A 576716-nucleotide genomic window follows, 5' to 3' on the forward strand; every position below is an offset into this window, starting at 1 on the left:
AATGCCACAACTTGATGCCCCTAAATTGACTCAACCTAATACTTCTAGGTTCCCAAGGGCTTCACAAGTAGTAAGCAACACAACATCTGTGCCACAAACCATGTCTGTCACACAAGTGGCTAATACATGCCCTAAGGATCAACCAAAGCAGCAGACACCAATTGTTGAGTTATCTAGCCTAGTCAAACCCCAATCTCTTATAGGCCTTAGATCCTCTTATGAACAAAGATCCATTCTTACCTTATCCTTTGATCTAGCTAAGAACATGGGGGATGACTTGGTCACACGCATTAGACACTTGGATGCCACCTTCAACATGCTTACTAAAAGCTGTGACGACCGATTGACTTAGGTCTCCTAGACGAGCCTTTAGCAACAGAATTATGCATGCTACCATGCACCTAGGAAGAATCAAAATTCAAGGTTGCTAAAGTACCTATGGTATTGAGGAGTTGATTGTCAATGAAATTTCTCGAGACGAAACTCACAAACAATGGCTAATCACATCCTACAATAAGAGCAAAGTCTCTACAACCAGTCAAGAACTAGAAGAGCTAAAAACACTAGCTGACTATGACTATTCTTTTCTACAAAAATGGTATGCTCTCCATCTCCATCAAAATAATGGAGTATGATCCAAATTATGTGGCTCCTACCTCATTCAGAGTATTAGCCATCACTTGTAGTTGACCCTTAGAAGATCATGTTATTGTCCATCCTTACTCCGATCGCATCCTGAGTGAGGAAGAACTACACATTGCTAGCTGGATCAACTTTGGTGACTTTCTAACTATGACCTACATTACGCACGTCGGCATTAAACCTCTAGACATGGACCATCATGCTACCTTGGAGTACAACCCATAGTTTTATGCTTAGCTCATGAAAAAGTAAATGCATCACACCCATGCGCTTTAATGCCCTTAACCCTTCATCCTCCAATCCTAGGAAGGATTCACATCATTCCCGAGGGAAAGCGGGTGATGGAAAAGAAAGGGGAAAGGTGGAAAAGAAAACCTTATAGAAACATGAATAATAAAATCATAAAAAAGGAAAGAAGACTGGAAGAAAACTTTAAAATCAAAACCTAAAAGCAAAAGATGGATAAAGAGACTTTGCACTTAAGAAGAATATTTAGGAATGCTTGCTTGGAATTTACGGACTATTTGAAGCAAAAATTTCCATTCTATCTTTGAAGTTCCTTTGTTTCATTGCGTAAAGTTGTAGTCTTTTTACCTTCATGTTGAAAAATGGCATTGCAAGTGAAATAATAGAAGCTGTTGCATCTTGGCAGGAACCCAAAATGGTAGCACAACTTCCATTCTCAGAAGAAGAGCATAATACGTACTGGTTGGTTGTCGAGACAAGAGTCTTCAACCAACTCAAGCACGATAGCATATCGGCAACCTAAGGGAACTAATAGATACTGAAGATGTGATGAAGAGGATGATTGACTAGTACAACCTTCACAAATATATGGAAAAAGCTAGCTAAGAAATCGACCACAAGAGATGCATAAAGTTCTTGAGAACCTCTGATGCAAGCAAGGGTAGCGGCACAATAACTGTCAAGTGAGGAGGGTTCCCCAGGAAGGTTGAAGTTGCACTAAGGCTAGAACTCATGGAGAAAGCATTAGGGCTGGCAAATTTCCAAGGAAAAAAACCAAAGAGGGATGTCTACACATGTTGGAGATGACAAATGCAAGGGTGCACACTAACCATGGAATAAATTTAACAGACATTCCTAATGCTACCGTCCAATTGCAAGCAAAAAAAGTGCATGCATTCTTCTCCAAACATAGGTAAAACGTGCTTATGACAAGAATCCAAGTGCCTATGCTTGAAAGCATTGCAGCATGAGTCCTAGATGAAGTCAATTTGAATGCTTATGTTTAGAGAACCATTGAATCTTCAGCCAAGGTGCTACTGTAGAAACCAGCAAGGGGTGAGTCATCGTTGCCACCTCTGAATCCAATCATAGAACACCTACATCCAAAGCATAGATTGTAGGGTTTGGCGGGTGCTAATCACTATTATCCAAGAGGTAGTGGGAGAGGTGGAAGGTGAAGAGGAAGTGGGGAAGACCCCTGAGAGATCACCGATCCATAAACAAGATCACTCAAGTGAAAGAACAGTGAGCGAGGGCAGAGAATAAGGGACACCATCTATCCAAGGATCCAAGGAGGGCCAAAGAAGCTACAGATTGAGATTCCTCTGAAGAAGTGAGAGGAAACCAAAGAGAGGATGACTAAAAAAGAAAAGGTTGAGTTGCAAAAGGTGCAAAAAGAGTCAAAAAAGTTAGAAGAAGAGAGGTGAGGAAATTGGAAGAAGAAGTAGAAAGACTACGCAAGGAAGAGGAAGAAGACACTGTTAAAGCTATCCGTGTGTCAATAGAATGAGGTGCCAAGGAGGAGGAGTTAGCCACCATGAGCCCGCTAATAGAAGAAGGTCCAAGCACCCCAGTAATCTAATGGCCTCACTGTAGTATCTAGTGGGTAGAGTGCAAGAAATAGCCCTAGACTCAAGTGGAGGAGCTCCAATAGTGGGAATGAAGAGATCGATAGTTGTTGCGGATGCCGACTCACAGCAAGATACTAAGAAGCAGAAGGTAGAGGCATCAACAACATTGATACCTACAATAATGCCATCATTGATGGGGTATGATGAGTATGTCAAGGAGCTCCTTGCACAATTGGAAAAAACAAAGGAAGAAAAGAAGATAGATGTGGCTAAGCTGGAGGCTGAAAAGGAAGCATTGGCAACATTCTAGGTGGAGAGGACATGCTAAGTAGCAGGGTATCAAAAGGAGATACATCAGCTAAAGGAAGAACTCAAGGCCAAGGAAGAGGAAGAAAATTGGCAAGAAGCGTTCGAGGAAGAAAGATGAGAGCTGATAGGGTTACAAAAAGAGAGTATAAGCTCCTTATCATACAACCAGAGGAATTAAGTGGGCAGTTGGAAAGGATAGAGGAGGCAATTGATAGACTTGCAGAAAAAGACACCACAAAAGCTCATGAAGAGGAGAAGCACCGTGAAGAAATGGAGAAAATGGAGAGTAAGCTGTTGTCAGAGCTAAAAGAGAAAGAAAGGTTGAAAGGTGAGATAAAGTGCTTGGAAGAGGAGAAAGAAAAAGCAACCCAAATGTGGAAAGAGCAAGATCCAAGAATGGTGGCTTTATCCCAAAGAAAAAACAAAAGTCTAGAAGAAATGAAGCAAAGAGTTGAAGAATGGGTAGTTAAGAGCAAGAAAAGAGTGAAGGACTTGGCAAGCTGTGTCGGCCATGTGGAAAGCAAGAGAGTGCTAGCAAAGAGTAGGGTGATAGAGGCGATGGAGACAAGAATGGTGGGCCAGCAATGTGCTTTCCTCAACACCATTCTAGATACCACACAGCCAAAAGAGGAGAAGGCCATAGAAGTTTTCAAGAAGAAGTTAGAGATTTCTTGCCACAAAGCCATAAGGCATGGCTTGTGTGCCCAAACGCAAGAAGTAGAAACCAGTCTAAGCTAGCAAGAGCAAAGAGAATACTTGCTAAGTGTGGGGTTGACAACTCAATAAAGTAGAATTGCTAAGGTATAAGGAGGAACAAAGACCATTGTAGTCCACGAGAGGAGAAGAGCAAGAAGTGCCACCTACTCAAGGAGGGCCAGATTTCAAGGTGGACCAACAAGAAGAAGAACAAGTTCCACAACCAAGCCCTCCACGATCAAAAGCATAACAGGAAGTTCCACAAGAAGATCCAACTCCACAAAGGAAAGCCGAAGTCAAAAGGGAAGAGAAAGAAGATGTTGGAGCAGGCACAAAGAAGGCTAAGGACACAACCCTAATAGTTCTAGAAGTCCCTATCCCACATACAAAAGAGTGATTTCTTGTAAATGTGGAACACGGAACTTGCAATGTGGGAACATAGGAAAAACAAATGCCAACCCTTTGAGTTTACCTTTTGATTCCCACCAACAATGAGCTAAGTGCTATCTCGTAGAGTTGTGGAAGAGGTGATAAACACGTGCAAAAGACTTGGGGATCAATGGAACGAAGAAAGAGAAAAGAACCCAACATTGTGGAGGATAGAATCACCAAATTATGGGAAGATAAGGTCATGAAAGTGCCTAAGACTGTCAAGGGGTATGGAATACAACCTAAGTGGAGGAGAAGAATTTAGGATGCAAACATGGATGTCTTTTTGTAGCACCCTACCCTACGAGAGAGATGACCCAACGTGCATGCCATATCTAAGAAGGGTAGGAGTGGATATTAATTTTGACATCAATGGCCGTAGTGACTTTCCCAGGATATATAATGTAAATGCCACTAAATCAATAGAAGCCCTCACATTCTCCGTAGATGTCCTTAGGCCCTCCATCTCCTACTTCCTTAGTGAGTTCTCCTCTTGCCATAATCTAGCTTTCATTACAACTTGCAATTACCTTAGATTACTTAGGGTATTGCCCAAATAAGATCCTACCACTCAGGAATATTGCGTACCACTCCTCTTTTTTTACTTGAACACCGGCATAGATAGCTACACAATGGCTAGACTTATGATGCGAGCCACACCATTCCCATCTTTTTGCATGGCTCTAGTAGAGAATATGAATGATAACTGATTCACTAGATGTAATCATCCATTCTTTTTCACAAACCCTCTAAACATAACCATAAATCTAAAGGCTACATGCAGGGTAAGAACTTTCTTAGCAAGTTCCTTAAGCCTAACTTGTTCCTCCCATGACCATGAACATGAGGACTAGTTCTTCACATACCTTCAAAAAAAAAGAGAGAGAAAGATCAAAGAAAAGGAAAGGAAAATCAAAAGAAAAAAATAAGAAATACATCTTGCTTTTTATGAGCGCCACAATCACTACACCTAGGGGTCCTCTCAAGTTAAGTGCTTATGGTGGCCTCGGTCGGCGACCAACTAATCCCCTGGCTCCTTTTGTTCCCTCACTTCACACACTTAGGGCATGTCAAGGGTAGGACACACCTAGGGAGGTCACACTCGACCTATCTCCCTATGCTACACCCACTGCGCATCCCCTACGCATGAACTGGGTCCTCAAGTGTGGGATAACCCAATTCGCAGTTCCACTAGCATGGACACAATGCACCGCACAATAAGGTAGAGACATACCCTAGGCATTGCACTTTTCTTTCCTTTTCAGGTGAATCTGAGACCCCACAGCCAACCATTGACTTTGGATGCCACGTCACCCCCTCAATCCACTCTTAGCCTCCACAATCTCCACCATTTTGAAATGCTTCTTCTCCACGTCCAATCCCCGCAAGGCCCCATCATCGACCCACATGGCCACCCTTCAATTACCCAAGCCCTCATCAACAGCTGTCCACAAGTGCCATGGGACTGGCACTCAACTAGGAGAAGGGGATAATGTTTACCCTAGCACAAGACCAAAGAAAAAGGAAGCAAAAGAAAATTTTAAAAAATTTAAAAATACAAAAAAGGCATCTCGATGGAAGGAATAAGAGGAGAAAGAGCCAAAAGCACAAGGATAACCTTAAAAGTTCAAGGAAAATGCAAAAGTGCCCCAAAATTTTTGTAAAAGAGCACCAAGCTCCCTCCTATGCAATTTGTAACGTGTAGATGGGCATAGGTGAAGGGACAATATAGATAGAAGGGAATAGGAAAAGAGGGCCTAGGAAAGATGGCCGGTCATGTAAAAAAGGGAATGGGTGTCCAAAAGGGATTAAGGCATGTATAAAAGCCAAAAAGTGAATAGAGAAGCTCATTCTTAGTATGTGGTAAAAAGTGGCTCTCCTCTTCTTCTCTTCTTCTCTTCTTCTTATTCTTAATTGTGCTTGAGAGAGTGAGTGAGGGAGTGTGAGGGAGTGAGGGAGTGAGAGTGTGAGGGTGAGGGACCGTGGTGGAGAACCTCTTCATCTTCTCCTCTCTTCTTCTTCTTCCCTTCTTCTTCTCATCTCTTGTCTCACACGGCTATGGAGCATGGAGCTTGAAGGTGGAGGATTGAGATTACTTGAGCTCACATCTCGGATCATGGAGCTACTAGAAGGTTTGAGAGAGAAGGATACTCGATCAGGCATGAAGGTAAGCTCACTATACTCGTAGGGTAGAGGGTGTGCATGACTATGTGGGAGGTAGCCATTAGTATTCAACTCAAAATGCTTGAGCAATAAGTAGTTCGTAGATCTTGGTGACCGAGCGAAAGCTCCCACAACTGAACTTCAAACCAAACCTCACAAAAAAATAAAGAGAACAAAAAAATGTTCACAATTAGAAGGGACAAATAAAGGGAACTCATACTTGGAAAAAATCTTTTATGGAATTCGTGTTTGGAATGTATGGTTCCATTCCTTAATGGAACATTGAACCATTCCATAATGTTTAATCTTAAACTTTTTCTTTTTTTATCTTAAACTTTCTTTTTCACAAAAGGTACTCTCAAATGAACTAATCTTAAATTGTGCTATAACAAGAACTCGAGATGGTAGGCCAACTTCTATTCTTAGAGAAAGAGCACAACCACTGAAATACAAGTCTACAACCATCTAAAGTACTGCAATGTTAGCAATTTGGGAGAGCTAGTGAACGAGGAAGGCACGATGAGACAAATAGTTGACCAGTGAAATCTCCACATATATATAGAGAAGGTTGGCTAGAAAATTGATCATGGTAGGTGTACAGAGTTCCTATGAATGTTTGATGCAAGAAAGAACAATGGCACGATGATTGTCAGGAAGGAAGGCTCACCCAAAATGATAGAGGTTGTGCTTAGCCCTGAAATAGTGGAGAAGGCTTTAGGGTTCACCAGCACATGGGGAAAGAGAACAAAGAGGGATGTCTATGGCATGTTGAAGACAAAGATACACACTAATGATGGGATCAGTCTAGCAGACATCCCTGACCCCACCATCCAATTTGTAGGCAAAGATTGTGCACTCCCTATTCTCCAGTCATTGATACAATACCCTCATGGCTCAGATCCCAGTGTTGACCCTTATGAGAGTATCATAGTAGGGGCCCTAGACAAAATAAATATGAATGCTTACATCTACAAGATAATTGAATCATCAGCCAAGGTGCGATCATCAATTCAAAGACCTACAAGAGGTGAGTCACTGGCCACCACAACTAAGTCAAACCAAAAAACATCTACATCAAAAGCATCCTTGATAGGGTTTGGAGGGGTGCTAACCGCCATAATCCAATAAGGCGTGGGAGAGACAAAAAGAGAAAAGTAGGGGAGACTCCCATCCGAGAGAAGCACCTCTCCCTTCTCCCAAAGAGCCCAAGGGGAGACAAAGAAGCAAGTGAGTCACAAAAAGAGAAGACAAAGCGAGCAACAAGAAAGAAGGGAGCTCAACTCCAAGCACAACATCAACAAGGGGGGTTCAATGAGCAAACTAGTAGCGAGCAAGGCAAGGAGGGTTCAATTGCATCAAGCCAAGGGAAGCAAAAGAAAATATTGTTGAAAATTCCAAGCAAAAAGAAGAAGCAAGAAGAAGAGGAGGAATGCTTGTGAAAGGTAGAAGAATAATCTCAAAGAACAAAGGAATAATAAAGGAAGAAGCGACAAGAGGAGGAGGAAAGACTAAGGAGGGAAGAGGTGTCAAGATTGTGGGAGAGAAGGAAGGAGTCTCGCTTGAAGCTTTCTTGCTTGCACAATGGGGGAAGACACACAAGGGTGGAGGCTGAAAACAGTTTTCCTCTTCTTAGTTGTGTAAGCCAAAAGAACTCAAGTACAAAGAAATAGAAGAACCCTCTATATGGGTCTCAAACCAAACTCAACTAACTAAGGTGGCATACTAACTGAGCCACGAACTAGAGTAGATAAGGATAGCTATCATGTAGCTATTATTCAGGGGCGGTGTACCAACCGCATCTGCAACTGACAAGTCGGTGACATAAATACACAACGGTCACCCTGGCGTATCACGAGTGGAGCTCGATATCTCAACACTCCCCCTCGAGCTCAATCCCAATTCATGCACACCAAGCAGGTCTCTGAACTTGTGCAGCTTCTCTGCGCCCAATGCCTTCGTGAATATGTCAGCTACCTGATCCTCTGTGCTGACATAAACTAGATCAATAAGACCTAGTAAAACCCTCTCTCGCACATAGTGATAATGCACCTCAATGTGCTTTGTTCTAGCATGATAGACTGGGTTATTTGCCAAGTGTATACTACTCATGTTGTCACAATAAATGACAACTGGCCCATCTGTAGACTGATGCATATCATAAAGTAGCTTATGCAACCAAGCTACCTCACATGCAGCCATTGCTGCACCCCTGTACTCAGCCTCTGTGCTCGACAAGGCAACTGTAGGCTGTTTCTTGCTGCTCCAAGTGACTGCAGCACTCCCAAAAGAGAACACATATCCACTGGTAGATCGTCTATCAGAAATACTACCAGCCCAATCAGCATCAGTGTATCCATGCAACTGTATCTAAACCCCAGTCTCATAAAATAGTCCATACTGCAATGTGGACTTCACATACCTGAGTATGCGTCTAGCCGCATCCAAATGTGGTTTCCTTGGAGCCTGCATAAACTGACTTACCAATCCAACAGCATAGCTCAAATCTGGCCTGGTAATAGTCATATAAATCAAACTTCCTACTATGCGTCTGTACATAGTAGGGTCTTCTAGAAACTCACCTGCATCTGTGCTCAGCTTCACATTCTGCTCCAAAGGAACTGAAATAGGCTTACAGCCTGTCATCCCATATTTGGACAACATGTCCAATCCATACTGCCTCTGCAAGAGCTGTATCCCACTTGGTGATCTAATCACCTCAATGCCCAAGAAATAACGCAGCTCTCCCAAATCCTTCATCTCAAACTTCTGCTTCAATAGCATTTTCACATGAAGGATATCTTCATCACTGTCACCTGTCATAATCAAATCATCAACATAAATGACAAGTAGCATAATACCTTTCTCTGTTTTTCTCACATAAAGTGAGAAATCTGCCTTGAAAATCTGAAAGCCAATAGTGACAAGATACTGTCCTATCTTGTCAGACCATGCTCTAGGTGCTTGCTTCAAGCCATACAAGGCTTTCTTCAACCTGCAAACAAACTCAGGATGAACAGCATGCACATAACCTGGTGGCTGCTCCATATAGACCTCTTCTTGCAAATCACCATGCAAGAAGGCATTCTTTACATCCATCTGATGTAAAGACCATCCCTTTGATGCAGCCATAGCAATGACTGCTCTTACGGTTGCCATCCTTGCAACCGGACTAAATGTTTCTTCATAGTCAATGCCATATGTTTGTGCATACCCCTTGACCACTAATCTTGCCTTGTATCTGTTCACAGAACCATCTGCATTGTGCTTCACCTTATAAACCCACTTACAGCCAATTGCATTCTTACCTTTAGGCAAAGGTACCAATTCCCATGTAGCATTTGCTTCCAAGGCATCCATTTCTTCATCCATGGCTTTCTCCCATTTTTCTTTTCCCATGGCTTGCTCAAAAGAAGTGGGTTCTAGTTCCTGTATCACTTTGACCATATATGCATAGTGAATGGCTGTAAATCCATCATATTTCAGCCTATCCACAGGATACCTAGCTCTCGTAGACCTGCACAAAGTAGGTTCACTCCCAGGTGCTCTCAAAACATCCCTGGTCTTCCTTACTCCAGGTGTAACAATAGAAGGAATACCCAACTCATCATCAATGCTCTGTTCTAAGCCACTGGATTCACCATCCACATAAGAGTGACCTGCATTCACATCAAACATGGGCTGATCTACCTTCTCTTTTCCTTTTCGTGATACCTGCATACCACTATTTGAGCTGCCTTCAGAAGATTCTCCTGATCTCAATCTGCCTGTCCATGGCGAAGAATGTGAACCACTGCTAGAGGACGCTCCAGGTCCACTAATATTTTGTGACTGCTGCTGTGAATTTTGTGCAGCATTACCATTTTGTGCATCTACATCATCAATCACATTTACTGGTTTATACCAGCTACTCATCTCATCAAAAACAACATCTCTGCTCACTGTAAACTTACGAGTAGAAGGGTTATAGCATCTATACCCTTTTTGCTGCAGAGAATAACCAATAAAGATGCACTTCTCAGCTTTTGGATCCAACTTGGATCTCAGCTCATCTGGCACATGTACATAGGCAATGCAACCAAAAATTTTCAAATGAGAAATATCTGGTTTCCTACCAGTATACCTCTCCTCTGGAGTCATTCCATGTATTGCTGTAGTGGGAGTCCTGTTCATTATGTAGACTGCTGTAGCAACTGCTTCAGCCCAATAAAAATCTGGCAAGTCTTTTTCATTGAGCATGGCACGAGATACCTCTCCAATATGCCTGTTTTTCCTTTCTGCAATTCCATTTTGTTGTGGGGTATAACTGCATGAATATTGCTGCTTTATGCCATGCTCCTGCAAGAACTTTGCAAACTCATTTGAGAGGTACTCTCCCCCTCCATCTGACCTTAGGCATTTTATTTGCAAACCTGTTTCTTTTTCAGCCATAGCTTTAAGGGTTTTCAAATGCCCAAAAACTTCACTTTTCTTTTTCATAAAATACACCCAAACTTTTCTGCTATAGTCATCAATAAAAGTGACAAAATAATGACAGCCTCCAAGAGATGCAGCTTTAGTAGTCCACACATCAGAGTGGATTAATTCCAATGGCTTTTCACTCTCTTGAACATGTCTAGGAAATGGTTTCCTTGCCTGTTTTCCAAACTGACAGGCTTCACATACCTTATGCATTTCTGCAACCTTGAATTTCGGCAAACCTGCAACAATATTTTGGGCCTGCATTGATTTAAGTCGCTGTACATTAACATGACCAATGCGTTTATGCCAGATATCAATATCTGCAACTACACTGGTCCCATGTGCAAACATTGCTGCACTCAATTCAGACATGTCTGCATCCAATGTAAACATTCTGCCCTTCTTCTTTCCTTTTGCTATCAAGCGACCTTTATTTTTCATATCCTCAACAAAGCATCCATGAGGATTAAATCTGACCTGCAAGCCCTGTTCAACCATTTGACCAACAGAAACCAGATTCTTGGTGATATTCGGGACATGAAATACATCGGACAGGTATTTCTTTTTCCCATCCTGCATAGACAAGGGAATTTTTCCAATCTGCACAATAGGATGTGCAGTATCATCACCAATCTCCACAAATCCTGGTTTTTTCATTTTCCTTGCATCCTCCATCCATTCTGCATGACCTGTCATGTGGTTTGATGCACCTGAGTCAACATACCATACATCATTGCTTTCTTCTGCACTTGTCACAGAATTGTTCATGTGCTGCACCATAAACAAGTGCTCATTTCTGTCATCACCCTGTCTACTAGAAGATGCATAATTCCCTTGTTGCAGTTTTCCATTCATGATGTCATTCTGCTTTTTATAGCAGTCTTTAGCCATATGACCCATTTTACCACAGTAGTAGCATTCAACATTACTGTTTGCATTTTGGCCTCTTTGCCATCCACCACGACCTCTTTGGCTCCCCCTGCCTCTAGAGTTACCATGTCCTCCTCCATAGGACTGGTTTTCTTGAGTCTACTGCATATTCTGATTTCTGCCACGGCCTCCAAATCGGCCTCCTCTACCTCTGCCTCTACCTCTTCCAGCATTTGAGTAGAAGACAGCTTCTTTTGAAGTTCCTCCTGAAGAAGATGCACCACCATTTCTCTGTTCCTCAGAAATTAGAAGAGCAATCAACTCCTCAAAATCAGGAAATCTTTCACGAACTGAAATGGATGTCCGAAACTGTGCATAATCCTTTCCTAGACCATTCAAGGTCAGAGAAACTAAATCATCTTCCACTGGCGACCCAATGGAAGCAAGTGCATCTGCAATCTTCTTCACCTTCATGTGGTAGTCATTGATGCTCATATTTTCTCTTTGCACATTGTGCAACTCTTGCTTGAGCTGCATTTTCCTGGCTTGCGTATTTGTGCTATACATCTTTGACAGAGTATCCCATGCCTCCTTTGGCGTACTTGCATCCTGAATATGCACAATCATAGAGTCTGAAATGCTGATAGACAACCAGTACATAACTTTCCTGGCTCTCTCATGCCATGCTTTGAATGCCTGCATTTGCTGTTGATTGGGAACATCAGGAAGAACTGGTTCTTCTTCATTTCCTGCAACAAATTCCCAATATCCTTTTCCCATAAGGAAATTCATCATTCTAAACTTCCATGCCTGGAAGTTGTTCTTGTCAAGCTTTTCAGTGACAATCTGTGAAAGAGAATCAGACGCCATTACAGAATACTGCAAGAAATTCTGTCACTGCAAAAAAACACAGCTTCACCCTCACAAGGGCAAATCTGCAAAACTGGCGAAAGTGGTATTTGACCACACAGTCACTTCCTAGTGTCGATTTTGCATAAACAAGAACCAAGGATGATTCTGAAACTCCCAATGTCTCTGCACACAAGCATACGATGCAATTTCTACAGTAACTTTTCACCGACCTGTAGAACAGTGGCTGCACAGCATAAAACTGAGCCTTTTCCTGAGTGCGTGCAGAAAACTTCCGTCTGCGAAACAGGCCCCGAAATGGCCTCAAATCAAAAAAACAAGGTCGCCGAGGGTTAAAGCCCATTCCCGCAGCATATACTGCCCTCTTGCTTCACCGCGAAGGGCGTCTCAACCTGAGACAATGCACTCCTGCACTTTCCGGCTGTGCTACCTGCAAAGATCTGCTCCCAAAACAGAAAATGAAAGCAACACTGCTCCTCTTACCAGAACACCGTGAGCTTGGCTTGCTTTCTTGAGCTCCTTACCACGAACAAGGCTCTGATACCATGTCAAGATTGTGGGAGAGAAGGAAGGAGTCTCGCTTGAAGCTTTCTTGCTTGCACAATGGGGGAAGACACACAAGGGTGGAGGCTGAAAACAGTTTTCCTCTTCTTAGTTGTGTAAGCCAAAAGAACTCAAGTACAAAGAAATAGAAGAACCCTCTATATGGGTCTCAAACCAAACTCAACTAACTAAGGTGGCATACTAACTGAGCCACGAACTAGAGTAGATAAGGATAGCTATCATGTAGCTATTATTCAGGGGCGGTGTACCAACCGCATCTGCAACTGACAAGTCGGTAACATAAATACACAACGGTCACCCTGGCGTATCACGAGTGGAGCTCGATATCTCAACAAGAGGAGGAGTAGAGGGCTCTTGCAATCAGGCTATTGGTTGAGCAACCCTGCCGGGTTGAAGAGCTGGCCAGAAGGAGCCTAGATGACACATATGGAACTAGCTCCACAATAGTAGAAGTGGCTAGAGGATCCATGGTGGAAGGCAAAGGGAAGGCCCCATTGGACCCATCCCCACCCCTCATGGTTGCCACTACTACTACCACCCAAGAAGCCATGGATGCAACAGTGGACCAAAGTAATGTGATGGACTGGATACAATACCTAGTCAACACGGTGCAGTAGCTTGGACCAACACCTAGTGGAGAAGCCCTCGTACAAAGAATAAAGAGGCGTGCTACTGTGGATATTGAATCTAGAAAACACCAAAAGAAAGTTAGGGTGGAGGCCTCAACTATGTCCAAACCCTCGGCCATGCTAGGGCCAACACAATATGATGAGTATGTCTGAGAGCTACTAAGCCAGCTAAAAAGAGTAAAAGAGGAGAGGAAGGCTACACTAGTAGAGTTGGAAACTAAAAAAGGACCATTCTCAGCCTACTAACTTGAAAAAACATGCCAAATAGCCACCCAACAAAGGTAGATAAATGACTTGAGGAAAGAGCTAAAAGTCAAACAAGCAATAGAAAGGTAAATAGAGGAGAAGGTTGCACGAGAGCCCCATGGTGAGGAAGGAGGAGAACATGTGATGCTGGAGGGGGTCTTCTCAATCCTCTTGTAGTAGAACGAGCACATGCAAGAGTATCTCGATCAACTGAAGAAGATCAGAGATGAGCTCACTAAGGAGCTAAAAAGGGTTAGAGCCCAAGCCTATGTAGAGTGCAAAAAGGAGAAACAACAAAAGTAAGAGCTGCTCAAGGAATTGCGTGAGGCTAAGGCATAAAAAGACGAAGTGACAGCCAAAAAATGGGCAAAAATGAAAAACCAACTTCCGGAGGCCCTCTTAGAGCAAGAATGACTGGTAGAGCAACTGAACCACCTCAAGCAGCAAAAAGAGGAAATGCTTGGAATTTGGAAAGAGCGAGAATAGATGGTCATGATGTTTCAGTGCCAAAATTAGGGTGGTAGAAAGGATGAGTGAAAAGGCCAGGAAGTGGGGAAAACAAACCATTGGAAGACTCAGAGACCTCGTCAAACCCCTCGCCTTGATAGAGAGTGGATGAATCATGGCACTAGCAAAGGTGAAAGCAATGGAGGCATGTCTTGAGGTCCAACAACATGCCTTTTTGAACACAGTCCTACATGTGACCCAAGTTGAGGGTGAAGATACTAGGGAAGGGCTATAAAGAAAGCTAGAACTTACAAGAAGAGCCCTGAAATATAGCCTCTATGAAAGAGTACCTAAAGAGAGCACTAGCCTAAGCACAGAGCAACAACAATACATGAGGCAAGCTAGACTCTTGACCAAGGAGATAGAAGAATTAGGGTTTGGAGAGCCAGAACAACAAGCTCTCAACAACCATCCACTATAGCTCCAATGGAACAACAAGCTAGAAGAATTAGGGTTTGGAGAGCCAGAACAACAAGCTATCAACAACCATCCGCTATAGCTCCAATGGAACTGCCAAGAGGAGAAGGGCCAGACTTCAAACAAGGCCAAGACGAAGAAGAGCAACCACAAGAGCCGAGCTCAACACAGCAACTGCAAGCACAAACGAAAGAGCAAGGTGACGAAGCCATCCCTTAGATGGTTGTGGAAAGGAAGTGTAAGCTAAGAGAGTAGGTGGAACTGGCACAAAGGAGACTCCAAGCAAGACCATAGCAAGTTCATGAGGTCTAGATTCCACAAAGAGAGGAATGCTACCTATAAACTGGGCCCAAGAACTGGCTATTTGGGAGTAATGGGAAATCCAAAGCTGGCCCTTTGAGTTCTCCTTCCACTACCCTCATTCCTTAGATAGAGTTCTATCTCTAAGGATGGTGAAGCAAGTGATCAGTCTCACACAAAGGCTAGGAAATAGGTGGGTAGAAGAAAGAAGAAGACACCCCACGAGGTGGTAGAGAGAGTTTGTAGATTATTGGCAAGACAAGGTTTGGGAGATTCCAAAGACTATTAGCAAATACAAAGTCCAACCACAATGGTGGCAATGCATATGCAATGCTTGAATGGCCTTTTGTGCACCAAACCAGACGAGTGTAAGCAATGACCCTACCTACATGCGATATCCATGGAGAATAGGGGTAGATTACAACCCAGATATGCATGGAATGTATGATTTTCCAAGAATTTACAACATGAATGCAAAAAGCCTAGAGGCGTGTCCAATCTTCACTGAGTGGGGCATCAATCCATCCATCACACACTTCCTTAGCCAATTCTCATCCTACCCTAACCCCACCTTTATTACCATATTGATTATCTTAGGATACTTAGGATTTTTCTCAAACAAAAGCCCATGGGGCAGAAGAGGCTTGACTCCCACCACTCTTTTTGGATCTAAAAGTAAGCATTAATAGTTGCGCAATGGCCTGTGTAATGATGAGGGTCGTGCTCCTACCTTCTTTTTCTATGGCTATCATGGAATTTATGAATGATGGCCACTTCACCAGGTGCAACCACCCCTTCCTATCAATGACCCCTCTGAATGTACGTGTTAGCACAAAGGGCTACCTACATAGTAGACCCTTCCTTAACAAGTCCCTTGTAGTGTACCCTTAAAGAGCATAGGATGATGTCTGGCATACTCTCTCCCCCCCCCCCCCCCCAAAAAAAAGAGAAAAAGAAAAGAAAGAAGGCAAAGAAAAGAAAGAGACAAAGCACAAGAAAAGGAAGAAATAGGATTCTCATATACCATCAAAGTGCCATAGACACTGCACCTAGGGACAATTATATCCCTAGCCTTCCCCCACATCACATACTTAGGACACATCAAGGGCATGACGCACCTGGGGAGCTCCTGCTCACCTAGACCTGTCTTCCTAAGTCACACCCACAACACCTCCCCTTGTACACGAAGTGGGTCCTCAAGTGTGGGACAATACCATGGGCTTGTGATCTAGCTTCCGATTCCACTGGCATGGACACCATGCACCGCACGGTGAGGTAGACACACCCCTAGGTAATACACTTCCTTTTTCTTGTTTAGGTACACTCAACAAACTGTGATCAACCACCAACATTGGAGGCCCCTATCACCCACTCAATCTATCCTCAACCTCTACAACCTCTCATCCATTTTGTTATGCTTCTTCTCCATAGCCAATCTCCCCAAAGCCCCATCATCAATCCACATGGAAAACCTTCAACCACGTGAGCCCTCACCAACAAGTGCCATGGGATTGGCACTTGGTTAGGAAGAGGGGGTAATGTTAACCCTAGTGCAAAGAAAGTACAAAGAAAGTAAAGAAAATTAAAAAGACATAGAACAAAGTGGAAAAAGATGGCCCAATAGAAAACAAGAGAAAAAGAGCCAAAATCCCAAGAAGCAAACTCAAAAGTCCAAGGCAAGCGCAAAAGGAGAAAGGCATATTTTAAATATAAAAGGTACCCTAAATCCTTGTAAAAGAGTGCTAGGCTCCCTCCTGTGCAATTTGTAAACGTAGACGGGCATGGGTAAATGAACCATGTAAATAGGAAGAGAAGAAGGAAAGAGGACCTATGATAAAATAGCTGGTCATGTAAAAAAGGGATGGGCGTCCAATAGGAGTAGAGCATGTATAAAAAGACAAAAAGTGAATGAAGAAGCTCATTCTTGTGTGTAGTGAAAACTAGCTCTCTTCTTCTTCTTCTTTTTCTTTCTCTTGCTTGTGCTTGTGCTTGTGCATGAGAGAGGGAGTGAGTGTGTGAGGGTGAGGTACCATGGTGGAGAAGCTCTCCATCTTTTCTTATTTTCTTTTCTCCTCTTGTCTCATAAACGGCAATGGAGCTTGATACTTGGAACTTGAGGATTGAGCTTGCACCTTGGATCATGGAGCTACCGAAGAGCTTGAGGGAGGAGGTAACTTGATTGGGCATGAAGGTAAGTTCACTACACTCATAGGTGTGAGAGTGCGTACGACTATGTGAGAGGTAGCCATTGCACTTGGCTTGAAACACTTGAAACGATAATTGGTCCATGGGTCTTGACAGTCGGGTGAGAAGCTCCCACACATGGGTAAATAAGTATCAACACGTTAATACAATTTATGTTGGATGGATTAATCAGCAAGATGGCATTAATTCCATTGACACCTAAGGCATTGTTTCCATTCAAGAGATTCTATTTAACTTATGTTATCTTATTCAAAACAATATGCCTCAAATTTCCCTAGGCATCTTTACTATCACATTCACCATCCACCTTTGCAAGATCAAAATACAGCCATACCCTCTCCTTAAATACCTTATCTACCCATGTTATCTCCAAATCTACCAATGTCACCTCACCACTTTTTCTCACCGCCTCAATACTCCAAAGCCACAATCTCCATGCATTATCTATCTATCTACCTTCCATGATCAATCCATCTCATATCAACTCCATTATTATGTATCCAACACATCTCATATGGCAAGATATGTGTTTAATCATTCAATACCCATAAATTACAAGTGCTATTATTTAGTAAGCTCTTCATTTGAATCTTTTTAGGTGCTTCTTGAAGCTTTTTGGTTATCACTTGGATTTTTTTGGTTATTTTATGGAGATTTTTGTTTGACTTTGTTATTGCTTTGAGTCTAATTATTTTGCAATTACAAACTAATTAGATCAATTATGTTAGGATGTTGAATTGCAAACTAATCGCAAACTCTTGAATGCTTTGATCTCCAACAAAAAATAGGTATGCAACTACTTCTAAAGCACGAAATTTTAGCATAACTTCATAAGTTTATGAAGTAATCCCAATTTAAGTGAGATCCAAAATCCATAGAGTCATACATCATTCCCAAGCATCATTAAGCCCCATGGCATGCACTACCAATACAAGGCATCATATTAAAAATAATGCAACTACACATCATGTGAAATCATCATTGTCACTAGGGTGAATAGATGGCGGTCCGTATGCCACATCAACCAAGCACTGGTTGTAGAGGCTAAAATCACCCTCAAGGCACATGCAAAAATGATGCATCTATGTGCATGCTCTACCAAGGCCACCACAACTTGAAAAAATATCTAGCACATAGTCGAGATCCTTTGTGAACATAGCAAGAGCCACCTACAAAAGAAACCATTTAATAACATCCATAACAAAAGCATGATGTATCTCAATGCAAAGCATAAACTAGTCTAAGAGTGTATAATACATGCTAGTGATCTTTTTGCACCCCCTCAAACCTCTATACCATCCACATAAGTGTGCTCAAATGATGTTCCCAAGAGGTCTGTCTTGAAGAGGAAGCTACGAGAGGCGAGAAACCTATATGGGCTAGCCCTCTCACCAACCTCTCTATCATATGAAGGAACACGCATCCCTTGATAGAACAAGCCAATAGTAAGGTCCATGACCTAGCAATACACAATCATCTTGTTAGCTACTTTAACTTTTATTTTAAAATGTTACATGTTTATCTTCAACGCACTTACCTCCTCTCGAGTATTAGGGCATCTATATCCACCCTCACACATGAGAGTCCATGTGCGATGGAGCTTCAATCCAATGGCACAAGCTCCTTTAAGCACTTTTCCAAAGTGCTGTGCAAGTCCCAAAGTCACTAAGAACCCCTCATCTACCAAGAATCTATAGGCTAGGTCCATGATGACACCTTTGACAAGTGCACTAGAAAATGTATTCCATTTGAGAATCCCTTTCAAATGTAAAGGTATATAAGACCATGCAATATCACATGAGTTTATAAACTAAACTAATGGAAGCAAATATACCTTCTGCCTTAAGGCCAACAACAAGCAAAGATGTAGGAAAATCCACAAACAACAGCTTAGCAACCTCAAATGATGGGACACCATCACACTGGTGAGAGTTGATGGTATTTCCCTCCATGAAGTGCTGAATGCTAAAATTAAAAACATAATAACAAAGCATAAGCAACCATTCCAGTAGATGTGTATATAGAGGATGGTGAAAAACATATCCATCCAATGCAAAATCGTCGATCAATGTCACATCTACCAACAAAGCATCTACAATAGTCTGGTATGGAAATCCTATCGTCAAAAGAAACTTTACTTTCAAATGTTGATGTTGGCTAAATGTTAAGCATAGATTGTAAAGCTAGAAATCTACATACCTGTCTTGCGTATAGCAGGATGTCTACAAGACTCTTGTATAGGCTCTGATGATTGAGTCATGAATGACATTGCCTGAGAAGGTGTATTATGTCACAAAGATCCCTCAAAGTGACCCTTACTTTTTGCCTCTTTTTTCCAAATGCTATGCATGTCAAAACCATCTTTTTTGCCTAAAGTTATAAAGAAAAATAGGAAAGAAAGCAAATTATTTAGCGTTTAATGTTTAAAATTTATATTATCTTTAAAAAACAAAAAAATATATACTTTTAACATGACTCCAATAATCCAAAAAATACTACTTGATTCACCTTCTATTTCTTCATCCAATGAAACAACTTTCTCTTTGTGTTTAGACCTTCGCTTCACTGTACCAACCTCATTTGATTCAATTATATTACCTAGGCAATGTAAAGCCAACAAAATAATACTTTAATAAATTGACTTGTCAAATGAAAATCCTAAACTCTATCATTCATGCAAATTGTCTTACCCTTGCCATGCTCCGGCGCATCATCTATCATGGGGATATCATTTTGTTTTCTTATGGACTTTTTCTTCACTATACTATCAATAGTTGCATCACTAATGGTACCTAAGTAATGTGAAGTCAACAAAATACAATATTATATTCATGAAAATTAGAAACAAGGCTACTTGGATCAAACTAAAACTTTTCATTTCATCCAATATACCCTTTGCCATGCTACCACCACAAGTCGGCTTTATCCCTAGAGGAACCATGTCTATTGTATTGTACACTTCTAATTTGCAAAAACAACAAAGTTAAGAAAACACACAAGTCTAAAAAGTTATGATAACTTTCATGTTAAACAAATACATTTTTAGAAAGTACCATTTCCTTCATCCTCTTCTTTGTGTATAGAAATTACTCTATTTTGTTCCAAGAACCCTACATATAAGGCAAGTATTACTATGTTTGGCTCTCAAAGTACTTACTCTCTCTAATGTCATCCAATGGATAGTCTATCCACCATGGACAACACACATTTCCCATTTCGACAAACCCCTCTCAAGTAGTGCTTTTGAGAATGTACAATTTTCACATCCCAAGTCCATCCACTCCTCCACTAGAGGATGGAGGCTTTCTAGCACCCCACTTTTCATGTAGACTACACAACCATCTTTTCTAAAAACATAAGAACAAACAACAAAAGCACTTTGTTAGAATACATTTGTGCATATGCTATTTAGAAAATATGATTTCTTTATGCTAGAAATACATGTATACCACCCTCTTGCTTGATTGTGTGAGCTCTGGAACCTTCTCAGAGTCTCCAATATTCTTCATCTCACCAAAAAAAATTTGCAAATGCCTTTGAAATATGTATACGTCTTTGGCCTTTTAAAGAAATATCAAAGCCTCCCGGAATCTCAGTTCCATCAACTTGTAAGCTCCTGATCAATAAGGAGCATTCTCCAATCATATGAAACCAATACACCTCTTACTTCATGTAGTTGCAAAATCTCTTTACATCTGTAAAGTGTGACAGAGTGGAGTCCTTTGCCTTTGTGATAGTCATGAGAAGTAAAATCTCCCTTTTCCTAATATATTGGTTATTGAGCAAAACATAATCTCAATTTTATTGAACCAAATTAAGTTCAATTCTGAAAAATAAGAGAACATTAGTCCATGAGGAAAAAATATCTCTCTATAGCAATATTAGCACTACAAATGGCATACAATTTGTCCTTGGTAATAGCCATCATGTTCTTTTCATCCCAATTCAATGCAAACAAAACAAAAAAGGAATCCTCTCCATGTGCATGATTAGCTATTCCAAGGTACTTGTATCCTTTGTCCCTCAATTTATCTTACTCTTTGTTTATGAATTGTTTTCTTTTTGCCTTATAATTTGCCTCTGGCAATGCAAACTCCTTGAGGCAGGCCTCCTCTTTGAGTACGGAAAATTTATAATCATCCTAAATAAAAAACCAATACACTATTCTTAGTTATGTGATTAAATTCAAGGTACCACAATTTGTTATGCTAAAAACTAAAATGCTATACCAAAATTTCTACCTTCCACACCAAAAGAGATATTAGCAAACATGGATTATTGTACCATAGATAATTGTCATGGTTACTTTTGCCTTCAATTTCATACTCTATTTCAGCCCACCGTCTCTGAGAAGGGCTCGTCCTTTCCAAAATGCTTTGTTTATCGGCGATGCCAAACTTTTGGAACATGAAAATTTCATGGCCTAGGTTGGGTTTGACATGTGCTCTTGTTACACTACAACATTGAAATTTGTCTTTAAATTTTAAGATTCACACATAAATAAAACCTATTTACATTCACATAACTAATAAATGAAACCTATTGGCATTCGCACGTAAATGAAACCTATTGGTATAAATAAAATATCTTGAAATTCACACATAAATTATCTTTATATTTTGAGATTCACACATAAATAAAAACTATTGGCATTCACACATAATTGATAATCTATTAACCCATTTGAAAATGTTAATAGTAATAAGTATACTTAAGCATTTGATGTATCCAATGCTAACAATAGTTCTCCTTATTTCTTCTTCTCCACTTGAATGAATTGACATAGAACTCTAACATGTCGTGAAATATCTTCACTATAAACTACATACATCAAATAATAAAATAAATAATTAGTCAAAGAATGAAATATCATCACAATAAACAAGAGAAAGCAAGGCAATGCATAATTACCTTCCTTTATCCTCTTCATCCATGTCTTCAACCTATGATTACCATCCCATACCAAAAACTTGTGCCCTCTTAAATCAGCACACTCATCAATCAATTCATCTTCAAACCTTTGGTTAACTTCTCTCCAAAGAGGGCCCCACTCTTCCAAATTTTGGGGAGAAACATCCATTAGCTCACCAATGGGCCTTCTCAAAGAAACCAAAAATTTGCCCATTGTTTCTATATATGAAGCATTATCGAAATATGAAATCAACCATGTAGAAGAACTAGATGCAAGCCTTATAGCCTCATTGGGCACAAGTCTACACAAAGGAATAGGAGGAGGAGAAGTAGACCTCCTTACAAATAATGAGGTCAACACATTTGATATAAACCCAAACTTGACATTCTCTCCAATGTGTCTATCATGCTCACTCACCTCTTTCTTTTCTTCATTAGCAACATCCTTATTCACCTCTTCATTTTCCTCATGTACAGTATGCAAATCTCAAGACCTCCTCTGTGTTGTTTCACCACACTTCATGGTGGTAGTGTGGGTGCTCATAGGATGAGCATGAATGTCATTGCTTGCTTCATCCATGCTATCCTCAAGTGCTTCATCATCAATGTAAGTGTCACTAAATCGATTGCTTATTATGCATTCTCTATTTAATAAATTTATGTCAATATAATGACTCACTTTTGTTTAAGTATTGATGATGATCTAGCATGGCCATAAGACCATTTAGAGATCAATATTCCTAGTGCATCACTTAATGGGGAGATCAGAGCACTGTGATGGGGATATCTGGTACATGCAGTACAAGTTATGAAGGGGGAAAGAAGTGTCTGCCAAGTGTAAGAGTGTACACAAGAACCAAGGAGTTACACATAAATGAAGATGGATTAAGTTCTAAGAAGAGGAAGCACATTAGCATTTTGTATATATATTATGTGTGCATCCGGGGATGCCTAGGAACGTTTACTTGTGTGTAATGAGCATTGCATTCATTTGGGGTCATCCTCTCCCTTACAAGTCAAGGTTTAAGGTCTTTTCTTTCATTAAGAAAGACAAGAGAGGTAATTCTCTCACTAAGAAAGACAAGAGACGTGATCCCCTGGAAGTGAGGACAGAAGTGATTTTCTCTTTCTAAGGTCTAAAAAGACACAAGATTTTGTGTGGAAGTCAATCTTAAGGTTGAGGCCCAATGCAATTTAATGAACTCTCCTTAAGGTGGTTGCATGGACCACAAGTTAAGAGTACAGTTTGAGAAGCTATTATTTTTAAAAAAGACATGGTGAATCCATTTTTAAAATATCTTATGATAGAAAGATGATCTCTAAAAATAGGTTGTGTAGGTTATCGCAAACAACGAGATCTGCAACTTTTGTGTTGGATGTTTTTTCATCCGAACAACACACATAGAGATATCTTGAAATTAGTGCTCCAGAGTAGGTCCTGGAACAATTACATCTTGCATGAAGATCAACTCAAGTCTCTCTCCAAGAAGAGAAGCTCTTGAAAGCCTATAAAAGAGGAGGCTCTCCTTGGGTGTGAGGGAGGTAAAAGGAAGCATCACTTTGCATGCATCCAAGACGAGAAGAGAAGGTGCAAGTACTGCAGAAGCTCTGCTAAAATCAAGTTCCAAGAGAAGAAGAGAAGGTGCAAGTGCTGCGGAAGCTCTACTGAAATCAAGTTTCAAGAGGAGAAGAGAAGGTGTAAGTGTTGCGGAAGCTCTTCTAAAATCAAGCGCCAAGAGGAGAGCCCTACACATATTGTGTAGGAGAGAAGGAGACTCAAGAAGGATAAAAGGTGCCAACTTCCAAGTTGTGCAAGTGTTAGCCAGTTGTATACCGTGCAAGGAACCGTGATCTTGTTTCAAAGATCTACAAGTAAGAACTGGCTTATGTGTAATGGAGGAGCTTACTCCTTGTCAATAATATAACTCCACAAGGGGGGGTGGGACTGGCCCATCTTCCAATCCCTAGTGTGTTGCCAATTTCTCTACCTCTCTCTCTGTCTACATCTTTCTTTTCTCTCATCTATTCTCCCTCTATGCCAGCATAATATTCGTCATATATATTTTAAGTATATAAGAAAGTTGAGCGTGTATCTCGGATCTTATAACAGTAAGGACCTTTTGTCCTTGGTTTTCCACCCTTGTTATTTGGAGATTCAGAGAATGCACGGGAGGATGCTTCTTGATCGATACTTACTAGTCTATTGCATAGATGGATCTTAACCTTGTAATTGGAGTATCTATAAAAAGAATTTGAAAATAGAATATACCATTTATACGGAACGTTTAAAGAGTTGCTTAACCATTAAGAATAGAATATGAAAATTTAAAAGAGTGATTGAATGACTTACTTGGACGGCCCCCTTTTGCTTTGACCTCTCCTACCACTACCACGTTGATCTCTAGCCATTCTCAAAAGCACCAAAATAAACCATAAATCATTTAAAAATAAAGACAACTTAACTAAATTACATGTTTTATTAATTAATCTCCACCAAAATATGACCTTTTGATGCAGACAACACAATTTAATATCATTTGTTATTTGGTTCTAATAAATGTATTAAATTTTGTTAATCGTTTGAACCTCATTATAACATTTTCACCCCTACATCCCCAAAGAGGAGATACTCCCAACCCCTCATTCGTGTTTATATTGACGCAGACAATGCTGAGTGCCTGACAATGCCCGTGATAATTTCCAATCCATAAAAAACAAATCATGTCACATTTATTTCTTTAGAATGATTTGCATATGATTTAAAAATGGTTTAATTTTTCATGCCTTGGACTCGTGCGGTTTACATCCATTCTATATGGAGGGGGGGCATTAGCCCCCCCTACTAGCCATTGAGGCCCCCCTTGGTGGGGGTTCGAGGGCAATGCCCTTGAAGCCGAAAATTGTATGTAACTTGGGTATAGGAGAGGTTTAAGGAGCAGTTTAGGGAGGATAAGTGGTTTAGGGATGAGGGACTAAGGGGGGACTAAGAGGGGAGTGGTTTAAGGAGGAGGGGATGCTGCCTACATATGTGATGGTGATAGATGGCCATTCTTAAACCCTCCAAAGTTGTTGCTTAGATTTGTAGATGACTTTAGGAGCATATGACCTCAAAAATGCTGCCTAGGCAACGTGGCAGATAGAGAACATCGCTTGCAACCATGTCGTGGCCTTATATCTTCACAAGTCTCCAATATACAATCTGAAAATAGTTGTGCCTCCTTCCACCTTTACTTCCACATGAGAGCACTGACTTGTTTGCCTCCTCTACCTCCTACGGCCACCACGCCCTCAAACCAATAACTCCCCAAACTGCATCAACAATACATAACAGCCCAAGGGGTGCTGAGGGTTCCCTCTCCCCACCTTCTCCCTCTCCTCCTTCCTCTAAAGGGGGCTATACCCAACCCCTGATACTTGTCTACGTTGATGCAGATAGCCTGGGGTGTCCCAAAGGTCTCCTTCCCTCCCATTTTTTCTGTTTACCATCTCCTTCTCTACCTCCCCTTTCCTTCTCTCCCCTCCCATTTTATCCTCTCATTGTCTACCTCCTCTTCCATTTTTTTAAGCCATGGAGGAGAAATGAAACTTGAAATATAGATTTTAGCCATGGGGATGGAGTGTGGAGCTTACCCAATGAGTTTGATGAAAAATGGTGGTCTTGTTTGAGCTTGTTGTAGGGGCTACTCTCCTTCTTGCTTCTTCTTTGTACCTTCCAACTTGCAATGGGAGAGAAGAAGAGAGAAACAAAAGAGAAAAGGAAGAAGAAGAAAAAGGAGGAGGAGGAGTAGGAGTAGGAGGAGTAGGAAGTAATAAAACATAAGACAAAAAAGAAGATACATTTAAACTATTACACATAACTTCCAATGGCAACGTCCATCATGAGAGAATGTTTTTGTCAAACATCGAAAAATTATTTACTAATATATGTAAATGATGACGACACGTGATATCTAGCAAAATAAAGCGTGCTAATAAAAATCTACACTGCATCATGACCTATACACTTTATAAATACATGCTAAATTTATTTTCGAAAAGACATTATTTTAAAAAAATTAATTAGCTCTTGTGTTTTTTCAATATGTAGATTTTTTTTAATGATTTGGTTCATTAATGGACCGATTCACAACTTCAACCGTCGCACTAAGAACTTGCCCATGGAGTAAGAGCTCATTTAATCCATATTTGTTGGGGGTAACAGACTATTATTTCTATGTTCAAAGAAATTGACAAACAATAGGCATGCTATTAGATATAATATTTCGCCTTCGTAGCTCCATTGTTTGCTAAGTTTAAAACCGGCTTTTGTGAGAGATGATGGTAGAAGTTACTCTTCAATGGTCAATCGGCTCCCAATCACTAGAACGTATTGTGCCCCTAAGTGATGGAAAGATTCTTGTGAGCTCTTATTTTCTTCAAACACTTCTACCCCCTGATCGGAAGTTGGTAGAGTTGCATGCTATTTTCCAACTTGACACTTACAGTGAAGAGATCACAATTCATAGCCAATCGGATATCAATGGTGCGGAGTAATTTTTGCTCGATTATTCTCTTTCATGTCAGTATAAAATAGTACTTTGTGATACCACTTTCACAATGGACCAAGGTGAATGACTATACACTGTAGAAAATAGCAAACAAGCTCATTCACTTTTAGGACATGTGGTAGACATCTCATCCGATTCCTTCACAGAGATGTCATCTCAAACTTCTTCACCACTTATAACAAATGCTTTTTGTGCACCTATATCAACTTCGGCTATTGACTTAGAGTTGGATGGATGGAGTTGATAGTTCTCATTCATTTCCACCAATAAAGAAAGAGATTTTACCTTGGATTGCTAACAACCCCAGAGGAAAGAAGTTGAAGGCTTTATTGGAGATGAGTGAAGGCCCTTTTTTTGTTAGTAAGATTCCAAGAGAGTACAATGGTTTTGTTGCTTTTGTTCTTCTGCCTACATATGGCACATCTTCAAACATGGATGGGATGCAATAACAATATGATGATCATGTCTGGATAAGACCCCATCACTAATATCTTCCCTGATGCTACTTCAAGAATTAGCAACAATTGGCTTGGAGATTTGCAATGTAATCAAGTCAATTGTCCTTACTATGAGAGCAACAATCAACATAATAAAATGTATTTTCATGGTTATCTCCTCAATAGCACAGTGGAGCAAGGGCTACTTGCAAGTGAAGAAAAACATTCAATCACTTTTCACTATTGTAGTAAAGTTGTCACTTGTTATGCAACTTGTAATTGCAAAGTTTATTATTTTATTGAAGGACATAAGCATCGAGAGATTGATGCTTCATGTAGGCACACACACACACACACACACACACACACACACACACACACACAATGTGCAACCAAGGACTTCAATGACTGCAATTAAAAAAATTAGATCTCTAGCTCACTCGGTTTTGCAAGTGAATCGACACTGTGGTGCTAGGAAAATTCAAATGATTGTAGCAAAACAAATTATCATTGAATCTTTGACAACTAATGGTTCAAATGTGGAGGGAGAATAAGAGCTTACAAACTTTTTGGAGGAGTTGATGCCATTGGTTCAAAATCAAAGGTTAGTTTTGGTTATTCAAGTATGCAAACTATGGTTTGTTGCATTGTTATTGGTTTAATAAACTTCCTTTTGTTGAGGTTGCAGGTTCAATAGTATCGTGACGTGCCAGAAAAAAAAAGAAATGTGTATTGTTGGATATGGCTTTGATAACATTTTGGAGTTGAAAAAAAGATGCATGTTTCCTTTTTTTCATGGTAGTAGATTTCTTGGGCAAGGAGGGGTGGGTGAAAAAAGTTACATTTTCAAGATGTCTACTAAAGGACCCGGCTCTGGAGTGGAATTGGTAAATCAAATGTGACACTTAGGTAATGGAGACCTTTGCAAGTCTTAGGTTCACTTTGACTTTACACACAAAATAGATGACTAGGCAACGATGTCTTGTTCCGTGTACGATCCATGGTTTGTTCAGGAACCTTACTTGTTATCAATTTTTGTTGACATATTTTAGTTGCTAATCATTGTATTTTTTATTGCAGCTTAAAGGGGATCATGGTGACTGCTATTTGTGATACAAAGGAAGAGGATACAAAAACACAAATTCTCTTTTGGAGATGCCTTAATAATGTGATGCTCGAGTGTGGAAACCCTCCTGTAGACTTTGCAAGTTTTATGGCAGATAAAGCAAGTGCAAATTGGATGGCGATCCACACTGTTTTCAATGGGGGACCTAAGAATGTGTTGAAAGGAAGAGAGTGATCGTGTTTGTTTCACTAGGAACAAAGCTTACAAAAGCACACAACAAAATGCGTGCCTTCAAACCTTCAAAAGCATCACTTGAATTTATGTAAGATGTGGCGCCTTTTAAAATCCATTGAAGAGGGCAAGAGGAATGCCACAGCTATACAAAATTGGTGGCAGAAAGTAGGACTACCTCGAGATAGTGTCATAGCATTGAAGAGATGGATCAAATGGTGGGAGAATAGGATAGACCATTGGGGTAGTACTACACATGTAAATGTTTTTATTTGTTTCTATTTGTTACATGCACATGTACTAATATCATTGGGGTGTGAATACCCAAGTACAAGAACAAAATAGATATGTAAGAGGAATTGCTGACTCTTTTATTGGATTACAAGCTTCATTGAGTCCTTGGGAGAAGGCTCATATTCCCAACACAAATCTTTCTGAGAGCGTGCATGCAAGTTGGTTGGTAGGGGAGGATGGAAAGAAGAAAATTGGTTTGTATGATGCATGCATCACTGACTTGATCAACTCATATATTCAATGTTCAAGGCAACTGGCCTTCACAACTAGAAGATACTCTAGAAGTGGTCCTGACATGGATGCTCTTATTAATAGGGTGGTTGCAAGAAACACCCCTTCACCTGCGTTCATAGCTCGAATAGTTCAAGGAGCATTTCTTGGCACCCCCATGTATGGAGAGCTTTTCATTTCTGGGAACAAAGAAACAATTTAAAGGAAAAGAAGAGCTCTAGATGGTTGTAGCTCTCATAAACTTGGCTATGCAATGGATTCAAGGGATATAAAAGAAAAAGTACGACCACACAAGATAAATTTTCAAAATAGAAATGACCAAGCTACAAAAGTAGGCTTGGACCATGAGGTGGATGTAGTGCCAATTGAAATGGATCTCCCAACTAATATTGTCTCAGAGGAGGAAATGCACCGTTCATTGCAAATGAAAATGTTTTGGTATTATAAATAGAAAGAAGTGCTACAATGTGATAGACAGTAGATCACCTAGGTTACTATGCTCTTCATTTTGGTCAGAGAGGGAATTTCAAGGTAACCCTATTGCACAATGGTTCTGGTTTTGCACTCATGATGTGGAGCATACATGGGATGTCAATAAACAAGTTAAGCATGCGCCCTTGTGACCAAGGATTTGGTCTATTGACAAGGGCACCAATGCTTCTATAGAGGAGATTTCAATTCTTATAAAAGGAGGTTTTGCATTCAAGCATGATGGCATTCCACTTACCCCCAAAAATACTATGACCCATGGGACATAAACACTTACCTCTTCAAGTGGCAAGTGAAGCAAAAAATGGAGACATGGTATTTCTAAGGATGGAGAAAGAAAATTTGCATTGGCTGAGGCATTGGATGTAGTTTTCATGGAAGAGAAAGTAGTTGTGGCAAATGAGAAAGTCATATTTTATGTTATGTTAGAGCATTTGTATGAGGTGCATGTCAATCTTGAGCCCTTATGCACGTGTCCTGACTTTCAAAAGAGAAAGTTGGAAAGTAAACCCTTCCTGGCCTGCAAGCACATGTATTATGTCTACATTCATGTGCTGGGATGGACAAAAATCAACTTTTGATGATGCATCAACCTTCCCTTAAGCAAATTGATTTAAATTTTATGCTTGCCCTTCCCCATGCATAAAATGCAAATCAAAGACTTGAGAGCTTTATTTTGGCTATTGTTCAATGAGATGGGGACCATGCACTAGTGAATGGAAAATTCAAGGGCATATGAAGAAGTGGAGGTGGACGTTCATTTTGGATACATGATGTGAAGGGACCACATATTTGGTATTTTTCTTTTTGAGCATAATGAGAACTCTAGTAAAAGTAGAAATTATTAGTCATGGACTAGTTGTCCATTTGTGGACATGATTGGACAAGGATCTAAAAGTGGAATTATTGATCAACCTTTTTTGATTCATTGAGGGGGATTGTCTATTTATAGGTAAGGGATCTCTTTATAAACTATGCTTATTTAGTATGCAAAGTAATTTCATTTTTCTTGATTTTGACGCTCCAACTTCGTTTTTTTTCTTGAGCCAATTTTTTTTTCAAGGTAATCTAAATCTTGCTGCTCTACTCCTATTATGAAAAGTATGCAAGTTTATTGTTTGCCTTTTGCTATGACGAATACATGCATAAAGCTTGGTATTCATCACTGAGGGGGCCACCTACATGTAGGTGATGGATCTCATTATAAATCATGCTTGTTTTGTGTGTAAAGAAATTTTATTTTTCTTAGTTTTGATGCTCCAAGTCCATTTTTGCTAGTTGTAACAATTTTTTTCTCAAGGTAATCTTGATTTTGTTCCATAAAGCTTGTTGATCACTTTGTTTTAACACCGCTTATAGGGTTGTCTGTGAGGTGCCCGCCCATCGGCTTTCCAGGCACTCTTTTAGCGGTCTATCGAGAAACGAATCTAAGCATCGTTGCCCGGCACTCCCAGCGAATGTTCCGAGTTTTTTCGCCTAGGGTTTCCTGAATCCACCTCGCAACGGAACGTTCACGACCGAACCCACTAGGATCGACCTAAAATTCGGGTTCTTAGTTGTCAAGGTCTCCTATTAGCATTCTAGCATCGGTTTTTGGACATCCTACTTTACGCAGAGATACCCAATCCGAAGCAGACCCATGCCGCACTTTGTTCAAAGAGAATGGGAAACGAGAAGGATGCCTTGCTCAACCTCTCTACCCATAGGGCATAGTCCCATTCTGGTCCCCTAAAACGGCATGAATCGGGTTCTAACCTATCAATACCTAAAGGTCGAATGACGATAAAAACTTATGAGAAGCCTCCCAGTTCTCTGGGACCACCCTACCGTAGGACGGACCCATCGGGGGTTCCGCCCACCCGCTTCCCTAAATAGCTTTAGTTTTCTAATTAAGTCCTACCACATTTATGTGTGACACTTAAAATCAGCTTCATTAATTAAGCCTTTTAGGGAAGGGTTCGTTCACATAACTTATAGTACAGACACAAAAACAGAGCAAAGCAATCTATTGACAAACAAGTTCAAACAAGTTCCTTAACTTATCTTCAAGTTAATGTTTGTCTCCCGCCCATACAGGAGAATTTATGTTTCGCTTCTGTCCAACAGAAGTATCCCTTCTACCTTGCAGAACTAACTGGTCCAATTCATATGGCACCATAAACTCAATCCTTTATCTAGAATAGGATCTCCCAACATGCCCAGATGTTAGGGGCCACGGAGGTCTTCAACTCCATTCTAGACCTAGCAAGGGGTGTCCAGAGCTCCAATTGACCCGCAAGCTGTCTAGGAGCGAAACATCATTCCCATGCTTGGCCTTTTCACCACTCGACCTTCGGCCCATGAATCGAGCAGTTCCCTCTCGGGTTACTACGCGGTGTGACCATGGAGGTGATCCACCCGTACAATATATCCTTCCTTAATTAAATCCTTTAAGAATCAAGCACAAACAAGGCATTCAGCCCTAATATCATTCTCCAAGAAAACATTCCTTTATTCCCATGGCAACTTGTCATCACAGACCCTTGCCATGCATTTACCATAAATCACAAACACTTGGAATAATCATCCAAACAACAACTAACAACCAGTTGAATTTAAAAACATTTAGGATGTTGTTCGATCAATCAACAAAACCAATCGCATTCTTTCCAAAACAATGCAAGAGTAGATGACATAATATTCCTCATTGTGTATTTGCTCTCCCCCTTGGGATCTAAGAGCAATACTATGCAAAAATGTTCTTAACACTTTCTTCCTTCAACTAGGGCATATGTTAAGGGTTCAAACACTATTCATGATGTAAGTTCTATAGGTCACTTACCTTGATTGATAACCCAACCCTGGATTTGGATTGGCAAAAGTCTTCGTTATCCGACGCATCTCAAGACATCCTAGTTTTAACCCTTATGATCAATTTCTTATACTAGCTCTTAATCAAGTCATGAAGCAACTAGAAAATTATCCTCATATATCAAACATGTTATAGGCATAACGTGTGAATACTTAATAAGATAAGTGCGAGATGATCTCAAGTAATTAGACTCCAATAGGCCTTGCATTGAGCTAGAACCTTTTTTTCTTAATATTTGGGCTCTTAGGCTAAGTAATTTTGAAGTATCTAAACTTTAAACTAGTACTTCTCTATTCATGATTCTTAATGTCATATTCTTTTAGCAATTATGCTATTTATAACCCTTGACTATACTTTAATCTAGCACTTGTATGCACAATCTTTTAATGTCGTTCTTTTGACGACTATGCCATTCATAACACTTGACTAATTCTTCCTTGTAATTGCTCTACTAGCAAATAAGTCATATGTAACTAGGTGCAATTATCTTCCCTTAATATATACACTTTATAAACTCCATCTTCCGAGTAGGCGAGATGAAATTTATCATTTCCCTTGACCTATACTTGTGCAATAGTATGGGACCTAATGTATCTCATACGAGAATCAAAGCAAGCATCTATCAATTTGAAAATACATCACTTACGATTGAAACTGCAGTTGGATTGACGGTGATGCCTTTGCCTGAAGCCTTGTTTGCTGGTTGCAAGATTGTCATCCGCACGCGACATTCTTCGCTTGGAGGCCATCGTCCGCAAGTAAACTCAAGAGATTAAGAAGGTGGAATAGATTAAAGATGGGAGAGCGTAAGAGAAGACGGTTAATTCGAGGATCGAGATAGAGGGAATTGAGTTAATTCTCTTCCTTGCAGCCTTTCGAGGTGACTCTTCTCTCTCTCTCTCTCTCTCTCTCTCTCTCTCTCTCTCTCTCTCTCTCTCTCTCTCTCTCTCTCTCTCTCTCTCTCTCTCTCTCTCTCTCTTTCAAGCTCTTCCTCACAATCTCTTGGAGGAGTATCCTCCTCTCTACCTCTCTCTCGTAGCCTCTTGGGGTCTCCTTATGCTTCCTTATGTCTCTTCCATGCCCCATATTTATAGTGAATTAGAGAAGAGGGCTTGTGATTGAGAAATGGAGCTCTTTGTGGAGGGGGATCTTGGAAAGATCAGTGATCTGATGCTCAGATCATAAATCTGATGGTTCCATTGGCTCCAAAAGGGGGGTAAAACGCCAAGACACTTGGTTAGAAAGCTCTTAGTTCACTCCTTCTTCTTTTCTCTGTTCAAAGTGCTATCCACTGCCTGTGTACTGCGATGGCGGCGCGCGCGATTTTGCAAATCTTCTCTTTATTTTTTTCTTTTTATAAAATCTCCAAACTAACTAAAATATCACTTTTCTTTTCTTTTAAATGACATCTAGTTCTAAAATTTCCATATCCTTTTTTTGGATAGTATCTAAAATATTTTGCCCAAAATCTAATATTTTTGGACCATCCAAACTATACACGTTAACCTAGTGATTAATATAACTCATAAGTCTCGTTCACGTTGTAATTTACGTGAAGGGTGGCTACAGTCCTTGCCAATCCGAGAAAAATATCCAATTTAGGACTCTTGATTTTTCTAAATAAAATATTTTAAATTAAATAAAAATTATTAACAATTAATGTTAGTTAGTTTTTACCTTAATTAGTCTTTAGTTACTAAACTTACTAACTTATTAATTGACTAGCTAACTTTCAAACCAACCAATTAACTTTTATTGTGCAGAGATATTACATCCTCCTCCCCTTAGAGAAATCGAGATGTCCTCATCTCGAGAGAACAAGGGGTATCATTTTGGAACCTGTGGGTTATGGGCCCAGCGTGCTTTTGTTGCGCTACTCTGATCTCTCACAGACATATAGTCTTTTGAAACAACAACCTATGGTATTTGATATATCCGAGTCTTTTGGTTATAATAGAAAATTTATTGTAGTTACATCTCATGGATACCTTCTAGGTTTTTCCTAAGCACTTGGTATATTCTAGATCACTGGAGCTTGTACAGCTTATTTCTTGTAAGCTCAAGTTCTCTTCGAGTTCCATTAGGATAATTGATATAGTTATGTCCAATGTTGTGGCACTCAGAGCATCGGTGTTTAGGGTGCTTTGGACATTCCCTTTTGAAATGACCTAACTCCCTGCAATAGAAACAGCGCGGAGATTTATCACTTGCGGTCACAAGGTTCTTGGTTGTCCTTTGCAGGATTTTCTTCTTTAGACCAAAGTGTCCTAGGATTCTTTTAGCAGATTGGAGTGGTCCTTTATCTTAGAAACTACATTTTCATATTGTCCTGTCCTTAGTTCAGGACTGAGCTCCATGGAAAATTGGCTTTGCTTGTAATACTAAAGAATACTTCCAAGCTTTGACATTCTGATAAGACCCAATCTATATTAGTTGAGAAGAAATGACTTAAGAGAAATTCATTGCACGTTATAACTATCACTCCTTGCCAAAGTATCTCTAATCATTTGCGAGTTCTAGGCTCAAAATAGATGCAACTCATATTACTCAAGTTAAGAGCAAAGTTTATTCCGATACAAGCTGTATTTCATGTCGATAAAATTTTTAGGATTTCTAATAATCCTGAAGTGGTGTAGTAGGTTCTAAGTCTTCATCTTCATCTGATTCCTCTATATATCCGAAGACTGCACTTGTGTAGCTTCGTTTTCTTGAAGGCTCCGTATCTTTTGGACTTAAGTTAGGGAAATCTGCTTGGACACATCCTAGTTCATTGCAATGGAAACATTGACGATAGGGACATCTCCTACAGATGTGACCTATCTCTCCACATGTATGGCATCTCTTACCCAGATCTCGGGAGTCATCTTTACTAAAAATTTTCGATTTAAATTCTTGGACGATTGGATTCGCTCGGAGTAATGCGTCTTGCAAGTCTATTGGACGCATTGCTTCAAGACGGTGGTTCAGAGGAGTGTTTAGGCCATGGCAAAACTTGGATACTTGTTGCGCAATATCCATAGCTGGTGCGTATTTTAGTAGGGTTACAAACTTTGAGTAGTAATCTTCCAAAGTTAATTCTAGTTGCTTTAGCTTGAAGAATTCATTCATCTTCAAAGTTTGGTAGGTTGGCGGAAGGTATTGTCTGTGTACAGCATCTTTCAGCTGAACCCAAGTAACAGCGGCTTCAGAAACACCTTCATTTTTGCACCATTGCTTCCACCATAATCGAGCCTGGCCAACTAGCTTAAGTTTGGCTATCATTGCTTGATTGGTAGAGGCAGTTCCTGAAGCAAGAAAATAGTCATCCATCGACTCAATCCATATCTCTGCCTTTGCTGAGATGTCTATTCCTTCTTCTTCAAACTCGGGTGCCTTAATTTGCTTGAGAACGAATTTCTTCTCTTGCATGTCAACATTCGTCGGTGCAAAAGGTGCCTAACAATCAAGCCATAATGCTTAGATTATTTTGTTCAGGATATGTCTACAAACCATACATTAATCAACCTCGTATCATTACAAAATTTTCGCTCTGATACCAATTGTGAGGTGCCCGCCCATCGGCTTTCCATGCACTCTTTTAGCGGTCTATCGAGAAACAAATCTAAGCATCGCTGCCCGGCACTCCCAGGAAATGTTCCGAGTTTTGTCGCCTAGGGTTTCCCGAATCCGCCTCGCAACGGAACGTTCACGACTGAACCCACTAGGATCGACCTGAAATTCAGGTTTCTAGTTGTCAAGGTCTCCTATTAGCATTCTAGCGTCGGTTTTTGGACATCCTACTTTACGCAGAGATACCCAATCCGAAGCAGACCCATGCCACACTTTGTTCAAAGAGAATGGGAAACGAGAGGGATGCGTTGCTCAACCTCTCTGCCCATAGGGCATAGTCCCATTCTGGTCCCCTAAAACGGCATGAATCGGGTTCTAACCTATCAATACCTAAAGGTTGAATGACGATAAAAACTTATGAGAAGCCTCCCAGTTCTCTGGGACCACCCTGCCGTAGGACGGACCCATCGGGGGTTCCGCCCACCCACTTCCCTAAATAGCTTTAGTTTTCTAATTAAGTCCTACCACATTTATGTGTGACACTTAAAATCAGCTTCATTAATTAAGCCTTTTAGGGAACAAGGTTTGTTCGCATAACTTATAGTACAGACACAAAAACAGAGCAAAGCAATCTATTGACAAACAAGTTCAAACAAGTTCCTTAACTTATCTTCAAGTTAATGTTTGTCTCTCGCCCATACAGGAGAATTTATGTTTCGCTTCTATCCAACAGAAGTATCCCTTCTGCCCTACAGAACTAACTGGTCCAATTCACATGGCACCACAAACTCAATCCTTTATCTAGAATAGGATCTCCCAACATGCCCAGATGTTGGGGGCCACGGAGGTCTTCAACTCCATTCTAGACCTAGCAAGGGGTGTCCAGAGCTCCAATTGACCCGCAAGCTGTCTAGGAGCGAAACATCATTCCCGTGCTTGGCCTTTTCACCACTCGACCTTCGGCCCATGAATCGAGCAGTGCCCTCTTGGGTTACTACGTGGTGAGATCATGGAGGTGATCCACCCGTACAATATATCCTTCCTTAATTAAATCCTTTAAGAATCAAGCACAAACAAGGCATTCAGCCCTAATATCATTCTCCAAGAAAACATTCCTTTATTCCCATGGCGACTTGTCATCACAGACCCTTGCCATGCATTTACCATAAATCACAAGCACTTGGAATAATCATCCAAACAACAACTAATAACCAATTGAATGTAAAAACATTTAGGATGTTGTTCAATCAATCAACAAAACCAATCGCATTCTTTCCAAAACAATGCAAGAGTAGATGATATAATATTCCTCATTGCGTATTTGCTCTCCCCCTTGGGATCTAAGAGCAATACTATGCAAAAATGTTCTTAACACTTTCTTCCTTCGGCTAGGGCATATGTTAAGGGCTCAAACACTATTCATGATGTAAGTTCTATAGGTCACTTACCTTGATTGATAACCCAACCTTGGATTTGGATTGGCAAAAGTCTCCGTTATCCGACGCATCTCAAGACATCCTAGTTTTAACCCTTATGATCAATTTCTTGTACTAGCTCTTAGTCAAGTCACGAGGCAACTAGAAAATTATCCTCATATATCAAACATGTTATAGGCATAACGTGTGAATACTTAATAAGATAAGTGCGAGATGATCTCAAGTAATTAGACTCCAATAGGCCTTGCATTGAGCTAGAACCTTTTTTTCTTAATATTTGGGCTCTTAGGCTAAGTACTTTTGAAGTATCTAAACTTTAAACTAGTACTTCTCTATTCATGATTCTTAATGTCATATTCTTTTAGCAATTATGCTATTTATAACCCTTGACTATACTTTAATCTAGCACTTGTATGCCCAATCTTTTAATGTCGTTCTTTTGACGACTATGCCATTCATAACGCTTGACTAATTCTTCCTTGTAGTTTCTCTACTAGCAAATAAGTCATATGTAACTAGGTGCAATTATCTTCCCTTAATATATACACTTTACAAACTACATCTTCCGAGTAGGTGAGATGAAATTTATCCTTTCCCTTGACCTATACTCGTGCAATAGTATTGGACCTAACGTATCTCATACGAGAATCAAAGCAAGCATCTATCAATTTGAAAATACATTACTTACGACCGAAACTGCAGTTGGATTGACGGTGATGCCTTTGCCCGAAGCCTTGTTGCTAGTTGCAGGATTGTCATCCGCACGCGACATTCTTCGCTTGGAGGCCATCGTCCACAAGTAAACTCAAGAGATTAAGAAGGTGGAATAGATTAAAGATGGGAGAGCGTAAGAGAAGACGGTTAATTCGAGGATCGAGATAGAGGGAATTGAACTAATTCTCTTCCTTGCAGCCTTTCGAGGTGACTCTTCTCTCTCTCTCTCTCTCTCTCTCTCTCTCTCTCTCTCTCTCTCTCTCTCTCTCTCTCTCTCTCTCTCTCTCTCTCTCTCTCTCTCTCTCTCAAGCTCTCTTTCAAGCTCTTCCTCATAATCTCTTGGATGAGTATCCTCCTCTCTACCTCTCTCTCGCAACCTCTCGGGGTCTCCTTATGCTTCCTTATGCCTCTCCCATGCCGCATATTTATAGTGAATTAGAGAAGAGGGCTTGTGGTTGAGAAGTGGAGCTCTTTGTGGAGGGGGATCTTGGAAAGATCAGTGATCTGATGCTCAGATCATAAATCTGATGGTTCCATTGGCTCTGAAAGGGGGGTAAAACCCCGAGACACTTGATTTGAAAGCTATTAGTTCACTCCTTCTTCTTTTCTCTGTTCAAAGTGTTGTCCACTGCCTGTGTACTACGATCGCGGCGTTCGCGATTTCGCAAATCCTCTCTTTATTTTTTTCTTTTTATAAAATCTCCAAACTAACTAAAATATCACTTGTCTTTTCTTTTAAATGACATCCAGTTCTAAAATCTCCATATCCTTTTTTTGGATAATATCTAAAGTATCTAAAATATACTAGTTTTGCCCAAAATCTAATATTTTTGGACCATCCAAACTATACACGTTAACCTAGTGATTAATATAACTCATAAGTCTCGTTCACGTTGTAATTTACGTGAAGGGTGGCTACGGTCCTTGCCAATCCGAGAAAATTATCCAATTTAGAACTCTTGATTTTTCTAAATAAAATATTTTAAATTAAATAAAAATTATTAACAATTAATGTTAGTTAGTTTTTACCTTAATTAGTCTTTAGTTACTAAACTTACTAACTTATTAATTGACTAGCTAACTTTCGAACAAACCAACTAACTTTTATTGTGCGGAGATATTACATTGTCTATATCCCTTCTAGATATATCCCTTCTAGATATGTTAGAGTTAAAGCTCCCTACAACCATTGCATATATGAGAAGCTTTGGAGTGATTAGTGAAGAAGATGAGGAAGATATTGACCTTTGTTGTTGCCAAGTCCACATATCAATACTATATAATAGATATATATAAGTGGCTTTCATAATTTGCCTAAATAGTTGCAAGAGAAATAATTATCTTTTCCTATATTGAGTTCTTTTTGTGTTTTGTTTAGATTGACTTATAATTTTAGAGATTAGTTTGATTGATAAGGGTACTTTTTAAGATGTGTGGTAGAAACCCAAATCTTTTCATTTTTCTCTCTTCGGTATATTCTGAGAGTTTGAAAAAAATGGTCCCTTGAATAGCTTGTTTAATACAAATTTTCAATATGGGTAACAAGATTATCCCTCATAAAGTTACTAATTTTGTGAAAAAACTCCAAGTTTTTATAAATATATTGACAAACTCCAAGTTTTGGAAAATTTTGTGAAAATTTTCCAAATCAGGAGCTTGCTTTTTAAATCCCCCATTAACTACAATCCAGATTACCTCAACTTCAATTCATGTCGATCAAACTATTAAAAGCAAAGAGAGATATCTTCCATAACAATAAGGACAACAACTTACATTGTAATCTCACTACTCTCATAGCCAAGATGATTAGTAGAAAGTCTTTGCACTATGAAAAAAATAATAATCTTTTCTTTTGGGAAGGGAGGAAGAATGTAGTGTAAATAGTAGAAGAAAAAATTCTATTTTCTTTTAGGAAGGGAGGAGGAATGTAGTAGTGATAGTAGAAGAAATAGTTTCTCCTTTGTGGAGAGAAAGAATTCAGACTATTGTACATATATCACCATGTCCTTAAATTATTTCTAGGAAGACAATATTTAGATATTTAGGAGAACTAGATCTAGAACATTTGGAAGATACATTGGTCGAAGAACCTATAACATCCATACCTTCTTGCGTACACCTTGATGTACAAGAATGAGTGATCCATTCTGTGCGTGCGTGCGTGCGTGCGTGCGTGGGTGGGTGTGTGTGTGTGTGTGTGTGTGTGTGTGTGTGTGTGTGTGTGTGTGTGTGTGTGTGTGTGTGTGTGTGTGTGTGTGTGTGTGTGTGTGTGTGTGTGTGTGTGTGTGTGTGTGTGTGTGTGTGTGTGTGTGTGTGTGTGTGTGTGTGTGTGTGTGTGTGTGTGTGTGTGTGACCTAACTTTCTAATGATGTGAAGATAGCTTGCTGCATATGCTGTACATTGGCCCCCAACTAGCTATCTTAGCAAAAATTGGTAGCTTTAGCCTTATTATGGTAGCCTTTGAGCCATGCAAGAACTTACCATTCTTGATGATGGCTCTGCTATAATTCTATGTTGCAATTTTTCTATTTCTAGGTTAGAATTTCTCTATAATTCAAGAGCTCTATTTCTAGATTATGATTGCTACCCTAATCCACTCCCTACTACAAATGAGGATCTAATACTAGTTGAAGTAATGTGATTGGAGAAGCATATAAAAAACTAGTAGGTGTAAAAATCATTCACCTCAATATTATTCCACTGTACATTAAAAATGGTGATACATGTGTATATGTGTCTATTGGCAAAAGGTAAAACAAAGTCATTCAATCTACACAAAGAACCAAGTAACTAAAACTTAGTTGAAAGGTGAAACTTGTACAAAAAGCAAACCCAATAAGGAATCCATTTGTGTGTGTATACACTTTTGTGTGTGTGTGTGTGAACCTACTTTTCTAATGATGTGGAGATAGCTTGTTGCATATGCAATACAACAGCCCTCAAACTAGCTGTCTTAGCAAAATTTGAAAGCTTCAACCTTATTATGGTAGTCTTTGATCCCACACTAGAACTTACCATTCTTGATGATGCCTCTTGGTATTCTAAGGTCACTATTTATGCCTCTCATGTTTTCCCCCTTGTTTTCCTTAGCCTTTTATCATCACTTAAATATTTTTTTCTATAGGAAAGAAAGGTGTATCAAGTGGAATCCCTTTTGGATCTGTTATTCAATATGCAAACACTTGCTATCATGTTGGGCATGTTAAAATCATTTTGTTAAATTTTCCACTTAGAATATTTATTTTTCCATGTAATTTTGAGACTATTAAAGTGAGAACAAGTTGATGGGATATATACAACAATCTAGGATGTTTTCAAAAAACCCTCTTTTTCTCTATCAACTTCTAAAAGATTATATTTTCTATGTTTGTATCACCAAATTTTAGCTAAAAACTCATTTAAAGTTAGCTTTATACCATTCTATGCAAAAACCTTTGTAGCTTTGTTATAGGAGATTATCTTTTCTAGAAAAATAACATCCATAATCAATCTCCCTTGTCTTGAAAACACAACATTAGTCACTTAATGAATCCTTTTATGAATATTGGATGCTTAATATGGTTCATGAATGAAATCAAAGGGCCATTCTTTCATGTAAATCCTTTGTTGCAAATTTGGGTTTGGCATACTTGCAATAAAGGATTCCTATGTCTATGAAATAAGGGTTTGTTGTATGGCAAACCAAGAGTTTGTTACAAATCCCATATTCACTATGTTTGTGGTTGAAAATCATGGTTAATGCTCTTATAAGACCCTCTAAGCTTTATTAATACTACATTTTATTATTAAAAAGACATTGCATTGAAGTTTGTTGCAACCTACAATACCCCTATAATTGATTTTTTAACATCATGATGATTCCTCTAATGCATCTTAGGCACAAAAATGTTTGCAACCTTTTTCTATTCAATGAATAAAGAACTAGCGTTTCGCGTGTGCGGAATGCTAGGCCGCTTCACGGCAACTTCGTTACCCTGAAGTGGCAACTTCACTCAACAATCCATTTCTTCTCTTTCTCTCTCCTATTTTCCCTCTCAGTTTCTAATTTTTTTCTTCACCCTCTCTTTCTCTCTCTCTCCCCCCAATTCCCTCTCTCTCTCTCTCTCTCTCTCTCTCTCTCTCTCTCTCTCTCTCTCTCCTTCTTCTTCTTCTTCTTCTTCTTCTTCTTTCACTTTCTTTTCCCCCCTCAGTCTCTCTTAAAGTATGTAAATTTGATATTTTTCTTATATACAATTCTCTCTCTTCTTCTCCTCTCTCTCTCTCTCCACCCCCTTTTCTTCTCCTCCCCTTTCTCCTAATTTTCCTTTTTTTCTTCTCTCCTTCTCTCTTTTAAATTTTAGCTTCTCTCTCTCTCTCTCAAAATATTTAAATTATTATTTTTCTCTTTCATATTTTTCCCATCTCTCTTCCACTTTTCCTCTTTCTTCTTATTCTTCTTTTTCTCTTTTCTCTCTCTCTCTCTATCTCTCTCTCTCTCTCTCTCTCTCTCTCTCTCTCTCTCTCTCTCTCTCTTCCTTCTCTCTCTCTCTCTCCTCTTTTTTCCTTTTTTTCTTCTTCTTCTCTCTCTCTCTCTTCATTCTCTCTTTAAATTTCTTTCTTTTCTCTTTCTTTTCATTTTTATATTTTGTCTCTCTATAATTCTCTCTCTTTATTCAAATTATCTATCTTCTTCTTCTTCTTTTCTCTCTCTCATTTTCTTCTCTCCCCCCTCTCTTTTCCTTTTTTCTTTTCCTTTTTTCTTTTCCGATTTTATATTTCCTCTCTCTATAATTCTCTCTCTCTCTCTCTCTCTCTCTCTCTCTCTCTCTCTCTCTCTCTCTCTCTCTCTCTCTCTCTCTCTCTCTCTCTCTCTCTCTCTCTCTCTCTCTCCTTATTTTTCTTTCCTCTTTCTCTTTCAAGTTTTTTCTCTCACTCTCTTTTTGTAATATTTCCATGCAATCAAAAGTTAGTTGGTTAGTTCGAAAGTTAGTTAGTTAATTAATAAGTTAGTAAGGTTACTAATTAAAGACTAACGAAGGTAAAAACTAACTAATATTAATAACTAATCATTTTTATTTAATTAAAATATTTTATTTAAAAATTGAGAGTCGTAAATTTGATATTTTCCTCGCATTAACAAGGACCATAGCCACCCTTTAGGAAAGTTACAATGTGAACGAGAGTTATGAGCCATATTAATCACCAGTGTTAATATGTATAGTATGGATGGTCCAAAAATATTAGATTTTGGGTAAAACTAGCATATTCGAGATATTTTAGATATTATCCTAAAAAGATATAGAGATTTCTAGAATTGGATATCATTTAAAAGAAAAGACAAGTAATGTTTTAGTTAGTTTTTGAGATTTTATAAAAAGAAAAAAATAAAGAGAGTGATTGGCAAAATCGTGCGCCACGATTGCAGTCTACAGGCAGTAGACAGTACTTTGAACAGGGAGAGAAAGAAAGAGCATTTTGAAAGATTTATAAACAAGTGTCTTAGAGTTTTACCCCCCTTTGGAGCCAATGGAACCATCAAATTTATGATCTGAGCATCAAATAATTGATTCTTCCAAGAGCCCCTCCATGAAGAACTCTTATTCTCAGCCACATCTCCTCTTCTCTAATTCATTATAAATATGAGGCATGGGGAGGCACAAGGAAGCATAAGGAGACCTCGAGAGGCTACGAGAGAGAGGTAGAGAGAAGGATACCCCTCCAAGAGATTGAGAGAGAGAGAGAGAGAGAGAAGAGTTACCCCGAGAGGCTGCAAGGGAGAGAGTTAGCTCAATTCCCTCTATCTTGATCCTCGACTTAGCATCTTCTCTTACGCTCTCCCATCTCAAATCTATTCTGCCTTCTTAATCTCTTGATTCTGCTTGCAAACGATGGCCTCCAAGCGAAGAATGTCACATGCAGATGGCAATCTTACAACCAACAACGAAGCTTTGGGCAAAGGCATCACTATCAATCCAAGTACGGTTTTGGTCGTAAGTAATGTATTTCTAAATTGATAGATGCTTACTTTGATTCTCACGAGATACACTAGGCCCATGCTATGATGTACGAGAATAGGTCATGGGAAGGGATAAGCCTCTTCTCACATATTCAAAAGATGGAGTTTGCAAAGTGCATGTATCAAGGGAAGTTAATTGCACTTAGTTGTGTATGGCTTATTCATTGATAGAACAATCAGTCAAAGGTTATGAATAGCATAATCATAAAAAGAATAACATTAGGAATTGTGTAAGTATTAAGTAAATTTTGTATAGAATTGCTATTTGATTCCAAGGGGTAGAGTGAATCTGAGATGGAATTATTATCGTGTCTATTCTTGTATTGTTTGGAAAAAATACAATTAGTTTTGTTGGTTGATTGAACAACACCCTAAATGCTTTTTGCAATCCACTGATTGTTGCATTTGTGATTTGAATAAATATTCCAAGTGCTTGTGTTGGATGGTAAAAGCATGGCAAAGGTCAGTAATGACAAGTAGCCATGGGAAATAAAGGAATGTTTCACTGGAAGATGATATTGCCTTGATTATGCTTGATTCTCACACCATGGATTAACCCGAGAGGGCACTACTCGATTCACGGGCCGAAGCTTGAGTGGTGAAAAGGCCAACCACAGAAGTTGTATCTCACTCCTGGGTCACTTGGGGTTAGTGGAGATCTGGACACCCCTTGCCTAGACTAGAACAGATTTGTAGACTACTGTGAGCCCAACATCTGAGGTGTTGGAAGATCCTATTCTAGATAAAGGATGGAAATTATGGTGCCATTTGATTTGGACCGGTTCCTACTGTTAGACAAAAGGGATACATAATTCTCATGTATGGGTAGGAGACAAAGATTAACTTGAAGATAAGTTAAGGAACTTGTTTGTCAAAAGGACTGCTTGTTTTATTTTCAAATCTGTGCTATAAATTATGCAAATGAACAGTGTTCCCTGAAAGGCTTAATTAATGAAGCCGATTTTAAATGTCACACATAAATGTGGTAGGACCTAATTAGAAAACTAAAGCTATCAAGGGAAGCGGGTGGGCAAAATGTCCGACGGGTCTGTCCTATGACAGGGTGATCCCAGAGAACTGGGAGGCTTCTCACAAGGACTTATTGCCGTTTGACTTTAGGTATTGTTAAGTTAGAACCTGATTCATGCCGTTTTAGGGGACCAAAATGGGACTATGCCCTACGACCAGAGAGGTTGAGCGGTGCATCCCTCTCATTTCCCATTCTCTTTGAACCAAGTGTGGTATGGATCTGCTTCGGATTGGGTATCTCTGCGTAAAGTAGGATGTCCAAAACCCGACATTAAATGCTATTAGGAGACCTTGGATGCCCTAGGAACCCTGATTTTAGGTCGATCCTAGTGGGTTTGGCCGTGAACATTTCGTTGCGAGGCACACTTGGGAAACCCTAGGGCGACAAACCCTGGAACATTCCCTGGGAGTGCTGGGCAGCGACACTTAGATTCGTTTCTTGATGGACTGCTAAAACGTGCTTGGATAGCCGATAGGTGGGCACATTACACTTTTCTCTATACATTTTTTTTCTCTCTATTTTTCTCTTTCCTCTCTTCCCCTTTCTCTCCCCCTATTTTTTTTACTCTTTCAAATTATATATTTCCTCTCTTTCTAAGTCAAAAACTATATAAAAAAGATTTAATTTTAAAAAAACTATTCTCTTTCCTCTTTCTCCCTCTCTCCATCTTTTTCTCTTTCTTCTTCTTCTTCTTCTTCTTTTATTATTATTCTTATTTTTTCCCTTCCTTTTCTAATTAAAAGCCCCTTCCCCCCTCTCTCTCTCTCTCTCTCTCTAATTAAAAACCCCTCCCCTCTCTCTCACGTATAATCTCTCCCTTTCTCTTTCCCCTTTCCTTTTTAATTAAATTCATCCCCCCTTCTCTCTCCCTATTTTCTCTCTCTTTCAAATTATACATATCCTCTATTCTCTCTCTCTCTAAGTCAAAAACTATATCAAAGAAGGTTTAATTTAAAAAATATTATTGGCTTTCCTCTTTCCCCCCTCTCTCCATCTTTTTCTCTTTCTTCTTCTTCTTTTTTATCATTATTCTTCCTTTTCTTCTTCTTCTACTTATTATTATATTACTCTCTCTCTCTCTCTCAAAGTGTGTGAAAAACTGTCCAAAAAACTTTAAATTAAAAAAGATTTTAAGATAGTTAATTTAAAAAAATTAAATTAAAAATTTAATCTTTGAGAGAGAGAGAGAACCTAGGCCCCACACATGAGAAAGAGAGGGAGGAGGGGGGAGAAATTTAATTAAAAAGGGAACGAGGAAGAGAAAGGGAGAGATTATACATGAGGGAGAAGGGAGTGGGTTTTAATTTGAGAGAGAGAGAGAGAGAGAGAGAGAGAGAGAGAGAGAGAGAGAGAGAGAGAGAGAGAGAGAGAGAGAGAGAGAGAGAGAGAGAGCCTAGGCCCTACAATGAGAGAGAGAAGAGGGGGGAATTTTTAATTTAAAAAGGGAGGGGGAAGAGGAAATGAGAGATTGCAAGTGAGAAAGAGGGGAAGGGAAAGGGTTTTAATTGAAAAAGGGAGGTTTGGAAAAGGGGGTAGATTCAAGAAGCCCTCTAGAGGTTCGCGAGGCTTTCCAAACCCACAACCAAAATAATGTAGTAGTAAGAAGGAATGGGAATTATTGTCATCAAAGCAAATCAAACTCTAATTAGAAAGTGTTTTGAGTATCTCTTCAATCTCAACCCCACCTATCTCACTCTCCTAGTTCATCTATATTAAGCTTTTAGAAGTTCATACATGCCAATGAAACCATGATGAATGGGCAAGTCACAACTTTATCTACTGATGTAATCTCCTTGAATACATGGAATGATTGAAAATGGGACTTTGAGATATGTCCAATTGATGTATTTGAATCTTCTTATGATGGAATGTGAAAGAAAAACAAAAGCAAACACTCAATCTCTCACCTTGAGCTATATTTTGGACTTATTCCACCCTCCCTTGTAAGATAAAAGATGTGTTAAGAAGAAGAAACTCAAAAAATTTGAGTTCACATAGCTTTCCATGCTCCTATTGACGTTAGCACTCCTTGCTCCCAACTATTGCTCCACTCTTGTTCAGGGGAAGTGGAGAAGATTTGCTTTGGAACAAATCAAAGGGTAGATATACACTACTCTAAAAAATTAAATCATTTGTATCAATTGCAGCCCAATGATATTGCTCTTCCCAACTAACGGAGGGAGTATCCAAACATATAGGTAATCAACACCTTGATTTACACACATAAAGAGCTCCCCCCAGAGTAGAATGCTATGGCTTCTATGGCTCTCCTACACCCCAAGGATTGGCCGCAGGATGCACCGTCTTAGTGATCACGTGTAAGGATATTACAGTTCACTCCCTTGTTAATGATTGCATCAAAGGCATATGTCTTGTGACTAGTGACCATTATGCACAAGTATATAGGTGCCACTATTTCCTCATCCTCTTCCTTCATCTCAGTGATGGTGGCCACTCTTATGTTTATAGGTGGGTTCAATAGTGGAGGCTCATGTAATGGGTGCATTGGAGGGTAGTACTTCTTGAGGCAACTACCATTAAAGAAGCCTATACTATCCCCCTCTAGAGTCTCGAGCTCTACATTACTAGTTCGACTAATGTTGTGGACCTTGAAGGGTCCCAATCCCCTAAACTTCATCTTTTACTTATGGCCTTTCACCGAGTATAAGAGCACTAGGTCACCCTACTCAAAGCCACATTGTTTAACATGCTTGTCAAACCAACTCTCTTGCATCTCATCTTTTCGTAGAGATCAGTGCATGAATTGCCATGAGTCCGGGCTTTAGAGAGGCGTTCTAACTCCACCAAGCATTTTCTCCATGCTTCTTTGCCATCCCATCTTTCTTGTACTACCACTCGCAAGCTTGGAATGAAGAATTCTATTGCCAAGATTGCTTTAGTCCCATAGGTTAACTTGAATTGGTATCTACATTCTTACGGAAATCTTGGAAGCTGTCATATAGGCCCATAACACTGCCATGAGCTTGTTGTCCCAATCACTGCGCGAGTTGGAGATTACCTTAGTCAAGACATTTACTAGGATCTTATTAGTAGATTTTGATTGATCGTTAGCTTGAGGGTAATATGGTAAGGATTTCCTATGGATGATCAATAAGGTGGATAATAGATGGGCAATCATTTCATTAATGAAATTATTGCCTTAATCACTAACTAGTTCAATGGGGTAGCTAAATCATGAGATCACTTGATCCAAAAGGAACTTATCTTTGGTTCTAGCATCACTCTTTCTAGTGGCCCGAGCTTCATCCCATTTCATGAGATAGTCCGTTGCTACAATTATGTATTTTACCTGTGAGCACTATGCTCAGCCCAATGAAGTCGATTCCCCACTTTTCAAGTGGTTGTACTATCACAGGGGTAATTCCATTTTGTTCTTCCAGATGGGGACTTTAGTCCTCTAGCACTCGTCACAATGCTTCATGAACTTAGTTGCATCGCAGAATAGAGTGGGCCACCATAACTAAGATTATAGCACCTTGTGTGTCGTAATGTCTCCGTCACTAAAGTGTTTGCTAGCAATTCCACCAATCCATGCTCTAAGATTTGGACTATGTCATCTACCTAGTATGGTTTTAAATCAGCCCTGAACAGGTCACTCTCACTGGATACTCCAAAAAGGCACACATATGGTAGGTTGTCTACAATGCCTTGGTTAGTAGCTTCTATTGTGGTTATGCAGGACATATGAAATGCTATATAATGATGTTTGCCCTTGCATATAAGACTAAGAGAAGTCAAAACTCTAGTAGTAGAAGTGACCATGTAGCTATGCATCATGTAGCGCAAGATTTGTTGAATAATAAAGCAAAGCCTGATGGTCAACTAAGAAGGTGAAGGGCATATCCAAAAGATAATAACATAACTTCTTCGCAACAAGAGCACCATAGCTAGGCCTTCTCTATCCATTGTAGAGCAGTTCATCTTCGTATCTATGAGTTGTTTGCTAGCAAAGCTCACATGATAATCAAGATCTCACCAAGTTGGCACAAAATAGCTCCCACAGCAAACTTTTATGCATCAATATGCACATTGAATGTTATGTTCCAATCTTGGGCTTGTAGGATTGGTGCGGTTGTAAGAGCCTTCTTCAATTCCTTGTAAGCATGTTGGTATTCCTTAGTCCACTCAAATACGATCAACAATTTGTAAAGGGTTCTATCAATCAATGAATCACTGATAGTACCCTATGTGTCCCAAGAAGAAGCATTGAACTCCCTTATAGTTCATGGGTAGTGGTGAATCGACAATGACCCTGACTTTGGAGAAGTCGATGGCAATTCCATTCTTAGTACACCACGTGCCCTAGATACATTCATGTTTTGCCAAGAACTGGCACTTCAATTGGTTCAAGGAAAGATTGTACAGCCTACATCGCTCAAAGAGTACGTGAAGTTTATCTAGGTGTTCCCCCCAACTAGAGTGGACACATAAGTTGCCAACAAATACCTCCAATTCTTGCCTAAGTATGTCTTTGAAGATGGTGCACATGAGGCATTGGAAGGTAATTGGTGCGTTACTTTGCCCAAATGGCATGACTATGTAGGCAAACACGCCCCATTCGGTCACCAATGTCATCTTATGTCTATCCTCGTGAGGGTGCACTTGCACTTGGTTGTAGCTTGAGAAGCCATCCATGAAACTATAGGCTTCCTTTTACGCTGCTCTTTCAAGCATGTGCTCTGTGTAGGGTTGTGGATAGTTGTCCCTCTTCGTTGCAGCATTGACCTTTTTATAATTCACACACTCGAATCTTCATGTTCTTCTTTAGGACAATCATTATAGGTGACACCTAGTCCGTATCATCAATAAGCATGTTATTCATATTTTAATCAACCATAAGAATAAAAACAATAAACTTCTCAAATCTTCACGCAACATCATATATCAATTCTCCCACAGATATCTTCATGCAAATCTTCTCCCATATATCAAATCTTCACGCAACATCATATATCAATTCTTCATATTCTTCAAGAAACCATAAAAAGAACAAGAGAACACAAAAGAATGCTTCATTTTGAATGAAATTTCATGACATAGATTTCATCTTCAATGTCTTCATAGTCTTCATAATCTCTCTCATGTAGATACAATGTTTTGTTGGGGTAAAGGCGCCTCCGCCGTGCCGCCCTGTGTATTACTACACTGACAGTACCCGCCACTACACACTGCAGGTGGCGGGCGCCCGTCACGTCACTTTATTCTTTACATTCATTTTAGTAACTAGTAAATAAAGGAAGGCCCAGTCACACATTGTGACTGTTGGAGTTCCCATTTCTTGTCTCTCTTTTTCTTGCTCTTGCTCTCCCGCCATAGCTCGCGTGCAAGCTTCGATCCTTCTCACCTTTCAACTGGTATCAGAGCTTGGCTTCCTCTTGCTCGATCTTGACTCGGTGCTTCTCTACCTTCGCATCGACTCCCTTCATGCATTGGGTCTCCATCCCGGCAGCCATAGCCGATCTCCCGAGCTTCCGACACTCCCTGGCTTCCCGAGCTCCCTCCCGGCATTGTTGGGCTTCTTCAGGGCCTTGCCCTTGAGGTATTGCATCAGAGTTTGAAGGGTTTTACTTCATTTCTCAGTTTTAAAGAGGTGGAAGAAGAGGTGCAGCCATCATTTGAAGCCTCAAAGTTCCATATCTCCCTTGCCCTTTGCTTTGGGCATTCATGGCTTTGTTGTATGCCCTCTTTAGGGCCTCTTTGAGCCTCCCATCCACAGCAACATTGCCACATGGAGCAGCCACTTCCCAGGACAGCCTGTGCTAAATTTGCGCGCCAAATTTTTGCCTGCCTACTCATCAAGTTTTCAGCTTATATTCCTTGGCTCCTAAATGAGCACTCAAACAATGGTTTCTAGAAGGCATTTGAGCTACTTTGAAAGCCTCTTTAGGCCTTGTGCTTGTCATTGAAGCTTTGGGGCTGACATTCTCTGATTTGGGACTGTCATTTACTGTTATATAGTGCTGGAAACAAGGTAGCCACACTTGGCATTGGCATTTGATGCTTATACTCTACTCCGATTACCTTGTTTGATGCCCGTATGCGGCCTACATGATGCCTAGTGCCTTGGGAATGTATGCACATGATTATGCCATGATTTTGGCTTGAAATATTGGCTGAATTTTCTTAATTTTGACAGTCAAACTTGGCTGTAATAATAGTGGGCTGAAGGTACTTTGGATGCTTTGTCACTTACCTATTGGTACCAGATGTATGCTTTGGGATTTGCCATCATGTATCTGACATTTGGGGATGATTTTGAGCTCATGTTTGAGTCTATGGAATGTATTTGAGCTACGCATAAGCTCTGTCTCGGTTGGTATTCACTAGCATTTGGACCGACTTGGCATTACATGCTCTTGGACCGCTTATGCCTCTTGGACCACTTATGCCTCATGTCTATGCTTGATAGTTAGGCTTCATACATTATATGCTTTGGTTCATAATATATGCCGCTTGGTTCGTCTATGTTTTACTGACATTGGGAGCTTTGCCTTGGAGGTATTTGAGCATTTTTTACTCAGTTTGATCATTTACTTGGTTTCTATCGGATGTCATTGAGTTGACAGATATCTTATTTTGGGATTATGTATTGCTCGTTGGTTGCTTCGATCAGTTGCTTCATGTATGTCATGCTCTTGGGATGCGTATGACGTATTGACTTGGTCACTTGTCACTGGTACTTTGTCTTGGTTTGCTTGAGCCCTTGAGCTCGTTTGTATGCCTTTTGTGCCAGTGGGAGCATCTTGCATGCTTACTTGACCTTGAGCAGGGATTACATGCTATTGGAGCAGTTACATGTATTGGAGCAGTCTATGTCATTGAGAAGTTACAGATGTATTGAGACTTTGGGATTATACTCCGACAATTGGATGTTGCATTGAGTATATGTCTTGGTTCACAGGATGCTTATGAGCTGATTTCAGTTTTGGATCCGCTTTCTTTTGAGCAAACACCTATTTGTGTCAGGTTTTGGCAGTTGCAAGTACATTTTACCTAGATTGTCTGGGGGTGTGCCTCTTACTGGCAGATGCTATTTGACATCTATCGGTGTTATGCTCATGTATTTTCACTGTCATTTAGCTTTGCTTTGTCCTCTTTATGCCGGCTTTGGACCTAGCATTGTTTAGTTGACATTAGATCCAGTTTTGGGACAGTTTGCTCTCATTATTGCAGTTCTGAAATTTATTACAGCAAGCATTTATTGGTGGGCTGAGCAGTATTTTTTATGCTGAAATATCCTAATTTGGTGTACTGCACCTAGTACTAAGTGGGCAGCATCTTTTGGCACAATTTTCTCACCATTTGGAGCTCATTTTAGTGGATTTTGGGGCATTTAAAAACGACATTAATATGGCCATTACAAGAGCAAAGGAGGTAGAATCGTGATCACAAGCGGCCTATACCTCTAGGGAAAATTGGAATCAAAGTCTGGGTGTTGGAAATATTTTAGCATTGACGAATGGAGGTTAAGGGATATCCATGAGTACTCCCAATGGGAGAGGAAGCATGATTCAAAATGTGCCCATGTTGCCAGCTCCTCCTAGTGTAACCATGCCTATGGCTAGTTAGATGGCTCCACCAAATGTTGGAAGCTAAATGATAAATCCTAACATTGTTCCAGAAAATCAACAATCGATTCCTAATCAAGTGGTTACATCAATGGAAGATAGTTAGACGATCATGGCTATGAATCAAGTGCCTCGAATGTCCTTGGCAAAGTTAAGGATATGTTGGGCACTATACTGACATGATCACTGAACAATATAGGCAAATAGCTGTTGATGTCAATTTTTTTAAGAAATAACAAAATTTGATAGGGAGTTGACACCTTGAAGAGGGTGCCCCCTCAAGATTCCGCTGTAAGTGGTGTGGCAACCAGCATTTTCTTAGGAATTTTCCAAATGTGTTAAATGTGACATATGTAGAAAGTCCAGCCACTTAGCTAGTACCTATTAGAGCAAGATTAGCTCTCTCCAGCAAGGAAGTAAATAGCTAGGTCCAGTTAACCATTGAGTACAAGGAAATAATCTCTAGCAAGATGAGGGACCGAAAAAAAAAATACTACAAAGGGGAAAAGCTATGGTAGAGGAGTTTCCTAGTGGCATTGGAGTTAGTCTTATAAAAGCCATCTGTGTCAATGGCAATGAAGCCTCTAATCTGCTGATCATTATGAGAGGTCAAAAGGATAAAGAAGCTGACAAAGATAAGGTAAAACCTCTCGGGGGAAACCCTAAAAGGATAAGGAATTGGCAAAGAAGAAGGCAAAGGCCAAGAAAGAGGCACCAAAGCCGGTTCAAAGACCAAAGGAGAGAATGGTCTTGCGAGAAAAGAGAGCTCTTGTTAGCTATTATGAATTCAATTTAGCAAGTTCTCTTTGTGATGTTAAGCCGGATGGAAACCTCTTGCAGTTGATTAAGTTGTCTCTAGGAGTGCGTAAAGAGTTTAAAAAGATTATATGCACTAGGTATATCATTGAGCCCTTGGGCATAGCGCGAGTAGGAGATGATTGGTTTGAACATGCTGAAAATCATTGTCTAAGGGTAGCAACATATATTGATGGAATATTAGTGGGTCATGCTATCGTGGACATGGGATCCTCTTCAGCATCCAAACACATGGGCTAGATTGGATAGGATCAATATTTGTTAGAGTGATTCTTTTCTCCTTGCAGTCAATCAATGTGCCGGGTCATTGCTATATATGAGCAGGGGTTGGCAAGACCACTTGATAATTAGTGACGTTCAGCGAAAGAGACATAGAGTGAGAGACAAAGAGCATAGTATGCTTGTCATCATCCCCTTCAACAACAACAACCGATGCTTTTCCATCATTCTTTCTCTTCACACAATCACTTTACATAGAGAAGAAAGAAAAAAGTAGAAGAAAAAGAAGAAGTGATCAGGTCGTTCTCTTCTCCACTAGCCACCTTGATCCTCCATGTCTTGGCACTCCATTGCATTCTGTCAACAGACAAAGAAACAACAAAAGATTCATTTGGAAAAGCATCATGAACTCTCAGAGTAGAAGATGCATAAAAGGTCAAACACCATGGCATCTACAGGTGGGAGAGAGAGACAGTGTGATTGGCAAGAAGAAGGGCAAGAATCAACAGAAGAAGAAGAAGAAAAAAGTGGAGAAATAGGGTCAAAAATCTCCCCATTAGCCCCAATCATGAAACTTGCTCTATATTCTATTGCACCCCTCTCTTCCCCATCTTGCCATGTTATGTATCAAATGCCTTTCTTAATATCTCCTTGGCACTAGTGGCAATGGCCAATTTGCTTCATGATCCAAAGTTAACACCTACTACGATCTAGCATCATCCTTGTCCATAATAGTGTCTCAACAAAAGAGAAAGAGAGCCTACCCTCATCCTTGGACACCAAAAAATCCCATGGACGACATTTGAGTCTGGTCAATTTCTACATCCCTTTTGTGCACTTCCACCATCACCACCAATATTCTAGCAGTAATGCCTTCCATGCCACAGAAATTACATCCCATGAAAGCCAATAGTGTATGAGTGCGTATTTTTCTAAGGTGCAACTATTCAAGATGAAGGTTATAGGAAGAATTAAAAATGAAGCAGTTGTGAGGCCCTCCCCATGGCACCTCTTGCCCGATTGGTCACCCTTTCTTCTAATCTCCTCTTCTCCACCCTTCATCATTAGCACCCTCAACCTCCCATTAGCATCCCTGCTCCTGCATGGCCTCGCGGCCATAACTCTTTGCATCTTCTTCTTTTCTTATCCCTAATCTTGCATCCTTTACATTGACCTAAGTATTTTTCCTTTATTAAATACTCTTGCCTAAGTAATTTTTATTTATTGAAACATGTTCCTATACTAATCTAGCAATACCTTTATAACTCATCCCAACCATTTCTTCTATAACTCATCCCAACCATTTCAGATCCCTAATACCTCATCTTTCTCTTTCATTCTTCCCTTCTCTTCATGTCACTTCTGCATTTTCCTTACCTCGTCTCACCTGCAATATCACAAAAACAATTCCAACATTAGACATTAGAAGCATATCATTAAAAGGGTTTGTTTCCAATGCCATTTTACATCATTATCCTCATTAATCCCTTTGGTTTTCAAGTGTTTTTGAGCTAATTGTAGTAATCTTTCTTACCCCATTGGGATGGAGAAGTTATTCTCATGGTTCCTTATTAAAGACAAAACCCTATCCTTTGAAAAGTATGCAAGTTTTTCGATGTGGAAGTGTGATTGAGGTAGGAGTTCCCTTACTCTGGTGGTCATGGATTTGGAGTCCCATACCCTACCATGGCTAGGCCTTGTAATCAAAGTTGTTTTACTAACAATTTTGGAAGTGTTGTATTAGGCGGTGATTCTTCTTTAACAAGGTTTGTGAGGACGCTTCACATTTCAGTGTGGGAGAAAATGATGACACCAAAAGAAGCATAAGAACAAGGCACAAAAATATACATAAAGACGACAAATTTGTTCATTTATTAAGAGAGAGATTTATGGTTTCTTTTTAGTTTTGAGATCAATGGAAAAGCCATACACATAGATTTTGTGTGCTTTGTTCTTGATTGTGTGGTTGTTTCTGTTCGTGGAAGGGTTTCTTTCAACTAGTGAACACCATTCTATGTGTTGTATTGAAAATATCATGCCAGCTTTCTATAATTTTGTCAACTCTTGAATAGCCCATTCCTTAATTCAAAAGGCATACACCTTACTTTTTGATGAACAGGGTGGCTACCTTCCTTCAAAGGAATAGTATGAACAACCAAGCTGGGAGGAATGCCTCTCAACTCATCATAACCTCCAAGAAAAGATATCGCAAAATTCCTGAATCACGGACACAATCCTTTTCTTCCAAACTGAGCATGGACCCTAATTTGATTGGTTGTGAATCATTCAGCGTACCAAGGTCTAACTAAATTGCATCTGCATCCCTTATCCTCTCCTAAGCCTCTATTGGCTCATTCAAAGTTACTTGATAGATATTCTCTGTAATGGATCCCTTGTTGGATTCGTCACTTGACAATGACTCACTAGCAGACGGAGCATCTAATGTGTCTAACTTTGAGACGAGGATAAAGGAACTCTCTCACTTTGAGGAGATTCAAGGTAGGCATCTACTACTACATGTCTAGCACCTCTGCCAAAGATCAACCGACCAGCAAGTATATCGACCTGAGAGTCTACTTATAAGATCCATGGCCTGCCTGGCAATACTTGATAGCTAGGTTGCCCTTCAAACACCTGATAACCCTAAAGTCCTGAATGCATTTTGCATTGGCAATGGTCACATGGACTTTAGTAATGCAACCTTCAAGTTGTCTTAACCACTTTGCCAAACGATCAAGCAGCTGTAACTTGTTCAACAACAATCTAAGTCCTTTCGCCTTGGTATAAAAAACCACCTTCTCATAAAGAATATAGTGCCTGAACTTTTTGGTCGCAAATACCATCACAAGGTACAACTTCTCCATATAGGTGTAGTTAATTTTTGATATGCCCAACTTCTGACTAGCAAAGGCTATTGGATGGTACCATTTTTCCTCCCAAATTTGGGCCAAACAGAAGAAAATACTATGCATTGTTGCTACTGAAAATATATAAAATATTTCACCCATTTTAGGTGCTTTTAAAATAAATGCTTTGGTAAGCTCCTGCCTCACATCATCAAAGGATACTTTGCAAGCATCACTCCATGCAAACATACAATTAAAGGACAATAGGTTTGTTAGTGGCAACATTCTTTCTGCCAAGGCATTGATAATCCTCTAATAATACCCTACTAGTGACAGAAAGCTATGTAGCTCTTTTGGAGTGCGTGGTGAACTCATAGCAACTATGACCTTAATCTTTTCAAGGTCAGTTTCTATCCCTACTAAACTAACCACATGGTGGACTCATAGCAACTATGACCTTAATCTTTTCAGGGTTAGTTTCTATCCCTACTAAACTAACCACATGGCCTAGCAACAACCAATAGGGTACTCCAAAGGCGCACTTTCATGGGTTAAGAGCTATACCAAATTGTCTGCAATGCTCAAAACACTTCCTTAGAATGATCAAATGTCTATCCCTTATGGTGGCTGCCTCCACATCATCGATAATACTTTCAATTCCTTTGGGGAATGTCACCAAAGGTATTGTCAAATGTTCTTTGCCACAAACCAGGTGCATTGCATAAACCAAAGGCCATCACATGGTACGCAAAGGTACCAAAGACAATAACAAATGTCATTTTCAGCTTGTCTTGCTCAACAATCACCATTTGGTTATACCCCGCAAAGCAATCCATGAATGAATATATTTACCTACCTGCTAATTGATCCAAAATTTTGTCAATAAATGGCAAGGGATAGTAATCCTTAGGAGTCTATTTATTAATCTCTCTAAAGTCTATGCAAAGCCAGATTTGATTATTTTTCTTCTTCCTGATCACAACTGGTGAACACCATTCAATATGCTTAACAAGGAAGATCAAACCCGCTTTCTACAACTTCTCTAGCTCCTCGAATAGCATGTCCCTTAGTTCAAAAGGCATGTGCCTTACTTTTTGACGTACGGGCTGACTTCCTTCCTTTAGAGGAATGGTATGCACATTTAGGCTGGGAGGAATGCCTCTCAATTAAGCAAAGATGTCGCAAAACTCTTGAATTAAGGACACATAGTCCTCTCTTTCTTCCAAATTGAGGACGGAACCTAATTTAATTAGTTGCAAATCATTCGGCGTACCAAGGTCCAACTCAATTACATCCGTGTCTCTTATCCTATCATGTGGCTTTATTAGCTCATTCAAAGTTATCTGATAAATGTCCTCTATAGTGGACCCTACTTTAGATCCATTGCTCGATGACGTCTCACTACCAAATGGATCATGTATTGTTTCTAGTTCGGTAGAGAAAAATGAGCTCTCTCACTCTAAGGAGACTCAGGGTAAGCATCCACTATTACACGATTGGCTCCTCTACCTAGAATCACTCAACCAGTGGGTATATCGACCGACAATCTATTTGTAAGATCCATGGCCTCCCTAGCAAAACTTGATAGCTAGGACGTCTTGCAAACCTTATCACCCTAAAGTCAAGATAGCATTCCACACTTCCAATGGTAACGTGGACTTTAGTGATGCAACCTTTTGGTTGCCTTAGACTGTCATCAACCATCCTAAGAAGTGTGGAGCCATCTTTTTGGATTTCTAGACCTAGCCTCTCCATCAAGTCTGAACTCATGATATTGACGAAGGATCCAATTTCCACGATATCATGCTCCACTAATATTCCATCCACATATGCTGAAACCTTGGGACAATGCTTTTCAGCATGCTTGAACCAATCTTCTCCTACTCATGCTATGCCCAAAGGTTCTACAATATACCCAATCCACAGGATTTTCTTGAATTCCTTGCATACTCCTGGAGACAATTTAATCAATTGCAAGAGGTTCACCTCCGATTTAACTTCACAAAGAGAAGTTGCTAAATCAAGGTCATGGTAGTTATCCAAAGCTCTCTTCTCTCGCCAAACCATTCTCTCCTTTGGTCTTCGAATCCGTCTTTGGTATCTCTTTGTTAACTTTTGCCTTCTTTCTTGGCAATTCTTTGTCCTTCTCGAGATCAACTTTACTATCAACAGGTCTTAGAAGTCCACCTTCCATATCAGGATTCAGGACTTGCTTTCCCCTAGCATCTTGCTTAGGGTTTCCCTTGACAAGTTTTACATTTCCTTTGTCACACTCTCTAGTATTCTAACCTCTTCTTACGGCTTGTAGATTAGAAGTTTCAACGCCATTCACACATATAGCCTCAATAAGGCTAACTCCATTGCCATGAAGCATCTTTTTTCTTGGTGGCTCAAGCTTCAGCCCATTTTGTGAGGTATCTGTTGCTACAATGATGTACTTGGCCTAGGAGTACTATGTCACAGGTTGATTGGCCGATTCGCATTTGACATGGGGTCCCCTTGACTCATGTTGGTCAGTGCCAAATTATTGCCATTCCGATTTACCCTTGCTGCATAAGCCACTTGCAAGTGCAACTCTACTCCTTCTTCTTGGGTAATAGCAATGTCAATGTCAGTGAAAGCGACACTACTCAGCTACACTTGGATGTTGAAATCTAATCCATGTAGGAAATATTGCAACTGTGCAGCAAGTGCGATGGGGGTATAAGTATCAAGTTTGCGAAGAACTTGCTTTAGTTTCTTGGCATAGGCCTAGATATTCTCATTTGGCTCTCGGCGTGTTACATTCAAGACACGCAACCAATACTATCCACCCCTCTCAAGGGCAAACTCTCTATGAAAGGCTGTGAAGAATTGGTCAATGCTATTTATGGTTTTGGCCTCTAGACCATGATGCCATATTGCTGCTCTTCCTTTTATTGTCATGTTGAAGAACATCATTAAGTGTCCTTGGTCTTGGATTCGGGATTTGATAGTTGAACATGAGTTTTTGAAACTCATTAATATGGAGTTCTCCATCTTCTTCTACTAAACCATTGAAGATGGATAAAGTTGCTCATAATGTCAATAAATCCGGTGTCCTTGTTGGAATTGCAATGGGTTGTGCCATGGCTACAATCGGATTGACAATAGGAGTTTGTGTAGGTAAAACTATACCCCCACTTGAAGTGGGTTGATTGACTAGAAGAGGAGAAGTATTAGGACTTCCTCTTGCACTCAAAGGGCTGCTTGTGACACTTGGGTTATTTAAACCACTGCCTCTTATGCGTATTGGGCTACTCCTTTGGGGATAATAATGCCTTAGAATCTCAACCCACCGTCTAGCTCTCTCAGCACGTTCCTCTTTTTGTATTTCGGCTTGATGGTTCTTATCAAAGGACATAAATTGACTATTTGGTCTCTAGAGAACCCCACTTTTTGGAACCACCACTTATTCGCGGCTCTCAGCAAATGCATCACCTGTCAGGACCTAAAACGGGCCCAACACTGGCTCTCTAGGACTACCCAAACCTCTAAGACACACAAGACACCCCACGTGGCCTCACGGCCAAGACCGTCTAAGGCTCACACTACACTAAACTCTAATATCAATTTTGCATTTGTAATAGGACACAGTCCAGCAGTTGCCTTCCCCTACTCCTCCGAGGGAGATCCCATACTCATTGGTACAATATAACACGTATCACATACACAGGAGGCAACCTCTTGGCTGAAACACCGCGGCCTCACTATAGCTCTCCTGCATCTCGAGGATTGGCCCATTGATGTGTTGCCTAAATATAAAGAACAAGCATACTAGCTCCACTCTTTGATTTATCAAATGATCTAGGAGTTAATATTTCCTTATTGAACTTACCCCAAGGAACCACTCGTCTAATCCTACGGCAAGGATTTCCTCACACTATGAGCGTTGGTCAATGTTTACTATACAGGTGCTATGTATCTAGGATTTTATACCATGCAGCATGCAAAATGCCAATGTGGATGCTTATTATGCACAAACATTCTATTTTGAAACAAATCAGCAAAGTGGAGTGTAAAAATCAGTCCTTCAATGATTTCCAATCTATGCGTTGTTGCTGTGTTGCTAGAGACTAGCACCGAACTTAATCGTGCTACTAGTCTCTTTAAACTTAAATTTTCATCATCCTATATGATGTGCACAAACAAAAAATCAAACTTTACTTCATTTTCAGCACTTAAACGCTTCCACAGCCCTTTCTTTCCCTCTACCATTTATGTGTTACATCATTGCATAGGTGTAGGGTTTTGTTTTTTTGTCATTTCCAATGTATAAAGCAATAAAAATGCACTAAGACATACAAACAAGGATGAGCTGAGGATATACCTCATGCCTCAACCTTGCCACACATGCACACACATTATCCATATTTTTCCTTAATTTTTGAAGCAAGAAAACTTATTTTTATCCCATTTCTACTATTTATTTATTCATAAAAATAGGTTTTTTAAATCTATGATTATTGATTGATTATGACATCTGAAATATGTTTTTAATCAGGATTTTATTCAACGTGCATCTCTTTTTCCCACCCGAAACTAATAAAATTTTCATTTTTCTCAAAAAATGCACTTTTCAAGTTGGAATTTAACTATTGCGACTATTTATAATTACAATTCTGCATTTCCGTTATGCACAACCCGCAATCATGATGCAAACAAGATCCAAACAAATTTTCGTTCCATATGAATTTCATTCAGACCATCAAACATAAAAAAGAAGCAAATTTCCATTGTAAAAATGAGGCATACCGCTTATGTGTGTGTTGCAGGTTTTTTGATAATTAATACAGATAGCCCACAAACCAACTAGCGATCATTCTTCAGTGTTGAATACCTTCCCTTAGCCTCCTCTTGATCTTGGAGCGATCCTATTACCGCCGGACAAGAATCCTTCAACCCCTCTTCTTCTTGATTTCACCCACATGAACTACCACTTGGAAGAGAGTGAGGGAGGAGAGAGAAAAACTAAATCTAGATTAGGCCATCCGAGCATCCGATTCCAAAGGCGAGAATGGCGATGGAGAGCGTAGAGATCCTTCATCTCGCTATTGTGATTGGTTTATATGAGTGTATTGACCCTGGGATATGGCTTATAGCCCCTCCCTCCCTCTTTTCCTATCGCGCTACCGCCATGGCTTCTTCTTTTTTTCACCTTTTAAACAAAAACACACCCCCCCCCCCCCCCCCCCATTTCGTGAATTTTGGGGGGCTAGGAGGCTCCAAGGGTCACCCCCCTTCCCTTTAAGTTCATTCTCATTGCTTCCATACTTTGGCCTTTGCCTCAAGCACCACAATTTCAGCGTCCAGCCTCCGATTGATGATCCGAAAATTTTTACGTGATCGACTCGAAGTCCCCCACTGCTGACCACTTCCAAAAGTCCAATCAAATACTCAAAAATTTTATGAAAACTCTCCAATCGTCTCTAGGTGGGTCTTTAAAGCACTTTTGAAACTCGCTTGTTGCTTGCCGCTTAAAATCGACCCAACCGCCGCCTTCAACAAGATTCAATTTTCGCTTGAAATTTGGTTTTTTCGACGAATTTTTAGCACTTTCCAAGGGTGAAAATTCACCGCTCAACAATGTCGTTCAAGACACCACATGCCCTAAGATACATTCGTGTTTCACCCAGAACCGAAACTTTAAGGGATTCAAAGAGAGATGATAAAATCTACATTGTTCAAAGACTGCACGAAGCTTGTCTAGGTGTTCCTTCCAACTAGAGTGTATGCATAGATGTTCAATGAATACCTCTAGTTTCCACCTGAGCATGTCCTTAAAAACGGCCCACATTAGACGTTGAAAGATAGCAGGAGCATTCATTAGCCCAAATGGCATGACTATGTAAGCAAATATACCCCATTTCATGGTGAATGCTATCTTGTGTCTTTTATTAGGGTGTACCTGAACTTGGTTATAACCTAAGAAGATGTCCAAGAAATGGTAGGCTTCTTTTCCTGCTACTCTCTCCAACATGTGCTCTATGTAGGGCAATGGTTAATTGTCTCTCATAGTCACTGCATTGACTTTCTTGTAGTTCACACATACTCGAATTTCACCATTCTTTTTCAGGACAATCACAATGGGTGACACCCAGCTCGTGTGCTCAATCTTATAAATGAATCCGGCCTTTAATAGTTTATCGATCTCTTCCTTCACGGCGTGAGTATGCTTTGGATTCATCAGGTAAGGTTGTTGTTTCACTGGGGTTGCATCAAGAGTCATTGGGATGTTATGCATTATGACTCTCGGATCGACTCCCTTGAGCTTGTCTAAGGACTGAGCAAATACATTTATGTACTCTTGCAAGAGAGCAACAAGATCAGTCTCCTCTTGCTCGGTCAAGTCATTAGCTATAAATATGGGTTGAGCCTTTTCCCCTTCCCCTGCTAAGTTGACCTCCTTGACCTTGGCAGGCCCTTCAATTAGTTCATTTGCATGTCCTTGCCTCTTCACTTCCAACAAGATCACTACCATGTCTCCTTTTTTGAATTAAGTGAAGTACTTTGATAGGTCTTGGGATTTCTTTTGCTATTTTGCTTGTGACCCCTTTGGTTGTCCTTTATTTTCCTCCTTCAATCATGTACATCGTAGATGGACCGACAAGTCTCCTTTGGCGCGTATGGTCTTAGGTGATCGGGGTATCTCTAGGTTGCTCTTAGAGCTCACTTCTGAATCTAAGTTGAACTTGCAGCCCTCAATAGAGGAAAAAGTTTCCCTTGGTGGTCGTAGCTCTGAGGCTATTTTTTTCTAAGGAGAGGTGCGGCACTTGGTTGTCACTTGGTTGGACCAATCTTGCTTGCTTATAGTCTATCACGCCTAAGTGATCTAACTAAGTGTGATTGTATTCTGTTCTGAAGACTCCCTTCTCGATTCTAAAGGCGTTGACTATTTGTGGCTTGGGGTCCACTCTTATTTGTTCGATCACTCAACTGTCTGTGTCGAGCTTTACTTGTGTTTCCCATTACAAGGCTTAAAAGTATCATCTCGGCCTCTTCTTCACTTTCCTCATTTGTAGAGTAGCAATCTTCATACTCGTCATCTAAATCACTACATTTTGACTACTCATCATTGTCTAAGCCTCTATTCTCATCCATGACTAGTGCCCAGTTATACATCAAGTATAGGTCGTGCAGTTTAGTCCATCGCCATTTAAGTTCGTCCATGAGGTCTTGGAATGGCTTAAGATTGGCAATTGGGTGACCAACTAGCTCCCTCGTCAAATACTCAGGGATCGGAGCTCAAGTCTGTTAGACAAATGTGGAAAGGAGTAGGTGTTGGTTGTCTGCTAAAGGGCTTTTGGCCATCATGCAAAGTGGCACCAATGGTAGGGTCTTTCCCTTTCACAACTGAGATGCGATGGCTCTATGAGACTCACTGGTTGTCCTTGCAGCCAGCTTATAATCCTCTTCATCATTTGAGAACAGTAGGTCGATATGGTGGCTAGCACATGCATCCAATCCCGCTCCTCCTCAAGGTAGGGGATATACTTCATTAGTGGTCCATAAGAGTTTCTGGCTTCTGAGTCTCCCTTCAAGATAGAGGAGATGGCACCTAAGTCAACTAGTGTGGTCTTCCAGGTATCTATCTCAACTCTTACTACCTCCAATCTATTACCTAGGAATATAAGATTTTAGATTACTCATGCTACATTCCACATCCAAGGTTGATGTAGCAAAATATTGTAGTCTACTCCCTTCATAACTATGAAGTTCACTGAGAACTAGATAGTCCTTCAGTACTTTGAATGGTTTAACTTTCCTGCCATTAGCTAGTGTGATGTTAAACCTTGTTGTCTCCCCACTGGTGGGTTATCCCAAGCCTGTAGGACTACATGACTAAGCACACTAACTCTTGCTCCTATGTCTACGATCCCCTTTCTTGTGACGTCTCCTAATGCTATCACTGGTATGACCGCATGCATCTCTATGCCCTCCTAGAAAGCATTTACATGCAAGGACTTAGGCATTGAGTTTAGTGTTAGCCTAGGTATTTGAGTGGCTGTGTCATGTTCATATCTTAGGCCTAGGATGTGAGGTTCTAGTACTATGAGTTTGTGTGGATTGGCTTCTAGGCAACTATGATTGTCGTATGGGTACCCATCTGAGATGTTGCTCAATGACTTTGGGTGCAATTGCTAGTGGTTGTGACCAGTTGGTTGTGGTGGGTCAGGATAAGTCATGACCCCCTCCTTAGGCTTAGCAATGAGTTGCTCTATCGGTAGCACTGTAGTCTTAGATGGAGCCGCTCTACCCTTGCTGAAAGCCATCAATATCTGAATATTGTCAATGGCAAGGTGAATGCACTGTGAGTCATAGTCGACATTGCAATGTGCTTGTTTCTTGATTGCACATCCTAGAGCAGCAGTGATTCCTTACCAATGGCCTTGGGGTTAGGCATCACGTAGAAGATCATTGGTAGGCTTTCAATGACATAGCTACCAAGCACTTTCCCAACAGTGGATGAGACTGCCCCCCAAATGAGTTGAGTTTTGTGTTAGTAGGTTGCAATTGGGATTGACCAATGAGGGTCCAAGACAAAAGGGAGCAATAAGATGAGCAATGGTACCATGTTGAGGTTCACACCTATATTTGATCCATTTTGCCACACCTTGCCCTCACTTCTACCTCACACCTTCACAACTCTCAACTCACTTGAAACACAAAATGGAGAAAGATAAAGCTCAAAAAGATCCAAGAATATAGGTGTGATGGATCATAATCAAAACTAGGTCTATTTGACATGGCCTAAGCATATAAGTTGTCATTTTTGCATCTAAAATCTAATATCGAAAGTTATGGCAATCAAAGAATCATTTTCATGTTATGTAACTAACTTTATATGCAATATCTCAAAATATTTGGACTACCCTGGCTAAAATAGTGACTTGAAAATTGTTCAAAGTGCAAGTGCATAATGAATATCTATATGATAAGAAGCCCCCATGAGAGAATGGAGCTATGAATAAAAGAGATTTGATCAATGCACTCGCTTTTTTGTATTGCATTAATGAGGTGCCTCTACATAGGTAAGTTGCATCTCCATTAGGGAAGAGTTAAAGACCCAAATGTGCCCATAGTCACATTTCCACCTCCCTAAAATGGTGGATGCATGCTTTGATTTCCTCCAACTGTGATGGTCGGCTACTCAAAGTCCTATCAAGACTAAAACTATGTATGATTGCTCACATCCCTTCACAACCATGCTTTGGACTAAGGTTCTATTAAATCATGATTGATCTAATAAACATTACTCTAAATGATAAGAGGGTTTCCTAAGAGAATTGAGCTATAAGTAAGAGAGATTTGATCAATTCACTCACTTGTTTGTATTGCCTTAATGAAGTGCCTCTACATAGGTAAGTTTCATCTCAATTAGGGCATAGTTCAAGACCCCAAAGGTTTTCCCACAATCACATGCCCACCTACTGCAAGTGGTGGATGCATCCTTTGATTCTCTCCACCTCTTGGTGGCTACTTAAGGGCCTATTGAGACTACAAATACTCATGGTTTACATCAGTGCTTGTATCCCTTAACACAAAATCATGCTTGAGACTAAGGTTCTATTGGACCACAATTACTTTAACAAATACTAATCTACACTTGCACATTTTGAAAACACCCCCCTCAAGGGTTGGATGTCTTAATTGTTTACATTTCATGAAGGAATAGTCCCCCCCCCCCAACCCCTCTCATATCCTAGAAGTTATAGGAGTGTGAACCCAAAACTTAATAGCTTGTATATAGTGCAATCGATGATGGACACAAAGAGTGCTCCACCCTTGTTGGGTGGTTTGCCTCCCACACACAATACTCATGATGTATTATAAAAGTTTTTAAAATAGAGTATATGCTTCATTAGTTGGTTGATTCCTTCATTGTTGCTTGGAACTTTGGACCTTGGTAATCTCTACTTCCAAACATTTTGGTCTTCAATTTCTTTGATTTACTTCATGTCAATGCTTGACTATTATCTCTTTTGGTCTTCTTTTCCTTATTAGCCTTATCTTTGTCTTGTATGTCTTTTAGGCTTTTTTCTCCTTGGTTTTGCTTTTTTTCTTTAGCTCTATGTTTGGATTAGCACTTGGACTCTTCTTAGTGAACTTCATGTTAATCTTCTTGTCGTGATTAGCACTTTATTTGTTATTAGCATTATGTCTTTGAGACTTGAAACTTGAGTTTTCATAGGCCATTCCATCAATGAAAGCATTCCATAAGGCCCATAATTGAAGCTTCAATGGTCTAATGTTCTTAATTTCCTCACATAAAATTTTGATGAAAATAGATAATAACAAACCCTAAACCAGTCAAAAGCTCAAAACACTAAGTTTCATGAAATCATGCTATGGCTATATCCTGATCTAAGGAGAATTTGCTATTTGGAGCAGATATGTTGTTTTTTATAGTTGAACGTGAATCTACTCTTGGTGACAGATTGCCTATGGCACTACTACACATACATGGCATGGCAAAATTTTGTCCACAACTACTATTGCATGTATGGTGATTGACTAGAAAAAAAATCACCCTATTGCAATAAATTTGTTAACGTCAATACTAGAGGCAATGGGATCAATAGAGGTAGAAAACCAAGAAACCCTAGATTTGGTTGTTCATTCTAAGAGTCTACTTGAGGTTTGAGGCTTTAATGTTGCCTTGAATGCTATAATGTTGAAGAGGATGTTAATACTTTCAAATTTCTCCATGTTGGCTTGGGTATGAGCACTATAACCTAAAAGTTGACCTTCTACAAGGTAAGCTTATGGGCTGATCTGTATGACTATGTCAAGTATCTCATGGTTAGAAGCTAGATGTTGTGGAGACCATTCATGTTTAAGGCTTCAATATCAACCTAAGTGCTTCAATGTTCAAGAGGATGCTAAAGGCTTTCAAAATCCTACATGTTGGCTTGGAAATGAGAACTAATCTAGAAGTTGGCCTCCTATAAGGTGAGCTTAAGGGCTACTTTGTAGGATTGTGTCAAGTAGGCTACAGTTAGAAGCTAGGTGCAATAGAGGCAATTGAGGATTTGGAGATGGAGAGAATCTAATCTCAATGACAAGAGATGCCATGAGTAAGGGACCATTGATCAATGCACTAACTTATTTGTATTGAATTAATAAGGTGCCTCTAGATAGGCAAGTTACATTTTAGTTAGGGTTGCATAATTCAAGACCTCAAAGGTCAACCCACAATTAGATTTCCACCTCTTGGTGACTACTCATGGTCCTATTGGTACTGAAACTCTTTATGGTTTACACTAATGCTCGCATCGTTGGCTCAATATACAACCATGCTTTGTCGAAGGTTCTATTCAACCACAATTACGACAAACCATAATCTACCCTTCCACACTCTCAACAGAAATTCCATTATTTATTTTATGATGTGACAATAAGCTTATCAACCAAATTTGTTTGTGATGACAAAAATGCAACACATAAAGCAATTAGTCATTATGATTTTGATGTTATGCACAAATTATCTCATCTAAGTTATTACTTGATGCCTAGTAATAAATACTACATCCTTGTTGTTTGGCCTAAAGACTAATAAATAAAAAATGCAACACATAAAAACGACTATTCATTATGACTTTGACCTTATGCAAAGATTTTCTAGTCTAAGATATACTTCCTAATAACAATTACTATAGTCTTGTGAACTTCTTGTATACTTGTCCAACCAACTACAAAGATTAAACAATTGTGTTACGTTAGTGAAGATTATTATTCATGACTTTATGTTGAAAACTTGATATTAACATGGGAATAAAGTGTCTCTATCAATGTGTAGGATTTTCTCCTATATGTGCATTCATACATGTGCATCTATAGTCATGTAAGAATACTTTTCTATTTTACTCAAATCGTCACATTTATAATGTTTGATGGATTGAGACTAACAGTTGAGATCATGAGATTATATTTTTGATTTGCTTATATATGTGGCATTACATTGGCCATTTGCTTGTTCATGTGCAAGAAACTATCTTGATTTAAACACCTCCTAATGCTTACATATCACGCATGCCATTTTTTTGTTCAAGTCCCCTTCAATTACTATATGCTTTTCATACTTGAATTTGTTTCCTAACATCTTTGCTTACTAGTGCAAAATGCATTTTCTTTTTCAACCAAAGTTTCAAAGCTAAGAAAGTTGGACTAAGCATATCAATGTAGTGCATTAATTGCATTATAGATTTTTAATCCATCAAATTAATGCATGACATTCCATAAAACACATAGTCTTACCATAAAAGACGTCACAATGTACATCAATAGTAGTTTATAAAATATTTATGCTTGGCCATCTTATTAAGGAGTGCTTGTTTATTAAATGGATTTTTCATTGTCGAGGCTTGCTTGCCACAAAATTATCCCCTGAACCTGCTTGCCATAAATCGAGCTCAAGAGCACATGCAACCCACCCAGTATTCCTATAGGTTGGGGTATGCCTTGAGAATACTTGGTGAAACATCCCTAGTTTCATTGATTTTAACATGAAGAATTGTATCATGAATGAGTGTAAGCTTCATTATTTTATTAGTGGCCTCAACTTAGGATGTGCATGTGCACTTTGCTGAGTCACATCTTTGGAAAGTTTTCACGTTTCTTATTATTAATGTGGATGTAAAAATTAGTTGGCTTGCCAGCATGCCATCTCCCATACTTTTCATCAAAAGGTTCTTTAAAGCACAAAAAGTGTGCTTGCCCATGTGGAGAGAGAGAGTCAAATATACAAACTATTTGGTCTCTAAAGTTGGAGACATACTTTGTAGCTTGCAATCATAAGTTGCATGACTTTTTGAGCGTGTGTGTATTTTTTGTTGCCAAATATGCACTAATTGTATTTGCCTAGTATGATATGATACAAACCTTTTGAACTAATTCAAGCTATAGTGAGAAGTTCAATTCCATATGTTAGCTTAAAATACCAAACCATAAATTCACATAATTTATTTGTTTATATAGTCAAAGCCTTACTTGTAATGCTAAGATAGATAGTAGGAATATTTCAATCATCACAGAGGATTGCAACTATATTTTTGAATCCTTTATTTCCTTTATGGCACATGATTGGTTAGAGAAAGTGCAAAGACAAACCTCCACTCTTTGAAACTTTTCATATAAATCAAACACGGTGACTTATTTGGTGTACACAAGCAAACTTTATGTATGTAAGAGGACTAAGGAAGTTTAAAGCAAAGTTCAAACCTAGATAACTGTTGTGCATTCTAACACATTATTTCAATGAAATCTAAGATTCGAGATTTTCTACTAAGGAATGTTGATCCAACCTTATGTTGAAATTCCCCTTGTCTTCTATTACAAATGTTTTGATAAGAGAATTCGTCTCATCTTCTCTAATTCTAAAAAGTCACCTTTGCTTTCGTGTAAGACTTAACAAAGCAATGGTCTCCTTGGAAGCTTCTACCTTGCAACATGCCTCAAAAGGAACATGCTCTCAACTCTTACACATGGCTTTCTTGAAGAAGAATAACTGATGAAATGCTAAAATTAGACAACGAGCTAAAACATACTCTTTAAAAAGTAGTAAGGATTCCATTGACTCAACAACCTCTACAAAATATAAATTAGCAAAGACAAGCACAAAGGTCACACAAGGTAGCAATGTGTAGGATAGTGGGGAATGAAAAGTCTTTGTTTGATTTTCCAAAATATAAAAAAGGTTTTAAATGAACTTTAGACAACATGCCCCAAAGTATTTGCTTGTGATCACCTTCCTTTGATGATGTAGCCACCTACCTTCAAACTTATGGAAACAAAAAGACTAGGCTTTGAATCTAGCTTACAATTCACACCTTCCACATGAAAACTCCCAACACAAGGCCAACCAAACATAACATTTGTAAGCATAAGACTAGTTGAATGTGACTTTCAACACCATCAAATATTACATAGTAGAAAGATTTTACACATGTCAATGTCTTCTTCTTTTTCTTTTACTTAAAGTGAAATCTATGAGATGAATATTCTCCATAATTATATTGCATAATGGCTTATCTAGAATTCACATTCATGCATTCAAGATTATGCACTTTGGCCACTATCTACATTGGTCTATATATGCTTGCTCAGGGACGAAGTATTAGATGGACTAGGTGGAACACATTTATATGTAGGTATTTATGGCACATATATTTCTAGGATGACATTGAACACATGGCACATGCCCATTCTTGATTGTGGACATGCCATCGAAGTGTGGGAAAACATGGCCTTAACTAGGCTTCATTTCGTGTCTATATCAAAGATGTCATATAACATGACATAATAGGCATTATAGAGCATAATGATTAACACTTAATCAAACAAAATGCATACACTTCTTGAAATAAAATTGCAAGTTTGCACACCATTAACACAAAGATCATGCATACATGTGTAACTTGCATGTACAAAATCCCAACTTGTATTCTTCTTGAGTTACCTAAATATCCTAATTTGCCTACCATGATGTGGTAGTTTCCATTTGGGACATTGGTAATTCTATTAACAAAGTCTGAGAAGGGTCTTTTTCGTATTTATCCAATAAGCTAGAAAACTAATTTATTTGCAAAGTTGAGTTTCCTTCTCAATCTAATTAAAGCCATCCAAGTCATAACATGAAGACCACAATCACTACAAGCACTCTTTACAATTTAATACGCACTAATCAAGCAAGCAAATGTTGTGAGTGTTGAAAGCTCATATAAAAGAATCTTGCAGCCATGGTTAAACATGCATTAAATGCTTGATTTGAATCAAACAACCCAAGAGAGTTTAGTGATTCCACACATCAAAGTTAGGGTGGTTACACACCGCAATTGCCCGCCCAATCTGTGCCCAGTTTGTGGGCACAAGAAAATTTGACTTGGGCGGTCACCTGTCCGCCACCTGTTTACACACTGGGCAATGGACACTTTTCATTATCAATAAGTGTCCGTCCATCTTCCGTCCACAATAGTTTACACACCGGCCACCACCTACCAGCGGACACTTCCTGAATTGTATGTGAGAATGAAGGGACGCTACGAATGTTGATCATCGTTCTCATAATAATTATTTTTAGAATGCTTGATTAAACACTTTAAATCGACTAATAAACCTTTAAAAAAAGTCACCAAAAAAACTAAAAACATGAATCTGAGGTTTTTCCTACCAAAGAACTCCAAGATTATAACCTTATTGCTTCGTTGCTTTCTGCACCAATATATTTGTTTCTATGGTGACTACTATTCATGTTTTTGGAAGCTCACTCGCTTCCAAGAGAGCAGGGGAGTTGAACCCCTTCGCCATGTTCTTGAGGCATGGCTCTACCGAGCTCTCTGCGGAAAGGTGGAAAGAGGGAAATTTTTTTAGCACACCACCCCTCTTTCCACCTTTCCACCTGTGCTGCAGATGCAAGGATGACAGAAAACTTAAAAAAATCATGCAAGGATGGCTGAAAATTACTTACTTGGATGTGATTGTGTTTACTCACCATTGTCTTCGTCATCCATCTCCTCCCCAGAGTCAGAATCACCAAATATTGTTCTCACATTTGCACTCTCCCTCTCTTGATACATGGCTCGAGCAATGTTATCTCTTCGAGATGCCCCCCCAAGATGGATTGCCTCTTGTGTTGGCTCCGCTGCTTGAGCTCTTTGTATTGCTTGTGTGGTACCTGTGTTAGCTAGCATAGCAACCTCTGCTAATCCATTCCTCAAACTATTTTGCTGGTCCATATCTTGATGAGCCGCATTACTTTCTCTATCAAGTTCTGTTGTCGCTTCATGTATCCATGCATCATCAAAACCATCTCCATGCACAATGCATATATTATGTAGAACAATGCATGCTGCCACCATCTTTGGGACATTTTGTAAAAGCATGTCACATCTCTTTAACAATATACGAAATCGCGCTTTAAGGATGCCAAATGCCCTTTCAATTGGCATACGAGTACTTGATTGTATGTAATTCCAATAATAACGTTCCGGAGATAGCCCATCCTTACTACCCTTGAAAGGAGGAAGCATCCAAAAGCGTGCAGGATAAGCACAATCGCCTAGTAGACATTATTGTCCCAGAGCTTTGTTTGTGCATCGTTTTCCTAGGTCTGAACGTTGAAAAACATTCCAATCATGCATAGAACCTGCCCAGCCAACGTCATAGTCCCAAACAACACAATTGGCAACCACGCTTATCTGTAGAATAATAGAGTGGAAGCCCTTCCTATTAAAACAATCTTCGTGGTTCTCCCTTGGGGCAATTATGGGTATATGACTACCATCTACTGCACCAATAACATATGTTATGCCTCGAAGGGCTTGAAATGCACCAGCATATTTTTGCATTTGTTGTGGGGAAGGCCACTTTACATACATACTATGCAACCCAGAAGCACCCAGTGCATCGCAAAAGTCCAAAACAGCCAGTTGTGTAAACGAAGTTGAGACTCCATATAAATTGGCTATTAGTCCCAAACTTGAGCCGCTTGCCAAGCGATGCAAAGTGACACAGACCCACTTCTCCACAAGTACTGCCCTTCTATAGTTCATATTCTTGCGTCACATTTGTGGTGCTAATTTCGCGATGAGATATTCAAATGTACTCCTGCTAACTCGTAACCTGCTTTTAAACATTCAGTTTGTATAACTCCCCATAAGCCCCTGCTCCATAAAAGTTTGTGGTCTTTGATAAGCCCAACATGACCGTCGATCGTGCCTTCACTGACCTATCCTGGCTCGACGTGCAATGTAACCTCGAGCCATGCACTCCATCAAAGTATACAATAGCATGCTATCATCGTCCCCGTCATCCAAATCACTCAACAAAAGTTGAAACATTGCTATGACAGCGACTACAACACCGATGACACACATTATCAAAAGACTTTCGTCGTCCATTCACCTGTCAAAAGATTAGACGAAACCTTATGAGACACTTGAAGAGAGATGTGAAGGCAGAATAAAAAACTTGTTTTTTAAAAAGTTCCAAATTCATCTACAGTTGAATTCATCATTCCTTTTTAAGACTTTTGATTACATCTAATAGACCAGATACTGAGGAGGCAAGTGTGTCCATGATAACGAGCTTGCGCTCTTCAAATGTTTTTTTTTCCTCAAGGTTTGATTTTTGGTTGGCTAACATTGATCGGGCGGTGGTAGCCATGTCACTGAGAGACTCCTCCATCTTTCTACCCTTTTTATTGCATGCTCCTTGGTTGGTTGTTTGATCATGCACGATCTTCGAAGGCTCATTGGAGCCAATGTCTTCTTGGGTGTGGTCACCTTGATCATTGGAGACTGATGTATTGTTGTCTTCTGACGAAGACAACCCACCAACAGATGAGGCATGTGCATCGCTAACAACATTGGCACGATTCCACATATATTCATCCACAATATCATACCACTGGCAAATGATTCTGTGATCATTGCCTGATATGGCATTGTGGGCCTTATCCTTTCTGTATGACTCATAAACGCGTCCCCAATGTTTTCTGCATGCCTCACCATCTTTGTCAAACTCTGGAAATAGCGATGCTAGCTGGGTGGCAACCTTGGACCATATATCCACTCCTTACTTCGGTGGCTTTGAGAACTCCGCACTCATGGATCCTCGGATGTGAATGAGTTGTATTGTCCATGCATCCTTCCATTGCGCAAATGGTTTTTTTGTGGCTATTGTATGATCTTGTGTCTCAAGACCGTCGTTCTGATTCTTTCCTTTCCACGCCCTCTTTGGTTTAGGAGGTTTAGGAGCATCAGACTCCGATGATGTTCGTCGTGGACGTTGTTTGGTGGCATTCTCGGAAGATGGAACCATTGGTTCTTGAGCCTGAACCAAGTCAACCTCTTCACATGAGTCTTGGTTGGCATCACAAGAACTTATTGCTTGTGGTTCTTGTTGTCGTGGTGCTGAGAGACCATGTTGAGGACTATGTGCAACTGGATGAAGAAATACATTATTGTGTACTATTGTGGGTCTCTCTATACCTAATTGTCTTGGTCATTGGAAAGGTACGAATTGAGGAGGACGAGGATTGATCAAAGGAGGGCGGTTTGGAAACATATTTACAGGGATATTGCCAATGGCGGTGTGGCTTGGCATGTGGTTTGGAACACCCACACTTTGGCTCGAAAAGTATATGAAGTCATTATTGGATATTGCATCTTGGCTCATTTGAGACACGAACTGGTGATACTCTTCCATGGGAGTGCTCTCTTGAGAATCCATTCCAATCGTCCACCTTACGCATGAAAATTGATTCATCATTTACACTATGTGAATGGACAAACAAGTTTATTGTTCTTTACATAATGCACTCCATTTTTTTAATTTACATTTCAATAATTGATTGAGGTATAGACAAGTTTATTGTTCTTCACATAATGCACTCCATTTTTTTATTTACATTTCAATAATTGATTTCAATAAAGAAAATTAAATGTTATACATATACACTGACTCAAACAAAATGATGGGATGTATGTATAGACAAGAAGTTTTAGCCATTGTCAACCTGTAATAGATGCCAAACATATATAGCGGAACTAAGAAAGGATTTATTACAATGATGAACATATATCAAACAATATGGTTAAAGAACAATAAAGAAAAGGAAATGTTATACACATACATTGATTCAAACAAAATGATGGGATGTATGTATAGACAAGATGTTTTAGCCATTGTCAACCTGTAATAGATACCAAACATATATAGCGGAACTAAAAACGGATTCATCGCAACGATGAACATATATCAAACAATATGGTTAAATAACAATAAAGAAAAGGAAATGTTATACATATACATTGATTCAAACAAAATGATGGGATGTATGTATAGACAAGATGTTTTAGCCATTGTCAACCTGTAATAGATGCCAAACATATATAGCGGAACTAAGAAAGGATTCATCGCAATGTAATTAAGGCCAAGTAATTTAGCCCAAGTACCTAGTGAATCATGTTTCAACCCAATAACAGTCACTACTTCCAATAAAGAATAATTAAGACCATACAACCACTACTTGTCCGTATAACCACAACCTTTGCACAATCACCATCAGATTTGCTGCTCGAGTAATTTAACTTAAAGTTTAATTACACCCATTACGTGCAATGGCATAGAATCCAAAAGAAATTAATGTTTCTTCCTCTTCGCACACATAGACCAATCAAACAAAAGGCAAGAAGAGAGCACATTTTTCTTGTAGGGTGTGAGTACTACCATAGACAAGAGGAGCCACAACACAATCAAGTCATGTGCTCAAGTGAACATCTCTAAAGTGCTCAACTCAAGTCCACCAAAATACTAGGATGGCTCTTGACTCGAGTGACGATCACTCGAGACTTCATATAGATACTCTTAACCCGAGAGCCACATGCACTTAAAGTATACCCTTTTACATATGGATAACTAGTGTGTACCCCATTCAAGCCCATACCCTTTTACACTTAAGATTGTAAATGGGGTTGTAACCTAGTGGTTCTCAAGGACAAGAGAGCCGATGGGGTTATAGCCTAGTGGTTTGAGTATGGGTTGAGTGCTGAAGGTATGTATTCATCAAATCTTAAGTTCTACTTCTCGAGTGTTACAAAACATTATGTGTGTAAAGATGTCCTCAGCCGTCAAGGTAGTTCATATTTTCTTAAAAGCCCTAAGTGCTATCTTATAGACAAAATGGATATGTCAAAGGCATTTTCAACATCCGACTTACACAATCTACAGATTCCTTGTGCCTCGTTTTATTTTTTATATATCATACCCTCCTTATAACTAATGCTCTTATCATAACTAATGATTACCAGGGCAATCAAAGAGAGAGAGAGAGAGAGAGAGAGAGCATACATGTGAATGTTGTGAAGTACCAATCTGATAAAGACCTCTGCCTCTGAGCCAGAGATATGAGAAAACCCTCGGTTGAAGCCTGCGAATCACCTGCGAAGCCTACAAATTACATGTAACAAAATTGGCCATGATCAAACCTTGAACTGGTTAAATTACATGCAAGCAACTAGCCATGATTAAACCCTGAACTGGTTTCTGGAAGAGAGAGAGACCTGGCTGGATGCATCAGATTGAAATATGCCTTCCCACCTTCACGATGTGAACATTTTCATGCGAAGAGAGGGATGATGAATCCAGAAAAATACAGAGAGATGAACCTTCACAATGTATACATTTATGCATGTGGTGAAACGGGCAACACAGGGAAGCTCCTGTGTATCAACGGCTCCCTATGTGTCAACGGCCACAGGGTGCACCTACCTGGAGCCCACGCCCACGGCAGAAAATAGAGAGCTCTCTGTCAAATGAGCATGGTGGCAGCAACGGAAACGGGCTGCTACAACGGGCTGCGCTGCAACGGAAACGTGCAATGGGAATGGGCTGCTACAGCACAACGGGGATGGTTCCTGGAGCCCACCATGGGACTAATAGAGGAGCTCCGGCCAATCGTGATGGACCAGAGAAGGCGAGGACGGAACAAGACGGGGGAGCTCCCCCGCCCTGCGGAACGCAAAAAGGGGGCGGGGGGAGCATTGAAGATGACGTGCCGGGCACCGTGTGTGTGTAAGAGGGGGGCACCCTCTTTTAGAAATCTGGCCTTCTCATTGGCCGGATTTAGTATTCTTGGGCGGCTGCGGACGGGCCTCAATATGGCACTACCATCTAAAAGCATGAAGCTACAAATGGGGTGTGCCTCTTATATTAAATGGAAGAGTAAAAACTATAATGATTTAAAGGTATTCTTGAAACATTGTGAGATTCCTTTCCATGCATGGATGTGCCTTTGTAGACCTAAGTTAAGATGAAGCCTTGTATCTGTTTCTCATCACATGAAATTATAGATGCTTTTGCCAAAAGGACACCTTGAGTCTATCTCTCATGAAACACAAGCAAAGACATAGTTATACTTCAATCAATTACCTCAACAAAACTTTTCTCAAATTTTGTGCAAAAAACTTGGATCATTTGCATTATTTAATAGCTTAAAACATCATAGATATTACATACAAAAAGGGGTACAATTGCTTATTAACACCTTAACTCATATTGACACAATCATTTGGGTAGGTCGCTATTGGTAATTGTTATGACTTGGGTTTTTTGTTGGATCCACAGATGTCTTAGCATGAATGATTATAGTGAGAATTAGAGAATAATGTAAGTTTCCATGTGGATATGGCTTTTATCACAAATAACCATGATCCCTCCTAAAACATCGCTCTCTCTCTCTCTCTCTCTCTCTCTCTCTCTCTCTCTCTCTCTCTCTCTCTCTCTCTCTCTCTCTCTCTCTCTCTCTCTCTCTCTCTCTCTCTCTCTCTCTCTCTCTCTCTCTCTCTCTCTCTCTCTCTCTCTCTCTCTAAACAAGCCTACTGTGGAGCACTAGTTATTAAACTTGTGTGTAGTTGCATAAGTTGCAAGCTTATACTTTAGGTGCCCAAGTTTATTAACTTATACTTAGACTTTCTAGATTTGCAAAGATGGATCTTCAATATATTTTTTAAAGGAAAAAATGGGAGCAACACTAGCTTAGATTTCATGTGATATTTAGAAAGATATTTTCACCAAGGCCTTGGGAGTTGAGAAGCTCTATCACTTTATGACTATGCTTGGAGTCCATGAGATCATGTTGAGATGAAGGGGGAGTCACAATTGAGATGTCAAGCTCCACATGAGATGGCATCCATTATATGACTTGGTGATAGGGATAGGATTTTACTCACTTGGCATGTTAGGTGACTAAGATGCAAGATATGCTAGTGATTCTATAAGTAGACTACAACCACATAGTCCATATTTGGTCATGGCACACTTATTGTGCCACCTCACCTATCCTTGGTAGGTTCACACTTACTAATCGCATGTTAATTTATAAGAATCAACAATGTAGAAAAAATTGATAACTTTCTGTGATATTTTGCACTTGCCTTGTAATACATTTGATAAGAGAGTGAGTAGATGGTATGCCCAATAGTGGATCAACGCTATACATTACCTCATTGGTCAGCCCCTCCATGTACTCAAACCAAGGGTGAAACGCCAATGATAGTAAAGCAATGCTAGATCAAGAACAAGTTATACTTTCTTCACCGTCATATGCCAACTATTATATGTACAATGAGTATCCACAATATCCCTTACATCAAATCCTTTAGCAAGTTCAAACTTAGTGTTACAAGTAAATCATAGAAATCAATCCCTTTTTGACTTTATGACCGTGTAAGAAACCTAACAAAAAACCACAGGGGGCAACAAAGTGCATTCAAGAACCTTATTGAGACTATACATTGAAGACATTCTACATAGATTGAACACTTTGAAAAGGTTTTCTAGTTATCACCAATGGACACCCCAATGTCAAGCATTAACAGTAGTATTGGGCATATCATCTACAAGGTTATTATAATAGCTCAAAGATGTTAAACTTGGTTGATCGTATACAAAAGAGCTCATTATTTAGACATTTGCACAGAAAAACATCACTCAAATAACCTTACAATAGTTGTAAAAGTTAAACAACAACCTAAAGTACCCAACGACTTAGTTTGTCATCAAGCTCAATCAATTTTTACTAAGAGTGGATCCAACAATGGTGTGATGCTATTGAGCTCTTCTTTTGATGGCCCTAATACATCTAAATTCTAGCTAGGCATGCTCAAGATCAAGTCCTCACCATTTTCCCTAATGTTATTTGAATAACACAAAGAATTAAGGTCAACAATACCGCTCATCCTTTAACATTGCTAGAAAACATCTAACCAAATGGATGCTTGAGTCTAGCCATTCATGCCCTTATCTACAAGCAACCTCTAAAACCCCTATTCAACTAGCTTGTACCTCACAAATTCACATAAGATCTAATGCTTTGGAGGCACTACTAGATTGTTTTAGTTCTATTCCACCCATCAATCAAGATGTAGTGTAGACACTTCAACTCATGCACAAAGTCAACCCAATCTTAGTGTTGTCTAGATATCATAGATAACTTTATTAGTGCAAAACATTTACTATATTATGTCACATGTCACATGTCACATAGATCATTTCAACCCAAATTTTGCATGTTGCCTAAGTAAAATTTTGTAGTAACATCTAATTTAGAGTGGTTCACACAAGCACGAGCCCAATTCAACTTTCATGCTCATACTTTAAAGATCCTTCATATTCCCCTTCTCAATTGTGTGCACCTTTAAATGTAGTTCCCAACATATCAATTTCCCCCTTGACCGCGCCTCCCGGCCACCTTATCGAACAAAACCAATGAGCACAAGACATCATATACCTAGTACACATGAAAAGGCAATGTGTAGGACATGTTTTATGTAGATTTTAGGCCCCTCAATCAAATTACATAGCATTACATCTAGTCCCTATGATGACTAGACACCCTCTTAGATAAACTTGGTAACTCCCGCTATTCCACATCCCTTGACCTTGATTCAAGATATTGGAAGATATCGGTGGATCAAAATGATGATGAGGAAACAACCTTTAGAACCTTCATAGGACGTTGTCAACTTAAAAGAATGCCATTTAGAAGATTAGATGTAGATGGTGCTTTTCAAAGAACAATCGACCATATCTTTCTTGATCTTATAGAGTAGAAAAAAAGTATTGGTGTACTTGGATATAATGTACTTATCCACACAAACACTTGGCTTGAATACAAAGAGGATGCTTTATGAGGTGCTTACAAGGATTCGAAAAATATAATATTTAGCTCTACAATTCAAGAAATGCAAATGGGAAGCCCAAATTTTTGGGCTTCATCATCTCAAGCAGGCATCCAAATGGATACTTGCAAAGTGTTAACCATAAAACAATACTCACAACCCATTAATACCAAATAGATCCAAGATGTTGGGCATGGTCACATTTTTTATCAAATTTGTATCCAACTTGCTAGAATAGCACCATCCCCTCACGTCCTTACTTAAAAGAGGTGCCAAATCAAGTACTAACTTACTGTAGATGTGGTTCTACAAATCCAATAGTCCATGCTTCTTATGATCCATACACATCCAAAACACACTCCAAGCACAAAGATAGATGAAATGGCACAATTACAACAAATGAATCAAACCATAGCATTCACCATTGACAACATGATGTAAGTAGCTTATAAATAGTAAATTATATCTCATTTAAAGGAGTAAGCTTCCTAGACTCTATAAGCTCAAGCACAGTAGAATCAATACTACCTTGCACACCCATTGTTAGGACACTTAAGTGTCCACAAAGTGCTTCATAACTTGTTAAGCTCTTACTATTGGCTTGCAACGAGAAAGTACATTAATAAGATCCTTAGGAAATGTCCCAAGTGTCAAGCCTAAAAAATGCCAAGTCTCAAACAGGACACTTAATTGTTAATAAGGTGCATCAACATTTCAGCCTCATTGGTTGGGACATCATAGGCATGTTCTCAAATCTATCCAAGGTAATTGTATCATCATCTTGGTAAAGTATCTCACTAGATGGTGCAAAGCCAACACTATCTAAGATAAGTTTTGCAAACATAGTTGCACAATTTTTGATGGAGGCCATTTGTAGACATGCATACCCTAGAGTAATATTGTTAGACTAGGGCAAACATCTCATGGAAGAAGTACAAGATGTTTACCCAAAAATCTAGGCGTCATACAAAGATTCATATCATCATATCATTTAGAGACCAATGGCCTTACTGAGATAAGAGATTAGAAAATATAAAAAATGTTTAAATTTTATGTAGATCCAAGCCATAAAGAATGGGGTAAAAATTTACTGTATGATATTCATGCATACAACAGAGTTGTATAGGAGTTCAGAGGAATGAGCCCTTTCAAAGCATAGTGGGGTCTAGATTCCATGTTTATGTTGAAGGAGACATTGTGCTTACAGTCTGACAAGGAAGTTGCACTTCAATGGCTCACGCATCTAGAGACAAACTTGCCAATGTGATTAGATATGCTTTCCTATATAGAACCTATATCTAGCATAGAAAAGACAAAAGAAACACTATGATCGAGGCCAAAGAGCAATGCATTAGGAAGACCAATGAAAAGTGAACACATATTTCTTGATCCAATGAAAGGGCCTTGGTGAAACACTCATGCACAGGTTGATAGGTTGCAAATACATATAAGGTACAGTGAGAGAACAATGACTTTGCCACTATAGCGCATGCGATTTGCACCAAATCTTACTAGAACAACACCACACCAAAAGTTAGAAGGCAAGTAGATGTATATAAAGCATATAAAGATGGTGTGAGGGAGTGAGCCTTGAAGTGCAAGCACGAAGTAGAAGCAAGAGCTATGGTGGAAGGAGCAAGAGTAAGAGAGAGAGACACACACACACAATGTGAGAACTCCAACAATCACAATGTGTGATTGGCCTTTCCTTTATTCAAATGTCATGAAAGAATAAAGAATGAAGTGATAATGATGGGCACCCACCGCCACCTGTAGTGTTGTACAAGTGTGTGTGTATGCAGGTACTACTAGTGTAACTAATACATGGGTGGCTAGGCACACTTTATGTCCAACAACCTCCCACTTAGTGATGAATGTGGCCCTAGTGAGGAGAGAACAATCAAAAACGACATAGTAAAAATGTACATAAGTACAACATGATGATGAAAGACGTCATTTCATCCAATGCCCATCAACTTCCTAATGAAGGCAAAGCACTCTTCTTAGAGACTTTTAGTGAGCTAATCTACAATATTTTGGTCAGTTGAAATCTTGACAAGCTCAGTGGACTAGTCTTCAATGACCTCTTGAATAAACTGGTAACACACCTTAATGTGCTTTGTCTTTCCATGGAAGACTAGATTCTTGGCCAATTGAATAATATTCGTAGAATCTAAATGCAGTGTAGGGACCACATAAGTAATGCCAAGGTCTACCACCAGATGGCCTAACCAGAGAGTCTCCTTGCAAGCCTCAATGGTGGCTCCAACATACTATATCTTTGTAGTAGATAGGGCTGTGCATTTTTGCACCTTGGACATCCAAGAAACACCTCTAGAAAAACTAAAAACATAGCTAGAGGTTGACTTCCTACTGTCTGCATGTCCTGTATAATCATTATCAGTGTATCCCATAACTTCTGTATCTTTGCCACCATAACATATGCACATAGTTGTTGTACCCTTTATGTATCTCATGATACCCTTGCCGACATCCCAATGTCATTTGCCATGTGTAGCCATGTAACATGCCACAACTCCCACTGCAACCATGTCAGGACGAGTGGCTATCATGGCATACATCAAACTGCCCACTATTGATGCATAAGGGATCTTAGCCATCTCAGCCTTCTACTCATTAGAATATGGGCAATCGGCCTAACTAACCTTCATGTGAGGAGATAAACGATAGTCAATAGGCATAACATCCTGTGGCAGATGAAACCGCTCAAGGACCTTTTGGATGTACTCCTTCTATGACAAGTAGAGGAGCCCTTTTTTAAAGCAATCACATGTAATGTGCATCCCATGAATATGTGAGGCCTATCCCATGTCTTCATCTCAAAAATTTTCTTGAGCTGACCTTTCAAGGCATCCAACTAAGCAAGAGTACTCCCAACAAAGCAATATATCATCCACATAGAGAATCAAAATCATAAGACTGCCATCATGAGCCTTCTTTGTATATAAACAAATCCATATCACTACGGGAATATCCCTGTGAATGCATAAAGGCATCAAACTTGTGATACCATTCCCTAGGTGCATGCTTAAGGCCATAAAGACTCTTTCACAATCTGCACACTAGGTGTTTCCTACTAGGGTTTGTCAAGCCCTTAGACTGCTCCATGTAAATCTCATCATCCAAGTCCCCATGAAGAAAAACCATCTTGATATCCATTTGATCAAGATCTAAGTCAAACTAAGTAACTAAAGCTAGTAGCAAGCATAGGTTAGTCCTCTTCATAATAGGAGAAAAGACTTTATCAAAGTCCACACCATATTCATGCTTGAAACCATTAGCAACCAATCTAGCCTTGTATTCTGCTTGGGGTGCCCATGAGTACTTTTCAACTTGTATACCCACTTGCATGGCAAAGCACACTTGCCACTAGGCAAAGGAACAAATCCCATGTATGAGTTTTCTACAATGAATCATACTTTGATTGCATGGCCCTCTTCCAAGAGTGACTATCACCTCTGCACATGGCCTCATCATAAGTAATAAGCTCACCAACATCTATCACCATAACATAATCCATGGAGGGCTCCAACCGCGCAAGCTGTCGTTTATCTCTAATAGACTGAAGCTGGCTATGGGACCTATACATCCTGTGGAGCATCAGGGACCAAGGCCATTGGAGCATCAGCCAGTTGCACACTATCTAGCTGGTTATATACTAGTAGGAGTATCCTCCTAAAATATCACCCTATGTACCTCAACGACATGCTCAAGTTGCTTATGCATTTTCTCATCATGGAAAACAACCTTATAGTCATTGTCACAAAATTGATTGCTTATTATGCATTTTCTATTTAATAAATTCATGTCAATAAATTAATGACTCACTTTTCTTTAAGTGTTGATGATGATCTAGCATGGCAATGAGACAATTTAGAGACCAATATTCCTAGTGCATCACTTAATGGGGTGATCAAAGCACTATGACGGGGATATCTGGTATATGCAATACAAGTTATGAAGAGGAAAAGAAGTGTCTGCCAAGTGTAAGAGTGTACACAAGAACCAAGGAGTTACACATAAATGAAGATTGATTAAGTTCTAAGAAGAGGAAGTGCATTAGCATTGTGTATATGTATTTATGTGTGCATCCGGGGATGCCTGGGAACATTTACTTGTGTATTATGAGCATTGCATTCATTTGGGGTCATCCTCTCCCTTACAAGTCAAGGTTTAAGGTCTTTTCTTTCATTAAGAAATACAAGAGATGTAATTCTCTCACTAAGAAAGACAAGAGATGTGATCCTATGGAAGTGAGGAGAGAAGTGATTTTCTCTTTCTAAGGTCTAAAAAGACACAAGCTTTTGTGTGAAAGTCAATCTTAAGGTTGAGGCCCAAGGCAATTTAATGAACTCTCCTTAAGGTGGTTGCATGGACCACAAGTTAAGAGTATAGTTTGAGAAGCTGTTCTTTTTAAAAAAGACATGGTGAATCCATTCTTAAAATATCTCACGATAGAAAGACGATCTCTAAAAACGGTCCACAAGGGTTATCGAAAACAACAAGACCTACAACTTTCGTGTTGGACATTTTTTCATCTGAACAAGGCACAAAGAGATATCTCGAAATTAGTGCTCTAGAGTAGGTCCTAGAACAACCACATCTTGCATGAAGATCAACTCAAGTCTCTCTCTAAGAAGACAAGCTCTTGAAAGCCTATAAAAGAGGAGGCTCTCCTTGGGTGTGAGGGAGGTAAAAGGAAGCATCAATTTGCATGCATCCAAGAGGAGAAGAGAAGGTGCAAGTGCTATGGAAGCTCGGTTGAAATCAAGTTTCAAGAGGAGAAGAGAAGGTGCAAGTGCTACAAAAGCTCTATTGAAATAAAGTGCCAAGAGGAGAGCCCTACACATATTGTGTAGAAGAGAAGGAGGCTCAAGAAGGATCAAAAGGTGCCAACTTCCAAGTTGTGCAAGTGTTAGCCGATTGTATACCGTGCAAGGAACCGTGATCTTGTTTCCAAGATCGACAAGTAAGAATTGGCTTATGAGTAACGGGGGAGCTTGCTCCTTGTCAATAATATAACTCCACAAGGGGGGGAGATTGGCCCATCTTCCAGTCCCTAGTGTGTTGCCAATCTCTCTCTCTCTCTCTCTCTTTTCTCTCATCTATTCTCCCTCTATGATAGCATAATATTTGCCATATATAATTTAAGTATATAAGAAAGTCAAGCGTGTATATTGGATCTTATAATAGTTGTGAATAACCTTCTGAGCCTAGAGATCCCATAGGTGATAGCCCATCTCACTTCTATCCCCCATAACCAAGAAAGATGCATTTTGTAGACTTAGGATCTAACTTATTACTCTTGTCCTTGGGTACATGATAGAAAGCCTCGAAACCAAAGATACACAAATGAGCATATGAGGGAGGTCTTCCAGACAATACCTCCTCTATAACTTGATAGTCAAGAGCAATACATGGGGATTGATTTATCAAACATAGAGTAGTAGTAACTACCTCAGCCCAAAAATGCTATTGTAAGACTGCTTGGTTGAGCATACTGTGAAATCTCTCTTGAATTATCCTATTCATGCGCTCAGTCATACTATTTTGGGGTGGAGTATATGAGGCGGTCAACTTACGGTTAATATCTCTCTCGTCACAAAACTGCTCAAAGGCTTTAGAAACATACTCATCCCTATTAATTGACCTCAAGCATTTCAGTCTATACCTAGACCAGTTCTCAACTAAAGCAAGCAAACATTGAAAAGTAGCCAAGACTTTTGATTTTAGCTTAATAGGGTATGCCCAAACCTTATGTATATAGTTATCAATGAAAGTAAAGAAATACTTTGCACCACCTAATGATTGGTAGAGCATGGAACCACATACATCCAAATGAGCAAGAGCCAAAGGCTCACCCATGCATGTCATACCAAACTTTTTATGCGTATTTGCATGTGTGTCTGCCATATAAACAATGATCACAGGACTCAAAACATTTATAGACAAAGGGGCGGAAAATACTTCAAACGGATAAGCATTCTCATTCCTTTCAAGGACATGTGCCCACCAAGGCGATGATGCCACAAAGATACATATGGAACTACATCCACTGTCAAAACTGGCCCAAATAAAAGCAAGAGGTAGAGAGTATTAGATTTAGCACCACATGTAATGACAAGATTACCACTGGTAATATTCCATAAGGAATCACCGAAAGAAACTATATAACTTGTATCATCCAAAGTGCCAACAAAGTTAAGGCTCTTTGTGAGAGTCAATACATGACATACATCATGAAGAGCAAACATAAAACCTAAATCAAACTAGACATCACCATTACCAACTATCTCCAATGCCAAGTCATTACCCAAATAGACAGATCCAATCATATTGTGATAGGAGTGAAACCACTCTATGTGAGGGGTCACATGGAAGGAAGCCCTTAAATCTATCAACCAATACTGAGTATATCCTGACAAAGCATCACATAAATGTGAAGTATCAAGAGAAGAAGTTGCAAGTATGAAATCATCAATCAAAATCAATATGCACAACATTAATCTCTTCAATCTTAATGTTGGACTTGCTAGGGACAATTCTATGATCATTATTTTTGTCATGTACTTTACCTTGCCCTTTTCCTTGCGCTTATTCTCACGCATCTTATGGCACTATGGCCGAATATGCCTTGCTTTCCGGTAGTAATGATAAGTCAATGAGGACTTACGACCATGGGACTTACTCTAAGACTATCCACATGACTAAGAGCATGACTCTCACGGCAATCATTACCGCTCCTATCATTATTGAATCTAATTGTTAAAGCATGATAGGTGCGGGAAGCATAGACATTATTTTTGTTAACCTCTCTAGTCAAGAGTGCACCCTCTACATCCTACAACTATAACCCATTAGTAGGTATGTTAGCACACATAGTAGCACAAAAGGTATCCCATGATTTAAATAGTGTAACTAAGAGGAACAAGGGAAGAAGAGTGCCCTTAAATTCAATCCCTTGTGAAGACAAACGATTGATAATGGAATGAAACTCATTTAAGTGACCTGACATAAAAGTGTCTCCATGCGAATGTCCATGAGTTGCTTCAACCAATACATCTAAGAAATTGAGCTTTTCTTGTCATAGATATTGCAAATCTTTTCCCATAATTTCCATGCAGACTGCCCATCAGAGACAACATTATAGAACACCTACTTAGAGAGGGATATTATGATGGTGGACTTACATAGCTTATGTTTCAAAGACCTAACCTACCTTTTCTGACTAAAACTTGCTAGATTTGGGTCTTCCAATAGCTGTAGTCAGTGCCATCCAACTTGTCAATATTAAAGATAACACTATCACTCGAGCCACTAGCTATAATGAAGATAGAAAAGTTTATAAATTGTTAAAGTAGGATGTTGTAATTACTGCAAATGGCCCTAAAACCATTACGAAATCAGGTTGAAAACAAGGGGTGCTGATCAAATAATGAATTGTCCACAAACTCAATGCAAAGAATTGTCAAATGAAGCCAACTACTTGCATAAACAGTGCAGTAAACTATAAGTACAACATGTTAAAGATGACATACATTAGTAAGAAATCAATGCGAAAGAGGGGCAATCATTGATATATGACAAACTACAACTACCAGGCAATAGCTCCAACTAGCAGTGAGTGAATATGCAATTGGCACTGAGAACTATCAAAAGATCAATGTGTTGGACTAAGATACATCCCATAGGCCTAACCATCATGCATAGAGTGGGTCTCATAGGTAACAAAAGAGACCAACTAAAGGCACAACGATCTAAGCAATGTAACGAAAGCTTAGTACATAACCAACCAAGATGCATACATCACTGACAAGATCATGACATAGATAGGGGCCAGTCCAAAAGTAATGTCAGATCAGCCCACTAAGCATCAATTGCATACATAAATCATGACAAGAGCATGTGCATGTCACCTAAGTCCCATGGTCTCACTAGAAGACCCTTAAGCTCAATTGTGTAACCAAATACTCAATGTAACATCCAAGTGTTAAGTAGCGGCTCCCACTAGGAAAAAAGTAAAATACCAGATGAGAAAACAAAGCTCAAAACATTATGTGGAAGGCATCCATACATCCAAGATCCAAGTGGCATATATCCGAGAGCATCCAACCCAAGCAACTTGCAAGCACTTTTACTGGAGCATCAAATAACCATACATAACAGTGAATGACATTCGATGTCAAGATTGAAAGCTCCAATCTCAACTCAAAAGCAATCCAAAAGTATAACCAAGCATGTAAGTTCAATGGTATACCCCAGTGTAGCACCCAAAGTGCTCGGGAAGCGTCAACAAGCAATAGGCATGAAGTTTCTCTAATAAAATTGCATGCTTATTATAGCAATAAAAAACCTCTATAAAATTGGTTAAAAGAGTTCTCAAATTAGTCCCATAGCATTCTAATACATTGGCATAACATCCCCAGATGATCCATCATTAAATAGACATCCCAAGAAGCATAAGTGACCTCCACGCAATGAGTGAAGGGCTATCCAGAACTATAATATAGCAAATTGTCATAAATTGTGAGCTAATGGATGTGAACCCAAGACCCCCAACTAATTCCCAAACTCATGCCAAAGGCTTTAGGTAGTGTCGAGATGATTGCCTAAGTGCTCAATGACCACGCGAGAGCTGGAGGAGTGACTAAGCTAAGCAGGGATTTAGGCTAGCAAACTTGCACAAATCACATTGATTTCCTGGTCTTGTTGGTTGCCTTAGTAGGGCCCCAAAACAATGTTGAATGTGTTAAGAAGAAGGCTTGGAGCAAGTCTCAACAAGCCTTTGATTACCAAGAAGGAGAAATGTACCTACTCATATCTCTCCAAGTTGAGCCATGGTTGCCATTAAAATTGTGAATTGAAGGTATTCTCCACAAGTTGAAGCAACGAGTCAGGCTCGAGCTCTTGAGGAAGATGGCTCTGATACTAGTTGAAGGGAGTGAGCCATGAAGTGGAAGCATGGAGCGGAAGCAAGAGCTATGGTGGAAGGAGCAAGGGAAAGAGAGAGACACACACACAATGTGGGGGCTCCAATAGTCACAATGTGTAACCGACCTTCCCTTTATTCAAATGTCACTGAAAGAATAAAGAATAAAGTGATAGTGATGATGGGGACCCGCCACCTACAATATACAGATGTATGAGTGTATGGGTACTATTAGTGTAACTAATGCACAGGTGGGTAGGCACATGCACATTTACCCCTAACATGGTGTCCTTGAACCATACAACATTCACACACTTGAACCTAAACAACAAGAAAACATAGATGAAAATGGCATCTCTAGACCAATAGTTGATGAAGATAATGACATATAGTCTAATTTTCCCAAAGGGGGGATGTATAAGAGGCAAGATGTGCAACCAATGAATAAGACCTATATAGGGCTATTCCAAGTCAGTGGATTTAGTTGTAACCAACATAGAGCGAACACAAGCCTTCTTGTCCTCCCTATGAGAACATGTGAAAGGATAGAGTGTATTCACACATGTGGATGACAACTAGTTGTAACCAACATAGAGCGAACACAAGCCTTTTTGTCCTCCCTATGAGGACATGTGAAAGGATAGAGTGTATTCACACATGTGGATGACAACTAGTTGTAACACATTAGTTAATGCAAGAAGAAAGCGACACGTCTCTTTGTATATTCGTAGTTCTTTTTGTGTTGAAGAGTTAGTAAATTAGAATAAGATAAAGGTTAAGAGTAGATACTGAGTGGTTGTTTGTCAACCAAAACCTTGGTTCTTTTACATTAGAGTCCATATATGTAGGTTTTGATGATCCTACTAAGGACAACAAAACCCTAAAATTGGAATATATTGACACTTGGAATGTGAGCCTTCTATTTGCTTTAGTATGTTGCACCAACATTTTTCATATTTAAGAGAATTTTGGCCATCTCTTGCTCTTAATTAGCACTATCTACCTTGGGTTGATGATCAACAATGTCCTTGGGAAATCCTTCTTGCCTCTTTCTTGTCAAGGATCGCATAATGGTGGGGTTTACTTGAGCTATTGTGCCAAACACACACACACCATACACAAAAAAGGAAGCTCAATCAATGACACAAGAAGAGAGATGGAGGCCAAAACATGTTCTTGTTGGTTTCTCTTTTTCTTCCATGCATAATACAATGTACACAAAGTATAGATAAGATGTAACATAAAGAAAAGTGGCCTACTAAGTTAAACAGTGCATAACTGACTATACTAATCCACTAGCGCTATAACTATGCCAGTTGTAGGTAAGTGCAACAATATAAATATAATAAGTGATAAGTCAATGACCATGTGAGGATCATAATGACCACTGACGTGCTAAGTGTAGACGTGCAGACCCATCTAGCCAAGCGGTCCATCATCAATGTTCACACATGTTTAGCTTGCCATTTCAACACTCCCTCTCAAGCTCAATTGTATCTCTGCAACTCCAAGTAAGATTTGAAACTTGCTATCTGATCCTATATGCTAACATATACCAAGTCAGTCTCTCCTGCAAGTACCTTCTCTCTCACAAAGGGATAGTGCATCTCAATGTGTTTTGGCCTAGCATGGAACAATGGGTTCCTAGCTAGTTGTATGCTGCTCATGTTGTCACAGTGAATGACAACTCGACCATCTCCTTGCACATCCAAATCGCCCAACAACTTTTATAGCCATACTACCTCACATGCTACCATAGCAACACCTTTATACTCAGCCTCTATACTCAATAAAGTAACTTTAGGTTTTTTTTTTTGCTCCATGTAACTATTACACTACCAAGGGAAAACATGAATCCACTAGTAGATCTTTTGTTTGACCTGCGACCAGGCCAATTTGCATTTGTGTATCCAAACACTTGTACATCCTGACATGCCTCATAAAAAAGTCCATAATGTAAAGTAGACTTTACATACCTCAATATGCATCTAACTGCATCCAAATGAGGCTTTCTAGGCATCTGCATAAACTGTCTGACAAAACCAACATCATAGCTGAAGCATGGCCGTATAATAATCATGTAAATCAAACTCCCTACTATCCTCCTGAACATAGTAGGGTTTTCTATCTCATCCCCAACATCAACACTCAACTTCACATTTTGCTCCAATGGTGCTAAAAGAGGTTTACATGTTGTCATAACATACTTGGATAACATATCTGAGCTATATTGCCTTTGGGATAGCCATATACCATCATCACGTATGATCACCTCAATACCAAGAAAGTATCTCAACTCACCCAAGTCCTTCATCTCAAACTTTTTCTTCAAAAAGTCCTTAACTTCAACAATCCCATTGTCACTGTCACATGTAAAAATCAAGTCATCCACATAGATGACTATGATGACCAAACTGGCATGTCCCTTTCTCACATAAAGTGGGTGATCAACATTAGAAATATAAAAGCCAATATTGACAAGATACTCTCTAGTCTTGTCAAACCATACTCTAGGTGCTCACTTCAGCCCATAGAATGCCTTCTTTAACGTGCATACATATGTGGGATGCTCTTAACCTGCTGGTTGCTCCATATACATCTCTTCTTGCAATTCACCATGCAAGAAGGCATTCTTAACTTCCATTTGTTGCAAACTCAAACCTTTGGTTGCTACTAAAGCAATCACACATCTAACAATTAGCATTCTAGCAACTGGACTGAATGTCTCTTCATAATATATGCCATATGTTTGAGCATAGCCTTTTGCAACCAGCCTAGCCTTATACTTGCTAGTTGAACCATCTGCATTATGCTTGATTTTGTAAATCCACGTATAGCCAATAGATTTCTTGTCCTTAGGCAAGGGTACCAAATTCCAAGTCTTATTGGCTTTTAATGTAGCCATCTCCTCATCCATTGTTGCATTCCAATGAGCTTGACCAACAACATCCTCAACTACCTTCACCATATAAGCATAATGGTGAGTTGTATAGCCTTCAAAACTAAATCTTTTAACTGGGTATTTGACCCTGCTGCTAGATTTGTGTACCACCGGATCACTCAATGGAGCCTTTACATTACTATGTGCTCTCTATACACTTGGTGTCTTAACTGAAGGAATACTAAGCTCATTATCCAAACTCTTTGAACCACTAAAGTCTCCATCAAATCCCAAATGACTAGTAGATGCATCATTACCATCCAACACTTTCTTATTTCCTTTATCTTTACTTGTAAGACTACTTGTAGATCCACCTGAAGATGTGGGGCTACTCCTTAGTCTCCTAGACCAAGGGCTAACAGTAGATATAGTACCAGGTGATGTTCCCAGTTTACTAATACTTTGTGATTCTTGCTTTTCTTCCTGTACATAGCTATCATTATCATTATCATTATCTAGTACATCACCAGTAGATGCATACCAATAACTCATCTCATAAAAAATAATATCCTTGCTCACTATGAACTTATCTATAATAACATGGTTATAACAATGATACCCTTTATGCTCTAAAGAGTATCCAATAAAAATACATTTTTTAGCCTTTAGATTAAGCTTCTTTTTGTAGCTCATCTAGCACATGAACATATGCCATACAATTAAACACTTCAAGTGTGACACATCAAACTTCTTGTCTATAAAGCATTCTTTGGGCGTCATCCCATGAATTGCAATTGTGGGAGTTTTGTTCATAATATAGACAACAATATGAACATCTTCAAATAAAAAATGTTTTAATATATTTTCTTTTCAACATCCATTAATGCCTATACAACTTTTGTAATATACCTATTTTTTCTTTCTGCAATCCCATTTTGCTGTGAGGTATAAATTGTCTCTTTATCCCATGAGAACTCAAAAAGCCACTAAACTCATTAGAGAGGTACTCTCCCCCTCCATTTAATCTCAAGCACTTAACTTTCAAGCCTATTTTTGTTTCAACAGTCACCTTGAAAGATTTGAAGCGCTCAAACACATCACTCTTTTCCTTCATGAAATATACCCATAGCTTCCTTGAACAATCATCAATAAATGTGACAAATTATTTAATGCCACCGAGAGATACATTTTGTATAGGCCCCCAAACATATGTGTCCACAATATCAAGTATAGGTCCCCAAACATTTTGTATAGGCCCCCAAACATATGTGTCCACAATATCACATATATTTTTGCTCACATCTCTGTCATACAAAAAGGGTTGTCTTACCTAGTTACCAAATTGGCATGCTTAAAACACTTTATGAAATTCTGCAACTCTAAAAAGTAAGCAACCCTGTAACCAATCCTTTGGATTGTATTAATTCCAGCATTTGCCCATTTGTATGTCCAATATGTTTATGCTATATTTCAATGTCTCCAACAATAATCACTCATTTTCCTTTAACATACATAGCAACATTCATTACAAGAATTTCAGCATCTAAAGTGAACATTCAACCAACTCTACTTTCTTTTGCAACCAACATGCACTTATCATTAAAGCCTTTTACAAAACAATCGTAAACCCATAACCCTTGCTCTACCATCTGACCAACAAATACTAAATTCTTTGTGATTAATGGCACATGTGATACATTTGATATACTCTTCATCTAGCCATTATGCAAGGACAAGGGAACCTTTCCAATGTGTGAAATTGGGTGGCATGAATCATCATCCGTCTGCACATAACCTAGATTTTATAAGCCATGCATCTCTCCAAACCATTCAACATGACTAGTCATATGATTCGATACACCTGAATCGACATACCATACATCATCACATGTTCATTTTCTTGTAACAACATTCAATATATGCTACATAACAAATAGATGCTCATTTTTATATTCACTCTGTCATGAAGATGATGTATAGTTTCCTTGCTGCAATTTACGATTGTAAATATCATCCTTCTTAGCATAACAATGGGATGTAATGTGACTTGTTTTGCCACAATAATGGCAAACAATAGTAGAATTTTCAGAACCTTTATTTTGCCATCCACCTCTTCCTTCAGAGCTCCCCTTGCCTCTAAAGTTTTCATGACCTTCTAAAACGTGTATTTCACTAAATCATTTTTTAAACTTGTTTTGCTAGTTATTACCAACACATCCCATACTACAGTCTCTTAAAGAGAATCTACTACGTCCCCTTCCTAAACTTGAGTAAAATGCTTGGATCTGATCACCATTTCTTTTAGATGAGTCACATGGCATAATATTGATCACTTCTGTAATCATGAGAGAGACTAACTCATCAAATTTTGGAAATGACTTACAGAAGTGATAAATGATTTTCAAGCCTTCTCATTATTAGGTCACTCAAAGTAGATGAAACCAAATCATCATCATTAGGCATTCCATCAATAGCTGCTAAAGCATCTGCAATGCTCCCCACCTTCAAAACATACTCATCAATAGACATTTTTCCTTTCTTCAAAGTATTCAACTCTTGCTTAAGTTGAATCTTTCATGCCTTTGCATTTATTGAAAACATGTTCTTAAAAATTATCCAAGCTGCATGTGAAGTTTCTGTATTCCTAATATATTCCAACATAGTATTATCAATTATATTGTAGATAGCCTATACATCACCTTTTTGTCTTTTGCATTCCATTCTTTTCATGCCTTTAATTCATCTATAGTTGCACGGATACTCAGTTGTGGCTCCTTTTCTTCACGTGAAATGAACTTATAAAGGCCCTTTTCAATGAGGAAGTTCATCACACAAAACTTCCATGAAAGGTAGTTATCCTTGTCTAGCTTCTCAATGATGGGATTTCCATTGTTCTTTGCGATTATCACAAAAATGATACAAAACAACAAGCAAGTCTTCTACAACATTTCACAACAATATACTAAGCAACCTTTTTTACTAATTGCTTAACAGTACATGTAATCGACAACATCTTTGCAGATAAAAATTATGTTTTTTTCTTGGAAAACACCTAAAAAATTATAGCTTTGAAATCTGCAACATGTGCACCTACTTTTCATTGATATAACTGAAATTGTAGTATACCCTGAAATTGTTGTTCACAACCTTGCAGCTCTAACATTGGGCCTGAAATAACCTCAAATGCCTATAAAAGTGGCAGGAAAGCCCTTAAAGGGATATTTTTGCAGAATATACAGTGCTCTACTTGCACATCAAATCTTACAGCAATTTGAGATTTTCACTCTACCTTGCTTTTGGTGCCTCCACACGCACTATCCAAGAGAAAGAGTGGAAGAATGGTAGAGCTTATTACTTTTTGCTTGCTTGCTCAAATCCTTGCTTCTTCTCCTTCATTTCAGCCTTAAAAACCAACACCGCTTTGATACCATATCAAGAATCGTGTGGTTGGGAGGCTTGCTTGAGCTATTACTCCAAACACACACACTATACATAAATGAGGAAGCTCATGCAATAACACAAGAAGAGAGATGGAGGCCAAAATGTTTTCTTGTTGGTTTTTTCTTCTTCTTCCACACACAATACAATGTACACAAGTATAGATAAGATATAACATAAATAAAAGTGGCTTACTAAGTCAAACAGTGCATAATTGACTATACGAATCAACTTGCGCTATAACTATGCCAACTATAGGTAGGTGCAACGACCTAAATATAATAAGTGATAAGTTAGTGTGAGGATCATAATGACCACTAACATGCTAAGTGTAGATGTGCAGACCTATCTAGCCAGCTGGTCCATCATTAATGTCCACACGTGTTAAGTTTGCCATCTTAACATTCCTTAACTTCAAAGTTCACCAAGTGTTTCTTCTAATGATGCTACAAGCATAGATGTGTGAAAAGGAACCGAGTTTAGGGAAAGAGCATTGAAAATTGGAATATGCAATGGGGTTTGTCCAATATGTAAAACAAACAGGGACCTTTGTTGACTTGGCTCCATTTGAATCGAAGTCAATTAAATAGCGATAAAGGGGACCCTTAATCATCCCCACTGCTATATTTCATCCAATTTTCAAATACTTGATTAGGGTTCTTGCCCCATGGCTTAAACCTACTAATGCTTTATTAAAATATGGAGTAGTCCAAAGATTGATGCCCTTTTCTAGAATGTAAATGCCAATATTACCTCTCTCGTGCATTGTTTGGGTGTTGAAAGATGTTATTTTTGCTATCAAGGTGGTGGGGTTGGGCTGCTATAGTCAAACTTGCTTGCATCCACCTTCTCTCTTCCATCCTTTCTAGGGACTATCTCTCTATGACCTCTTTGACTAGAGTTGAAGAGACCTCCATGAGCATTCATGTGGGCATGGTTTTGAGAACCTCCTCCTAGGTTGAATAGGCATATGTGCCTTTGTGGCATATACTCATAGGTGTTCACCATCATTTTGAGATAATAGATTGCCTCACTCTTTAGTAGAGCCACCAAATCCATAGTTATAAAGATACTTTGCTAGTTGATTCTAGAAGGTTGGGTTGCTCAGAATTGAAGAATAGTTCATGTATAGAGTGCATCCAAACTATTTTCAACTCTATGAATGCTACTGACGATATCAAGAGAGTAAGACTAGCCGAGGGATGATAGTAGATGAGGAGCTGCAGGAGATCCAATGGACATACCCGCCAAATTGCCCACTATCTCTCTCTTTGGAGGAAGTGGTTGAAGTAACATAGGAGGCTACTTTTAGGCCTGCTTTAAGGGGGAGCATGAGCGAAGCTACAATAGCTTGAAAAGTAGTTGGATTCTCAATGGGTGATGGGACTCTCTCTCATGCAAGAGAGTGGAGCAACACATGTTCATTTGGATCAAATGAAATAAGACATCCAGTCACAAAATGGCTAGTTCATTGGGTCTCAAGAATTTCATTCTTGTTGTGCCTCTACACTTAGAGCCAAGACGTGTCTAGGCAAATTTTACTTCCACAAGTCTATATACTCAAGTTTAATTAGGCATGGATGGAGTACTTAACCATACATAACTCTTGTGTCAGAGCTTTTGGAGTTGATGGCATACCTCAAAAAATGGAGGTGCTTCATGAACTAGCCGGAGCTTAAAAAACCCACTCTGTCTCTGCTAGTTGGTGGAGGTGGGTCAAGGTTAAGTTTGTTACCATGTGGTTGCAATCCCTTTACTTGTTCTACACGCCAAAATCGATGGCATGGTGCAGCTCTTAAGAGTCCATCACAATATTTAAACGTTTAAATTATATACACTAGTGTACTGTGCAGTGCGTACCAGATAATACTAGAAAATGTTTTAAAAACGGGGTGTGGGGGTGGGGGATTTGTAAATGCCGTAAAGCAGAATAGAGGAAACCTGCAATGCCACTTCAAGCGAGGGTTGGATCGCGGACACGTGGCAGTAAGAGAGGCGAGGATTCACGTGAGCGTTGGCCGTAGTGGCGAGCTGCCACCGGCAGTCGTGGGGAGGGCCTGTAACTTTGACTTTTCTGGTTGGAGAGAGGGTGGACACACACACACACACACACTCACACACACTCTCTCTCTCTCTCTCTCTAAGACAGGAAAGTGGGAAACATCAGCAGCGACGCCATAGCCAGCCCAGACCAGCTGCCTGTGGCATCATTAAACGAGACGCCAGGTCTTTTGAAATCATTTTGAATTTTTCTTTTGTTTTTGTTGTCCGGCCTCATTGTCCTTTCGCAAGAAGAAGACGTTGATCGCTGCCGCATCTGCTGCTGTCGAAACTCAAAGGCTTCCTCCTTGCCTTCATAGCTTCGTCTTTGCCAGTTGCGAGGCCGCTGATCTGCAGGGGAGCAAGCCTAGTACGGCCAAGGTTTGAGATCTGCACGTGCAGGGACCCTTCCAAACCTCCCCTCGAGCCTTTTGTCATCTGCGGTTCCTGCAGGGATTCAGTATCTCTGCGCCAAGGGCTCGCAGGGATTCGACATCTCTGTGCGAAGGATTGGACCGTTGCTGTTGGCGTAGGATTTCGCCATCTCTTGACCACTCTGTATTAGCCACGGATCTGCAGAACCAAGGTGGCTTAGCCATAGCTGAGAAGCGAGAAATTGAGGTTTCTCTGTTCATGATTGAATGCAAGGGTGCTCTGCATAGCGTGCGTGGTTGAATGCACATACGTGAGACATGGGGAACTGCTGCAGTGCGCCGGGGCCAAAACCCAAGAAAGAACGCCCAAATCCTTATGAAATCAAGGCCTCTCACACAGCAGGGGCTCCTGAGCTCACTGTTTTGAGGAATTTATCTGGTGGAGTGTCTGTACGTGAAGGGCAGAATATTAAGGACAAGTACAACTTAGGTAAAGAGCTTGGAAGGGGAGAATTTGGGATCACGTACCTGTGCACAGACAAGCAGACACAAGAAGTGTTAGCTTGCAAATCCATATCCAAGCGCAAGCTTAGGACAGCGGTGGACATTGAAGATGTGAGACGCGAGGTGGTCATCATGCACCATTTGCCTCCACATCCACATGTTGTAAGCCTCAAGGGAGTGTATGAGGATGAAAATGCTGTTCATTTAGTGATGGAGCTTTGTGAGGGTGGTGAACTATTTGATCGGATTGTTGCTCGTGGTCATTACCATGAAAGAGCAGCAGCTAGTGTCACTCGTACTATTGTAGAAGTTGTCCAGGTGCTTCCCTCCCTCTGTATGACTACTAAGTATCTTGGTTTTAATGGTTCTTGTTTGGTTTTCATCTTCGTATATTATCTCAGGAATTTTGAGTATCTGGAGCAAGTTGGAGCTTTCTCATACGATCTATTTTGCAGGCATGCCATAAGCATGGGGTGATACATCGCGATCTCAAACCAGAAAATTTTCTGTTTGCAAATAAGCGGGAAAATTCGCCTCTCAAGGCAATTGACTTTGGGCTGTCGGTTCTGTTCAAACCTGGTATTACTTCTACAAGTGCACACTGCTTGATTCAAATGCTATGGCACACCTACAATATTTGGTATATGTCTCTTATTACCTGCCACAAGAATGTCCTTTGTTGCAGGGGAGAGGTTTTCGGAGATTGTTGGGAGCCCATATTATATGGCTCCAGAGGTTTTGAAGCGTAATTATGGACCAGAAGTTGATGTATGGAGTGCAGGAGTTATATTATACATCTTGTTGTGCGGTGTACCACCCTTTTGGGCAGGTATGCACTTTAAATAAATTCGCATGCAAAAACATACATGAACTCCACCCATAGAAGTTCTCAGCTCAGTTGAGGGTCTTGCTTTTCAAGGAAGACAATGGGCAGTACTTTTTACCTGCTTACAATTCGGTTTGTATGCAGAGACGGAGCAGGGAGTTGCACAGGCTATTCTTCGTGGTGTTATAGATTTCAAGAGAGACCCTTGGCCCAAGGTATCTGAGAAAGCGAAGTCTTTAGTTCGCCAAATGCTGGAACCTGATCCAAGGCGCAGGCTTACAGCTCAAGAAGTTCTTGGTAAAGTTCTACTTTTAATATGTAGCAACCTATTGCAGTGTGATGCAAACTCAACCCAAACATGTGAACTTGAATGCAAAACATATTCCTGTAAAAATGCAGATCATCCATGGTTGCAAAATGCCAAACAAGCTCCAGATATTCCCCTTGGTGAAACAGTGCGGTCAAGGTTGAAACAATTCTCAGCCATGAATAAGCTCAAGAAAAAGGCACTGCGAGTATGTGTACTTACTCGTCTTCTTCAAAAGGGTTTCATAATGATGCTGTTTAAACAAATCAAGATATTACCAAATGGTTCAACTGTTCCAGGTTATTGCGGAGCTTTTATCAGGCGAAGAGGTTGATGGAATCAAGAACATCTTTAATATGATGGACATCAATAAGAATGGCGCTTTGAGTTTTGAAGAGTTCAAAGCAGGTCTCCACAAGCTTGGTTCTCAGCTTGCTGAGAACGAGATTCAACAATTAATGGAGGCTGTAAGTGTGGCCTTGAGGAGAGACTTTCACATCTGATAATGTTAAGCTTTTCTGATGCCATGACATGGGTAATGCTGTGTGAGTGTGCAGACAGTGTGCTATGAAGTTTGCACCCATAAATATATGTCTGATCAGCAAGCATCCATCACATTCTAGATCATCCTCATGCATTTTATTTTTCATCAAGCCTGTTTGTACCTCATTCCAACCAGCATCTCAGGGCTCCAAGTACTATGCTGATCATTGTCCAGCCATCAGCTTACTGTTCTGCAGAAGTTTTTTCCATACATTTCCATGCAACAAATGCTTATGGGTATGGAAGTACGATTCAGCTCTGGGAGCTGAATTATACATAGCCCTAACTTTATAAGGGAAATACATATACATTGTACACAATTAGTGTTTGCTGCTGTTCAGAATAGCAGACTGCACTAAACAAGGAAAGTGGAGTAACAGCCCCGTTTTTGCAAAGTCATGGAAATTTTCATGTCTAGGAACCCCCTTTTTTAATCCCAAAAAGTCAAGTAAGTATCCCCTTTTCCATAGAGGTCTGAAATCACTTATTTTGGACATCTGGTTCAGCCAATATTACACTTCTGATTCCAACTAAAATGGCAGATTTTCCAGCATGTAGGGAGGCCCTATATTGTTGATTTTGTGTGCATCCATTGCCAAGCCCAGCACTGTCCTACTTCAGCTCAGTCATGCAGTTTGCAGCAGTTGAACTTTGCTGCTCATATGCTCAGCCTGGCTTAGAACTGCATTGCCTCTTCCCTCCCTAGCTGTCATTGCCTCATTTTAGGCATCTGTTTACTGCTCACCAGCTTTGACTTTACATAGTGGTGTCTGTTACTGGTTGCATTTTCAGTCTAGCCCTCAGCCAGCCGTGCAGGATTTGACTCCTAGGTCTGTGTCAGTTTGCATCAATAGGAGACATCATGAAAGTTAAAAGTAAGGTTTGGTTCATTCAAATGATAGGAATTAGGCAATTGGATGTTCTTTTCTTCTCTATTTATTCCTAGCTTGTAGAGAGGGCAGCGGTATGTTTGTTTAGCAGTCTTCAGATATTGGGTAGTCCACATGTGCATTGATTTATTCTTTGACGTTTTTCAACAGTTGAATCGCAGGGAGTAAGTGATGTAAAATGGGTGATCATTAAATCCATCTTTTTGTTTTGACAACTTGGAGCATCTTTATTGCATGAAATCAACCCAACACGGAAGATCAGATAAGAAACCTGCATGCCAGTTTTTTCATATTGAGATGCTTGACATCTTGGAGCATCTTTATTGCATGGAATCAACCCAACATGGAAGATCAGATAAGAAACCTGCATACCAGTTTTTTCATATTGAGATGCTTTGGATATTGTGCAAAAGCAAAATATAAATGAGTGAGTGTGTATATAGTGAAATGCTATGAAGGACAAAGACAGAGAGGCAAAAGGGTAACTGAGCCTATGGTAGCCTTGAAATTGAGCTAGATTGCCTAAAACTGGCCTAATGCAGCCTAAATTCTCGACTAACCTAAGGATCCTACAGGTAACCTAGGAATCCTAAGACTCTAGCCTAATGATGGATGATGATTGAGCCAATTAGATAGGACATAAGGCATTGATTGGGGGGAGATCCAAAATCCATCTTACCAATGGCCAGCCATTGATGAACACTGATACTAGATAGTGGAGATACTATGCTACCTCCTTGGGGAAGACCCTTTCTCAAGTTTCAACCTCCTTGGAGTGGCATTACCATTGTCGAAAGGGGCTAAGGTTGGCTTTGGCCTTTGAGTGACAATTGTCATCTACATAGCCAAGTTTTGGCAAAATCTACAAGACCTATACATTTTAGACAAGTAATGCGAGAAGGTTCTTTGTGATGATTGGATGTTACCACTCCCTTTTTCCTTCAATGAAGGAGATTGAGCATGAGCATTAGCATTGGAACATGGTTTGTGTTTAGGATCAATTGGGGTGGATGAGATTGGGTCTAAATGTCTAGGTAATTCCTTTCCACTGCTTGTTTCCTTCAAGAAGGGAGGTGACTCGCGAGTCATTAGTATAAGAGAGGGGTCTATTCTTTTGAGAAATTTGGAGGAGACAAGGGTGGCACAATTTGTTGGAGGGGGATTCTCCACACAATTAGACCAGGGGATAGAGGGTGACACTTAGTAGATTTGGGGGAGGTTTATAGTGCATGGATGTGATTCCTGACAACAAAGAACTAGGGTGCAGAGTAAGACATCTTTGAGAGTCTAAGGATGGCCTAAAGCCTAGAGGTGCATCAAGGATGGCTTGAGCTAAGATTGGATAACCTATGGTAGTCTAAAGTAGGGTTTTAGATGTAATGTAAATGAATCTAAATGTGAAGTGATAGAGAAAGGGAAGGTTGGGAAATGTGAGCGTGAATGTGTAGTACCAAACCCATGTGGCATTGTTGCTTGTCCGACTTGTTTGGTAAAAGGTGCTTGCTCTTGGTGATATTGAAAATGCCCAAAAATGATAGGAAATGTATGAGAGACACCTGCTTTATAATGGTCATTGCATTGTATATTTCATCCAGCTCTAGCCATATCTCTCGAGCCATGGTCAAGTGCCCGATGTGAGCAATATTAGTCGAAGTGCGAGAGAGAGAGAGAGAGAGAGAGAGAGAGAGAGAGAGAGAGAGAGAGAGAATGGATGTGGGCATTCAGTTTGTCCCAATGTGCCTGTACCTTCATCAACTCGGCTTTCGCATTAGCAAAAAACTTGGAGGCATCACGAGTTGTAGAAGGGTCTATAGCCTCGGTCACAAGCTCCGCCAAGTTATAGGACTCCAGGATGGCAAGTATCATTACTTGCCAGATGTGGTAATTCTCCACATTAAGCTTCTGATTTGAAGGAAGAGCCAGTTACACGGGGACCTTATGGTTCATAATAGCTTAAAACTTCACGTCGATCTTGGTAGGCATTGTCAATGGAATAACTTGCACAAAAACAAGGGTAGCCCCCTCTAATGCTGAATACCTTGTTTGCTAGGGCGTCACTTGCTCGTCTATAACGAGTCTCAACTGTTGAAGGCAATGAAAACTCAAAATCTGCTCCAAAAGGCTTAAAACACAGCCTTTTCTTCTTCACCAACAGCAAAAACCTGCAAAAAAAACTTATTTTCACCTTTACCATGCTTCACTTGTTTGCCTCAGCCTCCAAATGCTCAAAACACAAACTTTTGTCATGAAGAAACCTCTTATTTAGGTCTGCCCATGATCAATCAGCCCTTCTACACTGATTTGATACCGTGTCAGAGTGTAGCGAATGTGGAAGCATATGGACATGATTGAAAGCCAATGAACATGAGAGAAGAGGGAGAGAGAAAAGACAGTAGAATGCAGAAATCTACAGTCAATGAATGTTAAAATGAAGAAGGTAGATATATAAATGGGCTGTTGAAGTATCTCCTTGAGCTGATCTCTCTCACCACTTGGAAAACACAAGTGAAGTGGGAATGCAGACTGCTAATATATATAGCAAAAAATATGGCCATAAAATGACCAAGTTGGCCAGCTCAAACTGGCTGACCGGTTGCCAAAACTGATCGACTGGCTGAAACTGGCCAAAACTGATCGACTGGCTGAAACTGGCCAATTGGTTGAAATTGGCAGGCTGCATCAGTGATGAGCAACAAAACTACCATGTGGCACTGCTGCCTGTCCATTGGTTGTCTATCCTGTTTGGTAAAAGGTGCCCCCTCTTGGTGGCTGCTGAAAATGCCCAAAACTGATAGGAAATGCATAATTGTGTTCAAGAGAACTAATTGTACGATTGTAGCCTGACAATGCTAGTCAAGGGAATGACTAAATCTCTAACATGCTGGGTTTTGCAAATCGACAACTAAAACATAGAGAACTTAGACACTAACACAAAAACACAAAACATAGGAAATAATATTACTGAATGAATAATGAATGAAAGTGTACAAAATACTCAATGAAAGATGGTGCTCTTGTGGGAGCAGGCTGAGGGAGGAGTTGGAGTGTGACATCCATTGGAGATGGGAACTGAGTGCTGTAACCACCAGGTAGAGCTGAGATGAGGCTGTAGATGTAGGGCAGCAGGTTGCAAACAAGAAGGCAGCAGTCTCTAGGGATGGAGATGGAAACTGCAGCTGTATACTGCTTGAAAATGGTTGCAGTATCACATACATCGGTTTGGAGCTGGGCGACATTTGGAAGAGCAAGATCTGATGCTCGGTGACCTGAACAGCTGCAAAGCGCAGGCTGGACAAATCTTTGGATGACATCAGCAAGCTGGGGCAGAAAATGCAGACTAGACTATGGACACCTCCAAGAAGCAAGTGACAACTGGTAGATCACCTCGGCAGCAAGTTGGAAGCTGTTGATGAGCAACTGGCTCAAAACACAGACTATGTGATTCTCCAAGATGTAGGCAACAGCTGAGGATGGCCACTGTAGGAGCTGGTGATGATGGGAACAGCAAACTGAGATGAGATGCAGGCAAGAGAAGCTGCCAGATGGATGGGTGCCAGGTGAGGAATACTGTGGCAGCAGCTGATGAGGCGCCTGATGGATGGAGGCTGGGATGAACTGTGATAACGTGCAAAACAAGGGATGGCATAGGGATGCAAGTGAACGTGCAAAACAAGGGATGGCATAGGGATGCAAGTGACTTAGCACACACTCTATTTATTGATGAGGAACCAACCAAAAATAGGGGAGTTTGCTTCTGGGACATTGAAACACAATGAGTGCATTTGAGTTTTGGGTCTGTTTAATGAGCTATTGAAGGTTTAATTTGTAATGTTTGTAATGCACCTTTTTTTAGCTTAACACTTACTTCACTTTGAGGTGGAACTCTTGTGATAAACACAAAAGGCATATTGGATGTCTCTTGATGATTCAGCCGATGGTGTTGATGTGAATACTGGCCACATAATGAGCCTTAGTCAATAGAAGTCAAATGCATGTTCAAATGCAGTCACACATGGTCGAACTGGTCAACATGGAACATTATTTGATCCTCGCGATGCATGACAAAGATCAAATGAAAATTTGCGTTATCACCCTACTGTTCAGGTTGACCATGAAATGTTCCACCCCTGAAACATTTCATCCCTTAGTGAAATGGTCAGATGTTTCTCCTGCAAACTGGGACATGTTTCATGGTCACCAAGTGGTCAATTCAGAATTAGCTTAATCATTCCCATGGTGCTGGCAGAAAGGATCAGGGTGTGTACACACTTAAACACATTTTATGTAATAGCTTTGGGGAGCTGATTTTGCCAGGGAAGATTGAGTAGTAATGGCGGAAATCTGTTGGTTTTAAACAAATGGACTGCTTCAAGGCTTGGGTCTTGGAACAGGCTACAGCTTTAAAAAAGATCATACTAGTGTGGAATGAGTCATCATTTAACCTTCTCAAGTGGCTGTTGATTGTGACTGCATGTAGCTGCTAAAAAGTGAGCAGGACTGTGTAGAAAGGTGCTGATTTGACGGTTCCAAGGACTGCCAGGTTCTAGAGGATGAACTGCTGATTAGTGTGCAAAAAAATGATGGGTATCATGCCATAATTTGTTGGCCATGGCCACACATTCTTGACAGCCTTAGGATGTACTGGGCTTTCTTGCATCTTCTATTAGTAAATGCATTTATCAGTGTTATCGCTTATGCAGCTATCTATAGAGTGACTGTAGTCATAACTAACTCCAATGGCTTGCTATTCTACAGGCAGACGTGGATCGGAATGGGACTCTTGACTATGGGAAGTTTGCGGCTTTGACTATCCAGCTTCAAAGGATGGATAATGATGAGCATGTCCGCAAGGCCTTCTCTCACTTTGACAAGGATGGAAATGGTTTTATTGACATTGATGAACTTAGGCAAGCTTTGAGTGATGAGATGGGTCCTGAGGATGGGGATCTAGCAAATGACATCATGAATGAAGTAGATACTGATAAGGTACTTTCAATGTGGTTTGTGTACGGTCTCGCAAGCTTGATGAGTACTGTTATAATGAGAACATCTTTTGCAGGACGGTCAAATAAGCTATGATGAATTTGCAAGCATGATGCGCACAGGCACTGACTGGCGAAAAGCATCTCGTCATTATTCACGAGAGAGATTCAACAACCTGAGCATCAGGCTAATGAAAGATGGCTCGTTGCAAATGCAAGACAACGAGCAGAAAAGGTGACACTTGGGAGTTGAAGCAGGATCTTGGATCCAAAGAAAACGGTGAAGGTGTGTTTAACAAGTGATACTTGCTTTTGGCTGCACTGGGTCATCTTGGGTCGCTGATGTGTTGCGAGTGCTACTGCAATCAACTTACTGGGCGGTTACAGCTTGGAAGGTCTTGGGAAGATTTCAACATGGGGAATGATTGGATTTGATTGAGCTCTAGCGGAAAAGAGGAGTTATTGTTGGATGGAAAAGGATGGAAGGTGACCTGTATGAAGGGATCCAATTTAGATGGAGCAAGTTTCTCACCCACTGGGAGGCCATACTGGTTCTGCAAAGGGTTGAGAAAACAAGGGTTTTTGATTATGCCTGCAACTGGACTGGTGATGATGATGTTTGCCTCTCTGGTAACCCTCACTACGAGGCGTCTCTTTATTGTTTTGCGACTTCGCGATTCATTTTAATTCACGAACCTGTACTCTAGCATTTGGTTGTAACAGTAAATCTGGTTGAAACGACCGGTTGCCTTGATGCTGTACTTGTCTTGCCTTCTGTTTGGATCTCTCTCTCTCTCTCTCTCTCTCTCTCTCTCGCGCGCGCGCGTGCACGCGCCTTGATGCTGTACTTTGTCTCACCTTCTGTTTGGATATACTCTCTCAACCCCCTACCAACTCTTTTCCTTTCCTCAGTTCTTTGTATTCTTCTTCACTTCACAATTTTTGTAGCGTCTTTGTTGAGTTTAATAAACCTGTCAATCTGGAACGGCCACTCTAAAGACAACCATTGAAGACCCACTAATGGGAAAGCTACAGCTGCATGAAGTGCTGAAGTATACATGCATTTGCAAGGGAGCATTACAGACTGTGTCAACACACGATCACTATTAGTAAATCAAGTGTTAAACTTACAGCTTAGCATGTTGAATTCCATGATTAAGCACTCTACTACAAAGACCCATAATGAGCGGGCACGTAACTTATCAAGAAGACATCTTTATACGCTTCATGTGACATAGGATCCTACTAGAAAGTTGCGTGTACTTCCCTTGTGAGCCAGAGAGGCAAAGTAGATGTGTTATGTTGGCTGTCAATCGCAGTTCCTTTGCTTCGATTCGTCATGTTGAATGACTAGGTAAGCCAATCTCAGTTGTTCCCAAGTTGTTTCAATGTCATATAAATTCCTCAACTGGCCTTGGATGACTAGCCTTTGGTAGTGGTCTTAGTGGCTTGTTATTAGCCAATGCCATTAGATGAATGATAAACTTGCAAATGTAGAAAGAGGGGTGGAAGATTTGCTCGAGCTTGTATGAACTGACGAGTACTTGTGATGTTGATGTTTTGTTCTTCATAATGTTGCCTATGGATTTACTATGAATAAAAGGGTACGAACGGTTAGATTGCTTAGTAAGATCATGGAAGAAAAGGCGAGCTTTCTAAAATGTGTAGTGCATAAAGCCACGAGGGTGACATATGATATGTATGGTGGAGAGTTGGCATAAATCCCTCCCAAAATTTATAAAGATTGGGGGTTTCACCTCTATTGTACATCAGCGTGCACCATCTTAATACACCTTTAAGTGTAAGTATTGGCTCATAAACTTGGTTTGGTATGGACGTTTGTTGTTTTACACGTGCTCTATTGTGTGTATCCTCTTGCACAAAAATTGAAAAGTACTTGTGACACTGTTGTTGAATGCTGTTACAGAATAGTGGTGGACGAACTTCCTTGAGCTTGTGTGATTAGTAGAAGTGGTATAACTTACGTGAGATTGTGTGAATTGATGAGCACTTGTGACATTAATATTGTTTTCTTATTATTGTTGTTAATGGCTTTGCAATAAACAAAATGACATGATTGATGAGATCACCTGGCAAAATTGTGGAAAAAATCATTTACATTTTGAAATGTATAGTGCATAAAGCTACAAGGGTGCCATATGTTATGTACGGTAGGGAGTTGGCATGGTTCTCTTTAAAATTTATAAAGGCATGATTGATTAGATTACCTAGCAAAATTGGGAAAAAATATAGACTTTTTGAAATGTGTGTATAAAGCTATAAGGGTGCCATATGCTATGTATGGTAGGGAGTAGGCACACTTGTCTCTAAAATTTATAAAGGTGGAGGTTGTGCCTTTTCCTATTCACCAAAGTGCAAGTTATCCTAATTTACTTGATTCAAGTACAAGTACTAGCTCACACCTTGTTTTTGTGTAGACACTTATTTTTGCATTGTCAAGAAGAGGATTAGGGAGGAGAGAGAGAGGAGTGCAGAAGAGAGAGAAAAGAGGAGAGAGATTAGAAAGAGATGAGAGAAGCCATGAAAGCTTGTAGAAAGTGAGATGAAGAGATTGTAACTTTGTATTAATGAATGATTAAAATAAAAGCATCTTACATTCCTTTTATACCTAACTAGTATGGTTGGCATTTTCTTCTTTTTCCCTAACTAGTATTTTTGTCTTTCCCTATTCTTTACATTCCATCCCCTCTCAAAGGGTTTTTGCCCTTGAAAACTAGGAAGGAATATATTCCAATAAGTTATAAAATAGTAGGGAGGAATAGAATACTATGTTTAGACATTGATCTAAAGATGGAAGAATCTTTAAGAATCTAGAAAATTTGGATGGAAATGAACAATGATGGAGAAGCCTAACGTATGGGAAGCATCTAAAAGTCTTCAATTAAAATCTTGATTACGGAGTCTTTGTCAAAGAACACTTGCAAATAGTAGACAACTTGTCGTCTAAACAAACCCTATTGAATAAGATTGGAGGTAACTTTTCAAGGACTCATCCAAAGGGGGTGTATGCTAAAAATAGGACATAATAAAATCTATTCTAAAGCAAGTTGTTTGCAATATAACAAAGCCAATTTAGCTCGTCTCAATCAAATGTTATTGGAAGAATCCCTAATAGGCATTTGTCCAAACAAAAGGTAAACCAGTAATGATCTTTCATCCACCCGGATTAAGAGGATATGTATCATCCAAAGCATCCATTGGGTCATAGGTTTGATCCACAATATCATCTTCATGCACCCACTCATACTCCAAATCTTCGAGGACAATTATACTGTTGACTTTAGTGTTGCCATAGATATACTTAGAAGCATGGCATGGTGAATATTTTTGGCCACACTCGAAGCACACAACTTTTTCCTTTTGATTCTCTTAGAGGTCCATCTCAAGATCACTTTGTCATTATTTGGAGGAATAGTGGGAATTGGTTTGAATTCAACATGTTGGTTCCCTATTTTATAATCATTCACATACTTAAAATCACCTCCTAACTTTGGAGCATTTAAGGGTGGGTATGTTGGTGCTCAAGGATTGTGATTGGGCACATTATTTCCACCATAAATTTTCTCAAGTGTCCTTGCCTCATAGCATTTCTTGGTTGCCCAAAAGATGGCTGAGAATGGAGTTATCTCTTATATTTCATGGAGTATCTTTTAGCTAGTTCAATAGCAGACTCATAAGAGATTGTGCCATAACATCGATTGAGAGATTGGGCTCTAATCCATACATATATTTGTGAAGCTTGGCATCATCATTGACAGAATCCACATATATAGTAAGATTCAAAAATCGATTGGTATATTTCCTCATAGAAAGACCATGCATTTTGCTCTAGGCTATACCAATGTCGACGAGCAAGCTTTTATTTTTCTAATGGGGAAACAAAGACATGTACCATGAATGCCTTAAAGTCCTCCCAAGTATCCACTTGATGATTTTCTTTATTCATATAACACCACCAAGTGTGGGCGAAACCCTCTAGATGAATGGTAGCAAAGTGGATCTTCTGGTCATCAACTTGTGGAAAGATATCAAAGTAATCTTCTAATTTGGAGAGCCACTCTTCAAGATTTGATGGAGAAGAGGACTCACCATTGTACTTGGATAGTATTATCTTATCTCTCAACTCCCTATCACCATAGTTTGGTTGTCCACTATGGGGTTGATCATTGTAGGTACCACCAAAACCACTATTATTGGAATAATTTCTGCCAAAAGAGGGCTGATGTCTCACACTTGAAATGGGTGCCAGAGGTGGAAAGAAACCTCCTCTACTTGCCCAACCAAAGTGATCTATACCCCTATGAAAAGGCTCACCCATCTCATAACTAGTATTTGTAATGCCCATTTTTCCTAGGACACCCGAAGAATTTACATTGGTTGATGTCACCAACACCTTATCTACATTGGGCTATGGCTTTTCCCCATGCTCCTTCTCCTTCTCCTTCTCTTTCATTTGGAATTCCATCCATATTTCAAAATGAGCAGCAAGCTTATTGATAGAGGACAAGGTTTGATTCATGTTATCCATCAATTCCATGTGTCTAATTGAGTTTTGGTTCATTACATCCATCAATTCAGCATGCCTCACTGAATGCCTTGTCTCGTGCTGACATAGGGTATTATTTAAGGTACTATAAGCTCCCATCTCATATGAATCCTCGTCATAATCATTCTCATGAGTATTTTTAGCTTTAGGATCCCTTGAGTCTCTAACGTGTTGCTGTAGCTCCCCATTAGCATTCCCTTTATCCCCGTAGACATGATGTCATTGCAAAGGTAAGGATCCCCTCTTTGAAATGAGCCCAAAAGTTCTATGTCATAAAATGAATACCCAATTCTAGGAATATATCTCTATGGCTGTGTAGAACAATACAATGAGTTGTAAAGGCCCTATATGATGAGACCTAAAACCTCTTGTAGACCCTATGTAGAGTCTCCAAATCCGGCAACAATCACTGTAGGACCTATATACACTGAGAGCACTTGTGTAAGACTTGTATCCAACTTGTATAGGCCCAAAATACCTTGCAAAGTCTGGAAAACTCCTAGAAAAGGCCTAAACTACCTTGTGGTGAGACTAAGGTATAGGCAAGTCTTTAGCAAGATACTTCATCTTCGATACTCCACATTGATGTACCTATGTGAGGGAAGGGGTATAATGGGCTCCCTACATGGGCTTTGAGGCTTTGAGAGGTTTGCACATTTCCTCCTCAAGCCTAGTTGTGCACCCTTTGATTATTCTTACTTAGGCGCAAGATGAAGATCACAATTCGAGGCAAACAAACTCCATTTTCTTTAGGATGAGGTCATATTGAGTACATTTTGTAACGAAGAATGAGGTTCAAGAAGCAACAATCTCAATGTGAACATAGAGCTTGATCTTGCTTGAATATATGAATGGGCACTTGGACAATTTAGTTCGGTGATCTTGTATCTTTGCATGTAGAACTACACATGCACTAGTTATATTAGATATTTCTTAGGTATCCAACCAACTCTCTTGCCAATTCCATTTCATGGTTTTAAAAAAAGGAATATAAAAAAGAACATAACATTGAATGTATAGAGGCAACAATTGGTCATTTAATTAGAAGCTCCACCTTTGACTATTCTTAATTAGGCATAGGATGGAGATCATGATGACTAAACTCCGTTCCTTACTAGATTTTATAGGGAACGATGAAATTTGAAAAGCAATAGTCTCATCAATATAGAGCTTGACCTTGCTTGAATACATGAATGGTCACTTGGAAATTTTAGTTTGGCGATCTTATATCTTTGCATGTAGAACTACACATGCACCACTTATGTTAGTTACTTAGGTCTCCAATTGTCTCTCCTACTAAATCCATTTCTTGGCTTTTAAAAAAGGTGTATCAAGAAGAAGAAGGCATTGTATAGATAGGCAACTTCCTTGCTAGAAAAGAAGACAACAGTGGTCATTAAACATCAAACAAGCTAGCCCTGAATTTTGGTTGCAATATATGCACACATACTTGAGAGAGAGAGAGAGAGAGAGAGAGAGAGAGAGAGAGAGAGAGAGAGAGAGAGAGAGAGAGAGAGAGAGAGAGAGAGAGAGAGAGAGAGAGAGAGAGAGAGAGAGAGAGAGAGAGAGAGAGAGAGAGAGAGCACCAATGCAAGTAGCCTATGATTTAAGGTGGTCAAGTTTTTACTTGGTTAATCTAAGATTGTTCTTGGAGTCCTTGGCACATCCTTAAGTTAGGTGGCAATTTTATTCATCAAGAAAAGCTTTAAAAAATGAAGAGGTAAATGTTGACAAGAATGAAGAAGAAGATGACAATGACATAGATGAAGAGGAATGATCTCTAAAAAAGTAAACCTTGATATAGTTCATGGATGGAAAATGAAGAAAAGGAAGAAGAGGAGGAATAAATAGAGAAAAAGGGAAGGGGGGGGGGGGGGGGGAAGGGGAGGAAGATAATGAGGAGGAAGTAAAAATTGATTTGCATGGTCAACCTTTGGTAGGGGCTTTGTAGTGAGGTCCATGTGTTTAGATGAGTGCTAGAATCAAGATGTTTGCAAGAAGTTGTGGAATTAATATATATTTATATAGTTAGAAAATGTTACTAACTATTAGCTTAAACTTGTAATTGTTTTGAAGACAATAATATTCCCTAGGGTTCAGGGTTTGGAGTTTAGTTTCAGAATGTTGGATGGAATAAAATGTTGGATAGGGATATGTTTTGTTTTTGTTTTGATGCACATTCTAGTATGGAAGCTTTCTCTAGTGGAGCTTGAATACTTAATTCTCTAAACAAAAAGAATGATCTAATGCCATGACAATAAATATTTTCCACTAACCAATCATGTAAAATTATATTTTCAAGTTATGATACTTGATTGATGTTCCTTGTAACACATGAGAAGTTGTGCCATTGATGCTTCTTGGAGAATTTTATTGTGGATGGCATTGCTATAAACAATTACAAACAAAGAGTTCACAATCATTTCTAGTTAAGAGTTTTTTTCTTATGGAATTCGATGCCATGATGAACAATTGTGCCACTAGAGAGATTTTTTAATCCTCATATATCATATATAGGATTACTTAGCAAAATGATACATTTGTTGCAACAAATTTATTTATTTTATTTCCTTAAGTTGATCAATGAATTGAGTATTTACATTGACATCCTTATATATTTCATTATCATCGACTTCTGTTCTACATAGTTTGCAAACAACCAAATGGTTATCATTACAGGAGTGCATAATATAGAGCCAATGCTTACAAAAGATCTAACGATTACGTGCCAATATAAGGGTGCTGCTTTATGAAAGATCTAACAATGCTATGTCAGTACAACAATGCTTCCAGCTTTTTTTTTTTGGGTTTCCAAATAGGCATTTTGAAGAAGAACACATGGGCATCTTAATTTGTGAAACTTGGAGGAAGCCCTTTCATATTGAATAAAACTTTCAAAGTAGAATGGAAGCACAAATCACATACTACAAAAGTATTTCAATAAATGAACATACATATACAAAATATTGTTATCTAATCTCATAAGCTATATCTAATTTGGCTTTACCTAAAGAATACTTTTTAATGATTTGACTTGTCCAGTCACAAAACTTGTTGATAGCTTGTTAGAAGGAAAAAATAGTTCATTAGGCAAAGGAAGCATGAATTCAAGGCTAAGAGATGTTTCCATGAAAGACATTTGGAGCACTATCCATTTTCAGCAAAGATAACAAAATGTTACGTTGGTCACTTCATGCACTAGCAAGTCTAGTAAATGCATTTTAGAGAGGGAAAATTATACCCATGGTTTATTTTTAATAATGTGGTACTTTGTGAATTTTGGTAATATATATTGATGGGTATAAAACCATGGAGTAAACATTTGGCCTCCCACAACTCTCACACACTTGTAATGAATTGGGCCACTTGTTGATAAAACATACTCATTACTCAATTGACCTTGCAAAACACACAAACATGTATTTGTTAAAAGGTTGAAAGGAGAAAAGACTAGAAGTTCAAAGAGTTCTTTATATTGTTATCATTTTTTAATGTATGTATTGGATGAGGTAAAGAATTCAAGTACAAAATAAAAATAAATGATACTTTCTACTACCTACAACCATTAGGAGATAGGGTTGCATATTAAATGCCTAAGGTTGGGTGGAGAGGAAGAAGATCTATCCAATGAGTTTTTTGATTTTTTACAGAAAAATGGTATACATAGGTAAAATACATGTAGATATACTTTATAACAAAATGGTTGTTGAGCAAAAAAAACTTGCATATTGTAGATGTAGCTAGTGCATTGATGTTATAAAGGAACTTGCCTCATTACTATTGGGCAGAAGTAGTTGCTATTATTGTATACATTATGAATAGGACACCCACTGTTATTGTACATGGTATGATACCTGATGAAGAGAAGTTTACATGTAGAAAGCCAAATCTATCCCATCTAAAAGTATTTGGATGGCTTATGTGCATATTCCTCATGAGTTGCATGGTAAATTGGATCCCAAAGCAGAAAAATGTGTATTTGTGGGAGATTCTCTTATACAGAAGAAGGGATATAGGTGTTATAACCTTGTTATATTTTAGCTGAGAGTTAGCAGGGATGCTATTTTTGATGAAATGAGTAGCTAGTATAGTAATGTGCAAAATTCACTTAGGACTAATTAGCATGAGAGTGTGGCTATGTAGAAAATAAGTCAACAATCATAGACATTAAGTGGACCAAAAGAGTCTCCTTGGATAGACCTTGGAATGGTCGATTGAGGTCATAGGTTACTCCACCAAGTATATCACAGATGTCAAGAAAAGTAAAGAAAAAGTTGGGGACTCACATATTATGAGAGATGCATCATTAGGTTTTCATCATGTTGATGTTGATTGAGATGGCTCTGAGTAGAGCTTGGATGAAGAGTTTTTGATTTCTCTGATTAAAACACCTTATGTGCGGAAGCTACGAGAGGATGCTAAAGCACTTGGGCAGTGATTTAGGTGCACATAGGTCAAGTAGAGTAAGAAAGCTAATGCAACAATTGACATATGATAGCTATGTAGCTCATCACTATGCATACATGGCTAAGGTTATGCAAGATGAGAAACATACTTGTTTTGAGGATGCACTAGGTAATGGATATTGAGATCATGCTATGGATCAAGAAATGGATGCATTTAAGGAGAATGGCACATGGGAGTTAGTGTCTTTACCTGAAGGCAAGAAGCTATTGACTCAAATGGGTTTACAAGGTCAAACGAATCTATTGAGTGTTATAAGGCATAATTGGTTAGCAAAGAACATGCATAGACTTATATTATTGATTATGAGGAAACTTTTGCTCTAGTAGCTAAAATAGCTACAATAAGGACTGTCATAGTAGTGGCTGCATCAAAAGGCTGAATCATGCATCCAATGGATGTTAATAATGCCTTCTTGTAGGGGGAGTTGCAAGAGGAAGTTTATGTGGAGTAGCCACCTAGTTATATGGACATCCATGGCATGGCATGATAGGATTTCAGAATACCTTATCAACATTTGATTTTGCAGAGCACAAGCTGATCACTCACTCTATGAGAGTGATGTAGGTATTGTGGTTATTACTATCTATGTGGATGATTTGATCATTGTGGGTGATAGTGAGACATAGATTGACATGTGAAAGGTCTCCTCAAGACTAAATTTGAGATGAAAGATTTGAGAGCTATACTATTTTCTTAGCATAGAGATAATCAAGACTCTAGAGTGTATATGGTTGTCACAAAGATAATATACGTTGGATATATTGAAGAAGAATGATATGACTGATTGCAAACCTATTACTATATCTTTGAATGTTAATGCTAAGCTTAGTGTACATGAGGGTGACTTGATTGAGGATGCTACTATGTATCAAAAGATTGTGCATAGTCTTATCTATTTGATGATCAACCTAAACTACATGGTTGGCTTGGAGAGTCAATTTATGTAGTTTCCACGGAAGCCACATTTGGATGTAGTGCAATGCACATTGTACTAGGTCAAGTCCGCATTTGATTATGCCTTGTTCTATAGTACATGCATACCATTGGACTTGCATGGTTACATAGATGTAGATTGTGCTAGTAGTATTTTAGACATGAGGCCTATGAGTGGTTTTATGTTTCGTTTGGCAATGTTGCTATTACACTTGGAGTAGTAAGAAAGAGTCAACAATTGCTTTGTCTAGTATAGAGACAGAGTACATAGGTACTACAATTACAACATGTGAGGTAGCTTGGTTATGTAAGCTACTTAATGATTTGGGGATGCAGGTGGACAATAATATTATCATCTACTGCAATAATCTTAGTAGCATTCAATTGGCTAGGAACCCAATTTATCATACACAAACCAAACACACAGAGGTGCATTATCATTTCATTTGGGAGTGGGTTCTAGTAGGTGATATTGACTTGGTTTATGTCAGCATAGAGGATCAAGCTACTAACATTTTCACCAAGGCCTTGGTATTTGAGAAGTTTTAACACTTTAGGACTATGCTTAGAGTTTACAAGTTTATGTTAAGCTCGAGGGGAAGTATTGAGATGTTAGGCTCTATGTTGGGAATAAAGGCACCTCCGCCTAGCCGCCTGTGTATTACTACACACTGACAGTACCTACCACTGCACAGTAGGTGGGGGTGCTCATCACCGTCACTTTATTCTTTATTCTTTTAGTGATAGTTTGAATAAAGGAAGGCCTGGTCACACATTGTGACTGTTGGAGTTCCCATTTGGTTTCTCTCTCTTTCTTGCTCTTGCTCTCCTGCCATAGCTCCTCCAAGCAAGCTTCGATCCTTCTCGCCTTTCAACTAGTATCAGAGCATGTGTCAATACTAGATTCTTGCATGGAGATTTGCATGATGAGACTTACATGGAGCAGCCTAAGGGCTTTGCAGAACCTGGTAGGGAGCACCTAGTGTGCAAGTTGAAGAAAAGTCTTTATGGCTTGAAACAGGCACCTAGGGAGAGGTATCATAAGTTTGATGCCTTTATGCAGTCACAGGGCTACAGTAGGAGTGATATGGATTCATGTCTTTACACGAAGAAAGCCCGTGATGGCTCATTGCTTATTTTGGTACTTTATATGGATGATATACTAATATCAGGGAAAGCTCATGATGGATTGGATGCTCTTGAATCTCAGTTGAAGAAGAGCTTTGAGATGAAGGATTTAGGATAAGCCTCTCACATTCTTGGTATGTGCATTAAGCATGATAGGCATCAGGGACTACTCTACTTCTCACAGAGGGAGTACATTCATAAAGTCCTTGAGCATTTCCGCATGCAGGATGTCAATCCTATTGGCTGCCCATTACCTTCTTATGTGAAGGTCTCACAGGCCGATTGTCCACAAACAGATGAGCAGAGGGCCGGGATGGCCAAGATCCCTTATGCATCAGTTGTGGGTAGTTTGATGTATGCCATGATAGCCACTCATCCAGATATTGCCTTTGTAGTTGGTGTTGTGGCACACTATATGGCTACACTTGGCAAGAAACATTGGGATGCTGTGAAGGGTATCATGAGATCCCTGAAGGGTACAACATATATGTGTATTTGCTATGTTAATTAGGATACAAGAGTTGTGGGATACACAGAGTTCGATTATGCAGGACATGCAGATAGTAGGAAGTCCACTTCTGGCTATGTATTCACCTATGCTGGAGGTGAAGTCTCTTGGATGTCCAAGGTTCATTAGTGTATGACTCTCTCTACCACTGAGGCTAAGTATGTTGCAACCACCACTGAGGCTTGCAAGGAGGCCATATGGTTGGGCTGTTTGGTTCATGACCTTGGGATTGATACTATACCTACGTTGCATTCGGATTTTACGAGTGCTATTCAACTAGCCAAGAATCCAATCTTCCATGCAAAGATAAAACACATTGAGGTGAGGTATCACTTTGTATGTGGGGTCGTGGAGGAGAGGTCTGTTGACCTTGTCAAGACCTCCATTGATAAAAATCCTGTAGATCTATTCACGAAAAGCCTCACTACTGAGCGCTTTGCCTTCCTTAGGAGATTGATGGGCGTCCAATGAGATGACATTTTTCCTCGTCATGTTGTACATATGTACCTTGTACTGTTTTTTCTTTTTTCCTTTTCACTCCTCACTGGGACAGATTCACCTTTAAGTGGAAGGTTGTTGGGGGTAAAGGTGCCTCCACCTAGCCGCCTGTGTATTACTACACTGATAATACCCGCCACCACTACACACACTACAGTAGCGGGAGCCTGTCACTGTCACTTTATTCTTTATTCTTTTAGTGACACATTGTGACTATTGGAGTTTCCATTTGGTCTCTCTCTCTCTCTCTCTCTCTTTCTTGGTCTTGATCTCCGGCCATAGCTCAAAGAAAAAAAGAAGATTTCAACCCTATCTCTTTGTGCACTCAAGTCTCCATTATTTTGTGTATGTGCTCTTGGTTTCTTTACCTCTCTCCCCTCTTGTCTATTTTCATAATGTATGCAAACAAGCAATGCTATTCATCAAGTACTTACTGTTAGTGGTAGAAAATGGAAAACAATTTGTAGATCTTCAATCATCATGTCAAGAAATATCCTCCAAAATTGGGGATATGAGGTGTCATTGTCTTGTAGAGGCATTGACACTTGGCATGTCAAGATAATTTACGACACTTTGTAGCTCTAGTGGTAATAATGATATTAGATAGCTACTAAAAACAAGGGGATTAAAAAAGATGATTAAAGCAAAATATTTAATGAGATCAAGGATTAAGATGCCTAGATAACGAACAAAAAAACTTACTATTGAGGGAGACAAGAATAATGGAGTTAATCAACTCCTCTTGATTAGGATGAGAAAGCACCTGAATGTCAACGTCGTCAAATTGTACTACTTGTTGTCGCCCTCCTATCAAGGCTAAAATGGCCTATATGGGGGCACTACCTACTTCAACTCAACCATGCACTCATTGAGGATGTTGTCAACCTCACTATCAAGAGCACACTCCTTCATCAAATCTAGTGGTTGATGATGTTTGGGACAAGCTGAAGTAGAGGTGGAGGAGAAAAAAAGTGAGGAAGAGTAGGGGTTGGTGCATGTTGTGGATCAAGTTGTGGCTGGTGTGGGGCTCAATCTGGGGCCCAGGCTTGCTCAAGTGGGATTGGGGTCTAGGGCGCTGGTGGGGCTTGGTTGTTGGGGACCCAGACTAGTGGGGTTGGATCTTTAGTCAATGGGGCTTGGACTTGGTCTAGTGGATTTGGGTTTGGTGGGGTTGGCTAGTGGGGCTTGGACTTGGTCTACTGGGTTTAGGTCTAGGGTTGGTGGGGCTTAGTTTGGGACTTGGTCTAGTGGGGCTTGGTACTCAATCTTTGGGGCTCTAGGCTCAGCCACATGCTTAGGCTTAGGCTAGCTTGATCAAGGTTTGGTGGGGTTCGGTCTCAAGCCAATGGGGATTGGGCTTTGTTCAAGTTTGGGCCACATGTTGGGTCATTGCTTGTGCTCTTTGTAAGCTTGTGTTCTTGTGATGGGGTATAGGGGATCTTACCCTAGCTTGTCATTGGCAAAGGGATGGAATGACAAGAATTTCCCAAATGTGAAAGTCTGAGATTTCCATAGGATTTAGAAGGCTAATGTACCAGAGTTGCAAGTGGCACAGGTTGTGGAAATCTCTAGGTTTAATAGTCACCCAGTTGGGATAAAGGGCGATGCTAGTGTCTGCCCATAAGGGCCAGGTTGTACATAGTACATATACCTGTCTAAAATCATAATTGCGGTACACTCTTCAGTACCACAAATCTTGTGTCTCTGCCTCTTCTGTCTCTCATCCTGCATCTCTACATAGAAGCTCCATTGTACCTAACTCAACAAAGTGGTATCAGAGCTTGGTTCAGGTAATTAGGAGCTTGGCATTTCTTCAGGTGCAGGAGCTTGAAGTTGAAGAATAGTTCACTATGAAGAGTCTGCAGGCAAGGCAGTAAGGTTTGAAGCTTATTCTTGAAGCTTGAATCTTCCCTCTTCATTTGAGCTTGTTGGCAGCCATCATTAGCCACTTGGGGACCCTCCCCATCATTTCCAACACTTGGATTAGCATTCCAATCTCTTCACTCAGGGTTGAAGGTGCCATCAACGTGGATATATAGATTTGGTTTTTAGCATGCTTAGGTCCTATAATAGCTGATCCTCTTCATTTGGCATCATGGTTGTGCTCCATACTTTGCATCTAATACTTAGCATTGAGCATTGAAGTGTAGTATTACACTTGGGGCTGATATACATTCAGCTTCAGGTTTGAAATACATAGTATTCAGATCTGTAATAAACAAGGCGTCACCTGCTCTCTTGAGATTGATACTCATATGATAGCTTTTTGGATGTATCTTGATGCTGGATGCTTTGGGAACCATGTGGCATTGTCTTGAGGCCATTTTGAGCTAATCTTGGCAAGGATTTGGCTCATTTTGTAGATATATATGGCTGGAAACATGGCAACAACTATTTCTTGAGTGAATAATGCTTAAGATTCACTTATGTGATGACTATCTGATGCCCATTTGGTGCTACATGACTTGGAGATGTTATGTCCACAATAAGAGATAATTTTGGGGTGATTAGAGTCATCATTTTGCTTGGTTTTGCCAAAGATTTGGCTGCTGTAATAATAGGGCTGAATGACATTTTGACTGCGCATGCATTATGTCTTGCTTCTAGACTTGATCTCGGGCATTCTACAAAGAATTCATGCTTATGGTTGATGTTACATGCTTGGATTTGATTTCGGAATGCATTTGAGTAGTGATTAAAACTCATTTTTAGATCAGCTTGACCTATAGGTCGATTGTTGTACATTTAGGACAATTTCTTGCATATTCAAGACAACATACCTCACTGTCAGGAAATTTGATATGTTTCTATGCAAGAACATTATGGTGATGTTTTGAGTAGATTTGCATGATCTTTAGAGCTCTATCTCAGTCAGTCTAAAAATTTATTTCAGTTCTGAATTTTAGGACATAATTTTTTTGAATGTCAGTACCGCACCCTGAATTGTAGGACAACCGCTTGTATTGTTAGGAAATTCAGGATTGCGCTTTGTTTTTTGTCAGAAAATTGGTATGTTTACTGTCATTGAATGCTTTTGAGGAATTTTGGACAATGAACAAATGTATGTTCTTGCTGCTACATACTTGGGGATATTTCTAACATACTACACAGTGGATTTTGGCATTATAGCTGTCATTTACTATCATACAGTTATTTGGGTGTGAATCATGGCTAGTAGCAGTGACAATCATCTTATGCATATTAAGAAGTTTGAAGGAGCACACAACTTTGCAGTTTGGAAAAAGTAGTGCTATAATATCTTGTTGCAAAAGAAGCAAGCAAAGCCGATTAAAGTAAAGGAAACAAAACCATTTGTGTGTAGAGCATGACGACTAGGATGAGCTAAATGAACTTGTATGCTTGACCATTGAGCTATCGATTTTTGATACCTTGCTGTTTAACATTAAAGGGCTGGATTCTGCTTATGGCATTTGGAAGAGATTGGAAGAATTATATACCTAGAAGATTGCTGCAAGAAAACTCTAGTGGCTGAAGAAACTCATGGATTTGCGTATGAAAGAGGGTACTACAATGTCTACTCACCTTTGTGATTTTAACTCCATTTTTAGCTAGCTTGCCGCTTTTAGGTTCAATATTGATGATGATTTCAAAGCTACATTCTTGCTTTGCACTCTGCCAGAGAGCTGGGATACCTTCAGGGCTGCTATGAGCAATTCTAATGCTATGCTTTTGTATGCTGATGTAGAGAGTGTTCTACTCATGGAAGAAATGAATCGACAGAACAATGCATACATCAAGTCTTCCAGTGCTTTGCATACTAGAGGCAGATCATAGTAGAAAGGCAAATTTGATAGCAAGGGATGTAGTAAATCATGCAATAAGGATCTTGAAAGCCATCACATTGGCAAGAAGGGTCACTTCAAATGTGATTGCTATAAATGAAAGAAAGAGAAAGGGAAGGGCAAGAAGACGGATGCCAGCAAGAAAGAGAGTCATCCTGCTAAGAAGAGTAGTGTAAAGATTGAAGAGGTGAATGTAGTTAGCCACATGAGAGCAATAGTGGGAATGATGTACTCTTCGTCTCTTCTTGTTTTAGTGCACATGCTTTGATAGCCGATACAGATGATGACATGCATACTTGGATTTTGGATTCAAGTGCCTCTTTTCATGTCACCCCTCATTGTGAGTGGTTTAGAGACTATACATGAGGTCGACATATTGTTGTCCATCTTGAGGACAATTCTGTATGTGGCATTGCAGGCATTGACAATGTGCAATTGCAATTTCAGCATGGATTTTTCTTCACTCTTGAGAATGTAAGGCATGTACCGTAGCTCAAGAAGAGCTTGATTAGTATTGGAAAGCTAGATGATGATGGATTTCATACCACCTTTGGTAATGGGAAATGGAAGATCTGCAGAGGATCTAGGGTTGTTGCTTGCCAAAGGCTCAAAGAGCGATACTTTGTATCCTCTCCATGTATCTAGTGTGCATGACCATGTTGTCGCTGTAACCGAGCAGCCAAGTGTTTCCTTGTGGCATGGCCAATTGGGACACATGAGTCAAACATGAATGAAAGTACTTTCTTGTTTGGGTTACTTACGCCTTGTCTTCGTTATGTTGATTTTGAGCACTGTGATAATTGTGTTTATGGTAAGCATACATAGACATCTCATAAAAAGTATCTTTTACTAAAATCTTTGCCTCTAGAGTTAGTACATTCGATGTATGTCAGATGCTAGGGTTATCTCTAAGAGGAAATAAATACATTGTCACATTTTTCGATGATGCTCTCAAAAGGTATGCGTTTACCCTATTCATAGCAAGAACGAAGTGCTTGACAAGTTTCAAAAATTTCTGGCATTGGATGAGAACCAGATTGATAAGACACTTAAGTATCTTCGCTTTGACAATGGTTGGGAGTATGTGTCCAAAGCCTTTCAGGCATTTTGTGATAGCAAGCGGATAAAGAGGGAACTCATTGCCACTCATAATCCACCCCAAAATGGAGTTGCAAAGCTCATGAATTAGACCATATAGGATAAGGTCCATATGATGCGGTCTCATGTTGCATTACCCTATGGCTTTTGGGTAGAGACTATTATGATAGCCATTTATCTGATTAACAGGTCATCGATCAAGTCTTTGGGGGGGGGGGGGGGGGGAGAGTTCCCTAAGGAAGAGTGGTTAGGCAAGACACCTTCTTATGCTAATTTGTGAGTGTTTGGCTGCAAGGCTTTTGTGCACATACGGAAAGAAAAATGCAGCAAGTTGGAACCAAAGTCTTGTAAATGCATATTCTTAGGATACGGTAACGAGGGTGAGATGGGGTATAGACTTTGGGATCTTGAGAAAAGAAAGATAGTACATAGCAATGATGTCATCTTTCATGAAGATCATGCATAAGTAGCCCGAGAAGATTGAGGAAGTTAAGTGGGTTGTTTTCAGGGAGGATGTACCTTTTAGACAGCCGTTTGTGCCCAAAGGGCAGCAATGTATACTTGTTGTAAATAATCCTAAAAATGTAGGAAATGGTGTTGGAAATGACTACCAAGGTATTGCCCATGATACACCACATTTTCAGCCTAAAAACATGTAGCTAGGACAGCTTGAACTGTCAGGACAACAACCCATACATGTAGAATTGCAGGTCCTATTTCAGGACAACCTATACATGTAGAATTACATGCCCGTATTTTAGGACATCAACCTGTAAATGCAGATTTGCAAACCCAACAGCTAGCAAATGCAGAACCTTCACTGCGTAGGTCAACTTGACCTTTAAAGCAACCAAATAGGTTTGTTCCTAATGCGCAGTATGCTGCAGAGATTATGTCATGGTTATTGACTATGGTGAGCCGTCATACTTCAAGGAAGCAATGACTAGACTAGACAACAAGAAGTGGTTCAAGGCCATGCTGTCAGAAACGGAATCACTTGATAAGAATGTGTTGAGAGTGGAAAAAGACTGAATTTTTGACTGATTTTTGTTGTTTTTGAGGTTTGAATGATTGATTTTTGATGGATTTAGAGTGATGTGTGGTTGTTAATGGAAGTATTTGAGAGTGTTTTGGATTATATTGATTATGTTTTGGAAGTTCATGATGATTCTCAGTGGAGATATGAAGCTCTGTGATGTTCTGATAGGTTCTGATTGGTTTTGTATACCTTCTGTATAGCTTCTCTTTTGTTCTGATTGTCTTCTGTATAAAGCATGGATTGATGATTGATGAAGATTGAGATCTTTTGAAAGCTTATTGAATAGTTTTTGATAGTTTGGAATGGTTTGAGTATGAGTTATGAGGTTCTGATGACCTTCTGTAACCCTTTGTAGACCTTCTGTAGAGCCTCTATCTCTGCTCTGTCTCTGTACTGTAACTGTACTGTAGCTGTTCTGGTGCTGTACTGTAACTATTTTGTAGATTCTGTAGAGCCTCTATCTCTGCTCTGTCTCTGTACTGTAACTGTACTGTAGCTGTTCTGGTGCTGTACTGTAACTATTTTGTAGACCTTCTGTAAGTGTTCTGTAGAATGTATGTGTGACTTTGGGAAATTTTTCTAACTTTTGGAAAGGATGAATCTAAGTTCAAAAGAGCTAAAACAAGTGGAAAAAGCAGCTGTTGAAGACTGAAGAGAAGACTAAGTGACAGTGACAGTAGTGAGCTGTGAAAAGACACTCTAGTGGCTCTGGTAACTCTTCATATCAGACGTACCTCTTGGGAGGTGCATCCACGACCTAAGAAGGATTATTGAGGGTGATTATGAGAGTATTGTAGTGAGGAGATGATGTACTATTGATGGAGAGAGAGAGAGTCAGAGATAATCAATTCTATCAAAACAGTATAACTGTATATGAGAGATTGAGAGAGAGAACTATGAAGACATTGAAGATGAATAATATGTGATTGATTTCCATTCAAAGACGGTGTATTCCTTTGTGTTCTTTGCTTTATTGATGGATTCTATGAAGATGTTGAAGATTATGGTTGATTCTATCAAATTCGTGGGGGAAATCTACTATGATGCTGCGTGAAGAATTGCTATTTTCTTTGTTTTGATGATCAAAAGAATGAAATAAAAGCTTGTTGATGTTACAAGATAGATTTTCTTACAAGAGAATTCCCTTTTCCTTGGTATTCCTCTTGGGGCTCCATGTTTTTGGTGCGCAGCCAGGGAAGCTTGCCATCAACAAGCACCAGAAGAGGTTGAAAATGAAAGAAATGGCATTGCCAATAAGAGGAGAATTCAATGGATGTTTGTAAAGTTCCTTCTTCCACTGAAGAGTTGAAATTTCTCATTATCAAATCCACTTTTCACAAGAATTTCATTCCACAATGGCAGAAACATATCACCATCATGATGCATGCTCTATGTGGTGGACTGTTTCCTCTTCCTGTTGAAGTAGCAGAAACTTGCATCTTGGTGGCAAACTGTTTGGGAACAAACTAAAGAGTAGAAATAGAGAGAATGAACATTCATGGAAGATTTGGCATTCATTGAGAAGTTTCCAGACATCATCAAGTGGAAGATTATAAAGAAGCTTTAGGAGTCTTGGTCTGTGGAGGTTCACGAAGACAAGAAGGAAAAGAGTTGGAATTTGTTCGTGGATACTCAACAGCAAGATACATGGGATGCTTGGTGCACTGACAATCTTCTGTTTGCCCAATTATCAACCCACTGGAAGTTGGTAGACAGAGTGTTTTTCACAACATACACTGTTAAAACCCTCACAAGCTGGTATTATTATAATGACGCGACAACAATCCTAAGAAGAATGAGTTTTGATACTTTCAGAATGGAATATCTTCCCCTTTGTAGTGGTTTGAAAGCTGAATTCAGAAATGTTGAAAAGAAGGAAGTAGAGGAGATGTTGGCTAGAGAATCCATCAGAGACTGAAGCCCCCTCTGATACTATCTTGTTGAGTCCAGACCAACTGGTTGAAGCCAACCCCCTGATGAATGACACAATAAAGAGGCAAGCGTTGGAATGAGTCCAGAGGTACGTGAGAAGAGAGAAGGCAAAAATCAAAGTTGAGAACGATCTCGCATCAGAAGCCTCCTTTGACGCCCTAAAAGCACTCTTTACAAAAGTCCCCATGGCGACTCAAGGTCCCCTTCCTAGTCAGATTCGTCCTAGAAATATTGATGATAGGCCAGCAAATGTAGTCCCATTGCTAGTTTTTAAGGGAGAGTACAATGAAGACCCTGATCTTCATGTAGCAGAATTCATGGTAGCATGTGTGGCTAACAATGCTAGAACCCCTGAGCATTGGTTAGCAATATTCCCCGCCACTTTCAAGGGTGTAGCGTTTCAGTGGTATGAGAGACAAGCAACAGGAACTTTTGGCACATGGGACGACCTGAAGTTGGCATTCCTCACTAAATTCAGGCGTGAAGGTTTTGAAGAGCGGATGCGAGAGGAGTTCATGAACCTAAGTCAGTCCTCTGGAGAAAGAGTAGAAGCTTATGTCTCGTGAATGGAATCCATCCTGAAGAGATGGACTAACCAGCATTTGGATGAAGGTATCCAAAAAGGAGTGTTTCTAAGGGGCCTACAACCAGAGGTTCGCAAGTTCGTAGAATTGAGAAGACCAGTCAATCTACAAGCTGCAGTGGAAGGTGCAAGATTGTATGTCGAAGTTGAAGCAAGGCTGTCAATGACTCCAAGAATAGGAGTCTTACCTCCTCCCATGCTTGGAATCGTATATCTACCAAATGCAGTCCCAGGGACAATTCCCTACCCCTATTCCTAGATGCAAACACTGCCGCAGTATAATGCACCTAATCCAATGTGGTCACCATAGACGACAGTGCCTCAAATGATGGTTCAACCACAACAACAGTGGCCTCAAACAGTTCCTCCAATGGCGACTCAAGAATAGTTGAATCCTACCAATTAGAATCAACAACCCCAAGTCTCAACAGGAGCTCTGAATCAAAGCCAAAACAGAGGACCTTCTGGATCTACCCAACCAGTTTATGCAGTAATTACAGACACTTCCCAAAACCCTACTACAAGTACTTCAGGATGTGAAAATCTGAAGGACTACTTATCCAACTCAGTTGCAAGTATCAAGAAAGAGCTTTTGGATGTGATTACAGAGCAGCTACAGATGCTAAAGGTGAATACTGCCAATATATCCACTCCTGCGAGAGCTGGAAGAGATGTGATGCGCTCTAATACATGGTGTGAAAAGTGTCATCAAGCATGACATTTAGCCACTAAATGTACCCAAAAACCAACCATTCCTGGAGCCTTCTGTTCCTACTGCTTTTTGAGGAAGAACCATACAGAGGATATTTGCTCTCTGAAAGAGATGCATGAACGAAGGTAGAAGGATGAAAATGCAAGATTCAACTTGTTAGAATCCATAATGATAACACAGGATATTGGACCAAAGCCTAGGGAATTTGGTCCTAATTTCAGTCCGAGGAGGTTTCCCTCTCAAAGTTACAGAGGACGACATGGTCAGCGATAAAAGGTGGAATGTTACAGGTGTGGAAAAAAGGGACATATCTCCCCGAATTGTCCAAACCCTAGACGATATGTGGATTACAAGCCCTTATGCAGCCGATGTAAAGGAGAAGGCCACACTGCAAAGGACTGTCCCAGTCCAGCCCCTGTAAAGGCCAATGCCACTGATCGCCAACAGAAGGTACAAGAGCCTGCTTCCAATTTGGTCGAGTTGGAAGTTGCCGTTGTGATGCGCACCAAGAAGGAACCAGTGGTTCAGAAAGAAAATAACTCACCTGCCAAGACTGTGAAGTTCAACCTACCTACAGAGGGACAGAGTAATACATAACAGAATAGTACAGTACAGAGCACTACAGTGCCACAGAGAGTTACAGAGACAGTCCCAGATATAGGACCAGAGGCCCAGGAGATGGATGATACAGAAGCACTTTCAGAGACAGAAGAAGTGCCAATGCTAAAATTATTAGAAGAAAAAGGAAAGATGAAAATGGGTGTAGCCCCATTCCCCATCCGGCTGGAGAAGCCTGTGGATCCTATCAAAGATTATGACTTGGTCAAAGATCTAGATACTTTTAAACCAAACTTAACATTCAGACAGTTGCTGATGCTGTCTCCTAGCTGCCGAAAGAGATTCAAAAGAATCTTGACAAGAAGGCATGGACTAAGGATCGCTCCTTCAATATCAACTAAGATCAATAAGGCCCCAGAACATGTAAAGGAAGTAGATGTGGCTAATGCCTTCCTAGATCTTGGAACCCCAGAGATTAGTGTATGGATAGAAGGATGTTTCATTTCAGATGCATTGATTGATGGAGGCTCATCAATAAACATAATGACGAATGTCACAATGAAGGACTTAGGGTTGCAAGGAATTCAACCTACACAGTGGCTTACCAGATTGGCGGACCAAAGCAGAGTCAAACCGTTGGGCATCCTCCCATACATAAAAATAACCCTTGTAGGAAGAGACTATTGGCTGACATATCTGGTGGTCAAACCAAATTCTTATGGGACCTCATATCCTCTGTTGTTGGGAAAACCTTGGCTTTTTGAAGCAAGAGCCAAGATGGACTAGTTCAAAGGAACCCTAACCCTAGGCAGAGGTCCCAATAAAGCGGTGTTAAAGCTGTATGGATCGCAAAAAGACAATGGATCCACATCCATTGAAGTCATAACTGACTCCTCCAACGAGGTAACAGATGGTACATTACGAGATGAAGAGGCTGTTAAGCAGATCTTTCCTAAGAAAACATAGGCACAATCCCTAACAGTGGGCACTGTAAGCCAACTGCCAAGGGAAGCAAAATCCTTGTCCATGGGAGAATACCTCCTGCCTCAACTAGAATTAACTTCGGAAACCACCTCTGACAGTGAAATAGAAGCATGGATGTACTATTCTCCCTGTTACATGACAGTCACAGAGACAGAGCAGAGACAGTATAGTTACAGAGCAGAGACAGTACAAAGGTAGAGCAGATACAGAGCGGCTATAGAACAGAGACAGAGCGGATACAAAGACAGTAACAAATACAGATACAGAGCCAGAGCCACAGGCAGAAGCAGAGTCATAAGCTGTGATAGAAGTAGAAGCACATGCAGAGGCAGAAGATCTGTTCTTCTCCTACAGAGCCTTTACAGCAGCAGAAACAGAGCCTTCAGAGGAAGAGGATGGAAATGATGAGGAAGAAAGTGAAGCAGGTTATGCAAGTGCAGATGAAGAATTCCCTCTGATAGAGGATGATCTTGTTGATGTCTCTACAGAGACCTCATAATCGAATATCTCAGGGTGTTGGATGGAATGAGCATGACTATGGTTCCATTTGGGTTGATCAATGGACCATAAAGTATGCAGAACCTGTATAAGCAATGGATTAAAAGCATAAAAATTAAGTTTACCAATGGCTCCTGTCACCCTGACCGTTCAGTCCAAAGAAAAGATGATGATGGTGCTCCTTGTCAACAGAAGCCAAAGCCCTTAGACCCCCGACCTCTAGCAAGTCCATGCTATGTGACCTTTTTGGACGCATCTTCTGAAGATGAATCCCTAAGTCCTGAAGAAAGTACCACTCATACAGAAGCAAACAAAGCTCTAATACCCTTCCAACAACCTAAACACACGAATGAGTCATTTGTTATGAAGGAGGACACTAGTTCTAGTGGGACATCAGACAAGGATACTACTCTCTTGAAAGAGTCAGACCTCTATCCAGAAGCAATCCGTGGGACGTTTATTCTTGAAGTGGAATGTGAAAGATAAGTAATGTTCCTGGATACTGATGGTACTGAACGTCACTTGAAAGTGGGTCTCAATCTTCCAGAAGAAGAATTAGTGGTCCTGCGAGACCTACTCAAGGAGAACTTAGATATGTTCGCTTGGTCCTATAAAGACCTAAAGGGGATTGATTCCACAGTATGTCAACATCATATTGATCTAGAGCCTGATACCAAACCTGTAAGGCAAAGACAAAGGCGTATGAATCCTAATTACTCCACTCAAGATCGAATTATTAAAACTTCTTGAAGCAGAGTTCATCTATCCTGTGGCTAACAATGAATGGGTTTTGCCCATTGTGGTAGTATCCAAGAAGAACGGGAAACTTCGAATATGTGTCGACTTCCGAAAGCTCAATTCGAAGACAAAGAAGGATCATTTTCCTATCCCTTTTACAGACCAACTGTTGGACACAGTGGCATGCCATGAGCTTTATTTCCTCTTGGATAGATTCAACGGATATAACCAAGTCCAAATCGCAGAAGAGGACCAATCCAAAACAACCTTCACCACAGAATGGGGGACCTATGCCTACAGAGTGATGCCATTTGGGCTTTGTAATGCTCCTGCCACCTTCCAACGAGTAATGATGGCTGCCTTTCAAAATCATCTGCATGATTTCATAGAGGTGTATTTTGATGACTTCTATGTCTATGGTTTGATCCGTGAGCACTGGGAATACCTAGAGCAATGTTTTGACAGATGTCGAGAGTATGGGATCTCTCTCAACCCCGACAAATGTGTCTTTGGCGTCTCCTTAGGAGTTTTGTTGGGCCATATTGTCTTGGCACAAGGTATTGCAACGGATCCGGCGAAGATTGAAAAGATTTCCACTTTAATAGTACCAACAAACCTCAAGCAATTAAGAGGATTTCTTGGCCATGTGGGCTATTACAAGAGATTTATTGCACATTTTGCAACTAAGGCAGCCCCTCTGCACAAGCTCCTAAGGAAAGAAGCTGATTTCCTTTGGACGGATGACTGTGAAGAAGCCTTCAATACCCTAAAACAGTGCCTCATCCAAGCACCTATTTTGCAGCCTCCTGATTGGATGAAGGAGTTCCATGTGCACACCGATGCATCAGTTGAAGGGCTAGGTGCTGTTCTATGTCAAAAGGCCCCCTTTAAATTAGATCAACCGATATATTATGCAAGCCGAAAGGTCACTGATAGGGAACGGAACTATACAGTGACATAGCTTGAGTGCTTGGCAATGGTGTTTGCATTGGAGAAGTTTCGACACTATACAGTGACAGAGCTTGAGTGCTTGGCAATGGTGTTTACACTGGAGAAGTTTCGACACTATCTATTGCCAACGCATTTCAAGTTCTACGTGGATCATGAAGCCCTGTCCTTCTTAATAAACAAAGCAGATGTTAAAGGACGATTGATGAGATGGTTGCTCCTATTCCAGGAGTTCGACTTTGAAGTGGTCACTAAGCTTGGCCGTTCCCGTGTCTTAGCCGATCATCTATCACGGATCCCTCAAATAGAAGAAGAGAAACATGATGATCCAGACCTTCCTAATGCTTCCTTGTTTCTAGTTGAAATAGTTACTCCTTGGTATGCAGACATAGCTAACCTCCTAGCAACTCAACAGTATCCTCTTGGCATCTCAAGCCGTGAGAAGAAGAAGCTTCTGTTAGAATCAGCCCCCTACACCTTGCTAGGCGGAGCCTTGTGCAAGAAAGGCAAAGATGCAGTGCTGCGAAGATGTATTGCAGGAGATGAAATCGACATACTATTGAAAGCATGCCATGACGAACCATGTACTGGACACTTCGCAAGAGAAGCGAGAGCCATGAAGGCTCTATTGGCAGGATACTGGTGGCCGACCCTCCACAAGGATGCATATGACTACTGCAAAAGATGTGATGCTTGTCAGCGAATGGGAAAACCCACCAAAACAAGTGCCATGCCACTGCAACCCATTCTCCCCCTAAAGCTATTTGAGAAGTGGGGGATTGATTTTGTGGGTCCCATTGATCCACCCACCAGACGGAAGCAGAACAGATACATCTTAGTATGTACAGATTATGTCACAAAGTGGTGTGAAGCTAAAGCCCTAAAGCGGGATGATAGTAATAGTGTCGCCCTGTTCATGTACGAGAATATTATCACCCATTTTGGCAGTCCCCTCGAGTTGGTAAGTGATAGAGGTACTCATTTCCTTAACAAAATAATGGAGAAGCTGACGAAATTGTATAAGATCCGCCATTGTAAGTCCACTCCCTATTACCCTAGAGCCAATGGCCAAGTTGAAGTCACCAATCGCACCCTCTGCTCAATTCTGACAAGAACGATTGCCACACATCGTCGCGACTGGGACGATCGACTTATAGAGGCCCTCTAGGCGTACATAACCTCTCATAAGACAGTAATAACATGACAGACCCCTTGTTAGCTAGTGTATGGTATAGAAGCTGTCTTCCCTATTGAGCTGGAATTGCCCTCTTTACGAGTGGCAGTTAAAGAACGCTTGGGAGATAGTGAGTCACTGCAACGCCATCTCTTGCATTTGGAATGCTTGGATGAGATACGACGGATGGCCTTACAGTGCAAGGAAACCACTCAAGCGCGACGCAAGGCCTATCATGATAGTTTCATCAAGTATAAGGAGTTCGAGGAAGGTGATCTTGTTCTAGCCTATGATTCAAGATTTGGCAAGTTTCCTGGCAAGCTTCAACAACGGTGGATGGGCCCATACAAGGTACTTGTTGTCAATCCTAACGGCTTTGTTCAGGTGCAGACCATTGATGCCTCTGATGATCCTTTCCTCATCAATGGCTATCGCCTGAAGTACTTCCCTCCCTAGGAATCTTGACAATCATAGTCGACCTACCCCTTCTCTTTTGGGCGTTGCACTGTCCTTCTTGTCATGCTTCTAATAGCCATTATGATTCTCCTCATGAGGCGGTCTCGTTCTACTACCCCCTTGCAGAAACATCTCAACCCGACATTGTTCTCTTCTCATCTGATCCAACAATGGTGGCGAGGTTGGTCCTGATATATGGTATTTCTACCATTCCCTTTATTAAGAGAAAAAAAAAAGGAAAAGGAAAAAGAAAAAAAAAGAAAAACAACAAAAAAACAAACAAAACTATTATGGGAGAAAAGGAAGAAATTTCGTGTCATAACAAGCCTCGTTCCAAGAAAAGGTGAAAACACCCTTGGGCAGGATGCTAACTGTGGAAAAGGTGGTAACACGCCGCAGTTCAGGTAGCTGACTTACCAGCCGAATCTCTTCAGCAAGTAATTTGAAGCCACCTCCCTTGGTGCGCTGTCTTGGCAATATCAATCTGTCTGCCCTTCTTAACAGACAACTCTTCTTACAAGTCATTAAAGTACAAGACTTGTTGGCTGCCTCCCTAGGTACGCCTCGTCTTCAAGATCCTCATAATAACAATAGCCGATATGATCTTCATCACCAACCCCTTGAGTGATGTGAGCTTTCATCCTAACAGGATGGGGACGTGAGTAAGGGCTACCCTCTATATCTATCAGAGAGAGACAGAGGGTAGGGTGAGTGACCAGTCTTTCCCTTCAAATCGAATGAGAGGTGAGATGTGTGAACAGAGTGTTGCTCGTACGGGATGGGCCTCTCTATGCACAATGCACGATTTATTCTTGTGCATTGCACTATAAGGCTCCCTAGCCTTCATTCTTACACTTTATGCCGGCACAGGGCGGGATGCACAGTTGCACCATCAAAAGCGCACAAGGCATATACCTTTTGCACAGGTGACAATGAGGATTACATCAATGGGTTTCAGGACATGGCTGTCCTTTGTATCTATTAACAAAGTGTGAGACAGAGGGTGGGCCGAGTGTGACTGGAGTTTCTTCAATCAATTATCGAGAGGTGAGGATTGAGGGATGTTATGACCTTTGGTTTCAGGTACGTTTCCATTTCCCTATGCACCCATGGGTTGGGTTTCTGCAACACAGGACATGTCACTCTGTTCTATACATTGCACTACAAGACTCCCTGGCCTTTCTCCTTGCACTTATGCCAGACGGGTTGGACGCACTGATGCACCATCAATTGTGCACCCTGGCATACTCCCTCTGCACCATTCCTTTGTCGATTTCTAAATCGGGTGTGAGCTAGGGGTTTCATCTTAATTTCCTCGAGTGATATTAGTCATGGGGCAAGTGCATGCTCTTTCAATCCATTTGAGTGATCGTGAGTTGAGTGCAATATCCCTTGTCATCGATAAATTTCATGTGCTTCCTTCAACCAGCTACCTTCCTGGGTGCTGCCGCGTGATCCCTGCCACGAAGGATGAAGAATGTGTGCTGTGAAGACACCTTGTTACCTTCTGCAGCCGACGACGACACCAGATGCAACCTCGATATTTGACATTACTCCTCAACAATGTGGGCCAAGTTTTTATAACCACACAACTTCTGTTTCTCAGTACCGGTCATGTTTTAAGTGTGGGGATGTTTGTGGTTGGTCTGATGTGAGGTACCAAGTCTTTGAAGTTTGGTTTACCTTTCTTGCTAAGGTCTTAAGGGTAGGGACGCGTCCCTGCGCGTCTGTGCTGCATACCCCCATGCATACACCCTGTTCTAATCATGCATCCATGCCGTGATTTCATTTTACCTTGATGGGGTCCCTTCCTCACCCTTATGTTCTATTTCACCCTATCCTAGGGGTTGTTCCTTGACTATTTTTCCTTATTCTGGGTTTCGCACTTCTTTCATACGAACAAACCTTACGTTCACCGGAAACTCAATCTAGCCTTACAGCCCTGTTTGTCCCTTTGAACTGCCTATTTTTCCCTTTTACCGACCCCTGTTTTGACAGACGATTCTTAAGTTATTAATTTTTGAAGCAATTTTTGCAAATTGGACAGTTTTCCATGTGAACGCGTCATTGTTGCTTCGGAACCCTAATCTGATGCGTCAGGCCTGTTCCACCCCTTTCCTCTGACATTTTTCCTTTTTATTCCGTGTCATTTCGAGTCACGGTTCATCCGTTATTAATTTCTACGGGTTTTCAAGTCTTTTTCGTGCCTAATTTTTACATTTTTCCATGTAAACCTGCCTTATTTTCACCAGAATTCTAGTTTGATTTGACAGCCGTGTCCTGCCAGTCTTCCCCCCCCATCTCCCCCCGTTTTTTTTTCTTCTCCCCTCTTCTGACTATCAGATTTTTAGTTATTAATTTTTTCGAGTGTTTTCGGATGCATTTTTCGTGTTTTTTCCACGTGAACCCATCCTAATTTTCGCTAAACTGAGTTTTGATGTGTTAGCCTTGTGAATTCCTTTCTTCCAGACATTTTTTCTTTTTATCGCCTGCTATTCCGACGCACGGTTTTTTTCGTATTAATTTTCGACTCCATTTTTGGGTCTATTTTTGGGGTTTTTCCCATGTGAATACGTCCTATCTTAATCGGAACCGTATTTTGACATGATAGAGTTGTTTGACATATTGTTCTGCACACTTTTCCTTCTTTTTGCACTTCGTTCCGAGGCACAGATTTTTTGATATTAATACCCGTATGTGTTTTCAGGATTTCTTTTACGTTTTTCCCATGTGAACACCTTGATTTTGTTTCGGAACCGGTGTTACATGTTTCCAATATTTTCCCCTCATCTCCCAACCCATTTTTCCTTTTTACGGATTTTTAATCCGACACACGGTTTGGATTTTATTAACTTTTCTTTATTTTTCCCGTTAACTGTGTTTCTCGCCTCGCGTGTGAAAGCGCCTGTATTTGGTTTTATGCGCCTCGAGACGCCCGTAGCATTTGTGGCTCGCGCGTCCCCGTCCCTGCCCATTTGACCCCATCATTGATTTTTTTTTTAACCCCTGCCCACGCATGCGCACATGCCGGGGATGTGTTCTTTTATTTTATTCTTTCTTTTATATTTCTTTTTTTTTCATTAGTTCAAATAAACAAAAAAAACTATACACATAATTTGAAAAAAAAAACCAAAAAAAAGAAGAAGAAGAAAAAGAAGAAGAAGAAGAAGAATAATAATAAAAAAACACACATACACAAAAATCACAAAGAAAAATCCACATTTTACAGAAAAAGAAAGAAAAGAGAAAAAAAAACAAGAAAAAGGAAAAAGAAGAGAGAAAAAAAAACCCACCTACTTGCCGTTGTGTTTCGGTTCTCTTCCCCTCTCCTCCTCCTCCCGTTCTTCCTTCCTCTCCTGCTTGTTCTTCCCCTTCCTCTCCTTCTTCTTTCTTCTTTCCTCCTCCCCCTCCTTCTTCTTCTCCTTCCACTTCTTCTTCTTCTCCTTCCATATTCTCTCCCCCTTCCTCTCCTCCGCCTGCCTCTCCTCCTGGCGGCCTTCTCCACAAACGGCCTCCCTTGCTCCTCCCTCCTCAGCCAGCGCATGCGTCTCCTCCCTGGGGCTTTCTCCACAAACGGCCTCCCTCCTTGGCGCTGCCTGCGTAGCCTCCCGAGCGGCCTTCCTCCTCGGCGCCGCCTCCGTAGCCTCTCGAGCGGCCTCCTTCCTCTCCCTCGCCTGTCGCAGCCTCCCGAGCGGCCACCACCGCCGTCTGCTCCGCCCACCACCGCCGTCGTCCGCCGCTCCGCCGCTGCCACCCGCATGGCCACCTCCTCCTCTCCCTCCTCTCCCTCCTCTCCCTCCTCCCCCACCACCTCCTCCTCTTCCCCACCACCTCCTCCACCTCCTCCTCCTCCCCCTCCTCCTCCTCCTCCTCCTTCCCCCACCTAACTGCCCTGCCAGGTTAGTTAGCTTAACCACATTTAAGTTAACTAAACCCTATTTAGGTTAGCTTAACCACATTTAAGTTAACTTAACCTTACTTCAGTTAAACTAACCTACCTAGAGTTAACCTAACCTAACTAGGGTTAGGATTCCACTAACCCACCTAGGGTTAGGTCACACCTAACCTAACTAGGGTTAGGTTCTAACTTACCCTCACTAAAGTTAGGGTTCCCACTAACCTAACTAGGGTTAGGATTCCACTAACCTAACTGTAGTCAGTGACCTCACCTACCTCAAGTTAGTCTCCCCCTCCCCCCCCCAACTAACCATAGGATAGTTAGTCTCACCTAGGTTAGTTAATACTTGCCTAGACTAACTTAACTTGACTTAACTAACCCCAGACTAACCTAATTGACCTACCTAACCTAGACTAACCTAATCAACCCTGACTAACCTGACCTAACCAGCCTTGACTAACCTAACTTATCTAGACTAACTTGCCTTAGTTGACTTAACTTGACCCTAGTTACCTAACTAACCTAATTTACATAATTTAATTGATTTAGCTAATTAAAAAAATCATTTAAATTAAAAAAAATTACCAAAAAATTTCTAAAAATTCCCCCATATTTTTGCAAATTTTTGGAAAGTTTTCAGGTGGAAATTTGAACCAACAAAATCCCAGAAAATTAAAAATTTGACAATTCATTCAAACTTACCTAAAAAAATGCATAAAATTCATTTAAAATTAGTAAAAAAATACAAAAAAATTCCGAAAAAATCCACCCATCCCCCTGACCTTTTTCCACCAATTTCTCACTTCAAAATATTTTCATACAAGGCACCAATATTCTTTGAAAAAAAAACAGAATAAGCATAAATATAAAAAAATTAAAAAATAACCACAAACACATTATTAAAAAACAAAAAACACATAAAATAAACAAACAAAAACACATCATAAAATAAATCAACCAAACCACATTATAAAATCAAAAGAAACACACCTAAAATACCAAAAAATATAATAATAATAATAATAGTAATAATAATAATAATAATAATAATAATAAAATCGACAAACCCACTAAGGTGTTTTCTTTGTTGTTCAATCAGTGGTCTTTGATTTTGTTTGACTGGATTCATTGCTTTTGGGGGACTCTTTCGTACGCCTTCCGGCCATTGCATACACATCCCTACTAGGTATTTATTTTGTGAGATCTATTTATTTTCATTACCCCCTTAATCACAATTAATTGTTAAAATGAACTATCTATTCACCCATATCTTCCACACGCATTTGCGGTAAACACTCAATTTAATAATTTTAAAATCAACCAGCTGTTCACTTTGCATGCGCTACGTTAGCATATTTATCATCTTTCACAAGCTCGAGATTACTTCTTATTAGAGTAGAGATGGTTTATAGGACTATATCTTAAACCTATTCAAGTTATCATTGTCATACTTATGTTGACAAAGAAAAAAAAATAGTTTTCATGTCTTAATACTTCAAGCCCAAGAAAATATTATAGTTCACCAAGATCTTTTATATCATATTGCATGTCCAAAGTGATGTTCGCTAGCATACATGCTTGCAAAATTGCTACCAATAAGTATGAGATCATCAATACAGACAATGATTTGTACAATATTCTTGCCTTCCTTCTTGATGTAAATATTAGGATCATCATTGCTATTTCAAAATCCATGAGTTTTAAAGAAGAAGTTTATCATGGTATACCAAGGTAAACTTTCACAGGCTTGCTTTCAGTCCAAGATATACCAAGATCTAGAGGCTTGCTTCAATCTCCATATAGAGATTTCTTTGACTTTCATACCTTGTGTGGATGGTTGGCATCTACATATCCTAGTGGCTATTACATGTAAACTTCCTCCCACAAGTCTCCGTTCAAGGAAGCATTTTTTACATCCCATTGGTATGTATGCCATCCATAATGACTAGCAAGATCTATAACAAGTCTAATACTTGTCATCTTTGTGAGGCTATTAAAAGATTTTATCACAAATTTCAACATGCATTTGAGAAAATCCTTTAGCACATAACCTAGATTTGTATTTATTAATTGGACCACCAATATTCAACTTAACTTTGTAAACATGCTTACATCCAATGGCCTTCTTACCCTTAGGTAAATTTATAAGTTCCCATATACTATTGTCTATGAGAGCTTTATATTCTTCATCCATGGTTGAATTCCACTTTTCCTTTATACATGCTTTAGCCTATGACTGAGGTTCACTGATAGAAAAAACGTTTGACATAAATGCTATATATGTAGTAGTAAGATTAGCAATGTAGGTAAGCCTCTCCAACATGGGAGACTCTTGTAGTTCTTCTAACGGTTGGATGTGCTAAATTGCCAACTATGTTCTCTAGTTCTTCTTTTGACTAGACATTAAGATTTTCATGGGTTGAAGTAGAGCTTGTAGGAGTTTTTGGAAATATGGGTGCCATAGGGATCATCTTTGTGATAATGACTTGGTGGGGCTGAATACCACATTCCATCTTCATCAAAAGCAACATCTCTTGAGATAGAAAAAATCTAAGGATCACATCTTCGTGATAAGAACTTGGTGGGGTTGAATACCACCTATCATCTTCATCCAAAGCAACATCTCTTGAGATAGAAAACTTATAAGTCTTGATGATATATATAATCTATAAACTTTGGATTTAATTCATTATAACCAATTAAAAAATTCATATATGGGATTTAGGATCAAGTTTTCTTTTTAACTCACCATCAATATGCTTGTATGCAACACAACCCAACACCCTGAGATGAGATCCATTTGGTTTTCTCCTACATATACCTTCTCTAGAATAAGATTAATAAGTTCTTTTGTGGAACTTCTATTCATGAGATACATTGAAGTATTTTTAGCTTTAATCCAATAAGCGTTTGGAAGATTAACATCATTTAACACAGACCTCGCATGCTCAACCAAAACTTTATTCTTTCTCTCAACAACATCATTTTTCTAAGGGGTATGCATGAAATTGTATTGTCTTCTTATATCATTTTCCTAACAATATTATTCAAATTCATTTGAGATGAACTCCTCCCCTTCATTCAATTTTAAAATTCATTTGAGATAAACTCCCCACTTCATTTAATCTTAGAACCTTGATATATGCATTACATTTATTCTCTAACATTTCTTTGAACTCTTAAAACTTAGAAAACGTTTCAAAGTTTTGCTTGACTAGATAAATCCATATCTTTCTTGATAAGTCATCAACAAAAGGTAAAGTACTTATAATCTCTTAAAGTTGTTATTTGGACTAGCCCCCATCTATCCATATGATGATATCAAGCCTTTGCTTTGCTCTAAAGATATTCTTCTTGAATCTTGTTCTTTGTCTTCTTCCAAAGTAGCATGAGGAATGTATATGGTTATCTTCATTGAACTAGAGTAAAAGAAATCTTCAACTAGATTCTCTCTCTTCAAACGTATGATTATCTTCATTGAATTGGAGTATGAGCAACCTTCAACTAGCTTTGCTCTCTCAAATGTATGCTAATTTTGTAGTTCATGTATCCCAATCTTCTATGCCGCAATGTCATTGAGGTAGAGGGAAACCTTGCTATAGTAGCTTGCTTGATGAGATGTAAATGTCATCATTTTGAACATCCTTCCAATATGCTCTCCTTGTGCCACTAATTTTCTATTCTCTTTCAGTTGTTGTACAAGACATCTATTTTGATTGAATCAAACCTCATATCCTTGTCAAATAATTTAACAAACTAAAAGTTAACTCTTAGTAATAGTAAGACGAACTAAAAGAATATTTAAAAAATTCTTTTATATTTCTTGAAGACATTTGAAGGGGAATAATGCCTTCTTATTTAATAGTATGATACGAATCATCTCCTGTGCTATGTGTAGTATTGAGGGATTGAACTTAATTGAACCATGTTGAGTGATGAGTCATATGATTAGAGGCTCTAGAGTCCATATATAATTCATCTTGAAGTTTCTAATTTGAGTGGCTCATGCAAGTGGATATGAATATTTATTACCACCAATGTTAGTTAATTTGAAGTTGATACCATGTAGTTGATATTTGAATCTTTTCCATTGGGTGGCCCATTTTGAAATAGGGGTCTTCTTCCATGTTATTGATTAGTCATCTTCTTTCTACAATCTCTTTTCCAATAGCCTTTATAGCCACAATAGTTGTATTGGACTTATCTTTTTGGTGAATATCCTCTTCCTCTTGCTCATTATTATTGCCTTTATAGTCACTATTCTTCTTGATTGTGAAACCATAGACTGTTGCCAGAGTGGATTCCTCTTTCTCTTCCATATATTTATCTTGTAGTTGCTCTTTCTTCTCTTACCATTGCAAGGGAAGATTCTTATTTTTTCTAAGTAAGTGTGTCATCCTTGAACTTTTCTTCTCCTTGAATAAGAAGGGATTTGAGGTCTTCAAGTGAAAGAAAATTTTCCCTCGTAGCAATGGAAGTAACAAAGTGCTTATACTCTCTCTTCACACATTTTAGGATAACTTGTGAGATCTCTTTCTCTTTGACATCCTCACCCAATGACAATTAGTTCATCCTCAATGTCTTTAATATTGAGTAAATAATCATGCATACTTCCATTTGAAACTTGAATTGTTTCATTCAAATTAAACTTCAAATGCATTGCTCTAATGGTGCTCTTATACTCTCCATTATTTTTCTAAGATGTCCCATGCCTCTACATTGATGTTGATGAATCCTTAAGCTTGGGTTTCTCTTCTATCCCAATCATTTCTTTGTTTAGCTACATGAGTTGGTCTTGCTTCTTCACCTATAACAATCTTCCACATGTTCTTAATAATTAGTAGAGTCCGCACCTTGAACTTCCATGTGCTCTAGAAGTTATTTTTGTCACACTTTCTTGCATCATCAAGCAAGGAGATGTCACTTCAAGCCAACTTAGATGATGAAGGATTTGAAAAGACTTTTTTGAAGGGATGTGGAAGAAATATGCTATAATAACCTCTAGCCAAGGGCTAGGAAGAATGCCCCCAGCTTCTTATTGATTTTAAGTGAAATAAAGAGAGTGATGATTCTAAAAAGAAGACTTTAGATGACTAAGCTTTGATACCATAATAAAATTCAAAGAATGAGATGATTGAATTTTAATTGATTCAATTAATAGTAGATAACAAGGAGAGAACACAAACATTTGATTGGAATGAACTTCACTTGACATTTTAATACTATCTCTTGCTTTAAGCAAGCTAATAGCCTATGAGAAAACATTTCTTGAATTTCTTGAAATTTTTCTCATTCGGCTTAAGTATCATTTTTTCCCCCAAGTTATATTTCCTACTTCTAACACGTCTATGCTCAATTTATCCTTAGTTGGAAGTCCAAATCTTGGGGGTATAAAAACCCCATGTGCTTTAGTGAGCACACCAAACATCTCATGTTTGCATACACATATGCTCATAAGATCATCTTGATTGAGTTGATATAATCGTCTTGTCCAGAAGAAGACATTTACACCTTGCATTCTTGATTGGGCAATCATAAATTCATTTTTCAAGAATGCCAATAATATCATCAATCCAATATGGTGTACGGTTTGCCTTGTATAGCCCCTCTTCTTGAGAGATTTGAAAAAAATTGGCATCTAGAAGGTCATTGACGATTTACTTTTTTGTGGGGTTCCCATTCGTTACTCTTGACATATAATTTTCTGTATAATGCTATTTGCCTTTCTTTAAAAAAAAAAAAACTAGCAACATGCATGCACACATGCGTGTGCGCACGCACGCACACACACACACACACACACACACACACACACACACACACACACACACACACACACACACACACACACACACACACACACACACACACACACACACAATCTAATAGCCCAATTAAGGCTTCACACCAACAACTGTCCTTACATAAATTAACAAATAATGCTTCTTCGATTAACATTGAAAGTTGTCCACTTCAATAGAATCATTTAGTAACTCGGGTGTCCAAGCTGTTTGTACCATATAGAATACTAGTCTAATTCTCTAATTATTAAAAATATGCACTTGTTTGATCTTAAAAACATCCTCTCGAAGTAACATCATATAAAGATATGCTCTTGGATATTTTTCAAGCTAGAATTCAACACAATTGTGCATTATTGTTCAATTTATCTAGCTAATGGCTAGTGCTTTCCTAACTTAATATAAAGGAAAGAGACAACCTATGAATTAATACTTCACCCTTGAAGCTTTAAATTGAGAACTTCTCCTTCTATATATTCTATCATCCACCCTCCCCTTACCCTCTTGACTTTAGAACCACTCATTTGCTCTTTACTTGAGTTGCATTCCAACTTTGAGGACTAGGTTTCAAATGTGTAACAACATATCTCTTTGCTAATCAACAATTATACGCAACACAAATTCATCAAAGGTAAACTTCTATATTGATTAAAGGGGATATCAACCAGAAGTGGACCCTAACACTTGCAACCCAACTCTACTCATTAGTTCTTACTAATATGTGGTCTTGGTGGACTTGCAAGTACCAATCTTCTTCCTTATCTATATCTTGTGTGCTTTTGATGAATCTACTTTCATTGTAATGGCATATTTTCAATATTAATGCGGAGAGTCTCTTCTAGACTTATGGCTTTTGCCATAAATTGTAGCAAAATTTCTCCTCTTTTGAAGTTCAATGCACTTGTGGGTGTATGCTGAAGAAAATTTTTGAGATGAATTTTGGACATATATAAAGTTGAAGAATGTTAAAGTCACGTCTTTTGGTAACACACACACACACACACACACACACACACATCTTTTGTAACTTCATTCAAGCTAACATAAACTAATCCACTTATATTGGCACAAGCATATAGAGTAGGATGTAAACGAGGAACATTTGAAGTGGTGAAATGTCTTAGAATCAATGTACATAGAGTGACAAAATGGCATACAATTAATATAATGAAAGCATATCTATGGTACAAAATATGAACATAAAATGTCAAAGGGGTGGGCCCATGTTTACAATTGACAAGATATTGACTTCATACTCATGAACATCATTGCTACCATCATGGTGCTAATCACCAGCTTTGCCCTCACAGAAGTAGAATAATTAATGTAGTCAATTTACTAATTAAAGTAATGATTAAAATAATTTGTGAGAATATCAACAATGCTAAAGTAACCAAAGAGCTAATTAGATTAATGAAGAGTTTTATGGTAGTAAACTAATTAATAGTTATAGGATAGTAGTAAATATGATTAATTAACAATTAGATTATGCCAATGACCTTGTGCTATATTAATTCATTATATTTATGTATATGTTTATTAATGATTTATTTAATAAAATGTTAAAAATTTAGTAACTTTAGTACGTTAGTAATTAATTTAGATGGTTTGGACAATAATATTTACATTAGACTTCTGGCTTGCAATGTGTTGCCCTCATAAGTCCAATGTTAAGACCATTGGACACACCCTTATTGTTTCAAGGGATTTGATGCACTTAGTCATGATTATCCCTCACCTAGCGTACTCACACATGCACAAGAATCCAATGACTTATTGCGATGTAGTGAACGAACTTACCAATACTTACCATGTTGCCATTGTTTGCATTAGTAAGCCACCCTCCCACAATCTTGGCATGCACTCGCTTACTCGCCTCCTTACTTTTGTTGTTGCCCATGCGCGAGAGGAGTTGCCAATGACTAGATTGAGGGTAGAAAAGAAAAGGAGAAAGCTTCGTATACCACCTCCCTCACTTCCTCACTCTCTCAACTTTACACACCCTCACTTGCACTCTCAACACACACTGAGGATGGGATGGAGAAGTAGATGAAGGAATCCAAGAGCTTCTCAACACCACATTTCTCAGTCCATACACACTCTATTACAATCTCTCTCTTCTCACTCTCACTTGTGGGAGTAGCAAAAAAGGTAAGAGAAAAAGTGATTACATGCATGAATGGATTCTTTAATTATTTTCATCCCTTTTATACAATGTCCCTTAGGGTTTCCATATGTTTTGGGCATCCAATTGACACTTGTGGCCTTTTGACTAGCCTTTACATTGCAAACATTTTGGAATTCACACGAGACTCAAGTCCAAATAGAAATATTCACAACTTGCACAATTGGCTCTTAATTTCATACTAAATACAACATATTTTGAGAACACATTATAAACATTTTGTAGCATTTACACTTGAAAAATGTGTTTCTCCTCATTAGTGGGTGCTTCCCATAAGCACCCTGCTAGGGTCAACATTTCTCCATAATAGGGTTACTATTACTCCCCTCCTAGACATGTGCATATCCCATGGCACACAATAGCATAGAACTTAGTATCAAGGATAGTCATGGTGAGATGGTTCTTTTGGAGAAGTACTAATTGCCCTTGAGAGTGTAGCGAAGTTGTTATTGTAGCTATGCTGATGGTGCTTGAGTAGGTGGAAGAGGGATTCATGGATGTAGAATTGCTACAAAGAACAAACAGCCATAGATGTCATTGGGTGCTCTTTAACAATTTGCAATCAAAGTTCTCTCCTAGGGGGTGTATCTACCTCACTATTTGTGCAAGTTCTCATGCAAGTGTAACTAAGAGATGGGTCAAGCTTTAAGCAAGCTGCTCGAGTTGTCTCACACTTAAGGACGTATGGTTTTATTATGCAATGCAAGTAACAAGGTGACAAGTTGTCTGCACCAGCTTGGGGTATCTTTCCTGTGATGTGCCTCGAGGTTGTGTTGTGGGAAAAGCGCTAGGGGCTAAAATCAGAGGCAATCGATTGAGGCCATCAGATCATTTGCACAACCAAGGGTAAATGCTTAGTGTTAATCTACATAATTTTTTGAATGAAGGACTTAAGATCAAGATGGATGTGCCTAACTTGAGAACCCCTAGATGTAATGGTTGTGTAGTGCACCTATCTAGGTTGGACCTTTTGCTCTCTTATTTATTTTCTTTTTCTTACATTTTTAAAGGGTAAATTTATCCCTTCGAGAGTGATTAGTGGTTGCAAAGTGTGACTGAAACATCCCTTTGTCAGGCATATAGTCTTTATAGTCTTTTACTACATGTCATAGTTCAATGGAGGACTCAATAGAAGGGGTGGGTGCAAAAGGCGAATGGGCTATGGACTATGTCTTCTAGTAACACCCCATAAAAGGATGGGAAGAGTGCAACGTGCAAGTGCAATCGAATCATGGGCACTCTGTCTACACCAATGTTGATGTCAAAGAACAATGGAGGAAATCCATCTTCAAAGGGTGTTGCCTTGGTCCAACAATTTAACTAAAAGTAAAGATAGTTAATGCGGTGATCAAGGCAAATCGAGAAAGGTGGTGAAGTCTTTAAGGAATGTGTAGAAGGAGGGTCGAAGGTATCGGGATTGGAAGGAGTACAAATTTTCACATTCAAGAGCATTGACATTGGGGATCTTTGGAAAGTTATACCGGCCATAGCATTGCAAATAATGATATCTATGCCACTAAGGATAAGGGAAATGGAGTGTATTAGCTCTTTCATAGCTCTGAATAGAATGTTGACCTTGCATTGCCATTCTCGCCTTTTTTGGAGCTGACAAGATTCCCAAAGGGTATATTTATCCTTTTTTTCATTCCACTTCTGAGCAATACTCTTTCCTACCCAAATCAATGTTTGTACAACAGTTTGGTCAAAAAACCTTTCAAAGCTTTCTTTTGAAACTTTAAAGTCAAAAACTATAACATGCTCTCTCCTCCTTGCTCTTGGTATATCTTCACTAGTTTATCTAAATCTTCTCATTGCAATTCACATCCTCTGTAGTCGAGAGGATCGTTAGTCACCTTTTCAAAGAACATATAGTGTACTCAATAATCTCAAGCGACGCTCTTATGTCTCTAGTGCCAACTCCACCATTGCTTGTGGTTCTTGAGGAGCATCACATGCACTCTCCCTTGGCTCATGAAATTCTTGGGGCTCCACAAAATTTTCCTTAGAAGACATAAATTTTAATGGCTCTATAGATAATAATTTTTTTGATTCAAAAGGCTCTAGCTCTCCTATCCTACAACTTCCAACTCTTGCTCTCCTAGCCAATGTGCTTTAGCTGGCCTCTAAGTGCTTCTTTGGTTGGGACTAGGATCAAAAGATTAAGCATTTGGACAAAGCTTAGATTGCTCACTGCATTGGCCAAGCTCAGCTATGCCTTCAACTCCTTTATATCATTAGTGCTGGAGGTGGAAACTATATGGATTGTCTTTCTATATAGCTCCTATTACTACATATGAGGTTACATATGCATATACATATGCATGCAATTGTATTAAGTTTGAAAGTTCGTTGGTCACCTTTGTCGATGCCTCTCCCAAGTTTTCTTTACTTCATTCTCAACTTGTTGATGGCGTTGAATAGATTTGCATTGACAAAATTTTGGAGATTAACTCAAGCTACCTTAAGCTATTCTCAAGCTTGCTAACTCTCCTCAATGTCTACTTCATGAAGATCTATTCAACATTTTTCCTACTCTAATTGAAGTGTCAACTTTGCTACCTGAGTGTAGGTTGCTTCCCATCGCTTTTGCAGCTCTTCCACTTTCCTATCTTTTGCTTCTATTACCAATTCTCTTCCCTTTAATTGTGCCTAGAGGTCATGCAAACTAATGGTTGGTTCGAACTATAAATTTCCTATCGACCTGGGTATCACCTAATCTGACCTAGAGCTCCTGTTTACCCTTAAGTGCTTCCATTTTATCCATTTGATGTTAATTACATAAAAGCTAGTGTATCTAGATTTTTTACTATGCTTAGTGTACTAGATTGCACCTCCCGTGGGCCCATGGTAAGCTTCTCTTGACATTGCCTATCACCCTATGAAGGGATTGTGGCCTCTCTTATGGATTTCACCTTCTCTAGATTAGTGATTTTGATCTATAGATTTTGTATCTACACCAATACCTATTAGAGAATTTCTTGATCGTCAAAGTTTTGCTAGCTCTCAACAAGTTTTTCTCTCCTTACTTGAGTGACCTTCCTCTCTCTCTATCATGATTGCTTGAATTTGTTGAGAAAGTGTGTGGCTCATATCCTATCTTAGTTTCAAGAATTGGTAGCATAGACTGCTACTCGTTCTCTGGGGTGTCTCCTTCATTAGAATCCAAGGTGGATGAACTCTCCTTAGTCTCTTCTCTACTTCTCTTCTTTCCACTTTGGCTACTTTTTTTCTACTAGAAGTTCACTTTGACATTTTCTTTCTTGTTCTTCTTGCTCCCTTTGTCTTTCCCTAGCCCATTCTCTTTGCTTATTTTCTTTTTTCCTAGTTTGTCCCTTGGATCCTCTTGAGTGTGACTACTCTTGTGTTGTGCCTCCTAAAATAATGACTTTTCTCGATGGTGTGACAATTTTGATGGCAAGTGATGCATCGATATGGAGAGTTCCAATCCTACATTGATTACCCTAGTAAGTGCACTTGCAAAGCTAATGACCATTCCTTTTGACTTTGAGGAGCTCATATCATGACTTTGAGTGAGTACTTTCTTCACCATGATGTTGGTTTCATAAAATCTTTCTATCCAAATGTATTTTAGATATTTGATTATGATATATTTAGCGACTATATCTTCCATGAGGTGCTTGGGGATCCTCGTTATGAAAGAGTGTGGTTTGTTGTTTATAAAAAATATAGATGATATATTCAAGAAAACCAAAACCCATTCATTTCCCCAAAACATGTGGTTTGTTGTTTATAAAAAATATAGATGATATATTTAGGAAAACCAAAACCCATTCATTTCCCCAAAACATAGCCAATGCATTTATAGAAACAATAAAATGAACATGTGGTGGATTGGGTCGTGCTACAAGGTCTTTATAACTCATAGTTATTCCATATTGGTCATTAATTGAGTACTTTTATAGGCCATTCGAGATGGTGATTGTACTAGACCTTAAGAAACAAATGCTCAAACTCACACTTTTGCCAGATTTTAGCCACAATACTAGGGTTACTTTCTTTTGAAAGCCCAATTTGTGACAAGGTGCATGGCTTTAATACTCTTTTTTGGAAGGGTCACAAGTACATCTTTTTGAATTGCCTCACTTTTGTAAAAGATGTGTTTACCATCCTTCCAAGTAGTATTGCAATGGAAGACAAACTTTGCCAATAGTTCATTGAAAATTCCCAAATCTATTGTCTCATATAGCCAAGTGACTATTTTGAATGTGGTGTCTAGTTGGGTTTTAGACAAACTCTTTGATATAAATTAGTTTCTTTCCAAGAACTTACATGCATTAAAGTTTTGTTCTCATCACTTTATCTTAATCTTAATGGAGAAAACGCGTGTACACATATACATGAGAGAGAGAGAGAGAGAGAGAGAGAGAGAGAGAGAGAGAGAGAGAGAGAGAGAGAGAGAGAGAGAGAGAGAGAGAGAGAGAGAGAGAGAGAGAGAGAGAGAGAGAGAGAGAGAGAGAGAGAGAGAGAGAGAGAGAGAGAGAGAGAGAGAGAGAGAGAGAGAGAGAGAGAGAGAGAGAGAGAGAGAGAGAGAGAGAGAGAAATTATTATCCAAATCTGTAAGGCATTTGAGATGGCATCATGTTCCATGGTAAGATAGGTGGTGCACCTATAGGATCCATTTTATGTAGGTGCTGGTTGGCTCTACCATTAGTATATTGGTTAGGGCTATCCTCATCCTCTTCACTTTCTTCTTCACTACCATCTTCATCTCTTCTAATTAGTCGCAATGGGAAGGGACAACATCGGCATACACTACGTACCATGGGTCCAAGCATACCCATTCGATGTAAAAGCACAAATGACATAACAACTGTAAAGAAAGGATTCAAATTTCAAATTAACATAGGTTACATTTTCTAGGTAATAATGGCATATAATCTTCATTATATGTCAATAATTGTTTGGTTTCTAATTCAAATGCATCTTACCTCCCACAACCACAAGCAAAAAGCCAAACAAGGAGAGAAGAGCTGAAAAGCAGAAGCTTGACAAGATGCAAAGGACATCATATTCACTTTGGCAACTGCATTTTAAATAAAAGAACACACTAGAATCATCGTTATACTAGAATAGTCTTGCTATTAGGTGCTTAATACTACTAACACTTTATTTAAAAAATGTATCCAACTTTAATTTTCATCTTAACTTAATCATGCAAAAATACTATAGCCTCTTCATTGAAACTTCAATATAGTACAGTGTATTGTCTTTAAAAGAAAATTGCACATGTATCCTACCACTTATATATGATTGCAATAAGAGAACTTTACTACATCAAGGTTTATAATAACTAGTTGAATTATTTCCTAAATCTTTGACATTGGAGGGGCATATAAAGGCTAAAAGGTAAGTCTCCATTAAATTATTCAAGTTTTCCTAGTTTAGAAGCAAGTACACAAAGGCTATCTAGGGGAAGTCCCAAGTGCCATAAACATATCAACAATCTGTATAACATGGAGGATCATCTTTTGGATATCTAAATTCATTAAAGGGCTTAAAGTTGTAGCCAATAATAACATGAGAGATCTCTTTGGTGAGCTTCTCTATTTTACAAATTTCATAGTCTCATATGTTGATATTGTGAGAGTGCACAATAGAAAGGAAAGTGAACACAAAGTGAGAGAGAAAAGAGAGTAGAAGAAACAAAGGATGAATGAACAACATGATTAAGATTGAATGATACAATAGTTGATCTCTATCAGCCCTAGTATGCAACTCTAGATGTTGATGTGGGTGCTATATGGAGGCAAGAGATAAATATGATGAGATGAAGGAGGTTGACTGAGAAAATGACCCAATGGATGAATGGGCTAAGAGGGCAGCATGCAAATAAGCAAGTTGTGGCAACAACGAGAATAAAAGTTAGCCAAGCTCAACTGTGGGTGCTTAATCAACTGGCCCAATTGACCAAAATGGTCACCATGTCAGAAACAAAATGTAATAGTGCCTCCTCCATCTAAAGTGTTTAAAATCCATAAAATGATACAAAAACACAATGTTAGATCTCCTAATGTCCTTGTCTAAGGCTCACAAGCAAGAGATGATTGTACATGACACACATGATTGCTAACACCCCCTCTTAGATTGTGGGCAAGAAGGCCAAATAACATGGAACAAATCTAAGGGTGGTAGGAGGAGTGCAACTACCAATGAAGTTTGTCAATGAAGGATGCCAAACAAGGAGTAAGACCCCTTGTCCAGAAGAGGGAAGAATAGATCCAATGGGAAGAATGATCGAATGGGAGGCCACCATAGGCCAATGGAAGCGGAGGCCTTGAATGGATAAAAAAACTCCACTTTTGGGAATGGGTGAGCAAAGGCTTGAACCTAAATGAGAGATGACATTGAGGTGCTATTGATGGATCTCTAATGTGCCAAGAAAGAAGAACAAGGACAAAGCACCATGGGATGGGTATGCAAGTGGCAAGGGATGGTGGCTCAATGATGAATGAAAGAGACAGCCCCTTGAAGGAAAGGCAAATACAAGATTGCAATCTTCAAAGAAGCTCTTCATGATCCTAGAAATCCCCCTCTAAAACATAAAGGGCTAGGGAATTGACAACCATGTCATTGATATCGTCCTTCTCTAAAAGAGATGGCAAGTATGAGGGAACCACTAGAAGGAGATAGTGGGGGATGGGATAGAATTTGTGGGATGATGGTGCATAATTGAGAATGTGTGTGGCAATAAATTTTTTCCTTGAAGAGCCCTTCATGACAGAAGGGAAATGGAGCATGTATAGCCCCATCTCCTACCAATCTATTGCAATAATGGCTCTCAAAGAAGAATCCTCAACAAAAGTTTCTTGCTCAGTGAAGATAACTTGGGTATTGAGTCTCGTAAGGTCATGAATTGGGAGTAGATGGAAGTGCAAATTCGAAACATATAAGACTTTCAAGACAGAGCTTGATGGACGACCATGCAATAGTACCAAGGTACCAACACCATAAATAGGCACCAATGAAATATCACTAGTGACTATAACCTCAAATGAATGGAGGTCATGGAGCCAATCTCCTCGTGGAGTCATTTGCCTTGAAGAAATGTTGCCAATGAGCTAAGGCCTCTCAGAAGACAAGACAATTGAAGAAGACTCCTTCTCATGGATGTGAAAGAACACTAACTCATGAGAGTAATAGCAAGGATAGACTAAGAAGTAGAGGTAGAGAAAGGCTCCGATAAATATTCATCCTTTTCCCCACATGAAGGTAAGGATATTTCTTTTGGCACTTCTTTTGGGGGTGTGAGGTCTTCCCATGGTGTGGGCACTTGGGACATCATTTATGCTTCCCCTTTGAATCTGTATCGAAGTCTGAAGACGACTTCAATTTCTTGGACTTCTACTTCTCTTTCTTCAAATTTGCTTGTCGTTTATCTAAAGATGATGTTACAAAGACATGGCTCTGTGCTTTGATTCCATCAAAATTTCTCCTATGATGTGCATCCTGCTTAAGCACCATTGGGACTTGCTCCTCCCAAGCGATAGTTTCTTGCATATGAGAGGTGAGAAAAATGGTGTATCATACTCTCATGATGGAAGATGCGAGAGAAGTGTCACACCAAAGTCCTTTGAAGCCATGATCTTACCAAGGGATGCAAGTTCATCCCAAATATCTTTCATCTTGTTGTTTTGGTCTTTCATCATAGGGGAATCTACAAAAGGTAGTTATCTTAGCTTCAACTTGAGGATTATGCAATGTGTGAATGTCTAGACTTGGTAGAGAGATGCTAGTATCTTTCAAACCTCTCTGTAGTAGTGTGGATATATCTTACATGCATGAACACAAAATTTGCACAACTTTAAAAAAAGGGGCTTTGGCATTTAGTCAATTCTAAAAAGTTACCTAGTTTGCAAGATCAATCCAACATTGGAATCATTTGAAGGTGGAGGAATAGGGACTATCATGAGATCCTATAGGTTAGAAGTGTCAAGGATGCACTTGGCTTTGCATGACCATAGAGGGTATTTGATTGGGAGACCTTTAGCCATCAATATGTCCACCCAGTGAACATTATCCCAATTCCCTTTTGGGAGCTTGAGATTCATGAACCAAAATGTAAGGAGCTATGCCCATGCTTGATCAAATTGAGCCTTTAAAGGAGACAAAGGGCTAAACCCATAGCTCTAGTATGCACTTTTCAATTCCCAAGTCCCCATTTCTCTTGGCAACAATGATGAGATCCCATGAAATGAGAGCTTGGGGATTCTTGTAATGATTAAGGAGTTGTACCAAATCACTTGAATGGTCCTTCCATAATGCATGAAGGACCTTGACTAGGATGCCATTCGAACCAAACAACTTGTCGATTTTCACTTGAATAAAGTTTCGTGACTTCATCATTAGTAAAAGTTTTTACAAGATGTCATTTTTGCTTATCCAAAATGGATGAGGGGGTGTCTTCAAGGGAGTCCCTCAACTCATTATCATAATGATCTAATTGATTAGGTGTTGTGTAAATAATATTTGATAGGAAGCCTCTAAAAACCTTAAGAATTTGTTCATCACTTTTCAAAAGCCCACATTGTGTGTCTTCAATGTTGGTTACAATTTCTTTTTTTCCTTTTCTTTTGATCACATTGAAGTACAAAGGGATTAGAGAATTGTCTAGCACTTCCCGTTCAATTATTAAGAATCATCCGTGATTCTTGATCTTTATGGAAATCCTTAGTCTCTTGAAGTAGTTTGTGCAAAGCAAGGTCATGATGAGGAGGAATATTAGAACCATGCCACACAAGTAAAATTTCATCTAAATTTGGAGTTACTTTGGATGATTGATGGGAGTAGACATGAGGTGATAGCTTTTCTTATTCGCTTTGCGTTTTCATTTTCTCTCTCCTCTCAAAATGGCGGTCTCTTTTTTGAGGAAGGGAAGCCCTTCTTTGTTTTGATGCTACTTGCAACATGGTAGGGTCCATCGACCTAGGAGTGGACCTTCAACTCACAAAGTTGCAAGTCCATCTTCGAGGTCAATGATTTGACCTATGGGGAACCTCACCTCTCAAGAGCAAGAAAAGCAATAAAGCTTTCTACATTCAACAAGGTCACTTTCATTTCATCTTGTAATGAGTTATTGTGCATTAACGTGCATGTTCATACGAAGAGTTTCGGAACAAAAAGCACATGATTGTTTCAAAAAATGACCCTTCACACAGCGATTTAAAGCTTCATTTCCTTGATTTTCGGATCAAAGCGTGCGTTTTAAAACTTTCGTTGCTTTAGCAAAAGTTTCAAACCTCTCCCTATTCGTATGAATTTGAGCCAATATGCCTATTTATATTTTGAGGACACAGAGGTAGAAACTATACACTCATGTTGAGCTGTCAGTGAAGAAGATCATAAACTGTCAGTGAGGGCAACTCGTGAGACTACCATGGAAATGCGTTCTCTATGTTTTGAAACTTTTTGAATGCTTCACCCTTGTTTCAGAACACACCATGGGATTGCACTCTAATATATGCCATGGAAGCAATTAAAGCAATAATGAGAACAAGAATGTGCAATGTTGTTGATTGAGAGAGAGAGAGAGCGATATTCTTTTGCTAAGTACTCTTGTGTTTCTCATGTGATTAACATAACTACTCATCATTTAGAGAGAGAGAGAGGGAGAGAGAGAGAGAGAGAGAGTACCCGCACTGCTTGCTTGCAAATGATGATGACGATAGAAGGCTGCCAAGCCCGAAGCCACCGAGCACCCAACTGCTGAACTTGGAGACGCCATCGAGCAGCATGCCGAAGAGGCCCCCGATGGTGGGGCCGAACATGGCGGTCACCGCAGACTTGGCCATGGAGGCGATGGCCTTGGCCGCATTCCCCACCACCCCCTTCGCCAGCCCCACCACGCCCTCCAGCGCTCCCCCAACCCACCCCAGCAAGCCGCCCCCATTATCAATCGCCTTCAGCTTAGCATACGCCCCTTCTGATTGCATCTACAATTACTGAGCAATTGTTAGAGCGAGCGACTGACTGCTCATGAGATTGTTCGGTGTATCTTAGCAAGCAATTGAGATTTCTTAGCCTTCACCCTCCACCATGGCTTACCTTGGAGACATTGGTAAACTTGGTGGCGCTGACAGACACGTAGGTGTAAACTGCATCCGTGATCTCGCCTTCTGAGTCCCTCAGGCGCACTGTTACTCAGAAGAGAAGGTTGCATCATTACACACATGATGAATACAGAAACCTGTGTTAGCTCGGGAGAGGAGATGAATCTCATGCAAAGGTGCAGAATGAAAACAAGCATGCATATCAGATGACAGAACAGCTCCCAAGCCCCACATTTCAAGGTAAGGATTTGGGTTCACTAGAATTAACAAGCAATCCTACCTTTCAGTACTTTTGCATCGTTCTCGGTCCTGGCATAACATGGAATTTGGCACTACTCACATTTGGGTTGATTAACAGTAACAGACAATGATGCCTCTGCCTCAGCATACTCAAGTCTTAACATGGCGACTCATTTGTAAATGATGGAAGGAAGACCGCTGACAAAAAACCACGCGCCTGCTCATGTACATGCTCGTAAAATGTGAAACATGGAACACACACCAGACAAGGAAGCCTGCATTATTCTGTACATTTAGGATCGTGATCAACATGCTCCAGTCTTTATGCCAGTCTTTTGTATACAGTGGACTCCATTTGTGTTTTGATGTAAGCGGTCATCCAGATGATACACCAACAACAGCATATATTTACTCGTGGCGACTGCTCTTGTTATTGAGAGACACACAGCATATCATTTTCTTGACGATGATTATGCGATAGCAATATAGAGATCATAATTTAGAAATCATCTCAATGGCTGTGATAGACTTGTGCATAGCCACTTGGTCGCCCAAAAACAAGGGCCTACATTCCAAGAGAATCATCAATGCGTATACCATCTCTCGATGTAGTAGACTTATGAATATATCCATTTGCATTGGCACCACCTAATATTTCACATACATTGCATCAAATGTGGGTTTGATTATGCGGCCATGTAAAGGAGTCTTACTTTGACATACATTTGCATTTCTAGCATACCTATCATAGGATCTTTCATACATAAGGGCGTTTATATCCACATTCCTAGCAGGAATATCCACGTGTATTTGATGTCATGTTTGGTCCCTTAGGCAAAGGATTCACAATCACCACATCTTCATATTGCATTTAATCATGAACTAGCATTACACACGCTTCACTTTGCATGTGCAAAACACTAGGCCACTCGTGATAGCTTCGTGCCATTGCCACGAAGTGGCAAAAGCAAAGTTGCCATGTACCATTTCTCTTTCTCTCTCCTATTTTCCCCCTCTATTTCTTATTTTTCTCTTCCAAATCCCATGTCTATTTTTTTCCCTTTATATTTCATTTTAGTTTATTTTCTCTCATCTCCTTGTTCTCTCTCTTTCTCTCTCTCTCTCTCTCTCTCATCAAACATAGAATTTCCTCTCCTCTTTTTTTCCCTCTCCCAACTTTTCTTCTCTCTCTCTCTCTCTCTCCCTCTTCCTCTCCTCTTTTTTTCCCTCTCTCTTGACTTTTCTTCTCTCTCTCTCTCTCTCCCCCCCTCTTCTATTTTCTTTCTCTCTCCCTCTTTTCTTTTTCCCTTTTCTTCTTCTCCTCTCTCTCTCTCTCTTCATTTTCTCTTTGATTTTTTCTTCTCTTTCTTTTTTTAAAAAAAATTTATATTTCCTCCCTATAATCCTCTCTTCTTCTTCTTCTTCTCTCTCTCTCTCTCTCTCTCCTTTTCTTCTCTCCCCACCTCTCTCTTTTAAATTTTATATTTTCGCTCTATAATTCTATCTCTCTCTTTCTCAATTCTTCTTCTTCTCCCCTCTCAAAAAAGGTTGAAATTTAAAAAACTTCTATTTCCTCTTTTGCCCCTCTCCCCCTTTTCCTCTTTCATTATCGTCATTATCATCAACTCTCTCTCTCTCTCTCTCTCTTTTATTTTTTTATCTTCATTCTCTTTAACTTTTTATTTTCTTTTAACTTTTACATTTTCTCTCTCTATAAAACACTATGTATTCATACTCTCTTCTTTTCTCTCTGTCTCTCTCCTTTTATTCTCTCACCAATTTTTTCCCCTCTCTCTCTCTTCTTTGCTTCTCCCCCCATCTCCTCTCTTTTCCTTCTCTCTCTCTCTCTCAAAGTTTATCTTTTCTCTTTATAATTCTCTCTATATTCCCCCCTCTCCTCTCTTTTTTCTTTTCTTCTCTCTTTGTATCTTTCTCTTAATTTTTTGCTCTCTCTCTCTCTCTCTCTCTCTCTCTCTCAATTGTCTTTTCCTCTTTCTTTCTCTATCGAGTATTTTTCTCTTGCTCTCTTTCTATTTTCCCTCTTTCCCACCTCTCTCCCTCTCTCTCAACAAAATCTGCCAAAAAAGGTTTAATTAAAAAGACTTTCTCTTTCCTCTTTTCCTCTTTCTTATTCTTATTCTCCTCCTCCTCCTCCTCTCTCTCTCTCTCTCTAATTAAAAAGGGGAGGGGAAAAAGAGAGGGAGTGATTACACTTGAGACAAAGGGGGTTTTACTTAAAAAGGAAAGGTTTGGAAAAGGGGATAGGTTCGAAAAGCCCTATGGAGATTCAAGGTTTCCTAAGCCTACAACCAAAATAATATAGTAGTAAATATATCTTGTTGTGTATCATGCCCCTCTACCATATGTGTAACATCAAGAGTCCCCTTGAGTGCTTTATCTTGTGTCCAAGGTAAGGTAGTCATGCATATGGCACAACATATTAGTCTCTGCCTAGCTTTCACATTTTCCTTGGTTTACCATGTTTACTAACTTGCAACCCACATTCTCAATCTATCTTTGCATCAATAGGAAGCTTTTGCAAAAGTAGCAAATTGTGTTACTCTCCCCAATTGTTTCAAAGAAAAATCCATACTTCCACTTCTTTGATGTTGCAACAATGTGTGTGTACTTCCACTTCTTCCATTTTTCCAAAAAGTGGATAGAGGAGCCAACCACACACATAATTGCCTTATACGGACTAATATATACATAGAGTTACTTTGATGAGTACTATCATGTATACTTAATCTTAACTAAGACTTCATGTGAACGATGGAATTTGATTTATTCTATGCTAATGGTTTGAGATTACCCTTCAAAATTGAGAAACTCATTTCCTTGGTTTTTCCCCAAACAAGTACCCAAAGTTGCATTTACTAGTTAAGGATTGATGATATGAAATGAATACATAAAGAGAATCCATCTCTATGTGGTGTACTTGATGATTTTGACTACTCTTGAATGGACTCTTATTAGGGTTATGATTTGCTAATTGGCAATATTTTCAACCATATTTAACTCTAGTTACACCAATCTTCTTTAGTAAGCATATACTATTGCTAGATATATATGTTGGTTTCTTATCATACCAATTGAATAACTAATAAATGAATAACCATAGTATTATTCTTACATGGTGATATACCTATTGAAATTATACTCATACATCATAGCTATTCATGATTGGGTGATTAATGGGGGATCCATGTTATTATCTCTCATCATGGCTAGACATTCTCGAAGAGAGCCAGTTTAGTAGACTGTATCATAGAGGAGTTGAAAACCCTCCCATGGAACCCCACGATGGATCTAGTAGATGGTACAAGAGCCATGAGCTCTTGATACTTGAATAGTATCATAGCATTGGTTTCTATGTTAATTCTTATTTTGTTTTTATCTATCCATGATAGGACATACGTGTATCAATTGTACTCATCATTGCTACCTCATAGGCAATTTTGACATCTAGTAGTCATTAATCGTGTGCGAGCGCGCGCGCGCGCACACACACACACACACACACACACACATTCCACTCGTGGAGCAATTGCATAGTGAATGGTAGTATAGGTTCAAGGACTTTTTTTTGGTGGTTTAATTGAATGTGTCAAAACCAACAAATTTTATCTAGTCAATAAGAACCAATGAAAGCTCACCTCAATGATGCTTATACTTTTCAAGATAAGTAAAAAATGGGCAATAAGTTTTAAGCACATTGTATCCTGGCATTATATACCTTTTTTTTTGGAAGAAGGTTTCCAAATTCCAATACTCAAGATGGGGTGGATACAAACAATAAGATGCATTGACCCACAAACACACATATATAGAAGATAATCAACTACCGTGATTACTAGTATCACATGTGCTACTATTGACCTTGGTTAGACATTAGTTTGGAATTATTCTTACTGATAGTATTGATGGCTTTTCACAATTTCCTTCAACTCCATAAAGTGATGGGAACTTTGATCATTAGTCAATATTGAAATACTCGAGACAATGAACAAAGTCTCTATCACTATAGATTGTGAACTTGATGATTCTAATGTCTTTTGTGTGGACACATACTATGTGCACATGTGCACCACACACATTATGAGTCAAGTATGAGCACATACTTACCTACATACACATGCCCCTATTTAATTGAGAGAGAGAGAGAGAGAGAGAGAGAGAGAGAGAGAGAGAGAGAGAGAGAGAGAGAGAGAGAGAGAGAGAGAGAGAGAGAGAGAGAGAGAGAGAGAGAGAGAGAGAAGAGAGAGAGAGAGAGAGAGAGAGAGAGAGAGAGAGAGATTACCGCTACAATTAAAACTGTTTGCACTTGAGGTTTCAGAATTTAGGTCAAAGCGTTGGGTTTTAGGCTCATTTGGTGGCAAGCTTAGAGAAACCGCCTACAAGGTTATACTTGTCGGTGAAGGTGCTCTCAAAATAACCTTGTTAAATGTATGTTACATTGAATATAATTTCAATTTCTTGATGCTCTACAATTACTACAAATCCTAATACGAGATTTAAATTAAATGTTACTTTCCATATAACAATGTCGATTTCATACTCAACTTTATAAGGATTGTGAAATGACAATATTTCATTTAAAATGCTAAAACCTAATAACAATACATATGCAAATGATGATAAAGAAATTTTGAATATAAACAACATCGAATTACCGGAGAGGGTTGAATCCCAAGTGGACATTCAAGCTGCAAACATGCATGAAACCTCATCAGTGAAACGAACTTATATGAGAAAGGTTGAATTCCAACATTATTGCAGAGTAAAGAAATCCAAGTGCCATACTTGAATAACTCTCGTGTGCCAATCAATAAACTATTTGGTTATAAGTAATGAACAAACATCCTTAAGATTTCCTCTCCTTTAGTTCTTTACTTCTCAAATTTCAATGGAAGGCCATAGGATAAACATTAAACCTTCAAAAGAAATAGGAAAGGTGCCTCCATAATTCTATAGACACATTACAATTGAATCAAATCTATTTATATTCAAGGGGTTTGATGCAAATTTCTTATGATGTTGAGACATTAATCTAGTATACAAAGCATGCTATATATAACAACTTTCTTCTTGCAAAATTGATGAACTCTAATTAAGGCCTACATTTATTGAGAGTTTCTCCATAAGTTTCCTTCTTGAAAGGTTGATAAACTCTAATTAAGACCTCCATCCAAAAATTAGAGTCTTGTGATGAACTCTAATTAAGGCCTACATCCAAAATTGGACTCTAATTATCTCATGAAGTTGAGACATTAATCTAGTATGTAAAGCAACAACATAGCAATAGCATTGGCGCGTTCACATTTAATCAACACTCCAAACAATCATGCCTTGCTTTTTATGTCTTTGCACTTGACAATGCTTGTTAAATATTTTCAACTCCAATCCTATGCATAGGTTAATGTTGCAGCTTTGACCGAGGATTAACACGACAATTGTTGCCAAAAGCGTAAGTGTTATTGTAGCCTATATGCTTCTTTTGCTAGGTAAAGTATTGCCGGGTTGCAAAGCTCCTTGGGTTAGATGGGTATAGATCCACATATGAATATGCATATGTATAAAGATACATTTATGGCTTTACTTGGGCTCCAACTACATGCTTAGTAGCCTTTTGGTTCTAGGGTAAAGGGGCCGATAAAATAGCACCCTCCAATAGGAAAACACACCCCACCCCAATTGAGTGACAATTTTACAAGAAAAATGTGGTCTTATAATATGAAATTTTTAAAATTACAAATGAGCTTAACTTAGAAAGTCAAACAAGTGAGCCATGTAAAATTTTTTATATTTTCGATTTCGTAAAACCCTAAAGCAATGCATCCTTGAGTGTCACTCTATTGGCCCCTCCCTGTCCCTCTTTAATGACCCTTTCATTTGTTACTAAGGCTACTTGACAAAAATATCAAACTATCCTAATATTTTTTCTTTGAGCTTTATATAATATAAATAGTTTGACCATTAAAAAACATTTATGCAACTCACTTGGAATTTTTCTTTTTAGAATGGAGGATTGTTAGATGACAATCTATTGGCCCCTTTACCCTATGTGTATGGTTTACACTTGGTTGTTGAGAGCCCGCTTGGTTGGCCAGAAGGCCCTTTGTTAATAATTTAACTAACTAATTCAAACACAGAGAGAGAGAGAGAGAGAGAGAGAGAGAGAGAGAGAGAGAGTGGCAGATATATACCCCAAGAGTAAATGCAGCCACAAGTTCTCCTATGTTCACAACAGTGACTTCAGAGTATCCATTCCGGGAGAGTGCCTCAAATTTGGAAGACTTGACTGATATGATTTTCCCAGGGCTCCTGCAGCACATTTTTGTAAACCCAAGTGAAAAGCTAGTAAACTGATACGGAATAAAAGGATATCCTGCGTCTTGAATGTCACAATCTACGTTGTTTGTTGCTTAAGGACGGATTCAATAAATAATAAACGTGATTCCTCCATTTTCATACATGGGGTGTAGGACTTGATCAGTCAAGGACATGCCTAAGCCAACCCAGTAGCCATCAATGCACACAGACATGAGGTGCCTGAGCTCACCCGCCAGCCATCAGGTCATGCAGACACAGGCTGCTCTGTGGTTTTAACCTCCAATGCTCGGTATCGCCGAGCTGTCAGATTTGGCAGAGTTAATGTATTTGGAAAACCTCGCTGGCGCACTATTTGGCATCTTACATTCGGCTTGTTTCGTGCTTCCATGGATTTTAACCGAATTCTTCTCTCAACCCGACCATCAATTGTTCCGACAGCTTCGAGACTTTCATTCTAGACAGAAATGTATGTACATCCAAGCTAATTTTTACCTGATGAACGCATCTAGTTACCGATACAGAACTTTTGTAAATCATGCATAGGATTGCAAAGATTTTCACTTTTCTTCATACTACCCTTCTCTCTTGCGTTCACACCAAGAGTCATGAGAGTTTATGCTCTGGCACCAACCAGAGCCAAGGAAGGAAGTACTTTGATCCTGAAAGAGACCCCAAAAGCCAACCAACCCAACAACCACACAAGCCTTTCCAGAAATGCTAAGAGTCACGAACAAGAAAACATGGTGCCAAGAGCACCCGCAACCTATAGTCATGATAGTTCCGCACAGGTTTTCTAGCTGCTCAGCAAAATACACTTTCCCACTTGTATCTTTGCACGTCTAGTAGTCGGCTACCTTTGAATTGGTGTGTCTTTGTGTACATGGCTATATCTATGTTTCGGAAACTATCCTCAAAGTGACCAGCATCCAAGTGTAGGGCTCCATTGCAATTCCATACCTACATCGCAAGTGTCTCATCATCATATGGGCCTCTTCTATGTAATGATGACCCATCCATCAATGTAAACAGTCCATTTATTCTCTTTGCAAGCCTCTAGTACTTTGGGCATGCGTTCTCTACAATGTGCTATTTGTGCTGGGCTAAGGTTCTCGTCTAGATATATCTTCTTACCTTGAAGACTGTTGTCTTAGAGAAGGTCTTTTTCTTCTCCATGTCTCCAAAGTGAAGAATGAAGACCTTTGACCTAGAGTCTCTTTTCCCATGCTCCAAGCACTAGCTACAAGTACCTTTGTAGCTCCAATTTTGCCTACCAAGGTCTTATCATCCTCTCTTGGGCTGCCTTTCTCCTCTGTACTACTACCCAAACATGTAATACTCTACCTTGTCTTCTAGTCTCTTCTTCCAGAGTGGAGCCCATTACCTTAGTTTTATGTACTAATGTTTCCCCGTTTTTTTAAACCACCTCAAGGCCACCTCTGCTTTCTTCTGTCTTTGCCACTTCTGCCAATGAGCGGACTTCCCTTTCACACGCTTTAAGTGCCTCTTTTAATTGTAGTTCCGCCTGCACAAGTATTTCTTTTTTTTCGTAAACATGTTAAGTTTCTCCCTCTCTCGATTCCAAGAGTTCATATTTGCATACATCTATGGTTTTCTTGCATTTTCACTTTCAATTTGTTCATTTTGGACGACATTTGTGCCAACAAGCCTTCCTTGATTTTTATCAGCATCTCTTGCATATGTGCATTCTGATCTGCTAATGATTTAGCCTTGGGTTGTTCTCATATTTCTCTTTGCAATTCCTACTTATAACTCTTTGCAAATCATGAACTATACTTCTTCATTTGTGGTATCTATGTCAATCTCATTGAACATGGCATTATCGTGCATGCAGAAAACACTCCATTTATCTCTAGTATGTGCATTAAAATCCCCCACTAACAATATCTCCCCAATGCTAGCATTTCTCATAATGTGCTCATAGAGTATATCAAAGGGTGATCCATCTCATGTGGCATAGCCTGAATTTGCAAGAGGCAAGTAGCATATTGCAATGAAGATATCTCACAGCCTTCCTACATGTATCTTGACCCTCAAGTATTTTGCAACATCATCTCTCTTCATTAACCACACCTTTGAGGCCTTTGCAATATAGTATGGCCATACCTCCATAACCCTTAGTGCTTCCCAGTTATAGCTATTGGATGAAACACACTTTTCCACTTGTATCCCCATATGTCTGGTAGTCGGCTGCCTTTGCATTGGTGTGTGTTTGTGTACATGGGTATATCTATGTTTTGGAAGCTATTCTCAAAGTAACCACTATCCAAGCATAGGGCTTCATTGCAGTTCCATATAGATATCCTAAATGTCTTATAGACCTCATACCATCATGTGGGCCTTTTTTCTATAATGATGACCCATTTATCTGTGTAAACAAACCACTTTCCCTCTTTGTGAGCTTCTAGCACTCTGGATGTGTTCTCTGCGATATGCTATCTGTGCTAGGGTCTTCTCACCTTTGAAGGCTCTTCTCTTAGAGAGGAAGGGCCTTTTGTCTCCATTTTTCCAAAGCAAAGGATTTGGACCTTTGATGTAAAGTCTCTTTTCCCACTACCCTCCAAGCACCAGCTATAGGTACCTTGGAAGCCCTAGTTTTGTGTGCCAAGGTCTTACCATCCACCTTTGGGTTGCCTCTTTTCTCCCATCCTACTACCCAAACATATAATACCCTAGCTTGTCTCCGATTTTCTTGTTCTAGAGTGGTTTTTCAGTACCTCAGTTTTATTCATTGATGTTCCCTTGTTTTATTTTTCACTACCTTATTCCATGGGTTGGCTTCCTCTATCTACTTCTATGCTGTCTTTGCCACTTCTGCCCATGAGTGGACTTTCCTTTCACATGCTTTCAGTGCCTCTTTCTCCTTTTGTAGATCTTGTATATTTCGTTCATTTTTCTTAAATGTGTTTAATTCCTCTCTCAATTATGAGTTTTCAGATTTGCAAACATCTATGGTTTTGTACATTCCAGCCATTTCAGATGACATTTGTGCCTGCATGTCATTCTTGATTTTTAGCTACATCTCTTATATATGTGCATTCTAATGTGTTGATAATTCAGCCTTTTGACATGTTCTCATATTTCTCTTTCCAATTCCTATCCTCATAATTCATAATTCTAGTGTGAATAATGAGATGCATTTCTTCATTTTTTTTTTTCATTTATGTGCCTTGCAGGCCAGAGAGAGAGAGAGAGAGAGAGAGAGAGAGAGAGAGAGAGAGAGAGAGAGAGAGAGAGAGAGAGAGTGTGTGTCGATGGAGCTTGACCTGAAGCCGCCTTGCCCCTGCTATCTGTGGACTGCGCCATGCTTGACGGCTGCCCATCTCGTTTTGCCTCCTACACTACTGTTGCACTTCTGCCTTTTCTTCCAGGGCGCAGACGGAAAAAGGTACTGTGGGTCTCTGCTTTTGTGTGTTCGCCTGGTCCGTTTCTGCCTTCCGTGAGCTCTGCCCCTGCATGCCTGCAACCTGTCATCTTCGAATACATCTGCTCTGCGAACTGCAGTTCGCGTGGCGCGTAGATCTATTCCTGAGACACAGACACTGCGTTGGGAGAAGGGACAGCTCTGCTCTAGGCAGAAACAGACCTGCTGTCTGGGCAGTCTTCAGCGCACCCTCTGAGCGCCCCTATACAGAGCCTACGTTCACAATTCCAAGACCTGTGCAGAGAGCCTGCAGCACATTCCGAGGGTTTCGCACAGAGAGAGAGAGACAGAGGAAGAATTTTGGGATCGGAATCTGCTTATGCTCTGGCAAACCTGCAGGAATCTAATGGTATCGATATGGCCTTTCTTGATCAGTAGATCAGGCAAGGGAATGACAAAGACTTGGCTGACTCGGATGGTGATTTGTTGGCAGATGAACCCCGGCCGTTGCTGGATAGTGAAGAGATGGGCAAACGTCGTAGGATGTCGGTTGAAGAGCCAGCCTTCGGCCCGAATTTGCCTCAGCCTGACGTTCATGTTTCGTGTCCGCAACCTAATGGGTCTTTACAGTTCATGCTGGCCACTGTCAATCATCTTATGTCGGATTATGTCCACAGTAATGAGGATAAAGCTAACACATTACCGGAAGGGGATCAAGTAGTAGCAGTCATGGGAACCGACTTGGTCCTACAACAGATAGTTGCTTTCCATGAGAGGGCAGCCATATTTTATTTTACTGGAACAACTCTTTTGATCACCAGAATTCGTGCTTGGCTGCAGTCTATGCTTGTCAGTTTTGAACAGTGCCTAGGTGATGCTTCAGGGCGTATGCAAGTTCCCCTGGTTGAAGAGATTTATGATGGCCCGAGGGGGTTCTTTGAGGTTCTGTTTCATTTTGCGGAAGTACGAGCTCTTGTAATGCAACACATTCCTTTGTTTATGGATGGGCAGCTAGTTCATGTGGTCCCTTGGAGGCCCATGGCTGAATTTCAGGACATGCTGAGACAGGCTTGCCCAATTTGGGTAGAGGTGGTGGATTTTCCTGCGCATCTTTGGAGACTCCTCCCTATGGTACTGAGAACCCTTGGTGAGGTCTTGGTGGAACCTCGATTGGCCTCCCGCAATAGGAATAGGGCATGTATGCTGTGGGATATAGGCAAAACTCGCCCGACAAAAATTCGTTTTGAAGCTCCAGGCTTACAAACGTTGGTGTATAAGTTGAAATGGTACTTTTGCAGGACACTATTCAGATGTGGCCAGTTGGGCCATTTCATTTCGGAATGCGAAAAAACTATGGAGGTAGTGCAAGGCCCTATGGATCAAGATATGGAAATGCAAGACCACTACCCTCAGCATATGTTTCAGCAAATAGTATCTGATCCAGAGCACCTTCCCCAATAAGGTCGTGAGGAAAGAAAGAAGAATGACCCCTATGAGGGTGGGGAGCGTCCTTCGACTATGGTAGGGCGGAATTCGTCTCCTCGAGAGGATTCTTGGGTCACTGTGGTTTGTCATAATGCTAGGCAAGATTCTTGATTAAATCTTGCCCATTCTTCGCCGCCCCCAATCACTCAGACCTTCCAACGCAGAGGTAGGGGTTCTTATATGAAACCTCAATCTTTGCATACCCCAGCAGTGGAAGATAGAAGGACTTCTGATTCAACCTTGCGATTCGATGCTCATGGAAGGCTTGTGCCTCCTTGGGACGTTTTCCACTCCCAACAACTGCAGTTTCCTTCTCGAGCTGTGATTGCGGGTCTGCAGAGAGCAGATCTTGTAGATGTTATACGTATTGAAATGGGGAGATTCCAGGCTGCCAAGGCTATTGATGTAAAAGGGAAAGGGAAAGTGATGGTTCAGTAGTTCTTCTTATTTTCTGATTGATCATGAAACTTGCTTTGTGGAATGTAAAAGGTATTTCTTTGGGCAACAAGCAGTATCGGTTGTGGAAAGTTGTGCTTGCCGGAAATTGGGATGTTTTTTGTGTTGTGGAGCACAAACAACATTCTTTGACTAGATCCTCTTATGTGTATAAGGATTATGCGGTCTTTTTTAGTGGTCGCGCTCCATATAAATCGGGAGTTATGTTGGCTGCCAAATCCTCCCTACAACCAGCATTGGTTTCTCAAGATACCTGAGGCCGATTTTTGATCCTGGAAATATGTTATAAGGGGGAGGTTCTGTGGATTGTAGGCGTGTATGCTCCTTCTAATACAAGGGATTGTCGTCAGCTTTGGGATGACCTGCACTGCCTTGCCTTGGCTCGTCAAGGCTTTGTTATGGGTGACTTTAATGCCTGTATTTTTGCAGATTAGGTGACCTCTCCGCATTTGAAATAGGACATGTGGTCCTGGATGTATCCATTACAAGCCGGATATACTTATCGCTCTTTTCAGCATCTGAATACTTGAGCCAGACTGGATAGAATCTACATCTGCCAAAGTGACTCCTTTCTTCCTGCAGTCATTGATATGCAGGTGGAAAGACAATATGTTCTGTCAGATCATTATCCTTTGGTCTTGGAAATGAGCCACAGACTTGTTCATGCATTCAAGGCTCTCCTTCCCCATTTGAGTCTTCTGTTTAATCAATCTTTTTTTGCAGAAAAATCAGTTTTTAGAAGATGTTCAGCACCTGATAGCTTCTTTTAGCTTGAAGGTTCTATCTAGAGGGATGGAAGCATGGGCGTTTTTTATGGATAATGCGCGAGCCTTATCGAGACAATATGGCATTCAGCATGCTTTCTTGTTTCGAGCTGAATTACAACATCCTCAAGCTTTACTAGCTCATTCCTTGGCTTTGTGTCAAACTGGGGATTCCGATGATGACTTGCTCACTTGCATTGAATGGTTGAAAGGTAGGGGTCCAATCTCTTCAGGAAGAGGAGTATGCAAAATACAAACTGTTAGCCAAAGCCGAAGCTTTACATGATAACAACAGTCAAACTCATCAATTTTTTGCTTGTCTGCATCAAAAATATACCCGGGAAAATATTGTGCGCTTAAAGGATGGGCAAAGTGATATGGTGACTGATCCGGCCTCCATTATTCGGATGACTGTTGACTTTTATAGGGCCTTGTTGGGTCTACAAGAGATCCTTTCAGATGCTGCTCTCTCTGCTTGAACATACATTTGTGACTTGGTTAGTAATCAAGTCAAACCGGAATGGGTGGATTTAATGGATATTTCTGAAGAGGAAGTGGAAGAAGTGATGTCTCACTTGCCTCAAAGGAAAAGTCCAGGCTGGGATGGGCTTCCTAATGAGCCGTTTTCAGCCAATGTGCAACTGCTTAAGGACCCATTAACTCGATTGTGTCAATAGGTGTGGAACTCGGGTATGATGCCTTCAGATTGGAAGATTGCAGTCATAAGGTTGTTGCCCAAAGTTCCCTCTCTGACCTCTTTGAAACAATGGAGACCCATTTCAGTTATGGGATCGTTATATAAAATCTTCTCCAAGATTATTGCCAACAAATAGCAGAAAGTATTTCCGTATCTCATTCATCCACGTCAATACGGTTTCATTAAAGGTCGAAATATAATGCACAACAGTTTGAATGTCCAGCTCGGAATCGATTATGCCAAAGCTTCTAGCTAGCAGGTTGTTATGCTTCAGTTGGATATTGAGAAGGCATTTGATCATGTTAGTTGGTCATTTTTGCAGGAATTAATGCCTACAATGGGTTTTGGCCCCCGCATGATTTCTCTAGTTGATACCATCAGTCAGGGAGTTGTGGCCCATATTGCTCTTAATGGAGGGATTATGGAGGAAATTGTCTTATTTCGGTCTCTTCAGCAAGGCTGTCCACTCAGCCCCTTGCTATTTGCTTTGGTAACTTACCCGATGCTCTCATTATTGGATAAGTTGGCAGCTCAAGGTGAGATAGTTGGGTTATCTCTTCTTGGTGGTGATCAGCTAGTGGACCAATCTTTGGCAGATGATTCTTTTATGTTCCTCAAGGCGGATCCTATTAATGTCAATTGGGCAATGATGGCTTGGAACCTTTTTGCTTTGGCATCGGGTCTTCACATTAATACTCAGAAATCCACCCTTCTCTCTTGTACGGAGAATGATTTGCACGCCTTGGGATGGAATGGAATTGTGATTCCGAGGGGCAATATAACTAGACACATGGGATATTCTATTGGTGTGGAGGTTGCTTCCCGAGTTTTGTTGGATTGGATGGCATCCCGAATTCATGACAGGTTCATGTACTGGAAATCTCAGAGTTGGCCCCTTCATGTTAGGCTAAAAGTGGCTCAATGCATTATGATCAGTATAATTTCATTCTTTCAGCCATTGCTGCCTTGGACTAACAAGTTCCTTTTGGATTTGGTCCAGCCTATTAGATTTATGCTATGGAAAAGAAAGGTAACTATTTGCGGCAGGTATGGATCTCCTGGCAACATGTCACCACTTCGAAAAGGATGGGAGGTGCAGCTTTGTTGGATGTTAATTTGCATATGGCCACTTTGAGGCTGTCCCTTTTACAGTGTCCATGTATTTAGTGTCGTCCTTGGTCAGATATTGCCAAATTCTTCATAGAAAAGACTGGCATCTCTCATGGAAGCACGGTTATTCATGCTTCTTGGTGGCATACCCTTGATTCTACGAGGCCCATAAAGGTCTCCCAGTCTTTTCTCCTTTCTCATTTAATTGCTTCCTGGCAGGAGATGCTTCGTTTTGCTGTCTGGCGTCCTCCGGATATTCGTAAGGAGGAAAATTCGCTGCAAGGAGAAATACTGTCTTCCTCAAGGTTGTTGGATTGGCTGCATAAAGATTTGCAGAGAGATAAGTTTAATCGGATGGCTAGGTTAGGATTGAAGACACTCTGTGACGGGGTTATTCCTGGGCAGCCCCGCCTTTATTCTTTTAGGTGTATTCGTTAGTACTTTAGAGTGCCTCGTGGATACCATTAGATGGTGGAATTAGATATACCATTAGATGGTGGAAGCTAAAAGATGGGTCACGGGGAAGGTTAATAAGTTTTGGCATCTCAGGGATAGCAAAAAGAAGTGGCGGGATAGATTTATCCAGCTTTGGAAGTCTAAGGTTCTGTATTAGGGTAAAGTGTTCATGTGGAGGCTGCTCATTGGGGGTCTTCCAACGGGAGAAGTGCTCCGTGCCTGAAAGATCTCTGTAAGGCGTTGTGTTTTCTGTACTACATGCGATGAGACATTGCTTCACCTTTTTGTCTCTTGCCCTGTTGCGCAACAGATTTGGAATTTCATTTCCCGTGTGTGGTTCTCGGCGACCCAGCACCACATACCAGTTCGTTCGTGGATTATGGGAAATATGTCCTCTATGCCCTCTTTGTCTTCAGATTGTTCCTGCCTATTCCATTTTCTTAGATGGACAGCCTTGGGGCACATATGGCATACTCATAATGCCTTTATTTTTGATTCAGCATTGGGCATCCATGGGCATGTGGCCCGTGTGCATGGATTGGTGTTATGGCAAATCACTTCTATGATGTCAGCTGATCTGGTCCTCCTGGACATTGTTGCTCCTTGGTTGGCGATTGTTTGCTCTACTCCAACTGTTCTTTCTATCTGATTTATTAAAATTGGTTATGCAATAGGCCGTTCTGAGAGCTTGCTCGCATCTTGTAAATTTCTATTGAGACAATGTGAGAGAGATTGAGTATGCTGACTTGATGGTGTGATGTAATAGAATGTAAGAGGTAGAGAGAGAATGTTGACCTGATGGTCTCATGTAAATATTTACTACTTAATTCAATTATCTTCATGAAACAAAGAGAGAGAGAGAGAGAGAGAGAGAGAGAGAGAGAGAGAGAGAGAGAGAGAGAGAGTTATGGGGCTGGATTGACAGGTTGCTGCAGCCTATGCAGCCTTTTCCTGCACTTAGCTCGGATTGCCCTCGGCAAGATTGGAATCTTGCTAGCCATCTTTGTTTTCAAAAGGCTTCAGCTGAGTATCATCTCTTGATTAAGGACAAACATTGGCTGGTTACTAAAGCCAGTGCAAATTGGGGCATGCATAAAGCCAAGGCTTGGTGGAAAATGACAATAAAGGAAGGATGGTTGAACAAGACCCCATTCAAATGCAAGGTCTTTCTTTGGAGAGTGATCATTGTTGGGCTTCCCCATGCTTCAGCCCATTCTAAGTGTCGGATCACAAATGGCAACTGCTCTTTTTGTACAACCAGCATAGAATCTTTGCATCATAGATTTATTTCCTACCCTTTCGCTAGGAAAATTTGGGCTCTTCTGGCAGGTATTTGGCAAGTGGTTGTTAGTCTATAGCTATGCCGTTTTGATTGGGTTTTTGCCATGGCCGAAATCCCACTCCGGTGCAGCCATATATAAAGGTGTTGTTCCATTTTTTTCAGATTTTGGGGCTGTTGGCATGATTGGATCACCTAGAATGCTTTTGTCTTTGACTTTGCTGCGAGCATCCAAGGACACAGCCAAACTCAAGGGTCTTCTACACTGGCAATCAAGTTTTGTGCAGCATCCTGATCTCCTAGGGAGGATTTAGCTCCTTGGAATACAGCAATCTCTTCTGTTTCTTTGCCATGACTTTTTGTATCTTTCATGTCATCTAACTTTTGTACACCTATGATTTGATATAATATAAATTACCTGTTACTGCAGGGAGGGAGAGAGAGAGAGGTGCCTGCTGTACCCATGACCCTGTCATCATGTTGCCTGCTGAATCCGTGACCCTGCACCTTGTTGAAGGTTGCCAGTCCTGTCATCGTGCTGCTCTACAGCGTTTTACCTAGAGTTGTGTGCCAGCCTCAACAGAGCTCCAAGTCAGTCTTGCAACCCTGCACAAGTTGTGAGCAGGTAATTCCCTGCACCAGTTTGTGCCCAAGCTGTTCTGTTCGGCACAGGTTGCCTGTGGGTGGTACAAGCCACCTGTAGGCCCCGACAGAGTGCATTTGCTGCCCTTCCCTGCACACCTCCAGGTATCAATCTGCACCCCCTGTCCTGCATGCTGCGAGAAAGAGAACAAGATAGGGCAGCCTGTACAGGCTGCACAGTTTTGCACAGGCTGTGCAGGCCTGTTTTCATCACTAGCAGGACCCGTGTGGGGATTGTATAGACCAGGAAAAGATAGTGGAAGTGTGAGAGAGGACCTGTAGACTGTGGAAGTTTTCATGGGGAACCCATTTTGCACTTTGTGTGGCTTGAGGTGGAGATAGGGAAGGGAATATAGTGCTGTCAATCTGATCTGCAGCAGACATGCCAGAGTTAAACACTGCTTTTATTGACCAAATGGTGGAGGCTTTGGGGCCTGATTCAGATGCCAGGAGAAGAAATGGTTTCCTGTACTGAGATGGTGATTCCCTCTTTGGGGGTTCTCCTGAGTCCTAATGCGTTCGATGGAAGAATCTGAAGAAGTGCCCTAAACTGACCAGTAGGTGCACACCTATGTGCAGATCATGTCTGCCACACTGAGGAATCTCAGGACCTAGACTAGAGCACTTATTGGAGTTTGCCAATACTTTGCTAGGTGATTATGTTCAACACAACCGGGAAAAATTCTCTGATCACGATCAAGATGATGCTTTAGATGCAACCATCGATACAAAGACGGTGCTGCATTCTTTCTTGACATTTTATGAAAGAGGGGTCATCCTCTTCTTTACAAGTAGGATCTCAATACTTTCATGGATCTGCCAATGGCTGAATTCAATGCTATTGTGAGATTGTGGAGGAAATTTTTGTGGGACCATGGGACTTTTACAAAGTAAAGCTCAAATCGGCAATGCTCCATGACAACCTCTTGGCAAAGGTGCTTTTGTTCTTTGATCAACGCCTTGTTCATGTGTTACTGTGGAGATGGATGGGTGACTTTCAGCACCTGCTCCAACAAGAATGCCTGGTTTGGGTGGAAGTGGAGGCCTGCCCTGTTGTGTATTGGCCTTTACTAAAGGAAGCTATGGCAGCTATTGGTACAATCTTGGTGCCTCCCACCTTGAGGGCCATGAATCATAACCATGTGTGTATGTTGTGGGATGGTGCTCAAAAGAGGCCTACCCCGTTAAGGCTAAACTATCCTAGAATGCCATCTTTGCATTTTCATTTGAAATGGGGCACCTTTGCTAGCCATTGTTTCTCTTGTGGGAAGCTGGGGCATTTTATGGCTGAGTGCTTGAAAAGAAGGTAACTCCATAGGCGGGAATTCCATCAATTGTTGTTGAGGAGAATCTCATGGTTGAAAGCCTTCAAGATGATGAGGCTCCAACATCCATAAATGTAGACAAGGGGAAAAAGCCTATGCAGTCTCAGGATCAACTGGAATAGGGTGGATGGATGCTCGCTCTAAAAAAAGATTAATGTGGACATCTTGGTTGCCAAGTCTGACCCTGCCCAGGACTCCTTGCATGCCTATGTACAGTGCAAGGATAAGCAGCCCATGGTGTGTACATCTACTAATATGGTCTCTTCTGGCCCTCCAAATGCTTTTGCTCTGCAAACCCCTATGGATTGTTTCAAAGATTCTCTAGCCACACTGGCCACTGACATGTGGTAAGGTGATCACTCCACTGAATCGTCATTATGGTCCGTTCCAAAGACCGGGAATCATCCCTCCACCTCTAAATTGACAAGTGAGCATCTGAACTCATTTGTAGAATTGGTCGATTTCTTGGATGAGGGAACTCTTGAGCTATTAGCAGGAAAAGTTAAATCGAGGTAGAACCAGACTCCGCCTTACTTTTGTTCTTGATTTCATATGAAAATTGCTACTTGGAATGTGCGTAGAATTTGCTCATGTAGCAAGCAAAATGATGTGGTGCATCTTGCACGAAAATCAATGGGATGTCTTGTGCACCCTTGAATGTAAGAGTCATGGTGAAATAGGAAAGATTGTGGATTGTCATGGTTTTCATTTGTTTTATGCTGGGGGCTCTGCACGACATTACTTTGGTGTGTTCATGGTGGTTCATGAGAGATTTAGTCAGTCCTTGTCAAAAACGATATGCATGACCGCTTTGTGGTGGTTGAAACTTTGCTTGATGGGGGTCCTCTGGCTGGTCGGTCTCTATGCTCCAAATGATCCCTTGTCTAGATGTGATCTATAGACTATGGGGTAGATTGATAGCCTCTTTGACACTTGGGAGACCGGGTTTGCTAATGGGAGATTTCAATATGTGTGTGGATTCATTGGAGTCTAATTTTGAGTACTTGGTGATGGATACTCTTGAGAATCAGGTCTGCTGGCAAGAGTTTGCATTGAATGTTCTTAAACATGACCTTTGGTTCTGGTTGCGTCCATTGGATCTGGGATTCACCTTTCATTAGATGTATATGGCTACATGGTCTTAGACTGGATCGCATGTATGTCATGCATGATAATGCCTTTTTGCCAGAGATCCTGGACATGCAAGTTCTGCAACTATATGCCTTAGTAGATCATTTTCCTCTACATTTTGAGATGCTTGCACAACTTGTCGTGCCTTTTGCACACTTCTTGGAAAGCCTTCCCTTGCGCTTCAATTCATCTTACTTGAAAGACCCTGTTTTTAATGGTTACATGGGACAATTGCTCGACCACTTCTTGTCAGATTTTCCATTAGGAGGCAATCGCTTCTTTGAGCAGTTGATTAGTAATTTGCAAATAATTGCTCGACAATATGGCATTCACCATGTATTCCTTGGGAAACGTCGGCAAGCAATAGAGGAACTATAGGCCTTGGTTCATTCATTACTTTTTGACTCCCTAGGTGATGCATTTCTACCTCCACTGGCTATGAGATTGGTCAATCTTATTCATTACGTTTAGTTGAGATCTTACCTATAGTCTAAACTGAAATCTTTGAGATTAAAACCTTGCAAGATGCTTCCAGACCCATAAATTATTTCGGGGTTTGTACCCTTTCCCTACCAAGGAGAAAAATGTGCCGAAAATATTTTCTAGATCTTGGCTTGGCTTAGCCTCTATTTGCACAGATCTTTGATATTCATATAGCTTTTTATCACTTGGTTAGGGACCAGGTTTCACCAGACATCTGTGTTGCTTTGGAAAGTGACATTCATGAGGACAAGGTGACGGATGTAAGATTGCATTTACCCATGGATAAAAGTCCTGGTTGGATAGCCTCACTAATGTGTTTTCTGATACCTATGTCCCTCGTCTAGTGAAATCCTTGATCGCCATCATGTGCCAATAGGTTTGGGAAACAAGCGTGGAAGGAGGGAGTTATTAAACTGATCCTAAAAGTGCCTTCTTCCTCAATGTTGAAACATTGGAGACCCATCTCTCTAAAATTTTTACCCCAGAAAAAAGTGGCTAATTGTATTACTCAAAAGACTTTACAACGAATTACATGTGCTCAACAGCTTGACTGGAGCTGATACAAGGTCAAGCTGGGATCATATATACAAGCCTCTTAGGGTGATCTAGGAAAAATGGGGGATAGAAGCCATAGAGGAGGAGAGTAGTGCCACATGGGGTTGCTTGCTTGCATCGTGAAGAACAGATCATGGCCACCTCATGTATGTAAGAAGTGGTGTTGGAGCTCCTTGTGAGCTCAAAAGTCATGTTGCACCTAATCCTAGCTGTTGCAGAGGAAGTGGATGATCAAGGTCTAGAGCTTTGCCAACATCTCATATGTGGCTGAACACTCGCTGCCCAGAACCACTTGACAATGCACCATCCAGATGTGCCAGACGGTGAGGCTCCCAATAATCTCCCATTCCTCCGATTGCTTACCTGTTGGCTCTACTACCTGCCAGATGGGAATCCCTTTGAACTGACCATAGCACAAACACTTACCTTGATGAGAAGAATAGTATCATACATCTGCACCTCATACAATAAGTGGTGGCCCTGACTAACTGCCCACCAAAAAACAGCCCCCCCAAGATATAAAACCCAGACTTGGTGCCACACGATGAAGAATGTGGCATGCTCCTCTCCAAACCAACTGCATTGCCTCACAAGACCAGAGGCAATGCTTGCAAATTTCCATCCTGCTGCATCTAGGCCAGCCAACCCCCAATTGCCAAGTCTCCATGTGCTAGTAGCCATAGGAAAAAAGACACCCTTTGTGGCATCCAACTATCCTACAAGTGTTGCTAGAAGGTCTGATGGAAAGCCTCGGTAATGCTATGTTCCGCCCAATGCCTAGTGCATGAGGGTGCTCAATCCATGTCCTCTTGCATTAAGATGTGCCTACCAATCCGCGCTGTGTAGGCTAAGAAGCCTTGGGGATTCTTGGTAACTGCAGTGGTTGCTCAAAGCCGCTCTTCGGGGTCCAACTCCACCTCATCAAGGGGCCGGCTCCCCCAAATCCACAAGTGCCATTCCTAGAACAGACTCCAGGGTATGTAGGGCTCTAACAACCAAGTCTTCCCCTGGAGTCCAATGACATGGATTCTCCTCCAAGGTAAACCTAGTAGCTCCTCATTCTAACCTTTGTCGAGGGCTATGCAGGTTTGGACTATGAACAACATCTCATGGGGGGCACTGCCCACTCTACTTGCAACTTGTGAGGGGATGCCAATTAGTGAGGACCTGGCTGCCCACACCTCACCAGGCAACATCGGCTCCCAAATGAGGGGGTGCAACCAGCCCTGTGGGATTGCTCCCTCAATCTCCCTCCTAATCTCAACTCCATGTTGGCAGCTAGATACCTACTGTAAGATCTCTTGGTCACCTAGTCTGTAGGTCTCCCTCCACACTCTAATAGTATGGCCTCCCACTTGGCCCACTGGACTGGACAACGCTTGACAATCAGGATCCTATCACGATCTCAAACCTGGGGGTTCTAGACCATTGGTTGGTAGTCTATCTCCTCCTAACAAATTGCAAACTCATAGTAGATTGCGCAAGGAGGATCTAGGTGGGGTGATCTGTGCTGACATGAAGATCCGCTAGACCATCTGAGCCAACCCAAAGAAAATTCCGCATGAGGCGGTGAGGCTAAGCCACATAAGATGAAGAGAAACACAAGCAAGAAGCAATGTACTAGGTTGTCGCTAAGAGGACTTGGTTGACTACTAGGGTCTTGCCCATTAGGGAGAGGTGGGTCGTGCTCCGGTAGGTCAACTTCCTTCCGATGTTGTCAAGTACTGGCTCCAGAAACTATTTGGCTGGCGTACGAGGGGCCGACTTGGAAACCAAAGTAGTCTGTCCCTTGCTCACCCATCTGAAACCCAAGTGGATGCCCAAGCGTGCTAGACTTTGGATCTGTGAGAAACCCAACTGACTTTTGCCAGTTGATCCTTGCCCCCATAGCGCCAAACTCAACCCTCTCCAACATCACCTCATTGTCCTCCACATAAAGGGCTGTGTCATCTGCATACTCAAAGTCCACCAGCTTTGACTCCTTTGTCACTAGAAGCTCAAGACTACACACGCTTCTCACCCTTAAGTAGAGAAAGACGTCTCCAAGTAGAACTTCTCCCCCCTCTTGTCTCCTTCAGTACCCTACTAGTGGCTGACCTATGCAAGGCAAAAACCTCTCTGATCCACTCTTGGGGGAAGCCCAATTCTGCCATGGTACCTTCCAAGAAGTCCCAATCGACCTTGTCGCACCTTCTCAAAGTCCAGTAGAAGCAGTATCATCCTCTGGCCACTATGTTGTGCTCACTCAGTGGCCTCGAAAAAGGTAAAACCATTGTCTAGAATGCTCCTATGCTAGACGAAACTTGTGTGTCATGGATGATTTCTGGGACAATGATTGATGAAAATTGGTACTGAAACTACATTCAGTATAAGGAATGTCAGGTTAATAGTGTACCATCTCCCTGGTACATAGAATCAAATAGGTTGGACATTTTCTCCATTTTTACCTTAGAGAACCTGACTCTCTTTTGCATACTTGTTATACCACATCCTCATGAACCACATCATGCCTAGCATCCTCACTCAGCCATTCAGAAAAATCCAAAGACATAGCAGTACCCATAACCTCAACATTTGATAAGCAAAAGAAGGGGAGCGGACTGTAGTGAAGAGGCGTCCAAAATCCTCTATCAATTGTCGATACTTGACTCTATGAGTCCAGATTAAAGCAAGGTGACTGAATAGTGAGGGAGTTTGTTGTGGAGCTTGAAGCTCTCAACAACAAAGTTACTGTACCATGGGACCATGTACATGACTCCCTTTGTGGAGGCTATGGGGAAGTTATCAACAAGCTCCAAAGCCACCTCTGTCGAAATGAGGCGGACCATAAAGATACCCTAACCCATTAGTATCACTTCCGGGATCAATTTGCACCGTGCCAATATGCGGGGTAGACAGGAGCCTATCGTGGAGTTGTGCCCTAGATGGAAAGTGCCCAATGACCTTATCGAAGATCATGGTCTCCTCTAGTTCCTTTCCATGGCACAAATGGACAAGAATTGCTCCTCCCTGATGTGCAAGGCGTGTGACTGGGGGGCACTCATAGAGTGCTCCGATGTCAGACTAGGGGTTTCCATTGCAGGTCTTCGCAGGGGACCTTTCGAGAGTGCTAACAATTGTTTGGCGGGGAAGGTTGCCTTGAGGGGAGGGGGCAGCAGTAGTGTTGCAGTTTAGCTGGCCTATGGTGGGTTTCTTGGGGGGGAGGGGAGGGGAGAAGTACAAGGCACCAAATGTCCTGCAGACTAGGCTTGTGATGAAAGGAAGGCTTGTTGGGAAAACTGGGGGGTTGGGGGGGCAGGGCACTAGTAGAGAGGACAGTGCAGGGATTGGTGAAGCAACGCCTAGGGAGGTGGTGAACGGGCGATAGGTGCCAGGTGGGCTGGTTGGCTTGGCATAACTGTAGTGTAGCTTAGTGCAAGGGTGGTGCTAATAAGGCGGGAGGATGACACAACAATGTGCTGGTTTGGCGGGGGCAATGGCTCAATTGGAGGGGTTGACTGATCTCTCTAATGGGGTCAATGTATAAAACTTTATCCAAAGTCTTGGCCAATCGCCTCCACAAGTGTCTCCCAGACATTGTGCACCCCAATCAGTATGGATTCATCAAGGGTAGAAACATATAGCATATTGTACTAAATGTGTAGATGGGGATCGACTATGCCAAGCATTCTTACAAAAAAGTAGTATTAGTGCAGCTGGACTTGGAAAAGGCATTCGATTATCTGGATTGGTCCTTTATTGCAAAGCTTATGCATATCATGTATGTCTCAGTTGATATACATGATCAATGATGATGCTTCCAAGTGATGTTAAATGGTGGTGTCACTGATCCCATTCTCCTTCAGTGCTCAGTTAGACAGGGCTGCCCTTCGAGTCCTTTGTTTTTTGCTCTGGCAACCCACCTGCTACTTACCATGTTATCCCGTATGGTGGCCTTTGGGCAGTTGTCTGGTTTGTCCCTTCCTTTGGACAACATTTTATTGCTTGGTCGTTTCTTTACCTACAATCTGAATGTGCTTCAATGTAATAGCTTCTACCTTATGCTAAGTAGTAGGGGTGCCAACTGCTGCTCTGAAGAAATGATGATGCCTACATGGCAACCTAAGTATCTCATTGAAATGCCATGGGGGCCCCAAGTGAAATTCTCATGTGGCTTCCACTCTAGCCGCTAACTGTCACAAACCCAAAATCCATAGGATTTGTGCCTATTAATAAGAGCTCCTGACGCTCTACAAAAGATCTCCTAGTAGCTCAAGAAGAAAGACTTGTTCAAACCATCCTCCACCAGACACTTTCCTGATGGTAGTGCCAACAAAGCCTCTGCAATCTCCTCCTTTGAAAATGTGGCCATCAAGTGTCTCCTCACGCTCTCTATGCAACTCTCTTGATGCTCTACTACACAATCCCTCTCAAAACTCAGAGGCCTCATTGCCGAACCCAACAAGGTAGTATAATAATCCATGGTGACCTGACCACCAACCTCTTGTGGCCCTTAGGCAAGGGATCCATTTGCTCTCTGAGTCTCCGAACACCCTGTCTACAGTACCCTGTCTACAGTGTCTAGGACCTGTAGTGTGAAGCATTGCGAAACTCTTGGTTTGGTCCTCTCTCTTCACTGAGGCTTAGAATATGTCAAAGTTGAATACAAGACATGTGCATAGCCCTATATGCCTCTTCTACAGAATTCCATCATGCCCTTCTTGCCTAACCAAAGGTAAATACCCCAGTTTTGGTCAAATCATTGTGGTTGTTTGAGGAATGCTTGGGTGAGATTGGGAATGAGACATAAAATGTTGAGTTTCATTGTCTGCAGGAGCAATCGCCAATGGGCATCAATGTTTGAGATAAATTGTCTGCAGGAGCAATCCCTAAATACCTAAAAAGTTTTCATTAACCACTGGGGCCTAATATTTCACAAGCATAGCAGTTTGCACTAGTGATACAGTTCCTAAGCAGTAAAAAGTAGCTGCGCCACTCGAGTTGAAAAATAGAGGACATTGTTGTCTCCTGCAGTAATAGCTGCTCAACTCCACAAAGGGACGTATCAACAACAGTTCTTCCATATCCTGTAATATTTCTAAGGGTTTTCCTAGAAACATATTCCTGAAATAATCCAAAGCATAAAATGTTTTTTCTACACAGCCCCATCTGAAGGCTTTTGAAAGTCCACTTATAAGATGGCCAAGGGTTCATTGCTTTTCTTGGTCCACTCAGTATTATGATCCCCAACGCCCTCTGGGAGGTTATAAAGAAATCACCAGACACCATGTCCAGGACCTTTGCCTGTTGCTCTTATAAGCACATGGCGAAAGGACATAAATAGACTCTTGCATGTCTGCACGACTGCCAAGTTCTATTTCAGGGATTGAATAAGACTGATAGATGAGTTCCATATGGTATACAGATTCAGGCTATTTCAAACCAGATTTTTCGTACTGAAGCATATACAAATAAGTTTTGAGTAACAGATTTGGGTTATTTCAACAGATTTTTAATATATAAGTTTAAAGTTATTTTTTTCTGCAAAATATTTGAAAGTCGAAGCACATGGTTGTGAGAAGCCTCAAGTTCACTTAGAGGTTCTATTAGGTTTAATCAAGGTCAATTTAAGGTTCTATTAAACTTAATTTCAATCTTACTAGTAGGACTCACTGCTCTAGCAATGGAAACTTAATAGATACAATCAGGTTAAGATAGGTGTACCTGCTTACCACAAATTCTAAAGTATCAGCACTCAACTCCAAAACAACAATGGAGTTTTGCGTTTGATTTATTGGTAGGAGGAGAATTTCAATGTTATCGGCCTAACCTACCGATTGAAAAAGTATGAGGTTTAGTACAACTTAGAAGTATTTTTATACCCCTTCCCTTTTTCCCCTAGAAAAGAAAAAAACCTAATTTATTTTTGATAGACTGCATGCTCTCAATTATTCTAATTCACATACTTTTATGTAGCTTAAAAATGGTATGATTATAGCTTAATTTCTCAATAAGACTAAAAATATGCATTTATACAAGTCAAGATGAGTTTCAGAGTTGGATCTTTATCAGTCTTCATAAGGATCATGTGCCACAACCTTTGGAACAAACCTTGATATTATTTGGTTGTCTGATTTCTCTGCATTAAATGCACACTGCTTTTGTTTCACTTGTGCCAGCTCTTTACAAAATATTGGTATTTAATCCATCCAACCTAGTTCTTGATCTGACATGCAGACACTGTATCTTTTTGTACCCTTTAACAGAAAAAATGACTTGTTCTTGGTCCCCCATGGAGACGATGTATCTTTCCATACCCTTTATGACATGGTTTCGAACCAAAAAAAAAAGAATAGGTAACTGTAAGGGAATAGACAGCAATCAAGGACTCTAGTGCAGCCTCCATAGCTCTCACAGCCCTCCCTAGTTTCTTTTTGCAAAGAAGAGAAAGTATATGTAAATCAACACCTCAGAAAATGAATCTGAGTTAAAAATAATACCTTAAGAGTCTTGTATAGGACATCAAAATAACATCCAATAATAAAGGAAATCTATTATAAGGGCTCTGTGAAAAGCTAGTCTGGAAGTCCCAAATGCCAGACCATGTGTGACTCAAGGTGTAAGAAGGTGCCCGAGTCCCAAGTCCATAGAAAAGCATCTCAACTATCTCTATCCTGATTCTGAAGAGTCTCTGCAGAGGAGACATCTTGTAAGTCTATAGCATGGCTGCATCTTGCAGTCCTGTTGAAACAAGCAATGCTGCTCCCATCTATGACATTGTCCTTAGTCTAGACTCCAAACTGGCTGCAAAAAATCAGGAGCGGGAATCCTGCTTACATGCAGTCCAGAGATGAGGCTAGTGGCAAAAGCACCACTACAGACTGCTCTGGTGTGCTGAAGCTGACCCTGAACCACCCTTTCCCCAATGGGTTTACCTTCGTAACTCTCATTGGAGTGCCTATGAGAGCTGCCTGTATCATGTCTTTCAGTGCATGCATCGGTCGTTGGTCGCCTATCAATCAGCACGCCAGAGATGATGCCTCCAAGGCTGCTAGTCTATCTCTAATGTCGAGCTTTGCATCAGGATCAAACTTGATCTATGGGACTGCTGTGGGAGCTATGGAGGCTGCACTAGAGTTCTCGAAGGTGGAGGATGGACCAGCTACTATCTCATGGATTAAGTTCTCTCCTTCTGGGTGCTGTGTGGGATCTTGTGATGCTGAATTTTCGGTGCTTTGCTGATCCTGTGGTAACTCTTGTGAGGAGGGAATAAGTGATGAGGAGAGGGCAGCCATTTCTTGGAGCAGTGCTGCTAGGACGGGGGAAGTAAAGGCCATGGGTTCAGTGAATTGTAATTTTGTCTACCCTCTTCTCTCTGCAAGGAAGCAGGCCCTCAACTTGAGCAACCCCCCTGCTATTGACAATCAGCCCCTCTGCTTCTGTGCAAATGTGACAATTTTGACTGTGTTGTTTTGTGCCGACCTTGGAGAGCACCTTCCAAGTCAACATCAAGCCTGACAAAGCATGCGCAAGACGACTGAATTGCTGATATGACTGGCTCTGCCTCACCCTACAGCCCTGATAACTCTGGACCTGACCTGTGCAACATCAATCGTCTGTCACCTGTCAAGTGAGTGTTGCTGCCACCCTGCACGGCCTCTGTTGACCTATGGCGACAACAGAGCTGACTCAGACTGTGAACTGTGTTGACATGATCTGTTTGCCTGTGACGTCACCTGCCTGCTTGTGACAAATAACCTATGACTTAAAGGCAGTGCTTAAGTGGGCAAATCAACTGCAGGTGCCATAATTCTGCCGAGTACACCTGCCTGCCTGTGACGTCTCCTCAGTCTAAAGGAAAGCAGCTTGCCTCCCCTTCAGGTCTAGACACATATGAGAGAGAGAGAGAGAGAGAGAGAGAGACCCTGGTCGTGAGCTAGGGCTTCTGCGCCTCCATCCTGCCCCGTTCATCAGTCTGCATCTGTCCCGTTCGTCTGCTGTCTGTTCTTTTGCACCTTCAGCTGGCTGTTCATCAGCCTTCCTGATGCCTTGCATCCTGCAGCACGCAGACTCAGGCTTGCTATACCCCTGCGCCACACAGGGACTGTGACCCCTGTGGCCATGTGCAGCTACACACAGTGGGAGAGATGGACAGTGACTGTGCGACCTGTCTCCAGCGTGATCTGCACCCCTTTGCCTGCCATCTGCTGCCCTGGGCAACTGTGTCTGTGCCCTGCCTGCCCTCCAGCACCTGATGTACGCAAGGAACAACCCCACACACTGTTTCTGCAGCGTCCTGTGGCTGCCTATTATACTATTTTCTTTAGCCCATGGCAGATAGAAGTGTCTGGCTTGGTTTTGGGATAGTACCAGAGACATGCTTAAAATGTGGCCCAGCTAAGAAGATTCGAAGAAACTGCATACAGGATTGCCACAGAGTTTGGGAAGTTTGGAGGAGAGCTCTTGAACTGTCTTACAGAGCACTCAAGGAGAGATGATAGTGCTTTGGGAAGTAGTAGCCTAGATCACGAACAGACGACTAACATGTGATAATCAGTATTTCAATGGGAGCATAATATGCATTTGGGCTTCACCCACTCACCGGACACTCTCATGTATGGGAGCTCATTTTTAGTATCATTGCTAGCATATATGGACAGTGAGATGCAGTTAGGCTGTAAAGCAGCAGCAGAGTTTGATCTCTGAGTCACTTGTATCTAGAACAAGAGCGTCCACTCTTTCAGGGCTGAATGGCAAATAGTACAGGAAGATGCAGAGTGTATGAGGAAAAGAAAACTAGTCCTTTGTAGGGCCCTGTTGTGCCTTTTGGTTCAGGGCTGATGCCCCTTCATGGACTGCACTGACTTCTCGGAATGGACTGCATGGACTTAACTCCTGCCGCCGAAGACCCAGCCATGGATGTTGAAGATGGTACAGCAGAAGAAGATATGGTCCTCTGCACTGGTGAGATGGCCTCATCACACTGTGATGATCAGCCTTCTATCAAATGCAGCAAGCATGAAGTTTTTCCGGTTGCCTCTGAGGCCCCTCATCTGGTTGATTCTCCGTCACACTCCTATGCACAGGTGGCCTCTCCCTTGTCAGATTCCCAAGAGCCAAATTGGGAGCAGCTGTTAGAGTTTGCTAACTCTCTTTTGGAAGAATATGTTGAGCATAATCATAGAGATATTCCTGCCTGCCCAGAGACTCCTTTTCTGCCTTTCATGGGTGAGGTATATTCTCTTCTTTACATGTCAGATAAACAGTCCCCCCTTCTTTGATAAACAGTTGGTGCATATTGTTTCTTGGCATCCAATGGCAGATTTTCAATGTCTACTCAAGCAAACATGTTTGCTATGGGTGGAAATGGAACCATGCCTGTCTCTTTATTGGGTTCTCATCAAGGATGCCATGGCTACTGTTGGCCATGTATTGGTATCCCCCTGTTTGAAGGTAGCTAATAGAAACAGAATGTGCATGCTTTGGAATACAACTAGAAAGCTCTCCTTTGCTTGCTTTATAGCCATCGTGTCCCTGGCGAGATTGGATGCTTGTGCTTCTTGATGATTTCAAGAAAAGGTCAGTTAATCAAATCTATCATCAGATGGTTGAGGCCAAGAGATGGTCACCAGAAAGGCTAATAAATTATGGCATATTCAGGACAGCAAAAAGAAGTGGCACGAAAGATTCCTGCAACTCTGGAAGTCTAAGGTTCCTTATTAGGGTAAAGTGTTCATGTGGAGGTTGCTTAATGGGAGTCTTCCAACTAGGGATGTGTTGTGTGCTCGCAAGATCTCCCGTGGTGGTCGCTGTGTATTTTGCACTACATGTGATGAGACATTCCTTCATCTCTTTGTCTCTTACCCTGTTGTCCACAGATTTGGAGTTTTGTTTCCCGTGTGTTGTCCTCGGCAACTCAGTAGCGGATATTAGCTTGTTCGTGGATTATGGGAAGGATGACTTCTATGCTTGCTTTGCAATCAAATTATTCTTGCCTCTTCCATTTCCTTAGATGGACATCTCTATGGCATATTTGGTGTATTTGGAATGCCTTTATTTTTGATTTGGCCTCCATGGTCATGTGGCCCATGTTCGTGGTTTAGTGTTATGACAGATCTCCTCTATGGTTTTTGTTGATCCGGTTCTTCTTGACATTGCTGCTCCCTGGCTGTATATTGTTTGGTCCACACCAGCTGTCCTTTCAGTGTAATATTCGTGTGTCTTGGTAGCCATTCGCCTTGATTTATTTAGCCCAATCACTCAACCCATAACCACGAGCTCCTCCCCTAGATTTGGGGACATAGGGATGAATGGAAGCTCGCTGCACTAAAGGAAAAGACCAGGAGACCTCCATGCCTACAGTACTTGCTGGCCCTTCCTCATCATCGGACCCTCTCAACACTTGTGCTATCGAGATGTGTAGACTGCTTTAGTTTCTACAACTCCCAAGGAGCCAAAATGACAACAGCTTGCATGTGATCCGCCAGCCCTGTTGGCCTTTCATGCTGAGAGTCAAGTGATTACTCCATGGGATTGCAAGTACCCAGGTTCTACCTCCCACCCTGCAGTTGAGCCTTCCTCTTCACTGGCTGATCCTTGGTAGTCCAATCCTTTTGTAGTGTCAGGAGACTTCTTTGAAGATGGTGTATTGGAGACATTAAGAGGTAGTAGTGGAAGAACCAGTACAAGCCCTCCAATTCGTTAGAGGGATACTGAAATGGCTATGAAATGGAGGAGCTTGGGGTGAAGAGGTGTTAGGTGGATTATGGCTATTTAACCAAAGGTGTTCTGGGGAAAGTTGTAGGATGGAGGTGATCACAGTGTTTAGGTGGAGACATTGAGGTAGGTGAGTATAAAGAGGAATATAGAAGAGGTAGAGGTCATAATTGATTTGGGATAGGCGTAGGGTGATCTCATTGAACATTGCCAAGGATGATTGAGAACTAGGGCGGTGAGCAAAAGGGAAGGTGGGTTCATTTTTCTTTGTTTGTTTTTCTTCTTGCTCCTCTTTTTTATTTTCCTTTTTTTTTTCTCTTGCTTTTATTTTCCTTTGCTACTCGGAGGCCTTCCCCCCCAATATTGTTGTCCCACACCCAAGGCTGCCTCCTAGCAGACCTTGCTCAATTCCCTGATCACCTATGTATTTCCTCTGCAATTCTTGTTCCGTGCTTACAATCTTTGCACCATAGCTCGTGCACCTCCTCCCTCTTGGATATGGGCTCAAGAATTTTACATGAATGTGGGCTCATTAAAAAAAAAGTCCATTCAATGCCAGAAGAATGGGGACGTGATTCCGAAGGGTGCCTGCAAGTTAACCCACTTAGTCACCCAAGAGCATCCATGATCTTCCAAAAAATCTACCTAGATGCTCCACAAGGTAGCTATCCAGCCACCTTAAGCCTTACAAGGACTCTCAAAACCCCTCCCTTCTCAGAAAGGATCGCTTTCTCCATAATCCTGTGCATCCACTGCAAATAGATCTCCCAGTCAACTTGCCTTGTCTCTGCAATTCATGTCTCCATCAATCTAGTTGTCTACTTGTGGAGGCTTCCCACAACTAAAATCCAAATGTAATTCTAAAAACATTTTTTTGGTGCATAGATATTGAGGATCCTAATGCAAGGACCTCTAATGTCTAACCTAACTCTTAGAGCTCTGCTCACCACAATCATACCAACATCTTTAACATAGGGAAAGAGAGATGCCCTTGTAGAGGTACACATGCCACCATTTTGACCATGGGCACCAATAGAGCACTCCCAATGTCTAACTCAGTCTTCATTGATGAATCTTAAAGCCACACTTAAGACTCCATAACTATTGTAAACAATGTAACAGAGAGGTCATATACATGTAAACTAATTACTACTTCATATGCATTAACAGAACATTCATGTGTTTATTACATGTGAAAAACCAAACAGAAATCATAATAATACAACTGTTTTTCTGAAAGAGAAGGAAATTCTATTAAAAACACCTCAAAGAAAAGTCCTGTGTGGTTAAAGCTCACTACTATGATTCAAATTAGAAGGGAGTATAAATTTCTCAAAGCCAATCACAATGTCACTATTACATTTGTAACTACGATGATGTGAAATTTCAAGTTGAGCACCTTAGTTTGCAGCAAGAAAGGTCAAGTGACATAATGCAATTGTTTGTGAATGCAACAACAAAATTAAGTAACTTACATTTTTGCTGTACTGTACAGCTCCATATTGCGCTACAGACCACATTGGTTTCATCCCTCTTACAATTCTATCATAGTCCCCCTAAAGAACCAAGCATAAACTCAACAAAATTCTAATTCACATATGCATCTCCTTCACCTTTGAAATAGAAAATATGTTTTTGTTTAAAGATGTTGACATTTATGAGAGAGAAATTAATTGATTCTACTGACTTTTACAATGTAGAACTATAAAGTTACATGTATAAATATATTGTATCTTCTTTAATATCTGGCTTTCAATCTAAGAACGAGACATCAAAAAAGTTAATATAGATAAATCCTTTATTCTATGAGCCATAAACAATAATTTTCTTGTAGAAATCGTGCACTACAAAGACCACACAAACCAAATATATTAGGTATGGAGCATTGGCATCTTTCATTTAATTCACACTCTTTAAATAGTAATGATGCTTTAAGATATCAATGAAGACAAAAACCTCTTGTGCAAGATCTGGAGAGAAGCTAATCATATTTCTAAATCAATGAAGAAATTTGTGTAGTTACCAAGTGATGAGAGACAAATACAAGACAAAGCTTCTACTCACTTCCTAAATTGAATCAAGGGCATTGGGTGCATTTAAAGTTTGAGAAAGCAAGGCTGAAGAAATGCAATGAATCAAAGGGCTTAGGGAAAGCTATCTAATCAATATTATGGTTTCACTGATTACCGTTACTGCCTGATGAAACCCCTTTAACATTCCATAAGGCAAGTCTCATGATAAACAACTATTGAATCACTACTTTCCCTTTTGTATCCACAGCTTTGGTAGCCTAAAATCTCTCCCTTTCACTAGATCACATCCACAAGATCCACCCTCTGCAAACCAGCAATCATTGCATGGGGAAGGAACTGCTGCTGTTGAGTACAAAACGCATCCCGAGGGGGCAACAACCTCCCACAAGCATTAAACATCGAAATAGAATTTGTAGCACCTTCTCAACTGCTCTAGCTGTTGGCACACGAGACGATTGAGGTTTAGAGTAAAATCCCTTACCCCTACATTGAAAAGTCGTATCAGAAGCTAAATGCGTACGAATTAAACAAGATTCCAATCAAGCATGGCATTTAGCCACAATAACCCAAGAAGCATCCTTAGATGCCTGTTCCTCCTAGGCAAGACATGACTCACCTACAATCCAAGCTTGAAGCGAATCTGTATTTCCATTTGGACGTAGACCAGGAGGCACATGGGAAGAAACACATTGTTGCAGAGGCACATCTTGGGGTTCATGCTCCTGTTTATCCACCTTAGGATCCAAACAGCATTGCAAAACCTCAGGGACATGATCACATTTAGAAACACAATGGCTCAACTGGCCACATCTGAAATAGTGTCCTGCAAAAATCCCCCATTTCAGCTCAAAAACCAACATACGCAACCCTTTTTTATTCCAGAACAACACCAACGTATGCAACCCTAGTGCCTCAACAAGAATTTTATTGGGCCAAGTTTTTCCGGTATCCCAAAGCAAGCAGGCTCTATTTCTGTTATGGGAGGCCAAATGAGTCTCCAACATGACCTGACCAAGAGATCTCAATACTAGAGAAAGGAGCTGCCAAAAGTTAGAAGGGCAATTAACCACTTCCACCCAAATTGGGCATGCCTCAGCAAGAATATCTTGAAATTCCTCAATGGGACTGCATGAACCAACTCACTATCCAGAAAGAGAGGTATACACACTGCATTATCTGTGGATGAGCATCCCAAGTACTAAAGAGGACCTCAAACAACCCTTCCGGTCTATCATAAACCTTCTCTACACAAGGGGCATGCACAATCATTTTGATGCACATCATCACTCAAAAGCATGTACTGCAGCCATACTCTAATATAGGTAATCAAGGGAGTCCATCCCTTTAAATAAAAGATGGCTGCCCTCTCATGGAAGGCAGCAATCTTCTATAACACTATCTCTGACTCCATGACAGCCACCACTGCATGACCACCGTCCAGTAAAGAGTTCACTTTTCCTTCATTTGCATAGATGTAGTCATTCATGAGATATTTAGCACTTACAATCATATATTGAAAAGATTCATTTCTCATAGCTGGGGAGCACATTCACCCTACTCAAGCATTACTAGAGAACCAGAAGCTAGAGGATCAAATGTCAGCTTGCAACATTTGCCCATCTCATATCCTTCCACCGGCTAATGAAAATCATTGGCTAAAGTGTTGACATCAAAGTCCACCAATTCTTTCTCTTCCCCTTCTCAAATTTTCTGATCAAGTATCTCCATATCTATACCACAAGATGCTTGCATCTTGCCTAGGTTAGAGCCCCAATTTGTGAGATCACAACCCTGCATTGAAAAGTTTGAGTGACATTATCAAAAGCTAAATGCACAGGAATCTAACAGGATTCCTGTCAAGCATGGCATTTAACCACAGTAAACCAAGAAGCATCCTTAGATGCTGTTCCAGAAAAGCAAGACGCAACTCACCTACAAGCTCAACGTGAAGTGAATCTGTATTTCCATTTTCACATAGACCAAGAGGCCCAAGGGGAGAAGCACATTGTTGCAGAGGCACATCTTGGGGTTCATGCTCCTACATATCCACCTCAGGATCCAAATAACACTGCAAAGCCTCAGAAGCATGATCATATTCAAAAATAAAATGGCCCAACTAGCCACATCTAAAACAACGTCACACAAGAGTCCCCCATTTCAGGTCAAAAACGGATCTATGTGACCCTTTTTTTATTTCCACCTGAAAACCAACGTATGCAACCCTAGTGCCTAAAAATGAATTTACTGGGCTGAGGTTTTCTGGTATCCCAAACCATGCAAGCTCTATAAGAATATCTTGAAATCCCTCTATGGGCTCAATGCGACTGCATGAACCAACTCATCATCCCGAAACAGAGGGATACACTGCATTATCAGTGCACGAGCATCTCAAGTACCAAGGAGGATCTCAAACAACCCTCTCAGTCCATCATAAATCTCCTCTACACAAGGGGCATGCACATGCTATACATCATCATTTTGATGCACATCATCACTCAAAAGCATTGCCTGCAGCCATGCTCCAATACAGGGAATCAAGGGAGTCCTTCCCTTTAAATAAAATATGGCTGCCTTTTGATGGAAGACAGCGATCTTCTATAACACTATCTTTGTCTCCATGAGAGCCATTGCATGATTAGTGTGTGGTAAAGGGTTCACTTTTCCTTCATTTGTACACATGTAGTCATTCATGAGATTGTTAGTACTTGCAATCATATATTGACTCATTTCTGTATGAGTGGGGAGCACATTCACCTTGCTGAGGCATTACCAGAGCACCAGAAGCCAGAGGATCCGATGTCAGCTTGCAATGTTTGCCCATCTCATATCCTTCCACTGGCTCATGAAATTCCTTGGCTGAAGTGTCAATATCAGAGTCCACCAATTCTTTTTCTTCCCCTTCTCAAATTTCCTGATCAACGAAATCCATGTCTATACTACAAGACGCTTGCATCTCGCCTAGGTCAGAGCCCCAATCTGCAAGATTAAGACTGTGGAGACACTGTGACCTGCTGTCTTTGTCCGTCAATGTCACCAAAGTCTGGGCACCTGACAGTGTGTTTGCCTGGGTGTGGTACCTGGAACCGACTGTCTAGAAGCAAGGATGTGTTACAGTATCCCTACTTATCAGATTGACCGCATGGCTGAATCTGTAGATGACTAATAGAAAGGCTGCTGGGCTGTGTGCCTGTGTGAGAAATTGACTGCATGCCCACTGGCAATGCCAGTCTGCAGGTCATGGCAGCCTTAAGGACTCTATCTCTTCCAAAAACCCCCCTCTCCACCACCACCACCACCACCACCAGCACCCCCGGCCACACAAACACACACACAAAAAAAGAAAACCCTCTCTCCTGCTCTTAGCTTCCTCTCTAAAGAAAGAACTACTCTACTCTTTTGCAAGCACGTGTCAAAGTCCCTAGCTGCCCTGCCAGCTGAAAACAGCATAGCTCCCCAAATCCTAATAATGTCCTCTCTAAGGTCCTCATCATAACAAAAGTGAACAGGGACTTTGGAATCAGTATTGACTCCTTTGACTTCCTCAAAAAGAACCTCCAGCACTGGTGCCAAAAGAACCTCCAGCACTGGTGCATGATCTGATAAAGTGGTCCCAAGAAAAATCCCAACTGGCCCTCCTGTCACAGCCCAGTCATCCACATAGAATCTATCAATTCAAGAGAATGTCTTGGCTCCAACTGCCCTGTCTCTCCTAGAAAAGTGAGAGGATCCAAGTAATGTACCAAAATTTGACATAAACTCGGGATCATGTGTGAAGAAATACTCGAATGCAGAAACATAAACTAAAGCATATGACAAAGCATAAAATCAAAAGAACAGAGTTAGGGTTAGGGCAACATAGAGACAACGAACACAGTGAATCTGAATGAATGAATGACTACTGAGTATATAATGCACATGCAGCAAACAAACCGTGTAGGAATGAAAACTATATCCCAAACTCTCGTGTCTCAAGGATTGAGGCAAAGGTGCTGAGCGGGAGAGTGTCCTACTCCTGATGGATCTCGGAATGCAAAACGCAGCCTCCTAGAGCCAAACAACAGCAAACGCAGCCACAAAGATGGGATTTGATGCGGACAGGCAGTGGAAGAAAGAGAGAAACAGCAAACGCAAATACCTGTGGAGTGTATACAGCCTAGGCGGTACCAATAGGAGTCAAATGCAGAAAATTTGGAGTGGAAAAGTGCAGGACAGCAATTGATTGATGCAAACACAAACTTTGGGAGTCGCTAGGCAGTAGGCTGCCGTAAATGCAGAAAAGCAGGTCTCGAGGCTGAATTGCAGACACCAGAATGATCGGGAACAGCAGACCACAGCTAGTGTAGGAGCAAACTATGAGAAGAAGCTGGAAAGAGGCTCCAATCCGATGTAGACAGTTTGGGGGAGTCGCTAGGTAGTAGGCAACTATAAATTCAGAAAAGCAGGCCAACAGGCTAAATCGGAGACACCAGAATGATCGGGAACAGCAGACCACAGCCAGTGTAGGAGCAAACTATGAGAAGAAGGCTGGAAAGAGGCTCCAATCCGATGTAGACAACACCGATGTAGACAACAAAGGGCAGCTTCGGCTGAGATGTTCTCTACGAGTGGGGTGTAGGCACCGAAACTAGAGGGCTTGAAACCTACAAAAATGAGATTGAGACTGAATGAAGGGTGGCATGCTTATTTATAGAAAGTTTCGGGACCTTGTACCATACACAAAAAAACTCTCTTGAGCCGCCCACCAAAATAGGGATTTAATTAGCAAGTATTTTTGGGGTTGTTTAAGAGGCTAATTCAGCATGTAATACTTATTTTAGCTCAACATCCCCTTTAAAGCCCAAAAATTGAGTAAGAAAGGAAGCCCACCCCAAATTTTTGAGTGTTTTTTTTTTTGTTTTCTAAAAATATATTTGTATCCCAAGGCATCCCACCTCAAAGCAACCAAGGTATCACACAAACAGTGCACCGTGATTGCCCAATGGCCTACCAAGACTACAGAGGCAATGGTTATCATACCAAGAGAGTCCAAGTGGTCACCCCAAAAAGGCTAGGGCATTGGACAGGGGGTGCACACCGGTTGCCCAGTGGCCTACCAAGTCCTCCAAAGGCAAATGAAACCACAATGAACATAATTTTTTGGTTGATTCATAATCATTGTTTTAAAAAGGGGAGGTGGTGGTCGCTTAAATAATGTACAGGAGACAAGTAACTAGTTCCAAAGGCTTTCATGAAATAAATAGCCTAGCCCTACCACTACTGGGTCTTGATGACGAAGTAATAGGCTAGGGGAATGTGCAACACATATTGGGGGTACGGGAAAAATGTGTGAAAAGCAAGCTAGGAAGGCTAAGCAAGCAAGGGAGACTACTAGGGAGACTGCATGTGCAATGCATGTTTACAGAACAGAATGCCAATGCATTGGAGTTATATGCAAGAGACAATGTAAGTGTGATCATGCTAATGCAAAATGCTATGCAACAGTGCCACTTGGACAGTGTTCTTATAGGGGAATTATCCACTTGTCCAAGTGCCCTTTTACAATCATGTCATCTTGACAGTGCGGATGAATATACAATGTTCAAAATGTTTTGATAAATACAATGACTGAAGCAAAATCTATAAGCATCATCACTATTACTATCACTATCACTATCAAGGGAGAAATTGACCTCGCAAACCGGAAAAAAAAGTAAGAGGCAATCACCTTCTCTCTGTCAAGCTAAAGAAGCCAAGGAGGGTGTACCTAAGCTGATCCTAGATAACAAATATTGCAACATTGGCCGATTGATTACCTTGGTCAATATGTCTGTAAAATTGTCTGATGAAGGTACAAACTCTAGGCGTATGGTGCCTGGCTTAACCTACTCTTTGGTGAAGTGAAAGTGGATCCCCACATGCCACATCCCTAGCGTAATGATTGGTTAACCACCATGGCAATGGCACTTTGGTTGTCGCAATAGACAATGGTAGGAGAGTTGCATGGAAAGTATAGAGTCGCCAATAATCTTCTCAAGTCGATAGCCTCCATGGTACCATCGAAAAGAGCCCGATACTCAACCTCTGCTGTGAAAGCCACCACCATCTCTTGCTTATAGCTAACCCAAGAGATGGATATCGTGTCCAAGGTAAAGGGGCAGTCACCTTGGGAATGCCCTGTGTCAAGATTTCCTACCCAGTCAACGTCAGTATACTCTTGCAAACATAGACTAGATCCATAAGTTAGGCCATAAGAATAGGAACACCGCAAAAATCTCAAAACACACAAACATGCAATCCAATGTGACATCCTAGGTGCCTTGAAATATTGACCAAGAAAATCTCGCCTAGTGTGAATCAACTAAAGAAGCTTCCCTACAACAAACCTATAGGTGTGCTTGTCAAAGGCTGCCTGAGGGTATTCTTAGAAAGATGGATAGTGGGATCAAGAGGTGTGGCCGTAGGCTGTGTCTGATCTATGCAATGCTGGTCCACTAATTAAAGAGCATACTTCTACTGGGAGATAAAAATACTACCCTCACATCGAACTACCTCCATCCCAAAAAGTAAGACAATAAACCAAGGTTTGTCATCTCAAAAGTCAAAGCAAAGTTGGGACTTTATCTCTACTATGCCAACAGAATTAGAGCTGGTGATAAGTAAATCATCTATACACAACAGGATGTAGTCTCCCTCTAAAGTAGTATAGATATATAGATTTGGGTCATAAGGGATAGAATGGTATCCATGAGTCCTAAGGAATTCATCCATCCTCTCCGACCAAGACTGTAGTGCTTGCTTCAGTCCGTAGAAAGCTTTCCGCAAGCAAAAGACCTTATCTTTCCAATCAGCTGAAGAAAATCAAAGAGGTTGCTCCATATAGACTTCCTCTTGCAAATAACCGTTCAAAAAGACGAGCCCAACCAACAAATGAAATGAAGTCAACTGCGCTGTAGGAGCAAAGGTCTCTTCATAGTCAATATCTTGGTTCTATCGAAACCCTTGCACCACAAGGAAAGCCTTGTACTTGTCCAAATCTCATTAGCTTTTAGCTTTAGTCGAAAAGATCCGCTTTGTCTCGATGACTTTCTTGTGGCTCGGATGATCTAGCAAGGTCCAAGTCTCATTTCGGTCAATCCTCTCAACCTTATTTTCCATGGCCTCTTGCTATTGGGGGTGCTAAAGAGCCTCTTGCCAACTATTCGGCTCAGAATGAGCTATATAATTAGCTGTGAACTGCAATGCAAATGAAGCTTGAGGTGCAAGTTGAGCAGATCTTGTAGGGTTCTCTGCAGTGAAATCCGGTGGAAAGATCTCCGAATTGCACATGGTCTACTAGTACCATCGAGATATTGAGTCTCGTGGAGGGGCCTAGGAGGTAAAGAATCTATGCGTGGTTAGAAATGTATAGTAGATCTCGCTCAGAAGGCACTATCTCAGTAGCAACATTGTGAGGAAAGGGCACAAAATTTGGTATAGAAGACTGTACAATGTCCCTGTCATCAAAAACTACATCCCTCCTAATGATCACCTTGTTTGTGTGAGGATCGAATAAATGATAAGCTTTTGCTTTTAAAGGAGTATTCTACAAAAATCAAAAGATCAGCTCACCAAGTGAGCTTGCCTATTTTGTCAAAAGGGATGTGCATGGAAGCATGACTCCCAAATACTCTAAAGCGGTAAACTATAGGCCGAGAGCCAAAGAATGCCACATACGGAGTCCTTTGAGAAATAGCCGCAATTGGACACTGGTTGAGAATGTACACCAAGGTGTTAACAACCTCGATTCAAAGGCGCTTAGAGAGCTTTGCTTCAAACATCATAGAGCGTACCATGTTCATGATGGTCCAGTTCCTATGCTTTACGATTCTATTCTATGAGGGGGAGTTGGTAGAGGTGAGCGAGCGCAAAATACCATGCTTCTTTGGAAACTTGGAAACTCGTGGAGGGTAAGCTCACCCCCACTATCACTCATGCATCCTATACGATGACTACTTTGGTTATGGACCAGCGTTACCCAAGTAAAAAAAATATGTGAAGGCATAAAACTTATGCCAGAGAAAGTATAGCCACATATAACAAGAATGATTATCCAGAATAAAAAAGAAGTATAATGTGTTATTCAAGGTAGCGGTGGATTTTGGATCACAAAGATAAACACGAATCAATCTAAGAGGCGCTTCACCTCTATGTATAGATTGCTGAGGAAATGGGGTACGATGTTATTCTCTGAGTTGACAGGCTTTATAGACATAGTGCAATAGCTTCAGGCAAGGAAGGCCATCAACCATTTGGCAATGCGACAACTCAAAAAGAGAGTTGTATCTGAGATGCCCTAAGCCAAAATGCCAAAGACGCTTAGTGCTCGTAGGTTCCATGTAGCAGCTAAAGCTTGGAAGCGGTGGAAGTGAGAGCCCTCGACTATCGGCTTGGAAAGAAAGTGTGCCATGTGGTGCAGGCCACTAGGCTATGCCTCACCGTGAGCAATCACTAAATAATTCTGAGAGTCAAGGACTTTAACTATGGTCACTGTGAAGGAGACTGCTCAACCCAACCGACAAAGCTACTAAATGGATAACAAGTTCACCTCAAGATGGGGGATATAATATACATCGTCCAGCGTAGTGTGATCTAATTCCTAGTCAATAGGAAAATTGACGTGACCATGATTTTGATTATGACCGAGGCGTTGTTTCCAACTCAGACATGCCTAGCTCCAGGGGTTTAAGAAAGGAAAATGTCCACGACGAGGGTCATGTGAAGGGTAGCTCCACTGTCCATAATCCGAGGCGTTGTTTCCAACTCAGACGTGCCTAGCTCCAGGGGCTCAAGAAAGGAAAATGTCCACGACGAGGGTCATGTGAAGGGTAGCTCCACTGTCCATAATCCAAGGAGTAGCTGAAGTACTCGATTGTGATGAGTGGGCCTCTAGTCATCTCATAAATATGAGGTCCTAAAAGGCATGCCTATGGGTAAAGGACACCCTGTGTGATGTGAGAAGACATGGGTGGTGCACTTAATGGAGGTTGAAAGAAATGTGCAACATAACTAATGGGTGGAACATTAAATGGATTTATCATTTAAATTGTTGTGGAAAAAGTGTTAGGTTTTGTCTGTCCATTAAATGCAAATGAAGAAATAGATGCATTACCAAAATGATATTAACCATCAGATGGAAAAGCTATAGGAATAGATGAAAAAGGGGCACTCATAATAGATTCTTGGCTAGTGTACCAATACTTGGTGTAGATAGATCCTTCATCATGGGCATCTCCAATGTCTTGCGAAAAGGAGGAAATAAAATCAAAAGATTGAAAAGTATAATATATACTTGACATGGGAGTGAATGAAGGTGGAGCAGAAAATGACTTGTAATCCATGCCATTTTCCATGTAAGGGTGATCAGTCTTTTACAGAACTTCTGTCCTTCCTACAAAATCATTAGACTGGTATACCGAATCTAAAGGGAACAACTCAAATTTATCTTCAATTTGCTATTGAGCTTGATACATAAGAATGAGGTTGTATTTGGCTTGTGAAATTCTCATATGCTATATGGACTCCATGGTGGTTCGGCGACTCTCCCCGCCCATGGTAGTATTTGGCTTGTGAAATCTTATATGGTCAATGGACTCCATGGTAGTCTGCCACAACTCTTCAACCATGTGTTATGGAGGAGCAAGGTGTGGAGCCTACTCCATTGTGTATCTTGATGTGCTAGGCTCAAGAGCATCATGCTAATGTGGTGAATTTGTGTTCCAAGTAATCTTGCCCTTCTCTTGTTCTTGCTTCTTGCGAAGGGCTTTCCAATCAAAGGCTGAGGTTTTGTAGAAGAGAACCTTGCTCTGATACCATGTGAAGAAATACCCTAATGCAAAAACATAAATTAAAGTGTATGACAAAGAATTAACTCAGAAGAACATAGTTAGGGTTAGGGTAACACAGAGACAATGAACATAGTGATTTTGAATGAATGAATGATTACTGAATATACAATGCTCATGCAGCAAATAGACCACGCATGAATGAAAATTGTAGCTCAAACTCTCGTGTCTCGAGGAATGCAGCAAAGGTAGCTTCCAAGAGTCAAACACTAGCAAATGCAGCCACAAAGACTAGATTTGATGCAAACAAGCAGTGCAAGAGAGAGAAAAACAACTTATGCAAATACCTATGGAGTGCAGGAAGCCTAGGCGGCAACAGTAGGAGTCAAATGCAGCAAATCTATAGTTGAAAAGTGAGGAGCCGTAGCTGATTGATGCAAGCATAGACTTTGGGGGAAATTTCCGGGCAGTAGGCTGCTGTAAATGCAGAAAAGCAGGCCACCAGGCTGAATCGCAGCACAAGAAAGATGGGGAACAATAGGCGACAACTGGTGTTGGAGCAAGTTGCGAGAAGGCAGCTGGAAATCAGCTCCAATCTAATGTAGACAGCAAAAGGCAGCTTTGGCTGAGATGTCCTTTGCGAACAAGGTTTGGGAAGCAAAGTTAGAGGGTCTAAAACCTGCAAAAACGAGATTGAGACAAAATGGAGGCAGTATGCCTATTTATAGAAAGTTTGGAGACTTTGTATTTCATATCGTTTTAAGACTCAAACCACCCACCAAATTAGAGATTTAATTAATTAAGCATTTTTGAGGCTAATTCAGCATGTAATGCTTATTTTAGCTGAACATCATGTTCCCTAACTTGGAAGACAAAACCCTCCTATGTTGCCTGCTCTCCTCTTGTAATGATATTAATGTGCCTTTCCCTTGTATCTTCCAAGACTCCACCATATTAAAGTCTTACTATCCAATGATCTCTCCTTTCTTGGTTACTATTAGGGTCATAGATGACAAGTAATCCAATGAGTGCCATATCTCCTCATGGACACCCAGAGGGTCTCCCTAAGATAAGGATGTCACAATCCTAAACTACATGCAACTAGTGCTTGGCTACTTAGACACAAACCTCTACCTTAATCTCTGAGGTGCCCACAACAAGAACCCAACAAGTGAAACCTCCCTAGCACGAGCTTCCCACTCCATTGGAAAATCCTCTCTTCTGAGAGGTGGTCCTTCAATAGCATAAGGAAATCAACTGACCCTCTAACCAGTGCTCTATGAAGATCATGTCACATGATGCTCTATCCTTGGCAAAACAAATGTCTGCCAAAGTCTTGAACGTTCGATGATACGATCCTCACGGGAAGTGTCAAAGCCTAAGAGATTGACATGGCTCCATAGCCCATGCATGGATTTTTTGGCTTTTGGTATAAACTCTATCACGTGCATTGCAATAGTTGGAGCCTTCTAAAGACAAGGGAAATCAACGGAGTAGAGGGAAGCTATATCTATATTCTTTTTACTCCCCTCTTGGTGGTAAGCCGGAATCTGTGGATCCTCTTCTCTCATTAAGAGGAATGCCTCCCTCTAGCTGATTCCATGGTACCTAAGAAATCAGAAAATTGGTGAAGGCTGCTGCTATTGAGGTAGTTGTCTGTGAATAGCAAGTGCTGTTGTAGGCGACTAAGAGGGACCATGAGCAGGCTGAGCTACCTCAATTTTCCCTGATACTGTTACTACTATCATTGGTAACTAAGCAAGCTGTCCCTCAGTCACCAATGGCCTAGGAGAGCAGGTCTCAGACAAAGTTGTTTGCTACTAATGTCAATAGGACAATTGCTGATGCTTCTCCATAAAGAGAAACGTTGGGGTCCCTGATGACTCTCCATCGTCGCTCTCGTTACTGCACATGTCCCAATCTCTCTGCCTATCTCTATCTCCATCTCCTATGGCACAACTCCTCTGCCACTCTCTCTCACTCCTCCTGTGGGGCCCTCATCCTGAATGGTGGCTGGATTAGGCTTAGTAGCCCATCTCCTTTGATGCATGGCAGTCAGCTATAAGCTGCCCACCATCATGTGGGTGAAAAATTACTCCTTCGAGTCTACATAGTATACCATGTACAGCATGAATCTCCTATGATGGAGGGGATCTAGATGGCAAAGAGAATGTAATGAAGAAGTGGGGACCATAACCCTAACAAATGGGTGCAAAGGATGTCCCTCCACAACAACCTTTGCAAAGATCCTATCCCTTCAGATAACATGCCCAAAAGATCTACCAATCTGGGCGATGTGGGGCAAAAAGTACTTGTTGAGAGTAGAAAGATGAACTGTGATAGCTATGCCATCCTAGCCATGAAGTAATCCTTGCCCTCAATCCACCTATCAAAGAAGGCTACTATTGTGCGAACATCCAGCAAGTTGGTGGCAAGTACTGCCTTTGACTGATCTGGTGAGCTAAAGTTGACTCTGAAATATGCCTTTCCTAGCAAGGCTACTTTTCTAACCCTCACAAGAGTGCCACTGAGAGTTTCTTGGTCTTCCAATAGGTGCACCAGTGGTCTTGACACCAACCAGCTGGTAGACATGATGCCTCGAAGGCTTCCACTTTGTCTCCAATGTTGAGCTCTACATCTGGATCAAACTAGATAAGTGGGATAGCATTGATAATTGAAACTATAGGAACTATGGGGGCTGCATTGGAGTCCTCAAAGGTAGAAGAGGGACTAGCTACTATCTCAAAATTCAAGTTTTCTCCTTGTTGCTGTGCACATTCTTAGGTTGCAGAATTTTCAGTGGTTTGCCAGTCTTGTGTTGTCTCTTGTGAGTAAATGAAGGGGTGAGAAGGGCAGAAGCCATCACATGAAACAATGTTACTAAAGTGGGGGAGAATAGAAGCCATTAATGGTGTAGGGGACACCTAGAGAGAGATGGCTAGGCAAGAGAGGGTGATGGTGTAGGAGACACCTAGAGAGAGATGGCTAGGCAAGAGGGCAAAGGTGTGGACTATCAAGCAATTGGCTAGGAGAAGGTAGGAGAGGAACAAAAGATGTCTAGGCAAGAAAACAACACAAAGATGAGGGTGGGGGCTGTTAGGTAGGAGGCTATGGGCCAGGCTGAGCTAGAATAGTGGGCAAGACAGGCTACGTATGTGCAAGTAGACAGGCAAGGAAAGAGGGCAAGTGTTAGCCAGCAGAAGGCTCAAAAAGAAGAGCCTAGGTGGAGCTAGATTAATGGATGAAGTCAGAGGACAGGCGGGGCAAGAGAGTCAAAGGTGGAGGATGGGTGGGGCTAGCAGATAGTTGTTAGGTGGCCTCTTATAGCACGGACAATAGGTGATAATAAATAGCTTGTTGAGTAGAAGCACAACGGCAAACATGTTAAAACAATAGCCTCAGCCAACCTCATGATTCTCTAAGGTTTCTATGAGTTTCTTCTCCTATATGGTATAGGCAAACAGTCAAACTTTAATATAGGATAATAATAACTGGCCTCCATCCAATGTTTGATTGCTCATACTGGGCTTTGAGTTGTAGTTAGATGGCATATATACAATAGAAGTTCTTGGAAACACCAAAGCATCCTCTTTGGACATGGGAGGGGGGCATAATAAGTTTGGAGAGAGACTTGCACGATCCTTTGGTGTGTCAAGTACAGTCTAGTATACATCACCTATGGTAGTTGACTGTTGTATTTCAGGCCCAAAAACACATCAAAGAACACACTTCCTTCTAGCCCTGCTCTTCTCAAGTACGACTCCTATTACAAGCTAATTGCCCTCATTAAAAGCATAAGACTCTTCCTTTCCATCCACAAATTCCTTAGGATGGATCCTTGTTTTTGTGCCATGTTCAATGCCAAATTCTCCTCCTAGTAGGTAGCCAGGATATCTTATCTACCCAGAGAGTTGGCTAATGTAAACATGGTTGAGGGTGACATTAGGACTCATCACCTCTCTCACAAAGGATTTGTGTGAGCAATTGGTTAATGTTGATGAGGTCATTCAAGATGCAAAAATGGTAAATATCACATTGAACTCACTTCCTGAATCATATCTTGGATTCCACACCGCGTTGATGTTGTTTTTGAAGGGGGAAAGGGGGAGGGGGCAGCATGCAGCCCCTTACATTTGTGGAATTGAAAAGCCTCTTGCTACAAGAGGAACAAAATCAAAAGAATGTTGCATTGCATTTGAGTGGTGTTACTATGTTCTCAAAGTACAAAGGCAGGGGGAAAGTCAAGCAAAATGTGAAAAATAAAAAAAAGGCTGATGTGGAATAGCCATAAAAAAAGGCTGCCTAAGACACAAAAAATTCTAAGAAAAAGGAGAAATGTCATTATTGCAAAAAGCCCAGTTATTATATTGATGAATGCAAGAAGCGATTGGCCAAAGAAAAGGACTCCGGTTTGGTTGTCTAGGTGACATTAGCCAACAGATCTTTTGATGGTGATGCTACAACCAACTTTGGGGAGGACGATGCATTTCTTACATGTAGTTTTGATTCTTCGATGCTAATTTAGCATTTAATACTGCTGAAATGCAGCATATATGGTATTTTGAGAGTGGGGCATCCATGCATATCATTTCTAGAAAGTCTCTTTACATCTTTGCATTCAGCAGTTGTAGGGAAGTGTGTTGCATGTGCAATTAGTGGCAATTATGACATATGTGACATTGGTTCAGTCATGATTATTACTACTGCAAATGGTTCAGATTTCATGCTTTTGGATGTATTGTTTGTGCCTCGCATCACAAAGAATCTGTTGTCTACATCTGCTTTTAATAAGCATGGCTTTCAGGCCATCTTTGAAGATAAAAAATGCATTGTCACAGACAGAGATGGATTATGCATCGAGGTTATCTGACATCTTATAATTTTGTTGAATACGTATGATAGATGGTCTCATGATGCTCTAGCACTTAGTACTCTTTCACCCGGAATGCAAAATGAGGAGTTATGGCAAGCCCACTATGGACATATTACTGTTGGCAATATGATGACTCTTCAACGATATAAGATGGAAGATGTGTTGCCTCCCGTGGAGACCCCACCTCCCCATGTATGTGAGGGATGTATTTTGGAAAAATGCACAAATTTTCTTTGACGAAGGATGGTGTAGTGCGTGCCGTCCGGAAAATGCAGCTTATCCACTCTAATATTTGTGGTCCCATGAGGACATGTGCACTTGGGGATCATCTTTATTTTGTCACTTTATTGATGACTACTCTTGGCATACATGGGTGTATGCCTAAAAGCAAAATCTGATGTATTCATGCATTTTAAATATCTTGTTGCAAGCTCGAGGCCGACTGTGAGAATAGGAAGGGATCAAAGCTTAGTTGAGAGTGGAGTAGATAGTGTAAAGTGTGAGAGCACGACACCCAATGCAATGATCTGAAGTGTAAGGTGCAAGTACAAAGTACAACCCTTAAACCTTAGGGTTGTAAGAGGGTGTTCACACCCGAAGTGTGTAAAACACGATAAGTGTCCAAAACTGTGTAACATAGGCACATAAAATAAAGGGAATAAATCTAGTGGAAAAAACCTCTTGTATAGAGAGTAAAAAGTGCCCCAGTATCCTACTGAGGATCATTGACACTCCTCTATGAGCGTAAGCGTGAGTGAAACCCAACAAATCCCCCTAGAGTGAAGAGTGATCAAAATACAAGGGTCATCCACCAAAGGAGATCAAATTTAAAGCATTGCGAAATGCTTCAAATTTGTCACGAGGAAGAGCTTTGGTGAAGATGTTTGCTACATGACTGGTGGTAGGACAATAGACAAGGCTGATATCTCCGGCATGTAGCCTCTCTCTGACAAAGTGATAATGGATCTCTCAATGTGTTTCATGCATACATGAAACTTTGGGTTCCGTGCCATTGCAATGGCACTTTGACTGTTAGTGAACAAAGGAGTAGGCTCCGTGATAGATACATCTAGATCGGCTAGCAAGTGTCTAAGCCATACACATTCAACTGTGGTAGTGAAAGCTGCCTTGTATTCAACTTCACATGATGATGTGGCAACAATGGATTGTTTCTTGCTAAGCCAAGAAATGCAAGATGAGCCAAGAAAGAAACAATTACTACTAGTGGAGTGACGAGAATCATAATCACCAGTCCGATCAAAATCACTGTAAGCATGTAGGTGCAGTGGTCCTCCCTTCGTATAAAGCAATTCAAGAGTCCTAGTACCCTGCAAGTAACGGAAAACACCCTTCACAGCTTGCCAACGTGACATGCGTGTGGTTGATGCATATATCTGCTCAGGGCTGAAATTGCAAACTGTATGTCTGGCCTAGTGTTGCATAGGTAGATAAGGCATCCAACTGCTGGAGCATATGTGTGGATATTAAACAAGTCACTCTCATCATGCAAAGACAACTTCAGTCTAGGTTCCATTGGTGTACAGACTGGCTTGTAATCCTGTAAGCCAAACCTCTCAAGAAGTTTACCAATGTATCTCGACTGTGATAAACCAATACCTCTAGCATCATGAATGAACTGAATGCCCGAGTAATAGTGCAAAGACCCCAAATTTGACATCTCAAAAGTTTGTTGTTTTGTTTAAATGCTGAAATTTGATCGGCATGTGTCCCTATAAGAAAAAGATCATCAACATATAGACAAATGATCAGCAAGGATCCCCTCTCTTTACATACGTAAAGGGTAGACTCTGATGAGCTATTTATGAACCCTTGGTTGAGTAAAAAAGCATCAATCTTTGCATACCAGGCTTGAGGAGCTTGTTTCAAGCCATATAAAGTCTTTTTCAGCTTACAGACCAAGTGTTTGGATCCCTCAATTGCAAAACCAATGGGCTGCTATACATACACTTCTTCATGAAGTTCCCCATGTAAAAATGTAGTCTTTATATCTAGTTGATGCACAATCCATCCATAATAGGCAGTCAAAGCAACCATAGACTTAATGGTAGTCATGCGAGAGGTAGGAGCAAATGTCTCCTCATAGTCAATGCCTTTCTTCTGTGCATAGCCCTTGGCTACAAGCTTAGCTTTATATTTGTCAATGGATCCATTTGCATTCCTTTTCACTTTATAGACCCATTTTGCTCCAGCAAAGTGCTGAATCTGAAATTCAGCAAGAGCTTGTGCACAGTCAGGAGGCAAGACAAATGCCTAGATGGTATTTATAGACTATGAATTATAGTCATTTGGATGCTCCCATGACTGGTCGTACTAGAAGGCAAGCTCGTATGTATGAAATTACACATACCATGGAGTTTGTTATGGCAACAAATACAGCTGATGATGAGGAACCTGAATGTTTTGAGGATACACAACATAGTATACATTGGATGGCAGCAATGCAAGCTGAGTTTGATTCCATCATAAAGAATCAAACTTGGGATTTAGTGTCTTTGCCTGTTGGAAAGATATTTAGATCAGCCATTGGCTGATTTTCTGCATTTCCCAATGGAGCAGCTGGCTGAACATTAAGTTCACTTGCTGAAACTCCAGCTGTATCACCAAATGAAATGGGCAGCAGCCCTTCAAATACATCATTGGAAGCCTAATATGTGTCAAAACCAGCAAGGGATAATTCTGATTTTTTATCGAAAAGTACATCCCTACTGAGAAATATCTTTTTAGAGACAGGATCATTAGTTTGTATCCTTTGCTCTCACTGCTATACCCCACAAAAATGCATTTGACAGCCTTGTTATCCAACTTTTTTCTAAGTACCTTGGGAATGTGTGCATATGCAAGACACCCAAAAGTTTTAGGTAGGATAGAGGACATGCTGAGCGTACTCCTCAAAGGGAGTTGAAGCATGAAATAGCTCAATGTTGAATGGACACTACTCCTAAATAGCTATTTCAACATGTTGAATAAGATCCCCAAAAGATCCCAAGTGCCAAACTATAGGTATTTTTTGATAAAATTTTTTCCCACAAACAAATTAAAATAAGGGAACTGCCCACCACTCAATACAAAAAGGAATTCTCATATTATACATTTTTGGATTTGAATAGTTTCTTTTCTCCCTTCAAAATCAAAAGATCTTTGGATAGAATGGTGCCTTAGAGCCAGCCAACTGATAAGGGCCACAAGTTATGGTGGATCCAAGTAGTGCGTTAGACAAAGAGTCAATGTATTGTACACTTTATCTATACGACCCAATCCGGCACTTGTGATTGGAACTGCAGCATATCAGACCTAAACTTGCACAGAAATGGTTAATGCCTTGTACTATAGAAACAAAGAAGTACAATCAATAAGACGGCATGATCATGGGCCTTTGGTCAATATGTATACGTAGATTGGTAGTTTACAATGCAAAGTCTAGAGATATGCTTATATACATCTCAAGTTGATGGGAGATTCCAAAAGCTTAGGAGCCTTGAGTTGGCTCTCAAAAATGCTAGCCTTGAAAAGATATAGATGATGTTGTCAAAATAAAAAGCCTATGTCCTGTCCATTTTTACCTAATTCTGAAGGTTTCTATCCTTGATAGCTTCTAGTCTAGGACAAAACGCCTTAATGAGGAGACAAGTGCAACATAGCTGTCACCTCAAAGTGTCTCTCCACTTGTCCTGCTTCATGACATGTGGATGGAGACTCATCTTGGCTATTCTGCTTCACCCTCTTTTCTGTTGATACTACTTTCCTATAAAGGGAGCTCTCCCCCTCTCATTCTACATCTATATCATGTTTCTTTGTTGTCATTCTGTGTTGACAAGCCATTATCTATATTTTCCTAGGCACCACTTTCTTTTACCATGACCTATGGGTGCTTCATCTTTCAAAGCTTCTTGGCAAGTAATCATTTCACAAACGTCCAATGATAAATTAGAAAATCAAATTTAGCACCATGAAATTGATACCAAGTAAAATAATATGGTTAGCCAAGAAAGTGCTATAAATATGCAGTTTGGTACCCATAACATACCTTAACATAGTCCACAAGTTGATATGCCAAGCAAAATCCTACATTTTTTGTGCATGGAACCTTCACTTGTGTAAATGCTTCATAGGATGTTCCAATCAAATCACAAACTGCCCCTGACTCTGAGTATTTGTGTCTATCAATTATCAACCATTCTGATGCATTGATACCAGTCTACAAGAATATAACAATCATTAATAATGATAAATATATTCCCTATGTTAGAATCCACTGTAAATTTTATGCATGCATATACATTGTGAGACAATTTTGTTCGCTTTTTTTTTTTCCCATCTGTGTAAGAGAGAAAGAAAGAAAGAAGAAAGGATGATATGATAACATCCACAAAACATCAAAATGGCACCTTAAAGGAAAGAAAGGCTTGGTAGAATCTCATAAACAATACAGTTGGAGTATGACTCGAAAGTAAGACAAGCTGTGGAATCCTTCTGCTTACTTGAAAATATGAAAGGTTAAAAGGATCCTAAAATCCAGTAATGAGATCTAGTCCTGTCGATAGAAGTGTGAGTCCAAAATAAGCTTGATGTATAGTATGGCGATCTCAAGGCCTCTCTCATAGGGTGCCGAAGCATGTGCTCCACCATAGGGAGGCAAAAGTGTCTAAGTTGACATATTTGGTGGTGGATGTATGAATTGAACTTGATGGCGATGAGGGTAGCAGGATCCTCATCTTGGGGGTCGAGGATGCCTCACCTAGAATAGGGTTATGGGTCATTGCAAGTTGACTTGTAGAAGATAAACCACTGGTTAAGGGCTCAATTCCCTTTTCTCTTGAGCACCCAGTTCAGTCAAAAGAACTTGCATATTCAGTTGGTAATAGTCTCTCATTACATGTTGGTAATAGTCAAAAGAACTTGAATATAAGTTCAATATAGTAAGGACCCAATTAGCTAGTATCTTCTAATGCGAAGCTTAATTGGACGAATTGTAAGGACCCAATTAGCAAAGATCTTCTAATGTCTAACTTGATTGGACGAATTGTAACTGCCAAAACTCTCAAGTTTCACGGTTTTAATAAGTATGTTCTGATGTTATATGAGATCTGAGATAAATTAGCTGTAACTTGAGATTAATGTTAGGGTTGAATCTGAGGTAGCTTGACAACCCCTCAGAGGCCCAAAATGGGATGCTAATGGAGATGAGAAGTAGGCACTATGCCTAAACCAAAAGGTCCCAGCTAATGCAACCAAGACATCATGATCAGGCCGTAGGTGCCATGAAGGACTACCCGAGGGCCTACCATGATTGCAAATGTGATAGATATCTTCTTTTGAGCCACTTCGATGTACTTTTGCCAAAAGTAGCTCATATATGCACGTGTAAAACTCTACTGAATGGAGAAAAATCAGCCCCCAAGCATGTTGTTGTAGAAGATCATTGGAGTGAATGTTGCATAGTGACCATTATGCTCTAGCGTGTTTGCTTGATCAACATGGAATCAAAGACTATCTCCTTTTTCACAAAGTCTGGTCTTTTGTCTGAAACATTTGCGAATTCCATAAAGCAGAAACGTCTGAATTGAAAATTCAAAAAGAAAATTGATCGCATTGGTTTGGGAAAAAAAAAGGGTCGGTCATGCATCTTTTGGAAGTAGCATTCACGGTTACAATGCAGCTCATGGCATTGAGCTTGTAGATAAGGAGACTGGTATTGATGAAGATCCAGATGCTCGTGAAGCTTGACTCCTAAGTCTCTTGTAGGACTCAGTTTAGGATATCGTTATCATTTAAACATGTGTATTATAGTTCTCGTGTAACATGGATTCATTTTCTCTCTCAGAAAGATAGGGTATAATTGAGTTTTAATTCATTCATGATATTGTTCTTCCTCTATATCTAAGGTTGTGATTGATTGTAGGTGATGAATGGGGGAATCCAAATTGTTGGTCTATTGGATGTTAAATTGTATTTTGTATACAATAAGGGATCGCGTTCAAAGTGTGTTTACCTATAGAGCTTGAAGATGGTCTTTGATTCCATGAAAAAGTACATTTGAAACGTTTGCGTAATTAAAAAAAGTATAAAATGCCTAAATTGGAAATCCAAACAAACTTGATTGTGTTGGTAGGAAAAAATAATTGCCAAAAATGGCGAGTCTTTCTTGGAGTGGCACTAGCTATGAGGATGAGCACAATGACCCTTGCATAGAGCACTAGTGGGAGGATCCGTACATTTTTCACATATTCTAGGAGCACCGCCTCTCGAAAGATTATGATGTTGTGGAAAGTTACTAGCAAGACACAACCACACTTACTAGGTAGTAGCTGTTGGTGCCACAGAGATCCAAGCTAGAGTATGCATGTAGTGGGGAATAGTGGACTGAGTTAGTACAAGGCTGGGATATCATGGTTCCAAGGAGAGCCATGTGGGTCTTTGTGAGAGTGGATGATGCGCTTATTGGTCTATTGGTCATTTATGTCCCGAATGGCCAAGGACACAAGAGACAATTTTGGGCTACTCTAAGGCACTTGTTACCACACATTGATCATTGGATAGTTGAGGGAGACTTCAACATGGTGGAGGCCGTGGAAGACAAAAGCAAATACACAAAGACCATTAGAGGAGGAGACCAAGCTGCCTACAAGGAGACCTTATTTTAAATCAGAGGATGGGGACCCATGGTTCACAATAAAGTTTGGTAGGTCTATAAACTCACTTTAGTCCTCCGAGAGAGACAAGGCAGCTAGAGCGAGGATCTTCTCTAGGATTGATCGATTCTATGTGGATGACTAGGTGTGTAACAACAACAGTCTAATAGGCATCATACCCAGCATGACCCTCTTCCATCACTCACCAATTCAGCTATTTCTCTTGGAGAGGGTTGGAGGACCCCACTCTAGTGACACAATTCCAAAGCACCTAGGAGATCAGCTCTTTCTTCAAGGACGAGGCCATGCGGAGGAGATAGGCCTTTCTAAATAAGGAGATGATTGCTAGAGCATCACTAACTGCATTATAGCGGGATGAGGAGAGACATCTAGGGTATAGATTGTTTGAAGATATGCTAGGTTTTGTATTGAGAAAACTTAGAATGTACAAACACGACTAAAACACAATAACTCAGACAATAACGCAATAAACCCAAACTGTAAACACAAAACTTTAGATGCAAAACAAAAAACATAAAACCACAAACAAAAAAGAAGAAGAAAGATAACTCTACAATGAATGAATCAATGCTCTAAATAAAGGAGAGAATGTATAGAATGCTCTGGAGCAGAGCTCTCCAACAGCTGGTAGCTCTCGTGGAACGGGTTGAGGGAGGTGTCGATATGTGTTGTCCACTAGAGACGAATCCCGTGTGCAATAATCACCAATCGGAGTAAAGGATGATGAAGAAAAGTTCTGAAAACACAAAAACGACCTGCTGTAGCTGTTAATGCAAATCAGGCCATTGCTAGAAATGGAATGGGTTGAGGGAGGTGTCGATATGTGTCGTCCATTAGAGACGAATCCCAAGTGCAGTAACCACCAATCGGAGCAAAGGATGATGAAGAAAAGTGCTGAAAACACAAAAACGACCTGCTATAGATGCAAATGCAAATCATGCCAATGCTAGAAATGGAAGGGCAGCAAGATGAAAACCAAAACGCAATAGTCTTTGGGGCTAGAATTGGTAAATGCAAAAATGTAACCGCCTGGATATGATGGCAACTGATCACTAGCAGTATTGAGAGGCTGAGCGACAACTGTAGACCATGTAGCAATAGCCGTCGCGGCTGGACAGCTAGTGGAAGAGGGCTAATGGCTAAAATTTACACGTAGGAGTGAGAAACCTACACACAAGGATAAGGCTGAATGATGGGCAGCCTATCTATTTATAGACATGGAAGGATCCTCCCAAATTATGGTTTTGCATGTGGGACACAGAAACTCTCTAGAACCACTCCTTGTTTAATGAAACTTTTTGTAATTTATTGTTTTGGGGGGGCTGTTTTAAAAATGGGTAATCAAATTTTTAGCTCAACAAATTGGTGACTGAGAGGATGCATATTGATGTCATGAAGGAAGCTCGATCAGAGTACAAGTATATTGCACAAGCTTCTTGTTGGACCCAATTTGGAGACAAGGTTAATAGTGACTTTTTTCATACCATAGTGCCAAAACACTCTAGACAAGGTGTACGAAGACTTAGAAGAGCTGATGGATCCATTGCATGCGGCCCTTTGGAGGTGGGATTTGTGGCTACATAGTGCTACACTGCCTTGCTTGGATTCATGACTAGATCCCTTGACCATGATGGGGACAAAGAGATAGTATGGCAAAGCACTAGGAGGGTGGTCACATATAGGAAGAAGGGTGCTGACTGAGAAGATGGCTGGAAGCCGCATGACTAGCTAGTGGACACCACTATTTGTTACAAGCATCTTGCTTTTGCTAATGAGATGCAAGATGACCCTCTTTATGCCCAATCAAAATCGAAGGTTGAGAAGGTGGTCTACCCTAGGTCTTGCTACAACGCTCCTTGTCAACCTGATCACGTTTTTGGTAGTGGGTACATACCGATTTTTCTTAGGAATAATTTGCCTATTGGGTCTTTTAGTGCTATCCTGAGAGGATTATTTTGATTGCTACCCTTAGCCTACTTTGGCTTTTTGACTGCCCCATGCTTTTCCTTTCAAATAAATGAATTTTAGGGCCCCCTCTAAAGAAGTAGACTTTCTATGTACTTGGTCATGTAGTCGTGTGAATTGCAATAGTTGGCACTCTAAGTTATAGAAAGTCGGCATAAGAGACCGGAGATAATTTGTTGCATAAAGTTAAAGTATCTAGGTGGCAGTTTGTCGAGGAATAGAGTAACCTAATCATCTTTTGACTTTGGAGGGCTAGTGGTAGCGAATTTAGTGAGTAATTGCCTATACTTAGCTAGCTGCACAATGGTCTGTGAGATAGCCGAACAGTCAGAACCAATTGTAGCTAAGAGCGAAATTGAGGCATCAATTAGCTCTACATTTGCCATAGTGTTGCAAGCTCTCCATTGAGAAACAACCTCAAAGTGGACTTCTCCCAGATCAAACATAGGATCTAACCCTAAGACTAGGTCCTAAAGTCACTAGGATTCAAGTACTTGTTGCATAGATTGGAGCACGCTCATCTTCTTAGGGTTTTCTTGTGTAAAACCAGGGGTGTGTTCATGGAAGGATAAGGAACAGAATAGCTGTGGGGATATGCCGCAAAAGGCTACACCAGGCATATGGATAACTTGTGAAGTGGATCCAGATGCAGCTAATGGTCTAGTAAAAAGAGCTGCTGAATAAGATCTAAAGGGTCAACAATGTAGAAAAACTGAGTAGGTGCACCAAGCACATGAGAAGGTGCTCCTTGTGTTTGGGCAATATGGGGATGCAAACCAAGGTGACATAGGGGTATCCCTATCACAGTGGGTCTAGATGTAGTAGGCAACATAGGTAGAGCCATGCTAGGCGTAGAGACTCCTTGCAAGTGCACCAAAGAGGAGAAAGAGTAGATAGTGGTGGAAGCACATGAGTATGAAACTGTAGGCATAGAACGTAAAATTGTGGATGGGATTGGTGATAGTGAAAATGCACCATAAGAAAAGTCATTGGAAGTATATGTAAATATCGAGAGGTACCTGAACTTGAATGACCACATTCTCTCCTTACATCTCCCTACATAATGATATGGATCGAAGTCTCCATCGTACCTTCAGTCTGAATTATGCACCCTAGTTAGAGGAATATAGAGGGTATCATACATATTATTTAAAACATGTGCACCTTGCACTGATTCTGGTTGTGAAGTCACTCAATATCAGATGGTGTCCATGTCAGTGAAGTCTCTCCTGGCTTTTAGTTCCAAATTCTGGACAGCTGCTCGCTCAAATTGTGAGGCCTCTTTAGAAGGCTGTGGGATAATCATTTGGAGGACAATTACAAAAGACGGATTATGGTAAGCAGAGGTTGTTGCTGCAGAGTATGTAGCATGCCAATTCCAAAGATCCATGATTGAGGGTGAGGGAAATGATGGAAATGGCTCAGAAGATGAGAGCTTGGATGGTTCAGGTTGAGACATCATGAGTTAGTCTATGGTTGTTTTGGTAAAATTAGTGCTCACGGTGGTTCAAGTGTCTTTAGGCACCTGGCTTTAATACCATATGAATAAATACTAGGGTTTACAAGAAAGTAATGTGTACAGAAATTAAAAATGAACTCAAACAACAGGGTTGAGAGAGAAGAAATATGCAATAGCTCAACACATAAACTAATAGTATAATGAATCAAGTGCAACTAGTGAGCTCGATGAACTGAAAGGTGTATAGTATGGATAATGTCCACCTGTAGCATCTTACCAATGTAAATATCCACTACTTCAGCAGTATACTAGGGTTTAACTTCCAAAATCAGCTAGAGACCAGTGTGTAATTGTCAATCGAAGGAATGCAGCAGTAACAATAGATATGCTCACTATAGAAAGATCCCTGTAAGACCAAGCAAAAACACCATAGTTACCTGGAACGGGGAATGGGAATGGGAACGGGATCCCTTGGAACGGGGGGAACATCCAAGGTCGGGGCATAGGAAGGGGGGGAATGGCACATGTCTTAGGTGCCCCAAATATGCCCTATATGACCCAAATTGCCCCAAAGAATATCCCTCTAATTGCCCCAATACCCCTCAATGCTCTAAATTGACCCAAGTGTCCCAAAATTGACTTGATTACCCCCATAGATCCAAATTTCCCTGAATTGTCCCAATTATTCCAAATTCCCTTGAAATTAGACAATATAAATGGATGATTACCTTGGAATTGAGGATAGGCTGAAATTTGATTGTGATTTGCAAGAGTTGATAATGCATCAAATTTGAACTTTGCATGGACTCCTAATTGGCTTGTGGGTTGTCTTGACACTTTGAACCTTCAACCACACAGAGAGAGAGAGAGAGAGAGAGAGAGAGAGAGAGAGAGAGAGAGAGAGAGAGAGAGAGATTTACGAAAAAAAAGAGAGAGAGAGAGAGATGCTGGCACAATTGGACCACTCGGAATGCCTTTCTTTTTGATTCGGCCTCTAATGTACCGAAACACATTGCCCGGCTTAAAGGTCTCTTGAATTGGCAGATAGATCTCATTCGGCACTCGGACTTGCTCCCTCGGGAGGACTTGCTTCCCTGGCATATGGCAATTTCCTCTGGGTCTTTGCCATGACTTGTGTAACTTTTTTGTGGCCTAGTACTCGGATCTTACACACGTTGGCTTAGAGCCCTCGTGTATCTTGTAATCATGAAAACTTGTACCTTTTTTTCGTAATTAATACAATTACCTTTTACAAAAAGAGAGAGAGAGAGAGAGAGAGAGAGAGATTGATCCTTTGGCCAGTTCCACTTGCGTGCACACGGAATAAGCCGTCGCCCGTCAGTCCTAGGGGCCAGGGTCCTTGCTGTTGCCCTTCAGTCCCGTCAGGCCTTGTTTATCGCGTCCTGGTCTTGAGCACCGTTTTGGATCGTCCCGGGTTCTGTTGCGTCTATCTACCGCCCCGTCGCGCTGCCACGCCTGCAGACACCCATCTTGCTTCGACTGTTGTGCTGTCCGCGGGTCCGCCTGCTCGCGTTTGTTCTTTTCTATAGAGGCGCCCCGCTGCTGTAAACCCTAATCTCGACAGTTGTCAGAGAGGCAGTGTCTCGACCAGAGTGCCCACTGATCTATACACACACACACACAGAGAGAGAGAGAGAGAGAGAGAGAGAGAGAGAGAGAGAGAGAGAGAGAGAGAGAGAGAGAGAGAGAGAGAGAGAGAGAGCACGGAGAGAGAGAGAGAGAGAGAGAGAGAGAGAGAGAGAGAGAGAGAGAGAGAGCGGGGAGAGAGAGAGAGAGAGAGAGAGAGAGAGAGAGAGAGAGAGAGAGAGGAGTTTCTGATGGCGGGAGCGGGACTGAAACCCTGCTGTCGGCCCGTCCTCTCCGTGCCCGTCTGGTCTGTCGCCGCCGTCGCTTGACACGCCTGTACCAGTCGCCCCCGTCGCCTGTCTGCGCCGCGTCAGTCGCCGTCGCCTGTGCTCGTCCGCGACCGCTGGTGCTCGTCCTCCCCTGTCTGCACTTGCGCGTGCCCGCGAGAGAGAGAGAGAGAGAGAGAAAGGTTACGAGCGTGGCCTTCTCCAGCTCCTTGATCAGAACTCCAGATTTGCGTGAAGACCTGCAGTCCTACAGCGGCCATCTCGACTGCAAAAATGTCAGATTGATCAGTGACGACCTGCCTGCAAACACAGACTACCTACCACGCAACTGAGCCGCGCAGAAGAAGAAGACCAAAAGGGTGTCGCCCTGCAACCCTGTGACCTGGCGGCAGGGAGAGAAGGTGGTGGGCGCTGTTCAGGTGTTGACCTGCAGAGAAATTGAAGGGCAGCCCTAAACAACACTGCTGTTCTCAGTTCTGGCACACAGATGTGCAGGTTTTTGACACAGCAGACAGAAATCTGTGGTTCAGCTCATGTGCGGCTTCAGCAGTGAGAGAGACAGGCACACAGAAATTGAGCTCAGCAAGAGAGAGAGAGAGAGAGAGAGAGAGAGAGGGAAGGAGCCCTGACCAGAGAATCGCCAGGATCAAAGGGTGTGCTTGCAGAATACGTCCCTGCACAGGCCGGGACACGACAGTTTAGGGACAGGCAGATAGACATTTTACAAGGACAGATCTGAGCCTAGGAGGCAGCAGATTATTGAAGAGCAGAGACTGTAGACAGTACATCCTGCTGCTGCAGTGAGGGAGCGAGCGAAAGAGAGAAGACAGCAGTATGGCTGGCCTGGATATGGATTTTCTCGACTGGACGGTGGCAGCCCTTGGTCCTGATTCCGATACAGAGGAGCCGGAGGATATGGTGCCATGCACGGAGGAGCCGCCTCCGGGTTCTGAACTGCTGCCTGCCGGCAAACGCTCTAAGCACACTTCAGACGAGCCAATGGGTCCTCAGGACCGTTCCTATGCGCAGGTTGCCTCCGAACCTGTGGATTCGCAGGAAATAGACTGGGAGCATTTGCTGGACTTTGCCAATACTCTGCTTGGCGATTATGTCCAGCATAATAATGAAACCTTCTCTGCTGCGGCTGCGGATGATGTGCTGGAAGCGACAGTGGACCCAAAATCAGTCTTGCGGTCCTTCTCGGTGTTCTATGACCGTGCAGTTATACTTTTTTTCACCGGCAGGATCCCAGTGCTCTCACATATTCGCCAGTGGATGCACCATTTATTGCAAGGGGAGTATGTTGAGGAGATCTTCCTTGGACCTCACGGCTTTTATGAGGTGCTGTTGAAATCGGAATCGCATCGAGCTGAGCTACTGTCCAAGTTGCCACTATTCTTTGACCGCCGCTTGGTCCATGTGGTACCATGGCGCCCTATGGTTGACTTCCAGCGTCTGCTTCAACGCGAATGCCCGGTGTGGGTGGAAGTGGAAAATTGTCCAGCGGTGTATTGGCCATTGTTGAAGGACGCGATGGCGGTTGTGGGCACAGTGCTGGTTCCCCCAAGCCTCAGGGCTATGAACCGAAACCGTTTATGCATGTTATGGGATACGGCCAGGAAAAGGCCTGCGTGGCTTCGCCTCAATTGCTCTGGCATGCATCCTTTGCATTTTCGCCTGAAATGGGGCAATTTTGCTGGACACTGCTTTTCATGTGGTAAATTAGGGCATTTTGTAGCTGAATGCCCGGAACGGCAACTGTCTTCCGAGGAGGCGCAGGTTGTGCAGCCCAAGGATGACATGGTGCTTGATGCCCAAACACAGGAGACCCTTCAGCCACCTACTGTCATGGATAAAGGTAAACAACAGGTCCGAGCTTTGGATTCTCCTAGCTCTGATTGGATTGAGGCACGACAAAAAAAAGGTAAAAAGTTGGACGCAGGCCTGGCAGATCCTGGGCCTCATGTTTCCCCGGATTCCGTGCGCACGTACACGCGCAGGAAAGACATGGTCACCTCACAGCAGGTTGCGCGTACCATGGCCCCGTCAGCCCCCCGTAATCCATCTTCAAGGAAGGTCTATTCTGAGGGCCCCAAGGGCCCGCCTTCTAAGCTGGCGTTTGATGCAAAAGGCAATGTGATTACACCTTGGGATAGGCGTTATCCCCGCCCTGCTCCCAAGGTAGTGGATTTCCCTTCTACCTCTAAAGCAGGTCGCCCGAATTCATTTGCAGTATTGGCTGATTTTCTGGATGAGGGTGTCCTGGATGCCCTTGCGGAAAAGATGCAATCGAGGCAACAGGCGCCTCGTTCCTGACTTCCTTTTTTGAAAATATATGAAGATTGCCACGTGGAACGTGCGAGGCATTTGCTCTCGCCATAAGCAACATACCATGTGGTCTGTCTTGCATGAGAATCAGTGGGATGTATTATGTGCAGTGGAGCACAAAAGTCATGGTGAGGCAGGAAAGGTTGTGGATTGTCGTGGATTTCGTCTGTTTTATGCAGGGACACATGCTAAGCATTATTCGGGCGTGCTGATGATTGTTCATGAGAAATACCAGCTTGTTCTTGTTAAAAATGATGTGCACGGCCGCTTTCTGGTAATCGAAGTCCTATTTGAAGGTGAGATTTTATGGTTGCTGGGACTTTATGCTCCCAATGATCCCGCATCCCGATGGGATCTATGGTCGACTTTGCAGGGCTCCATGGCACTTGGCCGCAGAGGGTTTTTGATGGGAGATTTCAATATGTGTGTTGACTCTTCTCAGTCCACCTCAGGGCATTCGGTAATGGATACGCCAGAAAGCCGGGTATGGAACTCCTTTGCTTTGCACATACTTAAGCAAGATCTTTGGTCGTGGCTTCACCCTTCTGTTTCAGGTTTTACTTTTCATTCTGCACAATATGCAACCACTTGGTCGCGGTTGGACAAAATGTATATCATGCAGGGGATGATTTTCTTCTCGAGATGCTGGAGATGAAGGTCTTGCAGCAATATGCGTTGTCGGATCATTTTCCCCTCCAGCTTGAGATGCGGGCTCAATCTATTGCACCTTTTATGCAGTTACTGGATAAGCTCCCTTTACGCTTCAACTCCTCTTATTTGAAGCATCCAATTTTTCAGGATTATATGCAGCAACTGATTGAGAGGTTCTTATTGGACTTCGCCTCTGAGGGCTTGGCTTCGGTTGCACGCCTGCTCTCTAATGTGCAGCGGGTTGCTCGGCAGTATGGGATTCACACTGCCTCTCTTTGTCGTCGACGTCGACTTGCAGCAGAGGACTTATTGGCCTTGGTCCGTTCCTTGCTCCTGGATTCCCCAGATGATGATTTTCTGCTGTCACTGGAGCGCCGTTTGGCCCATCTTATTCAAGTCTTTAGCTTGAAATCTTATCAGCAGGCCAAGCTGCATAACTTGACTGATACATTGCAAGATAATGCCTGCCAGTCTCATAAGTTCTTTCGCGCCTTGCATGCTTCTCCGGCTCGCGAAAATATGACTCGACTTCAGGACCCGGAAGGTCGCATGGTCACTGATCCGCCGACCATTATCAATATGTGCAGAAATTATTTTATGGATCTTTTTGGTTCTTCTTCCTTGCCGTCTAGCCAGGTTACGCATGCCCGCTCGGTCTTCTATCAGCTGGTCCACCAGCAGGTTCCGTTTGATATGCAAGCCTCTTTGGAGGCAGATATTTGCGAAGAGGAGGTTATGGATATTTTGTTGCACCTGCCTAAGGATAAAAGTCCTGGTTGGGATGGTCTCACTAATGAATTTTTTGAGCACTCAGCCACGCAGTTGGTAAAGCCTTTAGTGGTCATGTTCCAGCAGGTTTGGGAAACAGGGGTCATGCCTTCTTCATGGAAAGAAGGCCTTATCAAACTGATCCCCAAGGTCCCTTCGCCGTCAAAGCTGCAACACTGGAGACCAATTTCGTTGATGGGCGTGATGTATAAAATCTTTTCCAAAGTGCTGGCAAATCGGCTTCACAAGCACCTTCCAGCTCTTGTGCACCCTCTCCAATATGGTTTCATTAAGGGACGCAACATTTTGCACAATATCTTGAATGTGCAAATGGCTATTGATTATGCGAGGCACTCCAATCAGCAAGTGGTCTTGATTCAACTGGACCTGGAAAAGGCGTTTGACTGTGTGGACTGGTCTTTCCTTGCAGATCTTATGTCTGCTATGGGCTTTGGGATCCGCATGTCCCGATTGATCTACACCATTAGTACTGAGGCTTCTTCAAGAGTTATGCTTAATGGTGGGGTCACAGAGCCATTTCTCCTTGCACGCTTGCTCAGACAGGGCTGCCCTTTGAGTCCTCTCTTCTTTGCCTTGGCGACTCACCCGGTCCTTTCAATGTTATCCTCCATGGCGGCTTCTGCCCAGCTGGCAGGGTTATCTCTTCCTTTGGGGCAGCACTTCATTAGCCAATCTTTGGCTGATGACTCCTTTATGATTTTGCAGGCGGACAGGGATAACATTCGCAAGGCATTAGATGTTTGGACGCTCTTTGGTTAAGCTTCTAGTCTTCGCATCAATGCCTTCAAGTCAGCCATTCTCAGTTGCACGGAGCCTGATTTAGAGTCATTAGGCTGGCAGGGCCAGGTGGTTTCTCGTGGCTCGATTGTCAGGCATCTTGGATACCCATTGGGGGTGGATGTACGGCCAAAGGACCTGCTGGAGTGGATTTCACACAAACTGGCCGCGAAGTTTATGTATTGGAAGTCGCAAGCCTGGCCGTTCCATGTTCGCCTCAAAGTGGCTCAGACAATTATGCTACCAATGCTGACGTATTTCCTGCCATTACTGCCGTGGACGCCCAGTACTTTGAAGGCTCTCACTCATCCCATTCGTTTCATGCTATGGAAGAAAGATTCACTGCAGGCAGGCATTTCCTGGATTTCATGGTCACATGCATGTACCCCTAAGCGCATGGGTGGTGGAGCTATTTTGGATGCAGAAACTCATATGCTGGCTCTTCGTTGGTCTCTGTTTCGTGCCATGTGTGTGGATCATCACCCGTGGACCATCATAGCCCGTTATTTTCTTGAGGACAGCAGCCTCCGCCAGGGTAACACCCGGCTTCGAGCCTCATGGTGGCATGTCCTTAATGCTGACGCTCGATTTTCCAGTCCCTCGTCCTCTTTGTTACTGCACTTGGTCGGCTCTTGGAAAGTGGTGCTCCAAAAGGCCCGTTGGCATCCTGTAGGGGACCGCGTGCAGACAAATTCTTTTCAGCTGGAATTGTTGGCGGTATCCACATTACTTTCATGGGAAGATAAACATCAGCTTAGACCAAGATTTAACCGCATGGCCCGTTTGGGTGTGACTTCGATTGCGGATGCTACCCTTGCCACTCGCAATGTCCTTGCATCATTTCGGACTGCTAGGAGACTTTTCAGGATCCCGCGCGGATACCGTGATTTATGGGGGAAGCTTTCCTCGGAACTTCAGGGTAGGCAACCTTTTCCTGCCCTGGCTATGGATCGCCCTTGGCAGGACTGGGACCTTGCAGGCCGGTTGAGTCTGGAAAAGGACTCTACTAATCAGGTGTATCATCTTCTCATTAAAGATCACCAATGGTTGGGTGTGAAAGTTAATACTGTTTGGGGCCTGCAAAAATCACTGTCATGGTGGCAGGCAACGCTGATGGAGGGATGGCAGAATAAGACATCTTTCAAATGCAAGGTCTTTCTGTGGCGGGTAATGATTGGTGGTCTTCCTCTTGCCTTGGCCCTTTCCAAGTGTCGAATCTCGAATGGCACTTGCTTCTTCTGCACCACTTCGGCGGAATCGGCCCGACATCGTTTTCTTTCTTGCCCGCTCGCCAAGAATATCTCGTCACTCTTGTCACAAATCTGGCACGCGGTGGTGGGGTCCTCACTGACTCCCTTCGATTGGGTTTTTGTGCGCCCGAAGTATCCCACACCGCCACCGTTACATATGAAGATCTTATTCCATTTTTTCAGATACTGGGGATGCTGGCACATTTGGACCACCCGAAATGCTGCTTTTCTCTTTGATTCGGCTTCTAATGTACCGCGACATATTGCAAGGCTTAAAGGGCTCTTGCATTGGCAGCTAGATCTCATCAGGCACTCTGACTTGCTCCCTCGGGAGGATTTGTATTCCTGGCATTTGGCAATTGCCTCTGGGTCCTTGCCATGATTGGTGTAACTTTTTAGTACCCTAGTCCGGGGATTTCCCACACGTTGGCCTACGGCCCTCGTGCCTCTTGTACTTGTGTAATCATGTAATCTTGTACTTTTTTCGTAATTAATACAATTACCTTTTACGAAAAGAGAGAGAGAGAGAGAGAGAGAGAGAGAGAGAGAGAGAGAGAGAGAGAGAGAGAGAGCTCGCATGGTGGTCGGGGAGCGCGTCGTCTGTCGGGCCGCCATAGCCAGGTTCGCCCGTCGTCTGCGCCCGTCGCCGCCATAGCCAGGTACGCCCGTCGTCTGCGCTCGTCACCGCCCAGGTTCGCCCGTCGCCCGTCGCCTGTTGCCCGTCGCCCGTCGTCTGCGCCCGTCACCTGTTGCCTGAGCCTGCAGCCGCCCGTCGCCTGCAGGCCTGTCACCCATTGCCCGCCCCTGACGCCCCGTTGGCCGCGGCTGCCCCTGGCGTCCTGTTCCGTCGGGCGCAGCTGGGTCCTTCGCCCCGCTGCTGGTCGGCCCATCGCCAGCGGCCCCCGCCCTGTTGTCGCCCGCCTGCGTGGTGAGCTCTGCACCCGTTTTTGTTCGTTTGCCCTCTGAGTTTTAGGGTTTCTGCTGGCGAGGCCCCTGCCCTGCGCCCTCGACTATCCCGTGCTGCCGTCGACTGCCAGACCTGTGCCCCACCCTCAGGCCCGTGCACCGTTAGGGTTGCGCCCTGCCACACGCGCTCGTGGGACAGGCCACGACTCAGGCTGACAGGACGCGTGTGAAGACAGCAGTATGGCTGGCCTGGATTTGGACTTTCTTGACCGGACGGTGGCAGCCCTTGGCCCTGATTCCGATGCAGAGGAGCCGGAAGATATGGTGCCATGCACGGAGGAGTTACCGCCGACTTCTGAACAGCCGCCTGCCGGCAAACGCTCCAAGCATACGCCTGATGAGCCAATGAGCCCTCCGGAACGCTCCTATGCGCAAGTGGCCTCTGATCCTGTGGATTCGCAGGAAATTGACTGGGAACATTTGCTGGACTTCGCCAATACTCTGCTTGGTGATTATGTCCAGCATAATACCGAATCTTTTTCTGTTGCGGGAACGGATGATGTGCTGGAAGCCACGGTCGACCCCAAATCAGTCTTGCGATCCTTCTCGGTGTTCTATGACCGTGCCGTTATACTTTTCTTCACTGGCAGGATCCCAGTGCTTTCGCACATTCGCCAGTGGTTGCACCATCTCTTGCAAGGGGAGTCGGTTGAGGAGATCTTCCTTGGACCTCGCGGGTTTTATGAGGTCCTGCTGAAATCAGAAACCCATCGCGCTGAGCTCCTGTCCAAGTTGCCGCTATTCTTTGATCGCCGCTTGGTTCATGTTGTGCCATGGCGCCCCATGGCCGACTTCCAGCGTCTGCTTCAACGCGAATGCCCGGTGTGGGTGGAGGTGGAAAACTGTCCGGCGGTCTATTGGCCCATGTTGAAGGATGCGATGGCAGCTGTGGGAACAGTGCTGGTTCCCCCAAGCCTCAGGGCCATGAACCGCAACCGTTTATGCATGCTCTGGGACACGGCCAGGAAAAGGCCCGCGTGGCTTCGCCTCAATTGTTCGGGCATGCATCCTTTGTATTTTCGCTTAAAATGGGGCAACTTTGCGGGCCACTGCTTTTCATGTGGAAAACTGGGGCATTTCATGGCTGAATGCCCTGAAAAGCAGACGTCTTCGGAGGATGCGCAGGTTGCGCTGCCCAAGGACGACATGGTGCTTGATGCGACGCCCCAGGAAGCTCTTCAGTCTCCTCATGTCAGGGATAAAGGCAAACAACAGGTCCTGAGTGTGGATTCCGGTCGCATTGATTGGATTGAGGCACGTCCTAAAAAAGGTAAAAAGTTGGATGCAGGCCTGGCAGATCCTGGGCCTCCCGCTTCCCAGGATTCCGTGCGCACGTATACGCGCCGGAAAGACATGCCCACTCTACAGCAGGCTGCGCGTCCTACGGCCCCGTCGGGCCCTCGCAATCAGTCTCCAAGGAGAGCCTATACCGACGGCCCCAGAGGCCCACCTGCCAAGCTGGCGTTCGATGCCAAAGGAAATGTTATTACTCCCTGGGATCGGCGTTATCCCCGCCCCTCTCCCAAGGTAGTGGATTTCCCTTCTACCTCCAAAGCAGGTCGCCAGAATTCTTTCGCTGTATTGGCTGATTTTCTGGATGAGGGTGTCCTGGATGCTCTCGCGGAAAAGGTGAAATCGAGGCAGCAGGCGCCTCGTTCCTGACTTCCTTCTTTGAGAATACATGAAGATAGCCACGTGGAATGTGCGAGGCATTTGCTCTCGCCATAAGCAACATGCCATGTGGACCGTCTTGCACGAGAATCAGTGGGATGTATTGTGTGCAGTTGAGCACAAAAGTCACGGTGAAGCAGGGAAAGTGATAGATTGTCATGGATTTCGTCTGTTTTATGCAGGGACTCATGCTTCGCACTATTCGGGCGTGCTGATGATTGTCCATGAGAAATATCAGCCTGTCCTTGTTAAAAATGATGTGCAGGGCCGGTTTCTGGTGATCGAAGTCTTATTTGAAGGAGAGATTTTATGGCTGTTGGGCCTCTATGCTCCGAATGATCCCGCATCCCGACGGGATCTTTGGTCCACTTTGCAAGGCTCCATGTCACTCGGCCGAAGGGGGTTCTTGATGGGCGATTTCAATATGTGTGTTGACTCTTCACAGTCCACTTCAGGGCATTCGGTAATGGATACGCCGGAAAGCCGGGTGTGGAATTCCTTTGCTTTGCACGTGCTCAAGCAAGATCTTTGGTCGTGGCTTCACCCTTCTTTTTCAGGGTTTACTTTTCATTCCGCACAATATGCAACTACCTGGTCGCGACTGGACAGAATATATATCATGCAGGGCGATGATTTTCTTCCCGAGATGCTGGAGATGAAGGTCTTGCGGCAATATGCGTTGTCGGACCATTTCCCCCTCCAGCTTGAGATGCGAGCACTCTCTATTGCTCCTTTTCTGCAATTCCTGGATAGGCTCCCTTTACGTTTCAACTCCTCTTATTTGAAGCATTCAATTTTCCAGGGCTATATGCAGCAGCTGATTGAGAGGTTCTTATTGGACTTCGCCTCGGAGGGCTTGCCTTCATTTGCACGACTGCTCTCCAATGTGCAGCGAGTTGCTCGCCAGTATGGGATCCATCATGCCTCACTTTGTCGCCGGCGTCGACATGCAGCAGAAGACCTGTTGGCGTTGGTCCGTTCCTTGCTCCTGGATTCCCCTGATGATGATTTTCTGCTGTCTCTGGAGAGGCGGTTGGCCCATCTTCTTCAAGTGTTTCAGTTGAAATCTTATCAACAGGCCAAGCTGCATAACTTGACGGACACAATGCAAGACAGCGCCTGCCAGTCTCATAAGTTCTTTCGCGCCTTGCATGCGTCTCCAGCTCGCGAAAATATGACCAGACTCCAGGATTCGGAAGGTCGCATGGTCACGGATCCGCAAACCATTGTCACTATGTGCAGAAACTATTTTATGGAACTCCTTGGTTCCTCTTCCTCGCCTTCTACCCAGGTTACGCATGCCCGTTCGGTCTTCTATCAACTGGTCCGCCAGCAGGTTCCACTTGATATGCAAGCCGCTTTGGAGACGAATATTTGCGAGGAAGAGGTTATGGACGTTTTGTTGCACTTGTCGAATGACAAAAGTCCTGGCTGGGATGGTCTCACTAATGAATTTTTTCAGACCTCGGCCACGCAGTTGGTGAAGCCATTGGTGGCCATGTTTCAGCAAGTGTGGGAAACGGGGGTCATGCCCTCCTCATGGAAAGAAGGCCTTATCAAACTAATTCCAAAGGTCCCTTCGCCGTCAAAGTTGCAACACTGGAGACCAATCTCTTTGATGGGCTCCATGTATAAAATCTACTCCAAAGTGCTGGCGAATCGGCTTCACAAGCACCTTCCAGCTATTGTGCATCCTCTCCAATATGGCTTCATTAAGGGCCGCAACATTCTGCATAATATCTTAAATGTGCAAATGGCGATTGACTATGCGCGGCACTCCGGTCAGCAAGTGGTATTGATCCAATTGGACTTGGAAAAGGCATTTGATTATGTGGACTGGTCGTTCATTGCAGACCTCATGTCGGCTATGGGCTTTGGTATCCGCATGTCCCGACTGATCTACACCATTAGTGCTGAGGCTTCCTCCAGAGTTATGCTTAATGGTGGAGTTACAGAGCCATTTGTCCTTGCGCGCTCAGTCAGACAGGGTTGTCCTTTGAGCCCGCTCTTTTTTGCCCTGGCGACTCACCCGGTCCTTTCAATGTTATCCTCCATGGCAGCATCTGCTCAGCTGGCCAGGCTGTCTCTTCCGTTGGGTCAGCACTTCGTTAGCCAATCTTTGGCTGACGATACCTTTATGATCTTGCAGGCGGATAGGGACAACATTCGCAGGGCATTAGATGTTTGGACACTCTTTGGTCAGGCCTCTGGCCTTCGCATCAATGCCCTTAAGTCAGCCATCCTCAGTTGTACGGAGCCTGATTTGCAGTCCTTAGGCTGGCAAGGCCAGGTGGTTTCCCGTGGCTCCATTGTCAGGCATCTTGGATACCCATTGGGGGTGGATGTACGGCCAAAAGACCTGCTGGACTGGATTTCACAAAAACTGGCGGCGAAGTTTATGTATTGGAAGTCACAAGCGTGGCCATTCCATGTCCGCCTCAAAGTGGCCCAGACAATCATGCTTCCGATGCTTACCTATTTCCTGCCTTTGCTGCCATGGACGCCTACTACTTTGAAGGCCCTCACGCATCCCATCCGTTTCATGTTGTGGAAGAAGGATTCACTGCAGGCCGGCATTTCCTGGATTTCATGGTCACACGCATGTACCCCTAAGCGCATGGGTGGAGGAGCTATTTTGGATGCACACACTCATATGTTAGCTCTCCGCTGGTCCCTTTTTCGTGCCATGTGTGTGGACCATCACCCATGGACCATCATAGCCCGCTATTTTCTTGAGGACAGCGGGCTCCGCCATGGTAACACACGGCTTCGGGCCTCCTGGTGGCATGTCCTTAATGCGGACTCTCGTGTTTCCAGTCCCTCTTCCTCTTTGTTACTGCACTTGGTCGGCTCGTGGAAAGTGGTGCTCCAAAAGGCCCGTTGGCACCCAGCAGGGGACCGCTTGCAGACTAACTCCTTTCAGCTGGAATTGTTGGCAGTATCGAGACTCCTTTCATGGGAAGATAAACATCAACTCAGACCGAGATTTAATCGCATGGCCCGTTTAGGTGTGACGTCGGTGGCGGATGCCACCCTTGCCACTCGCAATGTCCTCGTATCTTTTCGGATTGCTCGGCGACTCTTCAAGATCCCGCGTGGATACCGTGATTTATGGGAGCAGCTTTCGTCGGAACTTCAGGGTCGGCAACCCTTTCCTGCCTTGACTGTGGACCGCCCTTGGCAGGACTGGGACCTTGCAGGCCGCCTGAGTCTGGAAAAGGCCTCTACTAATCAGGTGTATCATCTTCTTGTTCAAGATCACCAATGGCTGGGAGAGAAAGCTAATACTGTTTGGGGACTGCGGAAATCGCTGTCATGGTGGCAGAAAACGCTGATGGAGGGCTGGCTAAATAAGACGCCTTTCAAATGCAAGGTTTTTCTTTGGCGGGTGATGATTGGTGGTCTTCCTCTGGCCTCGGCCCTTGCCAAGCGTTGCATCTCGAATGGCAATTGTTTCTTCTGTACCACACCGGCGGAATCGGCCCGACATCGTTTTCTCTCTTGCCCGCTCGCCAAGAATATCTGGTCGCTCTTGTCGCACATTTGGCGCGCGGTGGTCGGGTCCTCGCTAACTCCTTTCGACTGGGTTTTTGTGCGCCCGAAGTATCCTACACCGCCACAGTTGCATGAGAAGATCTTATTTCACTTTTTCAGATATTGGGGATGTTGGCACATTTGGACCACGCGCAATGCTTTTCTCTTTGATTCGGCCTCTAATGTACCCCGACATATTGCCAGGCTTAAAGGGCTCTTGCATTGGCAGCTAGATATTATCCGACACTCCGACCTGCTCCCTCGGGAGGATTTGCATCCGTGGCATATGGCAATTGCCTCGGGGTCGTTGCCATGATTGGTGTAACCTTTTCAGTGCATTGCTACGGGGTTTCCCCACATGTTGGCCTAGGGCCCTCGTGTATCCTGTAATCAGGAAATCCTCTGCATCCTTGCCACGACGTTGTAACTTGTAGTGCTTAGAATCTCTTCACATGATGACTTAGATTGTCCTCATGTATCTTGTAATCAAGTAATCATGTACTTTTTTCGTAATTAATACAATTACCTTTTACGAAAAAAAAAAAAAAAAAAAAGAGAGAGAGAGAGAGAGAGAGAGAGTATATTAACATCTCTAAAAGACCGATGTGGCCTATGAGACCAAAGCAATACATACAATGATGGTGTGTTTCTCATCTGGAATGAGAAAAGATGAAAAACATGCCTATAAGACTGAAAAAATAAAATAGTGTCCTATAAAAGGGAAACATGTCAATGATCTAAAAGTGAAAGTAGAAAAAGGAAGACTCTCCATCAATGAGATGTTTGTCCTCTAAGGAGGTGTATCTCTGCATGGCTAAGGCGTCTTGGCATCTGTCTCCTGTGGTGCTCAATGATGGATTTAATTTGTCTATGGTATGGATGTCTAGGCCTTCGTCCGGGTGGACGTGGGCGCCCAGACCGGCTAAGTGCCACTGCTCTATCCAAAGGGACACCTACAGAAGATGAGGTCCAATGATGATGTATTCCTGAAGGCTGTGTGGCAGTAGTAGTGGTATTTGCCATACTCTGTCGTGTATCAGTGAAAAAGTCAATGACTGCTCTCTGTCAATGTGAGCCGAGCTGTGGGGGCCTCCTACTCCGTAGAATTGTTGCTGTGCGCCTCTGGAGATCCACGAGGAAGAATCCCAAGCATCTCTGATCCTCAAACTACATGATCCGTCTCAAGGGTCCAAAACCCTCTCGAAACAGACAGTGGTATCTACCTCGTATATCATAATATACAGTGCATCGGCAGATGTAGTGTTCCTCTGTCTCTAGCTCTTTGTCGCATAGTGGGTATATGCGTTCCTCTGTCTGTATACCCTTCCATCTGCGTGTCTCAATCCTCAGGTGGTGGGATGAGGTGCAGATCTGGCCAATAACTGTGCGTAGTCCATGAGGCAGCTGTGTGTCCATGTAATTGGGTCGGGTGATGAAACCATCCTCAGATACCTGAAGGAAGTGGGTCTGGTAGTGTGCCATCCTTGTGCCATGGGGTTTTGGATCTAGGTCTTCTCTGTATCTAACTTCGGTATGTCTGCTCTGATCACATGGTTTAGCTCTGATTGGCTTAGGTCTAGTGTAGGGCAATCCAGGCTATAGTCAAAGGGGGGTAGTCTGTCAATTTGCAACCCATGTAGACTCATCCATGTACTCATCTGAGCATACCAACAATGTCTGTCACCATTTGCTGCTAGTTATCTAGAAGAGGCCAGGGCTAGCCGTGGGTATCCATCTTCGGGGAGCTCCCATAGTCTATGTATGAAAGTCACTACCTGGACCAAGGCCTCAGCCACCATGGGTGATGCTCCCAACTCAGCTCTGATAATCTCATGTGGGGTCGAGCTCTTCGCTCGTATCATACGTGAGATCATCACGACCAATGGTCTTTCCATATGCTCCCACCCGTCATAGTATTCCTTCTTTGGTCCATCCTGGTCTCCCAAAGGCTGTCTCCTCGTGTGAAAGACTCGGACCCCAAATAGCTGCCCCATATAAGAGTGTGGGTGTAACCAGGGTGTCAAAAAGCCACAATTTGGTGCGCGGCTCATGAAATTGTATGTGAGCACATTGCCTCTCCAATGCACCTAAGGCTACATATGCTTTTGCCAAACAAGCCTCTGATGTCTCTCTCCAAGAGAACTGTGGTCCCTTCAATGTGACCCCCAAATAGACATACTGCCTAACCATCTCCACTGGCTCTCCATCAAGAGTAAACTGGTGCTAAGCTCTTGTCACCCAAGCAGCTGAAGTGTTAAATACCATAACTTTAGTTTTCCCAAGGTTCACCTTAAGATCTCTATCTTTGCAAAAAGCTGATAATGCATCCAAGTGTCTATTTAGTCCCCCAGGTGAGTCAGATATAAGTACAATATCGTCGGCATAAAGCAGTAATGGTATCAGCACTCCAGCTTGGCTGGCTCCGGCTCCACCAGTTCTGTCCACATATTCTGAAATTTCATCTATGTATAACCCAAATAGTGTCAGTGAAAGTGGACAGCCTTGTTTCACCCCAATGGTGCTATTGACTGTATCTGAGATGCCCTCAGGTGTTCGTACTGTGCCCATCGCTGTCTTATGCAAGGCATAGATACTCCATTGTATCTCTACAGGCACATCAATGTTTTGCATTCTTCTCATGAGTCTAGCACGTGGCACTGTGTCAAAGGCCTTGCGAAAGTCCACAAAACAACAGTAGATCTTTTTCTTGAATGCCTTGCCTTCTTCGATGATTGCCCTCAATGTAAAGATATGGTCTAGAGTTGTATATCCCCTCCTGAAGCCAGCTTGGCCTTTTGATCTCAGGCCATGCATCTTGGCCCATTCACTCAATGCTTGTTCCATGATAGAGCCATATATTTTGGCCAGCATGTGTCCAATCATGATAGTTCGATAGTTACTAGGTAGCGCAGGGTCTCCACTCTTAAAGAGCAGCACAATAATATGGTCTGACCAACAAGTTGGAAATCCCTCACAAACTGCCCTATTAAAGATGTGGGCCAGCGTTGGTGCCAAGATATCACAAGCATGCACGAAGTGTTCAGCTACTAAACCATCATGATCTTGGGCTTTTCCATTTTTCAGTTTCCATATGGCATTCCTCACTTTTTTTTCTGTGAAAAATCTGCAATTTGCTGGTCTTGAGGTTGAGGGGAGTGGCATAGGCTCTTGGCCAGGAACATCATAGAGTGTGGAAGCATATCCATGCCAATCATCCGGTCTAGTAAGCTGTAAGGATGGCTGGTTCTCATGCATCTTTTTCCATGCTCTCTTGCTGTCCTGTCCCAAGAACATGGAATACATTTCTGTTTCTAGTTTGCTCAGGTATTCCCACTTCTTTTTGCGTACCAATCGTCTAAAGTGTGTTCGAGCATGCTTATGTGTACATATGCCAAGTGTCACCTCTCGCTGAAAATGTGCTCGTGTCTCTCTACACTCATCATCATACCAACCATTCTGTGGGGCATTCCCTTGTGGAGGTTTATCTGACGGTGTAGTGTGTGGGAAAGCGTAGGCTGCTGAAGTGTGTATTATCTCGGCCAACTATCCTATAAACTCATCCAGAGAGGCCTGTGTGTCTAGCTTCCTCAATGCATCTCGCACAGTAGTGCTGTATATGTGTGAGGTCGCTTCCACAAAATCATAGCGTAGTAATTTTGGTATGTGTGGCTGTGCTTCGTGTATATGCCCATATTGCATTGTGAAAGCTAAAATAGCATGGTCTGCTGCTAATCCAATTGGTCTGTCTGAGATTTCAAAGCTTTTTATGTCATGTAGCAAGTTGGTTGATCTAATCAAATAGTCCACTGTGCTTGAACCTTTCTTGTTATTCCAACATGTGAAACCATTAGATCTTGGCCACTGTGGCAGCCCGTTAAGGATGGCCAAACCATGTGCACTTCCAAATGCCAGTAGGTGTGCTTCATATTCTATTATCTCTCTATCTTGGGCTGATCTAACTAATCCCACTTCATCTAATGCAATATCTCTGAACATCTCATCACTAGTATCAAAGAAAGCAGATTGGTTGCTTCTTGTGCGCGCATTAAAGTCTCCTGCTTCTAGTAGAACATCCCCAATTCTCATAAATCTCATTATGTCCTCATATAGTGGTGTATACGGGGATGCCTCTTTAGGGGCAAACTTAGAGTATGCAGGGGGAAAGTAGCATATGGCAATATACATGTCTCGAGTTCTACTTATACGTAACCTGATCCACATGTATCTTGCCTCTACATCTCTATGTACCACTTGGATTGTATCTCGGAGCTCTTCTCTAAATAGAATTGCCACACCTGATCCCCTCGTCTCTCTAGGCCGCCTAGGCTGAGGGCGATATACACTTTCCCATCTATATCCATATACATCAGGTAGACGGCTGTCTTTACATTGATGTGTCTCAGTATACATAGCAATGTCTATCCTTTGAAAGTATCCTCAAAATAACTTGCATCTATCTTAAGGGAGCCATTGAAATTCCACAGTGTGAACTTCAGGGTCTCATAGGCCGCGCACCGTCATGCTGTCTTTTTCTCTGTGATGATGACTCTTCCATCTCTGTAGACAGCCCATTTACTTGCTTTCCGTGCCTCTAGAACACATGGCTTTATTTTCCTCCTGTGGGCTATCTGGGCTGGGGTAAGGTCTTCATCTAGGTAGATTTTTTCTCCTTTGAGAGCGATCCTCTTGGAGAGAAAGGCTCTCTTCTTTTCCAAGTCTCCAAACTTCAAGATAAGGACTTTTGTTTTTGTGTCAGCTTTCCCGACTTGCCAAGCTCCAATGATGGGTACATCTGTAGCCCCAATTTTGGTGGCAAGAGCTGTAGCATCTTCAATTGGGGAGCTTTTCTCATCTAGTCCAACCACTCTTACGTGGAGTGTGCGTGCCCCTCTTTTTGCCTCTTCTTCCAAGGTGGCATTCATAACTTCCACTTTGTTGCCATGCATTCCTTTGTTCTTTTTTGCCACATCTATCCATTCTGCATTTTCTTTGACAGTATTCTCAACGTTCTCCATTTTCTTTTGGGTGCCTTCTACCACACTTGCATAGGTGTGCATATCCTTTTTTAAAATATCCATTTCTTTTTGTAGTTCCAGTGCGATTTGTGGTTCCTTTTGTGCATCCAGTTTCTTTTTGCATTCCTCTAGTTCTTCTTCTAGATTAGAGATCATTGAGTCTTTCTCTGCCATGTGTGCATCCAATGTTTGTTGCATCTCCTTTTTTAGTTCTTCCATCATTTCAGCTCGAACCCGCTCTTGTATATCATTTTCCATTTCCTTTCTCATGATACACAACACGGAGTATGGCCAACATCTCCTCTTATAGTGTTTCATTAATTTTGCGGGATGTCTTCCCATATCTACTTGACCCTGGAGAGACATTCCAATCTCGGGTTTTACGCCCATAGGTTTTGTATCTCGTGTTCTTTGGTGGTGTATGAAACATTGTTTCCATGGTTGGTTTTGTGATTCCTTCATTGTCAGTTTCTTCCATCATGATTATAGTATGTGCTATAGCATAAAACTGTTTACAAGCTGACTACAGTAGTAAACCAGTAACATAAACTATCACTATAGCATGAACTGTCAGTATATCATAAATTGTCAATGTGACTGCATCATAAAAGATGACTGTAGCATAAACTGTCAATGTAGCATAGAACTGTCAATCTCACCTAAACTGTCACTGTAGAATGAAATGTTAATGTGCGTTAGTCTGAATTCACACAAGTCTCTAGTCTACACAGCACGGCAAGGTTCACATCAGTTTGAGGACATCTGCAATCTCAATACATTCACACAGGTCTGCATTCACATAAGTCTGAGAGAGTCAACAGATTTCTTATACAGTCACAGTCACAACACAAAACTGTCCCATCAGTCACTGCACATCCCTGCAGATACTGTTCATAAGGCCCACCATTGTTTACTGCAGGTACATCCCGTCACTGTTCACTTAGTACTCTTGCGTCAGTACATTTATAGCATTCTCAATGTTCCTGCGTTAGTACCTTCGTCATAGCATTCTCACTATAGCATTCTCATTTGTCACAGTACATTCGTCACAGCATGTATTTTTGTCACAGGACATTCGTCAGTACAGCATTACTGCATCAGAGAGGTCATGCTTGTATCAGAGAGAGAGCTCACGCCTACATTACTGACGACCTCAAACTTGTATCAAACTTGACGACCTGTCTTGCATCACGCTTGCATTACTGATGACCTGTCCTGCATCAGACTTAACAACCTATCTCGTCACGTCAGAGCATACCCGTCATGTCAAAGCAGTGGTTGACAACCTATCCCATCACGTTAGAGCATACCTGTCACGTTAGAGCATACCCATCACACACACACACACACACACACACACACACACACACACACACACACACAGAGAGAGAGAGAGAGAGAGAGAGAGAGAGAGAGAGAGACGCCGTTTCTGCCTTCTGCCTTCCGTGAGCTCCTGGCTTTGCATTTGACTTGCACAAGTGGTGATACAACATGGCTGGTCTGGATATGGCCTTTATCGACCAAACGGTGGCAACCCTTGGTCCGGATTCGGATACAGAGGAACCAGAGGATATGGTTCCTTGCACAAAAGAGATGCCCCCTGGTCTTGACTTTCAGCCTGCGGGCAAATGCACCAAGCATACTTCGGAAGAGACAATGGATCATCAGGAACGTTCTTATGCTCAGGTTGCTTCTGATTCGGTGGATTCTCAGGATGTTCATTGGGAGCATTTGTTGGAGTTTGCTAACACTCTACTTGGCGATTATGTTCAACATAATCATGAAGTGTTTTTTGACTCTGGAACTGAAGATGTTTTGGAAGTCACTGTGGACCCGAAAAATGTATTGCGCTCATTCTCAGTGTTTTATGAATGTGCTGTTATACTCTTCTTCACTGGTAGGAGCCCTGTGCTTTCCCATATTCGACAGTGGCTGCAAAGTCTACTACAAGGGAAGTGTGTTGAAGAGATTTTTGTTGGGCCTGGAGGCTTTTATGAGGTGCTGTTGAAATCTGAGAAGCATCGTGCCGATCTGTTGTCTAAACTGCCATTGTTCTTTGATCGCCGGTTGGTCCATGTTGTGCCATAGCGCCCAATGGCAGATTTTTAGTGCCTGCTTCAACGTGAATGCCCGGTGTGGGTTAAAGTGGAAAACTGTCCGGCTGTCTATTGGCCACTGTTAAAGGATGCCATGGCTGTTGTGGGCACTATTCTGGTCCCCCCGAGCCTAAGGGCCATGAATCGTAACCGTTTGTGTATGTTATGGGACACTGCTTGGAAAAGGCTTGCTTGGTTACGTCTTAATTGCTCTGGCATGCATCCTTTACACTTTCGTTTGAAATGGGGTAACTTTGCAGGGCATTGTTTTTCATGTGGAAAATTGGGGCATTTTATGGCCAAATGCCCAGTGAAACAACCGACTTCAGATGCTGAGCATGTTTTGCTGCCCATGGAAGATATGGTGCTTGATGCTTCGTTGCAGGATGCAACCCAGCTACCTAAAGTTTTGGACAAAGGAAAACAACATGTTTTGGGTTTGGATTCCCGTGGCAATGACTAGGTAGATGTACGTGCCAAAAAAGGTAAAAGGTTTGATGCTGGCATGGCGGATACTGTGCCTAATGCATCACAAGATTCCTTGCGTACTTATATGTGCAGGAAAGAAATGTTGTCTTCAGAGCATACTGCTCATGCTATGGTTTCTTCTACTCCTCGTAATCAGCCTACTAGGATAGTATATACGGACGGTCCAAAGGGCCCACCTGCTAAGTTGGCTTTTGATGCTAGAGGTAACATGATTACCCCATGGGATCGTCATTATCGATGTTCCATCCCCAAGATAGTGGATATACTGTCTACCTCTAAATCTGGCCGTCAGAACTCTTTTGCCGTGTTAGCTGATTTTTTGGCTGAGGGAGTCCTTGATATTCTAGCAAAAAAGGTTAAATTGAGGCAAGCTTTGTCTCGTTCCTGATTTTATTTTTTGAATACACATGAAGATAGCCACGTGGAATGTGCGAGGTATTTGTTCTCGCAATAAGCAACATGCCATGTGGATTGTATTGCATGAGAATCAGTGGGATGTCTTGTGTACTGTTGAGCACAAGAGTCATGATGAAGCAGAAAAAGTTGTGGATTGCCATGGGTTTCGCTTGTTTTATGTAGGAACACATGCCATGCATTATTCTAGTGTGCTTATGATTGTACATGAGAAATATCAGCCCGTTCTTATAAAAAATGATGTACATGGTCGTTTTGTGGCGATTGAAGTTTTATTTGAAGGAGAGATCTTATGGTTACTTGGCCTCTATGCTCCAAATGACCCTTTATCCCGCCGGGATCTTTGGAATACTTTGCAGACCTCCTTGTCACTTGGTAGACTGGGTTTTTTGATGGGGGATTTTAATATATGTGTTGATTCTTCACAGTCCACATCAGAGCATTCGATGATTGATGCTCGGGAGAGCCGTGTGTGGAATGCTTTTGCTCTTGCCGTACTTAAGCAAGATCTCTGGTCATGGCTACACCCTTCTTCTACAGGGTTTACTTTCCATTCTGCTGTCAGATGGGAGAGGATCGAGGTGCAGCTGAAGTGCAGTAGACAGTGTGAGAGTGAGAGACAGAGTTGAGCACGACACCCAATGCAATAGTACTGAATAGAGTAAACTGAAAGTACAAATGATAACCCTTATACCTTAGAGTTATAAGGGGCTGTTCACACCCGAACACAGTAAGTGCCCGTAAGTGTGCACCACAAGCACATACAAAATAGTACACATAATCTGGGGAAAAAAACCTCTCCTACCGAGAGTAAAAAGTGCCCCAGTGTCCTAGTGATCACCCGCACACTCCCATATGAGCGTAGGCGTAAGTAAGGCGTGTGAGATACCCAACAAACCCCCCTGGAGTGAAGAGTGATCAAGTGTACAAGGATCATCCGCCACCAAAGGGCGTCAAATTCAAAGCATCGCGAAATGCTTCAAATTTGTCTCGTGGAAGAGCTTTGGTGAAGATGTCTGCCACATTGCTGGTGGTAGGACAGTAGACAAGGCTGATATCACCTGCATGTAGCCTCTCTCTGACAAAGTGGTAGTGAATCTCTATGTGTTTTGTGCGAGCATGAAACACAGGGTTCCGTGCCACTGCAATGGCACTCTGACTGTCAGTATATAAAGGAGTAGGCTCCGTAACAGATACATCTAAATCAGCAAGTAAGCGTCTAAGCCATACGCACTCAACTGCAGTAGTGAAGGCTGCCTTGTACTCAGCTTCACATGACGACGTGGCAACAGTGGATTGTTTCTTGCTAAGCCAAGAAATGCATGACGAGCCAAGAAAGAAACAATTGCCACTAGTGGAGTGACGAGTATCAAAATCACCAGCCCAATCAGAGTCACTGTAAGCATGTAACTGCAGTGGTCCCCCCTTGGCATAAAGCAATCCAAGAGCTCTAGTACCCTGCAAGTAACGAAACACACGCTTCACAGCTTGCCAATGCGACATACGAGGCTGATGCATGTACCTGCTCAAAACTGAAACGGCAAACTGTATGTCTGGCCGAGTGTGGCATAGATAGATGAGACATCCCACTGCTGGAGCATAAGTATGGATATCAAACAAATCACTGTCATCATGTAATGACAGTTTGAGCCCAGGTTCCATGGGTGTACAAACTGGCTTGCAATCCTGTAAGCCAAACTTCTCAAGAAGTTGCCCAATGTACCTTGACTGACATAATCCAATGCCTCTAGCATCATGTACAAACTGGATGCCCAAGTAATAGTGCAAAATACCCAAGTCAGACATGTCAAAAGTTTGCTGTAAATTATTTTTGAATGCTGAAATCTGATCAGCACGTGTTCCAGTGAGCAAAAGGTCGTCTACATATAGACACAAAATCAGCATGGATCCCCCCTCTTTATGTACATAAAGGGTAGACTCAGATGGGCTGTTTACAAACCCCTGACTAAGCAAGAAGGCATCTATCTTTGCGTACCAAGCTCGTGGAGCTTGTTTCAAACCATATAGAGCTTTTTTCAGCTTGCATACTAAATTTTCTGAGCCTTCAACTGCAAAACCAATGGGCTGCTGTACATACACTTCTTCCTGAAGTTCCCCATGTAAGAATGCAGTCTTTATATCCAGCTGATGCACTTTCCAACCAAAATGTGCAGCCAAGGCAATCATAGACCGAATGGTCGTCATACGGGAGGTAGGAGCAAAGGTCTCCTCATAGTCAATGCCCTTTTTCTGTGCGTAGCCTTTAGCTACCAGCCGTGCCTTGTACTTATCTATGGATCCATCTGCATTCCTTTTCAATTTGTAGACCCATGTCGTACCAATGGCACGCTTGCCAACTGGCAAAGACACCAAATCCCAAGTATGATTTTTATGAATAGAATCCAATTCAGCTTGCATGGCTGCCATCCAATGCACACTATGTCGTGCATCCTCAAAACATTCAGGCTCCTCATTATCATGAGTACATGCTGCCATAACAAACTCCATGGAATGTGCTGAATCATGCAGTCGAGTTTGCCTTAGAGTACGACCAGCCAAGGGTGTTTCCAAATGACTATCTCTCATAGTCTGCGTGTACCATCTAGGCACCTGTCTTGCTTCCTGACTGTGTACAAGTTCCTGCTGAATTTCAGTTTCAGCAATGTGCTGATTTACTGCATGTTCCATAGGAGCAGCTGGCTGAACATTAGGTTCATTTGCTGAAGTACCAGCTGAATCACCAAATGTGATGGGCAGCAGCCCTTCAAAGACATCACGGGCAGCCTGATATGTATCAAAACCAGCCAAGGATAATTCTGATTTTTCATCAAATACAACATCCCTGCTGACAAAAACCTTCTTGGTCACGGGATCATAGAGTCTGTAGCCTTTGCTTTCGCTGCTATATCCCATAAAGATGCATTTTACAGCCTTGTTGTCCAACTTCTTTCGAAGTACCTGTGGAATATGGGCATATGCAAGACACCCAAAAGTATGGAAGTGGCCAACAGAAGGTTTGCGGCTGTGCCAAGCCTCAAAAGGTGTGACTGTTTTCAAGGCCTTGGTAGGGCATCTGTTCAAAATGTGGCAAGCGCACATGACGGCTTCCATCCAAAAACTATGAGGCAAACTCTTTGCCTTCAGCATACATCTGGCCATCTCCATGAGTGACCGATTTTTCCTCTCTGCTACCCCATTCTGCTGTGGAGTATATGCAGTAGTGTACTGATGGATAATGCCCTTCTGCTGCAAATAAGAATTCAGCATAGAGGACATGTATTCCCCCCCTCGGTCCAAACGGAGAGTCTTAATCTTGCAACCAGACTGAGTTTCCACAAGTGCACTGAAAGCCAAAAATGCATCATACACTTCTGACTTCTTTTTCAAGCAGTAGACCTAGCACAAACGTGTAAAGTCATCAATAAATGTTACAAAATAGTAACAACCACCCAATGACTGTGTCTGCATGGGCCCACAAACATCCGAATGCACAAGCTGCAATCTGGCTGTTGCTCTAAAAGCAACATCACGGGGAAAAGAGAAACGATGCATTTTCCCCAAAATGCAACCCTCGCATAAATGCTCAGGAGGTCTCTCCAAGAGAGGTAATCCATCCAACATCTGAGTACGCTGTAATAGCATCAAGCTGCCATAGTTTACATGCCCCAAACGAGCATGCCATAACTCTGCCTCTAACATAGCAGGAGTAAGAGTGGATGTCAAATATGCAGACTGATCTACCGAAAGAGCATCCAACTCATATAACCCATGACACAGAGAACCTGTCAAGACCAATGTCATGTGTTCCTTGTCACGGACCATGCAACGGTCATCATCAAAGGTGACTTGCAAACCACAACGTGCCATAGAAGAAATGGAAAGCAGATTCTTCTTAATGCCAGGCACATACAAAGCATCCTGTAGGCGGAGAATAGAGCCATCAATGGCTGTAAGCTGAATCTCCCCAATACCACGAACAGGGTATGATGCATTATTAGCACACTGAACAGACTTCCCAACGGGAGGTGCACCAAGAGAAGCAAACAAATCTCTACGAGATGTGATATGCCGTGAAGCACCACTGTCAAAGAACCAAGTGTCAGCATCTTCTGTAGAGCTAAATGCTCTATCAGCCCAAGAGACATCATAACTGCAAGTGTAAAAACAATAGTCCCTGTCTGCAACAAAGGACGCGGACTCACTAGCAGTGGAAGGAGCTGCAGAAACAGACATCCCTGACTCCTTCTTCTTCTCTTTGGCGATGCGCTTCCTGCACTCAGTGATGTAGTGGCCAAGCTTCTTGCAGTAATGGCATTTTCCTTTCTTGGCTTGCGTGCCCCCCTGTTTCTGACTTGTCTGTGAAGTGTTACTACTACCAGAACTCTGCGAAGCATTTTTCCCTTGGCTGTTTTTACCCTTCTGCGTTGACATAAAAGCCTGCTCAGAGGCTATACCATCCACACCACTGTTCCGTCTAGTTTGTTCTTCCTCTAGAAGCAAACTGACAAGCTGAATGAAAGTGATGGGCTCTTTCGAAATCCTCATAGTGAGGTTCAAGGCAGTATGAAAAGCCAAGTAAGAGGGAGCCAGTGAATTCAATGTCGTAGAAATCAGCTGCGCATCTGAGTAGTACTCATCCACATTCATGAGTTGCTCCCGCAAGTCCTGAATTTTGTTGAGATGATCCTGCATAGAATCACCCTCATTCATCTTTAGAGTCTCTAGCTCTTTCTTCAAGAAAGAGATGCGAGTCTCATTCTTTCCTGCAAACATCTGCTCCAATATCAACCAAGCTTCTTGTGAAGAAGCTGCTGAACGAATATGAGGAATGATAGAACGCTGAACTGCCAATGCAATCAGCGACATAGCCTGTGCATCCCGTGTATCCCAAGTTTTCTGAGCTGCAGTTCTTGGGGGAAGTGGCTGAGCGGGGTGAGGTGGAGGGGGCTGAGGTTGCCCTCTTGCACGTCCTCCTGGAGGAGGAGTAGCGGGAGCCACAACTCCCGGTCGTGCTTCCTCTCCACTGACATAATCCCACAAATTTTTTGCCACTAATACATTCTTCATCATGAAAGACCAAAGGGAATAATTGTTCCCATCCAATCGGTCTTCCTTGGACACATAGGTGAATACATCTCCTCCCTGATTTGCCATTATTTCCCAAAAGGCAATAGAGCAATGTCAATGCAGTACGGGCTGGAAATCTGCAAATTTCCAGAAATTGCAGCAAACACAAGTCTGCAATTAATGTGCAAAGGGTACTCTGTCACAAAAAAACTGTCCCTGATGCACACTTCCCAAGGTGCAATTAGTGCTCAGCAGCACTAAAACATCAAAAGCCCCAAAATTTTCTGCCCAAAATTTCTGTCACAAATGTCTGTTACAAAAGCCCCAAAATGTGCATTCAATGTGTCACAGACAGACACAGCACGTTTCCCAATGTGCAAACAGTGCAGTGCAACACTGTTATGAATAAATCCCCAAAATTTTGCCAAAATCTCTGTCAAAAACAGTCGGTCTGTGACTGTATCAGCAGTTTAAATGCATCTGTCCTCCAAATACACAAAAGCCCCAAAATTTTCTGACCATTCAGTCAGAAGTTTGCATGAAATTTACTTTTCCAGTAAATCTGTGCCAACTGCGTGTGAACCGCCGCTTCCAGAATTTTATTCTGGGCTGGAATGACAATAATTTTGAAAATTTTACCTGGGCGTGCAGAGCAGACTGGCGTGTGGTCAAAACGGTGGTCTGGCGGGCGTCGTTTGACGAAGTGGGCAGGACGTTGACTGGCAGGCCAATGTAGAAGGCAGCGACGTGGACAGGGCAGGCGACGTGGACAGGGCAGGCGACGGGCTGCTGACGTGGAGTTTAAAAACGGCGACAGGCGGGCTGTTGTCAGACTTGCGGGCTGCACGTGACGTTGACGGGCGGGCGCAGGTCAGTCGCGTGTGACGGGTGGACTGACGGTGGTCTGACGGACACGCTGGGCAGGTGGCGCTGGGGGCGTCTGCAACCAGCGCGCTGGGCAGAGAAGGCTGCGCCTGGACTGAAGACGTCTGCAGATTTGGACGACTGTTGACGGGCAGGACTGAGCTGCAAGTGACGTGGCTGCTGACGAAGGTACAGGCTGCACGTGCTGTACCAGACAGGTACTGACGAGCTGTCAGTGCTGACGCAAGTCCTCGGGAACCGAATAGAGCTGCTGACCAGCTCTGATACCAAATGTCAGATGGGAGAGGATCGAGGTGCAGCTGAAGTGCAGTAGACAGTGTGAGAGTGAGAGACAGAGTTGAGCACGACACCCAATGCAATAGTACTGAATAGAGTAAACTGAAAGTACAAATGATAACCCTTATACCTTAGAGTTATAAGGGGCTGTTCACACCCGAACACAGTAAGTGCCCGTAAGTGTGCACCACAAGCACATACAAAATAGTACACATAATCTGGGGGAAAAAACCTCTCCTACCGAGAGTAAAAAGTGCCCCAGTGTCCTAGTGATCACCCGCACACTCCCATATGAGCGTAGGCGTAAGTAAGGCGTGTGAGATACCCAACATCTGCGTAGTATACAACTACATGGTTGCGGCTGAACCGCATGTACATCATGCATGATGATGATTTTCTTCTTGAGATGCTGGAAATGAAAGTGTTGCAGCAATATGCCTTGTCGGACCATTTTCCTCTACAGCTTGAGATGCTTGCACAACCCATTGCACCTTTTAAGCAATTTCTGGATCGCCTCCCTTTGCGTTTCAGCTCGTCTTATTTGAAGCATTCAATCTTTCGGGGCTATATGCAGCAATTGATTGATAGATTCTTATTGGACTTCTCCTCTGAGGGCAATGCTTCTTTTGAATGATTGCTCTCTAATGTGCAACGGGTTGTTTGGCAGTATGGGATCCATCATGCCTCTCTTTGTCGGCGGCGTCGACAAGCAGCAAAGGATTTACTGGCTTTGGTTCGTTCTCTACTGGTGGAGACTCCAGATGATGTATTTCTGCTACCACTGGCTATGCGTTTGGCTGATCTTATTAAAGAGTTTCAGTTAAAATCTTATCAGCAGGCCAAATTGTAAACTTTGACTAAGAATTCGCAAGATAGTGCTTGTCAGACTCATAAGTTCTTTCGAGCTCTATATGCATCTCCTGCTCGAGAAAATATGACTAGAATAGAAGATCCAGAAGGTCAAATGATCATTGATCCTCAGACTATTGTGGATATGTGTAGGAATTATTTTCTAGACCTTCTTGGTTCTGCTCCTTCACCTTCTGACCAAGTTACTCATGCACGCTCAGTTTTCTATGATTTGGTCCGCAATCAAGTTCCACATGACATGCAAACTACTTTGGAGACAGATATTTGTGAGGCGGAGGTTATGGATGTTTTGTTACACTTGCCCAAGGATAAAAGTCCCGGTTGGGATGGTCTCACCAATGAATTCTTCGAGGTTTTTGCTACCCAATGGGTGAAACCATTGATGGCTATGTTTCAACAAGTTTGGGAAACGGGGTTCATGCCTTCCTCATGGAAAGAAGGTCTTATCAAACTGGTTCCAAAAGTTCCTTCGCCGTCAATGTTGAAACATTGGTGACCAATTTCATTAATGGGTTCGATACATAAAATCTTTTCCAAAGTGATGGCGAATTGGCTCCATAAGCATCTTCCTGCCATTGTGCATCCTCTTCAATATGGCTTCATTAAGGGCCGAAACATTCTGCATAATATCTTAAATGTGCAAATGGCTATTGACTATGCAAGGCACTCTAATCAGGAGGTGGTATTGATTCAATTGGACCTGGAAAAGGCTTTTGATTATTTAGACTGGTCTTTCATTGCAGAACTTATGTCTACTATGGGCTTTGGTACTTGGATGCCTCGTTTGATCTACGCCATTAGTACTGCGGCTTCTTCGTGAGTTATGCTAAATGGTGGTGTTACCGAGCCATTTGTCCTTGCACGGTCTGTGAGACAGGGTAGCCCTTTGACTCCTCTCTTCTTTGCCCTTGCAACTCATCCGATTCTTTCAATGTTATCTCATATGGCAGCTTCTACTCAGTTGGCTGGATTGTCCCTTTCTTTTGGACAACACTTCATTAGTCAATCCTTGGCTGATGATAGCTTTATGATTTTGCGTGCAGACAAGGATAATCTTCGCAAAGCATTAGATGTTTGGACTCTCTTTGGTCATGCTTCTGGTCTTCATATCAATGCTTTGAAATCAGCCATTCTCAGTTGCACGGAGTCAGATTTACAGTCATTGGAGTGGCAGGGAATGGTTGTGCCCCGTGGTTTCATTGTCAGGCATCTTGGGTACCCTTTGGGTGTTGATATTCAGCCAAAGCAACTACTAGAGTGGATCTCACAGAAACTAGTAGCTAAGTTTCTATATTGGAAATCACAGGCTTAGCTCTTCCATGTTCGCCTCAAAGTGGCTCAGACAATTATGTTGCCAATGCTCACATATTTCTTGCCATTGCTGCCTTGGACTACTACTACATTGAATGCTCTTACTCAGTACATTCCTTTCATGTTATGGAAGAAGGACTCTTTGCATGCAAGCATTTCATGGATTTCTTGGTCGCATGCATGTACCTGCAAATGCATGGGTGATGGGGCTATTGGGGATGCCGAAACTCCTATGCTGGCACTTCGTTGGTCTCTTTTTCGTGCCATGTGCTTGGATCATCACCCATGGGTCTTTATAGCCCGTTATTTTCTTGAGGATCACGGGCTTCTGTTTGGTAATACCCAAATTCCGAGCTCCTGGTGGCATGTTCTTAATGCAGACTCGGTTTTCTAGTCCTTCTTCATCCCTGCTTGCTCATTTGGTATGCTCCTGGAAATTGGTTCTCCAGAAGGCTCAGTGGCATCCAGCGGAGGACCGCTTAGATACTAACTCTTTTTAACTGGAATTGCTGGCAGCCTCGCGATTACTTTTTTGGGAAGGCAAACATGAGCTCAAACCAAAATTTAACCGCATGGCACGTTTGGGCTTGACTTGAGTTGCAGATGCCACTCTTGCCAGTCGCAATGTGTTGATATCATTTCGTACAGCCAGGAGGCTTTTCAGGATCCCTCGTGGATACCATGATTTATGGGAATAGCTTTTGCTGGTGCTCCAGAGCAGACAACCCTTTCCTGCCCTTGCTTTGGATCGTCCCTGGCAAGATTGGGACCTTGCAGGTCGGTTGAATTTGGAAAAGGCCTCAGCTAACCAGACGTATCATCTTCTGATTAAAGATTATCAATGGCTGGTTACTAAAGCTAATACTGTATGGGGATTGCGTAAATCTCAGTCATGGTGGAAGGAAACTGTGATGGAGGGCTGGTTGAATAAGACACCTTTCAAATGCAAGGCCTTTCTTTGGAGGGTGATGATTGGTGGTCTTCCTCTTGCTTCAGCCCTTTCCAAGCGTTGAATCTCCAACGGCAATTGTTTCTTTTGCACCACCAGTGTGGAATCGGCCCGTCATCGATTTATTTCTTGCCCTCTCGCTAAGAGAATCTGGTCATTCTTGTCAGCGGTGTGGCGAGCGGTGGTTGGTTTCTCGCTAAGCCCTTTTGATTGGGTTTTTGTACAGCCCAAATACCCCACACCGGCACAGTCGCATATGAAGATCTTGTTTCATTTTCTTAGATACTGGGGCTGTTAGCACAATTGGACCATTCGGAACGCTTTTCTTTTTGAATCAGCTTCTAATGTTCAGGGACATATTGCGAGGCTTAAAGGCCTCTTGCATTGGCAGATAGATCTCATTCGGCACTTTGACTTACTCCCTTAGGAGGACTTACTTCCTTGGCATATGGCAATTTCCTCTGCGTCTTTGCCATGACTTTTGTAACTCTTTTGTTGTTGTTTAGTACTTTATAAATATAACATCCATTACGAAAAAAAGAGAGAGAGAGAGATCTATAGGCCTGGGGCTGGCATGGAATTGTGATCTCAAAGGGAAATATCACCAAATACTTGGGATACCCTATTGGTGTGGAGGTAGCACCCCGGGCCTTATTGGATTGGATGGGCTCCCGGATTCATGATAGGTTCATGTACTGGAAATCTCAAGGTTGGCCTTTACATGTCAGACTGAAAGTTGCTCAAAGTATTATGATATCATTCTTTTTGCCTTTGCTTCTTGGACTAAGAAGTCCCTTTTGGAACTTGTTCAGTCTATTAGGTTCATGTTGTGGAAAAAGAAGGGAAACAGTTTGGGACAGGTCTGGATTTCGTGGTAGCATGTGACTACGCCTAAACAAATGGGTGGAGCATCTTTGCTAGATGTTAATTTGCATATAAAAGCTTTGAGGTTGGCCCTTTTGTAGGTGTTATGTGTACAGAGTCATCCTTGGTCAGACATTGAAAAAAATTTTCATTGAAAAGACTGGCATCTCCCATGGTAACACAATCATTCGTGCCTCCTGGTGGCATGTGCTTAATTCCTCGAGGCCTCTTAAGATCACAATGTCTTTTCTCCTTTCTCATTTGATTGCATCTTATGTTTTTCAGTTTGGCGCCCTCTTGAGATTCATAAGGACGCGAATTCACTGCAAGGAGAAGTCTTGGTATCCTGCACATTGTTAGATTGGCTGGACAAAGATTTGCACAAACTCAAGTTTAATCGGATAGCTCGTTTGGGGTTGCAAACAATCTTGGGCGGTGTTATTCCTGGGCAGTCCCGGCTATACTCTTTTCGGCGTATTCGTCAACACTTTCGGGTACCCCGAGGATATGGTGATATCTGGTCATCCATATAGGTTAAACTTCAAAGGTTCTCTCCGTTACCAGTACTATGGCCTTTGTATCCATGACGTGATTGGAAGTTTGTGATACCAGATGACTTTGAGAAGAGGTTTGCTAACCAGATTTACCATCAGATGGTGGAGGCCAAGAGATGGGTCACTACAAAGGTGAATAAATTATGGCATATTAGGGATGGCAAAAAGAAGTGGCAGGAAAGATTCCTTCAGCTATGGAAGTCCAAGGTTCCCTTTTAGGGGAAAGACTTCTTGTGGAGATTGCTGATTGGTGGCCTTCCAACTGGAGAGGTGTTGCGTGCTCGGAAGATTTCTGCTGGACGTTGTGTATTCTGCACTACATGTGATGAAACATTGCTTCATCTTTTTGCCTCTTGTCTAGTTGCGCGATAGATTTGGTGTTTTATTTCCCACGTGTGGCTCTCGGCTACTCAGCTACGCATAACAACTTGTTCTTGGATTATGGGAAAGCTTCCCTCAATGCCTTCTTTGCATTCTGATTATTCCTCCTTGTTCTAGTTCCTAAGAGGGACTGCCCTGTGGCATATTTGGCGTACTCGGAATGCCATTATTTTTGATTCAGTCTCGGGCATCCTTGTTCATGTGGGCCGTATTCAATGTTTGGTGTTATGGCAGATTTCTTCTATGATATCAGCTTACCTCATTCTTCTTGACATTGCTGCCCCCTACCTGGCTCCTGGTGGCTCATTAGTTCCCTCTATCCATTGCTTCAATTCTTGCCATAATGAAGGGCTTTGCGAACGTTCCTTGCCGTTCCCAAGGCCATTCCCTACCGTTCCCTATTCGGAACGGCTGTTCGAGGCCTATTGACCAAAAATTGACGTTTCTTCTAGTTTTTTATTTTTGCTTGTGTCACATTCCTACCACATGTTCACCCATCTCCATTGCCTAATGTGCACACACTAATCTCTCTCTCTCTCTCTCTCTCTCTCTCTCTCTCTCTCTTTTTCGTAAAGGTATTTGAATTAAGTAAACATTTTACATCAGACCATCAAGTCGGCTTATAACTCTCTCTCTCTGGAAAATATATACATCAGACCATCCGGTTAGGATTCTCACTAAATCTCTTACATTCTGTTACATCAGACCATCAGGTCCTCCAAGAAAGTGACGAAAGACTATCAGGACTTTAACACAAGAAGAAAATCGCACTGCAATGGGGCATCCCTATCTCATTGACCTTTGGATATTGAATCTGGCACCCCTAGTCCCACCAATGAGGACCTAGCTATGAGCTGATGGATATAGAGCTGATACACCTTTGATCCACTGCTTTGGGAAACCCATCCTCAACATGGTGCCCTCTAGAAACTCCCAATCAACTTTGTCATAAGACTTCTTGAAAATGCGAAGCAAAACAATGAGATTTTTCCCCCTAGATCATGCAAGAGCTGTGGATTCCTAGAAGGTGAAAATCTTGTCAAGGATGCTATGCTCTTGAACAAAACCAGGTGAATGAGGTCAGGCATCAAGAGAGAGTCTAAAGCTGATCATTTTGGCTAGGATTTTATGCGTTGTTGTGAGTGAAATGATTGGTCTCTAGTGGGTGATCTCCAATCTATCTCTCCTGACCTTTGGGATAAGCTGAACCAATCCCTCTAACATCCTTTCCAGCATATCTCCAAATGCCATGATCTCCTAAATTGCTCCTGAAAGTCCTGTTGATCACCTCCCAATAGCCCACGAAGAAAGCCTTGTATCCCCTAGGCACTTCCCTGATGGTAGTGCAAGCAAGGCCTTGGCAATCTCCTCCTCTAAGAACGGGGCCATCAAATGTATCCTCATGCTCTCTGTGACCACTCTCTTGGTACTCTGCTATACAATCTCTCTATCCCTCTCCAATCTTGGAGGCCTCGTCGTCATGCCCAACAAAGCAGTGTAAAAATGTTTGGCCACCTAACCAACCTCCTATAGCCCTTGGATAAGGGATCCATCTGCTCTTCTAAGTCTGTTAACACACTATCTAGAGTGTCCACGACCCATGGTGTGAAAGAATTCTTTGTTCACCATATCTCTTGCCTATGTCTAGAAAGAGGCCCTTGCTTGGTACTCTGATCTGGCCTCCTTCATAGCATGTATTTCTGCTTTGGCTGTATATATCCTCTTTGCCACCCACCTACATCCTGGTTGTCTTTCCTCCTTTTGAAGTGCTGCCAATGGGGCTCTAGCAGCTCTCTCTTGTTCTAGAGGCCTTCTTGCTCCTAGCCTTCTCCTTAAGAAAGCAGCTCACCTCCTGCAAACTCTCATCCAAGTCTCTAGCTGTCCTGGCCACTGAAAATGACTGGGCCTTTCAAATCCTGGTAATATCCTCCCTCAATTCCTCCTCATAATTCAAGTGTAAAGGAATTCTGATGCTGGTAGCAGTTCTTGTGGCTCCCTCTGTAAGAACCAACTGTACCGGTGCATAAAGCGGTTCGTGCAGCAGCAATACCAACTAGACCCCCTTGTCACAAGCCCAATCATCTATATAAAATCTGTCCAACAGGGAGAAGGTCCTAGCACCAGCTGTCCTATCTCTTCGGAGAATTGCAAAGAACCTGTAAATCTGCGAAACTCTACCATGAACCAAGGGTCCTGTCCTCTGATATGGAAGATAAAATCCTCCCAAGCTGCCTGCTCTTCTCCTCAGATAGTGTCTATGCATTTGCCCCTTCTATCCTCCAAGGCCTTGACCATATTCAAATCCCCACCTACAATCCCGTGGCCAACATGAGGTAGAGCATAGTTTTTATCTAATGTGTATGATTGAGTTTGCAGACATCTGAAAAACATATGATACCAGGAGTATGAAATGTTATTTTAGACGTGACCAACTTTTGGGGGGAGAAAAACCGGCAGGTAAAAGCAAAAAAACATGACGATTTAAGCCAAAAGGCTGTCACCTGGTAGGGAGCACAACAAAACATCGTGATTTCAGCCAGAAAGGTATCACCTCACTGTCGCCTACATTCTCTCTGCCCCAGATCGTGGAGAAACAGCTTCTTGGACTGCCCACGTGGTCTGCTCATCAGCCTTCAGTCTTGACAGGACTGCTTCAAAGTTAAACACTGAACAATATGCTTTTTCTTCATGTTTTGTCCCTCTCTCTCACTTTCACATGTGCTGTAGCCTGTAATTGCTTTTGTCTGTCTGAAATTTCTGATTGCCCTATTTTGAGCCTTAGTCGTGCAGAGCTGAATAGTGTGATCAGGGCAGATATCACTAAAGTGGAGATAGAAAGGACTTGGTCCAAGCCCCCTTTCCCATTAGGCACAAAAACGACACAATACCAAAGTCACTTCTTGCAGCTTTCTCATGACGGTTTCATAGTGAGGCCTAGATACATGGGTGCTCAACTGTCCCACAGACTCCGAGTTGCTATTGGTCAGATCCGCACCTCATCGCATCAGCTGATGATTGAGACAAGTCGATGGAGCCATATTGCAGCCAATGAGAGGATGTGCTAGCTTTGTGGATGGGGGTTAGAGACGGAGGAGCACTACATTTGTAGATGTACTGTATACTATGATATCTGAGGCCGCTATCATTGCCTCTTTAAGGAGGGCTTTGGACCACTAAGACGAGTGATGGACTATGAGGACCAAAGATGTTTGGGCCTTTTCTTGCTGGAGCTCCAACGACGCAGAGCATTATTGTTACAGGATAGGAGGCAACCCCACCATCATCCACCCCTCCAAAGAGCAGTTACAGACTACTTTAGTGTAGCTGAACCCCCAGCCATGACCACCCAAGACACTACATCTCCTACTGATAGGTGTTGTGGGGATACATCATTTGGAGGCATCACAATTGATAGAGCTACAACGCTCCACAGAACACTACGCCCTAGAGTACCTACTCGGCAACATAGGCGTGCCCCTATGTGCCACATTCGCATCACAATTGCTCGTTACAGAGGCAGATTGGTGTGGTGACTCAGTCGGAGGTAGCTTGCAGAGTCTTGGTGGATTCCATAGACTCCGGGGGAGATACCCTACACTCTTGACCTTTTTAAACTTAGTTTTTTTTTTTTCCAACTTTTTCAATTTCCATACATCTCATTCCAATATACCATGTAAACTTACACATAAATTTTATCTCTTGTTATCTGATGAGAGATGATGATACCAGTTATATTGGTTATGGTCTCATAGGTCACTCTGGCCTTTTAGAGACGTTAATAGATTCTCTCTCTCTCTCTCTCTCTCTCTCTCTCTCTCTCACACACACACACACACACACACACACATCTGAGACTTGAATGGCTGATTACTGCAGCCTGCAAATTTCTTGAGTAAAAGTCTGAAATTTCAGTCATTAACAGCTAGTAAACTCTCAAATTATTCAGAAATACTATTTTCCCCTTTAGTATTCGTCTTTCAATCTCTGAAATGTCTTGTTCAAAGTCTGAAATATCTGAAATTTTCAGAAATTTCAGACATTAATAGGTTGAGATAGCAGTCGAATGCTTTTGCCCTTTAATATTGGGTTGAGAATCTTTGAAATTTCTTGTTAGAAGTCCAAAATATCTGAAATTTTAGACATTAACAAGTTGAGATAGCCATTGAACTCGTTTTCCCTTTGGTATTGGCTTAAAAATCTATAAAATTTTCGATTTTACAACTGAAATTGACATTTCAGCAAGACTTAAAAGTTATTATGTCGTCATCTAATGAAGCTTCATCCCCATTCTTATGATTCAAACTGATACAAATGGGAAGATAGAAAAAAGCGGAGTGGGAATTTGTAAAAGTTGTCAAACCATGTGGAAGGGGGCAACTTACTTGCAAATGCAAGTGGTGTTAGCATACTTGGGATGGAGGCCCATCTCGCATAAGAGCACATTTTCTTGGGCTTAAAGGTTTTGGTGTAGATAAATGCTCAGAGCCACCTTCACATGTGAAAGAGACATGTCGACAATTGCATTTAGAAGTAGGATTTGTTAATCTAATCTTTTTGTAGCTATTGATGAGTCTATGGCTAATTTGGGAGAGACTTCACATGGGGAGGCAAGCATTGCATGTGTAAATGCCCCTAATGTTTCAGCTATAGGTGCAAGTGGTTCCGCTTCTTATAGTGTTCAGCCATCAAGCTCCAAGAAGCAAAAAGTGGGCAAATCACAAGGAGCTTTGGAGAAGTCTTCGAATATGCAAGTAAGGCGCAATGCTGATGTTACCCTTCGCAGGTTTTTTTTTCATGTTGAAGACATTCCTCATTAGAAAGTGAGGAGTCCATATTTTTTAGACATGGTGAAAGCAATAGGGGAAGTCCATTATTAATGTTATGGTATCTTCCATACATGGTTGTGTGTTCATGAAGGCAGTAGACACAAGTGGACACTATAAGTCACGAGAGTACATCTATGAGATTTTAAAAGATGTAATCTTGGATGTTGGGCCGGAAAATGTAATGCAAGTGTGTATGGATAATGTAGCAAATTGTGTGCAAGCTAGACAATTGATAGTGGCACAATGGCCTAACATTTTCTATACTAGGTGTGCTTGTCATTGCTTGGATCTCCTTTTTGAGGATATTGATTAATTATCTTGAGTTGCTTCTGTATTGGCTGATGCCACAAAAATTGTCACTTTCATAACACGGAAACATACAACCTTGGCTTTATATCGCAAATGCAACACAAAGGAGCTAGTAAAGCCATCTCAAACCAGGTTTGCTTACATGTTTATCATGTTGGCAAACTTACTGATGAAAGATGCTATAATGGTCTACGACATATGGTTGTGAGTGAAGATTGGACTAGGAATAGAGTTTGTCGCACTGATAAAGCAATGCAAGTGGCTAATATCATTTTAGGGTTCACTTTTTGGTAGGATGCAAGGATTATTTTGAAGATATGTGCACCTATATTAAATGTTCTTCGCCTTGCAGATAGGAAAGGTGAAAGAATGGGGCTTGTGTATGAGTTGATAGATCGTATGATTGAGATGATACAGGCCATTAAGGGTGTGGATGCTCATAAATTGCAGTAGGTTAAGGAACTTTGTATCGATAGATAGGATTTGTTGTACTCAGTTTTACATGCAACTTCTTTTGTTTTGCATCCAATATGGAGATCAAAGAATCCAGATGGTGATCGTGAAGTGCATGAAGGTTGGATGAATGTGATTGAGAGGTACACTCTTCATGATGTAGCAAAGCAGGATGTTGTATGTGATGAATTGGATATGTATAAGTCAGAGGCAGGTGGATATGCACACCCTCTTGCAAGGGATGTGGCAAGGATGAACCAAGGGGTGAAGTGGTGGAAAACATTTGGGGCTTGCACACCTCATTTGCAACAATTGGAAATTAAGGTGCTTTCTCAAGGTACTTATGCATCTCCTTGTGAAAGGAATTGGAGTACCTTCTCTTTGATACATACGAAGAGAAGCAACAAGTTACTTCCAAAGCATACGGAGAAACTTGTTTATATCCACACAAACCTTCACCCTATCTCTAAGATCAAAGAAAGAGGACGGGATAAAAATGAGGTTACTTTGGAAATGCTAAATAAGAAAAAGAATGATGATAGGATTCTTGCAAGAAGAAGAGTCGATAATGCCAATGTTACAATAAGCAATGCTTCTCTTGTTGATCAGGGAGAGGATGACCATGATGATGATGATGATGAGGAAGATGAGGAGGAGGAGAATGATAAGGATGAGGACATTGATGACGAGGGTGCATCTTGCCCATGATTGTCATGTGTATTCTTTTTTCCATATAGTTTGCTTCAGCCTTCTACTATAGTTTAGAATCTACACTACTATTATGCCATGATGTGCTTCAGTTGTGTCTTGGCTCAAATGACTTGAAATCAAATCTGAAATCTTTTTGGCTGATCAATGTTGTGAACCTGTAAGTTGTGTCTTCAATCTTAATTATTCATTGGCGTATTGGGAGATTGCAATATCTATTTTGTAGAATCTAAAGTTGTTGAAACAGTGAAATTTTAGTTTTTATTCAGCATGTTAGCTTAATACTAGGTTATATACATTTTTATTGTTTTTAAATATGAAAACTAGGGCTATGTATGATTCAGCCTGAAGGCCTGAATCATACTCCAATCATACTTTCATACCCATCTGTGTATGACGTATGATTGCTGTACGAAAAAACTATGAGGTAGAGACTAAGTGTAGTCCAAAAAGTGCTCTTCCTATGGCTATTAGGGGGTCCATATGACCAGCAAGTCTATTAATGCCTCCTCCACTCTCACAGATACCCAGAGTGCTCTCCCTACTATAAGGATGGCCCAATGCTGTACTGCATGAAGCCAATGCTCACCAACACAAAGGCATACTCCTGCTTGTATTGAACACATTATTTGTCAGAAGGTTCAATGCAAAAGATGCATCTTGGAACCCTTATGGGCGTGAGGCTTGCAATTTAGAAGCTTGTCAATTTCAACCATTTAATTGACGGGCTGTTGGTTAGAAAATTAAGACAAAAATTTGCCCTTACATGTAGGATAGATTTGCGCAATCAATTATCATGGCTTATGTGCACTTTTACATGTCTCTTCTGAAATTGACCAAAGACATATTAATGTAATCATGCCCCTGCCAATGGAATTTTTGTGGAACTTGAATACAAATCAGAAAGCTCTGAGATTGGTAAAGTAGACTAGATTTGCATCTTGAAGCTGCATAGAATTCTCAATGTGTTGAATAGTCATTTTCATGTGCTAGCAACCAAGGCCACAAAACCTGATGTTTTCTTTGAGCTAATACAGCCATGGACAATCTGCCATGTGTGTCAGACAATACAGAGACATAGAGATTGGATTGTGGACTATTGGTTTCTCATTCTGCAGTCTATTGCAAACCTAGGGCTGTGTACGATTGTAGGTCTCAAGCATACATAAACCACCACCCACAATCACACCCCCCTGCTCGTGCCCAAAGAAAAACACCACCCCACCCACCCACACCCCAAAACTCCCCCCAGGGTCCCCTACATACATCATACATTGTGTCACATTCAAGAGATGTTTCAAAGGACAACAAACAAGTGCAGAGAAAATTGCAAGCTTAGAAAACCATGGCTTACTAAGATGTGGCATGCAAACAATGAAAAATACTGATATCTGTTTGCTGTGTCAGATCACATTCAAGAGTCATTGAAGAGCATAATCTACAAATGAAAGATAAATTGAACTCACAGGATTAGTTGGGTGTGACAAATAAACATTGGGAAATACTGGAAATTGTTTATAGGATAAAAGGTCTCCTTCAAGTTTTGCAATCACCGTGTGGTCATCATTGACTGCAATAAGATTTGTTGGGCTCAATTCCAATCGTGTCTACACAATTGCAACAAAGACTTTAATTTAGCATGTAAAATCCACTATACATCAAAACTATCTTGTTTCAAAATCAATTTTATGAATGATAAGCCTGTATGCGTGGCATGTGCATGCGTGCCTGCATGGGAGTGCCCCGTGTGGAGTGTGCTTAGTTATTGATGTTGAGCCATGAGTGAAATAGTTGATTCAAGGGAACTTTGTTGAGGTGCCTTTTTTGAGCCAATAAGGTTTTATGAGGTTATAATATAAAAGAGCACATACTGCCATAATCCTTGATGTAATACGGCAATCTCATTCATTAAGCATGAATCACATGCTGATCATCTTTGAAAGGAGAAGTAAATGCACACTATGTTTCTGAGGGTTGAAACTTGGCAGACCCATTAAGAAAATTTCATGCAGCTGAAACCACAAGTGACTCACGACTAGACTGAAAACAGCCAAACTCTTCCATTCAACAAAATCCCACAAGAATGGGAGATTTATGGGACCAACATAGTAAGAGAAATGCATTCAATGGATGTTCATTAGCAAATGGAGGATGACTTTGAGAAGGAAGTAGGGTACAAGCCTGAACCCATGCAAGGTTCAATTAACCTTGATACACCCATGCGAATAACTCTAAAAGGCATGACAAATATTGCACATGGAACATGTTGAGTTATGCCAGACCCAGTCAAAGCAATCATTGGCCTCTTCTTGATTTCAGCTAGCAAACACTGGGGGATCCGACCAACTGTGTCTCTTCACATCTGACTCTGGTAATTGCCAAATTGTTGCAGTCTATGGCTGCTGTACTCATTCACTGATCAAAAGATTAGCATGTTGTACTTGCATTGTGCTGAATAATGCTAGGTGATACTGAAATTCTCTAATATGACTGAATGCCCTTTCAAGAATAGAATAAATAATACACCTACCAAGACAAGATTCCATCCCATGATACCTCTCATTAGTTGCACTCATTTTTGACCCACCTAGTCTTCTCTTACCCTACGTTATTTCTTTTCATTTGATAGGTAAATGCTCTTTTGTGTTTCATTCATGATTCATTCAGTCAGACATATGTGAATGATAGCATGTGCATTAACTGCTTGATTTCTATTTAGTTAGGATTCTACAGACTTTTCCTATTGAGGAGTATGCTCAGCTTCAATGCATCGCCACACTTGGTCCTCCGATTGAGGGCCATATTTCACCCCAAACAATGTAAGTGTTACGAACTGTACTCTCCGTAGCCCCATCCTTTGGTGAAATCATAGGAGAAGAGCTCTCGCCTATCGCACCACCGACCTGCCATCGCGCCCACTGCTGACCCCCCATTCCTCCTACCTGGCCGTTGCACCGCGGACCTGCCATCGCACCCCACAGCCCCTCCCGTTCTTCCCACCTGCTCCTCCATGCGGCGCGCTGTGCCTCTCCCTCTCACTAGTTCTCCGCCCATAGCGCTGCCTCCCCTGTGCTCCCCCCCCACGCCTAGTCACCTCCTGCGCCCTGCTACTTCACCCCGCCTGGTAACCCTGCCTTGGTACCTCTCCCTCGCTCTGGCACCTCCCCCCGGCCTGGTCACCCCCACGCCCTAGATCGCAGAGGAGGTTGCAAAGGTCGTAGCTGAGTCAAGCAGTATCTTTCAAGAGGCAGCTCTACTCGTGCCTTGGAGTCCTTAATATCTATGCCCCTACGGAGGTTAGGGCATGCAACAGGTTCTAGGTGGAGATTGTAGATGGACTCCCAGAGGTGGACTCTTGGATCGTTAGAGGAGACTTCAACAACCTAGAGGCCTTGGAGAACCAGTAGGGCAGAGGCACAAACTACCAGGGCATGGCTGGGGAGGAGCAGGAGGCATGGGAGGTCTTCTACTGGCAGTAGGAGCACCGGATGCCTGCAGAGACCTTGCCTTCCACAAAAGGGAGAGGTCGGGATATAGGTGGCTAGGTGGAGTCTTGCTGCTAGAGTGGTTGGAAAGGTTTTATGTGGGAGAGTGGGGAGGCTCTCTTGGAGGCCAGATCGGCGGGTACCACGTTGTCCGCAATTCTCCTGACACTTGATCCCCTAGCATTTGCCCCAGAAACAGGATCCTGTCGGATCCCTGACTCGATCTACAAGAGGGAGGAGGTGACGAGATAGATAGAGCACATTTGGAATAGGGAGTTGGGCACGAGGGACCGGATTGCAAAGGAGGTTGCAGAGGTCCTAGCCGAGTCGAGCAGTATTCCAAGAGGCAGCCATATAGGCTAGGCTCCAGAGCTAGGAGGAGAAGAGAGCACTGCGGTGGGACCTTGCAGCCACGCAGAGATTATTACAGGAGGCACCAGGGGATCCCACCCTCCACTCACAGAAGGCTCGCGCACGAGTAGCCATTGCTGGCCTAGAGGATAGGCACTCGGAGTTCTCTTTCCGCACCTCAATAGCTTTCTGGGCGTGGAAGGGGGATACGATGTGCAGGGGTTTTTCCACGTGCACTAGCCTCACACTTGGAAGAGCAGATACGCACCCTTCAAGATCAGTATGGGAGGACTTGTTCTAGCCCAGACGAGGTGATGGAGATTGCCACCGACTACTATAGACGCCTTTTCTAGCAGAAGACAGTCTCAGCTAAAGGACAGCGATGTGGATAGGAGGTCTAGGGTCACACCCCGTCCCTCGTCACAGAGGAGATGGGATGCTCCCTTCTAGCCCCCTTCACAGAGAAGGAACTAGAGGAGGCTTTCCATATAGAGGACAGGCAGAAATGCCCAAGAGAGGATGGCCTCTCTAAGGCATTCTTCACCACCTACTGGGAGGTGGTGAAGGACCCCCTATTGATGGCGTTCTAGGAGATTTTCACTTCAGGACAGATGCGAGGGAGTCTTTCGGCAGGCCTTATCAGTTTTCTCCCTAAAGGGGGAGAGTGGTTGGAGCTTTCCCAGTGGAGACCAATCACCTTATTGTTAGTGGCCTATAAGGCACTGGCAAAGATGATTGGTAGAAGACTACGCCCCATGCATCCAAATATCATCCATGACACACAGACAAGCTTTGTCCAGGATAGGAGCATCGTAGACAACGTATTCACCTTCTTTGAGGCGACAAAGTGGGCGTAGCACACTAGGCACAGACTAGTTGTACTACTCTTGGATTTTGAGAAAGCTTATGACAGGGTGGATTGGGATTTCCTAGAGGGCACCATGGTGAGGTTGGGTTTCCCCCACACTTAGATTCGCGGGGTCTTTGCACTTTACGGATCGGCCACCAACAGGGTTCTCATAGGTGGTAGGCGAGGTGTGGAGTTTTGACTGGAGAGATTGGTCCGCCAAGGGTGCCCCCTAGCCCCGTACTTGTTCCTACTCTTTGCAGAGGCGATGTCTCATTTCCTCAGGTCATGTGTGAGCAGATTACGCAGCCTCCGACTTCTCGTGAGAGAGGAGACTGAGTTGTTAGACTCAGAGTATACAGATGATAGAGCACTCTACATAGAGGACGATGAGTTGATGTTGGAGAGAGTGAGGTTGGCTCTTGAGGTGTTCTGTTCTGTAGCGGGAGTGAAAATGAACTGGCAAAAATCAGTTGGTTTCCTCACAGACCCAGACTCTAGCAGGGAGTGGGACGTCCACTTAGGATTTAGATGGGTGAGCAAAGGGAAGAACGTCCATTACCTAGGGTTCCATGTGGGACTCAACATCACTCTCGCCCAGCAGTTTCTTCCAATCCTCAATTCTATTCGAAGGAAGCTCACCTACTAGAGTACGGCTCGCCTTTCACTAGCAGGCCGAGCCCTGGTGGTTAACCAAGTCCTTCTAACGATGGCTTGGTACATCGCCTCGTGTTGGTGCTTCTCCTCATCCTGTGTAGTGCAACTTTTCTACCTAGTGCCAAATTTACTTTGGTCTGGGTCAGACAGCTCCAGGGATTCTAGGGCCAAGGTGGCGTGAAAGACCATCATACGGTATCGGTCAGAGGGAGGCCTGGGGATCATAGACCCAAAGTATCATAGTATGGCCCTCTTGGGCAAGCTAGTTGTCTATGGCCTCACACCAAGAGGGTAGACATGGAAGGTCCTATTGGAGGAGGGTCTTCAAGGCTGTAGACCGAGGCTTGGCGGTGAGTGGAGGTTGTCCTTGAGATGGATCTTCACGTCAGCCCAGATCACCCCGCAAAGATCACCTTTCTTACGCAGCTTGATCCGTGTGTGGCACGGCCTCCGTAAGGCCCTAATCCAGAGCCCCCCAGGCTACTAGGAGGAGATAGATCGTTAATTGGTTATCTGGAACGCCCACGTCAAAGATCGGAAAAGGGGACAGATTGGCGAGCGCCCCACATCCAGCGGGTTGGCTGGGAGGTTGGCCTAGCTCATACCATTAGGACATGACGGGAGATGTACTATCAAGACATGACGGGAGGTGTACCATCAGGACATGACGGGAGGTGTATAGGATGGTGGACGAGGAGGTGCTGCAGTTAGTATCAGCCTACCAAAGAGCAGTGGAGCTAAGGAGAAGGGAGATAGATGCAGCAATATCTCAAGAGTGGCTTGTTTCCTTGAGACGAGAGCCGATAGAGCCCGGGGAGGTATGGGCCGCTAGGTTTTCACTAGCAGGCATCCCCCTACAGATGGCAGGTAGAGTGGGCAGCGCTCCACCTAGGACCCTCTTCACCGTACAGGAGGGGGGGCGTCTGGCCCTTAACAGAGGACAGTAGGATGAGAAGATATCTGTCCTTTCATGGAGGAGGATTTGGGTGATTGGCCTTCAGGGGAAGACATGGCAGCTGGCTTCTTTTGTCTTCTGGCAGGAGGTCAAGGAGTGGCGCCTCTGGATCTGGGAGGGTAGGCCACTTGATGAGTTGGAGTGGGACCCGAGAGAGTGGCTATGGCTGGCCACAGCAGTCGCCAAGAAGCCGCCGAGGTTCTTGCAATACACTTCCAGGATTGGCTGACACGTACTGACGTAGGAGGATATGGATCGTGCACCGTCACGTAGTAGGCATTGGGGGGAGCACGACATCACAGAGCCTTTCTGACGGACCTTCTGGCAATGCCTATGGGATAGTTGGAGGCCGAGGAGGGTATCATATTTCTTATGGCTAGTGGCACATGGAGGCTTGGCGGTGGGAAGTTGGCTTGTCCAGATGCAAGAGGGAGGTTGTGTGCGTTGCACACAATAGCCTTTGGAAACACCAAAGCACTGCCTTTGGTCGTGTGAGGCGGCGCAGCTCGTGTGGAGAGGTGCATGTTGCATCCTTCGCCGTATAGCACCCAGCCTTGAATGTATCTCATGGGGAGCTTTCTGCTGGTAAGCAGTTAGCCAAGGCCGCAACCTTCTATATGAGGCCGGGATGTAGGATGACACGATTTTCTTTATTCAGGCAGGGTCATGTGAAGTGGTCAGTTTGGAGGCTCTACCCATCCGCCAGGTACTAGAGCCAACACCAGACCACTCTGAGATATTGGTGATCATAGGGAGTCTTACTGGTTGGCATATCTGGAAGGCACAGTGTCAAGAGGCTTTCGGCGGAGAGAGACTTTCAGTACAAGCGACCTTAGTAGAGCTCTGGACCTCCATCATCCACTCCCTCCACGACCGATAGGATCAGGTGCAGGGTGAATCTAGGGTTCGTCAGAAGCTCCGATGTCATTTCATGTGCACTTGGGGCGGCCAGGACTTGTTTTCGTGATGTAGGCAAGCAGCCCTAGATGGCGATACAGCCCCCCTCCATGGCCTCTTGCCCCCATCCCCCCAAGACCGCCTTGAGAGACTTGTATACATGATGTACTTGTGACTTTCATCAGCTCCAGCTAGTTTGTTGATCATGAACACTCCGTTGTAATCAAAATTTTTAAGTAATATAATCAGCCACATTTTACTTACAAAAAAAGTGTTACGAACTGTGTGTTCTCTCTCTCTCTCTCTCTCTCTCTTTTTTTTTTTTTTTTTTCATAAAAGGTAATTGTATTAATTACGAAAAAAAGTACAAGATAACTTGATTACAAGATACATGACGCCAATCCAGGCCATCATGTAAAGATGGGCTAAGTGCTACATGTTACAAAGTTATGGCAAGGGGGCAGATGAAATAGCCATAAGCCAGGGACGGAAGTCCTCCCTAGAGAGCAAATCAGAATGCCGGAGAAGATCTAACTGCCAATACAAAAGGCCCTTAAGCCTCGCAATATGTCGCTGAACATTATAGGCGGAGTCAAAAAGAAAAGCATTCCTAATTGTCCAGTTATGCCAACAACCCCAATATCGAAGAAAATGATACATGAGCTTCATATGTGGCTGTGCAGGAGTGGTGTATTTGGGCTGCCCGAAAACCCAATCAAAGGGGCGCAGCGTGACTCCAACCGCTCCTTGCCAAACAGCCGACAAAAAGAACCAGATTTTTTTTGCGACAGGGCAAGAAATAAATCTGTGGCGGGCTGATTCCACCGCAGTGGTGCAAAAGAAACAGTTGCCATTGGAAATTCGTCGCTTGGAAAGAGCCGACGCAAGCGGAAGACCACCAATCATCACTCTCCAAAGAAATACTTTACATTTGAAGGGGGTCTTGTTCAACCAGCCCTCCATCACAGTTGCCCTCCACCAGGACCGGGATTTTCGTAGGCCCCATAAAGCATTGGCTTTGGTAAGTAACCATTGTTGATCTTTGATCAGAATATGATAAACTTGATTAGCAGAAGCTTTGCTTAAAGGCAGCCGGCCTTGTAGGTCCCAATCCTGCCAGGGATGATCTGAAGCAAGGGCAGGAAAGGGTTGTCTGCTCTGGAGCATACGCAAAAGCTGTTCCCATAAAGGCCTATATCCCCGCGGAATCCTGTAAAGCCTCCTGGCTGTACGAAATGAGATAAGCACATTGCGACTAGCAAGGGTGGCATCCGCGACCGAAGACAAGCCCAAACGAGCCATCCGGTTGAATTGTGGTCTAAGCTCATTTTTGCCTTCCCATGCAAGTAAACGCGAGACTGCCAATAATTCCAATTGAAAAGAATTCGTAGTAAAGCGATCCTCCGCTGGATGCCACTGAGCCTTTAGAAGGACCCGTTTCCAGGAAAATACCAAATGATTGAGCAGCGACGAAGAGGAACTAGAGAACCTCGAATCAGCATTAAGAACATGCCACCAAGAAGTCCGGATTTGGGTATTGCCATGTAGAAGCCCATGGCTCTCAAGGAGATAACGGGCTATATCGACCCATGGATGATGATCCGAACACATGGCGCGGAAGAGAGACCAACGGAGTGCCTGCATGTGAATTTGGGCATCTAAAATAGCTCCGCCACCCATGCGTTTAGGGGTGCAGGCATGCGACCACGAAATCCAGGAGATACCTGCATGCAATGAGTCCTTCTTCCATAGCATGAAGCGAATAGACTGAGTAAGAGCATTGAGAGTGGTAGTAGTCCAGGGCAATAATGGCAAAAAATATGTCAGCATTGGCAGCATAATTGTCTGGGCCACTTTGAGACGAATATGGAAGGGCCAGGCTTGAGATTTCCAATACATAAACTTGGCCACCATTTTCTGAGAAATCCACTGCAGAAGCTGCTTTGGTGGAACGTCGACACCCAAAGGATACCCAAGGTGCCTGACAATGGAGCCACGAGGAACAACCAGACCCTGCCAGTCTAAGGACTGTAAATCCGACTCCGTGCAGCTGAGAATGGCTGATTTGAGCGCATTGATGCGAAGGCCGGAGGCTTGCCCAAAGATGCCCCAAACATCCAATGCGCGCTTGAGGTTGTCCTTGTCCGCCCGCAAAATCATAAAAGTATCATCCGCCAGGGATTGGCTAATGAAGTGGTGGCCTGAAGGAAGCGACAGACCGGCCAACCGAGAAGAGGCTACCATATAGGATAACATGGAAAGAACTGGATGTGTCGCGAGGGCAAAGAATAGCGGGCTCAAAGGGCATCCTTGTCTGACGGAGCGGGCAAGTACAAATGGCTCAGTAACACCTCCGTTCAGCATGACTCGCGAAGATGCCGCAGCGCTAACAGTATAGATTAGACGAGACATCCGGGGACCAAAGCCCATAGCCGACATAAGTTCAGCGACGAAAGACCAATCCAGATAGTCGAAAGCCTTTTCCAGGTCCAATTGAATCAGTACCACCTCCTGGTTAGAATGCCTTGCATAATCAATAGCTAGTTGAGCATTCAATACGTTGTGCAGAATATTTCGGCCCTTAATGAAACCATACTGTAGAGGATGCACAATGGCCGGGAGATGCTTATGAAGCCGATTCGCCATTATTTTGGAAAAGATTTTGTACATTGAACCCATCAAAGAAATGGGGCGCCACTGTGTCAACGTAGATGGCGAAGGAACTTTTGGAAGCAGTTTAATAAGGCCTTCTTTCCATGAGGAAGGCATGATCCCGGTTTGCCACACCTGCTGAAACAAGGCCTGCAATGGTTTCGCCAGTTGGGTAGCAAAAGCTTCGAAGAACTCATTGGTGAGACCATCCCAACCCGGGCTTTTATCCTTGGGCAAATGTAACAAGACGTCCATAACCTCTGCCTCACCAATATCCGACTCCATAATAGCTTGCATGTCCTGCGGTATCTGATTGCGGACCAGGTCATAAAAATCCGAACGGGCCTGAGTGATTTGATCTGAGGGTGGAGAAGTGGTGCCGAGAAGGTCACGGAAATAATTCTCTCTCTCTCTCTCTCTCTCTCTCTCTCTCTCTCTCTCTCTCTCTTTCGTGAAGATAATTGAATTAAGTAGCAATATTTAAATCAGACCATTAGGTCAGGTAACAAAAAACAAACACAAATGAAAGGCTACCAAGACTCTAACATACAAATATTACACAGAAAGGACAGCTCGTGTGGAGCGAACAATATCCAGCTAGGAAGCAGCAATGTCAAGAAGAACCAGATCAGCTGAAACCATAGAGGAGATTTGCCATAACACTAAACCACGAGCACGAGCCACCTGACCATGGATGCCCGAGGTTGAATAAAAAATAAAGGCATTCCGAGTACGCCAAATATGCCACAAAGCTGTCCATCTAAGGAAATTGAAGAGGCAAGAATAATTTGAATGCAAAGTAGACATAGAAGTCATCCTTTCCATAATCCGTGAATGAGCGAATATCCACTGCTGAGTCACCGAGGACCACACATGGGAAAGAAAAATCCAAATCTGTTGAGCAACAGGGCAAGAGACAAAGGGATGAAGCAATGTCTCATTACATGTAGTGCAAAATACACAGCAACCACCGAAGATCTTGCAAGCATGCAGCACGTCCCCAATTGGAAGACCCCTAATAAGCAACCTCTACTTGAACACTTTACCTTGATAACTAACCTTTGACTTCCAGAGTTGGATGAATCTTTCCTACCACTTCTTTTTGCTATCGTGAATATGCCATAATTTATTAACATTTCCAATGCCCCATCTCTTGGCCTCAACCATTTGATGATATATCTGATTAGCTAACCTTTTCTTGAAATCATCAGGAATCAAAAACATCCAATCTTGCCAGAGAGACAATGGCTATTAAGCAGGCAAAGGAGAGAACCTCAAAAGCATGTCCTGTATGGATGACCAAATGTCATGATATCCTCGAGGCACCTGAAAGTGCTAACGAATACACTGAAAAGAATAAAGACGGGCATGCCTAGGAATGACAACATCATGGACTGTTTGCAACCCCAAACAAGACATCCGATTAAACTTGTCTCATTGCAAATCTTTATGAGGCCAATCCAACAACCTAGAGGTAGTCAACACTTCTCCTTGTAGTGAATTCTCCTCATTACGAAAATCAGAAGGGCATCAAACTGCAAAAGGTAACATCTCTTGCCAGGATGCAATCAAACGAGAGAGGAGAAAAGACTCGGAGACCTTAATAGGCCTTGTGGAATCAAGTGCATGCCACCAAGGAACTTGAATAATCGTTCTACCATGAGAGATGCCATCTTTTCTATGAAAAATTTTGCAATATCTGACCAAAGATGACTCTCTACAAATAATGCCTGCAAAAGTGCTAGTCTCAAAGCAACCATATGCAAATTAACATCTAATAAAGCTGGTCCCCCCGTCCTTTTCAGAGTAGTCACATGCTACCACAAAATCTGCACCTGGCCCAAATGATTCCCCTTCTTTTTCCACAACATGAATCGGATAAGCTGAACTGGTTCCAAAAGAGACTTCTTAGTCCAAGGAAGCAATGGCAGAAAAAACGAGATCATACTGATCAAGATGCATTGAGTAACTTAATGTCTCACATGAAGAGACTAGCCTTGAGATTTCAAGTACATGAACCGATCATGAATACGAGATGCCATCCAATCAAGCAAGGCATAGGGAGCTACATCCACACCAATAGGATAACCCAAGTGTCGGGTTATATCTCCTTTAGACATCACAACTCCATGCCAACCCAAAGCCTGCAAATCATTCTCCATACAAGAAAGCAGTGTAGATTTCTAAGCATTAATATGAAGTCCTAATGCTAAAGCAAAAAGATTCCACACAACCATTGTTTGAATAACATTAATGCAATCAGCCTTAAGAAACATAAAGGAATCATTCGTCAAAGATTGACCCAAAAGTTGGGCACCACTGGGAAGAGACAAACCAACAATCTCTCCTTGATCAGCCAACTTATCCAACAACGAGAGCATCGGGTAAGTGACCAAAGCAAAAAGCAAAGGGCTGAGAGGGAAGCCTTGCTGAAGAGACTGAGACAAGGCAATTTCATTTATGATCCCTCCATTAAGTGCGATATGAGCCACAACATCCTCACTAATGGTATCAACAAGAGAAATCATACGAGGACCAAATCCCATGGTGGACATTAGTTGCCGCAAGAAATACCACAGCTGACATAACCAAATGCCTTTTCAAGTTCAACTTGAAGCATAACAACCTGCTAGCCTGAGGCTTTAGCATAATCAATTCCCAATTGAACATTCAAAATGTTATGCATTATATTCCGACCCTTAATGAAACCATATTGACGTGGATAAACCAAGTGCAAGAATACTTTTTGGAATCTATTGGCAATGATTTTAGAGAAGATTTTATACAAAGAACCCATAATAGAAATGGGTCTCCATTGTTTCAAAGATGTCGGAGAGGGAACCTTAGGCAATAACCAAATGACAACAATCTTCCAGTCTGAAGGCATTCTACCAGAATTCCATACTTCTTGACACAGGCGAGTCAATGGGTCCTTAAGCTGCTCAACATGGGCTGAAAATAGCTCATTAGGAAGTCCATCCTAGCCAAGGCTTTTCCTTTGTGGTAAATGGGACAGCACATCTTCCACTTCATCCTCGGAAATATCAGCCTCCATCAAATCAACCCATTCTGGCTTAACCTAATTACTAACCAAATCACAAATGTATAGACAAGCAGAGTGAACAACATCAGAAAGAATCTCTTGTGGACCCAAAGATTTATAAAAGTCAACGCACATTTGAATGATGGAGGCAGGATCAGTCACCATAACACCTTGCTCATCCAACAAACACAATATTTTCTTGAGCGTATTTCTCGCATAAACGACGAGCAGAAAATTGATGAGATTGACAGTTATTATCATGCAAAGCTTCCGCTCGGGCCAGCAATTTGTATTTAGCATATACCTCCTCTTGAAGAGATTGAACTCTACATTTTAACCATTCAATGCATGATGTAAGCAAGTCATTAGTAGAATCCCTTGATTGCTATAGAGACAATGGGTGGGCCAACAAAGATTGTGCATGCTGCAATTTAACTCTAAAGAGGAAGTATGTTGAATACCATATTGTCGGGACAATGCTCGTGCATTACCCCTAAAAACAGCCCATGCTTCCATCCCTCCAGACAGGACCCTCCAGCTAAAAGAAGCAATCGATTGTTGAATACATTCCAAAACTGATTTTGCAACACAAAACATTGGTTGAGACGTAGAGGCAAACGAGCAAGGAGAGCCTTAAAGGCATGAACAAGTCTACGGGTCAAATCCAAAACCAAAGGATAGTGATCTAACAAGACATGTTGTTGCTCCACCTGCATATCAATGATGCAGGAAGAAAAGAAACACTCTGACCAATATAGATCCTATCAAGTCTAGCAAAAGTATTTGGATGCTCAAGAGAACGATAAGTATATCTAGTTTGTGAAGGATGCATTTAGGACAACATGTCCTGTTTCAAAGACATAGCTACTAGAGCGTCCCAAGCATGCCACTCAGGACCATCCATGACCGAGTGCAGTGAAGTCACCTGATCCACAGAAGCACATGCATTGAAATCTCCCATAACAAAACCTTGATGAGCCATGGCAAGGCAGTACAAGTCATCCCGAAGTTGACGATGTTCCTAAGCAGTAGAAGGAGCATACACACCCACCTGCCACAAAACCTCTCTCTCATATAGGATTTCCAACATAAAAAATCTACCGCAAGGGCCTTGAGAAACCAAGGATGGTTGCAAGGACGATCTAAGAGCCAACATAACTCCAGATTTATGTGGAACCCGATGACTACTAAAAAAATTTGTATAATCCTTATATACATAAGAGGATCCTACCAAAGCATACTGTTTGTGCTCCACATCACAAAAAACATCCCAATTTCCAGTTAACATAACTTTCCATACCAATATTGCTTACTGCCCGAAGAAATGCCTTTAACATTCCATAAAGTAAGACTCATGATAAACCACAAAAGAGAAAACTACTAAATCACCACTTTCCCTTTCCCTTTAAGAGTAGTAACTTTAGCTGCTTGAAATCTCTCCATCTCACTACAAATCCCATCTATAAGATCCACCCTCTGCAAACTAGCAATTGGAGCACGAGAAGGGAACTGCTGTTGCTAAGAATGGAAAACATCCCGAGGAGACACAAGCCTCCCACACGTGTCAAATCATAAAGTAGAATTAGAAACCCTTTTATCATCCACACCAATTGCAGGAACACATGAAGATTGAGGTTTCATATAAAACCCCTTACCTTTGCATTGAAAAGTCTAAGTAATAGGGTGTGGAGATGGGTGAGTAGGAGTCCAACGAGATTCCTGTCTAGCATTACGTCTAACCACAATGACCCAAGAATCATCCTGAGGAGGCAAATTCCGATCAACTGAAAGCAATGCACGCTCAATACCAACTTGGCGGACATCCTTCTTTTCATCATCATGTCCACGTAGGACAAGAGGCATAGGATCAACTTCTTGCTATTGAGTCATTTGCTGTTGGGGATGATGCTCTTGCATATCCATGTTAGGATCCAAGGAACGCTACAATACCTCAGGGCTTCTACCACATTCTGAAATAAAATGGCCCAATTGACCACATCTAAAATAGTGTCCAGCAAATGTGCCCCATTTAAGCTCAAAAACCAACATTTGCAACCCAGGGATCTCAAAACAAATTTTGGTTGGGCGAGGTTTCCCTGTGTTCCAAAGCATAGAAGCCCTATTCCTATTGCGGGAGGTCAGCCAAGGCTCCACCAACACCTCACCAAGGGTTCTCAAAACCAAGGAAGAAGTCGCCAAAGATGTGCAGGAGAATCAACCACCTCCACCCAAATTGGGCGTGCCTACCTAAGTACCTCCTAAAACTCTGCCATAGGCCTCCATGGGACCATATGTACTAGCTGACCGTCCATGAACAAAGGAATACGTTGCATCATGCGAGCATGCACTTCTAGGGAACGAAAAAGGACCTCAAAAAACCCTCTCGGTCCATCATAAATCTCTTCAACGAGAGGGACTGACACTTTCCCTAAAACATCATCTTGGCATGCCTTAACACTGACAAGCATGGACTACAACCAAGTACGAATCCTAGTAATCAAAGAAGTCCTCGTAAAGTAAAAGATGGTTGCCCTCTCATAGAAAGCCACAATCTGCTGTAAAACTAGGTCAATTCCCATGACAACAACCACTTGATCCCCTTCTAGTAAAGAGCTTGCTTTACCCTTATTGGAATGAACATAATCCGACATAAGATTGTTGGCAGTGGCAAGTATAAATTGAAGAGACCGACATCTTATGATGTTTACCCATCTCATCCCCATAATACTGGTTCATCAACTGACATCTTATGACGTTTACCCATCTCATCCCCATCCATCAACTGCCCAGAAGCCTCAGCCAACGGGTCACCATCCAATTCTGCCAAATTTTTATCATCCCCATGCCCTATATGCTGGTCAAGAAAAGGCACATCAATACCATTTGATATCTGCATATTCGCCATAGCTGCTGCACGCTCCCCTAAATGCTGTATACCTGGTTGCTGCCTGTCTGCCTCAGCCATGGCCTGTCCAGAGGGAGAGTAGATGCTGCATAGGGCAGGGTGCAACCCTTACTCTGCAGGTTAGGTCTGGGTGCAGAGCAAAACAGCAGTCTTTCTGTCTTGCGGACAAGCTGGCGTAGACAAGCAGGGTTCATTTCTCTCGCAGTCTCTCTCTTGCTTCTTGTGAAGTTGTGTGGCCCCTGTACGCAGCAGGGGCGGGATAGAAGTGACGGGACAAGTAGAGGTGATCCGCAGGGGGAGCAAACAGGGTACCGCGGTCAGGTCGAAGGACAGTTGGCACAGGTCAAATCGTCGCCATTGCCATCGCCCTCTCTCTCTCTCTCTCTCTCTTTTTCATGAAGATAATTGAATTAAGTAGTAAATATTTTACATCAGACCATCAGGTCGACTTAGAAAAAAGTGGAAAATAACAGTCATGAAGGAAAATCTACACTGACTCTACCACAGAAATATCACACTGAAAGCACAGCTGGTATGGAGCGAACAGTGTCCAGCCAGGAAGTAGCAATATCAGGAAGAACCAGGTCAGCAGACACCACAGAGGTGATTTGCCACAACACTAAACCTCAGATTCAGGCCACATGACCATGAATCCTAGATATTGAATTGCAAATGAAGGCATCCCGAGTACGCCAAATATGCCACAAGGCTGTCCATCTGAGGAAATGGAAAAGGCAGGAATAATCCGAACTCAAAGAGGTCATCGAGGTCATCTTCCCCAAAATCCATGAACAAGCTGAAATCCAGTGACGGGCCAACAAGGACCAGACACGAAAAACAAAACTCCAAATCTGTTTTGCAACAAGGCAAGAGACAAAAAGATGAAGCACTATCTCATCACATGTAGTACTGAAGATGATTGCCCGACAGAGATCTTACGAGCACGTAGCACATTCTCAGTAGGAAGAGCCCCAATAAGTACCCTCCACATAAACACTTTTCCTGAATACGGAACCTTAGATTTCCAAAGCTGGATGAATCTGTCCTGCCACTTCTTGTTGCTTTCCCGAATGCGCCATACTTTATTTGCCTTATCCGTGACCCATCTCTTGGCCTCTACCATCTAATGATATATTTGATTGGCTGATCTTTTCACGAAATCATCACGAATCACAAACATCCAATCACCCTAGGGAGACAAGGCTGTAACGTGGGCAAAGGAAAGTGCTAGCAAATGCACCGAAATGAATAAAGACGGGCTTGTCCTGGGATGACACTTTACTGGACTGACTGTAATGCCAACCGAGCCATGTGGTTAAACTTGTCTCTCTGCAGATCTTTGTCAGGCCAGTCCAACAACCTGGAAGAGACTAGTACTTTGCCTGGGAGAGAATTCTCCTCCTTGCGAGAATCTAGGGGGCGCCAAACCGAAAAATGTAACATCGCCTGCCAAGATGCAATCATATGGGAAAGAAGAAAAGACTAAGAGACCTTAATAGATCTTGTGGAGTAAAGCATTTGCCACCAAGATGCATGAATAACCAAGTTGCCATGAGAAATGCCAGTCTTTTCTATAAAGCATTTTGCCATATTTGTCCAGGGATGAGACTCTAGACAAAGAGCTTGCAGAAGAGCTAACCTCAAAGCAGCCATATGAAAATTAACATCCAAGAGAGCTACTCCCCCCATCCTTTTAGGAGTAGTCACATGTTGCCATGAAATCCACACCTGACCCAAGTGATTACCTTTCTTCTTCCATAACATGAATCTGATAGGTTGGAGCAATTCCAATAGGGACTTCATAGTCCAAGGAAGAAAATGCAAGAAAAAAGAAATCATGCTAATCATAATGCATTGTGCAACTTTAAGTCTTGCATGGAGAGGCCAGCCTTGTGACTTCCAGTACATAAATCGATCATGAATACGAGATGCCATCCAATCCAACAAGGCACGAGGAGCCACCTCCACCCCAATAGGATAACCCAAATGCCTAGTTATATTCCCCTTGGGAATCACAATACCATTCCAATCCAAAGCCTACAAATCATTTTCCATACAAGAGATTAGAGTGGATTTTTGAGCATTAATATGGAGTCCTGATGCCATAGCAAAAAGTTTCCACGCGACTATTGCCCGATTAACATTAGAGCGATCAGCCTTAAGAAACATAAAGGAATCATCTACCAAAGATTGACCCACAAGTTGGGCCCCACTGGGAAGAGACAAACCAATTAACTCACCTTTACTGGCCAACTTATCCAACAAAGAAAGCATCGGGTAAGTAACCAATGCAAACAACAAAGGACTGAGAGGGCAGCCTTGACGAAGAGAGCGGGATAAGGTAATTTCATAAGTGATGCCTCCATTAAGCGCAATACGGACCACTGCCCCCAGACCAATAGTATCCACAAGAGAAACCATACGTGGCCTGAAACCCATAGTGAGCATCACCTGCCTCAAGAAAGACCAGCTTACATGATCAAATGCCTTCTCAATATCAAGTTGAAGCATGACCACCTGCTGGCCTGAAGCTTTTGCAAAGTCAATCCCCAATTGAACATTCAAAATACTATGCATTATATTTTGAACCTTAATGAAACCGTATTGGCGAGGATGAACCAAATGCAGAAATACTTTTTGCAATCTCTTGCCAATGATTTTCGAAAAGATTTTGTATAACGAGCCCATAACAAAAATGGGTCTCCATTGTTCCAAAGAAGTAGGAGAGGGAACCTTGGGCAATAACTGAGTGACTACAATCTTCCAATCTGAAGGCATGATACCGGACCTCCAAACTTGCTGACACACGAGAGTCAACAGGTCCTTAAGTTGCTCAACATTGGTTAAAAACAACTCATTAGAAAGCCCATCCCAACCGTGACTTTTTCTTTTTGGCAAATGGGACAATACCTTTGCCACTTCATCCTCTGAAATATCTGCCTCCATTAAGACTACCCATTCTAGCTGAACCTGATTTCTAACCAAATCACAAATGTATCTGTGAGCAGAGTGAATAGCATCCGACAGAATCTCTTGGGGGCCCAACAATGATTTATAAAAATCTACACACATCTAAATAATGGAAGCAGGTTTTGTCACCATAACACCTTGTTCATTCTTCAAATGCACAATATTTTCTCAGGCATATTTCTGATGTAATCAAGAAAAGAACTTGTGAGATTGAAAGTTGTTTTCGTGCAAAGCCTCTACTCTAGACAGCAATTTGAATTCAGCATATTCATGTTCCTATAAAGATTGAACTCGGCCTTTCAACCATTCAATGCCTGTCAGCAAGTCATCTGTAGAATCCCCCAACTAACATAAAGACAAAGAACGGGCCAACAAAGATTGTGCATGCAGCAATTCAGCACGTAAAATGGAAGCATGCTGAATACCAAACTGTCAGGATAACATACGCGCATTATCCCTAAAAACAGGCCATGCTTCCAATCTTTCTGATAGAACCCTAGAGCGAAAGGAATCAATTATTCGTTGAATACATTCCAAAAACTGATTTTGTAGGAGAAAGGATTGATTGAAATGAAGGGGTAGGCGAGCCAAGAGAGCCTTATCGGCATGGACATGTCAATGTGCCATTTCCAAGATCAAAGGATGGTGATCAGACAAGACATGCTTTCGCTCTATCCACATATCAAGGACTGTAGGGAGAAAAGAATCACTTTGACAAACATAGATCCTATCCAGTCTCTGGCCCATGTGTTTGGATGCTGAAGAGAAGGATAAGTGTATCCTAAATGTGAGGGATACAACCAAGACCACATGTCTTGTTTCAAAGACTCAGCTGCAAAAGAATCCCAAGCCTAACGATCAGGACCATCCATAACGGAGTGTTGAGAAGTCATCTCATCCATAGATGTACACGCATTGAAATCACCCATTACAAAGCCTTGACGAGCCATAGCAAGGCAATGCAAGTCATCCCAAAGGTGACGACGTTTACGAGAACTAGGAGTCATGCACACCCACCAGTCATTAAACTTCTTTTTCATATTGGATTTCCAAAATCATGAATCTACCTCTACGATCTTGACAAATCAAAAATGGTTGCAATGAAGATATGACGGCCAACATTACTCTAGATTTATGTGGAACACACCCACTATAGACGCCATGTAATCCTTATATACATAAGATGATCCTGCCAAAGGATGCTTTTAGTGCTCCAGGACACATAGAACATCCCAATAGTTGGCTAACACAACTTTCCACAACCGATATTGCTTACTGCTAGAAGAGATGCCTTTAAAGTTCCATAACACAATTCTCATTATGAAATGCAGAAAATAAAACTATCGGATCCCCACCTTCCCTTTCCCTTTAATATCAACTGCTTTGGCTGCCTGATATCTTTCCATCTCGCTTCGAATCACATAAACCAGATTTGCCCTTTGCAGACTAGCAATCGAAGTATGAGAAGGAAACTGTTGTTGCTAGGCACAAAAAACATCCCAAGAAGGCACCATTCTCCCTTGTGGATCAAAGTGCAAAGCCGTATCAGAGACCCTTTTTTCATTACCACCAACTGCAGATCAAGGATTAATATAGAATCCCCTACCTCGGTGTCGAAATGTCTGGGTAATAGTCTGGGGAGCTGGGTGAACAGTAGACTGAGACTCCTATCTACTATTACCACGAACCACCGAAACCCAGGAGTTATCCTGAGGAGTCAAGTTTGGGCCCCCCGAGGGTGAAGCGCGCTGATTTCCAACTTGAGAAGTAGCCTTCTTTCCAATTAGTTATCCCTATTGGACAATCTGATCAAAAGCAACTTCAGCTGCTAAGCTACCTGCTGCGGAAGATGGTCTTGCATATCCAAATCACGATCCAAAGAGAGCTGCATTACCTCCTGGCTTCTATCGCATTCTGAAATTAAATGTCCCAATTGCCCACACCTGAAACAGTGTCCAGTAAATGTACCCCATTTGAGCTCATAGACCAAAGTTTGCAACCCTGGAACCTGAAAATAAACTCTAGTCGGGCGAGGTTTCCTTGCATCCCAAAGCATGCATGCCCTATTCTTGTTATGGGAGGCCAACCGAGGCTCCACCAACACCTCTCCAAGAGACCTCAACACGAAGGAAAGAAGTGGCCTAAGATGGGCACGAAAATCAACCACCTTGACCTGAATTGGGCATGCATGCCTCAGTATCTCCTGAAATTCGGCCATAGGTCTCCACGTAACCATATGGACTAACTAGCCATCCATGAACAACAGGATACGATGCATAATATAAGCCCGCACTTCGGGGGAATGGAAGAGAACCTGAAAAAAACCCCTTAGGCCATCATAGATCTCTTCCACAAGGGATGCTTGGTCTTGCCTTAAAACATCAACTTGACACACCTCCACCTTGGCAAGCATGGATAGCAGGCATGCACGGATGCTGGAGATCAATGGCATCCTTCTCGTAAAATAAAAGATGGCCAACCTCTCATGGAAGGCAGCAATCTGCTGTAGAAGCAGATCAGCACCCATAACAACAACCACACATTCCCCTTGTGGTAAAGAACTCGCTTTACCCTCATTAGCTTGAGCATATTCCGACATCAGATGATTGGCACAGGCCAACATAAAATGAAAAGACTCATTATTCTAAGAGCACGAGGCCTGAACATTTTGCGGAGTCAAATTCAGGGCACACAAGTCCGGTTCTTCGACCGACGTCTTGCGACATTTACCCATCTCGTCCCCTTCCATTAATTGCCCAGAATCCTCACCTATCGAATCGCCATCAGATTCTGCCAAATCTTTATCATCCCCATTTCCAATATGCTAGTTGAGAAAGGCCATATCAATACCATTAGATTCCTGCAAATTCTCCATATCTGAGGATTACGCTTTACACAGTTTATTCCAGCCTTGAGTAGCTGTCACAAAACACAACTGAATCAGTCTCCTTCCGCAGGCCATTGTGCCTTAGGTGCTCTGCGCAAATCTATGCTCTGCTATACTATTTGTACAGACCTTTAACAATCACTCTCACTCAGTCTTACCCAGAATGAAAGCAGGTCGTCACAAACAAACCCTTGCAGTCCAACGCAGCAGGGCGCCACAGGAAAGTCGGGATAGATTGTGAGAAGAAGGCAAGATCGAAGCTCAGCAGAGAAGTCAGTAGACAGTATGAGAGTGAAGCACGACACCCAATGCAATAGACTAACCCTTAAACCTTAGAATTGTAGGGGGTATTCACACCCGAACACGGTAAGTGCCCGTAAGTGTGTGTCATAAGCACATAAGCACATACGAAATAATACCATAACTCTAGGGGAAAAAACCTCTCCTACCAAGAGTAAAAAGTGCCCCAGTGTCCTACTAATCACTGACATTCCTATGTGAGTGTAGGCGTAAGTGAGACGTAAATGAAATACCCAACAAACCCCCCTACAGTGAAGAGTGATCAAGAGTACAAGGATCATCTGCCACCAAAGGAGATCAAATTTAAAGCATTGCGAAATGCTTCAAATTTCTCAAGAGGAAGACTTTTGGTGAAGATATGTGCCACATTATTGGTGGTAGGACAATAGACAAGGCTGATATCACTTGCATATAGCCTCTCTCTGACAAAGTGATAATGTATCTCAATGTGTTTCGTGTGTGCATGAAACACTGGGTTCCGTGCCACTGCAATGGCACTCTGATTGTCAAGGAACAAAGGAGTAGGCTTTGTAACAGATACATCTAAACCAGCTAGCGAGCGTCTAATACATACGCATTCAACTGTGGTACTAAAAGCTACATTGTATTTAGCTTCACATGACGAAGTGGCAACAGTGGACTGTTTCTTGCTAAGCCAAGATATGCAAGACGAGACAAGAAAGAAATAATTGCCACTAGTGGAATGACGTGAATCATAATCACTAGCCCAATCAGAATCACTGTAAGCATGTAACTACAGTGGTCCCCCCTTGGCATTAAGCAATCCAAGATATCTCGTACCCTGCAGGTAACGGAAAACACGCTTAACAGCTTGCCAATGTGACATGCGTGGCTGATGCGTATATCTACTCAGAGCTGAAACTGCAAACTGTATGTCCAACCTAGTATTGCATAGGTAAATAAGACATCCAACTGCTGGAGCATATGTGTGTATATCAAACAAATCACTGTCATCATGTAATGACAGCTTTAGTCCAGGTTCCATTGGTGTACAGACTGGCTTGCAATACTGTAACCCAAACTTCTCAAGAAGTTTACCAATGTATCTTAACTGTGATAACCCAATACCTCTAGCATCATGTATAAACTGAATGCCCAAGTAATAATGCAAAGACCCCAAGTCTAACATGTTAAAAGTTTAATGCAAATTTTGTTTAAACGCTGAAATCTGATCAGCATGTGTCCCTATAAGCAAGAGATCATCAACATATAGACAAAAGATCACCATGGATCCCCCCTCTTTACATACATAAAGTGTAGACTCAGATGAGCTGTTTATGAACCCTTGGCTAAGCAAGAAAGCATCTATCTTTGCATACCAAGCTCTAGGAGCTTGTTTCAAACCATATAAAGCTTTTTTCAGCTTGCAAACTAAGTGTTCTGATCCCTCAACTGCAAAACCAATGGGTTGTTGTACATGTACTTCCTCATGAAGTTTCCCATATAAAAATGCAATTTTAATATCCAACTGATGCACAGTGCATCCATAATGAGCAGCCAAAGCAACCATAGACCTGATGGTCGTCATGTGGGAAGTAGGAGCAAATGTCTTCTCATAGTCAATGCCTTTCTTCTGTGCATAGCCTTTAGCTACAAGCCTTGCCTTATATTTGTCAATGGATCCATCTACATTCCGTTTTATCTTGTAGACCCATTTTGTTCAAATGGTTTTCTTCCCAAATGGCAAAGACACTAAATTCCATGTTTGATTCTTAGTGATAGAATCCAATTTAGCTTGCATTGTTGCCATCCAATGCACACTCTGTCGTGCATCCTCAAAACATTCAAGCTCCTCATCATCAAGGGTGCTTGGTGCCATAATGAACTCCATGGTATGTGCAGTATCATGCATACGAGCTTGCCTTCTAGTACGACCAGCCATGGGTGCATCTAGATGACTATCTTTCATAGTCTGTAAATACCATCTAGGCATTTGCCTTGCCTCCTGACTATACATAAGCTCTTGCTGAATTTCAGTTTCAGCACTTTGCTGAATATTCAGATTAGCCAATGGCTGATTTTTTGCATTTTCCTGTAAACGCCCCGAACAACGTAGTATGCTTAACAATTATGATATTCGCTTGTTTTCGAGATTTAATATAAAAGAGAATGAACACTTAAAGCTGAAAATGAAAATTACTCACAAAATTACAGCCATGAAAATATAAAAGTAATGGAGACAAGATTGAGGGTTGAAGATGGGCAACCCCCCATGAAGGAATGTATTTCTACTCAACCCAAGTCCCTTAGGGAAGAACTCAGTTACAATCAACCTGAGAGTGAGGAGAAGTAATTCTCACTCTCACAAGATCATGCAAAGATGTACAAACACACATGCATTATCTATTATGCAATGATAAGAACTGATTTCTTTACAGTATGAGAGAAAAAAGAGGGGAAATCAGCCTTTCTTCATCGTTGAACAGTGGTACATGGATAGGGCTTGCTTCTTGTTGCTAAAATGGAAGAAAGAGCTTGAGAAGGAGGTGCTGTAATGAATTTAAAGGCTTGCTGTCCTGTAAAATAGCAGTGATAGAAGAGGGAATATGGAGGAATTTGATAATGGAGAAGTGGGGGATGATGATGGGGATGGATGGGGCCAGTTTCTGGCTATCTGTGGGTGCTGTACATGAGTTTACAGCAAAGAAAAATGATGCTGAATGAAAAAAAACGAGCTCTTATTTATAGGAGAGGGAAGAGCTACTACACGAGGAAAAGTGGAGTAGCACAAGACAAGTGTCCAGCCACATGTCATGAGATGTGACAAGTGGTGGGACACTTGGAAACTTGTGTGACAAGTGTCTTGATACTTGTCTCTTCTCTATGGCCTTCCTTTTTTGACTAAATACTGTCAAGAATAGAAACAACCAAATTTAGTAAGCACAGTCACAGTACAGAACTTACTATTTTTAGAATGACATCCCTATTTTTTAAGACTAGCATTTTTAGGCTAATTCGGAGCTCCTAAAATTTAGGGACCTCCTAAAATTTAGGGATTCCCCCAATATGGGTGTCATATGAAAGCTTTTTCTGTGTACATCGCAAAAACGGTATCAGAATCTTCATCTGACTTTCCTATGCAAAGAAATGTGCATTTCAAGCTTTCAACCCACACATGCACATTATACAAGCATTTCAGGATCATGCCATCTTGTTGATTGTAACTGTCTGTTTTGGTGGATCTAGCCCACACTTCAAGGCATCAATCCTTTCTGTGTGCGAGTCTAACCCTGATATGCGTGAGTTCTGGTCACAGGCACCCAATCGGGCCATATAGGTGGAAGTGTGAACTATCTTTTCTCTAACCCACTGTGTGAGTCCACCATAACCTGTGACCACTCATCAGTGGCCAGCTCCAATGCACTTTTCTTTATATCTAATTAGTGCAAAGGAAATAAATTTAATAAATCATTATATAGACAAATTAATGAAAAAGGATACAAATTCTGTTTCTATAGAGTTGTGACATTTCCAAAGGAGCAGCTGGCTGAACATTGAGTTCACTTGCTGAAACTCCAGCTGAATCACCAAATGTAATGGGCAGTAGCCCTTCAAATACATCACGGGCAACCTGATATGTGTCTAAACCAGCCAGGGACAACTCTGATTTTTCATCAAAGAGTACATCCCTACTCACAAACACCTTTTTAGAAACAGGATCATAAGAGTCTGTAGCCTTTGCTCTCACTGCTATAACCCACAAAAATGCATTTGACAGCCTTGTTATCCAACTTTTTTCTGAGTACCTATAGAATGTGTGCATATGCAAGCACCAGAAGGTACGAAAGTGTCCAACAGAAGGTTTTCAGCTATTCCAAGCCTCAAAAGGTGTAATTTTTTTAAAAGCTTTGGTGGGGCATCTATTCAAAATATGGCAAGCACACATGACGGCTTCTATCCAAAAACTGTGTAGCAAGCTCTTTGCCTTCAATATACATCTGGCCATCTCCATGAGTGACCGATTCTTCCTCTCTGCAACTCCATTCTGTTGTGGAGTATAAGCAAGAGTGTACAAAAAACCAAGTACCTACATCCTTAGTAGAGCTAAATGCTCGATTAGCCCAAGAAGTGTCATAACTCCATGTGCAAAAGCAATAGTCCCTGTCTGCAACAAACGACACAGACTCAGTAGCAGTGAAAGGAGCATCAGAAACAAACATTCCTAGCTCCTTCCCCTTGGTGATGCGCCTTCTGCACTCAGTGATGTAGTGGCCTGGCTTCTTGCAATAATGATTTGCCTTTTTTGGCTTGAGTGCCCCCTTGTTTTTTACTTGCCTGTGATGTGCCAAAAGCCCCAGAACTTTGCAAAGCATTCTTTACTTGGCTGCCTTTGCCTTTCTGTCTAGCCATAAAAGCCTGCTCAGAGGCTATGGCATCCACACCACTATTTCTTCTTGTTTACTCCTCCTCTAGAATCAAACTGACTAACTAAAGAATTGTGATTGGCTGTGCGGCAATCCTCATGGTGAAGTTTAAGGCCGTATGAAAAGCCAAGTACGAAGGAGGTAATGAGTTCAAAGTGGTAGATATCACCTGTGCATCTGAATAGTACTCATTAACATTCATGAGTTGCTCACGCAAGTCCTGAATTTTGTTCAAGTAATCCTGAATAGAATCACCTTTATCCATTTTTAATGTCTCTAGCTCTTTCTTTAAGAAAGAGATGCAAGTCTCATTTTTGCCTGCAAACATCTGCTCCACAGTTAGCCAAGCTTCTCTGAAAAAGTTGTTGAACGAATGTGGGGGATGATTGACCACTGAACTGCCAATGCAATCAGAGACAATGCCTGTGCATCTCGTTTATCCCATGCTTTTTGAGCTCCGGATCTTCGTGGAAGTGGCTGAAGTGGACCAGGCTGAGGTGCCTGTTGTACACGTCCTCCTGGAGAAGGAGTAGCTAGAGCCACAATTCCAGGTCTAGCTTCTTCTCCACTGACATAATCCTAAAGATTTTTCACCACAAGTACATTCTTCATCATGAAGGGCCAAAGTGAATACTTATTTCCATCCAATCTGTCCTCCTTGGATACATAGGTGAAGACATCTCCTCCCTGATTTGCCATGATAATCAATTACCAAAAGAGGCAAAAGAGCAATGTCGAAGCGGGACTAAACTAGAAAACTGAGAATTTTCAAAATTTGCAAGAAATAACTTTCTACAATTAGTATACAGAGATGCACTTTGCCAAAACTGTCTTTAATGCACGCAATCCAAGGTGCAATCAGTGTTTAGTAACACTGTATTAGCAAAATCCCTTAAATTTCTTGCTTTAGATTTGTTCAATACATTCTACCAATGACTGTAACTGTAGTAAATATACCAATGTCCTCAAAAAACATAAAAGCCCCAAAATTTTTTATAAATGTGCCCAAAAATTTGCATCCAATGTGTCCCAAACACGTATCCTCAATTCTGTGCTTGCTACGTAGGAACCCCATCTTCCAAAAATTTATTTTGGAATAAAAGAATAAAAAGTTTTTCTAAAAATACATTCGTGATGATGGGTTGTCACTGACGACAAGCGGGTGTCAGGGGAGTGGCCAATGTGATTGACGTGAGGGCAATCGGGCAAGACGTCGCAGGTGAGCTGACGGGCGTCAAATCTGTGACAAGTTGGCGCAATGGCGAACGGGCCGCCTAAGCAGGCTTCGAGCTGTAGAGCGTCGCATGGCGATTGTTGACGGGCGGAGCAGAGGACCAATCTGCAGAGGCATCGCAACTGGCAAAGGTTCTGACGGGCGGCACAGAAGATGTGACACACGAGCGGCGCTTGCAACGGACGGCCGTAACGTCATGCACGTAGCACAGCAAACGGGGCTGGTGGGACGTTTTGTTGGCGCTTCAGATGGACTGGCAAGACAGCTGACGTGGTGTGCAGCATAGGGGCGGACAAGAGGCAATCTAGCATCTTGCGCAAGAAACAAGCCGAGCTACTGCAGGTCGTGGTGAATTTGACGGGGCAGAGTTGAACAAAGCCAGAAGCTCCCAAAGGCTGAGTGGAGCTAATGAGAACCTGAGCTTAAACTGAACAAAGCCAATGCTGCTCTGATACCAAATGTGACAAGAAGGCAGGATCGAAGCTTAGCACAGAAATGAGTAGACCGTATGAGAGTGAAGAACAACATCCAATGCAATATACTGAAAGAGTAGTTTGAAAGTACAAGATACAACTCTTAAACCTTAGGGTTGTAGGGGGTGTTCACACCCGAACACGGTAAGTGCCTATAAGTATGTGTCATAAGCACATACAAAATAATACCATAAGTTTGGGGGAAAAAACCTCTCCTACCAAGAGTAAAAAGTGGCCCAGTGTCTTAAAGATCACCGACACTCCTATGTGAGTGTAGGCATAAATGAGACGTGAGTGAAATACCCAACACAAATCAGGTCGACAATGTGCACATGCGAATTGGAATAGAGGGCGAGCTGGGAACCTCAGGATGGCAAGGGCCAGAGTAAAGTTGATGAACAGGGCAGACGAGCCTACACGATGTGAGCCAAAACTAAGGCGGTGCGTAAAGTTGATGAGCAGGGCAGACAGGAGCGTGCACAATGTGAGCCAAGACTGAGGCGGCACATGATACTGATGAAACAAAGACATGGATCGTTTGCAAGTGGACAGTTTAGCACCAACGTAGGGCTCGGGCTGGCAGTGCATAGGTGAAACGGGCGAGAAGACGAAACAGGAGCCAGTCGAGAGGGGACGCCATCTCTCTCTCTCTTTTTTTTGTGAAGATAATTAAATTAGACATCTCTCTCTCTCTCTCTCTCTCTCTCTCTCTCTCTCTCTCTCTCTCTCCTTTTCATAGAAGTTAATTGTATTAATTACGAAAAAGGTACAAGTTTACATGATTACAAGATACACGATGGCTATCAGCCAGCGTGTGTAAACTGACAGTACAAAACCCGGACAAAAATACACAAGTCATGGCAAAGACATCGTGGAAATTGCCATATGCCAGGGAAGTAAGTTTTCCCGAGGGAGCAAGTTAGAGTGCCGAATGAGATCTATCTGCCAAAGCAAGAGGCCTTTAAGCCTGGCAATGTATCCCGGAACATTAGATGCCAAATCAAAAAGAAAGGCATTCCGAGTGGTCCAATTGTGCCAACATCTCCAATATCTAAGAAAATGCAACAAGATCTTCATATGCAACTGTGCCGGTGTGGGGTATTTTGGGCATACAAAAACCCAATCGAAAGGGCTCAGCGAGAAACCAACCACCGCTGGCCAAACCACTGACAAAAGCAACCAGATATTCTTAGCAAGAGGACAAGAGATAAATCGATGACAGGCCGATTCCACCGTAGTGGTGCAAAAGAAACAATTGCCATTAGAGATTCGACGCTTGGAAAGGGCCGAGGCAAGAGGAAGACCACCAATCATTACCCTCCAAAGAAAGACCTTGCATTTGAAAGGTGTCTTGTTCACCCAGCCCTTCATCACAGTTGCCTTCCACCATGACTAAGATTTCCGCAACCCCCATACAGTATTAGCTTTAGTAACCATCCATTGATGATCTTTAATCAGAAGATGGTACACCTGGTTAGCCGAGGCCTTTTCCAAATTCAACCGACTTGCCAGGACCCAGTCCTGCCAAGGGCGATCCACAGCAAGGGCAGGAAAGGGTTGCCTGCTCTGGAGTTCTAACAAAAGCTGTTCCCATAAATCATGGTATCCACGAGGGATTCGGAAAAGCCTCCTGGCAGTACGAGACGATATGAAGACATTACAACTGGCAAGGGTGGCATTTGCAACTGAAGTCAAGCCCAAACGGGCCATGCGGTTGAATTTTGGTCTGTTTGCCTTCCCATGAAAATAATCTCAAGGCAGCCAACAATTCCAGTTGAAAAGAGTTAGTATGTAAGCGGTCCTCCGCTGAATGCCAACGCGCCTTCTAGGGAACCAATTGCCAGGAGCTGACCAAATGAACAAGCAGGGATGAGGAAGGACTCGAAAACCAAGACTCTGCATTAAGAACATGCCACCAGGAGCTTCGAATTTGTGTATTACCATGCAGAAGCCCGCGGTCCTCAAGAAAATAACGGGCTATCATGGCCCACGGGTGATGCTCCACACACACAGCACGAAAAAGAGACCAACGAAGGGCTAGCATATGAGTTTCGGCATCCAAAATGGCCCCACCACCCAGGCATTTGGGGGTATATGTATGTGACCACAAAATCCACGAAATACCTGCATGTAATGAATCCTTCTTCCATAACATGAAACGAATGGGCCGAGTGAGAGCATTCAAAGTAGTAGGAGTCCACGGCAGCAATGGCAAGAAATATGTGAGCATTGGTAGCATAATTGTCTAAGCCACTTTGAGGCGAACATGGAAGGGCCAAGCTTGCGACTTCCAATACAGAAACTTCGCTGCCAATTTCTGTCAAATCCACTGTAGTAGTTGTTTTGGCCGAACATGAACATCCAAAGGGTACCCAAGATGCTGACAATGGAACCACGGGGAATAACCTGTCCCTGCCAACCCAGTGACTATAAATCAGACTCCGTGCAACTGAGAATGGCTGATTTTGAAGTATTGATACGAAGACCAGAAGCTTGACCAAAGGGCGTCCAAACATCTAATGCCTTGCAAATATTGTCTTTGTCCGCACGTAAAATCATAAAGCTGTCATCAGCCAAAGATTGACTAATGAAGCGCTGACCAAAAGGAAGAGACAATCCGGCCAATTGAGCAGAAGCTGCCATGGAAGGTAACACCGAAAGAACCGGATGAGTCGCCAGGGCAAAGAAGAGGGGACTCAAAGGACAACCCTGTCTCACAGAGCGTGCAAGGACAAAGGACTCTGTAACACCACCATTTAGCATAACTCGCGAAGAAGCCGCAGCACTAATGGTGTAGATCAAGCGGGACATCCTAGTGCCAAAGCCCATAGTAGACATAAGTTTTGCAATGAATGACCGGTCTAAATAGTCAAAAGGCTTTTCTAGATCCAATTGGATCAATACCACTTCCTGACTAGAGTGCCTTACATAGTCAATAGCCATTTGCACATTTAAGATATTATGCAGAATGTTGCGGCCCTTAATGAAACTATATTGAGGAGGATGCACAATGGCTGGAAGATGCTTGTGGAGCCGATTCGCCAACACTTTGGAAAAGATTTTATACATCGAACCCGTCAAAGAGATTGGTCTCCAATGTTGCAACAGTGACGGCGAAGGAACCTTTGGAAGCAATTTGATAAGCCCTGATTTCCATGAGGAAGGCATGAACCCTGTTTCCCAAACCTGGTGAAACATAGCCGTCAATGGCTTCACTAGTTGGGTAGCAGAACTCTCAAAGAATTCATTAATGAGACCATCCCAACCAGGACTTTTATCCTTAGGCAGGTGCAACAAAACCTCCATAACCTCCTCCTCACAAATATCTGTCTCCAAAGTAGTTTGCATATCAAGTGGAACCTGATGTCAGACCAGATCATAGAAGACTGAATGTGCATTCGTAACCTGGTCAGAAGGTGACTGAGAAGAACCAAGAAGATCTAAAAATAATTCCTGCACATATTGACAATAGTCTGAGGGTCAGTGACCATTTGACCTTCTAAATTCTGGACTCTAGTCATATTTTTTCGAGTAGGAGAGGCATGCAGAGCGCAAAAGAACTTATGAGTTTGACAAGCACTATCTTGCAAATTCTTAGTCAAATTTTGCAATTTGGCCTGCTGATAAGATTTCAACTGAAACTCTTTAATAAGATCAGCCAAACGCATCGCCAATGACAGCAGAAATTCATCATCTAGAGTGTCCACCAACAGTGAATGAACCAAAGCCAGTAAGTCCCCCGCTGCGTGTCGACGCCGCCGACAAAGAGAGGCATGGTGGATCCCATACTGCTGATCAATCTGCTGCACATTAGAGAGCAATCGTTCAAAGGAAGCAGTGCCCTCCGAGGCGAAGTCCAATAAAAATCTATCAACCAGTCTCTGCATATAGCCCTGAAAGAGTGAATGCTTTAAATAAGAGGAGTTGAAACGTGAAGGGAGTCTATCTAGGAATTGCATAAATGGTACAATGGGTTGTGCAAGGATCTCAAGCTGGAGAGGGAAATGGTCCGATAAGGCATATTGCTGCAAGACTGTCATTTCCAGTATCTCAAGAAGAAAATGATGTACATTCGGTCCAACCTCGACCATGTAGTTGCATACTGCAGCGAGTGGAAAGTAAACTCTGTAGCAAAAGGGTGTAGCCAGGACCATAAGTACAACAAGAGCAAACGCATTCCATACCCGACTTTCCGGAGCGTCCATCGCTGAATGAGTGGACTGCGAAGAATCAACACACATATTAAAAGCCCCCATCAAAAAACCCCGTCTCGCACATTCCACGTGGCTATCTTCATGTGTATTCAAAAAGAAGATCAGGAACGAGGCACCACTTGCCTCGATTTAACCTTTTCTGCTAGAATATCAAGGACGCCCTCATCCAAAAAATCAGCTAACATAGCAAAAGAGTTCTGATGGCCAGCCTTAGAGATAGACGGAATATCCACCATCTTGGGGATAGAACGGGGATAATGACAATCCCATGGTGTAATCACATTCCCTGGAGTATCAAAAGCCAACTTAGCGGGTGGGCCCTTTGGACCGTCAGTATAGACTTTCCTAGTAGAGTGATTACGGGGAGCAAAAGGAACCATAGTACGCGCAGCATGCTCTGAAGCCAACATTTCTTTCCTGTGCATATACCTGTGCATGGAATCTTGTGAAACATTAGGCCCAGTAGTAGCTGCCAGGCCAGCATCAACCTTTTTACCTTTTTTGGGACGTGCCTCTACCTAGTCACTGCCACGGAAATCCAAACCCGAAACCGGTTGTTTACCTTTATCCAGAACTTTAGGTGGCTAGGTTGTATCCTGTAACGGGGAATCAAGCACCATGTCTTCCATAGGCAGCACAACATGCTCATCATCTGAAGAAGGTAGCTTCTCTGGGCATTCGGCCATAAAGTGCCCCAATTTTCCACACGAAAAGAAGTGCCCTGCAAAGTTGCCCCATTTTAAACGAAAGTGCAAAGGATACATGTCAGAGCAATTAATACGAAGCCATGCAGGCCTTTTCCTAGCAGTGTCCCATAACATACATAAACGGTTGCAATTCATGGTCCTTAGGCTCGAGGGGACCAGCACAGTTCCCACAGCGGCCATGGCATCCTTTAGCAAAGGGCAATAGACAGCCGGACAATTTTTCACTTCAACCCACACCGGGCATTCACGTTGAAGCAGGAGTTGAAAGTCCACCATAGGGCGCCATGGCACAACATGGACCAAACGGCGATCAAAGAACAATTGCAGTTTAGACAGAAGATCAGCCTGATGCTTCTCAGATTTCAATAGCACCTCATAGAAGCCTCGGGGCCCAACAAAAATCTCCTCAATACACTCCCCTGTAGTAAGTGGTGCAGCCACTGGCGAATATGGGAAAGCACTGGAATCCTGCCAGTGAAGAAGAGAATAACAGCACGGTCATAAAACACCAAAAAAGAACGCAAGACATTTTTCGGGTCCACCGTGGCTTCCAGAACATCTTCAGTTCCAAAGTTCGAAAAAGCTTCATGATTATGTTGGACATACTAGCCAAGCAGAGTATTGGCAAACTCCAGTAAATGCTCCCAGTCAATATCCCGAGAATCCACAGAGTCAGAGGCAACCTGAGCATAAGAACGTTCCTGATGACCCATTGTCTCTTCTGACGTAAGCTTGGAGCGTTTGCCCGCAGGCTGAAAGTCAGGAGCAGGAGGCATCTCCTCTATGCAAGGAACCATCTCCTCTGGTCCTCTGTATCAAAATCCGGACCAAGGGCTGCCACCGTTTGGTCGATAAAAGCCATATCCAGACCAGCCATGCTTCTCTCCTCTGTCACGAAATACTAACTCTCGCTGAGGCGAAGAAGAAATCTATTTACCCTGCTCTGTCACACGTGATCTATTACTTGAGCTGAGACGGGACGAAGACAAAGGTGAACGGGCCAATCACATGGTCACCATCAACCACGCGGCCGGCGATGAGAAGTACAACCCAGAGAGGACAGCAATTGCTTTGCAGATTTCGGTGGCAGCTGACGGACGTGAGCCAGACAGTAGAGAAAGCACGAACAGCAAGGCGTTGCAGGCGTTGTCAGCGAGGCGAAGCCCTGGTCACAACAGTAGGGCTTAGGCGGATGGCAGCCACGAAGGGGGAAGTCAGCGGGGCGACATCCACACCGCAGACAAATTAAAGCCATCATTGAGCGCCACAGGAGACAGATGCCAAGACGCCTCTGCCATGCAGAGATACACCTCCCTAGAGAATAGACATATCATTGATGGAGAGTTTTCCTTTCTCTACTCTCACTTTCAGATCACTGACATGTTTCCCTTTTATGGGACACTATTTCATTTCCTTTTCAGTCTTATAGGCATGTTTTTCTTCTTTTTTCTCATTCCAGATGAGAAACACAAAATCATTGTATGTACTGCTTTGGTCTCATAGGCCACATTGGTCTTTTAGAGACGTTAATATACTCTCTCTCTCTCTCTCTCTCTCTCTCTCTCTCTCTCTCTCTCTCTCTCTCTCTCTCTCTCTCTCTCTTTTTCGTAAAAGATAATTGTATTAATTACGAAAAAAAGGTACAAGTTTACATGATTAAAAGATACACGAGGGCTCTAAGCCAATGTGTGTAAAATCCCAGTACGAATCCACGAAAGAGTTACACAAGTCATGGCAAAGATGCAAGGAAATTGCCATATGCCAAGGAAGTAAGTCCTCCCGAGAGAGCAAGTCTGAGTACCGAATGAGATCTATCTGCCAATCCAAGAGACCTTTAAGCCTGGCAATGTGTCCGGGTACATTAGAGGCCGAATAAAAAAGAAAGGCATTCCGAGTGGTTCAATTGTGCCAGCATCCCCAATATCTAAAAAAGTGGAATAAGATCTTCATATACAACTGTGGCGGTGTGGGGTATTTTGGTTGCACAAAAACCCAATCGAAAGGGGTTAGTGAAAACCCCACCACAGCTCGCCAAACCTGTGACAAGAGCGACCAAATATTCCTAGCAAGCGGAAAAGAAATAAATCAATGACGGGCCGATTCCACAGTAGTGGTGCAGAAAAAACAATTGCCGTTCGAGATTTGACGCTTAGAAAGGGCCGAGGCAAGAGGAAAACCACCAATCATCACCCTCCAAAGAAAGACCTTGCATTTGAAAGGTGTCTTATTCAACCAGCTTTCCATCACAGTTTCCTTCCACCATGACCGAGATTTCCGCAATCCCCATACCGTATTAGCTTTAACAACCAGCCATTGATGATCTTTAATCAGAAGATGGTACACCTGATTAGCTAAGGCCTTTTCCAAACTCAACCGGCCTGCAAGGTCCCAGTCCTGCCAAGGGTGATCCACAGCAAGGGTGGGAAAGGGTTGCCTGCTCTAAAGTACCAACAAAAGTTGTTCCCATAAAGCACGGTATCCACATGGGATTCTGAAAAGTCTCCCGGCAATACGAAACGGTATGAAGACATTACGACTGGCAAGGGTGGCATCCCCAACTGAAGTCACACCTAAACGGGCCATGCGGTTAAATTTTGGTCTGACCTCATATTTGTCTTCCCATGAAATTAATCTCGAGACTGCCAACAATTCCAATTGAAACGAGTTAGTATGCAAGCGATCCTCCGCTGGATGCCAACGCACCTTTTGGAGCACCACTTTCCAAGAGCCGACCAAATGAAGTAACAGGGATGAGGATGGACTGGAAAACCGAGAGTCTTCATTACGGACATGCCACTAGGAGCTCCAAAGTTGTGTATTACCATGGCGAAGCCCGCTGTCCTCAAGAAAATAACTGGCTATAATGGCCCACGGGTGATGATCCACACACATGGCACAAAAAAGAGACCAATGAAGTGCCAGCATATGAGTTTCTACATCTAAAATAGCTCCACCACCCAGGCGTTTGGCGGTATATTTATGTGACTACGAAATCCACGAAATACCTACATGCAATGAATCCTTCTTCCATAACATGAAACGAATGGGGCGAGTAAGAGCCTTCAAAGTAGTAGACATCCACGGCAGCAATGGCAAGAAATCTCTCTCTCTCTCTCTCTCTCTCTCTCTCTCTCTCTCTCTCTCTCTCTCTCTCTCTGGCCCACGTTTTTCATTGAGAGGGGCATCAGAGGCACGTCTGGCACCTGGATACATAGCACTAGGGGCACTCGAGAGTCAATGTGCTCACATATAGTTCCACGAGCCCCGCACCAAACTCTCGTTGTTTGACACCCTAGTCACATCTACATAACTATATGGAGTAGAGGTATAGGGTTGCACTTTGTACCACAAGCGTCTTAGCCCACTCATTGATCAAATTGGAGTAGAGAGGGATTATTATGATGGTTGGGATAGCATGGAAAGGCCATTGATCATGATGATAGCACGCATGATTAGGAGTAAGCCCTCCACCTCACATCCCATTGTCAAAGCAAAGCTAGGAGCAACATCTATAGTTACAGAGACACTCTTCAGGGCAGTGACCTTTTGGCACACACTATGGGAACTTCCACACCATAGATACTCTAGATTGGCACTAACCTCATTTAGACAACTAGGAGCAGGAGACGAGAAGAACTGTTGGTTTTCAGAGACGGCTATTTGAATGATCCTACATGGTTTGGATATTGACCGTCTTCCACCTTTGGATTATAGGATTGACTGCCCTACACTTTTCTCTCAGCTGATCAGAGCTGAACCAAGTGATCATAGTTGATATCTTGAGGATTGAGACAACAAGGACATGGATCCATCCACCACTTCCTCTAGGATTGAGGATGGAGTTCTACAAGAGTCATTTCTTGTATCTCTCTGATGATGGTTTGACTATTCGGCCAGCATATATGGAGACCCATCTCTCCCATAGCATACGGGTTGCTATTAGACAGATTCGCACCTCCTCACATAGGCTTCAGATGGAGATAGGCAGACAAACAAATACCCTAGCAGAGGATAGGACTTGCCAGCTTTGTGGTTGAGAGCCTAAGATGGAGGAGCACTACATATGCAGATGCACAGTATACTATGACATACGAGGACGGTACCACTGCCTCTTCCGTGAAGGATTTGGACCCCTTCGTTGTATCATGGAGTACGAGGACCAGAGATGCCTAGGTCTTTTCTTCCTTGAGCTCGCGAACTGCACTACTGCGAGATAGGAGGCCAGCTCATCTGAAGGGACACACACAAAGCAGTGACAGACTTCTTCTATAGAGCCGACGCTACTGACACTACCAGCCTAGTAGAGACAAAGCCACCCCGCCAGACACCTTACAGGCCACGCCATGGAGTCACATTGGATAGAGCCGTTTCCCTTCGTCAAGCATGACGACCCCGTCTACTAGGACCACATCTGAGGAGGCCACACCACAGTCGAATTAGAGCCATTATCACGACACACCAAAGACTCACCACCAGGCATATTAGTAAGCAGCTAGGGATCGCATCATAGCTGAGATCATGTGCAGATCTTGAGATCAGCTATAGCCCATAGTCTCCACCACACTTTTGTACATGGCCCTATCAGATCTAGTTCTCCTTTCCTTTCCTTTTCTTCTCTATCAATGAAACAACACTACACATGGTTCAACCCTAGTATAGTCCCATCGTATAGTTATTTTCAGTATTGTTTCATAGGCCACCCACTTATTTGTAATGTTATCTTTACCTTGCTGATGAGATGACATTAGACATGGATGTACTCTAGATTTTGTCTCATAGGCCACATTGGCCTTATGTAGACGTTAATATCTCTCTTTCTCTCTCCCCTCCCCCCCTCTCTCTCTCTCTCTCTTTCTCTCTCTCTTCCTGAAGATAATTGAATTAAGTAGTAAATATTTACATCAAACTATCAGGTCAGCATTGAAAATAACAAACATGAAGGAAAGTCTACACGGACTCTGACATAGAAATGTCACACTGAAAGAACAGCTGGTGTGGAGCGAACAATATCCAGCTCGGGAGCAACAATGTCAAGAAGAACCAGATCAGCAGACACCATAGAGGAGATTTGCCACAACACTAAACCACGAATTCGGGCCACATGACCATGAATGCTAGATATTTAATCAAAATTGAAGGCATTCCGAGTACGCCAAATATGCCACAAGGCTGTCCATCTAAGGAAATGGAAAAGGCACGAATAATCTGAACGCAAAGAGGCCATGAAGGTCATCTTTTCCATAATCCACGAATGAGCTGATATCCGATGCTAAGTCAATGAGAACTACACACGGGAAACAAAACTCCAAATTTGTCTTGCAACAGGGCAAGAGACAAAAAGATGAAGCACTGTCTCATCACATGCAGTATAGAATACACATCAACCAACAAAGATCTTGCAAGCACACAACACATTCCCATTATGAAGAGCCCCAATAAGTAGCCTCCACATAAACACTTTTCCCTGATACAAAACCTTAGATTTCTAGAGTTGGATGAATCTATCCTACCACTTCTTTTTGCTATCCCCAATATGCCATACTTTATTAGCCTTACCCATGAACCATCTCTTGGCCTCCACCATTTGATGATATATTTGGTTAGTTGACCTTTTCTCGAAATCATTAGGAATCACAAACATCCAATCACGCCAGGGAGACAATACTTGTAATCCACGCAAAGGATAGTAACTCAAAAGTCTGTCCTGTATGGCCGTCCAAATATCATGATATCCTCTAGGCACCTAAAAGTACTGATGAATACTTCGAAAGGAATAAAGACGGGCTTGCCCAAGAATGACACCATCCAAGAATGTCTGTAACCCCAAATGAGCCATCCGATTAAGCTTGTCTCGCTACATATCTTTATCAGGCCAATCAAACAACCTGGAGGAAGCTAGTACTTCACCTAGTAAGGAATTCCCCTCACGAAAATCAAAAGGGCACCAAACTACAAAACATGCAATCGCCTGCCAAGATGTGATCATATAGGAAAGGAGAAAAGACTGGGAGACCTTAATAGATCTTGTGGAGTTAAGCACATGCCACCAAGAAGCATGAATAACCGTGCTACCATGAGAAATGCCAGTCCTTGCTATAAAAAATTTGCTATATCTATCCAGGGATGACTCTCTACACAAAGTGCTTGTAGAACAGTTAACTTCAAAGCAGCCATATGAAAATTAACATCCAAAAGAGATGCTCCCCCCATTCTTTTAGGAGTAGTCACATGCTGCCATGAAATCCATACCTGGCCCAAGCGATTTCCTTTCTTTTGAATCAATTCCAATAGGGACTTCTTGGTCCAAGGAAGCAATGGCAAGAAAGACAAAATCATGCTAATCATAATGCATTGACCAACTTTAAGTCTCACATAGAGAGGCTAGCCTTGAGACTTCTAGTACATAAACCGATCATGAATACGGGATGCCATCCAATCCAACAAGGCACGAGGAGCTACCTCCACACCGATAGGATAACCCAAGTGTCTCGTTATATTTGCCTTAGGAATCACAATACCATTCTAGCCCAAAGCCTACAAATCATTTTCCGTACAAGAGAGTAGTGTGGATTTCTGAGCATTGATATAAAGTCCAAATGTCATAGCAAAAGTATCCACGTGACCATTGCCCGATTAACATTCGAGCGATCAACTTTAAGAAACATAAAGGAATCATCTGCCAAAGATTGACCCACAAGTTGGGCCCCACTGGGAAGAGGCAAACCAATGATCTCACCTTGATTAGCCAACTTATCCAACAAAGAAAGCATCGGGTGAGTGACTAATGCAAACAACAAAGGGCTGAGAGAACAGCCTTGCTGAAGAGACCGAGCCAAGGCAATTTCATCAGTGATCCCTCCATTAAGTACAATATGGGCCATTGCCTCCTGACTAATAGTATCCACAAGAGAAACCATACGTGGCCCAAAACCCATGGTGAACATTAGCTGCCTCAAAAAAGACCAGCTTACATGATTAAATGCCTTTTCAATATCAAGCGGAAGCATAACCACCTATTGGTCCGAAGCTTTTGTAAAGTCAATCGCCAGTTGAACATTCAAAATGTTGTGCATTATATTCTAACCCTTAACGAAACCATATTGACGTGGATGAACCAAATGCGGAAATACTTTCTACAATTTGTTGGCAATGATTTTTTAGAAGATTTTGTATAAAGAGCCCATAACAGAAATGGGTCTCCATTGTTTCAGAGGTAGGATAGGGAACCTTAGGTAATAACCGAATGATTGCAATCCTCCAGTTTAAAGGCATGACACTAGAATTCCAAACTTGCTCACATAGGCAAGTCAATGGATCCTTAAACTACTCAATATTGGCTGAAAACAACTCATTAGGAAGCCCATCCCAACCAGGGCTTTTCCTTCTAGGCAAATGGGACAGCACCTCTTCCACTTCATCCTCCGAAATATCAGCCTCCATTAAGGCTACCCATTCTAGCTGAACCTGATTACTAACCTGATCACAAATGTATCTACAAGCTGAGGGTACAGCATTAGAAAGAATCCCTTGAGGGCCCAACAATGATTTATAAAAATCTACACACATCTGAATGATGGATTCAAGATCTGTCACCATAGCACCTTGCTCATTCTTCAAATGCACCATATTTTCCTGGGCGTATTTATGATGTAATCGAGCAAAGAATTGATGAGATTGATAGTTATTGTCATGCAAAGCTTCTGCTCTGGACCGCAATTTGTATTTAGTATATTCCTCTTGACGTAAAGATTGAACTCCACCTTTCAACCATTCAATGCATGTAAGCAAGTCATCAGTGGTGTCCCCCAACTGACCTAGAGACAACGAATGGGCCAACAAAGATTGCACATGCAGCAATTCAGCGCGTAAAAAGGAAGCATGCTGAATACCATACTGTCGGGATAACGAACACACACTATCCCTAAAAACAGCCCATGCTTCCATCCCTTTTGATAGGACCCTACAATGAATTTGGTAGAAGAAAGGAGTGATTGAAACGAAGAGGCGAACGAGCCAGAAGAGCCTGTTGTCGCTCTACCCGCATATCAACGACTGCAAGGAGAAAAGAATCGCTCATATAAATATTGATCCTATCGAATCTGGGCCATGTGTTTGGATGCTGAAGAGAACGATAAGTATATCGTGACTAAGAGGGATGCATCCAAGACCACATGTCCTATTTCAAAGACACAGCTGCTACAGTGTCCCAAGCTTGTCGCTCAGGACCATCCATAACCAAGTGTTGTGAAGTCATCTAATCCACAGATGTACAAGCATTAAAATCATCCATAACTAAGCCTTGACGAGCCATGGCAAGGCAATGCAAGTAATCCCAAAGCTAACGACGTTCACGAGCAGTATAAGGAGCATACACACCCACTAACCATAAAACCTCTTCCTCATACAGGACTTCCAAAATCATAAATTTGCTACGGTGGTCCTGAGAAACCAAAGATGGTTGCAATGAAGATTTGACAGGCAACATAACTCCAAATTTATGTCGAACACAACCACTAAAAAAGACTAAATAATCCTTATATACACAAGATGTTCCTACCAAAGCATGTTGTTTATGCTCCACAGCACAAAAAACATTCCAATTGTTGGCTGACACAACTTTCTACAACCGATATTGCTTACTCCTTGAAGAAATACCTTTAACATTTTATAAAGTAATTCTCATGATGGATCACAGAAAAGAAAACTATTCAACCCCCGCTTTCCCTTTCCCTTTTTCATCAACTGCTTTGACTGCTTGGAATCTTTCCATCTTGCTTCGAATCACATCTACCATATCTACCCTTTGCAAACTAGCTATCGAAGTATGAGAAGGAAGCTCCTGTTGCTAGGCATGGAAAACATCTCCAGGAGGCACCAGCCTCACTCACGAATCAAAGTGCAGAGCAATATCAGAAACCCTTTTTTCATCCGCACCAACTGCAAGTTGAGGTTTCATATAGAACCCCCTACCTCTTCATTAAAAAGTCTGAGTGATAGTTTGAGGAGCTTGGTGAATAGGAGTTGACCGAGGCTCCTGTCTAGTATTAGGTGAACCACTGTAACCCAAGAATTATCCTGAGGAGATAAGTTTTGACCCACCGAAAGCGAGGCATGCTCAATACCAACTTCAGAAGCAACCTTCTTCCATCTACTTGTCCTTGCTGGACAATCGGCTCAATAGCAGGTTCAGACTACTGAACCATCTGCTGGGGATGATGGTCATGAATATCCAAATCACGATCCATAGACCACTGCAATACATCTTCTATCACATTTTGAAATGAAATGTCCCAATTGTCCACATCTGAAAGAGTGTCCAGCAGATGTGCCCCATTTCAGCTCATAAACCAAATTTTGCAACCCTGGAACCTCAAAATGAGGGCGAGGTTTCCCTGTATCCCAAAGCATACAGGCCCTATTCCTACTACGGGAGGCCAACCGAGGCTCCACCAACACCTCACCACGAGATCTCAAAACCAAGGGAAGAAGTCGCCAAAGATGTGTAGGAAAATCAACCACCTCAACCCAAATTGGACACGCCTGCATAAGTACCTCCTGAAACTTTGCGATAGGCCTCCATGCAACCATATGAACTAACTGACCATCCATGAACAACGGGATACATTGCATAATATGAGCACGCACTTCCATGGAGCAGAAAAGGACCTCAAAAAAACCCCTCAGGCCATCATAAATCTCTTCCACAAGGGGAGCCTGCCCTTGCCCTGAAGCATCATCCTAACACATCTCCACATTGACCAGCATAGATTGCAACCATGCACCGATTCTAGTGATCAAAGGAGTCCTTCCCGTAAAGTAAAAGATGGCTGCCCTCTCATGAAAGGCAGTAATCTGCTGTAGAACCAGATCAGCACCCATACCAGCGACACCATGTTCCCCTTCTGGTAAAGAACTCGCTTTACTCTCATTGGCTTGAGCATATTCAGACATGAGATGATTGGATTGGCACTGGCCAGCATAAAAGGAAAAGACTCGTTAGTCTGAGAACACAAAGCATGAACATTTTGTTGAGGCAAATTCAGGGCACACAAGTCCAGTTCTTCAACCGACATCTTACGACGTTTACCCATCTCATCCCCTTCCATTAACTGCGCAAAATCTTCAGCTGACGAATCACCATCTGATTCTACCAAGTCTTTATCGTCCCCATTTCCAATATGTTGGTCTAGAAAGGCCATATCAATACCATTACATTCCTTCAAATTCGCCATTTGCGAGGTTTATGCTTATTACACAGTTTATTCCAACCCTGGCTGTCTCTCACAGAACAGAACTGAATCTGTCTCTTTCTATAGGCCATTGTACCTCAGGTCCTCAGTGCAAATCTATACTCTGCTGTTCTATTTGTACAGACCTTTTACAATCTCTCTCACTCACAATATGTCTTACCCGGGATTAGAGCAGGTAATCGGGTCCTCACAGTCAGACGCAGAGCAGGGTGCCACAGGAATGTCAGGACGCAGATCAGGTCAACGATGATAGACATGCATGCGGGGACAGAGTGCGAGCAGGGCAGAAGACGGACCTCTGAAAGGCAGGGGCAGGACTCGAAGTGTCTGGCAGGGAAAAGCGGGACCCTGCGCTAGTCTGAGGCAGGAACTCAGGCAGCACACAGAGCAGGTAAACAGTTTTGTAGGTCAGGGGAGACACGTCCGTCCGCAGGCAGGTAGGCACGTGCACAGGTCTGCCATCCTCTCTCTTTTCTTTTTCGTGAAGATAATTGAATTAAGTAGTAAATATTTACATGAGACCATCAGGTCAACATTCTCTCTGTATCTCTTACATTCTATTACATCAGACCATCAGGTCAGCATACTCAATCTCTCTCACACTATCTCTATAGAAATTTACAAGATGCGAGCAAGCTCTCAGAACAACCTATTACATAACCAATTCTAATAAATCAGACAGAAAGAACAGCTAGCGTAAAGCGAACAATCGCCAGCCAGGGAGCAGCAATGTCCAGAAGGACCAGGTCAGCTGACATCATAGAAAGCTCTCTCTCTCTCTCTCTCTCTCTCTCTGTGTGTGGGTGGTGAAGATAATTGAATTAAGTAGTAAATATTTTACATCAGACCATCAGGTCACCTTTATAAATAATAGAAAATAACAAACAAAGGAAAGTCTACACAGACTAGCACAGAAATGTCACACTGAAAGTACAGCAAGTGTGGAGCGAACAGTGGCTCGCCAGGGAGCAGCAATATCAGAAACAACCAGATCAGCAAACACCATAGAGGTGATTTGCCACAACATTTTTTATAAAGAGCCCATAACAGAAATGGGTCTCCATTGTTTAAGTAGGAGAGGGAACCTTGGGCAATAACTGAATGATTGCAATCTTCCAGTCTGAAAGCATGACGCCGGAATTCCAAACTTGCTGACACAGGCAAGTCAATGGATCCTTAAGTTGCTCAACATTGGTTGAAAACAACTCATTACGACGCCCATCCCAACTAGGGCTTTTTCTTTTAGGCAAATGGGACAATACCTCTTCCACTTCATCCTCTGAGATATCCGCCTCCATTAAGGCTACCCATTCTAGCTGAACCTGATTGCTAATCAGATCACAAATGTATTTGCGAGCAGAATGTACAGCATCAAACAGAATCTCTTGAGGGCCCAACAATGATTTATAAAAATCTACACAGATCTAAATGATGGATGCAAGTTCTACCACCATAACACCTTGCTCATTCTTCAAACCCACAATATTTTCTTGTGCATATTTCTGATGTAATCCAGCAAAGAATTGGTGAGATTGACAATTGTTATCATGCAAAGCTTTTGCTCTAGACAGCAATTTGTATTTAGCATATTCTTGTTCCTGTAAAAATTGAACTCGGCCTTTCAACCATTTAATGCATGTAAGCAAGTCATCGGTGGTATCCCCCAACCGACATAAAGACAACGAATGGGCCAACAAAGATTGTGCATGCAGCAATTCAGCGCGTAAAAGGGAAGCATGCTGAATACCATACTGTCGGGATAACATACACACATTATCCCTAAACACAGGCATGCTTCTGTTCCTTCTGATAGGACCCTAGAACGAAAGGAATCAATTATTAGCTGAATACATTCCAGAAACTGATTTTGCAGAAGAAAGGATTGATTGAAACGAAGAGACAAGCGAGCTAGGAGAGCCTTATAGGCGTGAACACGTCGATGTGTCATTTCCAAGATCAAAGGATAGTGATCAGACAATACATGCTTTCGCTCTATCCACATATCAATGATTGCAGGGAGAAAAGAATCACTTTGATAAACATAAATCCTATCCACTCTAGCCCATGTGTTTGGATGCTAAAGAGAACGATAAGTATATCCTGAGTGTGAGGGATGCAACCAAGACCACATGTCCTATTTCAAAGACTCAGCTGCAAAAGCATCCTAGGCCTCTCTCAAGACCATCCATAACCAAGTGTTGAGAAGTCCTCTGATCCAGAGATGTACAGGCATTGAAATCACCTATTACAAAGCCTTGACGGGCAGTGGCAAGGCAATGCAAGTCATCCCAAAGCTGACGACATTTATGAGCAGTAGCAGCATACACATCCCCCAGCCATAAAACTTCTCCCTCATAAAGGATTTCCAAAATCATGAATCTGCCTCAATGATCTTGAGAAATCAAAGATGGTTGCAATAAAGATCTAACGTCTAACATAACTCCAGATTTATGTGGAACACACCCACTAAAGAAAACAAAATAATCCTGATATACATAAGATGATCCTACCAAAACATGTTGTTCATGCTCCACAACACAAAGAACATCCCAATTGCCGGCTAAAACAACTTTCCACAACCAATACTGCTTGTTGCTCGAAGAGATAGCTTTTTTTTTTTTTTGCAAATAAAGTGTGGCTAACTATATTACTTCAGAAAAAAACTCGAAAACAAGGAACTGCTCATGCTCAACAAACGAGCTGGAGTTGATGCAAAGACACACATATATCAGATGTACAAGCCTTTCAAGGCGGTCTAGGGGGGATGGGGGCAAGAAGCCATGGAGGGGGGTGTATCGCCATCTGGGGCTGCCTGCCTGCATCATGAAAAACTAGACTTGGCTGCCCCAAGTGTGCATGAAATGAAAACGGAGCTCTTGACGAGCCCTGTACTCCCCTTGCACCTAGTCCCATCGGCCGCGGAGGGAGTGGACAATGGAGATCAAAAGCTATGCTAAGGTCGCCTGTACTGAAATCCTCTCTCCACCAAAAGCCTCATGACACCGCACCTTCCGGATATGCCATCCCGTAAGACTCCCTATGATCTCCCATACCTCAGAGCGGTCTATTGTGGGCTCCAGTACCTGGCAGATGGGTAGAGCCTCCAAACCGACCACTGCGCACGACTTTGCCTCAATGATGAATATCGTGTCCTGCATCCCCGCCTCATACAGAAGGTGACTGTCGTGGCTGACTGCCTGCCAGCAAAAAGCTTCCCATGAGATACGTCCAAGGCTGCGTGCTATACAACGGAGGATGCGGCATGCTCCTTTCCACACGGGCTGCGCCGCCTCACACAACCAAAGGAAGTGCTTTGGGGTTTCCAGAGGTTGCAGTGTGCAATGCTTACAACCTCCCTCCTTCTGCATCTGGGCTAGCCAACTTCCCACCACCAAGCCTTCATGTGCCACTAGCCATAAGAAATACCATACCCTCTCCCCGGCCTCCAGCTATCCCATAGGCGGCGCCAGGTCCATTGAAAAGCCTCCGTGATGCTATGCTCCGCCCGGTGCCTGCTACGTGACAATGCCCAATCCATGTCCTCCTGCATAAGTACATTTCTACCAATCATGGTTGTGTACTCCAGGAACCTCAATGGCTTCTTGGCGACCGCAGTGGCCGGCCATAGCCACTCTCCCGGATCCCACTTTAGCTCATCAAGTGGCTTGCCCTCCCAAATTCAGAGGCGCCACTCCTTGAGAAACTCCCAAAAGACATAAGGATCCAACCGGCCATGTCTTTCATTAAAGGCCAATCACCCGAATCCTCCTCCATAAAAGAATAGCTATCCCCTCATCCTACTACCTTCTATCAAGGACCAAACGCCCCTGCTCCTGCACAGTGAAGAAGGTCCCATGTGGAGCACCGCTTGTACAGGGATACCTACATGCTGCCTGTAGGGGATACTTGCTAGTGAAAACCTAGAGGCCCATACCTCACTGGGCTCTACCAGCTCTCGTATCCGAGGAGCAAGGCACTCCTGAGATATTGTTGCATCTATCTCCCTTCTCCTCAACTATACTCCTCTTTGGCATCCTGATACTCACTACAGCACCTCCTTGTCCACCATCCTGTACACCTCCCACCATGTCCTAATGGTATGAGTCGAGCCGGCCTCCCAACTTGCCTACTAGATGTGGGGAAGCTCGCCAAACTGTGCCCCATCCCGATCCCTAACATGGGGGTTCTAGATCACTAGTTGACGGTCTATCTCCTCCTCGCAGCAAGCTTGGGGGGCTCTGGATTAGGGCCTTATGGAAGCCCTGCCACCCACAGAGCAAACTGTGTACAAAGAGGGATCTCAAGGGGTGATCCGGGCTGTCGTGAAGATCCATCTCAGGGATGGTCTCCACTCACTGCCAAGCCTCAGTCTACAATCCTAAAAACCCTCCTGCAATAGGACCTTCCAGGTTTGATCTCCTTGTGTGAGGCCGCGGACTACTAGCTTGCCCAGGAGGGCCATACTCTGATACTCTATGTCTATGATCCCAAGCCCTCCCTCTGACCGATGCCGGATGATGGTCACCCATGCAACCTTGGCCTAGGAATCCTTGGAACCGTCTGACCCAGACCAAAGGAAATTCCGCACTAGGCGGCAAAGCTAAACTACCCAGGACAAGGAGAAGCACCAATACGAGGCGATGTACCAGCTTCCTTCGAATAGAGTCAAGGACTGGAAGAAACTGCTAGGCGGGAGTGATGTCAAGTCCCACCTGGAACCCTAGGTAACAGACGGTCACCCTCTTCTCACCATCTAAATCCCAAGAAGATGCTCCACTCCGTGCTAGAGTTCGGGTCTATAAGGAATCCAACTGACTTTTGCCAGTTGATTTTCGCTCTCTCTGCACTACAGAACACCTCAAGAGCCAGTCTCACTCTCTCCAGTATCAACTCATTGTCCTCTATGTAGAGTGTTGTATCATTTGCATACTCTGAGTCTAACAACTCTATCTCCTCTCTCACTGGAAATCGGAGGCCGCGTAACCCACTCACATGTGACCTGAGAAAGTGAGACATCGCCTCTACAAAGAGTAAAAATAGGTACGGGGCCAAGGGGCAGCCCTGCCGGACGGTTCTCTCCAATCGAAATTCCTCCCCTCGCCTACCACCTATGAGAACCCTGCCGGTAGCTGATCTGTAAAGTGTGAAGAGACAGATCCATGCCTACAACCTCACCATGGTGCCCTCTAGGAAATCCCAGTCCACCCTATCATAGGCTTTCTCGAAGTACGGGAGTAGTACAGCCAATCCCTGCCAATTGTGCTGAGCCCATTCAATCGCCTCAAAGAAGGTGAATACATTGTCTAGGATTCTCCTATCCTGGACAAAGTCTGTCAATGTATCATGAATGATGTCTGGAAGCACAGGGCGGAGTCGCCTACCAATCATCTTTGCCAGTGCCTTATAGGCCATTGACAATAAGGTGATCGGTCTCCACTGCAAAAGCTCCAATCGGTCTCCCCCTTTTTTGGGGAGAATACTAATGAGGCCTGCCGAAAGAATCCATGGCATCTATCCTAAAGTGAAAAACTCCTGGAAGGCCATCAGTAAGAGGTCCTTCACCACCTCCCAGCAAGTAGTGAAGAAGGTGAAGAAAGGTAATCCTCTCTCGGACATTTATGCCCGTCCTATGTATAGAAAGCCTCCTCTAGTTCCTTCTCTGTGAAAGGAGCTAGGAGGGAGCGTCCATCTCCTCTATGACAAGGAACAGGATGTGATCCCGGACCTGTTGTCTACATCAGTGTCCTCTAGCTAGGGCTGTCTTCTCCTGGAAAAGGCATCTATAGTAGTCGGTGGCTATCTCCATCACCTCGTTTGGGCTAGAACGAGTCCTCCCATATTGATCCCGAAGGCTGTATATGTGCTCTCCTGAGGTGCGGCGCTAGTGCACCTGGAAAAACTACCTACACATTGTGTCCCCTTTTCACGACCAGAAGGTTGCTGAAGTGCAGAATGAGAACTCCAAGTGCCTGTCCTCTAGGCCGGCAATGGTTGCTCGTGCATGCACCTCCTGTGCATGGAGGGTAGGATCCCCTAGTGCCTCCTGTAATAATCTCTGTGGCTGCAAGGTCCCACCGGAGTGCTCTCTCCTCCTCCTAGCTCTGTTGCCTGGCCTGTAGAGCTATCTCCTGGCAGATAGTGCTCAACTCGGCTAGTGTTGTGCTAAGAATTGCTCTTAGCCACTTGAACAGCCCCAAAACATGCTTATTTTAGGCTTATTTTAGCCAAAACCCTAAAACGGGGAACAGATCGAGAGAGTTAAGTGGGAGAGGATCTAGAACCCTAATGTTCTATAAATTGGCAACCAACCCTCCACTCTTCCGCCAATCTCGTTTTTGCAGGTTTCAGGTGTTATCAGCTTGCTGCCCACACCCCGTTCGTGGAGGACATCTCAGCTCTTGCTTTCCATCATTGTTCCCTATAATCTGGCACCTGTTTCCAATTTCCAACCCTCCACACACGTTGATTGCTGTTGTTTCTGCCTAGTGACTAACTGCTGATCATCTGCACTGCTATCGTACAGCTTGCCACATCAGCAAACTACTGCGTTTGCAGGCCCCAGCTACCGTCCTAACAGTTTTCTCTCTCCTGCTGCAGTCGTTGCAGTTTTCCTCTCCTGCAGGCTATCTTGCTTGCGTTTTTAGTCTTTCTCTCTCTTGCAGGCTATCCTGCCTACGTTTTTAGTCTTTCTCTCACCTGTTGCTTGCGTTTTTAGTCTTTCTCTCTCCTGCAAGCTATCTTGCCTACGTTTTTAGTCTTTCTCTCACCTACTGTCTGCGTTTTTAGTCTTTCTCTCTCCTCACTGCTGTCTGCATCACATCTAGCTTCTCACTGCTGCGTTTGCTGGTGTTCGATATCCAAAGGCTGCCTTGGTGCGATTCGGGATCCGTTCACAGTACGACACACTCTCTTGCTCATTACCCCTGCTCTCATCCTTGAGATACAGGAGTTCGAGGTTCAGTATTCATTCACTGCATAGTGTGTTTGTTGCATAAGCATCGTATTATTAGTAGTCATATCATTTCATTTATTAACTGTGTTCATTGTCTCTGAGTTACCCTGACCCTAACTCTAACTGTATTCTTTTATCAATCTGTGCTTTATCATATGGTTTCTGTTTATGCTTCTATGTTAGGGTATTTTCTTTACATGGTATCAGAGGCTGGTACTCTCTGAGAAACCTAGGCCTTTGATCTGAGAGCTCTTCGCAAGAAGCAATAACAGTAGTAGGTTTAAATGACTTCGAACACATCAACACCGATTCAGTCTCCAGAACAGCCTATGCCGAGAGCCGAGCAAGAGTGGGCTGATCAGCTTGCTCCACAAAGTTCCGACATGGTGGAAGACACATCTGAGTACATGGAAGAAAAGTTAGACAAGCTCACATCTGAAGAATATAAACTGATCATAGCCTATCGACGAAAGAAGATTGAGGAGCTCGACCGACGAAAGATTGCCCTTCAAGAAAAGCTTCTGACTGAAGGTATGCATGATTTTCACTCTTCAAATGTTGCACGTAAGTCTGATGATATTGCCGGGCTGTTGAGACCTCCATCAAGGATGGGCCCCCCTCTTGGAGAGCAAGATCCGTAGTATTTTCCATTTTTTCAGACTCTTGCGTCCTCTCCGATGCAAGGTACTTTTGATTCGTCTTTTATGCCTTCTTCTTTTACCTCTTCTGTTTTGCAATATACTGATAGAGATCATGTGGTCCAGTTTGCTGACTACGGAAAAGGTCCTCTTGAGGACCAATTCTTGTATGTCAACACACGTCACGGGGATTATAAGAAAAAGCCAAGTAGCTCTTCTTCTACCCTTCCTTCTTTTCCATCTACTTCACATAATCAGAATGAATTTGGTGTTCCTTTTACTTCATTACATGGTGCATCATCATCTTCACAGTTTCATTTTCAATCTTTAAATGATAAAAATGAACAAAAAGAATCTACACCTCATACACCTCACTTTCAAAACCAATCCGTCCCATCACATTCTTCTGTTGCTTCACCACTTCCATTTACACCATTTACATTTCCATTTCAAACACCTCATGTCGCACCGCACATCACACCAAGGGGTTATGGAAACATAGACATCCTTTAGAACCTCATCCTTCCCTCAGCCGGGTGGTGTTCCATCTACCTCATACACACTTTCAAGATCATTGCAGTCTGGGTATCCCACTCAGTCTCTCTCGATGAGTGTGGAACAGTTGCCTCCACAGTTTGCCTCCATGGCATTGCCTAGTGGACCTTCTGGTCATCCTACTATGTCACAGCCTAACTTTGGATAAGGCTATCATGTCCCAGTGTCTCCACCTACACCGGCACCTTATGGAAACATTCATGTTTCAGTGCCTCCGTATCAATCGGCACTCATTGGACACTCAGAGCCTCCTTCTGCCTACCCACCTCTTCCCCCTTCCTCTTTCTTTTATCAGACACACCCACCTCCATCATCTTTTTCACCATCATCTTACACCACCTACCCGACACCTCATGGTTACAGCTCATCTTCTCCCAAGAATGCATTTAATGACAAGACTCATTTTAACGGGTCAAACTTTACTACTTGGTCAAATTTGATGAGACATCTCCTTGACTCACAGAACCTATGGGATCTTGTGCAGGGGTTGGAACCCCAACCCGGTCCCGCATTTGTTCCATACAAGGTCGTCCACTCATGGAACGCTAGGAATGCCTCCGCTATTGTCGAGCTGATGCAGGGCTTATTGCCTGAGTTTCATTCTCAGCTGCAGCATTTTGACTTAGCGTCAAAGCGATGGGCACACTTGACTGACCGCTATGCAACTCGGGAAAGGACCCGTCGTATTAATCTTGGCCATGAGCTTCAGTTTTTCAAAATCACTAACCGAGATGACTTGAAGGTCAAGTTGGTTGAGTAACGGCGTCTCCTTGCTGAATTCTCCAGTATGGGAACTCCCAAGTCCTATGATGATCACGTCACATTGTTCCTAAATAAACTCCCCAAAAAATACTTCAATTTTGTGGAAGGAATATTTCAAAGCCTACCATGCCTACATTCTATGAATTTGAGTGTCAACTATTGTGTTACGCACGGTTGTTCGATCAGTTTCATATGAATTCCTCTTCAGAAGGGGGCTCTTCTTGCTCATTCTTAGAAAGGGCAACAAGGGAAGGGCAAAACAAACCAAACCTCCACTCAAAATCAAAATCCAACTCAAAAGCTAAATCGATTTGGGGATTCTCAAGGAAACTCCCAGTCACAACTTAAACCAGGGTGGCAGAATGTACCTAAAAAGAATAGGTATTATCAACATTGTCAAAAGGCTGGCCATTTTGACAACGAGTGTCGATCAAAGGCACGAGGCACAGCACCAAAACCTAAGTCTCAGACCTCCGCTCCTCAGTCCAGGCAACCCCCCGCAGGGGAGGCAAGGTGATGGCAAGGGGCAGTTTAAAGGTCAAACTCACACTGTCACTGCACAACCATCTCAATCGACAACGTTCTAAACTCCAGAGGGCTTGTCTGACTAGTCTGCAGAGGCCCACATCGTCTCCATAGAGACATCCGATTGCGAGTCTCATTCACATCTGTGAGTTGCCTCCTGATGAGGTTACTGCAGAGGCCCACCCGTCATAGCCGAGCACTTCAGCACTAGTTTCGATTGTGGATAGTGGAGCTACACATCACATGACTCTTATAGAGGATATTTTCCGTACTCGAGCCCCTGCAGCCGGGTGGGTCCATGTACGAAACAACTCCTCGTTCAAGATTCAGGCTCAAGGTTGCGTCAGTTTTTGCCACTGACAAGGGTCTGGATCTGGCTTCGCTGGACAATGTATATCATGTCTCTTAGCTTGGGGTGAACTTGTTATCTATTCAGCAGCTTTGCCGATTGGGGCAAGCAGTTTTCTTTACAGCGACCACAGTCGAGGTCCTTGACTCTCAGACTGGTTTAGTGATTGCTCGCGGTGAGGCACAGCCTAATGGCGTATACCACATGACTCATTTTCTCACCGAGCCAACTACCGAGGGCTTCGTATTCCATAGCTTCCAGGCCTTAGCCACATCTCAGGAGCCTACGTACAATGAGCGTCGTTGGCATTTTCGCTTAGGGCATCTTGGTTATGACTCACTTTATGAGTTGTCACGCAGTGAGCTAGTTGAGGGCCTTCCACACATGAAGCTAGCTCGAGATGTCTGTAAAGCCTGTCAACTCGGGAAGCAGCACCATACCCCATTTACACATAGAGCTGAAGAGCCTCTTAGATTGATTCACGTTGATCTTTGCGGACCAACATCCACTGCCGCTTTGAACGGCGCGTTGTACTTCTTTATGATAGTAGATGATCATTCTCGATACATGTGGGTGTACTTCCACAAGCATAAGTCAGATGCTTTCACATATTGTTCTGCTTGGGTGCTGCTAGTTCATAATCAGACTGGTCGTCGTGTCGAGTGCATGAGAAGTGATAGCCATGGTGAGTTTATCTTCCACGAGTTTTCCGAGTTTCTACAGAAGCATGGCATTTCTCGCCAGCTCACCTCTACCAACTTCCCCTCTCAGAATGAAGTCGTAGAGCGTAGGAAACGCACAGTCATGGAAATGGCATGCTCTATGCTATTCGCAGTAGAGCTTCCTGAGCACCTTTGGGTCAAGGCTCTTAAAACTTCGGTATACATCCTCAACTTGTGCCCAATTGCGGCTCTTCCTCCGAAGACCCCGTATGAGGCATTTTTTGGCTCTCGGCCTGTTATTTCCCATTTTAGAGTCTTCGGGTGTCGTGCATACACACACACACCTGATAACAAGATAGGTAAGCTTACCACTTCGGATCAGGCACGGCTAGTGGCCACGCCTCTTGATCCTACTATCCACTTGTCAGAGGATACCCTAGGACAGCCCTTTGATGCACAGACCTATCGTTCTGTTGTAGGAAAATTTCTTTGTTTAATTCACACTAGGCCAAATTTAGCTTACTCAGTTAGCATACTCAGTCAGTATTTCACAGCACCTAGGATGTCACATTGGATTGCATGTCTTCGTGTGTTGCATTATTTGCGGTGTACTTTTTCTTATGGCTTGACATATGGTTCTGGTTTATGTTTGCAGGGATACACTGATTCTGATTGGGCAGGAGATCCTAACACCCGGCGTTCCCATGGTGGCTACATCTTTACCTTGGGCACGACTCCCATTTCTTGGTCCAACCGTAAGTAAGAGACCGTGGCAGCTTCCACGGCCAAGGCTGAGTACTAGGCTCTCTTTGATAGCACCACCAAGGCCATCTATCTGAGGAGTTTACTGGCGACGCTTCATTTTCCATGTGACTCTCCCACAATTGTCTACTACACCAACCAGAGTACCATTGCCCTTACAGGCAATCCGATCATCACACCACGAACACAATATGTGGGAGTCCACTTCCACTTTTCCAGAGAGCAGATTGAGCTAGGCACTATTTGCCTAGAGTTTGTGCCTTCATTAAATAATTTTGCAAATATATTGACCAAAGCGGTCAACCGGCCGGTTCTTCAGTACCTACTACCCAGGATCGGCTTGGGTACACCCTCCTCTACTTCTTCAGCTTGACGGGGAAAGGGTGCTTCCCTCTTGCTTTCCCTTCAAGTTTGAGAGGGGGCGGCTTCTACTATTGATCATGACAGTGATGATGCTTACAGTTTAAGACATTACATCCACTTATTCTTTTCTATTGTATTATGAGCATTTGTAACTTCATCCGCACCATCAGGATGACCTAATTGTAAAAGGGCACTTGGACAAGTGAACAATTCCCTTGCGAGGGCACTGTCTCAGTGGCACCATTGCATAGCATATTGCATGGGCATGACATCTTGCATCTCCCTTTGCATTACCCCATGCATTGGCATTTTGTTCATGTAAACATGCATCTGTGCGCATTTATCCATTTTCGATCTTTTGGAGTGGTTGACTCTTGGATCCACCATTTTCGTAGCATAACACACGGCACTTCTCCTAACGGCAGTTTCCCTACCCTTGCTTGCTTGCTTGTTTTGCTTGTCTTGCTAAGCCCACCATCCTCTTTTTTGCCTTTCCACATATTCATCGCATGATTGGCACATACACACACTTGTTCTTATCCTTAGGCACTTATCCTAGTCAGTGCGAGAGATTGATCTACTAATTTTGTGCTTGACTTGGGTTTAAAACTCTCTTTATCTTTTCCTATCTGTCACTTAATCGGCCGCTACCCCTATATAACTTATGTATTTTCAAAACATTTTTTTTTTTTTAAAAGTCCATTGATTCCATCCACCTTTGTAGGACTTGGTAGGCCCTTGGGCAGCCGTCAAGCACCCTTGGTCCGATGCCCTAGCCTCTCTCGAGTGATCACTTCGGCTCTCTTGGTAAGATAATCATCGCCTCTATAGTCTTGGTAGGCCACTGGGCAGCCGACATGCACCCTTTGTCGGATGCCCTGGCTGCTTTGGGGTGGGATACCTTGGGGTAAATCCAAATTTAGGCTGGCCTACTTTTCTCGCCCTATTTTGGGCCTAAGAGGGGGTGTTGTGCTAAGAATTGCTCTTAGCCACTTAAACAGCCCTAAAACATGTTTATTTTAGGCTTATTTTAGCCAAAACCCTAAAACGGCGAGCGGATTGAGAGAGTTAAGTGGAAGAGGATCTAGAATCCTAATTTTCTATAAATTGGCAGCCAACCTCCACTCTTCCCCCAACCTCGTTTTCACAGGTTTTAGGTGTTATCAGCTTGCTGCCCACATCCCGTTCGTGGAGGACATCTCAGCCCTTGCTATCTATCACTATTCCCTACAGTCTGATACCTGTTTCGAGCCCTCCACACGCTGATTGTTGCTGTTTCTGCCTGGCGACTGACTGTTGATCATCTGCACTGCTGTCATACAGCCTGTCACGTCAGTAAACTACTACGTTTGCAAGCCCCAGCTACCACCCTCACAGTTTTCTCTCTCCTGCTGCAGTTTTCCTCTCTCCTGCAAGCTGTCCTACCTGTGTTTTTAGTCTTTCTCTCTCATGCAGCCTGTCCTACCTACGTTTTTAGTATTTCTCTCACCTGCTGCCTGCGTTTTTAGTCTTTCTCTTTCCTCACTACTGTCTGCATCAGATCCACCTTCTCACTACTGGGTTTGATGGTGTTCAACATCCGAAGGCTGCCTTGCTCCGGTTTGGGATCCGTTTAGAGTACGACACACTCTCCTACTCATTACCCCTACCCTGATCCTTGAGATGCAAGAGTTTGAGGTTCAGTATTCATTCACTGCATAGTGTGTTTGCTGCATGAGCATCATATTATTAGTAGTCATATCATTTCATTTATTAACTGCGTTCATTGTCTCTGAGTTACCCTAACCCTAACCCTAACTATGTTTTTTTATCAGTCTGTGCTTTGTCGTACGGTTTCTATTTATGCTTCAGTGTTAGGGTATTTTCTTCACAACTAGGACCTCTGCAACCTCTCTGTGATCCTGTCCCTCCTGCCCCACTCGCTCGTCCAAATCTACTCAATCTGTCTCTTCACCTCCCCCCTCCTATAGATCATGTCAGGAATCCGACAGGATCGTGTGTCTAGGCAATGCCGGGGATCAAGTATCAGGAGAATCGGGCAATGATTGGACAAAGTGGTGCCCGCTAACTGCTGAACCTGGCCTCCAGGAGAGCAACCCCACTCTCCCACATAGAACTTGTCCAACTGCTCCAGCAAGACTCCACCTAGCCGCCTATATCCCCACGAGAAGTCTAGTGACCTCTCCCTCCTATGGAAGGCAAGGTCTCTCCAAGAAATCCATGCTCCTACTGCCAGTAGAAAGGTATCCCATGCCTCCTGCTCTTTCCCAGCCATGTCTTGATAGTTTCTGCCTCTGCCCTACAGGTTCTCTAAAGCCTCCAGGTTGTTGAAGTCTCCTCCAACAATCCAAGAGTCTACCTCTGGGAGTCCTGCTATGATTTCCAAATAGAACTTGCTGCATGCCCTAACCTCAGTAGGGGCAAGAAGAGATACCTTTAACATTCCATAACACAATTCTCACGATGGATTACAAAAAAGAAAACTACTGAACTCCCACCTTTCCTTTTCCCTTAATATCAACAACTTTGGCTGCCTAAAATCTTTCCATCTCGCTTCGAATCACATCAACCAGATCTGCCCTTTGCAAACTAGCAATTGAAGTACGAGAAGAAAACTGTTGTTGTTGGACACGGAAAACACCCTGAGGAGGCACCATTCTCCCTCACGAATCAAAGTGCAAAGCAGTATCAGAGACCCTTTTATTAAGGTTTCATATAGAATCCCCTACCTCGACGTTGAAACTTCTGAGTAATAGTCTCCGGAGCTGGGTAAACATGAGCAGACCGAGGCTCCTGTCTAGCATTACGGCAAACCACTGTAACCCAAGAGTTATCCTGAGGAGACAAATTCTCACCCACCGAGGGCAATGCACGCTGATTTCCAACTTGAGAAGCAGCCTTCTTTCCATCAGCTTGTCCCTGTTGAGCAATCTGCTCAGAAACGGCTTCAAGCTACTAAGCCATCTGCTGGGGAAGATGGTCATGCATATCCAAATCACGATCCATAGATGGTTGCATTACCTTCTAACTTCTATCACATTCTAAAATGAAATGTCCCAATTGTCCACACCTGAAACAATGTCCAGCAAATGTGCCCCATTTGAGCTCATAGACCAAAGTTTGCAACCCGGAAACCTAAAAATGAACATTAGTTGGGCGAGGTTTCCCTGTATCCCAAAGCATGCATGCCCTATTCCTGTTACTACGGGAGGCTAACCAAGGCTCCACCAACACCTCGCCAAGAGATCTCAAAATGAAAGGAAGAAGTTGCCAAAGATGGGCAAGAAAATCAACCACCTCGAGCCAAATTGGGCAAGCCTACCGCAGTATCTCCTGAAATTCGGCCATAGGCCTCCAAGGAACCATATGGACTAACTAACCATCCGTGAACAACGGGAAACGTTGCATAATATGAGCACGCACTTCCAGGGAGCGGAAGAGGACCTCAACAAAACCCCTAGGGCCATCATAGATCTCTTCCACAAGGGATGCCTTGCCTTGCCTTAAAACATCATCTTGACACATCTCCACATTGGCAAGCATGGATAACAACCATGCATGGATGCTGGAGATCAATGGCATCCTTCCCATAAAGTAAAAGATGGGAGCCCTCTCATGGAAGGCAGCAATCTGCTAGAAAACCTGATCAACACCCATAACAGCAACCACATGTTCCCCTTGAGGTAAAGAACTCGCTTTACCCTCATTAGCTTGAGCATATTCCGACATTAGATGATTGGCAAAGGCGAGCATAAACTGAAAAGACACATTAGTTTGAGAGCACAAGGCCTGAGCCTTTTGCTGAGGCAAATTCAGGGCACACAAGTCCAGTCCTTCGACCGACATCTTGCGACGTTTACCCATCTCATCCCCTTCCATTAACTGCCCATAATCTTCAGCTGACGAATCGCCATTTGATTCCGCCAAGTCTTTATCTTCCCCATTTCCAATATGTTGGTCTAGCAAGGCCATGTCAATACCATTAGATTCCTGCAAATTCGCCATTTCCAAGGTTTATGCTGATTACACAGATTAATCCAACTCTGGCTGTCTTTCACGGAACAGAAGTGAACCTATCTCCTTCAATACGCCGTTGTATCTCAGGACCACAGCCTCAATCTATACTTTGCTGTTCAGTTTAAACAGGCCTTTTACAATCTCTGTCACTCACAGTCTGTCTTACCCGGATTAGAGCAGATCGTCGCACCCTCACTGTCAGGCGCAGAGCAGGGATGTCAGATTAGGTCGACACTGATTACCAGGAGCTAGGACTGAGCGCGCTCGTGCAGGCGGAAGACAGGCGTTTGGAAGACAGGAAAGGAGACGCAAGGCCAAGGAAACCAGTTGCAGGACAAGTCGAGCAGCTGTTCACAGATGAGCAAGGGCAGGGCTCGAGCAGGGAAGAACAGACCCTGCCCTGGTCTGACAGAAGGTGTGAAGCAGCGCATGTTCGCCATCGTTCTCTCTCTCTTTTTCGTGAAGATAATTGAATTAAGTAGTAAATATTTACATCAGACCATTAGTTCAACATTTTCTCTGTATCTCTTACATTCTATTACATCAGACCATCAAGTTACTTTCTATTACATCAAACCATCAGGTTAGCATACTTTGTTTCTCTCACTCTCTGTGTAACTAAATATTTACATGAGGCCTACAGGCTCTCAGAACAACCAAAACAACCTATTACATGAACATTACTAATAGATCACACAGAAGGAACCGATAGAGTAGAACGAACAATCGCCAACAAGGGAGCAGCAATATCCAGAAGAACTAGGTCTGCTGACATCATAGAGGAGATTTGCCATAACACTATTCCATGCACACGGGCCACATGCCCATGGATGCCCAATGCTGAATCAAAAATAAAGGCATTGCGAGTACGCCATATATGCCACAGGGCTGTCCATCTAAGGAAATGAAATAGGCAGGAACAATCTGAACTCAACGAGGGCATAGAGGACATATTTCTCATAATCCACGAACGAACCGATACGCAGTGCTGAGTCACCGAGGACCACACATGGAAAATGAAATTCCAGATCTGTCGCGCAACAAGGCACGAGACAAAGAGGTGAAGCAATGTCTCATCACACGTAGTACAGAAAACACAGCACCCAGCAGAGATCTTTCCGGCACGGAGCACTTCTCCCATTGGAAGACCCCCAATGAGCAACCGCCACATGAACACTTTTTCCTAATACAGGACCTTAGACTTCCAAAGCTGAATAAATCTTTCCCAGTTCTCTCTCTCTCTCTCTCTCTCTCTCTCTCTCTCTCTCTCTCTCTCTCTCTCTCTGGTCTTCACATGAAAGAATAATCCTGTTACCAAATCCTATTAAGTCAAAATATTTAAGGCACAGTACAAAATTAGCCCTCTAAGGGACTTCCGAAAGAACAGATATACATCAAATAGGAAGATTATTACAAGGCCTAAAAGGAATAACCAATCAGAGATCTATAATGTCAATCCACATGTGGCTGGCATTGAAAGAAAGTGGCAAAATCCTAGATCTGGAGAAAAACATCTCTTCTCCTCACTATCTCCAAGTTTCCATGTAGCTTTTCCAACCTCCCTCTTGTGGAAACTGTAGACAATCTCTGTCCAAATCATAGAGAGAGCCTCTATAGTGGATATATACAATATATCTATAACATGACTACATCTTGCAGTCCAAAATATACCAAAACTGATGCTAGCTATCAACTCCAGTCATTGACACTGATCCTCAATCCAGTTTGACCATGAAAAAGTTAGCGTGACAACCCTACTCAAGAGTTGACCAGAGATGAGATAGGAATGACTCCCCTAGATCCTTATATCCACAAGCTGGGCCTCTGTTTGTTACTCAAGAAATAGTTTCCAATGTCACTATCATAGTCGCAACTATGCCGTGAAACACCATCTTCAGGGTTCCTGGGGTAGTCCCATATGTAGTGTGTATGTCTGTTCTAACTCTCCACATCTAATACAAGCAATTGGATCCCTACCATAACCAAGTCAAGTGCCAGCTGCTAAGGTCTGACTAGTAATACGGAAAGAGTGAAATATTTCTATATTCAAAGCTATCATCCAATCTCCTCTGGTAATCAGCAAGGAAAGAAGAGGAGATACCCCCTCCAACACAATGCTCACAAGTAGCAACTCTATTATTTGGGTCTAAGTACCAACTCCTATAACAATGATCCATCAATTACTTGTGACTAATATAATCATAGTCACAAGTGATGCAAAACAAGACAGGGACAGGGGTCTGAGGATGGAGAGGAATTGCCATCACTTGTGACTATATACTCGCATGGAATAGGATGTGGGATGCAAAGAAGCTACAGTCCCAGCAATCCTGAAGTCCAAAAAGAACTCACTTGTGACCAATATAATCCTCTACCAAGAGCATCTAGTGAATGCCAACTGATCCACATTTTCTCTCCTAAATCTGCAATCCACCTGCACCAATACAGTAAAACACTCGTTCACCACTGGTGGCAACCAGTGGAAGAAGAATGTCTCTTTTGTTAGAGACTAATCAAAGTTTTAGAGATGTCTATATCAGTCATCCACTCTCGAAGTACTATCTCCATAATGCTCTCCACCATGTCTCTAGCCCCTCTAATGTTGTGAAGTCTCTATCTCTATAACTGAGCCAGTAGCTCTAGTAAGGCAAATCACTCCCCACCATAGAAACTATATTGAAAAGACCATCTCCCAAGATAAGTGTGTCCTTTGTCCAATGGTGTGGCTTATCTTTATCCAAAGTAGATGGTTAAAGAGAAGAGACTTCCTCGTCTCCTCCTCCACCATGACTGGAGACATTTGGTGAAGTCTTCTACAAATGGATCTCCAAGTCGAGATATTAGAAGCTGCAAATCTGACTTCAAAACTTAGCAATAACTTCAAAACTCAAATGTAGGCCATTGACGAGAACTGGAATACTACCCTAAGTATCATACTACCCAGTGGCCACAAAAAGGGCCTCTATCTATTACCCAGGCTACAGCTCCCAAGTCACTATCATGTTGCCATCTGTATGATATGCTACAGCTCCCAGATTGCTATCATAATGCCATCTGTACCCTGAGAGATCAGTCTGAGACCTCTTGTCCACCTCCCCAGCTCTGGAAACGAAACCTCTCTGTGTTTCCTCTTATACTAGTTTCTCAATGAAAGAAGCATTCTGCAAAAGAGAAGGGAGTTGTTACGTGTGTACATGCAGTTCATACCAATGGCATATATCTAGCATATAATGGTTCAAAAATGAGATTGACTCTTTCACTCAAACCATATGGACATCTTCTGGACGATCATTGGGATAAAATGGCAATGACACTATTAGCAGTTGAGATCAGTGTTCGCCTAAAAAACCTACCAGATTGGTTGTTAATACAACATTGCATTTACAATGTACTTGTACTTCGTATTCCTACCATAGGGGTTCCTTCTGAGGAATCCATATAGAATCTTCTTTTATTTGAAAGAAAAAAAAGCATGGAGGTATGAACATGTATGCAATATGCATGTGCATCTTATAAGAGAAAATCTGCTTTATAACCAGAATCTTTTGAGCAGAAGCAGCTTCAGTCTTTTGTGCTAGCTGCTTTATGTATTGGGACTATCGCTCACACTCATGCTGATAGTCAATTGGGCCAGTACATATGCAGGATGGCAGGATAGAGGGTTGTTCACATTCCACTAGGCTTATTAAAGATCGGGGGAAACATATCAGCTGAAGTGGATGAATAGAAGTAGGATTTAGAAACAAGTCAATGCATTTGTAAGTATTGATTGGAACAGGTTATTTGAGCAATCATTGGCTGATATAAGACATGATAGAGCTTGTCATTTAGTGCAGCATGGCATCAACATAGTGCAGGACATAGAGGATGATGACGGCCATGTCCTTACTTTCTCAAAAGCATACAGAAAAATTGGGTTAGGGATGCATAATTGACCTCTCTGGAGACAATTCAAAGGGACATTGTCACATATGGAGCTAATAGCCAATATCATTGTTGTAATCCTTAAGCCTCACTTCAATTCAGCAAATGTTTGGATGGTTGGACAATAGTCACCAAAACAATTTTTTCCCTTGAAGTCACACTTCTGCAAAAAGAGCATATAAAAACGTGTCCATGGGGAAGCTTTTCAAAAGCACTACAATTGCATTGGACACCTATGAAATATGTGGGACTTCTTGTAAAGACATAGCCCACCTTCTTTGCACTTGTCCACGGTGTCCAGGATTTCTTCTGGATCATTGATGGTAACTCCATAATTATTTAACAAACACAAGAAAGACTTCTATCTTTTTCACATATTTGTGGTGCAGCTTTCCAGTCACTGATTCTTTTCGGCTTTGACTAGATCTGTGCACTGTGGATGACTTAGACAGGTCACAATTATGCCACTTTAGGAGCACTGTCATTTCAACCCTTTGTTCTTTATAACAATCACTTTATGATTATGATTCCTTTGGTGATGTAGTTTCATATTTCATGTGTTTCCCAATGTCTGTTGATGCACTTTTTGTGGTACTAGCCATCATGGCAATACCATGCACTGTACAGTTCCTTGATCAGAAAATTGGTTCCCCCCAAAACCACCAAAAAAAAGGTTTGTGTGTAATACTGATAATCACCTCTATATACATTTTAAATGGGACAATGGTTTTCTGAAATATCAAGCATATGCACAATAAATGGAAATTGTACAAACACTTCATCAGAAAACAACAAGGAAGCAACAGGCACAAGGTACTTTACTCCAACATTTCCATAGCCAATAGATATATCGACATAGATTTGGAATTCCATCGTGCCAAGTCCTATGATAAATGTTGGGAACCTAATTCAAAGAATGCATTTTTTCATCACGTAACTAATTTAACAACTATGTAACTTGAAGAAAAAACTAGAACAATACAATTAATTAGTAGTAATTAAATTCCTAAAACATCTACTGGGTTCATTTTGACAAATTTAACTAGAGTAGGGCTACTCATTGGTTAGACAATCAATGAGACTATGAGGAAGTTTAACACTCACTTGATTGACACAAACTGAGGTAGACTTAAATATTTTGGCATAAAAGTCCCAATTCATTTCTTTATTTTAAATATGTTGTTATCTCAAAGATAACAAAATTCATCAAAATAATTAGGAAAAAGAAGTTTACTTATGATGAAGAAGTATGCTATCACCTTTCTAGACCCAGCAAGAAACAGCCTTCCGATGCCCAAAGGGCAGTAAACCACATTGTTACAAACACTTAAGTCAGTAGAACAGTAAATTCAGCAACTTAATAACACACTCAACTGGAGCTAGAATGCTCGTGCACCACACATGGCACTTGTTGGCCCCAAAGCTGTGTCTCTTGTGGTATTTCTTTGAGATTCCAAAAGAAAGCTCTGAATTAAATTCATATGGCTGTATTTTCAGCAGTTTCTCAAGCACAACTGATCCACAAGGTTCCACACATCCATTGATAGACTCCCACCAACTTCACACTTTCCAGAAGTCCACTTGTAGATTTCAACCTGCCAAACCCTAGAAAAGACAGCCAACAATTAAGCTCAAACTTGTGGAGCATTCTTCATTTAAACCTGTCCTGCACAACTCCCATGCATGCCTGCATTTGTTCCTCTACAAACGAGTTTTCTCACAATAGAGCTATGAGAAACACAACAATAGTGTCCAAAAGTGCATGAGACTTGAGATCCTAGAGAATTATAGAAGATCTCAGCCCAAGGTGCTGTATAAACCTTTTTTGACGAGATTTAGGTCAAAAACAACAGCTACACCTGCTGAGAATGGAGATGCTCACTGGATTCCCCAAGATTGGAAGAGAAGATTGGCTATGGATCTCAAATCCATAAATGTTGCCATCACATTCTCTACAGCTGAAAAGCATAACTTCTGCAGCCAAACAAAATGAGCAGCAGTCCAGCATGGCATGCACTGCCACAGAGAGAGTATGCTCGTTTTCTTCCCAGGGATGAACTCGCTCTCTGGCAAGCTACCATTTCTTTGATCACTTTGGATTTACCCTTTACCAGAGAGAGAGAGAGAGAGAAGATGTCCTTTTACGAAAAAAAAAAAGAGAGAGAGAAGATGGTGGAACGTGATGACGTCACGGACCTGCCCTGATTCACCTGCTGCATCGACCTAACACTTCGCCCGCTGGCCGTGTCTGGCACTGTCTCCCCCGTGACCAAAGACTTCCGTGAAGACACGCAGACCTGTGGGCCGGCAGTTTTGCCCGTCTGCGGTTGTGTCTACCCCGTCCTGCTGGCCTGACACCCAGACGTCCTGTCCCAGGCAGTTCCTCCCTGATGCCCTATTCTACTATCTTGCTCCGATGCTCTGCCCTGCAATGGCCATCACTGCACCAATCTTCTTGTGCCCTCCTGCCTTAGTACCCCGAAACGGCGTTTCGGGGCTTCTGAAACGGACCAGCCGTTTCAGACCGAAACCGAAACGACAGACCAGTGTTTCCGCATCCTGCGGTCCATTTCGGGGCACTCCAGCTCCCACCGCCGCCTCCTCCTCCTCCTCTTCTTCTTCTTCTTCTTCTTCATCCCCCCATTACCCTTTACTTCTTACTCTTCTTCCTCATCCTCCTCTTTTTCTTCTTCCTCTTCCTCTTCCTCATCCTCATCCTCGTCCTCTTCTTCTTCTTCCCCATTAGCCTTTACTTCTTCTTCTTCTTCCTCTTCCTCTTCTTCTTCCTCTTCCTCTTCCTCTTCCTCCTCCTCCTCCTCCTCTTCTTCTTCTTCCTTTTTTTCCTCTTCCTCTTCCTCTTTCACTTCTTCTTCTTCTTCTTTCCCCCATTACCTAAAGGCTAATCATGGCATTGGATCCATATTGGAGACACGTCACTCCAATCAAGAGATACGAGGGCTCCGGCGGATCAAAGAAGTGGCAGTGCAACCATTGTGGATTGGAGAATTCAGGGAGCATAACACGCGTGAAAGACCACTTGGCATGCATTCCCAACAAAGACATCGGGCCTTGTTCTCCAGACTACAGTTGCCAGTCATTCATTGATGTTGATACTTATTACTCAGTAGTTACTAGAGTCTAGAGACTAGTACATAGTGCTCAGTGCTCACTGGACTTTGGAGTTTTAACTGATTATTCACATGACATAGTTACATATATCATTATATCTTGATTTCACTTATTATGCATCTTGATTCTTGTTCCATTGTTCTTGATGTCCGTCTCCACTGTTCTTCATGTAAGTCTTTACTGCTCTTTAGATCATAGATGATTTAGGAGTCATAAATTATAATTCATTTGTTGCCTTCAGTTTTGAAAATTGAGTCTTAATTGTGTTAAGTTGTCTTAAGTTTCAACCATTGAGTCTTAACTCTTCAATCTTCACTTGTGAGTCGTGACATGTGTAATGAATCATGATTTCAATCATATAACATGGACTCAAAAGTTTTGTATGAAGTTTGGATACATGTTATTGTAGGCATTGATATATTTACATACCCACATAATACTGTATTTATTTTAGTGTACAATCTGAAACGCCGTTTCCCCGTTTCCAAAATTTGGCCGAAACTCCAAAACTCCAGTTTTTCCCGTTGTGAAAGAATAAAGAATAAAGTGACAGTGGCGGGTTCCTACTACCTGTAGTGTGCAGGTGGGTTATTAAAATATATCATAATAATAAATAGTTTGAATAGGCATTTAAATGACCTCTTGTTGGAATGTGTATTGAGTCCTTAACCAATTAATGCCTCCTGCCCTGGAAGCTCGTCTGTGTTCCTGCGACTGTTGACAGGTTTGAAGAGCATCAAACTTGCAGATTGTGGCTCTCCATTTGACCTACGTAGAGCCTGTTCCTGGCATCCTACTTTGCTTTCGGTGCTCGAAAGTAGCAACAGACTATCCTCTATTTCTCTGCACCTACACAGACAGTTTTCACGTAGTGCCTGAAAGAGGCAGTCCCAACTCAGTTCTGCTTTCGCCAGTCCAAAAAGGCATTTGTGATAGGCATCTAACTCTGCTATGGCAAATTTGCAGGAATCTAATGGTATCGATATGGCTTTACTCGATCAATAGATTGGACAAGGGAATGACAAAGATTTGGCTGACTCGGATGGTGATTCGTTGGCTGAAGAACTCGGACGGTGATGACATGGGCAAACGTCGTAGTATGTCAATTGAAGAACCAGTCTTAGGGCCAAATTTGCCCAAGCCAATGACTCATGTTTCCTACTCACAGCCTGATGGGTCTCTTCAGTTCATGCTAGCCACTGCCAATCATCTTATGTCAGACTATGTCCATGTTAATGAGGGTAAAGCTAACTCATTACCAGATGGGGATCAAGTAGTTGCAGTCATGGGAACCGACCTGGTCTTACAACAGATTGCTGCTTTCCATGAGAGAGCAGCCGTCTTTTATTTTATTGGAAGGACTCCTTTGATCACTAGAATTCGTGCTTGGCTGCAATCCATGCTTATCAGTTTTGAAAAGTGCTCAGATGATGCTTCAGGGCGTATGCACGTCCCACTGATTGAAGAGATCTATGATAGTTCGAAAGGGTTCTTTGAGGTTCTTTTTCGTTTCGTGGAAGTACGGGCTTTTATTATGCAACGCATTCCTTTGTTTATGCATGGGCAGCTAGTTCATGTGGTCCCTTGGAGACCCATGGCTGAGTTTCAAGAGGTGTTAAGACAAGCATACCTAATTTGGGTAGAGGTGGTTGATTTCCCAACACATCTTTGGAGACTCCTCCCTCTGTATTTGAGAACCCTAGGGAAGGTTTTGGTGGAACCTTGGCTAGCTTCCCGCAATAGGAATAGGCCATGTGTGCTATGGGATACAAGGTGATGTAGCCTAACGGAGCTGAGAGTAAACGTGACGCATAACACACACACAGAGTAGAGAGCAATACTAAGGAGAGTGAGCACGACACCTTTGATATTCGGTACAAAGACTAGTGTACCTCTTTAGGTTTTAGATAGATATATATGAAAGTACTAATGTGCTAAGGATATGTTCACACCCATGCACATATAAAAGGCAAGATGACTCTTTATTCCCAACAACCTCCCACCTAAAGACAATGTGCCTTAAGAGGAGAAAAGAATCAGCTAAGTCTAGGTATGTATAAAGTTGAAATACATATACCTATCCAACTCCCATCATCTATTGGCAATGAACAAACCGCTCTGCTGGAAGACCCTTCGTGAGAAGATCTACAGGATTATCATCTCTATGCACTTTGATAAGCTCAATGCTCTTGCTATCAAGTACATCTCTAATAAAGTGATATTTCACATGTATGTGCTTCGTCTTTACATGAAAGATGGGATTCCGTGCTAGTATAATAGAATTCTTACTATCACAATGGAGAAAAGGTAACTCTCTAATGCCAAGCTCTTCCATCATATGTGAAAGCCATAAAGCCTCCTTGCATGCCTCAGTGGCAGACACACACTCTACCTCTGTAGTAGGCAATGCAACACACTTTTGTAGCTTGGAGATCCAAGAGACTGCTCCTTCTGTGAAGGTAAACACATACCCAGAAGTGGACTTTCTGCAATCTACATCACCAGCATAGTCTGCATCCGTAAAGCCAACGACAGATGCCTTCTGCTTTCCAAAGCAGATACATAAATCCTTTGTGCCTTTGAGGCATCTCATAATACATTTCACTACTTCCCAATGCATTTTACCAGGATTTGCCATGTATCTACTAGCCACTCCCATTGCAAAGGCAATGTCAGGACGTGTAGCAACCATAGCATACATCAAACTGCCAACAGCTGAAGCATATGGTATTTTGGCCATTTCAACATTCTCATCATCAGATGTAGGGCTGTCCTCTGCACTGAGTTTCACATATGGAGGCAATGGAATCCCAATTATTTTCCCTCCCTCCATATTGAAATGTTGCAAAACCTTGGAGATATACTCTTGAGATAGAGAGAGTAATCATTTTGACCTATCTCCGAGTATTTGCATGACAAGAATGTGATTTGCGTCACCAAGATCCTTCATATCAAAGCTACCATGAAGGCTTTGCTTTAGTGAGTCCAAGGCATGAGTACCCCTGCCAGCAATCAACATGTCATCAACATACAAAACCAAGATAATCAGGCTACCATTTGCTGCCTTCTTGATATACAAGCAATGATCCACTTGACTTCTATGAAAACCTTGAGACTGCAAAAATGTATCAAACTTATGATACCATTCTCTTGGTGCTTGTTTCAGTCCATACAAACTCCTTTTGAGTTTACATACCACCTTCTCTTTCCCTTTTTCCACAAACCCTTCATGCTGCTATATATATATGATTTCATGCAAATCACAATGTAAAAAATGAATTCTTTACATCCATCTATATGAGCTCCCTATATTTAGCTGCTGCAAACAAGCCCAAAATGGTTCTCAATGTAGTCATCTTCACTACAGGAGAGAAGATCTCATCAAAGTCAACTCCATGTTCTTGCTTGCACCCCTTCGCAACCAATCTTACTTTGTACTTTGGCAAGGAACCAGAAGTGACATTCATCTTGTAAATCCATTTGCATGGAAGGATTTTCTACCCTTTCGGCAATTGCACCAAGTCCCAAGTGCCACTTTTCTCAAGAGATTCCATCTGTGACAACATGGCTTTATACCATTTCTTCTTGTCTTGTCTGTCCATTGCCTCCTTGAAGCAAGATGGTTCACCATAGTCTGTCAATATGACATAATCAGCTACATTGTTTGCACCATGAACGAATCTATCAGGTTGTCTAGTAGCCCTAGACGATCTCCTAACCCAATGATCATCGTTTGTTGGCTGTTGAGCCTACAAATTTCCATTTTCAACTTGCTGTCCTGGCATTTCAGCCTGTAAATCAGCATTAATAGCTTGTTGTTCTGGCTGTTCCTGCACATCCAGTGGCTCATCAATATGGGCAATGGTTGGCTGATCATTTCCAGCATTATTTTCTGCATTTGTAGGTTCATTTACAGCAGGTATTTCCTGCTGTACAGCGGGCACATTTTGCTGTCCAAAAGGTATTTCCTCCCGAAATACAACCCTACGAACTTCCTTTGTTCGTTCGGGCTGTTTGTGCATGCAATCTTCCCAGAAGATAACATCATTGCTACATACCACTTTTCTTTTCTTGAGATCCCATAATTTATACCCCATTTCACCTTCATCACCATATCCTAGGAAAATACATTTATAGGACTTTGGCTCAAGTTTGCTACGATCTTCCTTTCATATGTGTACAAATGCTTCGTAGCCAAACACTTTCAAGTGTGCATACAAAGGTGACTTGCCCAACCGTGTTTCTTGGGGAACTCTCCCTCCCAAAGACCTATTTGGCGACCAATTAATCAGGCGTACAGCTGTCATAACAGCCTCTGCCCAAAAACCATGAGGTAAAGCAACATGTGGCAGCATTATATGGACCTTGTCTTGAATAGTCTGATTCATACGCTCTGCAACACCATTTTGGGGTGGATTATGAGGGACAGGGAGCTCCCTCTTTATCCCTTTGCTGTCACAAAATGCCTAAAAGCCCTTGGACACATATTCCCCACCATTGTCAGAGCAAAGACACTTAAGTGTCTTATCAGTCTGATTCTCAACTAATGCCAAGAATTTTTTAAACTTGTCAAGTACTTCGTCCTTGCTACAAATAGGGTAAATCCATACCTTCTGTGTAGCATCATGGACAAAGGTGACAAAGTATTTCTTCCCCCCTAAAAATAACCCTGGCATCTAACATACATCAGAATGTACTAACTCTAGAGGAGAAGATTTCAGCGAAAGAGACTTTTTATGAGACATCTATGCATGTTTACCATAAACACAATTATCACAGTGCTCAAAATCAACATAACGAAGACAAGGCAAGTAACCCAAACAAAAAAGCACTTTCATTCCAGTTTGACTAATGTGTCCCAACCGGCCATGCCACAAAGAAACACTTGGCTGCTCAGTCACGGCAACAACATGGTCACGCACACTAGATACATTGAGAGGATACAAGGTATCACTTTTACAACCTCTGGTAATCACTCTAGATCCCTTACAGATCTTGCATTTCCCATTACCAAAGGTGGTATAAAATCCATTGTCATCTAGCTTCCCTGTGCTAATCAAGCTCTTCTTGAGCTGAGGTACATGTCGTACATGCTAAAGTGTGAAGATAGAACCATGATGAAACTACAACTACACACTGCCAATACCTGCAATGTCACATGCATAGTTGTCCCCAAGATGGACAATGCCATGTGGACCCCCTGTATAGTCAAAAAACCACTCACGATGAGGGGTGACATGAAAGGAAACACTTGAATCTAGAATCCAAGTATGAATGTCATCATCCATATCTGCACGTAAAGCATGTGTACAAAGTGTGAAGAGACAAAGAGTACATCATTCCCACTGTCACTATCATGAGTGACTACATTCACCTCTTTGAGTTTGACAATGCTCTTCTTAGGCTGACTCTCTTTCTTCTTTTCCTTGCTATCATCTGTCTTCTTGGCCTTTCCTTTCTCTTTCTTCCATTTGTAGCAGTCACATTTAAAGTGACCCTTCTTGCCACAGTGATAGCATTCAACATCCTTACCACGTGATTTACTGCGTCCCTTGCTATCAAATTTGCCTTTTTGTTGTGATCTACCCCTAGTATGCAAAGCACTGGAAGACTTACTCGATGCATTGTTCTACCGATTCATTTCTTCCATGAGTAGAGCACTCTCTACATCAGCATACAAAATGATCGCATTAGAATTGTTCATAGCAATCCTGAATGTATTCTAACTCTCTGGCAGAGCGCAAAGCAAGAACGTAGCCTTAAATTCTTCATCAATCATGAACTTCAAGGCAACCAACTAGCTGAAAATGGAGTTAAACTCACTCAAGTGAGCAAACATTGTTGTACCTTCTTTCATACACAAATCCATAAGCTTTTTCAGCCAATAAACTTTGCTTGTGGCATTCTTCTGGGCGGCATACACTTCTTCCAGTCGAGTCCAAATAGCATAGGCAAAGTCCAAACCTTCAATGTTAAACAGCAAGGCATCAGAAATCGATAGCTCGATAGTTGACCGTGCAAGCTCATTTAACTCATCCTAGTCTTCCTATTCCATATCTGCAGGCTTTGCCCCTTTGGTCTTAATCAGCCTTGCCTACTTCTTCTGCAACAGGATATTATAGCACTATTTTTACCAGACTGCAAAGTTATGTGCTCCTTCAAGCTTCTTAATGTGTATGAGATGATTGCTGTCACTGCTGCCAGCCATGAATTTCAGCCCAAATGTGACCAAAAATTTCAGCAAATGTAGGCCCAAACTATCACACAAGTGACCACAGTACAAACAAGTACCAACCAGCAATAAATAACCATGTAAAAGCAGAAATTTCAGATCTGCAGATAAATTTTCAGAAGCACTAAACCTTGTGCTATAGCACTCTACAACTAATTACAGCTGTTCCAAGGACAAATACATCACATTACATGAGAAGTCCCAAATTTTAGCTGCAATTTCTGTTGTACATGCACCCACGGGCACAAATTTTGACACGCACAGTCAAAATCTCCAAAACTTTTGTGCTCAAAGCATCAACCATACATCTGCAGTGTCTGTGACATGCATAGAACAGGCCAATTTTGCCAAAATAGAGCAATTTCAGCAAAACCCCCAAATTTTTCCAAGTGCTAGATGTCCGAACTGCATGGAATTAAACCTGCATGTACATAAAATGACCAAATGGCACACAAATTTCGCCCAAATAGCAAAAGCCCCAAATTTCACGGGGTCCAATGTGCATCAATGTGAAGAAATTGGGTAAATTTCAGCCCAATTCTTGTATGTACAAGAAAAGCCCCAAATGTCGGAGGCAAAATGTTACAAATTCTTGTAATTTCTAAGACAAATATCACTGTTGTGTCTTGCTCGCATCAAATCTAGACAAATCCCCAAATTTCTCAAGTCCAATGTGCACAAATTTTAGTGAAATTGAAAAATTTTCACTAAAATGTGAAAAGCCCCAAAACTCTCAGGCAAATGTACACCGATTTTGCAATTTCAGAGTCAGATTGTCTAATTCTGCATTAAAGTCCCCCAATCCAAGAAAGGTTCCAATTTTTCCGGGTCAAATTTGCACAGATCTGGAAGCTGTGCTTCCATGCATGAACACCGTCAAAGAAAAGGGGTTAAAAGAAAAGATTTTTGGGAATTTTTTTTATTTAAAAAAAAACCTATCGTGGGGTTCGTTGATCCATCATGCAGGTCGCCATGCACCCGTCAGCCATCCAGTCGCTTGTCGACTATCGCCTCGCCCGCAAAGCTGTTGTTGCGTGTTGTCTGCAGCCCGCGACTTGCCAATTGCTGCCCGTCAAGCCCACCTACAGCTCCTGCAACACATGCCTATCGAGCCTGCTTGAAACTTGTCTATCGCACACCTGCCTATTGAGCACACCTCAACTACCATGTCGACCTGTTGTATGCTTGTCACATGATCTGTGACCTTGCAACTCTTCCTTATCACCTGCGACACCTCAGGCTCTTGCTAGCTTACACCTCCTGTTTACCTATCACGGAGCCTGACGGCCGTCATAGGCTTCGAGAAGCGTGCACAACCTATGGCTCTGAGATACGAGTTTAATATAGCCTGACGGAGCTAAGAGTGAACGCGACGAATAACACACACAAAGTAGAGATCAATAGTAAGGAGAGTGAGCACGACACCTTCAATATTCAGTACAAAGACTACTGTACCTCTTTAGGTTTTAGATAGATATATATGAAAGTATAAATGTGCTAAGGGTGTGTTCACACCAAAGGCACGATGGCCCTTTATTCCCAACACAAGGAAACCTCACCCGACAAAAATTCATTTTGAAGTTCCAGGGTTACAAACCTTGGTGTATGAGTTGAAATGGGGTACTTTTACAAGACACTGTTTTAGATGTGGCCAGTTGGGCCATTTCATTTCGAAATGCGACAAAAATACAGAGGGAGTGCAAGACCCTATGGATCAAGACATGGAAATGCAAGACCACCACCCTCAACAAATGATTCAGCAACCACTAGAGCTGATCCAGAGCAGCTTTTCCAACATGGTCGTGAGGAAGGCAAGAAGGAGGTTTCCCACATTGGTGGGGAGCATGCTTCAATTGCGGTTGGGCGGAATTTGTCTCCTCGAGAGGATTCTTGGGTCACTATGGTTCATTGCAATGCTAGAAAAGATTTCCACTCAAATCCTGCCCATCCTCCACCGCCCCTAATCACTTAGACCTTTCAATGCAGAGGTAAGGGGTTTTATATGAAAACTCAATCTTTGCATGCTCCGACAGTGGAAGATAAAAAGACTTCTGATTCAGCTTTGAGCTTCAATACGCATGAAAAGCTTGTGCCTCCTCAGGTTTTTTTCCATTCCTAGCAACTACAGCTTCCTTCCTAAGCTTCGATTGCAGGTTTGCAAAGGGCAGATCTTGTAGATGTTATCCGAAGTGAAATGGAGAGATTTCACACTGCCAAGGCTATTAATGTAAAAGGGAAAGGGAAAGTAGTGGTTTGATACTTATTCTCATTTGTGACTGATCGTGAAAATTGCTTTGTGGAATGTGAAAGGTATTTCTTCGGGCAAAAAGCAGTATAGGTTGTGGGAAGTTGTGTTAGCTGGAAATTGGGATGTTTTTTGTGTTGTGGAGCACAAACAGCACGCTTTGGCTAGATCTTCTTAAGTATATAAGGATTATGCAGTCTTCTTTAGTAGTCGAGTTCCACATATATCAGGAGTTATGTTGCCTCTCAAATCCTCCTTGCAACCATCCTTGGTTTCTCAAGATACTCACGGCCAAATTGTGATCCTAGAAATAATTTATGAGGGAGAGGTTTTGTGGCTTGTAGACGTATATACACCTGCACTGCCTTGCCATGGCCCATCAAGGCTTTGTCATGGGTGATTTTAATGCATGTGTATCTAGAGATCACGCGACTTCTCCACATTCGGTTATGGATGGCCCTGAGCGACAGGCTTGGGATGCTCTTGCAGCAATGTCTTTGAAACACGACATGTGGTCTTGGATGTATCCATCACAAGCCGGATATACTTATCGATCTTTTTAGCATCCAAACACCTAGGCCAGACTAGATAGAATCTACATTTGCCAAAGTGATTATTTTCTTCCTGCAATCATTGATATGTGGGTGGAAAGACACCATGTCCATGCATTCAAGGCTCTCCTTGCATGTTTGCCTCTTCGTTTAAATCAATCTTTTCTGCAACAAAACCAGTTTTTGGAAGGTGTTCAGCAACTGATAGCTTCTTTTAGCTCAAGGGTACTATCTAGAGGAATGGAAGCATGGGAGGTTTTTAGGGATAATGCAGGAGTGTTATCACGACACTATGGTATTCAGCGTGCCTCCTATTCAGCTCCCGATCGACGCGTTGCATGCCGACATCCAGCCATTGCACCTCCCGTGTTTCTCCTGCCGTAAAAGCTCCTCCCCCCTCCTCCATCCATCAGTGCGCCCACCCTCCCTAGCCGCAACTGCGCCGCCCTCCCACCACCTGGTCACCTCACACTTTGCCCCCTCCTAGCAACCACCGCGCCCCCCCTCCTTTGGCCGCCAATGTACCTACCCCCTTTCTGTTGTCTCCCACAACTGGGACCTCCGCATTCCCCCCCCCCCCCCTCCCGACCCCGTCTAGCCGCCAGTACGATCCATCCTCCCCCCGACAGCCATTGCGCCCCCCCCCCCCCTTCTCTACCCGCCTTTCGGCCTCTCTCTCTCCACGACTGTCCGCCTGGGCCTCCCCGTGTAGTGCCCAACCCGTCATCGTGACGGGCGCCCCCCCCCCCCCCTTCTTTCCAACTTTTCATCACACACTCCACACCCCCCCAAACTTGCTGACAGCTAGAAAAACCCCCCTTGTGCCCACCCGTGGGACCAAACCACCAATGGAGACCAACACCTTACCCACCATTGAAAACAGAAACCCCCCCCCCCCCCCCAATTCCTTGCAATCACCCCCCCTTGTTGCTCCCTCCTTTTGCAGCAAACCCCCCCCCCCCCCCCGCCGACAACACTACAGCCTGTTTGGTAGGTTCTCAGCAGGGACACGCAATGGAAACCCCTGGTCAGATGCCGGTGCATTCAGCGAGTGCCCCCCAGTCAAACACCTTGTGTGTCATCCTCTCTGAGGAACAACTCTTAGCCATCTGTGCCACAGAGTTGGAGCTAAAAGAAACACCAATCTCTAGTCAGGTAGTAGGACAGTCCCCATCCATGGCCCAGCTTCGAGACTGGCTTCACTCCACGCTGCGCATCGGCACATCACAGATCATGCAGGCGGTTCTAATGGACCAAGGGATTTTCATGGTACAGCTCACCTCAGCAGACGCAGCCTGTGAATTACTGGTCAGTTCATCCACAAAGGGCATCATTTGCATGGTCCCTAGATACAGTGGCTTCACAATGGAGGCATTCACGTTCCACAACACATTCCTTCGACACCCGTCACCCTTCTCTTTCCCAGACTCGCAATAGAGTATTGCCAGTTGGTGGAAGACATTGGACGGCTCTTCGACACTATCCTTCCCACCTCTTTCAAGGACGCAATGACAACCGCAGGAGTCCCAAAGATACGGGTGGAATTGAAAGAGATAAAGACCATGCCACAGTTTCTAGAGATTGAGGCAAGTCGACACTCCTTCAGGCAGCCACTCATCGTGACAGGGCAGCTAGGGCACTCGAAACTGCCTACATTGCCATGACTTTGGGCACCAAGCAGCAGAGTGCATGCACTTCAGAGTTAAGGCAGTGTCGTCGACAAGCCCACAGGTGGACACGGACGGCTTTACAAAGATACACAGACGACAAAGAGGAAGACACCAGGGAGGGCCCCACCTACGGCCCCCCTCAGACACAGCCATGGCAGCAAGGAATAGGAGCATGGGCGTCACCCCCCCCCCCCCCCCCGACAAAGCACCATGCGGTCCCCCCCCCTCCTCGCCCTACCCGACAGGACCACATGCCTACAAATCCACCCCCCACGGAGGCGTCACAGGCCGCCTCACCTAAGGGCCCACACCCCCTAGCCTCTCCCCACGGCTCCTCTCCCCCCCCCCCCCGGACCCTGGTCCACACCCCCCCCTCCTCCAAACCTATCGGCCCCTCCTCACACCTGCCAAGTGCCTCCGATCACCCCACCATCCCTCAATCCTTCCCCTCCCCACCATCACCTCCGTCGACCACCCCCCTGACCCCTACCTAGCACGGGCGACCTCCCCCCCACCCATCCCCCCCCCCTCCCACAAGAGGTGAGGAGCCCCATACGTCGACATCTTCCACCCACCAGCAAGCTAGCCCCCCTCCCCTCCCCACACAGCCACCAGTTCATCTGTCCATGCTGCCCATCACACTTTTTCGAGACAGACGCAGCTGCTACCACATGAGTTTTTTCGCAGCGGGCCGGGCCGTGGTCCTACCTGACACTTACGCAACGCCGAGAGTTCCCGCTACCCCTCACACTAGAGACTATACAACAACTCAAATAGAGGAGGAGATGAAGAGCCAGGTGAAAGACCACATCTCCCACTGGATGGGAGAAGGTGAATTTGCACTTTTCTCCCAGCAGTGGCCAAGTTGCATGATGGACATTAATGACTGGGTTGGGGCCGAGGTCCCTCATCTCTAAGCATTATCTTTAGAGCCCCTCTGCAGTGGAGAGCAGTGATGGATATGATAGAGTGGCACTGACATACAGGCGGCCCGTTTCTACCAGTGTACAGAGTCTCGCCTCTCAGCCTAGCTGATTGATGCCCTAGTGGTGCCACCAAGCACATCCATCACCCCCATGGTCCGCCCGAGGGCTACCATGGGGAATGGAGTTCACCTTCCGGGCAGGCAACGAAGCGTATACGCATACCTCATAGTTCCTCTTCTTCGTCAGCAGCTTCCATACCGAACAGAGGCCTGTTCGGTCAGTCACAGTTCTCCCTATGAGTTTACACATTGCATCCTGGATTGTGAACAACCTCCACTATAGTGGGGCACCGGGTTCCAAGAAAGTGATTGTTTGGTAGGAGCTACAACCTGCCCTTGCTGGATAGATCAACATTTTACTCCTACAGGAGCACAAGCTCACTCTTGCCCAGCCCAATGGGTAAGAAAGATACTCCCGGGCAGTTCACACACTTATTAGGCACACATCATCGGTGCCCACAGCAAGAGTGGGGGTGTATGCACCTCTATTGGCCAGAGTCTCAACACCTGTGTACAAGACCACATGACGATAGTGGTGGAAGCTTCTATGGATCAAATTGGATATTTGCAACTCGTGCCTTGGAGTCCTCAATGTCTCTGCTTCTACGGAGGTTAGAGCACACAACATATTCTGGGTGGAAATCGCAACAGGACTCTACGAGGTGGACTCTTGGATTGTTGGAGGACACTTCAACAACCTGGAGGCTTTAGAGGACCAGCGCGGTAGAGGCAAAAACTATCAGGGCATGGCTGGGGAGGAGCAGGAGGCATGGGAGACCTTTCTACTGGCAATAGGAACAAGCAATGCTTGGAAAGACCCTGCCTTCAATAGGAGGGAGAGGTCGCTGGACTTCTCGTGGGGATACAGCCGGCTAGGTGAAGTCCTTCTAGAGCGGTTGGACAAGTTCTATGTGGGAGAGTGGGGATGCTCTCGTGGAGACCAAGTTGGGCAATTAGCGGGCACCACGTTGTCGATCATGGCCCAGTTCTCCTGACACTCGATCCCCTGGCATCTGCCCTAAGCACATGATCCTGTCGGATCCCTGACACGATCTATAGGAGGGAGGAGGTGAAGAGACAAATTGAGCAGATCTGGACCAGGGAGTGGGGCAGGAGGGACAGGATCGCAGAGGAGATTACAGAGGTCCTAGCCAAGTCGAGCAGTATCTCTCAGGAGGTAGCTCTACAGGCTAGGCAACAGAGCTGGGAGGAGGAGAGAGCACTCCGATGGGACCTTGCAGCCACACAGAGATTATTACAGGAGGCACCAAGGGATCCTACCCTCCACGCACAGAAGGTGCACGAGCGAGCAACCATTCTCGGCCTAGAGGACAAGAGCTCAAAGTTCTCATTATGCACTTCAGCAGCCTTCTAGGCGCAAAAGGGAGACACAATGTGTAGGGAGTTTTACGAGGTGCACCAGCCCTACACCTCAGGAGAGCAGATACGCAGCCTTCGGGATCAGTATGGGAGGACTCGTTCTAGCCCAGACGAGGTGATGGAGATTGCCACCCACTACTACAAACGCATTTTCCAGCAAGAAACAACCTCAGCTAAAGGACAGCGATGTAAGCAGCAAGTCTAGGGTCACATCCTATCTCTCGTCACATAGAAGATGGGACGCTCCCTCCTAGTCCCCTTTCACAGAGAAGGAACTAGAGGAGACTTTCCATACACAAGATGGGCAAAAATCCCCGAGAGAGGATGGCCTTTCTAAGGCCTTCTTCACTACCTACTTGGAGGTGGTGAAGGACCCCTTACTAATGGCCTTCTTGGAGATTTTCACTTCAGGACAAATGCCAGGGAGTCTTTCAACAAGCCTCATCAGTCTTCTCCCCAAAGGGTGACCGGTTGGAGCTTTCCCAGTGGAGATCGATCACCTTATTGTCAATGGCCTATAAGGCACTGGCAAAGATGATTGGTAGGCGACTCTGCCCTATGCTTCCAGACATCATTCATGACACACAGACAGGCTTTGTCCAAGATAGGAGCATCCTAGGCAATGTATTCACCTTCTTTGAGGTGACTAAGTGGGCTTAGCACAATGGGCAAGGACTAGTTGTACTACTCCTGGACTTCAAGAAAGCCTATGACCCGGTGGACTGGCATTTCCTAGAGGGCACCATGGTGAGGTTCGGCTTCCCCAAGGCATGGATCCACGGGATCTCCGCACTTTATAGATCGGCTACCAACAGGGCTCTCATAGATGGTAGGCAAGGGGAGGAGTTTCGACTAGAGAGATCAGTCCGACAGGGCTACCCCCTAGCCCCGTACCCGTTCTTACTCTTTGCACAAGCGATGTCCCACTTTCTCGGGTCACGTGTAAGCAAGTTACGTAGCCTCCAACTTCCTGTGAGAGAGGCAATGGAGTTGTTCGACTTAGAGTATATAGATGATACAGCACTCTACAAAAGGACGATGAGTTGATGCTGGAGAGAGTGAGACTGGCTCTTGAGGTGTTTTGTACTGCAGTGGGAGAAAAAATCAACTGGTGAAAGTCAGTTTGATTTCTTACAGACCCTGACTCTAGCACGGAGAGGGAAGTTCACCTGGGATTTAGATGAGTGAGCAAAGGATTGTCCGTTACCTAGGGTTTCAAGTGGGACTCGACATCACTCCCGCCCAACAATTTCTTCCAGTCCTTGACTCTATTCGGAGAAAGCTGACCTACTGGAGTACGGCTTGCCTCTCCCTAGCAGGCCGAGCCCTGGTGGTTAACCAGGTCCTCCCAACGACGGCTTCGTACATCACCTCGTGTTGGTGCTTCTCCTCATCCTGCGTAGTTTAGCTTCGCCACCTAGTGCGGAATTTCCTTTGGTCCAGGTCAAACGGTTCTAGGGATTCCCGAGCCAAGGTGGCATGGGCGACCATCATTCGGCATCGTTCAGAGGGAGGACTTGGGATCATAGACCCAAAGTATTAGAGTATGGCCCTCCTGGGTAAGCTAGTAGTCTGCGGCCTCACACCAAGAGGGTAGACCTGGAAGGTCCTATTGCAAGAGGGTATTCAGGATTATAGACCGAGGCTTGGCGGTGAGTGGAGGTTATCCCTAAGATGGATCTTCACGATAGCCCATATCACCCCCCCTCCCCCCCCCCGAAATCCCCCTTCCTTCACAATTTGCTCCGTGGGTGGCAAGGCTTCCATAAGTCCCTAATCCAAAGCCCCCCAGGCTACCAGGAGGAGATAGATCGTCAACCGGTGATTTGAAATCCCCAAGTCAAATATCGGGATGGAATACAAATTGGCGAGCGCCCCCACATCCAGTGGGCAGGTTGGGAGGCCAGCCCGGCTCGTACCATTAGGACATGGCGGGAGGTGTACAGGATGGTGGACGAGGAGGTGTTGCAGGGAGTATCACGATGCCAGAGAAAAGTTGAGTTGAGAAGAAGGGAGATGGACGCAACAATACGTCACGAGTGACTTGCTCCCCCGATGCAAGAGCCACTAGAGCCCGGGGAGGTATGGGCCACTAGGTCCTCAACAACATGTATCCCCCTGCAGGTGGCAGGCAAAGTGGGCAGCGCTCCACATGGGACCTTCTTCACCATGCAGGAGAGGGATGTCTGGCCATTGACAAAGAACAACAGGATGAGGGGATAGTTGTTCTTTCATGGAGGAAAATTTGGGTGATTGGCCTTCAAGGGAAGACATGGTGGTTAGACCCTTATGTCTTCTGGGAGGAGCTCAAGGAGTGGCACCTCTGGATTTGGGAGGGCAAGCCACTTGATGAGCTAGAGTGGAACCGGGAGAGTGGCTATGGCCGCAGCCACTGCAATTGCCAAGAAGCCACCAAGGTTCCTGGAGTACACAACCAAGATTGGTAGACACATATTGATGCAAGAGGACATGGATTGGGCACCGTCACGTAGCAGGCACTGAGTGGAGCACACTATCACGAAGGCTTTCCGAGGACCTTCTGGCGCTGCCTATGGGATAGCTGGAGGCCGAGGGTATCATATTTCTTATGGCTCGTGGCACATGAAGGTTTGGCGGTGGGAAGTTGGCTAGCCCATATGCAAAAGAAGGGAAGTTGTAAGCGCTGCACACTGCAACCTCTGGAAACCCCGAAGCACTGCCTTTGGTCGTGTGAGGCAACACAGCTCATGTGGAGAGGAGCATGTCGGATCCTCCACCGTATAGCACCCAGCCTTGGATGCATCTCATGGGGAGCTTTTTGCTGACAAACAGTCAGCCAAGGCCGTAATCTTTTGTATAAGGGGGGGATGCAGGACACGATATTCATCATTGCGTAGTGGTCGGTTTGGAGGCTCTACCCATCCGCCACGTACTGAAACCCACAGCAGACCACTCTGAGGTATGGGAGATCATAGAAAGTCTTACGGGATGGCATATCTAGAAGGCGCGGTGTCAAGAGGCTTTTGGCGGAGAGAGACTTTCAGTACATGCGACCTTAGCGGAGCTCTGGACCTCCATCATCCACTCCCTTCGTGGCCGATGGGACCAGGTGCAAGGCGAGTCTAGGGCTCATCAGGAGCTCCATTCTCATTTCATGCACACTTGGGGCAGTCAAGACCTATTTTTCGTGATGCAAGCAAGCAGCCCCAGATGGCGATACACACCCCCCTCCCCCCATGGTTTCTTGCCCCCATCCCCCCTAGACCGCCCCAAGAGGCTTGTACATTTGATATATCTCTGTCTCTGCATCAGCTCCAGCTAGTCTGTTGAGCATGAGCAATTCCTTGTATTCAGGTTTTTTTTGAAGTAATATAATTAGCCACACTTTATTTGCAACAAAAGAAAATATGCTTTCTATTTTCGAGCTGAATTGCAGCATGCCCAATCATTATTGGCCCATTCCTTGTCTCTGTGTCAGTCTCGGGATTCCAATGTTGACTTGCTTGCATGCATTGAATGGTTGAAAGGTAGGGTTCAATCTCTTCAGGAAGAAGAATATGCAAAATACAAACTACTGGCTAGAGCTGAAGCTTTACACGATAATAACTGTCAAACTCATCAATGTTTTGCTCGTTTGCATCAGAAATATACCCGGGAAAATATTGTGCGCTTAACGGATGGGCAAGGTGTTATGGTCACTCATCCTGCGTCCATCATTCAGATGAGTGTCGACTTTTACAGTTTCTTGTTGGGTTCACAAGAGATTCTTTCCAATGTTGTTCTCTCTGCTTGAAGATATATTTGTGACTTGGTTAGTAATCAAGTCAAACCAGAATGGGTGAACTTAATGGAGGCTGATATTTCAAAAGATGAAGTGGAAGAAGTGTTGTCCCACCTGCCTCGAAGGAAAAGTCCTGACTAGGATGGGCTGCCTTATGAGCTGTTTTCAGCCCATGTGGAAATGCTTAAGGACCCATTAACTCGATTGTGTCCGCAAGTGTGGAATTCTGAAATGATGCCTTCAGACTAGAAGATTGTTGCTATTAGGTTGCTGCCCAAGGTTCCCTCTCCAACCTCTTTGAAACAATGGAGACCCATTTCCGTTATGGGGTCGTTATATAAAGTCTTTTCCAAAATTATTGCCAACAGATTGCAAAAAAGTATTTCTGCACCTCGTCCATCCATGTCAATACGGTTTCATTAAAGGTTGGAATATAATGCACAACATTTTGAATATTCAACTGGAAATTGACTATGCCAAAGCTTCTGGCCGACAAGTTGTTATGCTTCAACTGGATATTGAGAAGGCATTTGATCATGTTAGCTTGTCATTTTTGCGGCAATTGATGTCTACAATGGGTTTTGGTCCCTATATGATTTCTCTGGTTGATACCATTAGTCAGGGTGATGTGGCTCATATTGCTCTTAATGAAGGGATTACGGAGAAAATTGCCTTATCTCGGTCTCTTCAACAAGGTTGTCCTCTCAGCCCTTTGTTGTTTGCTTTGGTTACTCACCCGATGCTCTCATTATTGGATAAGTTGGTAACTCAAGGTGAAATAGTTGGCTTATCTCTTCCCTGTGGTGATCAGCTTGTGGGTCTTTGGCAGATGATTCTTTTATGTTCCGCAAGGCTGATCGCACTAATGTTAATCGGGCAATCGCGTGGAATCTTTTTTCTTTGGCATCGGGTCTTCATGTTAATACTCAGAAATCTACCCTTCTCTCTTATATGAAGAATGATCTGCAAGCCTTGGGCTGGAATGGAATTGTAATCCTAAGGGGTAATATAATCAGACACTTGGGATATCCTATTGGTGTGGAGGTAGCTCCCCGTTCCTTGCTGGATTGGATGGCCTCCCGGATTCATGACAGGTTCATGTACTAGAAATCTTAGAGCTGGCCTCTACATGTCAGATCTAAAAGTGGCTCAATGCATTATGATCAGTATGATTTCGTTCTTTCTGCCATTGCTTCCTTGGACTAAGAAGTCCCTTTTGAAATTGGTTCAGCCTATCAAATTCATGCTGTGGAAAAAGAAAGGCAATCGTTTGGGTCAGGTATGGATTTTGTGGAGACATGTGACTGCTCCGAAAAGGATGGGGGGTGCAACTTTGTTGGATGTTAATTTGCATCTGGCTGCTTTGAGGCTATCCCTTTTGCAGAGTCTATGTATTCTGAGTCATCCTTGGTCAGATATTGCTAAATTCTTCATAGAGAAGACAGGCATCTCTCATGGTAGCACGGTTATTCACACTTCCTGGTGGTATGTACTTAATTCCACGAGGCCTATTAAGGTCTCCCAATCTTTTATCATTTCTCATTTGATTGCATCCTGAAAGCAGATGCTACGTTTTGCAGTTTGGCGTTCTCCTGATATTCACAAAGAGCAAAATTCGTTGCAAGGAGAAGTATTGGCTTTCTCAAGGTTGTTGGATTGGCCGCATAAAGATTTGCAACGAGAAAAATTTAATCGGATGGCTCAGTTGGGGCTGAAGTTAGTCCTCGATGGTGTTATTCCTGGGCAGCCCTGTCTTAATCCTTTCAGGCATATTCGTCAGTACTTTAGGGTGCCTCATGGATACAATGACATTTGGTCATCCATACAAGGCAGTCTTCAGAGGTTCTCCCCTTTGCTTGTGTTACAGCCACTGCATTCATGGCATGACTGGATGTTTGTGCTTCCTAATGATTTTCAGAAAAGGTCAGCTAATCAGATATATCATTAGATGGTGGAAGTCAAGATACGGGTTATTGGGAAATTTAATAAATTATGGCATCTTCTAGATAGCAAAAAGAAGTGGCGGGAAATATTTATCCAACTTTGGAAGTCTAAGGTTTCGTTCCAGGGTAAAGTGTTCATGTGGAGGCTGCTTATTGGGGGTCTTCCAACGGGAGATGTGCTCTGTGCCAAAAAGATCTCTACATGATGTTGTGTTTTCTGCACTACATGTGATGAGGCATTGCTTCACCTCTTTGTCTCTTGCCCTGTTGCTCAACAGATCTAGAATTTCATTTCCCGAGTGCGGTCCTCGATGACTCAGAACCGCATTCCAGCTCATTCATGGATTATGGGAAATATGTCCTCTATGTCTTCTTTGCATTCAAATTATTCCTGCCTTTTCCATTTCCTTAGATGGGCAGCCCTGTGGCATATATGGCGTACTCGGAATGCCTTTATTTTTGATTCAGCATCCGACATCCATGGGCATGTGGCTCGTGTGCATGGTTTAGTGCTATGGAAAATCTCTTCTATGATGTCAGCTGACCTGGTTCTTCCGAATATTGTTGCTCCCTAGCTGGCTATTGTTCGCTCTAATCCAGTTGTCCTCCCGGTGTGATTTATAAATACTACTCATGTAATAGGTTGTTCTCATGTAATAGGTTGTTCTAATAGCCTGCTAGCTTCATTATAGTTGTTTCCTTCCTGTTTCATTGGCCTGAAGGCCTGATGTAAATATCTCCAAAGAGAGAGTTTATGACGGTTATTTCAAGGTGCATCATCGTGACTCTTATGCTCAGCAGCACATAAAACAAACCATTGATTATCATGTAGAATGCGCCACATGTCAGCCTACTTACTGCGTGAGCAAATGCCACACACGTTCCCAGTGGAAACTTTCATATTTATTCAGAGAAAGAAGATCAGACCCAGGGTTGGTTTTGTATGGATTTAACTTTTTCTCCTAACAATCCAGAGTTCCCTCATCATAGGACAGTGATCTCCTTTTTGGGGGGGACTCGGTCCCTTGGCATACAGAAATCTCTACTGCTTCTTTGCAATGACTTTTGTACTCTTTTACTTCTTTGATCTTTTGTAAAGCAAGGTTATGCATGATGGCCTAGAGCCATCCTGCATCTTGTAATCATGTAATCTTGTACTTTTTTCCTAATTAATATAATTAACTATTGCGAGAAAAGAGAGAGAGAGAGAGAGAGAGAGGAAAGCATCATGGAAATCCTGGTCATAAGCTAGGGTTTCTCCACCCTCTGCTGCCCCATTCATCAGCCTGCATCCTGCCCCATTCTTCTGCAACTTCCACTGCCCATTCACCAGCCTGCCTGACACCCTACATCATGTAGTGCGCAGGCTGAGGCTTTCTGCACCCCTGCACCACACAAGGACTGCAACCCTTGTGGCCTTGCACAGCCACACATAGTGAACAAAGCGGGACAAAAAGAGTGGCGGTCTGCATGTTGTCTTCAGCATACTCTATCTATGCCTGCCTTGAACACCATCTACAGGGTAGCACGTCTCCTGAAGAGTGTGCAGTTGGAACCAACACAGCCTGTGCTGCTTGCCATGTGTCCCTAATCTCCTCGCACCTCCGACCAGGGCCTGCTTTTGCAACAGGTTGGCTGATGTCTCCTCATGGACTACACTCACTCACCCCCTGCGGCCAGAGATCTGGCCATGGATGTTGAAGATGCTCCAGTGGATGTTGAAAAGGATGCCGTGGAGGAACATATGGTGCCCTGCATTGATCAAATGGCTTTGTCTCCCTGTGAGGTCCATCCTTGTGCCAAACGTAGCAAGCATGAAGAATTTCCTACAGCTTCTAAGGCCCCTGACTCGGGTGATTCTCTGCCACACTCATACGCCCAAGTGGCTTCTATCTTGCAGGATTTGCAAGAGCCCAATCGGGACCAGCTGCTAAAGTTTGCCAACTCTCTTTTGGAAGTGTATGTGAAGCATAACCACCCAGCCATGCCCGTCGGTGTGGAGGAAGAGATTTTGGATATGCAAGTGAATACTTAAGAAGTTCTCTGCTCCTTTTCCGCCTTTCATGAGCGAGGTGTCATCCTCTTCTTCACTTGCTGGGTTCCCATCCTGCCCAAGATCCAACACTAGTTGACATTCCTTCTTCAAAGTGATGGTGTGGAGGAGATTTTTGCTGGTCACCGTGGCCTCTATGAGGTTGTGCTCCATTCTCCCTCATCCCAGATTTTTCTTCTCCATCAGCAACCCTTTTTTCTGAGAAACAAGTGGTGCATATTGTTTCGTGGCATCCACTGGCTAATTTCCAAAGCTTGCTTAAGCAGGTGTGTCCAATATGGGTGGAAGTGGAGCATTGCCTGGCTGTTTATTGGACCCTCTTTAAGGATGCTATAGCTGCAATGGGTCATGCGTTGGTGCCCCCTAGTCTAAAGGCAGCCAATAGAAATTAGTTGTGTATGCTATGGAACAGGGCCAAAAAGAGACCCAACTCGTTGCGTCTCAACTGTAATGGCATGCAGGCCCTTTGGTTTCGACTCAAATGGGGTACTTTTGCTAGACATTGCTTCCCATGTGGTCGATTGGGTCACTTCCTGGCAGAATGTCCCAATCAAAAGAGTACCTTGGTGGACTAGCCTATGGTATTCGCATCGCCGAGACAAAATCCATAAATGCACCAACTGCTTGAGTTCCTACTACCCTTAAGGATCCACAACCCCCTAAAGAGTAGCGGCCACAATGCGCCCATGACCCTCCACCAACTGGCCTTTGATGCAGCTGGTTGCATCATTACTCCATGGGACTACAAGTATCCAGGATCTACTTCCCACCCTGCAAATGGACCCTCCTCACCAATTGCAGCATGGTGGTTGCTAAATCTTATTTGTGTCAAAACTGTCTGTTTGAAATCGACTTGCTTACAGTGACTACCCTCTTAAGCTGTCTCCACTCTGTCGGCCAGCAGCTATGAAGGGATTACATTATAGATGAAGTGCCTATTTCATTGGTTTCCATCAAAGATTCCATTTCTTGGCCATAATATCATCTATTCTAATTAAACTTAAAAACTACCGCAAAATAAGTAGGCGGATAAAAACAAAATCCGCTAAAATACAACAACGTGCCTTATACTAGAGCGAGAAAATGAGTTGTGGAGGCAAAATCGATGGAAAATAATCAAAAAGGCCTAACCCTTTTGCAATGTTAGGATATTTCTTTGAAGATGATGTACTGGAGACTTTGACTACAAAGGTCTAGGCCCACACGGCCAAATCTTGCTCGCATTCTTGAAGATATGTTTCTATTTGGACCCAAGGTGCCTCTTCACACTCGTCCTTCTTGAAGATAAACCAGCGGTCCAGGCCTCACCCCAAGTGGACATACCTAAAAGCTCCTCTTGCAAGAGGGTTTCTATGAATGTTGGCCCCAACTAGAGACAATTGGACACCATCTTTGAGGTAGATCTACACCATGGTACCAACCAGCCTACCCAGATTGTCCTTCCTTTGTAGCTCGCTATGAGTTTGGCAAAGTTTATTGTTGGAACTATAGCAGAGGCCCCTACGTTGTTAGGAGGAGATTGATAGATAACTAGTCATCTAGAGCCCATAGGTATAGGATCAAGACATACTATAGCTCAAGAAGGGCAAGCACATTCAAAAGGCCTGCTAGAAGGGTGACCCTACTCCCACCATCAAGATTTACAGAGATATCTACAAGGACACATATCTGGAGGTATCTCAATAGGTAGTAGCTTGTCACTAGAAGGTAGAGGCTAGGCAATGCAAGATTGATGCAGTGATCCCCCAAGATTGGCTAGCCCCTCCCTATCGAGTGCTTGTGCAACCGTCGAGCCATGAGTGAGCAACACATTTTTCACCTATGGATATCCAATGCACATCAAAGGCAGAGTCAAAGTTGCCCCCCAAAAACTCTCTTCACAACAACAAGAGCAACGAGTTTACTCTCGACAGAGGACAACGGGATCAAAGTCGCCGCCCTAGATACTTTCTTCACAAGGAGTAACCACTTCACTCTCAAAAAAGGACAACAAAGTCCTCCCTTCCCCAACATCCCTTGGAGGAGGATCAAAGTCATAGGTCTCCAAGGGAAGTCATGATCCACACATTGCATGGTGAGATATATAGGAGTGATGACTTAGGATATGGGAGAGCAAGGCCTTGGATGATGTGGGCTAGGACCTAGAAGAGTAGAGATGGCCTACATCCGCAACCTCCTAGAAGCAAATGAACTTGTTCACCTACACAACCTAGACTAATAGACATAAGTTGATGCATGATGACATAAACTAGGCCCCATCACATCACAGACATTGGGAGCACAGCATCATGGATCATATAAAACTAACCTTCAACTGAGGCCTTTGACATAGCTACTGACCAAGGAAGGTCTTCTACTTCTTATGGCTTTGGCATAGCTAGTGGACAAGGACGATCTTCTACTTCTTATGGCTTGTGGCAAATGAGGTTCCACTAGAGGGCAGTTGGTTGGCCCAAATGAACCAGGATGTGGCATACCAGCACCATTCATTGTAGCACCTCAAGACTTTCAAGCACTATCTATGGTCATGTGAGGTGGCACAACCGGTATGGAGAGATGCCTACGATGGCTGCACAAAGTAGAGCCTAGCCTAGAGTGTATCTCATGGAGGGTGTTTCTCTTGGCAATCGCTTAATTAGAGCTGCCATTTACTATATACGGCGAAGATGTAGGATATGATCTTCATCATTGAGGTTGGCTGATACGGTGGTAATTCTAGAGGCTTTTCCCACTTGTCAGGTACTAGAGTCTACTATGTTGTACCCTAAGAAATGCGAGAACATTGGTGGCCTCATAGGATGGCACATTTGAAAGGCACAACATAATATTCAAATAGTAGGATAAGAGCACCCAGTGAGGGCTAAAATGATGAATGGGTTGCCTCTTACCCATCCAGCCTCCAATCCTCACTAAGAGAACTAAAGAGGGGCACCACCTAGCCAAAGGGAGGATGGGCTAGGATATCCCTTTTCTCAAAGAGAATCAAAAGAACCAAGATACAACTTCACAAGAGAAAATATATGTACTAAACACTATATTAGAATATGAGAGAGAGAGAGAGAGAGAGAGGGGAGGAGAGGGAGACGAGTAGAAGAGATAGAGAAAGCTTGTCATTATGTATTCATGGAATGAGAAGATGAGAAGAAAGGGAGACAAGAGAAGAAGAGGTAGAGGAAGCTTGCCATTATGCTACATAATAAAAGAACTCACTCATAGCTTACCTCAAAGAGATGGACTAGCATGAGGGTATTTTAGAGTGCTCTCATGTGCTTGTCATTGTCTTTGTCCTTCTCTACATCTCCATGGGCTCCTTATATAACCTTCATGAGGGATTAGATTAAGCTAATCTTCTTGATTAACCTAATCCTAGATGATGTATGGCATCTTTGAAAATATGGAGAATAGTGGATGGGACAAGTCCCCACCTTGGTCATCATGCAAGAAGCCAAGGGTGGTGGTAAACAAAATAGAGAAAGGGAGTTAAATTACAAGAGGTAGGTGCCCAAAGCACATTATTATAATATATTTACAAGAAGGATAGAATAGAAAGTTGATGTGGTGAAAGAGAGAAGAAAATTGCATATAGCCAGCAGTCTGCCCCTTCGTAACTTCAAATCGATGAAGAATCTAAAAAAAGTTTCTTCTACAACTTTGTAGACTAAGTCGAAACCGATCGGCGGGCATCGCAGGAATTTTCTTGAAATTCGCTTTCCCTTCGGAGTTATTGAGATTATAAAAAACGGCTTCCAAAAGTTGCTTTGACTTTAGTTCCTTATATATATATAAATACATATAAGCATGTGACAGAAGGGGTCCATGCTTGTAAGCTTTTGTGTAAGATCCAAATGACACCATGATGTGGATATTGACTTGTGTATGTACTAGGGTGAGGTGTCCTCTAATGATGGTGATAGATTCCAAATCTTAGTGATGCAGACGGAACCCACGTGTAGTTGGAGGCTAGTTCTTTGAAAAATCTATGCACTCACTCAACTTCTAGGTGTAATTCATTTCCATCTTCACTAAGATAACCATCCCTTTTACCCTTAATATTGATATCCCTCCTAAGAACTTGTTCCCCCCATTTGCTAGAGTTATCATAATCGAGAAGCAATGTAGCATACCTAGTGCTTGAAGAGTAGACCCAAAGTGATATGGTAAGGCTCTTGATAGGGGTTTTGGCCAAATTTTCTGGTAGAAATCCAGTTTGTAAAAAACCTGGATCACCAATATCCACTCCTCATTGGCAAAATAAGTTATCCCAAATCCATTCTGATCAGACTTTTGAAGGTTGAATATCAGCTTTAAGTCTACAACGATTTCCCTCTTCCTATGCCTAGCAACTCATAGCAGTTGATATTGAGCTAAGAATGCATTAGCTTTACTTAAACAGCCCCAAAACTTGCTTAATTAATGAAGAAACCTAGTTCATTTAAAAGAAACGTGATCCTAGAGAGTTTGTTCGATAAACACAAACCCACTTGGAAGGAACCAAACTTTCTATAAATACGTATATTGCCCTCCATTCAGCCTATAATCTCGTGTTTGCAAATTTCAAGTGTTTCAACTTGTTGCCCACACCCCATTCGCGGAGGACATCTCAGCTAAAGCTGTCCGTTGTTGTCTCCATCAGTTGGCACCCGATTTCCAGCCCTCTTCATGTAGTTTGGAGCTGATCCCAACCAGCAAGCGACTACAGTTCTTGTGCACACCTGCTGCCATATTGCCTGCCACATCATCTCCAGCCTGCGTTTGGTAGTTTTCTCTCTCCTCTAGCTGTCGTCGAGCTTCTGTAGACTGCCGCCAGCAGGCTGTCCTGTGTGCGTTTTTAGTCTTTCTCTCTCCTCACTACCATTTGCATCAGATCCAACTTCTCACTGTTGTGTTTGCTGGTGTTCAACATCCGGAGGCTGCCTTACTGCAATTCGGGATCCATTTAGACTACGACACACTCTCCAACTCATTACCCCTGCCCTGATCCTTGAGATATAGGAATTCGAGATTTAGTATTCATTCACTGCATATTGTGTTCCCTGCATGAGCATTGTATATTCAGCAATTATATCACTTTAGATATTTTCTGTTTTCATTGTCTCTGAGTTACCCTAACCCTAGCTGTATTCTTTTATCAATCTGTGCTTTATTGTATGATCGTTATTTGTGTTTCTATATCAGAGTAATTCTTTACATGGTATCAGAGCCTGCTACTTTCTAAGAAACCTAGGTCTTTGATCTGAAAGCTCTCCGCAAGAAGCAAGAACAACAGTAGGCTCAAATGACTTCAAACACATCAACACCAATTCAGTCTCCAAAACAACCTATGCCAAGAACCAAGTGAGAGTGGGCAAAACAACTTGCTCTACAAAGTTTCGACATGGTGCAAGACACTTCTGACAACACGGAAGAAAGGCTGTACAAGCATTCCACTGAAGAATATCATATCATCATGGACTTTAGACGAAAGAAGATCGAGCAACTCAATCAAAGGATTGCCCTTCAGGAGAAGCTACTCAATGAAGGTATGCATGAATTTCACTCTTCAGACGTTGTGCATAAATCTGATGATATTGCAAGACCATCGAGACCTCCCTCAAGGATGGGCCCCCCAGTTGGAGAAAGAGATCCAGAGTATGTTCCATTCTTTCATCCTCTTTTGACCACTCTGGTGCAAGGTACTTTAGATTCATCTTTTGTTCCTTTGTCTTTTACCTCTTCTACTTTGCAATATACCAGTAGAAATCATGAGAAAGATAGAGTACAATCATTTGAGTACGGAAAAGGTTCTCCACAGGACCAATTTTTATATCTTAACACATGCCATGGGGATTATAAAAAAAAGCCAAGTATCTCTTCTTCTCCCCTTCCTTCTTTTCAATTTACTTCTCAAAATCAAAATGAATTTGGTGTTCCTAATTCTACATTGCATGGTGCATAATCATCATCATCATTTTATTTTCAATCATTAAATGGTAAAAATGAGCAAAATGCATATGCACCTTTCACACCACAAATTCAAAACCCACCCATCCCACCACATTCTTCCGTTACTTCTCCACTTCCCTTCACACCATTTACATTCCCCTATCAAACACCTCATATTGCTCATCACACCACACCAGGGGGGTGGTGTTCCACCTACTTCTCACACACTTTCGAGATCATTGCAACCTAGGTATCCCCCCCAGTCTCCCCCGAGTGTGGATCAGTTGGTACCACAGCTTGCCTTTATAGCATTACCTAGTGAACCTCCTGGTCATTCTACCATACCCCAACCAAGCTTTGGACAAGGCATTCGTGTCCCGTGCCTCCACATCCATCGGTACCTTATGAAAACACCCATGTTCCAATGCCTCCACATCAATTGGCAGAATGTACCTAAAAAGAAACTCCCCGTCACAAGGAAACTCCCCGTCACAACTTAAACAAGGGTGGAAGAATGTACCTAAAAAGAAAAGGTATTGTCAACATTGTCAAAAGGGTGGTCCTTTTAATGAAGAGTGTCGATCAAAGGACAAAGGTATAGCACCAAACCTAAGTCTCAAACCCCCACCAGGGGAGGCGGGTTGATGGCAAGGGGCAGTTTAAAGGTTAGACTCATACTATCACCACTCAGCCATCTCAATCGACAACATTCTTAACTCCAGAGGGATTGTCTAAGTAGTCTGCAAAGACCCACATCGTCTCCATAGAGACATCAAATGCGAGTCTCGTCCACATTTGTGAGTTGCCTCCCAATGAGGTTACCGCGCAGAGGCCCACTCATCATAGCCAAGCACTTCAACTCCCGTTTGGATTGTGGACACTGGAGCTACATATCACATGACACCTATACAAGACATTTTCTGTACCTAAACCCCTGCAGTCAAGGCGGGTCCGCATAGGAAACAACTCCTCAGTCAAGATTCAGGCTCTAGGTTGGGGTAAACTTGTTATCTGTTCAACAACTTTGGCAGTTGGGACAAGCAAATTTATTTATAGCGACCACAGTCGAGATCCTTGACACTCACACTAGTTTAGTAGCTGCTCGCTGTGAGGCATAACATAATGGGCTTTACCACATGACACACTTTCTAATCGAGCTAACAGCCGAGGGCTCCGTGTTCCATAGCTTCTAGGCATTAGCCATATCTCGGGAGCATACGAACAATAAGCGTCTTTGGCACTTTCGCTTAGGGCATATTGGTTATGACTCTCTTTATGAGTTATCCCGCCGTCAGCTGGTTGAGGGCCTTCCCCTTCTAAAACTAGCTCGCGATGTCTATAAAGCTTGTCAGCTCAGAAAGCAACACCATATCCCATTCCCTCAACAGTCCACACACCGTGTTGAGTAGTCTCTTAGATTGATTCATGTTGATCTTTGTGGACCGACATCCACTGCCGCCTTGAATGATCCGCCGTACTTCTTTTTTATAGTGGATGATTATTCTAGATACATGTAGGTGTACTTTCTCAAGCATAAGTCCTACTGGTTCATAACTAGACTGGACGTCGTATAGGTTGCATGAGGAGAGATAGCAATGGTGAGTTTTATCTCCCACGAGTTTTCCGAGTTTCTATTGAAGCATCACATCTCCCGCCAACTCATCTCTACTAACTCCCCCTCTCAGAATGCAGTCATAGAGCATAGGAACCGAACAGTCATGGAAATGGCATGCTCTATGCTGTTCACAACAGAGCTTCCTGAGCGCCTTTGGGTCGAGGCTGTTAACACTTCAGGGTACATCCTCAACCAACTGCAGCTCTTCTTCAAAAGACACTGTATAAAGCATTTTTTGGCTCTCGGCTTATCATTTCCCACTTCGTGTGTCGTTCTAGGAGATGCATTTTTGTGTCACAGCAGAAGTATGCACTTGAGCTAGTGGAACAGCACACTTCGGATCAAACACGGCCAATGGCCACGTCTCTTGATTCTACTATCCACTTGTCAAAGGATACCCTAGGACAACCCTTCGATGCACATATCTATCACTCTATTGTAGGAAAACTTCTTTGGTTAATTCACATTAGGCCATATTTAGCTTACTCAGTCAACATACTGAGTTAGTATTTCACACCACCTAGGATGTCACATTCGATTGCTTCTCCTCGTGTGTTGCGTTATGTACGGTGTACTTATTACTATGGCCTAACATATGGTTTTGGTTTATGTTTGCAGGGATACACTGATTCTGATTGGGCACGAGATCCGGACACCTGGCATTCTCATGGCGGCTACCTTTTTACCTTGGGGACGGCTCCCATTTCTTAGTCAAGCCGTAAGCAGGAAACCGTGGTGGCTTTCACGGTCAAGGTTGAGTACTGGGCTCCCTTCGATGACACCACGAGGCCATCTATCTGAGGAGTTTACTGGCAGCACTTGATTTCCCATGCGACTCTCCCACCGTTGTCTACTGCGACAACCAAAGTGCCATTTTCCTTGCGAGCAATCCAATCATTACACTACGAACGCGGCATGTGGGAGTCCACTTCCATTTTTCCACAGAGAGCAGGTTGAGCTAGGCACTATCCACCTAGAGTTCGTGCCCACATCCAACAATTTTGAAGACATTTTGACCACGGTCAACCAGCCGGTTCTTCAGTACCTGTTACCCAAGATCGGTTTGGGTACACCCTCCCCTACTTCTTCCGATTGACCGGAAGATGGTGCTTCCCTCTTGTTTTTCCTTCCAGTTTGAGAGGGGGCAACTTCTACTCTTGATAGTGACAATGATGATGCATACAGTTTTTAGACATTCATTTCTTTATTGTTTTATGGACATTTGTAACTTCATCCGCACTATCCTGATGATATGATTGTAAAAGGGCGCTTGGGCAAGTGAACAATTCCCTTCCGAGGGCACTGTCCAAGTGGCACCATTGCATTCCACCTTGCATGAGCATGGCATCTTGCGTAAGCATGAGATCTTGTATCGCCCTTTGCATTACCCCATGCATTGGCATTCTGTTCATGTAAACATGCATCTGTATGCATTTATCCATTTTCAGTCTTTTGGAGTGATCGACTCTGAATCCACCATATTCATGACATTTTCCATGGCAGTCTCCAAGGCAGTTTTTCCTTAGCTTGCTTGCTTGTCTTGCTTGCTCCACATATTTGCTATATCCACAGTCATTTTCCTTCTTCACCGACACCCAGTAATAATGGTAGGGATAGTATACTTCTTTTGTGAAGGTCTTGGGCCTAACCATCCTTTATCGTTCTCCCGTTTGGGGCACGAATACTTAATAGAATGAAAACTGATTTGAAACCCACACTTAATGCTAAACCTATCCAATTCCCAAAACAAAACAAAAAAAAGAGAAGAAGTCCATAGCTGATTCCATCTGCCTTTATAGGACTTGGTAGGCCACTGGACAACCAACATGCACCCTTTGTCCGATGCCATGTCCTCTCTAGGGTAATCACTTGGGCTCCCTTGATAAGATAACCATCATCTCTGTAGTCTTAGTAGGCCATTAGGCAACTGACACACACCCTTTGTCCGATGCTCTGGCTGCTTTAGGGTGGGATGCATTGGGATAAAAGATCTTTCCTATGGCACCGTTGTTAGGCCAAAGAGGGGGTGTTGAGCTAAAAATGCATTAGCTTTACTTAAACAATCCCAAAACTTGCTTAATGAAGAAACCTAGTTTATTTAAAAGAAACGCGATGTTAGAGAGTTTATGTGTCCCATAAGCACAAACCCACTTGGCAAGGGACCAAACTTTCTATAAATATGTATGCTGCCCTCCATTCAGCATATAATCTCGTTTTTGCAAATTTCAAGTGTTTCAGCTTGCTGCCCGCACCTTGTTCGCAAAAGACATCTCAGCCAAATCTGTCCATTGCTCTCTCCATTAGTTGGCGAATGATTTCCAGCCCTCTTCACGCAGTTTGGAGCTGATCCCCATCAGCCAGGCGACTGCTGTTCCTGCGCAAACCTACTGTCGTACAGCCTGCCACGTCATCTACAGCCTCCATTTGGTAGTTTTCTCTCTCCTTACTGCCATCTGCATCAGATCCAATTTCTCTCCTGTTGCATGCGTTTTTAGTCATTCTCTCTCCTTACTGCCATCTGCATCAGATCCAATTTCTCATTGCTGTGTTTGCTGGTATTCGACATCCGAAGGCTACCTTGCTGTGATTCCGGATCCGTTCAGAGTACGACACTCTCCAGCTCATTACCCCTGCCCTGATCGTTGAGATATAGAAGTTCAAGGTTTAGTATTCATTCACTGCATAGTGTGTTTGCTGCATGAGCATTGTATATTTAGCAATTATATCACTTCAGTTATTTTCTGTGTTCATTGTCTCTGAGTTACCCTAACCCTAGCTGTGTTCTTTTATCAGTCTGTGCTTTGTCGTACAATTGTTATTTGTGTTTCCGTGTCAAAGTATTTCTTTACAATTGGTACATGGCTCAGTTATGGTAGAAATGTTGTGATCTGAGATATGGAAGATCATTGATGGCTTCATAGGATGATATGTTTGGAAGGCACAATGCTAAATGCTTTTCATGGACGGCCTCTTGGTGTGCGCCACCTTGCAAGAGATCTTGTCATGCATAGTTCACTCCCATTCTGCCCCTTGACAGTAGCTACAAAGAGACTCAACACTAACAGGAGCTTTGGCAGCAGTACCTTCACACTTGGCCATAGTTTGTCCTTCACTATAAATGATGCCAACCTTTGGTAGTGTTGTACCTCCACCATCGCTTCACTTTTCCATCCCCCCCACACCATTGTGAGAGGCATTTTATATATGATTTAATTTGATTGTGGACGGCTCTAATTGGACTTTCAAGCATTTGTACTTCAGTATAGTTTCTTCTTAGTAACATAATTAGCATGCATCTTATCACCCCAAAAAAAAAGTTTGCAAAAGAGTTGATTGGAATGCCATGAAAATGGGTTTTTTTTTTTTTTTTTTTTTGCAAACTTAAGGAATTACTTGTCACTAGACAAGGACATGGATTTAAATAATCATAATAATTGGATCTTCCATGAAGCCTATGGCTCTCAGCCAATAAATGCCTCATATTCCTAGGGAAGGAATGCAGCCACACATGTGCCTTATATGGTCAAGGTTTGGTGGACCTCAATTGTAGAAAGAGGCACAAACAACCATGGTAAAGAGGTTGTTGGCTTACTAGGGGATGAGGCTTGGCAAAGAGCTCATAATAAAGGAATTAAACCCAAAAAAAAGAGTTTATTTTAAGTTTTCTCCAATGTTGATTGATTGAGTGATGTTTTGTGACTAGGGCATGTAATGAACCTTGTGCCAAGAGTTAAGTAAGAAAGCTAATTTTACACATCACAAGAATGGTGGTAGCATAAATTGCTTATATATACTAAATTATGCAGATACATTGGGTAGAAAGTGAAGGAGTGCAACCTTAACCGTCATATTTTATGGAAGGATGAACCCGATAAGTTGGGTAGCTTTCCGATTTTCTAGTTATCAATGTTTATGATTGAAGAGACCCAATTATGGTTGAGAGTGAACCTAACCATTCCACTTTAGGGAACAAGAATGATGGCCATGCTTCCCATCTAGAAAAGAGATCATTATCCTTGCAACAAGTGCAGGTGTCACTTTCTTTCCGCTACATCAATAGACCTAAACGTATAGTGTTTGTAAAGGCTAGATGACTCAAGATAACTTTGAGAAGTTTGGGAACCATGATGCTCCATTAGCCTTAATGTTTTGCTATGAGGTAGACTCAAAACCACCTAGTTGTGGCTAAGCTCATACATCTTGCGAGGTCCGCACTACTAAAGATTCCTATCCCTAGCTTAGCTAGGGGTGGATACTTGAAATTCCTTAAATAACTTGACAAAATAATAGAATATCACCTCGCATTAAAAGTTCAAAAATATTAGTTACTAACTAGACAATGCTCTTTCAAGTGGTATCCTCTATACCTGGGCTAAATGGCCTAACCCAAGCTATTTGTCCACCACCACCTAGGCCTTGGATACAATCCACCACCACTTGGGTCTTGGATGAAGTCGTCCACCACCTAAGGCTTAAACATCAACCTTCCACCATAGAGGCTAACAAATTTTTAAGGCTTTCACTACATTGGCTAAGCCAATTGTCCTTCATAGCAAAAGGTTAGGATTTCAATGTTTGATATGAATATTCTAGAATCTATTCTATTACGAGTAGTGACATCAATCATGGCATATGTACAATTTCACTTGCCTTTGGTTGCATGGCCGGATGAAGAATTGAGCTTTTTAATGTTCAAGCCTTTGGAATGCTTTTGGCATACTAAAAGTGATAAAGGTTATTACACTTCTGTAAAATGTATTTTTCATGCAAACCTTGAATGCATTGGGGATCAAAGCCCATGATAGCCCACAAAGCCGCTTTTTTGTTGACTTTCGTCGAGCAAAAGCATGCTTGGACAAAAATGTTAGCCCAAATAATGATTGGGAAATGGACCAACTCCTCTGGGTATTTATCTAGGGCTATGTTTAGGAGTTCAAATGAAGGATCAAGGACCCAACTTAACACAAGATTGGCAACAATTATTGAAGTACTTTCCATGGTCGATGAGGCCTCCAAACAGTGATGGATTCTTGAGATCTGATTCCTGACTGTCACCACCAGAGCTGATGGTGAATTTTCCCAACTATCCGCAAAAAAGCACCAACCAAACAGTGGCATGTAAGTACCTTAAGCCTGATTTATGCTAGTCTTAGTTTTTCACTGGCATAAACAACCAAATACTACGTGAAAAAATGTACAAGCAGGTTGTATTAGTCTTAATTGCTTTGGCTAATTGAAAGGCACATGCTACTTATGTCCTTCTCATTTCAATGGTGAAAAGGAAAATATTAAGGTCCTTACCATTCCATACAGTTATATCATGAACTTCAAATATGGGTAATCCTTCAATCTAAGGCCAACATATTTGAATCAAAAACTAATGTGGATTATTGTCTTTTGGTGAGACTAATATCCAAAAGTTGAAGTGTCTTACCATTGGGGGTCCCACTTTAAACAATGCCTTGTACCTTTGTGGTTTACATTAGCTGCACAAAACCGAAAAAAAAATTATACTTATTGAATGTCATGTTGAGGTGATTGAGAGAACAAGGCAGAATGAGCAAGCCAACAGAAATTGTATTGCACATAACAGAAATGTTCTTGTTACAAGTGAAACTAGGGTTCAACAACATAAAGCAACCCTAAACTCAAAGTTTAGGACTAACTGTCCTAATTGTCACAAGGTTTAAGTGTCCATTTTTCAAACGAAATAAAATTCTAATAATGACACCTTGGAGAAAACCCCCTAAAGTCAAAGTGCAAAGAACAAAGAAGGCCCTATAAAGAGAAACTTAGTACAAGGCAAGTATCCTATGTGTAATAATTATCTTAAGTGACTATCACTGGTCTTACAATCCACATACCAGGTCAAATAAAAGGCTACATGTCACCACATGAAGATAAAAGGATGCCAAACTACAATAATAAAATCAAACAAATATGTTTAATACACAGATTTCTTTTACCCAAAGAAAATGACTATAGTTATAAGCCCATAAACCTTCTCAAGGTAAAACAATAAGTACAGAATAAGCCCTTCAAAGGACTACAAAGTACATCAAGCATGCAAGGGCTGAGTAAACAGCCAGTCCAATAGGATGTAATGCCACACCTATGTGACTCAAAGTGGAAGAACATGGCAGAGTCCCAAGTGCAAATAGAACAATATGTCCTCCTCATACGCTTAGAGTCACCCTGCAATCTCTCCCATAGAATGAATTGATATACTATGTCGATATCCTAGACAGTCTCTACACAAGAAATGTCCTACAGATCAATGGCAAAAGTACACCTCACAATCCAAATGAATCAAGTAATGATGCTAGCAATCAGTTCCCATGTCATAGCAATGCTCCTCAGTCCACTTTGCCCACAAGAAGTCTGTGTGAGAATTATGCTCAAGTGCTAATAGACAATGAGAAAGAATTAACTTCCTTGAACATCATCTATCCACATAATAGGCCCCCGTCCGTTACTAAAGCTACTATCCCCCAAGTCACAATCATCTCAACTGAACAATGGAAGATGTCATGAGGACATGTATTTTTGAAACCTCACTTAACATGTGGATTAATTTTAATTACATGATTAAGTAAATGTGGCATATGTGAGGTGCAATTGGGGTTAAAGTAAATTTACAAGTCCGGGACCCAAAGAAATCAAGGGATGTCAAAGGCAAAAGTTGCTATAAGTAAGCTACACAGGTACTTCGTAGTATCTGGTGCCAGTTGTTGGCCTAGGTCATCCATTTGGCCATAAGTGTCAATTGGTGACACTAGAGAAGTGGCATTTAATGGTACCTAATGCCAATCTGGTGGTCAAAGATGTCGCAAAGACACTCGGGAATGGAAGTTGCCTAGCCAATTTAATTATTGACCAGTCTGATTATTTTTCAGGGCGCCAAAATAATTATTAGATTAATTTTCAGTATTTTAAGGCTGAAAATTAATATTTAAGTATAGAAAATGCTGGAAAACCCATTTGGGAAGGTTGCCACTTGTGAAAAATGCCCATGCAAGATTGAAAAACGTCTTTAGAGGCTAGAGAGACGCATTTCTATAAATTCAGCCTGCAAAAGAGAGGGAGGGGAGGCTGTTGGTCTGATTTGCAGCCATTGGGGGACCCTCTGAGGAAGCCAAGGGCAAAAGAAGACCAATCAACAGCAGGAGACACCACCTACAGGCTGTTGAGACAGGGCAACAATAGTAAATGACTGATTTTCTTCAGTTCTTTGCATCTACATGCTGTTGTGGCAGGGCAGCAGCTGCATTTGACTGATTTTCAATCATTCTTCGCGACAAAACTCTGACTTTTCTCTCTCTACAGCTTTCCCTCTCATCTCCCAACTATTTCACAGCCTTGCTCTGAAGATCTCAGTATTTGGACCCTTAGAGGCTGAGAAATTTCAGATTTCTCTGCTCTAAACCCTAATATACAGCAAAAATTAGGGTTTAGCAGCAGCCCCGACAATTGCACCAAAAATCGGAAGCTCCAAGACTTGGATTGAATAGGGCTGAAGCTGTTTCTAGCCTATTCAAGTGGAGGGACTAGCAAATAATTGAATTTGGGGCATTTTCCATTTCCATCAAAGCGGGTGAAGGCCAATTGATTGCCCGAATCAAGGGGCAAATCGGATTAAAGACTTGCTCGTGATTCATCACAGCAAGGGGAGTTGGAATACCAAAAGGGATTGGGAGAATCCCATTGTAAATCAACTTCTTCTTCAATAAAGCTAAAGAAAGACTGAAAGGGGCGCTAATTTTGGGGCCAATCGATTGTGCATTGTCCAAGATCAATAGGTAATTTTGTATTTTCAGATTTGCACTAATTGTTTGCTGCTGTAATTAAGCTGTAATCAAGGATTTACCACCCTTCCACGGAAGGAAGGCTGGTTACAGAAGACCACCTTCAGGGCTCTCCTTTGCAGCTTAGGGGCCCTAGGGAACGTGAGCCCTCTCTCCCATAGTATGGATGGACTCTAATCTCAATGCTGGTTGAAAAGGAAAGGTTTCCTCATCTTCTCTTCAACTATGATTAGTGATAGCTAGTGAAGGCCAGATGAAATAGATCTGGAGACTCTAATGATGACAATTGTGTCAGACCTCAAATCCTCTCCCAAGATCTCTAATCCCAATCTAATAGAACATACAATGTATGCTATGCTATTATGGTTTTCCAAGTGTAGTTGTAATAACACGATCTCTGCATCGAGAACGTCTTCCATAGCTCCTCATCTAGAAAAATAACCCTTAGCAACAAGCTTCACTAGTAACTCATCATGAAAGTAAATATATCGAACATCCATGGAGAGGGGAACTTAGACAAAATAGCGACAATAAGCCACTCCCTTTTTCCCCTACAACCGATGGATATGCAAGTAGAGAACCTTCTTAAGACAGTACTGCTCCTCCTCCTCGAGTGTGTCCATGTATAGGCAAACAACAAAGAAAATTTCGCAAGAGATGGAAGAAAATAGAACAAGCAGAGGAAAACATTTTCTCTTTTCACCAAATGGATACAACTAATGGTGGCTGAAGGCTATATCAACCCATGTGCTCCTATGAGCTTCAATGGTAATCTAGACAGATCCCAGATGGAGAACAATGCAACCTCACAAAGAGGTCAACATGGTAGGTGAGTTTCATGGCTAGCTAGAAGGCCTGATGTAAATAATTTTACTAAATTTAAACTACTTTGCAAAAAAAAAAAGGTGGATCCATAAAGTGGATGGTATGTGGATCCATACAACGGAAGGTAGGTGAGGAAAAAGCTGGATCCATAAGGGAGGATCCATTAAAGTGAGAGGGAGGTGGATGAATATGAAATATCCTCCAACATGGTTTCCTTAACTCACCACTCACATGTTTCACCTTAAATCACTACCCATATGGTCCATCCTACCTAGCAAACATGCCATTCCTCCTCCAAAACATACAAGGACAAGCAGACAACAAACCGCTACTAGAGAAGAAAGCACTCCTTGAAAGATTTAAAAAAACAAGGCAAGACCATGTCTTTTACAAACAGTGCGATGTCCTCCGCGAAAGGGGTGTGGGTAGCAAGCTGAAAACACCTGAAACCTGCAAAAACGAGATTTTGATGCAGCAGAAGAAGAAGAGAAGTGGATGCCGAACCCGCCATCGGTTTTTACCTTCACTGGAGTGGAGGATCTTTGCCACTGTTTGAGCAGAACCGGCTTTGATACCATGTCAAAAGATGACATACCAGTGAGACAGTAGGGTTGGCGGGGAGGAACAAGGAGTGAACTTGGCAAATATGGAGAAGAGAAGAGAAGAGAGAAGAAACTCTAATGAATGGAATGACGAAATTCCGAATCATGGAGTGAATGTGATACAAGGGACCAAGGGTGCCGTAGCACAAGGAAGATGATGAAGACAGCCTCGAACCACAAACCGCAATGTCCTCCTGAAGGGGTATGAGGGTAGTGGGCAAGCTGGAGAGAAGAGGTGACGGACTGAATGAATCAGCCGTAAGGAATGAATGAGAGAGTGGCCTATAAATAGGCACAGTCAGTCTAGGGTGGCGCCCCTTTTTGGGGCTGCAAACCCTAAACGCAAAACGCAGAAATGCAAAAACGCAAACTGCGGGTGAAGGGTGAAGGGTTTCTCAATAGGCGACAGCTAGAAGAAGGCTCCAGGGCACTGCGAGGCTGGAGGGAGAGGTGGCAGCAGTCGCAATGGCTGGACAGGTAGACTGATGGCTGAAATCTGCACTAGAGAGTATGAAACCTGCACAGACAGAATGAGGCTGGATGGGGCGGGCTATCTATTTATAGACATAGAAGGGTGCCCCGAAAATTAGGGTTTTTGGGAGACCACTAAAACCCTCTTGGACCACTCCCCTTTTCAGGGTTTTTCATTAATTAGGTATGTTTTGGGGCTGTTTAAGAATGCTAATCAGCTGAAAAGCATGTTTTAGCTCAACAATCTCATCATCAGTGGCCTAGGCTTATTTCAACAAATGAATCAAGAGAAGGACTACTGCACACTTGGCAATGGCATTTCCATCACTATCTTTTCCCAAGGACCAATAAGTTCTTTACCCCTTTTCAAAATATTCAACACTTTATTCAGAGAGTAGATCTCTATTGACACAGTTTCGAAGGGCCCCTCTGATACCTCTATTTGTTAGAGTCATTGTCCCTAACAAATCTATTGACACACTTCCTTGAACTATTAGGTTTCCCTGCATTCATAGAAAATGCCTCATACGGGCAATCTCCTACTCATGCCTCCCTAGGTAGTGATTTGCATATAGGATCATGAGTGATCTCACAAGAGACTGCCCTAAGATATAATAGCAACTGATGGCATTTCATGATGGGGGGTGCCCCACCCTGTACTGACTCAGCCCATTGCTCTCCAACAAAAAATGTAAACACCAGACTGTATCTCTATGACTTCCACAGTTGCTGCCCAATGAGTTTGACTCTATCCTGGAAAAAAGCTTCCTGCAGTATCAAGATATCCTTTCTACCAAAAGGACTACCTCTTGCAACATGAGAAAATCTAGCAATCCTCCCACTAATGCTCTGACTGTCTTGTCTCAAGAGGTTCCAACTATGCCTGAAATGTCATCCTCTGAAGCCTTGCACATTCCATGAGAGGATCCTCATGGTGCATGTAAGTCTCTAGGATAGATGTGGCTATACAATCCATGCCTGTCTCTGCTGCCTCCTAGCATACACCCTCTCAAATCTCCTCTCCATAGCTCCATTGTTGCATGTAATTGGGGAAAGTCCTCAGAATATACACCCAAGTCCTCCATCTCCTACTCACTCTCCTAGGTCACCTGAACTTCCCCCACCTCCTAGGTGTCAGGGACCTATGGTAGGATCAAATCTGGAGACTTCACCTAGTGACTAGAGACTACTAGAGAAGGTGGCACATTTGCAATCTAGGGCATCTTCTAGGGAACTGCTGGTATCACTACCTCTGAATAGTCAAGATCCATCACCATGCTCCGTAGAGGTACTGCTATATGGGGTTGTGAAATCTATAGCTTCTGGGTGGTCAGAGAAGTGCCTATAGAGGCCACAGGATGCCAAGGTGGTGCCACACAGACTACTGGTCTAAAGGTCTCTAACCACTATCCATCATCCCTCCACCTATCTAGGCCTCTCTACCCCTATACACATTCCCCATCTATGTGCTGTAACTGTCACTGACATTGTCTCCTCCTCTATCTGGCATTGTGCATTATCTAGCACTCTATATCACTTCTCCATGGCCTGTTGGGTTTGACTTACGCCTACGTTCACAAAGGACTGTCGGTGAACCTCAGTAAGACACTAGAGCAATTTTTACTCTCCTTGTGAGAGGTTTTTCCCCCAGATTTATTCTCTTTTATTTTATATGCCTACATTACATAGTTTGGGCACTTATCATGTTTTACACCTTTTGAGTGTGAACGCACTCTAGCAACCCTAAGGTTTAAGGGTTGTACTTTGTACTTGCATCTTACACTCTTCAAATTATTGCATTGGGTATCATGCCTTCACTCTCACAAGCTCTCTTCACTGTCAACTAGACTCTCAGCTGGGCTTCAATCTCTATGCGTTCTCTCTTCTCTCACATTTGTTATCAGAGCTGGCCCTTTGCTCAGCTCATCCAATGGCCACCATCTCCAGCTGAGCTCCTCGGCATTCAGCCCCATCAGCCAGCCCAGCTCAGTTTGCTTGTTAGCCATTGAAGCCACCAGGTTGCTCTAGCTCCGCCAGCACCAGCAGCGCTGTTTGCTAGCCTCCAGCATCGCCTCCAAGCAGGCCCACTGCCTGCACCAACTGCACCACCTGCGGCTATAGGTGCCCTCCAACCCTATGCCGCCACCTCCATGCGCTGTCATCTAGTCCGGTGCACCGCCAGTGCCACAGGTGCCCACCACTTGAGCAGTTGCCTGCCAGACACCCGCCAGCGCCGCCTGGCCCAATCCACCTCCAGCACCTCTGCCTGAGCCTGCCCTCTGTTAGCCGCCGCCCGCCACTCTAGCTCGACCTCCAGCTGCCTGAACACCACCATCTGGAGGTGCTGCTACCTCAGCCACCAGAATCAGAGGTAGAAGGAATTTTTTTTTACTTTTTTAATTCAGATTTCATCTTTGAGAAGGGGCTTGTGCCCAAGCAGCATCACTCTGCTCTTACAAGTGTCTGAGACACAATTCTTGCAAAGATTTTGTGCATTTTGGGTCAGAACTTTGGGGCTTTTGATGTCAACTTACAGATTGGCAAATGTACATCAGTGACAATCTGTAACACACATAATTTGTGCATTTTGGGACAAGAAATTTTGGGGCTTTTGCATTTTTTGTGCTACTGAGAACTGTACTTCAGACAATTTTTGACAAAGTGTGATTAGACTTGCTAATTACAGCAAATTGCTTATTGTAATTTCTGGAAATTCTAAGATTTCCAGGTTGGTCCAACTTGAAGTCTTGCTCTTTTGCTCCTTGGTCAATAACATTTACCATGGCCAATTAGGGAGGCGATGTATTTACATATGTGTCCAAGGAAGATAGTTGGATCGCAACAACTATTCTCTATGATCTTTTACGATGAAAAATGTGCTAATTGCAAAGAATCTTTGGGATTATGTCAACGGTAAAGAAGTTCGGCCTAGAGTTGTGGCTCGTGCTACACCTCCTCCAGGAGAACATGGACAAAGGGCATTTTAGCCCACTCAGCCTGTTCAGCCCGCTCCAGCTCAACCACTTTCCAGAGATCAATAGCACAAAAGGCATGGGACATACAAGATGCTCAAGCATTGTCGCTGATTGCATTGGCAATTCTATGGTCTATCATCCCCCACATTCAGTCTGCAGCTTCTCCACAAGAAGCATGGCTCTTTCTTGAAAAATAAGGTTGAGACTATGAAGATGGATGAGGGTGATTCTATATAGGATCGTCTAAATAAAATTCAAGACTTGCGTAAGCAGCTTATGAATGTAGATAAGTATTATTCAAATGCACAATTGATCTCTACCACTTTGAATTCATTGCCACCCCTCATATTTGGCCTTTCATACGGCCTTGAACCTCACCATGAGGATTTCCCCACATCCACTTACTTTCCTTCAGTTGGTCTGTTTGCTCTTAAAGGAAAAGCAATTAAGAAAGAACAGTGGGCTGGATGTTATAGCCTCTAAGCAAGGTTTTATGGAAAGGCAGAAGGGCAAGGGCAGCCAAGCTAAAAATGCTCCGCAAAGCTCTGGGACTTCGTGTGCTTCATAGAGCAACAAGAAACAGAGAGGGCATGCAAGCCAAGAAGAACAAATGCCACTATTGCAACAAGCTAGGTCACTATATCCTAGAATGTAGGAAGCACATAGCCAAGGAGGAGGAGTCAGGGATGTCCGTTTCTCATGCACCTTCCACTGCTATTGAGTCGCATCTTTTGTTGCAAACCGTGACTATTATTTTTACACATGCAGTTATGATTCTTCTTGGGCTGATAGAGCATTTAGCTCTACTAAGGATGCGAGCTCATGGTTCTTTGATAGTGGTGCTTCTAGGAATATCACATATCGCAAGGATTTGTTTTCCTCCGTTATTGCAACTCATGTTGGCAAGTCTGTGCAATGTGCCAATAATGCATCATACCCTACTAGAGGTATTAGGGAGATTGTGTTGACAGCCATTGATGGCTCTATTCTCTGTTTGCAAGATCCATTATTTGTACTAGGCATAAAGAAGAACTTGTTGTCTATTTCTTCTTTGGCAAAGTGTGGTTTGCAAGTCACCTTTGATGATGACAGATATATGGTCAAAGATAAGAAACACGTGCCTTTGGTTTTGATTGGCACTTTATGTCATGGGTCGTATGAGTTAGATGCTTATTCAGTTGATTAGTCGGGTCTATCTAGCATCTACTCTTACTCCTGCAATGTCATAGGCAGACTTATGGCATGCTCACATGGGGCATGTAAATTATGGTAGCTTGATGCTTATGCAGCGTACAAAGATGCTTGATGGCTTACCTCTCTTAGAAAGACCTCCTGAGCATCTATGCGAGGGGTGCATTTTGGGGACAATGCATCGTTTTTCATTTCCTCATGATAATGCTTTTAGAGGAACTACCAGATTATAAATTGCGCACTCAGATGTATGTGGCCCCATGCAAACAAAGTCATTGATGGATGTTACTATTTTGTCACTTTCATTGATGACTTTACTCGTTTTTCCTTGGTCTACTCTTTGGTCAAAAAGTCAAAACTGTATGATGCATTTTTGTCTTTTGTAGCACTTGCTGAAAATCAACTTGGTTGCAGGGTTAAGACTCTCCGTTCAGACCGAGGTGGGGAAAATACATGTCTTCTATGCTGAATTCTTTTTTGAAGCAAAAAGACATTGTCCATCAATATAATACTGCTTATACTCCACAGCAGAATGGGATTGCAGAGAGAGGAAGAGTAGGTCACTCATGGAGATGGCCCAATGTATGCTTAAAGCAAAGAGCTTACCACATAGTTTTTAGATGGATGTACTTACGTGTGCTTGCCACATAGTTTTTGGATGGAAGTACTTATGTGTGCTTGCCATGTTTTAAGCAAGTGCCCTACAAAGGCATTAAAGAATGTCAAGTTTTTTTAGGCTTGGAAGAGTCAGAAACCTTCTGTTGCACATTTTCATACTTTTGGGTGTCTTGCGTATGCACAAATTCCCAAGGTACTAAGAAACAAGTTGAATAACAAGGCTATTAAATGCATTTTTGTGGGGTACAACAGTGAGAGCAAAGGATGTAGATTACATGATCCTATCTCTAATAAGATATTTGTCAGTAGGGATGTGGTTTTTGATGAAAAATCAGAATTATCCCTTGCTGGTTTTGATACATATCATGTTGCCAATGATGTATTTGAAGGGCTACTGCCCATTACTTTTGGTGATACAACTAGAGCTTCAACAAGTGAACTTAATGTTCAACCAGCTGATTCATAGGGTAATATGGAAAATTAGCCTATGGCTGATCTGAATATTCAGCAAGATGTTGAATTTGAAGTTCAACAAGAGCTTGTACATAATCAAGAAGCTAGACAGATACATAGATAGTATTAGCAGACTATGAAAGATAGTCATTTGGATGCTCCTATTGTTGGTCGTACTAGAAGGCAAGCTCGTATGCATGATGGTGCACATACAATGGAGTTTGTTATGGCACCAGATACACTTGATGATGAGGAGCCTGAATGTTTTGAGGATGCACAACATAGTGTGCATTGGATGGCAGCAATGCAAGCTGAGTTTGATTCTATCATAAAGAATCAAACATGGGATTTAGTGTCCTTGCATGTTGGGAAGAAAGCCATTCGTACAAAGTGGATCTACAAGCTGAAAAGGAATGAAAATGGATCCATTGACAAATGTAAGGCCAGGCTTGTGGCCAAAGGCTATGCACAGAATAAAGGCATTGACTATGAGGAGACATTTGCTCCTACATCCCGCATGACTACCATTCAGTCTATGGTTGCTTTGGCTGCCTATTATGGATGGACTATGCACCAGCTTGATATAAAGACTGCATTTTTACATAGGGAACTTAAAGAAGAAGTGTATGTACAACAGCCCATTAGTTTTGCAATTGTGAGATCCGAACACTTGGTGTGCAAGCTGAAAAAGACTTTGTATGGTTTGAAGCATGCTGCCCAAGCTTGGTATGAAAAGATTGATACCTTTTTACTCAGCCACGGGTTCATAAAGAGCTTATCAGAGTCTTTACTTTACATATGTAAAGGGGGGGATCCTTGCTGGTCACATGACTTTATGTTGATGATCTTCTATTTACACCTCCTCATAGATATAGCGAGTCTGTTCCACTTGCTAGCATCCAATGTGTAGGATCAAGTTCACACATGCCTCATGGAAGATGAATAAGGACACATGCTAATCAGATTTCAACATTGAAACAAAATTTGCAGCAAACTTTTGAGATGTCAGATTTAGGGCCTTTACACTATTATTTGGGCACTCAACTCATTCATGATGCTAGAGGCATTGGATTATCATAGTCTAGATACATTGCTAGACTTCTTGAGAGGTTTGGCTTATAGGATGGCAAGCTAGTTTGTACACCAATGGAATCTGGACTCAAGCTGTCCTTACATGATGACAGTGATTTGTTTGATATCCATATGTATGCTCCAGTAGTTGGATGTCTCATTTACCTATGCAACACAAGGTTAAACATTCAGTTTGCAATTTGAACCCTAAGAAGATATATGCACCAGCCACGCAAGTCACATTCGCAAGCTGTCAAGCATGTTTTTCGTTACTTGCAAGGTACTAGGACTCTTCGATTGCTTTATACCAAGGGGGGACCACTGCAAATACATGCTTATAATGATTCAGATTGAGCTGGTGATTATGATTCACGTTACTCTACTAGTAGTAATTGTTTCTTTCTTGGCTCATCTTGCATTTCTTAGCTTAGAAAGAAACAATCCATTATTGCCACATCGTCATATGAAGCTGAATACAAGGCAGCTTTCACTACCACAATTGAATGCGTATGGCTTAGACACTTGCTGGCTGATTTAGATGTATCTATCACAGAGCCTACTCCTTTGTTCACTAACAATCAAAGTGCCATTGCAATGGCACAGAACCCAGTGTTTCATGCACGCACAAAACACATAGAGATCCACTATCACTTTGTCAAAGAGAGGCTATATGCAGGGGATATTGGCCTTGTCTATTGTTCTACTACCAGTAATGTAGCAAATATCTTCACCAAAGCTCTTCCTTGGGACAAATTTGAAGCATTCCTCAATGCTTTAAATTTGATCTCCTTTGGTGGATGACCCTTGTATATTGATCACTCTTCACTCCAGGGGGATTTGTTGGGTTTGACTCATGCCTACACTCACAGAGGAGTATCAATGATCCTCGCTAGGACATTGGGGCACTTTTTACTCTCCTTACAAGAGGTTTTTTCCTCCACATTTATTCTCTTTTATTTTATGTGCCTATGTTACACAATTTGGACACTTATCATGTTTTACACCTTTCGGGTGTCAACACACTCTAGCAAACCTAAGGTTTAAGAGTTGTACTTTGTACGTAAACCTCTTACACTCTTCAAATTATTGCATTGGGTGTTGTGCCTTCACTCTCGCATACTCTTCATTGTAAACTATACTCTCAGCTGAGCTTGAGCTTCGATCTCTATGCATCCTTTCTTCTCTCACATGGCCTAGGTCTACCACTTCCCTCATCCATGGAGGCTTGCCATTGTTGTGTCATGGGGCATTCTGTTTCTAGATGTTTGATTGCCCTACGAGCAAAACACTGGCTAGGGAGTTATGTATATGAGATTGTTTGGATAAGGAAGTCCCCCATGGATGGAGGGGATCCTGATAGTCCAAGGAGGGTATGTAAGTCCTCTGTGGCCACAATGACTGTAACAAGGTATCACGGTGAGCCCTCTGAGACTACGTTGGCAAAATTCTTCTCTCTCTATGTGGCATGGCTGAAGGCACTACCAATCTCAAGCTAAGAAAAGAGAGAGTGATGCCGATGCCATCTCCCAGTGATGAGTAGTCCTGACCCTCAATCCATCTATCAAAATAGGCCACTGAGGACTTCACATCAAGCAGACTCTAGGAAACGCTACCTCCATTTGCTGGAATTAGCTGAGCTGAAGCCTAAAGCATCCCTTTCTCAAGTCTACCACTCATGTGACCCTTGCTAGGGTGCCGGTGAGACCCACCTGGATGGAGTGCTTAAGAATGTAAATGGGGAGCATGATCTTCAACCAGTCTGCAAGCCAAAGAGAACACCTGGAGGGCTGTTGCTCTAACCTGGAGTGTAAGCTCTATGTTTGGAATGAAGCAGGTCATCAGGAAGGCATTGACCATAGATTTGCAAGGGGCTTCACTAGAGCCCCGTGGTGGTACTAGAGGACCTGCTCAGATCTTGAGCAACTCACTAGCTTCATGCATCTATAGTGCAGACGCTTCTCTGTCAATTGGTGCCGAGCTCTATTGTGGTGATTTTGATGCATATGGGGGTTGGGGAGGACTGGGGGAGATGGAAGCAACTTGGGCAAGGAATTGAACAAAGGCTTCTGGTAGGCTAGAGGAAGAGGTTGAGGATATGTCCATGTTAAGAGGTTGTCTAGGACAGAAGTCAGTGCCTATGACAGTGGAGGCAGGAAGTGGGTTGAAGCTTGTGGAGGGCAGCGTAGTAGAGGCAAAGAGGCACAAAGCTAGATGAACTAGGCCGCGTTGGCAAGCAGGAAAGAAGTGGGAGCAGCGGGTACTCCTTGGAAGTGCAGTAAGGCAGGTATCTAGGTGACAGCAGAGCAGGCATGCAGGATGGTGGGCTGTACACAAGTGGCAGGTAGAAGGGGGCAGCCAACAGACAGGACTGGGCGTCAGCCTGTCGGGCAGGAGGAGGCTGCAGGCAGGTAGAGCAGGTAGGGCAAGGATCACAAACCAGGAAGGGGATGCCGCACGTAGCAGGGCAGCCAGAATCAGGCGGCACCAATCCTGCTTTCAAGTGCTCCTCCATTGACTCCATTCAGGTCGCATCCATTCAGATGTGATGTCAGATCAATTGACATCAGGTCAGTCATGGAGCTCAAGTTGGCGTCACGTCAGTCAATGATGTCAATCAGGCACTTAATGATGCCAGCTCAGGCAGCGATGTCAGTCAGTGTAATGTACCACAATCATAGTGGTCAACAATGTCTGTCAGGAACTTATTGACACCGGGTCAGTTGGCGATGCATCAAACTGACACATAAAACTCATCAATAGATCCCCTTATGAAGTCCTATCTGCAGCCCTGTCAAGAAGACTGCTACAGACTCATGTGGAGCAAAAACCAAATCTCCAATTCAATACATGAAGCCACCAAGACAGACTATCTGTTTACACACTTCCCCACCACTATCAGCACTAGATTTCCCCTTCCCCAGATTGCCACCACTTCAAATCTGGACAGATCATCTTTCTTTTTTCCAGAGAGCATTAAAAATTCTAATAACAAATCCTCTCAGTACAAAGTATCCCAAGGCAAAATGCAAAGGACAAAGCAGCATTGTAAGGGACTTCCATACCAAAGATATACAACAAGAGGAAATCTATTACAAGGCTTGAATGAATGACCAGTCAGGACATCTATAGTGCCAAACTATGTGGGGCTGACAATGGAACCTAGGCAGTTCATCTTCACAAGGGTCATCCCTGAGAGCAGGCAACAGCCCCATGCCCAGCAAGGCTTCAAAAGACTCCTAGGCAATGACCCCACCACTCTCTTCACAGAGAAATTCGATCCATTATTGCCTGCCACAAGTGACACTTGCCAAGACAGTTCAGCCCCTTATTCTTAAGCAAATGTCAGACCACCCTATCAGCAAGATCTTGGGATGAGCAAGCCTTACATCGGGCATATGGATATTACTACAGCTTAGCTTAGCATTTCAGGATTTCTTTCACATTTTTGTATCTCCTCTATATTCATAGAACTTGACAGTTTTATTTACTTCTAGTCAAAAAAATTTATACTCCATGATAATACATCATTGCAGTTGTACTACATGCTCAGGGCTATGCAAATCTCTCTCTCTCAAAGGACAATTTGACATGTTGGAATCACAAAGGAGGGGCAAGTACTGTGGACTATGATAGGCTCACCAGCATTGATACCAAACATCCAAAACTTTAAGATATCTAAAAGACCAATTGGCATAGCAGCAGATCATGCTATTTTGACATTCATGCTCTCTTGTGTACATATGAAACATGAAACACCTTGCCTCCCTAAACATCCCAAATACTACTTTACAGAAGACACCTCACACATCTACAATGTTTCTCTGCAGACCAATTCACATACATTGGACTTGAGTAGATCGTTGGAAGAATGTACAAGGGATTTAGCAGAGGCCATACATGGATCAGCCATGTATGCATTCCCACACACCTTGCCCCAATGTAGACCCACACGTTCTACTGCTCCCCAAAATAGCTGGTATGATGATGAGTGTAGAGTCACCCGAGCTCACTTACAGTTTCAGGAAAGACAGTACCCCCATACAGATTACATTACCAGATGCTTGGCTTAACTATGGGAGACAACTGTATGACCAGCCAGGACAGCCACCTATGCATCCCCCACAAGCTTGTAGACCAACACAGTGGTCTTTCTTCACATGGAAAATGGTTAGGGGTGCAATTTCTAGATTACAAAATGGGAGGGCACACGATGAGGATGGACCAGTAGCAGAACATTTCTCACATGCTTGTGACATATTAGCACCCATATTGACACATATGTTCAATAGAGCAGTATGTGAAGGTTTCCCTATGAGTTGGTCACACAACACTATCATTCCGCTATTTAAAAGTGTTGATCCCCTGATTCCTAGCAACTAGAGGACTATGATGATCGGTCATACTTTGGCCAAGATATATGGATCTATATTGAAGAATGAACTCAATGAGTGGGCTGAAATGCAAGCCAAGAGAGCACAAGGAACGGCAGGTTTCAAACGAGGATATACCACGTTGGACCATATTCTCACACTTAGAGCCATTATTGAGGAGGGTCAAACCCAAGAAAAGAGGATCTATTGTTACTTTGTAGACTTTCGTAAAGCTTTTGATACAGTGCCTCGTACACACATCATGCTAAGATTGCAGGACATTTGAAGTACCAGAGGGTATACAATGGGGTGTCTATGCATTATATGAGGCAGTGACAGGTCATTTACGGGCACTTGGGAGGCTATCAAAGAGGATTGATAGTACCATAGGAGTGAAACAAGGATGTCCACCTTCACCCACATTGTTTGGTCTATACATAGATGAAGTGTCTGATTATAAAGACCGAGGAGGAGCTGCCTCGCAGGGGTGCTAATACCGATATTACTGTATGCAAATGATATTGTTCTCATTTCAGATTCGCCGAAGGGATTGCAGTGCCATCTAGATGCTTTGCACATCTTCTATAGAGATAAAGACCTCACCATGGTTTTCAATACTTCAGTAGCACGGGTGACTAGATCTATGTACCAGTTCACATTTGGGGGAGACATATTGGAGCATGTGAGGGAATATGTCTATTTGGAAGTCACCTTCTCCGACCCACGTTTTTCGTTAAGAGGGGCATCAAAGGCATGTCTAGCACGTGGATATGCAGCACTAGGGGCACTTGAGAGTCAATGTGCTCACATACAATTCTAGGAGCCCCGCACCACACTCTGGTTGTTTGACACCCTAGTCACACCTACATTACTATATGGAGCAGAGGTATGGGGTTGCAGCTTGTACCACAAGTGTCTTAGCCCACTCACTGATCAGATTGGAGTAGAGAGGGATTATTATGATGGTTGAGATAGCATGGGAAGGCCATTGATCATGATGATAGTACGCATGATTAGGAGTAAGCCCTCCACCCCACATCCCATTGTCAGAGCAGAGCTACGGACAACACCTATAGTTACCGAGGCACTCTTCAAGGCAATGACCTTTTGGCACAGACTATGGGAACTTCCATGCCATAGATACTCTAGATTGGCACTAACCTTATCTAGACAACTAGCAGTAGGAGGTGAGAAGAACTATTGGTTTTCACAAATGGCTGTTTGGATGAGCCTACATGGTTTGGATATTGACCATCTTCCACCTTTGGATTATAGCCTTGACTGCCCTAAACTTTCTCTCAGCCGATCAGAGCTGAACCAGGTGATCAAAGCTAATATCTTGAGGATTGAGACAGCAAGGACATGGATCCACCCACCACTCCCTCTAGGATCGAGGATGGAGTTCTACAGGAGTCATTTCTTGTGTCTCTCTGATGATGGTTTCACTATTCGGCCAGCATATATGGATACCCATCTCTCCCATAGTGTACGGGTTGCCATCCGACAGAATTACACCTCCTCACATAGGCTTCAAATGGAGACACGCAGATGGACAAATACCCTAGCAGAGGATAGGACTTGCCAACTTTGTGGTCGAAAGCCTGAGACAGAAGAGCACTACATATGTGGATGCACAGTATACTATGGCAAACAAGGACAGTACCATTGCCTCTTCCGTGATGGATTTGAACCCCTTCATCGCATCATGGAGTACAAGGACTTTTCCTCCTGGAGCTTTCGACCTGGAGCTCGAGAGGCGCCGAACTGCACTACTGCGAGACAGGAGGCCAACTCACCCAAAGGGACACACATAGAGAGCACTCACACACTTCTTCATAGAGCTGCCCTACTGACACTACCAGCCTAGCAGAGACAAAACCACCACACCTTACAGGCCATCCTGTGGAGTCACATTGGATAGACCCATTTCCCCTCGTCGAGCACGACGAACCCGTCTACCAGGACCACGTCTGAAGAGACTACACCACAGTCGGATTAAAACCATTATCACAAGACACTGAAGACTCACCACGAGGCATATCAATGCAGTAGCTAGGGACCGCATCATAGCTGAGATCATGTGCAAATCTTGAGATTAGCTCCAGCCCATAGTCTCCACCACACTTTTGTACATGGTTCTATCAAATCTGGTTCTCCTTTCCTTTCCTTTTCTTTTCTATCGATGGAACAACACTACATATGGTTCAATCCTAGTATAGTCCCATCGTATAGTTATTTTCAATATTGTTTCATAGGCCACCCACTCATTTGTAATGTTATCTTTACCTCACTGATGAGATGCCCTTAGACATGGATGTACTCTGGATTTTGTATCATAGGCCACATTGGCCTTAGGTAGACATTAATCTCTCTCTCTCTTTTTTTCATAAAAGGTAATTGTATTAATTACAAAAAAAAAGGTACAAGTTTACATGATTACAAGATACACCATGGCTCTAAGCCATCGTGTGTAAATCTCTCTCTCTCTCTAAAGTACTAAACCACAAAAGAGTTACAAAAAATCATGGCAAAGACACAGAGGAAATTGCCATATGCCAAGGAAGTAAGTCCTCCCGAGGGAGTAAGTCAGAGTGCCGAATGAGATCTATCTGCCAATGCAAGAGACCTTTAAGCCTAGTAATATGTCCCTCCTGAACATTATAGGCTGAATCAAAAAGAAAAGCATTCCGAATGGTCCAATTGTGCCAACAGCCCCAGTATCTAAGAAAAAGAAACAAGATCTTCATATGCGACTGAGCCGGTGTGGGGTATTTGGGCCGCGCAAAAGCCCAGTCAAAAGGGCTTAGCGAAAAACCAACCACTACTCACCAAACTGCCAACAAGAGTGACCTGATTTTCTTAGCAAGAGGGCAAGAAATAAATCGATGACGGGCCGATTCCACACAGGTGGTGCAAAAGAAACAATTGCCATTGGAGATTCGACGCTTGGAAAGGGCGGAAGCAAGAGGAAGACCACCGATCATCACCCTCCAAAGAAAGACCTTGCATTTGAAAGGTGTCTTGTTCAACCAGCCCTCCATCACAGTTACCTTCCAACATGACTGAGATTTACGCAATCCCCATACAGTATTAACTTTAGTAACCAGCCATTGATGATCTTTAATCACAAGATGATACACCTGGTTAGCTGAGGCCTTTTCCAAATTCAGGCCGCCTACAAGGTCCCAGTCTTGCCAAGGACGATCCGAAGCAAGGGCAAGAAAGGGTTGTCAGCTTTGGAGCACCATTAAAAGTTGTCCCCATAAATCACGGTATCCACGAGGGATCCTGAAAAGCATTCCGGCTGTACGAAACGATATCAACACATTGCGACTAGCAAGGCTAGCATCTACAACTGAAGTCAAGCCTAAACGTGCCATACAGTTAAATTTTGGTCTGAGCTCATGTTTGCCTTCCCAAGAAAGTAATCGCGAGGCTGCCAACAGTTCCAATTGAAAAGAGTTAGTAGCTAAGCCGTCCTCCGCTGGATGTCGTTTAGCCTTCTGGAGAACCAATTTCCATGAGCATACCAAGGGAGCAAGCAGAGATGATGAAGGACTAGAAAACCAAGAGTCTGCATTAAGAACATGCCACCAGGAGCTCCGAATATGAGTATTACCATGCACAAGCCTGTGATTCTCAAGAAAATAACGGACTATGAAGACCCACGTGTGATGATCCAAGCACACGGCACAAAAAAGAGACCAAGGGAATGCCAGCATATGAGTTTCGGCATCCAAAACAGCCCCACCACCCATGCGTTTGGGGGTACATGCACCCAACCAAGAGATCCATGAAATACCTCCATGTAAGGAGTCCTTCCATAACATGAAACGAATGCATTGAGTAAGAGCATTCAATGTAGTAGTAGTCCAAGGTAGCAATGGCAAGAAATATGTGAGCATTGGCAACATGATTGTCTCAGCCACTTTGAGGCGAACAAGGAAAGGCCAAGCCTGTGACTTCCAATACAGAAACTTAGCTGTTAGTTTCTATGAAATCCACTCTAGTAGTTGCTTCGGCCGAACATCAACACCCAAAGGGTACCCCAAGATGCCTGACAATGGAACCACGGGGAACAACCAGTCCTTGCCAGTCCAGTGACTACAAATCTGACTCCGTGCAACTGAGAATGGCTGATTTCAAAGCATTTATATGAAGACCAGAAGCATGACCAAAGAGAGTCCAAACATCTAATGCTTTGCGAAGATTATCCTTATCCACAAGCAAGATCATAAAGTTATCATCAGCCAAGGATTAGGTAATCAAGTGTTGTCCAAAAAAAAGAGACAATCCAGCCAACTGATTAGAAGCTGCCATATGAGATAACATCGAAAAAACCAGATGAGTCGCAAGGGCAAAAAAGAGAGGACTCAAAGGGCAACCCTTTCTCACAGAGCGTGCAAGGACAAAAGGCTCGATAACACCACCATTCAGCATAACTCGCGAAGAAGCCGCAACACTAATGGTGTGGATCAAACGAGCGATCCGAGTATCAAAGCCCATAGTAGACATAAGGTCTGCAATGAAGGACCAGTCTACATAATCAAAAGCCTTTTCGTGGTCCAATTGAATCAATACCACCTCCTGATTAGAGTGCCTTGAGGCTTGCATAGTCAATAGCCAATTGCACATTCAAGACATTATGCAAAATGTTTCGGCCCTTAATGAAACCATATTGAAGAGGATGCACAATGGCCGAAAGATGCTTATGAAGCCGATTCGCCATTGCTTTGGAAAAGATTTTATACATAGAACCCATCAAAGAAATTGGTCGCCAATGTTTCAACATAGACGGCGAAGGAACTTTTGGAAGTAGTTTGATAAGTCCTTTCTATGAGGAAGGCATGAACCCCGTTTCCCAAACCTGCTAAAACATAGCCATCAATGGTTTCACCAGACTGGTAGCAAAAACCTCAAAGAATTCATTGGTGAGACCATCCCAACCGGGACTTTTATCCTTGGGCAAGTGTAACAAAACATCCATAACCTCAGCCTTACAAATATCTGTCTCCAAAGTAGTTTGCATGTCATGTGGAACCTAATTGCAGAACAAATCATAGAAAACTGAGAAAGCATGAGTAGTTTGGTCAGAAGGTGAAGGAGTAGAACCAAAAAGGTCTAGAAAATAATTCCAACACATATTCACAATAGTCTGAGGATCAGTGACCATTTGACCTTCTGCATCCTAGAGTCTAGCCATATTCTCTCGAGCGGGAGATGCATGAAGAGCACGAAAGAACTTATGAGTCTGACAAGCACTATCTTGCAAATTCTCCATTAAATTTTGCAATTTGGCCTATTGATAAGATTTCAACTGAAACTCTTTAAGAAGATCAGCCAAACGCATAGCCAATGGCAGCAAAAATACATCATCTGGAGTCTCCAACAATAGAGAACTAACCAAAACCAATAATGCCTCCGCTGCGTGTCAACGCCGCCAACATAGAGAGGCATGATGAATCCCATACTGCCGTGCAACCTGCTGCACATTAGAGAGCAATCGTTCAAAAGAAGCATTGCCCTCAGAAGGAAAATCCAATAAAAATCTATCAATCAATTGCTGCATATAACCCTGAAAGATTGAATGCTTCAAATAAGACGAGTTGAAACGCAAAGGCAGTCTATCTAGAAATTGCTTAAAAGGTGCAATGGATTGTGCAAGCATCTCAAGCTGTAGAGGAAAATGGTCCGATAAGGCGTATTGCTGCAACACTTTCATTTCCAGCTTCTCAGGAAGAAAAGCATCATCCTGCATGATGTACATACGGTCCGTAGATGTATACTGCACAGAATGAAAAGTAAACCCTGTAGAAGAAGGGTGTAGCCAAGACCACAGATCTTGCTTAAGTACGGCAAGAGCAAACGCATTCCACACACGGCTTTCAAGAGTATCCATCACCGAATGCTCTGATGTGGACTGCGAAGGATCAACACACATATTAAAATCCCCCATCAAGAAACCCCGTCTGCCAATTGACAAGGAGGTCTGCAAAGTATTCCAAAGATCCCGGCGGGATAAAGGGTCATTTGGAGCATAGAGCCCAAGTAGCCATAAGATCTCTCTCTCAAATAAAACTTCAATCACCACAAAACAACCATGTACATCATTTTCTATAAGAACACGTTGATATTTCTCATGTGCAATCATAAGCACACTAGAATAATGCATGGCATGGGTCCCTGCATAAAACAAGCGAAAGCCATGGCAATCCACATGGTTATCTTCATGTATATTCAAAAAGAAAATCAGAAATGAGGCAACGCTTGCCTCGATTTAACCTTTTCTGCTAGAATGTCAAGAACTCCCTCATCCAAAAAATCAGCCAACACGGCAAAAGAGTTTTGACGGGCAGATTTAGAGGTAGACAGTGTATCCACTGACTTGGGGATGAAACGGGGATAACGCCGATCCCATGGGGTAATCACATTACCTCTAGCATCAAAAGCTAGCTTAGCAGGTGGGCCCTTCCGACCATCCATATATACTTTCCTAGTGGGCTGATTGCGAGGAACAGAAGAAACCATACCATGAGAAGGGTGCTCTGATGATAACATGTCTTTCAAGCACATATAAGTACGCAAGGAATCTTGTGAAGCATTAGGCACAGTATCCGCCATGCCAGCATCAAACCTTTTATCTTTTTTGACACGTACATCTACCCAATCATTGTCACGGGAATCCAAGCCCGAAACATGTTGTTTGCCTTTATCCAAAACTTTAAGGGGCTGGGTCGCATCCTGCGACGGAGCATCAAGCACCATATCTTCCCTAGGAGGCAAAACATGCTCAGTATCTAAAGTCGGTTGCTTTGCTGGACATTCGGCCATAAAATGCCCCGATTTTTCACACCAAAAACAGTGGCCTGTAAAGTTACCTCATTTCAGACGAAAGTGCAAAGGATGCATGCCAGAGCAGTTAAGACGTAACCAAGCAGGCCTTTTCCAAGCAGTGTCCCATAACATACACAAACGGTTACCCTTAGACTCAGGGGAACCAAAACAATGCCCACAATGGCCATGGCATCTTGAAAATCTGCCATTGGGCGCCATGGCACAACATAGACCAAACAGCGATCAAAGAACAATGGCAGTTTAGTCAGCAGATCGGCACGATGCTTCTCGGATTTCAACAGCACCTCATAAAAGCCTCAAGGCCCAACAAAAATCTCTTCAACACACTCCCCTTGTAGTATACTTTGCAGCTACTGACGAATATAGGAAAGCACTCGAATCCTACCAATGAAGAAGAGTATAACAGTACGTTCATAAAACACTGAGAATGAGCGAAAGACATTTTTCGGGTCCACAGTGGCTTCCAGAACATCTTCAATTCCAAAGTCAAAAAACGCTTCATGATTATGTTGAACATAATCGCTAAGCAGAGTGTTGGCAAACTCCAACAAATGCTCCCAATCAACATCCCAAGAATACACAAAATCAGAAGCAACCTGTGCATAAGAACGTTTCTGATGATCCATTGTCTCTTCCGAAGTATGCTTGGTGAGTTTGCCCGCAGGCTAGAAGTCAGGACTAGGGGGCATCTCCTCCATACAAGGAACCATATCCTCTGGTTCCTCTGTATCAGAATCCGGACCAAGGGCTGCCACCGTTTGGTTGAGAAAGGCCATATCCAGACCAGCCATATTGTATCACCACTTGTGCAGGTCGGATGCTGAGCCAGGAGCTCACGGAAGACAGAAACAGCACAGGCCTCTCTCTCTCTCTCTCTCTCTCTCTCTCTCTCTCTCTCTCTCTCTCTCTGTGTGCTGTATCACAGATCTCGGTCTGCTGTGTTAGAAATCTGCACCTCTGTATGCTTGTTTCTGACACTGCTGAGGCCGCCCCTCTGCTGTATCACAGAATTCTTTCTGCTGTGTCAGAAACCTGCATGACTATGTGCCGTTCACTCTTACTACAGGGGATTTGAAGGCCAGAACAGAAAGGGGACTGACGGTCAAGTCTCTAGTGCACAGGCCACCTGTTTATACTGCTCCCGCTAGCTGATTCACTCCCTCGCCTGTGGTAGATGCGGTCATGGCCAGACTGGCAGCGCCTATGACTGTCCAACAGAATAACAGCACTCGCCCACAGCAGTCGTGGTCCTTCTGTCTGATCGTGGGGCGAGGGCAGAACTCCTCTCTCTCTCTCTCTCTCTCTCTCTCTCTCTCTCTCTCTCTCTCTCTCTCGACGCAGCTGCCTCGGCTCTGCGCGCTGACACAGAGCAGGATACCGAGGCGTTCAGGCGTTGACAGGGCCGTCTCACAGGGCGCGTAGGTCAAGGCGTAGGCAGGAGCACTGACCCGCAGGTCAAACGGGCAGCGGTAGGGATAGGCGCACAGGCGAGACTCTCTCTCTCTCTCTCTCTCTTTTTCGTAAAAGGTAATTGTATTAATTACGAAAAAAGGTATAAGTTTTCATGATTACAAGATACACGAGGGCTCTAGGCCCACGTGTGTAAGATCCCAATACTAAGCCACACAAAAGTTACACAAGTCATGGCAAAGACCTAGAGGAAATTGCCATGTGCCAGGGAAGCAAGTCCTCCCAAGGGAGCAAGTCCAAGTGCCAAATGAGATCTATCTGCCAATGCAAGAGACCTTTAAGCCGGGCAATGTGTTTCGGTACATTAGAGGCGGAATCAAAAAGAAAGTCATTCCGAGTGGTCCAATTGTGCCAGCATCCCCACAATCTGAAAAAGTGAAACAAGATCTTCATATGCAACTGTGGCGGTGTGGGGTATTTTGGCCACACAAAAACCTAGTCAAAAGGGGTTAGAGAGGACCCCACCACTGTACGCCAAACCTGTGACAAGAACGACCAGGTCTTCTTGGCCAGCAGGCAAGAAATAAATCGATGCCGTGCAGATTCCACAGTAGTGGTACAGAAGAAACAATTGCCATTGGAGATTCGGGGCTTGGAAAGGGCCGAGGCAAGAGGAAGACCACCAATCATCACCCGCCAAAGAAAGACTTTACATTTGAACGGTATCTTATTCAACCAGCCCTCCATCACCATTGCCTTCCACCATGACTAAGCTTTCCGCAATCCCCATACAGAATTAGCTTTAACACCCAGCCATTGATGATCTTTAATCAGAAGATGATACACCTGATTAGCAGAGGCCTTTTCCAGACTCAACCGGCCTGCCAGGTCGCAGTCCTGCCAAGGACGATCCACCACAAGGGCAGGAAAAGGTTGCCTGCCCTGAAGTACCAACAAAAGCTGCTCCCATAAGTCATGGTATCCACGCGGGATTCTGAAAAGTATCCTGGCCGTACGAAACGATGCGAAGACATTACGACTGGCAAGGGTGGCATCCGCATCTAAAGTCACACCCAGACAGGCCATGCGGTTAAATTTTGGTCGAAGCTCATGTTTGCCTTCCCATGAAAGTAATCTTGAGATTGCCAACAATTCCAGTTGAAAAGAGTTAGTATGTAAGCAGTCCTCCGCTGGATGCCAACTCGCCTTTTGGAGCACCACTTTCCAGGAGCTGACCAAATGCAATAATAGAGAAGAGGCGGGGCTGGAAAACTGAGAGTCTGCATTGAGGACATGCCACCAGGAGCCCCGAATTTGTGTATAGCCATGCCAAAGCCCGCTGCCCTCCAAAAAATAACGGGCTATAATGGTCCACAGGTGATGATCCACGCACATAGCGCGAAAAAGAGACCAACGAAGAGCCAGCATATGAGTTTCAGCATCCAAAATAGCCCCACCACCCAGGCGTTTGGGGGTACACGTATGTGACCACGAAATCCACGAAATACCTGCGTGCAATGAATCCTTCTTCCATAACATGAAAAGAATAGGGCGAGTGAGAGCCTTCAAAGTAGTAGGGGTCTAGGGCAGCAATGGCAAGAAATATGTGAGCATTGGCAGTATAATTGTCTGCGCAACTTTGAGGCGGACATGAAAGGGCCACGCTTGCGACTTCCAATACATAAACTTCGCTGCCAGTTTCTGTGAAATCCACTCCAATAGTTGCTTTGGCCGAACATCAACACCCAACGGGTACCCAAGATGCCTGACAATGGAGCCACGGGGAACCACCTAACCTTGCCAGCCCAATGATTGTAAATCCGACTCCGTGCAGCTGAGAATGGCTGATTTGAAGGTATTGATGCGAAGACCCGAAGCCTGACCAAAGAGTGTCCAAACATCTAATGCCTTGCGAATGTTGTCCTTGTCTGCACGCAAAATCATAAAGCTATCATCAGCCAAAGATTGGCTAATGAAGTGCTGCCCCAAAGGAAGAGACAATCCGGCCAGTTGATCCGAAGCTGCCATCGAAGATAACATTGAAAGAACCGGGTGGGTCGCCAGGGCAAAGAAGAGAGGACTCAAAGGGCAACCCTATCTCACCGAGCGTGCAAGGACAAATGGCTCTGTAACCCCACCATTGAGCATAACACGTGAAGAAGCCTCGGCACTAATGGTGAAGATCAATCGGGACATCCGAGTACCAAAACCCATAGCAGACATAAGTTCAGCAATGAAAGACCAATCTAAATAGTCAAAGGCCTTTTCCAGATCCAATTGAAGCAATACCACTTCCTGACTAGAGTGCCTTGCATAGTCAATGGCCATTTGCACATTTAAGATATTATCCAGAATGTTGTGGCCCTGAATGAAACCATATTGAAGAGGATGCACAATAGCTGGAAGGTGCTTGTGGAGCCTATTCGCCAGGACTTTGGAAAAGATTTTATACATCGAGCCCATCAATGAAATTGGCCTCTAGTGTTGCAACATTGACGGCGAAGGAACCAAGCAGTTTGATAAGGCCTTCTTTCCATGAGGAAGGCATGACCCCTGTTTCTCAAACCTGCTGAAACATAGCCACCAATGGCTGCACCAGTAGAGTAGCCGAGCTCTCAAAGAATTCATTGGTGAGACCATCCCAGCCAGGGCTTTTATCCTTAGGCAGATGTAACAAAACATCCATAACCTCCTCCTCGCAAATATCTTCCTCCAAAGTAGCTCGCATATCAAGTGGAACCTGATGGCCGACCAGATCATAGAAGACTGAAGGTGCATACATAACCTGGTCAGAAGGCGACGGAGAAGAACCAAGAAGATGCCAAAAATGATTCCTGCACATATCGACAATGGTGTGCGGATCAGTGACCATGTGACCCTCCGAATCTTGAAGTCTGGTCATATTTTCCCAAGCAGGAGAAGCATGCAAGGCGCGAAAGAACTTATGAGTCCGACAAGCATTATCTTGCAAATTGTCAGTCAAATTGTGCAATTTGGCCTGCTGATAGGATTTCAATTGAAATTCTTTAATAACATCAGCCAAACGCTGCGCCAAAGATAACAGAAAATCATCATCTGGGGTATCCACCAGTAGCTCTCTCTCTCTCTCTCTCTCTCTCTCTCTCTCTCTCTCTCTCTCTCTCTCTCTCTCTCTCTCTCTCTCTCTCTCTCTCTCTCTCTCTCTCTCTCTCTCTCTCTCTCTCTCTCTCTACAAAATCCGGGGATGCTTCCACTGCCTATTCAGCGAAGGATTCGGACCACTCTCCAAGGTGATGGAATTCATCTCTCTCTCTCTCTCTCTCTCTCTCTCTCTCTCTCTCTCTCTCTCTCTCTCTCTCTCTCTCTCTCTCTCTCTCTCTCTCTCTCTCTCTCTCTCTCTCTCTCTCTCTCTCTCTCTACGAAATCCGGGGATGCTTCCACTGTCTATTCAGCGAAGGATTCGGACCCCTCTCCAAGGTGATGGAATTCAAAAACCAGAGATGCCTGGAGCTATTTCTACTGGAAATATGATGCCACAGAGACCACCTCCTACGAACCACGGAGTAAAGATAAGGAGCCACTAACCAATGCACACTCAACGAATTCTACCAAATACCAGCTACCCTCCCCACCACCGAGTCCCCACCAGCCCAACCGGCCCCCCGACCCCGGGGGACCACCTTAGAAACAGCCACAGCGAGGCAAAGCCCGACGGCCACACCCTGCCGGCCCCCGTCCCCGCAGAAGACACATGTCGAAGATACAAGGGATACTACGCCACCATCAGAGAGCCCTGCCCCGCCGCTTTAGTCTCTCCATGTTAGATCGACCCATGCAGGACATCCTAGGATGAACACTCCAAGAGCAGTTCCACACCGCACTAGGAGTACCTCTAGATTGTATCTAGTCTAGATATCATTTTATACCTACTCAATTTAGTTCAACATAGCATAATCGTTAGCTTCACTCGGACTTTTGAAATCTCGCACACATTTTGTATGCAACATTTTGGTTTCACAGGCCAACTTGGCCTGTTGTAGACGTTAATATAACTCTCTCTCTCTCTCTCTCTCTCTCTCTCTCTCTCTCTCTCTCTCTCTCTCTCTCTTTTCGTAAAAGGTAATTGTACTAATTACAAAAAAAATGTACAAGTTTACATGATTACAAGATACACGATGGCTCTAAGCTATCGAGTTACAAAAGTCATGGCAAAGACACAGAGAAAATTGCCATATGCCAGGGAAGTAAGTCCTCCTGAGGGAGTAAGTCAAAGTGCCGAATGAGATCTAACTGCCAATGCAAGAGACCTCTAAGCCTCACAATATGTCCCGGAACATTAGAGGCCGAATCAAAAAGAAAGGCATTCCGAGTGGTCCAATTGTGCCAACAGCCCCAGTATCTAAGAAAGTGAAACAAGATCTTCATATGCGACTGTGCCGGTGGGGGTATTTGGGCCGTACAAAAACCCAATCAAAAGGGCTTAGGGAGAAACCAACCACAACTCGCCAAACCACTGACAAGAGTGACCAGATATTCTTAGTGAGAGGGCAAGAAATAAATCGATGACAGGCCAATTCCACATTGGTGGAGCAAAAGAAACAATTGACGTTAGAGATTCGATGCTTGGAAAGGGCGGAAGCAAGAGGAAGACCACCAATCATCACCCTCCAAAGAAAGACCTTGCATTTGAAAGGTGTCTTGTTCAACCAGCCCTCCATCACAATTGCCTTCCACCATGACTGAGATTTACGCAATGCCCATACAGTATTAGTTTTAGTAACCAGCCATTGATGATCTTTAATCAGAAGATGATACGCCTGGTTAGCTGAGGCCTTTTCCAAATTCAAGCGACCTGCAAGGTCTCAGTCCTGCCAAGGACGATCCAAAGCAAGGGCAGGAAACGGTTGTCTGCTCTTGAGCACTAGCAAAAGCTATTCCCATAAATCACGCTATCCACGAGGGATTCTGAAAAGCCTAATGGCTGTACGAAACGAAATCAACACATTGCGACTGGCAAGGGTGGCATCTGCAACTGAAGTCAAGCCCAAATGTGCCATGCGGTTAAATTTTGGTCTGAGCTCATATTTGCCTTCCAAAGAAAGTAATCGCGAGGCTGCCAACAATTCCAGTTCAAAAGAGTTAGTATGTAAGCGGTCCTCTGCTAGATGCCACCAAGCCTTCTGGAGGACCAATTTCCAGGAGCATACCAAATCAGCAAGCAGGGATGAGGAAGGACTAGAAAACCGACAGTCTACATTAAGAACATGCCACCAGGAGCTCCCAATTTGGATATTACCATGCACAAGCCCGTGATCCTCAAGAATATAACAGGCTATAACGACCCACGGGTGATGATCCAAGCACATGGCACGAAAAAGAGACCAATGAAGAGCCAGCATATGAGTTTCGGCATCCAAAATAGCCCCACCACCCATGCGTTTGGGGGTACATGCATGCGACCAAGAAATCCATGAAATGCCTGTATGCAAGGAGCCCTTCTTCCAAAACATGAAACAAATGTACTGAGTAAGAGCATTCAAAGTAGTAGTAGTCCAAGGCAGCAATGGCAAGAAATATTTGAGCATTGGCAACAGAATTGTCTGAGCCACTTTGAGGCAAACATGGAAGAGCCAAGCTTATGACTTCCAATACAAAAACTCGGACAATGGAACCACGGGGAACAACCAGTCCCTGCCAGCCCAATGACTGTACATCTGACTCCGTGCAACTGAGAATGGCTGATTTGAAAGCATTAATATGAGGACCAGACGCCTGACCAAAGAGCGTCCAAACATCTAATCCTTTGCGAAGATTATCCTTGTCCGCACGCAAAATCATAAAGCTGTCATCAGCCAAAGATTGACTGATGAAGTGCTGTCCAAAAGGAAGCGACAATCCAGCCAACTGAGTCGAAGTTGCCATAGAAGATAACATCGAAAGAACCGGATGAGTCACAAGGGCAAAGAAGAGAGGACTCATAGGGCAACCCTGTCTCACAGAGCATGCAAAGACAAATGGCTCGGTAACACTACCATTTAGTATAACTCGCGAAGAAGCCGCAGCACTAATGGTGTAGATCAAGCGGAACATCCGAGTACCAAAGCCCATAGTAGACATAAGTTCTCCAATGAAAGACCAATCTAAATAATCAAAAGTCTTTTCCAGATCCAATTGAATCAATACCACTTCCTGATTAGAGTGCCTTGCATAGTCAATAGCCATTTTCACATTTAAGATATTATGCGAAATGTTTCGGCCCTTAATGAAACCATATTGAAGAGGATGCACAATGGCCGAAAGATGCTTGTGGAGCCGATTCGCCATTACTTTGGAAAAGATTTTATACATCGAACCCATCAAAGAAATTGGTCTCCAATGTTTCAACATTGACGGCGAAGGAACTTTTATAAGCAGTTTGATAAGACCTCCTTTCCATGAGGAAGGCATGAACCCCGTTTCCCAAACCTACTGAAACATAGTCGTCAATGGTTTCACCAGTTGCGTAGCAAAAACCTCAAAGAATTCATTGGTGAGACCATCCCAACCGGGACTTTTATCCTTGGGCAGGTGTAACAAAACATCCATAACCTCCGCCTCACAAATATCTGTCTCCAAAGTAGTTTGCATGTCATGTGGAACCTGATTGTGGACCAAATCATAGAAAACTGAACGTGCATGAGTAACTTAGTCAGAAGGTGAAGAAGAAGAACCAAGAAGGTCGAGAAAATAATTCTTGCACATATTCACAATAGTCTCAAGATCAGTGACCATTCGACATTCAGAATCCTGGAGTCGAGTTATATTTTCTCAAGCAGGAGATGCATGCAGAGCTCGAAAGAACTTATGAGACTGACAAGCACTATCTTGCAAATTCTCAGTCAAATTTTGCAATTTGGCCTGCTGATAAGATTTGAACTGAAACTCTTTAATAAGATCAGCCAAACGCATCGCCAGTGAGACAGCACAAATACATCATCTGGAGTGTCCACCAGCAGAGAACGAACCAAAGCCAGTAAGTCCTCCGCTACTTGTCGACACCGCCGACAAAGAGAGGCATGATGGATCCCATACTGCTGAGCGACCCGCTGCACATTAGAGAGCAATCGTTCAAAAGAAGTAGTGCCCTCAGAGGAGAAGTTCAATAAGAATCTATCAATCAATTGCTACATATAGCCCTGAAAGATTGAATGCTTCAAATAAGATGAGTTGAAACGCAAAGGGAGTCTATCCAGAAATTGCTTAAAAGGTGCAATGGGTTGTGCAAGCATCTCAAGCTGTAGAGGGAAATGGTCCGACAAGGCATATTGCTACAACACTTTCATTTCGAACATCTCAGGAAGAAAATCATCATTCTGCATGATGTACATGCGGTCCAACCGCGACCATGTAGTTGCATACTACGCAAAATGGAAAGTAAACCCTGTAGAAGAAGGGTGTAGCCAAGACCAGAGATCTTGCTTAAGTACGGCAAGAGCAAACGCATTCCACACACGACTTTCCGAAGCATCCATCACCGAATGCTCTGATGTGGACTGTGAAGAATCAACACACATATTAAAATCCCCCATCAGAAAACCCCGTCTACCAAGTGACAAGGAGGTCTGCAAAGTATTCCAAAGATCCCCGCGGGATAAAGGATCATTCGGAGCATAGAGGCCAAGTAACCATAAGATCTCTCCTTCAAATAAAACTTCAATCACCACAAAACAGCCATGTACATCATTTTTAAGAACAATAGGCTGATATTTCTCATGTATAATCATAAGCACACCAGAATAATGCATGGCATGCGTCCCTACATAAAACAAGCAAAACCCAGGGCAATCCACAACTTTTCCTGCTTCACCGTGACTCTTGAACTCAACAGCACACAAGACATCCCCTTGATTCTCATGCAATACAGTCTACATGGCATGTTGCTTATGGCGAGAACAAATGCCTCATACATTCCACGTGGCTATCTTCATGTGTATTCAAAAAAGAAAATCAGGTACAAGGCATAGCTTGCCTCGATTTAACCTGTTCTGCTAGAATGTCAAGGACTCCCTCATCCAAAAAATCAGCTAACATGGCAAAAGAGTTCGGACTGCCAGATTTGGAGGTATACGGTATATCCACTGTCTTGGGGATGGAACGGGGATAACGACGATCCCACGAGGTAATCACGTTACCTCTAGTATCAAAAGCCAACTTAGCAGGTGAACCCTTTGGACCGTCCATATATACTTTCCTAGTAGGCTGATTACAAGGAGCAAAAGAAACTATAGCATGAGCAGTGTGCTCTGAAGACAACATTTCTTTCCTGCGCATATAAGTGCACATCTCTCTCTCTCTCTCTCTTTTTTTCATAAAAGATAATTGTATTAATTATGAAAAAAGGTACAAGTTTACATGATTACAAGATACAGTGTGTAAAATCTCAGTACGAAACCAGAAAAGAGTTACACAAGTCATGGCAAAGACGCAGAGGAAATTGCCATATGCCAGGGAAGTAAGTCCTCTCGAGGGAGCAAGTCAGAGTGCTGAATGAGATCTATCTGCCAATGCAAGAGACCTTTAAGCCTCGCAATGTGTCCCGGAACATTAGAGGCCGAATCAAAAAGAAAGGCATTCCGAGTGGTCCAATTGTGCCAGCATCCCCAGTATCTAAGAAAGTGGAACAAGATCTTCATATGCAACTGTGCCGGTGTGGGGTATTTTGGCCGTACAAAAACCCAATCGAAAGGGCTTAGCGAGAAACCAACCACAACTCGCCAAACCGCAGACAAGAGCGACCAGATATTCTTAGCAAGAGGGCAAGAAATAAATCGATGACGGGCCGATTCCACAGTACTGGTGCAGAAGAAACAATTGCCGTTAGAGATTCGACGCTTGGAAAAGGGCCGAGGCAAGAGGAAGACCACCAATCATCATCCTCCAAAGAAAGACCTTGCATTTGAAAGGTGTCTTGTTCAACCAGACCTCCATCACAGTTGCCTTCCACCATGACTGAGATTTCCACAATCCCCATACAGTATTAGCTTTAGTAACCAGCCATTGATGATCTTTAATCAGAAGATGGTACACCTGGTTAGCTGAGGCCTTTTCCAAATTCAACCGACCTGCAAGGTCCAAGTCTTGCCAAAGACGATCCAAAGCAAGGGCAGGAAAGGGTTGCCTGCTCTGGAGCACTGACAAAAGCTGTTCCCATAAATCACGGTATATATCCACGAGAGATTCTGAAACGCCTCCTGGCTGTACAAAACGATATCAAGACATTACGACTAGCAAGGGTGGCATCTGCAATTGAAGTCAAGCCCATACGGGCCATGCGGTTAAATTTTGGTCTGATCTCATATTTGCCTTCCCACGAAAGTAATCTCGAGGCTGCCAACAATTCCAATTGAAAAGAGTTAGTATGTAAGCGGTCCTCCGCTGGATGCCAATGCGCCTTCTGGAGAACCAATTTCCAAGAGCCGACCAAATGAACAAGCAAGGACGAGGAAGGACTAGAAAACCAAGATCCTGCATTAAGAACATGCCACCAGGAGCTCCGAATTAGTGTATTACCATGCAGAAGCCCGCGTTCCTCAAGATAATAATGGGCTATAATGGCCCACGGGTGATGATCCACGCACATGGCATGAAAAAGAGACTAACAAAGTGTCAACATATGAGTTTCGATATCCAAAATAGCCCCACCACCCATGCAATTGGGGGTACATGTATGCAACCAAGAAATCCATGAAATGCCTGCATGCAATGAATCCTTCTTCCATAACATGAAACAAATGGGCTGAGTAAGAACATTCAAAGTAGTAGTAGTCCAAGGCAGCAATGGCAAGAAATATGTGAGCATTGGTAGCATAATTGTCTGAGTCACTTTGAGGCGAACATGGAAGGGCCAAGCTTGCGACTTCCAATACAGAAACTTAGCTGCCAGTTTCTGTGAAATCCACTCTAGTAGTTGCTTCGGCTGAACATGAACACCCAAAGGGTACCCAAGATGCCTGACAATGGAACCACGGGGAACAACCTGTCCCTGCCAGCCCAATGACTGTAAATTAGACTCCCTGCAACTGAGAATGGCTGATTTGATATACGAAGACCAGAAGCATGACCAAAGAGCGTCCAAACATCTAATGCCTTGTGAATATTGTCCTTGTCCGCACGCAAAATCATAAAGCTGTCATCAGCCAAAGATTGACTAATGAAGTGTTGTCCAAAAGGAAGAGACAATCCAGCCAATTGAGTAGAAGCTGCCATAGAAGATAACATCGAAAGAACCGGATGAGTCGCAAGGGCAAAGAAGAGAGGACTCAAAGGGCAACCCTGTCTCACAGAGTGTGCAAGGATAAATGGCTCTATAACATCACCATGTAGCATAACTCGCGAAGAAGCCGCAGCACTAATGGTGTAGATCAAGCGGGCCATCCGAGTACCAAAGCCCATAGTAGACATAAGTTCTGCAAAAGACTAGTCTAAATAATCAAAAGCCTTTTCCAAATCCAATTGAATCAATACCACTTCCTGACTAGAGTGCCTTGCTTAGTCAATAGCCAGTTACACATTTAAGATATTATGCAAAATGTTAAGGTCCTTAATGAAACCATATTGAAGAGGATGCACAATGGCTAGAAGATGCTTGTGGAGCCAATTCGCCAGCACTTTGGAAAAGATTTTATACATTGAACCCATCAAAGAAATTGGTCTCCAATGTTGCAACATTGACAGCGAAGAAACTTTTGGAAGCAATTTGATAAGACCTTCTTTCCATGAGGAAGGCATGATCCCTGTTTCCCAAACCTACTCAAACATAGTCGTCAATGGTTTCACCAGTTGGGTAGCACAACTCTCAAAGAATTCAATGGTGAGACCATCCCAACCGGGACTTTTATCCTTAGGCAGGCGTAACAAAACATCCATAACCTCCTCCTCACAAATATCTGTCTCCAAAGTAGTTTGCATGTCATGTGGAACCTGATTGTGGACCAAATCATAGAAAACTGAACGTGCATGAGTAACTTAGTCAGAAGGTGAAGAAGAAGAACCAAGAAGATCTAGAAAATAATTCCCGCACATATTGACAATAGTCTGAGGATCGGTGACCATTTAACCTTCAGAATCCTGGAGTTGAGTTATATTTTCTCAAGCAGGAGATGCATGCAGAGCACGAAAGAACTTATGAGACTAACAAGCACTATCTTGCAAATTCTCAGTCAAATTTTGCAATTTGGCTTGCTGATAAGATTTGAACTGAAACTCTTTAATAAGATCAGCAAACGCATCGCCAGTGACAGCACAAATACATCATCTGGAGTGTCCACCAGCAGAGAACGAACCAAAGCAGTAAGTCCTCCGCTGCTTGTCGACGCCGCTGACAAAGAGAGGCATGATGGATCCCATACTGCCGAGCGACCCGCTGCACATTAGAGAGCAATCGTTCAAAAGAAGTAGTGCCCTCAAAGGCGAAGTCCAATAAGAATCTATCAAGCAATTGCTGTATATACCCCTGAAAGATTGAATGCTTCAAATAAGCAAGTTGACACGCAAAGGGAGTCTATCCAGCAATTGTATAAAAGGTGCAATGGGTTGTGCAAGTATCTCAAGCTCGAGAGGGAAATGGCTGGACAAGGCATATTGCTGCAACACTTGAATTTCCAAGATCTCAGGAAGAAAATCATCATCCTGCATGATGTACATGCGGTCCAACAACGACCAGGTAGTTGCATACTACGCCGAATGGAAAGTAAACCCTGTAGAAGAAGGGTGTAGCCAAGACCAGAGATCTTGCTTAAGTACAGCAAGAGCAAACGCATTCCACACCCCACTTTCTAGAACGTCCATCACCGAATGGCCTGATGTGGACTGTGAAGAATCAACACACATATTAAAATCCCCCATCAAAAAACCCCGTCTGCCAAGTGACAAGGAGCTCTGCAAAGTATTCCAAAGATCCCGGCGGGATAAAGGGTCATTCCGAGCATAGAGGCCCAGCAACCATAAGATCTCTCCTTCAAATAAAACTTCAATTACCACAAAGCAGCTATGTACATCATTTTTAATAAGAACAAGCTGATATTTCTCGTGTACAATCATAAGCACACCAGAATAATGCATGGCATGTGTCCCTACATAAAACAAGGGAAACCCATGGCAATTCACAACTTTTCCTGCTTCACCGTGACTCTTGTGCTCAATAGCACATAAGACATCCCACTGATTCTCATGCAATACAGTCCACATGGCATGTTGCTTATGGCAAGAACAAATGCCTCGCACATTCCACGTGGCCATCTTCATGTGTATTTAAAAAGAAAATCAGGAACAAGGCACCGCTTGCCTCGATTTAACCTTTTCTGCTAGAATGTCAAGGACACCCTCATCCAAAAAATCAACTAACAAGCCAAAAGAGTTCTGACGGCCAGCTTTAGAGGTAGACGGAATATCCACTGTCTTGGGGATGGAACGGGGATAACGACGATCCCATGGTGTAATCACATTACCTCTAATATCAAAAGCCAGCTTAGCGGGTGGGCCCTTTGGACCGTCTGTATATACTTTCCTAGTAGACTGATTACGGGGAGCAGAAGAAACCATAGTACGCGCAGTGTGCTCTGAAGACAACATTTCTTTCCTACGCATATACGTGCGCATGGAATCTTGTGAAGTATTAGGCTTAGTATCCGCAAGGCCGGCATCAAACTTTTTACCTTTTTTGGGACGTTCCTCTACCTTGTCATTGCCATGGCAATCCAAACCCGAAACATGTTGTTCACCTTTATCCAAAACTTTAGATGGTTGGGTTGCATCCTGTGACGGAGCATCAAGCACCATGTCTTCCATAGGAAGCACAACATGCTCATCATCTGAAGACGGTTGCTTCTCTGGGCATTCGGCCATAAAATGCACCAATTTTCCACATGAAAAGCAGTGTCCTGCGAAGTTACCCCATTTCAAACGAAAGTGGAAAGGATGCATACCAGAGCAATTAAGACGTAGCCACGCAGGCCTTTTCTTAGCACTGTCCCATAACACACACAAACGGTTACGATTCATGGCCCTTAGGCTCGGGGGGACCAGAACAGTGCCCACAACGGCCATGGCATCCTTTAATAGTGGCCAATAGACAGCAGGGCAATTTTCCAATTCAATCCACACAGGGCATTCACGTTGAAGCAGGCGCTGAAAGTCTGCCATAGGGCGCCATGGCACAACATGGACCAAACGGCGATCAAAGAACAATGGCAGTTTAGACAGGAGATCAGCATGATGCTTCTCGGATTTCAACAGCACCTCATAGAAGCCTCACGGCTCCACAAAAATCTCCTCAACACACTCCCCTTGTAGCTGATTGTGCAGCCACTGGCAAATATGGGAAAGCACTAGGATCGCGCCAGTGAAGAAGAGTATAACCGCACGGTCATAAAACACCGAAAATGAGTGCAAGACATTTTTCGGGTCCACCGTGGCTTCCAGAACATCTTCGGTGCCAGAGTCAAAAACAGCTTCATGATTATGTTGGACATAATCGCCAAGCAAAGTGTTGGCAAACTCCAGTAAATGCTCCTAGTCAATATCCTGAGAATCCACAGAATCAAAGGCAACCTGAGCATAAGAACGTTCCTGTTGACCCAGTGTCTCTTCTGAAGTATGCTTGGAGCGTTTGCCCGCAGGCTGAAAGTCAAGACCAGGAGGCATCTCCTCTGTGCAAGGAACCATATCCTCTGGTTCCTCTCTATCAAAATCCGGACCAAGGGCTGCCACCATTTGATCGATAAAAGCCAGATCCAGACCAGCCATGCTTCTCTCTTCTCCCTCTCTCTCGCTCTCTCGCTCTCTCTCTTGCTCACTGTACAGGGGCAGATCAGCTCTGTGAGCTGCGCAGAGTTGCAGTCGCGTGCTCTCTCTCTCTCTCTCTCTCTCTCTCTCTCTCTCTCTCTCCACACACACACACACACACACACTTTTGGTCTCATAGGCCAACTTGGCCTTTTGTAGGCGTTAATATAACTTTCTTTCTTTCTTTCTTTCTTTCTTTCTTTCTCTCAAAACAAAAAACATTCTCTCAGCCCTCCACATTTATAACATGTTCTTACACACAACAAAACCTTTACACAAAACTAAACAGCAACCATCATAAATTTTTGCTTCTAATCATGTGGAGAGGTTACAACTCTTACCATATTTATTGATTCCACAATCAGGATCTAAACCACGATGATGAGAGTGCATTCCACATTCACAGCAAATGCCCTGCTTAATCCAGATGATAAAACAGGTAGAAGCATTCATAAAGGATTACTGACTAACATCTTCTATTTTAGAATTTTTAACAGGTAAAAGTGAGGAAAATGCTGATCATAACTAAGTAACATATTCAGTTATTTACAAATGAATGATGTCTTCACCCCCCACCCTGTCCCCACAAGCCCTCTTCTCCCCCTGCCTGATCCATGCCCCTCCTTCTCTGCCACCACACCATGCGCCTTCCTCCCCCCCAAACCTTTTTTCTTTTAAACCTTTTTCCATGATGCATCATACCAGCCTTTTGAGGCCTAAAAGTAATGTTTTAAGGCCTGTGTTGTAACTTGTATTTTCTAGCTCTCTCTCTCCCCCTGCCTCTGTCTATCTCCCTTCACCTCTCCTATTTACACTTTTCCCATGAAGTATAATCATCACTATTTACGTCTAATCTACAAGATCTAAACATAGAGAAAAATGAAGTTAATGTGCATAATTAGTTAGTAAATATTTTGATAAGTGTGCCACTTCAGAAGAGTAATCTACACATTCATGATCACTCCCTCTCTCTTGTGCCCCTTGAGCTGCTCCCACAGCACCCTCTTTGCCTCTCTTCCTGCCCCTGTGTGCGTTGGATTCTTGCACAGCCAAACTATTTCTGTAAAAGGTGTAAAGCACTCCCTCAACAATTAAAAAGTAACATCCCCCAATACAATCACTCCCTCTTCTCCACCCCTTTTTTTCCTACCTCTTCCCCCCTTCCTAGCTCTCCCTCACAACAATACTTGATCTATGAGTTCTTGATCTACCTACCTATTGACTAGAAACACCATAGTACACAATCTTTTGTTGAAAACTTCAAAAAAAAAAGCTGAATCAGCAGCCCTAAAGCTGAAACCGACACCATCCTATTCATTTCATTCCTTTCCTTTTCTAAGCCTTCACATTTGGTTGCTCCAGTTTACTTTTCCATGATAAGGAATTCCATGCATAGTTACAGGAAAAGGCCCATAAAAGAGAGGAAATGGGAAAATCGTTTTGCAATTTCTTGAAACCCATTTCAGGGGACTAACATGTCCGTTGGGGGGAATGGCCAGAGAAATGTTTCTCGGGCCTAGGGAAATGTGTGGGGGAAACATTTCCCATCAAGATTGGAGGAGGGAAAATGCATATTAGACTTCACTCTCTACATTCTCTTCTTTTTTTCGTGAAGATAATTGAATTAAGTAGTAAATATTTACATCAGACCATCAGGTCAGCAAAGAAAATAACAGACATAAATGAAAGCCTACCAAGACTCTAACACAAAACTGTCACACAGAAAGGACAGCTCATGTGGAGCAAACAATATCAAGCCAGGGAGCAGCAATGTTAGGAAGAACTAGATCAGCTGACACCATAGAGAAGATCTCCCATAACACTAAACCATGAACATGGGCCACATGACCATGGATGCCCAATACTGAATCAAAAATGAAGGCATTCCGAGTACGCCAAATATGCCACAAGGCTGTCCATCTAAGGAAATGGAAAAGGCAGGAATAATCTGAATGCGAAAAGGACATAGAGGTCATCTTTCCCATAATCCACGAACGAATTGATATTCAATGCTAATTCGCCGAGGACAACACACGGGAAACAAAACTCCAAATCTGTCTCACAACAGGGCAAGAGACAAAGAGATGTAGCACTGTCTCGACACATGTAGTGCAGAATACACAACAACCAACATAGATCTTGCGGGGACGCAACACATCCTAGTTGGAAGACCCCCAATAAGTAGCCTCCACATGAACACATTACCTTGATATGGAACCTTAGACTTCTCGAGCTGGATAAATCTTTTGTACCACTTTACTTTTGCTATCCCGAATATGCCATAATTTATTAGCCTTACTCGTGACCCATCTCTTGGGCTCCACCATCTAATGATATATCCGATTAGCTAACCTTTTCTCGAAATCATCAAGAATCACAAACATCCAATCACACCAGGGAGACAATGGCTCTAACGCAAGCAAAGGAGAGAACCTCGAAAGCCTGTCCAGTATGGACAACCAAATGTCGTGATATCCTGGAGGCACCCGACAGTGTTGACAAATATGTCAAAAAGAATAAAGACGGGCCTTCCCAAAAATGACACCATCAAGGGCTGTCTGCAACCCCAAACGACACATCCGATTAGGCTTCTCTCTCGGCAAATCTTTATTAGGCCAATCCAACAACCTGGAGGTAGCCAGTACTTCACCTTGCAGCGAATTCTCCTCCTCGCAAAAATCACGAGGTTGCCAAACTGCAAAACCTAACATCACCTACCAAGATGCAATCAAATGAGAAAGGAAAAAATACTAGAAGACCTAATAGGTCTTGTAGAATTAAGCACATGCTACCAAGAAGCATGAATAACCATGCTACCATGAGAGATGCCAGTCCTTTCTATAAAAAATTTAGCAATATCTAACCGGGGATGACTCTCTACACATAGTGCCTACAAAAGAGCTAGCCTCAAAGCAGCCATGTGCAAATTAACATTCAATAAAGCTGCTCTCCCCATCCTTTTAGAAGTAGTCACATGCTGCCACAAAATCCACACCTAGCCTAAACGATTCCCTTTCTTTCTCCACAACATGAATCGAATAGGTTGAACCAAATCCAAAAGAGAAAGAGACCTCTTGGTCCAAGGAAGCAATGGCACGAAAAACGAAATCATGCTAATCATAATGCATCGAGCAACTTTAAGTCTCACATGAAGAGGCCAGCCTTGAGATTTCCAGTACATGAACCGATCATGAATAGGGGATGACATCCAATCCAGAAAGGGATGGGGAGCAACATCCACACTAATAGGATAACCCAAGTGTCTGGTTATATTTCCCTTAGAAATCACAAAAACCCAATCAAACAGGTGTAGCGAGAAACCAACCACCACTCGCCAAATGGCTGACAAGAATGACCAAATTTTCTTAGCGATGGGGCAAGAAATAAATCGGTGATGGGCGAATTCCACACTGATGGTGCAAAAGAAACAGTTGCCGTTGGAGATTCAACGCTTGGAAAGAGCTGAAGCAAGCGGAAGACCACCAATCATCACCCTCCAAAGAAAGACCTTATATTTGAAGGGTGTCTTGTTCAACCAGCCCTCTATCACAGTTGCCCTCCACCATGACCAGGATTTATGCAATCCCCATAGAGTATTAGCTTTAGTAACCAGCCATTGATGATCTTTAATTAGAAGATGATACACTTGGTTAGCTTAAGCCTTTTCTAAATGCAGCCTGCCTGCAAAGTCCCTGTCCTGCCAGGGACGATTTGAAGCAAGGGCAGGAAAGGGTTGTCTGCTCTGGAGCACCATCAAAAGTTATTCCCATAAATGCCTGTATCCACGAGGGATCCTGAAAAGCCTCCTGGCTGTACAAAAGGATATCAACACATTGCGACTAGTAAGGGTGGCATCCGCGACTGAAGTTAAGCCCAAATGTGCCATGGGGTAGAATTTTGGTCGAAGCTCATGTTTACCCTCCCACGAAAGTAACAGCGAGACTGCCAACAATTCCAATTGAAAAAAGTTAGTAGCCAAGCGATGCTCCATTGGATGCCACTGAGCCTTCCCGAGGACCAGTCTCCAGGAACATACCAAATGGGCAAGCAAAGATCAAGGACTGGAGAACTGAGAATCGGCATTAAGAACATGCCACCAAGAACTCCGGATTTGGGTATTACCATACAGAAGCCCGTGATCCTCAAGAAAATAATGGGCTATAACAACCCATGGGTGATGATCCAAGCACATGGCGCGGAAAAGAGACCAACGGAGTGCCAGCATATGAGTTTGGGCATCTAAAATAGCCCCTCCACCCATGCGTTTGGGGATGCACGCATGCGACCAAGAAATCCAAGAAATGCCTGCATGCAAGGAATCCTTCTTCCATAACATGAAACGAATAGACTAAGTAAGAGCATTCAGTGTAGTAGTAGTCCAGGGCAGCAATGGCAAGAAATATGTGAGCATTGGCAACATAATTGTCTAGGCTACTTTGAGGCAAACATGGAAGGGCCAGGCCTGAGACTTCCAATATAGAAACTTAGCCGCTAGCTTCTGTGAAATCCACTGTAGTAGCTGCTTTGGGGGAACATCAACACCCAAAGGGTACCCAAGATGCTTGACAATGGAGCCATGGGGAACAACCATACCCTGCCAGTCCAATGACTGCAAGTCCGACTCCGTGCAGCTAAGAATGGCTGATTTCAAAGTATTGATGCGAAGACCGGAAGCCTGACCAAAGAGAGCCCAAACATTTAGTGCTTTGCGAAGGTTATCCTTGTCCGCAAGCAGAATCATAAAGCTATCATCAGCCAAGGATTGACTAATGAAGTGTTGTCCAGAAGGAAGCGACAATCTAGCCAACTGAGTAGAAGTTGCCATATGAGATAACATCGAAAGAACTGGATGAGTCGCAGAGAGGACTCAAAGGGCACCCCTGTCAGACAGAGCGAGCAAGGACAAATGGCTCGGTAACGCCTCCATTCAGCATGACTCGCGAAGACGCCGCAGCACTGATGGTGTAAATCAGACAAGACATCCGAGCATCAAAGCCCATAGCAAACATAAGTTCTGCAATGAAAGACCAGTCCAAATAATCAAAAGCCTTTTCCAGGTCCAATTGAATCAGTACGACCTCCTGATTAGAATGCCTTGCATAATCAATCGCCAGTTGCGCATTTAATACATTGTGCACTCTCTCTCTCTCTCTCTCTCTCTCTCCGTGAAGATAATTGAATTAAGTAGTAAATATTTATATCAGACCATCAGGTCAACCTAGAAAATAACAGACATAAATGAAAGTCTACCAAGACTCTCACACAAAAAGAACAGTTGGAGTAGAGCGAACAATATCCAACCAGGAAGCAAGAATGTCAAGAAAAACCAGATCAGCAGACACCATAGAGGAGATCTGCCACAACACTAAACCACGAACATGGGCCACATGACCATGGATAATCGATATTGAATCAAAAATGAAAGCATTCCGAGTACGCCAAATATACCACAAGGTTGTCCATCTAAGGAAATGGAATAGGTAGGAATAGTCTGAACGCAAAGAAGTCATAGAGATCATCTATCCCAAAATCCACGAACGAGCTGATATCCGGTGTTGAGTCACCGAGGACCACACACGGGAAGCACAAGATATTGACCATCTTCCACCTTTGGATTATAGCCTTGACTACCCTAAACTTTCTCTCAGCCGATAAGAGCTGAACCAGGTGATCAGAGCTAATATCTTGAGATTGAGACAGCAAGGACATGGATCCACCCACCACTCCCTCTAGGATCGAGGATGGAGTTCTACAAGAGTCATTTCTTATGTCTCTCTGATGATGGTTTCACTATTCGGCCAACATATATGGATACCCATCTCTCCCATAGCATACAAATCGCTATCGGACAAATTCGCACCTCCTCACATAGGCTTCAGATGGAGAAAGGTAGATGGACAAATACCCTAGCAGAGGATACAACTTGCCAGCTTTGTGGTCGAGAGCCTGAGACGGAGGAGCACTACATATGCAGATGTACAGTATACTATGACATACGAGGACGGTATTACTGCCTCTTCTGTGATGGATTTGGACCCCTTTGTTGCGTCATGGAGTACGAGGAGACCAGAGATGCCTAGGTCTTTTCCTCCTTGAGCTCGAGAGGCGCCGAACTGCACTACTACAAGACAAGAGGCCAACTTATCCAAAGGGACACACATAGAGAGTAATGACAAACTTCTTCTATAGAGCCGACCCTATTGACACTACTAGCCTAACAAAGACAGAGCCACCCTGCCAAACACCTTACATGCCACACCATGGAGTCACATTGGATAGAGCCATTCCCCTTCGTCAAGCACGACGGCCCCGTCTACCAGGACCACATCCGAGGAGGCCACACCACAATCGGATTAGAGCCATTATCACGAGACACCGAAGACTCACCACCAGGCATATCAGTGAAGCAACTAGGGACCACATCATAGCTGAGATCATATGCAGATCTTGAGATCAGCTACAGCCCATAGTCTCCACCACACTTTTGTACATGGTTCTATCAGATCTGGTTCTCCTTTCCTTTCCTTTTCTTTTCTATCGATGGAACAACACTACACATGGTTCAACCCAGTATAGTCCCATCATATATTTATTTTCAATATTGTTTCATAGGCCACCCACCTATTTGTAATGTTATCTTTACCTTACTAATGAGATGACATTAGACATGGATGTACTCTGGATTTTGTTTCATAGGCCACATTGGCCTTATGTAGACGTTAATATATCTTTCTTTCTTTTTCTTTCTTTCTCTCTCTCTCCTTATTGATAATGGGTAATTATATTAAGTGCGAAAAAAAGTACAATATAACAAGATTACAAAGTACAATGGGGCACTAGGCCATCATATATAAACCAAATACGATGGATTCAACAAGTGCAAAAAGATAAGAGTGAAAGAGGCACCCTGGGACTAGACAAACAAAAGAGATCAAGAGTCTTGATGGGGTTTGGCCGCATCGACCTGGACCTTTGCTGCCAAAGCCTCTAATACCCCATCTTCAAAGAAATCTCCTAGCACCACAAAGGGATTGGGCCCATCATAAATTTCCTTCAGCAGAGGAGCCTATACCTATCCATTATCAGCTTTCTTGCACAAATCACAACGTAAAAGCAAAGCCTCAAGCCACAAGCCCAAATACAAGCAATGAGAGGAATACAACCGTGTATGCATAATCTTTCACAACCAGCCTGGTCATATACTTGCTAATAGAACCATTTGCATTATTTTGTATTTTATTGACCCACTTACAACCAATAGCTTTCTTGCACTTAGGCAATAGCAGTATTTTCCAAGTCTTGTTGGCCTCTAATGCAGCCATCTCCTCACCCATTGTTGCATCCTAATGAGCATGACCAACAACATCCTCAAAAATTCAATATCCTCAACCATCTTCACCATATAAACATAATGGTGAGCTATATAACCCTCAAAACTTAATCTTCTAACAAGGCATCTCACTTTGCTAGACATGCATAGAATTGGATCAGGAAATGGAGCTTTTACATTACCATGTGTTCTCCATACAGGTTATGTCCTAAGTGAAGGAATACAAAACTCGTTATCCAAACTCTTTAACCCACTAGAATCTCCGTCAAACCATGGACGGGCTTATGCATCCATGCACATCTCCTCTCTGCTATCTCTACAAGGTGCGGACGTTGTGTCTCTGTAATCGCTATGCAAGACCGCACCTCCACCAATGCCACTTTTAAAAAGTGAACGAGAAGGCCCATGGCAAACCCCTCGCAATCACTCATACACAACACCCTATAAAAGATAGCACAGACAAGCTATCCCCCATCTTCAATATTTTGCAGCAAATTTTTACTTTTAATGAGTTTGACCATCATCTCCTACATCACAAATAGTTCCATAGCCAAGTCCCACAACAAGCTTTGCTCTCCTTTTCTACCATTGGAGAGTGGGCTCTAGCTTCCACTTCTTTTGAGTGGAAACTAAATGGTGCCAAGAACCCCAAAAATAGGAAGGCAAGTCCTCCTAAAAAACAAATACTTTGAAACCTACTTCCTAGAATATTCTAAAACTAACAAATATTATACTCACTACCAACACCCTGATCAAGTGGACAAGGACTGTCATTCCCCTCCTGCACCTTCCCAAATCCTTCTCAGACCTCGGGCACACCAAGAGGCAACCAATATAGTACCCTTCATAGCTGAGCGGGATTTTGTTTCTGCACCTCATCCCACCCTTCCTCCTCTCACTAGTGCCCATACATCCCAATGGCAACCTGCTCAACATATATTTTATGAATAGTCCCTTCAATTAGAGCCTTTCATGACATTTGAAGGCTTGTCTAATTATTTGGCCCCCAATCCCATCTAATCTCCCTTCAAAGAATAAGGACGCATCTATGGCCCATGAGTCACCCACCTAAAACATCTTCTCATGGCAAAGACTTGCAATGGACAAGTTCGATGGTGGCTCTATCCTTAAACTAATCTCCTTTTAGGCATCCTACACTAAGTTAGGCTTGTCAAGCTAGTCATTCCCTAGCTCTTTCAGCTAATCATCGACTCCATCCTTTGGTTAATTGTCCTTAAGCGTGTCCCTAGCTCTTAAGGCTAATCATCAAGTCCATCCTACAGGCTAAGTGCCTTTTTAGAATTTTTCATACTTCTTCCATTGCATACATATTCAGGTCTACTTTTGATCGTCAGCTTTACATCAAAAGCACCTCAGTATGAAGCACTAACACCTAGGTTATTAGGTCTCTCCTATGTGCTAGGGGTTGCATTTCACTTCAGATCTGATGCTGCAAGGAATCTCCTCGTTCTGACTAGGTTGTAGACAAGGATTTTTGGCCCTCTCTTAGTGGGTCTATGTTCCCTCTTGTTTGAGCCCTGCTTTCCTCATCAGCTCAAGTGCTTCCCAAGAATCATGCTCTACTGCTGTCCAAAGGCAAGAAAGGATTGGCTCTTCTAAAAATCCTCATAACCACATGCTAGGCCTTTGTCCATGACCCAAGCTAATATCCCCCAAGTCACTATCATTAGTCTCAATCGTACCATGGAAGACAATCACAAGGGCTTTTAGTCCATGATAACTAGAAATTGTAGATATAAGAATACTACAAAGAACATGGAAACAAAAAGACTAATGTCTTTAAACCCAAACTTTTCATCCAATTTAGTTTCTATGTAACAAACTTGTCCAACCAAACCAGCAATCTAGAAGTAGCCAACACCTCAACCCTAAGAGAATTATCTCTCTATTTGTATATCTCACATTCAAGCCGCAGCACACATGTAAATATGCTCAAGTTACATAAGTATGAGTGCTAGCAACCACCAAAACACTTTTTGATCCCAAAATTGCTCTTATCATGTTGAGTGTATGATCCCATGTGAGCATCTAGGACAATGCCAAGGTTAACTTCAGCAACAAGACAAGTACACTCTTGCAAAAGCAATTTATTTTCTTAAAGCATCAGCAAGGGTTGAATTAGATTTCTAATGTATGAAAGCTTATGATACAATAAACTAAAGGGAGAAGCCCAAGTGAGAGCACGAGCAAGTGGAAGCAATGGAGGAGTGAGCTACGGTGGATGGAGCAAGAGAGCAAGAGAGCAAGAGAGAGAGGCTCACAATGTGGGAACTCCAACAGTCACAATGTGTAACCAGCCTTCCCTTATGCAAATGTCACTGAAAGAATAAAGAATGAAGTGATAGTCATGGGCACCTACCACCTACAGTGTACAAGTGTGCAAGAATTGTCGGTGTAGTAATAATAATACACAGGGGGTGTAGGCACAAGCGCCTTTACCCCTAACAACTTCCCACTTAAATGTGAATATATCCCTAGTGAGGAGAGAACAAGAAAAAAGTGACAATGCAAATGTACATAAAGTACAATAGGATGAGGAAAGATATCATCTTATCCAATGCCCATTAGCTTCCTAAGGCAAAACACTCCATTAAGAGGCTTTTAGTGAGCAGATCTGCAAAATTGTCATATATGTTAGGTCTCAAATATAGTGAAAGAAAACTGTCAAATACACAATTGACTAAGCAAGTGTAAAGAAGCCCAATACATAACCAAACAGGATGAATATATCACTGACAACAACTTGATAGAGATAGGTGCCAGCTTAAAACATGAATCAAATCAATCCACTAGGCAACAGCTACATCTGAATAGCATCTATAGAGCATGGACATAACTCAACTGAGTCCCACAGTCTCACGGAAGAAAGCTCAACTGCAAAAACCCAAAGCTCTACTTAAATGCAAAATATCGAAGTAGCTCAAGTTACTCCCACTTGAACAAACTTGAATGCCAACCAAGCAAGACAAGCTCAATAAATCATATATATGACATTTGAGCATCCAAGATACACCAAGTGCATAGCTAGGAGCATAAAACCCAATAAAATCTCCAAGCCCATAAGTGAACGATCACAATAGCATATCTAGGTGCATAGCATCAATGTCATACATCAATACATCCACTAAAGTACCCAAATGTCATCAGATGGCAATAGGCATAGACTTTCAAAATCAATTAGCTTGCTACGATAGTATACAGCAGATATGTCCTGAACAGTAGTTAACAGCAGGTTTGTCCTCAATGCAATGAACAAGTCTGTCTACAACACAATGAATAGCAGGTCTATCCTACACAGAGTAAACAGCAAGTCTGTCCCGCACTAAATAAACAGCAGGTCTGTCCTGCACAGAGTAATTAGCAAGTCTATTGTCAATGCCAAGAAGAGGAGGCCTAAAAACAAGTGCAATCTACGCTGTCCACATTGTCCTGTTTGTTGCTATTGCTGGCCACACTAGAGCACTTGCTAAAGCTCAGTCAAGTCTACTTGATGCCAGAAAGGAGCCCACACTTTTGAGAAACCATTTCTTTAGTTCATCTCCTTCAATTAGGGTCTCGCACTGACAACCCTGAAAAAGGCTAGCGCCATTATTCTGGGCACTTTATGAGTGGGCGCCCACATCATTGGTGCACCACCCTAGACTGTGCATGCCTATTTATAGGCCACCTCTTCACATATTCAGACACTCACTATTCATTCTTCACCTCTCTTCTTCTGTCATCAGACACCCTTCCACTCTCTCTCCAGCCTCTCCACTGCCCCCACACCCCTTATAGGAGGACATCACGGTTCATGGTTGGTGGCTTCTTCCTCATCATTTGCTGGTGTCATTTACACATCTTGGCGACAGCCCACACACCTTGGCGACCATCCCTATCTGTTGGTGTCAATTTTTCTCCATCATCTGGGCACTCCTTGCTTGTATTTCAGCTTTTGGAGGCCTTCTCCCAACCAGACGTTACTTCGCCACAGTTGGCGTCTTCCCCAACAAGCCCTACACCTTGCGTTTTGGGCTGCCAGCCATCTGGCATCATCATCCCCCGGCTCTAAACATTGTGTTTGATCATCCTGGCAGCTTCTACTCACATTGGCGACCTCCTCCACAGCTGGCGTCATCATTTGAGGGTGTTGGAGTTTGCGTTTGGCATCCTGGTCCCCACTTCCATCATCTGGCATCTGCGTTTTGCAGCCCAGACTCTCCTCCTGGCATCAGAGAACTGCACTCTGCTCCCTCGATAGCTAGTGATCACTCTCCTCCACTCAGACGGTATCAGAGGATTGCGCTTCGCTCCCTCAATAGCTGTCCTTCACCTTCAGCATACATCTTTGATATTCCTACTACCAGAGGAGTGCATTTCACTCCCTTCATTATGCAAATTCCCTACAAGTGCTGCCGCCTGATTCAGACAGGACAGTGCAATTATCTTCTGAGCTTTGGCTCCACTCTATCGGCTTTTGTCATTATAGCATGATTCAGTGCATCATCATTGTGTTCTTCTGAGTTTCTTTTCTATCTCAGTGTTTGCCATACATGTGAGATGGAAGGATCGAGGTGCAACTGAGAGCTCAATAGACAGTGTGAGAGTAAGAGAGACAGAGTGAAGCACGACACCCAAGAGAATAGACAGAAAGAGTGTAACCAGAAAGTACAAAGTACAACCCTTAAACCTTAGGGTTGTAGGGGGTATTCACACCCGACACACACTAAGTACCCATACGTGTGTAACATAAGCACATGAGCACATACGACAATAAGACTATAAGTCTGGGGGAAAAAACCTCTCCTACTGAGAGTAAAAAGTGCCCCAGTGTCCTAGTGATCACCAACACTCCCATATGAGCGTAGGCGTAAGTGAGGCGTGAGTCAAATACCCAACAAACCCCCCTGGAGTGAAGAGTGATCAAGAGTACAAGGATCATCCGCCACCACAGGATATCAAATTTAAAGTATCATGAAATGCTTCAAATTTGTCACGAGGAAGAGCTTTGATGAAGATGTCTGCCACATTACTGGTGGTAGGACAATAGACAAGGCTAATATCACCTGCATGTAGCCTCTCTCTGACAAAGTGATAATGGATCTCAATGTGTTTCGTGCGGGCATGAAACACTGGGTTCCATGCCACTGCAATGGCACTCTGACTGTCAGGGAGTAGGCTCCGTAGCAGATACATCCAGATCAGCTAGCAAGCATCTAAGCCATACGCATTCAACTGTGGTAGTGAAAGCTGCCTTGTATTCAGCTTCACATGACGATGTGGCAACAGTAGATTGTTTCTTGCTAAGCCAAGAAATGCAAGAAGAGCCAAGAAAAAAACAATTGCTACTAGTGGAGTGATGTGTATCATAATCACCAACCCAATCAGAATCACTGTAAGCATGTAACTGCAGTGGTCCCCCCTTGGCATAAAGCAACCCAAGAGATCGAGTACCTTGCAAGTAACGAAAAAGACGCTTGACAGCTTGCCAATGTGACATACGTGGTTGATGCGTATATCTGCTCAAAGCTGAAACTGCAAACTATATGTCCGGCCTAGTGTTGCATAGGTAAATAAGACATCCAACTGCAGGAGCATATGTATGTATATCAAACAAATCATTGTCATCATGTAATGACAGTTTCAGTATAGGTTCCATGGGGGTACAAATTGGCTTGCAATCCTGTAAGCCAAACTTCTCAAGAAGCTGCCCGATATACCTTGACTGTGATAGCCCAATACCTCGAGCATCATGTATGAACTGTATGCCCAAGTAGTAATGCAAAACTCCCAAGTCAGACATGTCAAAAGTTTGCTGCAAATTTTGTTTGAATGCTGAAATCTGATGTGTTCCAGTGAGCAAAAGGTAATCAACATAAAGACATATAATCAGCATAGATCCCCCTTCTTTACATATGTAAAGGGTAGACTCAGATGAGCTGTTTAGAAACCCCTGACCAAGCAAGAAAGCATCTATTTTTGCATACCAAGCTCTAGGAGCTTGTTTCAAACCATATAGTGCCTTTTTGAGCTTGCATACAAAATGTTCTGAGCCTTCAACTACAAAACCAATGGGCTGTTGTACATAAACTTCCTCCTGAAGTTCCCCATGTAAAAATGTAGTCTTGATATCTAGCTGATGCACTGTCCAACCATAATGTGCAGCCAAAGCAATCATAGACCTGATAGTCGTCATACGGGAAGTAGGAGCAAATGTCTCCTCATAGTCAATGCCCTTTTTCTGTGCGTAGCCTTTAGCTACAAGCCGTGCCTTGTATTTATCAATGGATCCATCTGCTTTCCTTTTCAGTTTGTAGACCCATTTCGTTCCAATGGCTTTCTTCCCAAATGGCAAGGACACCAAATCCCAAGTTTGATTCTTAGTAATAGAATCTAATTCAGCTTGCATTGCTGCCATCCAATGCACACTGTGTTGTGCATCCTCAAAATATTCAGGCTCTTCATTATCAAAAGTACTTGCTGCCATAACAAACTCTATGGTATGTGTTGAATCATGCAAACGAGTTTGCCTTCTAGTACGACCAGCCATGGGTGCATCCAAAGGACTATCTTGCATAGTCTGCAAATACCATCTAGGTAACTGTCTAGCTTCCTGACTGTGTGCAAGCTCTTGCTGAATTTCAGTTTCAGCATTATGCTGAATATTACGATCAGCCAATGGCTGAATTTCTGCACTTTCCATAGGAGCAGTTGGCTGAACATTAGGTTCATTTTCTGAAGCTCCAGCTGAATCACCAAAAGTAATGGGCAGCAGCCCTTCAAAAACATCACGGGCAGCCCGATATGTGTTCAAACCAGCCAAGGATAATTCTGATTTTTCATCAAAAACAACATCCCTGCTAACAAAAACTTTCTTTGTAACGGGATCATAGAGTCTGTAGCCTTTGCTCTCATTGCTATATCCCATAAAAATGCACTTAACAACCTTGTTGTCCAACTTTTTTCTAAGTACCTATGGAATATGGACATAGGCAAGACACCCAAAGGTACGAAAGTGACCAACAAAAGGTTTACGGCTGTTCCAAGCCTCAAAAGGTGTGATGGTCTTCAAGGCTTTGGTAGGGCATCTGTTCAAAATATGGCAAGCACACATGACTGCTTCCATCCAAAAACTATGAGGCAAGCTCTTTGCCTTCAACATACATCTGGCCATCTCCATGAGTGACCGATTCTTCCTCTCTGCTACCCCATTCTGCTGTGGAGTATAGGCAGTAGTATACTGATGGACTATGCCTTTCTGCTGCAAAAAAGAATTCAGCATAGAGGACATGTATTCCCCCCCTCAGTCCGAACGGAGAGTCTTAATCTTGCATCCATATTGATTTTCAACAAGTGCATTGAAAGCCAAAAATGCATCATATACTTCTGACTTCTTTTTCAAACAGTAGACCCAGCAAAAACGTATAAAGTCATCAATGAATGTCACAAAATAATAACAACCGCCCAATGACATGGTTTGCATAGCCCACAAACATCTGAATGCACCAACTGCAATCTGGTTGTTGCTCTGAAAGCAACATCACGGGGAAATGAGAAACGATGCATTTTCCCCAAAATGCATCCCTCGCATAAGTGCTCAGGAGGTCTCTCCAAGAGAGGTAAGCCATCCAGCATCTGAGTACGCTGCAAAAGCATCAAGCTGCCAAAGTTTACATGCCCCAAACGATCATGCCATAACTCCGCCTGTATCATAGCAGGAGTAAGAGTGGATGTCAAGTATGCTGTCTGATCTACTGAAAGAGCATGCAACTCATATAAACCATGACACAAAGATCCTGTCAAGACCAAAGTCATGCGTTCTTTATCTCTAACCATGCAACGGTCATCATCAAATGTGACCTACAAACCACAACGTACCAAAGAAGAAATAGAAAGCAAATTCTTCTTGATTCCAGGCACAAACAAAGCATCCTACACGGAGAATAGAGCCATCAATGGCTGTGAGCTGAATCTCCCCAATACCACGAACAGGGTATGATGCATTATTGGCACACTGTACAGATTTCCCAACGGGAGGTGCACTAACTGAAGCAAACAGATCTCTACGAGATGTAATATGTCTAGAAGCACCACTGTTAAAGAACCAAGTGTCAACATCCTCTATAGAGCTAAGTGCTCTATTGGCCCAAGAGATGTAAAACTCCAAGTATAAAAACAATAGTCCCTGTCCACAACAAAGGACGCGGACTCACTAGCAGTGGAAGGAGTAGTAGAAACAGACATTCCTGACTCCTTCTTCTTCTCTTTGGCAATGTGCTTCCTACACTCAGTGATATAGTGGCCTAGCTTCTTACAATAATGACATTTTCCTTTTTTTGGCTTACGTCCCCCCTTGTGTCTGATTCTGCGATGTGCCCGAAGTGCCAGAACTCTGTGGAGCATTTTTCACCTTGCTGTTTTTGCCTTTCTGTCTTGCCACAAAAGCCTGCTCAGAGACTAGCATCCACACCACTATTTTTCCTTGTTTGCTCCTCCTCTAAAAGCAAACTAACCAGCTGAATAAAAGTGAGTGGATGCTCGGCAATCCTCATGGTGAGGTTCAATGCAGTATGAAAAGACAAGTATGAAAGAGGTAAGGAATTCAAGGTGGTGGATATCAACTGTGCATCCGAAAAGTACTCATCTACATTCATGAGCTGCTCCCTCAAGTCCTGAATCTTATTCAAGTGATCCTGCATAGAATCACCCTCATTCATCTTCAAAGTCTCTAACTCTTTCTTCAAGAAAGAGATCCGAATCTCATTCTTTCCTGCAAACATATGCTCCAAAGTCAACCATGCATCTCGTGAAGAAGATGCTGAACGAATGTGAGGGATGATGGACCGCTGAACTGCTAGAGCAATCAGCGACAAAGCCTGTACATCGCATGTATCCCAAGCTTTTTGAGTTGCAGTTCTTGGAGGAAGCGGCTGAGGTGGAGCGGGCTAAGGTCCCCGTTGTCCACGTGCTCCTTGAGGAGGAGGAGTAACGGGAGCTACAACTCCCGGTCGAGTTTCCTCTCCACTGGCATAATCCCATAAATTCTTGGCCACTAATACATTCTTCATCATGAATGACCATAGCAAGTAATTGTTTCCGTCCAATCTATCTTCCTTGGATACATAAGTAAATACATCACCTCCCTAATTTGCCATGATGACAAATTTCCAAAGACAAATGAGCAATGTCAAAGCAGTAAGGACTGAAAATCTGCAAATTTCCAGAAATTGCAGCAAGCACACTTCTGCAATTAATGTGCAAGGGCATACTCTGTCAAAAATATCTTTTAATGCACCATTCCCAAGGTGCAAACAGTGCTCAGTAACACTGTTATATCGAAATCCCCAAAATTTTTGCCAAAATTTCTGTCAAAACAGTCTTTCTGTGACTGTAACAGCAGTTCATATTCAACTGTCCTCAAAATACATTAAAGCCCCAAAATTTCTGATAAACAAGTCCAGAAATTTGCATCAAATTTAGCCCACACTTGTATCTTGTATGCGGTGCCTGCTGCATATGAACCTCCTCTGCCAGAAATTGATTCTGGAATAAAGGGATAAAATTTTTGTTAAAAAATACCTGACGTGGTCAGGGCGGACGTCGGTCAAACCACAGTGCTGACGTGGACTACAGGCAGACGATCAGAGTGGCAAGTTGCTGGTCAGATGGGGCAGTCGGGTGGGTTGTAGACAAGCGGCGTCGAGCTAGAGGGGGCAGTCGGGCAGGCTGTTTGGAGCAGACGAACAGGACGGCGGGTTGCTGACGTGCCACAGGCAGGCGGCCTGCCACAGGCAAGCGGCCACAAGCAGGCGGCGCTCGAGACAGGTGTCGTGCCACAGGCAAACAAGCTAGAGGCAGGCGACGCCCAGGCTTGCTGGCGACTGCACAGGCAGGTGAGGGTGACGAGCTACAAGTCTTGCCTGACGAACAGGAGCTGTCGAGCAGGACAGGTGGACCTGACGAACAGGAGTAGGTAGACGAGCTGCGGTGTCAGCGAGAGTTGAAGGCCTGGAGCAGAACTGAGAACTGGCGGGGGCTGCAGACAGTGGGAGCTTCAGTTTGCAGACTGCAGACTACTCTGATACCAAATGTGAGATGGAAGGATCGAGGTGCATCTGAGAGTTCAGTAGACAGTGTGAGAGTGAGAGAGACAGAGTGAAGCACGACACCCAAGAGAATAGACGGAAAGAGTGTAACCAGAAAGTACAAAGTACAACCCTTAAACCTTAGGGTTGTAGGGGGTGTTCACACCCGACACACACTAAGTGTCCATAAGTGTGTAACATAAGCACATAAGCACATACGACAATAAGACTATAAGTCTGGGGGAAAGAACCTCTCCTACCGAGAGTAAAAAGTGCCCCAGTGTCCCACTAATCACCGACACTCCCATATGAGCGTAGGCGTAAGTGAGGCGTGAGTCAAATACCCAACAATACACACTGTGTTTCACCCCAGAAACCCTACTATCTCTCTAATACGTCGTTTTTCTCAACACACACAAGTCACGAAGAGGCCTATGAAGCATAGGATTGATGCATACCTTCTTGAGGGGCAACCATTAAACCTTCAGCTATAGGTTTCAAATCTAGGCTGACGCACACTGAAGAGAAGCTCCTCAAACCAATGCTCTAATACCCGTTGAAGGGAGAAGCCCAAGTGAGAGCATAAGCAAACAAAAACAATAGAGGAGTAAGCTATAGCAAATGGAGCAAGAGAGCAAGAGAGAGAGACTCAAGATGTGGGAACTCCAACGGCCACAATGTGTAACCAGCCTTCTCTTATTCAAATGTCACTGAAAGAATAAAGAATAAAGTGACAATGATGGGCACAGGTGTGCAAGTACTGTCGATGTAGCAATACATAGGCAGTGTAGGCACGGGCACCTTGACCCCCAACATAAACAAGAGTGCACCTCAATGACACATTCCAAGCTCACATTCTCCATACCTTATGAATTGATAGGCGAGACTTTCACTTATCCCAAAGTCAAATTCTCCACAAATATAGTAGTACCACACAAAAAAAACTTGCAATTGCATTTTTTATCAAATAGTCACAAAGTGTCAATATCCACACAATATCTTCACATCATTTCAAACCATGAAAATTAGTCTCACAAAGTTGATTATATTTTGAATTTGAAATCCTACAAGACCATGATGAACGGACTTGCAATGGCCAATATTTGTATCACTGAAGTTGAATTCAAAAGTCTAAGATTTTGCTAAGAAACAAGGCTAAATTCACAAACACTCTATGTTTAAGTTCAGTACTATAATTTCCTTTGCAAAAGTTCTATTTATTATCTCACATTATGTGCACTTTAACCTTCTTCCCAAGAAAAGTAATTTCTATTACAAAAATCCCCTCACAACAATAATTATAAGGTAACAACAAAGTACACAATCCCAAATACATGAACTAGGTATAAGTATGAGGAATAGATAATTCCCAAGCTAGGGAGAATGTTTAGAGCAAGGAGTAATGACAAAATGAGCTGGGTGATGTATAGTCCCGGATTGTATGAGGAACTTTGAACTAGACAAAGTTGCAAAGAGTCACACATATCTAAAAGGGCCTCTTGCCTTCTCCTTAAGCAATTAAAATCTTCCTCCAATTTCTCCCATCCACCAATAAGATCTTAATGTTCTCTTTGGATATGAGTCTCAAAAGATGAACTGTGTTGGTGTCTACAGCCCCACTAGATCTTTCTCTCTAGATATAAACTAGAGATGGTCCCAAAATCAATGAAAGTGTCCCACATTCCACTCCCCTAGCTGAACTCCAAAGTACAAATGACTCGTCTAGTGGCCTAAGATATAAGACCAAATGCTCCGTGGAAAATCTAGATGTTGTTCCTTATTTGCAGTCCATGCCATGGTCCTCTATCTATAGTCTGTTCCACTACTCCCCAAGTCACAATCGTCTCTTTGTAGATGCCCTAGAAAACCAACATGAGACCTCTTCTTTAAACCTCACGTTGGTAGGTAAATTGGGTGGTCAACCTCTATCCACTCCCAAGACAACACCACAAGATAAAAGCCAAGAATGTCTCTTAACAAAGTTTTTATATCAACACCACATAAGGTAAAACTGTGAGAGTGCGCAACGGAAGAAGAACACGAACACAGAGGAGGAGAGAGAGAAAGCAGGGAAAGAAGGAAGAAAATCTGCACTGACTGAAATGAATGCTGAATACACTTGGACTGATCAGTCCCTGCACATAGCCCGAAGTGTCAGTGAGGGCACAAGATCAGGCTGATGATGACGGCAGCACTGAAGACGGAGGAAGATGACGGAGTCGGAGTGTTCACCTGCCAAAGAAGGAGGGAAGATGATAATACAACTGACTGCCAAGTGGGAAATGGCTATGAATAGCCAAAAAACCCAAAAACTGGCCGACCTGAAATTTGAGGCCATAAATATGTCCGACCAGCATTTAATGCTGATCCGACCAGCATTTAATGCTGGTAAAAATGCCAGGAATGCTCAGAAAAATCCCGGAAAGGGTGGACAATGTCCGGCAGGTGAGGCAGGCTGAAGAATGCAGAAACTGCCCCGGAAAATGCACATAAAATCCCCACTAGAGGAGAAAATGCACTAACATGCAATAAACAGAGTGCTCCAGAATGAGCTACCTCCTCCGTCAAAACAAGTGATAGACAAGTCAGAGCTCCTAAAGTCCTCACTGACTCAAACTGAGGCTTACAGGCAGGAGATGACAAGGCATGACAAACATGACTACTAACAAAAACAAGATTCCCTACACCAATTTCTTTCAACCGAGAGCTCAATCCAGCCCTATAACAGCCCAAACATTCAGATTTACCGGTCTCCTTATTTTTAGGAGCGGAAATGCTGTCGGTGACTACCACTGCAAGTGACTATGCCATTGAAGGTAACACATACTGCTGTGGGGTTTACAAAGCTCCAAACAGCAAATTGCCCCTTTTAGTTATGTACATACATTCCAACATAAAAACATATATTCCAGCACATTGCCCCTGTTAAAAGCTACAAGGCTTCAAGATCCACTCAAGTGTTGCCATTGCAAGTACTACAAGGCTTCAAGATCCACTACAAGTGTTGCCATTGCAAGTACTGCAGGATTGCAAAAGACATAGGATTGCGGGCAGCAAACTTTTTTTTTTCATTTCAGATATATATTGAGCATGAAAATACATATATTTCAGCATAATCTTCCCGGACAAACATTATCAAGCTTCAGAACCTACTGTGGTATGGTAAATACTGTTGCAAGGACTATGGAACTACGGAACTGCAGGTAACAAATAGATCTGTATGCTAGCATGGACAAGCATGTATTTTAGTACACTCTTCTCTGATAAAACACCACAAAGCTCCAAAAACCTGCAAAACCTCATGCTACAGAAAACTTGCATTATGCGTGCATGAAACAGAACCACATGAAAATGTCTTTTCATTCCCAAAGAAACCAGCAATTTCATTGCTTCTGCTGCTCCGAATCCTTCGAAGTTTCCATTAACTCAAGTCGTATATTCAGCCTTCAACAGCAGTACATGATTTTTATGACACACCATTTTTCAATCACCAAAACTCCCATTTCCCTTCTCTAACTCTTAGCTACCAAACTTGGTAGGGATCCTTGTTAGGTGTGTAAGTACACTTTGTGCATGCTATTCATCATTCGGAACCCTCTGATTAACACCAAATTTCAGAATACCCAAACTCTCCGAAATTGCTAACCGTAACAAGCTACTGTACGAATTGTATATACACTACTTACAGCATTCATGTTTATATGATTCTACCAATGTATCTCTTGAGACAGAACCCATTGACCTTGCTTTTATGAACCATCCCATCTAGATCCTATAATAGATAAGTACCATTTTCAAACTTCTGCTTGATCACATAAAGGGTCCTTCCCATCTAACTCGAAATTTAGTTTGAAAAGTAGAATCCAAACTACTGTCATATCTCATGACTAGCATTTCCTTATCAAGGTTATTCCTCCTCATAGCGTATTGAACCATTCCCTCCTTTTCAAAATTTCTCTCTCATAACAGTCCATTGCTTGTTGTGTACCCAGTTGTAGCGTATGCAATGCCAGTCCTCTGTCAACTTCCAACCCTAGCTTATCCAGTTGACATCTTCTTATAAGCTCCATCATGGGAAACATAACATTCATAGGCATTATAGCCTCCTAACCATATACCAAATGAAAAGGGGTGAAACCTGTACTTGTCTTCAATTTTGTCCTACAAGCTCATAAAGCTTGATACTAGCACTTGTCCCAATCCTTTGGATGGTCTTCCATCAATTTAAGAAAATCTTCCGCAAAGTCCCATTGAATGATTCTACTAGCCCATTGCATTGAAGGTAGTAAGGGGTAGCAAACCTATGCTTTAGATCTAAATTCCTTGTCATTTCATTAACTAGCTTATTTTTGAAACTCAAACCCTGATCTGTTACTATTTCCAATGGTATCCCAAACCTGCAGCATATATCCTCCATCACAAAGTGGACTACATCCACTTTCTTACATCTTCCAATAGCTTTTTCTTTAGGCCATTTGGTCACGTAATCAACTGCAATAAGGATATACGACTTTCCTCCTTTAGTATCTAGCAAAGGTCCAATGAAATCCAAACCCCATCTCTCAAATGGCCCATAGGCAACAGCACCCTCTTAGCAAATGGCTAATAAGCATGGCAGCTTTTGCACCAGTGAGCAACATCAACACTCAAACTAGGCCAAGTAAGTGCTGATATCAGGATTTTCCTTTTGGTTAGCTCGAATCCAAAGTGACTTCCACATTCTTCTTCATGACAAAAAGATAAACAAGCGGAAATTTCAAAGCTATCCAATACTCTTCTCAATACATTATGAGCCCCTCTCATATACAACTAGTTGCCTACAAGCGTGCAGGACTTGGCAACCAAAGATTTCAGCTCACCAACTTTTAAGAATTCTTCAATCAAATGAAGGCTTTCCCTGCCTTCGTATCTAGGATTGTCTACTCTCATAGTAGCAACATAACTTGAAATAGCATTTTTAGTCAACTCATAAGCTCTAGTGTTAATTCCCCTACCAATATGACAAATTTCAAATTTTTGAAAGCTGCTTGATCAACCCCTTTATCTTGAACTACCAATTCCTCCAAAATTCCTTGTTAGCCTTCCAAACATTTTGAGCTTGCCTCATAACTATCATAGCATCTCCCTTTGCCACTACCTTTCTATATCCCAATTGAATACACTATTTTAGACCAGCATGTAAACTTGCATATTCAGCCTCGTTATTGCTTTGTATTCCCTTACTTTCCTGACTTCTTGAAAAAACTTTTTGGCCTTCAACATTCAAAATGACAAATCCCAAACCTCCCTTTTCCAACATTCTTCTATGACTGCCATCAAAAAAGCAAGTGACATCTTTATCCTTCATTTCCTCATGAATTTGAGGATGCGGAATCAACTTCCATTTTACAACAATTGCACTTTCAGAAGGCTCTTTATAGGTCAAAAAGCCAATTAAATTAGCTCTTGCAGTATGCTCTTTCAGACAAGTAAATTTGAATTCCTGTAGAACCAACAACCATTTAATTACCGCTCAGCCATTTTCAGCAAACCGCAAAACATGTGGCAACAACTCGGAACTAGTAAGCACTACAAATGGTTTTTGAATCAAATATGATTTCCACTTTTAACTCCGTATATCAACCCCCATACTAACAGCTCTTCTTTCATCCAAGCCTTTTCAGTCACTCCAATAGATCCGCTTATGTAAAACACAAGTCGCATATAAGACATTTCCTTCCCTTTCTACATCAAAATAGCTCCAATTGCATTCTTTCCAACGCTGATGCTGATGAAAAAAGTTCATTCCAATTTGGAGGCATAAGAACTAGCAAAGTACTCTTTATCTCCTTTATATGCAAGAATGCATCCTCTTCAATTTGGATCCAAACTAAAGTTTTTGAACTGCTTTCTACAGAGGATACACATATTCAGCTAGCATATGAAAAGACCTTGATAGTATTAGCAGTCATGTTTGTATGCCTTGTCATCTCCTACTTGTGAGCCTCACGAACAAGGACTTTAGGAGTTCTGCTCTATTTGTCACTTGTTTTGACGCAGGAGGTAGCTCATTCTAGAGGACTCAATTTATTGCCTTTCAGTGCATTCTCTCCTCCAATTAGGATTTTGTATGAATTTTCCAAGTAGTCTTTGCATTTGTCAATCTATCTCACCTGCCAAACATTGTCCACTCTTTCCGAGATTTTTCAAAGATTTTATGGCATTTTATCAACATTAAATGCTAGTCAGTCATATTTTGGCCCCAAATTTTAGGTTGGCCAGATTTGGGGGTATTTGGTCCCACAGTTCAAGTCAGCCATATTTTGGGGGCCATACACCTAAAATCTAGGGCCAAAATAGTCGGCTAGATTTGGGGGAATTTGGCTATTTATAGCCTCCCCCACTTCGTTAACACATCATTCATTCATCTTCCTCCTTCCTTGGCAGGTGCACACTCCGACTCCGTCATCTTCCTCCATCTCTGGTGTTGCCATCATCATCAATCTGATTTGGTGCCCTCACTAATGCTGTGGGCTGTGCGCAAGGACTAATCAGTCCTCCTGTATTCAACATTCTTTCCTTGTTAAGTGGAGATTTCTTTCTTCTTTTCTTGCAGTCTCCCTCTATTCCTTTGTCTTTTTGTTCATGTTCCTTCTTCCGTTGCGCACTCTCACAAATAGGTACCTCAATTTTTAAACAAACCTCATCAATTCTTTTACAATTTTTGGAGAATCCATAAGAAGCAAGGCCTCAACTTTTCTAGGTTCAAGTGAAATACCAATAGCAAATACTTCATGATCCAAAAGTATCACTTTACCTCTTGCAATCTTGCATTTATCAGGATTTCGCTATCCTCCATCTTGATCTATTTTGTAAAAGACCTCATCAAGCTTTTCAGCATGCAAAGCTCTAGAGATGTATATAGAGAAGTCATCCATGAATTCTCCCAAGGATTTTCCAATGAAAGGAGAGAATATCCAATTGACCCACCTTTGAAAGCTAGCATATGAATTCATCAAACCAAAAGGCATTACCCTAAAACAAAAACATCCCTAAAGAGTAATGAACGCTATCTTTTTCTTATCCTCCGCTACAATTCTAATTTGGAAGTATCTCCAAAATACCCATCGCATACACTATAAAGCTCATGACCTACTACTTGATCCAAAATCTCATTCTGAAACGAAAGAAGATGGTAATCTCTTTTGGTCATAGCATTAAGATGCTTAAAGTCAACGCATGCTCTCCATTTCCATTCTTCTTTTGTCTAATTACAACACAAGATACACATTCTACATCATGAAGTATTAGCTAGATGACGAATAACATGATACATATGTCATGAGGACATGTATTTTGGAAACCTCACTTAACATGTGGATTAATTTTTAATCACATGATTAAGTAAATGTTGCATATGTGAGGTGCAAATGGGGTTAGAGTAAATTTACGAGCCCGAGACCCAAGAAAATCACGGGATGTCAAAGGCAAGAGTTGCTATAAGTTATGTTGCACAAGTATTTATTAGCTCTTTCCAAATTAGATTGTACAATGAAAAAAGGAAATTCCAAGAGCCTTGCCCTAGAATGGATGTCTCAACACCCACTCCTTGGATATTAGTCAAGTCTTACAATGGTCTCCTCTAGTGATACCCCAAATCCTCTTTCTAAATTAGATTGTAGAATGAAAAAAGGAAATTTCAAGAGCCTTACCCTCGAATGGAAGTCTCAACACCCACTCCTTGGATACTAGCCAAGTCTTGCAACGGTCTCCTCTAGTGATACCCCCAAGGTCTCCATGCCTCCTTAACACAAGTGGTTAGAAATTTACTTGGTCAAGAGGAGGCATCAACCACAAGGTGAAGGTGGCTTTGAATATCATTACACAACCTAGATCAAGAGGAGGCTTGGTGATCATATACCCAAATGGCCAAAGCAAAGCCTTATTGGTGAAACTCACCATCAAGGATCTCCTTCCAAGCAAGGAGCCTTGGAACAAACTTCTGCTACAGAGCCTTCAATCTATTACACTTATACATGGAGAACCATGGCAACCTACCATTCACCAAATCTTCAAGAGATTAGGACCAAATAGTTAGGTAAGAGTTTTGAGGTTAAGTTTGCAATTACAATTATCATAGCATGGAGATTTCTTTCATTTGGCCGCCCCAGCTACCATCGGCAAAAGTTGAAGAGAACATGAGGCAACCTCTTTTCTTCAATCACTATTTCTAGAAACAACCGCTAAAGGCCTCACATGCCATGACAACAGAGGGAGCACCAAAGGATAGATACAACCACTTCTCGAACCCGACTTGCTCTCTTTCCTAGAGTGGACATCTTCCTTGGGGTCATTGTGACTAGCAAAGACAAGACATTTATATTCATAGTAGATGAGGATAGTCGCCTTCAACGAAGTTCATGATCTTCTAGACATAAGATCAAGGTAGTTGCACACTATGAGAGACAATGGTACATTAGCCCAAACCCAACTGCCCCCTTGTTAGATGGGTGGAGACATTGGGCTTATCAAAGAATGGTCCTTCAAAAATTATAGTGGGATCCACGTAAATGGGCTTGGAGGGATCCTGAAACCACTCTTCCTTCTTGGAAAGGATGGTAATTCCTTGATTGAGCACTAAATTACAATAATCATCGAATGAATATAACTTGAAATGTACAAATTACCTTAATAATCTTGGACATTGGACACCTTGTTGCACCCAAAACTGGTGCCCCTTTTGGTTTTTCTTTAACTTGATTGCTAATGGAATGAGTACAAGCCGAGATTCACAATCTTCTTTGTTGTTCCAAAAAGCCTCTTTGCTGTAGCAACAATCAGCAATCAATTAGGGCTCTTTCACCCAAGCTGTGCACAAATGGAACCACCAACTGGCCAAATGCTGCCCCAAATTACAATGAATGGGCTGGCAACTAAATTCCCTATCAATTACACAAATTTCAGGTGCTGAATTCAGCTACAATGCCTTCACCAATTGGCATGGCTCCTGAGGTGGCTGTCATACCCTAATTTCTGCAAAAATTTAGGGCTTACAACAAAGATCTCTCTATTGTCCACCAAATTTTGCTAAGATTTGCTCAAAATGGCTGAGAAATGTTGAGATCTCCTAAGAATGGATTAGAGAAGGTGAGAGAAAGCCAAGATGAGAGAGAAATCTTATTTTCTTCATGAGAAAACCCTAAATTCTGCCTGCTGCCTGCTCCAACCTGCATTTAATGCAGTCACCTACTGCCAAGCACCTCCAAAGTGCTGTCACCTAATTAGCAATGCTATTGGGAGCCCCTAAAAGGTGATTTCCTGCTGTCCCCTACCTGTTGAGGCCCCCAGATGGCTGTCTTCTGCAACAAATTACTATTCTATGATCAAAAATGAAGCAGTAGCTCTCTCTCTCTCTCCCTCTCCCAAGCTGTAAACCGACTGAATGATTGAGATCTAGTCCCCCAAAACCATTTTCTCAATTTGCATGGGCATTTTGCCAAGTGGTAGGCTTCTAAACCCATTTTTCACCATTATCCAGCCATTTAATTAATTTTCAAATTTAAATAATCATGAAATTTAATTTTAGCCCTTCAGACCTTGCCCAAAATTAAATGTGCCCATCCATAATTAAATTAGCTAGGCCATTTATAACCTGAAGTGGTCCCCAACCTTTGTTGACCCTTAGACTCCCATTAATTAATCAATTAATGCTAGTTCCTAGTATCACCACCGACACTTATTGGCCAAACCACTGTCCTAGGGTCCAATCTGATACCAAAACCTAATCGGCATAGCTTATCACAACTTTTTCCTTTGACACCCACTGCATCCTCGAGGTCCTTGGCCTGTTACTATGGAATATTTGTCATGTGCATCACATGTGCTTAAACAACCTTGCACATTTGATTGATGACTTAATCAAATGTTATCAACAAGATTAAAGCATCTCGAAATTTCACATCCTCATGACAAACCCATTCCTTGATAGATCATGCAATGTAGCCTTCTTTGGGTAGCGTTCCATTCGCATAGACAAGACATCTTAGATCATCAAACTTTTGAAGGAGGGTACATGGTAGTTTTAGGCCGAGGAAGATATTCCTTTAGTTCATAGGAGCCTAGCACTTGATACATGGCTTCGATATAACAGGGCCCCAATGGCTTGTGTGAGATGTGAGGAGGTAGAGGAGACCCAAAGACACTGCCTATGGGGCTGTCCCATAGTCCACAAGATATGGAGGAGAGCCCTCAAGATGATCTTTCATGCCATAGCACATACCGTGGTAGTGAATTGGGGGGTTGTAGTTTGGGGTTATGAGGATTTTCATGGGAGTCACTCCTTTTTCATCACTCATCAAGTTCCCCACTCAAGATTACTCACAAACATAGTTTGGGGATGTGAGGATTTTCATGGGAGTCGGTCCTTTTTCATCATTGGCCACAATCCCCACTCAAGGTTACTCACAAACATAGTGGACAACAAAGACACTCTCATCGGTGGGAGTTGATTGCTAGTATTATTGCTTGTATATTTGGACTGCAAAGTGCAGCAATGCTATAGATCTCTAGGATGTCCCTAGTACAAAGACTCTCTTAAGGATTTGGACAAAGATCATCCATACCCTCTGTGGGAGATGGGAGAGGTTGTAGAGTGGCTCTAAGAGGATGAGGAGGAGAAGAGATGCCTTCTTGTGGACTTGGGACTCCAACACCTTTTGTCATATAGCCCCTCAAATGCTCCATCATTATAGCCCACCAAATTAGTTATTCCCACAACCATTGCATTTATGATGTACTTAGTTTGCTCTCTACACAGTTCTTTGTATTTTACCTCAGGTGGTTTTATCTGACGTGCTATTGATGGAATTTCTTTTCTTTGAAAAAAAAAAGAATAGCTCAAATTCTTTAAATGTTTGACGCTGTCAAACCTCCTCTAAGGCCTTGTAATCTCTATCTTTGAATGTCCAATAGACAGCCTATGAAGGACAATTACTCATGGATTGTCTTCAACCTTCAAAGAGAGTTCCCTCGAGAGCTAGGGTCTTTGCCCTAGCATGTTTCCAAACTATGATAGTGTATGTATACTATACACATCCATGTTTAATTCAATATGAGCAAGTATGACTGAAAAATAGATGAGAGGGTACTACTAATGGGCAATCGCAATCCAGTGTTCCTCACACAATATTGTGGTAAAGTACATCAAAGTAAAAGCCCATTTCTTAGCACATACATACTAGAACAATATGACCATAGAAATACAAAAGTTAGTGTTTTATCTTTCAATAGTTTGTACATCTATAGAAGTTCATTTAACATTTCAGAGATCTTTCACAGCATATTGATGTAGCTTCTTTATCTTAATGCAACTTCCATCCTTTAGCCAAACAATGAAAGCTACTTGCACACTCAATTCTTAACTTAGAGCAATCTTTCCTTTTTCTCAATGCAAAACAGAAAGTCAAAGTCATACGCACCCACTTCCACCTCTGCTGTGCCTTTGATATACCTCTGCATACCAAAAAATAAGGTGTCAAATATAACTAATACAACAAATGTGGAAAATTCAATTTGAATGTAAAGTTGCTCCAAAATAATGAACATTAACATTCCAAAACTATCCCTATATGATATTAACTTTGGAAACCATAACCTTGGATATTACAATGCCGTGGAGGATGCAAAGCAAGCTATGCTTTGCAGGCAAAAACTTGTCAGATTGTACGAGACATGGACACATAAAGCCATATGACTACATAGATGCCAAAACAGTAGTACAATACAGCAGCTCGAGGGTGTGCATGAGTGCAGGACACTACAAATCCACTACACGATGTCTATGCCAAAGGTGCAAGGCCTTGTCTAGTGCAGACTAAAAGTGCCAAGCCATAACACAACAATGTACAAGGAACTCGAGTAACCAAAATTACCATACATGGACTAAAGCTTCCAAAGCTCCAGAACATGCCCCCTTGACTCAGTGACAACACTGATGACTAGGAGATGGCATAGGCACATGCTGCTAACACCCCTCTCAAAACCTCCATGAGGCACTAAGCATGCTAGATCCAGACTAAAAGTCAGGAATACCATCTCCGCTAGAGATCCACCAAGTGTAGCTCCACTCCCAAAAAAGTCCCTTAGGGTCCTGTAATGTAGTCTGCGACTCTACCTCAAAGGGCTCTAAGAAACAACTCTGATCCAAGAAGTCATGGATGACTCCTATAAATACTTGGATCCAAAAGTTGAGAATTGAAGACATCATCCCCAGCACTACATTTCTAACATAACTTTGACATGAAAAGAACTCTTAGGTAGCTCCAAAAGCAGATCATTCAAAGTCCTCAAAATGGAGACCAGTATTTGGGACCTTCTTTTAATCTCTACTCCAAGACACTATACTCCCCAAAAAAACCTATCTGGGGAAGGTGGATGTCTAGCATTAGAAGAGATATCTTAAGACTAATCACTTTAGCACGGACCTTATATACTATTCCAAGCAAAGTTCTCTCCAACCTATCTCTAAGGATGAGTTGAATCAACTATCACACAATCAAAGGGAAGTTTGGATGATGCAATTGTCTCTCTCGCCACTAATGCCAATGGTGTAGCTTCTGTTGTTGCACTTTTATAAGTAGTAGGCTTGGAGTCTCTAACAACTCTCCATCATCTCCCTAGCTCTTGCACCTATTTCTGCAATGGACATTTTGGCTCCTCTCCTTGCTTTTATGTTCAATAGGGCTATAGCTGAGGGCTTCCCACACGTGTGAACCATGCATCCCATTGTGCCTATCCATAAGTCTAGAGATTCCTTAGATCTTGGTAATTCCACAATCATTGCGCATATGCAAAGAGAGGGAGATTGAGGGAAGGAAGATAGGTTGGATTCAGATGGGGATTCTCTACACTTGAACACGTCTTCACCTTGAGGGGCATCATTGAGCAAGCTAAAGGAAGATTGGATTCTACTGTTGCTTTGTGGATTTCCACAAAGCCTTTAATACAATTCCACGAGATAGACTACTACAAAGGTTGCAAACACTAGGGATCCTATCAGACATGATCTAGGGCATCTATGCATTGTATGAGAAGATGGTGTTGAGAAACCCTTCACCCACAGTTTGCATTTTTGCATTTCTACGTTTTGCGTTCAGGGTTTACAGCCTCAAAAAGGGGCGCCATCCTAGACTAATTGTGCCTATTTATAGGCCACTCTCTCATTCAATCCTCACGGCTGATTCATTCAATCTGTCACCTCTTCTCTCCAGTCTCTCCACTACCCTCACACCCCTTCAAGAGGACATTGCGGTTCGTGGTTCGTGGCTGTCCTCATCATCTTCCTTGTGCTACGGCACCCTTGTTCCCTTGTATCACATTCATTCCATGATTCGGAACTTCATCATTCCATTCATCAGAGTTTCTTCTCCCTTCTCTTCTCTTCTCCATGTTTACTGAGTTCACTCCATGTTCCTCCCCGCAAAACCTACTATCTCGCTGGTACATCATCTTTTGACATGGTATCAGAGCTAGATCTGCTCACCTAGCGGCAAAGATCCTCCATTCCAGTGAAGGCAAAGACCGATGGCAGGTTCGGCATCCACTTCTCTTCTTCTTCCGCTGCATCAAAATCTCGTTTTTGCAGATTTCAGGTGGCTTTAGCTTGTTGCCCACACCCCGTTTGCGGAGGACATCTCAGCCGAAGCTGTCCATTGCTGTCTCCATCAGTTGGCACCTGATTTCCAGCCCTCTTCACACAGTTTGGAGCTGATTCCAGCCGGGCGACTACTGTTCCTATGCAGACCTGCTGCCGTACAGCCTGCCACATCATCACAATTCTGCTACCTGCGTTTTTAGTCTTTCTCTCTCCTGCAGGCTGTCCTGCCTACGTTTTTAGTCTTTCTCTCTACTGCAGACTGTCTTGCTTGTGTTTTCAGTCTTTCTCTCACCCGCTACATTTTTAGTCTTTCTCTCTCCTCACCTGCGTTTTTCTACTGGTTGCAACCTCTTACTGCTGGTCACATCCTCCTCCCACTAACAGCTCACTTCGAGCCCTTCCACTGCCCTCCCACCCCTTGAGGCGGACATTGCGATTCGTGCTTCACACTGTCCTCGCACCCCTTAAGGCAGACATTGCGGTTCGTGGTTCATGGTGATTGACCTCTTTCTTCTTCAACAAGGCACACTGGTATCCATGGCTTCTTCACCAATAGATGACCAGACTACTGGGTGCTCCTACTGTGGCATCACTGGACACACCACCAACGCTTGCCGACTTCAGCACTTGCTCCCCACCCCCCCGGAGTATATGCGTCTTCCACCATGCACTCCTTGTGTCACCTCTCCTTTCTGGGCCACAGAGATTGTTCTGCATTAGCTATCAGAGTACTATGCTCACGGCAATAAGACGCATCTGATGCGCACTAAGTCCTTTCCAGCACATGGAGAATCGATTGGCGCTATGACCTCCTGAAGATCGTCGCAATGCCAGTGGTAGTCTTCTCCCACTTATTTTCGGATACAGTGGCTACAACGGCCCGCGGTTTTGCAATTCACTCCATTGAGAGACAATAATTGTTTGATACCGTCTCCTCATCAGTCCGCTCCTTCGAGAGACAGTGGCTACTCGACTTTTTCCTTTTCTTCGGCTACCCAGTCTGCTCCACTGAGAGACAGCGACTGTTGCCCACCTCTTGCTCATCTTGAGCCTCCTTCTTCCCCACCCTCTTCCACTCAGGTTTGAGAGGCCACTTCTAGGTGCTTTCTAGCTTCCTTTTTGGTACCCCAGATACCTTCTTCGGCACGATCGGCGGCACTTCCTTCATCATCACACATTTCGGAGTCTATGATCCATGAGTTTTTGGATTCTCTATCTACTTCAGAGGGGGAAGTTATTTATTTGCCCTTAGAGGGGGCATCTACTTCTTCGCCTTCAGCGGGGGCCCCTCCACCTCCCACCTCAGAGGGGGAACCTACTCCACATGAAGTTCTTCACCCATCCTCTACTTTCTTGGGGTGGCTGTCTTCGACCAGTCATCTCTTCTACTTATACCCAAGATCTTTAGGTACCACCTAGATCGGGACCTCGGAGGTTCAGCCGCGACTTGGTGATGACGCCTTCGTATTCCTTCCAGAATGGATGCACGGAGCTAGTGGCTTCTCTCCCGAGGTTGAGTTTCGGGTTCTCCAGTTCACTCTGTCTATTGTTATTTACTGCAGGTTCCGTTTCCGATGGAAATCTTGGATCTTCAGGATCCTCTACATCTTCTTCCTCCTCTTCTTCTTGTCTTGGTCACTTGGTCAGTATGGAGCCACCTCCCGAGATCGAGTACGGGCATATCCTTATGGTTCTCGGTACCACACAAAGTCCGACATTCCTCCTGTGCATTACATGTTTTCATCATCTTTGTACTAGGGCGCTTGGGCAAGTGAACAATTTTCCCACGAGGAACACTGTCCAAGTGGCACTTGCTGCATGAGCATTCTTCAGTATGTAGCATTGTATCTCCACCTCACTCTTCTCTTATTCCCCTTTTTGGGCCTGAGAGGGGGTGTTGAGAAACCCTTCACCCGCAGTTTGCATTTTTGCGTTTCTGCGTTTTGCGTTTAGGGTTTGCAACCCCAAAAAGGGGTGCCATCCTAGACTGACTATGCCTATTTATAGGCCACTCTCTCATTCATTCCTCACAGCTGATTCATTCAGTCCGTCACCTCTTCTCTCCAGCCTCTCCACTACCCTCACACCCCTTCAGGAGGACATTGCGGTTCGTGGTTCGTGGTTCGTGGCTGTCCTCATCATCTTCCTTGTGCTACGGCACCCTTGTTCCCTTGTATCACATTGACTCCATGATTCGGAACTTCATCATTCCATTCAACAGAGTTTCTTCTCTCTTCTCTTCTCTTCTCCTGTCCATGTTTGTCGAGTTCACTTCGTGTTCCTCCCCACAAACCCTATTGTCTCGATGGTACGTCATCTTTTGACAAGTGGTAGGCAGGGCGAAATGCCCAAGAGGACTTTCAAACATGGTCTCTAGCACCATTGGAGTGAAGCATGGATGTCCCCTCTCCCCTACACTCCTTGGACTCTACATCAATGAAATAGTATACCACATCAGACGAGGAGGAGGCAATGGGGTAGAGATGGTAGGTATATTAGTCCCTATTATGCTTTATGCTAACAATATTGTTAGGGTCTCTAAGTCACAGGAGAATCTATAGCAACATCTCCATGACCTTTATGACTTTTACACATAGCGTGGACTAACGGTTAATCTTGGGGAGACCAAGATCTTAATATTCCACAAATCAGCCCTAATGAGGAGCAAATCAATCTTCCCTCTAGGAGCACGACAAGTGGAGGTTGTGAACTCATAAGTCTACTTAGAGGTCACATTCACTACATTGGTCGGGGAGATTCATCATATGTCTACTTAGGGGTCACATTCACTACATCGGCCACCAGATTCACCATGGCACAGGCAGCCAGACACCAACTCACATGAGGATACATAGCATTGGTTATGATGGACAGACAGTGCCCCCACACACTTCTAGGAGCCTAGCATATGCAAGTGGCTATTCGACACATTGATCACACCAGCCATGATACATGTTGTACCTATTTGTGTGAGAGTGCGCAACGGAAGAAGAAACATGAACACAGAGGAGAGAGAGAGAGAGAAAGCAGAGAATGAAGGAAGAAAATCTGCACTGACTGAAATGAATGCTGAATACACTGAAATGGACTGATCAGTCCTTGCACGCAGACCGAAGCGTCAGTGAGGGCACCAGATCAGGCTGGAAACAAAGGCAGAACCAATGCCGGAGTGGGAGAGGAAAGAGACTGTGCTGAACCTGCAAAAGACAATGTGTATGGCTGATGGGGGGGGGCTGCTATATATAGCCCCCCAGCCATAAAACTGGCCAACTGGCCAAAATCTGGCCGACTGCGTCAAAAAGCAGCCACTAAAGGCTGACTGCCACAAAAAACAGCAACATCTAAATTGACAGAGCTCCTCTGTCTCCTGCCAAACTCTGACAGGAGCTCACAACTAGGAGATGACAGACTGACACTGAAATAGAGCAGGCTTACACCCCCTCTCAGATCCTGGGAGGGTCTGAAGACCTAACAACCGCATGTGATGAAGCAAAGAAGCCTGAGGCAAAGGCTTCATGAAGAGATCAGCCGCATTGTCCGCCGTGGGACAATAGGCCACCGCCAGCTCCGAATCCATGATCCGCTCTCAAACATAGTGGTACTAAACCTCAATGTGCTTCGTGCGAGCATGAAACACCGGGTTCTTTGCCAGAGTGAGGGCACTCTAGTTGTCCACGTGCAGCTCCGTAGGTCCTATCGGGGAAAAGCCAATCTCTGCCATCAAGCGATGGAGCCAAACGGCCTCCATAGCAGTCGAACATAAGGCCCGATACTCAGCCTCTATAGAAGAAAGTGCCACAGTAGGCTACTTCTTGCTGCTCCAAGAGACAGCACCAGAGCCAAGGGTGAAAGCATAACCTGTAGTGGATCATTGCGAATCCACATCACCTGCCCAGTCAGAATCACTCCATCCAGAAAGAGTGATCCCATCTCCATACATGATCCCAGAGGATCGAGTCCCCTGTAAATACCGAAGAACACGCAAGGCAGCCCTCCAGTGGTCCTGTGTAGGAGTCTTCATAAAAGAAGACAACAAAGCCACTACAAAAGAGATATCCGGCCATGTGAAGAAGCCAGATAAGTGAACCAACAAGGCACCTGTAACAGGTGGCATCAGAAAGGGGAACGCCATCTGCCAAAAGTTTGGACTCAGGGTCCATGGGGCATGAAATAGACCGACTCTCGGCCATAGTAATCTCCAAAAGAAGCTCGAAGATATACCGGTGCTGTGAGATAAAGATGCCCTGTGCCATCTGATAGATCTCCATTCCTAGAAAGAAGTGAAGGATCCCTAGATCCATCATGTCAAACTCCTGTCGTAGAATAGACCGAATATGCTCCACCGGCGGAGTGTCACTCCCTGTAATAATAAGATCATCTACATACAAGATAAGCAAAACACAAAGAGAACCCGCAACCCTAAAGTAGAGGTTGGGGTCATGATCGAAGCGGTCAATCCGCTGATACCAAGCACGAGGAGCCTGCTTCAGGCCATAAAGGGCCTTCCGCAACCTGTAGACATAATCCTCCTTCCCCTGCACAAGAAAACCGGAAGGCTATGAAACATAGATCTCCTCTTCAATGACACCATTCAGAAAGGCTGACTTGACATCCATCTGATAAACAAGCCAACGGTGGTGAGCTGCAAGAGCCAAAATAACTCGAATGGTAGACATCCGAGCTGTAGGAGCAAAAGTCTCAAAGTAATCCAAACCTGCTCTCTGTGCAAAACCCTTGGCAACAAGCCTAGCTTTATGCTTGTCCAAGGAGCCATTTGCAAGATACTTAGTCTTAAAGACCCATTTCACACCTATCACCTTCCGTTTCTTGGGACGCGGTACAAGCTCCCGAGTATGGTTCTGCTCGATGGAATTGAGCTTTGCCTGCATAGCCTGTCGCCAAATATCCTGTGCAAGAGCCTCCTCCACTGTGGAAGGCTCGGAATCCTGAAGAATCTATGACATAAGAGCATAATTCACACAGAGTGAACTATCCCGCTGGGCCTATAAGCGGGCTGATCTGCGTGGACTTGTAGAAGAAGCAGGAAAGTGAGTAACACCTAAATCTTGCATAAGCCGGCGATACCACAAAGGAATCCTAAGAGACTCCTCCTGCTGTGAGGAAGACTGAGTAGCCTCCGAAACCTGTAAAGCACCTGTCTCAAAAAGGGACTCCCCTGCACCAAGGTAAGGTAGATCCTCCTCATCTAAAGAAGGCTCCCCATCGGACGGCTGTGGATCCCTAGAAGACTCCGAAGGGGAGGCTGAAGGGGTGGAAGTACTCGAAGAAGAAGGAGTCACATCCGCCAAAGGGAGAGAGGAAGCCGAAGTAGGAGGAATAGGAGGGGGAGGAGCCGAAGAAGGAGGGGTGCTAAGAGGTATCCAAGAAGGAAGTGAAGGGAGAGAAGGTGGGGGAGGGTCCGTCGATGTCGAAGAAGCACTGGAAGAGAACCATCAATCGGATCCTCGGAGGCCAAAGCCTCATCGAAGATCACATCCCTACTCACCTCAATCTTCCGTGTAGTCAGATCGTAGAGCCAATATCCCTTCCTGGTCATGCTATAGCCCACGAAGATAAGCTGTCTCGACTTAGAGTCGAGCTTCGTCTTCCTCTTCTTCTTGTCCATATGGACAAAAGCAGCACAGCCAAAGATGCGAAAGTGGGACACGAAAGGCTTCCTCTCAAACAAAGCCTCATAAGGAGTCATGTCCTGCAATGCCGAAGTCGGAGAGCGGTTGCGAATATGCACCGCTATAGCCACCGCCTCACCCCAAAGGGAATGAGGAAGACTCCTATGCTCTAGCATGGATCGGACCATCTCCACCATGGTCCCATTCGCACACTCCACAACACCATTCTCTGATGGTGTATTCGGATGGGAATACTCCACCCGAATGCCGTGATCCCTGCAAAACTAAGAGAAAAGGTGAGAAGTGAACTCGCCACCGTGATCAGCTCGTATACCACGAACTATGGAAGTTGTTTATGTCTCCACAAACACCTTCCACTCGCAGAAACGGGAGCACGCCTCACTCTTGTACTCCAAGAAATAAGGCCACACATAACGACTGAAGTCATCCACAATCAGCATCAAATACTTGGCCTTCCCAAGGGAGGCCGTGCCCATAGGTCCGCAAAGGTCGGTGTGAACCAACTCAAGCAAAGAAGAAGCCCTCCTGGAAGCAACCTATGGGTGAGGCTGCCTATGCTGCTTGCCCCTCAAGCAGCTGGGGCATAAAGTGTGGAGAGGAGGGAAATTGGGAAGTCCCTCCACCATCTTCCTCCGAGAAGCCCGTCGAATAGAATGCTGAACCTGCGAAAAACAATGTGTATGGCTGATGGGGGGGGCTGTTATATATAGCCCCCCAGCCATAAAACTGGCCGACTACATCAAAAAGCAGCCACTAAAGGCTGACTGCCACAAAAAACAGCAACACCTAAATTGACAGAGCTCCTCTGTCTCCTGCCACACTCTGACAGGAGCTCACAACCAAGAGATGACAGACTCACACTGAAATAGAGCAAGCTAACAATTTGGACCCCTGGCATGACTACATATCTATGAACATAGATTAACAAACCACAAGTCATCATACTCTCATGGATAATCCACAGCAAACTATTAGTACCATATGAGATTATTAGAGCCAAGTTCACTGCACCCCCATGATGATAAAGGCCCTTTTTCAAACCATCAGCTTCATACACAGAGTACGCGACATGCATCTAGATAGACTATCTAGGAGAGCCTTCAAGGCCTCTCGACAACTAGCTTAGGTAGGATATGAGACTTCATGGTATGCACAAGTGCAACACTAGCTCACAGAATATGGACCACCTCTCCCCACTTTCAGTATGATCCTAACTCCCCCTTTATACACCTCTCCCACACTAAGAGGAACTTGGTCATGCGACACGACCTTTATCATCTGTACATACAACACACATGGACTTCACCCCACTAGCCTATTCCACCAAAGATGTCGTACTACAAGGATCATTTTGTTAGCAGTCATGTGTGACTTGTGTGGTCATCTCTTGGCTATGAGCCTCAATCTGAGTCAAACGAGGACATTAGGAGCTCTAACATTGTATTTGTCTGTCATTTCATGTCTTTTAGACACTTTAGATGGAGGGCACATTAGTGCATTTCTTTTGGGCACTTTTGGCTATCCTAGATGCCCTATTTTGGGCCTAGCCACTTTTGGCCCCATTTTCCTATATATAGGCAGCTTGCCCTCCCACTTGTGACTCTCATTATCCATCATTGATCCTTCATGATCAGCCAGCCCTCCTCATTCTCTCACCCCCTTGCTACCACCTGGCACCCACACTAACGTGTAGAGTTGCATGTTGGAGCTGACTGTTACAACCTTGTACCTTCAGCCATTGCAGTCACATTGTTCATTCTCTCTCCTACGTTCTCCCTTTGTCTCCTTCTCTCCGTGTTCACTGTCCTCTTTCCGTTGCACACTCTCAATTTTATGAGGACTACATGGAATGGCTTCATTGTGAGACCAAAATACCTAGATGTACACATGCCACATGAGATGTGAGTAGCCATTGGCCAGCTCACAATATCCTCTCATCAACTTGCGATTGAGACTCGGAGTGCAGCCCACATCCCTAGATTTGAGCAGATTTGCAAACTATGCCAAGAGGATGTGGAGAGTCAAAAGCACCATATCTGCACATGTAGATCCTATAACATAGTTCAAGCTAGGTACCCCACACTATTTGGAGAAAACACCTCCCTTGGACTAGTCATGGAGTCCCCAAACCAACCCTGCCTAGGCTAGTTCTTAGTTGAGATTCAGAGACTCCACACATCATTATTACAAGCAAGCGCCATATAGAGAGGGGGGACATTAGTGACAGCTTATTGACTTCTCCTAGATAGTAACTCCACATATAGTAACCACACGAAGAGGGGTGACAATCTAGAGAGCTGAGGAGATCAGAGCAGCACACCAATGATAGATACAGGGATACCACACACAAATGCTACAACCGAGAGAGATGATGGAGATCTACCAACGACATGAGCAGCACATGACAGAGCTGAGGGCTCAATCTAGATACTACCCCTATCTTATTTCATCAAGGATGCATGACATACTCTACATATCAATCCTAACTAGGTGAAACTAGATGCATAGATATCACGTAGCCACATAGCTAGACATGTACTCCTTCATCCTCCTATTGTATCCCTACATGGGCACCATTTTGTCAAGTACATCACTTTAGGTTCTTTTCACAATATATCACTGATCATCTTTTAGCACCTCACACTTGGATATCTAGTGATGATCAACATTGTACATTGTTTTGTCTCATAGGGTGATTTTGGCCTCAGAAGACGTTAGTATATCTTTCTTTCTTTCTTTCTCCATGTATCTATCATTGTCTCCCCTATCTAGCGGCTTGTCTCCTCTGCCTCTCTTTCTCTCTCGCTCTTACCAGAAAAGGGTCCTCCCCCCTCATCCTCAAAGGAGGCTAAACAAGGCCTAAAGACTTGTCCCCTTCAATGCATCCTAAGGCAGTTTGCTACAAGTTGCCCTTTAGGCCTGTAAGTGAAACGCTACCTTGGGAGGCCAATGTTAATACTCTCTAGAGCATTATCCCCCCATTGACAAAGGGGATCAAAAAAGCTAAACTCGATGGCCTAAGGAAATGGATCAAGAAGATATACTAGAGAAACTATTTGAGGGATTGCTCCATCTCATTTCCAAGGATACTGGGGACAAATTGGAGATCACACAGTGGAGGCCAATCCCTTTGCTTGGAACGGCCTGCAAGATCCTTGCCAAAGCGATCAATCTCAGATTGGCCCCATTGATACCAACATTATTCACCCCACTCAGGCAGGCCTTGGCTAAGAGTGTAACAGCTTGGACAACATCTTGACTTTCCAGGAGTCCACCACTCTTGCCCGCTCCAAGAACTACTTGTGCGATGACGGTTCAGATTCGATTGACATGATATCGTACCAGCAACTAGTTGGTTCTCTTCTTTACCTTTTCCAAAACAAGGGGATAAGTCTATTTTAGTGAGCATTTTGATTCAACTCTCCATCTCTCCCCATCACACTCGTTGGCAGGTAGCTATGCAGGAGCTCCACTATCTCAGAGGTTCTTTATCCCTCAGCATCCTTGTTGTACTCCAGAGGTTACTGCATTTCTCTTAGCTCTAGACTTATCTCTTGATCAAGCTGGAAGCATCCTCTAATTGCAGGATCATCACTGAAGGCTATGTATCACACAGGTCAGGATCCCACATTGGAGCTTTAGTATTTTATGGCAGATGTGCAGAGGCAGCCACTGTCTTTGGATAGCCAGCCATTGCCTTGTAAGCAATCTGGTCTTCCCTCCAGAGGACCAATGATACTGAGTTCACTACCACCTTATCCTTAAGCAGATTGAGTTGGCAACTCTCGGCTTCAAATATGTTCCTATGAAGTAAAATGTAGCAGACGTTTTTTACCAGGGCCCTTTCATCTTTATTGACAAGCAGTTGTATTTGAGCACCCCAAAGCGCAGTCGTTGAGATCATTTTTTGCTACATCTCGGCAGTTAGGATCCCACATTGGAGCTTCAGTATTTTTACAGGGGATGTGCATAAGCAACCACTGTCATCTTTGGATAGCCATAGAACCATTGCCTTGTAAGCAATCTGCTCTTCCCTCCAGAGGACCAATGATACTGAGTTCACTACCACCTTATCCTTAAGCAGATTGAGTTGGAAACTCTCAGCTTCAAGTATATGCCTTGAAGTAAAATGTAGCAGATGTTTTTACCAAGGCCCTTTCATCTTTATTGAGAAGCAGTTGTATTTAAGCACCCTAAGACTAGCCGTTGAGAAGTGGTTCTTGCCCCTCAACTCAATTGGTTTCTTCTTCCCCAAAATGTCACATAAGGGACGTTGAGATCATTTTTTGCTACAGCTCCATTTTAGCCCAGTTTTGGGACCTTGCCAACAAGCTGACCTGATGGTTGGACCAGGTCGCTGGCCCACCATTTTTCCCTATTTAGGGAGGGAGCCTCTGTACAGACTCTTGTTTCAGTTTATCTTCACTTCTATTTCTCCTTTTCCAGTCCACTCTTTCTTTCAGTTCTACTGGTCACTTCATTTGATTTCAGTTTCCATCAAGTGATGTCTTGCACTGCCAATGTAGGACTATGATTTATGCAATACACAATAATGGCAACATGTCAATTGTGGAGACGAGTAATGCATAGCATTTGTATGTTGTTTTTGCCTGCTGTATGAATGGATGGCACAATTTTCATGAATTGTGATACTTCTGTTGCATGTTAACCCAGAGAAGTACCATATCTTCATCTTAATGGACAACATTCTAAACAACATTGTTGAGGTTTTTTGTGACCAGCCATAAAGTTTTGGTCATTTCCAGTCCAATATTTGATTGATGAAGTAGCTGACAGTTCCAGTCTTTCCATAGGAATCAGTTATGAATCTTGCTGCATAATGCAAAAGACTTATAAACCCAATGACAGTCCAAGGTATAGTAGAGGTCTATGTAGCATCTATTCATTAGCAAAAAACTGAGAATCTATCCATGCAATCCAAGCCTCTCCTTCAGCTAAGCCACATTAGCATCGGCAAGCCTCGAATTACCATCATGAACATAGCAGTAGAAGTCTTTTTCAAGCAAGCTTGGCAATAGCAATCCCACCATGTCTTGCCTTTGGTGGCACTTTCTCCTAGTCTCTTGCGATTTACTCTCTTGTTTCAAGAATATAGATTAATGTTGAAATTTTAGGTTGGCATGCAAATTCAACTCAAAAGAAGCATTATTTAATCCCATGTCGACAGCTCATATCTGTGAACATACTGGCCAGATTATCATTCCAGACTAACGCAATAACTTTACCAAAGCAATCTGCATTGCATAGTATATAATATTATTATGGTGATTTGTACATCTAACAAAATGAGTTAGCAGTTGTCAGTTAAAGCTAATTGAAAATCTATAACATTGTTTTTCAATAGCTGAGCAAAATCTAGACATTATCATCCTCTAAATATACATTGCACATGTTACCAGAATGAAGTAGTGACAAACATGAATTCAATTCTTGACCTTACAAGTACTGACTCTTTGATTCTAGGCAAATCTAATCTAAGAAAGTACTTCAACATTGCAAAGCTTTACATAGACGTACGCATCCCAGCAATCTTCATCCCTACATTTGCCCACTCTTCGAGCTTCCTCATAGGGTTGTCGATTGAAATTCTACATTAATTACAATCAAGGGTCCAAAAATGAGTAATTCTAACTGAGATCACATACTGTCATTATTTTTAATGATGACTATTGATTATTCTTATTAGGATTTAGTGCAAAAAGAGGACAGTTATTCCCTGTCAAGACACAACTCTATACAACATACATAGTCTGTTGTGCTTTCAGATCCTAATATCATGTCATATGGTAACTATGGCAAGTTGAAAATAATCCTATGAACCTTGGAAAATATTTGAAAATTTCCAAATCAATGGGCATTGTATCATGGAAACAAACATGCAAAAGCATGGACAGCAAAGAATGAACATGAGAAGATGTGAAGGCAGAAGGAAAAAAACCTAAAACTGAGAACTGAGAGTACTGTCCAGACGTGAGCCTAAAATAGTCAAAACCTGAGAACAGATCTCATCAATAGGCTGGCTGAGCCACAAAGAGATTAATATCACCATCCAGCTTCTCGGCCATATAATAGGCCTAGATCAAAAGTATGGGCCTATAATAGGGACCATAAATGCTTCTCAACACCCTTGTCAATGACAGATTGGGGAAAAAGAACCTAAATTGAGGGGCCACATACACATGTACCAATAAAAAGCACTCGGGATGATCTTCTAGCCAAGGTCCCACTATACTTTGACAAACACCTGGTGCATGTAGTCGCTTGGAGACCGTTGGCAGAATTCCATCAGTTGTTATAGCAGGAATGCCCGATATGGGTTGAAGTCGAATGTTACCCCACAGTCTATTGGCCATTGCTTAAGGATGCTATGGGAGCGATTGGCATCGTATTGGTTACCCCTAGTTTGCAGGCTGCCAATCGCAACTGCCTGTGCATGTTGTGGGATACTGCATGCATAAGGCCCAACCGGCTGCACTCAAATTGTCCTAAAATGCCTTCGTTGCACTATCGTTTGAAGTGGGGGACCTTTGCAAGGCATCATTTTTCATGTGGACAACTGGGGCATTTTATGGCCAAATGTCCGAAAAAGACTGCTATTGTGGAGGGGGTTTGCCTTCACTAGTCCATGATGCTCCTATGGTCAATGGCCCTCAAGCAAACGCGGTCCCCCCACTATGCCCTATTCTAAATAAGGGGAAATAACCTATGCAGCCTTTAGATTCCCCTGACCAAGATTGAGTTAATGTCCATGCCAAAAGAGGGAAAAAGTCTAATGTGCGCTTGGCAGCAGCTATGCCGAACACTTCAAAAGACCCCTTATGCACTTATGTGTGTTACAAAGATAAGACATTGGTGGTATCTGCTACCAATGCCACAATCTCAATAGACCCTCAAAAATCCTCTGCTCCAAAGCCCTCTACTAACTGTTCACAAGACCCTCCTGTGTGGCTTGCTTTTGATCCCCATGGTAAATTGATCACCCCTTGGGATCGTCAATACCCAAGGGCCGCTCCAAAACAAGGATATGATCCCTCCACTTCCAAAGTGAAGCATAGGGACTCAAACTCACTTGCAGTATTGATTGACTTTCTACATGAGGGCACTCTTAATATTTTGGCTACGAAAGTGCAGTCAAAGCAAAATCAGCCTCAACACTCAAACACTTCAGTCATGACATAGGAGGCTCACCACTTGGAATTTGAGTGGCATTTGTTCACACAGCAAGCAGCATGATATGTGGCACGTTCTACACGACAATCAATGGAATGTGTTATGTGTTGTTGACCATAAAATCATGGTGAAGCTAGCAAAATTGTGGATTGCAATGGGTTCCAATTGTTCTATGCAGGGGGCTCAGCTCAACACTATTCAAGTGTGCTTATGGTTGCGAATGGCAAGCTTCAGCCGGTCCTTGTCAAAAACAACGTCCATGGCCACTTTCTGGCTGTTGAAATTTTATTTGAAGGGCAGGTGGTAGGCCTCAATGCACCGAATGACTCTTTGTCTTGATGGGATCTGTGGGATTGGCTGGCAGCTTGCTTGTCTCTTAGTAGACCGGGAATATTGATGGAAGATTTCAATATGTGCATTCATCATTTGCAATCTACCTCTGAGCACTTGGTGATGGATGCAATCGAGAAGCATGCGTGGCATGATTTTGAGATGGTTGTTTTGAAGCAGGATATTAGGTCTTGGCTCCACCTATCAGATTCAGATTTTACTTTTCAATCAACACAGTACTTTGCCACATGGTCCACTTGGACTAAATGTATGTTATGTGCGATGATTCTTTCCTGCCAGAGATTCTAGATATCCAAATGCTGCAACAATATGTTTTGTTGGATTATTTCCCTTTGAAATTTGACATACTTGCCCAACCTATTGCCCCTTTTGTGCAATTCTTGGAAAGGCTCCCATTGCATTTTAATTCATCTTACCTAAAGCACCCAATCTTTAGGGGTTATATGGAGCAGCTGGTTGACAAGTTTCTACTTGAATTCCTGGTAGGGGGCAGCAATTCTTTTGAGCAATTGCTCCATAACGTGCAAAGGGTTATTAAGCATTATGGCATTCATCGTGCTTCTCTTTGTAGGTAGCATCAACACGCTATTAAAGCAATGTTCGCATTGGTTCACTCCTTGCTAATTGATTTCCAAGATGATCCATTCCTACTACCACTAGCCACAAGGCTGACAAATCTCACTCAGCAATTCCAATTGAGATCTTATCAGCAAGCCAAGTTGCAAAGCTTGACAAAGAATCTACAAGATGCTTCATGTCAGTCACATAAATTTTTGCAAGGCTTGCATGCCTCTCCTATTCGAGAAAATATGGTTCGCCTCAAGCATGCACATGGCTCAATGGCTACAAATCCGTAGTCCATGTGCGTACATGTAGAGAATATTTCCTTGACCTTCTTGGCACTTCGTCTCCATCACCTCCTACTCAACAAACCACCCAGGCCCATTCAGCTTTCTAGGCACCTAGTCAAGGATTAATTGTCACGAGATATGCATGATGATTTGGACAAAGATATCTTCAAGGGAGAGGTCATGGATGTTTTGTTATATCTACCCAACCACAAAAGTCCAAGATGGGATGGCTTGACTAATGATTTTTTTAAAGCCTATGCTGCCACTCTTGCCAAACCTTTGGCAGTCATGTGTCAACAAATCTAGGAGACTAGAATTATGCCTACTTCATGGAAGATGGGGGTCATTAAGCTAATTTCGAAATTGTCGTCGCCCTTGATGTTGAAACATTGGTGGCCGATTCCTTTGATGAAATCTATGTACAAAATTTCCACTAAAATCATGACTAATCATCTCCACAAGCACCTCCCTACCCTTGTGCACCCTAATAAGTATGGATTTATCAAGGGCTGGAATATCTTGCACAATGTATTAAATGTTCAACTAGCCGTTGACTATGGAAAGCACTAAGCAGGAAGTTGTGCTCATTCAATTGGATCTCAAAAAGGCTTTTGATTATTTGGATTGGTCTTTTCTAGCAGAGCTCATGCATGTTATGGGTTTCAGTCTACGCATGTCCCATCTGATACACACAGTCAATATGGATGCCTCTTCGCAGGTCATGCTGATGTTAGAGATTAGTAGTCCCCTCGACTAGCAGCTCTCAAGACACAATTGGTGTAGTCAGTACTCTCAGTGGGACTTACACATTTTGTGTCAGTTATTTGGGCATTCTTTTCAGTAGTCGCCAGTATCGGTGGGCAGTTCAACGCCATGTGGACAGGCTCGGCAGATCGCATTTATTGCAGCATTTCCAGCAGCCATTTTAGTGGTCTTTCAGCCAGATCTGGCAGCAGCAGCCTGGCTTACCTGCATTGTTTTATGCATTCTTTTTACAATTTATAGCACCATTTCAGCCTGCCTTCCTCACTTTTGCTTGCAGATCTTGATGAGAGAGATCCGGCTCCAAGAGATACACCGACAGCCCTTGTACATCTATCCTCTTTGCTTTAGCATTCATTGACTGCAGATTTCTGCATTCTTCTGTCTATTTTCTCTGTCCCTTTCTCTCGTGTTCATTGTCTTTCAGTCTTGTCCATACACTTCCACATTCGCTGCACTCTAACATGGTATCAGAGCAGCATAGGCAGGCTGATTGATCATGGGTAGAGCTGATTGGGAGGATTCTTCATGACAAAAGTTTGAGTTTTCAGCCTTTGGGGGCTACAATGAACAGGTTGTGCATGGAGAAGGGGCAAAGTTGCTATTGTTTGCAGGTCCTTGCTGTTTGTGAAGAAGGAAAGACTATGTTTTCAGCCTTTTACTGCAGATTTTGAGTTTTCATCACCTCTGGTGAGTGAAACTCTTTGAGGATGAGCAAAGGAAGCCCTAGTAAGCACTAGCACCATGTGCGGCATCAGAGGGGGCTGCCCTTGTTTTGGTGTAGGCCATTCCATTTACAATGTCAATTAAAATTGACACGGAGTTTCAAGCTACTATGGACCGTAAGGTCCCCATGTTGCCGGCTCTTCCTTCAAATCGTAAGCTTAATGGGGAGTATTATCGCATTTGGTTCGTAGTGATGCTTGCCATCTTGAAGTCTTATGATTTGGCAGAGCTTCTGACCGAGGCTATAGACCGTACTACAACCCGTGATCCCTCCAAGATTTCAACAAATGAGAAAGCCAAGTTGATGAAGGGATAGGCATATTGGGACAAATTGAATGCTTGCATCCATTCTTTTCTCTTTCTCTCTTGCACTCCAACCATCATTGCTCACATCGAGCACTTGACCGTGGCTTGGGAGGTATGGCTGGAGCTAAATGTACAATCGGATCACCGCGATGAAGCAAGTATCTCTAGAGGTTCATATGAGAACTTTGAATCCTAACTAGTCTTCTTCTATGCAGAAGCATGTCAATAAGCTTTGGCAATTGTAGATGCAGATCCAGAACACAATGACAACGATTAACTCCAAGGACATGGCGATAACTCTTCTTTCTCAGTTACTGCCCCGATTCAGTGCATTCTACTCTACCTCGATTGCTTCAGGGCTGACAAAGACCCTTAAAAGGGAGGAGTTGGTGAATCTAGTGGTGAAGCAATCTCAACCTCCACTAAGGGTGGAGTCTCAATAGGCAAAGGCTTTGAAGGCACTGGAGTAGGTGTTGTCCAGCTATCACCTGGATTTCCAAGAATGGGATGCTCAATATTTCTCTTTGAAACTGGTAAATCCATGAACCAAACATCGCGACTTGTGTACACCTCCTGGGAAGTGGGATCATAAAGCATGTATCCTTGGGATTGTGAGCTATATCCTTGGGATTGGAAGCCGGCTCAAACTTGTCTCTCTTTTTCTTCGGGATGTGAACATAAGCATCACACTCGAACATCCTGAAATAAGAGATGTCCGGTGTTTGTCCAAAATAAGCCTCAAAAGGGGTCATACCAACCACGGCCGAAGTAGGGGATCGATTAAGAATGTAGATAGCGGTGGCCAGTGCTTCGGCCTAAAGACATTGAGGTGTTTGTCGAATGCTCCATCATAGTTTGCCCCATCTCGATTACACTGTAATTCTTCCGCTCCAATATGTTATTCTCCTAAGGGGTATTCATGTTGGCAAACCCCTAGTGAATGCCATGATCTGCACAAAATGAGTTAGCTAGTGGGAGACAAATTCCCCTCCCTTGTCGGATCTTAGGGTCTTGAGTTTCCTGCTAGACCTATTCTCTTCAAAGATCAACCAATCCTTAAAATGTGAAAATGCTTTGGACTTCAAGGCGAAGAAATATGCTCATGTCATCATGCTAAAATAATCGACAATTAGCATGAAATACAAACTCCCTTTAAGGTACTCCATCTGCATGGGTCCATATAAGTCTGTCGAAACAAGCTCCTAGGGCTTCTTAGCCTATGGTGAAGCCTTGCTGGAAATAGGATCCCTATGTTGCTTGCCACAAATACAAGATACACATGGCAGGTGGCTCACCCCAATCTTTGGCAACCCACGTACCAGTTGCCCATGAGTAGCCTTGCGAAGATACTCGTAGTTGAGGTGGCCAAACTGATCATGCTAATGCTTAATCCGAGTCTATGAAGAAATAGAAGAGAAGAAAAGGCAGAAGAAGACCGCATCTTGTTGACTCCATTTTTCTCATGTCTTGCACAAAGAACCTATCGAGAAACACCATCAAGAACTTAGGAGTTCTTATCAAACTTGACTGTCAAACCCAGAGCTTAGATCTTGTGCACTAAAAGGAGATGATACCCTAGACCCAACACATAGAGCACCTTTGATATGTGGGCATTGTCTTGTCCATTTGGAATCAGTTGCATATTACCCTTCCCTTTGATGGGATTTGAAGAACTGCCACCTATAATGATTTGCCCATGCATCGAATGCATATGGGCAATCCCTTTTGAAGGAGTCATGTGGCAAGAAGCACCATTGTCCGTAGTTCACTCACAAGACTGTGGAGCCATCATCATTGTATGAGTGGCTGTCGGAGGAACATCCTCTACCTCATCCAAATGGAGAAAGGCGGCCGATGAAGGAGCAACCACCGCTATTGAATCCTTTGTAGTCTTCTCCTCCTTGGTGTCCTTGTCCTTGTTGGGGCAATCTTTCTTCCAATGGCTAGTCTTGCTATATATGTGACAAGTAGACTCCTTGGCTTTGTACTGTTTGGACTTCTCTTCTCGCTTCTTCTTGTCATTATTATTCTCCTTCTTTGGGAAGACTGTTTGGTCAAAGCCTTTGACTTGGGAGCGTTCTAACCTTTGAGTTGTTCCTCTTCCAGAGACTTCGGCAGATGGAGAGCAACAGGGGGAGTATCAGCCTCCTCCTCATTGGTCTCAAGACACACTCTATGATTCAGAAATGGAGGGAGTCCTTGAGGAGTGGCAATTGCAAGATGGTCCACGGCAGTCTTGGAGGAACCAGGCACATGCCACCAAGCTTGTTTGTAGTAACTATTGTTTGATGACCCGTGCCATGCAAGGTAGGGAGTCCCCCCTCCGTGAAGGAGGCTTTGCAGTCACAACATTGGAAGAAAGCTATGGAGCAGGAGTTGGTTGCTATTAAGCGGAATGGCACTTGGGATCTTGTGCCCAGGCCCGTTTATAAAAAGGTGATTGGTGTAAAATGGGTCTTCAAAACCAAATATAACAGTGATGGTACTCTGGATAAGCACAAGGCACAACTCGTTGCAAAGGGCTTGGCACAATGGCCAAGGGTGTATTTCCATGACACCTTTGCACCTACAGCTCGAATAGTTACAATTAGGACCGTTCTTGCCTTAGCCAGCCATAGGAGATGGCCAGTTTATCAGCTTGATGTAAAGTCTGGATGTAAAGTTTGTCCTCCTAAATGGTGATTTGAAGAAGGAGATCTATGTTGAGCATCCTCCTAGATTTTCCCTATCAAATGGATAGGTGTATAGGTTGAAGAAGGCCCTTTATGGCCTCAAACTAGCTCCACGTGCTTGGAACGAGAAGATAGACTTGTTCCTCCAAGGGAAGTTGGGATATCAACGTTCCTCTTCCAATCCCCGACTATATGTCCACACCTCAGCTCTAGAGGGCACTATTATTTTGATAGGTGACCATGCCCAAAAGGTTCAAGGTATGAAGGAGGCACTACACAAGGTGTTCGAGATGACGGATATGGGCCTTCTCCATTTCTTTTTAGGCCATGAGATTTACTAGAATCTGAGGGGGATTTTCATCTCCCAAAAATAGTATGTGCAAGAGCTTTTGGGCACGTTTGAGATGGAAGGATATAAGGCTATTTCTACTCCTATGGATCTGAACCAAAAGGTTACGGCCCATAGCGATTCACTGACGACTGATGCTTCCCACTACAGGTAGTTGATTGGGCCCTTGATTTGACTTCTTAACTCAGGTTAATTTGTGCTTTCCTATAGGTTTGTTGGTCGTGTTCATGAGTGAACCCAAGATGGTACATTGGCAAGCTGCTATGAGGATTTTGCAATTCCTAAGGGGGACCCCTAATCTTGGTCTTCCTTATCCAGCAAGTACTAGAGATTCACCTTTGGTTCTTACAAGCTGGGCAGATTCAAAGTGGGCCGAAGATGTTGACTACTAGCGGTCAACGACAGGATATTGCTTTACTTTGGGTGCAGGTGTTATCTCATGGAGTAGCAAGAAGCAGCCCACTGTTGCTCTTCCTTCCACAGAGGCGAAGTATAGAGCAGCCTCTTCCACCACATGTGAGTCATTGTGGCTTCAGCGCTTCGCTGCCCTTAGACAAGTCCTACGACCCTTCATTGCAACAATGAGAGTTGCATTGCTCTAGCACAAAACCCAGTGTTTCATGCTAGATCAAAGCACATTGAGATACAATACCATTTCATTCGAGAGAGAATCTTGGATGAGACTATTGATGTGGTTTACTAGAAGACAGAGGATAACCTCATAGATTTGTTTATGAAGGCGCTTCCTCAGGTTGTTCTTCGATGGCACTCCAAATCCCTAAGCCTTATGCCGCATCCACAATCTAAGAGGGTGTGTTAGAGATTAGCCATCCCCTGAACTAGCATTTCTTAGGACACAGTTGGTGTAGTCAATATTGGAGGGACTAAAACATTTCTTATCAGTTATTTGGGCATTATTTAGGCATTCTTTTCAGTAGTCACCAGTGTCTGGGCAGGTTCAGCAAGCAATTCAATACCACGTGGGTGGGCTGGGAAGATCACATTTATTGCAGCGTTTCCAGCGGCCGTTTCAGTGGTGTTTCAGACAGATTTGGCAGGTCGGCCAGATCTGGCAGCAATCAGCCAGCCACAAGACCTAGTCCTCACTTTTGCTTTCAGGTCTTGGTGAGAGAGATCTGGTTCCAAGAGATACACTGACAGCCCTTGTAAATCTGCCCTCTTTATTTCAGCATTCATTGACTGCAGATTTCTGCATTCTTCTCTCTCTTTTCTCTCTCCCGTTTTCTCGTGTCCATTGTCTTTCAGTCTTGTCCATACGCTTCTGCATTCGCTGCACTTTGACAACTAAATGGTGGAGTCACTAAGCCATTCACTCTTGCGCAATTAGTAAGACAAGGTTGCCCTTTGAGCCCCTTGTTCTTTGCCTTGGTGACCCATCCAGTCCTTTCCATATTTTCTCATTTGGTGACCACCGGACAGCTGCCTAGTCTCTCTCTTCCCTTTGGCAAACATTTTTGAGCGCTAGCAAATGACACATTCATGATTCTCAAAGTGGAATGAGAGAACCTCCACAAGGCATTGGATGTATGGAAACTTTTTGACCAAGCCTCTGGTCTTCGTATTAATGCAGCCAAATCCTCCCACATCAGCTGTACTGAACAGGATTTGTAGTCTTTACAATGGCAAGGTGATCCCCCGTGGCAATGTCATGCAACATCTGGGTTACCCCCTAGGCATTGATGTTCAGCCCAAGCAGTGGTTGCAATGGATTTCTTTGAAATTGTAGGCAAAGTTTCAATACTGGAAATCCCAAGCCTAGCCTTTCCATGTTCACCTTAAAGTGGCACAATCCATTGTACTTCCTACACTCACATACTTTTTGCTACTTTTGCCTTGGACTACCTCCACCTTGAGGGTTCTTACTGGGCCCATTCAATTTATGCTATGGAAAAAGGGCACTTTACATGCAGGTATCTTGTGGATCTCTTGGAGCCATCCATGCACTCCTAAAGAATGGGTGGTGGGGCTACTTTGGGTGCGCACACTCACATGGTTGCTTTGCAGTGATCTCTCTTTCGTGCCACATGCATGATCGATAACCCTAGGTCTTTGTTGCCTGGCTCTTTTTGGAAGAGCGGAGAGTGGTTCATGGTAATATGACCATTCGCAGTTCATGGTGGCAAGTTCTTAATACTAACACCCCCTTTTCCTTATCCTCTTCCTTCCTACTCACCCAACTCATCTGCTTGTGCAAGTTGGTCCTTCAAAAGGCCCAATGGCACCTTGCAGAGGATCATTTGGCCCACTAACTCTTTTCAGATGGAATTGCTTGCAATGTCCAAGCTGATTTTGTGGAATGGGAAGCAAGAGGCTCACCCTAAATTTAATCGCATGGCATGACTAGGCTTACCCTCAGTTTCTAGTGCCACTCTGGTGACTCGTGGAGGATTGATGTCTTTCCACACCGCCAAGAGGCTTTTTGCATCCCTCAAGTTATAAGGACTTGTGGGACCACCTTTTGACAACACTGCAGCCTACAGAGCCCTTCCCTACCCTCCTTCAGCAGTCTCATCATCCTTGCCTCTTTCAGTTCATGCAATGGACTGGTCTTTGGCACATTTGGCAGACTCACAATGCTTTTATCTTTGACTCAGCCCCAAGTATCCATGTTTTTGGCTAGCTTCATAATTGGAAACGTGGTTGCTCCATACATGGATACTATTTGCTCCACCCTTATTGCCCCCACTTCATGATCCTCTTATTTTGTTCTCGTAGAATGGTGTTTTCATATCCTTTTAGCTTCATGAATGTTTGTTGCTAGGCGGGTTTGGCTGGCCTAATGGCTTGATGTAAATATTTCTATACATTAATTTAAACTTCTCATGAAAAAAATCATGAAAAAAAAAGAGATAAATTAGAGAGAGAGAGAGAGAGAGAGACTAAAGTGGTGTTTGGCGAGGCAGTCTCTTGTACATTTGATAATTATTTAATTTCAGCAACCTTCATGGAAAAAAAAAGGATGAGTGATGTTGAGAGAGAGAGAGAGTACATCTACAAAAGACCAAAATGCTACACAACCGTCAATTACAACCATCTATAGCATGATACAATTGTTTGAAAAAGAAACAATAAATAAAAAGCAAAAGGCCAAAAGATCGTAGCTCAAACTATCATGTGTAAAGGAGCTGATCAAGCATGGTAATTAGGGACCAAACTAGGACCCTCATACTTTTACAAAGCTATGATTCTATGACAGTCAATTCCCATAATGGAATGTTCCATAGGTAAAATGGCCGTCTAGAACATGGTTCAAACATTCCATCACTAAGAAGGAGTTGCTTGTCCATTGTCGTAAGGAAACAGTGTTCTAGCATTCCTAGCCCCCATTCCCTTTGTTCCATGTCACTATGAAATCACTAAGGCATATGCATGGTTGGCACAGCTACACTACAAGTTGAAAACTTGGATTGATTTTCAAGTCGCTTTTCAAAACCACATCGTGATCAAAATGGATTGAAAGCTTCAAGAACCAACTTAATCTTGACATGGGAAACAAGCCCTTGGCTTACTCACAAGAGTTCAAGACCTTATTCATAAAACAAAGGCCTTGGATAGCATTAGACACTCCTCTCGTTATTTGTCCGTGCTACAACCAACGTACCAAAATGTGGTGCCACAACACCCCTACCAATTCATTGAAGGATGTCTACAAATACAAGAAAATTTCAACGACACATTGCTGATGAGCAAAGGAATCACATGGGCAAGAAAATCTCCTCTCACCGAATCTCAAGCCAAAGAAACCCCTTGCAATAGCTAATAATCACTCTCATTTTCACCGCTCAAATTGGCCACTCAGGACAGAGGCTTTGTTTCAAGCAATTTCTTGGAAAACTTACCATGAAACATTATTGTCAAGATGATGAGGAAAGGCATTGTAGGGACCATGCACCATTATTCTAGACTATGCTCAACAAGCCCATGAGAGGAGAGGATAGTGTCAAATCTCAAAGACTCTTTGAAGAGGAGAAGATTAAAGAGAGGATCAAGGAACCCCAAAATACTTCAAATAAGGTGCCAAATTTGCACAAAAGAGGAATGGTACTGTGTAATATAACACATAGTGACTCAAACACTTTGTTTGACAACTAGATATCTTCTTGCACAAGAAAGGCCTGTGTGGCTAAAGCATGGCAAAATTTGGTTAGCATTTTGTTTGGGACATGTCACATAACCCACATTACTGCTAACTATACTACATTAATGAAGGCAAAGTCTCATTCTCTACCAAAATGACATTCCACTAGCCAAGGTTAAATAAGGTATGGCCTAGCATTAAGCTCATCGATTATCATGGAAGCTCATGCATAAAGTTTATTCCAAGTATAAATTAATTTGTAACCACTTACTACTAGTTGAAAAAAAAGAGCACGGTAAGAGCAAGGTTTCCTATCAAATTGCAATTGGCACTCACAAAACACATAATAAAATGTGCAACAACCTGAAGATACTCCAGAGGATAACCGATGCCAACACGTGTTTTTGACAATTTGATAATTTGTGGGTCTTGCAATGATTGAAGAGTTGAACCATTCAACACTGTATCAATTGTCGCACTTATTTCATCTTCATCAGCATTCTAAAATAGCATAAGAGAACAAAAATGTAAGCTATTACATATTTTAAGATGTTTCTCTATATTGTAGAAAACAAGAATTGTATATCTTTATTTATTATTGCCAAAATAAAAAACATAATTTGAAATGTCAAATGGCAAGGTAATAATGCAATACTAAAATGTTAAAATGTTTTGAGCACTCTTGTATGGACACTCTTACTAGATTATCATGCTAGCAAGGCAAAATGAAAAGCCACATGGTGGTATTTAAAGCTAAACAATGGCAACATACAAATACAAAAACTAGTTGACTCTGAGTCAAGCAACATCATAGAGAATCGATGACGTTTGCCATTGGGCAGCAGCACGGTATCATTATTTTCTAAGAGAATACATTGGCAATCAATAAGCAAAAAATGTTGAGAGAGTAAATTTTGAAGCAAAGAATTGAGTTGAAGATAAAGGGCCCAAACTCCATTGCAAATAGATTTCAAGACATGACAATTGCACTGTGGAATGTAAAGGGAGCTTCTTCCCAAGTTAAGAAACACAAGATGAGGCAAATGGTCTTTGGAGGCAATTGAGATGCTTTTCAAGCCAAACATTGGCATCATGCTAACACAAAAGCTAGTTGACTGTGTGTCAAGTCAAGATCATAGAGAATCACTGTTGTTTGCCCTTAAGGCGGCATTGGATGCCATTTCCTGAGAGAAGACATTGGAAATCAATAAGCTAGTGGTTCGCAAGCATGTCCAGAACTTAGGTTCTGTAGCAAAGGAAATGAGTTCAAGATAAATAAGGGCTTGTAGACTCTACACCAGCAGATTTCAAAGTATGACAGTTGTACTACGGCATTTTAAGGGAGGTTCTTCCCAAATTAAGCAATACAAGATGTGGCAAACTATTTTCAGATGTTTTCTGTGTTGTTGGGCATAAACAACATACTTTTGCAAGAAAAACTTATGCACAAAAGGATATACAATTTTAACAATGGCAATATTTCTTATTGAACAGGAGTTATATTTGCCATCCAATCATTGTTGCAATATTCTTCCATAAGACAGGAGATCAATGGTAGACTTTTCATTGAGGAATTCGTGCTTGAGTAAGTTGTTATGGTTGTTATGTTGAGCAAACAAAATGTACCTCCTTCCTTATCATATTTTTATGGCAATTTTTTACTCATTAAAGCAACCCCACAAAGGCATTTTAGCCATTTTGTGCGACACTCTAGACAATTGTATGACACTCTAGACATTATTCTAGCTCCAACATGTTCTATAAAAAGGACTCAAATGTGCACACCACTCTTTATCCCCTGCATCCCACATCATCCCTTGAGCCCACAGGTGCTGCCATCATCATTCACCCTCATTACACCATCCAGAGGTGCCGCCATTGCTGGCAGCCACGACCACCTGCTCTAGAGGTTGCCACTAGCCTGTCTATGGCTCTTCTCAAGCTGAAGTCAGCCTGCATGTGGCTCCTAAAGCTGTGCTTTTTCTACCAGCCCATCATCCACTGCTGTTGCTGCCTTAAGTGTTACTCACAACTTCAACATTTTCCTTAGCATCCGATCATTGGAGTTATTTTATCAACCACTATGCAACGAACCCAACATATCAATCTCAATCATGAGTTGCAAGGATTCTCCATTGAGAAAGAAAATGATCTGAAAGTCCAACATCACCGAATATAGGCAGCTACTCATTGAGTTCACCACCATTGGCTCCTAAAGTCAAATGACAATCAAGTCACATGGTTTCTAAACAAGCTACCCTCAAAATACATCCACTTCATGCAGTAAATCGTATCTTCATTCTAGCTATTGACCTTTTATGAGTTTGAATGTTAGCACTTGATCTATGGAAGGCTGCATGACCAAGTCCACAAAAAGTCCTCCACATTGTCTACTTCATTAGGGACTCTCGTCTCCTCTTCTTCAAAGGGGATGTCCAAAGGTGGAAAGAACTCTCGAGAAGGAAAGGCAAGTCCTAAAAAGGGTGGCATCCCTTCTTCGGACCAAACCAAAAAAACTAGTCCAATTTGGCAGCATTTGCCCAAAAATATTAGACATTGTACTCACTACCAGCACTCAAGTCATGTGAACAAGGAGTGTCGTAAGAAGGCCCACCGTCTCCCACCTAGATATTCTCCTCAACAAACCATGGCTCTACTTGTGAGTACTCCTCCCCCTGGGCATCTAAGAGGGGGTCCTCCCCCTGCACCCATGCCTACTACTCCAATTCCTTCCGATTTCCACCCACCTCAACAGCAACCCATTGGACATGTGGCATATGACAGCCCCCTCAATCAAAACCTTTCGAGCTCATAATACGGCCTTGATACAAGCAATCTCTACCGCATCACCATTTTCCTTGGTAGAGACATATTTAAGGATGTGTGCAATGGTAGCCCCTCTGTTGAGCTTAAAAATGAATTATAAACTAATTAGCTCTGTATTACACCCCCAAAACTCAAACTATCAACCCTTCATTAAAAAAGAAATGCTTTCCTAGAGGGTGAATGTGTCCCATGAGCCAAACCCTAATTTGGGAGGATCCACTCATCTATAAATAGACAGGTTGCCCACCACTCAACTGTATCTTGTTTTGCAGATTGTTGACGCCTATTTTCTACTATCCAAACCCCTCTCCAACAGATATCTCAATTTGAAGCTGCTATCCTACAACTAATGCCTAATTATTAGATAAATTAGAAAATAAAAGTAGCTAAATAGTAGTTAATTATCAATACTAATTCAAACTCTCTAGATCCACATTTGTTGTTGCCAGACACATTTCGGGGCTATGTGCTGCATTTTGGGATCCGTCGAAGTACAATACGCACTCCAACTTATACTCTCTGCCCAAGTCCCAAAGACATGGGAGTTCGAGGTTCAATATTCACCTTGCATAGTATGTTTGCTGCATTGAGCATTCTATTTATTCATTATTCATTCATTCATCTTCAAGGTTCATTGTCTCTAAGTTACCCTAGCACTACTGAGTTCTTTTATCAATCTATGTTTTGTCGTACCATTGTGTTTGTTATCAATAGACGAGCATTTCTTTACATGGTATCAAAGCTAGGTACTCACTATTTATGAATTAACTACAAGGGAATAGGCCCGCATGTTCCCGTATTGACACATTTTTTGAATTATGAAGAAAAACTTATGGGCATTGTCAAGGCGTATAAGGTAGAAGGCCTAAACCACGGGGATTTAGATTAAAAGGTTGCAAAGAGTAAAGATAGATGTTAACCCTCAAACGAACGAAGGTAGAAAATCCGGAAAAGCTAAAGCAGAAGAAAAAGACAAAGGCCAAGGAAAAGAGAAACGGAAGACAAAGATGCACAAGGAGAAGAGTCTTAAATAAGGGAGAAAGGCGCACAAGGAAAAGCGCAAGTCAAAACTTTTGTAAAATAGTGCAAGTGCATCATGGTTTAATTCAAGGAGCGCTGGGCTCTCACCCGTGCAATTTGTAAATATAGATGGGCGATGGAAAGGAAGCTAGGAAGATAGAAGGACAATGGGAAAAAGGACCAAGGCTACGGCCGGCCATGTAAAAAGGGGAAAAGGGGATGACCGCCCAAAAGGGATTTAGGGTTTTGTATATAAAGTTGAAAAGTGAATGAGAAGCTCATTCTTGTGTGTGGCCAAAAGTAGCTATCCTCTTCTTCTTCTCCTTCTTCTTGCTTGCTTGAGCTTGTGCTTGAGAGAGGGAGTGTGAGTGTGAGGGAGTGAGTGTGTGAGGGTGAGGGACCGAGGAGGAGAAGCTCTCCATCTTCTCCTCTCTTCTTCTCTTCTCTTCTCTTCTCTTCTCTTGCTCGCGGACATGGAGCTTGGAGTGTGGAGCTTGAGGATGGAGCTTGCTTGAAGCTTGCACTTGGATCGTGGAGCTACCGGAGTGCGCGGAAGAGGAGGTAACTCGAACGGCATCAAGGTAAGCTCACTACACCCGTAGATATGGATGGGGCGTCGGCTATGTGAGAGGTAGCCATTAGTGCTCGGCTTGAAACACTTAAAACAATAAGCGGTCCGAGGGTCTTGGCAGTTGAGTGAAAGCTCCCACATTTTACTTCCGTTGCCGGGACCACGGATTCAAGCCTTGAGCGCTTGCGCGCTTTGAATCGAGCATCAAAGTAAGGGGTTTCCTCCGAACCGGTGCTTGAGGTAGATAGGTAGAAAGCAAGGGGATTGAAGATGGTATTCGATCTCCTTGGCAAGTAGGTTTTTTGCTTTCTGAGATTTATGTTGTGGAATGGAGTAGTATAGGTATTTATTTTGTGATTTGGATGCATTTAGGATAGGAAAAAACAAAGAAAAAGAAACAAATAGTAGGGTTCTCTGTTGCTGTATAACAGGCTAAAACAAGGAAATAGGGGCACAGATCCTTGGAGTGCCGTTTCATTCGAGCACCACAGTGGTTCTAGGCATGTCTGGCATTCCCTTGTAGTGTCTTGCACCTATCTGGAAGGCGCTGGACGATTCGGTGTAGTAGACGTCAGTCTAGAGGCATCGCGTGCAACTCGCGGGCCGTTGGCCGCATAGTCGGACCAAGCCGTCCGAGTCCCAGAATCGGATCAATCCTGAATCGGACCACCCATAATCGGACCACCTAGAAAATCGGACCACTCGGACGCTCGGACAACATCAGGGACAACCATCCGATCGGACCATCTTGTCCGATCGAACCACTCGGACTGTCGTCCGATCGGACCAACCTGTCCGACTCGGACACTCGGACTACCCAAAATCGGACCAGTCCAAAATCGGACCAGCCAGAATCGGACCACCTTATCCGATCCGATTCCCAGAATCGGACCACTTTTTCGATCCGAGTCCTAGAATCGGACGTGAGCAAAATCGGACCACTGGGCCGATCGGACCAACCCAAAATCGGACGTCCGATTCTGATAATCGGACTCCTGAAAATCCGACATCTGAGAATCGGACAGAAAACTGTCAAAATCGGACAGGTATCTAGAACACAAATTTTGACACATCTAAACCCCGAGATTGATCCCAAAGGCTACGTAGAGCTAAAGGCACATCACAGATCCATCACTAGGCTAAAATTTAGAGCACTTAGTTCAAAATTTGGCTATAAACGGTCCTCCAAATTGTGCATGGCTTTTACCGTAACGGGCTTTACACGAGCATGTATTCTCACTTACAAAAGAGCAACCAAAAGCCCATACCCGAACAGAAAGAAACAGAGACCCTAGAACATCAATGGGCCAAACTAGCCATTAAGGGCAAAAAGGCCACGCCATGAGAACACAAAGACATTGTGTTCAGACCGTATCTAGTCAGAGCAAAATGCAACTTCAGTAAGCTACAAATGCGAATATGACTAGACATGACACTCTTGACGAGAGATGTACCTTGACTAGCATTGCACTAACGATCCAAGACAGCAATGGAGAATCCATATCTGGTCGTGCAGTCGAGAACTCAAGGGCATCTGTCAGAAGGCTTAAATTTACAAGCCAAGACCCGGAAGATGAAGACATAGTACCACCTATTTATCTTAGGGTCAAACTCACCGCGAAAAGAGAGCATATTATCGATGCTCTAATTGATGAAGGAGCAGATTTTAATATCTTGACCTATGAATCATGGACCCTACTAGGACAATCAGAGCTCACACCGACTAGTGCAACCCTTAGCCCTTATGGGGGACATCCACAAGCACTCATAGGGAAGTGCAAAATCCTTACGACAATTGAAACAGAAAGCTTGCCTATCCTATTTCATGTTCCTCCAAATAGTGCTAGTTGCGGGAAAGAAACCCTCCTAGGAAGACCCTTTAAAAGGGTGACCAAGTGTGAGGCCGACTATGTAGCACAGAGGATACACCTGACACTACCAGGTGTGAGGATAATCACAACCTTTAGCAAGGGTGACCCCATCAAACCTCAAGGGAAAGGCAAGGAAGCTGCTGACGTAATAGTCAAGTCTACTAATGAGAGCAAGGACCTGTTAGAAAAACTGATGCAAGCAAAGGTCGAACAGCGAGAACCAGTGAGTGAGGCCATGCTTGAAACAAAAAGATCAAGAGACAATGCCAAGGACGGGCTTTGGACTTACAAATATCGTAGAAGACCCCAAAAGAAGCCCAAGCCTTATAGACGGAGGCGTCGATGGAGAGCCAGCACAACGCCACGATGGATATCCAAGGCGTTGCTTCAGGCTCAAGGGTATTATGCAGGCAACCGATGGATTTGGGTGCCAAAACCCCTTGCCAAACCTCCCTGGTCGACTAAAGGTCAGAGTGCATCAAAAGCAACGAAGCACAGGAGGAAATCTAAGAGAAACTCTAGGTCTCGAGGTAAGAAGCCGGACATGAGTGTTCAAAAGAAAGAGCCTCAACCTAGCATGCTTAATAAGCAGATATCATATGTAACCATTGAGCGTGCACAAAAGCCATTAGTGCCCAATGAGCCTTTGATTTCCCAAGGGGAGAACAAACATCATAGGCACAACATTGCTCATGGCAAGGCTACTCGCTTAACAAAGCAAATGGCACAATCATCTAATAGCCTTGAGAAAATCATTCAGCTAGTGCCACGTCCACCTAGGAGTCCTAGATCTCCTACGACCTTTTCTCCCAAACAGACACAGGAAGCACTACAGCAGTTGTCAAGGGCGACCGCTCAATTCCAATCTCTATCTCCATCTAAGCTTCCAACCGTCAAAGAGGTGGGACATGATGCCATCTGTAGCTCTCGACCCAAGGATATGCCTGAGCCACCTAATGCGACTAGATCAGCTCATGTTCGATCTACACGGATGAGTGCTCAAAGGCCAACAAAAGACAACCACTTCTGATCGCCCTAGGGACTTGACACCGCAATCCACCAAGGTTAGCCAGCCCACTGAACTAGTTGCTACTACTTCCAATCAGGGATCACAGCAGTCACAGCCCTTGGCTGTAACAATGCCCCTTGTGGAACGTGTCCTTAGTAATTTACCTGTGGAGGAGGTGTCGCAACCAAAACCCTCGACAACTCCAGCGCTTTCAAAGTGCCTAAAGCCTAGGACGGAGGAGTTAAATGCAAGGGAGTTGGTTGAAAAGCTAGACTCTCCGAAAAGAGCGGCAGTTGTGCCCTCACAACCGGGCAAGGCTATTCAGCAAACCACGGCTATGTCCCATAAGGACACACTAGAGAAGGGAAATGCTGAGGCCCGACCAAGCACATCAACAGTCGATATAGCCCAGGGTCCTGAATCGTTGAGAGAGGCACCTTTATTGACCAAGAAAAAGAGGAGAAAGCAGAAAAAACAGCATCAGTTGCAGGTGGTTGTAAACCCCAAGAACATTGAGACGAAGGGCACTGGAGAGCTGATGAATAAAGCATCGAGTCCATCCACCAATGAACCCACTGATGCCTCTCCTAACAGCGGTGAAACCTCAAACACATGTGTACTCTGACAAACCAAAGCAACAGTTGCCATCAACAGTTGCTTGCAACACTCTATCCACTGACAATAGAACTCACATTGATCAATCAAGAGTGGATATAACGCTATCACAACAGGGTGACAACTCTATACCAGTCACATCCGAGAAGAACCGTGACGAAATAGCAGCAAAACCTCAGGAGAAACATGAGAACCCCAAGAGCATAAGAAATCCTAGCGTTGACCAATCTTGCTCATCTAGGCCTGAGCCCCCAGCCATGCTAAAGCCTAAGAAAACTCTTAGAACTTTGCATGAGATAGTAACCGAGTAGGCCCTTGTTGAACATAGAAGTGTCGCAGAATGCTTAACTGAGTTGGAGCCTAAGCTCAAAGTGGTCACGCATGTCTACGTCCTTGCGGACATGGGCACGATCCCCAAAGAGCAGCTTGGAGATTACTTGACCTTTCCTCTATCGTGGGAAAAACAAGAACATCTTAACGGGCACTACGACAGACTCCTGCATGAACATATGCGACTCATCCCTGATGAGGAGGCTGACGAACTGCGCTTAACCGTCACGTTCAATGAAGTGCTCTGCCGACCGAATCTCGTAGACATAGAGCTACTAAAGCGACTGTCAACAGGCCAGAGTCAATTTGAGCAGCGTTGGTGCGAAAGCCGCATTGTAATGGCCGAACTAGGGGCTCAGATCATGACGGTCTCAGAAGAGCGATTGGCCAAATGGCGGTCTCAAAGAGACCCAACCTACGTGGCACCAACTTCCCTTCGAGTGCTGACTGCCATTCGGGGTATGGACTTAGCTGGAACTAGCCAAGAGAACGCTCTGTTTGATAAGGTTCTCACTAAGGAGGAGTTACATATAGCCAGTAGACTCGGACAAGGTTCCATGCTACTCGATGTGGCAAAATATCTATCGGTATTAAGTAAGTTGCCACGAATACTAGATACGTGTGCCACGCTGCGGTACAACCCTGAGTTTTACACTTGGTTCTTATCCTCGTGAAGTGACATGGATTCATAAATATGTACATAAATAAACACTGCTTTTTGTGTCACCATGTATAAACAACGCCAACACACACAAGCAATGGTAGTCAGGCACAGGGACAAGAGTGGAGTCAGATAAACTAAGCTCCTCAAGTCCTCCTCTCATCACGCATTTAAAAGTGTGTGACCAATCCCACCTCCAAGTGAGAGCATGCAACCCACATCGCCGCCATAGGAAGCCTTGACCAACAACCCTGATGGTGTAGGCAGGGTGTAGTCCTTTCCAATACACCTGCTTCCCTTTTTGGTCTACTCTTTCGAGGATGTGTCCTGTCCCACTCCACGACAACCAATCCATGCAACTTAGCATAAACTAATATCCGCTAATGACTGAAGGCCACGCGAACATCAGCATGGAGGCCATTCCTCTACAACAAACACCGCATGCCTCACCCCTCCCCTTCTTGTCATATGCGCTTCATAAACCACACTAAAATCCCTTCCACGCAAACAGTTGTATCCTATATCAAGGTCTAACCCTTGGATTGCGTCTTGCAGGTTTCCTTTTGCGACGGAACGCATGGAGAATCATGGAGATCTAGCATGCAAAGACGCTCTTCGCAGAAGGCGAGAGCATGTGGCACGCGCCCCTCCACCGGAGCGCTATGTGCCCACCATCAAGAGGTATGCCAAGAAGTGAGGCCCTAAGCGACACTGCCCAGGGCGAAGGCCGAAGAATCCTCGAGTCAAGAAAGTCGAGACTCGAAACGCGCAACAAGTGGTAGCACTAGTGGCACGAACTCCCAGCTCCCGCTCGGGCCCCAGATGCTCAAAGGCAAAAAGGGCAGCTCGGGAAAGAGAGGAATTTAATGAATTATTTAGAGACATTCTGGAGACGGTAGCGGACCGGGATTACACCATTCATGTCTCGGCCGACATGTTCCCTGCTCACCCCCACGGGAGCCCCACACCAACAGAGCCCCAATCACCCGACCACCCAGACTCGCTCCGCCTCGTACAAATCGAGTAGCCCCTGATGCATAAAGGGCTTATCAATTGATAACTGGCCATAACTTTTTGTTTTTAAATGGTTAAGTGTTCCCGACTTGTTAAGTGTTGACATATTCCCGAATTGTACGAACTTTTCATATCTGCGTTTAATATATTTCACGTCTTTAGCAAAAGAAAAACTAATCAAGTGCAGGTGATAAATATCTAAGTCAACACCATAGAATTCAGATAAGTGATGTCTCCTTGCATTGCACTGGTTTATTATAGTTGCGACATATACCATGCATGTACTCTCATGAAGTGACAAGTGGATACAGGATGAGACAGGTCTTTGTGCGAAAGTGTTCAATGCCCGATCACCGCAAGACCATCGACCCCACAAAGAGCCGCGACAAAGCCACGCTGCCAACCGCCCACATCGCATAGCCCAAAGCATATTCATGGGCTACGCTTTCTTTCTGGGTCAAGCTCTATAGTTGGCTTACGGCAGTTGTTACCTCAATTGTACCAACATCGCATGTGTCGCAAGGAGGTTTGCAATATCTCAAGTGTATCTCTTCATCTCAACAACAGTTCCTCTAGCATCAAGGCTGGTGACACCATCCTCTCTGTAATATCCATTCTTCATAGCCTTTGGATTCCAACATTTCTCAATCCAAATGAAAGGCTAATAGCCTCAATGTATGGCATTGATTGTATTCATTTTTTTTCCACCAAAAAAAAAAAAAAGAAAGCAAGAAAGAAAAGAAAAGAAAAGAAAAGGAAAAAATGACCAAAAAAAAAAAGAAAAAAGAAAAAAGAAAAAAAGCACACACGATCACAGCACTGCACCTAGGGGTCCTCAAATTAGGTACGTCCAGTGACCTTGGTCGGCTGGCTCCGTCCCTAATCCCCTAGCCCTTTGTACATCCCCCACAATTGGTCAGGGCACATTAAGGACAGGACATACCTAGGGAGCTCGCCTCGCCTATGGTTAAACCTGTCACCCTGGACCACTTGCACAATTCTTTTGCACTCCATCTCAATGCCATTACAATCAATAGTGGTAAGCACGGCATGAAAGACAATGGAAAAGTACACCATACTTTTCAAGCACTATGAGCAGCCACAAGTACACCAAAAGCTAAGGCATCACAAAGCTTAATTATGCTACATTGCCTTGACAAGACCATAATGATGTCTCAAGAAATCTTCAAGTGTACTCCCCGTCTTCATCGACAAATTTTTCCATCAACTAAGCCCTTGCTTCACTGACCCGTTGCTATATAAGGAACCAGTCCAACAGTCTTCTAGCTAAGTAATACCTAAATATGCACGAGCACTCACATAATATCTGCACCAAAGTATATACACGGTTTGGGTCCTCAAGTGCAGGACAATACTCCAGGCTTGCTTAGAGTTCGACCTGTCTCCCAAACTAATCAAATATGTCTTGTGCACGATAAGAAGACTAGCACTACCCCTTAGGGAGAGATCACACGAGAGGTTTCAAATTGCAGGTATTGAAGCCTCCAACGAAATTTCAATCGCTCTTTACCGACACCCAACTTCGAATACTTATCCCTTACCATCCGACAAGCCCGCAAACAATCGTCATGTGCAGAATCCCCAACAAACCAACACTTGTGCTGGCCATCAATGTAATCCCCAACATAGAATAGCCCTACCATCAACTCCCACAACCGTCCACCAGCCACCTTGGCCACCAACAGGCCCCCAGGACCTTTTGCCACACCACCACCAACACTCCTCCACGGAAGCCACATGTGTCCTTCTCATCCACGTCTTCAGTGCATGCTACAGCCTGCTACCTACGACGGTGAGTGCCATGGGACTGGCACTCATCTAGGAGGGGGGTAATGTTAACCCTCAAACGAATGAAGGTGGAAAATCCGGAAAAGCTAAAGCAGAAGAAAAAGACAAAGGCCAAGGAAAAGAGAAACGGAAGACAAAGACGCACAAGGAGAAGAGTCTTAAATAAGGGAGAAAGGCGCACAAGGAAAAGCGCAAGTCAAAACTTTTGTAAAAGAGTGCAAGTGCATCATGGTTTAATTCAAGGAGTGCCGGGCTCTCACCCGTGCAATTTGTAAATGTAGATGGGCGATGAAAAGGAAGCTAGGAAGATAGAAGGACAATGGGAAAAAGGACCAAGGCTACGGCCGGCCATGTAAAAAGGGGAAAAGGGGATGACCGCCCAAAAGGGATTTAGGGTTTTTTATATAAAGTTGAAAAGTGAATGAGAAGCTTATTCTTGTGTGTGGCCAAAAGTAGCTATCCTCTTCTTCTTCTTCTCCTTCTTCTTGCTTGCTTGAGCTTGTGCTTGAGAGAGGGAGTGTGAGTGTGAGGGAGTGAGTATGTGAGGGTGAGGGACCGAGGAGGAGAAGCTCTCCATCTTCTCCTCTCTTCTTCTCTTCTCTTCTCTTCTCTTGTCTTACTCGCGGACATGGAGCTTAGAGTGTGGAGCTTGAGGATGGAGCTTGCTTGAAGCTTGCACTTGGATCGTGGAGCTACCGGAGTGCGCGGAAGAGGAGGTAACTCGAACGGCATCAAGGTAAACTCACTACACCCGTAGATATGGATGGTGCGTCGGCTATGTGAGAGGTAGCCATTAGTGCTCGGCTTGGAACCCTTGAAACAATAAGCGGTCCAAGGGTCTTGGCGGTTGAGTGAAAGCTCCCACAATAGAACTGACAAGACTCATTATAACGGGTCTAACTATACCACTTAGTCGAATCTGATGAGACATATCCTAGACTCACAAAATGTGTGGGACATGGTACAAGGACTAGAACCCTAACCAGACCTTCACCTTGTTCCACTTGAGGTTGTCCATTCTTGAAAGGCACATAATGCCTCAACTATCGTTGAGTTAATCCAAGGCTTACCTCCTGATTTCCACTCACAACTTCAACAATTAGACCTTCATCTGAGCAATGGAAACACTTGATTGCCTGCTATGTAGCTTGCTATAGGACCCATTGTATCAATCTCAACCATGATCTTTTACGATCACAAACCACGATAATCTTAAGGTCAAGTTGGCTGAATATCAATAATTACTCGCTAATACGTTCTCCACTACAACGGCTCCTAAGTGCCTTGACAACCAGCTCACGTTGTTCCTCAACAAGCTCCCAAAGAAATATCTTCAGTTTGTTCAACAAGTGATTTTACAACCCAGCATGTCTACATTCTATGAATTTGAGTATCAATACTACATTACACTCCGTTGTTCAATTAGTTTCATAATGTATTCTTGTCACCACTTCTTAGAGGGGGCAACAAGGGAAAGGCAAGAAACAACAAAATCAAATTCATAATCAAAACCAAACTCAAAACTAATATGTGAATCGCAAGGAAACACCAATCCACTCTCAAACCGGGGTGATAGAATGTGCCTAAGAAAAATAGTTACTGCAAACATGGTCAAAAGGCTGGTCAAGTTGACGACGAGTGTCACTTAAAGGCTAGAGATACACAGCCTGAACCCAAGAATCAAACCCCCATCCCTTAGTCAAGTGACCCCCGACGGGAAAGGTAGGGTAGTGGCAACCAACATCAAGAATAGTGGAGGACTTACTTAAAAAAGGAACTTGGGTCGATACACGCAGCACTTAGTATCCAGACCCACACTACCATCGATCAACCACCATCACAGCCAATTTGTTCTCAACTCTAGAGGGCATCTCTAAGTGGCTTGTTGGACCACAGGCCTAGCTTGTCTCTGTAGAGGTACCAATCATGCGATCTTACTCCATATTTGTGAGTTACCTTCTAATGAGGCGACCATAGAGGCCCACTCTACCCAATCAAGTATTTCTTCACCAACTTGGACTGTGGATAGTCAAGCCATACATCACATGACCCCTATGCATGACATTTTGATCTCCCAAGTCTCTATATCTGAGAATGTTCAACGTGGAAACAATGCCTTGGTCAAGATCCATGATCTAGGTCGCATCAAGTTTGATACTAACAAGGATCGGGATCTCACTTTGCTAGACAACATATATTATGTCCCAAAGCTTGGGGTAAATCTAGTTGCTCAAGGCAAGGCACAACCTAATGGTCTCTACATGATCACTCCTTTTCTCTCTCGACCGACTATTGAGGGCTAGGAGTTCCATTGCTTCAAGGTTTTTTGGCCACTACACAGGAGCCTATGAATGATGGGTGTCTTTGGCATTTCTACTTCAGCCTTGGGTATGACTCTCTTTATGAGTTGTTACGCAATCAAATGATTAAGGGCCCTCCATGCCTAAAATTGTTCATGAATGTCAACAAATCCTGTTAGCTTGGAAAACTACAAAGCACACCATTCACTCTACAGACCTCTCATAGAGTTGAGGAGCCCCTTAGATTGATTCATATTAATCTTTGTGGGCTAGCATCCACTAACACTATTAATGACACATTGTACTTCTTTCTTATTGTTGATGATTTCTCGAGATATATGTGGATATACTTTCTTATTGTGGATGATTTCTTGAGATATATGTGGATATGCTTTCTAAAGTATAGTTGAGCGTACTTGGCTTGGAGCCGTTTGGATGATTTGGGTATGAACAACTATCTGCTATCACCATCTTCAATGACAATCAAAGCATGGAACCAATGTTCCGTCCTCACATTAGACTAGGGGAAATTCGGACTCATTTTTGGGCCTTTTAAGCTCTTTAGGATTCTATGAAATATTCCATAAGGATAGATGAGGGTGAGGCTACAATTATGGAACTTTTGAGATTGCTTTGTGGTCAAGGAGCCATAGCTTGAGCATATCAACTCCAATTTTGTCCGAGGTTGGTGCATTAGAATCCTCTTATCAAGACCTTTCCAAATATATGTTACATAACATAGTTTTGAGGTACAATGGATATAGTTATCCATGGGCCCCCTTTTTTTAATAGGATGATAATATAAGATTGCAATTCTTACAAGGCCCAAAGGTGAGTCCAAATTTCCCCTGATGAAGCATATTGAGGTGTCTTGTCATTATGTCAAGGAGAGACCCTCTATAAAAGAAAAAAACATGGACTATGTGCCCAGCAAAAAAACCTTATAGATCTTTTCACAAAGGAAAGGCTTTGCTTCATCATTCATGAGATGTTTGAAGCTTCTTGCAAGACTTTGGATTTATCCACCTTCGTGAATTGATAATACTCTAGTGGGCTTAGCACTTCCCTACACATAAGTCTAGCTCTTGTTCACTGCATCACTCCCAAAGGAGATGTGTTTACCATATTTCGGTATTCATATGTGTGAAAATACTTAGAATCACTAGAACATTTTTTTTCCTCACTAAGTGGTCTTTTCCCCTTGGCCTTGTCTATATGCCCATTTATCTAGAGCAAACTTAGTCTTTGCAAATCTTTTGCACTAATACTTCTCAATACACTTCGTGTTGTGAGCTCTCAAGCTTCTTCCTCTTCAAGTTGTGTGTGTCCTACAACCCTAAATCCAACACTATACTAGCATGCTCTCTCTCTCTCTCTCTCTCTCTCTCTCTCTCTCTCTCTCTCTCTCTTAAGGCAAAGTTTATAGTGGGTTTCTGAAGTTGCTGTGACCATTTTCTCTAGTGTTGTTGGATAGCATAAAACTCAAAGAGTATGGAGAGAACTTCTAGGTAGAGCTGTCAATTTGTGATCCCCATTTTACAATCATTTTCGTGTAATATGATGATCTCTGATACTTATTAAACATTTAGTGCAGGTATTTCCCCAGCACTAGGTTGAAATCTGGGACAGGCTCTAAACATGAGCCCTAAAGTTTTCTTTATAGGAACTGAAGGCGCTACAGGATCAGAAAACTGGGATGATTGACATTATACAAGATTGGGCGCTCCTCATCAAAAAACTGGCCGTTAATACATTCAAGAAAGGCGCTTGTTTGAGGTAGTCAACTTTGTCGACCGGAAGTTCCTTCCAGGCTGACGGTTCATTAATGTGATCAGGTCAACTGACTCGTCATACTTTCCAAGCTATGTCTTCCTTCAAAGCTGGCAGTTTAAAAATGTGATCAGGTTAATTCAATGTCTGTACCGTTCGGTAGGGTTTGGCTATGCCGATATCTATCTATCGCACTTCTTTCTAATTCAATCATAGATAATCTTCCTGCCATGAAACCGAAACGATCGTTGCTCCTCTTGTCTGCAGTAATCGAATGCTTGATTTCTATACGTCGGAAGTTCCTTTGACCGTGATGTGAAGGAAGATACCTTGCCTGCAGCAACTGCGAGCTGGACAACGATTTTGTGCCTGCATTTCATATCCTGAGAAGAGGTTCTGTCACATTTCTGGATGTCGCTTTTGGAGAGGATGGTGCACTTGCCGCTGCGGACGAAGAGGCTCCACAGGATCAGATATAAGATGGCTGAGATGGACAGGAGGCCAGAAGCCTGCAGAAGGTTGAGCTGCCTCTCCTCCACGACCACCACCACCATTATCACCAGCTTTCTGTTTGCTCCATGGACTCTACGCGGCCATGGCCTGCTGGATGAGCTCGCGGCGTTAGGCAATCTGATAGGCACTGGTCTCGTGGCGCGAGAAAGAATAACGAACACACTACCATTGTCATGTGAATCTCTATCGTGTGTAAGGATGGTGCCATACTTCAGGAGTTCATTCATAGATACTTAAAACGTCTATACTATTAGTTAAGGAGAGGTGGGGCCAGGTGCCACGTGGCAGTCCCCCAACCCCCCAAAAAAAAGAGAACGCGGGGTTGGGTGCCCTCAGCACTATCTCCCACGGGGTCTTTATGATCTCGGGGAGTTGGAATCAACGGCTCCTCTTGACCTCGAAAAAAGGCACGCATCTGAGTCGCTACTTTATGCAAAAGTAAACCCAACCAGCCCGAAACTTGGATCTGACGGAGCAACGGCGTCTCGAAATTCGGGGATGTTTGTTGCCACATGCAAAAGTAAACCCATCCAGGACTATAAATGCATCGCCAGTCATTGAAATTGATTTCATGGGTTGGCAATAAGAAGATAGTAGATTCTACGGGGCCCACTATCTCTAATACAAGTTTTTGAATCGTGGACTACAAGTAAACGTAGACATAATAGTAAACCCAGCCATTAAAGTAAACTGTGTTGACCTGGTACCGAAAGCCAAAAAGCTCTCGGTATTACCCACAGGAAAATCCTGCACGCAGGGCGCATTCGTGTGCTGTTGTGAACGGAGGTTGGAGGCCCATATTCCAAGTGCATACAAGCTCACAAGATCATTGGAACAAAGGTTTGAGGTTCATATTGCGATTTCTTGCTCATGGCTTCCACTACAAGGTGCATATCTCTCTCTCTTTCTTCCTCTCATATTTCCATTGGATGCATTGTGACATTGGAATAATGTTTTGGTGATATATACGTATGTAGTCAACACGCATGGATTATGAAAAGTGACATTGAGATCGATGATCTCGACACAGATGAAGAGACATTAGATGGATCATCAAGCGACGAGGTTGAGATGCTTGATTTCTTAAGTGGAGACAATGATTCGGCACCACAAGAAATCACTATCAATGCACCAAGCCCAACTACCTATACCTCATCGAAGTACTTCTCTTTTAATAGAGAGACTTACAGCTTGATGGTCAGTGATTTGAGCGGGCAGAAGGCCATCACATTGGAGGTGCTCAAGCAACTCTACAGGAGGGAGTTGCTCGACTTGAAGAAGTGGAGAAGAGTCAGAGAAGGTCTTTGCATTGGTAGAAATGGCGATGGACACATTACATTGGCCTTGAAATCGAAGCCATCATTGCGCATTGCATGTATAGAGGAGTGGGAGAGCATATTCCTCGAAAATCACATAAACAAGGTTATAGGTGCTCACAAGGGTATCAATGTCACAATTGATTCCATCAAATCCACGTGGTGTACTGACTTGAGAAGGCATGGCATTCCTCTTGCGTATATGAGAGATCTCATCAGTGGGTGTACTTGCAAGGTATTCACAAGGCCCATTTTTAGTTCATGGGAAGGTTCTAGAAAGAAGAGCACCCATCTTGGAGCTTACTGTAGATAGATCTCTTGTTAAGCGGAGGCTTCAAGAAATCATGCTTGAACACAATATTAGGTTGGGCAAGGTCCGCTCGACCAAAAAGCATGGTTTAGGGAAGACAATAGTGGAATATGCATGTCATCGCAGTGGTAGAGCAACTCGAAAGGGCTCCCAAATCCGCAGGTTGCGAACCTCGAAGAAATGTGGTTGCCCTTTTAAGGTGCAGATCGAGTACAAAGACGATCTCCATGATGTCACTATACGAGTCCATGGACCACACGAGGGTCATGTACCTGGATCTCGTGCCGACTTGTATCACTTGCCGGTGCATCCAATTGTGATTGATTGCTGCAAGGATGACCTGTTTGACGTTGGGACATGTCGGCACGTCGCGAAGATGAGCCTTAGCAAGGAGCGGTTTCATTTGAAAAATGCATCTCCATTGGATCATGTCATTTATAGGTTCTTCATTATACCAAGGGAGGTACAGACACTATCATATCAAATTTGAACTGAAGGTATGTTACCTTCTAAGCCATTGCTCTATGATATTAGGTTGCTTTTGAGCGTCAATGTTCTACGTGTCGTCCTGCTGCAGACAAACTTTCGAAGGATGATTGGACGGCAATGTATTTGGAGGCTCTCCGTCTACGAGATCAAAACAAGGTATTTGTCATATTCTCATAAATGTTTATAAGCTGCGAAAATTAGTATATCTATTTGATAGTATCATCTACATGGTCTTTTAGGTACTCTATTACCAACCATACAATCCTCATGCCATAGAGGACAAGGACAAACCATTCGTACTGATAATCCAGAACGAATGGATGTTGCAAATGAGTAAGAGATTCTCAAAGAACAATGCTTGGGCAATCGATAGCACGTTCAAGACCAATGTGTTTGGTCTTCCGCTTTATGCGGCGGTTTTACCAAACCAACATGGGGTGGGTATCCCTATTTGGTTTATGCTATGCACTAGTGACAATGGGTCAAACCAAGAGATTATGGCTTTGCAAATCACCATGAGACTAGTCCTCTCTAGGATGGGAGATATTCGCCTTACTGCCCTAGTGATTGATAAGTCCCAGCCAGAGCTGGAGACGCTCTCGAAGGTTGTTCTGGAAGACCCTCATTGTTGGACCACTGACTACCTTGGTGGCAACAAACGTCAACGTGCATGCCATATTATTCTATGTTGGTTCCACACAAAGAAAGCATGGGTTGAAAATCTCTTGCCACAGGTACACCTTTTCAATACCATTCTACTTTTAAGCATTGCCTTTTTGTGAATTCCATGAGCTTGACAGTGAGTACTTCACATGTTCTTGCATGAATCAAGGTCCCTACATATGAGCACGATCATGTGTATGCCTCTTTGTCCAATCTTATGCATTGCCCTACAGAGTCGCAGTTTGATGATATGTTTGAGCAATTGCTTCATCGTTATTCCGCTCATCCAAATGTGGTCCGATACGTTACCAATGGATGGTGTGGGAAAGATTATATTTGGCGTGTAAGATGGCCCAAGTTTGGTCGCATGTTTCCACATGGCAATGTCGACACAACCAACCTCATTGAGAGACTTTGGCAATATATCAAGTACACTCTACTTGATGCTAGGATCAACAGGTCCATTTTGGATCTGCTGCACGCCCTTGTTGGTGACTTGTCGTCGGGTTCTAGAATGGGTGGATCGGCTTTGGAGTTTTTCAAGCAAAAGCAAGAGATAGGTAATGTGGTCAATTTCCTTTCTATTTGCACATTTGACCTTTCCTTGAAACGCATTGTTGTCTTATATATGCTTTTTATGCCAGCTGATTCTGAGCGCTTCAAAGTCTATGGGTCAAGCAAGAGTCATACGGCTAGATTGGCAGCAGGGGAGAAGATTCTTTAGCGGTATGAGCAACATCCCTCCTCTCTTCAAGTCATTAACGAGGGGACCATGTTGTTTAAAATAGTGAGCACAACCCAACATGCAAAATGGTATCATGTAAGTGTACAATCAAACTACTATGATTGCCCTAATTGGTCGACTGACTGTAAACATCTTCATGGTTTGAGGCTCATCTTGAAGAGCTATTTTCCTCACCTTCATGAAGTTCTCCCCATCATCGATAATGCACATGCCTTTGATGACATAAAGGAAAGACCAGGTGGCGATGAAATCACAGGATTGGAGAAACCAGCTTCTGATGGTGGTGTGCAAGAAGGGGATCTCGTGTCCTCCATCGCAGACTTTAGAGACCTCCTTCAAAGGATCGAGGATGGGATTCCATCCTACACAGCGGCACAGATGGATGCTTGTATGCGCCAATTGGAAAGTGCTAAAGAGTCTCTTGTTCACATGTTCACACCACAGGAGATTGACATGCCTAAAAAGGGCGGGATCTATCAGATCCAGGAAAATGTCACGCAGACACGCCTAGGGCATGGCAAGGATCATCGTCATCGTCCAAATGAGAGGGGGAGTCCTCATCACAACCCAAGCGTCCATCTATCACAGGCGTGTTAAGGCGCAAGCATCAACGAGGGAGGGGTCGTGTAAGGTTTAGCCCAAAACCACGGATATATTATCCTCATTGCTGCACCAAAACATTTTTGGTGGACCCTCTCGCAGTGTATTCATGCAATACTTGCCATGCACTACTCCCTCTATCCTTGCGGTATGCTCCTCATCCAGCGGATTCTATCTTGATCGGCAGGGCGGTGCGATTGTATGGTGAGTCTTACGTTGGCACTTGTCGTATTTTGTATTGCACCTACAACAGTGAGAATGAGGAATGTCAATTTTCTCTCTCGTTCCCTGATGGGTCCACGATCACAGAAGTCTTGGCATCTAGGTTCAGAATGTTTGTATTGTACACATGATTGTCCATCTAATGGATAACGTTCTCCTGGATTTTATCTTACTCTATTTGCAGGAATTAGCTAGTTTTTATGGTGTTGTCTTGGATTTTATGGTGGTGTCGTATTGGATAATTATCTAATTTTATTATTTAGAAATTAGTGTGTGTATTTGGCAACACATCCAATAGGTTATTTCCTATCACCACATGTTCATGTAATCCAAATGTGACATGCTTTCATGTTTAAAGAGTTGCACAAAAATTGATTGCTTAAGTTAGTAATGATGGGTGCATTGTTGGGAAGCATAATTGACACATGTGATAAAGCAAGTTGAAGCTATGTTATATTTTATTATTCAAAGAAAAGACAAGGATCTATAAACAATGGATGTATAAGTACAATTCATGTGTGTAGCACCAACTAAGAGAGAGGGGTGTGTGTGTGTGTGTGTAGTAACTCTATTCAAAGGGCTACTATGAATTAATGAGATGAAACACTTAATGGATATATGTATATGTGTTTTCTAGTTATATATGTCAAAAAGATGCACTCCAAAATGATAACTAACTAGATGGAACATTAACAAATTGACTCATGTGATAAAGCAAGAAGAAGCTACATCCAATTTTCTTATAATGCAAATGCATGGGTCCATTCCAAAAGATGCATGAGTTCAATTCATGTTCCGAAGGTCAATTTGAGAGAGAGAGAGAGTGTGTGTGTGTGTGTGTGTGTTATCAGATTACGTAATATAGACAACTTATCAACTTGAACATTTACTTTGAACTTGGAAAAAGATAAAATCAAATAATGATTTCTAAACCACACATCCTATGGAATAATGTAACAAAGTACTATAGTGCAATGAAATCTTTGAACCACATGAGGATTCAATAATGATAAGCTTTGATTTAGAGAGAGAGAATCATGAGATTAGTGATTTCATCATGAGATTAGTAACATTAAATCATGAGATTAGTGACTTCATCATTCTACAAGCGAGTTTTAAACTACCAAATACAATGGAGGGTTGAACCTGTTACTTAGAAAACCATTGGATAACAATGTGTCAATAAACACATTCACAAAACAAAAAATCGATCTTCGCAATCAAAGAAGCAAATGTTTATGATCCATTCACAAAACCCCTTTACTCCCTAGTTCTTTTTGTGACCTATAAAACATGCACTAAATGCCTCTCTTTTCTACCATGGAGCATATGCACTATCAAAGTTAGTAAAACATAGCATAAAAGCATTACCTCGACATACAAAACCTTGCATAAACCATGACATAATAAAAGCATTACCTTGACATAAAAAAACAATACGTAATAAATCCCAAACCATAGCATGAAAGCATTACCTTGGCATAAAAATGCTTGAAATAAAAGAAACCTTTACATAAAAAAACAATACAATTGAAACCTTGTATATGTATCATTACATCAATATCCAAAAGACATTGGCAAGTGAGTACATGTCTGCCGTAAACCAAGTACATGACCATAAGTGAGACCATAAGTCCATGACTGCCACAAACCAAGTAAATGTCACAAACCAAGTAAATCCACACAAGATCACCTCTCCAACACTCCAAGTGCCCGCTGGTAAAGGTCCTCCTTCAAAGTTGTAACGTAGGTGGCATTGAACCATTTTCTTGTTAACTGCAATATAATAAGTTGATTATGGATTGACGTATGCACACTAGACCATTCAAAGTCGCATAGCAAAAGCAATTATACCAGTATAGGCTTACCCAGTTTTTGGTTGGTTTCCCAACCACGCCACCCTCAATGAGTAGTCTTATGAAAGCCATCACATAGAATCCACACTCTACTGCATTTGTCTGTTGAGGGGCCTATGAAAAGGGATTATAGTCATCTTTATGTGAACTTCCCTATGTTACATTTCTAAGTGACAGCATTACTTTAACACTATAGTGACACACCTTAATGTGGATGAGTGTAATGAAGCAAATTAGGCCAATGGAAAACAATGACAGCAGGCTAAATGCCTTTGTGATAAAACTAGAGGTCTAGGGTTTAGGGTTTGCTATAAATAGGCAGCCCTAGCCAAAGTTAGGGGCCTTTTGCCATTTGGACATGTTATTCATGTAAGTTTTCTTGGTAGTCACATTAGTTTTCTTGTTCTTCACCTACATGGAGGTGAGTTTCCATGGCACCAGCTTGGGGTGTGTTCCAAGAATCCTTTCTTGTATTCATGTTTTCACCATAGGTTAATGTAGTGATTTCTTCATTTTCCATTGTTCCATAGTTAGATTTTATGGTAGTCTAGGACCTTCATTACATTGGTATCAGAGCCGTAGCTTAGATCCTTGCAGAAGTCATTTTCAAGTACTAGATTCAGTTTCCAAAGCATCTCTGGACCACAAGGACTACATGCAGAAGCATTAATGGCAGCTTTCTTGGGAGTTTACACAACTATGGCTGGAGGTATTTTGGTGAAGAGAGAGTAGAATCACTGTCCTGTCTCATCTTCCTCCATTTCTTCACCGACTCAAAGTTCTGCTTCTTCTGCTGTGCCAAATGTGCCTAGCCAAACTATTGATCCTTTCTGTGGATCTTGAAGCATTTTTCAGCAATGTCCACAGCCCCGTCGTCCTCCACTTCACAAATTTGAGGTCGGAATGTTGTTTGCTTTTATGCTCATCTATGGCAAATTTGGCGAGCTCTTCCAACTCCATGTCGTTCTGAAGCTCGACTGGCTCTTTCGCTCCTGCAACGTGTGCCATGGCTGCTTCTTGCGGGATCAGAAGAACGAGGGCGAGGGTACATGATAATGAGACAAGCTCGTTCTTGATCAAGGAGCTGTCCTGCTGGTCTTCTGATTTGCCGCTCTTTCTTCTTCCGCGGCCCCCTTTTACCTTGCGCTCGTTAATCACAACGCTGCCGTCCAGAGAACTCTCAGCTTCCGTTGCATGTTCTTGATCCTCTCCGCCATTCTCTCGTCCTGGAACAGCAAGCCATCATATGCCTCTAGAAGAAAACTCCCCAGTCGTTCTCAAGAGTCTCGTGGTAGTTCTTCTCTGTCAAGGTTTTCGTTGTTCTGTTGGACAAAGGAGGAGAAGAAGAAGCCGAATTAGCCGAGCAGTATGCAGCTTTCCCTGATGATGATGAAGGAGCATCATCGGGCATCTCATGGCAGACGTTCTTCTTCTGCATGGTCATGAGAGAGAGCTGCTCTTTCTTTGCTTCAAAATCTGTATCTCTTCAAATGAATGCCCTTGAGCTGGCTTTTGCGCATGCCCCGCCTGGAGCTGTTGGCCGCCCCGTGAACATTAATATTACCAGTGCTCTCTTCGTCGTCCGTCCTTGATCTCCTGAATAGCCTCCCCGTCAGGCTGCACCTCACAGCGCACCTCACCGCCGAGTTTATCCCCAGTGCACACAACAGCACACAGATCAGAGCCGCCATCACTATCACCACGTCTTGTCCGTGAGGGTTTTGACAAAGATCTGCATGCCACCACGAAGTCTCAGGACGAGATGGAGCGTGCTCTCTTTCTGGATATTGTAGTCGGCGAGCGTGCGTGCTGCCAGAATTGAGAATTGAACAGTTAGCAAGAGATGCAGGTTCACTGTCTTCGTTCTCCTCAGATTCCCATAGAAACGAGGCATAAGATCCCAAGACATAGCAATCATCTGGGGTAGCCTGTACAGCTTGTTCAAAGTAGTCCTCTGCACAATCTCGATCTTTGTGTGCATCCCATTGTAATTTCGCATACTGTGATAATATTTCACCATCGTTTCGACAGGCTAAGATGGCCTTCTCATAGTATTCTTCAGCTTTCTGTACATTACCTTTAGCCTCATACAAGTATTGTGCAGAATTCCTCAGAGGTAAAGGATTATCAGGATTTTCTTGCAGCAAGGACTAGTAATGACACTCAGCATTATAAACATCGGGCACAGTAGCCTTGCCTCAAAGGCCTAGCCAAAGCATGGTTCCATCTCCCTTTGTACATACATACCACAGACAAGCATAAGTAAAGAATCGTTGCTTGTATACACAGGTGAAACAGAAACTGAACAAGCATGGTTCCTCTTCCTTCATCACGGCGTCCTCGGCCCTTTTCTTAGAGTTGGTGGCTTTTGTCTTCGCCCTACTGTCTTAGACTTACTAGCATCATCAGTTGCAGTTTGAATAGTAGCTTCTTCAGCGGGCTTAGCCTCTCCATTGACATCAGTATCTTCACCATTGGGTCCAGTGACAGTAAATTTAAAAAAATAGAGGCGATGAGCAAGGCAATGTACAGATAATCAATTGCATAATCCATGTTGGCATTAGCAACTACTGTAATAACATCAGCATCACTGGCCAGCAAGAATTGGAACCGAGTGCTGCTGCTGTCAAGTTCCGAAACACTATTTCAGGCTTGATCTCAGAAGGAATCCAATTCGATGATCTTCAGAGTGACTTCACGGAAGGATTACAGGGTGGAAGCAACAACAAAGATTCAAGTTGCCTTTTTGTGCTCATCTGGATCACCGTGCATTTAGAGCAGCTTCATTATCTGCCATCTCTCCCATGATAAGAACCAGTTGGAGAAAGCACAGTATTGACAGTGGAGAACTACTGATTTGATTAAGAAACATTTTGAGTCCATAAAGGAGTGTATCAGGACTGCATTATCAGATGTTAGAAGTGGGACACTTATTTCTTATGAGGGCAGAGTTGCTGTTGCAGATTCTGTTTAATCAATACTGACTGCTGCAGCCGCTGCTGCATTAGAGCATTCTGTTGGAGCTGCAAAGGCTACTGCTGCTGCTGCTGTTGAACCTGATGTGACTGAGGCTGTGCCTGCAGATGTTGAAGTTGCTGGGCATGTGATTGTTGTGATTATGGCTGCTATATATATAACCAGCAACAGAAGTGTGATTTATGCAGCAGATTTCATGGACAAATGTATTTTGCTTTGGTGTACTGCTTGAGAATATGGCATGCATGCTAGTCAACTTCATATCAGGGAAAAGCCTTGCATTCAAAAGGAGTTTGTAATTCACTACTGCCCACATCAAAATATCCATGACCATTTCTTGAAGATTGAAGAACTTGGACAACATAGACCGATGGAGCATTCTCAAGGGTATGATGCTCAAGTATTTGGTTGTTTGATCAATGGAAATTGATCAATGAACATCTGTGGACAAATGGTTCAATGTTGTGGATGCAACATGGTAATGAAGAATGGCAGCAAGATGTATTCTCCCTTGGACAAATGGAATGCAGGGATGAGTATGCAATGAATGTACAATACAATCTACTTCAGCCCTACACTTGGAAGAGTTAGTATTTTGATGTATGAAGGGGTATGAATAGGGCATACATGTTCATTGGCTTTCCTATGGGCAAAAGAGAATCTCTTTCAGTGAATCTTGATTTGGATTGATATTGGCCATTTCTTGGGTATTCTTAAGCAAGATCTGCTTCAGTTTTGGATTTGCAGAGGTTATTTTCATCTATTTCAATATCCTACAGCTCTTCCCTACTCCTTTGAGTGTTTTGGTGTTGGATATTTGCTCAAATTTTGATGAGAAGTACAAAAGACACTTGAAACAAGGCATTCACTCTTTACAGAGTGTGTTTGGCTGACAACAAAAAGCATTTCCAGAATTGTCTATACTTATCCATTTGTAGAGCTTGATAACTCATTTGAAAGAGTATTGTATAAGCTTCGAACAAAGCCATAAAGCACTCAATTTGGACAATTGGAGCTCAAGTTATTGAGGATTTTCCACTACTGTATACTCAGACTGCATGTATAAAATGGGAGACAGACATGGATATTTTGATGGAAGGGTGGATAATCATACATATAATGATCCATATGAGCAGTATGAAGCTTGTGCATTATGCATGAATGGTGGGCAGCATCAATCTTATGCATATGAGCATGATATGGGTGCAAATAATGCCTATGGCACACACTATGCAGGGTACCAAGGACAGCGAGCTTATGTCATGGATTATCATGAGGAAGAAGAAGTACTAACCCGTCCTTTCTCCTTCAACAATGTTCATGGTACCTACTTATCAAGCTGTATGTTGGATGATCTCACTTCTAGAGGTCTATGCTACAAATGTGGAGAGAAGAATGTTATTGGTCATCCAAATGTATGCAGGGCACAGCATGTTAGAATTTCAGTTATCTTAGAACGACCTACTCCTTTTGGCACCCGAAGAAAGCTTATACCTCATCAAGAGCTGATGGAAATGAAAAGACAACTCATATGCTATAAATGTGAGGGTCAATGGTCTCCTAATCATGAGAGTTATTGCAGGAATAGTCACTTTGCTACATCCCTTGTATTGGAGGATTCTAATGTAAATGTATCTCAAGTGGAAGTGCAAGTTTGTCATGGACAGCAAGAAGAGGATAAAGATGTTGATAATAAAGTTGAAAATGTAGTGGGAAAGCTTAGGGAAATGTCTCTTAATGCAATGCATGCAGAAATTTGTAAAGAGCAAGCATACTTGGAAGATCAAGAAGAAGAAGATGATTCAAATGACCAAGTTGAAGAGCAAGATGATGCAGCTGAAGATGAAGAGCAAGAGTATGCAGATTCAAATGAAGATAGTGCACAAGAAGAGTTTGTTGCAGATATGAACGACAATGTATATGTGCATGATGATGAGTTATCATGGGGTAATGATGAAGACATGTATCAGCCTATCCTTGATCATCATCAGCCCATAGATGATCATGGACTGCGACTACCTTATGATGGCATTTCGACTGAGTATGATTTTGGTTATGGGGCTGATATGACATATGACTTTGATGTGTCATTTCCTTATGATCTAGGGATTTATCTTGATGATTATGAAATTTCGGATGGATTTCCATATGACCCGAGAGGTTGTGACCATTATTTTGGAGGATTTCCATATGATCCCGGAGGTTATTATGGATGATTGGATGATGATTTGACATCCCTTGACCTGCAAATTTGATTGACAGCTTGTCTTCATTGATTTTTGACATGGTTTATGAAAAAAAAAAAACAGTTGAAGAAGCATGAGCTCATTGTTTAATACAGCTTGCTGTATTAAATTACTGTCATGAAAATAAATGGTCTGACATCATCAAAAGTCATCATTTGATGATTGGATATGATGCTTCTAGGTGTATTCTTCAAAATGACACCTCATTTGTTGGATTTGGAGCTATATTTAAGAAGTTATGACTCTTTTTCTATCACTGCCCTTCTATGGACAGCATGAGCAACATGCAGGCAGTCATAAACTTCTTGGACCATGGAATCTTCTTCAAATTGTGCTTTCGGACATTCATGACATATCCATTGTAATATCTTCCCATTTGCAGCTTTGAGGACAAAGCTAATTGAGGCAGGGAGGGTTTGTAATGAAGCAAATTAGGCCAATGGAAAACAATGACAGTAGGCTAAATGCCTTTGTAATAAAACTAGAGGTCTAGGGTTTAGGGTTTGCTATAAATAGGCAGCCCTAGCCAAAGTTAGGGGCCTTTTGCCATTTGGACATGTTATTCATGTAAGTTTTCTTGGTAGTCACATTAGTTTTCTTGTTCTTCACCTACATGGAGGTGAGTTTCCATGGCACCAGCTTGGGGTGTGTTCCAAGAATCCTTTCTTGTATTCATGTTTTCACCATAGGTTAATGTAGTGATTTCTTCATTTTCCATTGTTCCATAGTTAGATTTTATGGTAGTCTAGGACCTTCATTACAATGAGCTTCATTTTCTCCACATCCGATAGAAACTTAGCGCACACTGGGTCAGTACAAAGCCTCGATAATGCAAACACGGCCCTGAAACATAGACACAAAAGAGATAAACATAATACATATGTGACACAACATAAAGCATGGATGCATATAAAACGTTAAGATACATGTGTACATAAGGTAGACATGTCGTGAAATCAGTGCATTCCAACGAGTCAAGGCATAGGATGGCTCCCTGATCACTAGGTAATTTTTCAACCCTTTTTAGCATAGGGTTGAAGACCACAAAAAGACACCAATGTGACCTATAAATCAAAGAATGCTATTAAAACTAGTGCATCAAAGGGCTATGATTTGCCATTTCCAATAAGTATGCATAAAGGGACTACAAACCTCATAAGCACAAGAAGAAATATAAATGCGACCCTCGTGGGATCACAACTATCAAAGTAATTCCTCAACGAAACACTATCGTCTTGTGGCTCAACCATATTGATGTATGGAAACCACATACTATCCACGAAACATACATCATGGACGCACTCTTGGAATCACATACTCCATCCAACTATGAATAAAAGCCCAAATTAGTTTAGTAAAATAACAAAACCCCTAGCCCTAATCATCAGGCAACAACCAAGAGAGCTATAACTAGTTTAGCAAACTTACATGGCGAACAAATTCATAGTACGGGTGGATGCCTCCTCTACGCACCGCAATGCATCCAACAAAGCATGGTCGACATCCATACGGAGTTTTGAACATAGAGCCACGAACTCGATATGTGCGGAACTCTCTAACCTAAAATAATACCAGAAAGCAACCACACACAATGCAACCAATCACAAGTACAAGAAATACAACACAATGAAAGCATTACAATTAATAAGAACGCACCTTAAGGTGGCACTTTTTTGCCCCTTCATCTTGACAGGAGAGCCATTCTTAATGGTGTCAACCGAACTACATCCAATTGTGAATATGCAATGGGGAGTGTCACTTGGATACTCAAGAGGGGAGGAGATGGTGATAGGGGTGGGTCGAGGTGATAGGAGGAGCGACGTGAAGCGCTTACTCCCCTCGCCCTACAATGCCATAACCATAAACATAACCATAACCATAATCCTAAAGTGTTAACCTAACATGACATAACATAATCATAAACAATAACCTAACATAACCACCGTAATCCTAGCATAACCATAACCATAATCCTAACTACACAATGCCCATAAACTACACAACAAACAATGCCATAACCACAAACATAACCATAAGCCACAAACTTGCCCATAAACTACACATAACCATAAACAATGCCATAACTATAACCATAAACAATAACCATAACCATAATCCTAACTACACAATGCCCATTAACTACACAACAAACAATGCCATAGCCATAAACATAACCATAACCATAACCATAATCCTAACTACACAATGCCCATAAACTACACAACAAACAATGCCATAACCATAAGCCACAAACTTGCCCATAAACTACACAATAACCATAACCATAATCCTAACTACACAATGCCCATAAACTACACAACAAACAATGCCATAACTAGAACCATAACAAACTACACAAAATCATAACCATAACCATAACTAACAATGCCATAACCATAACCATAAACAATGCCATAACCATAACCATAAACAATAACCATAACCATAATCCTAACTACACAATACCCATAAACTATACAATAACCATAACCATAATCCTAACTATACAATGCCCATAAACTACACAACAAACAATGCCATAACCATAACCATAATCCTAACTACACAATGCCCATAAACTAACCTAAACCATAACCATAACCAAAAGCCACAAACTTGCCCATAAACTAACCTGAAAATCCATAACATCGCCAGTGGATGGAGGACCAGTCCGCAATAAGCTATCCATCTCCATCTGAAAGTTTCGCTCCACTGTTTGCAACTATGGATGGTGGTCTAGGACTTGACCCTCATCATCAATATGAGGCACATCCTCATACTCTCGTGTGCGAGGTTGTTTCTAAGGAAGGCAACTTGTGAGTAAATATACATATATAAAAAATGATAAACTCAAGGCCAAGGTAATAAAATTGCATTTGCATATGACACTATAGAAGAAAAAACAATATCAGGTAAGAGACTTACATGTTTTTGGTAGCCATCCGCTATTCGACTCTGAGTTCTCCGCACACGCTCATCTCTTTTGGAATCATATTTGCCCATTTGTCTATTCACAAATGCCTCCACATACTCCTGCCTCTCCATAGTACGCTCAGCATCTTCGAGTAAGTCCCATAATGAGCTCGCTCTCACATACTGAGCCTTCTCGTACTTACTCCCGGCCAAACTCAACTTTCTTTCAAGGTTAGAGAACCGAGCCTTTGCCTGGCGGTGCCAAGCACCAACAGTATGGCGAGCATGCTGCATGCCTATGGGACGGCCGGTCTTTCGACATGGAATATCATAATGGATACCATGCTCATCCTTCAAATGTTGTATCATCCTTGCCCGTCTCTTTATGTTGACATGCCTCTTCGGACAAAGAATATCAACATGGCACTGACGGGCAATAGACCCATCAGGCAGTGTGATCTCCATGTATGGTGGGTTTTCCTATGTAATGTGATATTCTTTTAAGTATCACATCTTAGGAGTATGCTTACTAACAAAACCGAAAGTAGGATAAACACTTACCTAAGTGTAGCTCGGCACATCTCTTTCGATGGATGCCTGAGATGCACCTGCTGCCCGAACCCCTCTACGAGTATGTCGAGGAGATGATGTAACCTAAAAAAAAAAGAAACGGAACTACACAATATGTGAGAAATCAATAATGAACGTCAAGAAAATCCTTTAAAAATATTAAATAGGGCATCTTACTCTGGTATTTTTTCGCGAATGGACATTCGACGAAGGATGGCTGCGAGTGCGTGGAGCAATTTGCCGGATGTAAAAGCGTGCGTACCTACTCATAACCATTGGATAATCCATGTCACAAAACAACAAAAAGTTAGAAATTTATAACTACTCATAACCAAGTGCATGTCAACCAAGTGCAAAGGATGTGAGTACTCCATGATATAATCCATGACACGATATCGTACATAATTACTCATAATCCATTAAAAAATCCATGTCACCTAATCCATGACAAGCACGTTACAACAAAAAGTGAGTAGTCCATAACTACTCATAACCATGACATAAACCATGTAACATAACAGAATTCATAAAGTAATCCATCATGACAAGCACATGACAACAAGAAATGAGTAATCCATAATATGTAGAATTTATTATTCAATACTATCTTAGTGATCTTACTAGCAATCCAATTGGCTAGAGAAACCCAAGTACATGACAACAAGTACATGACCACTCTAATATGTAGCATTTATTGTTCAATACCATATTAGTGATCTTACTAGCAATCCGATTGGCTAGAGAAACCCAAATCCTAGGCACATCAATGGCTAACTAGAGACTCCATCACCTATCTAATCATATCCTTAGCAGGCATGGTTATCATGCCATAGATATGCATGTACCCAACTATAGTAGGCATGGTCAACTCTAATCTATGTAATTAAGCCATATCTAAATCATTTTTGCATTGAATAATTTCACTAAACAATGAGTCCACCTCCATTATGATGTCCATTAATTTTCATATAGACATGTAATTAGCATCATCATCTTTGTCCAGCATCTTTCGAAGAGCTACGTTTGTTATTATAAGTGGTTTTTGCATAGACAACTCCTCTAGTGTTGGAGGCACATTTTGACAACAACAAAATTATTCAAGCAATAGTTAGTCACGTACACCTAGACCCCATAGCCCTTGTTATTAATCTTACAATAAACATCTCTTATGTATCATCATTCCATAACCATGAGAGTGTAACAAACCATAGCAATAGAAAGAGCTTTAAAAATCACAATCACAGCAACAAGATAATATATTTGGAATGGAGGACAAGATCGATTGTTTGGAAGGGATGACAATAGCATACCCAAGAATGATCCTAAATGTCACTCATTTGTCCTCTACAAGTCATGTAGTTGGAAACATCAAGAATAGTGCACTTTCTTACTTCATGAGACATGTTTCGTAAGACATGATTTCATAAGACTCATGTGGCATAATCAAGAATCAAGACCATTCTAGGGCTGTGCAACAATGCTATGGATTAAAAACATAGTGTAGAATTATCTTTTTGGCATCTTTCAAAGAGCTACGTTTGTTATTATAAGTGGTTTTTGCATAGACAACTCCTCTAGTGTTGGAGGCACATCTTGACAACAACAAAATTATTCAAGCAATGGTTAGTCACGTACACCTAGACCCCATAGCCCTTGTTATTAATCTTACAATAAACATCTATTATGTATCATCATTCCATTACCATGAGAGTGAAACAAACCATGGCAATAGAAAGAGCTTTAAAAATTACAATCACAACAACAAGATAATATATTTGGAATGGAGGACAAGATCAATTGTTTGGAAGAGTTGACAATAGCATACCCAAGAATGATCCTGAATGTCATTCATTTGTCCTCTACAAGTCATGTAGTTGGAAACATATAAAATAGTGTGCTTTCTTACTTCATGAGACACGTTTCGCAAGACCCGATTTCATAAGACTCATGTGGCATAATCAAGAATCAAGACCAATGTGGCATTATCAAGAATCAAGACCATTCTAGGGCCGTACAACAATGCTATGGATTAAAAACATAGTGTAGAATTATCTTTTTGGTAACAAAACTGTCAAAAATCAAAGTTTGAGAGAAGCATCTCAACAACAGACATTTATTTAAGTGATAACAAAGATCCTCAAATGCATCAAAGAATTTGAATCCTTGTCAACCGTGCATCAAAGATTTTGTACATCAAATGGCCTTGAAACAAAGATTTTGCGCATCCGAACCTGTTGTTTCCTGCAGCCGTGTGTGATGCAGATGCGAACTCCCAACAGTGCTGAGGGATGGGCTGGCTGTCTAGCCCCGGGCCGAGTGCATTGATAGCATCCTTGAACCTGTCTGTGGAAGAGCCGAATGCGTCACAGGGTCCGTATCAATGGCGGCTCTATTGTGTTTGTGGGTCGTGAGAGAGAGAGACGGAGAGCACGGAACGGTGTCCTTGAACCTGTCTGTGGGAGAGCCAAATGCGTCACAGGGTCCGTATCAATGGCGGCTCTATTGCGTTTGTGGGTCGTGAGAGAGAGAGACGGAGAGGATGGATGAACGATAGTGCAAGAGCTGGAGACGCATTCATGAGAAACAAAGGCGGCAGGGGAGACTTCGCATGCGCACACGTGTCACCTGCACCCTATTCGTTTGCGGCGCCACATTCTCTGGGCGACCCCCAATGATGAGGAGTTAAGGCGTCTCCAGTTTCGCATGCGCGCACACGTCTCTCCAGTCCCATCGACGGGCACTTTTCCGGCTAGACAGGTTTAAACTTATGGGCGGGGTCATGAATTTGGGATGGATTTACTCACCCAAGGATCGACGTCCGCGAAGCCGTCGTGAGGAGGGGTTCAAGAGGAGCCGTTGATCCCAACTCCCCGAGGTCATAAAGACCCCGTGGGAGATAGTGCTGAGGGGTGGGTGCCACGCATCTAGCGACCCCCCCCCCCCCCGCCCCAAATATTGCGCCCGCCCCGACACTTCGTAAGCTGTATACATAAATTACTTATTAATTACTTATGTAAATTACAATATAAGTATGTGTGCACAATATACACACATGTATCTATACATATTCGTGCCGTATAAAAGCTATCAATGTTCATATCATTATTATATGTTTACTTGTCTTTTCCATATTTCTTTCATTCTTAGACATCTCATGCTTCTAACTCTACAAAGTTCCAAGCATAATATGATGTGGAAAGGTATCAATCCAATAACAAAGGGAGTGTCTACCATCAAGCCTCGCTCCATGAGAGTTTTCGTACGACACAATTAGAAGAAGCACAGATAGCCTTAGTTGGGCTATCTTTTTTTTTGGCCATGCAATGACAATTATGGATAATGACCACTAAAAACATACATGGAAGAAATTTGGGGAGTTCAGATTGGCTTTTTCCCACCATCTTATCACTCAATATGGCATGGTGTTCTTGATAAGTGCCACCCAGAGGTAAAGAAGTAGATTGAAAGGGTCATTCTACGAAACTTGGGCTTGACTAGAAACACTATTGTATCAGATGCATGGTTGGTCTGAACCATTAATAAATGTTATGTTGATTTCACCAAGGGGAATGACATTCTTAAAATCCATAGATATCACATGAAAATTTAAATCAAAAAATAATATTCCTAAGATTTTATACAAATCTATTGGGGAGGTAGAGCATTGTCATCTAATACAAGTTGTTATGGATAATGCAAAGAATAGTAAAAATACAACTAGACTTGTAGAAGAGAAATATGTAAAGATTACATGTAGTAGTTTCAACACTCACTCCCTTTATTTAGTATCAAAAGATTGGTATGAGAAGGAGAATATAGCTTGGTTCACTAGCATTATTGATGATTGCAAAGAGAGTTGTTGAGTTTATTCTCAAGAGAAGTTGATTACTTGACATTTATTGGCCTCAGATATCATATATGCTAAAGCTTCCAATTGAAATATGATTTTGCACCCACTTTCACACTTTCTTCTCACTTAAAAATATGGGTATTATGATAGAGACATTCTCATACATGGACATGTATGACTGGGAGGTTGAGCAAAGTGTGCAAGTGAGGGATACAGTTCCCAAGTTGCATTGTAATTGTCTAAACAAGGACAAGTGGTGGTAATCTTCTTGCATATCATGTAATCATCCCCATCATGCATGCCATATGCAGCATGGACAAAGGGGTAGCAAACATGGGAAAAGTATAGATGACATGGGGGACAATGCGATAGAGTTTAGAGTTTCCCAAGAAGATTGAAGACTCCATTGCAAAGCCCTGGTAAAAACTATTTAAGGCATCTCAAAGAAATGTGTTATTACAATATGTTCAAAGGAGGTGGATTGCAGCCCGTATACCATTGCACAGTGTCACATACATGTTAGATCTTGAGTATTGGGGCCTTGATTTATGAAGTTTTAGTGAGGTAGTTGCGAACTTCCACACTATGATCAACACATTCTATGTGGACAACAAGGCAACACACAAAGAATGTGTCAACAAGGAGATCTCTAAATTTAGACAAAGATAAGGTTCTTTTTCTATTCTCTTTGTGTAGGAGATGGACAATGAGCAACGGGTATAGAAGTGGTGGACCATGAATGAGAAAAAATACTTGTTCATATTTGAGGCCCCTAGTGTGTGTACTAATGCAATGTGCTAGCAACTCTAGCTTGGAGTGAAATTTGAGCACATATCAATATATGCACAACACTATTCAAAACAAATTATTGGTAGACAGGGTTGAGAAGGTGGTACACATGTATTACAATGATAGGATCTTGCAGATTCTTGAGACTAGTGAGTACGAGGAGGGTATGCCCATGTGGATGTACAATTGTGATGACATTGAGACTAAGGTATTAATCTCTAATGGGAGCAAGAATTTTTAGAGTGAGAGTCACATTGTGCAATGGACATTAAGATTTAAATAAACTTAGAGGTAATAGATGCAAACATTGAGGAGCATCTTGCTCGTTGGATGACTCAATCCTAAGTAGCATTTGTCAAGCTAAAACAACATGATGCAACAATGGATTAGCTTTAAAGCTTTGCCTCTCCTTTAGTGTACAAGCAGGGTGTTTTAGAGAGGGTGGGCCATGATAAAGCTAAGCTGTATGAGTGACCCTTGTGCCTTTGCAATATCAGTGTAGCAATCTTCCCTGATGAAGTCCTCAAAATTAGCAAAGTACATTGACAAAGTCCTATCATCTATCAATGTTGATCCCTTGCCTTTAATTCTATCATGTGCACGATCTCTTTATTTGATGCATCCCTCGACTCTGTTTGCAACCATATCTAACCACCAAAACTCAATGAGCCAAATGATTGTGTAAATATCAGACTCCTTACCTAGGTACACTAGCACAATGGATCATAGAGCTTGGGTGTAATCCATACACTTCCTCTCCTTTCCAACTCTCCTTTCAATCAATGTTGATCTATGACATGCACATCCTCATCAAGCAACCCACCTTGCCAATTGAGAGATGGTCTTACTATGCCTAAAATAAGAATTAGATCCCAGTCTATGATGCTCATCTTGGGGTGTTATCTGTAGTGAAGTCTAATACTATGTTATTGGCATACAAGTATATGCGGATGGTGCTAGCACTATGCTTGACCTTCATCCATCCAAAAGCACATAAATAATATTTGACATGTTGTTGACAACGCCCAAAATCTTAGCTCTCATGTCTAATCAAGCTCTATGCTAAGATCAACTTTGAAATTAAATTGAGACTTGTGTAAATGCTCAATTATTCTTATATATTTACATTGCTGGTAAGGGCCCCACATAAGAATATCATTTAGCATAACACTATTGAAGGGCTCATAAATAAAGGTAATGCATTGCACAATTGATGGATTTACCTTCTACATCCCACGCTCCACATGTGGAATTGCTATAGCTTAGCATTATTGGAGCCCTTGTATATTTTGATGTAATATTTTAAATCTAAAGGGAAATAAGAAATATTGTCTATTATAGCTTCGACATACTCTCTAAAGACACATTGACCTATGACCTTGCCAACCTTGATGACATTGAATGAAATGCCAATATTTGGCACATAATAATGATTCCACAATGTGCACGTAATAGTTTCTGCCCTAATGGACCAACTAGCTACCTTGTAGGACCAAAGCTAGGACTTTCACCTAAGACTTTCACCTATAGTATTCTTCAACCACTTTGGAAGAGAGGTTGCATTTGATAGGTCCTCCACCCACTTTGAGCGTGCATCCTTCTCTCTTTGCTTCGTATTCCACAATGTGAGGACATTTTTTTAAAAGACTACACATAGATAAGGACATTTTCTTACCAAATACATGAATTAAATACCCATCCCATCAAGCAGTACCAAATAATTGAATGTTATGTAGTTGAATACACGAACAAATGCCCATCACTTTGTTTATATGTAACCCATCAGGATACCATCTAGATGAATTCATGACCAAGTGCCCATCCATACCCAAGGGGAAAGGGAGGGTATTACAATCAAAATGGCACCTTTATCTAAGTTTATGACATTGCCAAGTCAATTATGACATGCTTATCAAAAGATACACACTTGCCAAATTCACAATTGAGTGCATATTTAGCAAGCACCTTTTGGCTTTACACACACATCCATTGCAAGACAGTGGTATCATGACATGCATATGTTGAATACATGACACATGCCAATCCACATGTCCCATGAGTGATAACACAATATATATACACCAAAAAACTCTCACATGCAAGTAATGCATGATAAGGGAAAACAACCTCACGACATGCATATGTCAAATTCATGGTGCATACCAATCAAAAGCCCTATAGGGCCACACACACAACACAACACAACATTATATATATTTTGAGTTGCGTAGGGCTTTTGATCAGGCCTATTAAGTGTTCCAAGTTTCTCAATGGACTTGACGAGAAAACGAAAAGGCCTGATTTTTGGTCAGTTAATAAGTTGCCTTTTACTTGCTCAAAGTAATCAATTATCAAATTAACATAAAATTTTGAATAATTATATAAGTATTCAATCCACAATCTTATCTTGGTGTGCAAGATTTTAATTATCAAGTGTTGTCTTAATTAGTTAAATGGGCAACATATAAGATTTGCTTCTAATCTATGTACACATTTTTCTTTTTCCAATGAGGTGCCATTGATAAAAATGAGGATTATACCAAAGCCATACCAATATATCCAAGTCACATATGGTCTCATGTTTAATAAATGTAAAATGTGGTGATGGGTATTAGTACATGCATATTGGTGAAGCAAGTGTATGTAGGTAGTTCTTCCTCCAAATGGGATTTTTCTAGTAATATGTGATTTGAGGGGATCCTTACTATTACTTTTGCCAAGGTTGGTGGGCTATACAAGTAGGGTCACGTTCTATTGTCTCTTTGTCTCTACAATGCTCTGCATTGGTTGTGATGCGGCTACTTATATGTGCTATCTCTAGCCTTTGACAATGCTATTTCTTTTTGAATTAAATATTGGTTTCAATCTTAGCCTTGAGTTCACTAATCTCCTCTCAATTAGTTCCAACTTGTATTTATAGAGAGAAGAGATTGATTTTAGTTTCTTTGCATTTTCTAACAACATCAATTTTGTAATTCCTTAGATATTTTCTCATGCTCAAGAAAAAATGCTCTCAAGTTCCTTCCATGTGATTGATAGAGTGTTTGCTACTTCGGCCATGTTTTCCTCCATGTCTCCTTCCCAACATTCTCACTGTCAAGGAAAACACAGAATAGCATTGGTATATCCTTAGTTTCAATAGACATGATAAATCTTACATTTTCCAAACATTGAGTATGGTTGCCCCCACGTGAATTGATATTTACTATCTTGTAGGTCGCTCTATCTTCATCCATTGATTCTTGTACTCTCTATGAGAGTTTCTATTTATGGCGATGTGTGGTGCGTCAATGCTAATGTTTTGGGGATCTTCATGCTAGGTCTTTTGTTGGGCATTTTAAAGTCATCCTCGTCCATAATAGAAGGTCTAGATTGGATATGACACCCATATGATTTTTCTATTCTTTTGGTCTTGCACTATACTTGTTCATGTGGATAATCATTGGCACAAGGTAATTTCTCTCCTACTAGCAATTTAAGTAGCTTTAAGATCTATAGGATAGCTTCATTATCAACATACATTGAATTTGTTATGTTATTGCCAAAGAGTGCCATGGTCTATGCCTTTCATAACTACTAGGATCATTGAGAACTGTACTCTTGCAATTTGTATTGGCCAAATCCTTAAGGACTCCCATAGTTTCACCTTTGATCCATTGGCTACAGTTAAGTCGAATTTTACTCTCTCTAGGGGTGGAAATTTTAATGACTCTAGCTCTCTTATTTATAATGCATTTCCTAGTAGCATTACCTAGAGCTAGAAGAGGGAGAACTGCAGGGAGAACTGCATGGCATTCAACCCCTTCCAAAAAGGTATTGAATCCTACGGTTTTAAGGGATCTTGTAGGTGTTAGATATACTACTGATGATCTAGTCTAGCCTTCCCTTCCTAAGTTTCTAGCCTAATCTTTGTCACCTCATAACCAAGCATTAAACATTCTCCAAATGGTCCATTGCTTTTAAGGAGCACCTTTGGGGACACTATGATGCTCAAGCTTGTGTCCACTCAAACCAGTTGCATTATGCTACCTACAAATACCATTTGAGCTCTACATTGTTTTGATGACTTCTTGCTCTGGAGAGATGGGCATTTGGTTCTTCAAGAGATTTAGCACTAATGGAACTTCAAGGTTGTGCCATGCGCTAAAGAGCCCATTTCAAGCCTTACCTACCATCTCCTTAGAAATTGGTTCAAACTCATTATGCACTTATTTGACCCATTTTTCCAATTCTTTAATGTTTTCCATTTGGTGCTTGGGGTCAAGATATTTACCAAGGTTAGCAAAGTATTTGGTAGTTACAAAATGAGTTGTAATGCCCCCTTGAGGTAAAACTCGAGTTTCTACCTCAAGAATAGTTAATGCAATGACACATGATGTATCATCATGTATAAGATATACAATATGAGAGATCATCTACACTACTTGGTAATGGGCATATGGAAATACTAGTATATTGATCATTAATGGTAGACTTAATGTGTGAGATTCATTACATGTGTGTGCTACCATCAATCTACCTTGAGTTAGTGCTCTCAAAGGAACAATCAATGGTAGATTAATGTGTGAGCTTCATTTCATGTGTGTGCTACCATCAATCTAACTCAAGCTAGTGCTCTTCAAGGAACAATCAATTGAACTTTCGCTACAAGGGATCAAGCATTAGAAAGCCTCATATTTGCATTTCTAAACTAAGAAAAAAAGCTACGGGTGCATCTAAAATCATGCATACATTTGCAACTTTCACAAACTTCTAAATGTGCATATATATGTGCTACATCTATATTTTTCATGCACACTTACACATTATTTTAAACGTGCTCTATCAGAGAGGGGAGAAATCCTGGGGAACTACTAATTGCAAAACTATGCTTGGAGCCACAATTCTACAATAACTCCCATCTTTTTCCATTTATTGCATGCTCATTGTACACTGTTAATATGAATAGAACTGATGTGGTATGGAAAATTACACCCAATAATATAGCTTGACACAATAAAATGTAAAAAAAAACACTTTTAAAAAAAAGAAAATAATGAAATAGAATTGTTTTCTATATTACAACTTGAAATGAGTTTACATAAGAGGTAAGAACCAAAGTCTAGCTTGTTGCAAAATGAAAGAAATCTAAGCTATCAAACATTGGATATCATTACAAAATACAAGTCAAACTACAAATTTTAACTAAATGTAGGTAGGAGACATTCCTATTGTGCATGTCTTGGTCATGTGCGTGAGGCTTATACCTCAAGAAGGGCAAGTTGCATAGAAGGATTCTGACCCCCTCATGATGCACATTGTACATGGTGTAAGAGCAATATTTTGCTCTTCATCATGTTGCTCCACCTTTATTTGCAAGTAATTGTTAAAAATGCCAGCTAGTATAGCACAAATTAATATGGCCCCAACCATGATGTATGCAACTATAATACTGTCTATCTAAAAAAAAAAGTAAAATAAATATAAGTAAACTTATAAAACTAGAAAATTAACAAACTCACTTGCAAAAAGAAAAAATGGATGATAGAAACCTAACAAATGTAATAACATGAGAAACTATTTGTTTCTCTACAACGTACCTACTTTGTTCATGACACTAGAAATGCCATTGGATGTGCATAGACTTTAATGAGTCAGCACAGAGATAGGTAGCTATAGCCTAAACCCTAGCACATTTATTGAGGCAACAAAAGGTGTATAAATCTACAAAATACACACTATGTTACATAGCACCATAAATGGTCCCTCTACTTAGAATCCTAAACTACAAATATGCACAGAGAGATTACCTTAAACCCTAAATTTAAAGCAAGTTTGAAAAACTTATTATTGTTGTAAACACAAAGAATGCATGTAAACGTTAGAAAACTAAAGAAGAAAGAGAAACGAAATACCTCTTGCAATATTCTCACTTGCTTTGAGAGGATGGATATGCTCTCTCCTCTTTGAACTTTATCAACTACAAATATAAAAAGAACAAGAAGAAGAAAGCGAAGATAAAGAGAGATGAAGAGGACGAGAGGAAGAATACCAAAACAAACTAACCTTTGTGTGGGAAGAAGAATAGTGAGTCAGGGCGAAAATGTGCTCTCTTCGTGATGGCTCTCTTTCATGGCATCTCCCACATGGGAGCTCATGGTCTTCTTTTGTGTCTCTTCTTTACTCTTCCTTAGAAGGGTAAAACCATGTTAGATAGCGTGAAACTTAATTCCAATAAATAAACCCCTAATCTTAGCTATTAGAACCCAAACTATAAACTCTAGTTCACCCTAGTCACCAAGCTAAACTTGAAACCTTATTTGAGAAAGTATTATATGTACTTGCCCCAACATCAGTGATTGGTACACTCAAGCTCGAGAGAAAGGCATGTATCCTTTAGCACCACAACGTAGATCCCCCTTAATCCTTGAGACTCAAAGATACTAACAACTTTGAGGTTGTCTTGCATGTCAATTTTGGGACTTTCCCTGTGACATATTACCTTGTCAAGCATTATATCCACTTTGCAAAGGATCACCCATTGAAGCACAAGAGCTCACTAAATCCTAACATCTAAACCCTAAACCCTAAAACATAAACACCAAACCCTAAATACTAAAACCTATTCTTTAAAACCTAAACCCTAAACCAAGCTCTAAACCCTAAACCCTCTTCTCTAAAGATCCAATGGGTACATGTAAGTGCATAGAGAGGTCCCGACCTCCATTGAGTTCCTTACCATGATTGTCATTGGAAGTTTAGGGTCTCGATATCAAGACCTGGAGGCTCCTTTTCTGTAAATGTATTGCAATTGAAAATCAAATGTTTGAAGGTCAGAGTAAAGATGATGTTGCAAGTACCACACGTTTCACTCTCTTTCTCTCATCAGATTCGTAGAAGTTTTTGGCATATTCCGATTCCAAATACCTGCCACTGCACAACAAACGGAAGGTTTCAATCCACGAAGAAAAAGGTAGAAATAGCCTTGTAGCTACCGAGGAAAGCAGGTATGCAACAAGTAAAGGATCGTTTTCTTTTAGGTGAGGCCAAAACCATAAATCTTTATGCAGATGACTCTTCCATACCCTTTTAATTAATTTTTTTAAAGCAAGCTTTGCATGAAAGAAGCTCAATTGGTTGTCGCAAACTTCAAAATTTGCATTGTCTTTCTTATGCCATATATTAGCTAAGTGGTCTCTAGTACCACAATTGTATTGGCACATTCCCATGATTGAATGCATTAAACTTAAGTAGCTTATATTTATAAATATATTTATGAAAACTTACATGTAAATACACATTTAAACTTATTTTCAAATGCTCTATTAAATTAGTTAACAAACATGCTTGTAAATGCTCCTATACACATGTTTAAAAATGTACATATAAATGTGCTAATGGTAGGGCTATAGTGCTCTTTTTTGCATTCTATATATTTCATAAACAAGCATTCACATGCATGTGTAATTTTGCATAAATTTATACATATTTTTACCTAAGCATATACAAACTCTTTTCTATGTGAATTTAATTGCACCCCATGGTAGATCCTATTATACATGCATTGAACTTGGATATGTAGGTTCCAAGCAACCCACACATATAAATGGGGTTTTTAACATATAGATTGACATGCCTATAAATGTACATTAGGCACCCATGTCTCTACTTTGATTCTATTATAGTGTTTTTTAGGCCATGAGGTGACATCACATAAGAGAAATCCATGCAATATTTGCATATGATTTTGGACATAAATTAATGCAAATTTATACCTATGATTTTTTTACCAACTAAGAGAAGTGAATGATTGTTCCACTAATATGACAAATTTTAGCTCTATTTTAGACATGGTTTCATGACTACAATTCTAAATTTGGCAAGCAATAGGAAAGTAAGTATGCCTTTAATAACATCTCATTTTGAGATTTCATAACTTGAAGAGAATCTTAATCCTTGTCCCTAGCAAGTTTAGTCATAATCAATGCCACTGAAAGTCACAAATATCAAATTGTATTCTCAAGATAGTATTTATAATACCCATATCCAAATGCTAGTTGCATCCAATAACTCTACTAAGAAGGTATGCTTAGACTTATGTTCATCCACTTGTACTCATAATAGAAGTATTTAATCACTGCCTTAAGAACAAAGCTCTAATGTTATAACAACCTTATGAGCAAGTTTATATGATCATGTGAAGAGTATTCTGTATCATGACTTATCAATATCAAAAGCATAGTACAATAACAATAAGTGTATGAGACCAAATTGTAGTGTAAATGCTTCTATGTGTGGACATGCATTACGTGTGTGTGTGTGTGTGTGTGTGTGTGTGTGTGTGTGTGTGTGTGTGTGTGTGTGTGTGTGTGTGTGTGTGTGTGTGTGTGTGTGTGTGTGTGTGTGTGTGTGTGTGTGTGTGTGTGTGTGTGTGTGTGTGTGTGTGTGTGTGTGTGTGTGTGTGTGTGTGTGTGTGTGTGTGTGTGTGTGTGTGTGTGTGTGTGTGTGTGTGTGTGTGTGTGTGTGTGTGTGTGTGTGTGTGTGTGTGTGTGTGTGTGTGTGTGTGTGTGTGTGTGTGTGTGTGTGTGTGTGTGTGTGTGTGTGTGTGTGTGTGTGTGTGTGTGTGTGTGTGTGTGTGTGTGTGTGTGTGTGTGTGTGTGTGTGTGTGTGTGTGTGTGTTAACGTGTGTGTGTGTGTGTGTGATGATTAGAATAAGATCACATAATAACTTTATGCATGTGCATGTGTGTCTTTCTTTGTGTCATAACAAGGCAATAGTAACAATCAATTCACAAAAATAAATGTTCAATAATTGATCAAGGTACATCAAAAGAAACATAACATTTTAGCTTCAAGCATGCAATAAGAGACTAGAAGTAAGATTGTTAAATAGAAACACTAGGGAAGAACATTTTAAAATCAAATATGGTGATTATAAGGAAGAACTACATAATCCATTCTGCATTGCAAGTGTTAACACCAATGTGCAACTGCTATTTAGGTTGCCCAAAGCTATGAGTATACCTTACTTGATGCCATTTGGGCAAAAAGGAAGTATGTCTTGAAAGCTACCAATATGCAATGAAGAACGTCAATTTAAAGAACTTGGAGATTAGCTTAAAGTGTTGAGAGGTTAACACTTTAGTTGGGACCAACTAGGATCGATATGATTACTTTGGCATGTTCTTCTTGGTGATGTGAGGAGAAGGTTTCCTTGTGCAAAGAAAGAGCTATGAATTCATGAGAATGAGCAGCAGATAAAGGTATTGCCTTGGCTACAAACCAAGGCACAAATGAGAAAGGAAAATTGAGGGTGATAGCAAGTAGCCAATTTTATCCTTAAGCACATGGGGTAGTACCAAAGAAGTGCTAATCGATAAAGTATTTTTATATATAAATCATACAAATAGTCACATAGGGTATAGTAGCCAACCTAAGGCAATAGAATTAATTCGTGAATGGCTTACATGAATTGAAGTCGCATAGATTAGCTTAGTGGCACAAACTGAGTATAGAAGAGCCATCAAGTGGTTGCGAACATGGCCAAGTATGATGGAATTGGAATGTTAAAGGTAAAGAATTATCGATCACTATGTGAAGAATGGGTGACATATATCCACTTATGCATGTGTGTGTGCGTGCGTGTACGTGTGCGTGTGCGCGCCCGTGAGCGTGTGTGTGTGTGTGTGCATGCGCATGTGCCCATTGTAATTACCACAAAAGGTGAGTAAGAGTATGAGAGAGTGAAATGGAGAATAGAGAGAGTTAGAAAGTGAGCTTGTGAGGTGTAGAGCGAGAGAACTAGCACCATGAGGTTGGAGAAAGACTTTGTGACATAGCATGGGATTGTGCAACTTGTGGAGAGGCTATGGGTATAGGGAGGATAGGTTAGAGGTATAAATGTATTTGCTATATTACTAACATGTATGCATTTTATGTTTCATTCAAAAGTTGTAATAATTTGCATTTGTTTCTTATTGTGAATATTGGCTTGCAAAGGGATTGTATAAGGAGGAGATATTTGATTAGGAAGTTCACACTAAGGTCATTTGTAAATATCTCTAAGAAGTCTCTCAACATATCCTTGAAGATTGTGCTCATCAATGGAAAGTGGCTAGTGCATGTGCTACAATAAAACGCATGACTATGTAAGCAAGCACCCTCATTCTATTGTGAAGCTTGTTTCATGCATATAGTTTGGTGGACCTACACTTGATTATAACTAGAGAAGCCATCCATAAAGACTTCATTGCATATAGGTGTGTCTATGAAGCAAATTTTCCCATTGTTGATGGTTTGATTACACATTGCATGGAAATGTGTCTCATATACATTAAGACTAAAGAAGTAACTCTCAAGTTTTTGAGCGTGATAAATGCCACCATTTTGCAATATATCAACTATTAATGAGAGAGAACAAAGATAATCATGTGTATGTGTTCCTTGGGGTACCTAAGGAGGGGTGTAGTTCTAAAGAAGTGGATCCATTCTTATGCAAGCTCTTAAAAGAGTATAAAGACTTATTTCAACCTTCTACTAGATCTCCATCTAAGCTTCACAATGGAAGTGCATGGGTAGATAGAGCTATCTTTGTATCAATTTGTTTGGAATTAATGAAGTTTCTATCCTTCTTTTATTTGTACACTCTATTCCTTGCTTATATTTTAAACATTGTGCAATGTAATTTTTACATATGTTGCATGTGTAGTGCAAATGAACTTTATAAGATTTTTTATTTTAGCTCTTCATTGATCTTCATAACCATACAGAAGATGGAAAGAGTTAAAATGCTTTTGTTTTCCCTAGATCATGCTGCTTTTAAGGAAGATGTTTTTATGCTCTTCCCATGTGGTATGCAACTGAGACATGACCTTGAGCATATCCTCATTTGTGATAATAAGAAAGGCCCAATGCCATTGCTCATTTTCAATAACATGAGCACATCAACAATAATCTTTGCTCATTCATCAAGCTTTATCATCTCAACATTCCACAAGTGTAGTGTATTATGGCACATTACCATCAATGGAGAGTGTTAAGGGACAGGCACTAATCAAGGGGAAAGAGAAGAAGAGAGCCTCACTCTACCAAGTTCCTCACTCACACTCTCACTCTCCCTCTTCCTCACTCCCACATTTTGCACACGAAGATGGATGGAAGTAAGAAGAAGAAACAATACTCTCAAGTTTGCACACACCTGAATGAGCACTTCCTTTCACTTTTTAGCTTTTATACATGGGCTTTGGGATATAAGCTTCCCTTCATAAGCCTAGTGCCCATCCCACCTTTGAGGCACTTGATTGATCCCTTTTTAATACATGCATGCATCTTATGATATTGGCGAAAAAAAATAGAAGATCGACACCTACAACCTCTTACAACCATGGATCTCCCTAACTACCTCGAGATATTTTACAATTTGCATGAGAGCAAGCTCAATGCTCAAATTAATGTTACAAAAAGTAAGAGTGCAACTGTAAATAATTGAAGTAAGTGCAAACAATAGTGCCTATGATTTGAAAAATATAATCCTTTTCGACTTGATTTTGTCACATTGCACTTTCGCTTGACTTGCATCCTTCTTTGCCATTATGGTTAACATTAGCCACCCCCTAAAGAAGTGCCAATCCCATGGTACTCATTGTCATATGTAGCATATTTCAACTAGCAAATGGTTCTCCACCATGAGAATAAGGTCTAGAGCACTATCCTAAGGGTGATGGATGCTAAGTGGCTAGGTGAGGGCCATGATCATGCAGAGTGGAGGGGCCATAAGGTTGTGGGCAAGAGTGTAGTGCAACATGGGGGGTTGGAAATTGTGCTAGTGTAAAGGGGAGTGAATTGTGAGGATTATGGGGGCGGTGAGAATTAGGGAGTGAGTGATAAGGAGATTTATAGTGACTATTGTGAGGGGAGAGAGGTGAGAGAGTGCATAGTGAGATGAAAGGAGATGGATAATGATGAGTGTTGTGAAGGGTGAGAGAGTAAATGGTGAGATGAAAGGAGAAGGGTATGGAACATACAGTTGTGTAAGGGAGGTCAATATGATGAATGGATTGTGGGGTGATGACAAGGGGATGTGCACCTATGGTGATGTGGGGTGGAGTGTTGATGTGGTAGCATGATGATAGATGGTGGAGTAAATGGTATGGGATGAGAGGTAAGAAGAATGGGGCACTTGTGAGGGTGAGGATTATAAAGTGTCATGGCAAGAAGGATAGTGCATGGTGACTTGTACCACTCAAGTGTTGATGTGGTAGCATGATGATAGATGGAGGTACAAAGGTGGAGTAAGTGGTGTGGAATGCGAGGTAACAAGTGTGGGGCACTTGTGAGGGTGAGGATTATACAATGCCATAGCAAGAAGGATAGTGCACTTGTGATTTGCATATTGACTTGTACCACTCAAGTGTAGCACAATGCTTGATGTTGAGATGTTGCATGAAATTATGTTGCTCCTGTACTACTGCACTACTTCATCAAGCTACTCAAGTCTATGGAGCTCAATCGGTCTTGTGCAAGTAAGCAAGATGTCAATGAGCTTCCAAGTACACATTGCTTGCACAAACTCAATAAGTTGAGATTTTTATGGATTTATGGGGTTTATTTTCTTGACGCCATCTACTAGTCCATTGTAATCACTATCTAATCTACTTTTAACCCTCTCAATCATGGATTGACTTCTTAACTAGTTGTGTGTTTTTTGGAGTAAGTAAGACGCATAAAAAAGAACTTAGTTCCTCACCATTCCATCCCACCCATAGGGAGTGAGAATAAAAGCATCCTAAGTAGATCAATTCCATCCTAGGTCATGATAAAACCAAAATGTTGGCCTCCACAGGAGCTCAATGATAAAACCAAAATGTTGGCCTCCACAAGAGCTCAATGATAAGACATTGAACAAATACTATTTTCTTTCAAGAGCTCAGCACACCCATGGCTTAACTATCTCTCATCTAGTTGGATCATACTCCAAACTCCAAGCCATATAGTTATCTTCTCACACTCTTGATACTAATGCAAGTAAGAAGATCAAATAACTTGAGAGGCATAGTAGACTCACCTACTTACCTCTACCACATTGTCATCCAAATGTGATCGAAGGTTCAATGGTGGCCTCACAATCCATGTCGTACTCATCGATCCACTTCCTCTACTCCTTCATATCTTATCCATATATATTGGCTTCAATGATTAGAAAAGAAGAAGAGCACAGAGAATACCTTCTCCAATAGTCTGTCACTCTAGCTCCAAAAGTTGTACACAAAAGGACAAGCTCTCTATTCAAATTTACCCTCACCTTTTTCCATTACTCTCATTCTCATTGCCTTCTGTGTCTACAACCCAACACAAACTTGAAACCTTACATATTTGAGAATTGTAACATGTGCACTTATAAATAGCCGATACAGTCGAAACTACAATATACCCAAAAATTGTTGTTGGGATCACTTTTCAGGTCCAAAACGGAGGCCAAAATGACATCAAATGCCAAAAAGCACACCATAAAAGCTCTAAACAACCGACTTTTAGTATATATACTATTTTTATTGCTCACCAAGTTTCACTGAAATTGGAGATTACAACTATGTCAACCTCAAAAGCCTCCTGCGGTTATAGTCCAAGGCAAATCGAGCAAGGTGGAAGAGCTTATTACCCATTGTTTTCTTGCTTGCTATTGTGCTCCAATGCCTTCACCTCAGCCTTCAATTGAGCTCCATGCATTTGTGGGATGGTTCTAATACCATGAAAACAAACAAGAGGGCATTGAGCTAAAGAAACTAAGAGTGCACATACGAAACAATGGAGACTTGAGCACATAGAGAGATAGAGTTGAAATCTTCTTCTTCTTCTTCTTCTTCTTCTTCTTCTTCTTCTTCTTCTTCTTCTTCTTCTTCTTCCACATAAAAGAACTAAGTCTATAACATAATAAAAGACTAATAAAAAAGAGTGATTTTGTTGTTCGATTTTCGATTTTGATTTCGATTTCTAATTTTGGTGCGGATGTCCGATTGAACAAATGGCCTAGTCTGATTTCGATTTTGAAAATCGGATGTTCTTGATTGAATCAAAGTGTCAAATTCTGGAAATTGGATTGTCCAATCCCATCTGTGCAAATATATAGCGCGGCACTAAATCGATGTATTTGGTTTTGTTTCTCAACCCCAGGGACTTGCAAACTCCATACACAATCTATGGCACATAAACAACTGAGGTAGCTCACTTGTAGGTGTGGTATGCACTCGAATTGTGCGAATCAATGTGATCTCCACTCCCTTGGTCTCCTGCAACAACCTGTCAACTCTCTCTCTCTCTCTCTCTCTCTCTCTCTCTCTCTCTCTCTCTCTCAAACCCTACAAGCAAAAATGGGCTCTCTCTCCTCTCCTCAAGGTCTTAAACCCCCTTTCCAACACTCCTTCGATGCCCCTTTCTCTTTCTTCCCAGATTCCAACTCTATTTTCCTCTTTTGTACCCTGATTTAGGCGTGCTGTTACAGCAAAACCCTATTGTGTTTTTCTTTTTTCTTCCTTTATTTTTCCTACCTAAATGCCTACAAATGCCTAAAAATCACAAACAAATACTGATGCTAATCAAACTGGCCTATCTAAACTTCAAGAATCCAAAATACTTACTATTGGGGGTAAAGGCACCTTTGCCTAGCCTTCCGTGTATTAATACATTGACAATACCCACCACTGCACACTGCAGGTGGTGGGCGCCCATCACTGTCACTATATTCTTTATTCTTTTAGTGACAATGTGAATAAAGGAAAGCCTGGTCACACATTGTGACTATTGGAGTTCCCATTTTGTCTCTCTCTCTTTCTTGCTCTTGCTCTCCTGTCATAGCTCTTCCAAGCCAGCTTCGATCCTTCTCACCTTTCAACTGGTATCAGAGCATGGATTCATGACTACTCGAGCTTGGTTCTAGCGTCTTCAGCTTCTTATTGAATCCCTACATTCATTGGGTCTCCTTATCGACAGTCATAGCCGACTCTCTCAAGCTCTCTCCACTCCTCGGCTTCTCGAGCACCTACATGGCCCCTTTGGGCACCCTTAGGGCATTCCAACAAAGGTATTCATTCATCTTATTTAGGGTTTCATGCTGGTCATGGGTCTATAGATCTGAGAAGAAGAAGGGGGTAGCACCATTGTATTTTGTTGGCTCCATATCTTGGCATAGACCTCTTGTGGCTACTTGAGGCTTGTTGTATGCCTTCTTTGGCACCCCCTTGAGCTTTCTACCACCATGAACAACCCAAAAATGTGAGCAACAAACCTAGGAAAATCAGCGTGAATTTGCGCTAGTTCATGGCAGCCCTTTCTTCGAGGCAACCGAGTGGGGTCAGCACAATGGTCAGGGATTGGCTATACTCCTCTTGAACTTCAAGAAGGCCTAGATCTATGGGGTTTCTACACTTTACAGATTGGCCACTAGCAGGGTTCTCATAGGTGGCAAGAGGAGGAGGAGTTTCGGCTAGAGAGATCTGTTTAGCACGGCTGTCCTCTTGCCCCGTATCTATTCTTATTCTTTGCAAAGGGGATGTCCTACTTCCTCTGCTCACGTGTGAGTGGTGCTCACGTGTGAGCGGGCTACGTGGCCTTCAACTTCTGATGAGGGAGAAGACGAAGCTGCTAAAATCAAAAAACAAGAGCAAGGTCTGGAGGAAGAAAGTCTACAATTAAAGGGAGCAACGAAGGATAAATCTAAGGATATAGATCCTAATGTAAAGCTATGTAAGTCAGATTCTCCACAACCTTCCTTTGACCATCCATTATTACCTGTGCCTTTAGCCAATCCTAAGATTCAAGTAGGGGTAGCTCCTTTTCATGAAAGATTGATATCTCCTAAGGAAGGAAGTAAAGAGCAGGTAGAAGCAGTAAACAAGACCTATGATCTTTGGGATGCATTAGAACAAATATCTTTGACCATTAACCTTCGGCAATTGCTAGAAATAGCACCTACATCTCGAAAAACAACTTTATCATAAATTAGTTCGGCGTCGAAGGAAGAGGATTGAAATTAACGTTCCTAAAGAAACTATAAATTCTTCCAAAAGAAAAGTAATTAAGGACGTGAAAATAGTGGATTTGTTTGTGGATTTAGGAGCTCTAGTTATAGATACTACTATTAATGGCCACTTGATGAATGAAGTGCAATTAGATGCTGGCTCAGTAGTCAATTTGATGATAGAACAGACGATGCAAGAATTAGGATCGAAGAATCTAGAACCTACCAATATCGTTTTATGTGTGGCTGATCAAAGGAAAGTGATTCCTTTGGGGTTACTTCGAAATGTGAAATCTGTAATTGTTGGCTTAGAATTTCATGTGAATTACTTAGTAGTTCACTCATTGTCAAATATCTCTTCATATTCTGTGTTGTTGGGTCGACCTTGGCTATACCAAGCAAAGTGCACTTAGGATTGGTATAAACGTTCAATTGTGATTGGTCCTCGAAATGATCAGGTTAAAATATAAGTTATTTTGAAATAATTTTTGAAAAAGCCAGGAGATGAGATGGTTAGTGAAATGGATGTGAAATCCAACAGTGAGTTTTATGATTCGGAAATAGAGAGGACCAATAATGAAGGGCCTTATGCCTGGTTATTTAGAACACAATGCCCAGCAAGAGCAGAAAAAGTGGAGGTAAATACAGTACATCAGCCTTATAAGATAGAACAGGTGGGTATTGGTGAATATGCTGTAACATTTTCATCAAACAATGACTCGGATAGTGATATTACTCACTGGTTGTCTATGTCTGAAGATACAACCCTAGACTGCTTAATGCACTCTACAGGGAAAGTAGAATACTTTGATGATTTGCTTGAAACATATTTTCGATTACCCATAGATCAGGAGGAAAATGAGCAAGAAGATACAGTTTTTATGTATAGTAGGGCAAAAGCGATTTCTATATGGATGAATTAGAAGAGGAAGAGATGCGTGAGTTAGTGACATTTAATGTAGATGACATCTCAACAACCTCTTTGGAGAATATGGACGAATTTTATGCTACTGAGAATAATAATGGCATACTTGAGAAAAGGTGCGCCTTGGAATGAGCCTGGCAGACACCTCACAGTAAGAATGGTGATTGTGGATCATAGCTACCTTCTTGGACTTACATTGCAATAGTAAATGATGATGACTACTTGAAGCTTACACTCAACTAGAATCTTATTACCAACTCTTCTTGTAAATGTTGACTCGATCAACAGCCTATGGATGATGAGTGGGTGGTGAAGCAACTATTTTGGTAGAGAGTGTGTACAAGACTCCATGATTTCTCGGAGGGATGTAGTCTAGTAGTATGTTAGGTCATACTTCAAGATGTTGATGATCTTTTAGTGTTCAATTATGGTGATGATTTTGCATCTAAGGGCTATAGCTTCATAACAAAGTGTGTACCATCTGTTCAAGAAGCAAGTGTAGAGTTGCATAGTTGGTGCAAGTTCTCAATAGTGCAAGAGTCTTGAAGGATCGTATTTTTCACATAGGAAGGAAGTATTTTTACTTTTGTGGAATATTCTATGTTAATTAGTTCAAAAATTATAATACTTTAATATCAACATTCTTCCATCTCTTATAGATTCGATGTTAAGGGATGTGTGATCCAAAGTAATTGTGTTACAAAGTTGGTCATGACACCCCACAAGATTTGCAATCCACCAAAAGTGCCAAATTTTATGAGACCTTGATGCCTATATGCTAAGTTCAACTTAGCACGTAGAGATCCTAGGCTGTAATGCTCTCATGTTTGCAAAAATGTATCAAGCTCTAAGTCAAATTTCTATAACAACTTCTTGGTGCCTATGTTATGCATCCAAGAAAATTGGCATTGTTGAACTCCAATAGATCTTTTCCAACCTTTTAACTTGAATGTGCACATCTAATATTGGCACAAAGCTTGGTATCAACATCTCAAGTCTATCATAGTAGTTTGTGCATGGAGTTGGGGACCTTGCAAGCAATTGGGCTTTAAATGATTAATTATTTCGTGATCTATTCTACTTTTATTTTTATATTCTTTTCCAGTAAGTAAGATTCTACATTATATCAACTTTAATGATTTAATTGTCAATCTATTTTTTTGGGATAAAATCAACATCATACATTATATCAACTTTAATGCTTTAATTATCAAGCTAATTCTTTGGAATAAAATCAACATCATACAATTTGAAGGCTAAATCTCTAATGATTCTATATATTTATGATTCATATAGAAGGTAATCATCTTATTGACGTTACTTTTCTTTTGTAGTAGAAAAGATTTAGCTTTAGCTTTAAGCTTTGAGTCAAAACTTTCAATTCAAATACTATAATATAAGTACGAATCTCTTAAATTATCCTTGAGCACCATGTATTCTTACTTAAACTTAAGAAGTTAAGAACCCACTAGTCAGGTGTGTTCTTGAGTGGCTTTAAGACCATGCCAAGATTTGCAAGATGAATTGAAATATTTCCCACCACCTATTAATGTTGACCATGAAATATAGCTAATCCCAAGGACTCACATTGAATTGAAGAAACAACTAAGTTGATTATTTTGTTAGGTTTTCATTAGATCTACTACCTCACCTCCAATATTTATCAAGGGAACATACTTTTTGGTTGTGTAAGTATTGATTACAAGGGCCATCAAGAAGAGTACTCAATTTCTTAAATTGATGACCCCTTAATCACGTCACAAAGCACAAATCTTCTCTAATTCAATCTCAAGCAAGGCTATTACCATATCAAGATGTGTAAAGAGGATATTGTCAACACTTGCAATAACCTTAGTGTTTTAGCTTTATGGCTTAATATATGTGAATGTACTTAAGATATCTTGGGAGCTGGAAGTTAACTGTTGTTATTAGCATGGACTATATTCATGGCGTGGTAAGAAGTCAAAGCGAAGTCAAAGCTCAACAACGTTGCATGCATGGCGTTCCGAATCCCAAACTATGCGGCCTTCTATGACAATGCTGCAAGTGGCTAAGGAGGCACAATTTTGCTAGTGAAAGAAGCCTTGAATCATAGGACAGTTTTCGCTGCAAATAGATGGCAATTGTGTAGGTGTCTAGGTGGAGGTAGGAAATGAAGAACTAATATGTTGTTATGTGTCTGCAAATAACAACTCATCTATAAGGGCAAGGTAGTGGGACTATGTAAAGCAGCAAATCCAAAATAAGAATGCCCTACTAGGTGGCAACTAGAACATGACAACTAGAGAGGGAGACCGATCTCGTGGAAAACAACCAATGGAAGTTGAAGAAAGTATAGCATGGTAGTTATTAGAGTTTGCATGCAAATTAGAAGACCTATTTTGTATTGTCGTTAAAGAGGAGACCCTAAGGTACATGTGGCACAATCGCCATGTAGGGCCCACATGGTAAGTAGTGTGTTTAGACAAGCCTGCAAGCTTATATTGCTCTCGTGCAATAATCAGGGCCCCCCTCCCTTTCATTTTAATGTCTCATGTTTGGAAGAGAAAGCAGTTTGTTCCAAAGTTGGAAAGGACATGGGATCGTGCTAGAGGCATGTCAATCACCCCTAAGTCAAGAGGCTATCACAACTACAACCAAGGAGCATGGCCGATGGAAAGTCTCTGTTAAGAGGAAAGGGAAAGAGCTAGCAACCAAAGCCCACTAATCAATATTCAGAGCTTTAAGTACCCACAAAGAAGATGTGATAATGCAACATTGCCCCAAAAGAGATTGACAACTCCCTAAGAGCGAAGGAGGAAGATTCAATTAGGGCAGCCAAAGCTCGACTCAAAGGGCAATGGGTGCTCCTAGGAGATGCCCCTAAATCTTTCTACCTTTCAAAGCTAAAAGCAAAGTAGAAGAAAGGGACTATCACATGTGTAGTCAACTAGCTAGGAGCAATGGTAAGTGATCAACCCTCAATTGCTAAAGCATTTAAATTGCATCTAGCATCAATTGTAGGTACAGAGCCACGAGAGCTCCATAACTATGAGGAAAGGGTAGAGTCCTTCCTCAAGGATGCTATCACACCCATCAGCCCTGACCAAGCCTTACTCCTTAATCGACCCTTCTTTCTAGATGAAATCAAAGAAGTTGCCAATAGGATGAAAGCTAGGAAGTCTCTAGGCTTGGATAGCCTACCGGCCGAGCTATTTTAGAAAATATGGAGCACATGTGGAACTAACCTAGTGGCTCTACTCAACTACATTAGAAGCTCTAATGTGATGCCCTCATTCATGAACAAAGGACTAATCAAATTGATTCTGAAAGCTCAAGATCATACCAAGTTGTTGAATTGGAGGCCCTTAATTATCCTCAACTTTGCATACAAAACATTAGCCAAGGTGCTAGCAATAAGGGTAAAATCTCTATTCTTCAAAGTTACTCACGACAAATAATATGGCTTTGTGTAGGGTAGGAAAAATCAAGATGTAGTTCTAAATCTCATGTTATCCATGGAACATGTGCTCAATTTGTAATTCAATTTCCTATTGATTAACATGGACTAGAACAATGTGTGTGGTGACAAAGTTAATTGGTCATGCATCATAGCATCCTTAATAGGCATGAGATCTAGCATGATATTCATCACTTTGATTGCACCTCTCTTTAAAGAAGCTACAATATCAATCAGCATTAATGGCTCTATCTCCACACCATTTTTTCTCAAAAGGCTGATAAAGCAAGGGTGCTTGCTAGCCCCATTGCTATTTGCTCTAATTACTTACCCATTGCTTAGAAGGAGGACAAATTATGCGTGGTCTAAGAGAGGCTCAAAATCCCATAAGCAAAATGAAGGAAGATGGAACTACCTAAAAGCAATATAAGCATGTACTTGGCTCTCATTTTAAAGAGAAATAGTACTTTTCTTTTGTATCACTCAAGACTGTGTTTATGAGTTCAAGTTAATCAATCTTGGAACCTAATTCACTTGAGTCATAATCTTCTTGTTCCACTCATGTTTCATGTCTATGATCTATGTCCACCTTAGCTAATCTAGCTCTAGATCTATGTTGCTTATCATGGTATCATAGCTATTTAACTAGTTATAGGACTAAATACTTATTATCCTCCTTTTGCATACTCTCTCGACCTTCCCCTCTCTCATCATTTTCTTTGCTCAAAGCCATCCAAATGTTCACTCTTCATCTCAAACTCACAAGCTATATGTGGTGATAATATCTATCGTTTCAAGAGGCTTGGTTTGAAGCTTGCATTTGAGGTATTAAGAAAAGGGCTTGCTTGAGGTCAGAAGCTAAGGCCTTGCTTCCAGTCACAAGTAGAGACTCTACTTTTTCTAGAAGCTTAGGGCATACTTCTATGACAAACAATAGAGAAGAGAGAGAAAAGGTGGTTTCTTATGGAGTGGCTAGTGGAGAGCTCAAAGGTTTAACTCTAATCGAGTGGTACAAGAAGATGTTCGAGCTACATAGACAATGCCTTCAAAAACACATCGATGGTTGTTTGTGATCAATGTCATTTGGAAATGGCTAAAAGCTATTGTAATCACTCTCTTTATCTTCCTAAAGCCTAAGGTTAAAGACCCTCTCTCGCAGAGCCCATTTGCACTCTATTTGTTGGGGGTGAAGGCACCTCCGCCTAGCCACCCATGTATTACTACACTGACAGTACCCACCACTGCACATTTCTAGTAGCGGGTGCCCGTCACCGTCACTTTATTCTTTATTCTTTTAGTGACAAATGAATAAATGGGAAGGTCAGTCACACATTGTGACTATTGGAGTTCCCATTTCTCATCTCTCTCTTTCTTGCTCTTGCTCTCCCTTCATAGCTCTCCAAGTGTAAGCTTCGATCCTTCTCACCTTTCAACTGGTATCAAAGCTTGGATTCATGACTAATTGAGCTTGGTTCGTGACTCCTTTAGCTTCCTATTGATTACCTACACTCACTGGGTCTCCTTCCCAGCAGCCATAGCCGACTCTCTTGAGCTCCCATCACTCCCTGGCTTCCCAAGCACCTTCCCGACCCCTTTGGGAACCATCAAGGCATCGCATCATAGGTATTTCTTCATTTTCTTCAGGGTTTCATTGAGTTCACATGTCTACAGGTCTGAGAAGAGAAAGGGGGTAGCACCATTGAAGCTCTTGTGCTTCCTATCTCATCATAGACCTCTTGTGGCTACTTGAGGCTTCTTGTGTGCCTCCCTTGACACTTGGTAAATCCCTTGAGCACCTGAATCATACCATTTACAGTAGCAACAAACTCCAATAGCTCACATGAATAGTGCCTATTGTAGGCAGAAGTGGATAGCAACTCCCCAAATCAAATGATGGTCATGCCTTGCTCATAGATCATTGTGGCACACTTGGCAATGATGGTTGATGTCTTCCAATGCTTGAGCCTGATTTGAGGCATTGTTTGTGAGCTCCTCCTTGATTTTGTATATAGCAGACCTATTGTTTATGTCTATCACAAACCTTTACATGAAGATTGGAGCTCATCTACACTTCACTTGATGCCCGTATACTATGTCATTGATGCCTATGGGTTAGTGGATGTAATGCTAGTGCTTTGCCATGACTTTGTCCTGATCTAAGGGCTGCAAATACTCAGTTTTGAGCAATAAATCATTGAAGCTCATCTGCTTATGTTTTCTCATGCCCATTGGAAACGGGACATGTCTTGGATGTATGCATTGATGTAGTGACACTCGAGGATCAACATCGAGCTTGGATTTGCTCTCGAATCATTGGTTGAGCTTGAGCTTACTTCACATAGCATTTGGATCTCCATCTTTGATGTACTTATGGCATCTACTTTGCTTATGTTTGACTGGTCTTGACATGCTTGGCCTATGCCACTACTACATTCTCATTACATTATCTTAGAGTTGATTGCTACTGTAACTTACTTGGGCTTGACATTTGATTGCCCGGAGCTTACTTTGGTTATTTCTTGGCTTACCAAAGTTACAGTTTGGATGTACTTGATGTCTATGGATGCTATAGAGCCTATATGCTCATGATGTCTTATGGATGCTTGATCTTGGATCTTTTGTTCACTGGTGCTTTCATATGCCTTTGTTGAGCTTTTGTGCTTGACACTTACAACTTTTGTGCCAATGGGAGCATCTTTGGATGCTTGACAGACATTGAGCAGGCGGCTTATGTTATTGAGCACTTTGGATACTTGAGACTACTAGGATCTTCACTTTGGATGATGCTCGGATTCTACTATTTGGTCCATTGTACTTGCTTATGAGTTGACTTGAGTCTGTTTTTTGTGAGTTGACACCAACTTGTGTCAAGTCTTGGCAGTGACAGGTACATTTTGCTCTGTTGATTGGGGGTTGTTGACACCTACTATGTTTGAAAGACATGCTTGGGTGCTGGTTCATGATTATCAACTATCATATGCCTATGCTATGCCCGCATGATGCTAGCTTTGGACTTGGCAATATTTGATTGACTTGGGATCCACTTTTGGCACTGTCAGCTCTCATTTTCATAGTTCTGAAATTTATTACAGTAAGCATTTATGTATGGACTGACATGGAATTTTCATGTTGAATCATCTGGTTTGATGTACTTTTGATGGTACTTAGTGGACAACATCATTAAATGCTCATTTCTCACCATTTTGCCTTGGCTTTGGTGGGTTTTTAATCATTTTTTGCAGTTTACAACAAGCAATTTTGAATTGTGCGCATTGTTTCAACTTGAAATATGGCATCTTCTTCCACTGATCGTGCTATCTTCAACATCACTAAGCTTGATGGTACGAATTATGCCTATTGGAAGAGCCAAGTTGGGCACGTATTGGTGTAGAAATGACAAATAAAGCCAATAAGGTTGAGTGGAGAGCAGCCTAAAACTATGACTAATGATGAATGGATGGAGCTTGATGAGTTATGTAAGTCCACCCTCATCTTGTCTCTCACTAAACAAGTGCATTACAATGTGGTTGAGGAAGCACAGAGTGCTTGGTAGCTTTGGGATAAGATCAAGAAGCTCTATGACAACCAAAGTCCTGCAAGTCAAATGTATTGGCTAAAACAACTTATGGATCTCCGCATGAAAGAGAATGTGACCATGTCAGCTCACCTGAGCCAATTTCATGCTATTCTTAAGAACTTGGTTTCGTAAGGCATTGATTTCAAAGAGGATGTCACTCCGTTGTTCTTGCTTGGAACTCTTAATGAGTCTTGGAATGTATGCCGCACTGCCTTATGTGCTTCTGCCACTACTCTAAAGCCATTTGATGTTGAAAGCTCTCTTCTGCAGGAAGAGATAAACCGTAAGAATTTGGATGCCTCTCATGTATCTCATGCTTTGATAGTTAGAGGCTGACATGATGGAAATGCAAAGAATGGCTGTGGTAATGACCGTGGACGAGATTTGCAGAAATCTTGATCCAAGTTGCGTGGCAAGTCACGTAGTAAGTCTCATGGGAGAAATACAAATATGACTTGTCATCATTGTGGGAAGAAAGGCCACAGTGTCATGAATTGCGTAGTGAAAGGCACAAAGACAAGGGAAAAGAGAAAGTGCAAGAAAAGTCTTCTGATTGTAGCATAGTACCTGCTAAATCAAGTGTTAAAATTGAAGAGATCAATGCTATGCAGCCCAAGGATAGTGATGGGGATTATATCCTTGCAGTAGCTTCATCTAGCGCTTCGCGTATGTCAAAGATACACTCTATGTATGCATAGTATTGGCTCTTGGACTCAAGTGTGTCCTTTCATGTGACCCCTTGCTGAGAGTGGTTCCATTCATACCATTCTGTTTCGGGTTCTATGTGCTTGGGTGGTCTCTTGAGATTGTCGACATTGGTGATGTTATGCTATAGTTTCCATTTGGCAACTGTTTTGTTATGCACGATGTATGTCATATACATGCATTGACATGCAGTCTCATGTCTGTTGGACAGCTTGCTGACGCAAGATATCATGTATCTTTTGGAGACTTTGCATGGAAGATTACTCTTGGCAGGCTTGTGCTTGAGGTGCCAAGGCTAGTAGCCTCTACCCCTTAGTTGTTTCTGGATCTACAGTTGATCATGCTTTGCATGTGGGGTCTTTACCTCATGTATCTCTTTGGCATGCCCATTTGGAACACATGTTCGTTAAGGGAATGAAAACGCTTTCTGGTTTTGGTAGTACTTACCACCCCTTGACTATTCTCATTTTGATTTTTGTGATCATTGTCTTTATTGCAAGCAAACTAGGTTTGCACATAAGAAGTTTGGTATGTCACGCATGAATGGGCCCTTGGCTTTGGTACATTCTAATGTCTATGAGCCCATGCCCTGTCAGCCTTTGGGTGGTGCGAAGTATTTTCTTACCTTCATAGATGATTTTTCACGTAAGGTATGGGCTTATCCCATAAAGCAGAAGTTTGATGTCTTGGCAGTTTTTCAAAGATGGCTTGCTTTGGCAAAAAACCAGTCTCGGCATAGGCTAAAATGCCTTAGGACAAATAATGGGTGTGAATATGTATCACGTGATTTTGAGCAGTTATGTGATGAGAGGGGTATTAAAGCGTCAGTTGACCACCCCTTGCACCCCTCCCTAGAATGATATGGCTGAGTGGATGAATAGGACCATCCATGAAAGGATTCATAGTATGCTTAGCCATGCAAGCCTACCCCAACACTTTTGGGTTGAGGCAGTTACAATTTCTGTGCATATCATTAATAGATCGCCCTATAGTGCCATTGATTTTCAGGTTGCAAAGGATGTATGGACAAGAAAGCCTCCCTCTTATGTGCATTTACATGTCTTTGGATGTGATGGAGATGCAGGAGAGATGGGTTACCATCTATGGGGTCCGCATGCGTGAAAAGTCATCCACAGCCATGATGTAGTCTTCCATGAAGACAAGATGTATAGACAGCCTGAGAGAGTCGTGGAGATAGGCAGGGTTATATTTCAAGAGAAGCCACGTGCTCTCGTACAACTACCTAGACAGCCTGCAGCAGTAGTAGATGCTCATGGCCAGGGTGTTGGACAGAATGTTGGGTAGGCAACAGAGCCTGTAGTGTGGCGTTCTATCAGAGATAGATGCCCACCTAACAAATTTGAGCCCTTCATGCACTATGTCTTGGTTACATATACATGAGAGCCTCTCACCTATGATGAGGCTATGTGTAGGGGTGGCAGTCACTCCTAAGAGAGGGCTATGCAGTCTGAGATAGACTCCTTGCATAAGAATATGACTTGGGATTTGGTTTCCTTGCCTGCTGGCAAGAAGGCTCTACCATGCAAGTGGATGTACAAGCTGAAAAGTACCCCTGGACACCCCAAGCCAACATACAAGGCTAGATTGGTAGCAAAGGGTTTTAAACAGGAGCATGGAGTTGACTTTGATGAAGTCTTTTCTCATATGGTCAAGATGACCACCCTACACTTGGTTTTGGCCTTAGTCACGCATCTTGACTTGGACATGTATTAGATGGATGTCAAAACTGCATTCTTACACGGGGATTTGCATGATGAGATTTACATGGAGCATGCTAAGGGCTTTGCAGAACTTGGCAGGGAGCTGTCCATGCAAAGATGAAACACATTGAGGTGAGATATCACTTCATACATGGGGTCATGAAGGACAGGTCTATTGACCTTGTCAAGATCTCCACTAATGCAAATCCTGCAAATTTGCTCATGAAAAGCCTCACTATTGAGCACTTTGCCTTCCTCAGGAGATTGATGGGCGTTGGATGAGATGACATTTTTCCTCATCGTGTTGTACATGTGTGCATTGTACTGTCTTTTTTTTTTTTTTTTCACTCCTCACTGGGGAGATTCACCTTTAAGTGGGAGGTTGTTGGAGGTAAAGGCGCCTCCGCCTAGCCACTCATGTATTACTACACTGACAGTTTCCGCCACTCCATATTGCAAATGGCGAGCGCCCATCACCATCACTTTATTCTTTATTCTTTTAGTAACATATGAATAAAGGGAAAGGTCGGTCACACATTGTGACTGTTGGAGTTCCCATTTCTCATCTCTCTCTGTCTTGCCCTTGCTCTCCCACCATAGCTTTCCAAGTGCAAGCTTTGATCCTTCTCACCTTTCACTATCTTCTCAAACCAATTCAGCCTAAATCCCGTTCACATTGGTGTAGCCAAATTTAAAGCTTATTCATATTGTATCACTTCACATCAATGCCTTAAACTAGTTATTGCAAAATTGTATTCACATTTGGATTCTTTATAACCTTATTCCATCTAGTTGTAAAAGGATAGACACTATTTGAGCGTACTATAAACTCCGATAAGACCTCATTGTCTAAAAATGATGGATCTTAAGCAAATAGCCAAATTTAATAGTGAAGGTTTGCATGCCTCGAAAAAAAAAACTATGTATCATCTCATGTGCAAGGACCTATGGGACTTGTTTGAAGATGATGCACGAGATGCAGATGGCGAGAGAGAAGATGCAAATGGTGGGACTCTTGAAGAAGTCCAACCAAAGACCAAAGCTTGGAAGAGAATGAACAACAAGGCTCTAGGCATTATTGCCTAGGGTTTGATAGATGATGTGTTGCACCACATTTCAGGAATTCGGGATGCCAAAGTTGCATGGGATGAGCTTGACAAAATATTTGGGGCTCAAGCCAAAAACTTTAAGGTAAAACTATTTGTGTAGTTTTACAAATTGGATGTGAAAGATAGCTTGTCCATGATTTTGCACATCAACAAATTTAAAAGCTTGAAAATCTAACTTGCTACTTAAAAGAAAGATATTGATGAAGACAAAGCCATAATAGTCTTGCTAGCCATTGTAAATCATTAGCCATATGAAAATCTTGTATCAACTCTAAGCAATGTTCCAAACCTATCACTAAAAGATATTGAGAATTCCTTACTTGACAAAGAAAACGAGCACAAAAACAAGGACACAAAAGGAACTATCTCAACACCTAGAAATTATGGAGCCAAAGGAAGAGGCCAAGGGAACAACATCGACAACAACAAAGATCATGTCGTATGTCACTATTGTGGCAAGACTAGCCACATAGCTAGTGAATGCTACCAATGCAAAAGAGCACAATAGGTGCAGAATGGAAACAATCGAAATCAATTCATGCAAGAAGAAGATGTTTCTGTTTTTGACAACAATGTAGATATATTGTTTTGAAATTTTTCCCATTGTCTTTTCCATAGTGGATCTTGTATTTCCCATAGTGGATCTTGCTCTTGTAAAATCCTTACTCAAACATAAATTTTCAAGATGTAACTTGACTAAGCTACCTATGAGGTAGTCCTTTAGATCATGTCTTCATGAAAGTTGGGGGGGGGGGGGGAGGGGGCAAATGCTAGCAAGTGTAGAAACTCGTCGTTTGAGGGGGGGTATTAGCAATAGGACAAATGATGTGTGGTCTAGAAGAGAGGCTCAGAATCCTATAAGCATAGTGAAGGAAGATGGAACTACCCAAAAGCTACACATGCATGTACTTGGCTCTCATTTTTAAGAAAAATAGTACTTTTCTTTTGTATCACTCAAGACTGTGTTTATAAGTCTAAGTTAATCAATCTTGGAACCTAATTCACTTGAGCCATAATCTTCTTGTTCCACTCATGTTTCATGTCTATGATCTACATCCACCTTAGCTAATCTAGCTCTAGATCTATGTTTCTTAACATGACAAAGCTTTGAAGGATGGATCAATTAAAGGATTACCTCTTCGTAATGGGACCCAAATAGTGGCACAATTCTTCACATATGACAATGCCTCCATTGTTACTATGAACCCTAGCTCAAAGGCCAACCTAATGGAAAGTTATTTCAAGTTTTCCCAGCTCATTGCTTAAGAATCAACTAGGCAAAGACTGAGATGTCCTTTCTATCTTGGGAGGAACCAGATCAATGGATAGTCCAACTAGGATTAAGAGTCATCAAACCTAAAGACACAAACAGATATCTTAGAGTACCTCTAGCATATGGAATATCCCTTATTCAAAGATTCCAATGGTCCCTTAGCAAGTTCATAGAGAAAGTTAGCTCAAGACTAAGTATCCTGTGCTCCCTAGCTAGAAAGCTCACCATAGTTAAGTCCTTGCTAACCTCAACAATAGTCTATCTAGCCCCTGTGCTACCCTTTAGCAATGGGTATGGAATATCCCTTAGTCAAAGATTCCAATGGTTCCTTAGCAAGTTTAAAGAGAAGGTCAGATCAAGACTAAGTATCCCCTACTCCTTAGCTAGAAAGCTCACCATAGTTATGTCTCTGCTCTGGTATATCCCTTAGTCAAAGATTCCAATGGTTCCTTTGCAAGTTCAAAGAGAAAGTTAGCTCAAGACTAAGTATCCCTTGCTCCTTAGCTAGAAAGCTCACCATAGTTAAGTCCATGCTAATCTTAGCAATAGTTTATTTAGCCCTTGTGCTACCCTTCAACAATGTTGCATGGCTCCAATTGAAAAAACAACTCATGCAATTCCTGTGGTCCCACCAAAACAAAGAAGCACGTCTCCAATTTAGTTGGGAATACTGATAGAATCCAAGTAGTGGTGAAGGGCTTGAAAGCATGCCACAGAATGCACAAGGGCTAAGTCTAAGGCTACTTAAAATACTAGAAGGACCCTATGCATGGATGATACTCATGAGGAACTAGATAGCAATAGTGAAACTAAAAGGGACCACTTGGAGCAATACAAGTTCGTAGGATGTTATCTCATGCTCCAACTTAGTCATCAAGATCCCACTATCTAAAGGAGCACAATGGCTTATTCATGTATGGAAAAAGATAATCGATAATATGGATTGGAAACAAGAGGACCCAGCAAGGGAGACACCTCGCTGAGTAGGAGTGTTTGGCTATCTCCCTTTCTGCGTATGACCCATCGTATCCACCTTTCTATAGAAGATGACACAACAACTGACATACATGTTAAGGTACTAGTGGATCTTCCAAGACAACAAAAATTGTATCATGAGAAAAGAAAAAGTATATTACATAGTACTCATTGTCACAAAGGATGGTATCAATGAAGGGGAATCCATCCTTGATCAGGTTTAATACGTACCCTCTCCAAAGCGACATCACCTCCCCCTCTAGGTGCATATGGTTTTACAAAACTCATGATAAAGATATGTACAACAAGGAACACATTTTTGACCCTTGATCATCAAATATTTGATGGAACACAAGGTAATTGCAAAAGGATATGAAATAGGATATTGTTGGTAAATACTCTACATCTACAGTCAAAACACAAGGCTACAAGAGGGTGAATCCAAATTAGGGCTTAGTCATCAATTGCTAGAGCTAGGAGATTGCACATGCTTGGTTGCTCAAAGATGGCTAGACCTTATCCAAATATTTATTGGTGCCATATCATAAACCAAAGAACAAAGTCCTTAATGTCATTCCTCAATAAATGCCACCTAATTTTATCTAGGAAAGAAGAGAAATTCATCACTTTCTATGTGAGCAGGGAAGAAGCTTTAGGAGACAAAGCCAAATTGCTAATGGTTCTTCTTCTTTGCTTAACCTTAATGATAGCCAATCACTCTTATTTGTCTTCATTCTTAATGGTATAAATCAATGTAATTGCTCTTTTGTCCATGCTTATTACCATATCAACACCCTTACTCATAGCAATTGACACTTGTGAGGAATAATGGCTAAAAGTCCACTAGATATAGGAATATTCCACAAATAGACTCAACTTAATATCATATAGTGGGGCAAAGAACTAGGAAATCAAATATCATGCAAAGACATTTGTTTTTTCTCATCAACATCTATGAGTAGTCAAGTTATCTTTTTGATTGTGTCTAGCAATAAGGGGATATTGAGCAGCACCTAACTTGGGCAAAAATTATGGAGTTGTTGCTCAAATGACTTACACCACTTAGTTATGTTTTCTCCACTAGAAAGAATAGGTAATGAGTACCACCCAATTCCATTATGAATGTGCATGTATTATTTTTCCTAGGAAGAGTTTGCAAACTCATTCATGGTGATGAGTTTACGATAGTTGTAGTATGTTGGCTATTCTACCAATGCTTGGTTGGAATAACCAAACATATTGTTTTGAAATACTTGTTATGGAGGTTTTTCTTATCATGCAAGGAAGTGCTAATTATGGGAACGTTTTCATGTACGGCTTTAGTCCATAAAATATGTTGGCAAAGTAAAATTGAAAAAGAAGAATCATTGTGATATCAACAAAAATAGTAAATGAATATAGAAGTAAATCTCGAACCTCCTCAGAAGTAGACTTTTTGTTGAGAATCTCAAAATGTAAAGAAAGCCAAAATAGCATCTCACACTACTTCCTTCACCTTCTTTAACATGACCTCTAACATGATGTGTCAAATAACATAAGGATTAACTTTGAGCTCTTATTTAGCTTATTTCCTTTGAATTGGTGCTATATCTCTTAACTTCTTTAGCCATAGTTGTTCCATTGCTTTAATGGCATTTTTTGGGATCATTAAATCTACATGCACTCATGCAATGAAGAGACCTAAAACTTGACATGGTACAAATGGTATTGAATGCAAGTAAAGGTTGATCTATATGGCACTCTAAAATATTTACAATATCCACATATTTATCTATACACCTTTTTTGACCACTTATTCTCATGTGATGATTATTCCAACCCTACAATAAGGACTGAACTATTTGCCTTTTGTGTCATACCACTTTTATCATGTGATGGTTATTCCAACCTTACGACAAAGAATAAGTTATCGTAAGCATGCACTAGTTGTTAGAGAAGAGTGTTGAGGTCTTTCCCTTTGTCCCTTATCAAATATGTAAAAACCATGGATTATGATCTTCATGCATGATTCATCACATCAAATTCCATGAAATTCTAACATCCCAATAGTTCATTTTGGCTAGCTTTTCGTTGTTTTCATATAATAAAAGGTCATGCACATTCTTAATTTTCTAAATGCTTATAAAGGTGATAAAGACTATTTTAGGTATCACTTCATGAGATCATGCCATCCCTCCATTACTTAACCCTAAACGTTCAACAATCTTCATTAATTTGAAATTACAAGCAAAAACAAAAGTAGCCCCAACATACAAAATGTATACAATATCAAAAGTGAAAACAAACTAATGCTACTATAGACCAAAATTTCAAATGAAGATGTGAGTCTGACAATTCAAATGGGAATCAATAGAAAGTGATCATACATTTAGTTAAAGACACAGAAATGATGCTAGTAAATGATGACTTTATCAAAAATCCACTTAACTATATATAAAATAATGACACTAGTAAATGATGATTATATAATGAGAAATTAACGAGCTACAAGTCATAAATCAAGGATTTTTGTCACTCTCAAATAGTGTTGGTGAGATTCTAAAGGTTATTTCTTTTTATGCTCATATATGCATGCATAAGTATAGGTAACTTTGTGCACCTCAAAGCATAAGTTAGAACGAGGAAGAATCTCCTCAAGCATAGAAATTCACCATATTTATGTTTACTTTTTCCCAACAATAGTCAAGTTTAGTTATGATCAAAGTAAATTATATGAAGGAGGAAGTACAAGTCGATTACTAAGAGGATGTGAATGCTAGCTTGGATGAATGTGGTCATTAAATGTGCACACTAAAAGCTAGTAATTACCATAATCATTGGCATTAGCCAATGTGGGTCAAGGGAAAAGAAACACCCCAAAAAGGTGATGCTAGAGCAATTGAGAGCCATGTGATGACAAAAGTAAGTATCAAAAGGCCCAACACAAATTAATGAAGGTTGATTACATTCATCATGATCGTGTGGATATGCAAGATATGGAAGTTAGCGCTCCTGCGATCCAAAGTGCACTCTAAGAAAAAGAAGAAAGCATTCCTTAGTAGTGCAAAGAATGTGCTTCAAAAGATTGGAACCTTCTCCCTTGGCCATCCCAAATAGAGGCATGTGTCTTATGCCATGGCTAAGGCTTTCCTTTACTTCATGGCTAGGGTCTCGATAGAGTTGGAAATTGAGAGATGGTTCATGGCCACCTTAGAAAGCAAAGCCTCAATGTCCATGTTCCTGATAACTGGGAAATGATTCTTCTTTGTGTTCCTTGGCAAGTGCAAGTCGTCAGAGATGTCATTCTTAACAATATGGTGGCATATAGATGTGATCTGGTATATGAAATGCCTACCATGGCAAGATGACTTTGACCCTAAGGAAGTCATCCTTCATGAATGCTTAGTCTACTTTTCCTTCTAGGGGCTCCCCAATTGAGGTGGTAGCCATTTTTGAGACTTTAATCAATGTCATGTATGCAAGGAAAAGTGGAGGTCTCATGTACTTAAAGAAGTGGTCTTGTAGTCTCTAGAGACAAAGGATTGTGCTAGATGATGCCCTTGAGCTCTTTGATACCAATGGCATCAAGATTGTCATAGAGGTTAGATTTGTGGCCTCTCCAAATCATAATGTCGATAGGGACTCTAGTTAGTCAACCCATGATTGCCCTACAAAGAGCCTTCAAGAGCAAAGCAAAGAGGAAGGGAAGGAATCTCAAGATGAGAACGAGTAGTAGCTTGAATCTAAGGAAGCCCCTTATTCCAAAGTGGAAAAGAGGTAGTCATGAAAAGGTTTTATGTAGCAATAGTGTTGCTAATAAGCAAGAGCTCAATCAAAACAACCAACAAAAAACAAACAAATGCAACAACCAATGGCAAAGAAGGCAACTAAGATCATTGAAATTTACTAAGGAGTGGAGAATAAATGCTCCCAATAGAAGGGCAATAGAGTCACTCAAAAATCTTGCTCATAAGACACTCTTGGAGAAGAATATATTTCATATGCTCGAAAGATCTATTAACATAGAGATACTAACTAGGAAAGTCAAATTGATTATTTGGACACTAGGACACGTGCTCTAACTGGAGGAAGTTAATATGCTATGATTTTCTTAAAGGCTACAAACCAAAAGTTGTTGCCCCATAGGAAGTGAAGTTGGATAATGAAGATTTCTCCCATGACCTATTTTCCTATTGTTTAGCATCCAATGACCTAATCTCATGTTGAAAAGATGGCAGTATTTTACTAGTCGAGCCAAACTTGTAGCCAATGCTCCTATGGAATAGAGAGACTAGGTAGCAATAAGGGTCATGATTGACAAGATGTTTGTCGATGCCATTTCTATCTGTGCACCCGATATCTCTATATAAGATGGATCACACAAGTCTACACTAATGGATTCTTTGAAAAAGAGTGCTAGGAAGATATGAGAAGAATCCACAATCTCACTAGCATTACTAAGGTACAATTCGGGACAACAAGCATTCATTTGGCAGTTGGAGAGGAGCATGTTTGGATAAAATGTACTTAAATAACAATGGATGGTGGGTGGCCCCATCTCCAACCCTCAAATTATTTCATCACATATAGCATGTAGAAGTCCCTATCCTACTAGTGTGTAGATTTATCTCTCTTGATGAGATCTCTCAGTTCATTCACCCTTCAAGATAAATTACTCCATTTTAGGGGATAGAGCCTTCAACAAATGGGGAAAGGAATGGAGCCTACATGCTGCTATAGCCTCAAAAGATCCCTTTGAACCCAATAAATCTTGTAATTCATACTTGACTAGATTTGCAAAGAAGTTTAGTAGACATGTAGCTCCAAATTAGAGAAACAATGTTTGCATAATTTTTAGGTCTAGAGAGGGTATCATGTTTGCTCTTACTATTGAGCTAAGGATGAGATTTTGTGCAAATACTGTAAAAGGTTGAGAATTTCATTCAAATTTGCAAATTTCATTGGTTTAAAGTTGCAAAATTCCACCTCAAGGCTGAATGGACTATTGATGGAGAGGCTTCTACATACAACCTTCTACATGAACTAAGACTCGATCACTCAATTATTGACAAATATTGAAAAGAACAATGGGATGATGGATTACTTGGAAAAGTGTTTTGAAGCCATTTGCTTTTGATTGTGGATGTTGACTTGAAGATGGATGAGGAGTGGGAGCAAGTCTCAACCAACTTTCTATTTCTCATGCAACAACAAGATTGTTCTTAAATGAGGAAGTCAAGGGATATTTAAAAGGCTAAATTAGGGAAGTCCCCATGGCATAGTGACACTCTACCTGAGTTATATAAACTATTCTTACATATTTGCAAGGTACTTAATCATGTGTGCAACCTAGGGTTGTGCAAAACACATTAATAAGGGACTCATCAAACTAGTCCCCAAAAAAAGTGAGAGCATGCCATCCCAATAATGCCTCCTCACTATATTAAACATCATAAGATCGTGTCTAAAGCATTGATAGAGAGGATTGAGTATTTCAAAGATCACAAGCAAGATTTGATATGGGTTTGTGCCTGGTCGACATATCCAAGATGTAGCAATGAATCTTGCTCTCATTGTGGGTTACACACTAGCACTGAAATAGGGGTAGAATCTTATATATGTTGATTTTGACAAGGCCTATCATATAACTACATGGTCATTTATTCTTCAAGTTTTGGATGACATTGGTTTTGGGACTTCTTTTTGCAATCGAATTTATTACATTGTTTGTTCAGTGCCCCCCTTCTCATTACAATGTTATAGCAGGGGTTGACTTCAGACTACCTTCTTTAACAAACTTGTCAATATGCTACATTTTCTTTCACATAATAATACGTTTATTTAACTATTTTCCCTCATATACATGTTAAGAATGTTGTGCACATGTGCCATACAATCATGAGACATTTGTGCAAACAATGTGTGTTCAACCATAATTAAAAGTTTATCTTCTTTTGTGTATACTTGCACAATTATGACCATCTTTCAAGTGTATTGTTTTTAAGGTTGCATCATATGTATCACAAGTACAAGTGGATACCTTCATTTAGCTTATGTGTCATTCTCCTATATCAATCTCATCAAAATTACATGTGCAAGATCATATGTTGTAATTTTCCTGCATCTATTTAAAGATGCATGTAGTTAAGGTAGTGTCACTTGCTCTTGTACATTCTATCATAAACATCAATGTGTGTTTGACTTAAGCACGAAAATGAAAACTAGGATTTATGAGATAGGATGTACCACTAAGTTTAAGCTACATTCACATTCGATTATGCAAACAACTCTTAATGTCCCACATATCCACGAGTTGTGAGACGTAGATTCCTTCACATGATGGCCATTTGGAATGACTGGGGGGGTTGAGCCAACTTGCACAATCTATCTCTACCTAGAAGGTTTTAAGTGGCCACCCTCTAGAAGAGGAAAACAAGTCACAACAAAGGTGTATGTATCACATTCTTCATGGCCTCTGATGACCGTGGGAATCCTTTTTCTTCAAAAACTCATTGGTAGCCATAATCCAATCCCCTTACTTGTCACGAGTTTTCACCTTGACTTTAGGCATAGGAGTATCAGGTGCAACGTAGTGTTTCACCTTGAAGCTCATTGTGAGCCTTGGGGACAATGATAAATTATCCTCAATCTTAGAGAGCGTTTGGCTTATCTGTTAAGTTCCCTCTTCATTCTACTAATGTTACGCCGTAATATCATCTACAAGAGCTCAATCCAAAGTGTTGGCATTCCATAATTGCCTCCATTGTGAATTTCTCTTCTTAGAAATCATAAATGACAACTTAGAATTGAGATGCACCGAAGAAAGATTATTTGAAGTAGGGAGGGGTTGAGCCAAAGAGAAAGATTCAAACCAACATTGGCCTCGATTGAGTTACCCTTCCAATCCATCTTCCAGATTGAAATATTTCAAGCATTCACAATTATGTTGGCTTTTGAAGGTTGCTTAATCTTTCTTTGAAGAGATACCATGGAATCTTGTTCCACCATTTATAGCTCAATCCAATGTTTAATTAGTGTAAGTGTCTAACCATAATGAGAATTAAGGTAAAATAAATCCTTCTAGGCCAACATCTTTCAAACAAAATGTGTTTAGAAGTTCTTGAATGTATTCCCACCTATAACATCATCAAAATCTACACTCCTTTTGCCTTGGATGTGTGAAGGGCACATTGCAATGGCAACAAAGAAAGCAAAAAAAAATCATTCCCAAACTCGAGTTCAATGATAAGCATGGTTGTCCACCCAAGCTCACTCCTCGTCAACTTGTATCCACCTTCTCACTTCAACTCAATGTTACTTAGGCTAACTTTGTTATAGCTAAGGGTACAACCCATTGAATGAGTCCCCTCTAGTTTGTAAAAGATTGAGAGGTAATGTATAGTTGTTAGGAAGTCCAAGCTAGAGATAGTGAATTTGATCATATTAATCAAAATGGCTTTAAATCTTATCATGGATCAGTGCAAGCATGATGAATGACCATAGCTAATAGCTTAGATTGCTCAAATTTGCATAAGAATCAAGATATTTTGATCTTGCAAAGTAGGCATGAATTCATTGATTGAATGTTTTGGAATTTTTATTGATTGTCTTCACTTCACTTCCCAATGGTCTATTTCAATTTCTTGCGTCAAATTGAAACTTAAACTTCCAATCAACACATTTGATATCAACCACTACTTGATATTGACATAATGGTTATAACTTAATCACAATATGTATGCATTTTGAGCACAACACACTTTCATGGAATTGGAAGGTCCTTGAAGTAGAGTATTGGCATGTAAATTTTTATTAAATTTTAGCTTTAGGTGCTCCAAATCCATGTGCACACATGGAATAATAAACCCTTCAACTTAACATTACTTAGCCTAGGTCTACTTTCACTCAAATGACAGAATTGCCAAGTTCATGAGTTAAGAATGCAATATAATAACTATGATTTTTTGATATGTTAGGTTGTAGTGCTCTTAGTATTACCAACAAGGATCTTGAAGTGCAAAAGATAACTAAAGCTTACACATAGGGTGCAAGGATGTTGAAGGATCATTGTTAATGGCTTGGTGAGCTTACTTAGACCACATGTTAATTTGGTTAATTTGACATGTAAACCGATCAAAAGGTTTCGTGGTCGTCTAAGGGCCGTGAGTTCCTCTTTGAGTTGTCAAATTAGAAATATTATGTCCAACACTAACCAAAACATACCACCACCTAAAAATCATGAAGATAAGAGCTTAGTCACAATTTGTGCCTTCTTAAACCACTATACAAAACTTGCAACCTCTCATGGTTGCATGCATTCATACAATGAAGAGTTAGATGTTGAGAAGACATAGATATTTGACACTCCAAAACTCGATTTCTTTGGGCTTGCATTTAAGGATATAACTCAAGGATGGTGTCTCCAACTTTACGGTTAAACATTTCTTAACTTGCCACTTTCATCAAGCAATGGTTTTCTGGTAAGCTATCAAAAGGATGCACCACTTGTTGGTGAAAAGGATGAGTTTTTGCTTTCTCTCTTATCAAAGCTAAACTAACAGATTCCAATGCATATGTTTTTTTTGCAAAGTGTGTCTCCTTAGGTTTCACTAAATTCCATTCTATGATACCCTCATTGCATTATTGAATACTCAAATTGGTTAAAATTTTAATACTGCTTTGAATAAACATATTACACACATTACTAAAATTATAAGCACATCTATAAACAATCCACAATCTCAAGAAATGTCAAGTACTTGTTCCACAAACATGTTGCATGAGGCATTTCTTAAGTAATCTCTCCTCACCATAAGCTATGAGTACAAAAGTAACTAAAACACTACATATTGCATATACGGTGTATCAAATTGGGAAACATAAAAACCTAGGACAACTAAAAATAATCAAATTGAGATGTAAATGTGTTGATTGAATTGAAAAAAAAGCTTTGCAATACTTAACCAATACAAAATCTATACAATCATTTCATTTGCAAAAGATATGAAAGAATTGGGGCCGAGCCTTTAATAGGCTTCACTTGCAAATGGTCAATGTGCATTTGTATGAAAAGCACTCAAAGGAAAGAAGTATATTAATATCTTTAAACCATATTTCTTTACATGTAAAAGAGAGAAAAGGAAAGGATCTACACTATCAATCAAAGTTTCATTAGAGTCTTGCTTGCCTTTTTCCTAGCAACAGCCATGTTTAGTTGGACTTAGTTTATGAGACACATGCATTAACCACACTAGAAGTTTGTGCATGCATGTCAACTACTAGTAGACATTGAAATGTCCAATCAATTGGCTTTAGGTAGCATCAAGTCCATCATTGAATAGTACATGATATGCAAAAGTCAATGCAAAGCAATATACACTCTATTGTACATCTCCTCCCCTCTTTTCTCCCTCCCTCATATAATTAGTCCATTAAATGATGTTTTTAAATCACGTTCATAGTTAAATTTGATTATGACTGGAGTTGCCTCCCTCCATCCCTCCCTCCCTTCTTGCCCTCCTTTATACGTGTGTGTGTGTGTGTGTGTGTGTGTGTGTGTGTGTGTGTGTGTGTGTGTGTGTGTGTGTGTGTGTGTGTGTGTGTGTGTGTGTGTGTGTGTGTGTGTGTGTGTGTGTGTGTGTGTGTGTGTGTGTGTGTGTGTGTGTGTGTGTGTGTGTGTGTGTGTGTGTGTGTGTGTGTGTGTGTGTGTGTGTGTGTGTGTGTGTGTGTGTGTGTGTGTGTGTGTGTGTGTGTGTGTGTGTGTGTGTGCGCGCGCGTGCGCTCGCAAACATTTATACACACAGGAATGACATTTTTAAAGCTTCCAAGGTTCTTGTTGTTAGCAATGTACATGTAGAGCGAGTTCAAGGGCATACTTGCCAACATGCATTTGTTAGGAATGCATGTAGGTGAGTAATAGTCATGCCATAGGTAGGTGGGGAAGTGCATGCATTCTTAATTGCCGAGTAATTGGCCACTCATGACTAGCATATACGAATGACATGAGCATGTTTATAGAGTATGGTATAACTCATGTAGAATTAGGTTACTAAAACATTTCAACAATAGGCATATGGTAGTAATCTATTAGATGCAAGTGTATAAACAAAATTTGTATGGATGGATTGTACAAGTTTGACGAAGTCATTACATGATTGTGAGCTTGGTAACATGGTTAATGAATCATGGAATTCAACAAATCAAACATTTCATTATGGAATTAGATGATTGTGAGGTTGGTAGCATGGTTAATGGATTATGAACTTTAGCAAGTCAAACACCTCATTATGAGGAAAAAAGCAAGATTGTGTGTGTGTTATTTAGTTGAACATTTTAAAACTCCATATATTCCTTGTTTGTGCACATACCATATCTATTGAAAAAGTACCTAGTCCCCCTTTAGTGCATCTAAATACTCCATGATCAATTTGTTTTGGGCCTAGTTGCTTGGAGCTACATATGATGCAACTCCAAGTCTACACCTAATGAAGGAAAGTAGATATTAAGTTTGGGATACTTTATGCATGCATACATACACATAATGTCATGTAGATGTATGTCTATGCATGCATGCATACATACACATAATGTCATGTAGATGTATGTCTATGCATGCATGCATAAAACTTTATATGTATGATACAATAATACCTACACAAGAGTCCATGCACCCACACATGTGCACGCACACACGCATGCACGCACGCACGCACACACGCACGCACGCACGCACGCACGCACGCACACACACACACAGTCCATGCACATGTGTGTGTTTACATGTTAACATGGAATGATAAGATCAATTAATTATTTCTAACTCTTTAAAAACTTTCAAACGTGAAAATTTTCTCCTTGTATGACATTGGGATAGAAGATACACTACAATAGATTTTGAAAGAGCATATGAGAGTTTGGAAATGTGTAAGCAAAAGTCTCATCATGCAAATGAGTTGGTTGAATACCTAATAGTGACTTATTTAGGAAAATTTACATCTAAATTGTTAAAATGAGTTGTATATCCATATAAGCTTGATTCCTTATGTCTTATCATGGATGGAGGAGAAGATATTACGAGGCATTTTTTGTTACAACCCTTTATAGATTAGATAGGCAAGTGGGCTATTTACATGTTGTGGAACAATTGCTCGATAGAAAATTAAGTTTTAAGCCACTTCAGTGGTTTCCAATGGAGTTGGCTTCTGTTATTTTACAACAACAACTTCTTTAGAGGTCAAGCAATATATGCGGTTTCCAATGGAGAAAACTTTTCATTATTTACAATATTTAGTTCATAGGAGGTCAAGTAGTATTGATGGTCACTCTTTATAGGCTACAACATGATCTATTAGATCTATTGTTAAGGTTTTCTTGCTGTAAACACAATTATCTCATTGTCCAAAACTTGTTGCTTTGGATTTAGAGGTGTTCCACTTGGATTCACCAATAATTAACACACATAATATTTTGAGCATGGCCAATAAGGCGTACTATTATAGTGCTCGAGGTGCACTCTTATTAGTGTAATTGACTCCCAAGCTAACTAAATTAATATGTGCCTAGAGATATTCAAGTTTCTCTCAAACTAATATGTTCTCTCTTTCCACTATCTATTTCTTTTCTTTTCTAATTGAAAACTCTCACTCGCACGCGCGCGCGTGAACACACACACACACACAGTGTGTGTGTGTGTTTGATTGTTGTATAAAGCCACCAAAAAGCAAAATTGTAAACATGTTGGCATGTTCTTTTCTTTTCTAATTGAAAACTCTCACTCGCACGCGCGCGCACACACACACACACAGAGTGCTGTGTGTATGTATGTTTGATTGTTGTATAAAGCCACCAAAAGCCAAAATTGTAAACATGTCGGCATGTTCCGTATGCAAGCGAAATTTGCATGCGGAGGTCACCATGGTCTACACAATGGATGTGTGGATGTAGTGAGCTCGTACTCCATGAATGGAGAGACGTCTAAGAACTAAGAGAGTATGCCTTTGTACACTTGTTGAAGAGACATGCCGAGATCTTGGATGAACATCCTTCATGATCTTCTTTGAGGGGCTTTGCTTATGTTCATAGTTTGCTAGTTGTTGCCAAGAGTATTGCAATGTGGTCCTTGTCTCTAAACCATACCCAAAAGAGCAAAATTTTGCAAAACCCTGCATAATTTTGGTCCAGTGAGTGTAGAGATTTTGCAACACCTTAGCGCACAGAGCTAATTCCTTCACCTCTCTACGAAGTCCCTTTCCGATTCGTTGCCTTGGATGGCATTACAAAAGGCTGGGCCTCTTAGGAACTGAGAGAGCCACATGCATGGATATGGGGACAAGGGCTTTTGACAAAAAAAGAGGGAGATGCGCCTAGCACACATCGACACTCAAAGGGATGGATAAAAGGGGAGGGGCCAAAATGGATGGACGGAGGGATGCATGTGGCCAAGCTTAAAGCTATGAATGAATTAGATCGAACAAGATAAAAGGGTAAAGGGGAAACCCGAGGTCAAAGGGAACCATGGTTAGGTTAGAACCCCGGGTCGGTTAAGCCAACTTGGTGACTTTGGTGTGATATTGTGTCGATGAGATGAATCATCTCTTCTCCTGTTCCTCCCTCTCTCCCGTCCTCTTTCTCTCCCCGTCTCTAGGTCCGGCCCTGCCTGTCGGTCCAGCCCTGAGGTAGCTCTCTCTCTCTCTCTCTCTCTCTCTCTCTCTCTCTCTCTCTCTCACAGTGTGTGTGTGTGTCTGTCTTGTGCCCCCCCGCCCCCCCGAGTGTGTTTCTCCTGTAGATTTTTCCCCTTCCTTGGCTTGAATGCTTCGAATTCGCTACTCAGAGGATCGCATCGACAAGTTTTTGTTGTTATCGATCGTTTTGTAACAGTGATGCGTTGATAGATTCAGTTGCCCCTCACCTATGAGGGAACTCGAGGCTTGATTTGTTCTCTGGCCTTCATTCCTAACTCGAATCTTTGGTGATTGCCTTGCTTTTGCTCTTAGCAGGTGTCGGGAGGAAGGGCTCTCCTTGCTTGGGTCAAGCTTTCTTCTTATGACCGAATAAGTAAGAGAATAAAATCGCTTCTTTCTTCACACAATTTCGAGATTTCTGTAGCACAGTTGCAGGTATAATGTGTGAGACAGACTCATTGCAGGTCAAATCATGGGTTTTGGGAGACAGGACTGGCGTGTCTTCGAGCCACAAATATATTGTCCTGGCTAAGTAGGTCGTCTCTCTGTCTCTGTCTCCGTCTCCGTGTCTCTCTCTGTCTCCCCCCTCCCTCCTGCATTACAGACATAATGCTAATCCTGCATGCAACACATGGAAAATTATAGTTGGCTAAGTAGGTCGGTCTCCGGCTCTGTCTCCGTGTCCCTCTCTGTCTCTGTTTCTCTCTACCTTTTCCTGCATTACAGACATAATGCTAATCCTACATGCAACACATGTAAAATTATAGTTTTTAATGAATCGATCTTGCCGGTGGAGTCATATTCCTAGAAAGGGCAAATACACGTATCCGGTGTGGTGCCAAGCATTGAGAATCTTCAGTTTCTTGATAGTTGAAGGTATTGACCAGTGTATGTGGCTAGTCGTCTGAAATGACTTTGGCTCTATATCTCTCAGAGTTCAGTATACATATTGAGGAACTTCAGTTCATGATAGTTGAAGGCGTCAACTGCCGCTTGGGGCTATTAAGTCACCAGCACTTTCTGCAGTTTCAGCAGATTGCATTTGTGTAAAGCTGCAATTATATCACTTTTAATACTTATTAGAACAGCCTTGAATTTTTAGAGGATTATGTTCATCAATACATTTTAACGGAGCATGTCTTTGATTGATGAATGCTTTTTTAAACAGGACTTGGAGAACTTTCAAGTAAAAGCTCTCTGAGGAAAGGGTGGCTATATGCACAAATCTGGTGTCGACAGCTGCTGTACCATTTTGTATCATTCTCTAGCAAGAGATGACCTCAAATAGTCAGACTACTGTAAGGAGGACTGTTCTCAATCCACATGCAAAAGAGTTTGTGCCGACTTCAGTTAGGTCTATTTCTTCTGCTGTTGTTCAAAATGCTGAAGAGGCTGCTTCAGAACATTCGAAGGTCCCAGTTGATAACATCACACCGTCAGAAACATCCACTGCAGATGAGGAAAGTCGTCGGTACTGGGATTCTCAGCTTCCTGATGACATCTTAACGCCTGACCTTGACTTTTTGGGACCCTTTTTTGAGGACAAGAAGGAGGAACTAGCTTTATCTGGTGATATAAAAAATTCAACTGACTTGCTGGTCAATGGGGGAACAGGGAAGCAGCATCTTGTTCAAACACGATCTGCTAATGGAGATTCTAGTGCAGTGAGTCGATATTCGGAACACATTTTGGAAATCCCAGTTGGGCAACTATGGGACCGTGACCATAATGTATCACCAAATCAGCTATCATCGTCTGCTAACTGGAATGGGCCAATTCTGCACAATGCACACAGTTTGGGGTATCTGACAGAAGTTGTAGACAAGAGTTTAGCATCCACTGGGCACAACGATGTGGGACCCACTAATTCATTTTCTTCTGAATTTCCAGCTTTAGCAACTCAAAGTCTGGCTGATGTCTATCAAGCTCATAATGATGATTTACGTCTTCGAGCAAACATGCTTGGTCATTTGAAGGTTTGGCTTGTCTGGTGCACTTAAAGCTTTGATGTGAGTCTTATTTTGATCTATTTCTAACTGTTAGAATCTTTCAGCTTCATGACAATAGGAGCAGTATGCGAAATGCTCGAGTACAGCCATTGTCGTCTCCTAGTTGGAATGTCACGGCAGACTTCTCAACATTGTCATCACCAGAGTTTGCCAGTGGGTTTTCACGATTACTTGATGATGCTGAGATGCAAGAGGCCACAGGTACACACACACACTATCCGAGATGGAAAATGTGTTGTTGCCTATTCTGCATGATCAAAAAGTTACGGCTTGTGCTGCAGAAATGACTTCTTTAGTAAAGAGAGGCAACATACAGTGGAGGAACAGTACCTCAGATGTTAACTTGGTGCCTGCTAGGCTCTTACCACAGACATTAAGTTCTTATGGTACAAGTATCCGCTTGCCCAATGACGACAGGACTGATTACCTGCCTACTCAACGTAACCATTGGTCTACCCCACAAAGTTGGTTGGAAAGGGGTGAATCAGTGGGTAAGTTTTGTGCAACATCTCATCTGCCTTTAGTTGGTTGAAAGAGCTTGCTCTTTGTATTATGACGTTCTTCATACCCAAGTCTTGGATCCAGTGCTTGACCAGTGATTTGAGCGTTGGCTGACTATCTTGAGCACCAGATGTCATCATCTGGAAAGGAAATCTGTTTTTATGAATAATCTTAGTGTACTGAGTTACTTTATGTGGTCTCTCTTTTGCAGCTAATTTTCATCCAGATTTACGAGAGGTGCGGACTCATGCCCGTTCTCGGAATCCTTACTTTGAGCAGGTTATGAATTCTCAGACATCCCCATACATGGCTAATGGAATTGAACCATTTTTGTTAATTAGAAATGCATATGCATAGACATTTTGAATGTCGTCATCCTTTTACTTCACCTCTACTGGTCACTATGTTATTTTGGCCTTGCAGTTGATAATAGTATTATTATTATTGGTTGCATGCAGTGACAGTTCAAAACATAATACGAGTCACAAAAACCTAAAACCAATGAGCTTAGGGCCTAGGCCCAATCTCTTGCTTAGTGTCCGAGTAGTAACGAGTTTAGGTCAGTCTCTTATATGGTGCCTAATTAGTCTCTTCAATACCGACTTTCTAGTCTTCTGAAGGGTTACTTCCCCAGGGCTATCCATTTCTAAACTTTACAAATTGAAAACCAAAGAATTTGATGAAGGGAGTTTCCACTGATGAGCTGTACCTCCTGCAAAATTAACTCCTTAGAAGATGCTTTAAGAGCTTAAATCCTTGAATCAGGTCTGATGTACAATTCTGGTAGGCTGAAAACACAAGAAACAGCCTATGAATGCAGTCCTGCTAAGAATCGATCCAGAAGGGCTGAACCAGCTGCCTTGCCTCGAAGAATTCTGCTGCAGAAAGTACCAAATAAGCAAGCTGTAGGAGTCTCCTTTCTTTTAACCTGGTATAAGAGAGCCTAGGAGAATTTTGCCTGCAAGATGACAACTTTGGATCAAGGAAACCTTTTGATGTACTTATATGTTTTATAGCTCTCTTCCAATTTCCAGCTTTTGCATTGTAGCTTTCAGTTCAGTGGCTTTTCTAGGCCCAGATAATGTATGAGTGGAGAAGTGGTTGCAACTTGTAATTGTGGGTGTGACGAGCTTGGAAATAAAAATTAAATGCTCGAGAGGATACTCAAGTGACTATAGTCCCCCTCTTATCTTTTTGAGGAACCAATTGGCAAAAAACCATTATTTTTCTATCACCACATTGTCATCAATTAACACATCATCATGAATCTCTTGACTATGTCCTCGATAGTATAAGGCATAGTTAAATGTTGCCCTTCCTTCTCACTCCTCATAATTCCATGATTCACTTATCTTCTTATCCAACATTTTCGAATGTCTAGACATGACCCTTATAAACGATACCAATACTTGACTCATCTTAAGCACACAATAGTTCTCATGACAATATTGATGTTCCTCGCTTAATCCCAAGGTGCATGATCTTATATGGTCTTTGATACTTCACTACTAATCTCACTTGAGGAGTCAATTGCATGTTGGCTCAAGTGTGAAGTACTTGTGTGATTAATTAATAAAGAATGAATGAGAATGTAAGAATTAACTAATACACAACAATATTCGATCCCAAATGAGAAGCAATGTATTAATGAATGAGAGAGAGTAGAATGCTCAAGGCGGCCAAAATGAAAATGGCACACTCATGTGCTAATGACACATAAAGGGTCTTTTTATAGTAAAAGTGAAACCCTAAATGGCATAACCGTCATAGGAAACCCTAATTGAAATCCTAACCCTAGTGTCTAGTGTCAACACTAGACACCACAGGTAACAATTGCATTTAACAATGGTTTAAATGCCTAGGGAGCCTGGATTATGGAGTTGAGGGAGAATAAGTGGATTGTTTTGAGGTCTTATATGTATGATGTTCTGAAGATAAAAGAAATGATTGGGGAGTTTTTGTAGGATGAACTTGCCCTTATGCAAGGTCTTTTGTATGTATGTGGGATGTTAAATAACACGATTGTTTCGTGGATTGTTCTTGAAGCATAGAAGTATTGTCTGCTGCCTACTCACATCCATAATGATGTTTATGGATTCTAGGTTGATATTGTCTGTACCCATGATGAAATAAAGATGTTTGTTTAAAAACAATCTCTTAGTTTCTCAAGTCTTGTGACCTAAGCATATTTGAGTATTTCAAGGGATCCCTGAGGGCAGTCTTTTATAAAAGTTATTTCAAATATATTGGTTGCTTTGATGTAATGATATGTTTTTCTCACCAAAGATACATGGAACAAGGGATGTGGACGGAGATGGGAGTGACTATGAGCAAGCAAGAATTAGTTGCAATTGAGAAGTGCCAATATCATAAGAATTTGAGTGAGCATGTCTCTAAGCCTCTGTCATGGATATCCATGATAGTCTTCATCTCATGAGCATATCTTTACTCTTACTCCCTCTCTAATCATGTAAAAGGATTGGCCTTTGGAACCATACTTAAACAAAGTTTATGCAAGTTTGTGGTAACAAAAAACATATAATTCACCTTTTGCACTCCAAGGTGGTTCCTATTTTTTGCGCAATGTGTTTGTAGAATGAAGGGGGAAGGGGTCACAACCTAGGTAAGAATGCAAACAGCCAATTTGGCTCATGAAAACCAAAACCTTATCACCTCAAAGCAGCTCCTATGAGAGTGCAGTGAATGTGGAAGCAAATGACTGGACTGAAAGAAGATGAACATGGAGAGAAGAGGGGGAGAGAAAAGACACAGTAGAATGTAGAAATCTACAGCGAATGATTGGTGAAATAAAGAAGGCAGATATGTACATGGGCTGTCGAATATATCTTCGTGAGATGATCTCTCTCCCACATGAAAAATTAAGTGAAGATGACTGGAGGTTGCAAATAGCCAAGAACTAACCAATAAAATAATCAGGTATGCTGCAAAAATGGAATCGCAGCAATAAATAATGGTAAAAAAAATGCTGCGCACTAATGCTTGTGCCACCTGGCACTTGCACAGCTTGCTTGGCCAGCCTGACTGCCCGGAAATGCTGGAAAACACCAGATGACTGCCATAAACTGTCTGACGTATATCCAAGAAATGCATAACTGTGCCCTAGATTGCTAAGTGTACAATAGGACATTGTGGATGTCCATCCACGGGATGAGTAAATCTCCAACATTGCCTTTCAGATCTTGGATGGGGCATAAAGCTTAGGGATTTGGAGTGCAATTGAAGAATGGCCTGAGGAAGAGCCTTCGTAAACAAATCTGCCAAGTTATCCTCTATCTGGTAGTACATCAATGGTCTCATCTAGGATCTTTTCCTGAATGGAATGGTATTGTATCTCAATGTGCTTTGACCTAGCGGGAAATATAGGATTCCATTTCTTTTTTCCCTCCCCGCCATGCAGGTAGTTTGCCGGTCCAACACCAGTCTATTTCTCTCTGTCGACACTATTCTCTCTCCTCATCACCTAGTCATTTTTGTTGTTCTCTCATTTCATAACATTAAAAACAATGATACATTTAAAATTAATATAAACTGTTAATGTGATGATAACATCAAAGATACTAAATGTTAAATGTCATGTTGACCCTAAATGTTATAATAACATTGAAATTAATGATCATACTTCCAATCTTTCTCTAAGCCTGTGCATTTGCTTCCAAAATGCTGCATTCTGATGGTTGTAACTGTTAAGATGCTGCTTTTTCAATGAAGAAAATCTGAAAGCTGTCAATGTACAAGAGTAAACTGGATTTGGGTGGCTATTTTAGAAGATAGTTAAATATTCTTTGTATATTAGTATGAATCCATAATGGTTGCTGGAGTGTTGTTCTTAGCATCACCTTTTTCAAAAGGTCCATCTTAATTATACAAAGGGTGTGGAAGGATGCGAATGGTTATTCTTTCTTGTTTTTCAGAATTTTAAATTTGATTTGTGTCAAGGGCTGGAGTTCAAGATTTTATGACAGGGAATATAGAGTGTTCTCTGTGTTCAAAGGAAGGTAGGTGCTGTTTAGTAGATTCATTGTCTAAATAATCCAGTACCCTTGTGATTTATAACAGCAGGCTCGGCAAGGATATTTCAGTGGTAGTAGAGCCCGTACTAGAGATGGAGGTGCTAAGGCGCAAATGCATAACAGGTTAATGAAGGCAGCATACAAAGGTGGAGAATATTTCTCTCAACAAAGGTGAGGAGTCTTTTACATTGGTTTTGCTTGCCAACTCTTCCAGTGACATACATTGAATGTGTGAAACATTAGATGGTTTGGCACCACATATGTTTGTTGATTCCAGTTTCCTACACGACAATTCTTTTGTTTATGTGCAGAATTATACCAACTTCTCAATATCCAACCTTTGCACCAGGGCAGCCACATCTCCTGGATTTACATGGTCTGCATGTCAATGAGGCAATTGCTTTATTAAAGCAGGAGCTCCCAGCCTTACGGTTAGCAGCCAGATCAGCCAGGCAGAGGCAACAGGTTTTCATTTGTGTTGGTAGTGGCTACAAAGGTTCGAGGACTCCAGGGCGGCTACCTCTGGCTGTGGAGCGGTACCTGACAGAGGACGAGCATTTGAACTTTACAGAGCCACAACCAGGAGTGATCAAGGTTGTTCTGGCATAATGTTGAACTTAGTTGGGCGAAGGTAATAAGAGCCAGCAGGTGTGGCAGTCTTGTTTATTATGCTCGTCGCCTCTCCTTTGGAGAGATTGTGTAGGATACAAAGCTTTGTACATGCATTGTAACATTTACTTCCTCCTAGATGTGTTGCAATGTAGGTAAGCATCAGGAATTTTTGAAAGCCATGTATTGTATTTGTACTCTGCATGCTTCATCCCTGCATCAAAGATATGCAGGACGAATTCTGTCAGATAGGCTTCCTAGTAAATTGTCATTGTAAGAAGTATAGAGGCTTTCCAAAATTTTGGTTGCCATCACAGAATGTTGTCAGGGCCCACAAGAGGTCATAGCGAACCACAAATTATTATGTTGTGGTATTCTTTCAACAACCATTGTCAATGATAACCATTCTTTCTATCAGCAGTTCCGTGGACTTTCTGCATTCTGTCTCCAGTTTTGCAGCTCTGTATGGTATCTAACAGGGATATCCCACAGAGAATGTTAGCAGAGTTGACATACTACTATGCACTCGTATAGTTCAGGTGATTGGAATGATTCTTTGGGGTTTCATGTAGCAGAGAATTTTCCTGTCCAGTTTTTGGAGGATAGTGATATTTAGCTCGTTTGAGGATGACTTGCAATTAATTAAGCTTTGCCTGTCCATGACCAAAAACCTCTGCCAGAGTATTAAACTTGAAACTTTGAGATGGTTATCTATGTTGGTAGAATTATTGAGCGCAGTGAAAATGAATGAATGTCAGTAGAATTGGAGTTGAAAACGAAATAAGACACTAGATATTTGGTTTTTGTATTACTTTTGATTTTGTATCTTGTAGTTGGTGTGGCATGCTAGTCACAAGTATACTGCTGCTTGGTTTTGTCTCTTGTAGTTGGTGTGGCATGCTAGTCACAAGTATACTGCTGCTTGGGACTATTAGGTCAAAGTTGTGGCTGGACTGACTGTAGTCCAAATTTGTTGCTTGGGACTGTTAGGTCAAAGTTGTGGCTGGACTGATTGTAGTCCAAACTAAGGATGCAGCCCGGCCAGCCCAGAACGGAGGGGGTAAAGAAAGAGAGTTCCATCCACTAAGATACCCATGGCATTTCTGTTACTGTTGGCTCCTTCCTAAGTCATATGCCTCCACAGATTGATAGTGCATGGTATGCAGTGGGAGTGTCCAGACTCCACTGAAACTTGGCTTCCTCTTCATCAGTCCATGGCAGGCCAACTTATTACGTTTTTCTATGCCAGCCCTTGTTAATATCTTGTTGTCCAGGTTCTTGTTGTCTGGATTGTTCTCCTTTCATGTTTGGAGGCAACTGACGGCTTATAGGCTTATAGGAAAAAGGTCATGTACTGAAACACTACTGAAGCATTCACAAATGATGTGCTGAGAGTGAAGATGTCACAAAACTGATGACACAACCACCCATGTTTATTTTATTACATGCATGCACCCTCGCAATGCCTTGTGCTCCATCGTCTTAAAGGTGATGAACCTATATCTTAACCTATGTACAATTCTGAGTGGATAGAAATGGATAAGGAATTAGCCTGCAGAATCGAGTTCTTGCTACCTTACTTGATACACCCACGCAGTACAGCTTTTTTCATGGCAGGAGAATCCCCAATCCCATTTTGAACCTGGTAAATTTTGAAGAGGCTGATGGCAGAGACTCATGGAGTTCATGTTGACAGAAGAGGGATTCCACCATAGCAAATGTGGGGGGGAAATCCCTCACTCTTACAGTTCATTTGGACAATGCATGAGGCCTATGGCAGACACCATGTTCCACTGCACGACCACCCCAAAGTAGCAAGCAAGATTGCTGTGAAAGGGATCCAGTTGTGGTTGGATCTTTGGGATTCAGGTGGCCTTTGCTGTTTGGAGAGCAGATCATGGCAAAGTCCAACCTCACCACCAAGGAGCTGGAATGGATGGAAAGCTTGCTTACCAAAAAGGGACTATTGGCCACCCTCAACATTAAAAAAAGGGAGGACCCTCTCTTACTGGGCAAACATTAAGGTGACCCTCTCTTACTGGGCAAACATTAAGGTGGCGAAAATTATACAATCTCAAGAGCAGGCCCAACTTGGATATCAAGGGCAGAAAGTTCCTACAAAGCCTGTGGGGTTTCCTCAAGATCTGGTGAAGGAGATGTGGGAGAATAAGTATCCATCCCTTGTTGGCTCAACACGTTTCTCTGGAAGGTGATGTTTCAGATACTCCCAGCCGAGAAAAGAATAAGGAAAACTCGAACAAATCAGTCCAAGGTGTTTTGTTCTCTGGCTGTAAGGACATCTTCTCTCTGTTCTGGGTAAGCCGCAGTGAGGAAGATATAGAGAGCCTTTAGAGATACATGGATCAGGTAGCGCAAGCAAGCACTGCTAGGTGGCGGAGGCAACATGAATTGAGAAAGCTGGGAACTATGGGCGATAGTGAGAGCAGTAGTCATGAAAAATGCTTGGGCTGTAAGAAATACTTTTATTCAGGTGTAACTTTAGAGTAGTTGCTAATGCTTTTAGTAAATTCTGTGCAATCTTGTGGGATGTGGTAAATCTGATTTTTGAACCTTAAATTGATGAAAATTTTTGCACTTAAAGAAAATTATTGAACCTATGGTTTAGCTATCCACTTGTTCACCATTGATCTTTGGGTCATCTTTGTAGCAAGGTACCTTTTTGGTAGTATTGTTGAGGAGCGTGCACACTGATATCTGTGAGAATAAGCAGTACCACTTGTTGACCCATCGAATGAACTTTTTCATCTTTTTCTACCAGGTGCATGGCGTTTGGATGAATGCCATTCAAATTTCTTTGCTGCTATAAATTAGACATTCTTTTTGCCTCAACAATTAGTTATCCGGCTCAACTTACTGACAAAGATGGGCTCCATTCGCCACCCTTATACCTCCACATCAATTGATCCCTACTCGGTGAAAGAAGTCCCAACCTCAATGGCAAGAATGAGCAGCAATATGCCCAAGACGATATGTAGCAACACTAACCATTTTGAGGTGTGTACCTTACTGCCATAAGGTGCTTCATTATTCCTTACTATATAAAAGCCCTGGAGGACTCTAGCGGATCAATCACAAGGAAAGACATGGATGTACGTGAAGAAACATCTTGTTTTTATGTAGTTAAGATGCTACACCAACTTAGAGCTATAGTTCAAATGAACGCAGACGGGTGTTCATGTATAACACATGTTCTGCAATTTGTACATGAAAATAAGAGACAGACCGACATAAATGTCAGGGATCTTGGATGGCAGGTTTATGTGGTTGTAGAAAAATCGCCTCACATTGGTGGGAGTCTAAGATCTGGGTCGTAGCAGGGTGAGTAGAACTAGCCTAGTGCTTACGATATGCTTTGCCTACCCCCATGAATTTTTATGTTGCTCCAGGGGTAGTGGGGGTAGGCTGCTCCTGTTCTCTCCATGCCGGTAGGTTTTCTTCACCGGTAGATCCTTGCTGATGTCCTCATACCTGGAGTTGTCAATGGCTATATCCAGGCAACCTGAAGCAAAAATACGTATTGCTCTGTCACTTGTCTCAGACATAGAGCAGCGCATCCGGAAAGCATCAATCCACACTGTCGATTATTTCTTTGTTGAATTGTTTCTTCCATGGAGACATTTGTAACCCTACCATGGGTAATATGCCCAATTACATTTTGTTTTATTGCCCTTGTTTGTAAACTCTTTGGTTTTTCCAATTGGATTAGATATCATTCAAGTGCCCACTCATGAAGCGGAGATAAATGTAGAGTGAGACGTGCACGAAAAGATATACACATATAAATTGTCACTACTACTACAAGGTAAAAACTAGGGACAAATTTTAGCCCAAAGGCCAATTTTTGGAGGTTTTCTTGGTCATTGGGCTAGACTTCTAGACTTGAAAACTCAATAAATAACCCATTCATACAAAAATTCACTTTTCTTGGCCTAAAATTTGCCTAAAAATAGATTTATAAAAGGGTTTTCTCATAATGTTAGCTAGATTTTCTGTACTTTTCATTGTCGATCAACCAAAAATTTGCCTATCTTTCTACGAACTAAAAATCATGGGAGTCCCTTATTTTTTAACCTCGTTTTCAGCAATTATAAGTACAACAATATACACATTTTTACATTTTTAGCATGCCATGTTTACCACAAGATACAAATTTTCTTTCAAATGAGTATGACATATAGCACAATATGTATGAATTGGTATTCAAATATACGTGGTAGCATGTCTCGTATGATAGTTTTCATGTTTCTTATAAAACGTTTTGCAGGAACATGCTAAACTGAATTGTTGTTGGTCCTTCTAGACAATGGGTTGTCCTTGCTGCATCCTCCTCTTCAACATCAAAATTTAGTAGCAGTGTGACGAAGCGAACATATCCATTCCTTCTTGTGATGTGCCTTGCCATTATTCAATTGAACATAATTGAAATCGTCTCTTCATGGGATACTCTGCAGGGCTCATCTACATATCCTTCAATCCTACCATGGATAGAGGATGAGGACGATCTCAAGGACCATTTCATACTCCCAATTTGGGCTTAGCTTTGAGGTGTATTAACCTCTGTTTGAAGATAGCCTAGATTTGAAAGAAACTTCGGAGGATAGGTTCAATGGTGGTGCATAAAGCCCAAGTAATCTATCCATTGGTGGAACCATTTCATCTTCTATGCTCGGGAGGATGATGAGCAATGGCAGGAGTTATTCTAGTTGCCATATCCCCTTTTCACATCCCTTTGCAACCTCCTTCGTATTGATTTATAGTAAGAAAACATTTTTGCACCTCTTCAAACCATGCTTAGCCATATTTTCAGCGTGGAGAAAAAAATTGCTATTGTTGTCATGCTACTTGCCTCGAGGAATACCCACGCACTCGTGGCAAACACATTTGGATATTTATGCTTGATACTCACATATGTCTTATAGTAGTTCACGTAAGCCATTTCATTCATTGGCCTTCCACTGAAAACGAGCTTACAAAGGTGAAAGAGGGTTTCAAAACATTTAATGGGCTACCAATTATTGTGGAGCTATTGGTTGCATGCACATGAACATGACTCTTTCCCCCAATGAGAATCCTACTCCTTGGTATGATTGTTACTCTAACTACCATACGATCATTTGAGGTATATGTGACTCATGCATGAAATTCTTGGACGTCAATGTTGGATGGCCAAGCTCCACAAATGACAAGTGCGCGGTCTCAGGAATTTGTATTCTTTCGTCTTTGTCAAAGGCCCCAATAGTTGTCTTGCAAGCCACTTGACTACATGGATAGCTATTGGTGAATACATAGTGGGTGATGTAGGCTTCTTGCTCCTTCCATGGGTGATGACCCCACTCCCTCGTGCAATGTTGGGAGACCCCTGCATAGCTCGTCACAACTTCCTATAATTTTCCACTCACATCATTATTGAAATAGTGCTAGGAATATTGAAGGGCACATGGAAAATATTGGAGACGAGAGTCACTTCTCCTAATCTAAATTCTCTCCCTTTAATTTATTCTTGTTGTATATAACATAATCTTTTGGATGTCTCATAGGATCCATTGTCACTAGATGATAACCGTGTTGGACACCAATGATCCTCTAGTTGACAATCCTTTTTTAGATGTTGAGATAAATGATTCTTTGGATGCTTTCATTGGGGCAATCATATGAGATGAAATTTTGAGTATGCACATGAGAGGTCTTTGAGTGACAACATAATTTTCAGCTCTTTATTTCCATGGAAACGATTTGAACGTTTTTCTTTATTTTCAACTTAGTAATTTCAAGCAATGTCGTCTTTACTTGTATCAATGCTATTTCAAGCATTCATTTCCTTATTAAAATGATTTATGTTTATTCAAATGGTTTCATTTTCAAAACAAATAATCATGGCTATATTGTTTTTCCCAACTCTAAATGAATAACATTTTGATGCATAAATGTCTTAAACAAAACTTAGATTTCATAGTGGATATAAGAATGAAAATGTAAACTTCGTTACATAGTATAAAACATCATTGCTTCATAACCTTTTGCTTTTTGTAAGAAATAGAAGAAACATATATCCTTGAAGAGTACATTTTCTGTGCCATCATTTGTAGGACCATAGCCATACCCCACACGCCATCACCAAACTTTTTATAAATCTTTTGCTTCTTTAGCTCTAGGCCTACCACCTCCTTGTTCTCTCGCACCCAACTTTGCAAAAATTTTCAGCTTCTTTAGCTCTAAACCCACCATTTCCTTGTGTTGCTGCCCTTGTGCATCCATCATGGCATCATACCGCTCCTTGGATATCTTCACAAGCTCCATGGTTCATGTGTGATTCTTAGTGGCCTCATTCAATCGCACATCATATGTGTGGGTATGCTTTCCCCCCCTTCCTCCCCACTCTTGAGTTTTTGGGTGTCGTATTGAATTGTGGCCCTATCGTAGATGCTTGTTGGAGCTGTTACATGGGTGTGGAGCATGCCGGTGTTGTGGAAAGGCCTGCAACAAAAAATGATTGAAAATGTTAAACTATGAGCTAGAGAAAATAATAAAAATAAAAATTTGATTTGTTTTACACACACATTGTTTGTGTTGAGAACTGAGGCTAGTGGTTAACTATTTGGCCATGTCCACAGAGCTCTACCATCAAGCAAAAAATCGCATTGTCAAAATTCTTGTGATTGAGCATGTCTTTTTTTGTTCGTTTTGACATGGTCATGGTCTAATAGCTATCCTTACCACAATGAATATTTTGCTCCTAGTCTGATATCTTTCAATAGCATATGGACAAGTGTTTGAATTTTTCATATTGACCACAATACCAATTTCAATATATATTACTGCAACATCAATCCATTGCTCATAAATTGTCTTAATCCTTTGGCATGGGTTCCATGACATTCTTTTCTCATCATATTGATTTTTGCAATGTAGCAAACTCACTCGGTTGCGATGTCCTAGTGGAAATGTCCCCCACTTCCCTTCTTCTAAATTTTGTTGGTGTTAGTTGCTTCCTTCCATATCCTTCGCATTAGGGGAAATATGGACTAAAAAAGAGTTCTTTAGCTTAAGAGTTAATGACTCTCTTGATGACAAGAGATTTGAGGTGGACCAATGGGAGAGGGGGTTGTGTGCATATTTTGTCCACTCCCTTTTTCCCCTTCGGCCCACCACATGTAGGATTATCCCCCTATACCCCGACCCCCCAAAAAACATTTACCTCTAATAACCTTGTCCCCCATACTGGGTGGGCCCCAGGAGACATCTAAAAGTGAAGGGCAAAAAGTGAAATATTTTCCTCCTCTCCTAAAAGGATCATTTTTCCCCAAAACTTATTTCATATTACGTATAGTCAAAGAAAATATTTTCTAGTGTATTTCTCCAAGAACCACTTTTTCTTTTGGTATTCTTCCTCTCTATTCCATAGATTCATCCATCAAATCTGTCAACTACCTCCTTCCTTCCACAACCATGGCCACATCCATTGAGACATCATTTTTAGTTGGTGCTCCATAGCCACAATTTCTTCCTTTCTTGCAGTCAGCTCCCTACCTTCTTTCTCACAAGAACTACAAGTTTCTTCTTGTTGAATCATTTTGAGGCATTTGCAAGTTATCAACGGTGCCATTGAGATTCCATCGAGGATATCTATGTTCATAATACAAAGGACAAGCATGGACAATCAATAGGAGCAACGTTCAAGACAAACTCATGGGCGTACATGCAACCAAGAGCAACAATCCCTTATCGAGTAAGACATCGTGATTTATTGAAAAATAACTGGAAAGGTAGATTGCTCGAGTTTAAGGAGGTTTGAGATGGAGGTTTAGTTGCAATAGTAGTACATGCTTATGCTGGAAAGAATTTGAAGCTTGCCCCCCGATATACATCATGTATTTTGGTCTAATTGTAAGTCTCCATGGTAATAGTTTCTTTCTTGATTTAGTTGAGTTGTAGACATGCATTTAATCTACTTACAAGTATACTCTCTCCTTGGAGATATTTTTCCATTAAATTTAATAGAGGAACAACCCTTGAGGAGAATAACATGAACATATTAAGCTTTGCATGTTGATGTGGGCAAAAACTTAATGGATGGGAAGTCTTTGCAAAGCCTTCTCAATTGTCAAATTTTCCTTTGCTAGTATACATATTTGGTGCCTACAACATTGATTCCATATGGTGCTCTTGAAATACTTCCTTGCTAGCCATTTGACTCAATCGAGTGGCCAATTCTTGATTGGTGGTCCATGTGGCTACTAACATCAAAGATGTTAAATGATATTCAAGGCTCCATGAAGTTCTCCAAAGCTTCAAGATCTATGGGCCTTTCTTGGTTTATGTCAATTCATGTTTTTATGCATATTTTCAAGGCTGTTAATCCACATTGTTGTCCTTCTATATATATTTGCAAATATATAATGAAGCATTCTTTGCATTTATTTTCACAGAAGGTTGGGATCAAGTGGATAGTGGGCATAGAGGTGATGTGTACTAATGTAGGGTGCCCACCAATAACATTACATTTTGGTGCTTGATTGCATGATCTTATTGTATATGCACTTCCATTATCAATGGTGGATGAAAAAACTAGGCAATAAAATCCCTTTTAAGTCCGATGAAAATGGTGGATCCATCTTTTATATTGAAATTTGTTTGTCAAATGACTTGGTGGAGAAAGTTTTGATGAATAAGTATTCGAGCTTGTTTAATGCATGTGACATCTACCTTTGATGGAGATTGTGAAAACTAATTGTTTCACCTTTTGAGTTGGATGTAGGAAGGTGCATTTGTTTGAATTTATCTATTATCTTGTATGTTTTTCTGCTTGCATTTAACAATTTTCTTTTCATTCTAGATGGGAAAGAGAATAGAGAAGCTCTCTCTCTCTCTCTCTCTCTCTCTCTCGATTGGGTTCTTCAAATGATGATCCCCACCATATTAAAATGAAGAGAAGCATATACAAAAAACACAACATAGAAACTCAGTTATTATTGTAGCAAACCATGATTATAAAAGAATAAACCAAATATCAAAGTAAATTAGTTGATTTTTCTTTCCTTTTTTCTAGCAACAAATAGCATCGATGGTACATCTTAAAGACATAATAAATAAATAGTTAGATAATTTAGTAAGTAAATTATTAAATTTATACCTAGAAAATTTAGTAATTAAATCTATATTTAGCCTAAGCTTAGTGAGACCTATCCTAAAATTAATTTAGCATAGGCAAGTGTAGCAAACAAGTGTGGCAGCTTGGCATAGCTTAAGCTTAGTGAAGCCTAGCCTAATATTGTTTTCCTTGCCCACATAGTATAGATGAATATAGCTAAGCCTAGTATCATTGGGTATAGCATGGCCTACACTTATCTTGCATTTGTTTCACATAGACTTAACAAGACCTAGCCTAGCTTACCCCTAGCCTATCCAACAAGCCTAGTAGAAGGTGATGTGCCTAGTTGATAATATGGTAGATAGTTGATGATGAAGCACATGCTATGGTTTGCAAGTCAAGCATGGCATGGCATATTGTAACTTACACTTATCCTATGATTATTCTTGGATATGACCTAATAAAGCCTAACCTAGCTTACATTTGGCCTATACTTATTATATGCTTATAGTCATGTAGCTTATGCTCTCTCTCTCTCTCTCTATATATATATATATATATATATATATATATATAAAATCTTATAATATCCTAGAAAGCAAAGCGGATGCCGTCCAGACAGCCTTCACTGTCCAACAACAAGCCTTCCTCAATACGCTGCTAGATACAACTCAACCAGAGGGAACGGAGCCGTTGGAGGTGGTGAAGAAGAAATTAAGCATCGCACGCAGAGCCCTGCACGCGGGGCTGCAGATGCCACCCCAACCTGCAAAGGTAAGGCTGAGCCTAGAGGAGCAGCGAAAGTATCTACTACTTGCCGGCCTAACCCCCCAGGAGGCAAATGCCCTTGGCTTTGAAGAAAGAGCACTACAAGAAAACCGACAGGGGGAGGAAGTCGAATTCGAAATTGACATGAACAAATTCAGAGAAGATGTAATCCTGCAGTCCCCCTCGCCGCACGAACAAGATCAGCAAAACAACCCAACCCGCCCCTGGACAGACAGGCCATTCTCAAGGAGCGGCGAAAAAAGCTGGTGGAAGAGGCCAAAAAATGGCTGCAGGCCAAGCCACTCATGCAGCCATCCCGCTCCCCTCCTACCATGCCCTGAAGACCTACCAATGCAATTCCATGCAGAACTAGTGGTCTCGGAATGGTAAGAAATGGCAAAGGACCCTTTCTCCTTCAGTTTCCTTATGCCTGATAGCCTGAGAAGGGTCCTGTCGATCAAGGCGATGGAGAAGGTGATCGCGGCTGGCAGTTGATTAGGCCAAAGATGGCTAGAGGATAGGGCAAGGACCCCCACTTTGTGGGGCACGGAAGAGGCCAGATTCTGGCAAGACAAAATATACGAAGTGTGACACACGGTAAGGGGCTACGATTGCCAACCCCTCTAGAGGAGGCGAATATGTAATACCAACATGCTCGCCTGGATGGCATTTTGTAACAGCCTACCCTACGAGCGGAACGACCCCACGTTTATGGCATATCCCCGTAGGGTAGGCGTGGATTTTGTCGCCACCCTCCATGGGAGGCACGACATCCCCGTCATCTACAATGCCAATGCCACTTCCTTTGAGAATGCTCTACTTTTTGATCTAGGAAGCCTGCCCGCCTCTATGACGCGTTTCGTTGCTGAGTTCTCCTCCTACCCAGATCCTGCATTCATAACCACCTGTAATTACCTTAGGCTCCTTAAACTCCTACGTAAGCAAGATCCGGCACTGCAAGAAAGCGGCTTGCCTCCCCTCTTTTTTGATTCTAACGCTATCGATAGTTGTGCTATGACCCGCTTAATGATGAGGGCTAGCCTACTACCTTCATTTTGCCTAGCGCTCCTAGAGGATATGAGCGATAGCCAATTCACTAGGTGCAATCACCCCTTCCTATCCACCACCTCTCTCCATGTCCACATGAACCTGAAAGGGTACATGCAGAGCCATCAACTTTTATGCAAATCCATCCACCCGCCCTCCCCCGTCATTCCGATGACGAGAATTAGACTTGGCTATCCTACTCCTCATGTAATACTATCCCGAAATGTGGCCAAAAAAAAAAACGCAAGATCGCTGCACCTAGGAGTCCTTAAGTTAGGCGTGTCCAATGACCTTGGTCGGCTGGCTCCACTCCTAACCCCCTAGCCCTTTTTGATCCCCCACGTTACGCTTAGGGCACATCAACGACAGGACACACCTAGGGAGGTAACACTCACCTATGGTTCGACCTGTCACCCTAAGCCAGTGGCACCAACCCCCCTTGGCACAAATGGGGTCCTCAAGTGTGGGACATCACCCATGTTCGACCCACTTCCCCATTTCACTAGCACAAGCACATTGCACCAACACGCTGAGGACAACACCCCCCCTAGGTAGCGCACCACACCTTCTTCTTCAGGTACACCACAAACGCCCAATCACCAATTTTGGAGGCCCTCGTCCACCCATGCAATCCACTGAGCTGCTCCGACGAACCTCGTTCTTGAGCTTCCACAAACACCTGAGTCTACAAGTGGCCCTCACCCTTACACCCACGCCAAAAGTGCCATGGGACTGGCACCCGTCTAGGAGGGGGGTAATGTTAACCCCGAGTTAAGATGGCGAAAGATGGAGAAAAAGCAAAGGAAGATGAAGAAAGAGCAAAGACACGCAAGTGGCCTCTAAAGATGAACCGGGGAAAAAAGCACAACCTTAAAAGAAAAGGCGCCTCAAAAAACTCAAAAAATCCTTGTAAAAGAGTGCCAGGCTCCCTCCTGTGCCCATTGTAAAATATTAGATGGGTGTAGGCTAGAGGCACAGGGCTAAAAGAGGAAAATGGAAAAAGGACCTTGTCATAATGGCCGGTAATGTAAAAAAGGGATGGGTGCCCATGGGATTTTAGGGTTTGTATATATAAAGTTCAAAAAGTGAATAAGAGATCATTCTTTGGTGTGTGGCAAAAGGAGTCTTCTTCTTCTTCTCTACTTCTCACCTTCTTGCTTATGTGTGCTCTTGAGAGAGGGAGTGTGAGAGTGTGAGGGAGTGTGTGTGTGTGAGAGTGAGGGATCAAGAGGGTGAAGCTCTTCACCATCTCCTCTCTTCTTTTTCTCTTCCCTTCTCTCTTCTTGCACGCACGGCTATGGAGGATGGAGCTTGGAGGTGGAGGAGGCTTGAGGATGCTTGAGCTAGCATCTAGGATTGTGGAGCTACCGGTGTGTGGAAGAGAGGAGGCAACTCATATCGGCACTAAGGTAAGCTCACTACACTCGTAGGATCGATGGCGTGTCAGCTAGGTGAGAGATAGCCATTAGAGCTCTCTTGGAACTCTTGAAACAATAAGCAGTCCGTGGGTCTTGGCGGTTGAGCGAAAGCTCCCACAGCCTTGCCTCCATGCATGCTTGTGGAGTTAGTAACTCCTCAATTTTCTCCATATCTACTTGGTGCATGATGGAAGGACGTTTAATTCTATACATGTAATTGATGTGAAACTTCAAGATCTTATCAAAGATATACATGAGACAATGTAGAGTGTAGAAATGAACATTGTTGATGCCAATGGGGAATATGGGTTTCAAATTCTTCTTCAGGTGCAACCTATTGGATGGCACCTTTCTATTACATGCACATGCTCCTTCTCCACATGACATGTTCCAAGGACTTAGAACAATTGTTTCGTTTCATGCAGTATGGGGACAAGGTAGTGATGCTAATGCCTTAATGTCACAATTCAACATATACTTGAGTGTATTGAGATCACCACCCAAGTACCAGTTGACATAAAATTCCTTGTCTCCCTCCACATAGAGCTTCTCACCATTTGTTTGCCTAGCAATTATGTCAGGATAAGGGGTTTGTTGAAAGATCTACAACAACACATTGCGAGACTCCTTAGGCATCTCAACTGCTACTAGCCATCAAATTTCATTTTTTGACTATACAATAAATGGAGGAACAAGTGTTTTATCTTTGTGTAGGCCATTTCATAATTCATAAGTGTAAGACCTACTCTTTCCAACTTACATCCAATTTGACATACATTGAGCTTTATAATAAACTCCAAAGTCAAAACCATTGCCCACTAAATATAGTAACCCATAAATATGTAAGAATATAAGCGCATTATATCAATATTATCAATATCATATCACAAGTCAATACGTTTTGTATATTAAACCTTATAGAAAATGAGCCATTTTGATGGCAATTTAATTAGGTTAATAAAAATATTGTTGAACTCATCACACTCATTGAAAATAGTTTTTTCGAGTTCACTTCCTTCTCTAAGTCAAAATGGATGAGGCAAGACCATATGTTTCATCTTATTGCAAGCTAGTGTATTTGCTATCGTGTTATATATAGTCTCATAACATTGTCAACTAACCCCAATTGTATCACATGTGATACAAACTTCTTCCACTAATAAAATATTAAGAATATCTACAAGAATCTCATTTGAACTAGCAAGGAGGATTGCTTAATGTTGAGGGTCTCTCAAAATTGCAACTAGATGCTTACATTTTAAGAACACCTTTAGAAGCTTCAACTAATGACCCTCATCTTGGGTTGTCTTGCATCATTGAAAAAGTTTCTTTAAAAAAGATACACATTATCAAGAAATGTAGTAATTTTAGATAGTCTTACAATTAATAAGAGGTCATGAATGTCAATCCGTGCACATGTCTTTTTTGCGGCAGTTGAACTTTTCTTTCCTTGCGACCCATGGGAGTTTGCTTGCACCTTTGCAACTTTGCTTCTACAATGTGTTTATCTTTCTCCATTTGCTCCAAAAGTGATTTCAATGAAGCATTCTCCTCCTTCAAGGTTGAATATCTTTGTGTGTCCTCTATCAACTCTTATTCCTTGCCTTTAAACTACTTCAATTCTTCCTCAAGCTTCTACACTTTGTTTTCCTAATTTTGCAGGGCTTTTTGGAACACACTTAAAGAGCCCTAGAATTGTAACAAAGATTGATGAGTGTTGTATAACATTGATTGATACTATTGATTCATATAATTAACATTAATTGATAGTATTGATATGTATATAAATATTGCCATCTCAACATTTGAACGATAACCTAGTAGACCTTATTCATATCCCCAACAAAAGTGAGCGATGAAGAAGTGGAATTAAAAGTTGGAGTTAACCTACTGCTATGATCCTTAGGATACAAGAAATTGTCTACCCAAAGATCAATATTTTTATTTCCCTCTAAACTATATTGGGAAGTGGTTGTTGTATCTAAGCCATGCTTGCTATACGAAGTCCTTATAATATTTTTCTTTCCCTCTAAACTATATTGGGAAGTGGTTGTTGTATCTAAGCCATGCTTGCTATAAGAAGTCTTTATAATAGCACACTCTTCATCCACAAGAACATGCAAATCCACTTTCCTCTTGCAATTGTTTATGCCTCTAAGCAATCGCATTAGGAAATGGAAGAAAACCATTCATCGAACGGAGTTTTTTGAGATAACATAAAAATTCAAGCAATATTTGGATAAATACTTTGATATAAGAAAAATAAAACTTAAATGTATAACATAAGATGTGCCAATCTAAACATATCCAATCTACATGTATCACACACACACACACACACACACACACACACACACACACACACACTCTCTCTCTCTCTCTCTCTCTCTCTCTCTCTCTCTCTCTCTCTCTCTCTCTCTCTCTCTCTCTCTCTCTCTCTCTCTCTCTCTCTCTTACACCTACAAGCACTGCCATTCCTACTTTGTTTAATTAATCTTAAGGGTGCTTTTATTTATGATTTATTTATGATATTCTAAAATCTATAACCTTGAACATAAAGTTGGATATTTTATTGATGCTCTCTCTCTCTCTCTCTCTCATATGCACTTACAAGCATTGAAATGGTTGTTTAAATCTTATGCTAGGCTTCAATATTTATCTCTTTTTTGAAACTCAACACATTCAATTTTATGCATAATATTCAATACTTAACTTCTACTTTCTATTGTATCTCAAAGGCCCATAGGTAACAAACCAAGAATTCTTATTGTTGTTCAACCAACCAACATAGTGAAATGCACATATGAACACTACTTTAGAAACAACTCAAAGTTGTCTCTAAAAAAATCTAAGCATCAAAAAGTTTTTTCCATAAAAGGAAATTCAAGACAATCACAGGATGACATGTGTTCATTACTTGAATCCCATACAAAATGCCAATACCACCTTGCTTGGAACAAAAAGCTACATCCAAAACCACTATCTCTAAACATGCTTATCACCACCAAATATTTTAACCTACAAAGGCATACCTATTCACCTACAATCAATGCTTGAAATAGTTCTAGTAAGTGCTTGATGGATAAATTCGTGTGCTTTGTGGTCTAACATAAGAACTTGTAATAAAGCGTAATACATGTGCTTGCAAGGAACATAAACCAATAGTTTGTCTCTATTTTTTGAAATATTTGTGGGTGCATCTTGAAAAACCAGTTATAGTCATTGAATATGTCACACCCTTCACCCAAGAGCCTTCAATATTGAGATGAACTATATAGACTCACCACATATTATCATGACCTCCCAAACAACTTGCGCATCTAAGAATCAGCCCTTTTCTATAGAATCATGAATTTCTTTTGCCAATTTCACAATACATTCATCTCTATATTTTGGTCAAATTGCACTTGAAACCCTCACATCATAATTACAAGCATGACCTTCCTAAATGTGCTTCATATTCCCATGAAAAACAAAACCATTTGTTTGAAATTCAACAACCTCCCCAACTAGAAGACTTGTTCCCTTAGCTATTGGCTAAACATTGGGTGCAGGACGAAGGGGCTTGACCACTTGACACTCATCCACAATCCAACTATGGGTATTAGACATATTGTAAAATCAAATAAATCCTTTCAATAGAGTAGGAATCAATGGGAGATTGATATTTTTCTTGCATAGTCGATGGCTTTCAAAATATGTATGGTTAGGTTACAAGAAAAATAGAGAATTTTGTTGACGTTTTTCTAGTTGGAGTTGATTGAAATATATTGTTTGAGTGTAGTCTTTAGTATGAATAGAAATGACTTAGAGGAAGGATGCATGTTGAATGCTGGTTGAAAGATCCAAGGAAGGAACACAATCAACCAAAGAGTTGAATGTGAAAGAAGAGCGAATTTCCTTTTAGATAGAAGGGAGAATTTGCATTTGAGTGCAACCCTTCGAGTGCAATAGGCATTCAAACGGAAGAGAAAGAGGAAAAACAGACACAAATTTAGGTTTTCTTTTTCAATATTTTTAAAAAAGAAAAAGTATATAAAAATAAAGAAATGACATCTCGAACTCTTTACCAAGGGTCAAAGGGGTGGCATGAGGAGAGGGGAATATCATTATCACTACTTAGAAAGAGAAAGGCTATCATACTAGGGAGTAACTAAAGGCACAACCTATTTATGAGAGCACGAGTTAACTTGAGGACCTTGGTAGTACTAGTACACCTCAAAAAGGGGGGCATAGATAGCTATTCAATGAGATCAATCGTATAGAATCAATGGAGGGAGAAAATTGGATGGCACATGAGTTGACTCACATCGAGCAATCATTCGCGAATGAGGAGGTAATCAAAAGCTTATAAATAGCCACATGGCTAGGGAGGGAATAGAAGGAAAGAAGAAAGTGCAAAGAGATAGGAACACATGTATGAAATGTACCTTTGCGTAGAATTAAAGTTGAACTCCTGATGCTTGGGGAGCTGAGGGACTCAAACTATAGAGACGAGTGCCTTTTCAAAACACCCTACAGCATTGAATCAAAGACTTGCCTTTCAATGATGAGGAGCTTGGAAGAGTCAATATTTCTATTCAATGGCTTTTATAGAGTTGAATAGCAAGAGGAAATCAAATGACCTTGAACCTACTACCTTGGAGAATAGAATCAAATTGAGTGCCTTTGAAATCCCCCTTGTCATTTAGAATTGTATACTTTGAAATCCTAGCATTGTAAATGAATGTTTGGATTCAATGCAAAAGTTGGAAGCAAACATCTAGAAACTTTACTTCAAATTGAGTGCTTATCTAAGAGAGAATAGAACTCCTTAGGAGTTGTTGAAGCTGAAAGGGCACCTATTGTGGAATAGAGCAAAGACAATGAATGTTAGAGGGATAGAGTCTACTACCAAACAACAAGCATGCCTTACCAAATAGATTGAATGACCAAAGAAGAATATGCTTTCCTCTTCTCTTGCCATGCCCATTGCTATATTGGGAAGCTATCGAATTATATTAGATGCTTAGGCAATTGAATTGAATTGGACTTTGTCTGGTGAATGCCAAGAGGTAAAGCATGCTTGCAACAATTAGATGCCTCAAAGCTCGATTAGAAGGCCTATGCCTGGAACACCAACATCAATCTCGTTGACATAAATGTAATAGTCATGTGATAGGGAGTGTTGATGTAATGGGAGTTCTTGAGTGCTCTTCATGAGCCTTTAAAGCCTAAAGGGACTGAAGCCTATTTCAAGATCCAAACACCTAGTTGGAGGTGAGTATTTAAATCTCTTGATCAAACACTTAGTACAAAGTGAGTCTAGAATTGGCTTCCTCAGATCAAATACCATAGTAACTACACAGAATTGGATGCCTTGATTTGCCTTTGATTTGATGCGATTGAATGCTCTGTGCATAGGAGATCTACATTGTTCAACTCTAAATCTTGTCTCTAAACCACCATCATGACTCAGTTTCCAATCACCAATATAAGGAAAACTCCTATTCAACTCTAAATTGGCTAGGTTTGACTCCAAATTGGCATCCATGTGGGCATTTGATCCTAGGGTGCATGATAATCTAATTCATGGTATGACAAATCGAATGGATATCTCACTCGACATTTAAATGTTGTGACAATCAAATCATAGATCTGTCCACCCACCTAATCATATATGTGTCTTCATCATCAAATTGCAACCACTTAGATGCCACTCTTTGCTAGATTCCAATTTGATCCCAATGCTAGCAATGTGGACTCCAAGATTTGAGTTCAATTGGTATCAATTCTAGGATATGTCCAATTCCAAGAGCCAACATAAGTTAAGACACAAAGTACTCCACCATATGCTCATAATTTCATTATCCTAAACCTTAGTTGATTGTGCATTGCTAGAGTAGTCCTATGTCTTGGCTGGCTAGTTAGTCTATTGCATTCTTTGTGAAATCTTGGTAAATTATTTTCTATGACATATATTATTGAGATAAAGCTTCTTGTAGTTGTATTAGTGAACAATCTAACTACATCAGATGAACCTCAATTTGTTGTATTGTACTTTGTAGTGAGCATCGCGGTTATACAATTCTAGGGTCTTGAATCTAGATAGTGAGACAAGTAACTTGATTTGCGTGAGCATCAACTACACAAGGAAGGGGGGGACTCTCGCAGTGTTGGTAGAGAGAACAAAGGAGTAACACTCAAATTTGTCAACCCAAACCCCCCTCCCCCCCTTTTCTTTTTTATTCAACTAGCACAAAGAGCCTTTTGTTGAAATCCTTTGATCAATCTCTTATATTTCTAGCACACAATTGTCTCTAATCATGATCATTGCTCAATTAAGTATTCAATCACTAGGTCGAGCACTATGATCTCTCTTGGTACTCGATAGCTCATGCCCAAGTTGCAATGATACTAGTGCTTGTGTAAACCGATCCAATGGCTATGTCAATAATGTAGGATTAAGTGACATCAAATAAAACTTCACTCTCAAGGTAAAGGTGCTAAAATAAGCAAGCAAAAATTGTACCGGTTTGACTTCTTCAAGGAAACTTGGTCCTCCTAATTCTATCATTCTGTGGCCCTGCTTTGGATTCCAAGAAAGGGGTCCTAACAATCGAGGGTGAGACCTTGGAAGACAAGCTGGGGCAGTGGAAATTAGTGCAAATATGTACATATCCTACTTCCTAGTGCATGTTGCACTATAGCTTGCCTTGTTTGTGCAAGTATTGTCCAAAACCTACCCCATCATGTTTCAAACCTCCTTGCTTAATCTCAACTACCAACATATAAGCTAATTGTTTTGACCACATACGCAAGGCACTTAACTTGTATCTCTCCTTGACCTACATGTTCTGGACATACACACAATCAAATAATTTAGGTGGAACACTAGAATAATTACTCAAGCCTACTTAACTCAATCTACACCTTGAATTAGGGTTCCCAATCAAGCCATATGCAAATCCATGACCCTATCCACCAATGCACATGAGATGCTTGACCTTGTTCCTTGAGTGTCCCTAGAAACGGTCTAGAATCTGATTGTACAATTGGACTTGGAATCCTCACTGAATTCTCCACAATCTTCTAGAACTAGGTTCAAAATAAAAACCATGCTTGAATTTAGTTAGATTAGACCCCATCTAGCAAACATGACCTAGAGAGACTACCAATCAAGATTGAGGAGATTGTCTAGAGACATGTCCTAAAAGTAGCTTGATTGAGGTGTGATCTAAAAAAGACATATGAAACTATAAGCCTTTGGTGATGGGAATGCTAAGATTGATAGTCCTAAGTGTGGACTTGACTATATTTAGAGAACAACTAATCCAAGAGGACTGGGCTATACCCTAGATGAATCTCACAAGTAATCATGAGGGATTGGATCACTAAGAAGGGGGTAATAAATTCACTAAGTGAAAGGACACATTAATTGCCGTTGATGCATGTCTCTACATTGACATTAGAAGATAAACAACCTACTTGAGCATGATCACCATGAACCTATTTTCATTGCATTTAAGACACATTAGTTGTGGAAAACCAAAAAGCTTGATTGAGAACATATCAGTTATACTCACTGACAAGAATTAAAACTTGGTTGCTTAGAAAAGAATAAGGAATAGCTAAAGAGGTAAAACTAAGGAGGAGAAACACAAGAGTGATCTTATTTGACTCATATGTAGTGGAATAAGACTAAAATAAGATGGAAGATGAAATGAGGGGATTCACGAAACAAAGCAATCAAACATCTATCACTAGAAAACTTGATTATCACATCTTAGGAAGGAAAAGACACTTGAAAAAATAGATCCACCATCAAAAAATACATTAAGGAGATGACCTATCCATCAGTGCACCTACCTAGGCTAATAAAGTTCACAAAGGTGAAAGTCAGATTAATCCCAAGCGACCAACTAGATGGAATTGAGACCCATTGTTTTATTTGCAAACTTTTCTCTTTTTTAGTTTTTTAAGTGATCATATTTCAATTATTTATCTTAAAATTTTTAGGTCTTATCTCTAACCCTATATATATAAGTTCTCTCTCTCATTTTTATTTTTTATAGCTTTCTTTCCACCTCCTTCTCACCTTGGGATTCTTGCCTTAAATCCTTTCCCATTCATAGTACGTAAGTATGGACTTCCAACTAAGTAGTTTCATGACTTTTTTGAAGAGGATAGAATTCAGAGATTGGGAAGACCTCTTCCAAATAATGAACCCTCCCATCTCTTTCTTTGATATAGTACTTTGTTATGGGTTCAGTCTCAAAGGTCCTATCGAATACATGAACATCCATTTGCAAGAAATGTGGTGTCGTTTAGGGGATCCCAAGAGGATTTAGTCCCCATTAACCTTTTAAAGTATATAAACACTAATGATGCCTTTGAAAAGTGACTCATTAGGTTCATGAAGAACCTAACCCGTGCCTTCTACATCAAAATTAGCACCCAAGAGGCTAGGGCACCTAGGATTGATGCATTAGATCACCAATTCCTCTCTTGGATTGTTGCATTTGTGCTCGCATTTGTGCTGCTTTTGAATGAACAAGATGATCCCTACCTTATCGCAATCAAGGAACATAATGATGTAGGTGGCTTACTGAAAGATGCCCCTAGACCCTAAGCTCGAGCCACTAAACCGAGCATAGGAAGCGAAGACCGTAGCCAAGGAGCTTGCCATGGTTGTTGCCACTGAGGTGGCCTCATCTGTGGAGGCCACTTGTAGTAGTGGTGATGGGAAGGGAGCCTCTCAAGGATCCTCCCTTCTAAGAGTACCCCAAATCTACTACAAACCTTATGAGCAAGTGGATGAGAGCGAGGATGCAGACACCAAAGTGTCTAACTTGGTTGAGATCTTCGTGGGCCTCATAGAGTTCGTCTTCCTCCACGATGTGGAAAAGATGTTTGTTCTATAGGACAAAATGCTTTTGGGGAAGGGCAAGAAGCAAGCTTTCTGAGCGAGCTTTTTTGGGCAACCTCCATTTCTTGTTCCACATAGTCCACTTATTCCACCCCTAGATTTTTTTGACCTCCACCACCATGACCACCGCCGTTGCCGCCACTGTCACCACTACCACCATCTTTGCTGCCATCACTATCACTATCACCACCTCCACCACCATTACCATTACCCCCACCACCTCCACAATTGCCACCACTACCTTCACTTTGTGTACCTCTCTTTTTTTATTTCTTTCTCTCTCCCTCTCCTTCTCTCTCTCTCTCTCTCTCTCTCTCTCTCTTGTCTCTCATTCTCCGTTTCTCAGTTTCTCTCTCTACATGTATATTCTCCTTCTAGCACACTCGATCAAATAGCACTCTGTCTCGTGTAAATGATTTCTCTCTCTCTAGCACGTAATGTGGATTCATTCATGCGATTTCCTCGGAAAAAAACACCACGGCCCACATCTCTCTCTCTCTCCCTCCCTCCCTCTCTCTCTCTCACACAAATTACTCCATCTCTTTACTCTCTCTCAGTTTAGGGTTGTACATGCAATTTCACCCTTTCACTCTATATTCTCTCTCTCTCTCTCTCTCTCTCTCTCCCTCTCACTTATATATATATATATATATATATATATATACACATATACAAATCTCAATCACTCACTCACTCTCTGTGTTTATATATATATATATGTCTCTCTCACTTTCTCTCTCTCTCTCATGCATGCGATTAGTCCACATCGTATAATAATGCCTCACATCAGATTATGGCACGTGTTGTAACAAACATCTTATATATATATATATATATATATATATATATATATATATATATATATATCTCTCTCTCTCTCTCTCTCTCTCTCTCTCTCGCTCTCTCTCTCTCTCTAATAATGTGAACGCTTGGGCTCTGTGTTTTTATAACTTTAATTGCAATGGATTGATAGCTCCCTCTCCTCCCCCCTCCCCCCCTCCCCCCAACAAATTTGATACAAGACAATTCATACAAGCAATCCAAATGTACATTTATATTGTGTTAACTCTAGAAAAAGTGCTTTTGCTTGATAAATTAAAAGAGACAAGGTCACTAAAGGCTTGTCAAAATTTTGACACAAGCCATCCAACTGGACTGTATAACAATACTTTCTTGAAAAAATAAAATGTGATTGTGCTAAAGGTAGGAGTTGCATGGCTGGTCACAATATAGGTGGTGTTGGAAAAGTTCTCCTGCTTCCAATACACTTTTTCTTGCGACATGGTCCATGAAATCCTGGCAATTACATGTTGGATTCTTTGCGATATGCACATCATAACACTCTTGCATGACACTTAAGTTAGGTGTCTCTAGTTTGAGAACCTCATGCTTCAAGGGCTTCACCACTCTGTGGCCCTTCACAGTTGCATCTAGAGCCAATGCCTAGTCTATCCTTTTCCCTACAACTTGTGAAATACCTCTTTGATATCTACATGAGCCCTCATTAGCATCCACCTCTTGTGCCACCTTTTGTGAAACAAACCCACCACTCTCCAACATGTGGATTTCTTCTGCGGTAAAATTTGTGCCTTGTGCCATTGGCCATCCTTGGGCAGTGCGTGATCAATGGAATAACAAATGTTCCATGTATGGTCCACACTATCATTACAAAACCACATGAACTGGCACTGTATTCCATGTTGATTGCTAGCTTCTCCTCTTGAGCTGGACCACTCCATGATGCCCCAAAACGAAGGTACTGGTACTCCATTTGTTGTATTTTTTAAAGGTTTTTTGAAATTTCCCTCTCTAGCTCCCAACCATCCTTGACATTGTACATGACTGCGAGCTAGAATCCTTCTTATAGCCCAAATAATGTCATGAAGGATTGTCTCCACCACCATTTCCAAATAATTTGCTGATACTACCCTTGATTGGTTAAACGGAAAAGGGTCCTCAAAGTTTGGTTTTCTTGTACCCTTTCTTCTAGGTATGTTTTCAGTCACATACTCAGGCCTATGAGAGGCGTTGGCTTCCTTGGATGACCCCACGTTCCCATCAACCTTGCGTTTTCTTATTGCAGTCACATTGTCCCCTCGAAAATCAGGACGTTGATGCAATTCGGTTCCTCTTGTCACCTCCTCAACCATCCTTGCCGTTGCTTGAGGTGTGGTTCCAAGAGTAGTCATCTCAAAAGCTTCTTTGCACTGGGTCATGCACCATGGAACTTTCCACCAACGAATGAAAGTCGTTTTTTGCTCTGTAGAAGAGCATTGACCAAATCACTAACACATGCATCGTGCAAGCTAATAGATCCCTTGAATCCCTCCCCTACCAACCAACTTGTATGTAATGGCTCTACTAGGTTCGTGGTTGACACATGAGCAATGTCCTCCACCACCTGAACAAAAATACATGAGAAGGTATGGAGCGTGAGAAAACAAATGAACCACACATCACATCCTACTATTACAAACTAGTCTTACCCTGATAAAGTGTCACCTCCAACGTGGATATTTGATATGCCACCAACTAAGCCAACAATCCATAGTTGGTATATCGCAATCAACAACTTTCCCTAAGGCCCACGAAGCCCAAATGAATCGATATTGCATTGTTGCATCATCTTCGGTGGCTGCACACCTCCACATGCGGCACAAGCGCTTATGCTTATCTTGGAAACTCTTGTGCATATACTATGATGTGTGTATCCGGAGGCTTTGTTCCCAATGAAATAAGCAAGATATCTCCCTTCCTTGCATTACCCGGACCACCATTGAATACTGTGCAGATGTTGGCGGCTGCCTTGTCTACCATGAATTCTCGAAAATAAGTGCTTGGGTGTCCACACTCCTCCATCACTTCATTCAACTTTGTCCAAAAAAGAGCTTGTGCATTTGTATCCTCTTCCTTCATCCCACATATTGCCAGAGTCATTAACTCTTGTACACTATAGAAACACAAGACAAGAATGGAAGAGTAAGGAGAACTATGTTAGTTAAGTTCACGTTGTGATGATGGTAGAATTGTGTAAGAGAAACTACCCTGGGTCATACACATGTGCTGCCATGGTGGTCCAATCATTAATGCGATGCATGTGGTTGAAGCATATCTAGCTATTGCTTAGGTTCCTAGTGCCATTCCTTCGCATATGGTTCACTAACTCAACCCCTAAGGCTGGCGCAATCATTGACATTTTGAATATAAAGCACCCACTATCATTGTCAACGGCTTGCCTAGGAAATAGGCTACCATGGAAAAATCTGTATTCACAACATTGCTTTAACTTTAGAAGACCAGATTCCATTTCTTGATCGCTCTCAACACGTGCTACATGGACCACATGTTTGAACCTGCATGCATAGAATATTGACGTCTATATGCATGGCTTTTTAATGATATTTTGAAATGTGTTGTGAATGTAATAATATATTACCTATTCCTTTGAATGAGTGGTTGGAGTTCCTCGAGCATCGTGTCGAGAGTTTAGTGTCACACATGGGGACACCTTGCTCACGAATCAAGGCAGACATCATTAGTCTTCTAGCCACAGTCATTTGTAGGTGTTGAGGTCCCCATCCGCACTAAAGTCTCTTTACCATTTCCTCTACAGTCTTTCGCACCTCTTTAACATTAGCTCTACATGTGCCTCTTTGCACCTCATTGTTATGTCTGCCTTGATGGATGAACAATCTTGACATTGGCCTCGTTGGCATCACATAATACACTACACACTCGCACTTGAAGAGCAGGATGGGGGGGTTCTTACAATAGAAGCATCCAAGGCTAATGAGACCATCAGTTGACATTCCAACGGTCAATATGCTGGTATTGAGTTTACCTGCATGGCATGTATTGGGACTTGATTAGTCTGATTTACTTACATAGGGTATAAGAACTATAAACGTGACTCTGTGACAATGCTAATGATAGTGGAGTGAATGAAGAATCTTATACTTGTCCATTAATGCCATCCATATTGATGCATGCTTTGTCTAGCAATGGCCATCATACTTTTTCTCCATACCCTCCATTGGATGCATATTTTTTGCTATAGGTGGAAGCTCGTATGCCACATTGCCATCATACAAAACTAGAATCTCCTCCATTTTCTCTATAGCACTTGTATTCTGAAGCAAATGACGTAACACTCGGTGTTGGCCCCCTAAGGAAATTATGTACTCAACCACACTTACAACATAAGAGGATTGTCTGAGAGTGAAATTCAAAAACCGTTAAAGTGCAAGGAAGACGTGGAGAAGAGCAAATTTAAGGCGGGAATTGGACCTCATCGAAAGCGGTAAAGATGGATTTGGTAATTTTTACAAGTTGCAGAAGATGGGATTTCAAAGCGGTTTCGAAGAGAAGTTGCAGATTTTTCACAAATTTTCCAGATGTCAGAGAGCGGGAGCAAGTGACCGGCAGTTCAGGACCTCAAGACAAACTGGCAGAAATTTATGGAACGCGAAATGGAGGTTGGCGGACAGTCAAATTGTGGGAGGTCGGAGAGGACAAAGGGGAAAAGGTCCAAAGTTAAAACTTTTTGGGCATGGACTTTGTGGGGGGGGGGGGGGGGGGGGCTTTTTTTCAAAATGGCGTTGAGATGTTGCCGCCCCCCCATATGGCGACGATTTGTGGGGGAGAGGCATTACATGCTTGAAAAGAAGCCATGGAACTTATCAGGGCAACCTTCTCCTCGAATTTCTAGCTCTTGATCACTGCCTTCACCTCGTGAAATTGTTGCCTGATCAGAGAGAAAAAAACTCATTTTTTCTCTCTCCTCATCTCTCTCCTTTAAGAGGTGCTTCACACGTAGAAAATCAAGAAGAGGATGCGATGAAGGATGCTTGTCCAGCATGGACCGGATTGCTCCAAGATCAAAAGGAGGATGAGAGACAATGTCCAGCATGGTCAGGGACCTGATGAGGGGGTCCGTTGGCCACCCGAAACCATGTCATAAAAACACACAACACGCAAATAAGCGGCATGCTCAATTTTTACAAAGAAAATTGCATTGTTTTAATGTTTGATGGCTTTAATGATGTGCGCATGAAAAGAAAATTTGTATGAATCATGTTTGAAATATGTTTGAGGGCTGTACATGATAAAATGTAGAACCCATAGTCGTACATAGTCGTAATTAATAATTAAAAATCTGAAATGGATCTTAAATGAAGGAAAATGAGGATTTATTTCGTTTTGGGTTGGGGAATGAAGTTCACATGGGATAAAGACCTAATTAAAACCAGTGTTCAATCAATATGATCAGTCAAGACATATAAATCATAAAATACCATATTTTTATGAACAAATAAATGGAAAACAATAGAAAAAATAAGGGAAAATTTTATTTTTGAGTCTAACAATTTAGAGGAAATTAATTTTATGTTTGTGGATGTATAAAAAGGCTAGAACATGAGGATTAAGCCTCATTAAATCCTTATTTCTATGTTAGAGTATGTTTTTATTGATTTTTACATGAAAAATTACATAAAAATGAATGTTACACCTACCCAATGAGTGCAAAACCTAAACGATAGGGGGAAGAGGGTTTGTGAAAGTGGTTAGTTACTGAAAATGATTCAAATTTTGATTTATTTGTCTATGCATAACATATAGAACGAACTATCATTTGAGTTAAGGAGATTGGTGGCACGAAGAAATTCGGTGCTTGTCTCTATCAAAGCCACACGCACGATTAGTTGGAAAGTCATTGAAGGGTTATTTTTGCACTTCACTTAGCTGGTTTCTAATGATAAAATACTTGAGCACAATTGTCATCCACACTTGCATTAAGCATAATATGGTATGAAACCTGGACGCATTGCAATTGTTTTCCAAACGTTGACCTACATGGAGTGTGTAAGGAAACTCGAGTTGTAGGGTTAGACGAATGGTTTCTTAGGGCAATCTTGGTAAGGAAATATCAAATCTCCTGGATCGTTCAAAATATATAAAAGTGGAGATTTTTCGTGTGTTCTTTATGTTAGAGCAGCACATCCAGGGGCCAATTTTCTTGGTGTAGGACAGCTGCAGTGGGGCCACGACATTTAGTCGGAGGGGTGCCTCCTTTATGTTTGTACTACGTTGATGTACTACACTAAGATGTGTGGGATATCCCTATGAGGAGTAAGGAAGAGAAATCATTGGACTACGTTCCACTACAAATGCAATATCTACATTAGCAATTAGGGTAGTGTGTCCTTTAGACGCTCCTAGCCATGAGGCCGTGTGGGGTTGTCTTGTGAGTATTAGAGGCCCAGTTAGTGCCTATAGCCAGTGCCAGGCCCATTTTAGGTCTTGATAGGTAGTGCATTTGCCAGGAGCTATCTACAAGTTGTGGTTTTGGTACCTTGGTCGATTGGAACCTATTCTTTAGTGTATGCCAAATTAGTGAGCTAGAGTCACAAGACTGTCAAGTGGAGCTTGAAAAGCAGGAAAGGGCTAACAAGCTAGACAATAGGCCGAGATAAACATAAGATATTCTCTGCAAAGGAGTGGCCCAATATCTTTGCAAGGGTGGGGTCTTAATAACCCTAGCTCAGTGTACAGTCCGTTAGGGGGAGGAAGCTCTAGTCCTTTCCCCCCTTGAATTAGTCCCTCCACTTCGAGTGGAGATATAGTCCCAGTTGTTCGAACCCCTATAGCAAATCTAGTTGTTACCATGGTGGCACAACCTATTGCTATACATGTTGGAATGACGGATTTGCTAGCTTTGGGATTCCCTTTATCCATCTTTAATGGGTTAGCAAAAGAAGACATGGAACTGCACATTACCGAATTACAGAAGTTGATGTTCAACTGTCAAATTCAAGATGGACACTTAATGATGTTCTTCAATATGACTTTCAAAGGATGTGCCGCAGTGTGTTATCATAGCCTAGAGGCTCGAACCATAACCACAATCGATTTATTCTTTGTGGCCTTTCGAATGGAGTTTTTCCTTGAAAGGGGTAGTCAATATTGGCTATGTGTACTAAATGTGACACGTCAAGAGCCACATGAGGATATCCGAGCATATGCCAAGAAGTTAAATGAGGTCTTTCACAAATTGCAAGCCTCCTATCCCTATCTCAGTAGCAGTTGCCCAACTGCAATATTTTTTGCATGGTCTGGATTTCAACATTCAAGTGTAGTTGAGTAGTGTCACTTTGTCGGATATAGACACTGCCATTAGTTGAGCACAAGAAGTAGAATCCCAACTGCAAGCGGCCCATGCCTCTCGAACCAATCTTGATATGGGTCTAGTTTTGAGAAATAATCTGGCATTGACCAATGGTGATGGAAGTCAAGGGAAAGCTATGACTAACCCGAATGTGAGAGTAAGCATGGTCCAAAATGTTCCTTTATTGCCAGCTTCTCCCACTATGGCTATGCCTATGGCTAGTCAGATGGCTACACCAAATGTTGGAGGCCAAGCATTGAACCCTAATGTTGTTCCTATGAGTCAGCAACCAATGCCCAATCAAATTGTTAGGCCAATGGAACGACGGATAAACGATCACGGGTATGAGTTAAGTGGCTCTAATGTCCTTGGTGAAGTTAAGGATATGATGAAGCACTACACTGACATGATTTTTGAACAATATCGGTAAATAGCTGTTGATGTCAATTTCCTTAAAAAGCAATAGAATCTGATAGGAAGTAGATGCTCGTGATTTAGGTACGGAAGAAGAATTCAAGCTTTTTCTCTATGTATTTAGCATACATGAATGGAAGAAATAACTCTATCTTGATAACATCAAATGTCTCTGGATACATACATCATATCATAAAGGATATTTTCAGATTTTCAATTCAATTATGAATATCAAATGCAAGTTCTAATGGCTTTTATTTCAAGTACATAGATGGATTTCCACCCTTTGGAACAAGTATTATGTTGATAGACTCAAATGCATTCAAGATTTGGGCCAATGATACATGAAATGAATTGAAGAAGCATAATTTTAGCTTCAACCCTCTTTTAAAACAGAAAACTCCAGCCCATAATCAAGCTCAAAATGAGTGCATAAACTCATGAAGAAGCTCCTCTAATCATTAATGAACAAAGACCTGATGAAAAGAGGTCATTTCCTTCCATCATAACATACCCATGATGCTAGACACAACACCGGTCAAGCAGCGACCGTACCCTATGAATCCAAAACACACCATGTTCCATTGCTCATGACCCTTTTTGCAGCCTCCTCCTTAGCCACCACCTCTGCAATGTTATGGATGCTTTGGAACTTTAGCTAGTTGTAAGCGCAGTTTTTGAGGAAGAGACCATACTTTTCTCTTTCCTCGTCTATGAATGGAAGACGATGGGCACGATCTTGTTGTGCTACCATCGTCAACTCCTGTCATAAAACCATGTTTCACCATTAGCATTTTTAAGATACTTTCTTGCTAGAAGATATACAGAAGTTGATCATGCTTTTATGGAAAAATACCTACTTAAGCATAAAAATAGAATTTTCCTTCAAGCAATTCTATTCATTTTCCCTTACATGTTTGACTTCACCTCTTCATTCCACCTATTGATTTTGCCTTAACTCACCTTACTTTTACTTCATCTTTCCCCCTCCCTCCTTGGGAATGAGAAGAATCCTTCCTAGGATTTAGAGGTCAAGAGGTCAAGGGCCTTGAGTGCTTGTGTTTGGGGCTTTTACTTCTGCATGAGCCAAGTATAGAAATTCGGATTGTATTCTAATTGAGCATAGTGGTCCATGTCGAAGGGGCGGATGACAACTTGAGTGATGTAGGTGAGAACATCCGTGAGGAAGTCACCAGATTTTACTCGACTAGTAATGTGTAACTCCTCCTTAGTCAGAATTCGATCTAGATACGGGTGAATCAAGAGTTTCTCTTCTATAGGTTGGTTATGGATGGTGGTCAACACCCTATAGGAAGTTGGAGCTATGTAATTGGGGTCATACTCCGAGGTTTTGATGGCATGTCATTGTTCAATGTTAGTCATGATTTGGTAGCCTTCTAGTTCCCAGTGAAGTCGGAGAGCATACTATTTTCTCAAGAAAGAGGAGTTGGTGCTAGCAAGCTAATTTAATTCCTCTATTTCTCTATCCGTGGGCAAGGACAGTGCTCTTGTGATAGGACATGACAACGCACCGGTTTCATGTGTGGTCTGAATCAAAAGAAGGGTCCACTATGAAGGACATCTACCAAATAACTCTAAATGAGCCAATAGAGCCTCAAGATCGAATAAGAGACACAGATTTAATTGAGTTGGATCTTGGTACGCCAAATGATCCACGGCCAATTAAATTAGGGTCCATGCTCAGTTTGGAAGAAAGGGAGGACTCTGTGTCCCTGATTTATGAGTTCCGCGACATCTTTGCCTAGAGTTATGATGAGCTGAGAGGTATTCCTTCTAGCCTCTGGCTGTTCATACCATTCCTCTAAAGGAAGATAGTCATCTTGTGTGTCAGAAAGTAAGGCATATGCCTTTCAAACCGCAGGACGGGCTATTCGAGGAGTTACAAAAATTGCAAAAAGTTGGTTTGATCTTCCTTGTTCAACACACTGAATGGTGTTCACATGTTGTTATCAAGAAATAAGAAAAATAATCAAATCCAACTTTTCGTAGACTTTAGAGAGCTTAATAAGCAGACAGTTAAGGACTACTATCCGTTGCCCTTTATTGACCAGATTTTGGACTAGTTAGCGAGTAGGGAAATATATTTGTTTATGGATTGCTTTGCGGGATACAACCAAATGGAAATTGTAGACGAAGATAAGCTGAAAAAAACTTTCATTACTATCTTTTGTACCTTTGTGTTCCATGTGATGACCTTTGGTTTATGCAATGCACCTGGTTCATGGGGCAACGAACAACAGATAAGACCTTTGGTGACATCTCCCCAGAGGAGTTGAAAGTGTTTATTTATAACCTAGGGGAAGCCACCATAAGAGAAAGGAAGTTGATGATTTTAAGGAAGTGTTTTGAGTGTTGCATACAGTTTTGCATAGCTCTTAACCCACAGAAGTGTGTCTTTGGGGTGCCTTATGGGCTATTGCTAGGCCATGTGGTTAGTTCAGTAGGGATCACGACTTTGACCTTGAAAAGATCAATGTATAGTTGGTGTGATTCCGCCACACACTTCAAAGGAAGTACATAGCTTTCTGTCATTAGTAGGGTATTATCTGAGGTTCATAAATGCCCTGGCAGAAAGAATATTACTACTAACGAATATGTTATCCTTTAGCTATCTATTTGTATGGAGCGACCCTTGTAAGGTAGCTTTTAATGATGTGAAACAGGAGCTAATAAAAGCACCAATTTTAAAAGCATCTAAAAGGGAAAAATTGGCAGAAATTTACGGAACGCAAAACGGAGGTCAGATAGTTGACTATGGGAGGCTGAATAGGACAAAGGGCAAAAGGGCCAAAGTTAAAACTTTTTGGGCATGGACTTTTTGGGGGGGGGGGGGGACTTAGGCCCCTCTAAAAAAAATCCAATTTAGGGGGGGGGGGGGGGGGGGGGGGGGGAGGGTATTCTTTTTCAAAATGGCATTGAGGTGCTGCCGCCCCCCATATGGCGACAATTTGTGGGGGAGAGGCATTACAGGCTTGAAAAGAAGCCATGGAACTAATCAAGGCAACCTCCTCCTCGAATTTCTTGCTTCTGAACGCCACCTTCACCTTGTGAAATGGCTCCTTGATCAGAGAGAACAAAACTCAGTCTTTCTCTCTCCTCCATCTCTCTCCTCTAAGAGGTTCTTCACACGTAGAAAATCAAGAAGAGGATGTGATGAAGGATGCTTGTCCAGCGTGGACCGGATTGCTCCAAGATCAAAAGGACGATGAGAGGCAATGTCCAGCGCGGTTGGGGAACTGATGAGGGGTCAGTTGGCTGCCCAAAACCATGTCATAAAAACACACAACACGCAAATAAGCGGTATGCTCAATTTTTATAAAGAAAATTGCATTGTTTTGATGTTTGATAGCTTTAATGATGTGCGCATGAAAAGAAAATTTGTATGAATCATGTTTGAAGTATGTTTGAGGGCTGTACATGATAAAATGCAAAACCCATAGTCGTACATAGTTGTAATTAATAATTAAAAACCTGAAATGTGTCTCAAATAAAGGAAACTGAGGATTTCTTCCGTTTCGGGTTGAGGAATGAAGTTCACATGGGATAAAAACATGATAAAAACCAGTATTATGGTTAGTCAAGATATATAAATAAAAAAATACCATATTTTTATGAACAAATAAATGGAAAAAACTAGAGAAAATAAGAAAAACTTTTATTTTTATGCCTAAAAATTTAGAGAAAAATACATTTTATGTTTGAGAATGTATAACAAGGCTAGAACATGAGAATTAACTCATTGAAGCCTTGTTTCTATGTTAGAATATGTTTTTATAGATTTTTACATGAAAAATTACATAAAAATGAATGTTACACCTACCCAACGAGTGCAAAACCTAAAAGGTAGGGGGAAGAGGGTTTGTGAAAGTGGTTAGTTGTTGAAAATGATTCAATTTTTGATTTATTTGTCTATGCATAACATATAGAACGGACTATCATTTGAGTTAAGGAGACTGGTGGCACGAAGAAATTTGGTGCTAGTCTCTATCAATGTCACACGTGCGACTAGTTAGAAAGTCATTGAAGGGTTGTTTTTACACTTCACCTAGTTGGTTTCTAATGATAAAATGCTTGAGCACAATGGTCATCCACACTTGGATTAAGCATAACATGGTATCAAACCTGGACGCATTGTAATTGTTTTCCAAACCTTGACCTACGTGGAGTGTGTAAGAGGAAACCCGAGGTGTAGGGTAGATGAACGGTTTATTGGGGCAAGCTTGGTAAGGAAATATCAAATCTCTTGGATCGTTCGAAATATATAAGAGTCTAGATTGTTCGTGTATTCTTTATGTTAGAGTAGCGCATCGAGGGGCCAATTCTCTCAGTGTAGGAGAGCTACAGTGGGGCCATGGCATTTAGCCGGAGGGGTGCCTCCTTTATGTTTGTATTACGTTGGTGTACTACACCAAGATGAGTAGGATCTCCCTCTGAGGAGTAAGGAAGAGCAATCGTTGGACTACATTCCACTATAAATGCAATATCTACATTAGCAATTAGGACAATGTCCTTTAATAGATGCTCTTGGCCATGAGGCCGTGTGGGGTTGTCTTACGAGTGGTAGAGGCCCGGTTAGTGCCTATAGCCAGTGTCCGAGTCCGTTTTAGGTCCCGGCATTGTCGTATCCCCTCCTCTTGCACATAAAGTGCGATAGGGATGGTTTTGTTTTTCTCAATGTCCAAGGGGGGTGGTGAGGCTTCCACAGTGATTGTTGTTTTCTCAACATTGCAAGGGCTCTGGGTGAGGTCTATGGTGGGGGAAGGCTGCAATGTAGGCCCATTTCCTTGTTTGACAAGATAGTCTTGCAAGACCAAGGTATCCATAATATATACTTGGCCAACCTCATGGTCATTGTTACAATGGATCAACATGCTTTGTATTTGTCCATTCACATGGGTGATAGCAGGAACATGGTAGCCATTGCCATTGCCATTGCCATTGCCATTGCCATTGCCATTGCCATTGCCATTGCAAATGTCTTCCTTCTTCAACATTAAGAACCGACTACTTGTGTAGTGCATAATAGGTTTGGCAGAGAGGGAGGATGCATATATGTGGACGTCAGTGTTTTGTGTAGTACTTGATGTTGGATCGATTTACAAAGCCATGTACATATGTACAAATACACATGTTAGATATGGGTGTCATTGAAAGACTTAGTGTAGGGGTGTATGCCATATATAAGAGAGGGAGAGAGAGAGGAGGATATATAAAGCGTGTGCATGAGAGAGAGAGAGAGAGAGAGAGAGAGAGAGAGAGAGAGAGAGAGAGAGAGAGAGAGAGAGAGAGAGAGAGAGAGAGAGAGAGAGAGAGAGAGAGAGAGAGAGAGAGAGAGAGAGAGAGAGAGAGAGAGAGAGAGAGAGAGAGAGAGAGAGAGAGAATGTGCTGTACAAAGAGAGAGATGCGAGAGGGAGGGGGAGGGAGGGTGACTTAGTGTAGGGGTGTATGTCATATATAAGAGAGAGAGAGAGAGAGAGAGAGAGAGAGAGAGAGAGAGAGAGAGAGAGAGAGAGAGAGAGAGAGAGAGAGAGAGAGAGAGAGAGAGAGAGAGAGAGAGAGAGAGAGAGAGAGAGAGAGAGAGAGAGAGAGAGAGAGAGAGAGAGAGAGAGAGAGAATGTGCTGTACAAAGAGAGAGATGCGAGGGGGAGGGGGAGGGAGGGTGCTTGTTATATTTTTCTACACCAAATATTGGGGTGCTAGCAACCCCTTCTTTGGCGACAGAATGATCCCAGTCCACATGCTCTCTCTCTCTTCAAGCAGCTTGGTCCACACACACGCTCTCTTGTATACCTTGGACCCTGAACCCAAATAACTAACATAGATGGGTGTCACGACAACCCCTTTCTCAGTTGGGTGGGCATGAATAACCCAGGAATCGATCGATTCCTACTGACTCCAAAAGGGCCTATACAACTAACATATTAATGTACTATCATATTCAATGATTGATTAGTATTAATGTACTAACACATTGACTTATATGAAATGATTAATACTAACATATAAATTAATAGACAAGTTAAGTAATATTAATATACATTTACTTCATATTGATTGATCCCTATAATAACCAATTAATTAATAAACTAGTTGATATGTGTATGAACTAATAAACAAGCTAACTAGCATCAATTAATAAATTAATTAATAATCTATCTAACTAATTTGACTGACATACTAGTTAACTAATTAATAAACTTATTGACATATATGTGTTAATTAATTTTTATACTAATTAAAGAAATCATTAATAATTTAATTAATAGATTAATATTAATCAATCGAGTAATTAATAGTACTAATTACTAAATAATTATGTGATAAAATTATTTAATAATAATTAATTAGTGATTTAAATAAAATTAAAATTAGCAATTACTACTTGAATTAAATATATTTATTGGTTGTTAATAGTTAGTTCAATTAATTTTAATTTAAGTAATTTATACTTAATAAATGAATATTTAGATTAACTAACTAAATAATAAAAAATTATATTAGTTAATTAATTATTAATGATTAATGATTAATTATTTAATTAATCTTAACTAGTTAATTAATTATTAATTGGTTATTAATTTATTGGTTAATTAGCTACTCAATAAATTGGTTAATTAATTAATCAATTAATTAATTGGTTAATTTCTTAGTAATAAGTTAATTGACTATAAATTAGTTAATAATTAATTGGTAAAATAGTTACTTATTTAGTTAATAAATAATTAATTTTAAAAAGTTATTACGTAACTAGTGAATTTAAAGAATTTATTACTTAATTTTTTAAGTTACTTAAATAATTACTAGGTTGATTAGTAAGTTGATTAATAATGAATTAATTAAAAAAAGCGAAAGTGTTTTTTACTTTATATATGTATATATGTACGTATATATGGATATATGAGAGAGAGAGAGAGAGAGAGAGAGAGAGAGAGAGAGAGAGAGAGAGAGAGAGAGAGAGAGAGAGAGAGAGAGAGAGAGAGAGAGAGAGAGAGAGAGAGAGAGAGAGAGAGAGAGAGAGAGAGAGAGAGAGAGAGAGAGAGAGAGAGAGAGAGAGAGACATGCAATATGTAGTATTTTTTCTCACCGAGAAGGCGTCGCTAGCTGTCCCTTCTTGGATGAAAAAATATTGCATGCTCTCCCTCTCTCATCCCCTCTCTCATCACTCTGTTACTCTCTCTTTTCCCCATGCTCTCTATTCTCAGACATGTAGATTCTTTTTTTTCGACAAGGAGTCATTGGCAACCCCTTCTTGGGTGAAAAAAACCAACACTCTGTTGCTCTCTCTTCTCCCCACTATTCTTGGAACTGTGGTTTGTATGTTCGCGAGAAAGGGGTCAATGGCAAGGGGGGTCTTATGCAAGAGGTGGGGGGATCTACAAGGCTCATGTATAACCCCATTTGGAGCCTTAGCATCGTGTGCTTTGATGCACCATGCAACATATGTTAATAGCTCCATTACTAGTCTGTCATCTTTCAATATTGCAAGCTAGTATTTCATTTGTAATTGATTTTCCTAGAGTAGTATCCCTTGCATTTTCTAATGTGATTGGATGACCAAAAGTACATCTATAGAACCAATTGAACATCTTGATGAGGTAGCTTATTCTTTGTCAACGTCCACCATGGCAAGTATCTTAAAGTGTATACCATGAGCATGGTAATGTGACTTCATACCTGGTGTGTTACACATTTCCGAGGACCCATACTTGTCCAAGAAGTATGACTTGTGGGCATACTATTAGAAGTGGTCATAGCACCCACAACCTAATTTATGGGCACTCTCTTTATTATTTATTTGGTAATAGTCCTCATTTGTTGAGGCCATTGGTAGTAGAGTGGTGATGGGGAGGGAGCCTCTCAAGGATCCTCCCTTCTAAGAATCCTCCAAATTTACTAACAAACCTCATGAGGAAGTACATGAGAGTGAGGATGTGGACACTAGCTTGGCTGAGATTTTCATGGACTGCATAGAGTTTGTCTTCCTCCACAATGTGGATAAGATGTTTGTTCTATAGGAGGACAAGGCAATTTCCATGCTAGTGATAGCATGTGACCTCCTATTGCACACCACGATTGTTGGCTCTTGTCTTGGCTCTCATCTTGTCCCCCAAGGTTGAAGAGATCAAGGGTGCAATTGATACTTTGGTGGCTATAATTGACACCTTTGAGCAAGCCATTGTCATGGCTAAAGAATTTGAGGCCACCTATGCTAGGGTGGATGCCCCACCCTTGCACCTGAGGTACCACCCCCCTTCCCCCCAGTCAATGAAATGAAATCTAGTCTAAACCTAACCAAAGAGGTTGAGGTCAAGGTTGATGAAGCCCATAAGGTAAATTTAATTGCTCATGTGTATTGTTATTTAGTTTAGAGGAATTTCAATGGTGCTTTTCTTATGATTGTAGACTATTTTGGATATTGATGAGTGTCAAGAGTAGACTAATTTTGGAAGATATGCTACCTTGGCTCAATACATAGGGTGCACCCCCACTCGTTACATTGTTGTGGTGCACGCCAACTTCACCCCTGATACTCATGCCAAGCTCACGATCCTCAAAGTGTTCTTGAAGGTTCTTTATGTCACTAGCATCATCTCAAATGCAAACAAGATCATCCTTGTGTAGAGGAACAGTGAGACACATTTTTGGCATGTGCTTACATGGGAGGATCATCAACTTGGTGGCTTTGGGGAGCATTCAAGACTCCAAGAGCGAAGGTGGTTGTCGAAGTGTTGTAGGGGCGATTTCCCATAGTAAAGAGACATTGTAAACAAGCAACTAAACATATTAAGAAGTTGCCTCTTCAAAGAAACTCATGTATTTGAAAATCATTGCCCTGTACTATTTTCCTTTTCACATGACTTGTGTTCAAAAGTATGGTGTCTCGATCTTGTTCCTATTTGATTCATACAGGTGACTACAATTATGTGATGCTATCCAATAAAGCATACATGTGGATGTCCATAATGTTGAATCGATACTTGAATTTAGCTCAAGATATGTGATTGAGTAGAAATTTGTCTTTAAAGTCAATGTTTGCCACTCATATCACTTTTTTGGGCTTGTGGAGGGTTGTTGGCGGGTTGCAGCAAAAAACCTTGCTACATGCATGAAACAAGCAGACATTATGCCCATTTATGCATTTCACATACATGGTGGGGGTTTTTTCTTTTGTAGCTCCTAGCAATCCTACAACTGACCAGTAGCCCTATTTGATATTCCAGGTGCAACAATAGCTATGATAGAGGTTTTTTAAAAATATATTTGTCCATATGCAACATTGCAGGGCTTACTGTAAGCGTCGTATGACAAGCATTAAGAACATGCAATTAGGGTCGTAACTATCGTAGCTATCTATGATAAGTATTGATAACATACGATCAACCTATGAAAAAACACATAAATTACTCAATCATTTCCAAAATAGATGCCAAAGTGCATGGAAAAATAAATAAAACTCCATTTCATTAATGTATAGATGGATGTCTCCACAAAAGGATTAGAAAGATGTCTTGATTACAAAAAGTTAAAAGTGGGGGACTTTAGTCCCATTCTCCTCTAATCCTCCTGACTAATTGCAAATCTTTATGAATGAGAGTCACACACTTTGAGTGGATCACGTCATAGAGGTATGCTTCCTCAAACAAACTTACTAGATACGCCTTTAATTCATGTTGCAGGGTCTCTAGCATTGCAATTTGCATCTGTTTGTCATCTGCATAGCCCCATTGATCTGTTTTAATTGTGTCAGCAAATGATGCTTTCGGATCAATAGGTTTGTGCTCTTTTGGTACTTTTGGATCTCTCTTAAGGCCTTTAGGTGGCACTCCCTCCTCCTCTTCCATTGCCCTAGTACTTCTATTGTGGGAGGTTGTCTTTGGTCCCGATGGAAAGGGCGCAGCCCTTGTGCAATTGTTGGGGTGAGTTGTGGCTGTGGTGTAGGAAGGGGAAGACATTATTGCATAGGAGGGCGCATACAATGGTGAGCATCCACCTCATAAGGCCTTTGCCCTAGCCATGTTGTGGCCTTTTTTCTCCTTTCTCTCGATCAAAGTGCCTCTCCTCACTAGTGGAACCATGCTCATCTTTTTGTGGATCATCTTCACACTCCTCATCTTCACCTTGATCGAATGACATATACATTTTGTCCTTAGTGGAGGTGTCCTTGTCATCATCCTCCCGTGAACTCTTGTCCTTGTACTTGTTGGGCATAATTTTCTATATAATGATAGGTGCAAATGCAATAGATGACTCTCCCTGGTTTGAGAAATTTGGGAATTTTAGTCCATGCCACAATGGACACTTTGAGTTTTGTCCAAGATGTAGATGGGGTTGTATGGTTTACTTTGTATGAGCTATTTTTATGGGGAGAAAGCAAGTTTGGAGGCCTAGTTGTGAATAAGTGTAAATTAGAAAATAAAATGCACTTTCTATTTAAAGGGTATGGCAGTTTGGGGAAAGGGGGGTTTCACACAAGAGGTGTGTGTGGGGGGGGGGGATTTACAAGGCTCAGGTATAAGCCCATTTGGAGACTTAACATCATGTGCTTTTGTTAACCGATAACCGTCAGACGAACAAGGTGGAAAATCTGGAAAAGCTAAAGCAGAAGACAAAGGCCAATGCAAAGTGGAATGGAAGACGAAGGCGCGCTAAGAAAAATCTGGAAACATAAGAAGCGCATAAAAGTCCTAAATAAGCGAAAAAGATGCACAAGGAAAAGCGCAAGTTAATACTTTTGTAAAAGAGTGCAAGCGCATCATGATTTAATTTAAAGAGCGTCGGGCTCTCAATCATGCAATTTGTAAATGTAGACAGGCAGTAGGAAGGAAGCTAGGAAGATAGGAGGACAATGGGAAAAAGGGCCTAGGCCACGACCAACCATGTAAAAAAGGGAATAAGGGGATGACCGCCCAAAAGGGATTTAGGGTTTTGTATATAAAGTTGAAAAGTGAATGAGAAGCTCATTCTTGTGTGTGGCCAAAAGTGAGTCTCTTTTTCTTCTTCTCCTTCTTCTTCTTCTTCTTCTTGCTTGCTTGAGCTTGTGCTTGAGAGAGGGAGTGTAAGAGTGTGAGGGAGTGAGTGTGTGAGGGTGAGGGACCGGGGAGGAGAAGCTCTCCATCTTCCCCTCTCTTCCTCTCTTCTCTTCTCTTCTCTTGTCTTGCTTGCGGCTATGGAGCTTGGAGCATGGAGCTTGAGGATGGAGCTTGCTTGAAGCTTGCACTTGGATCGTGGAGCTACCGGAGTGCGCGGGAGAGGAGGTAACTCAATCGGCAAAGAGGTAAGCTCACTACACCCGTAGATATGGATGGCGTGTCGGCTATGTGAGAGGTATCCATTAGTGCTCGGCTTGGAACACTTAAAGCAATAAGTGGTCCGTGGGTCTTGGCGGTTGAGTGAAAGCTCCCACATTTTGGTTCCATTGTCGGGACCAACGGATTCAAGCCTTGAGTGCTTGTGTGCTTCAAATAGAGCATCAAAGTAAGGGTTTTCCCCGAACCAGTGCTACTTGAGATAGATATGTAGAAAGCGAGGGAGTTGAAGAGGTATTCAATCTTCTTAGCAAGTAGATTTCTGGTTTTTTGGATTTGGAAAAGCATGTTGGAGTAGTGTAGTTATTTGCTTTGTGATCTGGGTGCATTAGGGTAGGAAAAAACAAAGAAAAAGAAAAAAAACAAGCATAAGGGTTTTTGCTGTCATAACAGGGCATGAGGGTTTGATTTGGTTGCCGATTTGCATTTTGGAGTTTATTGGCTATTCCAGGTATATACAACTCTTTTCGTCCATCCATAGCTTTGATCTGGAAGTGTGTATGACATGCCGTGACCTGAATCGTGTGATTTGAGTAATTTATCGTTGTGCCGGCCAAAGTCACGCCGCGTTCGGCCAGTCCGAGTGAGGACAATTCTGGGCTGAGTCCTAGAATCGGCCTTTGGCCCAGCCAAAGTCGCGCCGCGTTTGACCAGTTCGAGTGAGGACGATTTTGGGCCGAGTCCCAGAATTGGCCCTTGGCCCACTACTGCTCGGACCACTACTACTGGGCCTTTGCCCATTACTGTCCTTGGTCCACTACTGCTCGGACCACTCAACTCGAACACATCGAAATTCGGCCCTCGGTCCACTCAACTCGGCACCCACCACTCAGCCCTTTTGAATCGACCATTTGGACCAACTTTGAAATTTGGCCCTCGACCCAGCTGACTCGGCTCAACCCCACTCGGACAAGTTGACAGTCGGCTCTCGGCCCACCTGACTCAGTCCTCGGACAACCACACTCAGACTGGCCGAATTCGACGTTCGGACCAGTTACATTCGGCCCTTTCTCATTCGGTCCTCGGCCCTCGGACAAGCCGAATCGGGCATTCGGCCCCTGCAATTTGGACCTGTTGGGCCGAATTTGAATTTGTCCAAATTTTAACATGTAGACCTTGAAACTGACTGAGAGACCATATAGAGCCGAAACCATATCATAGATTGATCACACTGGGCTGAAATCTAGAGCAAGTAGTTCAAAACTTGGCTATAAACGGTCCTTCAAACTGCCCCCTCTGCACCTCCCCCAAGTAGGTTGGAGAGAAAATGTGCGCTGTGACAGGTCCTCCAAATTGGACCATAGTGTAATAATGGCTCTACACGAGCATGGATTCTCACTTGCAAAAGAGCAATCAAAAGCCCATACTTGAACATAGACAAACAGAGACCCTAGAACCTCAATGGGCCAATCTAGCCAACAAGGGCAAAAAGGCCACATTGTAAAAACACATATGTATTGCATTCGGACTACATCTAGTCAAAGCAAAAAGCAACAACATCAAGCTATAACAATGAGAATGAGTAGATATGACAGTCCTGACAATAGATGCTCCTTAAATAGCACTGCACTGATGATCCAAGATATCCGTGGAGAATCCATATCTGGTCGTGCAGTTGGGGACTCAAGGGCATTTGTCAGAAGGCTTAAATTTACAAGCCAAGACCCAGAAGACGAAGACATAGTACCACCTGCTTATCTTAGGGTCAAACTCACTGTGAAAAGAGAGCATACTATCGATGCTCTGGTTGATGAAGGAGCAGATTTTAATATCTTGACCTATGAATCATGGATCCTACTAGGCCAACCAGAGCTCACACCGACTAATGCAACTCTTAGCCCTTACGGGGAATACCCACAAGCACTCATAGGGAAGCGCAAAATCCTTGCGACAATTGAAACTGAGAGCTTGCCTATCCTATTTCATGTTCCTCCAAATAGTGCTAATTAAGGGAAGGAAACCCTCCTAGGAAGACCCTTCAAAAGGGCGATCAAGTGTGAGGCCGACTATGTAGCACAAAGGATACACCTGACACTACCGGGTGTGAGGATAGTTACAACCTTTAGCAAGGGTGACCTCATCGAACCTCAAGAGAAAGGCAAGGAAGGTGCTGACATAACAGTCAAGCCTGTTGATGAGAGCAAGGACTTGTTGGAAGAGTTGATACAAGCATAGGTTAAACAACGAGAACCAGTGATGAGTGAGGCCATGTCTGAAACAAGAAGGTCAGGAGACAATGCCAAGGACAGGCTTTGGACTTACAAATATCGTAGAAGACCTCAAAAGAAGCCCAAGCCTTATAGACGAAGGCATCGATGGAGGGTCAGCACAATGCCGTGATGGATATCCAAAGCGTTGCTACATGCTCAAGGTATTACGCAGGTAACCAATGGATTTGGGTGCCAAAACCCCCTGCTAAACCTCCTTTGTCGGCTGAAGGCCATCAAGAGCAAAGAAGTGTAGGAGGAGATCTAAACGAAAAACCAAGTCTCGAGTCAAAAGCATTGGAGTGATTGAGCCCCTCACGGTCGAAATCAAGAAACCAAATGGGACCAATCGGAGGGTAGATCCTCAGTCTAGCGTGCTTGACAAGCAGATATCAAATGTAATCGTTGAGGATACACAAAAGCCACTAGTGCCCAAGGAGCCTTTGATTCCCCAAGAGGATAACATGCATCATAGGCACAACATTGCTCATGGCAAGGTTAAATGCTCAACAAAGCAAATGATAAAATTGTATAACAGCCACAAGCAAATCATCCAGCCAATGTTGGAGCCACTTAGGAGTCCGAAGTCTCCTACACCCTCTTTCCCTAAACGGACATAGGAAGCACAACATCAGTCATCAAGTGTAGCTGCTCAATCCCAATCTCTATCTCCATCTAAGCTTCCAAATGTCCAAGAGGTGGGACATGACACCATCCGTAGCTCTCGGCCCAAGGATATGCCTGTGCAACCTACATGCTCGATCTACACAAGTGAATGCTCAAAGGGAAACAAAAGACACGACCACTTCCAATCGCCCTAGGGACTTGACACTGCAATCTACTAAAAGTAGCCAGTCCACTGAAATAGCTGCTACTACTTCCAATCAGGGATCACTGCAGTCACAATCCGTAGCCGTGACAATGCCCCTTGCGGAACGTGTCCTTAGTAGTTCACCTATGGAGGAGGTGCCGCAACCAGCATCCTTGACAACTCCAACACTTCCAAAGTGCTTAAAGCCTAGCCTGGAGGAGTTAAACAGAAGGGAATTGGCTAAAGAGCTAGATTCTCCAAAAAGAGAGGCAGTTGTACCCTCACAACCTAGTGAGGCTATTCAGGAGGCCATGGCTATGCCCCATGAGGACACACTAGAGAAAGAGAATGTTGAGGCCCAGCCAAGCACATCAACGACTGACCTAGTTCAAGGTCCCGAATCTTCAAGGGATACACCTCGATTGCCTAAGAAAAAGAAGAGAAAAGAAAGAAAATAACAACGGCAGTTGCAAGTGGCTGTAGACCCCAAGAAGATTGAAATCGAGAGTGTCAAAGAGATGAGGAATAAAGCATCGAGACCATCCACCAATGAACCCATTGATGTCTCTCCTAATAGCAGTGAAACCTCAGACACATCTGTGTGCTCTAAAAAATCAAAGCAACCGTTACCATCAATGGTTGCTTTCAACACTCAATCCACTGACAATAGAACTCACATTGACCAATCAAGAGTGGATACAATGCTGTCACAACAGGGTGACAAATTTATACCAGTCACATCCAAGGAAAACCATGACGCAATAACAAAGCCTCAGGAGAAACATGGAAACCCCGAGAGAGTAAGAAATCCTAGCGTTGACCAATCTTGCTCATTTAGGCCTGAGGCCCCAGCTATGCTAAAGCTTAGGCAAACTCCTAGAACCTTGCATGAGATAGCAACCGAGCAAGCCCTCGTTGAACATAGAAGTGTCACAGAATGCTTAACTCAGTTGGATGCTAAGCTCAAGGTGTTCGCACCTGTCTACGTCCTTGCGGACATGGGCGCATTCCCTAAGGAGCATCTTGGAGAATACTTGCCATTTTCCCTATCCTGGGAAGAGCAAGAACATCTTAATGAACACTATGACAGGCTCCTGCATGAACGCATGTGACTCACCTCTGACGAGGAAGCCGACAAACTATGCTTAACTGTAATGTTCAATGATGTGCTCTGCCAACCAAATCTTTTAGAGATAGAGCAGCTAAAGCGACAATCAGAGGGTCGACATCAATTTGAAAAACGTTGGTTTGAAAGCCACGTTGCAATGGCAGAACTAGGAGCCCAGATTATGATAGTCTCAGAGGAGCGATTGGCCAAATGGCGGGTCTCAAAGAGACCCAACCTATGTGGTACCAACTTCCTTTCGAGTGCTGACTGGCATTCAGGGTACGGACTTAGCTGGAACTAGCCAAGAGAACTCTCTGGCTGATAAGGTTCTCATTGAGGAGGAGCTACATGTTGCAAGTAGACTCGGACAAGGTACCATGATACTTGACATTGCAAAATACCTGATGTTATTAAGAAGGCTACTATGAGTACTGGATGCATGTGCCATACTCCAGTACAATCCCAAGTTCTACAATTGGTTTTTATCCTCGTGAAGTGACATGGATTCATAAATATGTATATGAATAAACAATGACTTTTGTGACCCTGTATAGATAAGATCAACACACACAAGCAATGATAGTCAAGCGCAGGGAGAAGAGTTGGGTTTGACAGGCTGAGCTCCTCAGGTCCTCCTCTCACCACACATTGAGAAGTCCTGTGACCATTCCCGCCTCCAGGAGGATGGCATGCAACCCTCATTATCGCCATACAAAGCTCTGACCAACATCTCTGATGGTGTAGATGGGGCACCGTCCCTTTCTATACACCTTTTCCCTTTTTCGGTCTATCTTTCCAGGGATGAGCCCTGCTCCACTCCATGATAACCAGTCCATGCAACTTAGCATAAGCCAAGATCTGCTAATGGCTGGAGACAAAACGAACATCATCAAGGGGGCCATCCCTCTACAACAAACACTGCATGCCTCACCTCTCCCCTCCTCATCATATGCGCTTGATAACCCACTATATAATCCCTTCCATGTGAATATTTTTATCTTGCTTCAAGGCCTAATCCTTGGTTCACATTTTGTAGGCCCCCCTATGGTAGCCGGCATGGAGCACCTAATGCAGCTTGCTTGCAACGACGCTATTCGCTGTCGAAGGGAGCATGTAGCACAAGCTCCTCCGCCGGAATGCTACGTACCTACCCTTAAAAGGTATGCAAAGAAATGAGGCCCCAAGCAACACTGCCCCAGACGTACACCAAAAAATCCCCAGGCCAAGGGAATAGAAACTCAAGGGAGCACATGGGGCATGGCAACACCGGTCGTGCAGGCTCCCACTAGACGCTCGGGCACCAGGTGCTCAAAAGAGGAGAGGGCAGCTCGAGACAAGCAAGAATTTGACGCATTGTTTAAAAGCATTTTGGAAACAGTTGCGGTCAGGGACTATACCATTTAGGTAGTCCCGGCCAACATTTTCCCCGCCCAGCCTCACAGGAGCCCCTCACCAACACAGCCTCAATCACCTGACCACCCTAACTTGCCCCACCTCATACAAATAGAGTAGCCCCATGTTGTATAAAAGGCTTAACAAATGCTACTTGGCCATGACTTTTTGTCTTTAAATGGTTAAGTGCTAACATGTTCTCCAATTGTACAAACTTTTCATATTTGTGTTTAAAATATTTCACGTCTTTAGCAAACAAAAAAGCTAATCAAGCGCAGGTGATAAGTATGTAAGCCAATGGAATTCAAATAAGTGATGTCTCCTTGCATTGCATTGGTTTATTATAGTTGTGGCATATGCCGTGCATGTACTCTCATGAAGTGACAAGTGGATGCAGGATGACGTAGGTCTTTGTGCGAAAGTGTTCAATGCCCAAGTCATTGCAAGACCACCGACCCCACAAAGAGCTGCGACAAAGCCACGCCGCCAAAAGAAAAAGTCACCCGTGCGAGTGCCCATGTTGCATGGCCCAAAGCATGATCTTAACCACTTCCTCTTTCTGGGTTACACTCTACGCTGGGCACTCACGACAGATGTTACCCCAATTGTACCAACATCGCACGTTCCAAAGAGGGTTGCAATATCTCAAGTGTATCTCTCCATCTCAATGACTGCTTCTCTAACAATGAGGCTAGGGCACAATCATCACTGTAATATCCATTTCCTGAGCCTTCGAAGCTTGACATTTCCCAACCCATTGAACAACTGATAGCCTCAACATATTGCAATGGTTGTACGTAGGCAAATCCAAAAAAAGAAAGAAAGAAAGAAATAAATAAAAAAGAACAAGAAAAGGAAATGAAAAAGAAAACAGAAAAAGCAAAAGGAAAAGAAAATAAAAGAAAAAAACGAAAAGCTACAAAGCACCCACGATCACAGCACAACACCTAGGGGTCCTCAAATTAGGTACGTCGACTGACCTTGGTCACGACGTTGGCTCCGTCCCTAGTCCCCCTAGCCCTTTAGCATCACCCACAATTGTTTAGGGCACATCAAGGGCAGGACATACCTAGGGAGCTTGTCTCGCCTATGGTTAGACCTGTCACCCCGACCCATTCGCACGATTCCCTCTTGCACTCTGCCTTAATACCATTGCAATCAATTGTGGTAAGCACGGCACGAATGGCCATGAAAAGTACACCGTCCTCATCAAGCAAGTTCCATAGCTCCCAGCTACCGAAAGTGTGGTGTCCCTGTGTTCAGTTATGCTACGTCATGCAGTCACAATGCAAAGGATGTCTCATACACCTTCACGTGTACTTATTCTCAACATGGACAACTTTGCTTCATCCACACATTGTTACAAGAAACCAACCCGCGGTCTTCTAACTACATAATATGTAAGTATGCACGAGCACTCAGATAATATATGCACCAAAATATATAGACAGTTTGGGTCCTCAAGTGCAAGATAATACTCTTAGCTTGCTTAGAGTTTGACCTATCTCCCAAACTAATTGAACTATGTCTTATGCACGATAGAGAAGACTAGCACTACCCCTATGGAGAGACTACCTATGACAGGTTTTCAATTGCAGGTATTGAAGACTCCAATGAAAGTGTTGTTCGCTCTTCATCGACACCCAACTCTGAATTCTTATCCTTTATCATCCTGCAAGCCCGCCAAGAATCATCATGTGCAGAATCCCCAACAAACCAACACTTGTGCTGGCCATCAGTGCAATCCCCAACAAATAACAACCCTACCACCAGCCATCTAGGCCACCAACGTGCCCCCAACAACCTTCCTCCACACCACCACCAACATTCCTCCACGGCAACCATCGATGTCCCTTACATCCACGTCTTCAGTGCATGCCAAAGCCTGCTACCTACGACGGTGAGTGCCATGGGACTGGCACTCGTCTAGGAGGGGATAATGTTAACCGTTAACCGTCAGATGAACAAGGTGGAAAATCTGGAAAAGCTAAAGCAGAAGACAAAGGCCAAGGCAAAGTGGAATGGAAGACGAAGGCACGCTAAGAAAAATTTGAAAACACAAGAAGTGCAAAAAAGTCCTAAATAAGGGAAAAAGGTGCACGAGGAAAAGCGCAAGTCAATACGTTTGTAAAAGAGCACAAGCGCATCATGATTTAATTTAAGGAGTGCCGGGCTCTCAACCGTGCAATTTGTAAATGTAGACGGGCGGTAGGAAGGAAGCTAGGAAGATAGGAGGACAATGGGAAAAAGGGCCTAGGCCACGGCCAGCCATGTAAAAAAGGGGATAAGGGGATGACCGCCCAAAAGTGATTTAGGGTTTTGTATATAAAGTTGAAAAGTGAATGAGAAGCTCATTCTTGTGTGTGGCCAAAAGTGGGTCTCTTCTTCTTCTTCTCCTTCTTCTTCTTCTTCTTGCTTGCTTGAGCTTGTGCTTGAGAGAGGGAGTCTAAGAGTGCGAGGGAGTGAGTGTGTGAGGGTGAGGGACCGGGGAGGAGAAGCTCTCCATCTTCCCCTCTCTTCTCCTCTTCTCTTCTCTTGTCTTGCTCGCGGCTATGGAGCTTGGAGCATGGAGCTTGAGGATGGAGCTTGCTTGAAACTTGCACTTGGATCGTGGAGCTACTGGAGTGCACGGGAGAGGAAGTAACTCAATCGGCATAGAGATAAGCTCACTACACTCGTAGATATGGATGGCGCATCAGCTATGTCAGAGGTAACCATTAGTGCTCGACTTGAAACACTTGAAGCAATAAGCGGTCCATGGGTCTTAGCGGTTGAGCGAAAGCTCCCATAGCTTTGATGCATAGATTTGGAAGTGTTTGGGAGTGTTTTGGATGAGGTTGATTAGATTTGAGAAGCTCATGATGTTTTATAGTGGAGATATGATGTTCTAGCATGTTCTATTGATGTCCTGTTAGTGTTAGATTGGTTTTGTTTGAGTCTATTGAGCTTCTATTTTGCTTAGTTTTCCTTATGTATGAGGGGTTGGAATAATGATTGATGGAGTTTGAGAGTGTTTGGAAGCTTATTGATTGATTCTTGATGGTTTTGAATCATTTAAGCTGAGCTAAAGACTTTTTGATGTCTTTTTGTTAACCCTCTGTTGACCATCTATGGAGCCTCTGTTTTTGTTCTATTCTATTCTATATATCTCTTAAGTGTTATGATGGATGGATGTGTAGCTTGAGGAAGTTTTCCAACCTTGGGAAGAGATGAATACAAGTTCAAAATAGCTTGAAGAAGTAGTTGCTAAAGACTTAAAGTTTTGATGACCTTTCATAGTAGACATACCTCTTGAGAGGGGTATCCATGACCAAAAAGAGGTAATTGATGATTATTCTTGATTATCCCATTGTACATTTGAGAGAGAGCATGTATGAGAGAGAGTGTGTGGAAGATAGTCAAATTTGTGCAAAATAATGTATCTATGAGTGAGAGATTGTAAGCGAAAGATATGGAACCTTTGAAGAAGAATACTATGCGATG

At 42.1% G+C, this 576716-nt stretch overlaps 4 protein-coding genes and 1 pseudogene across 11 annotated transcripts; 4 read left to right on the plus strand and 1 right to left on the minus strand.

The window, feature by feature from the left end:
• Nucleotides 1-97361: 97361 nt before the first annotated feature.
• LOC148021524 (calcium-dependent protein kinase 13-like) lies at nucleotides 97362-106568 on the plus strand. Its single transcript, XM_087696929.1, has 8 exons — nucleotides 97362-98577; nucleotides 98715-98838; nucleotides 98945-99088; nucleotides 99230-99382; nucleotides 99485-99600; nucleotides 99692-99859; nucleotides 105581-105811; nucleotides 105885-106568. Exons 1-8 carry the CDS (start codon nucleotides 98074-98076, stop codon nucleotides 106044-106046), a joined length of 1602 nt encoding a protein of 533 aa, XP_087553055.1. The 5' UTR covers nucleotides 97362-98073; the 3' UTR covers nucleotides 106047-106568.
• Nucleotides 106569-148851: 42283 nt separating this feature from the next.
• LOC148021525 (protein HAPLESS 2-B-like) lies at nucleotides 148852-458677 on the minus strand. Of its 2 annotated transcripts, XM_087696627.1 has the most exons (18): nucleotides 458307-458677; nucleotides 442545-442682; nucleotides 430413-430483; nucleotides 417047-417080; nucleotides 388517-388589; nucleotides 351164-351215; nucleotides 315067-315148; nucleotides 252990-253130; nucleotides 206167-206337; nucleotides 186891-186971; nucleotides 180424-180524; nucleotides 160829-160946; nucleotides 159296-159328; nucleotides 158923-159016; nucleotides 154378-154466; nucleotides 153967-154265; nucleotides 149265-149359; nucleotides 148852-149146 (listed from the first exon to the last, which is right to left on the minus strand). In XM_087696627.1, the coding sequence occupies exons 1-18, from the start codon at nucleotides 458529-458531 to the stop codon at nucleotides 148881-148883; spliced, it is 2163 nt and encodes a 720-aa protein (XP_087552753.1). In that variant the 5' UTR covers nucleotides 458532-458677; the 3' UTR covers nucleotides 148852-148880. The 2 variants fall into 2 exon arrangements, with proteins under 2 accessions (XP_087552753.1, XP_087552755.1); XM_087696629.1 differs by lacking the exons at nucleotides 148852-149146; nucleotides 149265-149359 and having other exon boundaries at nucleotides 154212-154255.
• LOC148021526 (uncharacterized) lies at nucleotides 249539-251523 on the plus strand. The gene has a single exon (XM_087698055.1). It carries the CDS (start codon nucleotides 250942-250944, stop codon nucleotides 251521-251523), a length of 582 nt encoding a protein of 193 aa, XP_087554181.1. The 5' UTR covers nucleotides 249539-250941.
• A 962-nt stretch (nucleotides 458678-459639) lies between the features above and the next one.
• Nucleotides 459640-462966, plus strand: LOC148021527 (uncharacterized; annotated as a pseudogene).
• Nucleotides 462967-520281: 57315 nt separating this feature from the next.
• On the plus strand, nucleotides 520282-531284 carry LOC148021528 (polyadenylate-binding protein-interacting protein 7-like). Of its 7 annotated transcripts, none has more exons than XM_087696935.1 (10): nucleotides 520282-520403; nucleotides 520725-520782; nucleotides 520874-520941; nucleotides 521578-522385; nucleotides 522463-522619; nucleotides 522700-522909; nucleotides 523131-523198; nucleotides 526997-527121; nucleotides 527262-527581; nucleotides 530339-531284. In XM_087696935.1, exons 4-9 carry the CDS (start codon nucleotides 521684-521686, stop codon nucleotides 527557-527559), a joined length of 1560 nt encoding a protein of 519 aa, XP_087553061.1. In that variant the 5' UTR covers nucleotides 520282-520403; nucleotides 520725-520782; nucleotides 520874-520941; nucleotides 521578-521683; the 3' UTR covers nucleotides 527560-527581; nucleotides 530339-531284. The 7 variants fall into 7 exon arrangements, with proteins under 7 accessions (XP_087553061.1, XP_087553062.1, XP_087553059.1 ...); XM_087696936.1 differs by lacking the exon at nucleotides 530339-531284 and adding an exon at nucleotides 528550-529147; XM_087696933.1 differs by lacking the exon at nucleotides 530339-531284 and having other exon boundaries at nucleotides 520284-520403; nucleotides 520863-520945; nucleotides 527262-528490.
• Nucleotides 531285-576716: the final 45432 nt, after the last annotated feature.

This window comes from Lygodium microphyllum, chromosome 17, assembly GCF_053477565.2.
Source record: "Lygodium microphyllum isolate KBCC chromosome 17, Lygodium_microphyllum_v1.1.10, whole genome shotgun sequence".
NCBI lineage: Eukaryota > Viridiplantae > Streptophyta > Polypodiopsida > Schizaeales > Lygodiaceae > Lygodium > Lygodium microphyllum.

What these genes read in the sequence shown, in the direction of transcription:
- LOC148021524 (XM_087696929.1), top strand. Translation starts at nt 98,074, where the DNA reads ATGGGGAACTGCTGCAGTGCGCCGGGGCCAAAACCCAAGAAAGAACGC. An exon ending in CTATTGTAGAAGTTGTCCAG is followed by an intron (nt 98,578 to 98,714) that starts GTGCTTCCCTCC and finishes TCTATTTTGCAG; the next exon opens with GCATGCCATAAGCATGGGGT. An exon ending in ATGAAGTAGATACTGATAAG is followed by an intron (nt 105,812 to 105,884) that starts GTACTTTCAATG and finishes CATCTTTTGCAG; the next exon opens with GACGGTCAAATAAGCTATGA.
- LOC148021526 (XM_087698055.1), top strand. Translation starts at nt 250,942, where the DNA reads ATGAATGTGATTGAGAGGTACACTCTTCATGATGTAGCAAAGCAGGAT.
- LOC148021525 (XM_087696627.1), bottom strand. Translation starts at nt 458,531, where the DNA reads ATGGTGGTGGTGGTCGTGGAGGAGAGGCAGCTCAACCTTCTGCAGGCT. An exon ending in TTGGGATTCAACCCTCTCCG is followed by an intron (nt 159,017 to 159,295) that starts GTAATTCGATGT and finishes ATAACCTTGTAG; the next exon opens with GCGGTTTCTCTAAGCTTGCC. An exon ending in TTTGCAAGCAAGCAGTGCGG is followed by an intron (nt 149,360 to 153,966) that starts GTACTCTCTCTC and finishes TTTAAAATGCAG; the next exon opens with TTGCCAAAGTGAATATGATG.
- LOC148021528 (XM_087696935.1), top strand. Translation starts at nt 521,684, where the DNA reads ATGACCTCAAATAGTCAGACTACTGTAAGGAGGACTGTTCTCAATCCA. An exon ending in GGAAAGGGGTGAATCAGTGG is followed by an intron (nt 522,910 to 523,130) that starts GTAAGTTTTGTG and finishes TCTCTTTTGCAG; the next exon opens with CTAATTTTCATCCAGATTTA. An exon ending in GAATATTTCTCTCAACAAAG is followed by an intron (nt 527,122 to 527,261) that starts GTGAGGAGTCTT and finishes GTTTATGTGCAG; the next exon opens with AATTATACCAACTTCTCAAT.